The sequence below is a fragment of the Ambystoma mexicanum genome, chromosome 8 (genome assembly GCF_040938575.1).
Source record: "Ambystoma mexicanum isolate Mex_15411 chromosome 8, UKY_AmexF1_1, whole genome shotgun sequence".
Lineage (NCBI taxonomy): Eukaryota > Metazoa > Chordata > Amphibia > Caudata > Ambystomatidae > Ambystoma > Ambystoma mexicanum.
This window is the reverse complement of record NC_090929.1, coordinates 1,701,882,985-1,702,459,700: the sequence shown is the minus strand read 5'-3', so window position 1 is coordinate 1,702,459,700 and position 576,716 is coordinate 1,701,882,985. Positions and strand designations below refer to the sequence as shown.

At 47.7% G+C, this 576,716-nt stretch overlaps 1 protein-coding gene across 2 annotated transcripts; it reads right to left on the bottom strand.

The window, feature by feature from the left end:
* Positions 1–216,554: 216,554 nt before the first annotated feature.
* ACADSB (acyl-CoA dehydrogenase short/branched chain) lies at positions 216,555–576,150 on the bottom strand. Of its 2 annotated transcripts, XM_069612021.1 has the most exons (11): positions 575,994–576,150; positions 508,602–508,764; positions 455,153–455,253; positions 451,427–451,633; positions 441,603–441,773; positions 382,793–382,918; positions 374,706–374,798; positions 338,908–338,997; positions 286,421–286,558; positions 245,047–245,146; positions 216,555–218,649 (listed from the first exon to the last, which is right to left on the bottom strand). In XM_069612021.1, exons 1-11 carry the CDS (start codon positions 576,024–576,026, stop codon positions 218,579–218,581), a joined length of 1,293 nt encoding a protein of 430 aa, XP_069468122.1. In that variant the 5' UTR covers positions 576,027–576,150; the 3' UTR covers positions 216,555–218,578. The 2 variants fall into 2 exon arrangements, with proteins under 2 accessions (XP_069468122.1, XP_069468123.1); XM_069612022.1 differs by lacking the exons at positions 455,153–455,253; positions 575,994–576,150.
* Between the last annotated feature and the right edge of the window lie 566 nt (positions 576,151–576,716).

Genomic DNA, 576,716 nt, shown 5'->3' with positions numbered 1-576,716 from the left:
CAGGAATCTCCTCTCCTACTCTGACTGAATATTTTCGCACACATACGCACAGCCCCCACACTTCAGCGAGATAATTACCAGGCTTGTTCAGCATGTATCTTCTTTGGCTGGTCGCCTTCTGGAGGGGTTCACCCAGCAAGGACAAGCATTTGCTGTCACTCAAACTGGGACTTGTTGACTGGAAATCCCAGCCTCTGTAGCAGTATTGAATCTGCTTTAGGAATCAGGCATCCCCAGCTATCAACCCAGTCCTTCTCCGAGCTGTGTCAAGATGTCGTCTGCCTAGCTTCTTCCCCGAGATTATACAAGAAAACTCTGGTTACCTCCTAGCAAAGGATCCTAACCAATAAAATTCTAACATGTCCTATCCACCCTCTGCACACAATAGAAATCTTTTCCAGTAAGCAACTGTAACAAAACTGATTTCCTGCTATTCAAATCCTTGCTTCCTGCAAATACTGTGGACAAAGCAGCACAGAAAAACAAGAAGAAAAAAAAATCTGCACACAGTCTGAAATGAGTTTCAGCCTGCCTCATTTTGCAGTGGAGAACACATTATATTAGTAAGAAGTTAGAATCATGTTAGTACGGTTAATTATATTAGTTCATTAATCTTCAAATGTGTCTCTTGCAACATAGGCATTTCACATGAAAAGAAAAACAAAACTGTGTGCATTTTGAATATGAAAAATAAAATGCGCTTTTAAATGAGAAAATGGTTTGTTTTTAACCTGTGTAGCCTGTCTTCATTTACATATCCATATGTTGCACTGGCAACACATAGCTTGAAGCAATTGCATCAAACCCATGCAGTGGCGCTGCATAAAAAAAATGCTCAATAGCACATGTCTTGCTGTACCACATTATATCAATGCACCAAATCCATGCAGTGGCGCTGCACTTCAAAAAAACACGCTTTACATTGATCCTGTGCAGTGGTGCTGCGCTCTGTGCTCCCAAAACACGCTAAACAATCCTACAGCCTGGGGGGATGAGAAACCTGCCTTCCTTTGCAGGGCCCTGTGGGGATTAGAACTCGCCTTCCTTTGCAGGGTCTGCAGGGATGTGAACCCACCTTCCTTTGCAGGGTCTGTGGGGATGAGAACCCGCCTTACTTTGCAGGGCCCTGTAGGGATGAGAACCTGCCTTCCTTTGCAGGGCCCCATGGGAATGAGAACCTGCCTTCCTTTGCAGGGCCCAGTGGGGATGAGAACCCGCCTTCCTTTGCAGGGCCCAGTGGGGAATGAGAACGCGGCTTCCTCTGCAGGGCCCTGTGGGGATTAGAGCCTGCCTTCCATTGCAGGGCCCTGTGGGTATGAGAATCCGCCATCCTTTGCAGGGTCTGTGGGGATGAGAACCTGCCTTCCTTTGCAGGGCCCTGTGGGGATGACAACCCGCCTTCCTTTGCAGGGCCCTGTGGGGATGAGAACCTGCCTTCCTTTGCAGGGCCTGTGGGGATGAGAACCCACCTTCCTTTGCAGGGCCTGTGGTGATGGAACCCACCTTCCTTTGCAGGGCCCTGTGGGGATGAGAACCTTCCTTACTTTGCAGAGCCCTGTGGGGAGGAGAACCTGCCTTCCTTTCCAGGTTCTGTGGAGATGAGAACCTGCCTTCCTTTGCAGGGCCTGTGGGATTGAGAACCTGCCTCCCTTTGCAGGGCCTGTGGGGATGAGAACCTGCCTTCCTTTGCAGGGCCTGTGGTGATGAGAACCTGCCTTCCTTTGCAGGGCCTGTGAGGATGAGAACCTGCCTTCCTTTGCAGGGCCTGTGGGGATGAGAACCTGCCTTCCTTTGCGGGGCCCTGTGAGGATGAGAACCTGCCTTCCTTTGCAGGGCCCTGTGGGGATGACAAGCCGCCTTCCTTTGCAGGGCCCTGTGGGAATTACAACCCGTCTTCCTTTGCAGGGCCTGTGGGGATGAGAACCCATCTTCCTTTGCAGGGCCTGTTGTGATGAGAACCCGCCTTCCTTTGCAGGGCCCCGTGGGGATGAGAACCTGCCTTCCTTTGCAGGGCCTGTGGGATTGAGAACCTGCCTCCCTTTGCAGGGCCTGTGGGGATGAGAACCTGCCTTCCTTTGCGGGGCCTGTGGGGATGAGCACCGCCTTCCTTTGCAGGGCCCTGTGGGGATGAGAACCCGCCTTCCTTTGCAGGGACTGTGGGGATGAGCACCTGCCTTACTTTGCGGGGCCCTGTGTGGATGAGAACCTGCCTTCCTTTGCAGGGCCTGTGGGGATGAGAACCTGCCTTCCTTTGCGGGGCCCTGTGGGGATGACAAGCCGCCTTCCTTTGCAGGGCCCTGTGGGAATTACAACCCGTCTTCCTTTGCAGGGCCTGTGGGGATGAGAACCCACCTTCCTTTGCAGGGCCTGTTGTGATGAGAACCCGCCTTCCTTTGCAGGGCCCCGTGGGGATGAGAACCTGCCTTCCTTTGCAGGGCCTGTGGGATTAAGAACTTGCCTCCCTTTGCAGGGCCTGTGGGGATGAGAACCTGCCTTCCTTTGCGGGGCCTGTGGGGATGAGCACCGCCTTCCTTTGCAGGGCCCTGTGTGGATGAGAACCTGCCTTCCTTTGCAGGGCCCTGTGGGGATGACAACCCGACTTCCTTTGCAGGGCCTGTGGGGATGAGAACCCACCTTCCTTTGCAGGGCCTGTGGTGATGAGAACCTGCCTTCCTTTGCAGGGCCTGTGAGGATGAGAACCTGCCTTCCTTTGCAGGGCCTGTGGGGATGAGAACCTGCCTTCCTTTGCGGGGCCCTGTGAGGATGAGAACCTGCCTTCCTTTGCAGGGCCTGTGGGGATGAGAACCTGCCTTCCTTTGCGGGGCCCTGTGTGGATTAGAACCTGCCTTCCTTTGCAGGGCCCTGTGGGAATTACAACCCATCTTCCTTTGCAGGGCCTGTGGGGATGAGAACCCACCTTCCTTTGCAGGGCCTGTTGTGATGAGAACCGGCCTTCCTTTGCAGGGCCCCGTGGGGATGAGAACCTGCCTTCCTTTGCAGGGCCTGTGGGATTGAGAACCTGCCTCCCTTTGCAGGGCCTGTGGGGATGAGAACCTGCCTTCCTTTGCGGGGCCTGTGGGATTGAGAACCTGCCTTCCTTTGCAGGGCCTGTGGGATTGAGAACCTGCCTCCCTTTGCAGGGCCTGTGGGGATGAGAACCTGCCTTCCTTTGCGGGGCCCTGTGGGGAGGAGAACCTGCCTTCCTTTGCAGGGCCCTGTGGGGATGACAAGCCGCCTTCCTTTGCAGGGCCCTGTGAGAATTACAACCCGACTTCCTTTGCAGGGCCTGTGGGGATGAGAACCCACCTTCCTTTGCAGGGCCTGTGGTGATGAGAACCCACCTTCCTTTGCAGGGCCCTGTGGGAATGAGAACCTGCCTTCCTTTGCGGGGCCTGTGGGGATGAGAACCTGCCTTCCTTTGCAGGGCCCTGTGGGGATGACAAGCCGCCTTCCTTTGCAGGGCCTGTGGGATTGAGAACCTGCCTTCCTTTGCGGGGCCTGTGGGGATGAGAACCTGCCTTCCTTTGCGGGGCCTGTGGGGATGAGAACACGCCTTCCTTTGCAAGGCCCTGTGGGGCTTCCTTTGCAGGGCCTGTGGGGATGGGAACTTGCCTTCCTTTGCAGGGCCTGTGCGGATGAGAACCTGCCTTCCTTTCCAGAGTCTGTGACTCATATACGGTCAGACTTCAGCCGGGCATTAGAGACCTACTAACAACTTCTCCTACATTTACATTCCTTTTCCTGTGTTTTCTATACCCAATTACATGGGATATATTTTTTTTTACAAGCAAAATTCACTGTTAAAAAGTGCATATGGATGTTTAACAACGTATGTCATCTGTAAAAATGTTACACTGAATTGCCAATAGAACTATTTGTTTGTTTATTACAACGGTTACTTCGCACTGTTATATATATATCAAAACTTAATATACTTTGCAAAAAAAGAAAAAGCATCAGCTAAAATTAATAAATGCTGACACGTTCTTACTAATTCGAGATATGTGTTTTTCAGTAGCAAACATGTGTTTTCTTCAAATCATGGTTGCCCCAATCACATGGGCACCCATAAGGGTTTAAAAACCAGTGTGCACTTGATGTATTGTGTGCACCCTTTTTTGACTCATAGAGGGCAGGACAAACCCCATTGTTATAGTGTGGGGATGAGAACCTGCCTTCCTTTGCAGGGCCCTGTGGGGATGAGAACCTGCCTTCCTTTGCAGGGCCTGTGGGGGTGAGAGCCCGCCTTCCTTTGCAGGGCCCTGTGGGGATGAGAACCTGGCTTCCTTGCAGGGTCTGTGGGGATGAGAACCTGCCTTCCTTTGCAGGGCCTGTTGTGATGAGAACCCGCCTTCCTTTGCAGGGCCCCGTGGGGATGAGACGCTGCCTTCCTTTGCACGGCCTGTGGGGATGAGAACCTGCCTTCCTTTGCAGGGCCTGTTGTGATGAGAACCCGCCTTCCTTTGCAGGGCCCCGTGGGGATGAGAACCTGCCTTCCTTTGCAGGGCCCTGTGGGGAGGAGAACCTGACTTCCTTTGCAGGGTCTGTGGGGATGAGAACCCGCCTTCCTTTGCAGGGTCTGTGGGGATGAGAACCCGCCTTCCTTTGCAGGGCTTGTGGGGATGAGAACCTGCCTTCCTTTGCAGGGCCTGTGGGGATGAGAACCTGCCTTCCTTTGCAGGGCCCTGTGGGGAGGAGAACCTGACTTCCTTTGCAGGGCCATGTGGGGAGGAGAACCTGCCTTCCTTTGCAGGGTCTGTGGGGATGAGAACCCGCCTTCCTTTGCAGGGCTTGTGGGGATGAGAACCTGCCTTCCTTTGCAGGGCCTGTGGGGATGAGAACCTGCCTTCCTTTGCAGGGCCCCGTGGGGATGAGAACCTGCCTTCCTTTGCAGGGCCCTGTGGGGAGGAGAACCTGACTTCCTTTGCAGGGTCTGTGGGGATGAGAACCCGCCTTCCTTTGCAGGGTCTGTGGGGATGAGAACCCGCCTTCCTTTGCAGGGCTTGTGGGGATGAGAACCTGCCTTCCTTTGCAGGGCCTGTGGGGATGAGAACCTGCCTTCCTTTGCAGGGCCCTGTGGGGAGGAGAACCTGACTTCCTTTGCAGGGCCATGTGGGGAGGAGAACCTGCCTTCCTTTGCAGGGTCTGTGGGGATGAGAACCCGCCTTCCTTTGCAGGGCTTGTGGGGATGAGAACCTGCCTTCCTTTGCAGGGCCTGTGGGGATGAGAACCTGCCTTCCTTTGCAGGGCCCTGTGGGGCTTCCTTTGCAGGGCCTGTGGGGATGGGAACTTGCCTTCCTTTGCAGGGCCTGTGGGGATGAGAACCCGCCTTCCTTTGCAGGGCCCCGTGGGGATGAGAACCTGCCTTCCTTTGCAGGGCCCTGTGGGGATGACAACCTGCCTTCCTTTGCAGGGTCTGTGGGGATGAGAACCTGCCTTCCTTTGCAGGGCCTGTGGGGATGAGAACACGCCTTCCTTTGCAGGGCCCTGTGGGGATGAGAACCTGCCTTCCTTTGCAGGGCCTGTTGTGATGAGAACCCGCCTTCCTTTGCAGGGCCCCGTGGGGATGAGAACCCGCCTTCCTTTGCAGGGCCTGTGGGGATGAGGACCTGCCTTCCTTTGCGGGGCCCTGTGGAGATGAGAACCTGCCTTCCTTTTCAGGGTCTGTGGGGAAGAGAACCTGCCTTCCTTTGCAGGGTTTGTGGGGATGAGAACCTGGCTTCCTTTGCAGGGTCTGTGGGGATGAGAACCTGCCTTCCTTTGCAGGGCCTGTGGGGATGAGAACCTGCCTTCCTTTGCAGGGCCTGTTGTTATGAGAACCCACCTTCCTTTGCAGGGCCTGTGGGGATGAGAGCCTGCCTTCCTTTGCAACGCCCTGTGGGGATGAGAACTCGCCTTTCTTTGCAGGGCCCTGTGGGGGAGGAGAATCCGCCTTCCTTTGCAGGGCCCTCTGGGGAAGAGAACCTGCATTCCTTTGCACGGCCTGTGGGGATGAGAACCTGCCTTCCTTTACAGGGCCTGTTGTGATGAGAACCCGCCTTCCTTTGCAGGGCCCCGTGGGGATGAGAACCCGCCTTCCTTTGCAGGGCCTGTGGGGATGAGAACCTGCCTTCCTTTGCAGGGCCCTGTGGGGATGAGAACCTGCCTTCCTTTGCAGGGCCCCGTGGGGATGAGAACACGCCTTCCTTTGCAGGGCCTGTGGGGATGAGAACCTGCCTTCCTTTGCAGGGCCCTGTGGGGATGAGAACCCGCCTTCCTTTGCAGGGCCTGTGGGGATGAGAGCTCCCCTTTCTTTGCAGGGCCTGGTCTACTTCGAATCCCCTACGTTTTCCAGCCATGAATCTCTGAGAGCCTTTGAGAGGTTCAGAAACCTCAGCGGCTTGACTTTCCCTCAAATTGGTTCCAACATGAAATATTATGGCAGAGAAACATCTTGAAAGTGAAGAGGCATGTAGTAGAAGATCATGGGAAGACAGGCAATAACATTAGTTATTATTCAATTTAAAAGTATACAGAAATGTGCCAGTTCCCGAATCGTCGTACTCTCCTTTTCGGTTGGCTACGCCCCCATGCCTGGTGGGAAATATCACAATCACAGTGTAGAGGAGCAGCCGAATGCCTCTGCAGGAAGTCCCACCCCCCCCCCCACTACCTGTATGTTGGAAACCTGAAACTGCACCATGCTTGCCACCAGTAGTTGTGACTATACCGCAATGAGTGTTCGAGGAAAGGTATCCACTGAGAAAGCCCTACCATATGTATGCATGAAGAGATGACAATGGATGGAATATGAAAACAAGGGAAAGAGAAGCTGGTGATGTCACCAGAAGTGAGAGTGACGCACTAAGAAGATAAGAAGAAGAAGATGTATGGACCTCATAGAAACTGATGACGAAATAAGGAATCAAGTGAACGTTATTATGCAGAAAAGAAGATTACATGCATGTGTGACACGCTGCAGAAAATGCAAGTCGTTCAATGAATGTACAGATGCAGCAATGCAAGTAGATTAAGTAATCTTAGAAACTGGCTATACATAGTGAATAGACTGCTGACGAAGCCGCCATTGTATAGTGTCTGAACATCGGTGCCACACATTTTAGTAAGTTCAAACCCACAGAGAAAGAAGGATCAAGAGCTGTGTGTGTGTTGCAGCAAAGAATTAGCTAGAAATCGCGGACTTGAAGGGGGAGGCTGTTTGACCTGGTATCAAAGCTGAAGCAGCCAGGAACTGGTTATCTATCGATGAAGAACAGAAACCGTGAGATGCTGAATCATCCTGTGTTAAGGTGCAAAGAAAGAACACCATGAGTGCCAAGTTTATTAATTCAAGACAATGAAATGCTGCAAAATGGGCCAAAATACGGTCTCCTGTCACGTGAGCCAAGGTTGGAAATAGGAATTGGGCGTGCAGACCACAACTATGATAAGCGTGTGCCTGTACTCCCTTTTATTCCCAAGAGAAGAGAATCTACTGAAAGGCCAAGTTCAAAGACAGCCTTGATGGCAGAAGACATGGGCGATGAGAGATGTGGGGCTAATTGGGTGGGAATCAAAGTCATGTCCACCTCCCGTCAACAGGGTATGAGCTTACGTGCTGCTAAGGAGCTGAATGTTCCAGACATGGAACGAGTGTGCCATCCAAGTGTGAGGAGGAGCCAAAAGCCTCTACCAGACCCACCCCTAACCTGCCTATATGTTGGGAGCCAGAGATAGGGAGAAGGGTGACACCTGCAATGATGCCAATAACACGAGCGTCCTTTGAAGCAAAATACCCATTGAGGAAGCCATTCTTTATGTATCCACAGAGAGCTGATAGTCTCTTAGGGAAGATGACCGAAGAACGTGAGAAAATGAATGAAAGAGCAGATTGGTGGTGTCACAACACGTAAACGTGACACTGAGAAATGGGAGTAGTGGAGAAATTAAAGAGAACATATGGAACCTGATGACAAAGTAAAAGAATCGAGTAACCTCTTACGTACAACATAAAGATTACACGTGTGAAGAGCACAGAAGAAAATGCAAGCCATTTTACAATTGTACAGAGCCAGTAACACAAGCAGACTATGTGATCGTAGAAGCTAACTTTATGTAGTGTATAGATTGCAGGTGGTGCCGCCAAGGTATATATATAGTATAAGAAATCTGGATGTTCCACATCGTGCTTTGAGCAAACTGGGATCTCATGGACGAAAAAGTCTGAAATTATGTCGCAGTTGATAAACAGTGGCCAATGAGCAAGAAAGAATCAAGGAGGCTTGTCTCGCTCTGTGTCAGGAGGGCCAGGGCAGCCGAGAACTGGTTGTCTATTCAAAGGATACAATTAATACAAAGAATGAGCCCAACTCCTGCCATGGCGCAGTGGTGAGACAAGTGCCAAGTTTGATTTGTTTTAATACCATTTAATATTGAATTGAAGCTCGAAGCGTGGTCTTCAGACACGTGACCAAGATGGAAACAGACTCAAGCAGATGACGTTGAGGCAAGCAGATGCAAGTATACCCATACTCCCTAATATTCTCAGGAGTTGTGGAGCCTACAAGGCCATGTTCAAAGGCTAATTGACTGACAAAGCGTAAGAGTGATGATGGATGTCAGGCTAATTGGGTAAGTACCGCTTGGCCGTGTGCTCTGGACCTTTCTGTCTGCATTTGCTGCTCATTGAGGACTTCACAAGCTGCAACGTTTGTGATTTACAGCGTTTTCCCCAGCGTTTTGAGTGACATTTTACAAAAAAGAAACGCCCACTGTGGGGATTGGTTGTTGGGTTTTTCCTGAGCTGCTTGGGTATATCAGCCAGTTTGCACGCGCACAGCGCACGCGCACACGAGCAAGTACTCGTAAGTACCGCTTAGCCGTGTGCTCTGGACCTTTCTGTCTGCATTTGCTGCTCATTGAGGACCTCACAAGCTGCAACGTTCGTGATTTACAGCGTTTTCCCCAGCATTTTGAGTGACATTTTACAAAAAAGAAACGCCCACTGTGGGGATTGGTTGTTGGGTTTTTCCCAAGCTGCTTGGCTATATCAGCCAGTTTGCACGCACACTGCGCGCACGCAAACGAGCAAGTACTCGTAAGTACCGCTTGGCCGCGCAGCCGCAGTTAAGCTTACTTCCTTTTTCATCTAGAACATTGTAAGCTGACACCCACCATACCTTTCTGTTAAAGAAGACAGGTTGAGAACACGTTTATTTATCCTGATTGCCTGTTGTTAGTTGCCTATTTAAATCGTTTGCCTTGCTCTTTTGGGGAAGTACTTTGCTGTGTTTTATATTGTTACTTTTTGTTTTTTGCACTTACTCAGGCATTGATAAACAAATTACAGCTACACCTGGGTTCAAGCAATTGCAAGTGCCATTACAACCTAAATCAGTATCTTTCGCGCCTTTACCTCAATTGCCTCACCAAACAGACCCTTGTGTGCCTCACACTATAACTGATGAACTTAGGAAAAGAGTGGACGATTATTTAGCCACTAATCTTGCAAAAACGTTTGCTCAAATTGTGGGTCAGTCTCATTGTTCGCCTAATGTTGCACAAGGTGCTTGTAATCTGCCAGACTCTACTTTTCCTAACAAATTTTCTAATCCTAGGGATAAGCAGTTGCAAAAGAATGCTTGGCCACAAGATTGCCCTAATATTCCTACTACTCCAAAATGGCCTACCGGTAAATTTGAAACTCGGCTCCCCTCACGTCATTTACACCCACAACGTGCAAAGTTTCACACGTTGATTTTAAAATGCAGAGAGGGAGAGTACCCCGTGAATGACCTAAATCGGCAAAGTCTGCTGAATATATTTGGTGAATTAGAAGATCTGTCCAACATCTCCTCGTCCAACATAGATCAGATCGAATTTCTAACTGATTCACCACTTTCGATAGTCAGACTCTGGATTCCATCAGGCGTGGTTTGGCACTCAATATGGCGCAATAAAATGCTCCTATTTGACATGGGCTTCTTGCTAGCTGAAGACCCGGAACATGCCACACCAAAATCTAAATTACATACTACATTGCCTAAGATCTATCAAGGATCGCGTCGAGAAACCAGAGAGAATTGGGTGTCTGAGAGCGCACAACAATAACAACTAAAATGCACTATTCAAGCCAAATTAAGTATTGTTTCCTGGAATTCCAGAGGTCACAGCCATTTGTCGAATTCATTTAGAGACATGTGTGATTCTTACCACATCATAGCGTTGCAAGAGACTTGGTTAACCAAATCCCCACTCTGGGACAACTATGAATTGTCCCTAATCCCAGCAATTCCGACAGGTGGTAGACCATCCTCAGGATTATTGGTGGCTGCAAATATTAAAGCTGGCTTCAATATTTTTCCATGGGCTTCTGTAGGACCACACATACAGCTAGTCAAGATCACTCATGGTGCATTCGTTTTAGCTGTGATTAATATTTATAGAAATGTGGTTAGCATGCCCGATGAAACCTTTTTTTCTGGTCTTAGAGACATCCTACAGCTTATCACATTGGACAACTCAATAACATATACCATCCTCCTGGGTGATCTAAATTTAGATTGCTGGAAGCTTGGCTCTCATAACCAAGCAGCGCAAAAGTGGATGGCATTGATGAGTGAGCGAAATTACCATATGGTAAATGGTTCCGTGGAGGGAGACGTTCCAGCGCACTATACATGGCATCACGCCTCACTCACGAGCAAAATTGATTACATCTTTGTGGATGTCAAACTATTCCAAAAGATTGAATTATTATTGATCAAAGATCACTCCAACAGTGATCATAGTCTGCTGTTCCTTTATATCAATCTAGCTATGACATCTAAGACAAGCAATACCTATTATTGTGGACGCATGGACGTCAATAACTCGTGCTCACGCCTCAGATGGAACGCAAACAAACTGAATGAGTTTGACCATTTGATTACTGCCAACCTTAACGCATTTGGTAGAAATGAGTATACAGATTTGCTAGGATCCTTTGTCCAAACAGGCACAATTCCCCATCATAACATCATTAGACATCCGCATGCCTTTGATCCCACTATCAGAAAAAGAAGAGCAGAATACAGGTTGATCAAAAAACAAATTCTTATGTCTACATCGGCACTTAAATGGGTGGAACTAAAATCAGCCAAATGTAAATATAAGAACTGGCTGCGTGCCCGAAAATCAATTCTATTGCAGCAAGATAGCGAAGCCATGGCACTGGCAATGCGCAACAAAAATTCTTCTGGCATGTGGTACTTGTTAAACAATCATACTTGTCATCAGCAGGCAGATGCACAGCTCAATGGAGTCTCGGAGCAAGCTTGGGTCAATCATTTCACAAGTCTTTATGCTGACCAAAAGTTTGCTGAATGTGTCTATGAATCAGTTTCCACCTCATCCTGGCACATGGAAGCCTCGCATGAAACGATCTACAACATCATTCAAAAGATCAGTTCATCGAGGGCAGAAGGTCCAGATGGGTTATCGAATCAAATGTTCAAAACACATCCGCAGATATGGGCTCATATATTGTCAACAATTTTTAAAGATATACTACACACACGTTCCATCCCGTTGTCTTGTAGGTGTTCTATAATAATTCCCATCTTTAAAAAGGGTGATCGATCTGTCCCGGCGAATTATCGCCCTATCGCGTTGCTCGACGCCCCTGGCAAGATCTTTACTTCGCGAATTCAATATCTGGACAAAGACCTGTCATCTTCGTGACACCAACCAAACGGGGTTTGTAGCTGGTATGGGAACGAACATTAATTTGTTGACCCTGAATGCTATCTATAAAAGCTCAATGTCAGGAGACCAAACAACAGGTCTTTTTTGCTTTCATTGACCTCAATGCTGCTTTCGATTCGGTCAGCCGTCTCCTCTTGGTTAATAAACTAAGAAGAGACAACTGCCCGATCGCATTGCAAGATATTATCTATTCATTGCACTACGCAACATCGGTCAGAATTCGAATCACCCTAGATGGACTACTGTCAAGGAAAATCCCTACATTTAGGGGTTTAAAGCAGGGGTGCTCGTTGGCCTCCGCTGTCTTCAACTACTATATACATGATGTTAAAGAACCACTGTCAAAGGTAATTTCGGACTCCCTCAAGTTGAATAACCAACAAATTCAATCTCTTATGTATGCCGACGACGTGGTTCTAATTTCTAGGTCTCAAGTCGTACTACAGCGCTTACTTGACGTGTTTCAGGAGTATGTCAAACTGAACGAACTTTTGATCAATTCTACGAAAACTCAGATTGTACAATACTCCCCTAGACGCGCAGGACCATCGTCGTTTGTCTGGACCATTGGTTCTACCCCTATTGGGATAGTACATGACTATACCTACTTGGGCATGACCTATGATGGGAATCTGAAAGCTCATGGTCAGTTAGAGCGGGTGGAGAATAAGTTAACATCAGCTACTTCCAAGCACGCATTGTTATGCATAAATATGGTAAATTTTCTATTCTACCGGCTTGGCATTTTTGGACAAAATAAATCGTCCCAATATTACTTTATGGTCTTGAATCCTTGTCAACTTAATCCCCATTTAAATGTCCTCAATGGGAAGCTTCATTCTGGCGTTCAGTGCTCCACCTGCCACAATGTACACCAATACCCTGGGTGATATATGACCTGGGGCTGCTTTCCCTTTGGGCGCATCGCAGCTGGCGCCTGTGTTCATTATTCAGGAAATGCTTGCGATCCACTACTGACAATGTATTGTTAAAAATTCTTTCAAACTATGAGCCTCATTACACAGTAGGCGGTAAGGGTTTACCGGTACCGGTATTTTACCGGTACCGGTAAATCCTTACCGCCTTACTACGAGGTCCCTTTGCGGGTTGGGGAATTTAACGCCTGCTTTCTGCAGGTGTTAAAAACCAAACCGCAAAGGGACCAGTGGAGCTAATTACGGTACCGCAATTTGCGGTACCGTAATTAGCGCCTTCCCCATTCCCATAGAGCCCTATGGGGCAAAAATGGGAATGGGGAAGGGCAATGGTGGAAGGGGGAATTACCGCTTCGCCAACCTTGGAATGGGGTGGTAATTCCCCTTTCCACCAAGGCGGTGCCGGCATTTTACCGGCATGAACCATGGCGCTAATAGCACCATGGTTCTCCGCCTACCGTGTAATGAGGCCCTATGTCTTTTCAGCTAAACATGTGTTTGTGAATACTTGGTTGAACAAAGTCTATCATATTCTTGCAAAGGCAGACATAACAATTGACTTATTGTTATCCAACCCCGATAAAGCAAAACTAAAGATTCAGCAGACTGATTGGATTAACACCTGTGAACTCTGCCTAACCTATAGTGATGGTGATATGGCCCGCTTTCCTCCAAAAAAAGTGGGTGTGTTGCCTCCCTATTTAATACAATGTCCATCTCCCAAATATCGTAATGGCATATTACGCCTCCGCCTTAACCTGTGGATAACGGGTGAACTAAAAGTAAGGCGCGGGCTTGCGCCGGTGGATAAAAATTCCTGTCGCTTTTGCAAAATTGACTCAGTCCCCGAGACCCTTGTTCACCTAATCACAGAATGCCCAATGTTAAGACCTAAACGAGAACTCATATTCACCAGACATTGTGAATATTTGGGGAATTTATCCTATTCTGAGTGTTGGGGGGTCCTACTGGGATGTAACAATCTGGCAATTCAACTTGCTGCTATTAATTTTCTTGTTAGCTTGAACCTAGATGACAATAACTGACAATGTGTATATTACTAATGTAAGCAATGCCTCCATAGGTACTAATAGTTTAATTGTTTGTCTGTTTGTTTGTTTGCTGTTGATTGGATGCTGCTTGTACATTTATTTATTTTATTTCATGTGTTTAAATTCTATCTAAATTACGATATTAATGTAACTATGAAAACATGTAATTTTTTTAAGTAACATTTTATGTATCTTGTATATGAAAAGTAATATGAATTTTTCTGTATCATTTTGAAAGGTTGATTAATTTCAGCCAAATCAAATAAAAAAATAAATAAATAAAAAAATTGGGTGGAAAGCTATGGTCAAGACCAGCCCACCAGCACCAGGGTTGCCTGCTAGTGTGCTTCTAGCGTGTGTGGAACATTACAGAGGGGTGCAAGGGTGCCAATCAACTATAGAGGGCTACGTAGCAAAGAGCTCTATAGTTTGAGAACCAATTGATCGTCGTGTATTTTGTGACGATGTAGATGACTTGCACCAGAGGAGGGCTTAGGTGTCATGATCTCTGCTTCCAAAAGGTCAGGGTTTTCCCAACTCCCTTGGAAGCAGATCCATAACCCAGGTTCCGAGTGCCAACCAGTCCCAATTGGGACCTTTTGGACCCAGTCCTGGCGCCAGTGGCACCAGGCTCATAAATATGCCCAGTCCCAGCGCTGGAAGCGCCGGGCTCATAATGCTTGGGTGGACTTACCTGCAGCAGACCATGCTGCTTACTTGCCTGCCAGTTGAGTCTCTGATCCTCTTCTGTTTGGAACTACTTTTCCTGTTGGGTGGGGCTGGAGCCACTCCCTAGGTTCAGAACACTGGAACTCTTCTGGAAAGCAGGAACTCTTTTCTTACCTAGGCGTGGCTGTGGAAGGAGACATCTAAGCACTACAGGAGGCTATTTAATCCACACCCGATGGATGAATCTTGCTTTGCGTTATTCTGCATCCTCAGCAGCAGAACGCTCATCGTGTCTTCTGCATCTGATCCTGGGCCTAAGGAAAAAGGCTTACCATTCTGAATCCAGTCTTCAGCAACACCTATAAAGACAAGAAAGAACAGGTTAGCATTACGGTCTTCAGTGACAGCTCTTCACTTACCTGGTCCATCGGCTGTCACCAACGCCTCGCGCTGCATTCCGGCATCTGAAAGACAAAGGCTTACCTACTCTTCGTGCGCTCGGAGGTCTTCACACTGCATTCCGGCATCTGAAAGACAAAAGCTTACCAACTCTTCGCACGCTCCGGAGGCCTTCGGCGCTGCATCCCGCATCTGAAAGACAAAACAAGGTGCGTTTAAAGACATTGGGGAACTTTAATACTCACGTGCCATTACTCCTTTCCACATCTAACCCAGTGGGTATTCCGGCACCCTGCAGCCGCCCCGAACTTGTACCTGCAAAATAAAAAGACAGTTAGAGCGCATCGTGAAGCAGGCAACAAGCGCTTACTTACGTGCTTCCAGGCGCTTCTATTCATCACACGGGCTTCATCTTCAACTCACTTCAGCCCGCCATCCGCCATCGCCGGAACCCTGCAAAACAAGAGACATCATTACTAAAGACTTTAAAGACATTAGAATTACTCGAAACTTACCGTTCGTGCAGTAAACGACGGACAGCAGTCCTCTGAAGTCAAGAGGCCTGCTCCCCTTATCCAGTGAAGAAACTGGTTACAGCACCCTGCCTCGAGGCAGATGGAGAGCACGGCGTTCACTTACCTAAGGTGAGAGCGTTAACCTTTGGGGTTCTACAGGAGAAGAGAAAGGGAAGAAGAGAGAGACATTCAATAACCCAGTTCATTAATCCCACATTTTCTATCTGCAGACATCTTACCCTTCGAGCCAGACATACAGTGCACAGAGGTCCAGCCCAAAGAGCCAGCCGTGTGTTACACATCACCTTTGAAGATACGGTATACGCCCAGTCAAGACCGGCGCCTCTACGGGAATCAGGTGAGCGTTACAGAACGCAAAGCCTACCACAAAACTCCCGTCCGGGCGCTATGGAAACCTCGAATACCGACCAGCTAGACCAGTTACTTGGGGAACTAAGGGCAGAAGTGCATGCAGCCCGTCAGGAAACGAACGCTCTAAGAAGGGAACTGATTATTTCCAAGGAGCGAACAGATGATCTCGCTAGACAATTGCTACAGTCACAAGCCGGACAGACCCCGTTACCCGCATCTGGGGGAAATCTTCCTTCTACATCCTCTATGAATCCAGTGCAGATCAACCTACCTGGGAATGTACCTCTGGCTCCGCCCGAACGATTTTCTGGTGACCCAAAGAGGTTTGCAGTATTTATCAATCAGTGCCGGTTGCATTTCTTATGCCGGCCAGCAGCCTTTCCAACTGATCAAGCTAAAGTAGCTTTCGTGCTTTCGTACCTTAGTGGCAATGCGGCAGACTGGTCGATCCCTCTAGTAAATCAAGATGATCCGGTCCTCCATGATTTTCAAGCTTTTCAGCTCAGTATGGAAAAACTGTTCGCAAGACATTCACAGGGGCAGGCCTTGGACAATGAGCTTCTTTCGTTGCGACAAGGTAATCAAGACCTTTTGGCTTATATTGCGTCTTTCAACAGACTGATAGTGGAAACTCACTGGCCTGAGGACAAAAGGATTACGCTGTTTTATAGAGGTCTACGCGGAGAGCTCAAAGATGTGTTAGCCCAAGTAGTGAATCCCCCACAAGATTGTTCGGACTATATAGACTTAGTCGTTCAAATAGATCACAGACTGCAGAACAGGAAGGCCGATCGTTCCAAGTTTGATGCTCGAGTATTTTCCAAACCGCCAACTCCTTCCAAAGGAGTAGACTCCGGGGAACCCATGCAAATAGGGGGTCTGAAAGGTCCTCTAACACAAAAGGAGCGGGAAAGGAGAAAACAGTTGCAATTATGCCTCTATTGCGGAAACTCAGGGCACTTTCTTCGAGACTGTCCGGTGAAACCTGCCAAGAAGGCAGTAGGAGCTGCAGTTACCAAAGTTACAAACTCTGAGCAGGGAAACGACCTCGCCCGACAAGAATAGAGGTCCTCTTGCCGAGCGTGAAAACCAGTTCCGTGACCTCGCATTTCGTGATACCTATGGTCCTCATTAGCCCTGATAATCCGGATCGATTACATGCAATTGAAGCTTACGTCGACAGCGGTGCCATCGGCAATTATGTGGATCATGAAATGGTTTTGAGGATGAATCTAACTCTTTGTCCCAAGGCTGTAAAGGACGTCATTACTACGGTGGATGGTACGGAGATAGCCTCCGGGCCGGTAACGCGTACCACTCAAGAAGTGACGCTAGTAAGTCAAGATGGACACCATGAGAAGATCGTGTTCGATGTGATCAAGGCCCCTCAGTTTCAGATTATTCTAGGAATACCTTGGTTAGAGAAACACAATCCTCTGATCGATTGGCGAGCAAGAACGGTCCAGTTTCCAGAATGTGTCTCTACTTGTCACCCTCCACCTGGTGTTGCACTGGCAGCAATTTCTTCAGAGACTCCCCAGTTACCTCCCGAATACCTAGAATACCAAGATGTTTTCCGGAAGGATCAGGCTAACTCTCTACCTCCTCATAGGTCTTATGACTGCCAGATCGACCTGATACCTGGATCTACTCCTCCTTGTAGTAGGATTTATGCCCTCACCGAGCCTGAGAACCTTCACCTTCGACAATACCTGGATCAATACCTGGCAAATGGGTTTATTCGTCCTTCCAAGTCCCCTGCTTCTTCAGCTTTGTTCTTCGTTCCAAAAAAGGAAGGAGACCTTAGAACTTGTATAGATTATCGCTCCCTGAACCAGATCACCGTTAAGAATAGATATCCGTTACCTTTGATCCCTGAACTCCTGGACCAAGTCAGAAAAGCATGCATATATACAAAGCTGGATCTTAGAGGAGCTTACCACTTGGTACGAGTAAAAGAGGGCGATGAATGGAAGACGGCCTTCCGCACCAAGTATGGGCTATTTGAATATCAGGTCATGCCCTTCGGACTTTGTAATGCCCCGGCCGCCTTTCAATATTTTATGAACGATGTCCTCAGAGAGCTCATAGATGTGTGTGTTGTTGTTTACATTGACGACATCCTCGTTTATTCTTCATCGGAATCTGAACATCGGAAACACGTGAAAATGGTCCTCGAAAGATTGCGTCAACACAAACTTTTCGCTAAGTTGGAAAAATGTGTTTTCAACGTGACTGAAGTTGAATTCTTGGGATTCATATTATCACCTGGCGGAGTGCGTATGGATTCAAAGAAGGTCGATGCAGTTCTCAAATGGCCATCACCATCCTCCGTAAAAAGTGTGCAAAGCATGTTAGGCTTCGCTAACTTTTACCGCAGGTTTATCCCCGAATTCTCTCGAATAGTCCAGCCCATCACTGCCTTGTTAAAGAAAAACAAACGTTTTGAATGGTCTACCGAGGCGGAACAAGCTTTCCAGGATTTGAAGACTAAATTTATCTCTGCACCAATCTTAAAACACCCTCGCCCCGAACTCCCCTACATCGTGGAAACTGATGCTTCAAGCCTTGCCATGGGGGCAGTTCTATCACAAAAGGACCCGGTAACCAATCAGTTGCATCCCGTGGCATTTTGGTCCCGCAAATTCTCGCCTCCTGAAATCAATTACACGATTACTGACAAGGAACTTCTGGCTATCAAGTCTGCCTTTAAGGCTTGGCGGCATTATCTACTGGGGGCCCGACACACCGTTACTGTGATTACGGATCACCGAAACCTACAATATTTGAAAACCGCAAAAGCCCAATCCTCTAGACAACTCCGTTGGGCATTATTCTTTGCCGAGTTTGACTTCATAATTACCTATCGACCTGGTACAAAAAACAGTAAAGCTGATGCCCTTTCTCGGATGGGAGTGGAAGAACACTTGATCAACCCTAAACCTGTACCAATCATTCCCGAACAAAGAATTCTGGGTGTAATCGCCACAGAATCCATAGAGGAAGTTAAGGATAAAGCCAGGCAACTTGTAACTCCAGCAGACATACAGAATTGGCATCTGCAGGGAAAGGACTTTGCAGTAAAGGACAACTTATTGTATTTCCAAGAACGATTATACCTACCCAGCACAGATTTACAGAAAAAAGTAATCTCTTGCTATCACGATTCTTTAATGGAAGGACATCCCGGTATGGCCAAGACCTCAGAAAAGATCAAGCGCTACTTCTGGTGGCCGTCTTGGAAAAAAGATATCAGAGACTTTATAATGTCCTGTGGAGTATGCGCCCAAAACAAGAGTCAAAAGGAAAGACCAGCAGGCCTCTTACACCCTATTGACATCCCACCTCGCCCTTGGCATACGCTTTCTATGGACTTCATCACCGATCTACCTCCATGCTCCGGATACAATACGATTCTAGTAATCGTGGACTTATTCTCCAAGATGGCGCATTTCATTCCGCTCAAAGGCTTGCCAACAGCAGCAACTCTGGCCTGAGAATTTCTTGAAAACATCGTCCGACTGCACGGTTTTCCTTCGGTTCTAATTTCGGATCGAGGTAGTCAATTTATTTCTCATTTTTGGCGAAGTTGCTGTCGGTCGGCTCAAATTGATGTGAGACTATCGACCAGTCACCACCCTCAGACCGACGGACAAACCGAGAGGACCAATCAAACTCTGGAACAGTATTTACGCTGCATGCTGCAACAAACTGAAAAAACTTGGAAAGACATCCTTTGGATAGCCGAATATGCCTACAATAACTCTGTCCATTCGGGAACTGGGAAAACCCCGTTTTTTCTTTTGTATGGCAGTCACCCTCGAACCTCGGAGTTGGATCCCCTCCAAGATCTTGAAACACCAGCAGTAGACTACCTGCATTCTACAATCACCCAAGCCTTTAAGGAAGCTGTTTCTCACCTTCAAAGGGCTAAAGAACAATACAAGAAAGGAGCAGATCAACATCGGAAGGAAGCCCCTCAATATCAAGTAGGGGATCAAGTCTGGTTATCCACCAAATATCTACCTCTAAAAGGGCCACGCACATTCAACCCAAGATACCTTGGTCCCTATTCCATCACTACCATAGTAAACCCAGTAGCGGTCAAGTTGGACTTGCCCCCGCACATGAAGATACATCCGGTCTTCCACGTCTCTCTATTAAAACCCGTGCAACCTCAAACCCGACTAACCAAATCTCCAAAACCTATCCTAGTTGATGGAGAACTCGAGTTTGAAGTCAAAAGCATTCTGGACTCCAAGATCTCCAAATCTAAACTATTCTACCTAATTGACTGGAAAGGCTACGGCCCCCAAGAGAGATCCTGGGAACCTGCTGAATATGTCCACGCTCCTCGCCTAATCAAAAGATTTCACCGAACATTTCCTGACAAGCCAAAACCCCCGGAGAAGCCCGGTTTGGGAGGGGCCTTGAGGGGGGGTACTGTCATGATCTCTGCTTCCAAAAGGTCAGGGTTTTCCCAACTCCCTTGGAAGCAGATCCATAACCCAGGTTCCGAGTGCCAACCAGTCCCAATAGGGACCTTTTGGACCCAGTCCTGGCGCCAGTGGCACCAGGCTCATAAATATGCCCAGTCCCAGCGCTGGAAGCGCCGGGCTCATAATGCTTGGGTGGACTTACCTGCAGCAGACCATGCTGCTTACTTGCCTGCCAGTTGAGTCTCTGATCCTCTTCTGTTTGGAACTACTTTTCCTGTTGGGTGGGGCAGGAGCCACTCCCTAGATTCAGAACACTGGAACTCTTCTGGAAAGCAGGAACTCTTTTCTTACCTAGGCGTGGCTGTGGAAGGAGACATCTAAGCACTACAGGAGGCTATTTAAACCACACCCGATGGATGAATCTTGCTTTGCGTTATTCTGCATCCTCAGCAGCAGAACGCTCATCGTGTCTTCTGCATCTGATCCTGGGCCTAAGGAAAAAGGCTTACCATTCTGAATCCAGTCTTCAGCAACACCTATAAAGACAAGAAAGAACAGGTTAGCATTACGGTCTTCAGTGACAGCTCTTCACTTACCTGGTCCATCGGCTGTCACCAACGCCTCGCGCTGCATTCCGGCATCTGAAAGACAAAGGCTTACCTACTCTTCGTGCGCTCCGGAGGTCTTCACACTGCATTCAGGCATCTGAAAGACAAAAGCTTACCAACTCTTTGCACGCTCCGGAGGCCTTCAGCGCTGCATCCCACATCTGAAAGACAAAACAAGGTGCGTTTAAAGACATTGGGGAACTTTAATACTCACGTGCCATTACTCCTTTCCACATCTAACCCAGTGGGTATTCCGGCACCCTGCAGCCGCCCCGAACTTGTACCTGCAAAATAAAAAGACAGAGCGCATCGTGAAGCAGGCAACAAGCGCTTACTTACGTGCTTCCAGGCGCTTCTATTCATCACACGGGCTCCATCTTCAACTCACTTCAGCCCGCCATCCGCCATCGCCGGAACCTTGCAAAACAAGAGACATCATTACTAAAGACTTTAAAGACATTAGAATTACTCGAAACTTACCGTTCGTGCAGTAAACGACGGACAGCAGTCCTCTGAAGTCAAGAGGCCTGCTCCCCTTATCCAGTGAAGAAACTGGTTACAGCACCCTGCCTCGAGGCAGATGGAGAGCACGGCGTTCACTTACCTAAGGTGAGAGCGTTAACCTTTGGGGTTCTACAGGAGAAGAGAAAGGGAAGAAGAGAGAGACATTCAATAACCCAGTTCATTAATCCCACATTTTCTATCTGCAGACATCTTACTCTTCGAGTCAGACATACAGTGCACAGAGTTCCAGCCCAAAGAGCCAGCCGTGTGTTACACATCACCTTTGAAGATACGGTATACGCCCAGTCAAGACCGGCGCCTCTACGGGAATCAGGTGAGCGTTACATTAGGTGCACACCTGACAGTAGAGACCCAATCACAACGTCAACCTCCATAGAAAGTATATATAGATATTCCGTGTTACCATATCACAGCCCTACATAGGTTTTACAAGTTGCCACGTAGTATGATGTCAATGATGATGAATATTTAGTATATAAGTAGGTTTTTTTATTAAATGTGTGAAGATTATGCTGTGTGACATCTGCTGATGTTCGTTGTACTCCGTTTTAGGTAATTGTTAATGAAACGGCGTACACCTTGCCAACTTCTTGAGTCGAACTTATTGGTGTTTGAGTAATTTCTGTATCCCCATCCTTCCCATAAGAGCGCCACCTCGTCTTAAAGAGCCCTTTATCCAGGTTCACAATTGTAGAGGGCCATATAACAAAGGGCCTTATACTCTAAGAGACAATAGTGTTCTGTGTACCTAATAAGTGTGGAGGAGGACTTGCACTAGAGGCAGGCTTAAGTTAGAAAGTATACTTAGATATTCCCCTTGAGCCAACCACAATCACCCGTAGGTTTTTCTTATTTGCCACGTAGTATGACGTCACTTATGACACATTTTTTGTATAAAAGACTGTTTTTATGTGATTAGCACTAAGAGCACGATCGAAAGTCCGCTGATGTCTGTTGTAACTCCCTGTTTTAGACAATTGACAATAAAACAGTCGAATGAGACTGCCAACTTCCTGAGTCGGTCTGATTACTTGGTGTAAGAGTTATTCTGCATCCCATCCTTTGCATGACATGTTCCTGATTAAGGACCTTATGTTCAACAGGATCCCCAGCCGGATTTTACAGAGTAAGATCGGTCCCTGGTCCTGGCTTCTGGTGGTGTGATGGCCTCGTGGCCTAGTAGAGCGCTGCTTTGTATATAATTATCTTCTTAGCGAATGTCTTGCACATGTAGGGGTGGCGGTGCAGCTCCTTGACCACTGGGACCAGTCCAAAATGTACAGATTTTGTAATGTTGAAAGAAGTCAGGCATGGCCGTGAGCAGGCGGGGTCAGGCATGGCCGTGAGCAGACGGGGTCAGGCATGGCCGTGAGCAGGCGGGGTTAGGCATGGCCGTGAGGAGGCGGGGTCAGGCATGGCCGTGAGCAGGCGGGGTCAGGCATGGCCATGAGCAGGCGGGGTCAGGCATGGCCGTGAGCAGGCGGGGTCAGGCATGGCCATGAGCAGGCGGGGTCAGGCATGGCCATGAGCAGGCGGGGTGTCTTGAGGGACCAATATATCAAAGGGGGAGGCGTAAGATCATGAAGCCAAAGGCGCCCAAGAGAAGTGAGCGGTGGTTATTGTTCACAGCGCGCCGCGCTGTAGGTGTTGTACAGTCCACCATGTTTAGGGCGCCCTATATTTGAAGGCAGTGTGTTTGTTGATTGTGTGAGCTGTGCAGGATTCCTGTGTGTGTGCCAGCCACTCCCAAGCAGACTCTCAGGGCTTCCCCGCGCCTCTGCCCATCCATGCAGCGATTAATCCAAAAGGCCGCAGCACCGTCAGGCGCGAAGTAGTCCCTGGTGCGCGTGTGTCGCGCCGCCTGACGCCATCACTCACGCCAAGGCGCTGCAGCTCACGCTGACAGGCCGCCAGGAGAAATACCCCACTTTGCACACTGTACAAATAGCAGTCGGACACACTAACTCAAGAGTGGACACTTCATTCCCAGTCAGCCAGCGCCGCTCCATCATTTTTATTTGTGGCCCCAGCTTTTGGTGCTCTCCAGGAATCAAATAAATACTCTGCTAATGGCCAGCAGCTGCCACTTGCCCGGGAAATATGGCTAAACTCCCCCATAAGTCTTCCCTCCACAGTGGGATTTAGGGCCGGAGAGCAGAGTCCGTCCAGCATAGGCGCGGAGGGCCCGCAGCCTGGGCCCGCAGCCTGGGCCCGGACATTACACCCGGGGCAGCCCACGCCCAGGCTTACCCAGAATCCCCCTATTTCCAGCAGCCACACGTCATCCAAACAGGAGAAGCGGCGACAGAGAAAGGCTTGGAGGGACGGCCTAGCTCCACCTGCTCCAAGCACACTGTATAATTGGTCTCCAGCTTTACACCCCACCACTCCTCACTGCTATGCCCAGGGTGGGTCTCAGCCCATGAATGGAGTGGAGACGCTGCTTCTGCTGGTGGCTGCTCGGCGCAAGGACAGCTGTCAACACACTGGGCCCGAACCCACAGTATTAAACGGGCAGCGCAAAAGCATGCACTGCGGCAGCTCTAACACTTGCACCCCACTAAGGGCCTGATTCATGGAATGTTTGCATGCTGCTGCAAAGTGACTTCACACTGCCAATAAACACCCTGATTCATGGAACAGTGCAAAGTCACTTTGCACCGTGCAAATAATTCCACGAATCAGGCGCTAAATTGCACCCGATTTGGAAACAGCATCTACGTGTGCGCACCATGGAACGCGCATTCAGATGCGCCGGCAATAGCGCCCACACAGCTGTTATTTTTGAATACAGGATATTTTACCGCTCCAAAACTCTTCTATTCCATCTGCTTTTGTGTGGCGGTAATTATCACCACACAGAAGCGTTACCGCAGTCGGTAATTACCACATGCGCTACTAACCAAATGTGACAGTGGAAAATCCCCATGGAGTCCTCCTGGAATCCAAAATGGGGGACGACGTTCGGGTCCGCCTGACTCCGAATCGGCGGACCCGTCGAGTCGCTGCAAGTCAGCCTCTGTGCAATCGCACAATAAGGAAGGCTTTCTGGGCATTTTGAGGGGCATCCCAAATTCACAAGTCGGGCACACTTCAAAAGGCCCATAACATTTCTGCTGCCCCTTCGCCCAATCGAAAAGTCGCAGAAGGAAGGGCGCCCCTTACATGCATTCTTTTTAGGTTCGGCTATGAGGTGTTGCTTGCGGCACCTATATGGGGCAACTATTGCATTCGAGTACATATATCGAGGAATAACATACGAGAGGGAAAACAGTCGGGTTGTAGGTGCTGTTTGGTTATTTTCCCCACCCTTGGACTGCCCATGACCATGCTAATCCCTATGGCCATTCCCACCCAGTTCCTGCCCCTCCCCGCCCAAAATATCTCCTCATGGAAACGATTGAGCTCACTTAATCAAGCCTTACCATCAAACTTTGCACTCAAAGTGCCTGCCAGTGTTTTCTCAAAGCAGTCTTCCGAGAGTTAATGGGCCTCATTACACGGATGGCGCTAAGGGATTACCGGCACCGGTAAGGACACCGGTGCCAGTAATCCCTTAGCGCCATACTACGAGGTCCCTCAGCGGGTCCAGTCCTTAACGTGTGGCCAGACCACACGTTAAGGAAGGGACCCGCTGAGGGACTCCAGGGCACATAACCGTACCGCTAATAGCGGTACCGTTATTTGCTCCTTCCCCATTCCCATTGAGTGCTATGGGGGCTCAAATGGGAATGGGGAAGGGCCTTGGTGAATGGGGAATTACCGCCAGCCAACCTTGGAATGGGGCGGTAATTCCCCTATTCACCAAGGCGGACTCGGTAAAATACCGGCAGCAACCATGGCACTAATAGCACCATGGTTACCGCCGTCCGTGTAATGAGGCTCAATGACTTAACTGGAACAGTAAACCCACTAGTGGTGAAATAAAAATGTCTAAACTAGGTCTGCCTTCAGCCATTCGATTTATCAGCAGTATGCGTGTCCTTCACTAAAGTCCTGTTAAAACGAGCATTGGCAAAGCAAACAATTTTAGCTTGTGTGTAAGTATTAGGCTGTTCCAGGCCCTGCTAGTAGATGCCCAGGTACTCGCACCATTTTGCAGCTGCCACCATCGATAGCCAGTTAATACCACTACAACAGTGCCTGGCAAGTGCCTTTCCTGTGCCAGCACAAAAGCGCAAACTGTTGGCATTGCCAATGCTTGTTTAAGGTGGGACCGCAGAGTTATGAACAGCTGTAAGCCCACTTGCATTTCAAGCCCCCAACCAGGGGCAGGAAAGGTGGTTCCTTTCTATGGACACTTCTCACTGAGAGGTAAGGGCCAGTCTCTGTGGAATGTGCTCGCTGCACCCACAGGGGTACTGGGCGTCTTTGTTAGTAATGTGGGCAATATGTGCGCTGTGGCTAAGCCTGCCTGCCCCCCCCCCAGCACCCAGGAATGAGCAGGACAGCTTGATAAATAAGGCGACCCGCACAAGAATGAAAGCGCATATGATGTGCGTTGTGTACTTCCCTGACTGTGTGTAAACTCCTGGGGTTCTCTTGCAACTCCTGAGCCTCCCGCCCTCCAGTTTCACGCAGTGACCTTTGTTACTCCTGTGCCCCCCCACCCCAACCTCATACTGGGACCTTTGCTGTCCCTTCCCTCTTCTCATGTTGGGACCTCTCTAAGATTGCCCAGTCGCAGAAATGAATGCACATTTTCTTACACTGTGCCTGATGCCCTCACGACTGGAACTGCCCCTCTCAGAACCCTCTAACTGCAGTATGCAAAGAAGGCCATGCATCGGGGGCCAACATAAAGGGGCCCCCAGTAGCGAAGACGGGATGAGACCATGGTCTGCAGCAAGGTTTTACTAGAGGAAAAAGCAGGCGTCGTATGCGTCTAATATTGAAAAGATGAAAACGACAAGATTGGAGCACAGCTGATATCTGAGCTTGAAGTGAAAAGGAGTCAAACATGATACCCGCATTACCAGCCCGGTGAGAGAGAGAGCCATTCCCCTAGAGCAGAGCCAATTCAGCGGCTGGGAGGATGCGTGCCTGGGACAGGGTGAGTGGCATGGGTGAGTATCGTCATAGGCTCCGCCCACTCCTGCAGTTAAGTGTTAAAAACAGGAAGGGTCTTGTGAATTAAGGAAAGGAGTGGCACCGAGACTTGAGCACTTTACCAGAATCATGCGAGTGGATTTGGGAGAAAGAGGCTTGGGGTAGATGAAGGCACGTCGCGAGATTGAAAGGTTGCACAATCTCACGAGATTTCGAGCGGGAGTGAGGGAGAGGTGCGAAGGAAGCATTGCATGAGGCACCAGAGCAAGGAGTAGGCTGAGCTCCCGGCGCTCCTCCTGCCCAGAGGCCTGCCACTGCCCCTGTGCATGAGGGCAGCCCAGGACACCGCCCTACACCAACACACAGACGTCCCTGCCTAGGGACATTTAAGAACCTCCTTCTCCATTAGTTGCAAGTTATTACCTTGACAAATGAAGTTGTCAACCACAGCGGGCGGATTCCTCCTCTATAATGCCACTGCCACATATTTGGCGACGAGGGTCAAGACTAGTACCTGCGCATCATCATGCAAGCAGCAACACCGCCCCGCCGTTTCCTCAGACACCAGGTAGGCCTGCCATTCCATGGCCACAACGGCTTCCCCTGTACATGGCTTACTTACCTGAAAGCACTAGGAGCTGCGGGTACCCAGTGGCAAGGCACAGGGCTATGTTAATAAACACGCTCGGTGTGGAAGGTCAAAGAGGGTTTGCAGGCCTTACACCCGAGGCAGGGGTGGATGAGAACGACGACGTTTACAAAGAGGCCGCCAGAAGAATTACTAAGCGCTTTGCCAGCAAAGAAAATATTGTGTTTGTTTTGTTTTGTTTTATTCGTATTTATATAGCGCACAACAGCCCAAGGACATCATGGCACTTGTTACAGTACAAAGCTTAGTTACTTAGTTATATGGTCATTAGCAATATATATACAGGTTGCAATATAGTTACATAGTCATTAGCAGTATATATATAGGTTATAATATAGTTATATTACATTTGTGTTATATTATAATATACATGGCAGAAGTGGAGGAGGCAGTCCTCCACTTGCTAGTTGAGGAGAGTGGCCTTGAGGTTGTTGCGGAAGACAGAGATGGAAGTTTCAGCTCTAAGGGTGGCAGGGAGTGAGTTCCAGAGTTTCGGTGCAATATAGGAGAAGCCTAGACCTCCCGCTGTGGCTCTCTTTATGCGTGGTATGTGTAGCTGGTTGGTGTACTGACCTCTGGTGGGGCGAGTGGATGTGGTCCTTGATATTGCGTCAGATAGGTATGCTGGAGCCGTTTTGTTGATGCACCTGTGAGTGATGGTGAGGATTTTCAGAGTAATACGGTCTTTGACCTGGAGTCACCGGGCTTCACGTCTGGCGTGGGATATATGGTCTTTTCTAGGGATGCTCATGGCGGCTCTGAGGGCATTGTTTTGTGTGGTTTGCAGTCTGTGAATGTTTTTGGCGGAGGAGCCAGCTAGAAGGGCATTGCAATAATCGAGTTTGGCTCCTATAGTTGCTCTAGCTATGGCCAAGCGGTTGGGGGTGGATAAATAGGGTTTAATGGCATTGATGAGTTTGGTGCTGAACGATGATGCAGAGGCTATGGCGCTAACTTGTTTGTTCATCGATAGATTTGCATCAATGTGAACACCTAGAGTCTTCACAGAGGATGATACGGAGATGGTTGAGTTGTCTATGTTGAAGTTGTTGTATTGGGGGCTTAGTTTCGATAATGTGTTTGTCTGGCCCAGGATGAGAATTTCAGTCTTCTCCCCGTTAAGACAGAGGCCATTGATTGCCCTCCAAGCTTGGATAGTGGCATAGATGTTGTGAAGGGACGTGGCGTCTTGGTGATAGAGTCCAGATAGGGGTAAAAGTACTTGAGTGTCGTCTGCATAGTTTGTATGCGCAACAGCCATGGAGTCAAGTAGGTCGAAGAGGGTTTTTGTGAAGAGGTTATAGAGGGTGGGGGCTGTACAAGATCCTTGGGGGACACCGCAGTTTATAGTGGTAGGATCTGCGTTAGCTGTGTCGGAGTAGACCTTCATGGCTCTTCCTTCAAGGAAGCAAGTGATCCAGGTTGCTGCTTGATTAGAGAAATGGGCTGCATGGGTGAGGTGGGTGGTGAGTGTTTGGTGATCTACCAGATCAAAAGCAGCTGATAGATCGAGGAGGAGGAGCAAGGCAGATTTGCCTTTGTCCATGATCTGTGAGATTTGATTTTTTAGGTCTAATAAGACGGATTCTGTTCCATGCCCGACACAGAAGCCAGATTGTTTTTTGCCTAGTATGGAGTTAGATTCTATGTATGATTGGATGTGGATGTGAGCTGCTTTGTCCAGGTTTTTTAGGAGGAACGGGACTGTCGTTATCGGTCTGTAGTTGTTGGGTTGCGCAGGGTCAAGTGTGGCCTTTTTTAGAAGTGGCCGCACCCAGGCTTCCTTGAGATTGTTTGGGACAGTTCCTGTTTGGAAAGATGCGTTAATGAAGGCAGTAATCAGGGGTGCTAGGTCTTTGGCGCATTCCTTGATGATTTTGGGAGGGCAAATGTCTGCTTTGCAGAGGGATGGTTTGAGGTTTTTTGATGAGATTAAAGACCTGAGGCTCAGTGACGTTTCTGAAGGAGAATTGAGCGTGATTGAGATTACTACACTTGTCTTGTGTAGGGCGGTTGGTTTTTTGGTTTGGGAGGGCTCTGCAGTGGTTTTGGATTTTGTTCTGGAGGAGTTTTATTTTGTTGAGCATGGCGGACTGAATGCTGGCACACCAGGCTTTATCTTTAGTTATCTCGTCAGCTGTAGCAGGAGGAGTGACTAATTCATTAAAGATTGCGAATAGTTCTTTAGCTTGAGAGTTGGCCTTTGAGATCCTTTCATTGAAGGAGTTAGATTTTGCTGCTAAAATTGTTTTTTATATTGGAGGGCTATTTGTTTGAAGAGGCTCTTATTTAGGTCACTCGGACCCGTTTGCCAGTTTTTAAGCAACTGACACTTTTGAGCTCGGAGGGTTTGGAGTTCTTCCGAGAACCAAGAGTTGCAGTGAAATTATTTTTTTTCCTTTTTGCTTTCAAGTGGGGCTATAGAGTTTATGGCATTGGTGAGAGTATCATTGAAGATAGCTGATAGTATATTTGGGTCCTGAGAGAAAGGTGGTGCTAGGCAGGGGCTTTTAAGGTGGGGACGCAAGTTGACTGCGTTGAGTTTTTTAGAACTTCTTATTGTGGTAGGTGGTGCGCGTGTGAGAGTCTTAGGTTTAGGGTTGGTGGGGATGAGGAATTCGATGCATGTGTCGTCCGTCCAAGGTAGGGCAGTGCTTGAGGTAATGTGGGATGCACAGTTGTGATCCATGACCCAGTCAAGGGGAGTGAGTGGGGGTGAGGACTCCTTGGGAGAAACCTAAATCTGCGAGTTCTTTAGCTAGGGTTGCGGCAGATTTATCCTTAGGATCATTGTATCCTAAATTTAAGTCTCCTAATAGAAGGATTTTGCAGGACTTTTTGGTGGTGTTGCTGAGTCGATGGGAGAGGTGCTCTTGGAACTCCGCTGAGAGTCCGGGAGGTCTGTATAGGATGTGGATGTTGATTAGATTATTGGGGGAGAGCGTAAGCTTGGCTGATATGATATCAGCATTACCACCCCATGTATTATGGTCTGCTAATCTGATGGATAGTGAGTCTTTGTGGATAAGGGCGACTCCCCCTCCAATCCTGTCACGTCTATCTTGCCTAAGGATGGCGTAGCCTGTGGGTAGGGCTAGTGCGATGGCTGGGCAGGAGGCATCATTGAGACAGGATTCAATGATGCAAAGTAAGTCCAGATTAAGTGTGGATAGTAGATCATTTATCTCGAGGGCATGTGCATGTAGGGAGCATACGTTCAGTAGTGCACATTTAAGAGGTGGGTGTTGTGTGCCTTTGATGTTTTCGTTTGTACTAGTATGGGGTGAAGTGTGCTTGTTGTGGTGTGTGGTAGTGAGGGGCTTAGTGCAAAGTAGTGTAGAGGCATGTTGGGGTGGTGGGGGAGAGGGGCAGTGCCTATGCTCATCTTAGTATGGGGTAGTGGTGCAGTGTGGGTGCCTAATCTGGTGTTTCTAGTCGTGATGGGTGTGGGTGAGCAGAGTAAATACCTAGGAAGTGATCGATTTCTGAGATTGCGGAGTCTGGTGGCTAGGCTAGGTGGCCGAGACTGTGTGATGTAGTCTGGTGCTGTGGCATGTGAATTTAGTGCCGGGCGCTGGGTGAGGTGTGCTGGGAATATGTGGGGAGGCATAGAGGCCATTATAGTGAGGGCTATAATGATGGCTGTTAGACTGGCTGAGCGGAGTGTGGCAGGGAGTGTGGCAGGGAGTGTGGCAGGGAGTGTGGCAGGGAGAGTGCGGGAGAGTGAAACTATGCTGTGATTGGGAGGTGCACTCTTGGGCATCATGATCGTGGAGAGTGGTTGTGTGTGTGTGTGTGTGTGTGTGTGTGCAGCTGGTGTGTGCCGCTGGTATGTGACAGAAATGACAGGGGGATCGTGCGACTAGTGCTAGGTAGTTCAGAGGCAGGTCACAAGTGGGTCACAATTCAACAAAATACAATGCCTATATTCGATTTTCTAAGTGGGGCAGGCAGAGGCTAAATGGTGGCAGGGCATAATAGGTAGCAGTTGGCTGCACAAGAGGATACAGTACAAGCGGATAAGCAATACTGGTAAATGCGCTAAATAATAAAAAAAAAACAATAGACTAGGTGATAGCAAGCAATCGTCTAAAGTCAGTGAAAAGCAGAGGCACCCACGCGGTGTACCGCATGAAGGGATTAGGTTGAAAGGTTAGGTTCTGGGGAGGTGTGGGCAAGCTGCAGGGTCAGGGCAGGCTTACCAGAAAATGGGCAGAGTCCTTGGCCCAGGCCTCAGGGGCCTCCAGACAGGCTCCAGACAGGAAACGGTCCTTGTGATGAGGATCCTTTGGATGAGGGTGCCAGCGTTTGCCTGCCGGCACCTGATTGGCCTTCTGTAGTTGCAGTTGCACAGGATACGTTTCTAAAGTTGCAAGCAAGAAGCCTGTCAGAACCCGTAGATGACTACATTACCAAGCTGCGTGAACTGGCCGCACTGTGCAACTTTGGCAATAATGCAAAGGGATTGATCTGTGACATGTTGACAGTCCACACCAACAGCAGAAAAGTGCAGGACAAATTTATTTTGGAAAAGGAACTCCACCTGGAAAAGCCATTGAGATTGCAAGGGTAGTGGAAGAAACTGCTGGGCGCCAGAAAAAGTATGCAGGAAGCTCCGGCCCAGCAGAAGTCCAGGCGATCGCCTTTAGGAACAAGAGGGAGAAACAAGCGACTGACGCAAGAGAAGGGAAGTGAGGCTGGAAGGCACCACTAAAGTGTCACAGATGCACCAGCACCAAACACTTAGCCAATGACAGGGAATGTCCGGCGAGAAAGCCCTGTGTGCAAGAAAATCGGACACTTTTCACTGGTATGCAGGTGGCGAAATAAGAAAGTTATGAACATTAATGATGAACACAACGTAGAAGGAGAATACTCTTCTGAAGAAAGGAGACCCACAGTGTTAATGGTTAGCAGCTCACGAGCCAGGAGGAAAAAGCCCCTCTGCGCAATCAGGGTGAACGCCATGGAGACGAGAGTCATGGCCGATTCAGGCTCCGACCTGACCATACTGCCTCTACGCACCTACAAAGAAATGATGGGCACTGAAACAGCATTTGCCACAAACACACCATATTCGGAGGTGCGTCAGTAGACCTACTAGGGTACATCGATGGAACAGTAGAGTTCAAGGGAAGAGAGACCACCATGAGAGTATACTTCACACATGAAAGCCCAGCAGTCCTAGGGTGGGACGACCAAGCCAAGCTCAAGATCAAATTAGATCACAGTATGGAAGATCTAGTTTTAACAGTCAATTCAGGAGGAGTTCCAGTAGTGAAAGAAGACTTCCCCAAACTGTTTTCAGAAGGGCCAGGGAAAATCAGGAACTTTGTAGACAAGATAATGCTCAAAGCAAATGCAGTCCCCGTTAAGCATCAACTACGGCCGGTGCCGGCGACTGCCAGGGACATACTTAGAACCAAGCTCGACAAAATGGTGAAGGAGGGCACCATTGAGGAGGTGGAAGCCTCATAGTGGCTGAGCCCCATCGTCCTTATCAAGAAGCAAAACTCACAAGACTTGAGGGTGTGCATAGACCTCTGCAGCCTTAACTTAGAAGTCATTTCTGATACCTACCCACCTCACCAGCATAAATGAACTCGTTCTCATGATGAAGGAAGCCAGAGTGTTTTCCAAGTCGGATATGAGGGATGCATATCATCAGATTCATCTTCACAAGGAGTCCAAACCACCCATAGAGTTCCTCACCTCATTTGGCACGTATCAGTTCGCAAAGATGCCTTTCGGTTTGTCGTCCGCAGCCTCAGCGTTTCAGCGCATGATGTACTTACTACTGCGCAACATAGAGAACATGTCCAACTTCCAGGTCGATATACTGGTCTATGCCGCACATGAACACACCCATGATGTCACTCTCAAAAAGGTCCTCACTAAACTTAAGGATGCCAGAGTCAAGCTGAGATACGAAAAGTGCGTCCTGAGGCCCGGGAGGTCGATTATCTGGGGTACAAGATTTCCTCCCGGTGTATAAGCCCCTAACAAAAACTACTGCAAGCCATTGTCAAGCCTGCGGAGCCAACCAACAAGGAGGAAGTGAGGTCGTTTCGAGGACTTGCAGAATATTACACCAAGTTCATCCCCAATGTTTCAGAAATCACAACGCCACTGAGAAGTCTACTAAAAAAAAGGCACAGAGTTCACTTGGTTGGAGGCCCAGAAGGAGGCTGTAGAGAACATAAAGGGACAGATAGTGGAAGCACCGTGCCTACAGCCATTCAATCCAGCTTGGAACACAGTCATCACCACGGATGCCAGTGCGTGTGGTTTAGGTGCCGTACTCACCCAGAAGAAAGGAGATACAGAACACGTAGTGGCATTCGCCTCTAAAGCCCTGTCCGCAGCTGAGAAGAAATACGCCACAGTGGAGAAAGAGAATGGGGCATTAAATTCAAACTAGTCACCGACCATAAGCCCCTCATTCATGTGCTCAGTCCAGGGGGACAAAGTCATCAACACCCTGGTTGGCACGCATTGCGGCCAAGCTCCAGGAATACAAATTTGAAATAACCCACATAGCGGGTTGGAGAAATGCCCAAGCGGACTGCATGTTGAGGCTACCGGGAAACAAAGAAATGGCCACCACGTTTCTGCAAGATGAATGTATAGTACCATCCATTCAAGACCTCAGGGGTCCGACATTTCTGGAGTTGAGTGAAGGACACTGAAATGAAGAGGATGGTAAAGACCCCACCATGGTGAGACTTAAAGAGTGGGTCAGGAGCAGATGGTCAGAAGAAAGGGCCATACCGCAAGGCATGAGGCTGTATTGGAAAGTGGCAGAAGAAATCTCAGAGGTGGAAGGATTGCTCATCAAGGGGGACAAAGTAAAACTGACAGTGGGAATGAGAAGAGTCATCCTGTGCAGGGCCCACTCAGGGCATTTAGGAAACACCATGACACAGCGACGGGTAACAGAGGCGTACTGGTGGCCTGCCATGGACCAGGAAATACGCTCCATGATTGAGAGATGCCACGAGTGTCTCAATAATGACAAACATTTGAAGACCAGACAAGCTCCAATGATTCCCACGGAGATCCCAGAAGCGGTGTGGCACAAAGTGGGGTTGGACTTCATAGGACCATTGGAGGCATCGGTATGATATAGTGATGGTAGACTTCCTGTCAAAATGAGTTCACAGGAAGCAGAAGCAGAGTTTGTCCCCAACATTACTACAGCCACCGTCATAGAAGTCCTCACATCCATTTTTCAGAGGGAAGGCCTCCCCAAAGACTTAGTCACAGGCAATGGAGTGCAGCTAATTCCACGGGAAATTGAGTAATTCCTGCACAAGCATAACATAAAGCAGAGGAAAGCTGCGCTGTACCATCCCCAGGCAAATGGTCTAGTGGAGAGGGCAAATAGGTTAATCAAAGGCGCCATCCAGTTGGCTACGGCTTCTGGTATGGATCCCATCAAAACAGTCAAGGAGGCCGTCGCGGCCCACAGATTAACCCCCAACAGCATCACCCAAGTGTCGCCCTTTTGAATGATGAGGGGGAGGAGAGCAACATGCACGCTGGTAACACTGTGGTTGGCCAGAGTAAAAGATGATTGCGATGTAGACATGGCAGAAGTAGTGTGGAGGTTAGAAAACAGAAAAGCCTGCATGAAGAGATGGAGTGATCAGAGAAGAACGACCCAAAGTCGTGAAGTCAAAGAAGGCGACTTGATCAAAATACGCCTATCGTGTAAGGACCAAATAACAAGTTTAAAGTTCAGTCAACCCATAAAAGTCCTCCACTGAGGGATGAATCGCATTTGCACAGAGGATGGCCACATGTGGACCAGGAAGCGTGTGGCAATGTTTGAGAAGTAGCGTACAACTGAAAGAACCCAAGATGAAAGCACACCTGGTAGAAGCCCTGACAGAGATGCTACCAGAGAGCAAGAACTAGAAACATCTGCGAGAGAAATCACAGAGAGACAGAAAGAGAGGCGTCAGAAACAGCCCAAGAAGAGAGTCAAGCACAGGACGCTGGTGGTAGGAAGGACGATCGTTCGAGTAGAGAGCACAGAAGACTAGTAAAGTATGATGACTTTGTAATGGAATAAACTGTGCTTGGTTATCAAAGGGAGGTGTGCAGGGACCTTGCGAGATCACGAGATTGCACAATCTCGCTCGATTTTGAGCGGGAGTGAGGGAGAGCCGCAAAGGGCACGAAGGAAGCATTCCTGAAGGTGCCAGAGCAACAGGGCCGGTAGAGCTCCTGGCGCTCCTCCTGACCAGAGACCTAAGACTGCCCCTGTGCATGAGGGTAGCTCAGGACACTGTTATACAGCAACATATAGACTTCCGTGCCTGTGGACATTTAAGAACCTTGTTCTCTGTTAGTTGCAAGTTATTACCTTGACAAAATAATGTTGCAACCATAGTGGGCTGATTCCTCCTTTATTTTACCACAGTAGAGCACATTTGAGAGGGAAGGGAACATGGGAGATGAGGAAGTGCCTGGGCTGGGTCAGAGTTGTTGTGTCCCTTATCTCCCAGGGAAGAGAGGAGCTGTGTCTTCACTTACTCTGGGCCCACACAGACAATAATATCAATGGAGCACCTACAGCCGTTAACCTTCTGTAGCAGCCCTCTCCAGCTTGTGTGCCTGGGCCCTAGTAGCCCCTCCTCTTCCTCCCTCGCCGCTCTGTCAGGTCCTTCTTCGTCCTTGCTTGAGGTCATTCTTGGTTTAAGACGGACTGACCTTATTCACTCCACAACAAGAGTGTTGAACCATGTGTGCTGTTTCGTGCTATGTGTGTTGGGTGATGTGCTGTCCGAGGGTGTATGTGTCCTTTGAGTGGTATGTGTGTTGTGCCTGATTCCAAGATGGCTGCCGCGAGTTATTGCAGACGGAGAAGTCAAACAGTCAGGCATTTTTAAGTAGACAGCTCTTCAAATATGCAAGAAGAAGCTAAGGAGTGCGCATTGTACATGTGATAGGAGAAGAGTGCAGCAGAATGTATGAAATAAAAAAGCACAACTTATAATTCCAGCATGGCAATAATCACGCTGCCATTTTGTAACCCTCCATCAAGTTTAGGAAGGACTTCAAAACAGACCTTTTCAAGCAAGCCTTCCATTTGAAGTAAGCCTTTGCCATGCATAGGCCCTTTGAGCAGTGCCAAGGGCACACGCTGCACTGTGGCCATCCCCTCCTTGAGATGGCATCATTTCAGCTCCTTGGCAAAGCTCGGGAGCCCAACCCTGGTTCAGCTGAGAATGATACTCTAATGAACCACAGCCCTAGTCCCTTCCCCACCCTCGGCCCTCCTAATCATGAGAAATACAATTCAGCCTGGGACCCCTAAGCCAGGCCACATCTGCCATACTCCAACACCCACCACAGGTCAGACGGTCAAGCAGCCCGGCACTGCCTCACTTTCCATGTTCCAACATACATTACAAATACCAGCGAAGCCCCTCACGCCTGGCAACTGAACAGCCCTCCCAACAGACATCAAGCATCAGAACTCTGCAGAGCTCTCTGCAAATGGCAGGTGGGATGAACAGTGCGCATGCAACACAGAGGAAGCGATCCGTGGACCCCCAGACCCCGGCAGGCTATTCATACCACAGTGTGCCCGTAAGAACCCTCCACAGTGAGAGAAGGCCCGCCTGAAGACCAGGTAACAATGGAACCATGCACGTGGGCAGCAAAAGCTGCCTCTTCACATTAGGGGAATCGTGAGAGCGTGCTTGTAAAAGTACACTGAGATCTATGGACGCCATGTCTGTGAATAGGCAGTAATGTGTTTCAAGAGCTGGGACTTTCCCAGCTCAGAGCCCCGAAGTGCCTCCAGACCCCACCTTCATCCTGTGAGAAACCCACATCAAACGATCCTTACTGTCGCTTGTTGGCTTCCTATCCTTTACATTGAGTTGTTTTTCAGACTTCCTGGCATGGGGACGATGCCCCCTTCTCTGACTTGATACTGCCCTGGCAGTGCACTTGGCATAGTTGAATGTTTTAATGAATACACTTTATTTCATCATAACTCCGTTACCCATGTTCATATTTACATCATTTTAATTCCAGTCACACTTTGTTTTTACAAGCCCTCAAGTCATTTGCGCTGTGTTGAAAATGTATAGTTATGGAAGCGTCACCCTGGATTTAGTACTTGGTAGATACTTCTTAAGCCCCTTCTGTTGCAACTGTCATTGATGTGTTCCTGAACCCCTGAAAAGCTGTGCCGTGCCCTAGTTTGGCACATCTATGTTGATGCAACATCCTGTCCTTTCCAGACCCCCTTCCAGGCAGCCTTTCCTGTCTCCAGTAGTGCCCTGAGCTAGGCCTGTGTTGTGTTCTGCCTCCGCCTATCTGCGCGCGTGGAGACAGAACAGTGAACGCCAGGCCGCACGGCCCTTGTGTCGTAGCTCCTTCGGGAGCGAAAGAAACGTACGCCACACAGGATGCTGGTCTACCCGGAACTGCCCTCCCGTGCTCGGGGGCGGGGCCTTTATTAAGACACCCTGCGTCACCGCGTAGCGGGACGCAGGGCGGATGTAACATTCCTCCTTTATTTCAATTTAAGTTAACATCAAACCAAAACATGTCCTGAACTCGAATTCAACCAATTTAACCCACTGGAAAAAACCCAGGGGGTCCTCCTTTCTCGCAGTCTGCAGGAGGCCGGCTACCATACATAGCCTTTGAGCCGGGCAGGCGGTTTGGTGGCAGTTCTTAAACTATATCGCCCGCCTCTGGGGCTGAGCCCCACTGTCTCACTAGGCGTCTCACCTTCCATGTCCGGCTCACCCACGTCAGGCTCGCTCCACTGCTCCCACGTCCTGTCGCCCACTTCTACCTCATCCTGGAGGTGAATGGGGTCTCCTTTGTTCGACTGGGCTTCTTCTTCTTCTTGATGGCCTTCGCCATCTGTCCACAGGTTGCGTGGCACTGCCTTAAACCATGACGCATTACGTGTCACTTGTTGGCGTCCTCTCTTTACCGTCACCATGGTCCCTTGTTTTCCACTGACAGTCCATGGGCACTCTTCGTATCTGGTGTCCAGTTTTGACCTTGTCGGATTTCGCAGCATGACCACCTGGTCGCCCACCTGGTGGTCGGACGGTCTCGACCTCCTCTTGGCACTCATGTGTGCGTTGGCACTCCTTCTCCTTCTTTCAGTGCGCTCCTTGTCGACCTCGTCCTGAGTCCTGCTGGGGTGATGTGGGATTGAGGACTTTATTACGGTGCCATACATGAGGTCGGCTGGCTGGACACCCGTCGTGCTGTGGGGGGTGACCCTGTAGTTCCGCAGAAAGTGGTACAGGTCAATTTTCCACGGGCTGGCATTTGCCTTCGATACTCTTAGCACTTTGTTGAGGGTCCTCATGAACCGTTCCACATCGCCGTTCGCCTGGGGCCATCTCGGCATAATGTGATGGTACCTGATGTTTAATTCCTGCAGGTATTGTTTGAATTCTTCCTTGAAATGGGGGACCATTGTCACTCTTGATGGTAGTGGGTAGTCCATGTGTTGCAAACATCTTCTCCATGGCAGGGATGACCCCCTCTGCTGCCGTAGATTCCACCACCTCGACCTCGGGGTATCAGGAGTGATCGTCAATGGCCACCAGGTGGTATAGGCCTTCCTGTAGTGTGCAGAAATCGATGCTGATGGCCTCCCATCGGCCACGACCACGTTCTGCTGATAGAATGGGTTCTGGTTCTGGCGGGGCCCCGGTTATCTGGCAGAGTAGGCAGGTGTTTATCAGCCTTTCGACCTTCTCGTCGATCTGTGGGAACCACACTCGGTGCCTGATTCGAGCTTTGGTCCGAGCCATCCCTTGGTGTCCTTCATGGGCCAATGCCACTATTCGGTCCTGGGTGCTCGGTGGGATGACAATGCGATTACCCCTGAGCAGCAGTCCGAGCTCTGTGATGGACAGGTCCTGTCGTATGGTGAACATCCCCGAGAGGAACGCCTTCGCTTCCACTGTCCTGTTGTGCGTGTTCTTCATGAAAGACTTCCAGTCGCCTGAGATGATGGCGTCCTTCACCAGGTTGCAGCATGGGTCCTTGTGGGTCTCCGACTCAATGTCCTCGATACTGACAGCCTTTGGCCTCATGGCCCGAACTACCTGGCATATGTGCTTCCCGGTTTCTTCGGCTACTTGGACTTCTTGTGGGGTCGCCGCTCGAGGGTGCCTTGAGAGGAAGTCTGCCGGGTTTCCACTTCCCGGCTGATAGGCCAGTTCAAAATTGTACTGCTGAAGGTGCAACAGCCATTTGGTTATCCTGGCGGGCGGGTGTGAAGATGTGCCCATGAAAATCGGTAAAAGGGGTTTGTGATCTGTGACTGCCGGGAATCTACGTCCATAGAGGTATAGGTGAAAATGACGACACCCCCATAGTACGGCAATGGCCTCCTTCTCTATGTGGGAGTATCGCTGTTCTGTCATCGTGAGGGCTCTTGATGCGTATGCGATGGGCCCCTTCTCCCCTTCTCTGGTGACCTGCATGAGGATGGCCCCTAAGCTGAGGGGGCTCGCGTCCACAAATAACTCCGTCGGGAGCTCGGTGTCGTAGTACGCCATCTTTGTGTTGACGGTCAGGGACTCCTTAATGTTTTCAAACGCCTCCTGACACTCTTGCCCCCATTCCCACTTTGTGTTCAGTTTGGTCAGCTCACGCAGGGGTTCAGAGAGAGTGGCCAGATTACGGATGAACCTCCCGCAGTATGTGGCCATCCCCAGGAAGCTGTGCACTTCAGTGGGTGTCATTGGCGGGCTTGCGGCTTGGATGTCGGCGACCTTCTGGGGGTCGGGGGAAATGCCCGTGCTGCTGAATATGTAGCCAAAGAACGTTATTTCTGACTTGAAAAATTCGCATTTCTCTTTGTTTATGGTTAATTCAGCATCTTCTAGCCTGCCCAGTAGCGTTTTGAGCCTCTTAAGATGTTCTCCCTGTCATGAGCATGGATCAGGATATCTTCGCTCACATTGAGGACACCAGGTATGTCTCGGATAACCTCCTGAATTGTTTGTTGGAAAACTTCAGCCGCTGATGATATCCCGAAACTCAGACGTTTATATCTTCGTAGACCTAAATGTGTTGAGAAAGTGGTTATATAGCGAGAGTCTCTGTGAAGCTTTAGCTGGTGGTATCCTGCTTTCAGATCAACCTTGGAGAATACTCGCGACCCAGTGAGATCGGCCACGATTTTGTCGAGCGTAGGTGTGATGTGGCGCTGAGAAAGTGGTTATATAGCGAGAGTCTCTGTGAAGCTTTAGCTGGTGGTATCCTGCTTTCAGATCAACCTTGGAGAATACTCGCGACCCAGTGAGATCGGCCACGATTTCGTCGAGTGTAGGTGTGATGTAGGTGTGATGTGGCGCTCCTGCTTGATAGCGGTGTTCGGAAGACGCATGTCTATACAAATCCAGACTTTGCCGGGCTGTTTGGGCTTTCTTGTTACTACCATCAGAGAGACCCATGGTGTAGGCCCAGTCACCCCTTCAATTATTCCGGCTTCTTCCAATGCGTTGAGCTCTTTTTTTACTTGCTCACGCATGTGGAACGGGGTTCTCCTGTGTCTCACTGCCTTCGGCTGGACCGATTCATCTATGTGGAGCCTGATTATCTTCCCTTCCAAACACCCTATCCCCTTTTGCAGGTTGGGGTAATGTTCCAGGATCTTCTCAACTTCTTGCACTTCATCCACTTGACAGACGAACTTGACTAACCCTAGATCTTCAGCCGCGTCCCCACTTAGAAGGCATTCAATCCCGCCTTCACGACGTAGATTTTTGACGGTAGTCTGTTTTCACCGTCGCTCAGGGTGGTGTGGAATCTGCCGACAACCGGTAGGGGCTTCCTGCAGCCATACGCAAACAGTAGAGTGTCCGTGTTCTTCAGATCTGGTTGTGGTTGCAGTGTCTGGAACGGGCCTGTGGGCATAACGTTTACGGAGGCTCCCGTGTCAATGGTCATCCATACTTGCTGGTTTTGAAGGGTGACCAGGCATTTGCTCCTCCGGAGGCCCTTTCTCTGTGTTGCTCGCCCATGCTCCAAGGCCGACACTAGGTAGACCTTCCTCCCTTTTTTCCATTGTTCCTTTCCGGATTCATGTGGTGTCCCTGTGACATCATCTCCTTCTTCCTCGGTCGACGAGTTAGCGGTTTCAACTCGCCTTGCGTTGGCCTGCTTCTTCTTCTTGGTCCCACTCTTTTCTTGATTGTTTTGCGGGGGCTGTACCGGGGTGCCTACTGATCGGCATACTTTTGCATAGTGGTCCTTTCTGCCACATGCCCCACATGTTGTTCCTTGCGCGGGGCAGTTACGCCGTCCATGTCGCGGTCCTCCACACCATCCACACTCCGTGGGACCTGGGACACGAGGCTGCCACCTAGTTTGTGCGTAGTTACCACTAGTTTCATCCCTCGTAAATTGTCTATTGGTGACATGGGACACCATGGCTGTCGTGAGTGCGGGCTGTAGTTGTTGTAGCGTAGCCCCCATGTTGGCAGCCCTGGTATGTGCCAGTTCTCTTTGTCAACCCAATTTGAGTATTTGTGTTAGGGAGATGCCTTTCTCACCAAGCACCATACGTCTCAGTTTCTCCGATTGGATGCCATTGATGATTTGTCTCCGGATTTCTTTCTCGACATTTGTAAACTCACACGATATTGCCAGTTTTCTGAGCCGTGTGTGATAGGCATCCAAGGTTTCTTCTTCTGCCTGAATGGTGGTGCAGAATATGAAGGTTTCATAGTCAGGGTTTAGTTGAGGGAGGAAATGAGCCGTCAGGGCATCTTTTGCTTGTTGGTAGATGTCCCGGCCATCGTCAATGGTTAGCGAGTTAAATATGCGCAGTACCTCGTCCCCCACGTTTAGCAGCAGGTGCGACCTCATCTTCCTGGGAGTGGTTATGTCCTTGCAATCCATCGCCATTTCGAATTTCTGGATCCATAGCTGCCATCGGGGGCCAACTGATGATGGGTCTGTAAATGGATCAAAAGGCTGGATCATTGCCGAGGAGTTCCCCTGCGGGCGAGCCTGTGGGGATGACATGGATAGATTTGCCGCCAGTCTGGAAGGCGTGCCGGGCCTGGGGGTGGATGTACCGGTGCTATGGCTGGGGTTCACTTGCCTCGCCTTGGTGCTGGTCCCTGGGCGATGCCTTTTTTTTTCAGATGGGCAGCAGTGAAAATCAGGCACTCACCACGTGCAGCCGTGTTGGTTTCATGATTGTGGAGCAGCAGTGGGCCTCCTCCATTGTTCCTTGGCACCTCAGACTCATGGGAGGCAGAGAAATGGTTGTGGCGCTTCCTCGTGTTGGTGGCTGCCACCTAGGGTCATGAGTCCAGGTTGAGGATTGCTGAGGATTTGTGTTTCCTCTTATTTGTTATTTTTTTTTTTTTTTTGGGTAGGGGGGTTTTGTGTGCTCCCCCACCGGGTGTCCAAAAATGTGCTTAATAGCTGTGGGTCAGCAACAGCTTTGTCGAGCGCCGAGCGCGTGTGATTCGTTCTGTTCCCCTCGTCGCCATTGTTGTGTTCTGCCTCCACGGCTCTGCGCGCGGCGAGACAGAACAGTGAACGCCAGGCCGCACGGCCCTTGTGTCGCAGCTCCTTTGGGAGCGAAAGAAACATACGCCACACAGGTTGCTGGTCTGCCCGGAACTGCCCTCCTGTGCTGGGGGGCGGGGCCTTTATTAAGACGCCCTGCGTCACCGCGTAGTGGTACGCAGGGCGGATGTAACAGCCTGCACCCAGGGGTGGCTCATCCATAATGGGTGAGAAGGTGTCAGCCCACTGGCCCCCATGCCCTTTTTGGAAGAGCCGAGGAGCAAGCCCAGTGAAACACTGAGCGCTCCCTCATCTGCTTTTTCCAGCTGCAGGAACGCTCCTGGGCTGGCTATGGCTGAACTCTCAAGGGAAACACGGTTCCCTTTGACAGTTCTGTTCAGTTCCCCAGCCACGCATGCTCAATGAGCCATGTAGAGCTAGGGGCATTTTCCTTCCCCTGCCTTGCATGGCTCATTGGAAATGCTGGCTGGGAACTGTGTGTGTGATGGGGCGCTCCTGTGCCTCCCAGCACATACAGACAGAGCAGGCTGGAGCAGGGCATTTCCGCATCCACACTCAGACCCTGCATGCATGTGCAGGAACCAGGAAGCTCTTGATTCCTGTTGTTGCTATGCAGGAGCTGGAGTGCTGGGGAGGAAACTTCAGGACCAGGGCAGAAGGTAAATTTATGTTAATATATTTATTATTTAAATATGTGGATGGATGCATCATGCTTGTGTTGTTATGAGTGAGCGTGGTAGGATGTGTGCTCGTGTGAATGAGCAGTGGGCTCCTGCTGTGTGAATGTGCGTGTGTGTGTTTATATGTTCATTTATTTATTATTTAAATATGTATGGATGCATGTATGCTTGTGTTGTTATGAGCGAGTGTATGATGATGGTGTGAATGGCCAGCAGGTGCATGCTGTGTGAATGTTGTGTGAAGGTGTGTGTGTGTGGGTGTTTGTATGTTCACTTATTATTTAAATATGTGTATGGATGCATGTATGCTTGTGTTGTTATGAGCGAGTGTATGATGATGGGCGCAAGTGTGAATGGGCAACAGGTGCATGCTGTGTGTATGTTGTGTAAATGTGTGTATGTGTTTGTGTGTGTTTGTGCTGGTCTGTAGAGTGGATTTTGACAAGTGAGGGGAGGAGGGTTGTACAAAAAGGTATTTTACATATGCCTTTGTTGCACAATCCCCCTCCCCGCTGGCCAAAATCAGCGCTTCTTCTGAGGCACTATGTGGCTCAGGTGACAGGGGTGGTATTTTCTTACTGGACATCTATGAAAGACAATCAAACAACGAAACACGTTTAAAATGATGTGCATAACGCACAGAGCAATCCATGGCCAAAGAGCGTAATTGTTACAAAAGAAAATAGCTATTCACCTACCGACAAGAGCACTCAGACCAAGCAATGACATCCGCCTGGAACCAAAACCATACACAAGGAAAAAACCTGGGGGATCCTCAATGTCCCACCTGGCAGCAAAAACATGGAACACCCTCCCGAAAGAAATACGCAATATGAAGGATCACCTAAAATTTAGAAAATTACTTAAAACCAGGCTATTAATCAGATGGGAATGACTAGAAAACAAAGACACCTCTCAAAATAGAACACACCTCAACAAGCGCACATGGAAGGAAGAAGCCAGGTGGGGCGGGCCCAGGATATACCCACTCCCAAGCCAAACCCCTACTTTAGGCATCCTCCAGTGGACAGGCACCTTAGCTGCAGACGAGGGAGCATTAACCAATAACTGGCCCCCCAGGAGGCAAGGGAGTGCCTGGATTTTGGATGGAGGGGACCCCGACCTAGGAGCTCATGGAGGCGGTGGAAGGCACACGCCCCTTCGACAACCTAAGAGCGAATCCTATAACCGTACCCTTCTCCACCCAATGGTGGGAGGAGACCTTCACCACCTTCCTTCCCACAGACCACTAGACAGTTACGGAGACATGCCACTACGATGCCCAGAGCCCAGTGAGTAACCCAGCGAGTAACCCACCACAGAATGCCCCAGTACATAGCACAGGTAGAAAGACCTAACACAGATGTTCAAAGCAATGAGGTAAGAAAAAATCCCAACTAACCCAACTGCTAAAACCCCAACTCTCTGCATACATCTCTCAAACGCTTAACAAACACAAGCACATCTTCGCACAGCAATCCGCATGCACTTCACTACACTGCAACAACAAAACAAACCACCCATCGTCCTACACAACAGCACAGGGGAGTCTACAGATTCGTAAATTTCACCTATGCTCAGCGAACGGTGTTAACGGAACTGAAGCTGTCAACAGGACATAATAACTCTCGCTCTACCTTTTCCCGCTATGCCCTGCTAACCCAAAATAGTCTCTTACGTTTCAGATCTGCCATAGCGCCAGGGGACCACTCCGGTGGTAATAGTGCGCGGTATAAATGACCTTTAACATTAACATTAACATAGATGTCTAGTAAACAATACCATGCATGCCCTTTGGGCCCCAGAGTGTGCTGCATATGCACATAATCATGTTGATTGGGTGCGTGTGATAGGCGCTGCAGGATCCAGGGGACTCATGTGGTATTTTTTTACAGGGCATTTATGATAGATGCCTAGTATAAAATGCCATGCCTGGCCCCCCAGTGCCTCGCTTGCAAACAGTTCATTGTGTGTCTGCGAGGCGCTGACCGACGGGGGGGCAGACATAGCATGTTTGACAGGGCATCTGTGATAACGCAAGCATGATAAGTGTTACTATGTGGCTGGGCTGGCATTTTGATGCAACCAGTCTGTTTGGGAGAATTCTCAACAATGTGCTAATTCCCCTTACCTTTTGAGACCCCCAGCAACTTTGCTGGAGTTCTAGGATTTTCATTTTTACCTGGAAAGAGTGTGAGCCTTTTTTCCCACTCTTTCATGTATTTTGATGTTTTACTTTTGTGTTCTTTGGATATGGAGTTTTAAACAACTACATAGGCATCATCTTTTTCTTGTGTGTCACACAGCACCTTCAGTGCAGTGGCACAGGGGTGTCTTTCAGACTTGCCAAGGTTTAAATACCTTCTCTGGGTCTGACTACTGTCTCCCAGAGCATGTAAAGTTAAATTGACTTTGCTAGTCTTTTTAAATTCATAGACCCAGCACACATTATCTTCCTATAGAGTGATGGAGGGGCTGCCTAGAATCCCCTGTGTCTAAACACTCATGTAACAGTCAAATGTTACCCTGTTCAGGAGGAAAGGAATTCACTGACGTGCCCATAGGTCAGTGCTCACCCCCTAGAATTTGTAAGACAAGATAGCTGTACCATGTGAGGACAGGGGGTGCAAGATTCACTTACTCCAACACGGCTCAATAATGAGGACTCAGAAAGTTGGCAAAGGGAAGTCCGTTTAAGGACAAGTACATCAAACAGAGACACAAATGGAAATCAGCAGCATTGCGATCACCTGTCTTGCTCCGACTTCCTCGAACTTCAGTCGAACATTCATTGTTATAGGCAAAACTCGTCATCATTGACGTCTAATTCTATAAAAAACCATCATGCAATATAATTGGTTACGAAAGGTGACTTAAGTATAGGTGTTATATCTGTATATGATAATAGGGCATGCGGATTGGATAACTCTTATCGGGTGGGCGTCTATGGCCCTTCCTCTACTTCAAACGTGATTGACGTCACTACAAGTACGACGTCCTATTGGTTACAGTATCTATAGGACCCTAGATTACATGGTCCATTGTGATTGGGCAGGTTACACCCCTAGACATAAATCCCCATTTTAATTAGCGGCATGCAGAATGGACACCCATGTGTCTGGTGTCCCAAGTTTCACCCTGCCTCCCTTCCATCAATCAGTGTTTTAGGGCGATGTGTCAATTAGTTGGCTAAGGATGGCCTCGAAACTGTAGTCTCTTATCGGGAAAGGTTATGGCATCCTCGGTATCTGGATGACATCAGGCGGTGGTACTTCATCGCGCCTGGCTGGTCACATGTTAGTTGACCATGAATCTGCTTCAGTTTCCAGCTTTTAGGGCATTTAATTCTGTTTCAGCCTCACCACATGTATGGGCCCCCCTTATCTTGACCTTAATGAGGCAGGCTGCTATGCTCTGAAGTTTGAGTCTTGTTAGCTGACGCTCTCCTCCCTTTCTCTGGTTGACCTCGATTTCCTATGCATGAGCCGCTCATTGTTGAGTTTCGATTCCGCTCCTTCTCTTGCCTTTGGCTGGGTTACGAAACTTGGCCTGTCAGGCCTCTGGCAGCCTGGGTACATTTCTGCTTTTACAAAATGGAGTCGCACTTGGATAATGTGCCTTATTGAGGTAGATATATGGTTGGCGCTTGCCGCTCTAATCTTCTACTAAGCATTGCAAGCAGTATCGTTTCTTTTGCCTCTTGCGTTCCAAGCCTATTTACATACGTTTGACAGGTTGGTTGCTCCCATCTTGTCTCGTAGTAAAGTTTCCTCACGTTTTAACATCGTCTCTTCTCTGTGTCCATTACATTTTTGTAGTTACTCGCTCTGGCGTGCTATCTTCGATAGCTGCTTTTGTTCATTCACGAGTCTGTTCAGGCCCTTGAGTCATTTCCACTGGCCTTCCATTAGGGCTCTTTGGGTCTCTTCATGGACCGTCTGTAGGTACTCTCTGTTTCGTATCAGTGGCTGGTACGGCTGTCTGATAGGGTACCGTGCTGCCCAGGGTTGTCTGGTTATGGGCGCTTCAACAGGTATTGATCTTCTGATGTATACTGGGCAGAGTCCCAGTGTAGCTCTTTGTTGGTTCATTTGCTCCTCATACGTCACATACCTTGGCGAGTACGCTCCTGGCACCTTGAAATGAGGGGAGGGGGTGCAGGCCATGTCTGGACCTCCTCTGCACTCCCCCCTCTGGTCGGTTCGTCGACCACTTCTGCAACCTCTTTTGCATTTATTTCTTTTGATTCTTCGAATTATGTTCATCGTCTTCAGGGTTTGTACATGATGGTGTGAATGTGTGAGCCTTTGGAGTCCATATTTTTATCACTCCCTTCAAACTCCCTGCTGTTTTCACATGTTCATCTTTGTTCCATGTCATTAGCTGGCATTGTCCATTTGGGCTGCAGTAGATCCATTTTCCTTCATACCTTCTTTGTTTCTAAGGGTATATGAACCTTGTTCCTTCTGGCGCAAATTTGCTGGCCTTCACAAAGTCTCTTATTTCTTCATCAGGCAGGTCTCTGGGCTTCCACCCTGGCTCGACATCAACCATTATTTTCATCCCTATGGCTTTCTTCGCAGTTTTCTGGCACTGTGTAATGATTATCTTGATAACACAGAATCCTAGCAATACCATTGCTAGTAGAGCTCCCAGAAACTTGAATATATCTGCCATCCATTGTGGGACCCACGAGAACAGGTCTCCAAACCATCTGTCATCGTCTACTTCATCACTTTCATCGCTCATCTGGTTTTCCAGGCTTGTCAACATGCTTATGGCCTCTGTTAGGGTTCTGTTTCCTTCATCGTGTGATGGTACAAATGTGCAACATGATTCTCCGATTTTTGCACAAACACCTCCATCCATTGCAGTGATCATGTCAAGCACATATCTGTTTTGGAGGGTCATCAGTCTGATTGCTCTCAGTTCTTATTTGATCACATTGAATCCTTTTATAGTGGTATTGATGGTCTGCAATAACTTCCATCTGGTTATCTGCAACCATTTAGCATTCACTCCAACTTGGATGTGGGGCAGGAGTAATGTTGTGAATACTGTTGAGGTGAGGCTGATTGATACGGGATTGCTTGGAATTCCTCTTCTGATTTGGGAGAAAAGTAATTTTCCCTCTTCATCCGGGATTCCAGTACCACAGATCTCATTCTTCTTAGATGAGCATCTGCTTTCGGGAAACTGTCCAACTTCAGGTCATTCTTAGGGATCACTAGCGCGGGAACGTGGACGTTCACTAGTGTGCATACGCCTCCCCAGTTTTTCGGCAGCCTTATCTATGCCTTGGATCCACACGCCCAGTAATGGTTCATAATAACTGCAGTTCCTTGTGTCATTCCTGGAGCTTCAAAGATTCGTCCGCAGTTTTGATTCTCTCCCATCTTCCTTGTGCCGTTGTTTCTGAAACATAGTTTCGGGCTCTCCAGTGGCACTATCTGCAGCGGTCCCCCTCTATCTTCGACCCATGTTAGTAACTTTACTAGCTTTGGCCATAGGGGTGTGCACAGTTTTTGAGAGTTTTCTATTGCTTCTTTGCAGGCTCCAAGGACCACCCAGGCTCGGCAAATCACTACCCCTTCTTCCCATCCATTTGGGGAAACCACTGTTCCCCAGATCAGCATTTGGCCTCTGTTCTTCCAGATTTGTGCCTCTTCTGCAGTTTTTCTTTGAATGTTCAGTCTTGGGTTTGTCACCCATCATGGACGTCAGGATTCTCTTATTAGATCATGTGATTCCTGGTGTGCGCCCTGTTTCTTGTTCTAATGTCCTTGACGTAGCCATCTTCATCTGGGCAGTCCTTTTTTCGGTGGCCCATATCAGTGAAGCGTCTCTTCCCATAAATTGTCCTCTGGTGTTGCACATTGCTACTTGTGACATACAGTGTGCTGTAGGGACATCAATTTCTACAGCCACGAAGATCTTGGATTTTCCCATGCTGTATGGTAGGAGAGCACAGACAAAGCATTCTCCTTCTGACTGCCTTTGCCCTACTTCCTTCATGTGCTGGTACCATATGTTGTTTCCGAGATGGGCCATGCTGTCCTGGTAATCATTAAGTTCATTGTTATCTTCGTGCAGGCTTCTCTTGATTCTCAGCGTTCTTCTGTAGTTTGCTATGACTATGGGCCTCAGTACAAAGAAGGCGGTAAGGGTTAACGGTCACCGGTAATGGTACCGGTGACCGTTAACCCTTACCGCCTTACTACGAGGTCCCTTTGCGGGTTGGTACTTTAACGCCTGCTTCTTAGCAGGCGTTAAAAACCAACCCGCAAAGGGACCAGGGTGCTAATTACGGTACCGCAATTAGCGGTACCGTAATTAGCACCTTCCCCATTCCCATTATGCCCTATAGGGCAAAAATGGGAATGGGGAAGGGCAATGGGGGAAGGGGGAATTACCGCCCTGCCAACCTTGGAATAGGGCGGTAATTCCCCTTTCCTCCAAGGCGGTGCCAGTATTTTACCGGCATGGACCAAGGTGCTAATAGCTCCTTGGTCCACCGCCTACCGTGTAATGAGGCCCTATGTCTCTAAATGCATCTGTGCTGCGTGCTGCTTTTCCTCTCTGGGTGTCTCAGTGGAGCAGGCTGCCTCGACTGCATCGCTGTGGTAGGAGAAGGTTTTGTGTTTCCTTTCCTTCCCTTTTGTATTTTGTCATAGACTTCCTCTAACCGCCATTGGCTCCCCAACCTCCCAACGCATGGTCGTGTTGTAGGCCTGAGGCTTGTTCCTTGCGTTGGAGCAGGTGTGCTTGCTGTTATAGTCTCTATAGTCCTGCCTTTCAGCTCCTCATGCAGTTTCTTTGCTCTGACTATGAAGGGGAACAAATAGTCTATCAGCATTTGTGTTTTCTCTGTGAATTCCTTTGTGGCTACTTCTGTTCTTTTGAGGGATCTTGCTATGCCCTCTCTCTCTAGTGGTTCACTTGGGTCCTCTTGGGTAATTCCAGTGTTTTCTGGAACTGATTGTTTGTCAGGCAGTCTCCCCCTCTCTGCTGCCTTCGTTGGAGGTCCTGTAGCCATTGACACTTGCCCTTGTCTGTGTGCATCCTGTGTGTGGGTGCGTGCAGTGATCAGTGCAGTGTTTTCATTCATTCCGTGCTGACCCTGTCTCCAGCTTTTCTCTTCATTTGTGACCTCAAATGTGTCTAAATTACTGCTAATTAAATTTAATTTTAGTTTGTTACTTTTATCATCCGGTTTTCTTGGGACTGGAATGACTATACAGGGTCTGGGTGCTTTCGTAGGCCCCAGACGTTCATTATCTGGTGGGTGCACTGAGATTGGGACACTTCGTGCACCAATAAAGAAAGCATTTCTGATTGTTAATGACAGAAAAAGAATAATAATAACTATACATATACACATTAACGTTCGGAACGACAATTTGCAGCATTTTCTTCCAGGGAAGTGGGGGCGCCCTTCTGCTGGGGGTAAAACCAAATTACTGTCCTGGGCCCCCATTTCGAATGAGTTCATAGTCAGTTATTTATTCCTTCTCTTGCTCTGGTCTCGTAGTTCGAGAGTTCATTACTTTTAAGTGACGAGTGCTTCTCCAACTGTCCCCCCTCATGTGAGTGATGACGGTAGTCTCTGGGTACTCCGTACAGTTCCTGTGCCAGACTATGGAAAAGGGTTAGGCTAGCAACTTTGGTACATCACATTCATTATGCCTATCGATAATAGGTGAGGTCCCAATGCACGCCTCGAATTTGCTTTGGTCCTGAGGACATGCTGGAACTTGCTCAATGCGAAGGAATGAAGAGATGGAACTGCTAAAAATCACACAAAAATAAAATGTTGTAAAAATAAAAATAAAAGTGAACATATGAAAAAATAGCAAAAAAATGAGAAAAATGAAGAAAAAGGAAAATAAGATGGTGAAGTTCTTGGGTCCGCTCCTTTCGTTCGGTCTCTCCGCGACAAGTTGAAGAATAGTGTCTCTCTCCTCAATCTGCTCCACGGCGTAAAGATGACGAAAAAGGATAATAAGAAAAATAGAAGAAAAAATAAAAAATAAACTAGGAACAAGATGTCGTAATCCTCGTTTCTGCTCTTCTCGATCTGTCCTCGGCGGAAGAATGAAGAACTGTGTCTTTGTCTCCTTGATCTGTCCCCGGCGGAAAGTCTCACTGGAATCTCCTTAGGAATTCTCGCTGGAAGTTGGACAGCTCCACTTGGAGCATTATACCATGGAGAAGTGTGCCCATGTGTGGGGCGTTGGCCGGATCTCTAAGGAAGGTGATGACGTCAACATATGTTGGCCTTCCTACCATTTCTGGATAGTCTGAGACTAATCTAAACAGGACGTTCTGTGCCAGCCGGGTGTCCTCGGGTGATAGGGACATTTGCCCTGTTTGACTGTGTCCTGATCAAAAGCTTTTCTATTGATTTGCACAGTCTTTGCCCCTTCCTGTTGCGTGGATTACCACCAAATGATTTAATTTAGTCCACAGCTGGTTTAGTTGAGCTAGGTTTCTTGGATCTCTGATATAAGTGTGTGTATCAGTTGTTCTCCCGACGAGCCCTGGGCACTTCTCGATTATTTGGAAGAACAAATTAAACGTGAGTTCGTCAATGTCTATTGGTGGTGGCAGCATTTGTGTCCTTCTCACTATGCTCAGGTAGCTCAGCGAAGACCTCTGCGATGACGGTCAGCATCCGCCTGATTACTTTTTGTTAGCTGGATCTTGAATAAAGTCTGTGACACTGGCTCCTCTCCCTATGAGTGATGGGTATGATAACACCACGAGTTGAAAATAGGTTAGCACATCCCACTTGAGACTTCTGCTGGCATTTACCATAAGTTCCGTGCACAAAATCTTGATACTGGATGCTTCAGGATACTGTGTCACACTCTCAGAGAATATTTTGTTTGCAGTCTATCAGAGTCTTTATTCTTTGTACTACTTGCGCATGGCGTGCTTTCAAAAGTTTGTTTCATCAATGTTGTTGTGGCTTTGGATGTGCTTCTCTTTACCCTGCAACTGGGATGTACAGAGTGTTCGTTATGTCCTTATCCCCCTTTGCTTGTCCAATTTCATGCCACAACTTGCATCCGGGTTCTTTGTCTTGATTTTCCTGCTCATGCGTCCTTCTTCCTCATCATAGCTCTTGTCTGCACGTGCTGAGGTTCTTCCCTGTTGTCTGTGGTTTCTTCACAGTTGGATGCAGCAGGAGGGCTCTCCCCTATATACGGTTCAATGTAATTTATGAAGATCCATGCCCTTCTACCCTGGAGCTTGATGGCGGACGTGGTGCAGTCCTCTACGATGAAGGGGCCATTGAATCTTGGCTCGTCCCACCTCTTCCTGGTAAAGTTCTTCACAAGCACGCTGCAACCAGGGAAGACGAGGGGCGCATGTAGACCTTGTGCGGGGTCAGCTTCAGCACTTCCTGATGTGTTTTGTGCTGCACTGTCCCCTTTTCGCCGTCGCTGCAGCTGGCCTGAAATGACAGAGGCGCTGGATGTCATACAGTTAAGGTACTCCTGCATCTCTGTTCCCAGAACCTCTCTAGTTGGTTGGGCATCACATCTAGCTCTATCTCAGGGAGTAAGAGGGGTCCTTATCCTTCTGCCTGTAGCTATCTAGTGCGGCGTAAGATGATGGTCGGAGCCGGGTTGGTTCAGTGCAGCCATCCCTTTCTTAGTGTGAGCTTCAACTTGGCTATCCTCTCCTTTAACAGGCCATTGAGCCGCTCACATATCCAATTCCCCTCCGGGTGATACGCCGAAGAGAACTTGTTCTTTATACCAAGCAACAAGCTGATCTGTTCGAACACTGCATTAACAAAGTGAGCCCCGTTATCTGATCTCATTACTTCAACACACCCCCCCATCTATGGAACACCTCCCTCACTAGGAATTTGGCAGCACAGGTAGAGTCTGGGTGTGTACAGGGACCTGCTTCTATCCATCTAGAGAATGGACACACCACCACAATTAAATGCCTGTATCCGTTGCACACTTGAATCATGTCGACGTAGTCAATATGCAAGTGCTGGAATGGCCCATTCGGCCGGGGGATAACTCCTCTCACTACTTTTAATGTGTGCCCAGCGGTGAACTGTTGGCAGATAATGCAGTTCACCGTGAAAAATGCAACATGCTCTGCTAAATTCGGTGTGAACCAGTCTTCTGCGAGCGTTGCAGCAAGATTTTCTTTTGACATATGGATGGGGTAGTGTAGTTGTTCTAATGCTACCTTTAGCAGGGCGACAGGCATCACTGGATTACCAGTGCTGTGTTGCTCCACAACCCGTCAGAGGGGTTTAAAGAACACCCTCGACGCTTCCACAAATTTTTCTTTTTCCTGAGGTGCCTCCCCTTGGAGTTCCATTAGCTGAGTCTGCCCCATGTTACTATAGGCCTCAGGTGTGGCTCGCGCTACCATCCTCCTCTCATGGGTACGTGCCACCTCCACGTCCATGATTATTTCAGTTTTGGAGGCCATGTGCTTGGCTTCCGTGTCCGCTTCATGGTTTCCACCTGACACGAAATCTGTCCCCTTGGTGTGGGCGGCGCATTTCACGACTGCTATGCCCACTGGGAGCTGTAGTGCTTTTATCAACCTGTCCAGTAAGGCTGCATGTTGCACTGGCGTGCCATCCGCTCGGAGGTAGCCCCTCCTCTTCCAGTGCGCTAGACCTGCATGTACTGTGGACGTCACATAGGCGGAGTCCCTGTACACAGTTAATTCCTGATCTGGATGATTCTCAATGGCGAGAATCAGCACCAACAGTTCTGCAGCTTGCATAGAATAGTGAGAGGGTATTCGCGCACTGACGAGTACTTGGAACTCTCCATTCGCTAGGTGTTTTACCACAGCCACGCCTGTATATCTTTGTCCATCTTCTTGATCGATTCTCGAAGAACCGTCAATGAACACGATTTTGCCACCTGCCAGGGCATTTTCCTTTAGCTTGGGGATTTCATCATAGAATTCCTCATAATTCGCACAGTCATGTATAGGTTCTCTTTCTGCGACTGGCTCAGCTATGAATGTAGCAGGGTTCACAGTTTTACATCAAACTATTTTGATCGATGGGTTGGAGATAATCACCTCATAGGCAGATGCTCTCCGTGATGTCAGCGTGCCCTTTGGCTTCTCTAGTATGGCGAACAACGAGTGCTTGACGTACAATGTCATGGAGCACCCCATCACAATAGATGACGCCTTTTCAATGGCGAACGTGGCAGCAGCTAGATTTCGTGGCCCCTCATGACCGGGTCCAGACTCCCGCTGTAATACTAGGGGCTTGTACCCCAGCAAGGTTTGCTGCGCGAGCACTGCCGTCATACAATTACCATCAGAGTGTGAGAACAGGTACAATTCCTCTGCATAATTAGGAATCCCGAGAACTGTGGCCAAACAAATTGCCCCCTTAAGTTCTGCAAACCCCTTCTCCATTGCCTCAGTCCATTCAATTTCTTCTTTTGTTGCCTGGGCTTTCTTCAAAGCCTGAAGCAGTGGCTTGGTATACGAGCTGTAGTCGAAAACCCATGCTCTGACATAATTACACAGGACTAAGAAGCTTTGCATTTGTTTTATCGTGAGTGGTTTAGCCGTGTTCATGGTAGCTTCAGCCCTTTCTGGAGTTACCTTTTTTCCTTCGTGTGACATTAGCTGGCCTATGTACAGCACCTCTCGCTGACAGTATTGTAATTTTTCCTTATCAACTTTGTATCCTTTCTCAGCTGGGATTGCCAGTAGTTGGACAGAGTCGCGTCTGCATTGTTCCTCAGTGGTGCTGCAGATCAGAATGTCATGCACATACTGCAAAACAACACTGTCTATTGCAATATTGTCAATATTGTTAAGGTCCATCTGCAGGACTCTGTTGAAAATGGATGGAGACTCACAGTACCTCTGTGGCAACCTCGTGCTTTTCAGGCGCATTTGTCTGAAAGTAAATGACGTCAGATCTTGAGAGTCATGGTGCAACGGGATTGAGAAAAACGCATTTTTCAGGTCAATCACCGTGAAATATTTTGCCTCATTTGATATGTTGCACAGAATTGTGGATGGATTAGGGACTAGAGGGAATTTGGCTTCAACTATATCGTTTAATGCTCGTAAATCCTGGATTAAATGCCAAGACCCTCCCTTTGATTCCTTGACAGAGTAAATAACCGTGTTGCAAGGTGATTTTGACGTCACTAGGATGCCCTGCTCCATCATGGCGGAAATGGTCTTTGCGATACCGCTCATCTGCCTCTCTGGACATGGGATATTGTCGCGCTCGTGGTAAAATTGCTCATGGCTTCAGTTTAATTTTAATTCACCTGCCCCCTTCAGGAGGCCTACTTCATAGGGCCCTGTAGTCCATACCACAGCAGGCACTTGGGCCATGTTGTCATCAAAGTATTCTGGACGTATCAGCGCCAACATCATTCTCTGTGGCACTTCCCGTTTCATCATTTTGACCCAAAATGTGAGACTTACTTCCACCCTCGTTTCTTCCAGGTCAGGATGTTCTTCGAACAGATCATCATCAGTGACGTCAGTCACTCGATACCCTTCCTCAATGGCGATAATAGCGCACCATTGTCTTCCTTCGTCCTTCTACCAGTACCACTTTCCCTCGCACTGCGGCCTATTGTATCATTAAGGGAAATACTTGTCCCTCCTCTTCGTGCATAGGTATTCTGGGTCTGAATAAAAACTCATCAGGTGTCCTCATAGTTCTATCTGCAAGGCCTGGCAATCCTGGCTCTCATGGCTATACGTCCGGAATATGCTCTGATCATTTCGCACACGTTTGAATAATGCATTCCTGGAGTGGAGCACACTATACCGTTCTCGGTAAACAAGATTGTCATATTCAACTTAGTCATTAAGTCCCGACCCACGATGTTTACTGGGGTCTGACGTGAGTATAATAAGGGTACATTCATTTCGCGCTCTCCCACAGAGACCGGGAGTGCGTCTGTAAAGGGAACTCTTCTGTGAGCTCCTGTGAAACTCTGAGTATCTAGGAAAACTTGCCTTCTCGTCGCGCCCGTGTCAACTAAGAAGGAATATTCTTTACCCCCTATGACGAAATTCACCCTAGGTTCCCTGTTAGGGTCTGGTGTCACTGATAGGATAGAACACATCAGAGTCCCCCGTGAGCTGTCCTATTTCATATATAAGTTCGGCCAACTGTATACTTGTTGATTTCCCCCACCCCAGGGTTGACTCCCCCTCCAGTGGTGCCTGCTGGGATTGTCCCTGCGGTACATTCCCCATGTGCGGGGGATGAACCACTTGCTGTGCACCTTGCTGTAGGCCTGGCGCCTTTTGCTGCACTGTGTGATTTTGTGCAGTGCCCTGCTACGGGACGGCAGGCTGATTCACCATGCCTGCCCCCATCCCTTGGCTATTTTGCCACATGCCTTGGCTCCTGCACATATGGCCACATGTCCTGACATTCCACACAGCCAACACACTGGCGGTGGTCGGGCCATCTGTCCATCTGGCATAGCTGGACCTCCCATCTGCACGTTCTGAAAGCCATTTTGATTATTCTGATAGCCTCCCTGGTTACCTTGAAACCCTCCCTGATTACTCTGCCATCCTCATCCGCCAAAACCCCTTCCCCTCGGGTAAAATCCTGCGTTACCCTGATTGTTCTGCGATGGGTTAGTTGCTTGCTGTGCGCTTGGCTCAGCTGGGCTTGTCAGCATGGCTCCCTCGAGATCATACTTTGAGAGTTTCTTTTGCACCAGCTTTGCCTTCTCACCCTTCCGGGTTGCTTAATTTTTTTGATTCTTTTCTTGCAGCAGTCTACAGTAGTGTGCAATTGTCAACTGTATTTCGGCCCATGGTTTTGCTTCTACTCCTATCAATTTTTTTAGCTGCTTCTGCACCGGTTCCGGCAACCCCTGGCATAATATGTGGTAGAATACAGGGATAGATTTCGTCCTAGACTCCTGCGTTTCGAGCACCCACACGTCTTGAAAATTCTGGATATAGATCAACAGATCCTCTGACTCTTTCATTTTCCGAGTCATTATAGCCCCCATATCAGAAGTGTCTGGATATAGCGTTTGCAGCGCTTTCCACACTGCTGCCCAACAGTTATTAAATGGCGCTCTGTCATGGGAGGTGTTAGTTAGGGTTACCCTAGGATAGGCTGCCCTTTTCCATACATCATCTGCTCTTTCACCAAGTATGGCAATTAGGAGGCCCTTAATGTCCCCTACAGCTAAGGTGACACCCCCTGTCATTTTTTCTAACTCATGTATTCACTTTTCGGCTCTCGATGTCAGCATTGGAAGCTTATTTCTAAGGTTTCCTCGCTCCATGTGTGGCCCTGGAATATGTTGTGGCCTTGCTCCCCCCTTTTCTGGCAACGGTAATTGGAATGCGCAGTCCGTCCTCATAGCTCCTCTGTCTACCGCTGGGGTGGCATTCCCGCCTTGCCGTCTTCCTGGCAATGCCCTTAATCTGTCTGCATAAGTAGGTGCTGCCGCCCCCTCTGACCGTGGGGTGTTCCTTCCTGTCGGCTGGACTGCGCGGCAGACTTCGGTGCCCTACTTGTGGACCCGCTAGCATCTGACCATCGTACCCCTCGGTCCCCTGTGAGCCGTTTTTCGCACTGTCTCCCTTCTTCATGTGCCACATCCTCCGTTTCCCCACCGGAGTCAGATCCTGAATACTCCCAGTTTACGCAACTCCTTGCATCTTCTTCGTTCTGCCCAATCTCCAGCCTGTCTAGGGACAGTCCCCTGTTCCCACTACTTCGGGTGACATCCTCAGTTTCATATAGCTGAGTGCTCTCTAAACGCTCATCTTCCCTTCCCCCATCAGATATCTGCTCTAGCCCCAACTCATCGTATATTTTATCAATCGTTTCCCCGATGCTTCTGGTGTCAAAGTCATCTCCAATATTTGTCCCGCTTGTACCTGGTACTGCATCGCTTGCGGGAAAGAATTCTTCTATGTCTTCCCATTCTACTGTAGGATTGGGTTTAATGACTTCCCGCTCCAAATATTCAAGATCCCGTGCCCTCTGTCTGCGCTTACGTTCTACTTTCTCGTTTATTTCCTTGCGCTTCCATGCTTCTTCTCTAGCCTTATCTACTTCCCTCATTCGTTCATTTCTACGTTCCTTTGCCCTTCTAATCTCCTCATCTTCACGCTTTTTTACTTTCCTTTCATGCACTCTCCTTTCTTCCTCTAACTTTAACATGTTCTGCCTGTATTTTTCATAGGCTGCGTATTGTGTGCGACTGAGCGGTACTCCTTGCTCTTCGCGATATAGTTGTTCTCGCCTTAGCCTATCTTTCTTTCTTGTCCTTTCACCCCTTACTTCCATCTCTTTCTCTCTCTCTCTCCTTTGCATCACATCAGACCTCTCCCTTGGCCTCAAATCATCACTTCCTCTTCCATCCAACTTCAATAATATCTGACCTCCCATCCATTTGTCTTTCGCAAATGATATCTCATCAATTCTACCTTCATTTCCCTTACCTTTATTTCCCTCTTTCTCCTTATCTGGAGGTGCACAACTCCGTGTCCAATCTTTTCCTTCATCTTCGCATCTCTCTTTGTCTCTTGAGACCGCGGAGGCGATATTGTTTTCCTGTTCCTTTCCCTTATTATCGTCACTACTGTACGTAGGCGACTCATATGCGGTGTTGCTATACAACGTGGCTGCCTTAAATTCTCTTAGTGGGTAAAGCCCCTCTGTTTTACTCCCTTCAATGACTGGCTCAGGCGGGGATGGTGGCGCGGTAGGCATCTCACCCCCCTCCGTACATACATTTAGTATCCAGTCTGTGGGTGGTTCTTCCACCTTCGTTTCTTCAAACATCTTCCACAATTCTAGAACAGCAAGACGTTTCTCTAGCTTCTTGCCTGTATATGTGGCGTGTAGGAAGGTCGTCATATGCTGTAAAACAGCCTTAGAAAGGGACCCATTCTGTGGCCAAGGCATGAACATTTTGTGGGCGGTACCCTTAACCCACTCTGTGCTATACTTCTTAAGTTTTGGTGCATGCTTAGGTAGTTGCATGCACAGATGCGCAAGTGGGGTGACCTCCTCCATTTTTGATTCCGCCACCAACAATGTTTATACAGTGTTTTATCCTTCCAATAGTATGAGCAAGCACCAAATATGCAAGCTCCGATCCAAGCTTTTCCCGCGAAAATGTTTATACCAACAATTTACTCAAAACCCATCAATTCAATGACGATTCTCTCTTAGTTACAGAATCGCGTAAAGCCAAAATGCATTTCAAACAATCATTAATACAATTATTTTACATTTGACATACAACAAGACACGTATTACAGACACTTGACAGACTAGACGAACACCAGCTGGTCATACGTATACCTGCCTACTAATCAATACCCCATCATGTGATTTAAACAAACTCCCTTGATGACGCCTTTAAACTTTATCGTAGCCTAAATGTCCCCCCACTGTGGGCTCTGAGTTCATGTTTCTTCTGACCGCTGTATTAAAGCACAGGAATAAGGCAAATCCTTTACGTTTTTATCTCAGGTGTCCCCCTGGTAATCCTTATGTTTTTATCTCAGGTGCCCCCCCGGCACCCTTTGTTTTTCTCTCGGGTGTCCCCCCGGTATCCACTCTTTATCTCTTATGCGCGAGTCATTTCCACCTATATATATATATGTATATATATATACAGTCTTCTCTACCTCTGACTATTTCATTTTTCTCCGCCACCCACCGTTACCTTTCCCTTACTGGCTCTAATGCCTAGGACATTTGCCAAAGTAACGAGTTTGTTGTTTCACTCACCGATCGCATCTTTTCCTCTCTGGAACTTCGGGATTACCGCCCTTCCTCTTCCAGCCTTTTAAGGTTTTTTCGTGCGATTGGCTGCCCGTGGGAATGAGAAGGGTTATGCTTGAAAAGGCGGGTTCCTTCAGACCCACTGCAGATTTTTTTATGGACTTACTCTATCATTGTCCACGGGGAGCTTCTCAGTCTACTCAGCTGGAATGGCTGTGAAAACAAAATCAAAATATCGAGGCTGAGTACCCCAAAAGGAAATATACCGAACACGGGTTACAAAGGAACATACAAAGTACTTTATTTTATACTGAATCCAGTTACAAAGAACAGAGCAAAATCAGATAGCTATCGGCCCTCAGTGCAAAACAACGAACTCCATCGTGGGTCAGTGTGTTCAGTGAGAGACGCTGTACATTAGAATTCATTGGTCTTTTATACTCTTCGTGAGCATGATGTCCAGCCCTATTTCGGGTTAATATTCCGCTAATACATCACCGATCTAGGGTTCATGCCGAGTTTCGCACATCCACATGTAACTGGTTTGCTTTTAATACATATATCAAGAAGCCTATACAGCAACTGTGTATTCTGGGATTTTCCCTGCAGGTCTTCTCAAACATTAATACAATGTAGTTAAACAAGTGTTCTATGTTCAGTATTTGAATACATTGTTCTTAACATATGCTCGCGGATTAGCTTCATTGCATGAGTAATCCTTTATACACAGGTCAACGAAGGACAAGGTCTCAGTTCACGACCTCAACAAGTGGCCTGCAGGCAAATTACATGTTAGCTACATACAGAGTTCAAGACAGCCATGTTGCATTTCGAAATGACATCGTCCACCATTTTAACTCACAGGGTGACTTTACAAAGCGAACCTAAAATGGCGGATTGACCTAAAATGGCGGCTTACATTGATTTTAAGGTCAGGAACTTGCAACACAGATTTCTTCACAAGCGACTTATAAGCAGCTTGGCGTAGGCCAATATACATATATTTATTGCTATAGGAGGCATGATATCATTTCTAATTTGACAAACCCTCCTTTTGGCCTATGCCAAGTGCTAAAACTACTTTGGATCTCCTTGCAAATAACTCCATGTATCATCGTCCATGCACCCTGAATCGCTGTCGGAAATATCAATTGCCATTAAGTCATTCGCAAGAATTTCTTTCAACACATATTCTTTTTATCTGGGGCATACACTTTATGTCCTATCGAACCTATCGCTTGTGCGCAACATCCCCCAAGCATCAAACACATACCAGGCAGACACTGAATACAGCAACAATGAAACAACAGAATTCCCAAAATAATTAATAAAACCGAAAGTAGCTTCCAACCCCAAGATCGCAAGAAGTCCCAGAACCAAGCGCTAAGATCCCAGTTTCCCTCGGGAACATGCACTTCTGAACTAAGGACGTGCAGATTCTGTATTGCCTTGAAGATAGTTGGGGAGGAATCTGGCACAAAAACACAGCAAGCGGACCCCACTAATTTACACATTCCACCACGTTCAGCCAGAATGACATCTAATGCCACCCGGTTTTGAAGTGCTACTAGTCTTATCGCCTTCTGTTCTAATGTCATATTGTAGAGTATGTCCGTGGTCCGGTTGATGGTTCTCTCCAGTACTCTCAATAGTCTTCTGATATCTTCGGAATTCGCTATCTGCCCCCAAAATGGCACAACTGGTTTTGCTATATCTCCCAAGATTTGTACTGTAGTGTCACCATTCTCGTCCCGCCTTGGACGAGCCTTTGAAACTTCTTTTGTACTAGCTATAAACACCCCAGGTAACAGGATCCCTAAATAACAGGTTCCCTGCCAATCCCAGGGCAACCAGGGGAATGCTACATTACCGTAGACGAAGTAGACAGGTTCGCCTACATACAAAGGTCTGTTTTCACCAGTCAAATTTGCAACGTTAGCACAACCTAGAAAATCTCCCATTGACTGAGATCCATTCCCCTGTATGCAAAAAGAAACTGAATCGGGGCTATGATTAACAGTGTAAGAAGGAGGCATGGCATCCTTATTGCCTATCGGAGCCATCTTAAAGGAAATCAAAGATTGGAAAAGAGGGGACAGTCTATCAGAAGGCCTAATAGAAGCAACATTAGGTTTACTCCTGTTTGCGAAAAGCGAGCATCCCAGGGGAGTCAAAACACGCTTCTCAAAACTATTCAAATTGGTGCCATCAAAGTTCCCTGAGATGCTATCATTCCAACGGCCAAAGAACAGTGCTCTAAGAGAAGAATAGCAAGCAGTTGTCAAAGGTAAAGGATGAATATACCAACCTAGCCCCTTATCCCCGTGTTGCGGTAAATGTGAGCAGACCCAAGGGTTAGACTTATTAAAAATGACCTGCGTAGCATTCATGATAAGTAGCAGAGTATTTTTGTGGTACCTTTGTCTATGCTGAGAGTCCTTAGGGGACAGAGTATGCAAATGTACAAAGGGAGTAGGAACAGTAGGTACATTTTCAGTGGACAACAAGGATTCTAAAGGATGAATTTCTTCAAGGTACCACAATCCTAAGACAGTGACTATTAAAAACCCAAATATCATTATAAAAACACAACAATACGTTTTCGGGGCCCAGGCATATTGCCCATTGCCCCAGTTGGTCACCCCCTCATTTACAAGTCCCATACGAGCGGTAGCGGTGGCAGGCATTGTAGTCTTCAAACGGAAACCCCAATGTTCGTTGCTGGTGACTTCCCGGCCGCGCACCTTCTTAGTCCTTCCACAACCCTAGCCAACAGAATCCCCTTTCTCAAATTTGGGCAAAAACAAGCCCTCGATGATCCTTTCCTTCTTCGAATGCACAGCCGAACCGTGCGTAAGTCTATCAGATGCACAGCAAAACCGTGCCGTAAGTCTATTTTCTTGGACGCAGATTGTACCTTGCTTTTCCCGGTACTGATTGATCCGGAAACAATGTGTCGTCACTTCCCGTTGGAAGCAACGTATCAGAGACAAGTGAAGATGCCGAATTTGGAACAGCAGTTTCCGGATGCAAAACTTTTGGAGAGTGTGGAGACAAAATGGCTGTTTCCCCAAGCCTCACGGGCTCACGGGCTCAGAAAGGTTCTCCGACACACTCTCGGCGCTATTTACTGCTTTGGAATCGTTGGTTGCAGCATTAGCGAGGGCTTCTGTTTCTTCTGTAACGTGTGGCACTGGGTGAGGAAGTTTCTTGACATGGGACGCGTGGATCCAGTTCTTTCTTCCAGAGACCCGCACCGCTGTTTGGGTGACCAACAGGACCTGGAACGGCTCACGCCAGCGAGGTGCAAGGCAGGAAGAGCACTCAAATGCCTTGATGAGCACTCCGAAGCCGTATACTGTGGCCCGGGCCCTTGTATCGCACAGGTAAAGCCTCTCGTACCTGGTGATAAATCAATATAGGTTTTTAGTCAACTGGCTGCAATAATTTGAAAGTAATACATTTTCAATGTTTCTTAATGAATTACATTTAGGAAGGTTCCAGATATTGGCAGGTCTCCCCATTACCACCTCAAATGGAGAGAGCCCAGTCTTAGTTTGAGGGGTTGTACGCATGGCTAATAAAACGATCTGTAAGGCGTCCGGCCATTTTAATTTAGTGCCGGCACATGTTTTAGCGAGCTTGTTCTTGATGATACCGTTGTGTCTTTCTACTAGTCCGGCGCTATGAGCGTGTATGGCCGAATGGAACCGTTTGTCGATCTGTAATGCCGCACATATCTGCAGAATTACCACAGTGACAAAATGTGGACCATTGTCCGTCCAGATAACTCTTGGTAGCCTGAACCATGGTAAGTACTCCTTTAACATGGTTTTCGCAGTAGTTGTTAAAATTAATTTCTGATCTCTGTCCTGGAGGGCAGAGGTTCAAAAGGCCAGCCTAGTTTCTTGGAACAGGGTAACCTCTGGATAAGCCAGACCAATCAAGGTAGCTATTGCGGCGGTCAAGACTAGGTCTCAAGAGGGGTGAGGGTGACTGAAAGCCCGCAATGAGCACACAAAGAAAGGACACTTACAAATTACTCCAAGCAGGTGTTATATTAAAAATATAGACACATTTATTACAAGGCCTTTGTAACATTGACCGTAGCGAGAAATCAGAATAAAACTCAAGTAACCAACACATCACAATCAAATACAATATATATACAATTACCAACGAGTCTAACGAGTTAGACGCACAAAATGTGCAGACCACCTAGATGGGGAGGAAAACAGGCAGTGTGAATAATAGTTAGACTCAGTCCGCCTTCGGAGGCAGCTAACTAGAAGGAAGTCCAAGCCCTAAGAAAAGTGGAGCCTTGTGCTCAAACGTACCTTCACACGTGGGTGCCAACGGGCAAAGGGGAGTCTCCTCGAGGGAATCAGGCAGTTCAGTTCAGTGAACAAATGAAGATGAATAGAGCTCCGCGACTCAAGCGCAGCCTCCACTGTGAGTAGAAGCAGAGCGCGAGTACGGAAAGATGTGCTGTTTGACACAGCGGGGAAAAGCTATGGGCTACTGCAGGAGGGCAACCAGTTCCTAGCGATGCTACTCACCGGTCCCCGATGCAGGCAGACCCAGGCTTCTCCGCGTCAGTTTCAGTGCTGGCAGGTTCAGGTACGAGCAGGGGACGTCTCGGCGTCGTGTACCTTCTGCAGCAGCAGAAGTTAGAGTAGAGGATGTCCCAAACGCAGTGAACCCGCACAGTTTGTTACCACAGCAGGGCAACGGAGCGGGCGTGTGTATTTCAGCCCAATGTACACTTCTCACTTCAGACCTGGGAATGCCAAGTGTACGAATCGTGTGAGAGTGGCAAGGACTCGTAATACAGCAGCAACCTGACGGCGGTTGCAGAGCAAGACTCCTGGGTAGGCTGGTCAGTCCACTGGATGGCCCAGAGACACTTCCGAAGGCTTACGTGCAGGAGATGGTGAAGATGCCGAGAATAGTTGTTCCCACTATTCCAAAGGGTCGAAGTGCCAGTACAGGCCTTCTCGTTCGATCAGAGGTAGAAAGGGTTTCACAAAGCGACAGCAGTGCAGAGGAGCAGTCCTTCAGTGGGTCACCAGCGATTCCTCGGTTCAGCCTCGTAGTTGCAGGATACTTGGCTCCTGTATTCCTTTGTTCGTGAGAACTCAGGAGATCGACATGGTAGTGGTGTTTCCAGCCTCCTCTTATCCACGGTTCCCTTCGCGCCAAAACAGAGGGGACCCAATGGGAGATCTGCTCACAAAACACTCACACCATACGTGGACCTATCACGGACCACGGTGGTCCCAGGCATTCACAACACACTAGACTCTCTGGCACCCAGGATGTGTATTGGGACCAGACATCCCAGCCCACATCCTGGAGGCACACACAAGGCCTGTAGAAGCCCGCAAAAGCATCTGTTTTTTGCGGGAAAGTACATGCCAAAATAAGGAAGGCCCCGGGTCGGCTCGACCTGGGGAAGGTGAAGGGGGCAAGACGGTCAGCGGGCAGGACAAAGAACCTTGTGGTCTGGCCATTTTGGACTAAGCACGAGAAACGCGCTTAAACATCCAAAAGGAGCTCAAAACACAAAGAAACGATCGCTGCCACCAGTCCCGTCCGGGATTCACTTGCACCGTTCGTTAACAATCCAAAGAGAGTGTCTAGGGCCTGTAGAAGACTAGAGACCCAAGAGAGCAGTAACTTAGCTTACAGTGCCCTCTTGTGCCATGTTGCGCGAAAGCTACAACATGATAAAAGAACTACGGAAAACAACGTTTCCCGGTACTGACTGTCTTAAGGGAATGTCAATTTCCCTGTAAGAATGGAGCGAAAGCCCAGAGGAGTGCGGCAGAAGGCTGCACTTCTCTGGCAAAGTCTAGATCATGGTGAAAACAACAGCAAAATGTTTAGGGGTTGCCACATAGAAGGAAAATTACCCACAATTAAGAAATCTTTCCTAACAGTAGTCATGGCTGTAGCATCTTTAACAGGGAAAGCCTCAAACCATTTACTAAAAGCACAGATGACCACCAGCACATACTTTTTATTGTTACATCGTTCCATTTCAATAAAGTCAAAGTGGATAACTTCAAAGGGGACAGAGGGTGGCCCGACCGAAACGTCCCCTTGGAGCTGCTGTCCCCTTTCCCACATTGTGTTGTAGGCAAATCATACAATCCTGGACATAGCGCTGGGCAATTTTTGAAATGTTGTCATTTGCCCAAACTTTTTCTAACATCTTTGTCATCTTCTGGGCACATACATGCGGTAGGACCATGGGCCATGATGACCATCATCATTATATACGCATCAGGGAGTAGCCATCTCCCTTCCGCTATGTCCACCCAACACCCGTCTTCATCAAGTTTCCCCAAGCCTTCAGCCCACCTCTTGGATTCTTCTAACGTGGCATCAGCTTGGATATCCCGTACAGACCCAACACCCTCATCCATTGCATAAGCGTTTACAGTCTCCCTTGAAACATACATCTCCGTAAGGGGATCGGTAGCAGTTTGTCTAGCTATCTGATCAGCGAAAGCATTCCCTTTCCCTATGTCATCTGTAATCTTTCGATGTGCTGCTCATTTCATAACTGCTAACTGAGTAGGGAGCGCAAGCGCTGAGAGTAGTTGTACTATTAGGGAGCCATGTTGAATTTTAGTGCCATTTGAAATTAGGAACCCTCTCTGTCATGATCTCTGCTTCCAAAAGGTCAGGGTTTTCCCAACTCCCTTGGAAGCAGATCCATAACCCAGGTTCCGAGTGCCAACCAGTCCCAATTGGGACCTTTTGGACCCAGTCCTGGCACCAGTGGCACCAGGCTCATAAATATGCCCAGTCCCAGCGCTGGAAGCGCCGGGCTCATAATGCTTGGGTGGACTTACCTGCAGCAGACCATGCTGCTTACTTGCCTGCCAGTTGAGCCTCTGATCCTCTTCTGTTTGGAACTACTTTTCCTGTTGGGTGGGGCAGGAGCCACTCCCTAGATTCAGAACACTGGAACTCTTCTGGAAAGCAGGAACTCTTTTCTTACCTAGGCGTGGCTGTGGAAGAAGACACCTAAGCACTACAGGAGGCTATTTAAACCACACCCGATGGATGAATCTTGCTTTGCGTTATTCTGCATCCTCTGCAGCAGAACGCTCATCGTGTCTTCTGCATCTGATCCTGGGCCTAAGGAAAAAGGCTTACCATCCTGAATCCAGTCTTCAGCAACACCTATAAAGACAAGAAAGAACAGGTTAGCATTACGGTCTTCAGTGACAGCTCTTCACTTACCTGGTCCATCGGCTGTCACCAACGCCTCGCGCTGCATTCCGGCATCTGAAAGACAAAGGCTTACCTACTCTTCGTGCGCTCCGGAGGTCTTCACACTGCATTCCGGCATCTGAAAGACAAAAGCTTACCAACTCTTTGCACGCTCCGGAGGCCTTCGGCGCTGCATCCCGCATCTGAAAGACAAAACAAGGTGCGTTTAAAGACATTGGGAAACTTTAATACTCACGTGCCATTACTCCTTTCCACATCTAACCCAGTGGGTATTCCGGCACCCTGCAGCCGCTCCGAACTTGTACCTGCAAAATAAAAAGACAGTTAGAGCGCATCGTGAAGCAGGCAACAAGCGCTTACTTACGTGCTTCCAGGCGCTTCTATTCATCACACGGGCTCCATCTTCAACTCACTTCAGCCCGTCATCCACCATCGCCGGAACCCTGCAAAACAAGAAACATCATTACTAAAGACTTTAAAGACATTAGAATTACTCGAAACTTACCGTTCGTGCAATCGACGGACAGCAGTCCTCTGAAGTCAAGAGGCCTGCTCCCCTTATCCAGTGAAGGAACTGGTTACGGCACCCTGCCCCGAGGCAGATGGAGAGCACGGCGTTCACTTACCTAAGGTGAGAGCGTTAACCTTTGGGGTTCTACAGGAGAAGAGAAAGGGAAGAAGAGAGAGACATTCAATAACCCAGTTCCTTAATCCCATATTTTCTATCTGCAGACACCTTACCCTTCGAGTCAGACATACAGTGCACAGAGGTCCAGCCCAAAGAGCCAGCCGTGTGTTACACATCACCTTTGAAGATACGGTATACGCCCAGTCAAGACCGGCGCCTCTACGGGAATCAGGTGAGCGTTACAGAACGCAAAGCCTACCACAAAACTCCCGTCCAGGCGCTATGGAAACCTCGGATACCGACCAGCTAGCCCAGTTACTTGGGGAACTAAGGGCAGAAGTGCATGCAGCCCGTCAGGAAACGAACACTCTAAGAAGGGATCTGATTATTTCCAAGGAGCGAACAGATGATATCGCTAGACAATTGCTACAGTCACAAGCCGGACAGACCCCGTTACCCGCATCTGGGGGAATTCTTCCTTCTACATCCTCTATGAATCCAGTGCAGATCAACCTACCTGGGAATGTACCTCTGGCTCCGCCCGAACGATTTTCTGGTGACCCAAAGAGGTTTGCAGTATTTATCAATCAGTGCCGGTTGCATTTCTTATGCCGGCCAGCAGCCTTTCCAACTGATCAAGCTAAAGTAGCTTTTGTGCTTTCGTACCTTAGTGGCAATGCGGCAGACTGGTCGATCCCTCTAGTAAATCAAGATGATCCGGTCCTCCATGGTTTTCAAGCTTTTCAGCTCAGTATGGAAAAACTGTTCGCAAGACGTTCACAGGGGCAGGCCTTGGACAATGAGCTTCTTTCGTTGCGACAAGGTAATCAAGACCTTTTGGCTTATATTGCGTCTTTCAACAGACTGATAGTGGAAACTCAATGGCCTGAGGACAAAAGGATTACGCTGTTTTATAGAGGTCTACGTGGAGAGCTCAAAGATGTGTTAGCCCAAGTAGTGAATCCCCCACAAGATTGTTCTGACTATATAGACTTAGTCGTTCAAATAGATCACAGACTGCAGAACAGGAAGGCCGATCGTTCCAAGTTTGATGCTCGAGTATTTTCCAAACCGCCAACTCCTTCCAAAGGAGTAGACTCCGGGGAACCCATGCAAATAGGGGGTCTGAAAGGTCCTCTAACACAAAAGGAGCGGGAAAGGAGAAAACAGTTGCAATTATGCCTCTATTGCGGAAACTCAGGGCACTTTCTTCGAGACTGTCCGGTGAAACCTGCCAAGAAGGCAGTAGGAGCTGCAGTTACCAAAGTTACAAACTATGAGCAGGGAAACAACCTCGCCCGACAAGAATAGAGGTCCTCTTGCCGAGCGTGAAAACCAGTTCCGTGACCTCGCATTTCGTGATACCTATGGTCCTCATTAGCCCTGATAATCCGGATCGATTACATGCAATTGAAGCTTACATCGACAGCGGTGCCATCGGCAATTATGTGGATCATGAAATGGTTTTGAGGATGAATCTAACTCTTTGTCCCAAGGCTGTAAAGGACGTCATTACTATGGTGGATGGTACGGAGATAGCCTCCGGGCCAGTAACGCATACCACTCAAGAGGTGACGCTAGTAAGTCAAGACGGACACCATGAGAAGATCGTGTTCGATGTGATCAAGGCCCCTCAGTTTCAGATTATTCTAGGAATACCTTGGTTAGAGAAACACAATCCTCTGATCGATTGGCGAGCAAGAACGGTCCAGTTTCCAGAATGTGTCTCTACTTGTCACCCTCCACCTGGTATTGCACTGGCAGCAATTTCTTCAGAGACTCCCCAGTTACCTCCCGAATACCTAGAATACCAAGATGTTTTCCGGAAGGATCAGGCTAACTCTCTACCTCCTCATAGGTCTTATGACTGCCAGATAGACCTGATACCTGGATCTACTCCTCCTTGTAGTAGAATTTATGCCCTCACCGAGCCTGAGAACCTTCACCTTCGACAATACCTGGATCAATACCTGGCAAATGGGTTTATTCGTCCTTCCAAGTCCCCTGCTTCTTCAGCTTTGTTCTTCGTTCCAAAAAAGGAAGGAGACCTTAGAACTTGTATAGATTATCGCTCCCTGAACCAGATCACCGTTAAGAATAGATGTCCGTTACCTTTGATCCCTGAACTCCTGGACCAAGTCAGAAAAGCATGCATATATACAAAGCTGGATCTTAGAGGAGCTTACCACTTAGTACGAGTAAAAGAGGGCGATGAATGGAAGACGGCCTTCCGCACCAAGTATGGGCTATTTGAATATCAGGTCATGCCCTTCGGACTTTGCAATGCCCCGGCCGCCTTTCAATATTTTATGAACGATGTCCTCAGAGAGCTCATAAATGTGTGTGTTGTTGTTTACATTGACGACATCATCGTTTATTCTTTATCGGAATCTGAACATCGGAAACACGTGAAAATGGTCCTCGAAAGATTGCGTCAACACAAACTTTTTGCTAAGTTGGAAAAATGTGTTTTCAACGTGACTGAAGTTGAATTCTTGGGATTCATATTATCACCTGGCGGAGTGCGTATGGATTCAAAGAAGGTCAATGCAGTTCTCAAATGGCCATCACCATCCTCCGTAAAAGGTGTGCAAAGCATGTTAGGCTTCGCTAACTTTTACCGCAGGTTTATCCCCGAATTCTCTCGAATAGTCCAGCCCATCACTGCCTTGTTAAAGAAAAACAAACGTTTTGAATGGTCTACCGAGGCGGAACAAGCTTTCCAGGATTTGAAGACTAAATTTATCTCTGCACCAATCTTAAAACACCCTCGCCCTGAACTCCCCTACATCGTGGAAACTGATGCTTCAAGCCTTGCCATGGGGGCAGTTCTATCACAAAAGGACCCGGTAACCAATCAGTTGCATCCCGTGGCATTTTGGTCCCGCAAATTCTCGCCTCCTGAAATCAATTACACGATTACTGACAAGGAACTTCTGGCTATCAAGTCTGCCTTTAAGGCTTGGCGGCATTATCTGCTGGGGGCCCGACACACTGTTACTGTGATTACGGATCACCGAAACCTGCAATATTTGAAAACCGCAAAAGCCCAATCCTCTAGACAACTCCGTTGGGCATTATTCTTTGCCGAGTTTGACTTCATAATTACCTATCGACCTGGTACAAAGAACGGTAAAGCTGATGCCCTTTCTCGGATGGGAGTGGAAGAACACTTGATCAACCCTAAACCTGTACCAATCATTCCCGAACAAAGAATTCTGGGTGTAATCGCCACAGAATCCATAGAGGAAGTTAAGGATAAAGCCAGGCAACTTGTAACTCCAGCAGACATACAGAATTGGCATCTGCAGGGAAAGGACTTTGTAGTAAAGGACAACTTATTGTATTTCCAAGAACGATTATACCTACCCAGCACAGATTTACAGAAAAAAGTAATCTCTTGTTATCACGATTCTTTAATGGAAGGACATCCCGGTATGGCCAAGACCTCAGAAAAGATCAAGCGCTACTTCTGGTGGCCGTCTTGGAAAAAAGATATCAGAGACTTTATAATGTCCTGTGGAGTATGCGCCCAAAACAAGAGTCAAAAGGAAAGACCAGCAGGCCTCTTACGCCCTATTGACATCCCACCTCGCCCTTGGCATACGCTTTCTATGGACTTCATCACCGATCTACCTCCATGCTCCGGATACAATACGATTCTAGTAATCGTGGACTTATTCTCCAAGATGGCGCATTTCATTCCGCTCAAAGGCTTGCCAACAGCAGCAACTCTGGCCCGAGAATTTCTCGAAAACATCGTCCGACTGCACGGTTTTCCTTCGGTTCTAATTTCGGATCAAGGTAGTCAATTTATTTCTCATTTTTGGCGAAGTTGCTGTCGGTCGGCTCAAATTGATGTGAGACTATCGACCAGTCACCACCCTCAGACCGACGGACAAACCGAGAGGACCAATCAAACTCTGGAACAGTATTTACGCTTCATGCTGCAACAAACTGAAAAAACTTGGAAAGACATCCTTTGGATAGCCGAATATGCCTACAATAACTCTGTCCATTCGGGAACTGGGAAAACCCCGTTTTTTCTTTTGTACGGCAGTCACCCTCGAACCTCGGAGTTGGATCCCCTCCAAGATCTTGAAACACCAGCAGTAGACTACCTGCATTCTACAATCACCCAAGCCTTTAAGGAAGCTGTTTCTCACCTTCAAAGGGCTAAAGAACAATACAAGAAAGGAGCAGATCAACATCGGAAGGAAGCCCCTCAATATCAAGTAGGAGATCAAGTCTGGTTATCCACCAAATATCTACCTCTAAAAGGGCCATGCACATTCAACCCAAGATACCTTGGTCCCTATTCCATCACTACCATAGTAAACCCAGTAGCGGTCAAGTTGGACTTGCCCCCGCACATGAAGATACATCCGGTCTTCCACGTCTCTCTATTAAAACCCGTGCAACCTCAAACCCGACTAACTAAATCTCCAAAACCTATCCTAGTTGATGGAGAACTCGAGTTTGAAGTCAAAGCATTCTGGACTCCAAGATCTCCAAATCTAAACTATTTTACCTAATTGACTGGAAAGGCTACGGCCCCCAAGAGAGATCCTGGGAACCTGCTGAATATGTCCACGCTCCTCTCCTAATCAAAAGATTTCACCGAACATTTCCTGACAAGCCAAAACCCCCGGAGAAGCCCGGTTTGGGAGGGGCCTTGAGAGGGGGTACTGTCATGATCTCTGCATCCAAAAGGTCAGGGTTTTCCCAACTCCCTTGGAAGCAGATCCATAACCCAGGTTCCGAGTGCCAACCAGTCCCAATTGGGACCTTTTGGACCCAGTCCTGGCGCCAGTGGCACCAGGCTCATAAATAGGCCCAGTCATAGCGCTGGAAGCGCCGGGCTCATAATGTTTGGGTGGACTTACCTGCAGCAGACCATGCTGCTTACTTGCCTGCCAGTTGAGCCTCTGATCCTCTTCTGTTTGGAACTACTTTTCCTGTTGGGTGGGGCAGGAGCCACTCCCTAGATTCAGAACACTGGAACTCTTCTGGAAAGCAGGAACTCTTTTCTTACCTAGGCGTGGCTGTGGAAGGAGACACCTAAGCACTACAGGAGGCTATTTAAACCACACCCGATGGATGAATCTTGCTTTGCGTTATTCTGCATCCTCTGCAGCAGAACGCTCATCGTGTCTTCTGCATCTGATCCTGGGCCTAAGGAAAAAGGTTTACCATCCTGAATCCAGTCTTCAGCAACACCTTTAAAGACAAGAAAGAACAGGTTAGCATTACGGTCTTCAGTGACAGCTCTTCACTTACCTGGTCCATCGGCTATCACCAACGCCTTGCGCTGTATTCCGGCATCTGAAAGACAAAGGCTTACCTACTCTTCGTGCGCTCCGGAGGTCTTCACACTGCATTCCGGCATCTGAAAGACAAAAGCTTACCAACTCTTCGCACGCTCCGGAGGCCTTCGGCACTGCATCCCGCATCTGAAAGACAAAACAAGGTGCGTTTAAAGACATTGGGGAACTTTAATACTCACGTGCCTTTACTCCTTTCCACATCTAACCCAGTGGGTATTCCGGCACCCTGCAGCCGCTCCGAACTTGTACCTGCAAAATAAAAAGACACTTAGAGCGCATCGTGAAGCAGGCAACAAGCGCTTACTTACGTGCTTCCAGGCGCTTCTATTCATCACACGGGCTCCATCTTCAACTCACTTCAGCCCATCATCCGCCATCGCCGGAACCCTGCAAAACAAGAAACATCATTACTAAAGACTTTAAAGACATTAGAATTACTCGAAACTTACCGTTCGTGCAGTAAACGACGGACAGCAGTCCTCTGAAGTCAAGAGGCTTGCTCCCCTTATCCAGTGAAGAAACTGGTTACGGCACCCTGCCCCGAGGCAGATGGAGAGCACGGCGTTCACTTACCTAAGGTGAGAGCGTTAACCTTTGGGGTTCTACAGGAGAAGAGAAAGGGAAGAAGAGAGAGACATTCAATAACCCAGTTCCTTAATCCCATATTTTCTATCTGCAGACATCTTACCCTTCGAGTCAGACATACAGTGCACAGAGGTCCAGCCCAAAGAGCCAGCCGTGTGTTACACATCACCTTTGAAGATACGGTATACGCCCAGTCAAGACCGGCGCCTCTACGGGAATCAGGTGAGCGTTACACTCTCTCTGACCAAAGTCTCCCAAAGTTGTGAACCACCCAAAAGGCATACTGACTATCAGTATATATATTTACTGCAAGCGCTTCGGAAAGTTCACAAGCTCGGGTCAATGCTATAATCTCTGCGGCCTGCGCAGAGTTATGCGTGATTCTCTTGGTTTCCACGACCGTGCTTAATGTGGTGATTGCATAAGCAGCTGTGGATGTACCATCCGGAAGTTTGAAGCAGGAGCCATCACAGAACAGCTCTCCTTGCGGATTATCCAAAGGAGTGTCTTTCAAATCAATTCTACCCTTTGTTTCTTGTTCGGTAGTATACAAACAATCATGTGACTCTTCATCGCCGCAAGTAGTATCTTGCGGGAAAGGTAGGAGTTCAGCCGGGTTAAGAACACAACACCTCTTAATTTGAATGTGAGGAGCAAACAAGATCAATTCATATCTTGTCAACCTTGCAGAAGTGAGGTGATGCGTTTGGGTTCGGTTCAATAGAACATCTACAGAACAGCTCTCCTTGCGGATTATCCAAAGGAGTGTCTTTCAAATCAATTCTACCCTTTGTTTCTTCTTCGGTAGTATACAAACAATCATGTGACTCTTCATCGCCGCAAGTAGTATCTTGCGGGAAAGGTAGAAGTTCAGCCGGGTTAAGAACACAACACCTCTTAAATTGAATGTGAGGAGCAAACAAGATCAATTCATATCTTGTCAACCGTGCAGAAGTGAGGTGTTGTGTTTGGGTTCGGTTCAATAGAACATCTACAGAGTGAGGCAACATCAGGGTTAGATCATGGCCTAGGACCATTCCCTCACTCTGTTTTACAGATGCAGCAGCAGCAGCGACAGCTCGCAAACATCTTGGCAAAGTGCATGCTACAGGATCAAGGGCGGAAGAAAAGTAACTGCACGGCCTATTCTTCCATCCATGTTCCTGCGTTAATACAGCCAAAGCACATCCATCACATTCATGCACAAACAACACAAAGGCCTTTTCATAGTTTGGTGTGCCCAAAACTGGTGCAGAGCATAATGCAGTCTTAAGCAAGTCAAACGATTGCTGGTGTTCCACGTTCCACGGCAATGGCGAAGAAATGCCCTTCTTTGTCAAAGCCAGCATCGGTTTGATCACTAGAGAAAAAATTGGGATCCACAACCTACAGTAAGAAGCCATACCTATCAAGGCTCTAACTTCCTTCTGTGTATTTGGGACAGACATGCCAGAAATGTGTTTTATTCTTTTAGGTGTCAATCTTCTTCCCTCCTTTGACAGGAGATAGCCTAAATAGGCGACCTCCTGGCAACAATATTGAAACTTTTTAAGCAAGGCTTTGTGACCATGCTTAGCTAGATGGAGAAGCAATAACACAGTGCCCTCCTTACAGGCGCTCTCAGAGTCAGCAGCTAAAAGCAAGTCATCAACGTACTGAAGCAATGTACAAGTAGAGGGCAATTCAAGGGTATCAAGCTGTTCTTTACTGGCCCTAGATAGAACTATAGATGCTAGGACCCTCTGTGTACCCTTGAGGTGCACGAGTAAATGTGAACGAGCGTCCCCCTAAGGTGAACGCAAACAAGTATCTACTATCCTTGTGGTTAGGAATACTAAAGAAAGCATTCTTTAGATCCACAACACTAAAGTAAGTAGCTGTAGCTGGAATCATAGTTAATATCATTGTCACATCAGGCACAATTGGAAATTGTGGAGCGACGACTTTATTAATGGCACGTAAATCAATTATGAAATGGATTGGAATTGCATTATCGCCTTTTTTGTACATGGGCAAAATCGGACTATTGCACAATCACCCCACGATGCACAAAATCGGAAACAATGCATTTCAGAGCTCGGTCGCCCTCAACTGAAATCTTATTCTGGGGAATGCGTGGCAGCTCAATTCCGTGTTTCAAAACTATTTTAAGAGGTTCAATCTGTAAAACACCGACATCATTGTCGTCAACAGCCCATAAGCTCTATGGTACATTAATTAATTCTGGCGGCAAAGGTCTAGTCAAGAATTGCGAGACAGAAAATTGCTGTGGTGAAATCGTCAAGCGCACTCCATCAGAAGAACAATAAATCACTGCATTTAATTCTTTTAACAGATTCAACCCCAGCAAGTTCTCTCCGCAATCCGAAGTCAACAGAAATGGACAGTGGTCCGTAAAGGGACCCAAAGAAATGGGTACCGGCGAAGAAACCGGACAAATAACTGGTGTGCCAGAAAACCCTAAAGAAACATTGGTTTGCCCTGACAGTGGAATGTTTGGAACCCGCGAATGATCAATGGAACACTTCTGTGCTCCAGTGTCTATCAAAAACGGATGTTTCCTATTTCCCACCACCATTTCAACATAGGGACCTTTCTGATTGACGGGAATAGGTGTAGGTTCCAAACCCTGCTTCGGGCAATCCTAAAGAAACAGAATGTCATCAAAAGGAAGCTCTGCAGATAAATGTGCAGCAGAAGGATGAAAACATATGTTCCTCTTATCCACACTCGGAGTCTGATTATCCTGTGAAAAAGGTTGCTGAGGATCATGTGTAAACTGACCTCTACCAGGGCCCCCTACACCCGGGCGAACTCTGGATCGTCTACCCATATTCCCAAACGTGTTGTTCGACCTTTGTCGAAGGACGCGGCATTGTGCACGACAATGACCCTCTTGACGACAATAGGCGCACTGGTAAATGTTCACAGGACCCAAGGGCACATTCCCTTGCGGGACATACTGACCTCTAATCTGAGAACTACCCCCTCTGGGGCCTCTAACAATTTGCTGTAATAGCACTTAAGTCTTCAAATCACCTTTTCGTTTTTCAACTCTATCTTTTTCATTATTGATACGGTTCTCATAGTACTGAGCCATGTGCAGTACTTCTGATTGGGACTTCGCCTGTCAAGCGCTCTCAGAAGACATAATTTGTGACTGGATGTCAGGCAGCAATCCACGCACAAATTTGTCCACAAATAACCTTTTCCCTGACTCTGTGTCTAGGTCTTGTCCGCTGAAATCCGAGAATACCTCTTCGAACCGATTAAAGAACTCAGTAGCACCCTCAGGCTTCCCTTGGACACAAGCTGTAAGTTTGTCCCAAATAATTATTTTCTCTGGAATTATAGTTTTCAATTTTGCAATGATTCTATCAGGCAAAGTTAGTATCACCTGAGGCGGTCTTTCACCAGCTGGCCTTTCTCCATCGAGTCTAGTTATATTCGTCCATGTATCTCCCAACGCTGGCACGTCGTCTATAGTTCTAACTTGTTTCCACAAATCTACAGGCAGGAGTACAGGAAATAACAGATCAATATCTCCTAAGGTGAGCACTGAGGACTGCAAGACGGACTCTATTTCTTAATAGAATCCTGTCGGATTTTTCCTAATACCAGGAATAGATTGCCTAATAGTATTCACTTCCTGTCTTGAGAACGGGACGTGAACAAACTGTGATACATAATGTGTGGGAATGTCCACAGCAACTATACCCCGTGCAGCATCGGCCGCAATCTCAACCTTCGGGACCAATGTCGGAGGAACCTCTCTCATAGGCAACTGAGAAGTAGGTGACTCCGAACGTTTACTAAGCAACAAAGCTAAGTCGAGCGCTAAAGCAGTCGAAGAAGTGTCAAGCGAAAAAGCTCTCTTATAAATACTCAATAACTCTGTGGGACAAGTAATCTTTCTTTTTACACAATCATCCTGTAGGTAGTCTATCATTACCTGTATCACTTTCCTCTGCATTTCTGGCGTATACTGACTATATGTGTCATATACTTCAACTGGAGTTATCGACATATCTGAAATCCATCTAAGCGTGTCCTTCGTACAAATTCGTGCTTCCTCATATATCGATTTACGACAAGGAAGGAACCGTTTCTGCACATACATACTTTCCCCCTCGTCATCCTCATTCTGCAACTTTTCTAACTCCTTCCTATACCAAAATAACCTCTCGGCATGCTCATTTACTTTCTCCACAGTGTCTCTAGAAAACGCTAAAGTATTTAGATCCCTTGACCCTTGCGGGAGATCTGTATTATTTAATTTTCCACACATTACACATAAATGAATCCCTAAACCTTCAATAAAAACATTTTTCTCAGGAAAACTATCCATATTACAAAGTGTGGCAAAAACATTAACTTGATCATCCCTTTCCATACAATGCTTAGCCCATGCAATCAAATCACGTTTCTTCTCTGGTGGTACAGTATTGTAAGTGACAACCTTCGACCCTGCACCTCGATCGACTACAAGCGGCTCAGGACCACTTGGAAGAGAGGGAGCAGGCAAATTCAATGGAGGTACTGTAACTGGTGAGATAAGAAGAGGTGGAGGAGCTGGAGGAAGGGGAACATTAGGAGGAGCAAGAACAATGGGAACAACAGCAGGTAAAGCAAGAATAGCAGGAGGAAGAGGCAAAGCAGCAGGAAGAGGAACATACGGTGGTGGCGCAGAAACACCAGGCCTTCGTTCATTTAACAATTTGTCTATGAATTCATCGGAAGCATGGAGGTTTTTGGAAGGATAGATTTTCTGAATTCCAAGTGAGAAAGCCCTATCCATATTCCTAGTCGATTCAGAATGTTTATCTTGGTCATACAATAATGCCTTTTCGGCATTCGTCTTATGACGGCGCGCATGTTTTTCTCTACTTTTAAGTTGCTGAAACGCTTCTTTTTTCCAATTCTGCAAAACATCAAATGCTACAGGCCTAGCCTTTTTCTTTAATAGAATTGACTCTAAATACTCAATACGACGGATTTCAAAAGTACCATTGATTGGCCACTGAAGTTCGGAGGCATGTCTGGTTTGTCTGTGCCAAATGTCATTAAATACTATACTTCCAATGCCATGCTTCCAGTACATAGTACATGCCGGCGACCCCTCCTGTGGTGCGGGACGGCTAAATTCCAAAGATTGTCTATTACTGCGGAACAACGACCTGAAGCAGGTAGACAATTTCCCAGGCATATCAAAGTATTGGTGTTACCTGGTCAATAATTGTGTCTGCAGATACAATGTGCCAAATTCAAATTATCAGGGTTGAATTAAGAGTCTGGTCACGACTCACCTGAACAAACCTAAGGAGGTCCGATCGGATTTCAAAGAATCTTACCTAACTAATCTTACCTCGGGTATGGTGATTTCGGCAAATCTGCCCGCCTCGACAAGTGGATCCTCGTCAAGATGCCATCTCGGACTACAAGCTAATCGTCCAGGGATCGGGTCGTGCAGCGCTGCTGAGGTGTCGCGTCTCGTTCAGTGGGGCCCCTTTTTGTCACACCGTCCGATCCCAGTCCGATAGCCTGCGTCAACCTTCAACAATCTGGCAACAATCTTGAGGGTCCCTATTTGGGCGCCAACTGTGAAAACAAAATCAAAATATCGAGGCTGAGTACCCCAAAAGGAAATACACCGAACACGGGTTACAAAGGAACATACAAAGTACTTTATTTTATACTGAATCCAGTTATGAAGAACAGAGCAAAATCAGATAGCTATCGGCCCTCAGTGCAAGACAACGAACTCCAGCGTGGTTCAGTGTGTTCAGTGAGAGACGCTGTACATTAGAATGCATTGGTCTTTTATGCTCTTCGTGAGCACGATGTCCAGCCCTACTTCAGGTTAATATTCTGCTAATACATCACTGATCTAGGGTTCATGCCGAGTTTCGCACATCCACATGTAACTGGTCTGCTTTTAATACATATATCAACAAGCCTATACGTCAACTGTGTATTCTGAGATTTTCGATGCAGGTCTTCTCAAACATTAATACAATGTAGTTAAACAAGTGTTCTACGTTCAGTATTTGAATACATTGTTCTTAACATATGCTCGCGGATTAGTTTCATTGCATGAGTAATCCTTTATACACAGGTCAACGAAGGACAAGGTCTCAGTTCACGACCTCAACAAGTGGCCTGCAGGCAAGTTACACATTAGCTACATACAGAGGTCAAGACAGCCATGTTGCATTTCGAAATGACATCGTCCTCCATTTTAACTCACAGAGTGACTTTACAAAGCGAACCTAAAATGGCAGATTGACCTAAAATGGCGGCTTACATTGATTTTAAGGTCAGGACCTTGCCACACAGATTTCTTCGCAAGCGACTTATAAGCAGCTTGGCGTAGGCCAATATACATATATTTATTGCAATAGGAGGCACAATATGATTTCTCATTTGACATGGTGAAAGGACTTGTGATATTGCCGAAGGCCCGGAGTTACTTAGTGCAGTCGGTCTAAGGTGTCTTAGTATTATATAATCAATAATTAATGGCCAAAACCATCCTCACGCTACCAAGTGTTCAGGAGGAGAGGAATTCACTGACAGAGCCATAGGTCAGCGCTCACCCTCTAGAACTTGTAAGACAAGATAGCTGCACCATGTGAGGACAGGGGGTGCAGGATTCACTTACTCCAACACAACTCAATAATGAGGACTCCGTATGTTGGCAAAGGCAAGTCCGTTTAATGACAAGTACATCAAACAGAGAAACAAATGGAAATCAGCAGCATTGGATCACCTGTCTTGCTCCGACTTCCTCGAACTTCAGTCGAGCATTCATTGTTGTAGGCAAAACTCTTCATCACTGATGTCTAATTCTATAAAAAATCATCATGCAATATAATTGGCTAGGAAAGGTGACTTAAATATTGGTGTTATATCTGTATATGATAATTGTGCATGCGGATTGGATAACTCTTATCGAGTGGGTGTCTACGCCCCTCCCTCTACTTCACACGTGATTGACGTCACTACAAGTACAGCGTCCTATTGGTTACAGTATCAATAGGACCCTAGATTACATGGTCCATTGTGATTGGGCAGGTTACACCCCTAGACATAAATCCCCATTTTAATTAGCGGCATGCAGAATGGACACCCATGTGCCTGGTGTCCCAAGTTTCACCCTGCCTCCCTTCCATCAATCAGGGTTTTTGGCGATGTGTCAATTAGTTGGCTAAGGATGGCCTTGAAACTGTAGTCTCTTATCAGGAAAAGTTATGGCATCCTCGGGTCTTGGATGACATCAGGCGTTGGTACTTCTTCGCGCCTGGCTGGTTATGTGTTAGTTCACCATGAATCTGCTTCAGTTTCCAGCTTTTAGTGCATTTAATTCTGTTTCAGCCTCGCCACCTGCATGGGTCCCCCTTATCTTGACCTTCATGAGGCAGGCTGGTATGCTCTGAAGTTTGAGTCTTGTTAGCTGACGCTCTCCTCCCTTTCTCTGGTTGACCTCGATTTCCTAGGCATGAGCCGCTCTTTGTTGAGTTTCGATTCCGCTCCTTCTCTTGCCTTTGGCTGGGTTACGAAACTTGGCCTGTCAGCCTCTGGCAGCCTGGGTACATTTCTGCTTTTACAAAATGGAGTCGCACTTGTATAATGTGCCTTATTGAGGTAGACATATGGTTGTCGCTTGCCGCTCTAATCTTCTACTAAGCTTTGCAAGCAGTATCGTTTCTTTTGCCTCTTGCGTTCCAAACCTATTTACACACGTCTGACAGGTCGGTTGCTCCCGTCTTGTCTCGTAGCAACATTTCCTCACGTTTTAACATTGTCTCTTCTCTGTGTCCATTACATTTATTTTCGTAGTTACTCGCTCTGGCGTGCTATCTTCGATAGCTGGTTTTGTTCATTCATGAGTCTGTTCAGGCCCTTGAGTCATTTCCACTGGCCTTCCATTAGGGCTCTTTGGGTCTCTTCATGGACCGTCTGTAGGTACGCTTCATTGCATATCAGTGGCTGGTACAGCTGTCTGATAGGGTACCGTGCTGGCCAGGGTTGTCTGGTTATGGGAGCTTCAACAGGTATGGATCTTCTGATGTATACTGGGCAGAGTCTCAGTGCAGCTCTTTGTTGGTTCATTTGCTCCTCATACGTCACATACTTTGGCGAGTATGCTTCTGGCACCTCGAAATGAGGGGAAGGGGTGCAGGCCATGTCTGGGACTTCCTCTACAACCCTTTCCTCTTGAAATGGCTGGTGGCAGTGGTTTTAGAACGAACTACCATGATATTTCCCGACCGTGAACAACGGTAGCTAAAAATTGGGTCAGCCATGTTTTTCAATATGGCGCCCAAGACCCCTCTGTAAAAACAGACTCCGGTCATCTCTTTTCACCGTTTCTGTTAGCAAAGGTCCTTCTTGTGTTTAACTCTGCACGCCAAACCAGGTTTGGTTCCTTTGTTCGATGCCCTTTGGCAGGCTTCAGTGCTGAAGCCCTTCTCTGGCGCCTGAGTGTCTGGGGTGGACAGGATGTGAGGGGGTGCCCGAAACTCCTTGTGCTTAGTCTCGTAGGAGACCTGAATGGACTCTGGTGTGATTGGCTAGCTGACTGTCCAGCAAGGACAGCCACCCTGCTGGGTGAGTGACAGCTAGGCTGGAATGAATGGGAGAAAACTGTTTAAAAGCAAGTCTCTGGGACTTGGAAGGCAAAGTCGACCACTGGAACGAAAGAACCGAAAACGAGCTGAAGGAAGACAACTGCTGCAACTCCTGGACCGTTGGTTTGACCGGTGAAGCCCTGCTGCAGGTCCGAATTGCCTGAAACTCCATCGACAGAGAAGCTCCTTCAAGGACGACCGCTTCCATTGAGCTGGTGGGAACAACCAACTCGTAAGCCACCTGGACATCGTCTCCATAGTGGTCGAATTTTCATCAGAGTGCTGTTGAAAACCGGATTGCCAGTGAGAAGGATACCAGTTTGTGGACTTAAAGGCACTCACACCTTAAAACCAACATTTTGCCAAGCTTGTGGCCTCTTCCCTGGGCAGTGCAGGAACCTCCCAACGCCCTCCTTCTTGTACGCACGACTGAAGCTCAGGAACAGCGAGATCTGCAGGACCTGCCAGGAACAACTGTCTCAGCTACAGCTTTTCCTCATACTTAAGGTATTGTGCAAACGCGGTGTGGAAATCCTTTCTGCCGCGGTGAAAGTTTGTGAAACATTCCCAACTTTGGAGTCTTGTTCGCTCCTAAACCGACATATAACTCTTTTTCTAGCAAACTACTTCTAAGAACATTGGCAAAGACTTAACCGTTTACTACCAGAACTGTGCTATCCTATCCAAAACACTGAACCATTGACTTTGGCCCAGGCCTATTGAATTGAATTGCCTCTTGTAGTGACTGAAACTATTTGCCCTGCCTGATTCTTATAACCTTTGTCTTTCTACCCCTTTTGAAAGTTACTGAAGTGCCATTTTGCTCCCACTTCAGGGGAGTCTAACTTGTTCAGAAACGTATTGATTGTGTACTGTAGTGTATTATAGTGTGATATTGAGCTGCTTCTTGCTAGTGTAATGCTTTCTAAACAAATGTGTAAATAAATGTATATTCTTTTACCAAAACAACTTGAATATTGTTTGTTTGAACTACTGTGATTGGAAGTCCTTTGTGCACATCTTGTACTGCTCACATCCCTCTTGAGATATGTCTGGCTGCTCAGCCACTGCTACCACATAACTGTGTAGTACAGGCTTGTACCAAAGGTGAGATTGTGCTTACACCTGTAGTCTTAATTGTGTGTAGTGTTCCCAAAGGGTACTGCATGTAATTCTGACTAACACAGTCCAGCCATCTCTTACTATGGTATACATTATTTATTGGGCATCTCTGCTACAGTAAGCATGAGAAGTGTTAATGTGGAGCTAGAGTGGCATTTTAATGCAGCTGGTCTTGTCATTACTTACTGTTGCGTTACATGTTGTATTAGGCATCTTTGATAAAGCAAACATGATAATTGTTATGACGTGGCTGGACTGGCATTTTGGTGCAGCTAGTCTAGCCATTTCTTACTTTGGCATGACATTTTGTATTTGGTATCTTCAATAAAGCCAGCATGATACGTCTTATTATGTAGTTAGACTGGCATTTTGGTGTGCCAGTTTGGATATATTTTTGCACTGCAGCATGCATTTTAGTAAAGCCGCCGTGAGTATGTTGTGGGGTTATTGCCATAAATTGGCAGAAACAGCCTGGACATATTGGGCGTCATTACACGGTAGGCGGTAGCCATGGCGCTATTAGCGGCATGGCTACCCCCTTACTGCATTCCGGGTCCGTGTTCCCGGAATAGGGACTTACCGGGTCATTCCGACCTTGGAGGACCCGGTAAGTCCCCATTCAGGGAACCATTCCCCATTCCCATTGAGCCCCCATAGGGCTCAATGGGAATGGGGAAGTAGCTAATAACGGTACCGCAATTTGCGGTACCGTTATTAGCTCTGAAGTCCCTTAACCGGTCCCGTCCTTAACACCAGGTCAGACCTGGCGTTAAGGAAGGGACCCGCTAAGGGACCTCGTAGTAGGGCGGTAAGGGATTACCGGCACCGGTGCTACCGTGTAATGAGGCCCATTGTTTTATAGTATCATTACTGGCATTATGTGCAAAGCAGACATGAGTGTGTTCTTATATGGGAATACTGGCATATATTGGTGCAGCCAGTATGGAATTGTATGAGAACATGTATAAAAAGGAATGCCACTGAATACAGCTACCCGCCTACACACATGATAGGCAGTTCTGTGGACCTTATCCCTAGCTCCTCTTTCTTTCCCAGGAGTCTGAGGTGGGCTGAAGCACAGGAGGGGACTCATCTGCCTCAGTTGAGTCCCCACAACACCAATCTAGACCTAGTGGAGGCAGTGGCAGATGGTGAATTGTTTAAGTGGAGGGGTGTACATATTTCTCCCAAATGAGTGTAGCGAGGGAGCCCGGACAAATAATGGGTTAAAATGGCGCATTTTACAGCACATCGTTTTAAAAAATTGGGTAAAAAGGAAAGGAATTTGCAATTGGTTTTGTAGGGTAACTCATGAAAAAAATCCAATAGATGCAAGTCACCAACAGTGCACAGGAGCATTTCTCCAACATATTTTCATGATGCCTTTGCCCACAATATGTGCAAGTATAAAAGCATGTTCACGTCGGCTGTTCTCATACAATAGTAAATCAAGCGTTTCGAGCTAGAAAAGTCCTCTTTTTTAGGGGGCTGTGTGGCTGAGGACAAAATGCAAACGTGTATAAACAGGAATGCCACTGAATACAGCTACCCGCCTACACACATGCTAGGTGTGACTAGTTGCACCAAGTGTTAACAAATCATGTTGGTCTATAGATGTAACTGGAACCTGTTCTGTGGCCGGAATTTCTTTCTCCTTTCTTTTTCCTGTTAAGGAAGTTTCTTCCGTTCATTTAATCAACATCCTTCAAGATGGAGGCTAATTCTTATCCTAAAGCACCGATCTAATTAAAGGATCGAACTTGAGATGAAGTTTTTGGAGCGACCTTCTCTAAACCATTTGGAAGTCGCTTTTATCAATACCATAAATTTGGCGTTGTCGTGGAAGTTATTACCACAATTGATAAGGGAGTCAATTTTAGAAATTCTATGGCTGCAAGAAAGTGGTAGAAGGAATCATCATCACCTTTGAGAGAAAAAAAACACATATCACTTTACCCCTGATGAATGTCCCACATTAACCTGTGTTTCTAGGCCAGAAACTTGTACAAGTTGGGTTACTGAGCAAGGACCAATAAAACCTAGTTAAAAGAGAAATTTCTCCAGTGTGGAGTTCCACACGGAGTCAATTTACAGACCAGCAGAATCAACCCATATTCGGGACTTGTATGTGTTTTGTGAAGTACAGTCTTTTGATGTTTTATATATTATGTGTTTAACTATGAATTTTATGTAATGTGATCATTTTAAGAGAGTTATAATCAATAAATTAATGTATGAACAAGTATATTCGGGAATATACGATTCCTGGCGTATGTCACCTCTGTGGTATATTGTACGGTGTTTACACTCTTTTTTTGTTATATATACTATTAGGTCTATAGATCCAAACAGGAAAAAAAGGATAGAGATAAACATATTTCAATTAATACATAAGAAAACTTGACATGTTAAAAAACAACAATGCATTTCGTTTACACAAAACATAAAAACATATTTTGAGAATCAGCGTTTTTTCTAACCGAGAAGACAACAACTGCAAACATCATTTTTAAACAGTGGAAAAAGCCAGTAAATGACTTGAAGCGCTGTTTGAAGCCTGGTGAAAGCGCAAGTATTCTGTCCGCTTACCTATTAAGAAACCGGAATTCAATGCCGTAGGATTGCAGACTGTCACAGTGCCGAGCGCTGAATGAAACACTGGGAGATGCGGGCCGGGTGAAGCCATGTTTGGATGCCCGAAAACTAGACCGTAAGTGTGCTAACAGAATGGATCGCGTTAGATGCCATCTTGGATAGAAAAATGGCGGATAACAATACTACGAAATGTAGTAGATTTCAGTGAAAGTTACATTGGGCCTCATTACAAGTACTCCGGTCCGGAATTAACACTGCCGGTACCGTTTCCATGTCCGCCCAATCATGACCCGCGGCCCCGGTAATAGCACCACCATCAACCGCCACCGCGGAAATAGGTGTCCCGTTAAGTCCGTCTGCACGGAAACACCTCCGTTACTGTCAACACAAAACACCGTGAGCATCACAACTAGCGCGGACACGGAAATACTGGGAAAAAAATGGCGTAAATACCGTGATCACGGTGGCGGAACCGCCGCCACCGCGAACATGGCGTTATACACTTCCTGCTGAACTGAATCAGGGCACAGGTGCACCAAATCAGCCCAGCTGGACCTAGCAGGCCACTGGGAGCCCACAAAAGGGCCACACCCAGCCCAACACAACATAGAACCATGCAGGCAGCAGGTCTAGTAGCACTGGGACTGGGCCTACTCAACCAACAGGCAGCACTGCACATGGTGGCAGTAATGGCGCAGAGGAAGAGGCGTAGGTGGAGGAGGCGCAGGCGGCAACTAGCCATCCCTGCAGCTATGGCAAACCCCATTGCCCAGCCAGCCCGACCCCGCCGCCAGCCACCAATACCACGCATCAGGGCCTCACCCTGGAACCTCACCCCAGGATAGATCCACACACTATACCGGCTGGACCGTGCAACAATCCTGCACATCACCGCCATGATTGAGGACAACATCAGCAGCCAAATTGACACCCCCACCGCCATCCCCCCCCTCCTGAAGGTTGTCTCAGTACTGCATTTCCTTGGCACTGGCACCTATCAACACACGGTTGGTGAGCTGCATGGCATATCACAACCCTGTTTACAGTACCCTGGTACAGGTACTGGATGCCCTGTTGTGCCATGTGTCGGAACACATAGCCCTACCCCGCACCATCCCCGAGGTCATTGCCACCAAGTTGGCCTTCCATGCCATAGCAGGCATGCCAAGTTGCATAGGCGCAGTTGACTGCACCCACGTTGAACTGACAGTACCACGTGCAATTGAGGCGGTGTTCCGCAATAGGAAACAGTATCACTCTTTGAATGTCCAGAGGGTTTGCGATGCCATGCAACTGATTACACACTGCTGCGCACGTTTCCCCGGATCATCACATGACTCAATGGTACTGCGGAATTCCACGTTGCCACGGTACATGGAACGCTATGCCGGACAAAGCACATGGCTATTGGGTGAGTACAGCTGACGATGCCACAACCCTGTTGAAGTGGTGTGTGTGTGTCCAGGCCAATGAGCATTGTGAGTGTGCCGCTGTGACCGCACATGCATCACCCCCCTTCCATCTACCAAATACACAGCGGATGCCAAACATCATGAAGGAAGACATGACAGGGCACCACAATGTGCCCGTGCACACGCTGGCACAGCCAATCCCATCACTGTCCCATGAAACTTGTGCCACTGCAGACACCCACCCTCAATTGAAATACTGCCTCAAAAGGCACGAGAGGCGTGTAAATGAGACGACGTGTATTTACTACTTCCGTACAGTGGAGTCACTCTGCCATGTGTGGACAGCACTGCACCGTCACATGCACACAAACAAATGTTACCCGCAGGGCACAGTAAACATGCAAGTTAATGTGTAGGCCCATATCCAGTTAGCGACATACATCTTGATGCCCAAAACATACCTCCATACACTGCATGGTACATGTGCATGAATGAATGATGACACAAGAATGAACAGCAGCAGATGAGGACATGATGCCACAAACACTGACATGTCCCCCATCTACATCCCATGTAGGTGATGCTGGATATGCACACACGCCATGGATGATGACACCTGTACGGAGACCAAGGAACAGGCATGAAGAGGCATACAATAGGGCACATATCCGCACACGTGGAATGATTGAGAGAACATTTGAACTGCTGAAGGCCCGATTCCGCTGTCTGAGCAGACCTGGCGGATCACTGCTGTACAGCCCAGTGAAGACGGGTAAAATCACGCTCGTCTGTGCCATGCTGCACAATATATGCCTGCGCAGGAACATCCCAATGCCACCAGACGCAGATGAGGAAGATGGGGATGGGGATGGGGATGGAGATGGGGATGGGGATGGAGATGGGGATGGGATGGCACCGCCTCCCCCTGGGGGTCCACATGATGGCCAGAGAACAGGGGATGCCCTGATTCGCATTTACTTTTGAGTCACAGCACATTCATAGAAATGCACGACAATGAATTAATAGTTGCACTGCAAAATAAATGATCAATGTCCACACATGTATGTCTCGATTGGAAATGGTGATGTATTGATGTAATAACAACAGGGAAGGAGGTGCATTGGTTAGGGAAGCTGTACACCCGGGGCCACCCACCACCCGAACGTGCCCCCCCCTCTCACACCCTTGTAGTCTACATGTGTCCTGCACTGCCCCACACACATGCCATCACCTCCGTGTGCGCTTCTGTGCCTGTGCAACCTTGCCCGAGGGACCCGTTAGCCTACTCGAGCGCCTCCTTGGTCTGGCAGTAGTGGAGCTAGATGGGGTGGTTGTGTTTGATTGCGCAGAATCTGGGATTGAGGGCATCTGTGCCAGATTTGCCTGTTGGCCAACCAACATGGCCTCTACAAGCCTGGGGGTGTGGTCGTTGCCCTCCCGCACGTGGCGTGCAAGGGTTACTATAGTGCTCGCAAAGCGTCCGATGGACCTCGACAGGCGACACACTGAGGCGCTGTAGCTCTCCCTCTGCAGCCTGGATTCCTCTAGCTGCCTCTCCACCAGCTGGGTGAGGGTAGCCTGCTGGTCCTCCGTCCGCTGCATGCGGGCGTTCAGTTCAGCCATGGATGGGGTGGGCGACCTCATGGGACTCCCCAGTGATGTGGGGCTGAACCCCAGCTCATGGAAGGAGCCCAGCTCTTCAAATGTGGTCATCTCCCCCTGTGGGCCCGTTTCCGAGTGCTCTTGCGGGGCACTGTTATCACTGCAGGCCGCCCCCTCTGCAGTGCTGCTGCCTTCGGTGTTGTGTTGGGTGGCCATGATAGGTCCCCATGGCACCTGTCCAGACTCAGGCAGTGAAAGGTACGAAAGAGAGACCTTTACTTAAGAGGTCAGTTTCAACTGGTGTTAAACTGTGTTGGCTCAAATTGAAAATTGGGATTCCCGAAGTGGGAATTACCAAGTTGGTGGAGGCGGTTGCCACTGGTGGGTGCACATTCCATGAATGCCTGGTTGCCGCATTTTGCTCCTTTTGCCCCGTCCTTGAAAAAACTGACCTCGTGGAGGATTTCCCCCTCTGTTGCTGGGTGCATTATTTGCAAATCCCGAATCACTACTGTTGCTTGAGTTTGAAAAAGAAACACATTTTTTGTAGGGTCTTTGCCAATTGGTACCCCGAACAGGGCCTTGGTTAGCATTCATTGTTTGAAAGAAGCCGGGGACCAAATATGGATAAGTGATCTCCTCTTTGTAGTTTTGTATGTCTTTTTTCAGTTTCCATATTTTTTTGTCTAAGGTGAAGGTTTTAAATTTCACCATTTCTTCTTGTAATTTCTCCAGTAGTGTTTTGGTCTCTGGGATAATGGATTCATCTAAAATCTTTTTTTCTAGGATGGGATGGTGAGTTCTTTCTTTTGTATTTTTGCCTCCTCTTCTGCCGTGGAAATCACTAGAATAACACAGTCTCTGGAACATTTGTTGCCCACCCCACTGAAGCCCACCATGAACTTTGGATTGTCTAGAAACACTGGAGGGATGTTCCTGACCTGCAGGCCTGCTGGGATAATTCCCGCCTTGAGGTATTCAACACGGCCAATTAATGGTTGAATAACTCAAGGCGGGAATTATCCCAGAAGGATGTAGAATCGCTATATACCAGCATCCCCCAGTTAGAATGCATCAAGATCATACACACATATCTTGAAAAGAGAACGGATTTGTCAGTTCCATCTGACTTTATATGTGAATGCATAAAGATAGCTTTCGTTAACAACGTTTTCATGGTAGACAATACATTTTCCAACAGCTACATGGAACAAGTATGGGGGCCACGTGCTCACCCGATCTGGCCAACCTATTCATGGATGATTTAGAACAAAAATCAGTCTATCATGCCAACAACCCCATTAAAACAGAAATCATCGTGTGGCATCGCTATATAGATGATGTGTTTCTACTTTGGCATGGGGATGCAACATCTCTGACAAATTTTCTAGAATGGTTAAACCAACAATATCCATGTATAAATTTCACCATGAATCACCATGAATCACAATCATCAGATTCATCTAGCGTTCTTAGATCTAGAAATCTATAAAACAACCTTGGGTACCTTGAACACCACTTTATATAAGAAGCCTACAGACAAAAATATTTTGCTGTCTTTCAAAAGTTTCCACCCGCAATCATTGTGGGAAAATCTCCCTATTGGCCAATTCCTACGAATTAGGAGCAAATTGAGACAGCTTGAGCAAAAATGGATTTACAAATTCAACACAGTCCAAGCTGGCTTAAACATCGGGATAGAATGGAGTCTGTTTCTTCACAAATGATCCATCTTTTTTGTCTGGTTACTGGTGCCACCCACACAAGTTGCCCTTAACCACACATGTGATCAATTTTTTTGTGCCAGCGTGACAATTTCAACATTCACTACACTGTCCAGTCCGCTAAAAATAAATCATGCAGTCCACTCCCGTAGAGGGTTTCACGTGCATGATAATTATTTCCATTTGTATTGGAACTACTTCAGTTCCTTGCGCCGTGGCTACTATTAAGAATCACAACAATCACTCTTCACCCACGGAAATCCATCTGTCAGCAACATTGTGACAAACAACATAATGTATCTTTCACTGAAATCTACTACATTTCGTAGTATTGTTATCCGCCATTTTTCCATCCAAGATGGCATCTAACGTGATCCATTCTGTTACCACACTTACGGTCTAGTTTTCGGGCATCCAAACATGGCTTCACCCGGCCCGCATCTCCCAGTGTTTCATTCAGCGCTCGGCACTGTGACAGTCTGCAATCCTCCGCCATTGAATTCCGGTTTCTTAATAGGTAAGCGGACAGAATACTTGCGCTTTCACCAGGCTTCAAACAGCGCTTCAAGTCATTTACTGGCTTTTTCCACTTTTCTTTAAAGAAACAGCCACACGGCGTACTCCGCATTAGCTGCACCATTCCGGCTAACATCATGTCGATTGACATCAACGAACAGGCACACTCCCGCCTGGGCATAAAGGTAATAATCGTTACCAGCACGTTTGTAAAACTCTGCACGCCAATGTGTAAGCCCTTTTAATCCCCTAACCGTAGAACTATCACCAAAATAAACAGATAGCTTTCGAAGAATCAAAATTCTATGCCCTAAACTGCTGACTTAGGAATTTTGCAGTTTTTCGCACATAATTCAACAAATAAAATATAAAAAATGTTGTTCAACTAACAGCTAAAATCTAATTCTTCATTTTAGTCATCCGAACTGTGAGTTCCCACAGTTACCACTATCGAATTCGGTCTACATGGTCACCAAATCCAATGCCACACACAGCTACAAAGCAATTGCAAGATTAGTGCTAATAGTTGCACGTGCATACCTATAGAGATTTTCACCCAGCTTTTAAGGTGCCACTAACACGCTTTTTTGTGTTTTGGTTTTTAGCATAATCACTGTGCCCCTGACACTTATCCTGTGGCCTCACAATGTATTGTCCTGAAGACGGGTTCAGCACACGTCTCATAGCAGTCTAACGTCAGCTAGAGAGTGTCTCTTTCCAATAACATCCGCTGGTTCCCAGAAACACATTTCTCTGTATCGACAGAGTCAAGGACAAATAATAATAACAATTGAGGATATATGAATTGTCAATATCACACTTGTACTAACCCCACAACACTGTTTTAAAATGATGTTTGCAGTTGTTGTCTTCCCGGTTAGAAAAAACGCTGATTCTCAAAATATGTTTTTATGTTTTGTGTAAACGAAATGCATTGTTGTTTTTTAACATGTCAAGTTTTCTTATGTATTAATTAAAATATGTTTATCTCTATCCTTTTTTCCTGTTTGGATCTATAGACCAGCATGATTTGTTAACACTGGGTGCAACTAGTCACACCTAGCATGTGTGTAGGCAGGGAGCTGTATTCAGTGGCATTCCTGTTTATACACGTTTGCATTTGGTCCTCAGCCACACAGTCCCCTAAAAAAGAGGACTTTTCTAGCTCGAAACGCTTGATTTACTATTGTATGAGAACAGCCGACGTGAACATGCTTTTATACTTGCACATATTGTGGGCAAAGGCATCATGAAAATATGTTGGAGAAATGCTCCTGTACACTCTTGGTGACTTGCATCTATTGGATTTTTTTCATGAGTTACCCTACAAAACCAATTGCAAATTCCTTTCCTTTTTACCCAATTTTTTAAAACGATGTGCTGTAAAATGCGCCATTTTAACCCATTATTTGTCCGGGCTCCCTCGCTACACTCATTTGGGAGAACTATGTACACCCCTCCACTTAAACAATTCACCATCTGCCACTGCCTCCACTAGGTCTAGATTGGTGTTGTGGGGACTCAACTGAGGCAGAGGTGCCCCCTCCTGTGCTCCAGCCTACCTCAGACTCCTGGGAAAGAAAGAGGAGCTAGGGATAAGGTCCACAGAACTGCCGCTTCTGCTGCTGGACACGTGAGGAGCAAGACGCGTGCCTTGGATGCCCTTTGCTGCACCATGCTGGCTGCAGTGTCCGAAGACCAGAGGGGAGAAGAGGTTTTCACGATTGCTGGGGGCCTGGCAAGTGTCTTCCCTTCTGGAAGGATTTGCGTTACACCTGTACTCCCACCTGTCCAACTCCCTCTAAGTGAACCCCTGGGTCAGCCAGTACCCCCCCCCCCTTTTTAGATAATCCCCATGCGCCTCTAAAAGACAATGCAAATAGGTGAAGATATCGCAAATAAGTCCTGGTGCTGAGCATTAACATTCAAGTTGCAAGCGCATAATGAGCAGTTCTTGTGGGGGCGGTTCACTTGTTGGAAATATTGTGTGGAGAAAGCCAGACCCCCAGCATAGCTTATCTAGCGTACATATATATGGGAGCTGTGTTTCCCTTGTGTGAACTACATTAAGCAGCTTATAGTTAACAGTGACGTCTCGAGATAAAATACAGCGTGCTGTTCTAAGATTGGGTGTGAAGTCAATGAGTAGCTTTTCATTTGAACATTTTCGGTTGCCTCTGAATATCCCTTGTGTATTTAAACTGTGTACTTTTATTCCACCTGTGCAATATTCAACCCAATTTAAAGTGCTCCCCATTGGGCTTTGTAAATACTACTTTCATATCGTCTCACCCATGTCAGAGTAAGCTGCAATTTTTCTGCCTGGCTGTATAATATTTGCACTTACTTTGCATGTTATATTTGCACTTACTATGCATGTTAGTCTATCATGCTGTATAATATTTGCGCTTGCATGTTATATTTGCACTTACCTTGCATGTTATTATGTCATGCTGTATAATATGTGCACTTGCGTGTCATATGTGCACTTACCTTGCATGTTATATTAATACTTTTCTTGCATGTTATTCTGCTTTGCTGTATAATATTCAAACTTACCTTGCATGTTATTCTGCTTTGCTGTATAATATTCGCACTTACCTTGCATGCTATATTTATACTTAAATTGCATGTTATTCTGCTTTGCTGTATAATATTTGCTCTTGCGTGTTATATTTACACTTACCTTGCATGTTATTCTGCAATGCTGTATAATATTTGCACTTGCTTTGCATGTTATATTTGCACTTACTGTGCATGTTATTCTGTCATGCTGTATAATATTTGCACTTGCCTGTTATTTTTGCACTTACCTTGCATGTTATTCTGTCATGCTGTATATTTGCTCTTGCGTGTTATATTTGCACTTACCTTGCATGTTATTCTGCATTGCTGTATAATATTTGCACTTACTTTGCATGTTGTATTTGCACTTACCTTGCATGTTATTCTGCATTGCTGTATAATATTTGCACTTGCTTTGCATGTTATATTTGCACTTACTGTGCATGTTATTCTGTTGTGCTGTATAATATTTATTTATTTATTTATTGATATGTATATAACAGTTTAGTTTTACATATTTTGCGTCAAAATATCACATAAAATCACATTGCTAAAATCTATATATCTCTTAGGTGTATCTTTTTGAAATACATATCACAAATTCTATACGCGATTAATAATATAAAATGTCCTGAGACAGTTCTTTTAAAATTACTAAAATCATCACATAAAATGTCATTAATTAGAACATCAGATTTACGTCATGACCTTCCATTAGCATCACCCATATGTTATTCATATTGCACATGAACATGGAATTATCGTATTTCATTAAAAATTGGATACGTATTGTTTGTAGACTTTCACACTCACATATAATATGGTATGCTGATTCGATAACGTTAACACCACAGAATCGGCAGAATTTAAGATTGCGCGGTATTCCCAGTCGCGCCCCAAGGATTTCTAAAACCTCACATGAATTGAATTTAAACAACAAATACCATTGAATGGTGGAGCAATTAGGGTAGGATATCTGATATTTTGGTTTGACCATCCTCATTCTTATAGATTCTATGAAAATTCCACTGTTCGACTTAGTTGCCAGATTTACTATTTTTTGTTCTCTGTCTATTTCACAGATCAGTTTTTTCAATTTATTTTTTTATCTGAGCTACAGAATATAGCAACCAACAGTGAGTCTCATTTTTAATCAGTTTAAGGTAGTTTAGTCTCCATCTATCTATTGTTATGAAATCCATTTTACGATCTAGTCCCGTATATTGCTCCATCATTCGTACCATGAAGGTATCATTTGTAAGTCGCGTGAGTTTCACATACAAAATCGCTGAGGACAGTTGTATTTTGCTTCTTATACTCAGTATATCACATTCGAGTAACATGTATTCGTATGGCAATGTTTTCGGCATTCGCAGTAGTATTCTTAACATCTTGGCTTCAAATTTATCAATGTTATTGCCATATTTACTGCTCCAGATTTCCGCACTATAAGTCAGACATGAAACAATTTTAGCTGAATATAGTTTCATGACTGTTGCAATAGAATAAGTACCCTGGTTACCTATAAATTTGCTCAATGCCATAATTGCAGTCATACATTTCCTTTTAGTTTCTATCCAATGTGTCTTCCATGTAAGCTTGTCGTCTATGACCACTCCTAAGTATTTGTATATGTGTACTACTTCTATCTGTTGTTTATTTAATTTCCAACCTCCTGTATAGCTCTTCTTATTAGCTGGTTGTGTTTCAAACTTCATGATTTTAGTCTTGCTAATATTCACAACAAGATTATTAATATTTGCGTATTTTTCGAGTTCGTTGAGTTTTGCTTGTAGTTCTTTGGGTGTATAGTCGAACAAAATCAGATCGTCAGCATAAACCAGCCATCTTAGCATGAGTTCACCTAACTTGATGTCATTCATGTTAGTGCTAATCACATTTTGGAGGAAATCGGCAAGATATAAATTAAACAGAGTGGCTGCTAACGTGCACCCTTGCTTTACGCCACGTAAAGTCTGAATATTTTCTGAGAGTTGTCCTTCCGCGTCTAGCCGTATTCTGACCGTAGTATCTTTATATAGTTGTTGGATCTTATAAAGAAGGCCTCTTGGTATCTTCCATTGTTCTAATTTGGCCCATAGTTTGCTGCGTGCTATGGTATCGAAGGCAGCAGAGAAATCTATGTATGCAACATACACAGGCAGCTTTCGATTTTTCCAAGAATATTCTACTGCGTTTACTAGGATGGCTATATTGTGAGCTGTGGAGGACCCACATCTGAATCCAGATTGGTATTCAGACAAGATTTTACACCTGGTTATCCACTGGTTTAATTCTTCTAATAAGACTTTACCAAAGATTTTACCAGGAATGTCTAGCATCGCTAGCATCCTGTAATTACTAGGTTCTTTACGATCCCCTTTTCTGTGTATAGTAAGTATAATGCTTTTCTTCCATGAATTGGGGATCATCCCATGTACTCATGTCCATTGATAAACAATGTATAGGACCTTTGCCCATTTTTCAGGTGATTTCTGTAGTAAAGCATTACAGGTGTTATCTGTGCCGGCTGCTCTGGATTTGGGTAATTTTTTAATTATTTTGGTTAGCGATTCGACAGTAAAGTTGCCTTTCCATTCAGTTTTTACAGATTTATAGTCAGTTTCATCTTGTGCTGTCTACCAATTGTATTAGTGACATAAGAGAGCCACTTGTTTTCAGATACACAATTAATCGGGATGCTCCTATCTTTTTTCTCATTAATGATATCCCACATCATTTTACTGTTCTTTAGGTTAGCTGCATCAGCAAGCGAGCGCCACGTCTCTTCTTTTTTTTCTTTGTAATGGAATTTCAGCCATCTTCTGTATTCAGTCTTAAGGTGACATATCTTGTTTGTTGCTTGTTCATCTTTCTCTTCAATACATCTCCGTATGTCTTTTCGTAAGTTTTTCCTTTTTAATTGGATTATTTTATCAAATTTCTTCTTATGGTCTAGGTTCCATCTTTCAGTATTTGTCTTATATATTCGTTTATCACCAATGGCTGCTCTGACCGTTTCTGTTAATTGATCAAACGTATTTAATATGTTTTTGTTGTTATTTTGATGTACTTCACTTGTACCAGCTATTTCAACAAATAGGTCTAACAGGGGTTCAGCTATTTCATTACCCTTCTCGATATTTTTGGGATTCCATTTTATTCTGTTACCTGCTGTATTAAGGCCAATCTGCCCGTTATGTTGATATTTTTCACTCTGTGGTGTTTTACTAGTTAATAAGAGGTACAGTGGGAGATGGTCGCTTTCTTCTCTGCATCCGACTGCCATGTCTTTAACCCATGTCTGTGCCCTTTTGTTTACTATCATATAGTCTATAGTGCTCATACTCAATCCCGTTATTCGTGTCGCATTCATCTCCCAGTCTCCGGGCATGTTGCCATTTAGTACAGTCAGTGCAAATTTGTTTAACAACTTTATCCAATCTTTTGCATTTTTATTGAAGTTCTGGGTAATGGGTTCTGACATCATTTCTTCCATGTCTACCTCAGTTTTATAATTTATTTTTATATTAAGATCACCTACAATGATCAACGGTAGGGTATTACCTACTTCAGTGAGGATTTTGGAGAGTGTAGCAATGTTTTCCTTACTATATTTGGCTTCAGGAGGATTATAAATATTTATAAGGACAAAGGTATCAATTACAAGTTTCTTACACGATACCACTAATGCTAATACCATCTTAGTGGATTCAGGGTGCTTGACGCCTTCCCATGGTTGCTTGATAGAGATTAAAAGCCCACCTTTAGGTCTGCCTCGCATCCCTTGGGTGGCGGGGCTTACATAGTTGTTACGGCCATCTATTTCGCAATCAGAGGTCAGCCATTTCTCTTGAAGGGCTATGATTCTAAACGTTTTAATATTCTCTAGCAATCCTTCGTCGCTATTATAGTGTGAATTTCCCCGGGTGTTCCAGGACATGATGATGTCAGGAGCATCAGGAACTTTTATCAAAGTGAGCTTTGAATGCTGTAGGGAGCCACTGCCAGTATCCATCGACAGTCTCTTGACGAGTGGGTTTCTCTGGTTTGTCGTTTTTATTTATTTCCTTCAGATTTGATTGATCTTTAGTTTTAGATTGTTCCCTCATATTTATGCCTGATCTTTTCTCTGTATTATTTTCATATTTTACTTTCGGTATATATATCTCATTGCATGTATATCCGATAAGTTTGAGTTGGCGTTTGTGGCTAAATATGTAGTCATGGATTATGTCATCCCGACACCATAGGTTGGTTATGATTTTAGTAGCACTTACTACTTGATCTACAACTTTAAAGTCTTCAGAGACTATCATCCTTAAGGGTACTATTGATGCACATATTTTTAGCACATGCTTACGATTTAGGACTAACTTCTTATTTATGTCTATTTTTTCTATTTGCAGTGCCTTAATAGTATCTCTCTCATTAGGGATTTCTGTGTTGATGGTTTGGCCCTCATTTGGATGTTTTGCTTTTACTTGATTGCATGATATTTCATTTTGTGTCTTATTTTCCTCTTCATTGGTTACACCTTCATAGAGTGTTTGCACATCTTCAATGATTTCATCAACATGATTCACTCTTTTTTTATTCTTTTTGGCTTGTGTCTTTTTCAGCTTCTTAGATGGTATCATAAAATCTCTTATGTCAGTGTCTGGCAGCTTAGCTTGCTTTTCGGTTTTTAGACAATTTCCTTTTTTACTAAGTGGTTCATGTATATCCACATCATGTGTGCCGACATAGTTGGCTTCCTTATACATTGATATACTTTTAGAATCTCTACTTTTCACTTGCTGTTTATATTCTGTCTCAATGGGGCCAATTTTTTTTCAATTCGATCAGTCTATTACTGTCAACTATACGCCCATTTTTTGGTGCTTTTTCTTTGTTCGTAGTGTACATGACTGCTTGGCTGACTTTCTTTTTCCTGTTGGACATTTTCTGCTTTTTTTTGGGTTTGCATTTACCATTTGTTTCTATATTCAAATCTTTATTGTTATTTTCTGTTATATTGTATTCAATGTTAGTATTCACTGGATTGCTTCCTATCTTCTGACTTTGGTCATTTTTAAGTTGATGCTTATCTTGCTCTATGTGCATTTTCATGTCTGTGTTCGTGCTACTATCACACAATTTTAGATTATTTCTTTTACTGAGATCATACAGTAATAACGAGTGAATAGCGAGTTTGCTGTCTATTGCTTCACATTTTTCAACCAAGGAGACTAACGCGTTTTCTAAGGCCTGAAATAATTCTTCTGTGTTCATGCTTACAAAGCTAGTGTCTTGTGAGATATCATGTATATGGGTACTAACTTTGTTAGCTGTGATAGGGGTTATCGGATCAATTTTTGCATTGTTGTCAATAGCCAAATGTACTTTCCCTATTACAATCAGACCAGATGTTGGGTCAATTTCAAGCCTTTCACCAGGATTAAGTGGTTCATATTTATCAATGGCTACTACATGTGGTACTGTAATAGCCTCCCCATTGGTATGTTCAGACAACATTTCTTCTTGGCTAGTTGATAGCTTACTAATTCTAGTTTGTTCCTTTTGAGAATCATTACTATAACTATTTCTCAGAGGTGTTAGAATTTGGGGCTTGGTCATGTGGCGGTCATATTCTTCGCTGCCGCTTATACAGGCTGATTCAGGTATGGTGGGCATCAGCATTTGTGAAAATAATTTACTATTTATTCACGGAAATGCCTCTACCAGGTCTTCCATAATTTCAGTCACAGAATTATCAACATCATTTGCAGTCATTCTATATTTGGGAGTGATTAGTGATGAAGAATGCATATTTTCAACCTGATCAAAGAACGAAGTCATTTTGGCTAGCTTACCTTCGGATAGTAAGCCGGGCTGTGTGATGGTCTTTCTTTTACATGCCCGGCTAATTTTTACAGGTTCCTGCTGCTTAGCTGACTTAATTTTATCTCCATAGGTATCATGCACTAACTGGGACGATTTAGATGACCTTAAATCCATGGCTGATAGCACATGGAATAAAGGTGCTAATTAGGATTAGGGCCTCGGAATGCGGGAGATCCAATAACGGGCATCGCACCACACTCCGCGACCAGCGAACAGCAAACAGTCACTTTCTGTTCACTTCCTGGTGCGCGCGCTGGTGCGCTAGTGCTTGAGTATTTAGGAGCACTTCCTGGTGGAATGGGGGCGTGTTTCCAGCGCCGGAGCCAATGGGAGAGCTGAACTGGGCGGGAGACAGAAAGAGAAGAATGCCTAAGTTACAAACACCGCACTAGGGGGCGGGAGTTAACGCTAGCACAGCGGCTGGGGAGGGGGGAGAGAAGAGGGGAGGTAGCAGGGGGGGAGTGCAAAGGGAGTGAGGGTGTGTGCGGGAGAGGCGGGGAGGAGAATTCATTTAGGGGAAGGTCCAAGACACTGTGTGTGTCACGTTGAAGTCCTTCCTCCAGGGCAAAAAATGAACGGAGTCCACACGAGCAGAGTGACTAACAGCAAACAGTCACTTTCTGTTCACTTCCTGGTGCGCGCGCTGGTGCGCTAGTGCTCGAGTATATAGGAGCACTTCCTGGTGGAAAGGGAGCGTGTTTCCAGCGCCGGAGCCAATGGGAGAGCTGAATTCAGGGGATGGTCCAAGACACCGTGTGTGTCACGTTGAAGTCCTTCCTCCAGGGCAAAAAACGAACGGAGTCCACACGAGCAGAGTGACTAACAGCAAACAGTCACTTTCTGTTCACTTCCTGGTGCGCGCGCTGGTGCGCTAGTGCTCGAGTATTTAGGAGCACTTCCTGGTGGAATGGGGGCGTGTTTCCAGCGCCGGAGCCAATGGGAGAGCTGAATTCAGGGGAGGGTCCAAGACACTGTGTGTGTCACGTTGAAGTCCTTCCTCCAGGGCGAAAAACAAACAGAGTCTACACGAGTAGAGTGACTAACAGCAAACAGTCACTTTCTGTTCACTTCCTGGTAATATTTGAACTTGCCTGTTATTTTTGCACTTACCTTGCATGTTATTCTGTCATGCTGTATATTTGCTCTTTCGTGTTATATTTGCACTTACCTTGCATGTTATTCTGCATTGCTGTATAATATTTGCCCTTACTTTGCATGTTATATTTGCACTTACTGTGCATGTTATTCTGTCATGCTGTATAATATTTGCACTTGCCTGTTATTTTTGCACTTACCTTGCATGTTATTCTGCATTGCTGTATAATAGTTGCACTTACCTTGCATGTACATTTGCACTTACCTTGCATGTTCTTCTTCCTGGCTGTAAAATATTTGCACTTACCTTGCATGTTACATTTGCACTTACCTTGCAAGTTATATTTGCATTTACTTTGCAAGTTATTCTGCATTGCTGTATAATATTTGCACTTACTTTGCTTGTTATATTTGCACTTACCTTGAATGGTGTTCTGCATTGCTGTATAATATTTGCACTTACTTTGCATGTTATATTTGCACTTATCTTGCATGTTATTCTGCAATGCTGTATAATATTCCGCTTACCTTGCATGTTATATTTGCACTTACCTTGCATGTTATTCTGCATTGCTGTATAATATTCACACTTACCTTGCATACTATATTTATACTTACAATGCATGTTATTCTGCCTGGCTGTATAGTATTTGCACTTACTTTGCATGTTACATTTGCACTTACCTTGTATGTTATTCTGCTTTGCTGTATACTATCGGAACTTACCTTGCATGTTATTCTGCATTGCTGTATAATATTTGCACTTACTTTGCATGTTATATTTGCACTTACCTTGCATGTTATTCTGTCATGCTGTATAGTATTTGCACTTGCCTGTTATTTTTGCACTTACGTTGCATGTTATTCGGCATTGCTGTATAATAGTTGCACTTACCTTGCATGTTATATTTATACTTATCTTGTATGTGATTCTGCATTGCTGTAAAATATTCGCACTTACCTTGCATGTTATATTTGCACTTACCTTGCATGTTATTCTGCATTGCTGTATAATATTCGCACTTACCTTGCATGTTACATTTGCACTTACCTTGCATGTTATTCTGCATTGCTGTATAATATTCGCACTTACCTTGCATGTTACATTTGCACTTACATTGCATGTTATTCTGTATTGCTTTACAATATTCACACTTACCTTGCATGTTACATTTGCACTTACTTTGCATGTTATATTTGCACTTACCTTGCATGTTATTCTGCATTGCTGTATAATAGTTGCACTTACTTTGCATGTTACATTTGCACTTACATTGCATGTTATTCTGCATTGCTGTACCATATTTGCACTTACCTTGCATGTTACATTTGCACTTACTTTGCACTTACCTTGTATGTTATTCTGCATTGCTGTATAATATTCGCACTTACTTTGCATGTTATATTTGCACTTACCTTGCATGTTATTCTGCTTTGCTGTATAATAGTTGCACTTACTTTGCATGTTATATTTGCACTTACTGTGCATGTTATTCTGTCGTGCTGTATAATATTTGCACTTCACTGTTATATTTGCACTTACCTTGCATGGTATTCTGCATTGCTGTATAATATTCGCACTTACTTTGCATGTTATATTTGCACTTACCTTGCATGTTATTCTGCATTGCTGTACAATATTCGCACTTACTTTGCATGTTATATTTGCACTTACCTTGCATGTTATTCTGCATTGCTGTACAATATTCGCACTTACCTTGCATGTTATATTTGCACTTACTTTGTATGTTATATTTGCACTTACCTTGTATGTTATTCTGCATTGCTGTACAATATTCGCACTTACTTTGCATGTTATATTTGCACTTACCTTGCATGTTATTCTGCATTGCTGTATAATAGTTGCACTTACTTTGCATGTTACATTTGCACTTACATTGCATGTTATTCTGCATTGCTGTGCAATATTCGCACTTACTTTGCATGTTATATTTGCACTTACCGTGTATGTTATTCTGCATTGCTGTATAATATTCACATTTGCTTTGCATGTTATATTTGCACTTACCTTGCATGTTATTCTGCATTGCTGTACAATATTCGCACTTACTTTACATGTTATATTTGCACTTACCTTGCATGTTACATTTGCACTTACTGTGCATGTTACATTTGCACTTACATTGCATGTTATTCTGCATTGCTGTACAATATTCGCACTTACCTTGCATGTTATATTTGCACTTACTTTGCATGTTATATTTGCACTTACCTTGCATGTTATTCTGCATTGCTGTACAATATTCACACTTACTTTACGTTATATTTGCACTTACCTTACATGTTATTCTGCATTGCTGTACAATATTCGCACTTACTTTACATGTTATATTTGCACTTTCCTTGCATGTTATTCTGCATTGCTGTACAATATTCGCACTTACTTTACGTTATATTTGCACTTACCTTACATGTTATTCTGCATTGCTGTACAATATTCGCACTTACTTTACATGTTATATTTGCACTTTCCTTGCATGTTATTCTCCATTGCTGTATAATAGTTGCACTTACTTTGCATGTTATATTTGTACTTACTTTGCATGTTACATTTGCACTTACATTGCATGTTATTCTGCATTGCTGTAAAATATTCGCACTTACCTTGCATGTTACATTTGCACTTACTTTGCATGTTATATTTGCACTTACCTTGTATGTTATTCTGCATTGCTGTATAATATTCGCACTTACTTTGCATGTTATATTTGCACTTACCTTGCATGTTATTCTGCTTTGCTGTATAATAGTTGCACTTACTTTGCATGTTATATTTGCACTTACTGTGCATGTTATTCTGTCATGCTGTATAATATTTGCACTTCACTGTTATTTTTGCACTTACCTTGTATGGTATTCTGCATTGCTGTATAATATTTGCACTTACTTTGCATGTTATATTTGCACTTACATTGCATGTTATTCTGCATTGCTGTACAATATTCGCACTTACTTTGCATGTTATATTTGCACTTACCTTGCATGTTATTCTGCATTGCTGTATAATAGTTGCACTTACTTTGCATGTTACATTTGCACTTACATTGCATGTTATTCAGCATTGCTGTACAATATTCGCACTTACCTTGCATGTTACATTTGCACTTACTTTGCATGTTATATTTGCACTTACCTTGTATGTTATTCTGCATTGCTGTATAATATTCGCACTTACTTTGCATGTTATATTTGCACTTACCTTGCATGTTATTCTGCTTTGCTGTATAATAGTTGCACTTACTTTGCATGTTATATTTGCACTTACTGTGCATGTTATTCTGTCATGCTGTATAATATTTGCACTTCACTGTTATTTTTGCACTTACCTTGTATGGTATTCTGCATTGCTGTATAATATTTGCACTTACTTTGCATGTTATATTTGCACTTACTGTGCATGTTATTCTGTCATGCTGTATAATATTTGCACTTCACTGTTATTTTTTCACTTACCTTGTATGGTATTCTGCATTGCTGTATAATATTTGCACTTACTTTACGTTATATTTGCACTTACCTTACATGTTATTCTGCATTGCTGTACAATATTCGCACTTACTTTACATGTTATATTTGCACTTTCCTTGCATGTTATTCTGCATTGCTGTATAATAGTTGCACTTACTTTGCATGTTATATTTGCACTTACTTTGCATGTTACATTTGCACTTACATTGCATGTTATTCTGCATTGCTGTAAAATATTCGCACTTACCTTGCATGTTACATTTGCACTTACTTTGCATGTTATATTTGCACTTACCTTGTATGTTATTCTGCATTGCTGTATAATATTCGCACTTACTTTGCATGTTATATTTGCACTTACCTTGCATGTTATTCTGCTTTGCTGTATAATAGTTGCACTTACTTTGCATGTTATATTTGCACTTACTGTGCATGTTATTCTGTCATGCTGTATAATATTTGCACTTCACTGTTATTTTTGCACTTACCTTGTATGGTATTCTGCATTGCTGTATAATATTTGCACTTACTTTGCATGTTATATTTGCACTTACATTGCATGTTATTCTGCATTGCTGTATAATAGTTGCACTTACTTTGCATGTTACATTTGCACTTACATTGCATGTTATTCAGCATTGCTGTACAATATTCGCACTTACCTTGCATGTTACATTTGCACTTACTTTGCATGTTATATTTGCACTTACCTTGTATGTTATTCTGCATTGCTGTATAATATTCGCACTTACTTTGCATGTTATATTTGCACTTACCTTGCATGTTATTCTGCTTTGCTGTATAATAGTTGCACTTACTTTGCATGTTATATTTGCACTTACTGTGCATGTTATTCTGTCATGCTGTATAATATTTGCACTTCACTGTTATTTTTTCACTTACCTTGTATGGTATTCTGCATTGCTGTATAATATTCGCACTTACTTTGCATGTTATATTTGCACTTACCTTGCATGGTATTCTGAATTGCTGTATAATATTCGCACTTACTTTGCATGTTATATTTGCCCTTACCTTGAGTGTTATTCTGCATTGCTGTATAATAGTTGCACTTACTTTGCATGTTACATTTGCACTTACATTGCATGTTATTCTGCATTGCTGTACCATATTTGCACTTACCTTGCATGTTACATTTGCACTTACTTTGCACTTACCTTGTATGTTATTCTGCATTGCTGTATAATATTCGCACTTACTTTGCATGTTATATTTGCACTTACCTTGCATGTTATTCTGCTTTGCTGTATAATAGTTGCACTTACTTTGCATGTTATATTTGCACTTACTGTGCATGTTATTCTGTCGTGCTGTATAATATTTGCACTTCACTGTTATATTTGCACTTACCTTGCATGGTATTCTGCATTGCTGTATAATATTCGCACTTACTTTGCATGTTATATTTGCACTTACCTTGCATGTTATTCTGCATTGCTGTACAATATTCGCACTTACTTTGCATGTTATATTTGCACTTACCTTGCATGTTATTCTGCATTGCTGTACAATATTCGCACTTACCTTGCATGTTACATTTGCACTTACTTTGTATGTTATATTTGCACTTACCTTGTATGTTATTCTGCATTGCTGTACAATATTCGCACTACTTTGCATGTTATATTTGCACTTACCTTGCATGTTATTCTGCATTGCTGTATAATAGTTGCACTTACTTTGCATGTTACATTTGCACTTACATTGCATGTTATTCTGCATTGCTGTGCAATATTCGCACTTACTTTGCATGTTATATTTGCACTTACCGTGTATGTTATTCTGCATTACTGTATAATATTCACATTTGCTTTGCATGTTATATTTGCACTTACCTTGCATGTTATTCTGCATTGCTGTACAATATTCGCACTTACTTTACATGTTATATTTGCACTTACCTTGCATGTTACATTTGCACTTACTGTGCATGTTACATTTGCACTTACATTGCATGTTATTCTGCATTGCTGTACAATATTCGCACTTACCTTGCATGTTATATTTGCACTTACTTTGCATGTTATATTTGCACTTACCTTGCATGTTATTCTGCATTGCTGTACAATATTCACACTTACTTTACGTTATATTTGCACTTACCTTACATGTTATTCTGCATTGCTGTACAATATTCGCACTTACTTTACATGTTATATTTGCACTTTCCTTGCATGTTATTCTGCATTGCTGTACAATATTCGCACTTACTTTACGTTATATTTGCACTTACCTTACATGTTATTCTGCATTGCTGTACAATATTCGCACTTACTTTACATGTTATATTTGCACTTTCCTTGCATGTTATTCTCCATTGCTGTATAATAGTTGCACTTACTTTGCATGTTATATTTGTACTTACTTTGCATGTTACATTTGCACTTACATTGCATGTTATTCTGCATTGCTGTAAAATATTCGCACTTACCTTGCATGTTACATTTGCACTTACTTTGCATGTTATATTTGCACTTACCTTGTATGTTATTCTGCATTGCTGTATAATATTCGCACTTACTTTGCATGTTATATTTGCACTTACCTTGCATGTTATTCTGCTTTGCTGTATAATAGTTGCACTTACTTTGCATGTTATATTTGCACTTACTGTGCATGTTATTCTGTCATGCTGTATAATATTTGCACTTCACTGTTATTTTTGCACTTACCTTGTATGGTATTCTGCATTGCTGTATAATATTTGCACTTACTTTGCATGTTATATTTGCACTTACATTGCATGTTATTCTGCATTGCTGTACAATATTCGCACTTACTTTGCATGTTATATTTGCACTTACCTTGCATGTTATTCTGCATTGCTGTATAATAGTTGCACTTACTTTGCATGTTACATTTGCACTTACATTGCATGTTATTCAGCATTGCTGTACAATATTCGCACTTACCTTGCATGTTACATTTGCACTTACTTTGCATGTTATATTTGCACTTACCTTGTATGTTATTCTGCATTGCTGTATAATATTCGCACTTACTTTGCATGTTATATTTGCACTTACCTTGCATGTTATTCTGCTTTGCTGTATAATAGTTGCACTTACTTTGCATGTTATATTTGCACTTACTGTGCATGTTATTCTGTCATGCTGTATAATATTTGCACTTCACTGTTATTTTTGCACTTACCTTGTATGGTATTCTGCATTGCTGTATAATATTTGCACTTACTTTGCATGTTATATTTGCACTTACTGTGCATGTTATTCTGTCATGCTGTATAATATTTGCACTTCACTGTTATTTTTTCACTTACCTTGTATGGTATTCTGCATTGCTGTATAATATTTGCACTTACTTTACGTTATATTTGCACTTACCTTACATGTTATTCTGCATTGCTGTACAATATTCGCACTTACTTTACATGTTATATTTGCACTTTCCTTGCATGTTATTCTGCATTGCTGTATAATAGTTGCACTTACTTTGCATGTTATATTTGCACTTACTTTGCATGTTACATTTGCACTTACATTGCATGTTATTCTGCATTGCTGTAAAATATTCGCACTTACCTTGCATGTTACATTTGCACTTACTTTGCATGTTATATTTGCACTTACCTTGTATGTTATTCTGCATTGCTGTATAATATTCGCACTTACTTTGCATGTTATATTTGCACTTACCTTGCATGTTATTCTGCTTTGCTGTATAATAGTTGCACTTACTTTGCATGTTATATTTGCACTTACTGTGCATGTTATTCTGTCATGCTGTATAATATTTGCACTTCACTGTTATTTTTGCACTTACCTTGTATGGTATTCTGCATTGCTGTATAATATTTGCACTTACTTTGCATGTTATATTTGCACTTACATTGCATGTTATTCTGCATTGCTGTATAATAGTTGCACTTACTTTGCATGTTACATTTGCACTTACATTGCATGTTATTCAGCATTGCTGTACAATATTCGCACTTACCTTGCATGTTACATTTGCACTTACTTTGCATGTTATATTTGCACTTACCTTGTATGTTATTCTGCATTGCTGTATAATATTCGCACTTACTTTGCATGTTATATTTGCACTTACCTTGCATGTTATTCTGCTTTGCTGTATAATAGTTGCACTTACTTTGCATGTTATATTTGCACTTACTGTGCATGTTATTCTGTCATGCTGTATAATATTTGCACTTCACTGTTATTTTTTCACTTACCTTGTATGGTATTCTGCATTGCTGTATAATATTCGCACTTACTTTGCATGTTATATTTGCACTTACCTTGCATGGTATTCTGAATTGCTGTATAATATTCGCACTTACTTTGCATGTTATATTTGCCCTTACCTTGAGTGTTATTCTGCATTGCTGATTAATATGTGCACTTACTTCGCATGTTATTCTGCCATACATGTACCTTGCGTGTATTCTTCCCATTCATCAACTTCTGACCGCAATACCTGGAGTCAGTACTCGCTGCCTTGTGCGCGCATTGCGTCTCCCATTACCACACAGCTTCATTGTGAATGTGTTTACACTTCTTTTGCATTGTGTTACTGGTTGTGCACAGGAGTCCACTTCTTCCCTCCCCCGGGTGACCCCCATTAAACCTGGGGTTTGCACCTGCCTTGGCGAGCTCGTCATTGTGGGCGCACGAGTCTCCTCTGGGATCAGAGGTGCAGCGTGTGCTTGCAACCCGCCCAGATCACCGGCACAGAAAGGCTCCCTCTTCCCTCCTCCCTCTCCCGCAGACCTCTATAGCGCCAAAAAGCCATGCACATGGAACCGGAGGGCGGTAGACAGCCAATAGCGAGACAGGGCTGCCTGGTTACTCGGCGGGCAGGTAATGTGGGGCTCTGGCGGGAAGGGGGGGCCTTTGTGGCGGCGCACGAGGCGGGCCTGCCTTGCTCCCTGACCCCTGGCATCGGTGGGCCCCGGGGCGCCATTGTTCAGCGCCCCCTCGCCGCCGCTGCATGTGTAATTAGAAGCTTCCAGAAACTGTTTCTCGTGTAATAATAGTGTTTTCATCAAAGGTAGCAATTACAGGGAGGCGATGGAGAGGGCGATGAATGGGGACGAAGGAAGGGGGTGGGGGGGGTGGAGGGGGTGCTAGGCACACTCCAGAAGGCCCAGAGGAGAAAGGCAGGGAATTAAAGCTCTCCTTAACCTTTCAGTATGAATGGGGGAGGCACACCCCTCACTAGACGGGCGGGGGGATTCGGTGCTTCTCTGACACTGAGGGGGGGGTACTGGAGGCTTTCCATCCTCGGGCCCCCCTTCTCAGGCGCCCACCCCCGGCCTTGTGCTATTCATACCTATATTAATCGCCTTGCGCCCTCCCCTGCCCCCCCTGCCCGGGAGTCACCAGGCTGAGCGGCCGCTTAATTACCTCTTTATGGAATAATGCGCGCTAAATGGGAAAGGAAATGCTTTTTAAAGAACAGGTGTGGACGGGGGTCATGGATCTGAAAGTGGAACTGCCCCCGCCAGCGTGGGGCCTGCTGGCAGCCCTCCAGCCTGCCCCAAAGCCCCGTCTCATGCACAGAGCAGCAGGGGGCCTCTTTGTGGCTTTGGGTTGTTTGTTGTCAGGGCCTTACCGAGCCTGTACCCCCCCCTGTCCCCCTGACGACCAGTCCGCTCCTGGGATATTGGCAATTACTGGGATCTTAGCAGAGGGCATGAGTGTAATGCCGGATTCACCCCAACCCGGGAATTTAAACACTGTGGGCACGATTCGTGGAATTTTTTGCACGGTTCAAAGTGACTTTGCACTGCCGAGACAAGCCCTCATTCATGGAACTGGGCAAAGTGTATTTCTGCAGTGCAAAGTCAGCGCACAGCCATTTTTGCATTACAAAATCACTTTGCACAGACTTTGCACTGCAAAAATACACTTTGCACAGTTCCATGAATCAGGGTTTGTGTCGGCAGTGCAAAGTCACTTTGAACCGTGCAAAAAATTCCATGAATCGGGCCCTGAATTCCGATCTCACTCCTAAGCATACTGTTCCTTAGTGTTGTCCTAGGTAAGATAGCTCAATGAGTTCAGACCTGCATCCTGTGAGAAGTGTATGCCAGCTTGTCAAATAAATACAAAACACGAATGAAAATGTAAATGCAGCCAGCCTACCCACCAGTACCACAGGTTTCTTCCTACCAGCAACGGCTCCGCATTTTCTCCTAAGCCGGATACAAAAAAAATTACGATTGAGTTGGGGAATAACCCCTCCATTCGCTTCCTCTTTTACTACAGTTGGGCTGAAGCGGAACCAGGGGTTGCTGCAGAGAAGAAACGAGCGGGCCCTTGAAGGGCGAGACACGTGATGAAGGGGGGCACGCGGGAGTGGGGAGGAAGGGCAGGGGCAAGGGAAGGGGAAACCAGATTATGTGAAGAGAAAGTAAAAGGCAAGTGGAACTGACCCGTGGCTCTGTGTGATTTGTGGTAGCACGGTTGACTGCCCCACAACAGCTGGCGACAAAGGTAATCGCAGCCTGTTTTCCCTGCCTGCACATCCGTGGCCGGAGAAGGGGAGCCCTGCAGCACCGCCGCAGTAAGGACCCTGGAGCTCTGGTGAGATACGCTGCCAGTAAGGAAGGGCAGGTGTGCAGTTGCAACGCTGCAGAGGAGGATGCTGCAGAGGAGGACGCAGCATTGATCGACGCAGAAGGGAGCGGCGGCACCGGCAAGCGACGCAGGCTTGATACAGGCCGGAAAAGCTGCAACAGACGAGGGAGGGCGAGGCCGTCTACCGACAAGAAAACGCAGAGCAGCCAGCAAGCACCCCGGCCTGCACAAGGAAAGAAAAAAAAGACCGCAAGGAGGGCGGCAACGAGCGAGAGGCAGGAACTCACAGGAATAAATCCACAACACCAAGAGAAGGCAACATAAGGACAAAATACATATACATAAACGCACCAAACTACACGGGACGCGAGGCATACTGCAAACAAATGAATCAATACGACAATCAAACGGCCCCTAGACAAACAGTGGGACAGCTGGGAAGAAGGGACAGACACCGTAACAACAACCCACAAGCCAGCGACAGGGTCACCAACGCACAAGGGGCCGTAGAAGCAGAGGCAGGAATACCAGCAAATCTTATAGCAGAAGCCACATCAAGAGCAACGTTCCTGAGACGGCCCAATCCCTTTTCACTGAAACCACACCAGGACCAAGGACAAAGATGGGAAGAGTGGATGGAAGAATGCCAAGACTTCTTAAGGGCCATGGGAGATCAAAACTCACTGAATAAAGCAGACGTATATGGGAAAGAAATAAAAAGCATCTTAAAGACAATCCCTATCCAAGAAAAGTCCACATATACTCTGATGATTGCAGCCATCAACAGAAAACTGGTCATACTGCCAAATCGGGACCACGAAAGATACTCCTTTAATCAGTGCTCCCAGCTTCCACATGAGACCATTGGGGAGTTTGTGATAATACTCACAAAAAACATAACCTACTGCGATTTTCGCGAACTTCTGCGATGACGAGGCGATCCGACGCAGAATAATTGAAGGATGGACATCCTCAGTATTCAGGAAACACCTGCTGAAGAAGCCACTTTTCACTGCAAGAAGCCAGAGTTTTATGAGAGAGTAGACATGCAAGCAGCAGCCAATGAAAACCCAGGAAAAGTTGACAGTATCTCGGCAATGCAGAACATGCCGAGCATCAATGCCAGAAACCAAGGGGCACTATTCAAACCGGGATCAAGATACCCACACCAAAGACCCCAAGGAGACAAGCAATGTTACAGATGCAGGTTTGAATACCCCCAGAGAGAACAATGCCCAGCCATTGGATAAATGTGCACAAGGTGTGGCCAGGACAATCATTTCCATGCAATGTCTAGAGAAAAAGCCTCAACTCTCCCACACCACAGGCCAGCAATGCCCCCAGGGATGCTGAGACGACAGGACCCAATCCAGGGATTCAACTACAAGGTGTACCCTAATCAGAATGCCCGAGGGACAAGCCCGGGAAGGAACTCACCTACATTTCAAACTCAAACTGGTATGGTTAGAGCAATGGAAGACCTAGACCTACAACCACCACTGCAATACCCAGAAGAATATAGTCACCCACCAAACCTAGTGGAGAACAATACCTACCAGCTGGAGCACCCTGACACCAGCTACAGACTTCACCCAAATGCAGCATACGCCAAAGACCCATATCAAAACCCACCCACAGATCGAGAAGACGAGGGACAAGACTACAGAAAGTATGGCCATCAGGACCGATATAGCAAAGAGTAAGTGAGACTAATCAGCGAAGAGACAGACAGTGCAGCCCCAAAGGTCACAGTTCAGATAGGAGGGCTGAATCATAAATTCATCGTAGACACGGGTGGAACCGTAAATGTCATGAACAAATCACTATACCAAGCAATAAAAGACCTTTACCCATTAGGCCCGTCCCAAGCTCACAAATTCCAATGGGGTGCAGCACATCCACTCCAGTCGACAGGCCAGTTTCAATGCGATCTACACCACAAAGGGCAAAGAGTATTTACGACCATCCATATCATACAAAGCCCCATGGTAGGTCGGTGCCTATTAAGCTACTGCACAGCAAGAACACTCGCCCTAATAGATATACACTATGACCAATCAGAGGTTGTTCAGGGCCTCCCGATAAGAACTCATGAACTGAACGCGATATCCCCCTATGACATTACCCTAGATACAATCAAAGCTCAGTTTCCAGTACTGTTCGTAGGAGTGGGCATGCTTAAAGACTCTGTAATCTCCCTTCACATTGACCCAAGAGTCGTCCCTGTACCCCAACATCCACGTTGGGTCAGCTTCCACAAGTGACACAAGAGCTGCAACTCCTTTTAAACAATGACATTATCTAAAGATCCAATAGCCAAAACCCCTGGGTGTCACCATTGGTCGTCGTCCCAAAGGAAAACGGCCGGTTGCGCCTCTGTGTCAACATGTGCTTACCAAATGCTGCAATCCAAAGAGAGAGGTACCCTGGTCCAAACATAGAGGAAATTATTTTCAGACTGAACCAAGCAACCCAGTTCTCCAAACTAAACCTCAAACAGGGGTACCACCACTTGGTCATCCACCTGAATCGAGACCCAGCACCATGTTTGCAACGCATGAAGGATTGTTTCAATATTAGCGACTTGACTTCGGAATAACTTCCGCAGTGGAAATACTCCAGGAAACCATTTGCAGACTAATAGCGCCAGTGCCTAACGCACTAAACTACAGTGATGGCATACTGGTGTTCGGCCACATCTCGAGATCAACATGACAAAGCCCTGCTAAGAGTGTTTGAAATCCTGCACCCTAAATTGATCAAATGCAACATCAAGAGGCACAGCTTAAGATTCTTTGGGCACATCTTCTCAGACCAAGTGTCATGATGCCCGCTCCCGGGGAGCCGGTTCAAGCCCTGCGTCCCCGAAAGCGGACATCCAGTCCCCCAAGGAAGGACCCAGCAACCCCATATAGGGGCCCTTTGGACAGTGTCCTGGCGCCTATGGCGCCAGGCTCATAAAAGACATCAGTCCTGGCGCCATAGGCGCCAGGCTCATTATGGGAGTGCTTGGGTGCACTTACCTGATGCAGACCATGCTGCAGGATCCCGGCCTCCTGGAGGCCTGAAAGGAACTACTTTACCTGTGGGACTAATTTACCATCCGGGCGTGGTCGGGGAAGGATACATACCTGATTGGAGGAAGGATACATACCTGGAACTTCTTCCAAGGCTATTTAAACCCCACCCGAACAGCCACACGTGCTTCGCGTAGTTCTGCATCTAGCAGCTGGACGCTCACCGTGTCTGCTCCTGCATCCTGACTTCTGCCACGCCTGCCAGCATCCTGGATCACCTGCAAAGGAAGAGAGAAGAGAACAGAAGAAGGAAAAGTCCTTACCTGCTAAATCCGCATCCCGGAGAGATCTCGCCGACAATCCTGAAAAGGAAGACTTTAATTTAAAAGCTCATCGCGTTGATCGCTGCAGCGCCGCATTCCACTCACCTTTACAGGGCGCCTCCATGTTCAGCAGCGATCATCCGGATTCGCAGTCACGCCCCAGCGCCTAGGGAGAAAAAGACCAGAACAAAAGGTGAGAGAGAGAAGGGAATAAGGAAAGCTAAATCTCCATGTTAAGACTTACCTGTTGATTCATTCCCTCTTCATTTCGGGTCCGTGCCGCATCCTGGCATTTCCGCACCCCGGCCCCTACGAGGAAAAAGAGACATCAGCGTTAATGAGCGAATGAAAAGACATTACCAAAAAACGTTCATTAAAGACTTAGCTGATTTTTACAAGGATTTCACCTCTCATCTCGGGTCGGTGCCTGTTCCCCTGCATTCCGTACCCCGGTCCCTATGGGGAAAAAGACACTAGCATTAGTACATTAATGCATGGACACAAGGGGAACCTCTTATCAAAAAACTTACCTGGAAGCCAAGCGAGTTTGGTTCTCACCAATCCGAAAATCCAGTGAGGTAACTGGATACCAACGCGCCCCTGCATCAGAAGCAGGATGGAGAGCTCGTCCTTCCAGACCCTAAGGTGAGACGCTGCGAGAAATCACAGAAGGGTTTCAAGGAGGGTGAGAGGGGAAAGTGGGAGGCCGATGGCATTACCCCGCAGACAGTTAATCCCCTATTTTCACCTACAGAAGGATACTTCTGCGAGCCAGGCAAGCCAGATTTGGGGGCCTGGTCCAGTCCGTCTTCCGAACCCTGCGCATCACCTTAGAAGAGGTCACAGCAGCGCGAACCAGGCCAGCGCCTCCGTGGGAGTCAGGTGAGCGTAACACCAAGGAATAACAGCAGAATCACAGAAGATAGGAGCAATCGTCGACCAGACTCCCCCAGCAGGAGTAGCTAAACTCCAGTCATTCTTGGGCATGGCAGGCTATTGCGCTCGCTACCTTCCCAATTATTCCACACTCACATCCCCCTCAGGCAGCTTCTCAAGAATGACACCCCATTTGAATGGGACAGGGCATGCCAGGACACCTTTCAAGTCATAAAGACAGATCTTACCATCAACCGCAGAGTGGCCTACTTGAATCCTGACTGGGACACAGAGATAACTGTTGATGTCAGCCATGTGGGACTAGCAACCATCCTCACCCAAACTGAACCAAATGGACAACAAACTCGACACATCGTCGTGTATGCCAGTAGAGCCTTATCACCCACAGAGCAGGCTTACTCCCAAGCCGAGAGAGAAAGCCGGGCAGCAGTGTGGGCCTGCGAGAAGTTCCATCAATTCATCATCAGAACGAGATTCAAGCTCATAACTGACCACCAAGTACACCTCTCCTTATTTGTGAACCCGAAAACCAAAATGCCTCCACGCATCGAAAGATGGGCCATCAGGCTCCAATAATGCAACTACTGCATCACCCACAAACCAGGAGGGGATGCAAACCCAGCAGACTACCTATCTAGACACCGAGAGGGACAAGGAATAAACACACTACAACAGGAGGCGAACACTACATCATGTAGCTATCAGAGAATGCCCTTCCCCCTACGATTACCATCACGTTATTCGCCGACAAGAGCAAAGCTGATCATACCATCCAAGCTGCGGTGCACCATAGCAACACAAACAGGCGGAAGATCTACCGCAAGGAACTGTTTGAGAACGGTGAGGTGGACAGAAAAGAGATAGAAAGTTTGTCCGACATACAAAGACAACTAGCCACTATAGAACAAGGCATCCTACCTAGAGGAAACCGATTGGTAGACCCCAAGTGCCCCAGGAAAACAAAAGTAAATATAGCACACAGAGGTCATCAAGGAATAGCAAATATGTAAAAGATACTATGCAACCAAGTATGGTTCCCATATACTGTCGCAGTAGTTGACGACATACTGACCCACTGTCAAGCGTGTCAAAGAGCTTGGGCAAACACAGCCCTGTGCCCTCTAAAGATAGTAACACTACCTGAAGGACCATGGCAGCGAGTAGCCATGGATTTATATGGGCCCATCGAAGTAGGGGGCCACCTACTCGTGGCAATGGATGAATACTCAAGATTCCCAGTAGTAAAACAGGTGCAGTCCATGGCATTCCATCAAGTGGTAGGAGTAATAGACAAACTATTCAGTGAGGGGGGGCACCAAATATCGTGAAGACAGACACCGGGCCCCCATTCCAAGGACAAGAATTTCAGAAGCTAGCAGCACACCTAGGGTTCCACCATCAAAAAATCACACTGCTTTAGCCGGAAGCCAACCAAATGGTGAAGCGGTTTATGGCCACCATCAAGCAGACCAGACACCCCTACACCTCAAGCAGTGTGCCAAATGCTGCACAGCTACCGGATCACACCACATGAAGCTACCGCGCACTGCCTCCGGGCCACCCCTTGCACTGGGGTCTGTATCTGTACCCATACAGCCCTCCCCTTTTCTTCCAGCACTTTCAGACCTACCCGACCTGCTGCCGTAAACCCAGCACTTGCCACTTGCTGGCTGCACTCCCATTGTTTGTTGCCTTTTTATTTATTATTATTTTTGTTTTTTTCCTCCTCTCTCCGCACTCTCCTTTTGTTCCCCCTTCCATGCACTTCTCCCCCTCTACCCTGCACTTGCCTGTTCTCAATGTCACTGGGCCTAGTAAGATTGTTGTTTTGTTCTCCCCTGTTCTCATCCCTTGCCTTGTCGCGCTCTGAAACACTTGTGTATGAGCGCAATAGAAATAAAATATCAATATCAAAACCGGCAAAATGCCTATGGAGATCATGATAAGATATAAGCCACGAACACGCTTGCTGCAACTAGAGGACTACACAGCAGAGCAAGATGGGGAAAAACGGGAAAGAGACTGTCGAAAGGAAAAGGAAGGCAAAGGAATGGGCAGACCAGTGATGAGGAGCAAAAGAACCACAACTACTGTTTGGGGAACTCGTCCTGGTACGGCAAAGACAGCAAAGAAAGACAGACCCTCGATACGTCCCTGGGCCATTTCTCGAACCGATGTCAAAGGATCAATGGTCACGGGGACAGGAGACGAGCGAGAAATAACCCAGAATGCTTCCTTCTCCCACAGACTGCACCAGACTGAACCCGAAACCCTGGTGCCGTCACAAGGAGAGAAAGAACTGGAAGACAAAGGTGACCAGCCCATGGATAGTTGACAGGAGACCGAGGAGAGACTTGTGAATAACCGGGAAGACCACAACGGGTAGTGAAGAGGCCATCACGACTAATCAAAGAGATGTAAGGCCAAGAATTCCTATGATAATTAAGGGGGAGGTGTTGCAGAGAAGAAACAAATGGGCCCTTTAAGGACGAGACATATGATGAAGGTGATGGCACGCGGGAGTGGGGAGCAAGGCGTGGGGGAAGAGAAAGGGAAACCAGATCATGTGAAGAGAAAGTAAAAGGCAAGTGGAACTGACCAATGGTTCCGTGTGATTTGTGGTAGCACGGCGGATTACCCCACAACAGGGGTGGACTGGCCTATAGGGAACTCTGGAGATTTCCCAGTGGGCCTCTGCACCCTGGGCCTCTTTTGTGGGGTACCTTATTTTATTGTCACATTTTCTCATAGGAAAAGGCTTGGGCTGAAAATGTGTAATACGGGGCCACTTTGAACATTATTTCCAGGGCCTCTTTTGGTTCGCAGTTCTCCCCTGAACTTTAGAGCACAGCCCGTTTGGACACCCCTCCCCAAAATAAAGAGCCCTGCTGCAGGGCGGTCCTGTGGACACACGGTGCATACCGATCAGTGCTGGGAGCACCCAGCAGGTTCTCCAGTTGCCATGTACACAGGGTGGGCAACAGTTGCCAGGGATTCAATGTAGCCATGAACATACGGCTGGACATTAGCCCGGGGCCCCCAAGCTACAAAAACAGATCTGGGATCACCCAGATCAGCAGGGGGCTGCAGGCCAAAGGCAACATGGAATATACTCAAACAAATGAACCCTTAGATAGAGGATGACAGAACATACATTTGTTTTTTATAAATAATCACAAATGATTCAATCTTTCTACTTCAATACAAAAAGGTTTTAATAATATTTCATATCTAAAAAGCACCCAAAGGTGTGCAGCATATTTAAAACAAAATCCATAAATTGCACTTTGTTAGATCCACACAATCATTTAAGCCTACAAACCATTCATTTCACTTTCTCACACTAACATTCATACATATACTTTGTAACCACAATAATTAGATCAGAATCCAATATTTCTTTCAATGTTAATTCCTATCCATGCAATGTTCACATATAGGTAACTGCCCTTCTGTAATTAGGCAGTAAGTCGACACGTGTTTTGTTGGGTGTCTTGACCCACGTTCAAATTATTAGGCTACAACCTTTGTGCTGTGGGCTTAGGAAATCCAAGAGGGCGGAAAAGCCCATATTTGCGCCAGAATCCTGGAGAACCGTGCAGTTTTGCGCACAGCAAAATGGTCCCCTGACCTGCCACCCATCAGCGCTAAGGAATATGGTGCTGTTCAAAATCTGTTGTTATTAATGTCAAAAATGGATGCAATACTGGTGCTCACCACTACCAGAAAGCCGGCGTTTTAAAACCACCAGACACTTGTGTAAAACTGAACAAATGAACCAAACCAGGCCAAAGAAAAACTTACTAAGAGGTGGAAACAATGTAAAACTATATTCTGAAATGGCTTGAAGGAAGTAATTGTCCAATGTATGTATTGAAAATAGCTGGGGATGTCAGCAGCTTAAGTGAATTTGGGTTTAAAGCCACTAAAATCGAAATGTTTAGAATAAATGAGTGACCTACTTTTGAGTGTCACATAGGTTGAAATTGTTTAAATGTCATAGTTTTGAATTTAGAATCAGTGTTCTAGATGCATGTGTAAAAATTGCAAGTTTGGTTTGAATGTAGAAAACTGGGAACCAAAGTGACATTTAGCTGAAGCCTGGCTTAAGAGATTGAATTCTGCCTGACAACTACCCCCGACAGGGGTTGAAACTTGATCAGCAGCTGTGTTCCCAGGCCTGGCTGCATTCTGCTGCCCCTGCCAAAAGGATATGACACCTCTCTGATTGAATTAGGGGAGTGGCACCTGCGGACTGCAGGAAAATAAACAAAGCAATGTCCTTGGCCCAGGCAAATGTTAAATTAGGGGGGTCATAAATGGCTTCCTCTTGGAAGGAAACGGGGAGGGGCACTGCATCTGTGAGCAAGCTGAGCTTGGGGGAAGTGGATAAACCAGAAATTCCACCATGTGCTTTGGAAAACCACACCCCTCGGGGCCAGAGCATAATTTTAAAAAGATGGATAATTCATAGTGCAGACTTGTAAAAATTATATAAATAACATCATCATTGTTGTGATTTTTCTGTGCTCATTTTAAGAGGTGTTAGAACTCTGTACCATGTTCTGAGGCAAAACCCCATGAATTATGGAGATTGCAGACACAGGATTCATGCTAGAAAAATGAAAAGTTACTGGAATATGTGTAGAAAGGCGGTGTACATGTGTGCCATTTTTGGTAAACGTCCGATATTGGTAAACCAACTAAAAACGAAAATAAGTTGTCATTTTTTAATGCAAGCTCTTAGAAACATCAGAGTTGGAACAGAATGTACCATAAGTAATCTGTAATATGTACATGTAATGTCAACCACTTGTGTATCTGGGAAATATGTACTTGGATCAGAAATAGATTTGTGTGCAATTTGACAAGGGGAGGATCCTCTGACCATAAACCTACCTCATCACTCTGACTCACAACTCAGTTCCCCCAATCAAGGGAGAGAGGAGAACTGGGCCAATGATAAGTTGAGAGGGGCAGGCTCAGTTATGCTACGCACACACCCACTTTCTAAAGACATAAAAAGAGCCACTGGAAGCCAGACAGGGACATTCACTTTCTTGCGGGACGCTTTGCCGGGAGACTCCAGACTTCAAATCCATCAATCTCCAGAGACCAGAGATCCAGAGAGACCAGAGATCCAGAGAGACCAGATCGCTGTGCAGTGCTGAGAGCTGACCCAGATCGCTGTGCGCAGAACCAGTACCCAGTGGCGAGAGAACCGCAGCCAATCCTGACCCGATCCGTGATGAAGTCGCATTCCTGTCCAAAATATGGTGTGAGTACTCAGCCAGAACTGTGTAAAACCAATCCCTTAGTTTAAAATAATCTAATTCAAACTATTTTAACCTATTGAGAACTGCATCATAGAAATCGTGTCCCTCCTTTTGATTTAAAGCTGCAAAACTTCATCTGTCATTCTGAAACTTTAAAATTTCATTTCTGAAAATCTACCTCCACAAAATCGTCCGTATCTCTTGAACCGTTTGTGATAGAAGCGTGATTTAACTTTTAATTTAAAGCTGATATTCTAAGCTTTCCAACAAGCTCCTTCGTAATTATGCTCAACGCACGCGACTAAATTGCCGTAATTTGACATTTTGCTTCATTTCAGCTACGTGTAAAAATATTTGTCTTTTGTTTCCTTTGCTGAAATTCGTTTGCAACCTGACAATCATTCATAGAGCATTGCTAAAGTGATGCTGAACTAATTTAAAGTAGCTATCACCCACCATGAATCTCTTGTAGGGAATTAAAATCATCTTTAGCATATTTTTCCCTTCTTTGCATACCACCTTTAAAGTACTTTGCCTGTGTTTAAAATCATCCCTGTTTCTCTAAGCTTGCTAGGGGGGAACTGAATTCGTATTGTACTGTGATTGTATTCCTGAAGACTGTGTGTGTTACTTCCACCTCCTTACATTGCATAGGAGGGGGGGGGGGAAATGCCAAAAGGGGAAAAGTGATTATATTATGTTTTGCTGAAATCATATCAAGTTTATTCCTGTGTTGCTTCTTTTCCCCCTTGCATTTCCTTGTACCATATAAAGCATTCTCAGCTACCTTATCCTCTATACTACTCCCAAGTAATTAACCCAGTGAGCTAGTATAACATCATCCATTGTTGATCACTCACTGTCATATGTCTAAGTGTGATATCAAATATTAATGTATTATAAAAGTGTGATATATATCTATTGTTTAATTTTTCAAATAAACCTTTTTAATTTGCAAAACAAACCTACTTCTTGGCTCAGTGGGGTCAGGGGGATTCTAAGAGAGGGGCGTAATACAAGGGTTCATCATCCAGATTATAACTTGTCATAAAAATATATAAATAAGGGCTTCCCTTGAGCAATCCCAGACAAGGCACTGACTTAGTGGAAATGCTTGATTGGAGTCTTTAACAGTTTCAGGTTGTATTTTAGACTTTACACAGTCCACTATGTACGCCAACCATCTTCAGGACATATAACAGGAACAAAAGTAACGTCCCTTTTCGATCTAGTAGGGTGGATCAAATTGCTTCCAAAAACACAGGCGGAGAATCCCAGGAGACAATCCCACCGACCCGTCTTCTGAACAATATTTGTTACGTGTACAGACCGTGCCTTGATGTACACTAGGCATGTGCCTAGTCATCAATTTGTCCCACACACCTAATTGTTGCGTCTAGCCAAAGTAGCAACTGTTTTCCCAAATGTTTCCCAGTTTCCAGGACACACCGGGCTCCCCGGAGTCGATCACCCTCACAGAAATATATTCTGTTTCGTTGTGTGTCACCGCGTCACTTCTGTATCCATGTTGCCTTTGTAACATGGAGACAGGCATTTACTTTTACGAGGAGGCGTGACGCGTAATTTATGGATTTTGTTTTAAATATGCTGCACACCTTTGGGTGCTTTTTAGATATGAAATATTATTAAAACATTTTTGTATTGAAGTAGAAAGATTGAATCATTTGTGATTATTTATAAAAAACAAATGTATGTTCTGTCATCCTCTATCTAAGGGTTCATTTGTTTGAGTATATTAAATGTGTAGCCCACAGGACCCTAGATATTTTGGGCTATCCCCTCTATTTTTGAAATTTACAAAGGCAACATGGAGACAGAAGTGCCGGGCATGGAGTCTGCATGTGCCGGCAAGAGGCTCCCTTTATTAAGAGTACGACATGACAAAGTCATGACTGAGGAGTTTAAAACCCCTTAGGTGCCAGGCTATTATGGATGTCTATCGAAAAAGGATGAAAATACTCATCCAAGGGGACACCACCACAAGCCCTCGCGTTTAAGAGGTTGAAAGGCGTAGCGCTGTGGGAGTGAATCACAGCTGCCATTGATACCCAGCCAGCTTGGTCCGTCCCTGAATTCACTGGACCCTGAAGGAGTGACGAGAGGCATCATGTTGGCTCTCCAGCGGCTCTCAGTCGCCATCGCCATTGCTTGACGCTCTTCTATTGGTTACTAGCCGGTCTTGTTGCCGCTCGCCAACGGGAGTCCCTCATTGCTGCTACACCGCGCTGTGTGTTTCCATTACCAGTAGGAGCTTCCAATGGTACTTGCTCCACAGCTGAACCCTCAGGTCCCATCTCATGATGCCCCAGGGTGCAGCCAGCACCCTGGCACTAGGGGTGCTGCAGGGATGTCTTTGTCACCCTGTAGCCCAAGAGAAGGCTTCAAACGGATCTTCACGGCCGTGACTTCTTGGTCTCCAGGACACTGATGAACCCTCATGTCTTGCACTGGATTTTTCCATCTTCTTCGGATTTGGACAATATGCTGACACTGCCTCACAGTGACTACATTATTATCAGCAATTCAGCTTGATGTGCAATGTCCGGTTTGGTGCTGCACTTCAGCGATTAATAAGTATTTCTTGTGCTGGACGAGGGCTTGAACCACCCTGAACCAGTGCAGAAAGGTCAGATAACATCTTGGATACAGCTTCTTAAAGAGAAAGAAGATTGCAGCAACTGGCTTCCTTGACTTTATGTTAAAAAGCCTCAATACAGCACCATTTTGAATTGTTTTTCTCTTTGCTTCAAATCGATTAGTGAAAGCACATATTGGTAGAAAAACTCTCATTGAGGGTGTTGTTTCGCGCTGACCAAGATGGCCGCGCTGGTCTAGAGCTCCGTCTCACGCGCCATAAACATTATAAAATTACAGCAACGGGGAAGCCCTTTTACCTCCCCAAGAGCACAACAGGAAGTAGCAGAGATACTCAGGGGCAAAGCCGGCGGCAGATCGTCAACGTGCGGACCCAGGGGTGCCGCTCTGGGCCCTGACCCAGGTCCGGCCTGCGGGATAGCTCACATCGGTGCTGGTTGAGCTCAGTTTGCAACCCTCAACAGTGAGTGGGAGCGTGGACGCCCTGTACTCGTGGGGCTGCCCAATTCCTGCTTCGCTCTCCACTTCAGCGCGTGTGGGGGCATAGCCCCATGGAATGCAATATCCAGAGCTGAGACACCAGTAGCCATCACTGCCCGTCACTGGCTGGGACTGCGGCCCACAGCTGGGGGCTGCTCGCTGCTTGTGGACGCACTGCGGACCGTGCTGCCCATGAAGAATGGGCCGCTGTGCTGTTGGAGGTAAGGCCTTGCATGAGTGTGGGCAGCTGCGGGCACGAGTTGGGGACCTGATCTACGTGCACAGTGGAGTGGCCTACCTGTCGGCAGCTATGGGAGCAATATCTGCCACCACCATTACCTATGCTGGAAATAACTGGGGTCCTCATCCCACTTTCTCAGTCAGAGACACTGGACACTCCCACGCTTACTATCCTGTTCAGCATATCCATCACGATGACTAAAAGGGCTGCAAGGAAGCAGGACAGTATGGATCAGAGCATGGCTGACATGTGAGGTACACCTGCCTCTGTTCCAGGAGAACCTACAGAGCTATGGAAAATGCTGGCCAACATCTATTATAGCAGCTATCTATTCTTATCTGCGTTATGTCTCATTTTTATGATCAGCACCAAAATGCAGTTTAGTCTGCCAAGTGCACGGTACAAATAACCAATACAATACAACATGGCCGAAGGGTTCTCCTCAGTCAATCATAAAATGTATGGCATAACGATGAACATTAATGCACTCAGCTCGGAACTATAAAAAGCGCAAAGTAGGATTACAGAGGCTGAAAGCAGGATAGGGCACACAGTGGGTGGCCGCCCAGAAGACGGAACTTTCCAGCCTTCCCAAAAAAGTCCAAAAGTACCCCGAGAAAATGCGAGGAGCTCGAGTTAAGATCTTGCAGAAACAACATCCGCCTTCTAGGCATACCCGAGTGCCCGATCTGTGCTAGAGTGGAATCCTTCAATTCAGAACCATTGACACGTTTCTTGACAAGGAAAACCTCTAGCCGCACGTCACCATGGAGCGCGTGCATTGAATCCCTGCTGTGCCACACAAGCCAGGTGCAGCCACGAACCGCTCATCGCCAGGATTTTCAATTACAGGGGCAGAGAGAAAGGTGAGCTCCGGTTGGGATCTGACAGGATACATATCTATGCTGACTTTATAAGAGCAGTAAAGCAGGAACGCAAAAACCTTCCTAGAAGTGAAACTTTTGCATGTAAGAGAGATGACCTACACAATGCTGTATCCTGTGAAACTGTGGGTTACCTTTCAGAAAAACGTGTACTTCTTTACTATTCCCAAGGAAGCTGTGGTGTATATTGAGTCTAACTTACCGAGTACCATGACTTGATGAAGCGTAATATTGGGAGTAATCCTCTTAGAAGCTATGTCCATACAGTTTGTAACTTATGTCAATGTGCAAGAGGATTCGTACTAGTTTATTTGATCCTGTTCATGTTGTGTAATGAGCAGCGGCGTACTAGCCGACATATGGTCGAGCACAGAGCTAAGTTGCCATGTTGGAAGTGTTGATAGGGTGGGGTCATATGCTACCACAGGGTGGTAGTGCGGGTGGGGTTGGACAGTTGGGGGTTGTTAAAGGGATAAGCAGCATACAGCATTGATGTTCCTTACAGTAGACGTGAGAAAAATGGTCAGAATGAATGTAGCAATCATGCACCAGCTGGGAGGTGTACATGGCCTGTAACGGCCCACCAGCCCGAGCCTAAGGTGAGGTCTTGTGGCGGTTACCGGCCTGTACACCGCCTGCTGCAGTGTGATTGGTATTCGCACCCCTAGGTTTGCCCGGGGTGCAAATTGTTTTTTTCCTCAGGTGATGTGCTCTGCACTGTGCACTGTTGCGCACACCCAATCTGCTGTGAAAGAAAGCAAAAGAAAGGAAATGAATGCTGCCATTGGAAAAGGGATTTACTCCCTTTTCAATTTGCATGGCGGCCACCGCGGGCAGGAGGAGGGAGGCTCCCTGTTGCCTCCTCCACATAAAAAAAGATGGCGCCACCTGGGGAAGGGCTTCGGGTGGCTGGAAACAGCGGCCGCTACCCTGTGTATTCTCACCCGCTGTTCCAGCCACCTGATTGGGCAATGGCCCTTCCTCAGGTGCGAATATGGTATCAGGTGGCCCAACACTAGACCATAGCTAGGGGAATTCCAAGCTACCGCTGACAGAGAATTGAAATTCTTGGAGAGCCCTGCGGCAGCCCGTCAATATGCGGAGGGGGAGAGACCAGAGAAGGCACTGGCTCATCTAGTAGCACAGGACAGGGGAGGATATGGCATCTCACACATCTCACACATTCAGATGGCAGACGCCAAGACAGTCTATACTGGCAAAGAGACACAGCATGAGGTTTGAAACTCTTTACTCTGGACTATACGCACAGAGTGACTTATGTACCGACGATGATATAAGAGAATTCCATAGCAAATTGCCCCTAACTCAGATATCCGACAAAACCTGTCCCCGTCTTGACGACCCTGTTTCCTTGGATGAGCTGTGTGGTGCAATTGATGACTTGCCAACTGGGAAAGCACTGGGTTCGGATGGGCTCAATGTCGAGATTTATAAACGGTATAAACACGAAATTGGCAAATACCTCTTGCAAATATTGGAGGAGGCACTAGATAAGCGAGAGCTCTCATTACTGCTCTCCTGAACACCTGTGAAGGTCTGCTCTCAAACCTCGACTCCAGCATTCCTCTGTCCTCATCCTCCTTGACGTTTCCTCTGCTTTTGACATGGTCAATCATGCCATCGTGATCAATCGACTCCATCAGAACCTGGACATCATGGATCAGGCCCTGTAGTAGTTGACCTCTTTCCTTGTGGACCAACCATGCATGGTACAACTTGGGTCCTTTCTCTCCACCACCACTCTCTCCACATGTGGTGTTCCCCAGGGCTCTACACTCTCAGCCTGGCTCTTCAATGTCTACTTGGCCCCTTTGACCTACGTGATCTCTACCTTCTCCTCTAACTTTGAGTGTTATGCGGACGACACTCAGCTCTCTTTCAGGCTCCCCTAAAACTAATCTTCGCTCTCGCTCAGTCCTGACTGTCTATACGCGATTCAGGATTGGTGTGCCTCCAATGATCTCTGCGTTAATGCCTGTAAGACTGAGATCTTTCTCATTGGGACCCCTGCTCCCGCTTTCCCTCTCTCACTCTGGCCGTCTGCCTTGGGACCTCTTGCTTCGCCTTCCTGCGAGGCAAAAAACTTGGTGTCATCTTCAAGTTCACTCTTTACTTCTCTCCTCACATCACAGACCTCGCCAAGAAGTCCCGCTACCAGCTGCAGCTCCTCCAAGGTATTCTTCCCTTTCTCACATTTCCCCAGAAGCTCACTGTCTCCAGGGTCTGGTTTTCTCTAGGCTGGACTACTGAAACAGTCTCTTTCTAAATCTGCCTGCTTCTACTCTGCGCTGTTTGCTACTTACCCAGAACAGGACTGCAAGACTTATCCTTGGCATCAAGACCATGGACTGTATCTCTCCAGCCCTGAAATCTCTACACTGGCTCCTGGTGGCTGCAAGGATCAAGTTTAAGACACTTGCATTGTCCACAAGGTTTTCTGGGGCCGGGGCCCGCACTACAACCAACACTCTCTTCCAAAATACCTTCCTTCCCAAGCTCTTCTCTCTGAGGATCAAACGCTTCTCCAGGCAGAGAGTGGGGGTAGACCTCACTCCGCTGCAGGTGCTTCGCTCTGGAACGGCCTCCCTGCCCCTCTCAAACATGAGCCGGAACACCTGAAGTTCCAGAAGCCGCTGAAGACCTTCCTCTTCTTCTCTGCTTTCTCTCTCTCCCTCCCCTGCTGTCCTACCTGTTTGTTGCGCCGACTGGTTGCCGTTACCCTCAGAGTCTCACTGGGTACCAGGCTCCCCCTGATCAGTCTCACCTGCACTGCCTCCGGGCCACTGAGCACATAGGGGCTGTAACAGCAAGCTCTACAGCACACTGCCTCCTTGCACATACCCAGAGCCTGTCTGCCCTGGCCACCAGGGCTGGACTGCCCCACCGGGACCCCGGGACATCCCGCAGTAGGCCTCTGTGATACAAAGACAAAGCGTGCGTGTCCCTTGAATCCGCCTGGGTGGTTTAATTGAATTGGCTGTCTGCCGGCTGCCACCACCGACGGCACGCATTTCTTTTTTCTTCTCAGTAGGGCTGGGCTCCACAAAAAGGTATGTGCATGTGCCACCCTGGCTGCCACCAGCCTGTCTTTCCCCCGTGTAAATTGTAATGTGTTGTGCAAATGATTGAATGCATTAGGCGCAACGTGACTTGAAACACCTGTGGGCGGGTCATATCTTACCATAACGTGCAGGCCTACGGGCCATCCATCTCTCTGCCCAGCCTTTCCAGCGGTGCCAGACACTCCTCTAGGTTCTGCCCAACGCCCTATGGGCCAGTCCGAGACTGTGCACTAGTTCTCCAGAATAAACTGCAGACAGCAGATAATCTACGAATTTAGGGCGTGTAAGGAGTCTGAGACGCACAGGAGATCAGGGGGCTCTCGCTATGAAGCACATTTTCGGCGCCACGCACGCACCCTTCCCTGCTGCGTTGACCGTTGGCCACAGTTCTTCTCATCAGACCACTCAGGCCCTCCAGGTCCTGTTACCTCAGGCGCTCCCAGTGTGAAAACACAGGGCTACATTCCTCCTGACTAGGGATGGAGGGGGCATGTTGAGAGCAGTCTTTCACCTCTCATCCTTCCTTAAACACCTGTATCTCGTGGGACTTCTTAGGTTTTTCCCCACCGGGACAAATGCTCTTCACATGGGAAATGTGTGTAATGTTATCTAGACATATAAAGCACTGAACTGCCCAAATGATATATTCCCACCAGATCCTGCTTTCAATAATCTAGTCTCAATCAGACCTAACTTGCTATGCTGCTCTGTGTACACAAACTCATATTCCAAATGCTGTTGCTTCAGTAATATGGCCTCCGCAGCTTCTTGGCGCTAGATCTGTGCTATAAAAAAACCTACAAGAAATGCTGCTTCACTATGGGAAGCATCCCTTTGTCCGGACACTGCGGGTGCTCCATTAGCATGGCTTACTGATCTCTTACCAAGTCAACCTTTCTGTTAGTTTTGGTTAAGTGCCACCTATGAGCTGAAACTATTGCATTACAGTACAGCCAGGGAGAAATAGCATATGAGACAGGACACAAAGCTTGTACATGTTGGGTTCTTTACCCACTCATTCACTGCCCATGGCAATGCTAATCCCTATGGCCATTTCCACCCGCTTTCTACCTCTCTCCACCCAAAACACGCCGCCCTGGAAAATATTTGAGCTATCTTTTTCAAGCCTTACCATCAAACTTTGTGATTTAAGCGCCTGCCAGTGTTTTCTCAAAACAGTCTTCTAAGAGTTCATGATTTAATTGAAACTGTCAAAGAAATACTTATGAAATAGAAATGTCAACCAGGTCTTCCTTCAGTCACTTGGATTCTATGCACTATGATATATGATATGGCATTTATAACGCGCCTATACACAAGTATTTCAAGGCGCAACGAGGCAAGGGAGGGGGAACAGAGGGAAGACTAGGCCAGGTGACAGTGAGATCGCACAAGTACAGGATAGGGGGAGGGGAAAAGTGTGGGGGGTAGGGGAGGAGGGCAGTGCAGTACATAGGATCAACAGTAAATAAATAGATTAAATAAGAACAATAGGTAAAGGTGCAGCCAGCTTGTGGCAAGTGCAGGGGTAAGTGCAGACATCAAGTGTCAAGAGCTGGTGGGGGCTGTAGGGATACAGAAACAGCCCCCAAGTGCAGGAGTGGCCAGGGAGGCAGTCAGTGCAAATGGCGGCCGAGGGGACCTGGTCCCGAGATCAGAGGATAGCCAGATAACCAGTGCGGTTTCAGTCAGGAGTTCAGCAGGTGCCTGTCCGTCACTGAAGTCATGTTAAAAACAAGCATTGGCAAAGCCAACAGTTTGAGCTTGCGTATCAACATTAGGCATTCACCAGGCTGTGCTATTAGATGCCCAGGTACTCGCACCGCTTTGCAGCTGCCACCATCAATGGACAGCTAATACCACTACAGAAGTGCCTGGCAAATGCCTTTCCCATGCCTTCACAAAATCCAAAACTGATGGCGTTGCCAATGCTTGTTTAACAATGCCTTTTATCTGGGTGCCATTCCCAGCACGGGAATAGGATGAAATGGATTAGCGATGTATGTTGTATGGGCACCTTTCATACTGGATAAATTCGGTTTTCTCATCTACAAAATGTGTAACGTACCATGTCTCTCTATCATTGAAGATCTACTTTGAGAGATCATGAACTTATTTAAAACATGACATTTTAATCCATACATGTTTAAATCATGCTTTACATGCACTCATTTTGACTAATTTTATTCAACATTTTCTTGGGGGATATTCCCAATACCCTCATAGAAGGGTTGGGCTCATACACTTTGCTTGTTCGTTCAGCGAAATATGGGGCCACTTTTGAAACCTTTTCCCGGGCCACTTTTGGTTCCCAGTCCAGCCTTGGTGGCCGCACTTACCCAGAGCAATGCTGCCCTGACTGCACTTCCCCCCTCTCTCTCTCCCCGACACTTTTCCTCCCCCATTCCCCTGCACTTTACGTTGTCGCACTTTCACGATCTGAATGACACAAGGTTCTAGTGAGAGCATGTGTTTTGTCCTGATTCATCCCCCCTTTTCTTGTTGCACGTTGAAACACTTGTGTATAGGCGCGCTATCAATGTCATATCACATATCGCATTATCACTACGGGAAGCCATCATCACGGTCCTACTCAAGCCGGACAAACCTGGCGATCATTGTGGTTCCTACCGGCCCCTTTCGCTAATTATCGTGGACATGAAGATTTTTGCCCAAGTCCTGGCCAACAGGCTGATGCCCTTCATGCAGTACATAATCCCCCCGATCAATTAGGGTTCATTCTGGGCTGATCATCTGCACTCAACATCCGCAGGTTGTTTAACATCCTGGCACAGCTAGATCTAGAGGCACAGGCAGTTGCGGCCACACTGGATGCCCAAAAAGCATTTGGCGCTGTATCCTGGAATTCCTGTATGCGGTCCTTGAGCAATGTGGGCCCAGCTCCCAGTTTATAATGTATGTACGCTTGTTATACTCATCCCCCAGGTCAGAGTACGAAGCAATGGTGAACTGTCAGGACGGATACAAGTTGAGAAAGGGACAAGACAAGGATGCCCGTTGTCACTGCTCCTCTTTGTGATTGCGATAGAACCACTCACGGATCCAAGAAGGCTCAAACATATACGCAAGGGAATCAGGATCAGGGCCCCCCCTCCTGTATTATACCACTCTATGCTAATGCCGTCCTTTTATTTATTATGGACCCGCAAGAAAATCTCTAACCAATAATGTGCGACATCACCGGATTGGAAAAATACTCTGGACTGCACATGAACAAAGCCAACTCTGACTTACTTCCCCTTACAGATGTCAGGATCGCTCCACCAAGCGCTGGGGGATTTACTTGGGCTTCTAACAATATAACGTATTTGGGAGTCAGAATATCTAGGTCCTGGTACACTCTTTACAGGGACAATTATGACACCTACATTGGTGCTCTCACTACTAAACTAGACAGATGGTGACGGCTGCCTATCAGCCTGGCAGGGAAGATCTCCCTCCTTAAGGTCATGATACTCCCTAAACTGCTATCTACGTCCCAACATATACCAATATGGCCCGGGAGACTCTTCTTCAAAGCACTAGACGCGGTGGTGGGGGTCCAGATGAAATGGGCAGATCTTACCAAACCTTAAGATAAGGGTGGGGTTTTGGCTCCAAACGTCAGACTGTACTAGGTCATGGCCTAGGCCTAATATGCGGCCCAGTGGCACGTGAGGAGCTCACTCTACCCCCACCTGAAACTGCAACTCAACGCTGCTGGGGAAGGTGATATTAGGGGGGCCCTGCGGACCCCGACAGCTATGAATGAATGCTTATATGACCCGGTTGGGCGATGATCTTGGCTTGGAAGACACTATTCCAGTGGATACAGGATGAACTACACGGGACTCCCTATTTGGAGGTGCCTAGCCCTCAGCCGCACCCACGACCCTGGGGTTAATAGAAACTGGTATTGCTTTGATGTCGCTAAACTTGGCGCCATGTATCGTGATGCAGTGCTGGTAGGCAAATCTGAGCTTGGGAGGGAATCTTGTCTTGGGCCACTAGTAAAATGTCAATACTACAGACTACAAGCAGCATTTCCGTCTGTGTGGCCAACCTTCCCTAATGAGCCAACCACAAGCCCATTCCTGGTCTTTACCATCTGTGTAAATTGACCCAAGACGTATCTTTAAACTCAAGGTACTGCCTGATCCAACTGAAAGCCTTGAGTAGATGGCGCTACCCTCCAGCCAGGTTCTGCCTCTTTGGTGAGATTGCACGGGGGCTTGCCCAACATTTAGATCCAACGAAGCCAACTACCTGCATATGTTTATGGGAAGTTCTAGCCCTACAAACTTTTTAGAGCGATTTGTGTGTTACGCTTGAGGCGGTTACCAGGGTCCACATTCAGGTAACGCTAAATGTCTGTTGGTTCAGCCAATTCGACAAGGTCCATAAACGTCTGTACAAGTTCATAAGCCTCCGTTTTCTCCTCGCTAAGAGATGTGAGCTAGGCTGATGGGCGCAGAGCAGGGCCCCCGATAAGCAGCAATGGTGATCCAACCTCCCTCTGATATCCTCCATCACTATCTGCACGTAACCTGCACCCCGTTCACCTTCTCGCAAGTAACACCAAAGGAAGTTGAAGACATCATAAAAAGCCGAAAACCTTCCCAAGTCCAGGGGGACATCTGCCCAGCTTCTTTTTTTAAAATTATTTATTTGTTTTTGGTGAAAAAAGAATTAATTACACCTTTACAAATACGTATCCAAAAATATATAGCTAAAAGGATTACAGAGCTACTATTTTACACATTACATTTATCAAGTCATTTAAAATAAGAACATTACTCACACCACAGTTTGTTAACAGAGATAATTCAACTTTCTCTTTTCACATTAGGGTTCAACACAGAGTAAATGGCATACATTTCCTAGTTCAACATTTTCCTTCATAATCATATAGTAGTCATCACAGTAGGTGAAAGTGCAATAGTTGTAGTACTTAAATCCAGTCTAGAACATTCCGAATTGTGACACAGAGATTCTGCTACCTCAAACGTGTCATGCATTAGTCTCTTATGCGTGTCATACACCATCCCAAAGCCAGTACATTCAGTCAGACCTTATGCGAAAAAATGAAAATTTAAAGATGGTAATACTCAAACATTCTAAGTTCTGACACAGAGAGTCTACTGCAGCAAATAGTTCATTCATTAATCCCTTTAAGCCCGTCATACAACATCCTAGAGTAAAGACATTAATTTGGTGTTGTACCAACAAGGTGGAGAGGGATGTAGTAAGGAGTTGGACTACCCAGAGTGCTACCTAAATCAACATCTCATGGCATATTCCGAGGTCCATGATGGAGACAACGACTTGTCCCCTCAGGAGGTTGGCTTTCCCTGACAGTAATATATAGATAATACACATACTAGCACCTAGTGGTTTGCATCTGCTAGCCCTATGTTTCTTTCTTTAAGAGCAGCTTCGATCTTACCCACAAGTCGCACCGTGGCCAGTATGATCGAGTTGCTGCTGCACCACGCAGCGTGTCCAGACAGCACGGCGTGCATGCATGGTTCAAAGCATTTCCTATGTAAGCGTCAAGACATGTCTTTCTATCGCTTTCAAAAAAGGGGCAGTATAAGAATAGATGCTGTAGGGTTTCTGTTTCATTTGTGTTTGTACAAAAGCGGCATGAGAACCCAAGGTCGCATGCACCGTAGCCATGCCATTTGCTAATTCGAAAGCCCGTATGGATTAGATCAAGTCGAAATCTCATGTAGGTTGCCCGAGTTTTATTGTCGGGAAAGCACAGGAGATAATGATTGCGTGGTTTCTGCACGTGTCTAAAATTGGCCTAGTTTGTGAAGGTGGCGTACCTCGCAATGGGATCCGAATTGCTGGCCCAAGCAATCAGGTGAAATTGTTTTTTTACCATCCCTGGTCGATCGATAGTATCTAGCTTGCTTCGGTTAAGAGAAAGAAGGACCTTATTCATGCGCACACAAAAGATGGAAATTTATGCTGGATGATCGACAGTCAGCATCGCATGAAGGTCCTCGTATAAGGAATTATATGGAGGTGACACCATCTTCATGAAGTTATTTAATAAAGGTAACCCGGAAGCCCCAACACAGATATCCACACTTTTCCTTGAATATTATTCAGTGAGGGACCTAAATCCATCAAACACAAGTCCAGTCCATAGAGTAGTGTTGGCTCAACCTTCAACTGATAGACGTTTATCAATGGAAGCAGAGAGAACTTACAATAGTGATCAGCTGCACCACTTTAAGATTTAAGGATATTTGCCACTTTTTAAGTGAGATACTGTTTGAAAGCTAGTAGCCCAAATATGTCATCTCGCTCTTAATGGTTATTTGCTTTGCATCAACATACCATCTAAATCTAGGGTGATTCCTCTTGGCTGTGAAAACTAGAATGTTTGATTTGGCTGAATTAATGGCCAAGTTGTTAAGCAAGCAATACTGATGGAAATTGTTCAGCTTACTTTGCAGCCCAAAAGGCGTTCTGTCGAAGAGGATTGCATCGTCCACAAAGGCTAACCAATTTATACGGAGATTTTCCAGTTTGACGGGGAAGATATAATTCACGTCCCAAACGTTGTTGATATCCGCAAGATATAAGTTGAAAAGTATTGCTGCAAGGTTGCATCCTTGCTTCAAACCAATTGCGGTGGGGATGTTGTCTGACAATAAACCTGCAGCGTTGATGCGAACTCTATATGAGGTCTTTGTGTGCAAGAGTGCAATCAGTGCTACTTTATGCGCTGGAATCCCATATGCCAACATTTTCTTCCATAGACGATTCCGAAGAACGCTATCAAACGCTGATGTAAGGTCTAATGAGGCCATATATATGAGCCCATTGGATGAATTGCGCGAGGACATCAATAGATGTGCAAGGATGGTTGCGTTCAGGGGAGTGCCCATCACCTTACGGAACCCGACCTGTACTTTTGATAGAATTGGAGATGTTATCATAAAGGCTTCCAGGTTGTTTAATACAAGACGCGAAAAGATTTTTGCAGCTACGTCAATTAAGGTGATGGGGCTAACATTGGCAGGATTATCCAAGGGCCCCTTTTTGTGAATCGAGATGATTATGGCCATCAGCCATGAAGGAGGAATTATTCCTGAGCGAAATATCAGTTCAAAACGAGTGAGCAGGTGCTTTGCCCAAAAGTGCGGGTATCATGAATGTCAGGCTGATCTCTTGATTCGTCGGAACCAAAATCGTCGTTATGCAGAACCCATTCCTCCTCACCTGATTCTTCAGTAGGCTCCTCGCGTCTTCGCCCCTTTTTCTTGTGGATTTCTTTTTTGAGAAGAGATATGGTCTTCCGCAGTTAGAAGCCACCCTGTTCCCCCTAGTAAACCAGGGAAGCAAGGGACCCCCTTTCCGCAGGAGCCGTAGGAGAGGAAAAAAGCGTTAGCTAAAAAAAACCTCTCTTATATTTCGATCTTGATGAGGAGCCAGGTAACCTAGACAAGCTGTTTCTCCAGATATTCGAAGGAGAGGAAGTTCCGGGTTGGAGGGATAGTAGAGACCGCAGGTTATAGCGCCAAATGTCTAGTTGGAAGGGAAAAAGGTAAGGAAACAGGTAAGTACGGAGGAAGGAAAGCAAAAATAGAAAAGGAGGACTGAGGTACCGGGGAGGAGAAAAGCAACAAAGGAAGGCAGAAAGGGACGATAACCGGCAAAAACACCGGTCAGGAAGCAGGCAAGGAACTGGAGAGAGAGCGCTAGCGAAACAGAGCGTGAAAGCTTCAGTTGCAAAGCGCCGGGCAAAACAAAGAGGCGTGGTTAAGAGTGAAACCAGGAAGAGGCCGGAAAAAGACTAGAGCATAGCAACAGGAAATGGGGGAAAAATATGGAACGATTAATGGCGGCGGAGTTGCCATTGGTTTCTCAGACTCCAAGGGAATCTCTTTGCAAACGGCATGACAGTATGCCCCCTTCCATGGGGCACCCCCCCTGGCTTGTCGGGGTGAAGTCTGTGAAATAACCGCACCAGACGAGGCGAATGGATGTGGGAAATAGGTTCCCAAGAATCATCCGAATGTGGGTAGCCCTTCCAATGAATAAGATATTCCAGTCTGCCTCCCTTGTATCTGGAGTCCTGGATGGCTGCCACTTCATATTCGTCAGGTGGTAAGTCTATGGGTTTCTGGCCTTTTGGTATTCTTCGTCTGTAGGGGTCTTCCCGATATTCTTTCAAAAGAGAGGAATGAAAGACCGGATGAATACGTTTCATGTAGTTGGGCAACAGAAGCCGATATGCCACTGGGTTTATCCTTTCCGAGATGGCATAAGGACCCAGATAGCGCGGTGTTAGTTTGGAAGAATGCAACCAGCGCGGAAGGTACTTTGTAGATAACCAAACTTGGGTCCCTTTTTTCCAATGGGGAGAAGGAAGACGCAGTGGATTGCTGGAAGAGCTATAGCGGATCTTGCTGGCTCGCAGACTGGTATATGCAGCCTTATGTGCCTCAGAAATACTGGCAAGCAAGGCATCCACGGAAGGTATATCCCCAGGAGGAAAGGGTCTGATTGGCAAGAAACGGGGATGAAAGCCATAGGTACAAAAAAAAGGACTTAGTTTGGTGGCACTATGGGCGGAGTTGTTGTAAGCAAACTCGGCTGTAGGTAAAAGACCCACCCAATCATCTTGCTGAGAATTAGTAAAACAACGAAGATACTGCTCTAACAGAGCGTTTATCCGTTCTGTCTGACCATTTGTTTGCGGATGGAACCCTGAGGACATAGCTCTTTCAATACCAAGTCTCTTACAGAGCTCTTTCCAAAAGCGGGAGGTATACTGGGTGCCTCTATCAGATATAATCTTGTCTGGAATTCCATGTAACCGGAATATATCCTTGGAAAAGATAGAAGCCATTTCGGCTGCTGTTGGTAGTCCTGCCAAGGGAGTAAAATGTTCCATCTTAGAAAAGCAGTCCACGGTTACCATGATGCAGGAGCAACCATCCGAAGGAGGTAAGTCGACTATGAAATCGGTGGAAATTACACTCCATGGACTCTTAGGTGGTTCTTCTAGTTGTAGATATCCAACCGGTTTCTGAGTGCTGTACTTAGATCTGGAGCAGATGGGACAGGTCGATACATACCTATCTACTAACTTTCCCATTCCTGACCACCAGAAATGACGTCTGAGTAGTTCCAGAGTGTTCTTAATTCCTCGATGTCCAGCTACTTGGTCATCGTGACACCATTTTAAAACCTGTAGACGGGAGGTGGAGTCTGGTAGAAAAAGACGTCCTTTGCAAAGATATACGCCATCCTGAAGGATGAGATCCTCTGAAGCCCTTACCAAAGGGGGTTTGTCCAGGTTGGCAGTGGCCATGCGTACCCCTTCTAGAAAGGCATTAACCGTACATATCACCCTTTTCTGGGGCAACATGAGGTTTAGATGTTGATCAGGCAAACATTCGGAAGAGGGTTTTCTGGATAATGCGTCGGCAAGCACATTTTGGGTTCCGGGTAAGTAAGTAAGCACGAAGTCATATTGGGGAAAAAAATGGGCCCATCGGGCTTGTCGTGAATTTATACACTCCATATTTTGTATGACCTTTAGATTTTTATGGTCCGTGCGTAGTTCGAAGGGAAAAACAGCCCCTTGTAAGAGATGTCGCCACTCCTCACATGCCACCTTCATCGCGAGTAGCTCCTTCTCTATCACGGAATAATTCCGTTGGCTAGGGGTTAGAGTCTTTGACACATAGGCTACCGGAAATTCAACGCCATCATGTTCTTGTAGCAATGCTGCTCCCAAAGCTGCGGACGAGGCGTCAGTTTCTATTATAAATGGAAGGTCTTGATCAGGTTGACGTAGAACTGGGGCCGAACAAAAAGCAGTTTTAAGTTGGTGAAAGGCGTCCTCTGCTTCATCGGACCAAAGAAAGGGAGAAGTAGACTTCTTCAACAAACAGGTAATGGGCAATACCTTATTGGAGAAATCAGAAATGAATTTGCGATAAAAATTCGCTAGTCCGAGGAATCTTTGGATTTCCTTTACAGAAGTCGGACTTGGCCACTGTAAGACGGCTTCTACCTTCCGAGGGTCCATCTGAATCCCCTCGGCAGACAAAATAAACCCAAGATACGGAACCTTAGCTACCTGGAAAACACACTTGTCTGGATTAGCCTTTAAATGGGCTTCCTTAAGTCTTTGGACGACTTGATGAAGATGTTGTGCATGTAATTCAGGGGATTTGGAAAACACTAGAATGTCGTCCAAGTAGATGATGGTACAGTTATACAACAAGTCAGAAAAGGTGTGGTCCATAAACCGCTGGAAAACCGATGGGGCGTTGACCAGACCAAATGGCATCACCCTATACTCAAAGTGGCCGAAGGGGGTCCAAAAAGCAGTCTTCCATTCATCGCCGGATCGAATGCGTAGCAAATGGTAGGCTCTTCGAAGGTCGATCTTGGAGAACACAGTGGCACCTTGTACGGCTTCTAATATATCCTTAATCAACGGCATCGGGTACCGATCTCTAATGGTGATTCTGTTCAGACCTCGGTAGTCGATGCAAGGTCTTAGTTCCACCGAATCTTTTTTGGGCACAAAAAACAAAGATGCCCCAGCAGGAGAACGTGAGGGTTGAATGAGACCGTTTTGGAGATTGGAGTCAAGGTATTTCTTGAGGACTTCTTTTTCCCTCAGAGAAAGGGAGAACATTCGCCCAAACGGAACTAGGGCCTCTGGGACCAGGTCAATAGCGCAGTCCTCTGGTCTATGTGGAGGTAATTCTTGGACTTCTTGGTCTTGGAAAACTTCACTATACTTAGCCAGGTCGATGGGAATGGTATGTATTCCCAAGGTATCAGTTGTTGGACAGAATTTAGATATGACTTGGACGGTGGCATAGTTGGTCTCCGGAAGACATTTCTTCAAACAATAATCAGAAGAAAAAGACATCTGATTGGTTCTCCAGTTTATGGTAGGATTGTGTTTGCGTAACCATGATACCCCTAGTATGACCGGAAAATGGGCAGCTCTTATTAGGTCAAACTGGATAGTCTCTGTATGCTGAAGCAACTTCATCGTCATGGGCGGAGTGGTATGAGTAATCAGACCAGAACTTAAGGGCTTGCCATCAACTCCTTCCACCTTCTGGTCTTCATCTTTCTCTAGTCGTTCTATGCCGGATTGGTTAGCCCACATGATGTCCATGAAACATCCTGCTGCTCCGCAGTCCAGTAAAGCTAGGACTTCATAAGATCTTTGATGAAGGGTGAGCTGAACTGCCAGAACCATAAGACGGGTGTCTTCTGTGGATGAGATGGATGTTATCGACATTGAGACGTAGGGACCTGGAAATCCCCCTCGGTAACTTGTCCTCACTAGTTCCGAGGTGGGGCGTTTCCCGACCGTCGTGGAGGTACTTCTGGACAGTCGCGTAACAGGTGTTGGTTAGAACCACAATACAGGCACAAATTATTGTCCTTCCTTCTCCTTCGTTCATCAGACGAAAGGGGCCCCCGGGTAGTACCTATCTGCTTGGGTTCATCCTTGGTTTGATGGGTGGAGGAGGTAGTGGGTAGACAAGGCTCGGAGAGTATAGGCGTGAATCGACCTCTTCGTTTTTCTGTACGCCTTTCGGAAAGGCGGAAATCCAATTGGAGAACGGTAGACCATAATTCCGACAAGGTTGCAGGTCTGGGCATGCGTGCCAATTCATCTTTTAGTTCTTCTCTGAGGCCTCGACGGAAAACGGTATATTGAGCCGCCTCTTGCCACCCGGTTTCGGCGGCAACCCTCTTAAAACGGGAAATGTAGGATAGTAAATCCGAGCTACCCTGACGGATGTCAAGCAACTGCTCACTGGCTATCAGGGCTGTTTCTTGTCTCTCAAAGGCTTCTTTGAATTGTGCCGTAAAACCACTATAGTCTTGTAGCAGTGGGCTAGCACTGGTTACTAATGGGGTGGCCCATGCCAGTGCGTTTCCAGTAAGGTTGGAAATGAGAAACCCTATGCGGGCATTATCGGAGGCATATGTCTGGGGTCTGAAAGTAAAATGTATTATACATGCCTCCATGAACTCTTTGAATTTCTGTGGAGAGCCGTCGTATTTACCCGATGCTAGGGGCATAGGGGGTAATTCTGCACAAGCTCTTTCTTGATTATCAATACGTTGCTTTAGGGCCGTATTCTCTACCTTCACGGTTTGCAATTCCTGTGTGAGGTTATGTACCGCAGCAAGCAACTCCTGTATCTGTTCAGCCGTAGCCATGGTAGGTTCATTTAGGCTTTGCAATCTATCATGAATGTCAGGCTGATCTCTTGATTCGTCGGAACCAAAATCGTCGTTATGCAGAACCCACTCCTCCTCACCTGATTCTTCAGTAGGCTCCTCGCGTCTTCGCCCCTTTTTTCTTGTGGATTTCTTTTTTGAGAAGAGATATGGTCTTCCGCGGTTAGAAGCCACCCTGTTCCCCCTAGTAAACCAGGGAAGCAAGGGACCCCCTTTCCGCAGGAGCCGTAGGAGAGGAAAAAAGCGTTAGCTAAAAAAAACCTCTCTTATATTTCGATCTTGATGAGGAGCCAGGTAACCCAGACAAGCTGTTTCTCCAGATATTCGAAGGAGAGGAAGTTCCGGGTTGGAGGGATAGTAGAGACCGCAGGTTATAGCGCCAAATGTCTAGTTGGAAGGGAAAAAGGTAAGGAAACAGGTAAGTACGGAGGAAGAAAAGCAAAAATAGAAAAGGAGGACTGAGGTACCGGGGAGGAGAAAAGCAACAAAGGAAGGCAGAAAGGGACGATAACCGGCAAAAACACCGGTCAGGAAGCAGGCAAGGAACTGGAGAGAGAGCGCTAGCGAAACGGAGCGTGAAAGCTTCAGTTGCAAAGCGCCGGGCAAAACAAAGAGGCGTGGTTAAGAGTGAAACCAGGAAGAGGCCGGAAAAAGACTAGAGCGTAGCAACAGGAAATGGGGGAAAAATATGGAACGATTAATGGCGGCGGAGTTGCCATTGGTTTCTCAGACTCCAAGGGAATCTCTTTGCAAACGGCATGACAGCGGGTCATCCTTCATGATGCAGGGTGGAAGTCCGTCCGGACCTGCCGCTTTGGAGAATGTTAGTTTGGAGATTGCCAAATTACGTCCTTCAGTGCCCAGGTACATGTGGGTACAATGGCCATAGGGGGGACATCTGTCTCCTGTTCCACATGCCGGGGGGGGGGGCAAAGCATATTTCTCCTTGAAATAGACCTTCCAAGTGTCTCCATTTATAGCAGCAACCAAAGGGTTCGCTGGGGTGCGAAGGGGATTTCTGAGGATCACCCATAGTTCCCTTACATTGCGCCTGCATAATAACTCAGTCATATTCCGGTTATCAAGGCTATGACGCACATAGGGTATTTCTTTCACTTTTTTGTTATATGTGGCCAGTATGGAGTTTTTAGATTCCATATATAAAGCAGGAGTTAAGTGCAGACGTATCGCAGCTCTAAGGTCGTGATTTTTTGTGCATTTCAAAACTGCTATCTCAGAGACAAATTTCAGAGAGACATTGGAGTTCAAGTGCCTAGCGGGCAATTTGGATAAAGTTATGAGATGTTCGCGAATCAAGTTGATAGCGGTGAGCTTTTCCAAATAAGATGCTGGCACCACATTGTCTGCATTGACCAAGATGTCCCTGTTAACCCATTGCACAAGACAGTGGGCAGATGTTGCAGGCTTCAAAAAAGTCAGTCCACAACTTGCCCCTAACGCCAGCTTGCTTTGCATAGGGCGTGGAGTTAGAGGAAGCTGGGCTAATTCCTTCAATGTCCAGACTAGTATTAAGGTCACCCCCAATCCGTATTTCATGCTTGGGGTGGTGCAACATGGCATTGGTCAATGCCACATTCAAGGATTGCAAGATCGTCTCTATGGATACTGCCAGGGGGTTCCAGTAGAGTGATATCAGCAGAATCCTCTGAATAGAGGCTCCTTCAATGGTCACTTCAACCATCACAAAAGAGTCAGTGTGATCCGATAATTTAGCCGTGAATCTTAAGCTATTCTTAATAAGGATAGCAAGGCCGCCACTAGGACGGCCAACAGAAGCACGACAAGCTGGAACACAAAATGATACATAGCCTTCCAAAAAGATATCCGTGATTGACATGGTTTCTTGTACTAACAAGATTTCAGGAACATTTAAGGACCCTAACAATTTGTTCCAGGTGTAGAGATTCTTTGTCCCACAGCAGTTCCATGAAAAGATCGCAATTTTAGATAGTTACAAGGTAGAGGAACCTTCTTTCGTTGTGGCTGCCACTTTAATAAGTGGTTCCAGCCAACTTAAACCATTTAGAGCTTTGGTAAGAGAGGCAAGTTGAGTCAGTATTTCACTACTTGGGGCCGCTACTGCACTCAGGGCAGGGCCTTTAGGGGCCCTGTCTTGCGGAGCCGGCAAGACAAAATCCAGAAAGGACCATGCAGTGTCCATCTCGTTAAAGAGTTAGGAATAAAGGCCCAAAGTCTCAAAGTCATCCTTATAATCTAAAATAAGCTTAGTAATAATGTGAGATTGAAATTTGCACAATACTCTATAATTGTTTTGGTTGGCGAGTTTGACCCACTCAATGTCTTTCGTAGATGGATTCCATAGAGATGGAATCTGATAGAATGCATTCATCAGAAAAGATCTGTTAATCTGTGACGTTCCATTGACATTCGGTTCACTGACCCAGCCAAGGATGTATTTCATCTCCTTGGGCAGTTCCAGGAACACAGGGTTCTGGTCTCTTGCATATGCAGGTTCCAACTCAGATGTTTTCCCCAAGTTGGCCACGGACTTGTTTTCTCCTAGAGACATGTTCAACAGATTAGATTCAGTCTCGCAAATATCCTGCTCCACTATTTTAGTAGTGACCTGGTTGGCCTCCAAACCTACGGCTGCAGTCGCCTGATGACAGCCCCTATTATTCTGAGATAGGGGAACGTCAGCAGTCTGGACATGGTGCAGTCGATCCTCCGATGTTTCAGGAGTGACCACCTTTTTATTTTGTACAATTGGAGGTATGTAGCTGGGATTGCATCTTTTCGGTAATTATTACTGATAATCTCGGTGAGGGAGCTATTGCATCACCTTCAGCCATGACTTTGATTTGCAAAGGTTTCTTACTCTCGTCATTTAATTCCAGTAAGTTTAAGACGGGCTCATCCGCGCTCAAGTTAGACTTCGATTTGGACACTGCAGCATTAGTTTTGGAGGGCCCAATTTTGCCGATCCTACCCGAAGTGTCTTTAAGCTTGGCTTTGGAGAGATTTTGTCTTTTCTGAGCTCTTAAAAATGATTTCTTTGCTTTATGAGATACAAAGTGGGATCCTAATTGGCTAGTACCCTTTGCACCTGTCTCAGTCACTGGTTGGAGGTTCTGAGACTTTAAGGTAGCTTGAGAGTCAATAATGTCTGTCAGGGCAGATGGACTGTCGGGGGTCGATGTTGACTCATCAACAGAAGCCGACAGGCCGTTTGAAACTTGCAGCGTTATGGACCCTTGGGTTTTCGAAAGAGCATTAAACAGAAGCTGCTCAACTTGGAGGAGACGATCATGGTGGAGTTTATTCACTTCCAGAAGGTTGATCGTTTCATCGTTTCACATTTCGACTACATCAGGTTGTAGACCCTGAAGAGCCTGAGAGTATGACCTACCTCTATAACAAGGATCTTTCACCACAGGATCCATTTGGGAACCCTGTGTTCTTGATTCAGACACAGGCGGTTGAGGGGCTGTAGCTGGTTGGTGCAGAGTCAGCATTTTCTCTGAGTACGTGACATAGACAGAGTGTGATTGTTCCTGAGCCAGTATGTACCCTTCTATTTTATTGATTTTTTCCATCATAAGTCCTAACGATCCTTTCATATCTCTAAGAGAACAATGAGTAAGGTCGTGGCCTTTATCTATTTAAGAATTCTCTTAATTACAGGAAAATTCTGCAAGTCTTCATCATCGATGTTAATCGCCGAATCCTCCGGAGTCGAGGAGGGAATGTCCGCTGATTATGATAGATGGTGGTCAGAAGAAGCTGACCTTTGGTCATGATCACTAAGTGAATTTAACAGAGAGGAACATCGACCTTCTTGTTGCGTGGGGAATATGTTAGTTCTGACATCCTGGAGACTAGGGCCAAAACATTTCCTTGCGGGTACGGTGAAGTCTTTATATGAACATTTGTCGGCTAGGTGTAAATGAACTTGCTCCTGAAACGCGTGGTTGCTTGAGGACGGTGTAGAGGGGCCAAGAGACAACCAAACACGTTTTCCCAGCTCGCTCATAACGGCGGGAGCAAGCATTGAGGTGTCCGAAGTGGGCACAAAATCTTCCTGAGCTTCTCTAGGAGTAGGACTTTATTGTTCATCACCTCAACTACCTTCCTGAGCAGCTACAGCTCCCTGAAGAGAGCCCGCTTTACGCACAACCGCGCTTTGTTCACTCACTGCTGTACTTCTTAGGGCCGGACTACATAAGTTAGGGATTGACTATGAAGAATTGCCAAATACAATATCTGTGTCAAACTTAACCCTCTCTGTTGCAGGTTGTGGTTATTTTCTCCCCTTTCCTCAGCCTTAGGCTGAACGCATTTTGTATAAATGTTACATAGTGAATAAGCGTGTGTGGTAACTGTTTTCTTGATACTGTGGTTTAATCGTGTTTTGTTATAAAGGCATACAATAAATGTATTTTTGATATACATCTGTCTAAGAGTAATCTGTGGAGTTTTACTGTGTGTATTCATTGTGGCCCTCGATCACTGTAACCCCTCCTGAGACTTAGTCTTGACTGCCTACCAAGCTACCGTAGATTGGTCTGGTTTGTCCAGAAGCTTCCCATGTTCCACTAAACTTGGGTGGCCTCCTGAACTTCTGCCCACCAGGTCAGAGTTTAGAAATCCATCTTAACAGTGCCCATCAATGGGGGGCACTGTTCAGCAGCCTGTTCAGCAGCCTAGAAAATGGCTGCTCTCCTCTGAGCTCCGTATCACCCACGACTGAAAGCGCCAATCCAACAATCCAACAGATATTGCCAATAGCAGAAGGTGGCTAATGAAAGAACCATAAGTAGTGAAACCTGTTGCCCACGCTTTGTACAAGATATGGTAAAAACTGGGGAACATATGGTAAAAGTTGGTATAAACTCACATTGCCAAAGCCAAGAGAGAACCAGGAAAAAACCCTATCCCTGTCAGTCTTTGGTTACTGGTGTAGTGGACAAACAAAGGCTGCCCATCTGGGAAAATGATTTCCAGAAGGAGAGGGGCATAATTGACAGAAGAGTATTAAAGAGCACCAATGTGAATCTTGTTTTCCCTGAAGAGTTGTTGAAGGTTTTGAAGCTGCAATATGTTCAATACTCTGAAGGAGTTGTGAACCTCTTGTCAGTTGACCTAAACCATAAAAGCACTTGTTGTTGTGAAACAGTGTTCGGGCAGGGGAGAATACCCGGGTGGCAAACCTTTGGAGGAGTAGGTCTGGCATGGGAGTAAACCAGGTGGAAGTTGAAGAAGTGCTACTGGGTGGTTCTGAGAGAGATCATGTATGTTGTTTGTGGTGCTAAAGAACTAAGTAAAGCTGTTACAAAGAAGCTATATATTTCTTTAGAAGTTATCACTTGTGTCAAATCATCATGGCCAACACACTTATTGTTGCTATTTATGAGCTGAGAACTTGTTCAAGGAATAGGAAGAACCATATATTTTCTGTGTTGGAACTTTATGTTGACAAGTTCAAGTTGCACCGAACTTTGTTGGAACTTTGTTGCAAAACAGGATTTCCTTGTTTTCTTTACACGGACTATGAAGCAAAATCCCGCTTAAACCTGGGGAAGGGGAATTTGCCCAGGTTATAAAGAGAGACTATGGTTACATTACAAATTAATTCACTATTGTTTTAGAACTGCCATGTATTGTGTAAGTGTGAGGGACAGGTATCCGTTGTGTTAGGCAAGAATTGATGTAGTAACCCTGGGGGAAGACTACACAACCCTGCACTCTTGGTATTAGGTAACCCACCTATTGGTATAGGTCTGTACTACATAAGTTGGTAGTGTGACTGAGCAGCCAGACCTGAGGGGTAAATGTGAGCTGTAGCAATGAAATCCACCAATACAAGTAGCAAAGTAACACTTACACTCAAGGCTTAGCTAATAAATAATTATTTATTTAACAATAATACTTGTTCAGAATTATCACAAAGCTAGTAGATACTCTTTAGAGATGCTTCTTACACACTTTCTACACCCTGAGATGACTTCACTAACTAGGACAGTAATTGCATTTATATATCACTAGTACACGTTGTAAATTCTGAGGTTTGTAGAAAGGAAAGGTTAAAGGAAGGAAAAAAGTTAAACAGGTTCTCAGAGCATGTGAGCACTTTAAATCTTCCAATGAAGTCTAGATAAAAACCCTTCCCAGCAATATTAGTTTAAAACCAATGCATCACCTATGAGGGACAGTAAGAATCAAAGTCAATGGAATAGAAGAGTCAGCAGGGAGCCAGGACAGCCAGAGTCAATTGGAGCAAAGTCTATGGAGCTGAGGCACTTCTTAGATAGTAAATGTCTTGCACAAAGCTAGAGTGTGTTGATGAAAAATCACTGTAGGGTCACAAGCTGTTACACTTGTGGAGGGTAGAGTTGAAATCAGCTCTTGCAAAGCAGCTACTGCAAGTCTCAACTGAGAAGAGCAAGCTACAGACACTGAGGTAAGTACCCCCAAGTCAGAACAGTACCTTTGGTTAGAAGAAGAGTGGTCCAGCTGGCTTCTGTCTGGTTGCAGCGATGCAGATCCTGTGTTCCTGGGCCTCAGTCGTGGGGATAAGAGGGAGTACATCTGAGGACTACTGCGGCAACAATTCGGAGGTCGGCGGCAGCTGCAGGCTCTTTTTGGATCAGCAGCACTTCACGGTTTCAGCGCTTGTTAAACAGCACCACCACGGATCTTGGACACCAGTTGGGCTTCCTTCCCTCCCTGAGTCGTGCACTCTGGTGAGGGGACTCAAGCTCTGGTCATCCTGCTTCTTGGGGGTCTTGGGGAGACTCCTGGAGCTTCTGGCCAGCTTACAGACATTGCATTAGACTATGGATTTCTTGACCCCTGGCACTCGGTTCCTGCAGCAGCAAAGAAATACAGCCAGTTGCAATGCAGTTTGTCTCGGGGTTAGTTGGTCCCACTAACCAAGGGAAGAAGTCGTCCCTTCCAGAGCTTCTCTTGTCGATCGAAAAAGGAGTTTCAGCACAGCAGCAGTGCTTCACTGGGCAGTTCAACAGTCCAGGAGAATGCAGCAAGCGTCATTCACGGTTTCTGCTTTGGGTTGTTCTTTCCAGTGGTCAACTCTGTGTTCAGTCCCAAAACCCTCACATTTTAAGCAGGTTTCTCCTATTCATGCACAGCCTAGGCTGCCACTCAAACAGCCAGCCAATCAGGACTGGGTGCATTCAGGCATTCCTAAAGACAAAGGATAGGGGAACTTCATGAACCTCCCTCACTTCCTGCCCTTCCAGACACACTGGAGCCAGAGGCTGGTTTCAGTACTGAAGCCCGCGAAAGGCAAAACAAACAAAGGGCTAAGAGTAAAACCCAAGAAAGACCTCACAAACAGAAAATGGCAAAAAAAGAAGACCGGGCCATTTTGACAAAATGGTAGGAAAAGTAAACAACTGCTGCCAGCCATTTAAAGTAGTGAGGGTAACATAAAAAATATTACATGAGTAAGTAGGAAAAGGAGCTTCTAAGTAACCCCCCAGCACTCCACATTAGATGGGGTTGTGCTGGACCTACAAAGAGAAAAGGTAAGTAAAGTCAATTTCACTTTACTATTCTTGGGAACAGTAGTTCTCACAAGAAAATGTATTTAAACCATATGTGAAATCTAAACGATTTCTCTGTGACACTGCACTGAAGGTGCTGTGTGTCACCATACAAAAAGTAGAAGCCTATGGAGTTTGTCAGACTCCAAAAACAAAGGAAACACATCATCCAAATCAGATCAAAACACTGAGAGAGTGAGAAAAAGGGCTCACATTCTCCAGGGTGAAGATTAAAAAGTCCTAAAGTCCAGCAAAAGAGCTGGGAGGCTCTGAGGTTGAAGGGAATTAGCACAGAAATTAGAATTATCCCTAACACTTTGTTAGAGTGTTTCCTTTAGATATTTTAGGCAGGGAAATCCTTGTCAGGGTAGGGAGAGTGAGGCGATTTGTGAGGCGTTTATCCAACCTTATAAATTAATAAAATGGCATTTGTTGAGAAACCTTCCCAAAGTTGTCCGCCTCACATTTCTGACCCCTCACAGTATACCTTCTGATCCAACAGTGGATGGTGTCCAATGGCCTGGCCCTGAAGGATGCCAAGACTGAGTTGATGGTCATAGGCACGGCAGATAAGCTTAAGAAGTTGGGGTTTGATTATCAGTCATTTGTCATTGCGGGTTCTAAGCTTAACAATCCAAAGTTAAGACCTTGGGGGTTGTTTTTGACCAACATCTGGACAAGAAATCTCATGTCAACTCTCTCATTTCCTCCACAGTATACCACATCAAGGTCCTAACCTAAATTCACACCTTCATTTCTGAGCAGAATTGTACACGGTTGCTGGGCCATTATTGGCACTAAAATAGACTACTGTGGCAGCCTTCCTTATGCAGTCTGTAAATGTGACATGAACAGACTCCAGACGCTACAGAACAGTTTGGTTTGGGTGGTAGCGGGTCTCAAGAGGAGAGACCATGTTTCTCAATCCAGAAGAGAAGTACGTTGGCTGTCAGTAGCAAATAGAATTTGCTTTTGGCTTTTAACATTAACTCCTAACGGTTCTATGTCGTTTCATCGTGGAATGTTTTTTCGCAGGGTTTTTTACCGCAATTTATTTTACGAAAAACTCATCGAATTTTAAAAAAATGAATTTTCAACTGCCCCATTTTCTTTAATTTGTATTTATTCCCAAACACCCACACCCCATATATATAATGTACTAGCCCCCCTAAAAAATGTAATGGGTTTTTTCAAAAAATAATTTGCAGTAAAAACCCAGCGAAAAAACATCTCGCGGTGAAAGGACGTCGTACCTTCCTACCTGCCTGTATGGCTGCAGCCCGGCATACCTTTTGGAATGTTTGAACTGGCTCCCCAACCGCAGGACCATGCGCTCTAACAACAGTAATCGCCTAATGATTCCCAGAGCGAGGTTGTTTGTCTTCAGTTACTAATTGTTTTTTTTTCTCTGCTGCTCCAAAACACAGGAACACCTTGTCCCTGATTTAGGAGGCATTACCTTGTTGGATCTTGTTAAATGGTCCTTGGAAACCCATCTTTTTGAATAGGGTTCTTCTTTTGTGGACCTGTTTTTCCTTTGTGCTATTGCCTACGTTTATTATCTTTTCTGCCTCCGATGCCTACGGGGCTGCCCCTGGTGCGATATAAAAAATATAATATATTGTAATATGGACAACAGCCTGTGGTTTCAGCAAAATTGGATTACTTGCCAGATTTCCAAGGGGAAAGAGGTCTGGAGACCATTTGGACCTGTAGATTACCATGAAAAGAGGTATGTAAGTTCGATGGATAGTGATATGATATGTTATGATAGTTTATTTATTTAGCGCCTATACACAATGTGTTTCAAAGCGCTTCAAGGCAAGGGAGGGGACAAGGGAAAATACAATGACATTCTTACAGGCCATGAACAGTAAGGATGTAAAATTAACTACCGTACTCGGCCTGATGACATTTCAGATAGTGCAAGAGCTAAGACATAGATAAGGAAGGGAGGGGGAGAGTTGGAAGGAAATGGAAACAGACAGGCAACTACCGTACTAGGCCTGATGACATTTCTGGCAGAGCTGGAGGAAAACAAAAGGGGAGGGAGAGGGGTGCAGAAAGGGAGGGGAGGAACAAAACAAGCAACTATCGTACTAGGCCAGACATTTCAGATAGTGCTGGGGGGGGGGGTGAACAAGTAAGGGGTGGTGGGAGGAGACAGATGAGGTTGCTATCATACTAGGTCCAGGGACAATTCTGATCGAGTAAGTGCATAGAAGAAAGTAAGGGGAGGAGGGGAGGAGATAGGAAAAGGGAGAAACGGAGAGGAAGAGAGAAACGAAGAGTAAGCAGTCAAAAAGAGAGGAGAAGCAAGAGGGGAGAGCAAGAGGGGAGAGCAAGAGGGGAGAGCAAGAGGGGAGAGCAAGAGGGGAGAGCAAGAGAGGAGAAGCAAGAGGGGAGAGCAAGAGGGGAGAGCAAGAGGGGAGAGCAAGAGAGGAGAAGCAAGAGGGGAGAGCAAGAGGGGAGAGCAAGAGGGGAGAGCAATTGGATCTTTATTAGATATTGACATCTTGATTTTAGATACTTACTATGTTCTAAACAGCTATTCAAATACATGTTTTTTAGGATATCAACACTGGAAAATTGATCAATTCGATTTTGGAAAGCTGAAAACTGGTTGATCCTTTGGTAGATTTTCCATGACCTATTCACCTTTATTGGTTTCTGTCTTTATACCCTAAGGAAAAGATTCATACTTCTAATCGTTTTTATTTTTTATTTTTTCATAGAAACCGAACGGAAGTTAGACATTTCTTTCCCTGAAGAAGGGTGATTTTATAGGCCTGAAAATCCTTGGAATTATAGGATAACTTCCAATATTATCACGGGACAACCAACTGGAATGTACACATCCCAGTGATCGGATGTGCAAGTACATGGGATTGGTGATATCATTTGTGGATATAAAGTCATGTCTGACAGGAAATGGGCCGTGTTCACGAATAGTAGAAAAATAATGTGTCTCCTTGATTTTTTGCGATTGTGAGATTTGCGGATCGTTATTGGCTTCTATATGAAAATATTTCTTGATGTGGATTCGGTTTCTTTCAGGAGAATTAATTAAGAATATTTTTTGAAGCTCACGAATGCGTCATGAAATTTAAGTAATGTTCTTTCGAGCAAGTCAGAAGTGATGTACATATTTATCATTTGAATTTGGGAGTTCCCTGTGCATGTGTCGTATGAACCTGGTGTTGACAGTATATCTTTGAGCTTGTCGATACGAGGCATTGGATAGGCATCAAACTAGGACACTTTGTTTAATCTTCTAAACTTGATACAGAAAAGCCAAGTTTGATTCGATGTTGGTACAAGCACGGGAGAACCTTTCACTTTCAGACCTTTCAATAACACGCAAATCCAGCATCGTCTTCACTTCCTCCCAAACTAACCTTTGCCAGGCCTCTGGTCGCCTGTAGGGTTATAGTTCACTAGGACTCTTCCTAATTTGGTGGAGCAAATGTCAGGGTAGGCTTCAGGAAAATCCGCTGAGCCTTTGTGTCTTGGTGCAGTTGAGCAAAGGGAAATCCTTACCCCATGTACTGTTAATAGTGGAGAAGTCTCTTAGGTGAGGTTTTCATTAAGTGCTAACAGTAGGGGTTCCTGTGTTCCTTCCATGCTTAGAGCTTATTCAAATGCTATTACTGAGATGGCTTCCCTTTATTCCTATTTATTTGATTCTATATGTCAGATCATACACTACCTCAGTGATGAGTTAAGGTCGGTGCCACCTTGTTTTGAGTAAAGTGTGTCACAGCCCGCCCCCACGTGGGTGACCTGTGTAAGTGGACGGTGGAGCTGGACATTGCTGTGGCATCTGGGCAACCAGGGACACATTTCGCACGATGCATCCAGGTGGCCCAGGCGCCAATGGCTGTTATGCATCCCATGATGCTGATGATGTTGGCACATCCTGTGACGTGAAACCAATCTGATCACAGTGCGTGTCGAGGAGGACAACGCAAGCATTCACTACGTCCATGTAGCTCCTCAATGGTGTTCTTACCCAGGAGTGGCGTTGGCTGCGAATTTCCTGTTTCGTTGCCTGGAATTCTAGCTTCTTGTGTTCTTCTGGATCTCTGGCTTGTTCCCTCATGGATTTGTGACCTGGATCTCCTCAAGGCATTGGATCGCTTGGCTTCTGTTGGATCTTTGGTTTTCTGGACTTTGGCTCTGCTTCCTGGATTGGGTATACCGAATTGTGTTTGTGGATACAGATTTTTTAACTTTTTTTTTGGTTCTTCTTTGTTTGATGTCCTGTATTCCTTTAGATTGTGCCCTCGTTTAGTTCAGGTTAGCTCCTTGCGGAACCTAGGTTTTTGTGTTGTTTTCCTGCCCTTTAGATACCTTTAAACACCTGTTAGTTGGACTTGGTACCAGGTGGATTTCTGCTCTATGGAATCAGGTACTTCACTGTTGGCTCTTGCAAGACACGTAGGTCCTTCGTCCCATCCATCGCTAGGACAATGGGAAACTGGGTTAGGGAGGGTCGGCAGTGACAGGTAATTCTACATTTTTTTTTTTATTATAAAATGATATGTTTGATAATACAAACTTTTCATTATAGCATTTCATTAGCATTTTGGTTGAATTCAAAAGGAAAAGAAAACCTTTATGCTTATATTTCAAACTCGTGCAAATTATTGTCCTTGTAAATCACACACCAAAATTGAATTACTGTTAGAATTAAATGTTTGTCATGGCCTTTTAGAAGGTGATCCCATCGCTCTTGAGTGGTCATCTGTTTTTGAGAGACTCTGAAAAAATCTTTGAACAGGTTTCTTTTGTCCATCAGGGCAGGGCATATCATGATTACATGGAAAAGGGTCTCTTTGGTGTTTGCGATCTTGCTGAATCGACAATCAGAAAATGTTGTATTTGGATGTTTTATCATGTTTAGATATTCTCGGGTCAGTAGAATGTTTAATCGAAATCGTAAAAAGAGATCACGAGTAAGTCGATCTGGGAAGCATGCCAGATAAATTGGAAGTTCATGGAGAGCCCTTGTTTCAATTGCACATTTCAGGAAATGTTTGTATTTTGTTTTTTCTGCAATTGTTTTTATCCAATAGTTTCTCTGGATTTTTCGTTTTGCATATTGTGGTCTATGTATTAGCATGTCTTTGGTGATTTCTTCATCTTTCATTCTTTTCCTTATTTCACTGGACCAATGTTGGAGAGCTGTCACATGTAAAGTGTTATTTTTTTCCTTTAGGATTTCTGAGGATGGAATTCGGTCTTGACTGATCATTTTTCTAAAGTGATCCATTTGTTTCCAGGCAATTAATGATTCTAGTGATTGAAGAGCCAATTCAAATCGGATTCTTGGCACCAGAAAAGTTTTCGGTAGAGCCAAAGTCTTTCTCCAAAAGCTGGCTTCGTAAAGATGCCATTTCATTGATTGTTGGGTAATCAATGTTTCACCTGGATAAGTCAAGATTGGGACCACTTTTTGTTTGTATAGTGCTATTGTGGAGTATGTCCCGAATTTACAATAAAAAAAGCGACCTGGGCGGGCTAAAGATGTTGCTTTCCTCTCGATATGATCTTTCCATTCTTGCTCAGTAGGAGATGAATTTATCATGGCACCTAGATATTTGATTGTATTTATAACTTCAATCTCTTTTCCTTCAAAATTTAATTTCAGGGTTGACCAGCTCTTAGTTTTTTGAGTTGATAGCATATTAAGTTTTGTTTTGTTAGTGTTGATGTTCAGCTCATTTTCTTTAATAAAGATTGCCACCTTATCGAGAGTCTTTTGTAGGCCTAACACTGTTTTATCCATGACTATGATGTCATCCGCGTAGATTAGGGTTTGTACTGGTTCATTATTGATCTTAGGAGGGTTTGAGAATGGAGCCTGGATTGCTTTGGCAAAATCAAATGTGTTTAGGTTGTATAAGCAGACAGCGAGGGGGCACCCTTGCTTCAATCCATTCCAAGTAGTAATTGGGTTAGTTACTACACCATCCGTTGTTAGTCTAACTTGGATGGAAGTGTTGCAATATAGTTGCATAATTGGTTTTAGAATGGTTTGCGGGCAGCCCCAAGATGTTAGTTTCTTCCATAGCTTTAGTCTGTTGACAGAATCGAATGCCATTTTTAAATCAATAAAAACAGCGTAGACCTGCTGCTTCTTGAGGGTAGCTTCATATTTGATCATACTCAATAGCAATAGGTAAACGTTTGTTCCTCTTTTCTTTACAAAGCCAGTTTGTCTTTTTTCATTTTTGCCATTTGCCTCTGCCCATTTGTTGAGTTTTTTCAGTAGAAACCCTGCAAACAACTTTCCCAGTGGGTCTAACAAAGCTATGGGTCGGTAGTTTTCCGTTTATTTTCCTGTCACCAGTTTTGTAAATCGGGATCAAGATTGCCAAGGTCCAACTTCGTGGAATTTGTTGAGTTTTTTCAATTAGAATGAGTAGATGAGAGAAAAAGGTGGCCCATTCTTCAGGTGCTGATTTAAGGTTGGCGTAAGAGAGGCGCTCGGGATGGGTTCAAGGAGCTGATGGTTTTTATGAGGGCTTCTTTCCCATTTTAGGTCCCACTAATGTTTTATTTTTGTTTTCCTGCACTACTGGGGTATCTGATGTTTTGCTTCTACTTCTTCGATCATAGTCGATCCTTTGAAATGTTCATTTAGGAGAGACCACAGTTGCCTCGTTTTAAGGCTAGTAAGATAGCCTCTGCATCAGCTTGGTGCATTAAGGATTTGGTCGCTTTTATTGAGTTTGAGTATTTTTGTTTCTCCCTTTTTATCTCAGCTGCAGAAGTGGACGTTTTTTGCTTTTTTAGTAGTCATATTATTTTGTAGAGGGTTTTTTTCTTAAGCTTAATGTCATTGTTGAAGTGATGCTTATGTTTGATGTTGGCATTCATATTAGGTTTCTGAGGTTGCTTGTAATTCTGTAATATCCACTCATAGTTAAGATTTGAATAATCTGGAAGACAAGAAGCATCAAACTTTTTTTTAAATTAATTATTATTATTTGTTTAATGTGTTACAGTTTAGTTAATAAACCTTACACATATATAACAATAATTGGTCAAGAATTAATTCTAAAATCAAACTATTATAACATCAAATAACAACAACGCCATAAAATAGCAATTAATATCTACTTTGGAGAAATAAGGTTAAGCATCAGATTAAAAATTAAAATAGTTCCAGTCTAAACCCTAAAACATGTCCAAAGTATACCGCCTTACCAAACCAGGAGTAGAACGTGCATGATTAAAACAGAGTATCTAAACAAAATAATGAAACAGATCAAAACAGAACATTATGAAATACATGTTGTCAAAGTCTTCAAAGATCCTGGCATGGGCAAGGACAACGTTTGTAATGTAATATGGGCAGACTATTCAAATCTTGATGCCCAATTTCCCCTCTATCCTAAGCCAAATATTATATAGGGCAGTCAAGACTCGTATATTCTCTGAGTTTAGGCAATGATGCCAAAATAATGATTCAGGGATTGCTGACAAATCATGGGTATACTTTCCAGTATGGTGATGAATAACATCAATCATACTTCCACATTGTGTCAAAACAGGTTGTGCTGATTCCAAAATATTGTCAATTTTACACAGTCTACATATCCGTAGTTCCGACAGCGTTCGTTCTCTCCTGCCCGTAACCCAAAGGGTCGGGAGTTGGTCCAATCTTAGTAGAAGAATAAAGCGTCGCAGTCTTTTGGAAGGGCATAGATTAAGATAGTCTTGCGGTTTCATGAATGAATAAAGCCTATATTGCACAAAGTCATAACTTTTCAGTGAACTGAGGTGGGCAAAGTTCTCGAACCAGTCCCACATTTCAATGCGCTTATCAAGAGCTATCTGGACCTGTTTAGAATACCCCCCTTCTCGCCAAGACTATCCTATATCTGCAAGATATTTTAACATTTTTTCAGCTGGTGATTGGAGATTTTTCTTCTTGCATATTTCTTTATTAACTGTAATCAGTAAAGGATTTGTTGTACCACTACGCATTTTCATAAATAACCCCAATCTTTTTTTCATGACAACAGCTTTTAATGATGGTATACCCAATTCCCGATGTATGATGGCCATAGGGATTCCTGGTGCTAAGCCCAGTACCCGCCGCCAAAATTTCCCCTCTATGACCTGGAGCCAGTTGAGATCTAGATCAAAAAGAGCGTCAAGCCCATAGGTCATCATAGGTATAAAGATGTGCAGATAATGTTGGCGTGTACCCCATAGCGTAAAGCCACCTTGTCTGTTTGTGAAGCTAGCAATTAACGCTGTGACCTGTGCTGCACACGTACTCCGGGAATGTTTGCATGTAATGTATTCCCCGCTAGGCTCAAAATCAATACCCAGATAACGATATAATGGAGCATAGGGGATTATGATATTGCCCACCATAAGGTTAACGCGTGATACTCTTTTGTTAGTAAATCTCAAGACCTTAGTTTTATCAAGATTAATGGTAAGGTCATTATATTTCACATAGTCCCACAATGCTGTAGCCGATCATCGCAGACCACTGATCGTATGATCGAAAATGACCAAGTCACCTGCGTATGCCAGGACATTGCAAACCACATCCCCGATTTTAGGAGGGCAATTAGAAGCGGCAGTTATAGCTACAGGTATGTCGTGGATATAGAGATTGTATATCAAAGGGGCAGTCACACATCCCTGTTTCACCCCCCTATTCTGCTGCACTTTATCCGTCAGGTGTCCCTCTTGATCTAATTTCAGCCTGACTGAGGTATTATGGTGCAGCAGTCTAAGGTAATACAGAATACCAGCGGGGCAACCCAGGCTAATAAGTTTAGACCAAAGACGCTCTCCAGGGATCGTATCAAAAGCGGCTTTGAAGTCAATGTATACTGCACATAGCGGCGGTTCACCTTTACTACGTGCCCTAGATCGCAACAAGTTCATGACCATCAGATTATAACTCGTTGAATAGCCCTTCCTAAATCCACATTGGAAATGGGATAGGATATTAGCTCCATCAACCCATGTTTGAAGCTCCACAAGCAATAATGAGGCAAACAGTTTGCCTGTTGTATCTAACATAGAAAGGAGCTGATAATTGTTTGGATCCAACCGGTTACCCTTTTTGAAAACAGATATTAATACTGCTGTTTGCCATGAGCACGGTATTACTCTCTGCGCCATTATCTTCTCAAACAGTATAGCCAATACGCTCGCCCAGAATTCGGGCTGATTTTTGATAACTATATTGGCTAGACCGTTCGGTCCTGGCGCTCTGGAAGTCTTAAGGGTCTTTATCTTATTAATTATGGCTAGGTATGAGATATCGAAGGGCATATTGGGTACTAGGGTTATCAGAGGGCTATACTCTTCTCTCTGTAATATGGTGTTGCGACCTTGTAAAAAGTTTACCCATTCTTCAGCTTTAATAGGATTAACCAATTGGCCCTTTGCTGACTCCCTAGCTTCCCCAAGGGGTGACCAGATGCTACGAGTGTTTTTGGAGCAGATGGTCTGGACTCATTTCTGGTGAGCTAAAGTATTTTCGGCAAATCTTATGTTTTTGATGATAACTCTATATTTCTTTTTGATTTTCCTTGCAGACACACCTAGATCTTCGGAAGGGCCTATCTTTTTCTTGTTAATACGCAGTTCCCTTCTCCAATCCCTCTTGGCATCTCTAATTTTCTTGTTAAACGACCCACAGGTCTAAACATACTCATAGGTGGAATCGAGGCATGTGTACAAGAAAAGTCCTTAATCCAGTTTTCTATTGATTCAATGGACATACAATTGAAATCAGGTCGGTTAGGCCATTTGTCTATCTCCAGTGCCAATGATGCCTGGGTTATGTTTTTGGCCGACCACCTAATATTAGTACCTGCTTTAATCACCTGAACTGTGCCTGTATTGCTCTTATCAGGTACTCTCTGTTGGTTGTTTAATACGCATAGAAGTGCAGAATGGTCACTTCACTTATTTGATGAGACAATCATGTCATCGACAGCGAGAAGCATATTGGGGCACATGAATATGTAATCGAGTGTACTACTATACAACCCATTGGACCAGGTATGTTTCCCAGGATAGTCGCTGCAAGTATAACCATTCAACATTTCCAGGTCCCATTCAACAAACAGAATGCGCCAGCGTGGCCCCTCAATGTCAGTTTTAGTGTGTATCAATAGACGTTTTTCTCTTAGTTTAGGATTTTGCGGGTCTTTCCCACTCTCAGCAGGCATACGACAATTAAAATCGCCCACAACAATTGCCGCTCGGTTTCCAGATAGGACCGACCAAGAGGCTAATAATTCATGAAGGGCATCTTGGATTGGTTCACTTATCAAGGCATAAGAAGGGTTATATATATTTATTAATAAAAATGTCCCCTTGTTATCCTTTGATCCATATTCAACCTCAACTGCCAGCATATTATTGTCTACATTCCATAATATCTGCTTCGACCACAAAAAATTAGCCACTCCCATCAAAAGCCCTCCAAATGGTCTACCTTTTTCACCCCTTTTAGCAAAGGATTGATATATCGTGTAACTGTCATGCCTGCGCCATGGGCACATCCATTTATGCTCCATTTGGACTTTGCTGCTTAATGATTATTGTAAACTAACTACGCATACCATAATGCACTGGGCCGCAAGCATTGTTTCCTGGCCGTTCCTATTGGGTTTCTATGGAACTACACCCCCCAGAAGCCTTAGAGTCTGGTCCTGCTTCCACCAGCCCAGGAACAGAACGGGAGGTGGCCGATTGCCTACAGGTGTGATTCGCCAGGTGAAACCAATTGGCCTGCCTCTGTGCCGGGCTAGTCAGTATAAAGGCGGCTGCCTGCAGTGGCTCGGCCTCTTCATCTGAGAGTCCTTCCTCCACCTTTTGCGTCTGTCTTCGGATCCTTGTATGCTGTTACCCTCACTCCTGCTTGGACCCTGCCTTGCAGCTTGTTACACCCTGCTGCCTACAGCCCTAGCCTGTTGGGCTCCCTGCCTTGTTGCTTGCTCCACCCTGCTGCCTCCAGCCATAGCCTTCCAGGCTCCCTGTCTCTCAGCCCTGCTCCTCTGGGCTCTCCACACTGAAGCTGATCACGCTCAGCTGCCTTCCAGTCTCCGCCCTTGCCCTGCCAGGCTCTTCACATTGCAGCGGATCACGCTCTGCTGCCTTCCAGCCTTCGCCCTTGCCCTGCCGGGCTCTCCACATTGCAGCGGATCACGCTCTGCTGCCTTCCAGCCTTCGCCCTTGCCCTGCCGGGCTCTCCACATTACAGCGGATCACGCTCTGCTGCCTTCCAGTCTCCGCCCTTGCCCTGCCGAGCTCTCCACAGTGCAGCGGATCACGCTCTGCTGCCTTCCAGCCTTCGCCCTTGCCCTGCCGGGCTCTCCACATTACAGCGGATCACGCTCTGCTGCCTTCCAGCCTTCGCCCTTGCCCTGCCGGGCTCTCCACATTGCAGCGGATCACACTCTGCTGCCTTCCAGCCTTCGCCCTTGCCCTGCCGGGCTCTCCACATTACAGCGGATCACGCTCTGCTGCCTTCCAGCCTTCGCCCTTGCCCTGCCGAGCTCTCCACAGTGCAGCGGATCACGCTCTGCTGCCTCCCAGCCTTCGCCCTTGCCCTGCCGAACTCTCCACATTACAGCGGATCACGCTCTGCTGCCTTCCAGCCTTCGCCGTTGCCCTGCCGGGCTCTCCACATTGCAGTGGATCACGCTCTGCTGCCTTCCAGCCTTCGCCCTTGCCCTGCCGGGCTCTCCACATTGCAGCGGATCACGCTCTGCTGCCTTCCAGCCTTCGCCCTTGCCCTGCCGGGCTCTCCACATTACAGCGGATCACGCTCTGCTGCCTTCCAGCCTTCGCCCTTGCCCTGCCGGGCTCTCCACACTGAAGCTGATCACGCTCAGCTGCCTTCCAGTCTCCGCCCTTGCCCTGCCGGGCTCTTCACATTGCAGCGGATCACGCTCTGCTGCCTTCCAGCCTTCGCCCTTGCCCTGCCGGGCTCTCCACATTGCAGCGGATCATGCTCTGCTGCCTTCCAGCCTTCGCCCTTGCCCTGCCGGGCTCTCCACATTACAGCGGATCACGCTCTGCTGCCTTCCAGCCTTCGCCCTTGCCCTGCCGAGCTCTCCACAGTGCAGCGGATCACGCTCTGCTGCCTTCCAGCCTTCGCCCTTGCCCTGCCGAACTCTCCACATTACAGCGGATCACGCTCTGCTGCCTTCCAGCCTTCGCCCTTGTCCTGCCGGGCTCTCCACATTGCAGCGGATCACGCTCTGCTGCCTTCCAGCCTTCGCCCTTGCCCTGCCGGGCTCTCCACATTGCAGCGGATCACGCTCTGCTGCCTTCCAGCCTTCGCCCTTGCCCTGCCGGGCTCTCCACATTACAGCGGATCACGCTCTGCTGCCTTCCAGCCTTCGCCCTTGCCCTGCCGAGCTCTCCACAGTGCAGCGGATCACGCTCTGCTGCCTTCCAGCCTTCGCCCTTGTCCTACCGGGCTCTCCACATTGCAGCGGATCACGCTCTGCTGCCCCTTCCAGTCTCCGCCCTTGCCCTGCCGGGCTCTCCACATTGTAGCGGATCTCGCTCTGCTGCTTTCCAGCCTCAGCCCTTGTCCTCCGGGCTCCCTGCTCTACAGCCTACCTCTCTCCGGCTGTCTTAGCCCTTGTCCTCTGGGCTCCCTGCTCTACAGCCTACCTCTCTCCGGCTGCCCTAAACCCTTTTCCTCTGGCTTTCTATCTTATCGTCCTACTCCTGTGGACTTACTCACTACTTCCCTGCTCCTCGGAGCTCTCTACCTTGTACCTTACTGTCCTCTGCTATCCTTTCCTGTTACTCGACTTTCCCTTCTATACCTTCTGCTAGTTTGCTATATCCTCCTTTCCTGGATTTGTCTGTAGTAACATCTCTTGTACTGTTTGTTGACCCTTTTGTTCAGAGCTTGTCTGTTGGTTCCCATCAGTCAACCTCTGCCCCTTCCTTTGTCTTGTTTCCACATTACAGACACCCATAGCTGCTGTTCCAAGTCATGAGCAAACAGCGTGGCACTCTGTTATAGCAAACTGTGCAGAAGGCTAGAGTATTTCCAAGGTTCGTGGAATACTCTTTCCCTATTCTGCATACACCCCAAGAGGGTATTCACTCTGTACCTTTTCCCTTGCTACTCTTCCCTACTCTTCGTTCTCTTTCCGTTCTGCAGTGTGTGTACTTGTCTGTCCACTTTATTTGAGCACCCAAACTCTTCTGGGTGTCTTGTGCCACTCTTATTAGAGTGCCATCCGTGACAGAATGCAAGAGCCAAAAATTTCTTATTTCATTGGCCGGAAAGGCACACACAGACCTAAGATGCTTTCCTTTCGAGTTAAGAAACCTTTGCATAAACCTATGGTTTCCCTAAAGACAGCAGACAAGAAACCTAGTCTAAAGGACAGACTCGCCTTAGTAAACAAAGATTTACAAACACGATACTATACTCTCTGGCTAGCTGACCCTTCTTCCATGTACAATTATTATGACATTTGCGACTATGATCCGCAGTCCTTATCTGTTGCAGAGCTACAGCAAGATAATGAATTCTTACAGATCTTGTTAGACCAAACAGTGGAAAACTCTCCTGCGTCTTCTGATAAGCCTTCTAACACCGCAACAGCTAAGGACATATCACTCATTGTGAGAGAATCTAAACCAGAATACGCCGTTGCCAGTGTAATATGCGCAAGTTCAGCTTGGCAAGCTCCCCAGAATGCTGGAAACCCTTATTTGACAGGACAAGGCAGTCATTACCCTGAGGTTTGTGCATCTGGTTCTGGGTACAAAAGACCTATACTAACCATCGGTTGTCTTCATACTTCCACAGTATCTGCTAACCACGATAACCCTAAGGTCAGTCTTCCCATTCTTACAACCGAATTTTCTGCCACACCAGCTTCTGAAGTTTTAGATCAAACTAATGATACTTACCTGTTACACAAACAACTCCTACGCCTTAAGAGAAAGAACGAAGACCTCTATGACGACTTTGTTTCTTTGTATTATAAGAATCTTATGAAGGGACACAAGTCACCAGACCTTCTGACAATATGTCCAACACCTGACATCTTATCTTTAGAGATCGACATGATAAGGCCTGGAGTTGCCATACAGAAAAGTATACAGACATTTACCAAGCAGATGGAAGACCTAAATATATCATATGTATCCCTTCTAGAGATTGACACAGCTCTTTCACCTTCCAGCCGCAGAAACTCAGCTTGTTGTACTGATAGAAAAGAATTAACTCCTCCGGCGGGTCATATCACGCACACAGTCATTACACCACAAGACAAGGGTGGTCCACTGATTGAAAATCCCTCTGAGTCAAAGGAGGATTCCGCCCTCACCCTTGCCTATCGTCCAGTACTCACACCTACAACCTCCTCTGCAATGACAATGGCAGCTGAAGAGACTGGCACAGTTCACACCGAGCATGCTGAAGTGGCAAGCGGGGCTTGCCAAAGTGTGGCTGTGCTATCAGACATCACTCTCGAGCAATTAACATCTTCTGTTTCTTCGATACCCCCTGAATCGCCAGTGGTTGTGGTACCCGATCTACCAGTAGTTGCAACACCTGATCTGTCTGTAGCTGCTATAGCACTCGAACTTCCAACTGCTATTCATGATCTGCCTACTGCTGTGGTTCCTAAACTCCCTGCCACATTTGAGACTCCTGAAGTCCCTGCTACAGATCTTGAGGTCGCTATAGCTATTGTGAATCCTGAAACTACTACTCCAGTTGTTCCTGCTGGTATATCTATAGCACTAAGACTGCCAGACTTTACTCTACCAGTCACAGGTGCTTTCCAGCCCGCTGGCTCTCTCATGGCTCCCTCACACCTAGTTGTTACAGCATCGATACCCCCTACAGCCATCCAAGATCTCACCGCTGCTGTATTCTCTGAACTCTCTATGGCAAACCCTAATGTTGTCATTACTACTTCGGATGTTCTGGAAAACCTTCCTAAAGATATCAACTCTACTGTACCTATGGCTCCACTTTCCAGCATCATACTGTTGCCCATCAAGGCAAAATCTATCTTGGAGCCTGCAGCAGTTTTTCGCAGTTCCCCTCTTCATGCACACACAGTTGGGGTCTGTGTTCCAAAGACTTCATCTTTTCTGAATTCTACATCCGAGGTTCAGAACATTGGTACCGGCTCCGTCATTCAAGACTCTCACCTTACAACTCGTTTCTGGTGCCTCATGATGTGTCTTTTTGGAGTAAGACTCTTGTACTGTGGAACAGACACTCTTCCTACAGCTCGGTCTTCAGGGAGCCTGGAGAGGGGCCTGGAGAGGGGCATACTGTCATGCCTGCGCCATGGGCACATCCATTTATGCTCCATTTGGACTTTGCTGCTTAATGATTATTGTAAACTAACTACGCATACCATAATGCACTGGGCCGCAAGCATTGTTTCCTGGCCGTTCCTATTGGGTTTCTATGGAACTACACCCCCCAGAAGCCTTAGAGTCTGGTCCTGCTTCCACCAGCCCAGGAACAGAACGGGAGGTGGCCGATTGCCTACAGGTGTGATTCGCCAGGTGAAACCAATTGGCCTGCCTCTGTGCCGGGCTAGTCAGTATAAAGGCGGCTGCCTGCAGTGGCTCGGCCTCTTGCATCTGAGAGTCCTTCCTCCACCTTTTGCGTCTGTCTTCGGATCCTTGTATGCTGTTACCCTCACTCCTGCTTGGACCCTGCCTTGCAGCTTGTTACACCCTGCTGCCTACAGCCCTAGCCTGTTGGGCTCCCTGCCTTGTTGCTTGCTCCACCCTGCTGCCTCCAGCCATAGCCTTCCAGGCTCCCTGCCTCTCAGCCCTGCTCCTCTGGGCTCTCCACACTGCAGCTGATCACGCTCTGCTGCCTTCCAGTCTCCGCCCTTGCCCTGCCGGGCTCTCCACATTACAGCGGATCACGCTCTGCTGCCTTCCAGCCTTCGCCCTTGCCCTGCCGGGCTCTCCACATTGCAGCGGATCACGCTCTGCTGCCTTCCAGCCTTCGCCCTTGCCCTGCCGGGCTCTCCACATTGCAGCGGATCACGCTCTGCTGCCTTCCAGCCTTCGCCCTTGCCCTGCCGGGCTCTCCACATTACAGCGGATCACGCTCTGCTGCCTTCCAGCCTTCGCCCTTGCCCTGCCGGGCTCTCCACACTGAAGCTGATCACGCTCAGCTGCCTTCCAGTCTCCGCCCTTGCCCTGCCGGGCTCTTCACATTGCAGCGGATCACGCTCTGCTGCCTTCCAGCCTTCGCCCTTGCCCTGCCGGACTCTCCACATTACAGCGGATCACGCTCTGCTGCCTTCCAGCCTTCGCCCTTGCCCTGCCGGGCTCTCCACATTGCAGCGGATCACGCTCTGCTGCCTTCCAGCCTTCGCCCTTGCCCTGCCGGGCTCTCCACATTGCAGCGGATCACGCTCTGCTGCCTTCCAGCCTTCGCCCTTGCCCTGCCGGGCTCTCCACATTACAGCGGATCACGCTCTGCTGCCTTCCAGCCTTCGCCCTTGCCCTGCCGGGCTCTCCACATTGCAGCGGATCACGCTCTGCTGCCTTCCAGCCTTCGCCCTTGCCCTGCCGGGCTCTCCACATTACAGCGGATCACGCTCTGCTGCCTTCCAGCCTTCGCCCTTGCCCTGCCGAGCTCTCCACAGTGCAGCGGATCACGCTCTGCTGCCTTCCAGCCTTCGCCCTTGCCCTGCCGAACTCTCCACATTACAGCGGATCACGCTCTGTTGCCTTCCAGCCTTCGCCCTTGTCCTGCCGGGCTCTCCACATTGCAGCGGATCACGCTCTGCTGCCTCCCAGCCTTCGCCCTTGCCCTGCCGGGCTCTCCACATTGCAGCGGATCACGCTCTGCTGCCTTCCAGCCTTCGCCCTTGCCCTGCCGGGCTCTCCACATTACAGCGGATCACGCTCTGCTGCCTTCCAGCCTTCGCCCTTGCCCTGCCGAGCTCTCCACAGTGCAGCGGATCACGCTCTGCTGCCTTCCAGCCTTCGCCCTTGTCCTACCGGGCTCTCCACATTGTAGCGGATCACGCTCTGCTGCCCCTTCCAGTCTCCGCCCTTGCCCTGCCGGGCTCTCCACATTGTAGCGGATCTCGCTCTGCTGCTTTCCAGCCTCAGCCCTTGTCCTCCGGGCTCCCTGCTCTACAGCCTACCTCTCTCCGTCTGTCTTAGCCCTTGTCCTCTGGGCTCCCTGCTCTACAGCCTACCTCTCTCCGGCTGCCCTAAACCCTTTTCCTCTGGCTTTCTATCTTATCGTCCTACTCCTGTGGACTTACTCACTACTTCCCTGCTCCTCGGAGCTCTCTACCTTGTACCTTACTGTCCTCTGCTATCCTTTCCTGTTACTCGACTTTCCCTTCTATACCTTCTGCTAGTTTGCTATATCCTCCTTTCCTGGATTTGTCTGTAGTAACATCTCTTGTACTGTTTGTTGACCCTTTTGTTCAGAGCTTGTCTGTTGGTTCCCATCAGTCAACCTCTGCCCCTTCCTTTGTCTTGTTTCCACATTACAGACACCCATAGCTGCTGTTCCAAGTCATGAGCAAACAGCGTGGGACTCTGTTATAGCAAACTGTGCAGAAGGCTAGAGTATTTCCAAGGTTTGTGGAATACTCTTTCCCTATTCTGCATACACCCCAAGAGGGTATTCACTCTGTACCTTTTCCCTTGCTACTCTTCCCTACTCTTCGTTCTCTTTCCGTTCTGCAGTGTGTGTACTTGTCTGTCCACTTTATTTCAGCACCCAAACTCTTCTGGGTGTCTTGTGCCACTCTTATTAGAGTGCCATCCGTGACAGTAACCATCAAGTACTAAACTGTCCATTGCCCATGTTTCTTGCAGGCACATTAGACTATGTTTCAAAACAAAGTTGACAGATTCCTCCGGAACCAGCAGATGTGCAAACCCTCTACAGTTCCAGGACAGCAATGTCAGATTTCAATGTTTAGGTAACACCTCAGGGAGAGATTCCGTTAGCCATTTTAGAACCATCTGAACATCTGAGACTTCTATTTTCTTTCCCTTAGGGATCAGGGGGCACTCCACCGGAATGACCGAGCCACCCATTTCCTCGTGTTCAGCACTAGGGTCAACTTCGTCCAAGTCTGCGTCGACCTCAACATCCACAGCCCATAGCTTTTCTCGATATTTCCTAATCATCTGTGCGGTGGATAGAAATTTACAATGTAAGGCTGACACGCAGGAATTGAGACCTTTTAATGGTTCCACAAACTGGAAGTCATCAGATTTTAAGACACATAGTTCCGGGACTGAATGCAGACGGATTAAGAACTCCGATCTTGATAGCCATCTGCGTTTACCATTTTTATACAGATTCTTAATCAAGCAGATCCTATTTGCTATACATTCATCCCCGGCCTTGACTGATCTAGCGGGAGAGTTGCTGATAGCGGCCGAGACTAACTGAGGTTGGGGTGGTGGATCAGGTCCCCTGGTCTGTATTTCCTCCGCCTCTCGGGCCTCATTCTCAAGTCGATCCCATTCCTCTGACTGTTCTTCTAATTCATCAACGGTCGTATTCTTCCTTCCCCTGCACTCAGGTCAGCCCTCACTGGTAGTTCCAGCTCGGCCGGCATATCTTGGTTCTTATCTTGGTCTGCAATAAGCCAACTAGAACGGCAGCCTGCGCCCGAGCTAATCTTTTTCTTAGCACTGGCTGCCCTTTTTTTCGCTTTCTTTGAACGGCTACCAATGTTCGGCATCTCTCCCTCTGTGGTACCTTGTGTCATATTTTTCTTGCTCTTTAACGCTTTCTTAGCCAGTTTGCGTTGCTTACGAGAATAGAAGACCACCTCACTCTGATCCACAATTACCGAGGTTTCTTTATCAGATGTAATATTTATTTCCTCAGCCATAACAATGGCTTCAGATAGATTTATTTCCACCTCCACTTCCTTACTTCCTTCGTCTATTCGGGTAGTGGTCAGTGAATTTGTGTTTGTAAGAATCCTCCCCGTCATTTGGAGCAGAATTTTAAGAGCAAATTGGAGAGAAGCCACTGAGGATTGAATTTCTGCCAGTTCCTTGGCCCCCGGGAACAGGGTGGAGAGATCTCCTTCCTCCAAATCAGGTACATCCTCCATAAAAACCATTACCATGTTTGGAGAAGCTGACAGTCGGCTCATAGGTACCGAATGGCCCATGGCATTGGCTGATGATGACATAGGATTATTACCTTGTGGCAAACAATTTTCTTCAGGCGGCCTGAAGATCTGGGGAGTCATCCCTCGTTGGGCTTTTTCTTGTTGTTTACTTTAGGAATTCCTATCTCTTCACTCCGCAGGATTTCTGCTTCCATTTGTTTCTTTGTTTTGCGTAAGTTGTATTTATTTTGTGTACATTTTTTACTTGGTGCCATTCTCACAGTTGGCAAAAGCGGAATTCTAAAGATCTTCTCTCACACCGGGTCGCAAGATTCTACACACCACGCATTCACGACTGGGTCTCTTACAGTACCCCAGTGTCCAGAGACAAAATACCTGGCGCTAGATGTCCTAGCAAGCGGAACAACCAAAATGAACCCACCAACAGCTAGGATCTCAGCGCCTCTGCTCCGCATCTATTTAGCAAAGGTGCAGCATTCCCAGCACTTACACAGTGCCTGTGGTCTTAGCAGGCAACCAGCTGCTCCCCTGCAGGGCAGCTCGGACACAGTATCAAATCACGCCTAGTTCTGCTGTAACCGGAACAGGCACTTCTCCAGCTGTACCCACACTCTGCCACTTGTATCACAGGTCAGAATGCGGGCTGTCCCCACATCCCACTTTAATCCCCTCAAACACCCCACTGGGCGTACCCACACTCCACACTCCTATGCTCCCACACTAGCTCACCTCCAGTGGGTCTTCAAACTAACCCAGTGAGCTGCATTGCCATGTTAGTCGGAGGGAGGCAAAAAAAAAGGGATGAAGGAGAGGGGCTCAGCTGGTGGTAATAATGCTGGCACAAAATGGTAAAGCTCTGCTCTTACCGCCTATGTCTTTACTTCCTGCCACACTTTGTTGTAACAGTTGCGGCAATGGCGGTAGAGGCGATAATAATGGCCGCCCACGGTTCTCTGCAGCTCCCGCGGCTCCCCTTACAGCAATAGCCGCACTCCGTGAATCCGTAGGTACCGGTGCTGGTGAGCAAGCGGGGCTGATAAACGCTGGCGGGTGTCACGGTTGCTGGTGCTGCTGCCGGCGATGAGCTTGTACCGGGACGTACAGCCTCGTAGAATCGAGGGAAGGACCTCATGCAATCTCAGACGCTGCGTGCGATCGCGTAAGCACATACACTATCGGACTCAAGCCGCACCTCGCATGGAATCGAAAACACAAAGAGGCCACCTCCGAGTCATCCGCACCGAAGCATCAAACTTTAAAAGCAAGTCAGCCATTTGAGATTGTTTTATACAGAGTTTGGTGAGGCCGTTGTTTAATTCAAGATCTGGAAGTAGTAATCGTGGTGCCTGAATGCGTGATATATTCCACGTGATTAGTATTTGATGGTGATCACTGTTTACTTGTGGATGGTTATCAGTTGCTGTTAATGATTTCCGTATACCTTCTGAAATGTAAATATAATCGATGATAAAGGCAGATGTTTCACGTGACCAAGTTGGAAGAGGTAAACCTTGTTCATTTGGTGGTTGTTCTGTCAAGGTTAAATTTCGAATCTCTGTTTCTTTTTGTCAATTTTTTGGCTCTTTGAGACAGTTTGTGGAATTCTAGTCTGATACCTTCAGTGCTATATAGATGTATATTGAGATCTCCAGCGATAATTAATTCTGTTTGATTGTAACTGTCGGCAATTGTATCCAATTTGTCGCATATTGAATTGAGGAATGTATTGTTGTTCATTGCTGTTGGCTTCCAATAGATATTGAAAATTGTTAGGTAGATTTCATCTGAAGATCGATTGGGCTCTTTTGCTAAAGACGTTATACGAATAATAATATATTGTGCCCAGGAGTGGATGTTTTTCTTGGCTATAACTGACCAGTTAGTGTCTAGTTTACTCAAGATAATCATTCCGGATGCTGGTCTACCTTGCTGGGAAGTAATTGCTGGGTTCATGAAGGAAGAGAATCCTTCACAGACTGCTTCATTAGAAAGCCAGGTTTCCTGGAGACATATGATGGTCATGCCTTTTTGGTTTAGGGAACCTTTGTTGAAAAGATGTTTAAAGTCTCTAGTATTCCATGAACATGGCGTGATTCTAGTAGGAGAAGACTCCTTAATGATTGGTTGTTATAAATAGGTCTTAATTCGTGGGCTTTGGAGGTCTCCTTCTGTTGACATGTTTCTTTTGTATTGAGAGTTGTTTTTCTTATCGCAGAGCAGATCTTTCATTCTATTGGTCAGGTGTAGATTCCATTGTGTTTTTGTAATTGTGTTGGTTCTAGGCCGGAGCTCGTTTTTCGATGGAAGTCTTCTAATAGATTGCTTAGAATCCAATTTATTCTGTATTCGATGATCAGCAGTTTTGTTTGTAGTCATTTTTTTGAGAGCCATGGATCTAGTTTCAAGGATTTCTTCTGTTGCAAAGCCCCATTTTGCTAACTGTACATTTGAAGACATAACATGTTGCATTGTTTCTTGTTTGTAAAAGTCGATGTGAACTGTTTCCATTCTGTTCTTATTAGGGAAGTGTAGGACATCAATGTCTCTTGAGATAATTTGAGTCAGGTGTGGAATGGCATTGAACAAACATAGAATGTTTGCTCTACTCATGATTAAAGATTCAGCAGGATTTAGACTGGTAACAGTCAATAACATTCTAAATATGTTGGATGCCATTTGTGGATTAACACATTTTGGTCTAATTGGTGATGCTATGTCTTGGGTCGCAGGCGTTTCTTCAATTCTACACTTATGTAAACAAACCTTTTTTCCTTTGTAGCCTGGAAGAAGCCATGTTTTGCACAACCACCTTTTCGCCAGACTCCACCTACCAGCAGTGAATTTGTTTCTGTTTGTAGGGTGTGGTCCTCCTATTCTTCAGGGAGCCTGCTGCCCTTGGCAGTGGGCAGGAGGACCATAGCCTTATCCCTCATTTTGAACGTTCATAGATTTGCCATCTGATTATATACTTTTTCTTGTCTGGCCTATGCTGCTTGCAAGGGGGAATTCACCAAAGCTCTGACATTCTCTGTGTACTCGCAGGTGTTTTATACCATAAGGTAGTCACTGATTTGCTGATTGTTAGCATCCCCACATTCCTCGTGTATAATGTTGAGAATGTCTCACGGGTTTCACCCATATATCAATTGAAAAGGGGTAATCCTGTTGATGTTTAGGGAGTGTTCCATTCTGGAAAGTAAACCCAAAGAATCAGGTTAACCAAATGTTTTCGTTCATCGTCGACTACTCTTCTTAAGATCCTCTTTTGTGTCTGATTGAACGTTTCAAATATACTGTCAGTTTGGGGGTGATATACTGATGTAAGATTATTACATTCATGAGCTCCTTCATATGCCCCAGCAACTTGGACACAAAGCTGCTGCCCTGGATGGACACCATCTCCTAAGGAAATCCCACTCGACTAAAGAAATGGATCAACACTTTCAGGATCACCTTTGTAGTATTGTTTCTCAATGAAATGCACTGGAGTACCAGCAGACTGTGCAGAATCGTCCATGGTGCACGTGGACTCCTGGTCAATAAAACAGATGGAGCATATTTTGGTGGGTGGGGGGTCTAGCCCCATATGTCTGGCAGCAAGGTTTCAATGTCTTACACAGCCTTCTAAAAAGGTTTTGGAAGCAATAGTTGGTATTGGCTGATCCCATTTCCTTCAGGTTCACATTGACTCTATAAAGATGTCCCTTCTTTCTAACTGTAAATGGAGTGCCGAGTCTCATGGATGGTTCAAGAGTTTTTATTAATATTTCTGGGTCACAGAGCCACCCCTCCCTGTCTCTCTTTCGTCTCCCCTGGGATATCCACCATAATCCAAGTGTCTATAAACCCAGGTTACTACTACCAAACGGTAATACGTACTGTCAAATTACTACCTTTGGCTAAGGATGTCTTCCTGAAAAGTTGGCTCTCTGAACTCCCTAAGGGACTTCTTAGCTGTCCCTACTCCATCCAAATATTAGTTGGGAGGTGCCTTACAGATGCTCTCATCCCCATTTTCTCCTCTCCCTCCTTCCCCCTCTCTCTCTTTCTTCACTCTGCCTCCACTCCCCCCCGGTTTCCCTCTCTTGTCCGTTCCAGTCTCTTTCTCACAATCAAGTCCTCGCCTCCACCCTTTGATGTGGCCACTCCTCCGGGTCTGCTTCACTACACCGCCTCCACACTACTCTTCCCCTCCTTTCACTGCTACTCTTCTCCATGGAACTACTACTCTCCTCCCCTTAACTAGTACTCCGCTCCCTTCAGCTAGTACTGTACTGCACTACTCAACAGCCTCCTTTCACTGAGTAACACCGGCTTTAAAGAAATCTCCCTATGCCTCTTTATGTATCCACTCACCACAAAAACATGCACACTCAAAACTGCAGAACCACTTACACTCCTAAGCCAGTACCTCGCCTTCTCCAACCATCTCCTCCACAAGCACTCCTCCACCTCCACTGTTGACCTCACCTGAAGAAAACACACTTCCTGTCCATGTTTAAATGTGCCTCCCGCTGTGCAGATTTGACAGCTTTCCCTGGCCAATCGGAACTGTCTTCCCTTCGTAGGATGCGTGTGTGCTTCCGGTAGCCTTCAGAAAGGGGCTAAGCACTACCCACTTTTACTGCATGGGCTTGCCTCATAATGGCCATAGGGGCATTGCAGCGTGTGTCTGCCTGTCTCTCTCTCTCTCTCTCGCTCTCTCTCTCTCTCTCTCTCTCTCTCTCTCTCTCTCTCTCTCTCTCTCTCTCTGTCTCTCTCTCTCTTAACAGGAGTTGCACGAGCTTTGACGTGACTGTCACAGTGAGAAGAAATTGGGAGATCGCATTGAGAGAGGAGAGGCAGAGGAGTAGAGGAATTATTGATTGAATGCAAGGGAGCAAGGCCAAGTAATAGGGCAGAGCAATAGGCAAGACGCGAGAAAATCTGCCCGGATACATGATGTTCAGTCGCATTCTGCTTTAGTCTCATGGTAAATTCCTCGGCCTCACTCTCTGTCTCGATAACGTGTGTGGAGTTTCTCCTGCAGCCAAAGGTAACTCTAAATAAACATTGGCATGGGATAGGCATTTTCCAGGCACTGCCATAATGATAATCCCAGGTGATAAGATGACAACAGCTGGAAAATGATGCTTGTACCTGGGCATAATGTGGCAGTGCCAGGAAAATGCCTGTCTACGAGGGCCAAAACGGTTGGCTTGCCAGTGTTTGTTTTAACAGGAATTCAGTGCAAGTAACATATTCAAGGGAACACATTCTGCTAATAAGTGGAGTGGCTGAAAGTACCCTTGGTTAAGATATTTTGATTACACCTACACCACAAGCCAGTTCACAGCTGCAATAAAGCCAATAACTTACAGAAGAATGCCTAGAAATAACAATGGCAGTCCCTTAAAAGCACAGCGGTAACTCAAAGAGATCCCTGGGGTTATTGTGTGCGGGAAGGGGAAGGGGAAGGCAGTGGTTGGGAATGACCGTAGAAACATGTATGGCCATGGGCAGCCAATGGGCGGCTACAAATCAGGCAACACTCACAGGCCATGTGCCTCACATCTCATCACTCTCCTAGTTGTACTGCCCATGCCAGTAGTTTCAGCATATTGGCAGGGTAAACAGTGCCAACTAGTAGCAAAAACTAAAGAAATCACTCAGCCCTCTGCACGTTCGCGCACACATCACTTCAAACACAATGCACCCATCAGAGGTGGAAGGAGAATTTAAGAGATAGTGCTGTGAGGCCATGCGAATGGCAGGTAGGCACTTTACAAATGACACATAACATAAAGCGACCCTTGACAAGGAAGATGGCCTATTTCAGGATAACACCTTAACAAAAAAGCCAAAAGTTATTAATAGAAATTAAAAAATGCCTGACAAACACACCGCAGATCTAAGCGCAAAGATGCACCTGGCGTGTAAAGTCGAAGAGGTTCGGGTTCAAAGACAGGCCTCACTGTCAACGCGTCTGTGCTTTACTGTCAGAGAACACAGAACTTTAAACACTGATACGATGCTTCCATCTAGTGGATGCTTTGCAGAAGACAGTTGTTTTTCGACACAAGTTTTTTTCTTCGTCGACGAATTTCATTTCGCATGTCATTTTATCTGGTGGCATGTGACCCTTGGTGGCGAATGCATATGTAAATCAGAGGCGGATTTAGCAGTCGGATCAGAGACAAAAGCCCACGGCGCCCCCCTGCTCAGCCTCTCTCACCTCCAAGGGAAACAGCCCAGGCTGCACAGGGGTCCCCATTGAGATCTGATCTAAAGCCCATGGGGCCCCACTGCTCAGCCTCTCTCACCTCCAAGAGAAACAACCCGGGCTGCACAAGGCCTCCCATTAAGATATGATCTGAAGCCCGTGTGCCCCCCCCTGCTCAGCCTCTCTCACCTCCAAGAGAAACAGCCCAGGCTGCACAGGCCCGTTCCCCCCCATTGAGATGTGATCTAAAACCCATACCCCCCCTGCTCAGCCTCTCTCACCTCCAAGAGAAACAGCCCAGGCTGCACAAGGCCTCCCATTGAGATGTGATCTTAAGCCCACAGGGCCTCCTGCTAAGCCTTAGCCACAAAACCCCACACTAGCCCCCCCGGGGGCCCTGCATTTGGTTTGCCTGCTTTCCACTTCCACATTGTTTTCTTGCATGTCCCTCCACACATTTTCCCCATTTGCCATGCCACCCACCCTCCCCCTGAAATAACACACTGGGCATGATTGTGAATATGCCGGTCCGGTACAACGGTGCCAGTATATACTCTGAGTTCTGTGAGCGGATACCTTTCTGCCCGCCAACGGCACCTGCTAGCAGACCTTGACGGATGCACCGGCACTGTTGCACACAGTGCCGGTACATCCATCCTCCCCATTCCCATTGAGTCCAATAGGACTCAATGGGAATGGGTAGTAATATTTCTCGGCGCCCGGCAATGGGAAATTACTGGGTCCGCCAGGGCTGTAATGCCCCGGTAAGTCCACATTGCCGGGCGCCAGAAACAAAATGACTGGGTGGCAGCCATGCCATTCTTACTGGCACTGCTACAGCCAGGGGTCATAATGAGGCCCACTGACTCAGATTGTGGGTGGACAGGCCACAGTTGCTTTATTAAGCAGGAGGTAGTTTACAGGTGCTCCGTTACTTGGTAATACAGCCTCAGGATTCTGCTCTGAGATGAAAATTCCTTACACTTCCCCACTTGATGGCGGGCAGCATTCGCTGTGCGCAGCCGACGCCCTTCTACTTTATTAACTAACAAACCTCAAACACTCCCCATTTCGGCAGCGGCTTCACAGTGCAGCCGATTCCACTTGGTGCAGGAACATTCCCAGCTTTTCGCCCTGTCGCCTGCCCCCCCTTTGCTCCCTGTTGGCAAGGTGTAAGTGCTCTAAACTTTTCCTTCACCCAACCCCTTCATACACCAACCCCCAGCTTCCAGATCCCCATCTTATTCCTCACACCCTAGGGTTCTGCAACTCTCTCGTCTCCTCTCCTCTCCCCTCCCTTAGTACCTAACCTCTGCCGATTCAACCCGGTCTCCCGTCCTACTACTCACTCCCCGTTGCTTGTGTAATTTACCATGCCCCCATTTGATTTCCTGGTCTCCTTCAATCCCTGTTGCACTTGCGCCCTTCCCTTAACCCCATTGACTATTCCTCGATCTGTTAGGCAGAATCACCTGCAGTACCCTTTGGGAACACTACAGGCAATTAAGACTACAAGTGTAAGCACAATTTCACCTTTGGTACAAGCCTGTACTACACAGTAAAGTGGTAGCGATGGCTGAGCAGCCAGACTTATCTGAAGAGTAAAGTGAGCAGTAGAACAAGTTACACAAAGGACCAACAAATACAGTGATTCAAACACTCAAGGTTTCTTGGTAAAAGAATATACATTTATTTACTCAGTCAGTTATACAACATTACATCAGCATAAACAGCTCAATATCACACACTACTAACCCACACAAATCCAACCGGTAAGTAAATGAACAAGTTTAGCTCCTATGAAGTGGGAACAAAATGGCACTTCAAATACTTATTAAAGGGATAAAAAGACAAACTTATAAGAATAGACAGCCCAAATACATTCATAGGCAGGGCAAAGGGTTTCAGTTAAATACAACCAGCAATTCTTCTCATAGGCCTGGGCCAAAGTCAATGGTTCAGAGTCTTTGTATAGGATAGCACAGTTCTGGTAGATAATGGTTAAGTCTTTGCCACTGAGTTTAGAAGAATTTGGCTAGGATGAAAAGTTTGATGAATGTTTAGGGAAGGATAAGCATTCGAAGTTGAGGAAAGTTTCACGCATGGCCGAAAATAGTTCCAGACTGCGTTTGCACGGTACCTTGTTAATGAAGAAAGCTGTAGCTGAGGCAGTTGTTCCTGGCAGTTCGAGCAGATCTCACTGTTCCTGAGCTTCAGTCATGGGGACAATGGGGACAAGAAGGAGGATGTCGGGAGGTTCCTGCACTGCCCAGGAATGAGGCCAAAAGCTGTAGCAAGACGTTGGTTTAAGGTGCGAGTGCCTTAAAGATCACAATCTGGTTTCCTTCCCTCTGGCTATCCGGTTTTCAACAGCACTCTGATGAAAATTCGACCATGGGGACAGTGTCTCTGGTGGCTTACGAGTTGGTTGTTCCCACCAAACTCAAGAAGCACTGAAGCCCACCAAAGGCCAACGAACAAAGGGACCAAATCTGGTTTGGCACGCAGAGACAAACACAAGAAGGACTTTTCCTAAAAGAAATGGCCAGATGACCAGAGTCTGTTTTTACAGACAGGTCTGGGGCGCCATATTAAAAAACATGGCTGACCCGATTTTTAGCTACCGTTGTTAGTGGTTGGGAAAAATCACAGTAGTTGATCTAAACCACTGTCACCAGCCATTTAAAGTAGGAAAAGGTAACATTTTACTGTTACATGAGTGTTTAGACTCAGAGGAAGCGAGGCAACCCCTACAGCACTCTATAGGAAGATAGTGTGTGCTGGGTCAGTACATTTAAAAAGACTAGTAAAGCCAATTTAAATTTACATGCTCTGGGAGACGGTAGTCAGTCCCAGAGAAGGTATTTAAACCTTGGGGAGTCTGAAAGACACCCCTGTGCCACTGCACTGAAGGTGCTGTGTGACACACAGAAAAAGATGATGTTTATGGAATTGTTTTTAAACTCCATAACCAAAAGAACACAAAAGTAAAGCACACATCAAAATACATGAAAGAGTGGGAAGAAAAGGCTCACACTCTTTCCAGGTAAAAAGAAAAATCAAATCCTAGAAATCCAGCAAAGTTGCTGGGGGTCTCAAAAGGTAAGGGAAATTAGCACATATTGAGAATTCTCCCTAACACGTTCCCCTGGGGTTTGCTTGCTGGCTTCACCACCCCCCGATGTTGTAACTTTCTCCCCCTTGCTCACGGGCCAGTGTCCTCCACCATTTATTCTTGCATTCCCGGGTCTCTGGATCTCTCCCCTGTCCCTTAGGTTCCTTTCATTCCGTCTACTCGTGTCTCCCTTGGTTTCCCAGATCACCCCCACTCCCCTCCCCCTTTACTCCTCCATGGTAACCGACCACTAGTCCTCTACCAACTTCCCAAGTTTCTGCACCGCTTTTCCTTACCTTTGGCCCCTTACCCCTTTTCCAGACTAACTGAATTCCCCTGGGCTCTGTTAACTTGTGCCTGCCAGCCCCTACTGCCAGTTGCCAAGTCCCCCGCCACGACTGTTCGATGGCTCTTGCGCCGAAGAGTTCCCCCACCGGTCTATTTTTTGGATAGTGGCCTTGGCTTAGATCAATTCACCTTCCCTTGGCAATTCTGGCCATCTCCTCCCTACCCCCGCCTCCCCTTGTCCCTCTTGCGGGACCACCCTCCCCCTTGTTTTTTTACCAGCTACTGTACACTACTTCCTGCCCTACATTTGTATTTGCAACCCAAACTTTCCAGCGCTTCCCTTATGCCCATCCCTACCCCGGAGAGGTGCACACCGTCCATCGCAAAATATCCCGGTGCCTGTAGTGTAATTAACATGTGCTTCATACAACCAATGCACATCCCCGTTAGAAATTTCTTGAATTCTCAATTCAACTTCCGCCTCGACTCCTCCACCCCTCCCTGGCTGCGCGCCCCTCTCCAGTTCTGCCACGAGATAATCTCTGACCATATTAGTTCAGTGGTGCGCAGGATATTCCCCAGTTTCACCATTGTACCACTCATGTGTTGCAACAACCCCTTCCTTCCCCTGTCCAGTAAATCGTTCCCCACCAGGTGTATGACCAGTATGTCCGGTGCCCCGTAATTTACTATTTCGTAACTAACTTCCCTTTCCAACTTCCCCCATAACATGCCTCCCTTCCCCAACCAGTGCAACTCTGTATTTTCAAGCCCCAGATTGCGACTCCACTCTCCTTCACCGGCTCCTCAGGCCGCTCTTGTTATAAAAGAGAGGCTCATCTCCCACAACACTGTTGCCCCCGAGGAGAAAATAAATAAGAACCAATTACTTAAATCATGCAGTCCCAACCTTATTCACTCCCCAAAGGCAGCCCAATGGCCGCCGTACTGTCATTTTCGCTCTTAATTATGAACCAAGAGCCTTCATTCACATACATTTTATTTACTGGTTGTTTTTTATTATTATTAATATGTGTTCGTGTTTTCTTTTGGGGGGGGGATTTGCAGACCCTCACTACTTTGTCATGCCTGGCCTGATGTACAATCTAAACTTGTCCGATTTTCACCTGCCCATGTTTTCTACCTCGTCCTCTCTTAGCCCTTCCTTCTGTGCAGTTGTTGCCGTGCCAATTTTAAAAGAGTGCCAAGTGTATTTCCTGCTGGGTTGTTCTGGCTTGGGCAGCATCATCTGTAGTACTTTCCTGAATTGATATTGAGTCAAGGGCGTACCGCCGATGTCCAACAAGAAATATCCTCCCGGCCTTGGTCTCACTTCCCAATAAGCTCTGGTCAGTGCTACCGGACAGTACCTGTTCACTCCCAATCTGTTTAACACCAGTTCTTTACCTTCTCCTGCCAGGTCAATCTTGGATATCCTTATCCTTACTCTGACCGATTACCCTTCCATCGTTATTTCCTCCCCCAGCAGTGCCCATCGATATGATCATTTTTGGATCTTGGTGCCAACTCACTGATCCTTAGTGCTGCGAAGAATGCCAGCAAGAAACATGCCTTAAATAACGTCACTTCGAGAGTTGAGATGCAAACTCCCTCTAGTTTGTTCATCATTAATTGCAATGTTCTGATTGTAATGGGTAGCCTGTCATCCTTAATCCTAGTCCTCCCTGTATCCAAGCCTCTCACTTCTGTTCTGATCTGGAAGCTCTTCGTTGGATCCTCCAACCCTACGAGTTGCACGTGGAATGAGATTGCTGCCGATGGTTCTTATGCCAACTTTTGGATTTTCCGTTGTCTTTAGCCCATACTATGAAAACATTCACCCTGTTTTCCCACCATCAGATTCGGGTGATACTTCCCCGAACAATTTGATGCAATTTTTGTATCTCCCTCTGGTGCCCCCTGCCAGCGCTTCTTCTGCCATCTTCCTCATTCTTGTTTCCACTTCACCAAGCCCCACAGTCCCTCGTCAAACTTTGTCATTTCCCTCTCTGCCTGAGGCCAAGCTTCTCTGAACCTTACCATCTGCGAATGGGAAAGAGCATCAGCTGCTGTGTTGTGGATGCCTGGCACATGTCTGGCCCTCAGTTCTGTGTTACATTGGAGTCCTACCCGCACCAGGTGTCCTACCAAGCCTAACGCAGTCGAGCACTGTGCTGATTGGTCATTGATTGCATGGACCACACCCATGTAATCGGACCATACCGTAAGCCTTTTACAAGTCAGTTTGTCCGACCAAGAACATAGTGCGACCAGTACGGGAAATAATTTCAGAACACATATATTCTTGCACCAACCCTTTTTTACCCACTTGTTAAGCCAATCAGCCCTACACCATGCTTGGCCCAAGATCGCTCCGAAACCGTATCTACCTGATGTCAGTAAATCATTTTTCTTGGTCGCAGGGAACCCAGGGCGCCTGCCATAATCGCACCCCATTGAAATTCTTCAGAAAATCCCCCCACATCCTTAAGTCATCTTTTAAGCCTGCCTTGAGACGAATCATGTGCCCCCCTTCCGTTATCCCCGCTGTAGCTGCTGCTAGACAGTGCGCAAAGACCCTTCCCACCGGTATTACTTTGGCTGCAAAGTTCAGTCTCCCCAGTAATGTCTGTATCTCCTTCAGGCTCGCTTTTTCCTTACTTACAACGGACATTATGCTCTAGTAGAATGCAGGGACTTTCTCTGGTGGTAATCTAGTCAGCCCTTCCACCACATCTATTTCAATACACAGGTACGCAAGTCGTGTGCAGGGGCCCTCCGTTTTCTCTCCCGCCAGCGGCACCCCTATTTCAGCGCATAATTCGGTGAAGCCCACCAGAAGCCTATTGCATGGATCCGACCCCCCTCTTGCACTAATTCAGACAGTATTCGTTCTAGGCATGAGCTGAACGCCTCAAAGTAGGCGCATGAAATTGCACAACTCATGGGCATGCATCTGTCGATAAAGATGTCCTCCCCATGCTGGAAACCCAATAGGGGAAAGCTTTTGGGATGCACCGGGATGAGTCGGAATGCTGCCTCTATATCTACTTCTCCGACAGGGCCCCCTTCCCAGCCCTTTGTGCTACTTTCACTGCCTTGTCAAATGATGCATAATGGACCGAGCATCCCTCCCCTTTCAGCCAGTCATTCACTGAGTTCACCTTCGGGAAAGATAGGTTATGTATCAGGCAGAACGTCCCCTTCTCTTTCTTGGGCACGACCCCCAGTGGTGAGATGATTACATTTTTTTCACCCTCCCCCTGACCATTTCTTTCCTGATCTTCTCAGTCGCAACTGCTTGGTGTTCATAAGCAGACATTATGGTTTTTTTTTCCCTTCATTTTTGCAGCTGCCCCTGTATGGTATTTTAAAGCCTTTTAGGAAACATTCTGACAGCAAGTCCCTCCCAGTCACCCAGGGGTACTTAGACAGCCACCCTAACAAATTTTCCACTTGGATTGGGGATGGGCCTTTAAAAAACAGGTCGTATTGTAACCTGTAGGTCATCTTGGTCCCTATTTGTTCCCCCCCGCCCACCTAAAGTTGCTACAAGTAGCTTTACCCCGCAGTTTGCAGTCCCGCGAAGGATGACAAATCTGTTAAACTGTTTATTCGTGCAGGCATATGGACACACACATCTCACTTCCTGGTCCCTGCTCTCCCCATATGTGCGACCCATGTCCCTCACTAGTGCTGCCTCTGGTTCCTATTGGCAGGCCGCCCTTAGTTCCTAGAACCCCTGGCATCTGATCCTTTTTATCATTCCCAGCTCCTCTGCCACACATTTTTCTATTGTGTCCTTCATTACCACAATTGGCACAAACGTGCAAGAAACGACATGAAGGCCTGAAAGGGCAGTGGCTGCCAGTGAAATGTCTACACCAATTCGAGGACCCCCAAGTTCCTTGAGCCCCTCTGCCCTCTGATCCTGTCCTGCCCTCTCTGCCCCCTCCCTGGCCCTGGTACACAGTATCCTGCCAGTCCTCCCGGAGCCCAGCTGCCTTTCACCCTAGCCCCTTGCCTCATGTGACCCCTGGTAGTTGAGGAGGGTGGGGGCTGTTTACCTGAACCCTGCCTGTTATGCCCTCCCCCTACCATCATGCTCCCGCCCTTCTCGGCCGTCTTGTTGCCTCCCCCCGGTGGATTCATCTTTGGCTCTATACCCTCTATTCCCACCCTCGGGTCATACCACTCCTCTACCAGCTTGTGTTCCAACTGAAGGCTGGCATCGCTAGCCATTTGCATCCTGAATCTCTGGTCTCGTAGTAACCATCCTGAGCCCCCAAAAATTCTGTACTCTTCTAGGGTGTAACTCCTGTACCCATAGAGAGCTGGCCCTTGTTTCAGGAATTTCTCGACCGTGACGTGCGCTAGTATTTTAAGTACCTCTAGCCAGTTCCCCACGTTCTCTGTAGGTCTGACCCATTTTCGTGCTTTTACTAGCTCGCTCCCTCTGCATGCCTGCAAAGTGTTGCACCCTTTCGTGTTCAAGCAGGGAAAATATGTCAATAAATGACTAACGAAGTTGGTATCAGCCCGGCTCAGCGACAGCCCCACCTGATCCGCCCCCACTAATGGCCTGGTGGTTACTGTTGTCCCGCTACTATGTCCAAAAGTGCTAGTGCCCCCTCCTCATACAGTGCTATTTCTCCCAGATACTTTCTTTGGTACCTCAATGTGACCCCAGACTGCTCCCACCTTCAGGCCCTCAGTTGGTACCATGCAGTCGCCCGCCGGGGGAGAAGCGTTGCTGTCCTGACTAGAGTTTGCGCCTCTGTCTTTATTTCCTGCCTGCAACCAATCCAGTACCAAATCTAGCTTTTTTTTAAGCCCTGGACGCACTCACCCAATAACTCGTTGCTGGGTAAGAACTTAGGCCTCGGATGCAGCACTGGCCCCCCGTGAGTAGCATACAGTTCCTTCCTTCTTGTTCCGATAAGGACCTCACTTGAAGATGGACTGTCGCTCGTGTTTTCTGTCTGCCCAATGATCGCTGTTGCCACAGCAAGTTCCTCCTCCAAGTCTTTCTTAGTTTTCACCCTTTCTGGCCAGTGTTAGTTTTGCACAGCCTTTTCTTAGAGCCCTGTGACTCCATGCTGCCCCCTGATTCCTGCGTTCCTGTACTCAGACTTGATCTATCCCTCTTTGGATCACTGGGCTGCCCATCGCTAGGCATGCCAGGCCGAGGGCCCCCCCACCTGGGCCATCGCAACCCCCCAGCCCTTACTTTTTGCCAGTGCAGAACATTTCTGCCAAAATATTTGGACTGGCTTGTTGAACCTCCATTGATACGTCCTCTATTTGCATGTCCTCAATAATTTCCATATGTGGGCTTCTGTCCTCATGCATTCCGGCTATTTTTGCTCCCCTGCCCTTAATCCCGTCCCGGCTTGGATCTGCTGAAATAAAAATGTGTATATATTAGTTATGCCCTTCTCAAGATGTAGCCCCCCCTCCTCCCTATGCCCGCCTTCTCCTGGATCTCTGCCCCCTTTTGTAAGCAGTATCGTGATGGGCCTAAAAACATGTTTGTCTAGGTGCGTTATGAATGCCTTATCGTATCATGAAATACCATATCATAACATTGCCCGCCCCCTTATGCTGCTATTCCTGCCCCTAACCGGACTGCACACATTAATTGTTCTTACCCTGTACCAATCTTCTCAGTCCAATTAGCAGCCTGTTGATGATCTTTGTGCAACCAAATTCTCCTATTCCTTCCGACCGCAACCGACGTTCTGTCTTCACTGGGAACAGAAAAACTCGCCCTACACTGGACACACGACAGATAACCTTCCTGCCCTACGCTGATCGGGAAACAAGGTTGTTTGTCTCAATTATGGTGCTTCTAAGCACACAATAGGGAATGGGCTACCCTCTACCCCCCCATAACGCCCCTTTAGCACCTATTGGGTTCCCTCGCATAAGCCCACTTCCTGAGGCTGGAGTCTGCTAGTCTGGGGAGGGGTACCCCCAGCTGGTCCCTACTGTAGGAGGGGGATGGGGATACGTGGGACCAGGGAGGCCTGCTGGGCGATGCAGCTATTGCAGCATCCGCTGCATTCATCCCTCTGCTCAGCGCATCCCCTGGCTCTCTCACCCTTAAGCGAAACACCCCGGTCTGCACAGGCAGGGCCTCCCATTGGGATATGATCTAAAGCCCACAGGCCCCACCCTGCTCAGCCTCTCTCACCTCCAAGGGAACCAACCCGGGCAGCGCAGGGCCCGCATTGAGATCTGATCTGAAGCCCATGGGGCCTCCTGCTCAGCCTCTCTCACCTCCAAGGGAACCAACCCGGGCTGCACAGGGAGTGCCTACCATTGAGATCTGATCTAAGGCCCATGGGGCCCCCTGCTCAGCCTCTCTCACCTCCAAGGGAAACAGCCCGGGCTGCACAGGACGCCCATTGAGATCTGATCTAAGACCCATGTGGCCCCCTGCTCAGCCTCTCTCACCTCCAAGGGAAACAGCCCGGGCTGCACAGGACGCCCATTGAGATCTGATCTGAAGCCCATGGGGCCTCATGCTCAGCCTCTCTCACCTCCAAGGGAAACAGCCCGGGCTGCACAGGACGCCCATTGAGATCTGATCTAAGGCCCATGTGGCCTCCTGCTCAGCCTCTCTCACCTCCAAGGGAAACAGCCCGGGCTGCACAGGACGCCCATTGAGATCTGATCTAAGGCCCATGTGGCCTCCTGCTCAGCCTCTCTCACCTCCAAGGGAAACAGCCCCAGCTGCACAGGACGCCCATTGAGATCTGATCTAAGGCCCATGTGGCCTCCTGCTCAGCCTCTCTCACCTCCAAGGGAAACAGCCCCGGCTGCACAGGACGCCCATTGAGATCTGATCTAAGGCCCATGTGGCCTCATGCTCAGCCTCTCTCACCTTCAAGGGAAACAGCCCGGGCTGCACAGGCAGGGCCTCCCATTGGGATATGATCTAAAGCCCACAGGCCCCACCCTGCTCAGCCTCTCTCACCTCCAAGGGAACCAACACGGGCAGCGCAGGGCCCGCATTGAGATCTGATCTGAAGCCCATGGGGCCTCCTGCTCAGCCTCTCTCACCTCCAAGGGAACCAACCCGGGCTGCACAGGGAGTGCCTACCATTGAGATCTGATCTAAGGCCCATGGGGCCCCCTGCTCAGCCTCTCTCACCTCCAAGGGAAACAGCCCGGGCTGCACAGGACGCCCATTGAGATCTGATCTAAGACCCATGTGGCCCCCTGCTCAGCCTCTCTCACCTCCAAGGGAAACAGCCCGGGCTGCACAGGACGCCCATTGAGATCTGATCTGAAGCCCATGGGGCCTCATGCTCAGCCTCTCTCACCTCCAAGGGAAACAGCCCGGGCTGCACAGGACGCCCATTGAGATCTGATCTAAGGCCCATGTGGCCTCCTGCTCAGCCTCTCTCACCTCCAAGGGAAACAGCCCGGGCTGCACAGGACGCCCATTGAGATCTGATCTAAGGCCCATGTGGCCTCCTGCTCAGCCTCTCTCACCTCCAAGGGAAACAGCCCCGGCTGCACAGGACGCCCATTGAGATCTGATCTAAGGCCCATGTGGCCTCCTGCTCAGCCTCTCTCACCTCCAAGGGAAACAGCCCCGGCTGCACAGGACGCCCATTGAGATCTGATCTAAGGCCCATGTGGCCTCATGCTCAGCCTCTCTCACCTTCAAGGGAAACAGCCCGGGCTGCACAGGACGCCCATTGAGATCTGATCTAACGCCCATGTGGCCTCCTGCTCAGCCTCTCTCACCTCCAAGGGAAACAGCCCGGGCTGCACAGGACGCCCATTGAGATCTGATCTAAGGCCCATGGGGCCTCCTGCTCAGCCTCTCTCACCTCCAAGGGAAACAGCCCGGGCTGCACAGGACGCCCATTGAGATCTGATCTGAAGCCCATGGGGCCTCCTGCTCAGCCTCTCTCACCTCCAAGGGAAACAGCCCGGGCTGCACAGGACGGCCATTGAGATCTGATCTGAAGCCCATGGGGCCTCCTGCTCAGCCTCTCTCACCTCCAAGGGAAACAGCCCGGGCTGCACAGGACGGCCATTGAGATCTGATCTGAAGCCCATGGGGCCTCCTGCTCAGCCTCTCTCACCTCCAAGGGAAACAGCCCGGGCTGCACAGGACGGCCATTGAGATCTGATCTAAGGCCCATGTTTCCTCCTGCTCAGCCTCTCTCACCTCCAAGGGAAACAGCCCGGGCTGCACAGGACGCCCATTGAGATCTGATCTAAGGCCCATGTGGCCTCCTGCTCAGCCTCTCTCACCTCCAAGGGAAAGAGCCCAGGCTGCACAGGGCGGGCCCACCATTGAGATCCGATCTAAGGCACATTGGGCCTCCTGCTCAGCCTCTCTCCCCTCCAAGGGAACCAGCCCAGGCTGCACAGGGCCACTGTGGCACTTTTCTGATCTTACAATTTTGTACCTTTTTAATATGCTATGATTGCGGATGGATTATATATTGGGCTGGGGGTTTGCCGAACTAGCTGTAGGGAGTTTGAAACAATGACCCTGTCATGCATTTTAATTCCCAGTGGAGCACGTAAGGTGAATGCATGGCATAAAAGGCTTTTACGCCATGCCTTCACGTTCACATGTTTTAGAGATGTCAGAGATGTGAGGAGAGGAGGGGAAGGTGGAGTCCAAGATGACCCAGAGGTTTTTAGCCTCACAGGTGGGAGCAGGAAGAGGGCTCGGAGAGGCCGGCCAGAGAATGACAGGAAAGGAGGGAGCGGGTGTGCCGATGAGGAGAATCTCAGTCTTACTGGTATTAAGGCAGAGATCATTGGCGGCACACCACACCTGGATAGCAGACAGACAGTCAGAGATGCGAGAAGGAGAATAGGTGGCTGAGGGGAGCCTGAAATTAGCTGAGTGGCATCCGCATAGCACTGAAAGTTGGGGCAGAGAGCCGCAATGCAGTGGGCAAGAAGTGTCAGGTGTTGGTTGAACAGCAAGGGAGAGAGGTTAGACCCCTGGGGAACACCACAGGTAGAGATATAGATAGAGGAGAGGAAGAACCCAAGTTGGACCTGGGAGGGTCGATCGGAGAGGAAAGAAGTCAGCCAAACCAAGGCCTGATCAGTGATACCCAGGTTATCACGGAGATGGCTGAGCAGGATGGCATGGTTGACTGTGTCAAAGGCAGAAGAGAGATCAAGTAAGATGAGGACACAAGGGGTATTGGAATCAAGGATAGAAAGCAGGTCTTCACGGATGTTCAGGAGAGCAGTTTCCATGCTTCTGGCAGCTCTGAAGCCAGACTGATGGTCATGGAGACAGCCAACAGATTCAGTGTGAGGATTAAGCTGGGAGATGGCTAGCTTTTCCAAGAGTTTGCCCAGGAAAGGAGTGATGGAGATTGGGCGATAGTTAACCGGACAGGACGGGTCGGCAGAGGGCTCCTTAAGAAGAGGGTGCACAAAGTAGTGGCAAAGGAGTGGTTGCAGAAGTCAGCCAGAGCAGGAGCCAGGATGATGGCTGAAAGGGGGCAGAGAAATGGTAGGGACGTGGAATGAAGATGATGTGGAGCTGTTTGTATAGGTGAAAAAAGGGCTTGGAAACGCTGCAGAGTCTGCGGTCAATTTCGGTGTCCGCAGACATCATTTCGATTGCACGGGGTCAGGGTGAGTTTTATTATTTGAAGCTGTATGGCCCCAAGAATATGTGCACTGGGCACAACCACCACAGTAGTAATATGTGTATAGTAATTATAGGTAATGTAGTAGGGGTATGGCCAAAATCACCATAATAACAATATGTGTACAGTAATTGTAGATAATGTAGTGGGAATACAAAGTGTTTGTAATATGGAAGAATGATGGAATTGAACTGTATATGGTACTTATGATTGTAGTACAATAACTGTTAATTGTGCTATAGTTTAGTGACTACATTTGGTTGAAGGAATGTTAAGTAGGCATTTGTTAAATTTGCTGGAAACCAAAGTTTTGGAGTAACAGAGAAATTGTTACATTCAAACCAACCACTTCTTTTTTTGACATATGCAGTGTAGGGCCCTGAAGTGGTTGTGGCACCAGTGTGGTATACTATACCTACTGTTGTGAAGGTTTTCTTTCCAAGAGATACTTGGCCGTGTGTGAAGCCTGTCAGCTTGCAGTTCTTTTTGGTACCATCTGCATTGTACCTTAGAAGCATTAGTATGGCATATTGGCTATGTGAGTTTATTTCTATGGTGGAACGATTGTCTGATTTGCAGACAGTGCATAAAATGCCATGATTCACATTCTGCAGAAGCTGCTTAAATGGAATGGATTCAGAATTTGGTATGAATATATATACACATTGTTCATTTCAGATGTGATCTTGTGAAACATGGTTGCAGAGAGTGCATATATGTTTCCACTTGTATGAAATCTGGAAGATTTCATTTATAGGGATGTTTTTGGTTTCCAGTACTTGTAATAAGTACATTAGGAATTCGGGTGGATCTTCCTGTGTGTTTATGGTCAATTTTACCATTCCTGCACAGTAGTCCAATTCTTGCCTTATACCTGAGACACTGTAAGTGTTGTCAGGATTATTTTTGGCATTTCTGTGAAGGACGAGCATTTGCAAACACAACTGGTCTGAGCCGTTTAAGTAAATGTTGTTGTGAACAATTGGTGGTAATTGAAAGAGAAGATTTATTGTAACATTAGCATAACAATTTACTCCAGTTGTGTTTTTGAATTTAAATGGACCAGGGAGTTCTGTTTGTGGAACGTTTGATGATCCTGCAGATGTTTCTGGAGAAGAGAGATTTGTGTGTTTGTTTTCTGATGGATGTGTAGTTAGTTTTGTACAAGACAGTTTGGTGGTTGCATTGCTTGATGCAGAAGGTGTTGGTGTCATGCCTGCTGGACATATCTCTGGACCGGGAACGACCTCTCCATACAAAATGAGTTACACCCATAGAGCCGCTAGACCATTCTATTCGAAATGGAGGTTGTTCGATGCATTGCCCGGAAAACGACGTCTGCATTTTTCACGTCGTTAAATTCACGTGACTTAGTTCCGTCACATGTATCACGCTAGTACGTACATAAGCAGCGTGGAAACGTCGATCGCTGCTTCTGATTAATTCATTTTTGGCGTTTTGTAGCTGAACTCCGGACCTGCGTCCTCGCATTCCCTTCACCAACTTCTTTGGCCTGTTGGAGCGTGTTTTCCTCCACATGCTAATTCCTGGAGCTGTGTATCCTGTTCATGTGTCAAATCTCCACGCGGACGCTGTCTTCAAGCACGGCTGTCCTGAGCTGCGTGTATCCTGTTCGCGTGCCAAATCTCCACGCGGACGCTTTCTCCAAGCGTGGCTGTCCTGGACTGCGTGTATCCTGCTTGCGTGCAAAATCTTCACGCGGACGCTGTCTCCAAGCGCGGCTGTCCTGAGCTGCGTGTATCCTGTTCGCGTGCCAAATCTCCACACGCGGACGCTGTTTTCAAGCGCGGCTGTCCTGGGCTGCGTGTATCCTGTTCGCATGCTAAATCTCCATGCGGAAACGCTGTCTCCAAGCGTGGCTGTCCTGGCTGCATGTACGCTGTCGCGTGCAATCCTGCACGTGGTTTTCTGAACTACTTTGAACCTTTGGTACCTGTGACAGTTAACAGGTGAACTTCTAATTTTGTTCTTCGTGGGAAAGGAAGTATTTCATGAACAATTGGAAGGTGATTGTGCACAGTACTTTGGACGCTATCCTGTGGTGCACCAACCCGGTATCTAGCGTGAGCCTTGTGCTGTTCGGGATAAGTCTCCCTTACTAATCTTCCCCTCCTTTGTCGTTGGTTCAACTCCTGGTTTTCTTCAAGAGACTTTCGTTGAATACTTCAGTTTTTTGCCATAAGGTCAGTGTTTTGCATTTATGCTAATACTGTGCTATCATAGTGAGTTGAGTTTGGGACAGTTTCTTTTGATACTTTATCTATCCTAGGCGTACTTCCAATACAATACCCACACCCTTTCCAGTTATCCATCTCTCTGCCTGTTTTATCAGTCAGAGAGTTGTATCATTTGGAAGGTCTAATTTGACCTACCTACAATCAAGTCGTGTGAAAAAGGATCCGGAAGAGCCCTACCAATTGTATCCTTTTTGGTTACCGTATCCTTTTCAATTGATACATTGGTGATTTATGACAGTTGGTTGTTGTTTTTTTAGTGGTATTGTTGAGAAATCTGCTCTAACTTTTGTTTCTATTATTTGACTTTTAAAAGGTTTCTCTTTTTGATGTACATGGTACATATCTAGATGGGGGGGTATAGTGCCCGTAGCCTGTTGTATTCCAGGATGCAAGGAATGTTAGCATTGACTTTGTTTGTATCAAAGTTAACTAGGAATAGACCATTGAGTGTACGGAGACGTGAAAGTGCTACATAACTCATACGTTCTTTAAAAACTGTGCTGCCAATGTCAATCAATGCTTGATCTGGGGTTAGGCCTAGTGATTTGTGAATAGTGACAGCATATGCAAGAGACAGAGACAATTGCTCTCTGTGTATGTACATGTCTTTGAAAAAAAGGAAACTTTCTATTGTCTGGACAATTTTTTAAACTTCTGCAGTTTTGTCAAAGTGTATATTGACAAACTGAATGTTATTGTCATGTGGATATGTTTGGAACCTAACAACTGTACCAATTGCTCCATTGACTAAGCCTTGTTCTACGTCAAGGTTACATTTTAGAATTACTCTGCAGTTCAGACACAAAGTCAATATTTTCTCCAATCTGGCTGTGTTGGAGATACATTTTTCTAAGCTATTTAGTCGTGCTGCTGCTTGTTGACACATAGGAAATGTAATACCGTGCTCTTTTAGTTTGTCTGTGGAGCTGATACGCAGAATGGATTGCATTTATATTTTCAACATTGTCTCATTGAATTGATGCAAGGGTAGGAATTAAAGACATACATTGTACATTTTGTTGAGTTAATTGTTCCATGACACCAGGAGCCGATGTGTTTCGCCTATATAACTCATGGTTTAGTCTTGTAATTAAGATGGATTTTGCATCTTTAGTAAGCAGACCAGTTCTAATGCTTTTTAAAATGTTAGCATATGTGAGGTCTGCAGACTGGTGCATGTTTTGAGTTAGTTCTCTGTAGCAAAAATGTTGCCAGAGATTTACATTTCCAATGCTGCTGAGAGTATTGCAGCATTGTTTGTGTTCTAATGTTTTCAAAATAGGTTGCCCTTTAATTGGCGTTAACTGTAGGAGGTCTCCGAAAACAATAACATGTTTTCCTCTGAACAGTTCTTCATAGGTGGTTTTTAGAACGTCTTGCATTCTGAGATTAATTAAAACCAACAGGAGGTTGGACACCATGCTTACTTTATCTATCAGAAGCACTTTCATTTGTTTAAGAATTCTGCGAACCTCAGGAGCAGCTTCCGCTGACAATTTGTAGTATTCTCATTTGTTTTGGTGTACAATGGGCTGGAGTAGTAGCTGGTGTAAAGTTACACCACCTTTCTTGTAGGCAGCTAAACTTGTGGGGGCTGTTACTACAGCCGAAAAGGTTGTTGTTTATTACATTTTTTTTCTTTCTTACATTTTCAAAAAGTTTGTATAAACTAAATGAAATAATAAAAAAAAATACGTTTTTGTTGAAATTTGCTGATTATTTTAATTGACAAAGTTTTGCCAGAACCAGCTTCACCACTTACATACAGGAGCAGAGGTTTATAATCTTCACAGCTACAGATTTTAGTTTCATGTTTAAAACCTTGTTCAATTTCTTGAGTGACTTGTAGATAAATGGTGAGTTGTTCATCATTTAGCTGAGATTTCAGAACTGACAAGTCTTCCTTAGATTGTTTATATTGATACATGGTATCAATATAAACAAAATGGTACTCTGAGAGTCCAAGTGTACACCTGAAGTGTTGAAGTGAGATGGCAGGGTTAGGTGTAGAGGTTTTGGATGTGATTGGTCGACAGATGTGAGACTCTTTGAAAGCAGCCAATGAGGGAGTGTTGAGAACATGGAAGGGGAAAGGATAGAAGGGCTGCCCCTTGTAAGCGGGTCCATGGACACTGGGGTAGTCCACAGACAGCACGTTCCACATCCAGGTCCTTTGAGTCCTTTGAGTATGCCTGGCATTGAAAGGGACAGGGAGTAGTCAATCAGGTTTGTTGGATGTGGTGTACAGGAAGAGAGGGTAGTAGGAGTTTTGTTTGCATGAGTTGTGAGAGCAGTGTAATGGCTATGGCTATGTGTTTGAGAAGGCAGACTGTGTGGATTCTGGGGGACTCTTCAATTCAGTCATTGAAGGTATATGCTGAGAATCATGGTATCCTTGGAAATATTGGATTGGCAGAAGTGGATGTTTCCTGGCATGCAGTTTGTGGCTCAAACTGGGCAAGCTTGTTTTCATTCTGTGAGAATATGTCTTATTTTAAATGTCCAGATATTGGGCCTCATTACAGGTCGGGCGGTCCGGAATTAACAGTGGCGGTAAACCCGCCGCCACTGTTAACTCCGTGCCGCCTGATCCCGACTCCTGCAGGCGGGAGGTGATGTTCCCGCCAGGTCTGACCTTGCGGGTTTAACACCGCCCGCCTGCAGGCGGATGTGGAAACACCAGCACCATCACTAGATGGTGCCAGTGTTTCCACTTCCCCATTCCCATTGAGTCCTATGGGGCTCAATGGGAATGGGGATTTACCGAATTCCGCCTCTGGAATTCCCGGGACACCAGGGTCATAATGCCCTGGTATTTCCGGGAGTCACGGAGGCGGAATGTTAATACGAGTCCGGCGGTAACCAGGCAGTTTTACTGCCTCGGTTACCGCCAGACTCGTAATGAGGCCCATTGTGATTGTTCATTGTGGAAGGGACAGTTTGGGGTTTGTGACTCCAGTATCTGCAAGTTGCGCTGAAGGATTTCTTTAAAAGCCTAATGCAACCGTTTCCTGCTGCTCAGATTATTTTTTCAGAAATAAATCAGAGACGCACATGAAGATGTCCAACAAACGTTTTCAGTCATCAAATTGAACAATCAAGGCAGATTGGGCCTCATTACGACCCAGGCGGTAAGTTACCGCCTGGGTCGTACCCTTACCACCATGGTGTAAACTATGTTTACACCATGGTAAATGGCGGATTTACCATCCCATTCCAAGGTGAGTGCGGCGGTAAATCCCCATTTCCCATTTACCCTTCCCCATTCCCATTTTTGCCCCATAGGGCATAATGGGAGTGGGGAAGGCGCTAATTACGCCACCGTAAATTACGGTGGCGTAATTAGCACCATGGTCCCTTAGCGCCATGGATTTTAACGCCTGCAAAAAGCAGGCGTTAAACTCACCATGGCGCAAAGGGACCTCGGAATCAGGCGTTAAGGCTCGGCGCCGTTTACGGCGCCGTTAACCCCTTAACGCCTGACTCGTAATGAGGCCCATTGTCAATAAAGGTGTATCTGCTTTTTTGTATGCTGCAGGAATGTCATCTTTGAGAATGATAATATACATTCTCAGGGTGTGAATTTTTTTTGTCCAGATGGATTTACTTCACAGATGTTGGAAATGCAATTGTCCTTTGCAATCTGAGGAATGCATTGAAGAGGTTCCTGTGAGGAAAAGAAAAACATAAAAGCAAAAAAAAGGGAAATAAAGGTGTTTGTTAACAACCCCCCCAAAGAAAGGTTCTTTTCAGAGCCACCACTAAAGATTAAATAACTTACATTGTGTTTAATTTCCCTCCCCAGCCCCTTCAATTGGATGATCTGCCCGCGGAGACTGTGGTTGTGCGCGAATGGCACATGCCACATCTGGGTCTTTTAAGGTTACCTGGCATGGAAAGGGGACTGCAGAGGCCGCGAATGGTCGCGGTATCCATGGACATCGGGGGATCAGCCAATCATGTTTCCTGGGTGTGGTGTACAGGAAGAGAGGGTAGCAGTAGTTTTGTTAGTAGGAGTTGTGAGAGGATTGAAAATGGCCATGGCAATGTCTTTCAGCAGGCAGAGTGTTTGGATTTTGGGGGACTCTTGGGTCCACTGGGTGAAGGTGTATGCTCAGCATTGTGGAATAGCCAACAATCTTGGATTCCCTGAATTGGAAGTGTTCTGGTATGGAGTGCGTGACATGAAGTGGGTGGACTTGCTCCCATTTTGTGCAAATATGGTTCATTTGAAGCATCCAGACATTATTATCATTCATTGTGGTGGGAACAGTTTGCAATGAATGAGACATTGGGAAAGTTTAAGGAAATGTTCCCTAATTCCAAAATAATTCTTTTACGAATTGCCCAGACCAGAGACCGTTGTGGATGCGCTCCAGTTCATTTGGTCTGCAAATGGAAAAAGCGAGGCCCAGCGTCATTAAAGCTGTGTGTGCTTTTGTTTGCGATGTTGGCATGACATTGTTCCATGATGAGAACATTACATTTGATAGGGCCAACATTTTTTCAGCAAGATGGAGTCCATCTAATTGATGTGGGTAATGCTTTGAAGCAGTTTCTGTGAAAGTGAGAAGACATAGTGAAAATCAGTGAAATGTTTTCTTATTTCAGTTTGTAAAACCAAATATTAAAAAATATATAAAAGCCAAAACCCAAAATAACAGTTCTTTTAAGAGCTATCCTTTTTTAGCACAAAGAAATTGCAATGACTGCAATTGTCCCACGCCCTTGAAAGTTTTAGATGTCAGCGGACTACCGCGCTGTCCATGGACTATGCAGGCTGCACAGGGGCCTGTGTACGAAGGGACAGGTGTAGAGAGGAAGATGTTAGCAGGCCTTATTCAGGTAGGTGGCAGTGTTTCTCATGCTCCTTGACTGCGCCCTCAAAAGCAATCCAAAACTGCTCCCCCCTACAGATCGGTGCTTCACAGTACATGCATAGCAGTGTGACCCTCAAAAGCGAAGGGTCAACGGTGTTCTGTGTGGCCTTTGATGCCACCACTGGGATGCTCTGCCCCAATGAGTATCCTTTGTGGTGACAGGAGCAGATGAAGATGAGGAAGTCACCTGCTCTTGCCTGAGAAAGGTATTGCCTTTCTCAGAGCACTCCGGTGGGCCGATTTGGTGTTGCGCCTCATGGAAGTAGTCACGTAGGAATACAAGCCAGGTTTACCGCGACTGAGTACTCAGTGCATCAAACCTTGCTTGCATGAGCATTTGGGACATTTCCAACGGTCCTGAAAAATTGACGCACCCATGACTCACTCCGAGTACTGGTGACAGGGACTTCCTCCACTTCCTCTTCTTCTTCTTGATCATCCTCTGTATCACAACACCTGTTCCCCTCTCCAGGCCCTCCAGGTTGTTGAGTTGGTGGTGGGGGAGGTTGGGAATCAGAGATGCAAAAAAAATAATTGTCTGATGAAATATTTCATCAAACCTGGGGTCGCCAAATTTTGTAGTGAAAACTACTGAGAATGTTCATTTATTTATTCTATCTTGTTGTATGCTTAAGCCAAAAGAAGGATTTCTTGAAGTATCGCAAAGCGATAAGCAAACATTTTTTATTTACAGTTTATACTTGTGAAGAAGCAGAGGGTCACTAGCGCCAATGCATTTTGGACCTGAGGTCCTTCTTCAGGGCAAATTCTGAAATAACAAACAGCAATATGAATACTTGTGTAGATAAAGATGTAGATCCCATCAACCGAACAATTACACGATCAAGACACATGTAAAGCGTACAAAGGTTTGTTAGGTTTAAGTAAATCAGAAATCAAGAAATATTCACATAATACCTGCAGTCTTCTGTGCTCAATAGATTGTGCATGTAAATATATATATATATATCGCAATTCACAAATCTGGTTTCTTTAGATAGAGAGAAAACAGTCAACTCTAGTTACTTTAGTATGCCATTGTTGAAACTAGTGCTGCACTGTTCTATTCTGTCCATCCTATGCAATAATTATTGTTCTCTCAATGTTTCCATTACCTCTGTGGTGTGAATTCAATTGTATGGTGAAACCAGAATGGTTATTCTCTATCAGCTCGGTGATGGCATTCACTTTTCACAGATGCACGTGTGGATACATTTGCAAAACGTGCCCTGCTGTGCTGCAAAACATATGGTAAAAGAACGGTATATAAGCCACAGCCTTACTACTTTCCATGAGCCACAGTCTTACTATGTTCCATGAGCCACAGTGTTACTACGTTCCATGAGCCACAGTGTTACTACGTTCCATGAGCCACAGTCTTACTACGTTCCATGAGCCACAGTCTTACTACGTTCCATGAGCCACAGTCTTACTACGTTCCATGAGCCACAGTCTTACTATGCCAGAGGTGGCCATAACAGATGGATGGATGTGATTTCACCAAATACACTTCACCTAAAGGTGAAATCTTCACATTTCTGGTTCTTCACATTTTTTTGTGTGATATCATCTTTGATGTCATCAATGGCATTTGTGATGTCATCAATGGTGTCCTGGCTGTTGTTCTTAGCAGTGCACGGTGGTGGCGCGAGTTATGATTGCTTAGCTTACCATAACAGGTGAATTTCTGAGGTTTTTCGGTTTTACTTATAATCATAACGTCTTGTTAAACACATTTTTTCAGTGATATATAGGATACATTACTCACCATAATCATATTTCTGATGCTTGTATCTGCTTAGATTCACATGATGTGCATAGGCCGACATCTAGTGGAAGCTGTGGAGTATTACAGTTGTTTTCAAAACTGGAAAAGGGACGTCGACGGGGCGTGCCAGTAATACTATCCCTAGTGTGACATCCACTGTACCCATGATCCCTCACGCGTAGAGGTCCCTCAGATTATTTTTCCTGACATGAGGTAGCATGAGGTGTAGCACGAGTACAGAGTTTCCAAGCAGATACGATAAGCAAGACCACAAGCATCCATGCGCCTTCTCTCCGAAGGGAGGAAGGGTGGGTCGCATGTGAATCCAAGCAGATACAAGCATCAGAAATACGATTACAGTGAGTAATGTATCCCTTCTGAGGCTTGTGGAATCTGCTTAGATCACATACTGTGCATAGATTAGCAAGCAGTGGAAGAGGGAGGTGGGTTATGAGAAGGTTCATGCGCGAATAAGTGTCTTAGAACCGCTTGACTCACTTGTTTATCTGTCTTGGAATGAGTGTCAATGCAGTAGTGCTGAGTGAAAGTATGAACAGAGCTCCATGTAGCTGCCTTGCTAATACTGTCTGAGGGAACATTTGCAATGAATGCCAAAGTGGCCCCAGCAGCTCTCGTGGAGTGAGCCCTGGGCGTAAAAGGCAGTGTTTTATCTGATAGGGAATAGCACAGTTGGATACATCTGATTATCCACCTAGAGATAGCGTTCTTAGAGATGCAATCCCCTTCTCTGCCTGGTGCTATGGAGACAAACAATTGATCTGTTTTTCTTAGTGGTCTAGTCTTGTCTACGCAGTAGAGGACCGCTCTTCTCAGATCGTGTGTGGAGTTTTACCTCAGCAGAGTTCTTTGCCTCCTGGAAGAAAGTCTGTAGCTCAATTGACTGGTTTACATGAAATTTGGAGATAAATTTAGGTAAAAACCTAGGGTGAGTACATAAAACAAGCTCGTCCTTATGTATAGTAAAGAAAGGATCCTGCACTGACAATGCTTGGATTTCACTAACCCTTCTTATGGAAGTGATGGCTACTAAGAAGGCAGTTTTATAAGTCAGGTGTTCGATACTAGACTTGTGCATAGGCTCAAAAGGGGGTCCCATGAGCTTAGCAAAGGGGGTCCCATGAGCTTAGCAAGTACCACATTGAGGTCCCAACCTGGCGGTGGGTTAGAAATTGGAGGGTGGAGGCTCTTTACCCCTTCCATAAATGCTTTGATGACCGGTACCTTCCACCATGAGACCTTATTATGGGAAGTGGTGTAGGCTGACAAGGCTGCCAGGTGGACGTTTAGGGAGTTAAACACTAACCCAGAATCTAGCAAGTGGAGCACATAGGTTAGAATGTTAGATGCAGTACATTCTATGGGGTTGATCTGCTTAGTCTGGCACCAAATTATGAATCTTCTCCATTTGTCAAAGCAACAGTGCCTAGTGTTTGGTTTTCTTGCTTCTTTCAAGATATCCATGCATCTTTGCGGTAGATTGATATGCCCGAAATCAATGACCTCAGGAGCCATGCTGCCAAGTTCATTGAGTGTCTTCATTGAGTGTGGTTGTGGATGCACTGTTAGTCCCTCGTACTGAGTGAGTAGGTTGTACGGGCACGGGAGTTTGATGGGATCGCACATCACCAGTTTGCGCAGATGTGGATACCATGGTTGTCTTGCCCACACAGGAGCAACTAGCATAAGTGTCATTGATTCTTTGTGTAACTTTTTCACCGCCTTCCTCATGAGAGGAGTTGGGGGGAAAAGCGTAAGCAAATTTCCCTGACCAGTTCATCCATAGGGCGTTCCCCTTGGAGCCTGGCTGGGGGAACCTGGACGCGAACTCTGGCCATTGACGGTTTTCGCTTGTTGCAAATAAGTCTATAGTTGGGAAACCCCATTGAGAGAAGATGTGTTCTACTACTCCTTTGTGTAGACGCCACTTATGTTCCTCTGGTAGGGGATCTCTGCTCAATGTGTCTGCTAGAGTGTTGAGTTCCCCTGGAACATGTTGAGATGGCAGGAACATTTTCCGTTTGAGTGCCCACCTCTAGATTTTTTGTGCAAGTCTGGACAGATTTGGAGAACATGTACACCCCTGCCTGTTGACATAAAACATTGCTGTAGTGCTGTCTATTAGGATCTGCACAGATAGGTTTGTTAAATGGGGTTAGAATGCCTGAAGGGCTTTGAATACTGCCAGAAGTTCCAGCAGATTGATTTGGTTCTGAGCTGCAGAGTGAGACCACAGACCCTGAGCTGTGTGGTGAAGGTAGTGAGCCCCCCACCTTGCCAGTGAGGCGTCTGTCGTGACAACCGCCTGTACCTCTGGATCGTACAAAGGTTTCCCTTTCGTTAGGTTTTCTCTTGTCCACCAGCGAAGATTTTGTACAAGTGTTGGCGAAATGACCACTAGATCGTCCCACTGACCGCTTGCCTGAGACCACGGTTTCGCCAACCACTCCTGTATGGACGCATTCCATGTAAATGCAAGATGCCATTATGCCTATTAAACACATAGCTTTGCGCACCCTTTTCTGGCGCCCGGCCGGATAATGTGGTATTTGCAGTAACACATTCTTTACTCTTTCCTCCGAAGGAGAGACCAATCCTTCCTCTGTGTTTATGATAGCTCCTAGGAACTGTTTTTAAGTGCTTGGCACTAGGCTTGATTTTTTCTCGTTGATGTAGAAGCCCAATTGAAAGATGAGGTTAATTGTTCTTTGGATGTTTTGTCTGCAAATCAGAGGTGATTCCTCTGTTATGAGCCAGTCGTCCAGGTAAGGGTACACTGGGATTGCCTACCTGCGCAGGTGCGCTGCCACTACCGCCAGTACCTTTGTGAATACCCTTGGAGCCGAGGCTATTCCAAAGGGCAGCACTTTGAATTGGTAGTGCTTGTTTGCTATCTTGAAACGCAAGAATCTTCTGTGCGCTGGGAACATTGAAATATGAAAATAGGTATCTTTCCTATCCAATGTTGCCATGTAATCCCCCTTTTTAATTAGCGGGATTACCTCTTGTAGCATAGTCATGCAGAACTTTTGTGGCACCCCTTTGCAGGGCGTAAATCTAATACAGGGCACTTTGTTAGATCTTTCTTTGGCACAAGGAAGTAAGTTGAATAAATACCCCTGTTTACCTGGTCGGCTGCGACCACTTCTATGGCGTCCTTTGATAGAAGTGTAGTTATCTCTTCTAGAAGCATCCGCTAATGCTCCTCTGAGTGGATTTTCTGTCGTGGGGGGTGGTTGTGCGGACGTTGAAGTAGTTCTATACAGTAGCCCCCTGCTACCGTGGACAGCACCCATCTGTCCGAGGTAATACCCTCCCATGCGTGGGTGAAGTTGGAAATGCGTCCTCCTACTGGAGATGCATGGGAGGGTACCTGGAGCGGAACATCACTTGCTCTGAGGTGGGGTCCTCTGGGATAGCCTTGAAAGGCTTGTCCTTGATTACTTCCCCAGGAGGAGCCGTGGCCTTGATTGTAGTCGGATCCTCTCTGAGAATGTTGGCCCCAAAAATGGCAAAAATGACCGTTACACCTCTGACCAGTAGGCTCGTTTGTGAGCTGACCTAAAGATTTTAGAGTGTCATACTCGTCCTTTGCTGTTTTAAGTACATCTTCCACAGCCTTACCGAAGAGCACATTAGGTTCCACTGGCATATTTATTAGAGTGGCTTGTGTTTCTGGCCTAAAGCCTAACTGGCAAACCCATGCGTGCCTCTTTATAACAGTCCCCTCTGCAATGACTCTCCCGGCATTGTCAGCTGCATCGAAATTTGATTTGATGAGACAGATAGATACGGCCCTTCCATCTGTTGCCACGTGAGCTAGTTGTGATTTGAGTGGCTCTGGGGCAGATGAAAGTAAAGCAGAAATGTCTTCCCACTTATGACAATTATAGCTAACCAAGAGGGTTGTATTGTTGGCTATCCTGGTTTGATAGGCCGCAGAGAAAGCAACCTTTCTGCCCATGGCATACATCTTCTTGCTTTCTTTATCAGGTGGAGCCTCGGAAGAAGCAAGGGGTGTGCCTGCCATCTTTCTAGTTGTGGTGACAACTAAGGGGTCTGGTTTTAGCTGGCCTCTAATATATAAAGGGTCTGATGGGGCAGGCCTGAACAATTTCACCACCCGCGGGTTAACAGCCCGTGTGAGATTGGGTGTTTCTAAGGTTGGCTGTACCCTGTGTTGCACTGATTTTAGCAGCGGGATAAACTGGCCCACTGTCCTTTTGTCCCCCAGGATTTGTTCCGAGAAGTCTCTATCCTGCACCTCCTGCGTGTCGATTTGGAAGTGTTCCGCCGCTTTGGCTGACACTTCATTGAGGAGGGGTTGATTATCCACAGGGGAATCGACAACTGGAGTGTCCTGATTAAGAGGGGAGTCTATGGAGAACATGTTAGCCTCTTGGTCCGCCTCTGGATCCTCGTCATCCCCATAATAAGGTTCATCTGTATCCTCTTCAATAGGTTGAGGGTCAGATGCCTCAACAAAGGAGAGATCTTCTTGGTCCAATTCAGGGTCATATAAATCTATAACCGTACGAGATTTCTTAGAAGGGAGTTGAGTAGGTAAGGCAGAGGCTCGAGACCCGGAAGGGGCTGTGGTGGGAGGAGTGGAGTGGAATAATATGGGTTACTCTCGCAGAAATTGTCCATAAAGGTCATTCTTCGCATTACTCTATCAATATCCTGGGCAGATCATTCCTTGGAACTTGGGATCACCATAGATTGAGGGGTAAGACCTAAGTCCTCATTAGTGGGAGGTACTACTTTAGGCCTAGAATCCTTAGGTTTTTCTATGGGCTTGGATAATAAGGGCTTTCACTTCTTTGGTGTCTTTTCCCTAGGAGGGCTCTTGTCCCTATGAGTGGTCTTAGAGGTCTTCTTGTGATGTTTCCCCCACCCTGGGGCCCAGAGGAATGTTTAACAGACTTCTTGGGGTCTGCCGCTTTATCCAACATCAAGCGTCGAATCCCGAAGGTGGGAGCCGAGGCGTCGTCCACGGACGCTTGACCTTCGAAGGAGTTTTTCGAACGACACCCTTGCCATCCTTTGACGGTTGAACCCTGTCGTGTGGCGATCTTGATCAAGATTGCCCAGAGGACCGGGACTCGGTGGACCTTTCTCTGGGTGTCAAATGTTGTCGAGTACTCAACTTGTTTGTCGAATCTAGACTAGGGTTTATGTGCTTGGTGGTGTTTGCTTTTGTAGCGCTGCTGCCACTGGGTTTAGACCTCACAACATGGCCACCGACCTGTCCTACGGGGGCAGGGGTCTGCGCTTGAGTAGCGGAGACTACTCTATCGTCCTCGCCATCCGAAAATACGGTGTCGCTGCCATCGCTAAAGGTACCCTCTACCTCCATGGCCCTCGAGTTTCCTGGCGTGGTGGGCCCAGCGTTTTGTGGAGCGGTCCTTTAACGTCTTTGGCTTGAAGAGCCTGCACGCTCGGCAAGACATTTCGAAGTGGTCTCTTGGAAGGCACAAATTACAAACTAAGTGTTTGTCCAACAACAGGAATTTTCGCTTACACTTGGGGCAAAATTTAAACAGTGTATTTTCCATAATTACAGGTTATGGTTATTGCAGCTGGGCGAACAAAGTGTAGTAAGGGGAGAATATGCATTCTAAAATGGCCTCCCCCCCCTCTCTCCCTCCTGTCTGGGCCGAGGCCCGGGGTGGCCTTCCAAGGCCGAACGGTCCATCGCGGTGGTCTCCAACAGGCAGTTTTGTTTCTTCACCTGCGTGGTGTTTCGAAGGTCGGTGAAAGGATAGAAAGAAATACGATCGTTAATTTTGAAAAGTCAATGGTTTAGCGCCGAAAGGAACTCAGCTATACGCGTCCGTCTAGCATGGCAGAAAAAAACAATCTGAGGGACCTCTACGCGTGAGGGATCATGGGTACAGTGGAAGTCACACTAGGAATAGTATTACTGGCACGCCCTGTTTGACATCCCTTTTCCGAGTTTTGAAAACAACAACTGTAATACTCTGCAGCTTCCACTAGATGTCAGCTCATGCACAGTATGTGATCTAAGCAGATTCCACAAGCCTCAGAAATATATATAGATAACTATATATGGTTCTAGAAAAACTGTTCATATAAGCTCACAGACAGGCTGACTGCACGGCAATGACTTTCGCTCACTGGGCTTTTTCAAGGCTTTAAAAACTAATATGTTGTCTTCCTGAATCAATCAGTGGTGCATGGAATTAGTCATATATTCACTGATAACTATTCTTGATATTCCTGATGCAATGTAGAGAAACAGAGGGAGAAAGAAGGAATAAAAGATTAAAGATACATGCATGTGGCAATGATAGATCTCACTGGATGGAAATGTTTTGTGAATGGGAAGACATTGCTCGCCTTCCAGAAGGTTACTGACCATATATCAATGTTCCGCTCCAAGAATACATTAGGGGTTTATAAGGTAATATCCTCAAGTCTTCATGCATGTAATTCAGGCATTGTACAGAAACTAAGCAATCTGTTTGGTAATATTTCATTCCTTGGGATTGTGCTGCAATGTTGTATGATTTACTAGAGTAAGGTAGGTACATATTTTGTGGTACGTACAATACGTTAGGATGTAAAATCCATGTAAACACATTTTTGCTTGTAATGTCAACGTAAGGTTGGTAGTGTTCCTCCTTGTTCCTATGTAAGAGAACACCTATTGTGGTTGGACTGTTATATTGTGCATCATAGAGTTATGGCACTATGAGATCTATTGGCTATTCTGACCCAATATCAAGCTGGCCTCATAGAAAGTGCGATGACTGGTCATCCCGCCATGCTCAGCATATTTTGGCGTTCCATGTGTAATTCGATGCGCCATTTGGAAACTCATTTTGAATCCTGTGAAGCTTGCACTTTTGCCAGGAGATGGTGTTTCTTAGCAGGGTATGACATTGTTTCATCGACAGACGTGTTTTTGACGGGTGCTTTTATGAAAACACTTTCCTGAAAAAACTCAAAGAAATGTTTTTGGTGGGGGGGCAGGTAAGAGGTTGGAGGGAGAGGGGGAGGGAACAGTTAAAAATAGGTGGGGTAACCCCCCAAAAATAAAAATAAAATTATTTCGATTACTTTTTTCAATTACTTTTTTCAGCACAATGCTTTTCGTAAAAACACCCGTTGTAAAAATGACTGTCGATGATATGGCATAGAACCCTTAGCAGCACACACCTGGTGCCCTGTGTTATCTGGCCCATGGAGGCCTTGATAGTCAGGCCAGCTTTCGAAGCTGCCCGGAGCACCCGTTTCAGGTGGGGTAGATGGTCTCCCCAGATGGGCCGAATACTGCAACATCATCTATATAGCAAATGCTCAGGTCTTCTCGTCCGGACAGGTTCATCATCCTCGGACGGGGAAAGGCACATTTGTAACCCAAAAGACAGAGCCGGAAACTGATAGTACCCTTCTGGGTAGAAAACAAAGACATGTCCTTTACCTTGCCAGTCGAGCCGACCTGCCAGTACCCACCCATTGGGTGCAAGGTGCACATGTATTCGGCAGTGCTAAGCATATGAATGAGCTCATCCGCTCTAGGTATGGGGTGAGTGTCTGGCTTGGTCACAGAGTTCAGCCCTCTCTAGTGCACGCAATAGCAGTCTTCAGTGTTCTTGTTTAGGTACCAGCCCCATAGTGCCAGGCCATGGGCTACGGGATGGCTCAATTACCTCCAGCGTCAACATTGTGAAGATTTACAGGCACCTTGTCAGACATCAAGTGAAATCTGCTTTGCAGCAGCTCACCTTCTCTTGTGTCAAGATCACGTACACGCCAGTCTGTGCGACCTGAAACCAGGAAAATAACTGGCCTCTAACAGGGTGACCAAATAGACGTTCAAGCGACTGAACCCTAATCTGTTCTATGCCACCGCCCTGCAGGTAAACAGTAGGCATGGCGGGTGAACAGCCCACTTTCTCCTCAGATGGCCTTTCAAGCCACTGTATCCATATCAGTTCTTATTAACTTTATTATATTGTAAACCACAGCAGTCGTATTCAACAAGTTCATCAAAAGCTCCAGCAACGTTCACCTGGCACGTGGTGACGTTTGATTAGAATGGATATGACATCACATCCTCGTGCCATCTACTTGTTACTACACACCTATCCTTCCTTTCAGGGTCTTGTTGAATCTCTCCATCACCACAGTGGACTTGTTGACCTTCAAGGAGACTGCATCAAGGAACAGTGTGCCATAGTCTGAAACCACTAACACATACTGGCTTTCTGGGGTGGTCTGGAGTCCAAATAAGACCCACAGTATCCATACTAGCCTTTCGGAAGGATCCCCCACCCCAACCAATGGTAGTGGAACGAAGGCTACCTTGGTTGCCCTCCCTGACATACCAGAAGCTTAGCAAGTCCACAAATACCTTTATTTTTACATTTACCTGGGACCAGTAATAATGTGCTGGCAACCTGTCAGATGTCTTGGTCACTCCCAAGTGGCCGGCTAAAGGAATTTCAGGAGTCACGTCTGTGGCACTGGGGAGCAACCAATCTTCAGTTGCACCCTGCCTGAGAATTCATGGACTCACAGAGAACATTCTCCCAGGACACCTCAAGCAAACCAGGAGCCTGACCCTGAGCTTGCACCCCGGGCTGCTCCCAGAGACCCAACAAGATAGGACAGCCTCCCTTTGCCTGACTCAGACCACCATCTGAGGACACCTCGCTTAGTTCTGGCTGGAGCCTGTGGTCTGACGCCTCAATGTCCTCCATCGAATGTGCAGCCCTGAGATCAGCAACTCCTTTTCTACTATAGTAGATGCTCAGTGAACGCTGGGCCATGTCTTGTACAAGTAGGTGACTCAGTTGATTTAGGATCTAGTCTGTGAGCTACTAGTGTGACCAGTGTCCTTCTCACCAGAAAGAACCACCTCGGGGTCTAGGCCCTTAAACACCACTTCTATAGCCGCCTGCAGAGCTCTCACGCTAGTAACCGTCACTATTATTTCTGGATCAGGAAGGTCATTGCATAACAGACATGCTACGGTAATGGAGTCTTTGACTGCTGTGCAATGCGTGGAGATCTTCCCCCTTCAGTGAAACTCTGCCAATGCCAAAAGGCATTTAATGAGGCCATGAAGCCATCTGGCATGGCAGTGTGGGCCTGTGACATACTGCCCATCTTGCACCATTTGCCACATGGCATTTGTGACAATAACAGCTTTGTCATGCAGTACATGAGTGATGGTCCCAGTTATGAAGACATGCTCCGAAAACATCTGAGTCTTTGCAGGAACGGTGGTCTTCTTTGGAGACCCAGTCCCATTCCCTTTATTTAAAAAAAAATAACATTTTAGTGGAATTTAGTACAGAACAAAGATCACAAAATAATACAAGTGAAAAATCATAAAAGGCTACGTTCGGTAAAGTACAGTGTTACAAGAGTGGTTACCAGACAAGGCATTCTAGGGACATTGGAGGATAGTCATGGACAGGAGTTCCCTTTGCCTGGGTAATGAGTTGGGCTATCAAGTGCCTACAGACAGCCCGGCACGATTGATCGGATAGAGGTTTGGGTAAAAAAGGATTTACAGTGTAAACAGATGTGAATGTGGGTGCATACCTTAGTGGCTGGTCGAGCGGGTGGCTTCCCGGCCCGGACAGGCTCCAGCCTTATCGCTGGGCCTTCCCGGTGGGCTTTGCCTGCTGGCTCTGTGAGGCTGCTAGGGCTGGTGAGGCATCAACCAATCCGGGGCAACAGGAGGCAGGGCTCCGAGTGTGCATCAGGGCCAGGCAGCATAGTGAGGATGGCAGCGGCCATCTTAGTATGGAGAGAAGGCTCCTTGTCCTGTATTGGGATTAATCCAGATATGGGTCCCTCGCATGATAAAAGCAGCAATGAGATGGTGATGGTCTCTGTTAGTGGTGGTCACAGCCCGATTGAGTGGGGGCCTGCACAGACATGCTCCAGCCTTATCTGTGGGCCTTCACGGTGGGCTTCTACATCTCTTGTATCCATCCACACATCCAGAGATGGATTGGTAGAGGATTTCCAGTCCTGCAGGATTCACTTCTTAGGCATCAAGGCTGCTCTGAATAACCAGTCCCACACAAAGAACATTCACCCACCACTGGAAATTCATCCGCTAGGAAGCCTTACACTGACAGCGGCCTCTTCCACAAGAGCTGGCTACGCCCTGCTTGTGTTTGCCCTTACATATCAGATCTCAGTGTATATGTGTCAGATCCCAAACAGAAAACATTCTTTTAGCCTCATTATGAGTTTGGCGGTGTGGCCCAAAAGAGTGCTAATGCAGTAGTAACAAAGTTATCACTGCATTACTGCCGCATTACCGCACCACTGAACTATGGGTTTGGAGGTAAGTGGGAGGAAAAACTTTGTGTTTTTGACGGACTACCAGAGGTTGAAGAAGGGGGCCAAGGGGAACTGGATAACTCTCCTTCTGTGCTTCAGAAACTCCAAGAACACTTTGAGTACACGTTTGAGAGACATACATTTTTTCAAAGGGTCCAAGAGCCACAGTAACCGGTGAGTCACATGCAGCTGCGCTGAGGACATTGAGGCATCCATGTGACTTCAGGCCACTAATGAATTCCTTAATAAGGCAGCACTAGGGAACAGGAAATACTGCTGGCCAAGGATTTGACATTGGGTGGGGCAGCTGAAACCACCAGAAGTAAAGAACAAACAGTGCATTATATGAGGAATTTGTGTGATGAATCTGCAGAGTCGTCACTGATACCCAGCCTAAATTCTCCTCCCATGTGGTCCGGGGAAGGCAGCTGCTACCTGATTGTTACACATAGGGTCCGGTCCGTTCCCCCAAGTTCAAAGCTTTTACCCCATAAAGAACGCTACTTACATCGGGATTCCCCGTTCTGGCAGCGTTGGTGGTTGCTAGGGAAACAAAGACGTCGACGGCTTGTCACGTGACTCATCAGCTGTTTACAACGCGCTCCGGCAAACAAGTGCATAATCACAAGCCACGTCTTCTCTCATTTAAATTCCTCTGTGTACTCAGGTACGGCGCATCTAATTAGCGTATTTTCACCCCTTCGTACTGTTTGCTGTTGATTCCTTCCTGAGATTGATCCCGGACTTCCTTACCGACCATTCTTTGTCTGACCCCTGTCAGGCCTTGGTACTGTCTGCCTATTGCCGGCCCGGAACGCCTTACTGACCTCCTTGTTTTTCCTCTTGGATTGTCTTGGATTTATGGACCGATCACAGTGGTGCATTCCGCTGCACCTCTTCTTGTGAGCTTGTAAGTCCTTCTGCAGCGGTGTGCGGGGCCTCCATTCAGTACCCACTCGGAGCTGTGGCTGCATTCGCCATCTGGTACCGGCGTAAGTCTGGAGCTGTGTTTGGTACCCAATAGCGGCTCCCTGCAAACTCCAGGACCTCCCACGACGCTACAGTAACTTTGCTATTGCTGGTACGCAATTTGCTTACTTTTTTCTACTTGAGTGCACATATTCCGTTACAGCTTCTCGTTCCTCCAGTAAGCTCAAAGTTTGACTTGTGTTCCTCTGCATATTGATAAGCAACCTCCTGTTCCCTTCATATCTGAACTTTGAGCCATTCAGGTTACCTTGGAACTTACCTTGATCCTGTGCAATTACGAATGCTTTGCTGACCATTGCACCACCCCGGACCTAGTTGCGACCCTCGTGCCATCCGTGGAGCTACCCTATACTAACCTTCCTCTTTATTATTTTCTCCTGTCGTTGTTTCATCTTTGGGAGTTTCTACTCTAACCTAGGGGTAAGACATTGTATACTTGTATCCCTTACAGTGGTTATCACTCCTAATAGTTAGCTAACTGCACTGTCCTCTCTCTCTCTCTCTAGGATACCTCCTTAGTCCAGTCGCCATTGCCTTTCAGGTAGTTACTGTACCTATAGAACTATATATGCTACTTGGTATATACTGGTGCTAACTCCTTGTATTTCCCTTTCAGGTTGGTGTGGCGGTGTGGATATCCCCGCTCTTTTGGGTAATCTACCGCCCTGCCTGTCTTGTATGCTCAGCAGGGTGGTCTATTGGCAAAAAGAGTTACCTCAATTAGAGGGAGTCTGGTCTGAGATGCCTTCCTTGAAACTGGGTGGTCTCAGCAGTGACTGAAATCTGAGTCCTGAGCAGCTTCTTCTGAACAACGCCCAAGCATGCCTGTAACAGAATTAGAAGCCTTAGAAGAGTGTCAATGGATCCCTCAGAACCTCTGGCGCAAATCATGCAGATGGTCTCTGATCTCAGGGGTGACATGGTTTCTGCTCAGGAATATCTTCGCATGAGGATTGATATACTGCAGGAAATTGTGTCATCCCCTGGTTTACAGGGAGCAGAGGCAATTGGTGCCTCTGCATCTGGCTCCGGGTTCCCTCAGCCTGGACAGGACCCAACACCTGTTATGATCTCCCCTTAGTTCCCCTTGGCTCCTCCGGAATGCTTCACAGGGGATCCGAAGCAGTATCGCACTTTCGTTAATCAGTGCAAGCTGCCCTTTTTGTGTATACCCGATTCATTTCCCACTTCCACCACCAAGGCCACTTTCGTCCTGTCTCATTTGGGGGGCACAGCGGCCGCCTGGGCCAACCCTCTTTTAGAGACAAACAGCCATGTGTTATATGACTGTGATGCCCTCCTGACGGCCATGAGTAGGGTTTTTGGTACCCGCTATACCACTCAAGCTTCCGATCTCGAACTCCTCAAACTTAGGCAGGGTTCTACCTCTCTCCTCACCTATTTGGCTCGCTTTAATCAGCTTGCTGCGGAAACCGACTGGCCGGAAGAAAAGAAAACGGCCCGTGTTCTATCAGGGCCGTTCTGAGGAGTTAAAAGACACGCTCTCCACAGTTCCTGTGGTCCCTATTGTCTTTGGTGAATTGTTGTTCTGCAGATCGACGCCCGCAGGGCCTAACGAAAAGGGGAGAAGAGACCTACACTTCCTCCTTTGATCTCGGAGTCAGCCCATTCGGCCACCACTGCTCCGGAACCCATGCAGATAGGAACCATAAGAGGTCCTCTGACACCTGCTCAACGGGAGCAACGCAGAAAAAACAATCTCTGCATGTATTGTGGGTAATTGGATCACTTGTTACCCGAGTGTACCATAAAACCCAAGAAAAAGGCAGGAAATGCCAGGTACCTACAATAGACGGAGTCCCTTTGTCGGGAAGGCCTGTTTTGGACTCATTTGTTGCTAGTCTACCTTGTTTGTTCCATTCCAGTCAATTTCTCAATGGCTTCTGGTCCCTCGTTCTCTGTATCAGCCATCCTCGACTCAGGGGCCACTGGCAATTATATTGACCAGGCCTTTGCCTCCGCCTCTCGTATTGCTCTAGTGGCCAAACCACAGCCTTAGACGGTTAATGCCATCGACGATTCTGCCCTAGTCTCTGGGTTAGTAGTCCAACACACTGTGCCACTTCTTATGTGCACTACGGATGGACACTCTGAGTAAATCACCTTTGACGTCATTAAAGCACCAGTTTACAGAGTCATATTAGGGATACCTTGGTTACAGCTGCACAATCCAGCTATTTATTGGGCTCTGGGCATCATTCAGTTTCCCCCTGTGTTTTGCAATGGCCACTGTCTGTCCGACCACAGGGTTACCATGGACACTCCTAGTCAGGTTCAGGCAGCAGTTTCGGCTTCAATTGGGGCCGTATCGACCAAATCTGCAGCACAGATACCGCCAGTGTACTCCTCTTTTTTTGATGTCTTTGATAAAAAGATGGCTGAAATTCTGCCTCTGCACCGCATCTACCACTGCCCTATTGAACTGGTTCCTGGAGCGAGCATACCATCAGGTAGGGTGTATTCACTTACCCTAAAGGAAGACATGGTCCTTAAGGAGTACCTGGATAAAGCTTTGGCCATGGGCTTTATCTGTCCGTCCACTTCCCCCGCTGCTTCAACGCTCTTTTTGTGCTCAAAAAAGAAGGGGATCTCAGGCCCTGTATAGATTACAGGGCCCTCAACGCAGTAACTGTAAAAAAAAACAGTATCCCCTCCGGTTGATTTCAGTCCTGCTCGACCGATTGGGGCAGTCCAAGTTCTTCACCAAACTGGATTTACGTGGAGCCTACAATCTGGTGCATATCAGAAGTGGAGACGAGTCGAAGACAGCTTTCAAGAGACGTTTCGGTCTTTATGAATACCTCGTAATGCCCTTTGGGCTTTGTAACGCACCGGCAACGTTCCAGGCTTTTATGAACAATGTGTTCCATGACATACTCGATCAATACGTAGTGATATACCTGGATGATATCCTGAAATACTCCCCTTCTATGACAGAACATATTCAACACGTCTCTACAGTCTTAGAACGCCTTCAAGATGACCACATTTTTGTTAAAGCAGAAAAATGTGTTTTTCACGTTACAGAAGTTGAGTTCCTTGGTTTTGATCTAACCAACCAAGGAATTCGTAGGAGGCGGTTCTGAATTGGCCAGCACCGACCTCAGTCAAAGCATTACAATCCTTTTTAGGGTTCGCCAATTTTTACCAGTGCTTAGTACATTCATTTTCTTTTCTAGCAGCTCCTCTGACTGCTTTGACAAATGCCAAGGTTCCTTTTGCATGGTCTGAGGAAGCCCAGAAAGCCTTTTGAAGACCTCAAAGCCGCCTTTACTACAGCACCTGTCCTCCAACACCCCAATCTGGATCAGACTTTCTTCGTGGAAGCAGATGCCTCGTGCTTCGCGGTCGGTGCTGTTTTGTCTCAGGCTTGCCCTCAATCAGGGGAGATACATCCTGTTGCCTACTACTCTCGAAAGCTTACTGCCTATGAGAGGAATTACGCGATTACCGAAAGAGAGCTGCTGGCTATCTGGGAGGCTTTTGTAGAATGGCGGCACCATCTTTTGGGGGCCAAACATTGTGTTACTGTATATTCCGACCACAGGAGCCTCCTGGCTTTCAAATCTATGAAATGCCTTACTGCAAGACAAGCCCGCTGGCATTTATTTTTCTCTCAGTTCCATTTCACTATAACCTATCGCCCTGCACGCCTACACGTCCAAGCTGATGCCTTATCTCGGTTACAATCGAGAAATCGTGTTTTACCCGCTGATCCTGCTCCTCTTTTTCAGGGCAATGTGGTTTGCGGTTGTTCGGTTCAGCCCTCATTATGTGCTCTCCTTGAAGAATGGGTTCAGTCAGGTCTCGCTGAAATAAATGATTTGGAGCTTACCATCATTCATGGGTTACCTTACATCCAAGATCGGGTTTTTATTCCACCCGGTCAAGCCCGTGTTCTTGCTCTCCAGTGGGCCCATGTTTCTTTAGTGCAGCACACCCTGGGCAACAGAAAACAATAGAGTCTTTACGTTGGTGGTCGTGGTGGCCCTCCATAGCTCGTGATGTTACCGATTATCTGGCTTCCTGTGCTGTTTGCGCCCAGTGTAAATCGTCTAGGAAGAAGCCGATGGGTTTGTTACAGCCTCTCCCGGTACACTACAAACCCTGGCAAATGGTGGCCATGGACTTTATGGTCGAACTACCTAAGATCAAAGGATATGACACTATCCTTGTTGTTATCGACTATTTCACCAAATACGCCATATTCATACCATGCAAGGGCATCCCTACGGCTCCTGCAATGGCCGATTTGTTTATGATTCAGATATTCAAGCGTTTCGGCCTGCCTTCGGTTCTTATCTCTGACAGGGGGTCGCAGTTTACCTCCCGCTTCTGGAAGGCCCTTACGGCAGCTTTGCTAGTCGATGACAGATATTCGTCATCTTATCATCCGCAGACAGACGGACAGACTGAGCGGACAAACTCCACCATGGAACAATACTTACGTTTTTTATGTCTTCAATACCAGTTGACCTGGTTGGCTGCATTGCCTCAAGCTGAATTTGCATGTAACAATTCTCTGCATACTGCTACTAGGGCCTCTCCATTCTATGATCTGTATGGTTACCATCCATGATCCTTACCTCTGGATCCTACACTGCCAAATGATAACCCAGCAGCCCTTGCCTGTATCAGGGATTTGGATCAGATGCATCTGAACATTCGGTTTCATCTACTGCGTGCCCAGGTGAGGTCGAAAAAGTATGCTGACTCCCATCGCAGTCCAGCTCCTGTTTACCGCACAGGCATGTCTGTCTGGCTGTCCACGCGCCACGTGCGCATACCCGGTAAGAGGACACTACTGCCTCACTTTGTGGGTCCTTACAAAATTGCTTCCGTGATCAATCCTGTGGCTGTTTGTTTGTCTCTGCCAGTTGCTTGGCGAGTTCATCCTGTGTTCCATGTCTCCCTGCTAAAGCCCTGTCCTTCTGGGACCCACCTGCCTGCTCGTCCGGCTCCTGTTCTGGTGGATGGGGAGGAGGAGTTCGAGGTGGCCCGTATTTTGGACGTGAAAGTTTCTAGGGGTTTGTTGCTCTACTTGGTTGATTGGAAGGGTTACGGCTCAGAAGACCGGACCTGAGAGCATCTGGCTCATTCATTCACTTCGTATCTTGCAGCCCTTCCATGCCTCCAGGGGATGGCCACTGTCTTTGTGGGTGGATGCTGTTACACATAGGGTCCGGTCCGATCTCCCAAGTTCAAAGCGTTTATCCCATAAAGAACTCTACTTACATCGGGCTTCCCCGTTCTGGCAGTGTTGGCGGTTGCTGGGGAAACAAAGACGTCGACGGCTCGTCACGTGACTCATCACCTGTTTACTACGCGCTCCGGCAAACCAGCGTGTAATCACAAGCCACGTTTTCTCTCATTTAAATTCCTCTGTGTACTCAGGTACGGCGGTTCTAATTAGCTTATATTCACCCCTTCGTACCGTTTGCTGTTCATTCCTTCCTGAGATTGATCACGGACTTCCTTACCGACCATTGTTTGTCTGACCCCTGTCTGGCCTTGGTACTGTCCGCCTATTGCCTACCCGGAACGCCTTACTGACCTCCTTGTTTTTCCTCTTGGATTGTCCTCTGATTTATGGACCGATCACGGCGGTGCATTCCGCTGCACCTCTTCTTGTGAGCTTGTAAGTCCTTCTGCAGCTGTGTGCGGTGCGTCCATTCTTTCTGCAACACCGTGGGAGGACCAGTACCCACTCGGAGCTACGGCTGCATTTGCCATCTGGTACCAGCGTAAGTCTGCAGCTGTGTTTGGTACCCAATAGCGGCTCCTTGCAAACTCCAGGACCTCCCCGAGGCTACGGTAACTTTGCTATTGCTGGTACGCAGTTTGCTTACTTTTTTGTACTTGAATCCACATATTCCGTTACAGCTTCTCGTTCCTCCAGTAAGCTCAAAGTTTGACTTGTGTTCCTCTGCATATTGATAAGCAACCTCCTGTTCCCTTCATGTCTGAAATTTGAGCCATTCAGGTTACTTTGGAACTTACCTTGATCCCGTGCAATTCCGAACGCTTTGCTGCCCATTGCACCACCCCGGACCTAGTTGTGACCCTCGTGCCGCCCGGGGAGCTACCCTATACTAACCTTCCTCTTTATTATTTTCTCCTGTCGTTGTTTCATCTTTGGGAGTTTCTACTCTAACCTAGGGGCAAGACATTCTATACTTGTATCCCTTACAGTGCTTATCAGTCCTATTAGTTAGCTAACTGCCCTGTCCTCTCTCTCTAGGATCCCTCCTTAGTCCAGTCCCCATTGCCTTTCAGGTAGTTACTGTACCTATAGAACTATATATGCTACTTGGTATATACTGGTGCTAACTCCTTGTATTTCCCTTTCAGGTTGGTGTGGCGGTGTGGATATCCCCGCTCTTTTGGGTAATCTACCGCCCTGCCAGTCTTGTATGCTCAGCAGGGTGGTCTATTGGCAAAAAGAGTTACCTCAATTAGAGGGAGTCCGGTCTGAGTCACCCTCCTTGAAACTGGGTGGTCTCAGCAGTGACTGAAGATCTGAGTCCTGAGCAGCTTCTTCTGAACAATGCCCCGGCCTACCTGCACGGTGGTGAGTAACACGGATCCTGACCCTGGGGGTGGTATTTTGAGGATCGATCACATGGGGGGAGATGGCTGTCAGGGGAGAGTGGTGACTCCAACAGGAGAGAGGCGGTATTCTTTTCTTTCTTGTGAGGAAGATCCCTTAATTCCTGCATTTTTAATGGCCGGATGTCATTATTCAGAAACATCTCATTGTAAAACTCTGAAAGCTACTTTGCTTAAACAAAACCATATTCAGTCTTCATGTGTACATGGTAAACCCAGAACATATGAAACATCTAATGTTTATGGTGATTGTATTTTTAATGCAACTGTTCAACCATGTGATTTAAAATCAATTGAAACTTCCTTGGTCCCAAAAAGCCTCAGGTACTGCGACGAGGAAGCGGAGCAAGGAGTCAATGTGGAGGAAATGTGACATTAAGAGTAATGTGCAGTCTAGTTGTCACAAACCTAATCAGCTGCACGGGACATTAAAATCCCCAGATCACCTGAAGCAAGAGGAACGAAGAAGGAGAGAGAAGGAAGGCTGCTGAGTGCGCAGAGCAGGAAGCGAGACCGGTGGCAGAGGAAATCCCACGAAGAGGTGTAGGGAGAACGAGAGACGTCTACCAGAAGCAGATTGGCAGCATTCGGGACTGGAGAAGAGGCTCTCCGGGAGAGAGAAAGCAAACAGTGCGCAGCAGGGCTGTCAGAGAAGATGCTGTCCTGCAGAGCTGCACAGGTCCTGGAGGCAAAGGACAGGAGATCCCGCGTGGGGACCTAATGAAACTCTGCCCAGAAGGCGAAGCTGGACCCTCGCAAGCACATCACAGCAGCCATATGGTGAACTGAGGAGTCAGCCCAGAAACGTAGGGGGCCCAAGAAAGTGCGAACATGCTAAACATTATTTTGAAAGCATTTTTCAATATCGATCAAATAGAACTGAAAAGAGAAGTTGAACATTATACAATTCTCCTGACATTATATTTCAGTTGGGGGAAGCCTGGAACCAGCATTGCCATAAGCCAAGAGATTGTGAGAGAAACATGGAGGCAAGAGTTGAACAATTCTACTGACCTGAGATGTCAGTTGGGGGAAACGTGGAACAAGCATTTGCAAGAGAGATTGAAAGAAAGGTTGACAGACAGTGCTTGAACAATCCCTCATATATGGGATGTCAGTTGAAGGATTACAATTGTGTGATACCTAAGGAGGGTGTGAATGTTGCATAGAGTCCTGATAAGGCTATCAGGTAGTAAACCTTTTTGGAAAGGTATATTCCTGGCAGGAGAGTAAACCAGGGAATCAAGCATTTCCAGTTGAGAAGTTTCCTGGCAGTAGAGTATACTGGGAAACTCACTTTGAATTGGTGTATTGAAAAGAGACTTGGTCATATTAAATTGTTGTTTCAATTGAACATTTTGTCAACCAGAAACTTTGAAAAGACTTGCCTTTTGCCATACTTCAATCACTTTTGGAGAAAACACATGTTTAACCATCCGGAAAAGGAGTAAAGCCGTTCCTTTGCAATATTCCAATCATTGTTGTGGAAAAGACATTTCGTTTTACCATTCTGAAAGTCTAGGAGAGACTTCCTCTTTGTTGTATTCCAGCCAGTGTTGTGGAAGGAACATTTGTCTTCCCATCCTGAGGAGAGTATTCGGTAAAAGAGACATTTATATTGCCTTTACGAGACTCGTCTTGACACAGAACATTGTGAACCGTTTTTTTGAATTAATCCAGGGTAAGCGAACGAACCCCTGGACACAAGGATTGTTTTGTTGAAGTTATATGTTGAATTTTGTGCACATTTCTGTTGAGTTGAAACATTTACCTTGCACTTTTTGCTTATGTATGTCAGTGTGAGGGTCAGATTAAGTTGGTACACAAGGTCAGCCTGCTTTAGTTTTAGTTTTTATAAGAGACATTCACGCTAGTATAGGGAAAGTTAGGCCTTTATCCAAACCCTTTTCTGGTAATACAATGGCCAATGTTGAGAATATTCACACTTTGTATCCACCTCTCCTTTCTGACCCCTCACACATGATACTGTAGAAGCAGCCCCAAAAAGTCTGTGCCCTCAAACCCTCAAAGTAAGGTGGCGAAGGGAACAAAGATGTCAAGTGTTTCAAGTGTGGAAGTGATACGCACTTATCAAGTAGTGTGCTTTGCCCAGATAAGAATGCTAATATTGTCTCAAGTGTACGAGAAGGGGACATTTCGCTCAAGTGTGCAAAGATAGTGCGAAAAGTATGGTGGAGTCTATCTACCAATGTCCAAAGAAGGTCGTCTCCAATTGAGCCCAGCTACAGACCTCAGAAACACATGTTCAGCATGGGTTCGAGATCAATGTCATCACAGGATAGAAGGGTCCGATAAATGACTTTGTGTTAATAGGCAAAACCGTACTGATGAAGGCTGACAGTGGATCCCCGTGGACGATTGATTCCAGCGATACTTAAATGGGAGCTGCGGGTGGCTCTCTGCAGGTGTTGCTGGGGAATGATACTGAACCCTGTGCTTATGGAGAAGTGCTACTTGGGAAGTTCCCAGCGTCGAATGAGTGCAAAGACAGGAAGTGTTCCACACAAGCGTACGTGGCTCATAAAGGGTTGTCATTGTTGGGCTCGGATGCACAACCGGTATTCATGGTGAAAGTAGAAAATAGGTGGGGGAAAGGATTTCCGGAAGTGTCCACCACCGAATTGGGGACACTGTAGGATTGCATGCACAGAATGAGAGTCAAGGATAAGGTGATCCCTGTGGTCCATAAGGCGAGACCAGTGCCCCACCACATGAAGGAAAAGCTAAGAATCGAGCTGAATTCATTACTCCAGAAGGAGGTTATTGAGAAGGTAGAGAGCTCAGACTGACTGTCTCCTGTTGTTCTAGTGACCAAATGTAATGCGAACTTGAGGCTGTGTTTGGACTTGAGAGACCTCAATAAGAACATTTGGATTGATCACGAGGAGCATGACAGGCTCTTAAGAATTGTTCTGAGCAGACTGAGGGAGGCAGATCTCACTTTCAGCTAAATAAATGTAAGATTGGTGTGGAAATTAAGGGGGTCCTGGGAGTCTCTCTGCCAGACAGTCTTGGTTATGAGAGAACTAACCCAGAGTCTTTAGCTCATTATCTTTCACAGAGGAGAAATATCCAAAACATATCAGTCTTTGTCCTGCCCTCGGGCAGTCCAGCACCGAAATGCTAGGCAATTCTCCTCTGAACAAGAGTACCAACAGCAACCCCAGACACGTGTTTCAGTCTGGCTAAATAATCTGGGTAAGTCTCTTGTAACCAGGACTAATGTCTGGCAGAGGGACTCCCAGGACCCCCCTTGTTAATTTGCATAATGTGGGTCTCACCTTAAGTTACTAGGGGAATCCAGACGAGGACCCCTTGCTCACTATTCTTCGAGAGGCACAGCTCCACCCTACTGATGAGGATAGTCCTTGGGTGCCCGAGGAGCAACAAGTGGTCCAGGTGCCGGATGAAGAAAGCAAAAAAAAAGTGGACCACCCCTCATGATGTTATTTGTTTGTTTGTTTATTTATAACGCGCAGACCATCAGGCCCGGGGGCATCAGGGCGCAATTTGTACATATCATTACCTGGTTGTTGTGTATCATCAAGGACATTCTTGTTTGTCTGCCTCCCTTTTTATCCCCAAACGTTATTTGCCGGTCAACAAGAATGAAAGCTTCCATGACGAAGTGATACATGTGAAGAATTCTGCCCGTCCTCCCTCGAGGCAACACACACTGCGCAGATGCGTCACAAGCACTTGGCACAAGAAGTTCAATAAACAGAAACTTTATTGCTTTCAGCAACCCCTGATTTTTGCAAATAGAAACAAAACTAAAAGAGTGATTAAAGGGCAGTACAATGCAAAGAGAGTCACAAAAGGGTCAGTGGGCTGTTGAAAGAATGTAACACAATTAATGGGTGCCAAAGCCCTTCATTGAACTTCAGCAGGGCAGAAACGTTGCCAATCGCCCCAGTTCTGGGGCTGATCTCTTCACTGTAACATGGACTCCAATACGCTTGGCTACAGAGAAACACTGAAATAAAGACCATTTAACTAATAATCAGAAAAGGTCATGCCTAAAACACAAAGCAAGCGATAATAATTCCATATGAAGAAGTCAAATAGACATAATAGTGTAACAGTCTTGTCAAACACATTATTTGGATTGCACGTGGTAACTTCAAAAGTTCACAAGTCTCAATAATTTTAAATCACCCACAAAAAATAGATTTGCACCAGTAAACTTGCCTTGATCATTGGTCATTAAGGTGGGAGTGAGTATGATGAGGATGTTGCAATCTTCCTTTACCTTTCAGGAGTCTGATTCATGCAGCCTACCAGGACCTCAGAACTTTCCCATACACACTATGGCCTCTGTTCCAGAAAACAGCCTAAACTAAGAAGCAGCTCACCCGGCCGGCCATGGCCGATTAAGAGAATGGAGATAATGATGGACAGCACATAGGCTGTGATGGGCTTCTCACAGGTTCAGACAGAGGCAGTTCTCCAGCTCAGACAGGGGCTATCGAAGGGCTAGGATGGGAGGCTTACAGGTTCCACGAGGGCAGCAAGGGAGCCATTTACAGTCTGAGAAGAGGGCAGCTCATGAGCTCAAAAAAAGGCAGGCCAAATGCTCAAATGCAATGACATGAAAACCTGCAGACGGATAACACACTGGACTTCAGTTTAAAACAGAAACAGCAAAATAATGCTATTTACAGTCTTTTTCACACTTTAGACAAGAGTGTCCCAGAGGTATTGGGGAGTTCCAGGGTAGGTGGAAAAGCTGGCATCCGTACAGGATTGAGTTGAATTGTCCTGATATTTTGTGTAATGTTTTGCAAGGTTTCGTGGCACAACCAGGCAAGGGAGGACTCAAGGGGGGTTGTCGGGAAAGCTCCTAGATTGGGGTACCAAGAATCACAAAACCCTTCCCTTGCAGCCACATTTCTCTGGCTCTTCTCATTTACTGACCCAGGGGATCAGGGACAGAGGTGTACATGGACCGGCAAGAGGGCAGGGAAGCAAGGAGACTACACTCTGCCCCTCTAAGTAGTCCTAGCACACCTGCAGTGAGAACTAAATGATCAGAGAGCCCAACTAACGATGGCATCCCACCTCCCTGTATTTTGGAGCTGCTCATTAAGTCTGCCATGTGGTGGTCGGACGCCACGCCATCCCTCACATGATGCACAGCGCTCCGGAGGAAGATGGCTCTGGCACAGATTCAAGCATCTCCCACCGCCCTATGCCAGCACTCACAGAACCGCTTGCTTCCCCGCACTAGGTCGCTCATCCTGGTGGCCAAGGCTCTTACTGGATCCAGAAATTGAAACACAGGGGTAGAGGCTACACTGCATAAGCGCATTCATATGCCCAACGTTTTTGCCCTCAATGTTCAGGAAACCTGCACCAGAGGGAGACCACAAGCTCAGTGCTGCAAAGTCAACTCACAGAGAGGATCCCAAAGCAAAGAGGGCCTCTTGAGTGCAATCAGAAAAAGCATGATCCACAAAACACCTCGAGTGCAATCGGAAAGAACATGATTCACAAAACATCTTCAAATATTTTCATGAATACTGCACCATTCTTAGGAAGAGGGTGCACTTTTTTTGTTTCAATTTGCTTGTCCAGATACTGCAATGTCCATTTGTCTCTGATTTTGTCCTCCTTTGATGATGTGATATTTGCTGCAGAACCCAGGGGCCATGATGTCATCTGTGAGCGCTGGTAATAGTAGCCATCCAACAGTGGGTGATTGTGCGAAGTTATAGGGTGCATTGTGAAGGCTTGTCAGTATTCATCATGGATAAACTTGGCCACGGTGCTCAGCTGGATATTGGACGTCCCTTCATAGATGGAACCTATGACATCACAGAAAGCAGAGTGAAAGGACTGGATGAAAAGACCTCCCTCTCACACAGAGAACAGTTTCTATCCTACATAACCTCAGACACTCCTGCAATTCCATGCACCCATACACTCATGTTCATGCAATTCGGAGGCAGGATCATATCGCAGAAATACTCAGAGTGCCAAGAAAGAGGAGCAGAGAAGGAAGAGAAAGCCAGCGTGTGAGAAAAGCGGCGCTTTCTGCATCCTTCTCACATGGAGGAGAAAAGTCGTGTTTCAGAGAGATTGTGCTAGTGTCCCAAACAATGGCCCCTAGTACACTGAATATGTGGAGACAGCCTTATTCTGGGGACAGCTTGTCAGTCTAGAAATACGGATACCTCTACTTTGAGACCGCAAACGCATTTTGGTGGCCGTGGGCCAACCGTCTCATGCACGATATGACAGAATATAGGTTTTCGAGTTTGCCAGTGAGCGGCCATTTTGATGTAACAAGAATCGCCATTTTGTTTTCTAACCATTGCTCATTGCTTTCTATGCTTCGCAGTATATTTTCCGCTTACACTGCTCGACTGTGGAACATTGTCTGTATGTGAAAAGGACAAGGCCGCAGGGCAATGAGGATAACAAGAGTTCGCTGAAACACAAACGTAGGCAGCGCCAGGAAGAATGCCCATCTCCCTCCCGAATGTAGCCTTGAAGCAGAGCTGCAGGGCATTTAATCATTTCACAGCTGCCAGCCAGTCTCGTTATATGGTAGAATATGTTAGAATAATACCGCTAAAGGCTTGAATTCTGCTTTTCTTACGCCCCCACCCCCTTTGTTGAGCCCGCTAGAGCATGTCGGCTCCCAGGACGCGAATAACAACTGATAGATAGCAAGGTCTGGAATGCAACTCCCCCCGTATGTAGTTTGCTTCCAAGAACAGAAGCGCCGTGTTTTATTCAATAACTGAAAGATGCCTCTGCACTCACAAATTGCAAATTGTTACTAGAATAGATGTTTGAAGGTGTCATAGTGGTCAGAGATGTCCATCATCACACCAAGTTCAAAGAAACCCAATAAAGGGGGGTGTTAAACATGTCATAGCTGATTGTTTGATATGCATTTTGTATATATCTAACTGATGTACGTAATTCGCTCTCTTGCGTCCCTCGAGATCTAGAGATACACGTTGCGGGGGGCGTGAGACCGAGTTGGCCAACTGAGACTTTTGCTTTGCAATAAAACCCTAGCTTTGGGAATACAACCTTGTGTCTGGCGTCTCTATCGTGTGTGGTGACCCGCCTTGTTTCCATAGATGTCAGGGTCCCCTAGGGGCCCCTTTCAGGCTAGTGGGGTGACTAAGGGGGCTAGGTGCCTCCCCAAGCTAGCGGATGAATTGCCCTGAGGTGGCATGGACAGAATGCCCCCGTCTCCCCGCTTACTCCCGCCACTGGGCAGGGAAGAGATATGATACTGTTGCTTTAACGGTACAATCAGAAAAGTGGCGACCTCACGCGTAGAAGGGCACTACCTCTCCATCACAGATTCAACAAGATAAAACTCCCGGACAGCACCAACAACTGTCCTTACAACTGTGAAACATAAGGAAAGCTCCCATGAAATCTAAGATGGCAGACCAGCTTTTTAAAGCTACTGACCAGACGCCACATGGATCAACCAATCAGAGAGAGGCTACAACTGCAGTGGCGATTTCCTAGAACCCAATCACCTCACAGAATCAATGAGCTTACACACCTGCAAACCTTAACACCCACGATAGCCCAATGGAGGACCCAGGGAATTAGAAATGGGGGGAATTAGAAATGGGACTTCCTCAAAACGGAAGCCGTAGGCATTTGGAGAAGGTCATGGTCTTAGGTTGGAGAGAAGTATCAATTCATTAAGGAAGCTTTAGGAGGAGTTTGGAGTCAGAGACAAGATGGGGAGAAGAACCAGCAAGAGGGGCGGGGGTGGGGGACAGGAACATCAGGAGGTGACTGGAGAGATATCAGGCGGTCGCAGGAGGGCGATACCAAGAGCGGGAAGGAGAGATATAGCAAGAGGTGGCCGGAGGGGGATATCCGGAAGTGGCAGAATAAGAAGGCTGGAGGGAAACATTAGAAGGAGGGCAGTGAGCTATCCTGAGGTGGCTGTAGCAGGTGACTGGAGAGGTGACTGGAGATAAAGCTTAGGTGGTAGCTGGACAGTGCTATCCGGAGGTGGCTGGAGCAGGTGACTGGAGATAAATCTTGGCCGGTAGCTGGACAGTGCTATCCGGAGGTGGCTGTGGCAGGTGACTGGAGATAAATCTTAGGCGGTAGCTGGACCGTGCTATCCGGAGGTGGCTGGAGCAGGTGACTGGAGATAAATCTTAGGCGGTAGCTGGACAGTGCTATCCGGAGGTGGCTGGAGCAGGTGACTGGAGATAAATCTTAGGTGGTAGCTGGACAGCGCTATCATGAGGTGGTTGAGGAGCATATCCAGAGGAGGTAGATAAGAGAGATATAAGGGGATGGATTTATGGTCGGAAGTGGAACAAGCATGTGCTGCGTCATCAATGAGCGGTCAGGACCAGCAAAGGAAAAAGAGGAAGTACCCAGGGTGACGATCAGCTCCCTAGTGAAGAGAGGTGGCGAGGTCCTCTTGAGCTCCTCTGTGGATTCTGGGGCTGGCAAGCCCGACTGGCTCGGCCTACCAATGGAGAAGCTCCAGGTGACTCTACTCTTGGGAGTAGCACAGCTGCAACATCAGGAGGGAGAGAAGGTAATCACACCCCACTAGAAACAGGAGAGCAATCCAAGTAATTTTTTAAGGAGGAGCAAAAGACAGAGACTGAGGCCCTGAATCATGGAATTATTTTCGTGAAAAACAGGGATTTGCGTGCCATTCTGTCCGCAAATCCCTGTTTCACAAGCAAATAATTCCATGAATCAGGGCCTGAGTGTTAAAACAGGACCCTGAATTCTTATGAAATATTTCTAAAGGAAACCGAGGAAGGGTGAAGCTATTGACAAAGACTGAGCATGAGGAGCAATGCAATTTCGTGTGTATTTTCTTTAAAAACCCCAACTGAGCTCTTATCTGGGGCAGGGGCCCTCCCGCTATATTGTGAATCAATGGCCCTCTTTATTTCTTCCAATGAACGTGTGTGCAACAGATCCCCGGATTCTAATATCATTGACCTCACCATTACCTCGGGAGCCATTGTAAAGGAAACTTAAGTATTCGTATCATAATGCTTTAGTCCCTTCATCCCCTACAGTGCCCCTAGTCTAAGACTGAGCAGGAATGTTTCACTAGCTCTATTATTGATTGTGACAGTATGTTGCTTTTTTTGTTTGTTTTTTAAATCGCTGTGAACCTACAGAATGGTCGCCTACTTGAAAACTCTTAGTGGGTATGAGCCTACAGACACCATACTGGCAAAAGGCTGCTGATACGAGTTCATGGAACCATTGATGTGGACATGACCGGGTTGTCTCTTAATGGTGCGCAGGTGACATGCAAGCACTGTTAAAAACTGTTTATTAAAAAATAAATTACAGGTTAAGAGCAAATGAAACTAAAGGGCTGGGCACCAGACCAGGCTTCCAAAGCCCGTTACTTCACGCCACCCATTCATCCAAGTATGGATTGTAATGTGTCACCTGGAGTTGAAAGGCAAAATCGCCCTGCGGCAGACTTCCGCTACCCAGCCTAAAAATACACCTGCCTTGGTTAATCCCAGTAATTATTGATCCTGACAGTAGGTAATACCTTCTGCCCCCCCCCCCCCCACACACAGGATTAGCTAAGGTGAGGGTTGGTCATGAATAAACTGCTGGACTCATAAAAATAGAGCAGGCAGTGTCCCACCACAACCTCATGCAGAACAGCGTGCTGTACCCCCCTGCCCCGCACCCCATGGCCCCCAGCACCGCTTTAACGATGACTTGTGCTAAAAGATGTTTCTTAGCCACTGCCCGCCAGAGCCCATGCTTCGTAGCGGGCAGTGTCAAGGTTTACATGATGTGGAAAGGGGAAGGCTGTAGCAGATGGGAAGGAGCTGGCAGAGTCTTCTGGAATTCAACAAAGAGACTCCCCAATACATAGTCAGCAGCACAAGGAGAACGTCAAGGCCATTGCTAACACACTAAGTATCATTTGCACCTACGAGAAACACCAAACTGACACCTTTATGGAAAGAAAGGTTACCAGGCATTTGTGGAGAGCCCCCCAAAACTATTACGTCAAGGAAAGCACTAAGAATTACCACCAGGGAGTAGTGGAAAACAAATCAGACCTTTAAAATTGGGCAACCTGAGACATCAGTAGTTTTGCACAATACCTTTAACACATGCCTGCGTCTCCCACACTTCCGTCACATCATAGAAAGCAGGCAAAGGGACCTCAGTTTGCTAAGATAAGAAATCTTAGAAGATGCCTAAAAGCTCCTGCCAAATAACTAGGCTTTTCAACCATATAGAAAGTTCTAGACACTCTTATCCCTATCAGACATTCTGCTTTCGTCTTGCAGAAAGATTCCAATCTAGAGTTGGGGCATAAACATGAACACTCACAAACCATCAGGACCATGAAGGTCGAATGCCTTAAGCAACAGCTTCAAGAGTAACTAATCCCTTGGACAGCCTTCCTAGGAATGACCAACTACTGCCAGCAAGTGCGGCAGACCGGTCTCCTGCACGCGTTCATTAACCTCTCCAAAGGATGAACAGACATTCTTTAAAAACTAGGGCAACACCATGACCCCACGGCATTCTCCCCCTTGGCATGAACAAGGTCACATCGACTGGCAATCCACAGTGCAGTGTCTGGCATGTTTCGGTTATTAAAACCAGGTCTGGCAAATAATCTACCTGCAGGAATTGAAGTGTAACCATAGACCCAAAAGAAACAGTGGGAAAAGAGGACCATAGTGGCTTCAGAGTGGAAGGAAAACACACTGTGGGGTCTGAAGCATGCTTAGAAGAGCAGAACGTGCACATACGAGAGCAAGAGAACGTGGGAAACGGAACGAAGGTGGAGCACAACAAGGGCAAGAATAAGTGCCCACCTAGAATATGGTGTGTGTACAAAGACAGGCACAGGGTCACCAGAAGTGACCTAATCTCAGGACTGAAGTGCATTTATAATGCAAAGGAAATCTTTAACCAACCTGTTACATCACCAAAGGACCCTGACTCTAATTTTGAGCACCCTTTTTCATCGCTCTGTGCGTACCTATGGGGACTGGAATGTATGCAATTCTGAGGACCTCCTAACCAGGGTTAGCATGGCATCAGCTAAAATGGCCCTCTTAGGTCTCCCTGGACACTAAAGGCTTCCCATCAGTACCTGCATCTCGCCAGTTAATGATGGATATAGTGCTGATGCTTTGTGACGGAACAGCTCTCCCTAGAGTGATGCCCCGCTCAGCACTCAGGAGCTGCAAGTGATTCTCTTGCTCCGTGCCAGCCACCACTACTCCCTCTAATACCCCAGAGATACATGATAAGGCAGGTCACCTGCACTGGAGTCAGGCAAACAATGATGAGGTCACCTGCTCTGGAGTAAAGCCACCACAGTCCCCTCTAATACTCCAGAGCGACATGATGAGGTCACCTGCTCTGGAGTACAGCCACCACTACTCCCTCTAATACCCCAGTGATCCATGATAAGGCAGATCACCTGCACTGGAGAGAGGCAAACAATGATGAGGTCACCTGCTCTGGAGTAAGGCCTCCATGGCCCCTTCTAATATTCCACAACCCCATGATGAGATAACCTGCTCCCGAGTAAGGCCACCACAGTCCCCTCTAATACTCCAGAGCGACATGACGAGGTCACCTGCTCTGGAGTACAGCCACCACTACTCCCTCTAATACCCCAGTGATCCATGATAAGGCAGGTCACCTGCACAGGAGTCAGGCAAACAATGATGAGGTCACCTGCTCTGGAGTACAGCCACTACTACTCCCTCTAATACCCCAGTGATCCATGATAAGGCAGGTCACCTGCACAGGAGTCAGGCAAACAATGATAAGGTCACCTGCTCTGGAGTACAGCCACTACTACTCCCTCTAATACCCCAGTGATCCATGATAAGGCAGGTCACCTGCACAGGAGTCAGGCAAACAATGATGAGGTCACCTGCTCTGGAGTACAGCCACCACAGTCCCCTCTAATACTCCAGAGCCCAATGATGAGGTCACCTGCTCTGGAGTACAGCCACCACTACTCCCTCTAATACCCCAGTGATCCATGATAAGGCAGGTCACCTGCACAGGAGTCAGGCAAACAATGATGAGGTCACCTGCTCTGGAGTACAGCCACTACTACTCCCTCTAATACCCCAGTGATCCATGATAAGGCAGGTCACCTGCACAGGAGTCAGGCAAACAATGATGAGGTCACCTGCTCTGGAGTACAGCCACTACTACTCCCTCTAATACCCCAGTGATCCATGATAAGGCAGGTCACCTGCACAGGAGTCAGGCAAACAATGATGAGGTCACCTGCTCTGGAGTACAGCCACTACTACTCCCTCTAATACCCCAGTGATCCATGATAAGGCAGGTCACCTGCACTGGAGTCAGGCAAACAATGATGAGGTCACCTGCTCTGGAGTACAGCCACTACTACTCCCTCTAATACCCCAGTGATCCATGATAAGGCAGGTCACCTGCACTGGAGTCAGGCAAACAATGATGAGGTCACCTGCTCTGGGGTAAGGCCACCACAGCCCCCTCTAATACTCCAGAGCGACATGATGACGTCACCTGCTATGGAGTAAGGCCACCACAGCCCCCTCTAATACTCCAGAGCCCCATGATGAGGTCACCTGCTCTGGAGTACAGCCACCACTACTCCCTCTAATACCCCAGTGATCCATGATAAGGTAGGTCACCTGCACTGGAGTCAGACAAACAATGATGAGGTCACCTGCTCTGGAGTAAGGCCACCACGGCCCCCTCTAACACTCCAGAGCCCCATGATGAGGTCAACTGCTCTGGAGTAAGGCCACGACAGCCCCCTCTAACACTCCAGAGCCCCATGATGAGGTCACCTGCTCTGGAATAAGGCCACCACAGCCCCATCTAATACTCCAGAGCCCCATGATGAGGTCCCCTGCTCTGGAGTACAGCCACCACTACACCCGCTAATACCCCAGTGATCCATGATAAGGCAGGTCACCTGCACTGGAGTCAGGCAAACAATGATGAGGTCACCTGCTCTGGAGTAAGGCCACCACAGTCCCATCTAATACTCCAGAGCCCCATGATGAGGTCACCTGCTCTGGAGTACAGCCACCACTACACCCGCTAATACCCCAGGAATCCATGATAAGGCAGGTCACCTGCACTGGAGTCAGGAAAACAATGATGAGGTCACCTGCTCTGGAGTACAGCCACCACTACACCCCCTAATACCCCAGGAATCCATGATAAGGCAGGTCACCTGCACTGGAGTCAGGCAAACAATGATGAGGTCACCTGCTCTGGAGTACAGCCACCACTACACCCGCTAATACCCCAGGAATCCATGATAAGGCAGGTCACCTGCACTGGAGTCAGGCAAACAATTATGAGGTCACCTGCTCTGGAGTACAGCCACCACTACACCCGCTAATACCCCAGGAATCCATGATAAGGCAGGTCACCTGCACTGGAGTCAGGCAAACAATGATGAGGTCACCTGCTCTGGAGTACAGCCACCACTACACCCGCTAATACCCCAGGAATCCATGATAAGGCAGGTCACCTGCACTGGAGTCAGGCAAACAATGATGAGGTCACCTGCTCTGGAGTAAAGCCACCACAGTACCATCTAATACTCCAGAGCCCCATGGTGAGGTCACCTGCTCTGGAGTAAGGCCACCAGAGCCCCTTCTAATACTCCAGAGCCCCATGATGAGGTCACCTGCTCTGGAATAAGGCCACCACAGTCCCATCTAATACTCCAGAGCCCCATGATGAGGTCACCTGCTCTGGAGTACAGCCACCACTACTCCCTCTAATGCCCCAGTGATCCATGATAAGGCAGGTCACCTGCACTGGAGTCAGGCAAACAATGATGAGGTCACCTGCTCCAGAGTAAGGCCACCACAGTACCATCTAATACTCCAGAACCCCATGATGAGGTCACCTGCTCTGGAATAAGGCCACCACAGTCCCATCTAATACTCCGGAGCCCCATGATGAGGTCCCCTGCTCTGGAGTAAGGCCACCACGGCCCCCTCTAATACCCCAGTTATCCATGATAAGGCAAATCACCTGCACTGGAGTCAGGCAAACAATGATGAGGTCACCTGCTCCAGAGTAAGGCCGCCACAGCCCCCTCTAATACTCCAGAGCCCCATGATGAGGTCACCTGCTCTGGAATAAGGCCACCATAGTCCCATCTAATACTCCAGAGCCCCATGATGAGGTTACCTGCTCTGGAGTACAGCCACCATTACTCCCTCTAATACCCCGGTGATCCATGACAAGGCAGGTCACCTGCACTGGAGTCAGGCAAACAATGATGAGGTCACCTGCTCTGGAGTAAAGCCACCACAGTCCCATCTAATACTCCAGAGACCCATTATGCGGTCACCTGCTCTGGAGTAAGGCCACCATGGCCCCCTCTAATACCTCAGTGATCCATGATAAGGCAAATCACCTGCACTGGAGAGAGGCAAACAATGATGAGGTCACCTGCTCTGGAGTAAGGCCTCCATGGCCCCTTCTAATATTCCACAACCCCATGATGAGATAACCTGCTCCAGAGTAAGGCCACCACAGCCCCCTCTAATACTCCAGAGCCCAATGATGAGGTCACTTGCTCTGGAGTACAGCCACCACTCCCTCTAATACCCCAGTGATCCATGATAAGGCAGGTCACCTGCACTGGAGTCAGGCAAACAATGATGAGGTCACCTGCTCTGGAGTTGAGCCACCACTACTCCCTCTAATACCCCAGTGATCCATCATAAGGCAGGTCACCTGAACTGGAGTCAGGCAAACAATGATGAGGTCACCTGCTCTGGAGTAAGGCCACCACAGCCCCCTCTAATACTCCAGAGCCCCATGATGAGGTCACCTGCTCTGGAGTAAGACCACCACAGCCTCCCTCTAATACTCCAGAACCCCATGATGAAGCCTCCTGCTCCGGAGTAAGGCCACCAAGACCTCCTCCAATACTTCTGACATCTATGATGCAGTGACCGGCTCTGGAATAAGGCCGCCACGGCCCCTTCTAATACTCCAGAGCGCTATGATGAGGTCACCAGCTCTGGTGTAAGGCCACCACAGCCCCCGCTAATACTCCAGAACCCCACAATGAGGTCACCTGATCTGGAGTAAGGTCACCACGGCCCCTCTAATACTTCCGAGATCCATTATGAGGTCACCTGCTCCAGAGTAAGGCCACCACGGCCCTCTCTAATACTCCAGAACCCCATGATGAGGTTACCTGCTCTGGAGTAAAGCTACCATGGATTCCTCTAATACACCAGAGCCCCATGATGAGGTCACCTGCACTTGTGTAAGACCACAATGGCCCCCTCTAATACACCGGAGCCCCCATGATAAGGTCACCTGCACTGGAGTAAGACCACCATGGCTCCCCTCTAATACTCCAGAAGCACATGATGAGGTCACCTGCTCTGGTGTAAGGCCACCACAGCCCCCTCTAATACTCCAGAACCCCACAATGAGGTCACATGATCTAGAGTAAGGTCACCACAGCCCCTCTAATACTTCCGAGATCCATTATGAGGTCATCGGCTCTGGAGTAAGGCCACCACGGCCCTCTCTAATACTCCAGAACCCCATGATGAGGTCACCTGCACTGGATTAAAGCCAGGACTGCACCCTCCACCCTTCAGAGCGCCTTCATGACGTTACCTGCTCTGGAGTCTGCCCAACACCAGCCACGCAAATACTCAAAAGCCCCATGATAGGTTACATGCAGCGAGACCACCAACAGTGGTAGAAGGTGCTATACAAGACCACCTACATTACACATTCCCTTCCCTGCTTAGCAGTCAGTACAACACTGCCCCCTCTAATACTGCAGAGCTCCATGATGAGGCCACCTGCTCTAGAGTTAGGTCAACACTGTCCCCTCTAATACTCCTGAGATCCACAATGGGGTCACCTGTTCTGAAGTTAGGCCACTGCTGCCTCTCTAATACTTCAGAGTCCCATAATGTGCTCACCTCCTCTGGAGTCAGGCCAACACCACCCCCTCGGGTACTCCTGAGCGCAATAATGAGGTAATTTGCACTGTGGGAAGGCCAACACTGGCCAGTCTTGTACCCTTGAGCTTCACACTGAGGTCGCCTGTTCGCGAGTCTGTCCAATGCTGACCCCTCAAATGATCTAGAGCTTTCTACTCCACAGTCAGGCTGACACGCCCCAAACTCTGAAATTCCTGTGCTTGGCTAACTGGCCCCTAAATAGTCTGCAGCATTGAAGAAGGAAGGTGGCACCCAGACATGGCAGCGGGGGCTCCCAGGATAGGATTTATCTCTCTGGAAACCATGCTGTGCCAGCTCCAATTACTTTCTTGAGCATGGAATAAACTTGTGTTGGGCTCCCCAATGCCAAGGGCAACGGTGGTGGTCACATTTATTCTGAACACCTGGATTATGGCTACACTTCACTTCATTTACAATGCACTGCATAGCTTTGGACATTAGCATTTTCCTATTTTTGTATTCACAGACTATCCCACAGTGAAGACCATTGTAAACATAGAAAGATCTTTACAGAACACCTTTTCTATAATCTGTTTCTTCTCTTGGCTGTGCCTCTTACGTGGGTACATTTCAATTGTGGCACCACTCGAGTGTGTATGTCTGTTCACAATATCACTCACATTTCTCTGCTATGAGACCTAAACCCCTCACCAACTTTGTGACTGGGTCAGAGACCAAGCAACACAAGGACCAAATGGGCATTCAAGGTGCCATTAACAATGTACACGTGGAAATAAAAAGCTGTGGCCCTTCCACTACAGTCCACGCATTGAAAGCAGCCCTTCAAACCATTCACCACTCTCTAAGGTTAAGCGCAGCTGCACTGAGCAATGCCGGCAACTTCGAGCTGAAGAAGGCGGCGGAAGAGAAAAGAGTGCCATGGGAGGGAGAAGATGGGAAAAGACAAGAGAGAGGGATGGTGGGGAACAAAGGGACTGGGCTAGGGGAAGGAGAAAGAGAGGGGAGCCGGGAAAGAGTAGAAAGGACCGAAAGACAAAAGAGAAAAGAAACAAAAGGAACAAGTAGAGGGAAGATGAGAAAGAGACGTAGAATGGGAACGGGGAGAATCAGCAACAACAAAGAGCAATGAGAGTGAATAGGAGAAAGGAAAAGAGTTTGAATCTTGGAAAGCAGAAGGGAACAAAACAGACTAAAAATGAGAAGAGAAATAAAGAATGGAAAAAAGTGCAGCGAGACAGAGGGAGAAACAGAAGGAAAGGAAACCAAAGAGAAGAAGGTACATCAAGAGGGAGAGAAACAGAAGGAAAGGAAGGAAAAGAAAAAAGAGAAAGAATTGAAATCTGTACAGAGAGAGGGAGAAAGAAGGAGGCAAGAAAAGGTGACAGAAGGGAAATAGAGAATGGACAAAGGTACAGAGAGAGGGAGAGAAGAAGAAGGATGGGAAGAAAGAATAGAAAGTTTACCTTGGCATGCACTGAATTCATCTCACCCGCCTTAGGTAACCATTCAGATTGGAAGGTGATTCCAAGAAGGGAAGTCGGGGAATCAAAGTTGAAAGACTCAGTCGTGAAGCATATATAGCCCTGATGATGGAGTAAAGCCCTGAAATGCATTGGCTCATAACTACATTTAGACCGAGGAGACCGAGGAGACAGTTCTGTCTAAAGAAATAGCCATTTTCGGAGTTCGAGCAGAGTTGAGCAGTCTTTGCAGGAGACACCCAGGCTGCCTCTCTCTCTGTGCTCCATTCTACAGCCACCATTTTGTGGGAGGACCTACAAAAACTTACCCAGCACCGCGTAGCGGTCGCGGAGTTCGAGCAGAGTTTAGCAGTCTTTGCAGGAGACACCCAGGCTGCCTCTCTCTCTGTGCTCCATTCTACAGCCACCATTTTGTGTGAGGACCTACAAAAACTTACCCAGCACCGCGGAGTTCGAGCAGAGTTGAGCAGTCCTTGTCAGGACTGAAAGGCTGTTGTCATGATCTCTGCTTCCAAAAGGTCAGGGTTTTCCCAACTCCCTTGGAAGCAGATCCATAACCCAGGTTCCGAGTGCCAACCAGTCCCAATTGGGACCTTTTGGACCCAGTCCTGGCGCCAGTGGCACCAGGCTCATAAATATGCCCAGTCCCAGCGCTGGAAGCGCCGGGCTCATAATGCTTGGGTGGACTTACCTTCAGCAGACCATGCTGCTTACATGCCTGCCAGTTGAGCCTCTGATCCTCTTCTGTTTGGAACTACTTTTCCTGTTGGGTGGGGCTGGAGCCACTCCCTAGATTCAGAACACTGGAACTCTTCTGGAAGGCAGGAACTCTTTTCTTACCAGGAACTCTTTTCTTACTTAGGCGTGGCTGTGGAAGGAGACACCTAAACACTACAGGAGGCTATTTAAACCACACCCGGTGGATGAATCTTGCTTTGCGTTATTCTGCAACCTCTGCAGCAGAACGCTCATCGTGTCTTCTGCATCTGGTCCTGGGCCTAAGGAAAAAGGCTTACCATCCTGAATCCAGTCTTCAGCAACACCTATAAAGACAAGAAAGAACAGGTTAGCATTCCGGCATCTGAAAGGCAAAGGCTTACCATCCTGAATCCAGTCTTCAGCAACACCTATAAAGACAAGAAAGAACAGGTTAGCATTCCGGCATCTGAAAGGCAAAGGCTTACCTACTCTTCGGCGCTGCATCCCGCATCTGAAAGACAAAACAAGGTGCGTTTAAAGACATTGGGGAACTTTAATACTCACGTGCCATGACTCCTTTCCACATCTAATCCAGTGGGTATTCCGGCACCCTGCAGCCGCTCCGAACTCGTGCCTGCAAAATAAAAAGACAGTTAGAGCGCATAGTGAAGCAGGCAACAAGCGCTTACTTACGTGCTTCCAGGCGCTTCTATTCATCACACGGGCTCCATCTTCAACTCACTTCAGCCCGTCATCCGCCATCGCCGGAACCCTGCAAAACAAGAGACATCATTACTAAAGACTTTAAAGACATTTGAATGACTCGAAACTTACCGTTCGTGCAGTAAACGACGGACAGCAGTCCTCTGAAGTCAAGAGGCCTGCGCTACCTATCCAGTGAAGAAACTGGTTACAGCACCCTGCCCCGAGGCAGATGGAGAGCTCGGCATTCACTTACCTAAGAAATCTTACTCTACACGTCAGGCATACAGTGCACAGAGGTCCAGCCCAAAGAGCCAACCGGGTGCTACACATCACCTTTGAAGATACGGTAGTCGCCCAGTCAAGACCGGCGCCTCTGCGAGAATCAGGTGAGCGTTACAGAACGCAAAGCCTACCGCAAAACTCTCGCCCAGGCGCTATGGAAACCTCGGATACTGACCCCCTAGCCCGGTTACTTGGGGAACTAAGGGCAGAAGTGCATGCAGCTCGTCAGGAAACGAATGCTCTAAGAAGGGAACTAATTATTTCCAAGGAGAGAACAGACAATCTTGCTAGACAAGTGCTACAGTCACAAGCCGGACAGACCCCGTTACCCGCATCAGGGGCAAATCTTCCTTCAACATCCTCTATGAATCCAGTGCAGATCAACCTACCTGGGAATGTACCTCTGGCTCCGCCCGAACGATTTTCTGGTGACCCAAAGAGGTTTGCAGTATTTATCAATCAGTGCCGGTTGCACTTCTTATGCCGGCCAGCAGCCTTTCCAACTGATCAAGCAAAAGTAGCTTTTGTACTTTCGTACCTTAGTGGCAATGCGGCAGACTGGCCGATCCCTCTAGTTAATCAAGATGATCCGGTTCTCCATGATTTTCAAGCCTTTCAGCTTAGTATGGAAAAACTGTTCGCAAGACATTCACAGGGGCAGGCCTTGGACAATGAGCTTCTTTCATTGCGACAGGGTAATCAAGACCTTTTGGCTTATATTGCATCTTTCAATAGGCTAATAGTGGAAACTCAATGGCCTGAGGACAAAAGGATTACGCTGTTTTATAGAGGTCTATGTGGAGAGCTCAAAGACGTTTTAGCCCAAGTAGTGAATCCCCCACAAGACTGTTCGGATTATATAGACTTGGTCGTTCAAATAGATCACAGGCTGCAGAACAGGAAGGCCGATCGTTCCAAGTTTGATGCTCGAGTATTTTCCAAACCGCCAACTCCTTCCAAAGGAGTAGACTCCGGGGAACCCATGCAAATAGGGGGTCTGAAAGGTCCTCTAACACAAAGGGAGCGGGAAAGGAGGAAACAGTTGCAATTATGCCTATATTGCGGAAACTCAGGGCACTTTCTTCGAGACTGTCTGGTGAAACCTGCCAAGAAGGCAGTAGGAGCTGCAGTTACCAAAGTTACAAACTCTGAGCAGGGAAACGACCTCGCCCGACAAGAATAGAGGTCCTCTTGCCGAGCGTGAAAACCAGTTCCGTGACCTCGCATTTCGTGATACCTATGGTCCTCATTAGCCCTGATAATCCGGATCGATTACATGCAATTGAAGCTTACGTCGACAGCGGTGCCATCGGCAATTATGTGGATCATGAAATGGTTTTGAGGATGAATCTAACTCTTTGTCCCAAGGCTGTAAAGGACGTCATTACTACGGTGGATGGTACGGAGATAGCCTCCGGGCCAGTAACGCATACCACTCAAGAGGTGACGCTAGTAAGTCAAGATGGACACCATGAGAAGATCGTGTTCGATGTGATCAAGGCCCCTCAGTTTCAGATTATTCTAGGAATACCTTGGTTAGAGAAACACAATCCTCTGATCGATTGGCGAGCAAGAACGGTCCAGTTTCCAGAATGTGTCTCTACTTGTCACCCTCCACCTGGTGTTGCACTGGCCGCAATTTCTTCAGAGACTCCCCAGTTACCTCCCGAATACCTAGAATACCAAGATGTTTTCCGGAAGGATCAGGCTAACTCTCTACCTCCTCATAGGTCTTATGACTGCCAGATAGACCGGATACCTGGATCTACTCCTCCTTGTAGTAGAATTTATGCCCTCACCGAGCCTGAGAACCTTCACCTTCGACAATACCTGGATCAATACCTGGCGAATGGGTTTATTCGTCCTTCCAAGTCCCCTGCTTCTTCAGCTTTGTTCTTCGTTCCAAAAAAGGAAGGAGACCTTAGAACTTGTATCGATTATCGCTCCCTGAACCAGATCACCGTTAAGAATAGATATCCGTTACCTTTGATCCCTGAACTCCTGGACCAAGTCAGAAAAGCATGCATATATACAAAGCTGGATCTTAGAGGAGCTTACCACTTGGTACGAGTAAAAGAGGGCGATGAATGGAAGACGGCCTTCCGCACCAAGTATGGGCTATTTGAATATCAGGTCATGCCCTTCGGACTTTGCAATGCCCCGGCCGCCTTTCAATATTTTATGAACGATGTCCTCAGAGAGCTCATAGATGTATGTGTTGTTGTTTACATTGACGACATCCTCGTTTATTCTTCATCGGAATCTGAACATCGGAAACACGTGAAAATGGTCCTCGAAAGATTGCGTCAACACAAACTTTTCGCTAAGTTGGAAAAATGTGTTTTCAACGTGACTGAAGTTGAATTCTTGGGATTCATATTATCACCTGGCGGAGTGCATATGGATTCAAAGAAGGTCGATGCAGTTCTCAAATGGCCATCACCATCCTCCGTAAAAGGTGTGCAAAGCATGTTAGGCTTCGCTAACTTTTACCGCAGGTTTATCCCTGAATTCTCTCGAATAGTCCAGCCCATCACTGCCTTGTTAAAGAAAAACAAACGTTTTGAATGGTCTACCGAGGCGGAACAAGCTTTCCAGGATTTGAAGACTAAATTTATCTCTGCACCAATCTTAAAACACCCTCGCCCCGAACTCCCCTACATCGTGGAAACTGATGCTTCAAGCCTTGCCATGGGGGCAGTTCTATCACAAAAGGACCCGGTAACCAATCAGTTGCATCCCGTGGCATTTTGGTCCCGCAAATTCTCGCCTCCTGAAATCAATTACACGATTACTGACAAGGAACTTCTGGCTATCAAGTCTGCCTTTAAGGCTTGGCGGCATTATCTGCTGGGGGCCCGACACACCGTTACTGTGATTACGGATCACCGAAACCTGCAATATTTGAAGACCGCAAAAGCCCAATCCTCTAGACAACTCCGTTGGGCATTATTCTTTGCCGAGTTTGACTTCATAATTACCTATCGACCTGGTACAAAGAACGGTAAAGCCGATGCCCTTTCTCGGATGGGAGTGGAAGAACAGTTGGTCAACCCTAAACCTGTACCAATCATTCCCGAACAAAGAATTCTGGGTGTAATCGCCACAGAATCCATAGAGGAAGTTAAGGATAAAGCCAGGCAACTTGTAACTCCAGCAGACATACAAAATTGGCATCTGCAGGGAAAGGACTTTGCAGTAAAGGACAACTTATTGTATTTCCAAGAACGATTATATCTACCCAGCACAGATTTACAGAAAAACGTAATCTCTTGTTATCACGACTCTTTAATGGAAGGTCATCCCGGTATGGCCAAGACCTCAGAAAAGATCAAGCGCTACTTCTGGTGGCCGTCTTGGAAAAAAGATATCAGAGACTTTATAATGTCCTGTGGAGTATGCGCCCAAAACAAGAGTCAAAAGGAAAGACCAGCAGGCCTCTTACGCCCTATTGACATCCCACCTCGCCCTTGGCATACGCTTTCTATGGACTTCATCACCGATCTACCTCCATGCTCCGGATACAATACGATTCTAGTAATCGTGGACTTATTCTCCAAGATGGCGCATTTCATTCCGCTCAAAGGCTTGCCAACAGCAGCAACTCTGGCCCGAGAATTTCTCGAAAACATCGTCCGACTGCACGGTTTTCCTTCGGTTCTAATTTCGGATCGAGGTAGTCAATTTATTTCTCATTTTTGGCGAAGTTGCTGTCGGTCGGCTCAAATTGATGTGAGACTATCGACCAGTCACCACCCTCAGACCGACGGACAAACCGAGAGGACCAATCAAACTCTGGAACAGTATTTACGCTGCATGCTGCAACAAACTGAAAAAACTTGGAAAGATATCCTTTGGATAGCCGAGTATGCCTACAATAACTCTGTCCATTCGGGAACTGGGAAAACCCCGTTTTTTCTTTTGTACGGCAGTCACCCTCGAACCTCGGAGTTGGATCCCCTCCAAGATCTTGAAACACCAGCAGTAGACTACCTGCATTCTACAATCACCCAAGCCTTTAAGGAAGCTGTTTCTCACCTTCAAAGGGCTAAAGAACAATACAAGAAAGGAGCAGATCAACATCGGAAGGAAGCCCCTCACTATCAAGTAGGGGATCAAGTCTGGTTATCCACCAAATATCTACCTCTAAAAGGGCCACGCACATTCAACCCAAGATACCTTGGTCCCTATTCCATCACTACCATAGTAAACCCAGTAGCGGTCAAGTTGGACTTGCCCCCGCACATGAAGATACATCCGGTCTTCCACGTCTCTCTATTAAAACCCTTGCAACCTCAAACCCGACTAACCAAATCTCCAAAACCTATCCTAGTGGATGGAGAACTCGAGTTTGAAGTCAAAAGCATTCTGGACTCCAAGATCTCCAAATCTAAACTATTCTACCTAATTGACTGGAAAGGCTACGGCCCCCAAGAGAGATCCTGGGAACCTGCTGAATATGTCCACGCTCCTCGCCTAATCAAAAGATTTCACCGAACATTTCCTGACAAGCCAAAACCCCCGGAGAAGCCCGGTTTGGGAGGGGCCTTGAGGGGGGGTACTGTCATGATCTCTGCTTCCAAAAGGTCAGGGTTTTCCCAACTCCCTTGGAAGCAGATCCATAACCCAGGTTCCGAGTGCCAACCAGTCCCAATTGGGACCTTTTGGACCCAGTCCTGGCGCCAGTGGCACCAGGCTCATAAATATGCCCAGTCCCAGCGCTGGAAGCGCCGGGCTCATAATGCTTGGGTGGACTTACCTTCAGCAGACCATGCTGCTTACATGCCTGCCAGTTGAGCCTCTGATCCTCTTCTGTTTGGAACTACTTTTCCTGTTGGGTGGGGCTGGAGCCACTCCCTAGATTCAGAACACTGGAACTCTTCTGGAAGGCAGGAACTCTTTTCTTACCAGGAACTCTTTTCTTACTTAGGCGTGGCTGTGGAAGGAGACACCTAAACACTACAGGAGGCTATTTAAACCACACCCGGTGGATGAATCTTGCTTTGCGTTATTCTGCAACCTCTGCAGCAGAACGCTCATCGTGTCTTCTGCATCTGGTCCTGGGCCTAAGGAAAAAGGCTTACCATCCTGAATCCAGTCTTCAGCAACACCTATAAAGACAAGAAAGAACAGGTTAGCATTCCGGCATCTGAAAGGCAAAGGCTTACCATCCTGAATCCAGTCTTCAACAACACCTATAAAGACAAGAAAGAACAGGTTAGCATTCCGGCATCTGAAAGGCAAAGGCTTACCTACTCTTCGGCGCTGCATCCCGCATCTGAAAGACAAAACAAGGTGCGTTTAAAGACATTGGGGAACTTTAATACTCACGTGCCATGACTCCTTTCCACATCTAATCCAGTGGGTATTCCGGCACCCTGCAGCCGCTCCGAACTCGTGCCTGCAAAATAAAAAGACAGTTAGAGCGCATAGTGAAGCAGGCAACAAGCGCTTACTTACGTGCTTCCAGGCGCTTCTATTCATCACACGGGCTCCATCTTCAACTCACTTCAGCCCGTCATCCGCCATCGCCGGAACCCTGCAAAACAAGAGACATCATTACTAAAGACTTTAAAGACATTTGAATGACTCGAAACTTACCGTTCGTGCAGTAAACGACGGACAGCAGTCCTCTGAAGTCAAGAGGCCTGCGCTACCTATCCAGTGAAGAAACTGGTTACAGCACCCTGCCCCGAGGCAGATGGAGAGCTCGGCATTCACTTACCTAAGAAATCTTACTCTACACGTCAGGCATACAGTGCACAGAGGTCCAGCCCAAAGAGCCAACCGGGTGCTACACATCACCTTTAAAGATACGGTAGTCGCCCAGTCAAGACCGGCGCCTCTGCGAGAATCAGGTGAGCGTTACAGCTGTCAGGCTGCAAAAGAAATGAACCCAGAACCCGCGTACCCCGCGCAATCTTCGCAGGGGAGACCAACAACGGAGGTCGAAGAACCGGAAAAAAGATATCTGAGGAGTACGGGCCCGGCTCCGCCAATACTTCAAACCTCACAATCAACAAACCAACCAGCCACAAAACAAGCACCAAAAGCACGCTTACCAGTTCAAGCAAATCCTTGCCCTAAATCCCCCCCCCTACTCTCAACCACCCCAAGCGGGACTCCCAGCGGACGCTCAAACTGCATCTTTAACCCTGCAGCACCAAAAAAACTTTCAAAGCATTCAGTCGTTGCCTGCGACCGAAGCCGGCGTGACAACGCACCATAATTCGGCCTCTCAGCCGCAAATCACAAAAGAATCAAATGCGGAGCCGAACGAAGACCCGACCTCGCGCCAACTACCCCCCCGCCGAGAGCAGCCCATTGCAGCAGGTCGGAGGACAGGCTGCGAGGGGCTTCGCCCCAGCGGGGGGAGCAACCGCGGATGAGCCCGCTCACAACAATAACACGAGCGCCGCAGGAAACTGAGAAATCTCACCGGCTCCCAGCACCACCTGCGAAGGACGAACGCCGAGGCTTTCGACCAGGTCGCCGGCACCTCCAGCTCCCGCGGAGAGACCGGCTCGCAGCACTGTCGCAGCTATGGTTCACGTGTCGGAGACCACGGAGGAAGCAGCAGGAGCTGAGGGCTGGGAGAATCACAGCACGCCTCCCCGGCCCCTCGCTCCAACACCCCCGCAGTCTGGAAGAGCGCCCCTAGAGGCGATCGACGGAACTCAACCAAACAGTGTTTGGGAAGAGTTCGCTCCAGGCAAAAAAGTCACACCTGAAACAGACTCAGCACCCGGCACAGAAACTAACAAGAAAAAAAAATGTCTGACACAGTCTGCTCAAAAAACACAGAAAACCAAGCAGGCTAATGGCTGCCAGACAAAAAGAAAAACTAACAAAAACCGCAATCAGCAAAAAACGATAAAAGGGAAACAGGACCCCACAAATGAAGCACTACTACAAACCACCTTCTGCAATTCCCTGAAAGACTTTTTCTCCAGACAGGGGAAACGTAAACACGATATTCTCAACAAATTAACCGACAACGAGATACTGGAGGCCCTAACTGACCCAGTGCCGACAACTAAAGCTTGCAAAACGACATCCAAGGCCCTAGACTTAGAGGAAAAAACGTTAGACATTGCCAAACAAGGTGACCAGCCTAGTCAAAACTTCAACAGCATAACACAGGACCCGACAACGCCAATTGGCAAACTCATGGACAAACCACCACCAAAAGCGGCAATAATAGACGAACACCCACAGCACTCTATCGACCCTCTGCCTCAAAAGGAAACCAAGTCACAGCTGGACGAAGATGCACCCTCCCAAGCCAATGGAACCCACTCAGAAGCAGAAACAAACATTGGATCCCAAACCAAGCCGCCGGGATCCCAAACTCCCAAAACAGCAACAAATAAAATCATTGATCAAAGACAAGACCCACCAGCTCCAGCAGTCGGAGCAGACTGGGAAATTTTGCTAACGCCCAGACCCATGAGAACAAGCACCCTAACAAGGGACCAAAGAGGAGGTTACCTGCCACACAATCAGACACGCAAGATCAAGATCTGAACAGCCCCAAACATCACCGGCTAGACCCGGCAGAACAAGCCTCCCTCAAACAACAGAAACCCTGTCAAGGAAACCAGACATGACCATAATGTCAGTGATAACCATAGCTCTAGCTCCTTTCGGCAAACTTTATGAGACCCTGAATGACACGCTAAAAGACAACACAACCCTAATTGCTCTCATGCATACAAAACTAATCTTTCTAGAAGGCTTCATCACGGCCAAGGAACAAGAAATAAAAACTAAAGACCATACTTCGAGAGCTGAAAAGGGAGAACAAAAACAGTACTCGACTGCAGAAACGCAAACAGAGCAACCACTATGCGCCAGGATCTTCAGTTTCCGAAGCAGACTACCAGAAGAGCCCAAAATAAAGAAAATCCTGGGAACCAAAGGAAAAGAAACACGCAAGAAGAATCAGTCACCCAACCAACTCAACACAACAACAGATCTACCGACCCAATTCTCAGAAAAAAATACACTGGCAGAAAATGGCACAATGACCAAAGATTCAACTACCGATCGTGGTAGACCAGAAAAAATACTTCTTCCAAAACAAACTACTTCTACTAACCAGCAACCAAAATCACCCCCCACTCATCAACTGGGACAACAATCTATTCAAAAATTGCCAAGAACAACGGAAGACTTCTTGGCGGATACAAACTTAATGAACCTGTCCATACACTTAACGCCAGATCAAGATGCCGAAGAGGTCTCAACAATCAGCATAGACTCGACCCCACCAAAATCAAAGCAACAAACAAAAAGAAGACGAAAAAGCGCAACACCACATCACAACACCCCCAGAGTGAACTTAAGATATCCGAAAGGACCGAACCTCTCCTCCCAACCAAAGCAACCCTGCCAGTATCCCAAAAAAGTCAAGCCCTATTCTTGGATGAAAGATGCAACGTCAACAACAAAGACACCCCCAACATTGAAAGAAATAAAACCAGGAGGTCAAAGGAAAGAACCCCTCGACGCAGACTAATAAGCCGATCCCGATCAGGAAAAAAGGCCCCTTGGAATAAGCCCAGAAAAGAATGGACCTCCCGCGCATTAAAGAAAAAGAATGATGAAAACCGCCAGACAATAATCCTCAAAATGGAACAAACAGATCACAACTCTGAAGCAGTAACTCTAAATAGAGGAACGATAATGAACATTTTCAGAAACATCAAGTCCCTTAGACACCTGAAACCAGAAGACATCCCTCTAGTAGAACCATACCACAAAGCCCGCAAAGCAAAAGCATACATACACATAAAAAAGAATGCAAGAATCACCCAGCCTAAAGAAACCGACACAGATCTACGGAAATAGGCTATCTCCTGACGGAATACTGGACCGACAACCAAACACCCAACCAGCAGATCCAGTCCAGCCCGGGCAACTTCCAGTCGCACAGCCTCGGAGCTAACAGAAAAGGTGATAACACCACCGGAAACACCCCGCAAAAAACCTGTCATCTAACGCTGAAAACCAGTCGAGAAGGCGAGAAAGAAATACCCCATCAACTGAAACAGAGAGAACCCAGAAAGATAAACAACGACGCTGGCAACGAAACGACAGCAGAAAAGCTTCCAACACCAAGAATCAACCTTAAAGACAAAGAACAGAAAAGGACAACCGGACTCTCCCTTGGACCAATAAAACAGCTATGGTCCTGGTTTCCTAAAGCAACCCCAAACAGGCCTACTAAATAGCAATGACCAACGAGAGCAGAGAAAGATTCACCCTTAGGAAAAACAACAAACCTGCTCTCAACGACAACAACTTTGAAAATGGCATTGTGGAACACCCGAGGATTCAAACACCTGATGAAAACAGGAAAAACTAATCTAGGAGACTTCGACATTCTAGCACTACAAGAAACCTGGCTTACAACCTCGCCAGCTTTAGACGGCTACGAACTGACAACCTCAAAAGCCGTAAGAGGAAAAACGGGCCGTCCATCTGGAGGCCTCCTGATCGCAGTTCGAACAGGAAGCGGTCTGGAAATAGACAAAGAGCTATCTTCCTCACAGAACCATCTATCAATTAAGGTGAAGTGGACCCGACAAAACACGATCACGAACAAAAGCTGGGAAACCCCGATCGTAATAATAACAACGTACTGGAACCCAGACAAAATCTCAGATGACGATTTTCTTCGTATAATTGAAACAGAAATAGACAAGACCCAAATAAACTCTGAAACCACCGAATTAATTATCTGCGGAGACCTGAACGCTAAATGTCCCCATAAAAGCTCTTACCCAACAGCGAGACAAGAGGAGACTCAAGAGGCAAAAAATGGCTATAATTAATGGACTCCAGAAACCTCCACAACACGGCATTGCTGTCAACAACAAAACCCCTAATTCCAACTTGGGAAAGAGCATCTCAAGCGGGAACAATCGACTATATATTCGCTTCAGAAGGTATGTTAGAACTCTTAACCTCATTTGAGGTCCTACGCACAGAGGAAAGCGATCTTAACATCCTTCTAATATCATGGACCACACAACGCCCAGTCAAACACGTAATGTCGGAAGAAGTGGAAGTAACAACCCAAGGCAATCGCCTAAGACTGAACGCTGAAAGGATAAAAGATCTGGCACAAAACTACAAAAAGAAACTTGCCAAAGAGCCTAATCGGTGTAAAACTGAACCAGACTACCAACCCCTGTTAATTCAATACCAGAGAAACCCCACAACGGGTCAGAAAAAAAGACAACCCCCAAAGACATCATAAGTACGATAAACTATTGGTACTCAAGCGCCGTGCACTAAGGAAACTAAAACACCTTGCAGCAAAATCAAGATCGATACTTATGGAAAAAAAACTAAGAGAAGAAACAGCAAAATATAAAGCTTGGTTAAAATCTTACCGCATTCTACTATACCAACAAGACTCAGAAGAAATGCTCAAAAAGGTAATGGGAAGAAACTCCAGAGATTTCTGGTCACTCATAAAAAAGATAGACAGCAACCAGGCCAACAACCTAGCCAACACAGTGAGTGAAGAAAGATGGACGACCCACCTTTCCACCCTATTCCAAAACCCCAACGGACTACAAACCCTAAACACCGCTAACGACAATTCAAATTGGGAAGACCTCTCCGACATTGAAGATGTAGAAGATGCAATCCGCAAACTAAAGCCTAGTCGTGCGCCCGGACCAGATGGAATAACAAATGTAGACTTAAAAAACAACCCAAAAGAATGGGCTGAGTTTATAAGCCTTGTTTTCGAAACGGTAACAACCTCAAAATTGATACCCCGCTCATGGACAAAGGCCACGGTAGTCCCGATCTTCAAAAAGGGCGACAGAACTGATCCCACTAACTACCGCCCAATAGCACTATTAGATACCATCGGGAAAATCTTTGGCTCACTGTTGCTAAAAGGCTTCCAAAGGTGGGCTTCAACCTCACCCCGCTGGGATCCCCTCCAATCAGGCTTTACGAAGAACACTGGCACACAAGTAAACATCATGATACTCAATATCAGAAAGAACAAAACTCGAGCACAGCAACGTAAGGTCTTCATAGCCTTTGTGAACTTAACACAGGCCTTTGACAAAATCGACCGAAGCAGGCTATGGGCCAAACTGGAACAATGGAAATGCCCACCCCAATTACTAGAGCCTATAAAGGCACTGCATCAAGACACATCAATGAGGGTAAAACTAAACCACGCTGGAACTCTATCAAAAGAAATCACAATCAGCAGAGGCGTAAAGCAAGGATGCCCGTTGGCTCCAGCACTTTTTACGGCTTTCATTGGGGATTACAAAGACTCCGGTAAAGATCTCAGAACATTCGCACCAAAACTGGGTGATATCCTAACTCCAAGGCTTCTCTACGCAGATGATATTATACTCCTTGATCAAACCCCTGTTGGGCTGCAATGCCAACTAAACAACTTAGCAAACTATATTTCAGAAAACAACCTCGAAATAAACAAGGAGAAAACAAAAATTCTGATCCTCGAGAAATCAACTGCTAGAAAAAAAACATTCCACTGGTCAATCGAGAACACCAAAATTGAAGTGGTAAAAGAGTTCAAATATCTTGGAGTACTAATTGACAGCTCAGGCAATGAAGTAAGAATGCAACACAATCTTTGGGAAAAGACCAGAAAACTAACAGCTCAGGGTCGAGCAATGGACAGGAAATTTGGCCGCTTCTCTTTGCTCCCAATCATAAAGTTTTTCAAGGGCAAAGTGGTTCCAGAGCTGACATATGGTGGGGAAGCCTTCCTGACAATCCCAAAAACCATCTGGGACAAGTTGGAGGGCTACATTTGGCGAGAAGTAATGCAATTCCCAAAATCAACAGCGATAGCGGCAATCCGAAGAGAACTAGGACTAACTTCATTGAAAGCGACAGTGGATGCAAATGAAATGTTGCTATACAGGAAAATAATCATGCCAGATGCTCCAAGTCAGTACAAACTAATCAATCAAGAAATTCAAAGAGGAAACTGAAAATCGTTATCCGCCTGGGCGAAAAAAAAGGAAAATACTCTGATAGAACTCGGTTTCACCAAAGAAGAACTTTTCCTCACCCCCAACAAAATCAAAAAGAAAATGGATCTACAAGACTGGATACTCACGCAAGAAAAAGCAACAACAAATAAACTTCTCGCCCATTTGCCGCAACACACAAAAAAACTAAACGATCACCCACTAATCGTGAGAAGATTTCCTGACAAAACAACAAGACATCTGTTTTTAAGGGCACGACTAAACCTTTTACCAACAAACGAAATTAGAGCATTGAGAGGTCTGTCCAACGTGAGTACTTGCAGACTGTGCAAAGATCCCACACAAACCGAAACAATACGGCATCTTTTAATATCCTGCACAAAAACAATCGACCTAAGGCAAGCCTTTTTACTCCCGCTATTAAAGCCCTCTGTTTTACGAGAAGAAGAAGTCTGGTGGAACCGACTCATAAGTGGTAACAAAACATCTTGGACGATTGCAGCAGCAAAGATCATAGACTTATCCTTGGCAAAATGCCTCAAAAAGATAACCTCCAAGCATCTGTAAATCAAACGTTTTTACTCCCAGAGTAACTCACTCCACACACAAAAGACGAAGATCTTTCCTGCACAGACCGAGCAGTTTTTTGTAAAATCAAAGAAATTTGATAAACACAAAATAAAAAAAAAATTTTAAAAAAAGAATAGAAAGTGAGACCAAACTCAGAGTCACAAAGAAGGGAGTGAGGAGTAAGAGAAAGGGGAAGAGAAGTTGAAAGGCAGACATTAGGTAAAGATGAAAAGAAAAGGAGAGAAAGTGGAAGATAAGAAAGGAAAAACAAAAAATAAAAGAGGAGGAGAAATGGAAAAAATACCAAATAGAAGCAGGGAGGCTAGAAGAAGGGAAACCGAAAGGAGAGATGGGAAAAAAATGGGGAAATATATAGTGGGGAGGATTTAAAAGGTGTAGAAAAGAAGGGAAAAGACGGTAAAAATGAGAGTGGGAATACTGCGACTAGAGAAAGAAAAAAGAGCTGAATAAAGAGGGCGGTTAGAGGAGTCACTCACCGATCTTGCAGTCCCTGTAGTACTTCTCGATGGGATAGTCCTTAGTGAAGCCCACGCCTCCCATCCACTCAATGCACTTGCTTGTTGTTTGAGTTGCAACCTATGAGAAGACAGAGGGTTAGAACACCATATTCGCCATCGGCAACGTTTTCTTAGGCCCTAATTGATTAAGCAACTCCCATGCAGCCAAGCATCTCTTTTCACTATTCCGTTAAGCATTGCCTCTGAATCTGCTTGAACAATGTTGCTTTATGTGTTTTGCTTTCGCAAAGTTATTAATCTGTGTGTTACATCTCCAGTGGATCGTTTCAAAGCCCTTATATCTCTTCTTAGCATGTTCGTCTCTTTTACCATTACAACATCATAGATGTGCGCCTGCTGCTTCTCCCTAGTTTTTAAGGTGTTGTTAGATATTCTAAATTCATGTAAAAGCTGGACATAGTTCACTCCCTCCTTTCCACCCTCAAGCTTTTCTAAATTTAATTGTAGGGTTCCGACATCCTCTCTCCTTAGTCTCAGCCTGTTTCTTCCATTCAAGACCTCCAGAGGGAAGTTCCAGAGCTCCTTTCATGTGGGGGGGCTCTATTGTTGTATCCGTAGTTTTAGTAGAGAGTGATCACTACACTTTTTCCTGTAGGCTCTTAGAGAGATAACACGCTCGCTGAGATTAGAGCAAACAAACACATAATCCAGTGTAGAAGAGAACACCCCATTTAACCAGGTAGTTGTCGGACAGCCACCCCCTTCGTCCTTGCCCTTAACCATATGCAAGTTTCAGGCTTTCATTAGCTCCAACCACTCCATCGCCCTCTTTTTTGATGCTTGCTTGTCTTCCACTGTATTCTCCAACCTTGCTCCACCTTGAACTAGGCAAGGCACATTAAGATCGCTGCACACACAAACAAAGTCAATTGAAACTTGCTACGATGTTCATTAATAAGGCTGTTCACAGACTGCAAAAGTCTGGTCGACTCAATCCCCTTTGAGTTCCAGTAGATGTTTATCAGGAGTAAACAGGGTGGTTACGCAGAGGCGGCCCTCCAGATCTCACACAAGAAGCTTGGACTTATCTATTTGGACATGTGGTATCAAGTACACAAAAATCCCTTCCATTCTTCACCAGTATAAGTAGGCCTGCTGAGGGTCTACCTTTCTGTCCCACCATGGCAGGATTAATGTAAGAAGAATAACCATCATATATCGGCGCTATAGGCAGCCAAGTTACTTGCAAACAGAGTATGCCCATTTCTCCTGCGTTGATATCCTTATCCTTTGTCAAGTGGGATAACCCTCTGGTATTCCAGAAGCCTATGCTCAATCCGCAAGCTTGTTGTTAGTTCATAAAGGGATTTTCCTTTACTCTTTTGATAACACCTCTCTTCCAGTTTCTCCTCTCCCAGTTTCATGTTTTTCGTGAACTGCATCAAAAGTGAGTGATATTTGTGCACAAGACTGTTGGCAAAGGGCAAATACAGAGAAATGCAATGAACATTTATTTTCAAGGACTATTTCTTTGTCGATTAACATTTCCTTTCAAGAACTGTTGAGTGTGGAGGGGTCGGCAGTGAGATTCTAACACCCCAAGCCTGACAGCATTTACGTTAGTTGTTATTTGTTTAGTGGCAGGACTAGTTGGATAGACTAGGTTTCTGACCAAGGACACATGTTTTGTGTGGACTAGTCGTCCTGACGAGCACTTTAGGGTTTCAGTTTTAGACTGGGAACCTCACGGTAGCAGACGGGCCAGATTAGGTAGGTTTTTATTGTTTACCTTAATATAAATCTACTATTTGAATCATGTCCAGTAGTCCGACCCATCTTTCTGGCTCACCACAGGACATACGAATGTAGGGATTCTTGGACTGGTGACAATCAGGAGGCAGTAGCCGAGACCTTTCTGAGGGGAGATCTCTGAAAACCTTCTTTACATACAGAAGAATTTCAGAAATGTAAATAATCATTAGGAGACACGCAAACCACAGATTCACTCCCCAGATATCCACACTACTAGTATCCTGCTACTCGAAGTGCTGGTAAAACCAAAGAGGTGATGGCTGGAAGGTTTAGAATGAATCTTAACCACTGGCGTTGCTCTGGGCAACCCTCCAGACCACCGTTCTTCGCCTGCCAAGCCATTACAGAAGGGAAAGACCATATGCAAATCAGGCTTGGCCCCACCCCAAAAGGGGCAGTCCAGCCCGAACTGCTAGGCCACATCCCTTCTGCACGAGACCACAAGCATCCCCAAACATGTTTCACCCTTGTTGGGGATCATCAGTGAGGAGTAGCTTGGGTCTCTAGGCCCAGCAGGCACGGGACCCACGTCTGGGCATACCCGTCCTACTCGGGGTGACAAAGCAAAAACAAAGAGGTACCAGGAGACTCGCAGTACTAATAACATAATATGGAAAGCACCTGTGCCATTATACTCTCAGTCCTGTCACCATGAGGCCCACAGTTCCCTAACATAAGCACATGCATCATGATGCTCACTATCATACTCCAAGCACTACACTGGTACCATGGTACTCTCAGTGCCGGTGCCATGATACTCCAGGACCAGTTCCATAATACTTCAGGGCCGATCCATGAACATGATACTCCACTGCTGGTGCCATGCAATACAGTACAGTGCCATAACAATACTCAAAGCACCAGTAACATGAAATTATAAGCACTGATGCATGGTACAGATGGCCAGTGCTGTGGTGCTCACAGCACTGGGAATAAAATACTTAGAGCATGCTTGACATGATGCCCACTGTCATGTGACCATTATACTCCCAGTGCCGGTGCCATGAGGTATGCAGGACATGCATCATGATGCACACAGTACCATAATACTCATAGCACTACAAACATGATAGTTCGAACAGTGTTGTCATTATATACCCAACATCGGTAACATAATACTTAGGCCGCCAGTGCCATGATACTGAAAGTGCTGATACATGTGTTGGGTGCACACACAGCAGAATAAGGAACACCAGGAGGATCCTTGAGACATGTAGAATTTGACACAGGAAGCTGGAATAGCTTTACCAGCCTTGCTTGGCCCTCATAACAACCTGCCTTATGTATCCTCGAGTTGCATAGGTTTTTTGTCAACAGTTCCCAGGACACTCTTCAACCCGGGACCTTGTGGGACCCGCTAGAGCAACACCGCCACCAACTCCACAGTAAGCTTGCACACGTTGCTTTGAGGATTATAGCAACACAACAGAGACATAGGGGCAGTGTCAGTACTAATTGAAGTCTGTTGCATCATTACAGGTATGTCCTCAATACGCACGGGCCTGGCTCTCCATTGACTGTCGCCCTAGGTAGTTCAGGTTGGCTCTCCATTGACTGTCGCCCTAGGTAGTTCAGGCTGGCTCCCCATTGACTGTCGCTCTAGGTAGTTCAGGCTGGCTCTCCAGTGACTGTCTCCCTAGGTAGTTCAGGTTGGCTCTCCATTGACTGTCGCCCTAGGTAGTTCAGGCTGGCTCTCCATTGACTGTCGCCCTAGGTAGTTCAGGCTGGCTCTCCATTGACTGTCTCCCTAGGTAGTTCAGGTTGGCTCTCCATTGACTGTCTCCCTAGGTAGTTCAGGTTGGCCTTAGTTCAGTTCCGGGTCATCTGCATGCAGAGGTAAAAAGAAGAATTTGTGTCCGTCATTTCAAGATTCCTGTGAACCGTTCTAGTAGCATAATACTTAGAGAGCACCAGTGCTATGGCACTCAAGATTACATCACCATGATACTCACAGGACCGGTGCTATGGTAAGTACAGCTCAAGAAGGCCTCAAAATGTGCACTAGCTACTGGAAAGGGATAATGGAATATTGTGAGTAAGAAATAGCGTGCTGTGTGCTTGTGGCAAACTATGGGGGGTTGAGTGGCTTTTTATGCATGGCTAATAGTTTGAAACTTGAAATGTACTGTAAGGAAGGCATGGTATCACAGTAAGACAGACACAAGTGGCCACAGTTCAAGGGTGTTTATTGAACTTTGTCAAGGGGGTGATAAAACGCCTATCTAATCCTAAATCTAACACGGAAGCAAGCTACGACCATCAAAATAATAATAATGCAGTCCCAGTGGAGTGGAGTCAAAATAAAAGGGCCTATACTAAAAAACCTATTGCCAAGCCTTACCGCTAAATTACACATAGTGTGGGGTAACATTCATGAAATAATAAGTCAGGATGTTCAGGCCGTTGGCCCCCCTTCCTCACCTTTTCAGCACAGGACAAGGCGGTTCACTTGAGCATAGCACACTTCTGAGTACACAGTTCTATTACACACATCAGGCCTTCTATGCCCAGGTCTTTTAACTTATCAAAAGTCTCTGATCCAGAGGGCCTGATGTATCAAACAAATGAAGAAGTCCTTGCAGGTATTCAAGTAGGGCGATTCATTTTTCACCCTGGATCCCCCTCTTCTCCAATGCTTATAGAATACATTTTATCGGGTAACTCACGGTGCACCCTGGAACCCCATCAGCCGGGCTCAGATCCCTTTCACATAATTAGTCTCCCTCAGACCAATTACAGTTCTTATTTAGCAATCAAAGACTTTCGAATGTGCACAGGGTTTGGCTTGACCCATTGCAGGATCACTTCGATTTCACAGTTCACAATTTTACACTACCAGTTGGATGCCTAAAAGAGTCCTTCGAATGAGCACCCATGTGGCATTGGACCACTTTGTATATGGCATCTACTTTGGTTTCAAAAGGTCAATCACTCCATGGATATTCAATTATATTTGCGTCGCTCATCACATACGCCTTACATTCTGTTCTTTGCAGATTTCTTCATACAATGTTGCCGCTTGCAACCTTGGTACTAACACAGATCGGTTTGCCATCAGTTTCCCCAAATCACCGGCTGTGCTGACTTTACTGGAGTGGCTTTGTTGTAGGAGCCAAGGACAGTACCACAGCGGCAATCGCTTCTCCCTGCCTCGGTTATCGATGCAGGAGAGCCCTGGGCACCTTTGACACAAAATGCACCTTTCTGCAGCTTAAGTTCCCGGTCTTAAGTTTCTTATTCTCGAAGGCTTGTGAAAGTAGCGGTTTTCTTCCTCTGAAAGGCCAAGGCAAATTCCATCCTTGCAACCTTTTCTGGTCTGCTGCCTTTCTCCTCATGTTAAAGCACCATCTCTGAACTGCTGCTTCCTCGTGTGTTTTGCCTTGCTCAGAGTGTGCTTTCGTGCCCCTCCTTTTATCCGTGTGGGGAAGTGTGATGGAAGTCAGGTGTGTGTAATTATCAATAATTGCCTGACTCTGCCTGACCCTTGCGTTGGGACATCTCAGGTATACGGCTCGGGTGTTAGTCCGTTGTCGCTCACGATGAACTGTCCGTGAGAAACTGTTTGTGTAGGGAAAGGGTGGGGGTTGGGCTTCCAGATATCCTACCTGGTAGGATGGGGAAAAGGTTTTACAGGGAAGGGGATACTGCGTCTCGCCCTTCGGTGTCCCACTTCTACTCCGCGAAGACCCCCCCTATCCAGGTGATCCTCCCGCACTAGTCCAAACCCAGGAACAGGATCCAATAGTGATGGCCGTGTCCTGGCTACCTGCATGACAGATCCGCGGGGACCAGCGGGTGAGACACCTTCAGGTTTCTCACAGTATACCCATGATACAGGTACCATGACACACACAGTGCCGGTGGCATGATACTTGCGGCATAAGGTACAGCACCAGAACCATGACAGCGTCTCAGTACAAAGAATCTGACTGTGCTGGTGGCATAAGAATCACCCACCGGTGCTACGACACAAAGAAGAAGTATTGTGACATTTACAGTTTCAGTATCAAGACAGTTGCTGCACACAAGGAGCCCATGTGGGCATAATGGACATTCTGAGCCTGCCTCGTGGTCACCTAGACAAAGGGAAGACCTAGAAAACAAAATGGCTGGGAGCAGGATTAAAAAAAAACATGTTATGGCTGCCAAAAAGGTACACTGGGCTACCAATGCAGTGAAATAGCTTTCACCATTGGTGAAGCCAAAATTAAAACACAGCTTCCACCAACCTATTCCCTAAAACCAATGTATAGTGTAACAATCTCAGTACGGCAGACAAGAGGCACCCCTGGTACAGCACACCTCATGGGTAACCCAAAACCATATACCTTATGCAAGGTATAAAAGGACATAATGGCAGGGGACCTCAGGAGATGTCCCGTTGGCTATCAAAATGAGATCAATAAACAAAAAAGACAGGGACAAAAGCATAAAGTTGACAAGGCCTCCAAAAATGGCCCGATTCCCTAATGTCACCCTCTGATACTAACTAGGAGTGTCCTCGTCTGTTTAATGATTGCCCTTTTCCCCGTGTGTTTGCTACTGCTGTCACCACACACTCTCTCCTCCCCACAACTGCTACCTTTCCTACCCTTTCTCCTCTCTGTCCTTCTGGCGCACCGAAGCACATTTCTGCAATCTGCCAATTTTCAGAACTTTGAAATCAAATCATCTGGTTTGAGGAATACAATGGGGCCTAAGGGAATTAGCATGATCTAAAGGCCCTTTAGCTAGGAAAGCCAACCCCACAGAAAGAAGGGGCGACAGTGAACAGAAATGGAAACTGAAAAAAGGGTTTATTCCCCGGGCAAACCTGAAACGATTGCCCCAATATTCCTCAATCAAGGCACCTCCATCCAATTCAAGAACACAAACACCTGGACAATCTTCTTCATATGAAGGACCTCTCATCTTACCTTTTTGCCTAAAACCAAAATATACTCCTACTTGGAAGCTTTCTGCAGCATGGAGGCTGATTGGCTCTTTAACCTTTAACCAGATCCGATTTCTGGTTATACATTGTGTGCATTCCTGTTTCCTGGTAAAGCATCCTACATAATACCTACATAATACCTACATAATACCTACATAATACCTACATAATACCTACATAATACCTTAATGACATGCTGTCAAGGGACATCACTTTCAATGATTTTGACAGAAATAAGTTCTTTGCTGGACAGCAATATTAAGTCAAAGGTGGTCCATGTTTTCTATGTCCATTTAAACCAATCGGATTCAGTATATCATTCATCCAAATTCTCAAGGCGAAAAGGACCCTTGCATGTTAAATAGCTAGAAGAAAGAAGTTGAAGCAGCGTGGCTGTTTGCAGTTTTGGCCTATACTATCAAACACTTGAAAAATAAGGCGCTTTCAAAGCAGATACTAGGTCAAATTGGTGGCCATGGCCAAAAAGGTTCCCCGTGTTTAGGACTTCCACAAAGGCTGGGAACAGACGTGCTTAATTCATTCCCGGCCCTGAGTTTGGGGGTTCAGGGAATATGCACTGCTTGTTTCCTCCAGAGGGGCAAACACATGGCACAGCAAGGGAAAGGAAGCGGCTGCAGAGTTGGGAAACAAGCAGGGCCTCTAAGAACCCATGCAGCAAGGATGGAGTCCTGGTCCCACAGAATGCAGTGTCCTCTTCTTCTGCTCGGCCATGCACTTATTCTGAGTTGGGGTGCTTGACATCAGAGCAGTGAGGGCTCCGGATGGGGCAGGACATCCGCCAGACATGCACACCCTCAGAGAGATGATGATCAACGGGAAGGATCAGGCAATTGGGTCCCTCATTGGAGCCCATGGCAGAGGGTAGGGTGCTAGGTAAAAGGGCCTCAAAATGCAACCACCAGAGGAAAATGCCTACAGCTACTGCAGGCACTGCTATTCTCTTCGCTGGGATATCCAGGATAGCAGCATTGAGGAGGGGGAGGCTCAAGGAAAACGTGAGACGCGAGCAGGTCTCGGAACATAAAAAGGGGAGTTTACGTCAGGTCATTTGAAATCCAATCTAATCAGAGGGGAAGTCTTTGCATCACAGCAGGGTGTCCCACAATTGTATCAGCTCTTACCTGAGGTCACCATAGCAGGTGTCATTTTGCAAACGCATGTCAGGGTGATTGAAGTTGTTAAAGATTTTTGTGGAATTTGGCAAACGCATGTTTTATTGGTTGGCGATCCATCTATTCAATTATTAATTTGGAATGTTTATTGGCACGAGAAAGTGCTCGATCTATCCAGTTTCCTCCAAAACTTATCCTCAGTTTTGAATATGTGGGGTGAATAGAACAATGGTGGACAAATAATTGTGGCTGTAGACCTGAATACTGACTGCCTGACACCGGGGGATGGTAAAACTATCATAGGTACATCTAGATCTGACCCTAAAATATGGAACAGGATAAAATGGATGAGGTGTTTGGGTGGAATTGGCCTCCAGCGGCTTAATGGGGAAGTGCAGGGGGGACATACCATATAAGCCAACCTGGTCCAATGCTCTTACAAATTTAACCATTGATTGCATTTTCAAATAACCAATCGGATACAAACATGTAATCTATTCACTTGCTCTCAATCCAGTCTGATTTACCACTTTAGATTGAAGGCTGCTTTCTCCACGATTGACTCCGAACCAGGGTTGACCAATCTAGGGCTGATAAATCTATCTATCTACTAACTACTCGGGCATTTGCCTATTTTGGAACAAAGATTTAGCTAAGAAGGTGAATGATTCCTTGGCAGTGTCACTAGAGCATTTCACCACGGCACAGAAACTATGGGCCTTGTGCCCTGCAAATTTTGAGGAGTTTGTGGGAACTTTAATTGCGACCCAGAGGACGGTGAGGGTTGGGGTGTGGGTCCCAAGAGGAAGGATCACATGTACATGCCTTTGATAAAGAACTTGCTGCTAAAAAAAAAAAGCAACTCAGAAAAGAGCTGAGAGCACTGAGATCTCAGAAGGTTCTGACTTTGGAGGAAGCCAATGTACAGCACAAGCGGTTGCGCCAAACTTACTGAAATTGGGTAAGAGGTACCAGTGCCAAGAGACTGCAAGAAGACGCTAAGGGGCTCTTGCATTCCTTGAGGACTAAGAACTCTAGGGCATTTTGGCAATACATAAATTCAGTCGGGTCTAGCCAGGCCGGAAAACAAATGAATGCGGTTTCCGAGAGCGACTGGTATTTGCATTTTTCCACTATTTATGCCGTTCCCGAGGGAACTATAACGAGTCTCCATCCTATTGACCGGGACACGATGAGTCTAGAAGCATTTGAACCAGACATTGTTTTGGGAGTGATAAACAAAAATAAGCCCATCAAGGGCTTTGGGCCCAAATGGACTTTCAAATTTCCTCATGAAAGCTGACCAAATTCTCTGGGCAAATGTATTAAGTGCTCTAGTCAAAAAGGTGGTGTCTTGTGAAGTGTTTCCCTCTTCTTGGGCCAAGGTACTTACCGTTCCTATATTCCAGAAGAGAGTAAGAACTAACCCACTGATCTACCGACCCTTTGCCTTCTTGGATGTTGACAGCAAGGTATTTATATTTATCTTGCTGTCACACCTAGAGGAGTGGGCCGTGTCCGCCGGGAGATTAACGAAAAGGCAGACCGGCTTTAGGAGAGGTTTGGGTACATCCCTGAATGGCGCAATGATCAACATGATCCAACAACTTGTGTGGGACGGTAAATATAGGTCAGTATATGTAGCATCAACAGATCTAAGTGCCGCATTTGATGCCGTAGACCGGAAACGCTTGTGGATCAAGCTAAAGAGGTGGGTGATACCCAGGGGGGCTATTAAGACTCCTGGTGAGCCTGCACCAGAAGAATGTAATTCAGGTACACTTGAATGCGGTGGGCAGGCTTTACCGCAGTATCGCGACAGGCCGAGGCGTAAGGCAGGATTGCACTTTAGCACCCTGCTTCTTTAAGCTCTACCTGTCAGACGTGGGTGCACACCTAACTCCTGCGGTATTGGTCAGTCCTGTGATTGGCCAGTTGAGATCAGGCTGGCAATTTCCTCCTTTTCGATTGCACCCTAGTTGGGATGCAGCGTCTGCTGACACAATTTGAGTTCTATTTGAGGAATCATTCGCTTCAGATCAATACATCTAAATTGAAATAGTTATGCTGTTCAAAAAGTAAAAGAACAATCTATTCAATGGTCTATGGTATGGACATCTATCTATTAATCTTGAGTGATTACTTGGCACGTCGGGAAGCCTTGGTCTGGCGGAAGGTGCTGGGCATACCTAACGGAATCCCTATGGACGCTATTAGGTACGATTTGGGAATCACATCCCTGCAAACCGGAAAGGTATTCTATTGATAAGAACATTTTGTGTCCAGTTGGAGGCTCGCTATTTTCAGACCTGAAAAGCATCCTTGTTGAGAAACAGAGCTAGTGGCTGGATAGCCTATTTGAATATGTTTGTAAAATTCTAAACACACTAAATTCTTCTCTCGAAGACTGTGTAACAACTCAGAAAGAGCGAACAAATGTTTGTACCAACAGGACTGTATTACTACAGTTGAAAAAATGCATTCATTTTCCTCCCTAGTTCATCTCAGACATGATCACAAAACCTGGGTTGTTTGGCCCCATTTTTAGATTTATATCCAGCAAAATGGGTTTGCAGAGCTTTTTTGCGATTTCGGTGGAACCTTATCCCTACCAAGTTAGTTTTGATACAAAGAGGCTTGCTGGAACTGTCATCAGGGGGTCCCGCTATTGTGGTAGCTCACACATTTTCTAAACAATGAAACACTTATTAGTTGCTTGTCCAGCTGTCCATAAATTAAGGCAGAAATATCTATGAAAGTTTCTGAGAGTGGCCGACACCGAACTTACTGAAAATGTCTGGGCCTTGTGTTTATCTGGTCATACAACTTCGACAGTAATAGCTGTCGTTACTTTTGTAAAAGCCATAAGAATTGAAGACGAGGCTAACGAGCAATTATAAAGCAACACCTGTGTTTGTAGGCTTATTTTCTAAGTCTAACTTTACAGGCTAGCTCTGGACATTGATGAATTGATTTTATCGTTTAATTGATCTTTTCTTTTTAGTATACACAGTTGACGGTTTTATTTTTCTTCTATTTTTGTTATTGTTTGATTCCTTACTTTTATCATCGATAATCAAATATTGTAAAGTATGTTATGAACTATTTATTGTTTTGTTTATTGTGAACTTTGTTAAAGGATAACTTGTTTAACCAATAAACAATAACAAAAAAATTGGTGAAAACAAAAGTTGACATTGTGCTGGGGGAGCATTCGCTCAGTCAGTTGGTAGATCTAGCAGGGTTTGGACAGTAAGACAGAAAGCTGATGGGTAGTTGTGATGCCATAGCATGCACTCTGCATTTCCCACCTGACTTAAAAATGTGGGGCAGGGTTTATAAACACTTGGCCGCTGCCAAAGGCACGGTAATTGCAAAAAAGTATCCAGAGCTGGCAGAGCAGAGAAATTAGTTGAGGGGTAGGAGGTTCTCACATGCAGGCCTAGCAGTTCTACCAAGAGGGCTACCACGTCTGCTGGGGATTATATCCCTAACCCTGGACGTGGCCAAACTAAAAGGCCTAGCAGTTCTACTAAGAGGGCTACCAGGTCTGCCGGAGATTATATCCCTGACCCTGGACGTGGCCAGGCTAAGAGGCCTAGCAGTTCTACTAAGAGGGCTACCAGGTCTGCCGGAGATTATATCCCTGACCCTGGAGGTGGCCAGACTAAGATAAGAGGCCTAGCGGTTCTACTAAGAGGGCTACCAAGTCTTCTGGGAGAGGTGGCCAGACTAAGTGGCCTAGCAGTTCTACTAAAAGGGCTACCAAGTCTGCTGGGGACTATATTCCTGACCCTGGAGGTGGCCAAACTAAGAGGCCTAGCAGTTCTACTAAGAGGGCCACCAGGTCTGCCGGAGATTATATCCCTGACCCTGGACGTGGCCAGGCTAAGAGGCCTAGCAGTTCTACTAAGAGGGCTACCAGGTCTGCCGGAGATTATATCCCTGACCCTGGACGTGGCCAGGCTAAGAGGCCTAGCGGTTCTACTAAGAGGGCTACCAAGTCTTCTGGGAGAGGTAGCCAGACTAAGTGGCCTAGCAGTTCTACTAAAAGGGCTACCAAGTCTGCTGGGGACTATATTCCTGACCCTGGAGGTGGCCAAACTAAGAGGCCTAGCAGTTCTACTAAGAGGGCTACCAGGTCTGCTGGAGATTATATCCCTGACCCTGGCTAGGCTAAGAGGCCTGGCAGTTTTACTAAGAGGGCCACCATGTCTGCTGGGGACTATATGCCTGACCCTGGAAGTGGCCAGACTAAGAGGCCTAGCAGATATACTAAGAGGGCTACCATGTCTGCTGGGTACTATGTGCCTGACCCTGGAGGTGGCCAGACTAAAAGGCCTAGCAGTTCTACTAAGAGGGCTACCAAGTCTGCTGGGGACTATATTCCTGACCTTGGAGCTGGCCAGACTAAGAGGCCTATCAGTTCTACTAAGAGGATACCAAGTCTGCTGGGGACTATATTCCTGACCTTGGAGGTGGCCAGACTAAGAGGCCTATCAGTTCTACTAAGAGGGCTACCAAGTCTGCCGGGGATTATACCCTTGACCCTAGAGGTGACGAGACTAAGAGGCCTAGCAGTTCTACTAAAATGGCTACCAAGTTTTCTGGGGATTATATCCCTGATCCCGGAGGTGGCCAGACTAAGTGGCCTAGCAGTTCTATTAAGAGGGCTACCATGTCTGCTGGGGACTATATCACTGACCCTGGAGGTGGCTAGACTAAGAGGACTAGCAGTTCTACTAAGAGAGCTACCAAGCCAGCCGGGGAAAATATCTCTGAACCTGGACGTGGCCAGACTAATAGGCCTAGCGGTTCTACTAAGAGGGCTACCAGGCCTGCTGGAGATTATATCCCTGGCCCTGGAGGTGGCCAGACTAAAAGGGCTACCATGTCTGCTGGGGACTATATCACTGACCCTGGAGGAGGCCAGACTGAGTGGGCTAGCAGTTCTACTAAGAGGGCTACCATGTCTGCTGGGGACTATATCCCTGATCCTGGAGGTGGTCAGACTAAGAGGCCTAGCAGTTCTACTAAAAGGGCACACATGTCTGCTGGAGATTATATACCTGACCCTGGAACTGTCCAGACTAAGAGGCCTAGCAGTTCCACTGGGGACTATAACCCCGATACTGGAGGGGGTTAAATCAAGAGAGCTTTGACGTCTCCAGTTGATCATGTCCCAGCTGCTGGCAGGGGCCAGAATAAGTAACCCAAGAAGCAAGCAAGTAGCTACATCCCCAGAACTGAGAGAATGATGGGCCCTATATGTGGGAAGTATGGCATTTAATTTATTTCTATAGCGCAAAATGAAAAGCCCAGAGGCATAGAGGCACTTTCAACATGTCAAACGCACAATCAATAAATAAAAGGAGAAAGACACAAGTCATGGAAGTCAAGTCAAGGTGCAAGTGAACTAGGTCCCCAGAAGTGCGAAGCATGGCAGGTGCTATATCCCCAGAAGTTAGAAGCATGGCGGGCGCTAAATCCCCAGAAGTGAGAAGCATGGCGGGCGCTAAATCCGCAGAAGTGAGAAGCATGGCGGGCGCTATATCCCCAGAAGTGAGAAGCATGGCAAGTGCTATATCCCCAGAAGTGAGAAGCATGGCGGGTGCTATATTCCCAAAAAATGAGAAGCATGGCAGGTGCTATATCCCCAGAAGTGAGAAGCATGGCAGGTGCTATATCCCCAGAAGTGAGAAGCATGGCAGATGTCATCAAAACCAGGAGTGAGTAGCATGGCGGGCGCTATATTCCCAGGAGTGAGTAACATGGAGGGCGCTATATTCCCAGGAGTGATAGCATGGGGGGGCTATATCCCCAGGAGTGAGTAGCATGGCGGGCGCGGAGTAGCATGGCAGGTGCTATATCCCCTGGAGTGAGTAGCATGGCAGGTGCTATATCCCCAGAAGTGAGAAGCATGGCGGGTGCTATATTCCCAAAAAATGAGAAGCATGGCAGGTTCTATATCCCCAGAAGTGAGAAGCATCGCAGATGCCATCAAAACCAGGAGTGAGTAGCATGGCGGACGCTATATTCCCAGGAGTGAGTAACATGGAGGGCGCTATATTCCCAGGAGTGAGTAGCATGGGGGGTGCTATATCAACAGGAGTGAGAAGCATGCAGGCGCTATATCCCCATGAGTGAGTAGCATTGCAGGTGCTATATCCCCTGGAGTGAGTAGCATGGCGGGCACTATATCCCCAAGAATGAGTAGCATGGCGAGCGCTATATCCCCAGGAGAGAGTAGCATGGCAGGCGCTATATCTCCAGGAGTGAGAAGCATAGCAGGCGCTATATCCCCAGGAATGAGTAGCATGGCTGGTTCTATATTCCCAGGAGTGAGTAGCATGGCAGGTGCTATATCCCCAGGAGTGAGAAGCATGGCAGGTGCTATATCCCCAGGAGAGAGTAGCATGACAGGTGCTATATTCCTAGGAATGAGTAGCATGGCTGGTTCTATATTCCCAGGAGAGAGTAGCATGGCTGGTTCTATATTCCCAGGAGAGAGTAGCATGGCAGGTGCCATATCCCCAGGAGTGAGTAGCATGGCAGGCGCTATATCCCCAGGAGTGAAAAGCGTGGCGAGCGCTATATCGGCAAAATTGAGTAGCATGGCAGGCACTATATCCTCACAAGTGAGAAGCATGGCAGGCGCTATATCCCCAGGAATGAAAAGCATGGCAGGTGCTATATTCCCATGAGTGGGAAGCAAGGCGGACACTATATGCCCAGGAGTGAAAAGCATGGCAGGTGCCATATCCCCAGGAGTGAGTAGCATGGCAGGTGCAATATCTCCAGGAGTGAGTAGCATGGCAGGCGCTATATCCCCAGGAGTGAAAAGCATGGCGAGCGCTATATCGGCAAGATTGAGTAGCATGGCAGGCACTATATCCTCACAAGTGAGAAGCATGGCAGGCGCTATATCCCCAGGAATGAAAAGAATGGCAGGTGCTATATTCCCATGAGTGGGAAGCAAGGCGGGTACTATATGCCCAGGAGTGAAAAGCATGGCGGGGGCTATATCCCCAGGAGTGAGTAGCATGGCAGGCACTATATCCCCAGAAGTGAGTAGCATGGCAGGTGCTATATCCCCAGGAGTGAGAAGCATGGCAGGCGCTACATCCCCAGGAGTGAGAAGCATGGCAGGCGCTATATCCCCAGGAGTGAGGAGCATGGTGGGCGCTATATCCCCAGAAGTGAGTATCATGGTGGGCAATATATCCCTAGGAGTGAGAAGTATGGCGGGCGCTCTATCCCCAGGAGTGAGTAGCATGGTGGGTGCTATACCCCCAGGAGTGAGAAGTATGGCGGGCACTATATGCACAGGAGTGAAAAGCATGGCGGGGGCAATATCCCCAGGAGTGAGGAGCATGGCAGGCGCTATATCCCCAGGAGTGAGTAGCATGGTGGGTGCTATATTTCCAGGAGTGAGGAGCATGGCTGGTGCTATATCCCCAGGAGTGAGTAGCATGGCAGGCGCTATGTCATCAGGAATGAGTAGCATGGCGGGCGCTATATCCCCAGGAGTGAGTAGCATGGCAGGTGCTATATTCCCAGGAGTGAGTAGCATGGGGGCGCTATATCCTCAGGAGTGAGACGCATGGCGGGGGCAATATCCCCAGGAGTGAGTAGCATGGCGGACGCAATATCCCCAGGAGTGAGTAGCATGGCAGTGCTATATCCCCTGGAGTGAGTAGCATGGCAGGTGCTATATCCCCAGAAGTGAGTAGCATGGCGGGCGCTATATTCCCAGGAGTGAGTAACATGGAGGGCGCTATAATCCCAGGAGTGAGTAGCATGGGGGGTGCTATATCCACAGGAGTGAGAAGCATGCGGGCGCTATATCCCCATGAGTGAGTAGCATTGCAGGTGCTATATCCCCTGGAGTGAGTAGCATGGCGGGCACTATATCCCCAAGAATGAGTAGCATGGGGGGGCGCTATATCCCCAGGAGTGAGAAGCATGGCAGGCACTATATCGCCAGGAGTGAGAAGCATGGTGGGCGCTACATCCCCATGAGTGAGTAGCATGGCGGGCACTATATCCCCAGGAGTGAGTAGCATGGCAGGCGCTATATCCCCAGGAGTGAGTAGCATGGCAGGCGCTATATCCCCAGGAGTGAGTAGCATGGCAGGCGCTATATCCCCAGGAGTGAGAAGCATGGCAGGCGCTATATCCCCAGGAATGAGTAGCATGGCTGGTTCTATATTCCCAGGAGCGAGTAGCATGGCAGGCGCCATATCCCCGGGAGTGAGTAGCATGGCAGGCGCCATATCCCCAGGAGTGAGTAGCATGGCAGGTGCAATATCCTCACAAGTGAGAAGCATGGCAGGCGCTATATCCCCAGGAATGAAAAGCATGGCAGGTGCTATATTCCCATGAGTGAGTAGCAAGGCAGGTGCTTTAGCCCCAGAAGTGAGAAGCATGGCGGGTGCTATATCCCCAGGAGTGAGTAGCATGACCGGCGCTATATCCCCAGGAGTGAGTAGCATGGCGGGCAATAAATGCCCATGAATAAAAAGCATGGTGGGGGCTATATGCCCAGGGGTGAGTAGCATGGCAGGCACTATATATCCAGTATCTCACACCCACACACTGGAATGCCCTACCTCGCACAATTCGAGGTGAGGCCTCCCTCATCGCTTTCCGTAAAGCAATGAAAACCATCCTATTCTCATAAGGTCCCTCGTAACAGCTTTAATTCTAAACGTATGACCCACTGCATAAGTTGTAATACATATTGCATACGTTTGTAATGATGGAACTACTTCTGTATTGATTTCTGTATTGATTTATAAGGTGCCAACGACTGCTACCATGCCTGTACCTCTGTAACTAAGCACTTACAAGTAACAGCGCCTCAATGCCCCCGGGCTGCTTGCGCGCTATACAAGTTTAAATAAATAAATAAAACACCAGGAGTGAGTAGATGGCAGGTGCTATATCCCAAGGAGTGAGTGGCATGGGGGGCGCTATATCCCCAGGAGTGAGTAGCATGGCGGGCGCTATATGCCCAGGAGTGAGTAGCATGGCGGGCGATACATCCCGAGGAGTGAGTAGCATGGCGGGCGCTATATCCCGAGGAGTGAGTAGCATGGCGGCCGCTATATCCCCAGGAGTGAGAAGCATGGCGGGCGCTATATGCCCAGGAGTGAGAAGCATGGCGGGCGCTATATGCCCAGGAGTGAGAAGCATGGCGGGTGCTACATTCCCAGGAGTGAGTAGCATGGCGGGGGCTAGAGGTGACGAGACTAAGAGGCCTAGCAGTTCTAGTAAAATGGCTACCAAGTTTTCTGGGGATTATATCCCTGATCCCGGAGGTGGCCAGACTAAGTGGCCTAGCAGTTCTACTAAGAGGGCTACCATGTCTGCTGGGGACTACATCACTGACCCTGGAGGTGGCTAGACTAAGAGGACTAGCAGTTCTACTAAGAGAGCTACCAAGCCTGCCGGGGAAAATATCTCTGAACCTGGACTTGGCCAGACTAATAGGCCTAGCGGTTCTACTAAGAGGGCTACCAGGCCTGCTGGAGATTATATCCCTGACCCTGGAGGTGGCCAGACTAAAAGGGCTACCATGTCTGCTGGGGACTATATCACTGACCTTGGAGGTGGCCAGACTAAGTGGCCTAGCAGTTCTACTAAGAGGGCTACCATGTCTGCTGGGGACTATATCCCTGATCCTGGAGGTGGTCAGACTAAGAGGCCTAGCAGTTCTACTAAAAGGGCACACATGTCTGCTGGAGATTATATACCTGACCCTGGAACTGTCCAGACTAAGAGGCCTAGCAGTTCCACTGGGGGCTATAACCCCGATACTGGAGGGGGCTAAATCAAGAGAGCTTTGGCGTCTCCAGTTGATCATGTCCCAGCTGCTGGCAGGGGCCAGAATAAGTAACCCAAGAAGCAAGCAAGTAGCTACATCCCCAGAACTGAGAGAATGATGGGCCCTATATGTGGGAAGTATGGCATTTAATTTATTTTTATAGCGCAAAATGAAAAGCCCAGAGGCATAGAGGCACTTACAACATGACAAACGCACAATCAAAAAATAAAAGGAGAAAGACACAGGTCATGGAAGTCAAGTCAAGGTGTAAGTGAACTAGGTCCCCAGAAGTGAGAAGCATGGCGGGCGCTAAATCCCCAGAAGTGAGAAGCATGGCGGGTGCTATATCCCCAGAAGTGAGAAGCATGGCGGGTGCTATATCCCCAGAAGTGAGAAGCATGGCGGGTGCTATATTCCCAAAAAATGAGAAGCATGGCAGGTGCTATATCCCCAGAAGTGAGAAGCATGGCAGATGTCATCAAAACCAGGAGTGAGTAGCATGGCGGGCGCTATATTCCCAAGAGTGAGTAACATGGAGGGCGCTATATTCCCAGGAGTGAGTAGCATGGGGGGGCTATATCCCCAGGAGTGAGTAGCATGGCGGGCGCGGAGTAGCATGGCAGGTGCTATATTCCCAAAAAATGAGAGTCATGGCAGGTTCTATATCCCCAGAAGTGAGAAGCATCGCAGATGTCATCAAAACCAGGAGTGAGTAGCATGGCGGACGCTATATCCCCATGAGTGAGAAGCATGCGGGCGCTATATCCCCATGAGTGAGTAGCATTGAAGGTGCTATATCCCCTGGAGAGAGTAGCATGGCGGGCACTATATCCCCAAGAATGAGTAGCATGGCGAGCGCTATATCCCCAGGAGAGAGTAGCATGGCAGGCGCTATATCCCCAGGAGTGAGAAGCATGGCAGGTGCTATATCCCCAGGAATGAGTAGCATGGCTGGTTCTATATTCCCAGGAGTGAGTAGCATGGCAGGTGCTATATCCCCAGGAGTGAGTAGCATGGCAGGTGCTATATCCCCAGGAGTGAGTAGCATGGCAGGTGCTATATCCCCAGGAGTGAGTAGCATGGCAGGTGCTATATCCCCAGGAGTGAGAAGCATGGGGGGGGCACTATATCCCTAGGAGTGAGAAGAATGGCAGGTGCTATATCCCCAGGAGTGAGTAGCATGGCGAGGGCTATATCCCCAGGAGTGAGTAGCATGGCAGGTGCTATATCCCCAGGAGTGAGTAGCATGGCAGGTGCTATATCCCCAGGAGTGAATAGCATGGCAGGTGCTATATCCCCAGGAGTGAGAAGCATGGCAGGTGCTATATCCCCAGGAGTGAGAAGCATGGCAGGTGCTATATCCCCAGGAATGAGTAGCATGGCTGGTTCTATATTCCCAGGAGTGAGTAGCATGGCAGGTGCTATATCCCCAGGAGTGCGAAGCATGGGGGGGCTATATCCCCAGGAGTGAGTAGCATGGCGGGGGCTATATCCCCAGGAGTGAGTAGCATGGCGGGGGCTATATCCCCAGGAGTGAGTAGCATGGCAGGGTCTATATCCCCAGGAGTGAGTAGCATGGCGGGGACTATATCCCCAGGAATGAAAAGCATGGCAGGTGCTATATTCCCATGAGTGGGAAGCAAGGCAGGCGCTACATCCCCAGGAGTGAGAAGCATGGCAGGTGCCATATCCCCAGGAGTGAGTAGCATGGCAGGTGCAATATCTCCAGGAGTGAGTAGCATGGCAGGCGCTATATCCCCAGGAGTGAAAAGCATGGCGAGCGCTATATCGGCAAGATTGAGTAGCATGGCAGGCACTATATCCTCACAAGTGAGAAGCATGGCAGGCGCTACATCCCCAGGAGTGAGAAGCATGGCAGGCGCTATATCCCCAGGAGTGAGGAGCATGGTGGGCGCTATATTCCCAGAAGTGAGTATCATGGCAGGCAATATATCCCCAGGAGTGCGAAGTATGGCGGGCACTATATGCCCAGGAGTGAAAAGCATGGCGGGGGCAATATTCCCAGGAGTGAGTAGCATGGCGGGTGCTATATCCCCAGGAGTGAGTAGCATGGTGTGTGCTATATTTCCAGGAGTGAGTAGCATGGCTGGTGCTATATCCCCAGAAGTGAGAAGCATGGCGGGCACTATATCCCCAGGAGTGAGTAGCATGGCAGGCGCTATGTCATCAGGAATGAGTAGCATGGCGGGCGCTATATCCCCAGGAGTGAGTAGCATGGCAGGTGCTATATTCCCAGGAGTGAGTAGCATGGGCGGCGCTATATCCCCAGGAGTGAGTAGCATGGCAGGTGCTATATCCCCTGGAGTGAGTAGCATGGCAGGTGCTATATCCCCTGGAGTGAGTAGCATGGCAGGCGCTATATCCCCAGAAGTGAGAAGCATGGCGGGTGCTATATTCCCAAAAAATGAGAAGCATGGCAGGTGCTATATCCCCAGAAGTGAGAATATGGCAGATGTCATCAAAACCAGGAGTGAGTAGCATGGCGGGCGCTATATTCTCAGGAGTGAGTAACATGGAGGGCGCTATATTCCCAGGAGTGAGTGGCATGGGGGGTGCTATATCCACAGGAGTGAGAAGCATGCGGGCGCTATATCCCCATGAGTGAGTAGCATTGCAGGTGCTATATCCCCTGGAATGAGCAGCATGGCGGACACTATATCCCCAAGAATGAGTAGCATGGCGAGCGCTATATCCCCATGAGAGAGTAGCATGGGGGGGCGCTATATCCCCAGGAGTGAGAAGCATGGAAGGCACTATATCGCCAGGAGTGAGTAGCATGGTGGGCGCTACATCCCCATGAGTGAGTAGCATGGCCGGCACTATATCCCCAGGAGTGAGAACATGGCGGGCACTATATACCCAGGAGTGAGTAGCATGGCAGGCGCTATATCGCCAGGAGTGAGTAGCATGGCAGGCGCTATATCCCCAGGAGTGAGAAGCATGGCAGGCGCTATATCCCCAGGAATGAGTAGCATGGCTGGTTCTATATTCCCAGGAGTGAGTAGCATGGCAGGTGCTATATCCCCAGGAGTGAGAAGCATGGCAGGTGCTATATCCCCAGGAGAGGGTAGCATGACAGGTGCTATATTCCTAGGAATGAGTAGCATGGCTGGTTCTATATTCCCAGGAGAAAGTAGCATGGCAGGTGCCATATCCCCAGGAGTGAGTAGCATGGCTGGTGCCATATCCCCAGGAGTGAGTAGCATGGCAGGTGCCATATCCCCAGGAGTGAGTAGCATGGCAGGTGCAATATCCTCACAAGTGAGAAGCATGGCAGGCGCTATATCCCCAGGAATGAAAAGCATGGCAGGTGCTATATTCCCATGAGTGAGTAGCATGGCAGGTGCTTTAGCCCCAGAAGTGAGAAGCATGGCGGGTGCTATATCCCCAAGCATAGCCGGCACTTTATCCCCAGGAGTGAGTAGCATGGCGTGCACTAAATGCCCATGAATAAAAAGCATGGTGGGGGCTATATGCCCAGGGGCGAGTAGCATGGCAGGCACTATATATCCAGTATCTCACACCCACACACTGGAATGCCCTACCTCGCACAATTCGAGGTGAGGCCTCCCTCATCGCTTTCCGTAAAGCAATGAAAACCATCCTATTCTCATAAGGTCCCTCGTAACAGCTTGAATTCTAAGCGTATGACCCACTGCATAAGTTGTAATACATATTGCATACGTTTGTAATGATGGAACTACTTCTGTATTGATTTCTGTATTGATTTATAAGGTGCCAACGACTGCTACCATGCCTGTACCTCTGTAACTAAGCTCTTACAAGTAACAGTGCCTCAATGCCCCCGGGCTGCTTGCGCGCTATACAAGTTTTAATAAATAAATAAATCACCAGGTGTGAGTAGCATGGCAGGTGCTATATCCCCAGGAGTGAGTGGCATGGGGGGCGCTATATCCCCAGGAGTGAGTAGCATGGGGGGCGCTACATCTCCAGGAGTGAGAAGCAAGGCAGGTGCTATGTCACCAATAGTGAGAAGCATGGGGGGCGCTATATGCCCAGGAGTGAGAAGCATGGCGGGCGCTATATGCCCAGGAGTGAGTAGCATGGCGGTCGATATATCCCGAGGAGTGAGTAGCATGGCAGGCGCTATATCCCGAGGAGTGAGAAGCATGGCGGGCGCTATATGCCCAGGAGTGAGAAGCATGGCGGGCGCTATATGCCCAGGAGTGAGAAGCATGGCGGGCGCTATATGCCCAGGAGTGAGTAGCATGGCGGGCGCTATTTTCCCAGGAGTGAGTAGCACGGCAGGTGCTATAGCCTCAGGAGTGGGTAGCATGGTGGGCGGTATATCCCAAAGAGTGAGAGGCATGGCGGGCGCTATATGCCCAGGAGTGAAAAGAATGGTGGGGGCTATATCCCCAGGAGTGAGTAGCATGGTGGGTGCTATATCCCCATGAGTCAGTAGCATGGCGGGCACTATATCCCCAGGAGTGAGTAGCATGGCAGGCGCTATGTCACAGGAGTGAGAAGCATGGCAGGCGCTATATCCCCAGGAGTGAGTAGCATGGTGGGTGCTATATCCCCAGGAGTGAGAAGTATGGCTGGCACTATATGCCCAGGAGTGAAAAGCATGGCTGGGGCAATATCCCGAGGAGTGAGTAGCATGGTGGGTGCTATATTTCCAGGAGTGAGTAGCATGGCTGGTGCTATATCCCTAGAAGTGAGAAGCATGGTGGGCACTATATCCCCAGGAGTGAGTAGCATGGTGGGCGCTATATACCCAAGGGTGAGAAGCATGGCAGGTGCTATATCCCCAGGAGTGAGTAGCATGGCAGGCGCTATGTCATCAGGAATGAGTAGCATGGCGGGCGCTATATCCCCAGGAGTGAGTAGCATGGCAGGTGCTATATTCCCAGGAGTGAGTAGCATGCCAAGCACTACATACCGAGGAGTGAGAAGCATGGCGGGCACTATATCCCCAGGAGTGAGTAGCATGGCGGGCGGTATATCCCCAGGCATGAGTAGCATGGTGGGTGCTATATTTCCAGGAGTGAGTAGCATGGCTGGTGCTATATCCCCAGAAGTGAGAAGCATGGCTGGAACTATATCCCCAGGAGTGAGTAGCATGGCAAGGACTATATACCGAGGAGTGAGAAGCATGGCGGGCACTATATACCCAGGAGTGAGTAGCATGGCGGGTGCTATATCCCCAGGAGTGAGAAGCATGCGGGCACTATATCCCCAGGAGTGAGAATCATGGGGGGCATTATATATCCAGGAGTGAGTAGCATGGCGGGCACGATATCTCCAGGAGTGAAAAGCATGGGGGCGCTACATCCCCAGGAGTGAGAAGCATGGCGGGCACTATATCCCCAGGAGTGAGTATCATGGCGAGTGCTATAGCCCCAGGAGTGAGAAGCATGGCGGGCACTATATACCCAGGAGTGAGAAGCATGGCGGGCGCTCTATTCCCAGTAGTAAGAATCATGGAAGGTGCTATATCCCCAGGAGTGAGTAGCATGGCTGGTGCTATATCTCAGCAGTGAGTAGCATGGCAGTCGCTATATCCCCAGGAGTGAGTAGCATGGCGGGCGCTATATCCCCAGGAGTGAGTACCATGGCATGTGCTATATCCCCAGGAGTGAGTAGCATGGCAGGTGCTATATCCCCAGGAGTGAGTAGCATGGCAGGTGCTATATCCCCAGGAGTGAATAGCATGGCTGGTTCTATATTCCCAGGAGTGAGTAGCATGGCAGGTGCTATATCCGCAGGAGTGAGAAGCATGGGGGGGCACTATATCCCTAGGAGTGGGAAGCATGGCAGGTGCTATATCCCCAGGAGTGAGTAGCATGGCGGGCGCTATATCCCCAGGAGTGAGTAGCATGGCAGGGGCTATATCCCCAGGAGTGAGTAGCATGGCGGGGACTATATCCCCAGGAGTGAGTAGCATGGCAGGTGCTATATCCCCAGGAGTGAGTAGCATGGCAGGTGCTATATCCCCAGGAGTGAGTAGCATGGCAGGGGCTATATCCCCAGGAGTGAGTAGCATGGCAGGTGCTATATCCCCAGGAGTGAGCAGCATGGCTTGTGCAATATCTCCAGGAGTGAGTAGCATGGCGAGCGCTATATCGGCAAGATTGAGTAACATGGCAGGCACTATATCCTCACAAGTGAGAAGCATGGCGGGCACTATATGCCCAGGAGTGAAAAGCATGGCAGGGGCTATATCCCCAGGAGTGAGTAGCATGGCAGGTGATATATACCCAGAAGTGAGAAGCATGGTGGGTGATATATCCCCAGGAGTGAGTAGCATGGCCGGCACTATATCCCCAGGAGTGGGAAGCATGGCGGGTGCTACATTCCCAGGAGTGAGTAGCATGGCGGAGGCTATATCCCGAGGAGTGAGTAGCATTGCAGGCACTATATGCCCAGGAGTGAGAAGCATGGTGGTGCTATATCCCCAGGAGTGAGAAGCATGGCAGGGGCTATATGCCCAGGAGTGAGTAGCATGGCAGGCACTATATATCCCATATCTCGCACCCACACACTGGAATGCCCTACCTCCCACAATTCGAGGTGAGGCCTCCCTCATCGCTATCCGTAAAACAATGAAAACCATCCTATTCTCATAAGGTCCCTCGTAACAGCTTGAATTATAAACGTATGACCTACTGCATAAGTTGTAATACATATTGCATACGTTTGTAATGATGGAACTACTTCTGTATTGATTTCTGTATTGATTTATAAAGGTGCCAACAGCTGCTACCATTCCTGTACCTCTGTAACTAAGCTCTTACAAGTAACAGCGCCTCAATGCCCCCGGGCTGCTTGCGCGCTATACAAGTTTAAATAAATAAATCATCAGGAGTGAGTAGCATGGCAGGTGCTATATCCCCAGGAGTGAGTAGCATGGTGGGTGCTATATCCCCAGGAGTGAGTAGCATGGGGGGGGCTATATCCCCAGGAGTGAGTAGAATGGCGGGCGCTACATCTCCAGGAGTGAGAAGCATGGGGGGCGCTATATGCCCAGGAGTGAGAAGCATGGCGGGCGCTATATGCCCAGGAGTGAGTAGCATGGCGGGCGCTATATCCCGGGGAGTGAGTAGCATGGCGGGCGCTATATCCCCAGGACTGAGAAGCATGGCGGGCGCTATATGCCCAGGAGCGAGTAGCATGGCGGGCGCTATATTCCCACGAGTGAGTAGCATGGCAGGTGCTATAGCCTCAGGAGTGAGTAGCATGGTGGGTGCTATATCCCCAGGAGTGAGTAGCATGGTGGGCGATATATACCAACAAGTGAGAGGCATGGCGGGCGCTATGTCACCAGGAGTGAGTAGCATGGCGGGCACTATAAACCCAGGAGTGAGAAGCATGGCGAGCACTACATTCCCAGGAGTGAGTAGCATGGCAGGCACTATATCCCCAGAAGTGAGTAGCATGGGGGGCACTATATCCCCAGGAGTGAGTAGCATGGCAGGCACTATATCACCAGAAGTGAGTAGCATGGCAGGCACTATATCCCCAGAAGTGAGTAGCATGGCAGGCGCTACATCCCCAGGAGTGAGAAGTATGGCGGGCGCTATATCCCCAGGAGTGAGTAGCATGGTGGGTGCTATACCCCCTGGAGTGAGAAGTATGGCGGGCACTATATGCCCAGGAGTGAGTAGCATGGCAGGTGCTATATCCCCAGGAGTGAGTAGCATGGCTGGTGCTATATCCAAAGGAGTGAGTAGCATGGTGGGCGCTATATACCCAGGGGTGAAAAGCATGACAGGTGCTATATCCCCAGGAGTCAGTAGCATGGCAGGCGCTATGTCACCACGAATGAGTAGCATGGCGGGCGCTATATCCCCAGGAGTGAGTAGCATGGCAGGTGCTATATTCCCAGGAGGGAGTAGCATGGCGAGCACTATATACCGAGGAGTGAGAAGCATGGCGGGCACGATATACCCAGGCGTGAGTAGCATGGTCGGTGCTATATCCCCAGGAGTGTGTAGCATGGCAAGCACTATATCCCCAGGAGTGAGTAACATGGCAGACGCTATATCCCCAGGAGTGAGAAGCATGGCGGGCACTATATGCCCAGGAGTGAAAAGCATGGCGGGGGCTAAATCCCCAGGAGTGAGTAGCATGGCGGGCGGTAAATCCCCAGGCATGAGTAGCATGGTGGGTGCTATATTTCCAGAGTGAGTAGCATGGCTGGTGCTATATCCCCAGAAGTGAGTAGCATGCTGGGCGCTATGTCACCAGGAATGAGTAGCATGGCAGGCACTATATCCCCAGAAGTGAGTAGCATGGCAGGCGCTATATCCTCAGGAGTGAGGAGCATGGTGGGCGCTATATCCCCAGAAGTGAGTTGCATGGCGGGCACTATAGCCCCAGGAGTGAAAAGCATGGCGGGGCAATATCCCCAGGAGTGAGTAGAATGGTGGGTGCTATATTTCCAGGAGTGAGTAGCATGGTGGGTGCTATATTTCCAGGAGTGAGTAGCATGGTGGGTGCTATATTTCCAGGAGTGAGTAGCATGGCAGGTGCTATATCCCCAGGAGTGAGTAGCATGGCAGGCGCTATATCCCCAGGAGTGAGTAGCATGGCAGGTGCTATATCCCCAGGAGTGAGTAGCATGGCAGGCGCTATGTCACCAGGAATGAGTAGCATGGCGGGCGCTATATCCCCATGAGAAGCATGGCAGGTGCTATACCTCCAGGAGTGAGAAGCATGGCGGGCACTATTTCCCCTTGAGTGAATAGCATGGTGGGTGCTATATTTCCAGGAGTGAGTAGCATGACTGGTGCTATATCCCCAGAAGTGAGAAGCATGGCGGGACCTATATCCCCAGGAGTGAGTAGCATGGTGGCCGCTATGTCACCAGGAATGAGTAGCATGGCGGGTGCTATATCCCCAGGAGTGAGTAGCATGGCAGGTGCTATATTCCCAGGAGAGAGTAGCATGGCAGGCGCTATATCCCCAGGAGTGAAAAGCATGGCGAGCGCTATATCAGCAAGATTGAGTAGCATGGCAGGCACTATATCCTCACAAGTGAGAAGCATGGCAGGCGCTATATCCCCAGGAATGAAAAGCATGGCAGGCGCTATATTCCCATGAGTGGGAAGCATGGTGGGCACTATATGCCCAGGAGTGAAAAGATTGGCGGGTGCTATATCCCCAGGAGGGAGTAGCATGGTGGGCGCTATAACCCCATGAGTGAGTAGCATGGCGGGCGCTATATCCCCAGGAGTAAGTAGCATGGTGGGCACTATATCCCCAGGAGCGAGTAGCATGGCGGGCACTATATCCCCAGGAGTGAGAAGCATGGCAGGCACTATATCCCCAGGAGTGAGAAGCATGGCAGGCACTATATCCCCAGGAGTGAATAGCATGGCGGGCACTATATCCCCAGGAGTGAGTAGCATGGCAGGTGCTATCTCACCAGAAGTGAGTAGCATGGCAGGTGCTATATACCTAGGAGTGAGTAGCATGGCAGGCACTATATGCCCAGAAGTGAGAAGCATGGTGGTGCTATATCCCCAAGAGTGAGAAGCACGGCGGGTGCTACATTCCCAGGAGTGAGTAGCATGGCAGGCACTATATATCCCATATCTTGCACCCACACACTGGAATGCCCTACCTCCCACAATTTGAGGTGAGGCCTCCCTCATCGCTTTCCGTAAAGCAATGAAAACCATCCTATTCTCATAAGGTCCCTCGTAACAGCTTGAATTATAAACGTATGACCTACTGCATAAGTTGTAATACATATTGCATAAGTTTGTAATGATGGAACTACTTCTGTATTGATTTCTGTATTGATTTATAAGGTGCCAACGACTGCTACCATTCCTGTACCTCTGTAACTAAGCTCTTACAAGTAACAGCGCCTCAATGCCCCCGGGCTGCTTGCGCTCTATACAAATTTAAATAAATAAATAAATCGCATGGCAGGTGCTATATCCCCAGGAGCGAGTAGCATGGTGGGTGCTATATCCCCAGGAGTGAGTAGCATGGCAGGTGCTATATCCCCAGGAGTGAGTAGCATGGGGGGCGCTATATCCCCAGGAGTGAGCAGCATGGCTTGTGCAATATCTCCAGGAGTGAGTAGCATGGCGAGCGCTATATCGGCAAGATTGAGTAACATGGCAGGCACTATATCCTCACAAGTGAGAAGCATGGCAGGCGCTATATCCCCAGGAACGAAAAGCATGGCAGGTGCTATAGTCCCATGAGTGGGAAGCAAGGCGGGCACTATATGCCCAGGAGTGAAAAGCATGGCAGGTGCTATATACCCAGAAGTGAGAAGCATGGTGGGTGATATATCCCCAGGAGTGAGTAGCATGGCCGGCACTATATCCCCAGGAGTGGGAAGCATGGCGGGTGCTACATTCCCAGGAGTGAGTAGCATGGCGGGGGTTATATCCCGAGGAGTGAGTAGCATGGCGGGCGCTATTTTCCCAGGAGTGGGTAGCACGGCAGGTGCTATAGCCTCAGGAGTGAGTAGCATGGTGGGTGCTATATCCCCAGGAGTGAGTAGCATGGTGGGCGGTATATCCCAAAGAGTGAGAGGCATGGCGGGCGCTATATGCCCAGGAGTGAAAAGAATGGTGGGGGCTATATCCCCAGGAGTGAGTAGCATGGTGGGTGCTATATCCCCAGGAGTAAGTAGCATGGCGGGCACTATATCCCCAGGAGTGAGTAGCATGGCAGGCGCTATGTCACAGGAGTGAGGAGCATGGTGGGCGCTATATCCCCAGAAGTGAGTATCATGGCGGCAATATATCCCCAGGAGTGAGAAGTATGGCGGGCGCTATATCCCCAGGAGTGAGTAGCATGGTGGGTGCTATATCCCCAGGAGTGAGAAGTATGGCGGGCACTATATGCCCAGGAGTGAAAAGCATGGCGGGGGCAATATCCCCAGGAGTGAGTAGCATGGTGGGTGCTATATTTCCAGGAGTGAGTAGCATGGCTGGTGCTATATCCCTAGAAGTGAGAAGCATGGTGGGCACTATATCCCCAGGAGTGAGTAGCATGGTGGGCGCTATATACCCAAGGGTGAGAAGCATGGCAGGTGCTATATCCCCAGGAGTGAGTAGCATGGCAGGCGCTATGTCATCAGGAATGAGTAGCATGGCGGGCGCTATATCCCCAGGAGTGAGTAGCATGGCAGGTGCTATATCCCCAGGAGTGAGAAGCATGGCGGGCACTATATCCCCAGGAGTGAGTAGCATGGCGGGCGGTATATCCCCAGGCATGAGTAGCATGGTGGGTGCTATATTTCCAGGAGTGAGTAGCATGGCTGGTGCTATATCCCCAGAAGTGAGAAGCATGGCTGGAACTATATCCCCAGGAGTGAGTAGCATGGTGGGTGCTATATTCCCAGGAGTGAATAGCATGGCAAGGACTATATACCGAGGAGTGCGAAGCATGGCGGGCACTATATACCCAGGAGTGAGTAGCATGGCGGGTGCTATATCCCCAGGAGTGAGAAGCATGCGGGCACTATATCCCCAGGAGTGAGAATCATGGGGGGCATTATATACCCAGGAGTGAGTAGCATGGCGGGCACGATATCTCCAGGAGTGAAAAGCATGGGGGCGCTACATCCCCAGGAGTGAGAAGCATGGCGGGCACTATATCCCCAGGAGTGAGTATCATGACGAGTGCTATAGCCCCAGGAGTGAGAAGCATGGCGGGCACTATATACCCAGGAGTGAGAAGCATGGCGGGCGCTATATTCCCAGTAGTAAGAATCATGGAAGGTGCTATATCCCCAGGAGTGAGTAGCATGGCTGGTGCTATATCTCAGCAGTGAGTAGCATGTCAGTCGCTATATCCCCAGGAGTGAGTAGCATGGCGGGCGCTATATCCCCAGGAGTGAGTACCATGGCATGTGCTATATCCCCAGGAGTGAGTAGCATGGCAGGTGCTATATCCCCAGGAGTGAGTAGCATGGCAGGTGCTATATCCGCAGGAGTGAGAAGCATGGGGGGGCACTATATCCCTAGGAGTGGGAAGCATGGCAGGTGCTATATCCCCAGGAGTGAGTAGCATGGCGGGCGCTATATCCCCAGGAGTGAGTAGCATGGCAGGGGCTATATCCCCAGGAGTGAGTAGCATGGCGGGGACTATATCCCCAGGAGTGAGTAGCATGGCCGGCACTATATCCCCAGGAGTGGGAAGCATGGCGGGTGCTACATTCCCAGGAGTGAGTAGCATGGCGGGGGCTATATCCCGAGGAGTGAGTAGTATTGCAGGCACTATATGCCCAGGAGTGAGAAGCATGGTGGTGCTATATCCCCAGGAGTGAGAAGCATGGCAGGCACTATATATCCCATATCTCGCACCCACACACTGGAATGCCCTACCTCCCACAATTCGAGGTGAGGCCTCCCTCATCGCTATCCGTAAAACAATGAAAACCATCCTATTCTCATAAGGTCCCTCGTAACAGCGTGAATTATAAACGTATGACCTACTGCATAAGTTGTAATACATATTGCATACGTTTGTAATGATGGAACTACTTCTGTATTGATTTCTGTATTGATTTATAAAGGTGCCAACAGCTGCTACCATTCCTGTACCTCTGTAACTAAGCTCTTACAAGTAACAGCGCCTCAATGCCCCCGGGCTGCTTGCGCGCTATACAAGTTTAAATAAATAAATCATCAGGAGTGAGTAGCATGGCAGGTGCTATATCCCCAGGAGTGAGTAGCATGGTGGGTGCTATATCCCCAGGAGTGTGTAGCATGGGGGGCGCTATATCCCCAGGAGTGAGTAGAATGGCGGGCGCTACATCTCCAGGAGTGAGAAGCATGGGGGGCGCTATATGCCCAGGAGTGAGAAGCATAGCGGGCGCTATATGCCCAGGAGTGAGTAGCATGGCGGGCGCTATATCCCGGGGAGTGAGTAGCATGGCGGGCGCTATATCCCCAGGACTGAGAAGCATGGCGGGCGCTATATGCCCAGGAGCGAGTAGCATGGCGGGCGCTATATTCCCACGAGTGAGTAGCATGGCAGGTGCTATAGCCTCAGGAGTGAGTAGCATGGTGGGTGCTATATCCCCAGGAGTGAGTAGCATGGTGGGCGATATATACCAACAAGTGAGAGGCATGGCGGGCGCTATGTCACCAGGAGTGAGTAGCATGGCGGGCACTATAAACCCAGGAGTGAGAAGCATGGCGAGCACTACATTCCCAGGAGTGAGTAGCATGGCAGGCACTATATCCCCAGAAGTGAGTAGCATGGGGGGCACTATATCCCCAGGAGTGAGTAGCATGGCAGGCACTATATCCCCAGAAGTGAGTAGCATGGCAGGCACTATATCCCCAGAAGTGAGTAGCATGGCAGGCGCTACATCCCCAGGAGTGAGAAGTATGGCGGGCGCTATATCCCCAAGAGTGAGAAGTATGGCGGGCACTATATGCCCAGGAGTGAGTAGCATGGCAGGTGCTATATCCCCAGGAGTGAGTAGCATGGCTGGTGCTATATCCCCAGGAGTGAGTAGCATGGTGGGCGCTATATACCCAGGGGTGAAAAGCATGACAGGTGCTATATCCCCAGGAGTGAGTAGCATGGAAGGCGCTATGTCACCACGAATGAGTAGCATGGCGGGCGCTATATCCCCAGGAGTGAGTAGCATGGCAGGTGCTATATTCGCAGGAGGGAGTAGCATGGCGAGCACTATATACCGAGGAGTGAGAAGCATGGCGGGCACGATATACCCAGGCGTGAGTAGCATGGTCGGCGCTATATCCCCAGGAGTGTGTAGCATGGCAGGCACTATATCCCCAGGAGTGAGTAACATGGCAGACGCTATATCCCCAGGAGTGAGAAGCATGGCGGGCACTATATGCCCAGGAGTGAGTAGCATGGCGGGGGCTAAATCCCCAGGAGTGAGTAGCATGGCGGGCGGTAAATCCCCAGGCATGAGTAGCATGGTGGGTGCTATATTTCCAGAGTGAGTAGCATGCAGGGCGCTATGTCACCAGGAATGAGTAGCATGGCAGGCGCTATATCCTCAGGAGTGAGGAGCATGGTGGGCGCTATATCCCCAGAAGTGAGTTGCATGGCGGGCACTATAGCCCCAGGAGTGAAAAGCATGGCGGGGCAATATCCCCAGGAGTGAGTAGAATGGTGGGTGCTATATTTCCAGGAGTGAGTAGCATGGTGGGTGCTATATTTCCAGGAGTGAGTAGCATGGCGGGCGCTATATCCCCATGAGAAGCATGGCAGGTGCTATACCTCCAGGAGTGAGAAGCATGGCGGGCACTATTTCCCCTTGAGTGAATAGCATGGTGGGTGCTATATTTCCAGGAGTGAGTAGCATGGCTGGTGCTATATCCCCAGAAGTGAGAAGCATGGCGGGACCTATATCCCCAGGAGTGAGTAGCATGGTGGCCGCTATGTCACCAGGAATGAGTAGCATGGTGGGTGCTATATCCCCAGGAGTGAGTAGCATGGCAGGTGCTATATTCCCAGGAGTGAGTAGCATGGCAAGCACTATATCCCCAGGAGTGAGAAGCATGGCTGGTTCTATATTCCCAGGAGAGAGTAGCATGGCAGGCGCTATATCCCCAGGAGTGAAAAGCATGGCGAGCGCTATATCAGCAAGATTGAGTAGCATGGCAGGCACTATATCCTCACAAGTGAGAAGCATGGCAGGCGCTATATCCCCAGGAATGAAAAGCATGGCAGGCGCTATATTCCCATGAGTGGGAAGCATGGTGGGCACTATATGCCCAGGAGTGAAAAGATTGGCGGGTGCTATATCCCCAGGAGTGAGTAGCATGGCAGGTGCTATATCCCCAGGAGTGAGTAGCATGGCGGGCGCTATATCCCCAGGAGTGAGTAGCATGGCAGGCGCTATATCCTCAGGAGTGAGTAGCATGGGGGCGCTATATCCCCAGGAGTGAGTAGAATGGCAGGCGCTATATCCCCAGGAGTGAGAAGCATGGCAGGCGCTATATCCCCAGGAGTGAGTAGCATGGGGGGCGCTATATCCCCAGGAGTGAGTAGCATGGCAGGTGCTATATCCCCAGGAGTGAGTAGCATGGCGGGCGCTATATCCCCAGGAGTGAGTAGCATGGCAGGCGCCATATCCCCAGGAGTGAGTAGCATGGGGGCGCTATATCCCCAGGAGTGAGTAGAATGGCAGGCGCTATATCCCCAGGAGTGAGTAGAATGGCAGGCGCTATATCCCCAGGAGTGAGAAGCATGGCAGGCGCTATATCCCCAGGAGTGAGTAGCATGGCAGGCGCTATATCCCCAGGAGTGAGTAGCATGGCAGGCACTATATCCCCAGGAGTGAGTAGCATGGGGGTGCTATATCCCCAGGAGTGAGTAGAATGGCAGGCGCTATAACCCCAGGAGTGAGAAGCATGGCAGGCGATATATCCCCAGGAGTGAGTAGCATGGGGGGCACTATATCCCCAGGAGTGAGTAGCATGGCAGGTGCTATATCCCCAGGAGTGAGTAGCATGGCGGGCGCTATATCCCCAGGAGTGAGTAGCATGGCAGGCGCTATATCCCCAGGAGTGAGTAGCATGGGGGCGCTATATCCCCAGGAGTGAGTAGAATGGCAGGCGCTATATCCCCAGGAGTGAATAGAATGGCAGGCGCTATATCCCCAGGAGTGAGAAGCATGGCAGGCGCTATATCCCCAGGTGTGAGAAGCATGGCAGGCGCTATATCCCCAGGAGTGAGTAGCATGGCAGACACTATATCCCCAGAAGTGAGTAGCATGGCAGGTGCTATATCCCCAGGAGTGAGTAGCATGGCAGATGCTATATTCCCAGGAGTGAAAAGCATGGCGGGGCTATATCCCCAGGACCGAGTAGCATGGCCGGCGCTATATCCCCAGGAGTGAGAAGCATGGCAGGTGCTATATCCCCAGGAGTGAGAAGCATGGCAGGTGCTATATCCCCAGGAGTGAGAAGCATGGCAGGCACTATATCCCCAGGAGTGAGAAGCATGGCAGGCGCTATATCCCATGGAGTGAGTAGCATGGCAGGCGCTATATCCCCAGGAGTGAGTAGCATGGCGGGCACTTTATCCCCAGGAGTGGGAAGCATGGCGGGGCTATATCCCCAGGAGTGAGAAGCATGGCGGGTACTATATCCCCAGGAGTGAGAAGCATGACTGGCGCTATATTCTCAGTAATGAGAAGCATGGTGAGCACTATAGCCCAGAGAAAATGAATGTTTTTCATGGGGGCTATGTTATACAAGGACAGAGGCTGTGATTTCAGAAAACCAAAGACAGGGAAGAAGTGAGATCTGGAGACATTTGCCCACCACCCACATCCACCCTTGTGTTGGGAGGTAGACATCTGACAGGGCCAAAAGAGGGTTGGAATTCAATTGTTGGAGGAGACATTTTGAGGTGCAAATCAACCCCTTAGACTAGAGAGCTAGGGGAAAGACACTAGGGAACCAGGGCAGCCGGAGAAAGCTTGCAACATCAGCCCTGGATAGCCGAACTCTGGAGGTTTTGGGATGAGAGATTTAGGAGTGCCCGGGAATGTTCGCCCTAAGTCTGCAGCACCAAAGGCCATCAAAGCAAGAAGATTTTCACAAAATAGGTCTAACCCGGTATCATGTTCTAGGTCATTTTATCACAAGATATGACAAGATCACAAGATATGACAGGGCGTTAGGACCAAGGTAAAGAAAAAGGCAAAGGCAAATAAGAAAACTGGGTCACTGAAACGACACAGAGACCGAGTGTTCTGAAGGATACTGTCCTGGGTGCGGCAGTACCTAGTTTATAGTATGGATATTGGACTGAGGAAATTAGGACCTCCTAAACTAGGCCCTTTAATTTTTTTTTACTCCTTCCATCAGTTCACTGAAGATTTATTTCCTTTTTGAGTTTTAGATCAAATGTATTTATGTTCTATTGAATTCTATCCTGAGCAAGGAACTAGCAAGAGTACAGTTCCTTTCCCTCCGATTCCTTATTTTTCTAGACAGGCCATACTATTTTGTTATTATGTCCTCCATCCTTATAGGTGTTACTCGCAATCCCAAACTATAGTTCATGAAACAAAGCAAGGATGCCATGACCACACTGAAAGATATCACTCCTTCCCGCGCACTGCTCCATCACCATTTACAGAATGCTAGACATCTTTCAACGCTACGCCACATTCACTTGCCATCAGTTGACCCACAAGGTTTAGCACACCAAACACATATTCCTAAGGAACAAGTTACTTACCTGTAACTGTTGTTCTCCAGCATGGGTCTGGCATGGATTCACATGCTCATGAATATTCCCTGTCGTCAGGCTGGGAATCCTCGGTAAAGAAAAAACCAATATCGGTTTTGTTTCTGATCTGTCTTTCGTAGTAGTAACCGATCACTGATCACTGCGTCATAATGACCACAGCCAATAACTGCCCTCTACCTAAGCCCCACCTCTGGCAACCATCTTCAGATTTGGTAGCACGTGAAGTGGCAGTATGACCAAGTGAAGAGCCGCAGAGGGGTAGGTGGGAGGGTTTGCATGTGAATCCATGCCAGACCCATGCTGGAGAACAACACTTACAGGTAAGTAACTTGTTCCTTCTCCAGCATGGGGTCTGGCATGGATTCACATGCTCATGAATAAAGAATACATAGCAGTGCACACATGCACAACCACGGGAGGTGGCAAAGGCTCAACATTAAGCATTACTCAAACTCAACATTAAGCAAATCTTACCTCCTTACCAGGCTCACCTTAGGCGAACAGGTTGCGCAGCACTGCTTGGCCGACCCTGGACTCCTCCCTGGAATCCCGATCGACGCAGTAGAATTTCGTGAAGGTGTGCGTCGACCTCCACGTAGCAGCACTGCAGATGTCCAGCAAGGGCACACCAGATAGGAACGCTGTGGTAGCTGCGATCGCTCTGGTGGAATGGGCTCTCGGACGGCCAGGCAGCGGTCGGTTTGCCAACCGATGACAGTACATGATACAGCCGGAGAGCCATCTGGAAATGGAAGCCTTCGAGAGAGCCTTCCCCTGATTGACAGGTCCAAAGTTCACAAAGAGTTGTGACGTCTTCCGAAAACACTTCGTGCGGTCCACGTAGAACTTCAGCGCTCTAGCCACATCCAGCGAGTGCAACGTCCTTTCAGCCGGCGAAGAAGGCGACTGGAAGAAAACAGGCAACACCAAGGGTTCGTTGAGGTGGAAGTCCGACGGCACCTTGGGCATGAAGGAGGGGTGCATCCTGAGCACTACCCTCATGTCGTGAAAAGTCAAGTACGGGACCCTACAGGAAAGGGCCTGGATCTCTCCCACCCGTCGTGCGGAGGTGATGGCCACAAGAAACGCTGTATTCCACGACAAGAACTTCAACGGAGCCAAGTGCAGAGGCTCGAACGGAGGTCCCATGAGCTTGGTCAGCACCACATTGAGCTCCCACGCCGGGGCCGGAGCCTTCACCGGCGGGAACGATCTGAACAGTCCCTTCATGAACTCTTTCACCAGACGATGAGACCACAACGACGTCCGCCCCGTGGTTCTGGTGTATTGGGAGATCGCAGCAAGATGAATCTTGATGGGCGCATGCGCCAGTCCAGCCTTGGCCAGCGTCAGTAGGTACGGCAGTACTTGGGGAGCCGTAATCCGTAGAGGGTCAATCTTCTGTGCGTGGCACCAGACAGAGAACCTCTTCTATTTGTGTCCGTAGCATTTAAGAGTTGAGGACGCCCTGGCCTTTGCAAGAACCTCTCTGCAGTCGGCCGGTATGTCGTATCCTCCAAACTCTAACGCTGCAGGAGCCAGGCCTGCAAGTTCAGCGACTTCGGGTCGTGATTGAGGATGGCGCTCCTTCCCTGGAGAGCAGATCCGCGTCCACTGGCAGCTTGATTGACGGGGACGCTGACAAGTCCAGAAGGTCCGGGAACCATATCTGCCTCGGCCACGCAGGTGCGACGAGGATCATCCTGCACCGGGACCTCTTGAGCTGGTTGATGAGCCGGATCAGCAATGGCAATGGAGGGAACGCATATAGGAACAGGCCCTCCCAGGGGAACGAGAAAGCATCGCCCATGCTCCTCGGCTGGGGAAACCTGCTGGCGAACCTCTGGCACTTGGAGTTCGTCGCCGTCGCGAACAGGTCGATCTGGGGTGTGCCTCACCGTCGGAAGAGGCGGTCCACTAGATCCTGACGTAGTTCCCACTCGTGGCACGAGCACAGCTCCCTGCTGAGTGAGTCGGCGATGGTGTTTTTTATCCCTGCCAGATGAAACGGCACCAGAAACATCCTTTGGGCGACGGCCCAATGCCACAGATCCTACGCCTCCCTGGACAGGGCTGGGGACCTGGTTCCGCCCTGTTTCCTGATGTAGAACATGGTGGTGGTGTTGTCGGTGAAGATCCTCACCACCTTGCCCATGAGGGACGGAAGGAAGGACCTGAGGGCCCAAAACACTTCACGGAGCTCCAGGACGTTGATATGGAGGGGCTTCTCCGTCGGGAGCCAAAGGCCTCTCGCGTGCAGATTCTTGGTGTGCGCTCCCCACCCTTCCAGGGAGGCATCCGTGGTCACTGTCTCCTGGTGGCCGGGGGTCTGGAAGTCCATGCCCACCGTCAGATGTGCGCGGGTGCCCCACCACCGGATCGCTCGTCGGAAACTCTCGTCGAGTGTGATCCTTTCCTCGAAGCTGCCCGTCGTCTGGATCCAGCGCGCGTCCAGGAACTCCTGCAACGGGCGCATCCGGAGCCTGCACAGGGGGATGAGGTAGATGCAAGAAGACATCATTCCGAGGAGGGACTTGATGGACCTCACTCTGGCCGCGTCCGCAACCAGCATCCGCTGCACCTTGCCCAAAATGGCCCTCGTCCTTTCCTCTGACGGGGAGGCCAAAAGCGACATTGTGTCGAGCTTCGCTCCCAGAAACAGTGCGTCTTGCGCGGGCACCAGGTGGGACTTGGCGTAGTTTATGGAGAATCCCAGGTCCGTGAGAAGTTGGACGGTCCTTGTCGTGTGCTCCACAGCAAGCTCCCTCGTCTTGGCTCGGATGAGCCAGTCGTCCAGGTAGGGGTAGACGTGGATCCCCTCTCGGCGCAGCTGGGCCGCCACCGGTGCGAGGCACTTGGTGAACACCCTGGGTGCCGACCTTAGCCCGAAGGGAAGGGCTCTGAACTGATAGTGACGCCCTTGGACCACGAACCTGAGAAACTTTCGGTGTCCCTTTAGGATGGGAATATGGAAGTAAGCATCCTCCAAATCCAACGACGACAGGAAATCGCCCTCCTCCAGCTGACCCAGGACGTGTTGGAGGGTGACCATCCGGAACTTCTGTGCCTTGATGAATTTGTTCAGTCGTCGTAGGTCCAGGATGGGACGCCATCCTCCCGTCTTCTTCTTCACGAGGAAGTATCTTGAGTAAACTCCGGAGCCCCGAAGCCTCTTTGGGACGAGCTCGATGGCGCCCTTCCTGAGCATCGCCTTTACCTCCAAGAGAAGTTGAGGGACGTGAAGTTGTTTCCTGGCCACAGGGGGGACGCGCGGGCACTTTCTTTGAAACTCGAGCGCGTGACCCTGGGCTATGGCGTCCAGCACCCAACGGTCGGTGGAGATGGACTCCCACACGCTGACGAAGCTCGCCAGCCGGCCTCCCACCGGGGTGCTTCGGTGGGGGCCCGACCCCACGGCTGGTTCAGTCCTGCTTCGACGAGGCTTTGTCGCCTTGACCTCCTTGGCGACGACGGCGGGGTCCGCCTGACTTGCCTCGTCCCCTGTAAGCTTCCTGCGACGACGAACGGGCCTCTTGACGGTAGGTGGAAAATCCGCCGCCGGAACCTTTGGAGGCACCCTTGCCTCCGCCGCTCCGAAAGGGCGGCTGCCGTTGCTGGAGAACCCCGAGAGCCCGGGCCGTCTCTGTGTCTGCTTTGACGGCTTGAAGGGAATCGTCCACTGTTTTCCCAAACAGGTTGTTTCCATCGAAGGGCATGTCCAAGACTCTGGTCTGCACGTCTTGACGGAAGTCAGAAGCCTTGAGCCAACCACGCCGTCTAAGGCACACGCCGTTGCCCAACTGGCGAAATCCAGTGTCGGCGATGTCCGTCGCAATCGTAATGGCGTGGTCCGACGCCACCTCACCTTCCTGCAAGATCTCTAGGGCATCCGCCCTCTTGTCGTCCGGAAGAAAGTCCAGCAGGGGGGCCAGTTTGTACCACAGCTCCCTGTCGTAGCGGGCTACGACAGCCAAGGCGTTGGCCGCCTTAATCGTCGTCGCTGCAGACGAGATGGCCATGTGTCCCATCGTATCCAATTTCTTTCCCTCGCCGTCCGGCGGGGAAGTCGAAGTGGAGGCCGCACCCCCCCCTCCCGCTTTCTTCCTGGCCACCGCGGAGACGACGGAGTCTGGGGTCGGCTGTGCCCGGAGGCACAAGGGGGCCGCGTCCGGGGGACAAGGGCTGAACAGGGCGCGATGGCTGAAAAGGAGGTGGAGGGTGAATCCTTCTTCTCTTAGGGGGAGGGCTCCCAGAAGGGCCTGGCTCCGGGTCCCCCGTCGGGAGCGGTTCCTCCGCTGGTGGTAACGGCAGTCTCGTCCTTATCTCCGAGCATAAGGACTGTATAGCCAACAAAATGGCCGCCGAGTTGTCTTGCGGGGCTGGTTGAGGGGAGTCCGACGGGCGGTCAGGGGCCCCGTCGGCACCCTCGACGATATCGTCGTCTCCTGCGTCGGGATCCCTCCCGACGGGCTGGTCTTCTTCCACGCCAACGCCGTGGCTTAAGACCTCGATCAGCTCTTCCTCAGAGGTTGAGGCCGAATCCACGACGACCTCCTGCCCCCCCTTTTTCTTCTCCGCCGGAGGTTTCACGGGGGTCCTGTCGATGGGCATAAAAGAGGACTCCCTCCGCGGTGGCAGGGATACTCTGAGCCCTGAGGTCGCCACCACTGGTGTAGCCTCCACAGGCTGAGCCAGGGCCGCCGCGACTGTCTTGATAGAGGCCTTGGCCGGATGGATTAAGGCTTTCACCACCCTAGGTGCGCTCACCGCCTTCTCCTTGGGGGGGGGGGAACACTGCCTCGCTCTCCCTCCGATGGGGCCTTCGAGCTCGACCGGGGCCTCTCCAGGAGCTTCGCCGGGTGCTCGGCCTTCCTCTTACCCGAACCAGAGCATTGGCTCGTGGTTGATGGTGCCGGGGAGGATGCGCCCTGCCTGGCGCCCGTAGAGCCCGACCGTTCGGCGCTCCCGGTGCCAGCGGACTCGCGGTGCTTGGCCTTGTGTTGGACCCCCGTCGCTGGGGCGTCCTCAAAGGTCTTAGAAGACCACTCGGATTTCTTCCTCTTCTTCTCGCCTGACGGGCTCTTCCCTTCCAGCCAGTTGGCGAGACGTTGATGGCGGTCCTTCATGGTCCGCTCCGACATGTTGCCGCAAAACGCACAGTCCTTCTCCACGTGCGTCTTGTCCTCATGTAGGCAGTAGAGACAAAAGGAGTGTTCGTCCTCCTTAAAGACATTCTGCAGCTGGCATCCAGGGCAGACCCTGAACAGCTTTCCGGGCGTCGAGCTTCCCTTCTCCTGGGCCATGTCCGAGATGGGCCTGAGAAACTTCTGGAGTCCTCCAAAAGCGTAGCTCGACGAAATCTTCACCCTTGAGGGGCGTAGACAAATCCGACACGGGTCCCCGTTGATCGGATGAAGAGTCGGTGGAGCTTGAGGCTCTTTTTGACTGAAAAATCGAAGTTTTTCACTAACTTAAGCACTAACGCTCGAGAGCAATAGAACGAGGATCCCGACACTTGAACGTGCGGTAAAAATCTGAGATGGCTGCCAGAGGCGGGGCTTAGGTAGAGGGCAGTCATTGGCTGTGGTCATTATGACACAGAGATCAGTGATTGGTTACTACTACGAAAGACAGATCAGAAACGAAACTGATACTGGTTTTTTCTTTACCGAGGATTCCCAGCCTGACGACGGGGAATATTCATGAGCATGTGAATCCATGCCAGACTCCATGCTGGAGAATGTACTCTCTCCCGAGAACACCCCACTCCAATGCTTTCAACTGCAACTCTCCAAACCCTGGGACCACCCTTTACGGCTTACACGCTCCAGTGCATCTCCCCCTGAACACTGTGGAACCCTTACCAGCAAACAGGCTTCGAACCTGCACTCATCAACACCACTGTCTTTCCACTCCTGCTTTTCCCACTATCATACTAACACTGCTCCCCTCCCCTTTTTCTAACAGAGCCATGCACAGCGAGGCTGGCAAAAAGGCACTTTACAAGACCACTTAGAATACAATAAAGGTGTTGAGCTGCATTCCCTATGTGTGTTCTCTTGTTCACACAGCCTCGTCATCATAATGTTAGCCATCATGTCCAAGCAACCATGCACAGCACTGTGGTGAGCCCTTCTTCTGGCACATCTTTGAGAAGGGGCTGCATGGAGAACATTACAGAACTTCTATGGGCATTACTGCATTAACAATGGTCCTCTAGTTGAACCTCTTGGGGACCACAAGATTGGGGGTTTACTCCTTGGTATCCACATCCCTGAGTTCACACTCCCTAGTTGGACCAGCCTATGTCATTGTTGGGATCATGCGTGGATTTACTTCCCATGTTCTCTCACTCCCCATTTCATGATATGCTTTTTTTGATATTAGAGCGGTTGAAAGCTTGGTCCCCACTGATACAGCAATGCCATTACACCACTGAACTCTTCAAAACAAACCCTGCGTTCTGGTCATTACCTCTGCGGCAAGGTACTTTGCCATGCACGCCTGCTTAATGAATGGCTGCCCAGCCTCCTGCAGCCGAGCAGCATTGTAGGTCAGAAGTCTGGCTGCTTCCAGCTGGATCGCAATCTGGGCTATCTGGTGTTGCATGGCCTGAAAAACAGTGAGAAAGAGGAACCCATCAGTGTCCCAATCTACATCGCACCATGCAATGGGCTCACTGTACCCAGCTGTGATATCACACCATGCAATAGGCTCACTGTACCCAGCTGTGATATCGCACCATGCAATAGGCTCACTGTACCCAGCTGTGATATCGCACCATGCAATGGGCTCACTGTACTCGGCTACTGTAACCAGCTGTGATATCGCACCATGCAATAGGCTCACTGTACTCAGCTGTGATATCGCACCATGCAATAGGCTCACTGTACCCAGCTGTGATATCGCACCATGCAATAGGCTCACTGTACCCAGCTGTGATATCGCACCATGCAATAGGCTCACTGTACCCAGCTGTGATATCACACCTTTCAAGAGTCACTGTGCTAATCTGTGACTTTCACACCATGCAAGAGTCAGTGTCTGCAGGCTCTCTCTCTCTGCTGGCCTGTCTCTCACTGTGGCCACTATCTATCGGCCACCTGGCCAGGTCGCTCCCTTCCTCTCTGAGTGGGCGGATCTCTCCTCCTCTCCACTCACCTCTACCTCTCAGGTTCTCCTCCTCAGAGACCTTAACATCCACCTGGATGCTTCTAGTCTTTCTGCAGGACTCTTTCACAACCTCCGACTCCCTCTGTCTCCCTCTGTCTCTCTATTCTTCCCTCTGGCCCGACTCACTCTGCCGGGCAAACTCTGGATGTTCTGATCTCCTCACACCTCCCCCACTCCCACCCTCTCACCACTCCTCTCTCCTGGAGTTACCACTTTCTGCTTTCCTCAGATCTCTCTCTCTCTTCCCCTCAGGCCAAGCCGATCACAGCACAGCCACCTACATTCTCAGTCATTCAACCCATGAAGCATGTGTCAGTTGAGGCTTTCGTCAACACTTTCTCTCCTCCTTCTGTACCTTTGGCTGACTCACATCCTGACACAGTCTTCTCTAACCTCCATCTTTCTATCTCTGACACTCTTGATGTACTTGCCCCTGTCAAGGAGGATCAGCTTGAAGCCTAAATCCAAGTGCAACTCTTGGTACGACTCAGACCTCGTCACCCTTAAACGCAAGAGCAGGGTGGCTGAGAAGTGGAAGGCTACTGGCGCATCCTCTGACAAACTGGCCTGCCGCCTGCTCCAAAGGCATTACCGGCTCTCTGTCTGTACCAAGAAGAGAACCCACATCCAAACCTGCATCTCCGCGGCATCTAGAAACTTGGCCAAACTCTTCAAAATCAGCAAGGAGCTGGCCAACCCTGCTGCAGTCTCTACCTCTCCTGTCTCTTCCCAGGCGCTCTGCACAGCCTTGGCCTCTCATTTCATCACTAAAACTCAGGACATCCTGTCCACCCTCCTTTCCTGCTCCCCCGCCTCCTCTTTTTCCATGACTGGCCTGCCTGTGGCCTCTTCTCCTCCTACCTTGTCTTCCTTTCACTTGTTTACACCAGAGGATGTTTCTAGACAAGTCCAATCTATGAACATCTTGTCAAAACAGTTTCTTTCCTGTCCTTCAAGGACCACATCGACAATCTTGCTCTGGCCCTGGCTGATTTCTGCAATCACTCTTTTGCCACTGGAACTTTCCCCTCCCCCCCCCCTGAAGTACTCCCTTGTACACACCCTCCTCAAGAAACCCTCAGTCGATCCTTCCTCTCCGGATAACTATCGCCTGATTTCTTTCACTACTTTCTTGGACAAACTCTTGGAAAAGCTAGCCATCTCCAAGCTTAACCTTCACAATGAATCTGTTGATGTCTCCATGACCATCAGTCGTCTAGAAGCACAGAAACTGCTCTCCTGAACATCCGTGAAGACCTGCTCTCCAACCTTAACGCCAACCTTTCTTCTGTCCTCATGCTCCTTGATCTTTCTTCTGCTTTCGACACGGTCAACCAGGCCATCCTGCTCAAGCGCCTCGGTGATAACCTGGGTTTTACTGATCGGGCCCTGGCCTGGCTGACCTCCTTTCTCACTGAACGACCCTCTCAGGTCCACCTGGGGTACTTCCTCTCTTCTATCTCTCTCTCTCTCTCTACCTGTGGTGTCTCCCAAGGGTCTAACCTTTTTCCCTGGCTGTTCAACCAATACCTGGCTCCTCCCGCCCACCACATAGATGCCCTCTGCTCCAACTTTCAGTGTTATGCGGATGACACTCAGCTCTCTTTCAGGCTCCCCTTGGCCGCCTCTACTCCTTCTCTCATTCCTGACTGTCTGTCTGCAACTCAGGAGTGGTGTGCTGCAAATGATCTCTGCCTCAATGCCAGGAAGACAGAGATCCTCCTCATCGGAAAACACCAGCTCCCCCCTTTCCTCTCTCTCTCGGGCCGCCCACTATGGTCCTCTTACTTCTTCCTGTGAGGCTAAGAACCCCAGGGTCATCTTCGACTCCACCCTCTCCTTCTCTCCTGACATTTCTGACATCTCTAAGAAGTCAAACTATCAGCTGCACCTCCTCAGAGGTATTCCTCACTTACTCACTTTCCCCCAGAAGTTCTTTGTCTCCAGAGCTCTGGTCCTTTCAAGGATGGACTACTGCAACAGCCTCTTTCTAAATCTTCCTGCCTCTACAACTCATCCAGAAAAGGACTGCGAGACTCGTCCTTGGCCTCAAGCCCAGGGATCGTATCTCCCCAGCTTTGAAATCTCTTCATTGGCTCCCAGTGGCAGCAAGGATCAAGTTTAAGACCCTCTGCATTGTCCACACAGCTTTCTGGGGCCTGGGTGCGCACTACCTACAACTCTCTCTTCCTAAGTATATCCCTTCTCAAACTCTCCAGTCATCCACCTCCAACTCTTTGAGGGTCAGCCGCTTTTCCAAGCAGAGAGTTGAGGGCAGATCTCTTTCTTCGACTGGGGCCTTCCTGCCTCTCTTAAGCTTGAGCAGAACCATCTTCAGTTCCGGAAGTAACTCCAGAACTTCCTCTTCACTTCCTCTTTCTCTCTTCCTCTCCCCTGCTGATGACCCATCTGTTCCACACACCCGGTTTACCTGGCTACCCTCTGAACTTGGGACCAGGTACCCGCTGGTCCAGTGGCACCTCGCACTGTCTCTTGCTCCCCCACCACGAGCACATGTGGTCTGTATCCGTAACCCTACATTCCACCCACACTCTGCACTTATTAGCCCCTTGCTGGCTGCACCCCCTGATTACAGGCACTTAGCCACCCGTTGGCTGCACTCTGTTACCTGCACTACCCCCCCCCTCTCCCCTCCCATGTGCACTTCTCCACTCCCCCTACCCCTTTTGCACTTCAACCCTCTCCCCCTCCCTGGGCTTGAGCAATCTGAATGTTACAGAGCCTAGTAAGATCGCTGTTTTGTCCTACATGTGTTTCCTCCGCCTTGTCTTGTCGCGCCTAGAAACACTTGTGTACAGATGCGTTATAAATGCCATATCACATCACACCCATCTGTGACCACAACATGCAAGACTCACTGTACCAACCTGTGACATCACAGCATGCAAGAGATTCAGGATTAGGCTGAAAAACGACTTAAAACTTTACCCCTGAATTATATTAAAGAAATGTGTCACAGTCTCAGAGTTAATTTATTTTCTGTATATATTCTATCAGCTTAAATTGCCCCTTTTTCCTCGATAATGGGATACGTTGTCCGAGATAGACTGCAGATATACTTTCAAGATGCAATCTTTGCTAACAAAAGACTGATCTCAAAAGTGCCACCAATACAAATACTATGGAGCGACCACCTCATTATACCATTTGAGATGGAATTACCATTTAAAACATACAAGTGAACCCAGACAGCGGGTCCTTTAAGACAAGTGGGGATGCAAATCTTACTCAAACATCAATAATCAGACCGACTCAAGAAGTTGACAAAAGGGTAAGCTGTTTTAATAACAAGTCTTTAAAACAGGGAGTACAACAGACATTAACGGACGCCGCAAAGACTTATCTCGACATAATCATAAAAAAACATTGGGCCTCATTACGAGTCCGGCGGTAACCGAGGCGGTAAAACCGCCTGGTTACCGCCGGACTCGTATTACCATTCCGCCTCCGTGATTCCCGGAATTACCGGGGCATTACAACCCCGGTTTTCCGGGAATCACGGAGGCGGAATGGTGTAAATCCCCATTCCCATTGAGTCCTATGGGACTCAATGGAAATGGGGATCATGGAAACACCGGCAGCATCTCGTAATGCTGCCGGTGTTTCCTCGTCCGCCTGCATGCGGGAGGTGTTAAACCCGCCAGGTCAGACCTGGTGGGAACATCACCTCCCGCCTGCAGGGGTCGGACTCAGGCGGTCCGGAAACAACGGTGGCGGCGGGTTTACCGCCACCGTTATTTCCGGACCGCCTGGGTCGTAATGAGGCCCATTGACTTTATACTAAATATTCGTCATGAGTGACGTCAGGATACGTGGCAAAATAAGAAAACCTACTCTAGATTATAGTTGGTCAACGGGGAACATCTACATATACTTTCTATGGGCTACAAGGACGTGATTCGATCTCTAAGGTCAGGTAGTCAACTAAGCCCACCCAAGTGCACGTCATCTTCCGTGTAATGAAAATATACGACATACTATTTCATTACTTCGCCATCAGGTTCTATACGGTCGATATCCTTACTTCATTCATATATCTTCGGTGTGCGTCACCTCAACTTCATGTGATGCCACTAATTCTTTTCTCATTCATTTTCACACTTCTTCTGGAACTTACTTCAGAAGGTCACCATTTCTTCGTGGATACATATAGGGTTTTCTCAAAATGTACCTTGTTTCAAGGGCTTTTAGTGGTATTGGTATTCTTACTGATACTGTACATGTCGCAATTTCCAGTTGCCAACATATAGGCAGAATAGAGGTGGAACTTCCTGTAGAGGTACTTGGCTCCTCCTCTACACAAGCAAGCCCAAAAGCCCCCTCGATCTAGAAAAGAAACTGGAATAGCGTCAAAAGAAGCAACTTAGAAGAACTAGAATCCCCAAAACCGTCAATCGCAGCCTTGAACACAACTGACTTCGATGAAAAGGCAGACCTAATCCAGAAATGGATCGCAGGAACAATTGACAGGATCTCCCCAGAAAAACCCCTCATCCGATCACAAAAGAAAGACGTGGCAAGATGGTTCATGTCCCACCTCAATACCGTGAAAAGAAAAAACGGAAACTTAAACAAGAATGGAGGAAAGACTGCGACCAAGCCAAAAGAATAATCAAAAACAAAACAGAGCATACAAAAAGGAAACTCTTAAAGCCAAAAAGAAAAAAAAGAAATACTACGACGACAGGATCACAAAAGCCACCAACACTCAGAAAGAAAGATTGTACATCGTAAACGAGATGAGAAATCGCCATGGATGCAATAACACGCCAGTACCCTCCCAAAAATGATGCGATGATCTTGCAGATAATTTTAAGAACAAAATCACTAATATACACCGGATCATACAAAGTAGATTAATTAACCAGACCGTGCTGCATGCCAGGATCCCAGAACAGGCTGAAAAGCTTCGCCAAAATGTCAAGAGAAAAACTTCTCAACCTCGTGAGAAAAAGCAACAAGACCCGCTCTCCAATGGACCCCAGCCCACCAGAAATCTATAAATCAATCCTTATACAGGATACACCGTCGGAATTCTACTTAGACTTCTTCAACCAACCGCTCTCAATGGGGAGAGTACTGCGAGCATTCAAATCTGCGTACATCAAACCACTACTCAAGGACATAATGGGCGGTGTGGAAGACCTCTAAAACTACAGACCGATCTGAAACATTCCCCAGACCGATCTCAAACATTCCCTAGCCAGAAAAACTGTTAGAAACCTATGTCTACGAAAAAACACTGGAACACGTAGAAAACCACCAACTATTGGACCAGGCATAAGTTGGCTTCAGACCCATGAGAGGGATAGAGGCGGCACTTCTCTCTATATGGGACAACCTATAGACCAACGCAGACTCCAACACAAACTTGGCACCAATACTACTCGACCTCTCTGCAGCATTTGACAGTCAACCATAACATCCTCATCAAGAGACTAGAAGAAATAAGGCTGACCAACACAACGCTGGTCTGGATTAAATCTTTGTCTGAAAGAACAGGAACAGTATGATATAATGATAATGATAATATGATATAAGGCCCCTATACAAAAGTGTTTCAAAGCGCGACAAGGGAGGGGGAACAGAGGGAAGACAGACAACGATCTTACCCAGCCAGGTGACATTGAGATAGTGCAAGTGCAGGAGAGGGGAGGTAAGGAAAAGAGCAGGGGCAGTGCAATACATAGATTCACCAGTAAATAAATAAAATAAATAAAACAGAAGGTAAAAGTGCAGCCAGTTAGTGGCAAGTGCAGGGGTAAGTGCAGACATCAGGTGTCAAAAGCTGGTGGGGGATGTAGGGATACAGAAACAGCCCCCAAGTACAGGGGTTGCCCAGAAGACAGTGCAGGAGTGCAACTGGCAGGGGAGGGGACCTAGGCCCGAGATCAGAGGGTAGCCAAGTGACCACTGCAGTTTCAGTCAGGAGCTCAGCAGGGGAGAGGAGGAGAGAAAGCAGAAGCAAAGAGGAAGGTCTTAAGGTGCTTCCGGAACCAGAGTTGGTTCTCCTCAAGTTTCAGGGAGGCAGGGAGGCTGTTCCAGAGGGAGGCCCCAGCCGAAGAAAGAGATCTACCACCAACTCGTTGCTTGGAGAAGCGGTTGACACTGAGTGAGTTGGAGGCGGATGAGCAAAGAGCTCGACAAGGAAGATATTTAGGAAGAGAGAGTTGGAGGTAATGAGGCCCCAGGGCCCAGAAGGCCTTGTGGACAATGCAGATGGTTATGAACTCATTCCTCGCAGCCACTGGGAGCTAGTGCAGAGATTTCATTCCTGGAGAGATACGATCCCTGGGCTTGAGGCCAAGGACAAGTCTCGCGGTCTTGATCTTGATGAGTTGCAGAGGGCAGAGAGTAGAAGCAGGTAGATTTAGAAAGAGGCTGTTGCAGTAGTTCAGCCTAGAGAGAACTAGAGCTCTGGAGACAGTGAGCTTCTAGGGGAAGGAGAGGAAAGGAAGAATACCTCTGAGGAGGTGCAGCTGGTAGTGTGACTTCTTAGAGACAGCAGAGATGTGAGGAGAGAAGGAGAGAGTGGAGTCGAAGATGACCCTGAGGTTTTTAGCCTCACAGGTAGGAGAAGGAAGAGGGCCAAAAGTGGCCGGCCAGAGAATGACAGGAAAGGAGGGAGCAGGTGTGCCGATGATGAGAAGTTCAGTCTTACTGGCATTAAGACAGAGATCGTTGGCGGCACACCATTCCTGGATCGCAGACAGACAGTCAGAGATGAGAGAAGGAGAGGAGGGGGCGGAAGGGAGCCTGAAAATGAGCTGAGTGTCTTCCGCATAGCACTGAAAGTTGGATACAGAAAGCGGCAATGCGGTGGGAAAGAAGTGTCAGGTATTGGTTGAACAGCCAGGGAGAGAGGTTAGACCCCTGGGGAACACCACAGGTAGAGATGGAGGAGAGGAAGAGTATAGATAAAAGCATTCAAATCCGCACTGTGGGACACCACCTGTGGAGTACCACAAGAAACCTCTCTATCCCCACTCCTCTTCAACATCCCCATGAATCCAATAATCAACCTCATCAAAAGGCACGGCCTCACCTGCTACAACTACGTAGATGACACCCAAATCACCTACAAAATTGAAGATGTACTACAAGAGGAGAACACACGCTAATAGGCTGTCTCTAAGAACTCTACCAATAGATGAACATTAACAACCTCGAAATCAACCCGGGCAAGATGGAAATCTCGATTACATCCAACAACCAAGGAAGCAACCAGTACATGCCATGGCCCACAGAACTCACAGCACCAACACCATCCAAAGTTGTAAAAAACCTGGGATTCCCACTGGACAACGAGCTAACCCTAGAACCACAAGTAAAAACAATAATCAAGAAATACTTCTTGCACAAAACACTGGCCATCCTCTCCCTCATCATGTCCAGGATAGGCTACGCCAACAGCCTACACCTCGGAATGCTGGATTATCTACTGAAGATACTGCTGCGTATCCAGAATGCAGCGGCCAGACTCCTCCTCAAACTCTACCTAAGGGACCACATCACTCTGGCGTGAAAGATACTACATTGGCCACCAGTCAAACAACGAATCAGCTTCAAAACAATGTGCATAACACTCAGAGCAATCCACGGCCTAGGAGCGGAATTCATACAAAAGAAAATCACCATCTACCAGCCGACCAGAACACTCCGATCCAGCAACGACATCCGTCCTAGAACCTAAACTATACACAAGGAAAAAACTTGGTGGATCATCATTCTTGTGCCTAGCCGTAAAACTTTGGAACTGACTCCCCAGATAAATACGAACCATGAAGGACCATCTAAAATTCAGAGGACGTCTAAAAACCTGGCTCTTCAACTCAGAACGGGACGAAAACAAATGAACACAACGCCCCATGAAATGAACACACAACTGAAAAGAACGGGGGAGTAGGACAGAACAGAGTGAATCGCTGGATAGTAGAATGGCATCTGAACATGAAGGAGGCCCAGGTGTAGCCGTCCACATAGATGGTCAATCTGTAAACAGGGGAGTGAAATGGTCCCAATATAATTGAACCTCAGATAGAGGTCCTTAGATAAAAAGGATGTCCCAAACCCACAACTAATGGACTATGGGGGACAGGGAGCACAGAGGGGAAAAATGGTGCCCCAAATTTGGGCGTCCCAACACTCACTGCTTGGTGTCACTGTGTTCACTGTTGAGTCCTAAATTGGGCATTTCTCCATATAATGATTTACCTGAAATGTAGGCATTTTATATGGAATATTCATTTTAATTGCCTTTTTAACTTACGAACTAGCGCTCTAAACAACTTTTTTAATTGAAGTGTGCATTTGAAATATGTTGTTTTTTAGTGATCCTATTGTCCTGAATATCACTGTAGCTATTAGCAAAGGCATTTAGGAGGTGTGCTTTTAGCATTTTGTTTGTATAAGTAAAGTGCGAGTTGAATCAGCGGAGCTCTGCTCCTCTGCACGTAGTTATTGAAAATGGCCTTATCAAAGGTATAAGCACTTTTGCAGATGGAACATAATAACTCCTTAAAATGAACAGCAGACCTTTCCGTTCTGCAAAAGGTATCTAACACTCTTCCATCCACACAGCAATTTATTTCCAACGCCACAAATGAGAATCCTCTGATAGATGGCACTCTTAGCACGAACAGAGAAGTTCATATTCAAACAGTAGCTTCTCAGAACAAATTACACATTTCAAATATATCTGAGTCTACCACAGAGTACCTTCATAGCACTCTAGAAAGTGCAGCTCAATTGAGTAACTTTAATCAACTCCTAACTTTTACCAAGATCAGTCCACTGACTCCTAAACCACCACCAACTATAACAGAATTACATGGTCTACTTATTAACACACGCTCCCTAGTGAAACACGCCTTTGAGGTGGCAAACCATATTGAACATAATAATTTAGATGTATGTGTGGTTACAGAGACCTGGGCGTCCGATGCAGCCGGCTCCAGCCTCAATCTAGCATTACCAGCAGGTTATATTATGGTGCGCAAAGATAGACAGAAGGGTAAAGGGGGCGGTGTTGCCTTTATCCTAAAAAAGGAGCTTTCCATTTGGGAAATCCTGGGGTTCATCAAGGAAGAAGTTGACTCCCTGTGCATTAAAATTGAAATGAACACTGAGGCTACAATTAACTTTGTGCTGATTTACCGCCCACCATACATGAAGGACAGTTGGGCAGAGGCCTTGTTCGACTTAGTCCTCCCCCCATTAAAACCCCTCACTCGCGTTATAATTCTGTGAGATATAAATTATTGGCTGCGTGAGTCAGAAGACTCTCATGCAAGTAATTTAGATCACTCACTTGCGGATCTAGGATTCTATCAACAAGTGACAGTACCAACCCATGTGCTAGTACACACGCTAGACTGTGTAGCAACATTGAATACCATTTGCCTGGATGTATCCACTACGTCATGCCCATGGTCGGACCATATGTTAATTCATTTTTCATTAATTGTGCCGTTGTCAGAGAAACAAAAAAAAAATCCAAAGGACACATGTTGCCCCGTAACCTAAAACGTCTTACGCTTAAGAATCTGGGACTATTACTAGCTTGTAATATTGGATTCCCCTCTGACACACCTCTTAACTTCATGTCTGCTTGACTGACTAGCAGTATGGCTAGTATATCTAATACTCTGGCTCCACTGAAACCAAAGAAAAAAAAACTTAGACCAAAAAAGTCAAGCATGGTTTACAGAGGCGCTGAGAAAGCATAAATCAGCAATGATAAAGGCTTATTACGTCTGGAAAACTGATCCCACTCTGATATCCCTACAATCGTATAAGACACTAGTGAAGGAATATAAAAGTGCGGTGCTGGCCACTAAGAGTAATTTTCATAACTTACATATTGCGAATGCCACATCGCATGTCAGGGAAATTTGTAAAATATTGAAAGAACAGGAAGCAACCCCTCGGCCAGAAGACCAAATAGAGATCAGAGACTCTGCATGGTGCTAGCGCATACAAAATGGTATGCAAGACAAACTCTTAGGAATTATAAAAGGGATGTTAGAAAGAAAGAATTGGTTACCTGCTAAGATACTTTCCTCACAGCAAGCACACATGAGCACCGAAATCCCAGTAGCTGAATCACAATTTTTGCCAATTACAGATGAAACACTCCAGGATATAATAGAAAAATGAAAACCTTCTAGTTGCAATGGGGACTCATGTTCCTCCCTAATTATAAAAATGTGTCCCCCGCTGCTTATTAAATCTATATGTACTTTTATAAATACATCTCTTAGAGAAGGTAAGGCACCAGACGACTTGAAGCAATCGGTGGTAACACCTATCCGTAAAAAAGCAGGCTTGGATAAGGAAAATCCTTTGAATTGCCGCCCAATTTCTAACACGCCTTTCTTACTAAAAATTCGGCATAAGGTGGCTTATATATAGATCTCAGAACACGTTTATAAATGCCCCATCCTGAATGCACACCAATCCGGTTTTAGGAGGTGTTTTGGAACAGAGACTTTACTTCTTCACCTTAAGTCCAAACTCTTAGATCATGTGGATAAAAGCTCTCTCTCTCTCTTAGTATCTCTTGATCAGTCTGCGGCTTTCGATTCGACTTGATCGACCATCATATATTGAAATCCAGACTATCAGAGATAGCTAATTTCTCACCCCTGGCCGTCTCATGGCCAATGTCATTCCTGGAGAACAGACACAGCAGAGTCTAACTATGCGGACGACACGCAATGTGTCATTCCGCTCACCGGCTGCCATTCACGAGACGAGGCAGCGTTAAACAGAGTGTTCAACCTAATTGAAATTTGGATGCTCCTAATTGAAATTTGGATGCTTAATAACAACTTAGCATTAAATAAAAGCAAAATGGAACTGATGATCATAGGGAGTTCCGCTGCCATCAGCAAGCTCGATATGAAATTTCAATCCTTTAGGTTGGGTTCGGACCATATTAAGCCGGTATCAAAACTTAAAATTCTAGGAGTTACACTAGGTCAATCGTTGTCTATGACGAATCATGTCACTAGTGTAATCTCGGCTTCTGCATACTATATTAAATTACTCCACCATCTCAGGCCGCTCATTTCACAGGCAAATTCAGAAACAATTGCAAGAGTATTAATTGGTGCAAAAATAGACTATTGTGGTAGTTTATTAGTAGGTCTAAAAAAAGGAGACCTCCAAAGATTACAGATAATGCAGAACAGGGTGGTCAGAGTGGTCTTGAGGCTGACCCATAGAGACCATTTAACAGAGGCTAGGTGATCCCTCCACTAGCTTCCAGTAGAAGCACGCATTAAGTACAGAATCCTGACAATTACCTTTAAATGCAGACAAGGCAGTAAGCCACGCTACCTGCAGAACATCATTATAGAAAAAGCATGTGGGCGAGAATTAAGATCATCCGGTCAGAACCTACTCAAAATTCCCAAGAGTAGAACGTCAAAGGCTGAGAAAGGAGCGTTCCATTTTGCTGCCCTAAAACTTTGGAATCGGCTTCCTCTTTCATTGAGACTCCAAAGCTCTCTGGAGACTTTCAAGAAAGACCTGAAAACATATCTATTTGCATAAATTCTATGGACCGCCTCGCTAGTAACCATTATGGAGAACTTACCCTGGTTGATGTTGTGTTATGTTTTGTATCCTGTTTGTCCTAGTTTTAGCACCTTTGTGCCCAAGGGTCCACAGTGCGCTATATAAATGATGTAAAGTAAAGTTATCATTTGCTGCTGTGTCTCAGATCTGGGTGTCACTGCATTTGCTGTTGATCCCCAAATTTAGCTGTTCGTCCCATAAGGAGGACTGGAGAGTAAGAGAGACCGGACTGGAGTGCAGAGAAGAAGAGAGTCATCCAAATGAGAGGGAGAATTAGGTGTACCTCTACCATATAGAGGGTCAAACGGTAAACATGGGAAAGAGATGGGTCCGACCTAATTGGAAAACAGACAGAGAGCCTTAGAGGAATAAATGTGGAGAGAGAGGCATCCCAAACTCGGAACTGATAGACTGCGAGGCACAGGGAGCGCACCCCCCCCCCCCCCCCGGAAGAACATGCAGGAGTGGTGGTTGATGTGCGCCAGAGTGACCTAAGAGGGAAGGGATTTGGGAGGCATTTGGTCTGAACGCTGGGGGTGGAAAGGTACCGCCACTGAATAGCCCATTGATGACCCACTTATCTGCACATAACATAAGAGTGGTAAGTGTAGCACACCAGAACATACAACAGGGGAAGGAACACGGGCCACAGTCAATCAGTGGGGGTAGGATAGGAAACCGCCACTAACCACCCTACTAAAAAACTCACCCTTCTGCATACACCTCTCAGACTCTGAACTAAACACAACCACATCTCTACAGAACAACCGCATGCACTACACCACACCGCAACAACAAAACAAACCACACATAGCGGCTACCAATGGAAAACACACCTATGCTCAGCAAACAGTGTAAACCGAAGTGAAGCTGCCAACAGCACATCACAGCACCCTTGCTCTTTTCTCCCACTTAGTCCTACTAACTTGCACCCCTCATCACCCTCTTTCCTTACAGAGCGTCAAGGGACAACGCAGGTGGTGACGATGCACGGTATCAGAACCTTTAACATGACATACCATTAATAGTCACATGACTCTGGACAAAAACGTCTTAAGCTATGTTAACTGTGCATTCTCAGTATTTCACAGCTTCTCTTGTATTGATAAACCAGTGCTGCAGCAGATTTAATACTCAAGAGTCCGTTCCTCCCAATCTCTAAGAAATCAATCAATGGTTTACTTTTTTCATAATATCCAGCACAGGGATCGAGATTTCCAGGGGCAGGGAACTATTTAGCTCTTGCCTATAGTCTGAAAGTGCCTGGTTAGCTTGACAACAGCAGCTACCAAAAGCTGTGTTTCACTCCCTAGATCAAATAGAGCAGTTGTCTCCAAATTGTTCTGGTCTGGGCCCCCCCTGAGCAAAATGAGGGCAGGCAGAGCCCCCCAAAAATGGCAAATGGCCAGTAAGTCCAAATGACTATGAACTACTGTGCGCCGTCACCGCACCCTGCTCCCAGTATAGTCCCTGGGCTCCCCGTCATGCTCCCATCATTCTCTGGGCTCCCTCAACCCACTCCTCACCCAGTCCCTGAGCTCTCCCCAGCCCACCACAGAGCCTGGGCTCTCCCCACCCAGCTCCCAGCACTTCACCATGGCCAATGGCGGCTTGTGAATTTTTTAAGTGGAGGGGCATAAATATTTCTCCCAGATATGCCACAGCAACCGAGCATAGCGAGGGAGGCCGAGCCAATCAAGGGGCGTTTGGGGGATTCTCCCCGCAGGAATTCTTTTAAAAAAGATGGGTTAAAATGTTGCATTTTGGAGCATACTTTTAAAAAACATTGGGTAAAAAGCCAAACAGTTTACAATTGGCGCCAGGGGGCTCAGGGCGCAGGCATGGTATTTTTTACTGGACATCTCTACTAGATATCCAATAAATAAATACCATCCCTGTCCCCTGGGCTCCACAGCGCTTTGCATACACACATAATCACTTTGATTGTGTGCATGTGTTAGGTGTTGCGAGACCCAGAGACAGGGATATCTTTTTGCTGTACATCTATGATAATGGGCAGTAAAAAAATAGCCAGTAAAAAAAAACCATCCCTGTCTCCTGGGCTCCACAGCGCCTCAGAAAGAGAGCTGATTTTGGCAGGTGGGTAGGGGGATTGTGCAACAATTGTACAACCCTACACCCCGCCCCTCCCACTCGCCAAAATCCGCTCCACGCACTAACACAAACACACACATACATAGGCACATTTACACAGTATTCACACAGCCAGCACGATCATTCACACAAGCACCCAACATCATTCACTCACTCATAACACAAGCATACACGCATCCATACACCTAAATAAATAAAAAATAAATTAACATAAACGTAACCTTCTGCCCCGGTCCTGAAGTTTCCACCCCAGCGCTCCAGTTTCTGCATCATGAACAGGAATCGGGAAGCAAGAGCTTCCTGGTTCCTGCACATGTGTGCAGGGGCCCGAGTATGGGTGCTGAAACACCCTGCTCCAGCCTGCTCTGTCTGTATATGCAAGGAGGTGCAGGAGCTCCCCCTCGAACATGTAAACATGCAGTTCCCCAGCCGGCATTTTCAATGTGCCATGCAAGGCTGGTGAAGCAAAGCACCCCCAGCCTTGCATGGCTCATTGAGCATGTGACAGTGGGGAACTGAACTGTCAAAGGGAAACGTTGTTTCCCTTTGACATTTCAGCCAGCCCAGGAGCAGCTGAGGGAGCGCTCAGAATTTCACTGGGCTGGCTCCTCAGCTCCTCCATAATGGATGAGGGGGCCAGTGAGTTGACACCCCCTTGCCCATTATGAATGAGACGCACCTGCCCAGGGCTCCCCCAGCTTTCCCCCCCATTTAAAAAACAAAAAGAAAAAACAATGTTTTTTGTTTTTATAATTTGTTTACACATTTCAGGCTGGGGTCTCACACCCCCTGGGGAATCCGGCCACGCCCCACTGTTTGAATGCCTTTGAAATAGGGCTATACAAACATACCTACCTGACATTAACTGTGTGTGTTTAGGATGTCTATACTGGAACATTAGGGCTCATTTAGACACCTGTGAAGCACAAAGGGCTGTATATAGAATGCCTCTCCAGCGGAAGTTAGACTTGGGGCACGCTATATATTGCTATGTGCTATCCCTTCGATTTCCAGAAAATGCTCCTGCCTACCATTGATATGATTGGTTATATACAACACGCTTAATACCCAGAGGTTTCTAAGCGCGGACGCGGGGATTGAACCTGTGTAGCTCCATGTTGTCTTGCTTCTAAGGCGAGCACATTGCCCTTGAGCTATCCTCCCAAGACCATTGCTCTAGCTTGAAGCTCGAATCGTAGTAGCACTTATGTACCTACGCAATGACAGAGTTGAATCATTGCCTGCCTCCACCAGGCAAACACTACGCTCTGAGGCCAATAGATATCCATCTACAATTATCTGGACTGACTGTGCTAGACTCGTAACTCAAGCACTAATAGCACTCATGTACCTATGCCATGACTTGGCTTGATCATTGCCCCCTGCAGATATGCACTACGCCGCTATCAGTGATGCCCATCCTTGCTAATCTTACTCATCTGGAAATCTTGGAGCAGAACTACATACCGAGGGCCTGCCAGCACTTATATCTTTGCTAATCCCACCTATCTGGGAATGTATTCAGAAGAACTACCGACTGAGAGCCTTCTAGCAACTATACTGAAACGATATGCATGGTTGGCTGACATCTGGCATGTTTGTGCCTATCTTCCTGTACGCTGATGCCCCATTAATTTACCATTCATTTAGCATTTGCCCTGTGACCCGCTATGATCTGTACTTTCTGCAGTCCGTATTCCTCAGTTCAGGCTGTCTTTAACAGCCGTATTGGAGGAGGATTGCCTCATCTTCCAACCTAAGTGATTGGTTCTCAAGTTATTTCACATTTGTTTGTGATCATGCCTGTCACTAGAGCCCATCCTAACAATATTATATGCAAGCCTTCAGCAACGGTTTCCAATACGTATGTCCAAGCTAAACACAAGGACCCAATCATGCTTCACTGGAGCACAGCCATTTACCTACCACTCCTAGGCTTCATGGGGGTAGACTGCCCGAAGCGTTGGCGCTCAGTGCCAGGAGGAGGCAGCGTCTACAGGACCCGAGAGCTGCTATCAAAAAGGATGATGATGATTTTGGGCGGAATATGATTCCACCTAAATCTTCCACGGACTTGGAAATTACAGATGCCTCTAGTACCATGTCTCCAGAAATTCTAACAAATGGAGCCGATCCGGCTAGTTTGGAATGCCTGTCACCATCCCTTCTTGGCCAAGTAGAGACAGATGACACGCAGTCTAAGGAACTTAGTCCCGAGCAGTGGCATCAATGAAAGGAAATATCTGAGCTCTTAATGTATGTACTAATTTCACTGAGTTTAGTGATTGGGTTGAGTCCTTTGATAGTTATGTGCTACAGGTCCAGCCGGATAAGAGTGATAAGTCCTGTCAAACAGACCTTCCACTGTTGATATCGGTTGGTACAGAGGCTACCGTGGACACATTAGAAGAGGCCTGGGCCGAGGCTGCCACAATCATTGAATATAAATCATGTAAGACAGATATTTCTTCGCTGGAAGATAAATCCTTCAACACAGTGGAGGTTTGCCCCAGCTCTTCAGCCATAACGCCAGCATTGTCGGTGGTATTTGGCAGGCATACCCAAGCATCTTTATGCCCTGCCCGTTTTTTCCCTCCCAAGTGTAAACCTCGCCACAGCAAGAACATACGAGTGGGCAAAGACTGAACGCCTGTGATTCCCGATAAGAATCTAAATGCTTTTGTCGGGGACAGAAGAAACTTTGTGATTACGGATGTTGAAAAGTCAGCAAAGTTTGAATCAAGGGAAGCCTTGAGAAATAAAGTGCTGGCCGGGTTACGTTCAAAAACAGGGCCGGGCATCAAAAGATCTTCAGACTTTAGGATTCTGCATAGGGTAGAAATTGGCAATTGGTTCTCTCAGAGCAATAGGAATTGTGTCCTGGTGGGGTGTGTGTTAGGCAGAATCCAGGGCAGTTCCCTTAGGGAGCACTACCCCAGATTAGGACTACAGGTGAGAGCAATAAATCCCCTTTGGTATCAGTCTGTACCACAAAGATTTAGTTGGTAGCTGTGGCTGAGCAGTCAGACTTATCTCAAGAGGGAGAGGAGCAGTATTCAGGGTTGACACAATAGGTAGTACAGTACTATGGAGCAAGGAAACACTGACCAAAGTTTTGTATTAAAAAGAGAATATATATTTATTTTATACACATCTAAGTCAACACATAGATCACAGTTAATAAAGTAAGTAAGTTTAGTCAAAAGAAAAGCATGTACAACCCCCTATTCAATTGTAGACAAGTTTGCGGTATAGTGAAAACTGAGCAAAACGGCACAGTGAAAACCTACTACAAATGGCACTCTATCAATTCAACGAAAGGGAGGGAAAGTACAAGTTAATCCAAAGTATCTTCAGACACCCCCTAGCAACACTTCCCTGAAGTTCTGTGAACAAGTAATGTACAGTAACACTTTAACCAAAAGACAAGTGAATGAAAACTGAGCAAAATGGCACTCCACAAGTTAAAACAGTAGGAAGGAAGAGGGGTTTAGGAGATTTAGGTGCATCAACACATTTCTCATTGAAAACTAATCTAGTGAGAGCAGATCTAACAAATCAGCCAGAGTCAATAGGCCTGAGCCAGAGTCAGTGGTACAGGACCAAGAGTTTAGGAGCAAAAATGTTCTTGTAGCTGCAGTCAAGTCTTTAGTAGAAAACTTTTGAAGAGGTAGATGCGAGGCAAAAAACAATGTTAAGAGAGAGGGCGGCCAACCTCACAAGTAGTTAAAGGATTTAAAACACCTTTAGGGCTACCACGGAGAAAGGGCGGCCTGGCGGAACAATGTACCTTAAACGCGGAGAAGTGGCTCCTGCGGTGGTGGTTGTTCCTGGTAGTTCCTGCAGGTCGAGGGGTCCAACAGAGGAAGAGAGGCTCTCGTTGTGGAGGAAGGTTCGAGTCACTGCACTACCCAGGGATGAAACCAGCCGCGGTGCTGCCAAACGAAGTTTAAAAGGTACGCTTCTTATAATCGCAGTCCGGTTCGATAGCTGCCTGGCTATCCGGTCTTCAAGTGCGGGGCACTGTCGAGTCGACCAAGGCAGGTCCGAGGATGCGATAGGTGAACTGGTTGACCCCACCAGCTCAAGGGAAGGAGGCTCCTCTGCTGAAGATCTCCTCTGGTCGTGTGGAAGAAAAGTGGTGAGACGATCCGGCAGGGCTTCACCGGGGGTGTAGATGCTGAAGATGTCTCTGGCTTCTCTTCCCTTCGGTTCCGTAGTTCCAGTGGCGACGTCTTGCTCTTCCAGTCCTGAAGACCCTGCTTTTATGCAGAAAGAGACCCATTCATACAGCCTAGCTGTCACTCACACAGTGGAGTGGTCTTCCTGGCGGGAGACCCTCCAGCCTATCAGGTTAGAGTGCGACCTGAGTTGCTGTGGCAACTCTGTCCGGGGGTTCTACTCTCCCTCCCAAACAACAGACCCACCCCAGACTCAGGGGCGCCGAAAGGAGGGCTTCTTGGCAGAAGCCCGCCAAAAGGACGAACAAAGGATCCCCGACCTAGGTTACGAAAATGGAGTAAGAGAAAGAAGTTTTATCAAAGTTCTGGCAAATAAAACCTACCGGAGTAAAGTTAATAATAAAATCAACCAGCGGCATGTTAGAAGCTGTCAGTAAAAGTGGTAGCCTCGAACAATGGGAAAATCTCATAGAGAAATATTTGCGGTCGAATATAAAAAGGTAGTAACCTCTGCCACCAGCCAGAAACTTTGTAGAGGGGGACTTCGAAGGTACCCTCTCGAAAATGAACATAGGGGAAAAACTATTAACCCCTTCCAGTACTTCCATATTAAGATGGGGTCTATTGGAGGGGGCGCTGTTGCGCACGGAACAAAATGGCGGCGTCCGTGTAAGCTCTGGCGATATCCTGGGCCACAAACCCTGCTTATAACATTTATACACTCCGGTTCCGCACGAATTTTAAGGGAAACATGCTTCAGTGAACCAAGACCACCCACACGAAATCTTGGGAAAAAAGGTACAGCGGTTCGCCGGATTGGGACTCCGTAGGTGAGTGGGACTCGTTGTGGCGCACTCGCACAAGATCGAGAGGAGGAGCACGGCGCGGGAGCAGTAAAAGCGGAGGCGGAACCCGATGCACGGAGACCGCTCGGCGCGGAGGGAAGTGTCGTGGGTGCGCCGCTCCTCGTAGAGCGCCCTGCCGACCCCCTGCCGCCCACAACAAAGCGACTTCCCCACACAAGAGGAGAATATCCGAGAACCCGTCCCACAGCAGAAAGGTAGGCCGCACGGCCGTTGCAGCGTGTCACTGCTGGGTTGCGGGTGGGACCGCGGTTCAACTGACGAGTTGGGAAGGCGGGCGGGCGGACGACTGTCGACCTACCGGTGCTGGCCTTAAGAGACTGATGATTGAAACTGGGGTAAGGCCGGTTTGGGACAGCTCCCCCCGCATCTAAAGAGTGACTAAATAAGGGGCGCAAATAATATTGGCTCCCCCCTGCCACAGAGGTGACACGATACTACACAAACCCGCGCCTCGGCGACCCCACGGAGTGAAGCCAATGCAACCCACACTGAACAGGACTTGAACAAATCCCCCGGTCGGCCGATAACACCCCGATCCTGGCAGAGAACTATGCAAGGAATATCGGGACACCGACCAAACCCATGCTACGTGAATATAATAACAAGGTATACAGAGGAGACATACACCGGCATAGCTCCCAGACCAGAGACAATGCCCAAAAGCTTTGGCCCGAAAAGGAACAAGGGTACAAATGAGAAATACACAACCACAATGCCGAAAGGTTCCGAGCCCGAGGAAGAAGAGGCAATGCTAATACAGGTTGAACAGACCCCTGCTGCCTCCATGATGGACCCACAAGCGGTGTTCCAAGCTATGCAACAGGGATTTGCGACGCTAACAGACAAGCTGGACGGAATCACGGCAAGTGTTGCAAGCATCAAAACATAGCTTGACAAAACGACGTCTCGCATGACGGAGGCAGAAACCAGAATATCAGGAGTAGAAGACAAAATGGAAACACTGCAGAACATGGTGTCCACGATGGCCATTGAACTGGGGACAGTTAAATCTAAGTGTGAAGACTTAGAGGCGAGATCAAGGAGGAATAATATCCGTATGATAGGTGTTCCGGAAGAGGCAATTAAAGGAACGATGGAGAAAGCGGTGGAAAATCTCCTGCGAACACTGCTAGGAGAACCAGGATGGTCGCCAGTATTCATGGTGGAAAGGGCGCACAGAACATTGGCCCCAAAACCGAAACCAGGAGCATACCCCAGGCCCATTATAGCTTGTATACTTAATTATAGAGACAGAGACCTGATCCTAAAAACTGCACGAGAAAAACAAGAGCTTAAATGGGAAACCAGCACAATACGCATCTACCCAGACTTCACCCTAGCAGTCCAGCAGGAGAGAAAGCTTTTCACAGGAATCAAAAAGATGCTGCGTGATCGGCAGATACAATATGCAATGCTCTACCCTGCCAGACTCAAGATCCAACATAAAAAAGCGTACTTTTTTACATTTCCTGAGGAAGCCGCGACCTTCACAGAGACGCACATACCGCTGAATAAAGGACAATCCTGAAATGGAAGTAAAATCAATAGGAGAAATTTGAGTCAACTTCGCAGACATTATGATCAAGAAGAAAACAGGACCAGCGAAGAGACAGCTCCAAGTCAGGAGCCGCATACTACGGATGTCGAGAAACAACAAGAAGAAACATAACACAAATGCTGATTCGAAGATGCCAACTAAAGGAGAGCAACAGACCAGAACTGGAGACAAGGCTGATAATAATGGATGGCTTGGGCACAGGAAACGCCGCAGCCCCCTCTGTAGCAGGTGCTAGAGAAGATGTGGGGTGGGAAGATGGGAGGAAATCAAGGCACGGTTGAAGTTCGGGGAACTGTGAGGGAGGAGGGAGGGAAAAGACTAAGGGAGTTTGATTATTGTTTAAAAAAGCAAGGTTGTAAGCACAAAAAGCACACAGGTACCAGGCACAGAAACTCTCAGGCCAAAATACAGACATATAGAGACACACAACATCGCAAATACTACATAGATAATGGATAAGCCTAACACCGAAACTATCAATGCTCTGAGCTGGAATGTCAGGGGGTTGGGATCTAGGATTAAGACAAGGAAGTTCATGGCTTACCTCAATAGACAAAAAGCCAAGATAATTTTCCTCCAGGAGACACATATAGGCCCTCGACAGGGCGACCAATTGATTTCGAATTGGGGCACTCATCAATACTTCACGACCTACTCCACTAGGGCAAGGGGGGTGGCGATACTAATACACAAAACAATTCCGTTCGTATGTACAGGGACTGAACGCGACCCCGAAGGGAGATATGTTATAGTACATGGTATGCTATATGACAAAGAAATAGTTTTTCTGAACATATATGGCCCAAATATTGACCAACCCGAATTCTACACCACAGTGCTTGAAAAATTAGACAGATACCCCACAGCTCGGGTAATATGTGGTGGGGACTTCAACACAATACTGGACGTACAGTTAGATTGTACGTCAACAAAAACCAGAACACTAACCAAGGCAGCACAGACAAACACACAAATGACAGATCTGCAATTAAAAGATGTCTGGAGAACGCTAAACCCTACTGGCAGAGAATACACATACTACTCAACAGTCCACGATATGCATTCCAGGATCGACTTGTGGTTAATAGACACAGATAGCATGGCCTGGGTTACGAAATCTCACATATACCCCAGAACCTACGCCGACCACTCACCGATACAACTAACATTGCAAATCATGAACAAGGCCACTACAAGAACGCCATGGAGGTTTAAACCAGCAGCGCTAAGGGACGTAGTATACAAAAACTCGATGGTGCAATATGTGCAGGGCTATTTTGAGAACAACGAGCACTCAGTCTCAACTCAGGCCACGCTTTGGCAAGCGTTTAAAGTCTGTATAAGGGGCCAATCGATATCCATCGAAGGGGGAATCCTCAAAGACATCAGGGCCAGATTAGAGAGGCTTGAGACGCAATTAGCATCACTACAAGCCCAATATGCCGTGACCCCGACCCCCCAATTGGGTGCTGAAATTAAGACTAAACTGGAGCAGTACCGGGATGCGGCAGACCAAGAGATAAGATACTTTGATAGGCCTATAGCAGCACGTAGATACGGGGAGGGAGAGCGCCCTGGGAAATTACTGGCCAGAACAGTACGTGGAGAAAGGGGACCCACTAGTATACCCTGCATACAAATAGATGATGGTACGGTGTCCACAGACCAGAATGAAGTGAAAGGCACGTTTTATAAATTCTATAAAGAATTATACTCCCCCCAGGGCATGGTCACAGACATCGAGATTGAACAATACCTCTCCAAGATACCAACAACGCTTATATCAGAATCTACAAGAGAATTACTAGAGGCACCCATTACGGAGGCCGAAATACATGAAGCAATTAAAGCTCTTCCCAATGGAAAAGCTCCGGGCGCAGATGGGCTAGGAGCAGAGTTCTATAAGGAGTTTAATCAAGTCCTTACACCCAGACTGCACGCTGTCTGGAAGGAAGCTCTGGAAATAGGAGAACTCCCCGAAACCACCAGAGAAGCAATAATCACGCTTCTACTGAAGCCCGGTAAACCCCCCGCAGAATGTGGATCATATCGCCCATTATCACTAATAAACACTGACGCCAAGATCCTGGCCAAAATACTTGCTACGAGACTCACACCATATATGCCATACATGAAGACCAGGCCGGGTTTATAACGGGTAGATCCACAGCAACTAATATTAGACGATGCCATCATATAATGACCTCCATTCCTGCCACCACTAAAGGGATAGCGGTGTCCCTAGACATGAGAAAAGCCTTCGATACAGTCTCATGGCCCTTTCTATTTGGAGTACTGCAAAACTACGGGTTTGGCCCACAATTTATAAAGTGGATCAGGGTGCTATATACTCAGCCTCACGCGAGAATAAGAGTGAATGGAGCCCTCACGGGCATACTGGAGCTGTTGGGAGGCACCAGACAAGGTTGCCCGCTCTCCCCCTTGCTCTTTGCCCTAGTTATAGAACCACTGGCAGATATCCTCAGGTCTCGTTACAGCTCGTTTGGGATATGGCTTGAAGGCAAACTGCAAATTATAACGCTATATGCAGATGACATTCTTTTATACCTAAAAAACCCAGACAGAATGCTCGGCAAGATCCTGGCAGAAGTAGAAAGATTTGGCAAATACTCAGGACTACACCTCAACCCCCACAAATCACACTCGTTTGGGATATGGCTTGAAGGCAAACTGCAAATTATAACGCTATATGCAGATGACATTCTTTTATACCTAAAAAACCCGGACAGAACGCTCGGCAAGATCCTGGCAGAAGTAGAAAGATTTGGCAAATACTCAGGACTACAGCACAACCCGGAATCCTCATGGAATGAAACGATGGAATGTACTCCCAATATCAATGGCGGGACGATTAGCCTTAATCAAAATGGTGATACTACCAAAACTTTTCTACCTCTTTAGCACGGTTCCGGTGTGGCCCGGCCGCGCTCCGTTCACCAAAATCAATAGCGCCTGCGCAAATTTTGCTTGGGGCGGACACCCCAGACTATGCTGGAGAGTCCTGACAGACACATATCCAAGGGGAGGACTGATGGCACCGGACATGGAACTTTATTACTTGATGGCACAGGCACAACAGGCAGCAAGATGGGCCACATCCTTTCTTAACCCTGCTGATGTTTCCCTGTCGCCACAAGAGAGAGGCGATAGGGGCGCTGCAAAGAATGTCCAGACCCACCCCGAAACAATACAATACAATCAACCCCTCCAAAGTCACATCCACGGCATGGTCCAGAATCACTGACATATATGGTGCCAGTAAAGTATATCATCCAAGTATGCCAATATGGGGAGACCCACACACACCACTCAATGTTGATAGTGAAATAGCAAGGCACTGGAGCGCTAAAGGCATCACACAGTGGGGCCAGTTATTCTTGGACCAACATTTTATATCTTGGGAGGATATTAAGGATACACTGGGAAACACACACACACATAAACAGCAATACCACAAGGTTGCAGCCCTTGCACAACGAATCCACCCAACATTCCCAGAGGAACCAGAAATAAGAACAAGTTACTTTCTTACCTGATAACGTTCTTTCGATGGGATGGTCCGACGACGTATTCCATATCTATGACATGTAATCACCACAGCTGGGCTGCTTCGGAAACTTTTTTTGGCGTCTGTGTCCTGCGTCGATGACGTCGATGCGCCGTCGTCGAGGACCTCCTCCGACGTCCGACGTCATCCGATGTGATAAGTAGGACGCACGACGCCCGTAGCCTCAGTTGTAGTTTTTTCCCCCAGAACGTGTGACGTTAGTCAACTGCCAGTCAGACACAAAGCCTTGCGGAACGTAAGCTGCAATCGCAAAAGAAATTCTGCAGTGGGGAAGGCAGGGCGGGAGCGATATGGAATACGTCGTCGGACCATCCCATCGAAAGAACGTTACCAGGTAAGAAAGTAACTTGTTCTTCGATGGGATTGGGTCCTCCGACGTATTCCATATCTATGACAGACTCCCAAAGCAGTACCAGAGCAAGGAGGAGGGAAAGAATTTAGAATCAAAATTTAGAATAGCCAATCAAATAGCAGAGCAAAGGACCGCCTTGCCAAAGGCCAGATCCTGTGCTCGGATGGAATCAAGGGAATAGTGACGTACAAATGTATGTACTGAAGCCCAGGTGGCTGCATCACAGATGTTGCGAATAGGAACACCCCTCTGCAGGGCAGTAGATGCAGCCATACCCCTGGTCGAATGGGCCCGCAAGCCAGCCGGTGGGACCTTACCCGCCAAGCGGTAGCACTCCGAGATGGCCAAAATAATCCAGCGAGACAAAGTCTGTTTCGTCACAGCTTGCCCTAAACGCTTTCCAGCGTAACCAATAAAGAGTTGATCGTCCACTCTGACCCGGGACATGCGTGAAACATAAAAGCTTAAAGCTCTCCTAGGATCAAGCCTATGGAGCCTCTCCTCTTCCTTACCAGGATGCAGAGGAGGATAGAATGCCGGAAGAACAACCTTCTGGGCCAAATGAAATTCCGTCACTACCTTCGGAAGAAAAGAAGGACGAACTCTAAGGACAACCCTGTCCTTGTGAAATACAGTGAAGGGTGGCTTAACTGAAAGTGCCAGTAACTCACTCACTCTGCGAGCGGAAGTAACCGCAACTAAAAACACAGTTTTCAGAGTTAACAGCCTCAAAGGGCAAGAATGTAAAGGCTCAAACGGAGCACCCATAAGAAACTTAAGAACAAGGTTTAAATCCTAACCGGGCACCAGGAAAGGTGACGGAGGGAACACATTAGTGAGCCCTTTCAGAAACTGTGAAATTAAAGGGATTTTAAAGTAAGAACACTCTTCAGACGAGCGTTTAAAGATGGTCAGCCCCGCCAGGTAACCTTTAACGGTACCCACTTGCAAGCCCCTGTGGGCCAAAGAAAGTAAAAAGGACAGAACCATGGGGATGTCACATGCAAAAGGATCCACATTCTGAACTCGGCACCAGTCGCAGAACTTACGCCAACGGCAACGGTACAGGGACTTTGTTGCTGGCATTCGGGCCGAAAGCAACACCTCCATCACGTCTTCAGGGAGGTCCCAATCCATATACCTCAACCTTTCAGAAGCCAAGCGTGAAGGTTGAGGGATCTGACCTCTGGATGGAGAACCTGACCCCCCTCCCGTGAGAGTAGATCGTCTCGGTAGGGAAGACGACGCGGAGGGCAGATGGACAAGTCGAGAAGGTCCGGGTACCACGTCCTCCGAGCCCACGCCGGAGCAATGAGGATCATCCGGGAACCGAACTTCCGTAACCTCAGCAGCACTTGCGAGATGACGGGGACTGGAGTAAACGCGTACAGCAGCGGGAACGACCACTCCACCACGAACGCGTCTCCCAAGGCTCCTTTCGGAGGAAATTCCCGCGAGCAAAACCTTTCGCACTTCCGGTTGACACTGGAGGCGAAGAGATCCACTTGAGGGGTCCCCCAAAGGGCGAAGATCTCCAGGAGAATCTCCTGAGCCAACTCCCACTCGTGAGAGATCGTGCTCTGCCTGCTCAGAGCGTCCGCCGTCACGTTTTCGTCTCCGGCCAGATGAACTGCCGAGATCGAAACTTCCTGCTGGATGTGAAGAGCCCTCACCTGGGGAGGAAAACACTGCCCCAGGGAAGTGTCGAGCACTGCTCCGATGTACTGGAGCCGCTGTGCTGGCGTCAAATGGGACTTCTTTAAATTGAGGGAGAAGCCCAGCCTGTGAAGGGAGTGGCAGGTGACGGACAGATGATCCAGGACTTGCTCGGGAGAGCTCCCCCTGATCAACCAATCGTCCAGGTAGGGGTAGACGTGAATCCCCCCTTGCCTGAGATGCGCTGCCACCACCACCATGAGCTTGGTGAAAACCCTCGGGGCGGAGGTCAATCCGAACGGCAGGACCCGAAACTGAAAGTGCGAGTCGCCAACCGCGAACCTCAGGTACTTCTTGTGCTTGGGATGGATCGGCACATGGAAGTAGGCATCCTTGAGGTCGAGTGACACCAACAAGTCCTGAAGCTGAAGGGCCTGGAGGACTTGAGAGAGAGAAACCATCTTGAACTTGTCCTTCCTGAGGAGTTTGTTCAAACCGCGCAAGTCCATGATGGGTCTCAATCCCCCGTCTTTCTTCGAAATCAAAAAATAAGGGGAATACCATCCCATGTTCCTCTCCGCTACAGGCACCAGTTCTATGGCGCCTTTCTCCAGCAGGGCTTGAATTTCCTGCGCAAGGAGCGGATCCGGACTCTGCAAAGAGAGGTTCCCCGGTGGATTGTCGCAAGGCCTGTGCCGAAAGGGAAGACAGTAGCCGTGGGTTATGATCTCCAGAACCCACACATCTGAAGTAATGGCTTGCCACTCTACAAGATGCTGCGCCAGCCTTCCCCCAACCGGCGAACCATGGAACATGGCCTCATGACTGAGTGGGAGCGGCCGCAGCGTTACCTGAGGGCAAAGAGGCAACTGCCCGAGCGGCCTTGGCACCACGCGTACCCTGTCGTCCACCTCTGGTACCCCTGCGTTGGCCTCTTTGACTGCCAGCTCCTCTCGCTTTACTGAAGGACGAGTAATAGCGAAAGGAACCACCCCTCCACTGCTGTCCCCTAGGACCAAAAGGCGGAGGTTGGCGAACTGCAGCGCCCAACGACTTCGCTGCAGCTTTCGAGGTCTGCAACCTCTCAAGGCTCTCGTCAGCCTTGCTGCCAAAAAGGTGTTAACCGTCAAAGGGCATGTTGAGGAGCCGAGACTGCACATCAGGAGCAAACCCAGACTTCCGCAACCACGCAAACCTGCGTATCACGGTGCTCGCCGCCATGGACCTACTGACGCATTCAGCTAAGTCCAAATCCGACTGAACGGACTCACACATGGCATCCTTACCATCCTGGACCATAGCAAGGAAACCATCCCGTTCGTCCCCTTCGGGAATATGTTCAGCCGCTAACGCAACACAATTCCACAGAGTGTGTGTGAAACGAGACAAGGCACAAATGGAGTTGGCCGCCTGAAGCGCCATACCACCAGAAGAAAACACTTTCTTCGCCCAGCCATCAAAAAGTTTGTCGTCCCTATCAGGAGGGATGGTAGGGTACGATGCCTGCTTTGCCGGGGCCGTGGCTGCCTGCACCACCAAACTCTCCGGAGTAGGGTGCCTGGTCAAGTAGCAGGGGTCGCTACTGGCTGGACGGTATTTTCGCGACAAGGATCTGCCCACCGCCGGGAGACTCTCCGGAGCAGTCCAAGCCGCCGCCACCCTTCTCTGTAAAGCCATATGGAACGGCAGTACCGGATCAGTTGGGGGACCAACATCAAGGATGTCCGTCAGATCATCCTGCACAAACTCCCCTGGGGGAGCAGACCATCCCAAGTACTCAGAAACCCTAGCCATAAGGCGCCGGTACGAGGAATCGGCATGAGAGCCAGGCTCAGGCCTATAAAACTCCACCTCCGGAGAGGTGTCCAGTCCACTGGCATCATGCAGTGACTGTCTCAAATCGTCAAACTGACTATGGCCCGAGACAATTTCATCTGGAACCTGACTAGGAACCAGGCCATCAGAATCCTCATCCGCCTCTGAAATATAGTCCAGGTGACGAAAAGAAGGCACCCGAGAGTGCTTGCTCTTAACCAGAGCCTTCCTAGGGGGTTCTCCCGTGCCACGGGGTACCTCCGACACGAAAGGCGTCGATGGCGTCGAGCGAATAGGCGCAGAGAGAACCGGCATCGGTGTCGAGAGGATCGGCGTCGACGAAATCGGCGTCGACGTCAGATGCAGCGCCTCCAGCATCGGTGGTGTCGACACAGCCCTCGAGGCCGAAGCCCCGAGCGTGTCCCTCGACGACCTGAGCGTCGACAGCTTCGACGCCTTCCTCGGAGCCGAAGCCTCGAGAAAGCCTGTCAACGCCCTCAACGCCTCAGACGTCGATGTCTTCCTCGAAGACCTCACAGGTGCACACGGTCTCGAACGTGTCGAGGACTGGGACCTGGAACGGGTACGGCGAGAACGAGTCTCCTTGTCCAAACGGGACCTCTCCCGTGACTCGTGCCGACCACTCTTGCGAGCGGTGTCTCTCGACCTCTCACGACCGACCCCACTCGGGGGCGCGGACGGCATAGTACCCTGCGACTCAAGAATCGCCAGCATTTTCTTCCCGAAGGAAGCCCATTCCTCCGGCGTCGCACGGCTGGTGGGGTAATCGACGTGCCGGGCAGAGTCCTCTGAAGAGGACCTGGAAGACGACCGGTGTCGGCGCTTCCGAGAATGCCTCGAAGAGGCTGAGGAGTGGCGAGACCGACTCCTAGAAGGAGACCCATGAGACTTCCGACGATGACGTGGAGAGTCAACCCCCGAATCATCCGTCGAAAGCCCCGCAGACTTCGACTTCCTGGGCTTGGACACCCGACCTACCGACAACTTCTTCTTACGTTCGCGTAAGGCTTTGGACGTGAGCGACTGGCAGTCGATACAGTCATCCGTGTCATGGGCCTCCCCGAGGCACCAGAGGCAGGCGTCGTGCGAGTCCGTCACCGACATCTTGGACCCACACTCCCCGCACTTCTTGAAACCCGGACGCGGGGTCAAAGACGAAGTAGAAGACATCTTCACACGAAGGATTTTCACAAAACGAACAGGTTCGAAGAACCGAGAAGAACAGAACTCTAAAGAGTCGAGGCGTGAACCGAGAATCACGAAGCAACACGTTCGCGGAAAAAACGGAACTGAGGCTACGGGCGTTGTGCGTCCTACTTATCACATCGGATGACGTCGGACGTCGGAGGAGGTCCTCGACGACGGCGCATCAACGTCATCGACGCAGGACGCAGACGCCGAAAAAAGTTTCCGAAGCAGCACAGCTGTGGTGATTACATGTCATAGATATGGAATACGTCGGAGGACCCAATCCCCTCGAAATATGGCATTAGGCTATATATTCACAGGAGGTACCCAGAAGGTCACTGCCTCTACGCTGTACAAAACTATAATACAAACACGCCCTGCGATAAACCACACAGCTAAAGGGAGATGGGAACAGGATTTGGGGCAACTGATAGACGATCAAGAGTGGTCTCGGATTTGCGCACTGACTAAAGGGATATCGTGTAACTCAAGGTTCAAATTGATACACTATAAAATAGTGCACAGGATGCATTACACTCCATTGCGGCTTAAGCAGATATACCCCACATCGAATGGTGCCTGTCCAAGATGTAATGCTGGAAACGCCAAAATATTCCATATGCTGTGAGACTGCACCAAATTGAGACATTATTGGTCATGGGTATGCGGGGCGCTAGACAAGATGGCAGACCAGCCAGTGACATGGACACAACAGATTTATATGTTGGGGGCAGCAGGGAAATTGAATCCGACGTGGCGGAAATTATTGAATCTGAGTTTGCTCATAGCCAAAAGAGTCATATTGATGAGATGGAAGAACGTACAACCCCCTACAATAGAGGACTGGAACAGAGATATGGTGTGGATTAATGGCACTGAGGAACTGTATATTGACTTGGTCACACCACAAAGTAGACCCAGAAACATATGGGCGCAATACAAGCAATGTCTGGCTGACCTCAGTGAATCGGAGAACCTGAACACAGAAGGCTAATAAACTGTATAAGTAATATGTATGTATAATCAAAGTAAGCTGCTAAAGTATGTGCATAACCTGTGTGCAAATATAAATAAAGTTGTTAAAAAAATAAAGATGGGGTCTACTGGTTAAATTCATAAAAATCAACTAGTAAAGTCAATGGGGACTTTACATGCCCTGGGAGACCATAGTCAGTCCCAGGGTATGGAGTCTATGTTTGGGGGTCGCTACGACACCCCTGTGTCACTGCACGGAGGGTGCTGTGTGACACATGCGCATAAAGATGGTTCCTATGGGTGAGAGAAAAGATCCCATAGGCATTAAACACAAAAATAGCCTAGAACACACATAGCAAAGATGCCTAAGAGTGGGAAAAAGAGTCTCACTCTTAGCAGGTAAAAAGAAACAAACCCTTCAAATCCAGCAAACTGCTCGGGGACTCTATAGGTAAGGGAAATTAGCCATAAAATGAGAATTCTCCCTAACAGTGTGGTGGCAATTTTCTTTTAATTTTTTAATTTGTCTATGGTTCAATTACAAGTGTAGAACCTTTACTAATTAATATGCTAAAAACAAAATAAAAAATGACATTCACATTTGTTGTCATCTACAATAGAAATGCATTTTTACTATCCTTAACATTTTAGACATCTATGTCTCATGATTAAGAAGTTCTTTTTCAATAGACTTGCACAGACTGACCAATTCAAAAACAAGAGGTTTGTGCAGACCCTGCATCATCCGTTCCCAAAGAAATTGGAGGCAGTCCTCGAAGTCGATGTTAAAAAATTTCATCAAGCGATTGGAACGAATAGATCTAAAATGAGGCCATTCGAGAATTCGATGTTTCAAGGTTTCAAAGGGCTCATTACATCCAGGAAAGCGACAATTAGTCCGTGGAGCGCCATTACTATTCCAATGCACAGTTCTTTCTCTGGTATGGTACAAATTCATTCTAAACCATATACAGGCTTTCCTGGAATGATTGCATGGAAACAGGGTAACATGATCGAATCTCGGTAAGCGAGGTTTGAGGAACATTCCATACTCTCTGTTTAATTTGTAGAAATGATATCCGTTCAATTGTCAATCGTCAATCTTGTTCAAAGAGTTTTTTTTTTGGCGTAAGCCGGACGCTGATGGACATCTTCAATGGAAATCCTCAATCAATTCAATAAGTATTCCATGGAGGATTGATAGCGAGCAAAGGATGCCAAATTAGTGGAGTCTATCAATTCATGAAGATCTACGTATAAGGAATTTTTTGGCAGGAAATTAATTTTTTCATATCTACACAGTTGGCACCATTTCCAGCGTCCGGATAGTGCCACAAGTCCAAGCTCATGTCCGATTATTGCATTGGGAACTGACATTGGTAATTGTATCGCACTTCTGATCATCGCACCGTGAATGCTATCTAGTATATCACTCATGTCACAAAGACAGATGTCAAGGCAGTAAAGGATAGCACTTTCTATTTTCAACATCAGAAAGTCCAACATTGGCATAAGTGAAAATTTACAAAATTTCCAATAGATCATTTTTAGCTGAGATGTTAGGGGGCGGATCTTGTTTTTAATTAGTTCCGTCCACACCTTTTTGGAGTTCTGGGCTTGAAGATTATATCCTAAATAAATCGCTCTAATAACACACAATATTTTAGTTTTCATGATCTTCCATTGATATCCTTTACTGTTTTGTTTGGTACCAAATTTTAGAATCGCTTTTTTTGCAGGATTCGGAGACAAGTTGTGGGCCACGGCAAATTTTTCAAACAAAGAGTTTCTTTTGCAATCCCGCAGGTGTGGGATCGAAAATAACAATATCGTCTGCAAATGCCATCCATTTAAGGCGTAAAGAGCCAACCTTTACTGCAAATAAATTATTACATTCCCATTGTTTATCTAAATCTGCAAGGTACAGATTAAAGAATGTGGCCGCAAGATTGCAACCTTGCTTAAGCCCAATCAAGGTTTTAATTGGATCAGTAGTTCGTCCATCCACTGAGATCTCAATCCTATATGAAGTGTTAGTATGAAGTTTGATAAACCAAAAGAGTAGAACAGATGGAATTCCCATAGTTCGCATCTTGTTCCACAGAAGGTTTCGGATAACATTATCAAACGCTGACGTCATGTCTATCATAGCTACATAGACAGATTGAGCATTCCTTCCTCTTCTGCCCTCTATAGTGTGAGCCATAATAGCAGAATTCAAGGAAGAACTCATTCCTTTCCTAAAGCCTGTTTGATATCTTGAATACAGGTCATTATCTGCTATGAATTTTTCTAATTCATGTAGGAGAAGAATAGAGAACAACTTCGCGTCAGTGTCAATCAATGAAATAGGTCTGCAATTCTGGGGAAGCGCAGGATTACCCTTTTTGAATACAGGTACGATGTTTGCAGTGGTCCATGAGGATGGAATAGTTCTGGTATTAATAATGGATTAGAATTTGATTTTCAAGAATTCACCCCAAAATTCCGGGTCAGCTTTATAAAGGCACGGGGGGAGGCCATCCGGACCAGCAGATTTAGAAAAATAAAGTTTCGAAATAGCCCATTTAATGTCTGTCAAATACCATTCCAAGCGAGCAATCTTGCTATAGCAAAGCTCAAATTCTGGTACAGCTTCAAAATTGGCTGGCATCTGATATTGTTACGCTCACCTGACTCCCACAGGGGCGTCGGTCGGACCCAGACAGCTGCGGTCTCCAACCACGTGATGCGTAGTGCAGCGATGACTGACTGGATCTGCCCTCCTAATCTTGTCTGCTTAACCCGTAGAAATATTCTCCTGCAAGTGGAGAGATGGATTTAGCCACTTGTGGATTCAAGTGATGGCACCCCCACAGTCCTCCCCAACTAATCACCTCTGAAATGCCCTCACAGCAATCTCACCTTATATTCTTGAAAGATGAGCTCTCCATCCTGCGTGGATTTGCAGGGGCGCGTCGATTCCAGTTACTTCACTGGTTTGAAGGCTCGAGAGAGTTCCGGAGAGTATTGAATCTGAGGTTCCTGGTGAGGACCTGTAAGTATTGAGTTCATAGAGTTCAATATGTCCGATGTTCACTCTTGTTCCCCCCTTCCTTTCTTGTCTTGCAGCTGGCTCGTGAAAAGATGCTCTTGTGGCAGCTGGTGACGCTCAGATAAGAGTCTGTATTACCCGGCGCTGTCCGGTAAATGTTGCACGAGGAAAACGTGTTGTTTTGTCTTTCTTTGCAGATGCGGCACGTGAAAATATGGAGAGTCACAAAAGGATGCCTCCGGTGGTAAATCAGGTAAGTCTATGGTGGTAAGAATTATATTTGTTGGTTCCCTCGGCTCACCTTGTGGTTTTCTTTTGTCTCCTAGGTGCCGAAGTTCGGCAAAGAAATGATGGAGGCAGCGCCGACCCGAAGGATGCTGTGAAGACTGGTGAGTATGGCGTGGCGCTGCAGCTGGAGGTGCAGCGCGTGCAGAAATGATGTTCTTTACAGGTCCGGAGACAAGATGGATCCAGAATCAGGTGTGGAATAGAAATAAGTTTGTTTTCTAACCTTGTCCCTTTCTTTCCTCTTTGTTTTAGGAGCTCTGGATTTGAGGTGGGCGTGGCAGAAGACTGGATGCAGGCTGCAGGCACGGTGAGTGTAACGCTGCTGGATGCAGAATAACGCGAAGCGTGTGTTGCTGGTCGGGTGTGGTTTAAATAGCCTCAAAAGTAGTTCCAGGTAAGAAGTCCCTAGAACCACACCCGAGTAAAAAATAGTCCCTGTAGAAAAATGGTCCCTTTCAGGCTTCATGTTGGATTGGAGTCAGTTGCAGCATGGTCTGCCTGAGGTAAGTAATGACTATGAGCCTGGCGCCTTAGGCGCCAGGACTGATTCCTACTATGAGCCTGATGCCTAAGGCGCCAGGACTGAAACTAGATAGCCCCTAGCCGGGGCTGCTGAGGTTTTACTAAATGTCTAGATGCCTGCTCCCGGGGCTGATGGACTTGGTCCGGATGCCTGGGGGTAGGCATCATGACAGATATTTGGCTGTAATATAAGCTTCCCATTCTTGATTGGATATGCAATTATGCGTTACCAATATCGAGGACTTGTCATCACTTCTAAGTGCGCGCCAAATCACTCTGGTATCATGGGATGCTAATGCTTTTATGAGTTTGCAATTTTCCCTATTGTAGTTTAGAATACGAGCATGCCTAAAATCTTGCTTATACGATTTCAATAGTTGAAGACGCTTCTTTTGATAATGAGGGGATCCCAATGAAGTTATTTTAAGTTGTCTTAAAGCCTTATTTTTCTCCCTTTTTCGAATTTTGCATGTAGCGTCAAATGGATGGAGATGTTCTACTTTCGTATATTTTTTGCTAAAGTGAGTGAGGGCTTTCTTAAACAGTTCCATAAGGGACTGAGTGATTGATGTCAAATTGATGGTATTCGAGTAAATAAGAGCGCGTGCCTCAGGCGAAACATATTCAACAAATTGCAGGCACAGGTTTTGATTCCATCTAATAGATATTGATGGGCGATCACTCTCTAACAGAGTCAGAGCTGGTTCAATGGTTAATATTGAATGGTTTGCATTCCATATTTAACATGCAAGAAATTCGAGCATGATCACTACCCGAGATTTGACAGGTCTGTAAAGATGAAGTAAGCACTGTGAGGTTCCTTGTTGTAAATATAAAATCAATAATTGAAGTCTTCCTTCCACGTGACCAAGTAATTTGTGATTTACCATCTCCATTTAATATCATGTCCATGTCCCAATCACCAAGGAGCTCTCTAAATTTCGAGCCCCTTCCATTTGATAGTGAAGAGGATTTGACAAAACCATGTCCGCTAGGGTCCTTACAATCACATTTGAAATCCCCGCCAAGAATAATTTCTAATGACAGATAATTATTGGCTATATTTGATAAACAGTCATCAAGTTCTTCTAATATCAATAGCTACTGCAGCTGGATCCTAATATAATGATAATATTAAGATGAGTGGAATGGACTTCGAGTGAGTTTTTACTAATACACCCAGTACACTTGGAGATTCCATATCCATCTTGATTTTAGATTAACGGAATTATTAATGGCAATTGCAAGGCCCCCACTCGGGCGACCTTGTTGCGACCTCTTTGCAGGCGCGCAATATGTAGTGAAGCCTGAAATGGTAAGAATATTCATCTGCATTGTTTCCTGTAAAATCAAGAAGGTTGGTTCATCCCCAGGCAGTAGCAGTGAGCGCCATGACATGAGATTAGAAAAACCACATGTATTCCATGACAGAACTTTAAAAAGAGTTTTAACAGGGAGCTATGGCTTTGCATGATGTTTAGTTGACCCCACAATAGCATTAAACAATGGTTCCAGCCATGGCAAAGCAGTTGTCCTTGCTACCTGTGAGAATAATGGTTGCATATCAGGTTCAATATTAGAATTAGATATCTGCATAATCGCATCAGATGGCAATGTCTTGGTAAGCGTAGGATCTACATATGCTAGAAAGTCATCTGCGGCGGATTGTAATTTAAAAGTGAAGAGCCTAAGTCAGTGATTTTTTATCCCTTGACGATTAAACCAGAGGAATTTTAAGATAGTCTGTGAACTAAGATAACAGACAGCCCTATGATTGTTAGTCTGGGCTATTGATACTCTCAGAATATCCTCTGTCTGAATCATTCTCAATTGGGGGATGCGAGTGAAAAGAGCCAAAATAAAGGAACGATTCATACGCTTTCCATCGATGATGGTTGCATCCCCTTCAAAACCAACCAGGTAGCTCCTCTCATTCATTTTATTTGCAGGTATCTGACTGTTCTCACAATTTCTAGGATTTACAACTCGAACTTGTGTGGCATGTATCGACGAATCAGGATAAATAGGCTGTTCAATGCTTGATGGGCTCCCACTATGGGCATATCCCTGGGTTTTCCGGGGCCCCTGGTCGATGTTCTCAGCAATATTCCCTGCCAGACTCAGGTGCGATATACTTTCCATCTCTTCCACTTCCACTGGTATAAAAGTTGATAACTGCCCCAATGTTTCAGCATTGTTTGTACCATCTTGGAGAGCTTTGCCCAGAACATTTAGTGGATCGCGCAGAATCTTAACAGCGTCCAAATTACTTTTTTCAGGCAAGGCTCTGCTTAGGGCAGGGCCATGTATCGAAATGCGATTAGTAGCATGAATCATTTTAGAATCCTCCTTTTCAGTGGAGGTTTTCATTTTGGAAGAGAAGGCAGATTTCTTCACCGCTTCCAAACCTGGCAGGAGTGACTTTTCACTAGCACCAAAAAGTATGACATGTTCAGATTCTTCTTTTGGAGGTGGAGCTTCTACTAGTGAAGTTTTGCCCATACCATTAAACATATTTGATACATTATCATTGCTACACATCGTTGTTGTCAGTGGGAGTCCTAAACTCTGTGATGCCTGAGAGCAAGCAGCACTATAGGATTTTGCCAAGGGCAGATTTGTAATCATAGTAGAAGTTCCAACAGAATGTTCATGTATCATGTACCTTTCTGGTCGTACATCTTCTTCCTAAAACCGGAAAGTAACTGTTTAAATTGGATTTTGAACCTGGATCAATAATCGTAGTTAAATTAATCCCTTTGCTCCCTGCTTCTTTGGTTCTTGTTTCAGCGTTGACCATAGAGGCGTTCCTTGATGTATCACTAGGCTTGGAGTCTAAGCCTATCTCCTTTGTTGTTTCTCTACATGTATTAGAGGGGAACTCAGCCTTTCCAATTCCTAATAGGGGTTTATCTTTCAGGTTTGGCATCGGTGTAAGTGCTTCCTGGCTTTCCCTTGATAACTGCTGAACATTGATGCCTTCGTCTATAGAAACTACCATCACCTCTTCGTGGACTATATTACGTGCAGGATCAGGTAAAGATGGTAGCACATTATTATCTAGCTTATCGTCTAACTTCTTGACCATAGCTTCTTTGCGCCTTTTTAGGAATCTTTTCGTTGGTCTCGAGTGTGCTCATTTTACACGACGTGACATAAAAGGCAAATTCTCTTCCATATAAGTCTTGTCCTGATCCTTCTGCTGTTGCTCATCGATTATTTTCACAAGTGATGAGGGGCTGTCCGGCAAGACCTCCTGTTGAGGCATCGAGGCAAAGTGTGTGGAAATCATCAAATTCACTGCATCCACAGATGCTTTCAGTTCGTTGATTTCCTGAGAACAATTACAGCTTCGACTATCAGGGATTGTAGTTGGATGCAAAAGAGACATATCTCCTTTAGCTATTACATTATTAAACTGATTATGTTTTTGTGACTGCTCCGAAGGCACAGGCATTGCCTGGCTATTAATAGCTCTTATTGTATCGGCAGAAATAATAAACCCTTCAATCTTGTCCATTTGAGAACATAGGTGTTGGAGTGTCATTTTAACATTTTTTTAACTCTAGATGAGTCAAATCATGTCCTTTATCCAGTAGATCAAGTATTTTAATGATCACTGGGAAGGTGCATGGAGATTGAGTATCTTTCTCCATATGTCGCAAATTTACCTCTGATAGATCTAATTGGGTAGGTCTAATAGGTACATGGGTTGGTTCAGGTGAGTAAGATAGGCGAGGTGGTACCATTTCATGGTTGATATCTCGATGTCCGTCTATATCATATTCATTGGTAGGGCTTAAATCGCATATCAGACATGAAGTTGCTGTTTTTTAAATGGAGTACAGACAAGCGGTGTTAGCGTGCTTATAGCTCGAGATATTCGTTCGTCAAGAGTCACCATGATTTCCATAGTGCAGTCATGAAGTTCGTTAGAAGATTGATTAGTCAATAAAGATGGTAAGCAAGTCTCATGCCCCAACTCTGAATGCTGTTTTATTGGACTATCGATCGTCTTATGGCTAGAAAAGAGGGCGGGGAGATGGTGGAAAGAGGGCTCATTTCAGTAGCATCTATCATCACAGTGTGGGGTGCTGAGTTCATCTGATAATTAGATTCCCCCATAGTACTTGAAGTTACTACTTCCAACGTAGTAGGTTCAATATATGATGTTCGACCTTTGCAAACCATCGCGTCGATGCCAGTGGATGTCGGGGGGGGGTGGGTTAGAAATCAAGGCTAACTTAGTACATTTACTACGCAGACCCCCAGCCATATCTCTAATAAGCTACTGTGATTTTCTCTATATGCCACACCCTCTATAGTTTTTTGGCGTCAATGAGAGGGTGTATGAGAGATCAGTGTTTTGATTGAGATATCTCACACAGTTTGCTCAAGGTCTCAAACACGGACTACTTATGCATTCCACAAAACATTACAACTCTGCATCCCCAGCCCCCTGCTCACCGTGCACTGCACAGCAAACAGCCAACAGTACTTCCGTACTTCCACAAGTGCGCACGCAGGGTGCGCAGGGGGCTGAGTATTTAACTCCTCACAGAGGCGGGATGCAGTCGTCACGTGAGCGCGAGCTCGAGTCTCTAAGATAGAAGCAAAGGGCGGACTTTAGTAGGCGTGCTGGTAAGGGAGTGTCGCAGACAAACAACTTACACAACGCACCCGCTGTCCAACATTAAAAGGTGCTGATATTAGCACAACAAAGTTCTAAGCATTCTTAGGCAATTACTTTTCTTAAAGGTCCAGTGCACTTCTCTCCCAAAAACAGTGCACCCTTAAAATCCGTCCTCCGGTTCCAATTTCAATTGAAAATAGCAGAGTCCTTCACCAGCCAACAGTACTTCCGTACTTCCACAGGTGCGTGCGCAGGGGGCTGAGTATTTAACTCCTCACAGAGGCGGGATGCAGTCGTCACGTGAGTGCGAGCTCGAGTCTTTTTCTTAAAAGGTCCAGTGCAGCTTTAAAATCCGTCCTCTGGTTCCAATTTCAATCAAAAATAGCAGAGTCCTTTAACAGCCAACAGTACTTCCGTACTTCCACTTGCCCCACCTTTTGAGCATACTTAAAGACTTTCCCAATTGGTTGTCTAATTTGAGACGTGTGCTTGATGTGATTTAGTCTTTATGAAATGAAAATATCCTGTTTTATTGATTTTTTTTTAACCCCCGACATTGTTATGGTTGAATTGTATCCGTCTGTCGTTTTGTTCTTCGTGTGTGGTCAGCGCGATCATGCCTATGGGCCTTTTTGTCTAGCGCTATATAAATATAAATAAATAAATAGGATTTGGGCCAGATCTGGTTGTCATCTTCCAGCAGACATGAAGGTTTCTCGGATCATTTGATGCTTAATCTGATCTGTCTGGGAACTGATGCCGGAATTCCTTCCACTTGGGAAGCAGCAACACCTGTATTCTGATGCTTTACTGGGCTTGTTCTTTATCTCCTGCTGTTACTCACTACGCTCTCCTATCAGAGAAGCGTTTGAGCACACTAACCTCTCACAAAAAGACTTTGAGGCAGTGTAATTTCACCAATTCGACCATAAACAAGGAAAGGAATCCCTGACCACCCGCTGTAAACAATTTCTGGAAACCTGATCATTTGGATCCATTAGCACTTGTGCTCTAACTTTATTCCCACCTTCAAGGGAATACGCTCTGGAAATCAAACAACAAAACACCACTGAATTTAGCACCTATTACGGGACAGCATTCACATACTGACACTCCCTCGACTGCCGCAATCATGACTGCTAAACACCCCATGCCACACAACGCCCTGGATGTAGTTTCTAGCATATCCAAAGGGCTACCTAGATTTCAACAAATTGGCTGCTTCTAACTTGGGTAGACAACCAGAGGAGGGCGTAATTACCACAGACTGTTTGACTGGCAATTCTTCACCTATGAATCTGTCAGGTTCCACTTTAAATCTGGTGCTTCTTAACACAAGATCGCTGAACAACCATGCCAGTAACGTCCACGACATGATTGTTGACAGAGATCTTGACATTGGGCCTCATTATAAGGGTGGCGGTGAAGGTATGAACGTGCCGGTAAGGCACCAGCACCGTTCATACCGTCCCGCCGCATTACGAGTTCTGCTTGCGGGTTCCTGACAGCCCCCCAGGTTTTACCTGGCGGGCTGTGTGGCACCCGCGAGCATAACTCGTAATGCCGCTGGCACCGTTATCAACGGTGCCGGCGCATCCATGCTCCCCAGCCCCATTCTGCCCTATGGGGATCGGGAGCCCGGCAATTACCGGCCCATTCATCTCGTAATGGGACGGTTATTGCCCAATTCCGGGAGGCGGTGCCGGTAACGAGCATGGCACCGCCATGCTTGTAATGAGGCCCATTCTGTGTCTCACTGAAACTTGGATAAGGGAGGCCAGCGGCCCAGCCATCAACCTAACTGTTCAATCAGGGCACTCCATCCTTTGTAAAAATAGAGAGTTGGGAACAGGGGGCGGAGTAGCCATCAATGCCAGAACCCACTTGGGACTATTCTCCTCTCCAGCCTCCTGCCAGGATAGTGAAATACTGCTTGCCCAGATGACTCCCTCTCCTAATTACTGCTTGAATATTGTCCTGATCTACAGGCCCCTTTCAGCAATGCCAGAGTTTAATGAGGAATTAATACACATTCTGCACTCCCTGCAAGGTCCCACTCGGGCCACTATCTGTCTAGGCGATATGAATCGCTGGAAGGGGGATGAATCGGACAAAGAGGCCATCGAGCTCGAAAGATTCATGAACAATTTTGAATTCGAAGTCATTAACGATGTTTCAACCACAGACAAAAACCACATCCTTGATTGGGTGGCTAGTAGGAATCTTGCAGCACAGGTCGACCTGATACTGCCTTGTGTCTGGTCAGACCATTATTCCATCGACAGGCCCTCCAGAAGACCTTACACAGCCATGTTGGTTACCAGTGGGAATCTTAAAAAGATAGACTCCAAGAATCTAACGGCATGTCTTAACCTCATTATGTCCGATACCCTAGACACTGATTCAGCCAAACATCTTGCTCTTTTATTTCACAGAAGGCTGACTACCCTTCTGGATAAAGATGCACCACTTAAAATCAGATTAGTCAGAGACCACCCCAGCCACCAAAAATGGTTTGACCAAGACCTGACCACATTAAAAAAGGAAAAACGAAAATTAGAATCCATGTGGAGAAAACATCGAACCAAGGACAATAAAGAAGCCTGGAAACGGGTGGATCAAATTTACAAAAATAAAATGATTGATTGCAAAAAACAATTGTACAATCATGAAATATCCGAAGCGGCCAACAGTACTAAGAAACTCTTTGAAACCCTCAAACGTCTTGAGAAACCCAGTGCCTTCCAAATACCATTCCTACCTACCAATCTTGATAGCATCACAGAACAGGCTGCTTTGGAGGAGAAAATCATCAAAGCAAGAGAGAAGAGAGAGGTAAAGATGCAGGCCAGAAACATCCCTCCACAATGTCCCCCGCATATGGATCTCCAGACGCCTAAACACCTTCTGTTTTCCTTCTCTAAAATTAACATCTGCAAAATAGAAGACATCCTTTCTTCCATGAACCCTGCAGCCTGCTCAGAAAATAGTATTGCGCCCAAAATCATCTTGGCCCATGTGGTGCTCTTCGCCCCTTTTCTCACGAGGTTTGTTAATGCCTCCTACTGTGAAGGAAAAGGGCCTAAATCCATAAAAACTGTCATAAAAAGCCCAACTTCGATCCAAAGGACCCCAGTAACCTTAGACCCGTCACTAATTTCAATTTCTTGCTCAGGGTCTTGGACAAGACTGCCTATAAGCAGTTCCAAATATTTATTGAAGCCAATAGTGTCTTACACCACAGACAATCTGGCTCTAGACCCCCCTACAGCACAGAGACTGCCCTGGTGGACCTTCAAGCACACATGCGCCACATGTTAGAAGATGTTTGTGTCCCTTTATTTTCTTGTTTGTAGGTGTTTTCACTACTCTTTCTTTCAGTCTGGCCAGAATGGGTTGTCAGTCTTATGTTTGCATTGCTCAGAATCCATGTATTGGTGCATGTTTGGTTTTTAATACCTTTTCAGTGTCACTCCCCTTGCGTTCATTTATGTGTTTTTGCTCCTCTATTTATTAAGCGATTTCTGTTAGTCTGTGTCACAGTGAATCTTTTTTACTTGGGTCTAGATGTGCTTAGAGTCTGGCATAGCATGAATGTGTCTGTGGAATACGGAGTAAGGATTCACAAGGGAAACGTATAGTCCTTTGATAGTGCTTAGATGAAAGGGTGTTTAGAACACAGGTCAAAGGGTGGACATTTAAATAGCATTGAGAGAAGCGCAAGGTGCCTGTGTGCAGTGAAGGAAGTCAAAAGCCCTGTGTTGTGAACTATGGCAACACGCTAAAGGTCAGAAAGGAAAGACACATTATTAACTTTGGGCTAAGAAACACAAAGTGCAAGATTGAGGGCCTCTAAACAGGGTAAACCCAGATTATAGCTCTGGTATAGCTATGGTATGGTATTGGGCATTTGTATACCACCTTTTAGCATTGGTATGATTCCAAAGTGATGTAGGCTGGACGCCCTCGGGACCGTAGTCCAGGTCAGTGGAGAGAGCAGTCTAGTAAATAGTGCTTGGGTGCACTCGGTATGTCTGCAGCCAGGGCGGATTAAGTGGTGTGTAGCTGCATTCTGGTGCTAGGCGCGGTGGCTGTGTGAATTCAGTGTAATGTGTGCAGCAAGGCCAATTGGGGGTAGCTGCATTCTGGCGGTGGTAGGAGTTTGTGAGTGGGACTATGTGTGCAGCTAGGCCGATTTTCTTGGGATATAGCTGCGTTCTAAAGACTGTTGAGGTGATCATGGAGGTGTGTAGCTATATGAGCCACTAGGCCAAATTAATCAAGGCGTATAGCTGCATTCTATTGCTTGTTGCTGCAGAGGAGAGAGTGAGCATATTGGTGTCTTTTAGTGTCTGTGTGGATTGGAGGGGAGACCCTGTTCATTGAGACCTTCCGGTGCCTGTCGAGGGGATAGTATCTCCCTTTGGGGTTTGGTTCTCTTTTGCTAATGCCATCTCTGTGTCTGGTTGGGTCTGCAATCGCTTGGAGTATTGATATTGATATTTTATTTGTATCGCGCTCATACACGCGATAAGGCAAGGGAGGGGACATGGGAGAACAAAAACAACAATCTTACAGGGGGTGCCTGATAAGTGCAGAAAAGGGGGGGTCTGTAGGGTTACAGATACAGACCCAAGTGCAAGGGTTGCCAAGAGGCAGTGCTGCTGCGTGGCTGGGTGAGCAAGTACCTGGGCCCGAAATCAGAGGGTAACCAGGTGCACGGTGCCGAAGCAGAACAGATCAGCAGGGGAGAGGAGGAGCAAAGCCAGAAGCAAAGAGGAAGGTCTTGAGGTGCTTCCGGAACTGGAGATGGTTCTCCTCAAGTTTGAGAGTGGCAGTGAAGCTATTCTAGAGGGAGGCCCCTGCCGAAGACCGAGATCTAACTCCAGCTCGTTTCTTTGTGAAACGACTGACCCCGAGGAAGTTGGAGGTGGAGGAGCGAAGGGCTCGAGAGGGGAGGTGTTTACGGAGGGATAGTTGAAAGAATTTTGGACCCAGGCCCCAGAAAGCCTTGTGGTCAATGGAAAGAGTAGCCCTGCATCCACTTCAGATCTACCGGTCCTACCACTACATCCTAGAAATTATGGCCGGTGCTCGTGAGCCTGGTCCAGCATCATCGTATATGGTCATCCCTTTGACTTTAGAGTCTGCAATAGCTTGTTAGGTGGCGCCATCTCACTGTGCAGTTGCATCAAGTTCTGTACTAGCAGACGTACGTTTGTGCTGTGTCTGACTAACACAATTACGTACAACGTTGTCCCGTGCTGGTAGTCATAAAGGTTCTTCCTCTGGGTATCCCATGTTTACAGGCGGTCAGGCCGATCGAGTATGGCAGTTAAGAAGCAAGGTTTACCTGACAGCAGCAGAGTAAGGTACGCCGATGTGCGTTGATGACAGGCGAAGACCGGCTTGCCTAAGAAGCGCTGGCGCTGAGGCGCCAGCGGTATCGCAATATGTGAACATGGGGACCTGGAAATTTAAGTCCCAACACGAAGTGTGACAGCTCAGATGCCTGATTCAAACCTAAATCAAACTATCAGAGTGCTTTTCTCTCTGCACCTAGGCTGATAGTATATGCGCTGTCACAATAGTACAAGACACGCACAAGTGAAGTCAGATGGATAATGGCTTTCAGATCGCACAAAGAAAACAAAAGCACGCCTTTCACACAACTTGCTAAATGCTAGTACCTGGAAAGCAGAAGCATTCTTGACTGCAGCTTTTATGTCGGCGAAGACCGGCTTGGCTAAGAAGCGCCTGCGCCGAAGCACCAGAGGTACCTAAATATGTGAACCTGGGCACCTGGGAAATTAAGTCCCAACACGAAGAGTGACAGCTCAGATGCCTGATTCAAGCCTAAATCAAACTATCAAACTATCAGAGTGCTTTTCTGTCTGCAGCTAGGCTGATGGTAAATGCGCTGTCAAAATAGTACAAGACACGCACAACACAAAGATAGCTAGAGAGACACAAACCAATGAACGCATTGTGATGCAAATACATAAAAATGCCAAACTGAATGACAAACACAAGAAAAGTACAAAACCTACTAATTAACTCGCAAAGCAAAAATACAAACATGTGAAGGAAGGAGAAAATGCAGAAACATACGTAACGGGGCAATCGATGAAAACATACGAAGGACAAACACACGAACAGAGGAATAAGGAAAAAAATTCAACAAAAACAAAAATGTAAAAAATTACATTTAAAAAAATGCAAATAGACTACCCACCAGGGGGCGCATAGCCAAACATGCTCTCTGCGTGGGCTCCGCTGCTACGGCCCCACAACGTGGATTGAGTCCCCACTTGTGGACACCCCCGCGAATGAAAATCGAGTGACTTCTGTAGGAAGATCCCCCCTCCCTCTGTGGGAGAAATCCCGAAGAAAATCGGGCTAGGAATCCCCCCGAAAATAGCATCCGGAATTACGGCCTGCCGGAACCGGATAAGTGAAATCGAAACTGTGCAGGCACACGTGTGCTGACGGAGACCGATGGCCCCTCAAGAAGCAACACCTTGGTGTGGTTACTGGCAGTAGAGGAGCCGGAGAAATCTCCAGCGACCAAGCGCACTGAAGAGGAGGGTGCGAGGCACCGGGTCCTCTGCTGTTCGCGACCTGCGCCTTGCACTGAAGGACCACTGCAAGGCTGATCCCGGCCGCCCACAGCGCTGCTGAGGCCCGCGGTACGTAATACAGGGTGTCACGGTGCAGGCGAAGAGGCTGGAGGGTCCCCCCGCCCGAAGAGGATCAGAAGCTGCAGCCCGCGTGAGGCCCCCAGCGCCTCCATGCACTCCCCTACTCCCGCTACAGTCCAAATGATACGGAGCACATCCCTGTGGAACACGCTGCGGTCGGGCGGGCTGAGAACCCAAAGCAGCATCAGGCGGTGAGTCGAACAAACAGACTCCCTTGCTATTGAACCCCAATGACCCTGCTGAACTTAATGTGCAATTACTCCAAACGCTCCCACTTCATTATTCTTTGATGCACAGCACATACGGAAGGGAACTTAAAAAACTCCCCACGGCTGCACTAAGAAGCTATATACACGCAACGCCAGTTATGTGGGCAAAGAACAGAGTGAGGGGCGAGTGAGGGGACAGTGGCCTCATAAATTCGAACGAGTGTCTGGCCCCTCAAAACACACTCCGAGGTGAATCATACTGTATTCAACTACAGCTGCCCCAAGCCAATGACATGAAGAGAGGGGAAACCTATGTGCTCTGATAGCACCATCCCCTGGAGCCCAAGCAGACCTCAGCCAAACCTACCACCAGGTGACTAGTGCACTTAACACCCCCTCACAGCGGGTGAAGTGAAGAGACTGCACTTGGACCCCCACCCAGCGCGACCCGCCGGACAGAACTAAGCGAGGGCCCACCTCAGGGACCAATTCATCATTGCTCCATGTCTTCCCCAGAGTGGACAACAAACCAAAGACACTCAAACTCGGTTATAGAAACAACTAGAGTGGACCCGACAAAGCCCCACCATTGCAACCAGATCCTGGAATTATTTTGAAGACATCCCCTATACGTTTAACCAACGTGACCCCACGGTTCGTCTCCTCTTCGAGTAAGTGGTAAAGGGGAAGATCTAACTCACCATACAAAAAGCTAAAGAAGAAAAGGCTGCGCGGGAAAGCTAGACATTACGGCAACGCGCTAAGGAGGCATTAAAGAACCATCCCTGTCACTGAGCATTTGTATATACAACGGAATACCCACCAAAAGCAACACTGTTGTGCCTCAGAAAGGGACGGAATTAAGTGCATAATCCCTCAGAACTCAGGAAGACACAGTACTACCACACCAAAACCTCCATCAGACGTACAGTCCCGCTCGCCCTTATTGGGACCACCATGCATCATCAACACTACCCCCCAAGGCCACATGAGCGTGAGGCAAAAATTAGCCCCATTTGCTTACACCTCCATACCTGCCGGAACTGGCGACCCCAACATGGCAGCCACAGATACCACAGGGAGCGAATCGGCAGCCACGAAAGGAGACATTGCAGCCCTGCTGGGAGAAATTAAGAATATGGGGGCCAACATAGGAGGTAAAATAGACAAAATCCCACAACGATTAGATAACATGGAAGAAAGGCTTGATGGAGTAGAGAACAACCAAGCATCCATAGATACTCTGGAAGCACAGCTTGATCAGAGGATAACAGAATTGGAACAACGAGAAGAAGACTTCAAGCTCAAGATGGACGACTTGGAAAACCGAGAAAGACGGAACAATCTATGAATTTTTGGGATTCCAGTACGAGAAGGAGAAACTGAAAGCGATTTTAGGAAAACACTTCAAGACATTAAGCTCCTGGTCGCAGACGATGCAATAGATGAACCCAAAACAGAACTGATCCACAGGGACGGAGACCCCCTGGGTGGGCCAAGATCAGTCCTCGCCCGATTCCATTGCTTTCAAGACAAGGCCAGGGTGCTCGAAAAAGCTAGAGGCAGCGAGGCAATCACTTTAGGAGGTGTTCAGATCTCAATATACCAAGACCTATCCTCCATGAAACTGGCTCTCAGGCAGATGTGCGGACCTCTCACAAAACGACTGAAAGAAAAGAACGTCCGATACAGGTGGGGCTACCCCTTCTTCCTCTCCTTTGAATGTGAGGGCACCAAGATAAGATTGAGATCGGAAAAAGAAATCAAGGCATGCATCTCTGAGCTAATCGGGCCCCGGGAAGAAGAAAGCAATCGGGAAGAGCCGAGATGAGAAGATCGAGAATGGCACATTCAGGGCCCCAGGAGAAAGCGTGTGAAAGGCTCGAGAAAGTACCGGAGGGGTAATGTCTCCCCGGAGGGGGTCAACTGAACATTCACAAACTTGGTAAGACGGAACCAATTCCATTGTATAGAATGTGACCTGACTAGGTACCCATGTTAAGAACTACAATATGGTCATGACGCGAACACTAGGGGGAGACACAAGAGGGGCTCAATTGAGATTGAGGTATCACATTAGGTCAAGGGGCATGAAGTAACGGCCCCCACAGGTGGTTCAATGCAGGACCGGTGCTTTCAACCGGGTTCGATCGAACGCCACCAACTGGGAAAGGGAAGGGGGGGAGAACAGACAAAGGGATGGGGTCGAAGCAGCATCTTTAGTGGTTCAAAACACTCTAAATAATGTGAAATTCAATGGGCAAACAAACCACTGGTCAAGGAACACAAGCTATCGCCCCATAAGAACAATCAATGGCATTGACTGCTGATGCAAGGGGAAGGGATTCCCTAAAGGTAGGAACACTTAATGTAAAAGGACTAACTCACCAACCAAGAGGTCACTCGTAGCCAGAGAATTCCATAGGACCAAAATGGATGTTCTCCTACTACAGGAGACAAAATACGCTAAGGGTGAGGAGTGGCGAATCCTCGGGAAACGTGTGGGATGGAGTTCTGGGGATCTGGACCACTTAGGAAAGGAGGCGTGGGAATCCCTATTATAAGTGGTATAGACTTTGTGGTGGACAAGACTTGCTCCGATGTAGAAGGGGGCGTCCTACTGGTAACAGGAAAAATTGGAAAAGTGAATGTCACGATTGCCACAATCTACTCCCCCAATACAGAAAGGCTGGATTTCTTGCTAAAACGATTCCTAAAATAGTGCTAGAGGCCTCAGACCATGTCATTCGAGGAGGTGACTTCAACCAGTGGGCGGACCCAGCCAAAGATTGGAAACCTGGCAATCCCGATACGAGAAGCCTGACTAGGGGTGACCGTACAGAACTGGCAGAGATGATGGATACATATGAAATGAGAGATGTGTGGAGAGATATGCATCCAAACGATCGAGGCTACACTTTCTACTCTAGCCCACACAACACATTTACTCGAATTGACTATATATATCTATCAAAAGATCTCGCCGACACCACAACACATTCAGAGATAGTCCCAATTACATGGTCGGACCACGATATGGTGTTGGCAGATATTCGGTGGGAGAATTTACCAATCACGGGAGGGAAATGGCGGTGTAATGAGAGTCTCTGGAAAGATGCAGTCTTCAAGACAGAAATGGAGACTGAAATTAACGAATACCTCAAAATAAACAATACCGGTGAGGTATCTAAGCAAGTAGTCTGGGAAGCGGGGAAAGCCACTTGGAGAGGTATTTTAATACGGGAATGGTCTTCCAAGAAAAGGGAGCGAAAGACCATTGAACACAGACTGAAAACTGAAATCTGTCAGCTGGAGGGGGATATTAGGAGGGATGCAGGGATTGATCCGATAAAATTAATTAAGCAAAAAGGAAAAGGGAGGAACTGAAAATGTTGGAACGAGATATTAGAGACAGGGAAAGCCCCAGACACCTTCACCCGAGCATTAATCACGATAATTCCCAAAGACGGGAGAGACCCCAAAAAATGTGGATCATACCACCCCATCTCCCTACTCAATCTAGACGCAAAAATGTACACGAGAGTTATGGCCACTAGATCAGAGACACTAATGCCCCAAGTTATACACCCCGATCAGGTTGGATTCATACTGGGGGGCAGGGAGCGGACACAATGCGCAAAACACTCCACCTCATTCACATATCCCAGACCTGCCCTCCTTTCAATCGACGCAGAGAAAGCCTTTGACAGGGTAGAGTGGGGATTCTTGAGAGCAGTCCTACGTAAGGCGGGTATAGGCCCCAGGTTCAGAAAGGGAATACATGCGGTGTACACGTCCCCCAAAGCATCCATATTTGTGAATGGAGAATACTCCAGATGGTTCGAATTAGAACACGGAACCAGACGGGGATGCCCTCTCTCCACAATTCTTTTTGCACTTTCCCTAGAACCCCTGGCACAGACAATGAGGTCCGACCCCATGGTAGAAGGCATTCGGCTGGGAGCAATGGAATACAAGGTGGCCCTTTACGCCGACGATATACTTTTGCATATAACCAACCCCATGGCATCCATTCCCCGAACCCTTCACCTACTAGAAGAATATGGTCAACTCTCTGGGTTTAAGGTGAACAAACCCAAATCTACACCATTTCCTCTACAGGGATTGAAAAACAAAAATGAAACCAGGTTATTCCCACTGGGCCAGAAGATCGAACACTCTAAATTGGAATACTTGGGCATACAGATCACCAGAGACCTGGCTGACCTATATGAGGCCAACCCCCCCCCCCTCCTCCAACGGTTCTGCGCCAAGCTAAGTAGATGGAACAGGCTGACGATCTCCTGGTTAGGGTGACTTAATGCTATTAAAATGGTATGCCTCCCCCGTTCTTGTACCCCTTTCAAATGCTACCCATTGAGATACCAAAAAGTTTTTTTTTCAAAGCCAAAAAAACTATTGTGAAATTCCTTTGGCTGGGGAAGGCGGCGAGAATTTCATATGACACTCTAACACTTCCTAAAGACAAAGGTGGGGTAGGGCTCCCTGATTTAAGAAAATATTATGAAGAGACCCAACTACGCGTTCTAATCCCTCACCTACGTAACCACAAAGACCCCCAATGGATCCACATGGACAATCACTATCACCGGCCACGGTATCGGAGTGGCTCTGGGCCCCCAAGAAAAAGCTACATAACATACTCAAAGACCACCCAATACTGAGCACCATATGGGGAATTTGGAGAAAAGGTAAAGAGATGCATAAGATCTCCACATGGCCATCTCCGCTGAGCCACCTATGGTCCCCCGGAATCAACGAGCACATCCCCAATTTAGAGAGATTCCAAACATGGTACGAGGCTGGCCTAGAGAGAGTGGGGCAGCTACAGAAAAAGGACTCTTTGGTCTCACTCCCAGAATTGACTGAAGCCCTGGGAGTAGGCCCACTGTCTACCTTCCAATATATACAGATAAAAGGCATCTTAACAAAACCAGCATGGAAGAACAAGTTGATGAGAGACCTCACCCCCTTTGAAAAGCTATTAGACTCTAGGACGGAAATGAAGGGGCTAATATCAGCAATGTATTAAGAACTGATAGAAGCAGGGGACGGGACCACAGAGCCGTTGAGAGGTAAATGGGAGAGAGATCTAGGAGAACAGATAAGCCCAGATTTGTGGGGAAGAATGTGTAAAGCGGCATCACAAACATCCATATCAAGTCAATACAAATTACACGCTATCATACTCTTACATAGATGGCAGTACGACCCTCTCAGACTTTCCAAAATGTTTCAAACGGCCAACCCAAGAGACTGGCGGGAATGTGGGGAGATCGCCGACTATTGGCATATGTGGTGGGGTTGCACCCAAACAAAAGTATTTTGGGACGAGGTCCTGGGCTGGATCAAAGACATAGGCGGTATCCATAGGGTGGCTGACCCCCACCTTATATTATTTGGCCTTGAGAAAAATTATGACGAATGGACCAGGATTAAAGGTCTGGTCCCCCAGTTACTGCTAGCTGCCTGTGCCATACTCGTAATAAAATGGAAATCCATAACGGTTCAGAGTAAAAATGAATGGATCAATGTAGCCTCCAACATATGCACAATGGAAATGATAACAACATCGCTACATGGAAGATCCTCACAATGCGAGGCTCTATGGATGGACTTTATAAATAAATACTTTTTAAGCGAGCCAAAGGGCCAGTCTGACTGATGCTCAGAGTTGTAATGTAACCAAGATGATATAAGGGGTTATGAATCGAGGCAATGAAGACCTGCCCAACGGGAAATCCCCTTAACCATAAAACTGTGACCACCTATTGACACACACAGAAAAAGTTCTTAAGATGTTTGCACAACCAACAGGGGGGGGGGGGAGAGGGAGGGCGAAGGGAAAGTCATGTTGAACCGTTGCAGCTCGAGAACGGAAGTATATATATGTTGCATGAAAAGTTGACAGTGCTAAAAAGATCCGAACCCTCTCTGTTACTCTGAGTTCGTAATTTTTATTATGTAATGTGACTTGCAATTAACAAAATTCAATAAAATCAAATTTTAAAAAAATAAAAAATTAATGCAAATTAGTCCAACTCAAACATGTGACTAAAGACATACATTTTGCCTAAAATGTCAGAGAAAGTGACCAGGCCAAAACAACAAAAAGAGACCTTCGCAATCACAAAAGAAAGAACTACACTAGCATTACAAATGAAGAAACACAAAATGAATCCCCACACAAAGTCAAGGACATCCACGCACGCACCACATAAAGGCTAACACATATTACAGTTAAAGCACTAGTATAAATATTTGTTTAGAAAAAGTCCACAAAGATATCAGTTAAAACTTAATTTTAGTACAGAAAAAAATAAATTTGGATAAAATTAGTAAAAAAAGACAAAAAAGTTAATGTAGATAAATACAGATGTAAATGTTCAAAAACAAATATGATAAAACGGTAACGTTAATTGTAACCCAAATTGAAACGAAAGTACAAGACAGTAAGTACCTGGAAATCAAATATCCTTTTCCCAAACTGTACTCTCTGCTTTGTATAAGGGACTGCGTGGTCAAAACAGCCTTGTGCTAACCCCAACATCTGTAAAAGAAAGGAAAGGCATTTCATAAGTGGACACAATACTTACAGTAGAGGTTTTGATGAAAAGCTGTCTGGAAAGAAAGATCTTTGATTGGAGACTTAACTTCAGTAGTCTAAACTCAATAACCCTGACCGCTGCTGGCAAAAACTTAAATCATTTCATACCGTACCCCACCCACCTTTAATCTACCAGTGTGTACCCAGGCCTCAAACCCTTTCAATCAATACCCTCTCTGAGTGTACCCGCTTCACCTCTACTCTCCCAGCGCGTTCTGTGGCAGGTCGGAAGATGAAGTCGGGTTCATGTTGGACATTTTAACGGTTTTATTTTAAATAATAAGAAAAATGACTAACTCGCCCTATAGCTATGGGATTTTTCCATACCTAACAAAACTAACTAAGGGTGCTCGACTGTCGTAGGCGTCCAAAGAAAAATGACCTCAGTCCAAACCCCAGCTTGACCTGACCCTACCAGTCTCTCTTGGAGCTTTATTTCACGGTTTCCAATTGTAACAAGTCGTGACTTTGTCATGTGCTGACGGCAAGTAAGTAGGAGCTATTCATTCCGATTCTCAGTGTCTTTCTCCTGAGTTCCTAAAGTTCCTGCGATATGTATGTAGGAAGGCTATCACAGAGCGTGCAAGAACTATCAATGTCCTTCTTGCTATCCTTTTGGATGTAATCTTGTAGATTCCTTCCTCTTGTTGTTACTGCTCTGTACTCTTTCAACTTTGTTCTTTCTCTGTTGTGGTCTGTTATACCCTTCACGGCGGTGTGGTATCACCGGTTCTGGGGCCTCTCTACTTGGCTCCCCTTTCTCTGTTTAGCGTCCAATGATTATTACTTGCACTTAGCCCAGAGCGTTTTTCAAAGTCTCTTACTAACGGCTTTCATGTTTTCACCACAATTATACTTGCTAACTTTCTTGTGGTTTACTTGGCAACTTTCTCGCTATTTCCCCATGTACACATTTGTGCTTTCTTAATGATCCATAGTCCACATTGGGTATGATCGTGTGGCACCAACAGCCCTGTGGCCTCTCCATTGGGTTCCCTTTATCCTTTCTTTGATATTGGAGACTAATATTTGAACTTAAGCCAGAACAGTTTTCAAAGTTTCTTAGTAATAGCTTCCATGGTTTCACCGGGCCTCTGACATCTGTCTCCAGCATTCTCTCCTTCGTGGTCTGCCGCTGGCTCCGCGGCTCCACACTGTTCTGCCCCTCCAAGACGTTGCTACGTCAGGATAGAGGCATAGAAAGAAGGAGTGCGCAGGATTGAGATAAAGGCATCAGTGGAGTTGGTAGAGGCAGAGAAAGTAGGAGTTGATATGAACGAATTGAACAAATTGGTGGACATGGCAACGGCAGATAAAGTAGTTGATTTGATCGAGGTGAATACATTGGTGGAGATGGTAGAGGCAGAGGATGAAGGAGTTAATATGATCGAAGGTAAATACATCAGGGGAGATGGTAGAGGCAGAGGAAGAAGGAGTTGACATGATCAAAGGTAAATACATCGGGGGAGATGGTAGAGGAAGTGGGAATCAATAAGATAGAGGAAAGTTAATCTGGGGACATGGGAGAAGCAACAAACAAAGTAGTTGATAGGATAGAGGAAAATGCATCTGATATGGTGAGTCAGAGAAAGTAGGAGTTGATGGGACTGAGATAAATGCAACAATGGAGATGGGAGAGGCATAGAAAGTAGAAATCGATGAGACTAAGGACTTTGGAAAAACCTCCCTAACAAAAGAAGAAAACATTTTGGGGGCCTCTCCTCCTATGCATTTACCACTATCCTCTCAACTCCTACTTTCTCTGCCTTTGTCCTCTTCACTGATACATTACCCTCTATCCTATCGATTGCTACTTTCCCTGCCTGTACTATCTCACTAATGTATTTACCTCTATCCTATTTTCTCTGCCTCTACCATCTCCACCAATACATTGTTATCTATCCTATCTCTGCCTCTAACCTCTCCAATGCATTTACCTCTATCCTATATATTTCGACTTCCTCTGCCTCTACCATCTCCACCAATGTATTCTCCCCTATACTATCCACTCCTACTTTCTCTGCCTTTATCCTCTCCACCGATGTTTACACCTATTGGGCCTCATTACACGGTAGGCGGTAACCATGGCGCTATTAGCGCCATGGTTGCCGCCAGTATTTTACTGTGTCCGCCTTGGTGGATGGCGGAATTACCGCCCTACTCCAAGGTGAGCGGGGGCGGTAATTCCCCATTCACCAAGGCACTTCCCTATTCCCATTTTTGCCCCCATAGGGCTCAATGGGAATGGGGAAGGAGCTAATTACGGTACCGCAAATTACGGTACCGTAATTAGCACCAAGGTCCCTTAGCGGGCCTGTTCCTTAACGGTTGGTAAAACCAGCCGTTAAGGTCGGGTCCCGCAAAGGGACCTCGTCGTAAGGCGGTAAGGGTTTACTGGTACCGGTACCCTTACCACCTACCGTGTAATGAGGCCCATTGACTCCTACTTTCTCTGCCTCTCCCATCTCCACGGAAGCATTTATCTCTATCCTATGCACTCCTACTTTCACTGGCTCTACTATCGCCGCTGATGCATGTATCACTAACCTATAGACTCCTACTTTCTCTGCCTCTACCCTCTCTGATGCATTCTCCTCTATCCTATCATCTCCTACTTCCTCTGCCTCTAAAATCACCACTAATGCATGTTTATCTTTCCTATCGATTTCTATCTCGGCCTCTAACCTCTCCAATGCATTTACTTCTATCCTATATATTTATACTTCCTCTGCCTCTACCATCTCCACCAATGTATTCACCCCTGTACTATCCACTCCTACTTTCTCTGCCTTTACCCTCTCCACTGATATTTACACTTATTGACTCCTACATTCTCTGCCTCTACCATCACCACTGATGTGTTCACCTCTATCCTATCGACTCCTACTTCCTCTACCATCACCACCAATGTATTCAGCTTGATCCCATCGACTCCTACTTTCTTTGAGTCTCCCATGTCAAATTAATTTACTTCTATCCTATTAACTGAAACTTTCTCTGCCTCTACCCCCTCCTCCTCTATGCTCACCTCCTTTACCTTTTCCCATCACTGCACCTGTACTTGCTTCTGTCACTTTGTTAGATTAAGTCTGTTGACTAAAGAATACCTGGGTGTTTTGCTCAGAGCCTTTCTGTCACCACAGTTTCTGACTGTTACCGGCTGGGATTGGCCAAGAGAAACACAGACACAGAGAACTTACGTACCCAAGTTTATTTATGTTGCACAACAAAAAATAAAAGTTACTTCAACATCAGTCCCAGCTGGGGTGTTGGTTAACTAACCGGGACACCCCGCTCCTTGGTTGTTTCTGTTTAGCGGGACATCTCGATCAGTCAGTCCTGAATTCTTCAGGCCTGGGTAGACCTCCCTCGGCGGCGGCATCCGCCTTCTCCCGTGTCTATGGTAGGCCATTGAGCACATCCTGCTTCAATCCTTCCTGTCCGGCAAAGCTGACACCAAAAGAAATAAGCAATCTAAAGAAAATCTGCATCGTCTCTTGGTGGTGGTCTTCTGCGTAAGCTTCTGCTCGTCGGCAGGGCACTCCTGCTCCGGTCGTCCCGGGTCTGGTGCCGTCTCCCTGACTACGCCCTTGGTTCCTTTAATACACCCAGGCAAACGCCTCTTCGCTGGCATCCGTCTCCGGTTCCCTCTCGTCGTTCTCCTCCTCCAGCTTCCTTGCCGTCGCACCTCTTGACCCCTTCTCCTCCTGAACACACAAAAACTGTCCTTTTTATTAGGCTCCCCACATCACGGCCATCCCACCACCTGTTCATCCTATCGCCCTTCTCCAGCTGCCAGCCCGCCCCTCATTCCTCATTATCCTCTTCATCTGCTGTCTCATTGCGATGATGCTCTCCGACGCCCCTGGAAGTTTCCTGCAAACATCTTTTCGAGGGGATTGGGTCCGCCGACGTATTCCATATTTATGACAGTAATCACCACAGCTGTGCTGCTTCGGAAAATCTTCGGCGTCTGCGTCCTGAGTCGATGATGTCGATACGCCACCCTCAAGGACCTCCTCCGACAGCTGACGTCACTGGATGTTACAAGTAGGACGCACAACGCCCGTAGCCTCAGTTCCATTTTTTCCATGAACGTGTTCGCTTCGGAGATCTCGGCGCGCCTCGACTCTTTGGAGTTTTTGTTCTTTCTCGGTTCTTCGAACATGTTCGTATTGTGAAAAGTATATCCTTTGTGATGTCTACCTCATCTTCCAACCCGCGTCCGGGCTTTAAGAAGTGCAGGGACTGTGGGTCCAAGATGTCGGTGACGGACTCGCACGATGCCTGCCCCTTGTGCCTCGGGGAGGCCCATGACACGGATGATTGTGTCGACTGCCAGTCGCTTACGTCCAAAGCCTTGCGGGAGCCCAAGAAGAAGCTGTTGGTAGGTAAGGTGTCCAAGCCACGGAAGTCAAGGTCTGCGGGGCTTTCGACAGACGATTCGAGGGGCGACTTTCCGCGTCGTCGTCGGAAGTCCAGTGGGTCTCGTCCCGGAGTCAGTCCCGCCACTCCTCTGCCTCTTCGAGGCACTCCCGGAAGCGCCGTCATCGGTGGCCTTCCCAGTCCTCATCCAAGGACTCCACCCGTCGGTGGGTCGCTTATCCCACCAAGCATGCGACGCCGGAGGAAGGGGCTTCCTTCGGGAAGAAAATGTTAGCGATTCTCGGATCGCAGGGCACTGGTCCGTCCGCGCCTCCGAGTGGGGTCGGTCGTGATCGGTCGAGAGACACCGCTCGCATACCTTCGGGCTCAGGTGGTCGGCACGATTCGCGGGAAGAGGTCCCGCCCGGACAAGGGGAATCGTTCTCATCATGCCCGTTCCAGGTCCTGGTCCTCGACGCACTCGAGACCGTGTACACGTGGTGTCTTCAAGGAAGACGTCGACGCCTGTGGCGCCGAGGTAGTCAACGGACTCCTTTGAGGCCCCGCCTCCGAAGAAGTGGTCGACGCCATCGGTGCTCAGGCTGTCGAGGGACACGCTCAGGGCTCCGGCCTCGAGGCCTTTGTCGACGCCGTTGATGCTGTCGGCGCTGCGTTTGGCGTCGACGCCGATTCACTCGATGCCCTCGATGCTTTTCGAGGCTGTTTCGACGGGGGTACCCCGGGGCTCGGTGGAACCCCCTAGAAAGGCTCTGCCCAAGGTCAAGCATGGCTTTGTTCCACATTCTGTGCCTTCATACCGCCATCTTGAGTTTATTTCAGAGCTGGATGAGGGCTCTGATGATGGCATGGTTCCTGATACGGTGCCAGATGAGATTCTCTCGGGCCATAGCCAAATTGAGGACCTGCGGCAGTCCCTGCATGACCCCAGTGGGCTGGACACCTCTCTGGAGGTGGAGTTTTGTAGGCCTGAGCCTGGCACTCATGCCGACTCCTCGTATCAGCGCCTTATGTCTAGGGTCACCGAGTACTTGGGGTGGTCTGCTCCCCCAGGGGATTTTCCTTTTCTTCAGGATGACCTTACGGATATCCTCGACCAAGATCCACCAACTGACCTGGTACTGCCGTTCCATATGGCTCTACATAGGAGGGTGGTGGCTGCTTGGACTACTCCGGAGAGTCTCCCGGCAGTGGGCAAGTCTTTGCCGTGAAAAACACTGCGCAGCCAGTAGCGACTCCTGCTACTTGACCAAGCACCCCACGCCGGATAGTTTGGTGGTGTAGGCGGCTACGGCCCCGGCAAAGCAGGCGTTGTATCCTACCATTGCTCCTGATAGGGATGACAAGCGTTTTGACGGCTGGGCGGAGAAAGTGTTTTCTTCAGGGGGTATGGCGCTTCAGGCGGCCAACTCTGTATGTGCCTTGTCACGTTTCACGCATACTCTGTGGAACTGTGTGGCTGAACATATTCCCGAACGGGATAGTTTTCTTGCCATGGTTCAGGATGGCAAGGATGCCATGTGTGAGGCCGTTCAGTCGGGTTTGGACATGGCAGATTGTGTCAGCCCGTCCATGGCGGTGAGCACCGTAATACGCAGGTTTGCGTGGTTGCGGAAGTCGGGGTTTGCTCCTGATGTGCAGGCCCGGCTCCTCAACATGCCCTTTGACGGGGAACATCTTTTTGGCAGCAAGGCTGACGAGAGCCTTGAGAGGTTGCAGACCTCCAAAGCTGCAGCAAAGTCGTTAGGGCGCTGCAGTTCGCCAACCTCCGCCTTTTCGTCCTAGGGGACAGCAATGGAGGGGAGGTTCCTTTCGTTATTACACATCCTTTGGTAAAGCGAGAGGAGCTGCCAGTCAAAGGGGCCACCGTAGGGGTGCCAGAGGTGGAAAACAAGGTACTCGAGGTGCCAAGGCCGCTCGGGCGGTTGCCTCTTTGCCTCAGGCAACACCGCAGCCGCTTCAGCTCAGTCATGAGGCCATGTCCCATGGTTCGCCGGTTGGGGAAAGGCTGGCGCAGCATCTTGCAGAGTGGCGCGCCATTACTTCAGATGTGTGGGTTCTGGAGATCATAACCCACGGCTACGGTCTTCCTTTCTGGCGTAATACGCAGGTTTGCGTGGTTGCGGAAGTCGGGGTTTTTTCCTGATGTGCAGGCCCGGCTCCTCAACATGCCCTTTGACGGGGAACATCTTTTTGGCAACAAGGCTGACGAGAGCCTTGAGAGGTTGCAGACCTCCAAAGCTGCAGCAAAGTCGTTAGGGCGCTGCAGTTCGCCAACCTCCGCCTTTTCGTCCTAGGGGACAGCAATGGAGGGGAGGTTCCTTTCGTTATTACACATCCTTTGGTAAAGCGAGAGGAGCTGCCAGTCAAAGGGGCCACCGTAGGAGTGCCAGAGGTGGAAAACAAGGTACTCGAGGTGCCAAGGCTGCTCGGGCTGTTGCCTCTTTGCCTCAGGCAACACCGCAGCCGCTTCAGCTCAGTCATGAGGCCATGTCCCATGGTTCGCCGGTTGGGGGAAGGCTGGCGCAGCATCTTGCAGAGTGGCGCGCCATTACTTCAGATGTGTGGGTTCTGGAGATCATAACCCACGGCTACGGTCTTCCTTTCTGGCAGAGGCCTCAAGACAATCCAATGGGGAATCTCTCTTTGAAGAGTCCGGATTCACTCCTTGCTCAGGAAATTCAATCCCTGATGGAGAAAGGCGCCATAGAACTGGTGCCTGTAGCGGAGAGGAACAAGGGATGGTATTCCCCTTATTTTTTGATTTCCAAGAAAGACGGGGATTGAGACCCATCATGGACTTGCGCAGTTTGAACAAACTCCTCAGGAAGGACAAGTTCAAGATGGTTACTCTCTCTCAAGTCCTCCAGGCCCTTCAACTTCAGGACTGGTTGGTGTCTCTCGACCTCAAGGATGCTTATTTTCCATGTGCCGATACATCGAAAGCACAAGAAGTACCTGAGGTTCGCGGTTGGTGACTCGCACTTTCAGTTTCGGGTCCTGCCATTCGGTTTGACCTCCGCCCGAGGGTCTTCACCAAGCTCATGGTAGTGGTGGCAGTGCACCTCAGGAAAGGGGGGATTCACGTCTACCCCTACCTGTACGATTGGTTGATCAGGGCACGCTCTCCTGAGTCCTGGATCATCTGTCAGTCACCTGCCACTCCCTCCACAAGCTGGGCTTCTCCCTCAATTTAAAGAAGTCCCATTTGACACCAACTCCAGTACATCGGAGCAGTGCTCGACACGTCCCTGGGCAGTGTTTTCCTCCCCAGGTGAGGGCTCATTACATTCAGCAGATGGTGCACAAGTTTCAGCTTGCCCAGAGTCTCCCAGCGTTCGAGTTCTTGAGATTGCTCGGCCTCATGGCATCCTGCATTCCTCTGGTGCCAGAAGCCAGGTTGCGGATGAGATCTTTGCAATGGGCACTCAAGCTCCAGTGGTCTCAGTCCTGGATGTCGGGTCCTGTTCAGGTGCTGCCCTCAGTCGCCCAGGATCTTCTGTGGTGGGCCGTCAAAGACAATCTGATAAAAGGGCCTCCATTTTGGCTACCCTGGACGGAGGTGACGATCGTGACGGACGCATCCCTCACGGGATGGGGAGCTCATGCCAACGAGTTGGTCTCTGTCGGAGTCCAGACTCCATATCAATCTGTTGGAGCTGAGGGCCGTCAGGCTAGCCCTGAAGGCTTTTCTTCCGAATGTCCGAGGGAAGAATGTCCTGATCCTGACAGACAACACAGTGACCATGCACTACCTCAACAAAAAGGGGGGGCAGGGTCACTTCCTCTGTGCAGGGAGGCAATGCAGCTCTGATTCTGGGCAATCCAGCAGGAAGTTTCGATCTCGGCAGTTCATCTGGCCGGAGACGAAAACGAGATGGCGGACGCTCTGAGCAGGCACAGTGCGATCTCTCACGAGTGGGAGTTGGCTCAGGAGATTCTCCTGGAGATCTTCGCCCTTTGGGGGTCCCCTCAAGTGGATCTCTTCGCCTCCAGTGTCAACCGGAAGTGCGAGAGGTTCTGCTCGCGGGAATTTCCTCCAAAAGGAGCCTTAGGAGACGCGTTTGTGGTGGAGTGGTCATTCCCACTGCTGTACGCATTTCCTCCAGTCCCCGTCATCCCGCAAATACTGCAGAGGTTACGGAGGTTCAGTTTCCGGATGATCCTCATTTCTCCGGCGTGGGCCCGGAGGACGTGGTACCTGGACCTACTCGACTTGTCCATCTGCCCTCCACGTTGTCTTCCCTACCGAGACGATCTGCTCTCACGGGAGGGGAGTCAGGTTCACAATCCAGAGGTCAAATCCCTCAACCTTCACGCTTGGTTTCTGAAAGGTTGAGGTATAAGGATTGGGACCTCCCTGAATACGTGATGGAGGTGTTGCTCTCGGCCAGAAGGCCCGCAACAAAGTCCCTGTACCGTTGCCGTAAGTTCTGCGACTGGTGCAGGGTTAAGAATGTGGATCCTTTTGCATGTACCATTCCCATGGTTCTGTCTTTTTTGCTTTCTTTGGCCCACAGGGGCTTGAAAGTGGGTACCGTTAAGGGTTACCTGGCGGCGCTGTCCATATTGAAGTGCTCGTCTGTAGAGTGTTCCTATTTTAAAATTCCTTTAATTTCTCAGTTTCTGAAAGGGCTCACTAATGTGTTCCCTCTGTCACCTTTCCAGGTGCCCAGTTGGGATTGGAACCTTGTTCTCAAATTTCTGATGGGTGCTCCGTTTGAGCCTTTGCATTCATGCCCTTTGAGACGGTTAACTCTTAAAACTGAATTTTTGGTTACGGTCACTTCTGCTCGCAGAGTGAGTGAGTTAAAGGCACTTTCAGTTAAGACACTCTTCACTGTGTTTCATAAGGACAGGGTTGTCCTTAGTGTTCGTCCTTCCTTTCTTCCGAAGGTGGTGGCGGAATTTCGATTAGGCCAGAAGGTTGTTCTTCCGGCGTTTTATCCTCCTGGTAAGGAAGAGGAGAGACTCCATAGGCTTGATCCTAGAAGAGCGTTAAGCTTTTATATTTCACGCATGCCCGGGTCAGAGTGGACGATCAACTCTTCATTGGTTACGCTGGAAAGGGTTTGGGACAAGCTTTGATGAAACAGACTTTGTCTCGCTGGATTATTCTGGCTATTTCTGAGTGTTACCGCTTGGCAGTTAAGGACCCATCGGTCGGCTTGCAGGCCCATTCTAGCAGGGGTTTGGCTGCCTCTACTGCCCTACAGAGGGGTGTTCCTATTCGTAACATCTGTGATGTAGCCACCTGGCCATCGGTCCATACTTTTGTACGTCACTACTCCCTCGATTCCATCCGTGGGCAGGATCTGGCCTTTGACAAGGCGGTCCTTTACTCTGCAATTTGATTGGGCATTCTAAATTTCTGTTTTCTAAATTCTTTTCCCACCTCCTTGCATTGGTACTGCTTTGGGAGTCTGTCATAGATGAGGAATACGTCGGAGGATGAAATCCCCTCGAAGAACAAGTTACTCTCTTACCTGGTAACGTTCTTTCGATGGGATGGTCCGATGACGTATTCCATATAGCTCCCTCCCTGCCTTCCCTGCTACAGAATTTCTTATGCGATTGCAGTTTACGTTTCCGCAAGGCTTTGTGTGGTCAGACTGGCAGAAGACTGGTGCCACACGTTCTGGGAAAAAACTACGACTGAGGCTACAGGCATTGTGCATCCTACTTGTAACATCCAGTGACGTCGGCCGTCGGAGGAGGTCCTCGAGGGCGGCGTATCGATGTCATCGACGCAGGACTCAGACGACAAAGATTTTCCGAAGCAGCACAGCTGTTGTGATTACTGTCATAAATATGGAATACGTCGTCGGACCATCCCATCGAAAGAACGTTACCAGGTAAGAGAGTAACTTGTTCTTCCTTCACACTGGCACAATGTTTTTTCTGCTCCCATCTCATTTCACACTTTTTTTATAGCAGAAGTAGATTGCACTGAATACCCTGTCAGATGCAGAAAATCCAGTGATGTAGCTGAAGAATTATTTTTTCATTCTGTTTACAGGTTCTTATCAGCATGTATTTGATCTAAACTGCCTTTTCTCTGCAATGTGTCATTGGTGCATTGCAAGTGCAATGCAAAGAACTGTGTTGTGGGGCGGAGGTGCAGGGAGGGTGTGTCTATGGGAGGGTTGCAGGAGTGAGTATGTAGGGGCCGGAGAGAGCTGGAGCGCAGACACGAGGCCCAGGATGCAGAGCGGGAGAGGATGAACCGGAGCCGTGCCAGGAGAATAAGGTAAGTAAACAAGGTAGTGGCTGAGGAAGGTGGAAGCTCCTCTTCATGGTTGTGTGGGGCCCGGGCTGCATGGTGAAGAGGGGGCTTTGAGGAACCAGGCAGGAAGGGAAAGGACTGCGCAGGAAAGACCCACTCAGTTATTAAATCTCAAGCCAATACATGGAGCCCTTTCCTCCAGGTTTAATTTGCTTCAGATGCCTCCAAAATGCTTTATCTATCCGTTAGGAGGTATTTCCACAGTCCCTGAGTCATCCTGAGTGTAAGAACAGAGTTTTCACAAAATTGGAGAAAATCTCACTGAATGGTTAATGTAGCAGAGCAGTTATACTTCACTCTTAGGAAGAGTGGGCTGGAACCAAAGTATACGCATGTATTGGTTTCCGATAAAAGACACCAGAAGCCATAACACCACACTGTTACCTTACCTACTGCCTGCAACCATGTAAATTATGCATTATTTCATACGACTCATGCCTGCCATACCTTGTACATTCCCTGTATCTACCTGACAATGTACTAACTCTATGCAATGTCCATTTTCGGAATATGTTATTGTACTTTGACATGTATTCAATCCAAGCACCTGGATGCCCCAGGGCCAGGCGGCGCTGTACAAATAATAAACTAAACTAAACACTGTCAAATAAATACTTTAAAATATATGAACAACACAAGTATATATAAAAAACATGGGGAAGGGCTGGGACACTGAATACTAGGCCTAAATGAAGGGAGTCCTAGAAAGGAGGGGAGTAAAGGGGCAGAGCAATGTAGTAAGCAGGCCCAAATGACCAACAGACACTAAGTACCATTAGAAATACATTGCTGGCTCTGAATCGGTCCCAGTTCACCCCTAGAAATAGAGAGAAAATATGTAAACACAAGTGGTTGCTATAACACCAGCCATCACTATGCACACACATAATGAACTGCTGTGGTTTACTATGCTTAAAGGTATTGTCACCGTTCAAAAAAACCCTGGGCCCTGTGGGGGAACTAGGAAAATATCTCAGTTCTGGTAAAAAGTTTAGTTTGAAGGAGTTTAACAAGTTTCCAAAAGTTCTTCCATAAGACAAAACAAGGTCAAATCCCATTGGTTTGCTGTGGGCATACGTGAAAGACAGGTAAGCTCTCCTTTTACCCCACAGGTACAGAAGAAGTGGAAACCAGCCACTTGAAACACCAAAGGAACCACCAAGAAGAGCGCCAGCCCAGAGTTCAAGAACAAGACTGGCGCAGAAGAAGCTTGAGACCCACTTCGGCTAAATGGGGGGATGGGGCAACCTAAAATAGCAGCTTCTCTCAGACAGAGGAAACCAACTGGGGTTCTTGGTAGTCCCAGAACCCCAGAACCTGGGAAAAAGTATACAGGGTGCTAGAATGCGCAGGTGAGTTTGGTTGTTGGGTTTAGGTCCTGTTAGTGTTGGTTGGGGGCTCTGAGTAGAGGGACATTTTCTAGCTGAGTTGCGTAAGGAAGGTGGGACTTCTGCCCACAAAAAAGATAGACCCTAAGGCATTTAAAGTCTTGGGGTGCTGCAGACCCACATCAATGAAGTTAGAGGGAAGCAATTGGATCCAGAGCCTAGCGAAAGCTTCAAACATGAGGACCACACAGACCTATCCAATCCAAGGCTCTGGTAGAATGGCCAATGGGCGTGATCAAGAGCCATGTGCTTATAGTACAGTGTTGCTATTCGTAGAGTCATTTAACACAGTATTGACCATGCTGGGGGACCCACGGTCTAGACCAGAGGCCTGCAACCTTTGACATTCCAGATGTATTAGACTACAATGCCCATCAATCCTAGCCATAGAAGCTAATGGTGAGGGTTCATTGGAGTAATAGTACACAATATCATCTGGGCAGATGCAAGTTGCAGACCCCTGGTCTAGACGAAAGCTTGTCTGAACTGTTCCATTTTGAGGGAGTTACTGAATTTGAGAGCAACTTCTTGACTTCTGAGGGGTGCTGGGAATTCACTCCAAATGTTTCAGCCGTCGGGAAGACGGGTCCATTGCTTCTTTTGGATTTATCTCTTAGATTGTGTTGCTGCTCTTAGTAGTCTGAGATGTAGTTAGAGATATACCTCTGGCTTGGGCTTCAAGATTCTTTGTGGATCATGCAGAATGAATTGAACATGGACCAATGAAGGGTTTCTTTGCTTGGGTGACCCGTTTCAGAAGGATAGGGCCCAGGATCACATTGATGGCCAGTTCTTCACAAGTTTCATCGAGTCTTGGGAGCACTGGCACAACGGCAATTGCGGATCAAGAAGGCACACGGATGCAGAGAGTCACAAACAGGATTTATTTTCAAGGAACAGCTGAAAGGGATTCAACTCAGTCAAATAGCAGGATGGCCTCTCTTGGGAATTAGAAAAAAGTAAACAATAGGTCCCTTTCCGGAATCCACAGTCTCAGAGTCCAGGGTCCTCTACCCGCAAATCCACAGGATAGAAGAGACACTCACAGCCCAACGTGCTTGTTCAACCATTGTTGTTGTTCTCATGGTCTACTTGTTATTAACTCCAGATGAAATTGTTCTGGCGGTCACACCCTGAGGTTCTCCAGATTTGGGTGACCACGGGTAGGAGCGTGAGGGTCAGCAAGTGCAGGCTTGTCAGTTTCTCCCCAGTCTTTGTTAAGTTAGCTGCGGTCTCAGAGGAAGGCACCTCTATCTCGGACTCTGGACTCTCAGACTATTCCCCAATGCCCCCTCTGGCTGACCTCTTCCGGCCTTAATACACACTTAATCCTTGGAAGTTTCCTCTCTTCTCACCATTTCTTTCTTCCTTACTCTGTAATCCTGCTTCCTCCAAGCCGGTCCGTCAGATGTAGGGTGGACCATTCTTTACCGATACGAGACCTTCTTCTCTGTCCTGAGGTCAGCCACCAACAATTTGTGTTCCCAGCCTCCTAGGTTGCTCTTCTTCCAACCTTCTTACTTTTGCTCTCCCCAACCTCTTGGGTCTATTCACCTTCCAACCTTAGGGGTCCATTGTCTTTCCAACCATGGGTTACGGTCTCCCCAAACTCAGGGGTCTCTTGTCTCCTCAACCTCTGGGAGTATATTTCTCCAGAACATCTGGGTGAGTTTTTCTCCACAACCACTGGGGCTCCAACCTCTTTCTCTCTACTCTTCAGCAACTTTGCTCAGTCACCTCTTCTCCTCTCTGCCAGCCATTTCCATACTAGTGCTGGGAAAGAAATGATCCTATCCCACCCCCCTAGTCATGCCCGAATTAAACAAACTCCATATTAAGATAAGGGGGGAGCTGCCCCTACCATCAGGGTGCCCCTGAAAGCCCTATAGCGCATATAATTAGATGAATAGGACTAGCCATGCCCCAGACCTGTGACTCCATTTTGTATTCCGCCCTGACACCATTTTTTACTAGGCCCAGAATAGCCACTCTAATGGCTGAGGCGCTCGCATCTCGAATTCACACCGATGTGCCCAGTCATCAGCACACCAGGCCAGCTCTGCATGAGCCTTGTTCCCACGCAAGTCTCCCTTTCCCTGTCCTCTCAAGGGAAAAAGACAAGGTCTTATAAGGGAGCCCAGGGAGCACAGAGTTTTGAGGAGATGGTGCAAGTTTGAAAAAAAGCAGAAGATGAGAGGCTAGAAGAGGGAAAGAGGTGTGAAGTGTTAACAAGTAGCCATTTTATTAACGTAAAAGGGTGTGATGAACGCCTCCCTATCCCCAACCTAAAGAGGATTTTCCCTGCCTATCCAGCGAAGACTCAAGGAAAACATGTTGGAATCTGTCCCTCACACTTATACATACATCACACTCATAACGGTATAATATGGACATTTCGGTTTAACAAAATAATAGTTAAGCTCAAACATAAACCTTATAACCCAGTATCCTTGTAATCAGGGTTGGATCCGCTTCCGGGGGTTTAAAGCACTATTTTCCAACTCAAAGTTCAAATAAGAAAGTTGATTTTAGTAGCCAAGTTCTGTTTTGAATCCAACACAAAGTTCTTCTCCAAAAGTCTTTCACTTGTCTATTGGCAAAGATTCCATAAAACAAAAAGAAAAGTCTTTATTGTCAAACTGATAATCAATATCTCAATGTCGCGTCTCCTCCTTGGAAAACAAAGACTTCCACAATTCTTCTGATTCACAACAATGTTTTGTCGGGATGATTTTTCCACAATCTTCTACTTGAGAAAAACACTTTCACAATTCTTCATCAACAACAATATCTTGTCAGGATGGTTTTGTTACATTTCCTCAACACATTAGTGGCCTTGCCACTTTCTTTCCTTGACCACCTTCAACCACAATGCAGTACGTCAATGTCTTCTTCCTGGATCACTAATTTACAAGCACTACTACTTATAATCACTTTCCTGGTAAACCCGCCTGCCAGGATAAAAACTCCAAACGCTACTATACGTACTGTGATGAGGCTTGCTTCACACTTTTAGAACAGTCTATGACTTTCAACAACATTGAGATTCAGAACTTCTTCTGTGAGGACCCAAAATACATTGGTGCTGTTTGTTCCACTGATTTATCTGCCACATGCAATGCAGGTTATGTTCCTCTCCTCCTCGATACCTCTTAGAAGGACGGCTTCTCTCCTGCCACTCTTGATTTCTTAATTTCACATCAAGCAACTGCTGACAATGTCTTTTTATTAGATTGGTCCCTCTTTGGCTTGGGCAATGCTTGTTGGTGTTTTGCTCAACTATTGCCTCTTCCTCACTCTGGTTACAATCTTTCTGAAGTATTGCCCACTCTTTACTTTGCCAATGCAGGTTTCTATTTTGGTTCAATAGTGCCCTCTCTGCTTTGGAAATAATAATTGTAACCTTTCTTTTCTTGACCTCTTTCAAAGTGCTTATAATGCCAATATGACTTTCTTGCATTAGTATTCAAAATAATTATTGGCAGCCAACGGTCGACTACGGAGCGCTCCGGGATTACCTAATAAAGGTCAACTCACCGGTCTCTGCACACGTCTGCCCAATCCACTGCCGCTGCCAGTTCTGCTTCTTCTGATGCATCCTGAATGGCTGACTGCTTCAGTCGTATTCCCGCGGCCCGCACCGATTGGGACAGGAACTTCTCTTGCTCCTTGTGCACTCGGGTGCTCGCCTGCCACCAGGAGAAGGCCCGAAATAAGGAGAGCCTCTCTCTCCAAGGCTAAATCTTGTCAAAACAATGCTTCCCTCTGTGCGACCTCTGCACTTCAGGTTTTCAATATTGAAGACCCTCTCGGGACCGACATCCGCGGCTCTGGCATCACTGTTTCTTCTACAGCAGGTGGCAACTGCTCCACCTTCTTGTTCTAATGGCCTGCACCTGAAGGTGCTTTAAATATTCCAAAGTCCCGCTCTGGTGTGGGTCATTAGAACCACTGACTGCATACTGCAGTTCTGCACCTCTTAGTCCCTCTTCCTAGTCCCAGTACTTAGGGCATTGTGGGACTTGAAGTCCCCAATGATATGGTTGCTTTTTGCATCACTACACGCTGATTAGGGAAGGATTTTCGAGACGGTAGTGTTTTATTCTCAACTTCACAGCTCAAACCTAAGGGAGAATCATAAGCATCAGACACTAAGGTATTAATGCCTGGATTCTTGTATATATTATTCCATGTTGGTCATAATGGTTTTTACTACTAACAAGGTGGGTCGTTTTGGGAGGGGAAGCCTCACTCTGACAGCAAGCCATTAGATATTCTAGCATCAAGGAAATCTCTTCCTCTGAAGAAGAGAAATGCTGCACCTCTCCTAACAGGGTCGTCCCATTCCCTTGGGGCCCCTGGAGGAGACCTTAGGCATGGATACTGTGAGGACTCTGCAGGATTCATCACAGAGGCCAGAGATTTAAGGGGAAGATGCAGAGGATAGGGTCTAAGGAAGATGTGGCAGGGGAAGGGTGATCTGAAGAGGAGATGGAGTGGGTGAAAGGAGGAGGAGGTGGGGCAGAAAGGAGGATCTGAAGAGGAGATGGAGTGGGTGAAAGGGGGAGGAGGTGGGGCAGAAAGGAGGATCTGAAGAGGAGATGATGTGGGTGAAAGGAGGAGGAGGTGGGGCTGAAAGGAGGATGTGAGGAGGAATTAAGGCTGAAAGGTCAAAGGAGGAGGTGGTGGTGAAAGGCTAGATTGACAAGCAGGAGGAGACAGTAATGTCTAAGGAAAAAGTGAGAAAAGAGTGAGACATGCACCCCAAGTCAAGCAGGGATGTGAATGAGGAGGCATGTACGTGTGGTGGAACGTCTAGGAGGTAGTGAGAAGACACAGGGGTTCAGGTAGGGCCCTTAGAAACAAACTTACATTGAAGCAGAGAGTGAGAGATGGGTGGGTGGCTGAAGTGCAAGGACCCTTTGTGAGGGGTCAGTAATGCGAGGTGGACGACGGCTTGTAGATTTCTCAAAATATGACATTTTACTATAGAAAGTATAGTGAGAAAATACCTTGCTTGCCCTACTCTACAGAGGAATTTCCTACCTAGGCTAAAGGCTAAGGGAACATTGTCTAACATGGGTAAACTGGCACTCACACTAAACAACCATTATACAAAGAAAGTTATTAAGCAACACAATATGATAAACAATATGAACACAATATCAGAATGGCTTTCTCCTGTCCTGGGTAAGATCCCTTCCTCTGGCCTTAAAGTCACTTCAAAATGTTCAACAAAAGAAGAGAAAGATGTCAAACCAGTTCTTGAAAATTCAAAGTCAGATCCAAGTACATCAAACAAAAATCCACTTGTAGCAACTCTTTTGTCCTTAGGTGGAAAGATCCCTTTCCAATTTCCAGCAAAGAAATGGCACCAATGGTAATCCTGGTTATGATGACTGTCTCTTCTTCCAGATAATTTGACACAGTTCCAAAGAAAGTGTAAAATTCCTCAAATGTCAATAATACACAATTCTTTAAGACTTCTTCATTTACAGCTTTACATTCGGTATATTTGTCAGGATGTTTTCTCTGAGCTGCTGCTTCTGTTTTCCACAACCACACTGCCACCGTTGATACTAAGAGAACAGCCACCTTTGTCCCACAGTCTGTTACTACTTCAACTACTTCAATGTGACATCTACATATACCACCACAGTCCAAATGCGTCTACTACTGCCTGGGTATTTGTGAATGATTAGGTACCTTTTAACAAGACACTCGACCTCTTCAGGTAGGCAAGGCACTCTTCCATTAATGGCTTTCTAAAAGAGCAGCCTCTTTGCCTCTTCAGTCTGTCTAATTACCACAAGAACAACCTGCTTCTTCCCATCAGACTCTCTCCGTTCTAACTTCAGCTGTCTTTGATATGCTATGATATGATAAGTCATGTATAACGCGCCTGTACACAAGTTTCTCAAGGCACGACAAGACAAGGAAGGGAAGACAGAAGCAGAGAAAAAGAACGATCTTACTAGGCCTTGTGTCATTCAGGTTGTGTAAGTGCGGTGGGCAGGGGGAGAAGTGGCAGAGGGGAGGGGAGGAGGGAGAGTGCAAGAACCCCTTAAGTTCTGCGAGGGAGGTGGCCCATAAGTGCAGAGAGTCAGAGGACTGTAGGGTTGCAGATACAGTGCCTAAGTGGTTGGAAAGTCCGGAGGCAGTGCAAGAGCATCTGGTTATGCAGGAGCCTGGCCCGTGAGTTCAGTGTGTGGCCAGGTAACCAGTATGCGTAGCAAACATGGACATCAGCAAAGGATAGGGAAGAGAGAAAGTGGAAGGGAAAAGGAAGGTCTTGAGTTGCTTCCAGAACCTTAGGTGGTCCTGCTCAAGTTTGAAAGAGGCAGGGAGACTGTTCGAGAGGGATGCCCCAGCCGAGAACAGAATTCTACCCCCCATTCTTGGCATGGAGAAGCGTCTGATGCTCAGAGAGTTGGAGGTGGATGAGCAGAGGGCTCGAGAAGGGAGAGGGCTCGAGAAGGGAGATGCTTAGGGAGAGAAAGTTGGATGTAGTGTGGTCCCTGGCCCCAGAAAGGCTTGTGGACAATGCAGAGGTTCTTGAACTTGATCCTTGCAGCTACAGGAAGTAGTGGAGAGATTTCAGTGCTGGAGAGATACGATCCCTGGGCTTGAGGCCAAGGACAAGTCTTGCAGTCCTGTTCTGGATTAGTTGTAAAGAGTAGAGGCAGGGAGATTCAGAAAGACTGTTGCAGTAGTCCAGCCTGGAGATGACCAGGGCTCTGGAGACAGTAAGGTTCTGGGGGAAAGTGAGAAAACGAAGAATACCTCTGCGGAGATGCTGCTGGTAGTGTGACTTCTTAGGGGACATCAGAGATGTGAGGAGAGAAGGAGAGGGTGAAGTCGAAGATGACACCAAGGTTCTTAACCTCACAGGAAGGAGCAGGTAGAGGGCACAGGGTGGGCGGCCAAAGTGGGAGAGGGAAGGCAGGAGAAGGTGTTCCAATGAGGAGGATCTCAGTCTTACTGGCATTAAGGCAGAGATCATTGGAGGCACATCATTCCTAAATTGCAGACAGTCAGGTATGAGAGAAGGAGTAGAAGAGGCTGAGGGGAGCCTGAAGCAGAGCCGGGCATCATCGCCATAACACTGAAAGTTAGAACAGAAGGTAGAGATGTGGTGGACCAGAAGTGCAAGGTAGTGGTTCAAGAGCCAGGGAGAGAGGTTAGACACCTGGGGAACACCACATGTAGAGAGAGAGATAGAAGAGAGGAAAGACCCAACTTGAACCTGGGAGGGTCGATCTGAGAGAAAGGTGGTCAACTAGGTTAGGGCCTGACCAGAGATGCCCAGGTTGTCACAGAGACGATAGAGTTGGATGGTGTGGTTGACCGTGTCGAAAGCAGAGAATAGATCAAGGAGAATGAGGACAGAAGGAAGGCTAGAGTCTAGATTAGAGAGCAAGTCTTCACAGGTGTTCAGGAGAGCAGTTTCCGTGCTTCTGGCTGCTCTGAAGCCTGATTGGTGGTCATGGAGACAGTTACATGTGATTTACGTGAAATCACAAAATAACTAATACATTACAACTAATACCAAAATATCGGATTCCAAAATAACGAATTCCTTTTTTATTGTTTTGGGGGGGGGGGGTTCCCCTCCAAGCCCCCCTTTTTTTGTTCCTAATACATTTCCCCCACCCCTGAAACCACTATTCCCACTCCCAACCCCATTTTTTGTATTTCCCCCAAATTTGTTATTTTGGAATTAGTTATTTTGCATTTGTTGTAATTGGATTAGTTATTTTGTGATGCCACATAATCGCTGCATACCCATGGAGACAACCAACATATTCAGTATGTAGATTCAGCTGGGAGATGGCCAGCTTTTCCAGGAGTTTGCCCAGGAAAAAAGTGATGGAGATTGGGCGATAGTTTGCCAGAGAGGCAGGATCGGCAGAGGGCTTCTTAAGGAGGGTGTGCACAAGGGAGTGCTTAATGGGGCAGGGGAAGGTTGCAGTGGCAGTAGAGTGATTGCAGAAATCAGCCAAGGCTGGAGCAAGGGTGTTGATGTGGTCCTTAATGGTTCTGGAGGAGCAAGGGAGCACCTGCTTCGGCGAGACTTTCATAGATCGGACATGTCTAGAAACATCATCAGGAGTGAACAGGGGGAAGGAGGAGAAAGGAAGAGGAGATACGGCCGTAGAGGGGCCTGGAGCGGTAGAGAGAGAGAGGAAGAGGAGGTAGAGGAAGAGGAGAGAGTGGACAGGATGTCCTGCGTTTTAGTGGTGAAATGCAATGCCAGAGCCGTGCACATGGCCTGGGAGGGAACAGGGGAGGTGGAGACTGCAGCAGGATTAGCCAGCTCCTTGCATATTTTGAAAAGTTCGGCTGAGTTGTTAGAGGCTGCCGAGACACAGGCTTGGATGTAGGCTCTCTTCTTAGAAAGGACAGAGTCTGTATTGCCTGTATTGTCTTTCGCACCACAGGCTGTTTTCAACTTCAGGGTATTCTTCACAAGCATTTGTTTGACCTTCCCAAGCTTTGCTCCCACCTTTCCGCCAGCTATCAGCCCAAGTAATTACCCAGAAGCCCATGTGCCACTCTCTCTGCTTCAGGTAACAATGGGGTACTTGCTTCTTATGCCACTTGATTGTTAACAACTTTACAGTCGAGTTAGAAGGCTCATTAATTCTTAGCAAGACTGATTTCATTATAAAAAGGGGAGGCCTATTGGCTTGCGTAATGCGTGTTCTTCTCTCCAGTACTTTAGACTCTTTACTTCTTTGTAATAGAATAAATGTCACTTCAGGGTACAGTATAGGGTTCAGTCTCATAAGTGAAAACACAAATGGGTACACGCAACCTAATTAGGCACACACGACTTCTCCTTCAAATAGATTTTAAGGTTTAAAGTTAAGAATAGAATTCTATTCCCGTGTGATGTTAAAGGTTGCAACTCTGACTTCCTTTGGGAAACACAAATGCAAACACACAACCTCTCTTTGAAGTAGTTTTGACTCTCTGTAACTTGTATCTTATAAACGGACAATGTTGGGGATTCAGTAATGGTTTAGGAAGCATTTCGTAATGGTTTAGGAAGCATTCCTTCTTCAATTAGAGACACGCAACCACTCTGTGATAAAGCAACCATCTTGCAAGGCTTGAACAAAGGGTTTCAAGTACTTTAGCTTCTCAAGTGAATAGCAATCTTGAATGTTATACGCAAGTGCTACAATTCCATTGTGAGAAAGACTTCTGATAAAACTAACAGCTTTTACTCGCATTTACTCATACGCAAGTCAGTTAGGAGCTGGCTACAGTTACGGGCTAGTCTTGCGCAGTGTATTTGAATGCCGTGCCTCACTCACCGGCTTCATAGACCCTGGTTTTACAGGTTGCACGGCTTTCCCAACTTCTGTGTCTTCTACTACTTCTGGCTGGCTGGGGACCCACAACTTTCTCCAGCACAGTTGTCCCTGGTCCAGCCACTTGAATTGGGAGTTCCCTTTTCTCCAGAGACCCTCGGCTTGCCTTCTGCTTCTGGCCTTAGTCTCCTGCTCTGCAATCACTGCAAAATGGCCCACATGGGGAAAACGCAGCCTCCTGCACACCTTCTGCTGCGCAGCCTCTGCAATTGAGAATTTGACTCTCAGAGCTTGCAGGTGAAATGTACTGTCTCCACGCCGTGGTCTCCATTCTATTCTGTTACTTTCTCATGATTTGCCAGCCTCATGCTTCTCCTCTACTACTGCAACTGCAGCCAGCCTTGTGGTCCTTGTTCCAGCTCCTTCTACTACTCCGTTCCTGCCGGGGGCCTTTTATGCCTCACAGGATTGACAATAGGCTTCTGGGTTAGGCTATTATCCTTAGTTGCCTGACTACTGCAAAGGATACTAGGCTTAATTTAATTGACTGCCTGCTACATCTGCACACCTCTTAAGCTCCCTTCCTTGCCTCAGTCCCTTTAGGTTTCTGGGATATGTAGCTTTTTCTAACAGAGTTAGGTATGTCAACTTCTACATTATTTATAAGGGTAGATTTAATTCCCTGAAGGTTTTATACAGGCGGGCTATGAGAATTAGCTATCCTAGAGCAAGATGGTTTAGTGAAGACAGCATTTCCATAATGCTTTACTTTGTACCCTTGGTTTTGAGAAAGGGTTTTAGTCTAGGATGCCAAGAAGGATCTTTCTTTCTGTATAGTTTGTTCTAATTTAACAACCTTAGCGGACACAACCTTAGATCTCATATGAGGCTGAGAGACATTAAAATGACAATAAGCCATAACCTCTCTAGGTACAGTGGTAAAAATATTCCTGTCTGAGTAAAAGAATACTGTGCATCATCCCACGGAATCACCTCACCACCCTGGGCCCTGTTTCCACCCAGGCGATCCTCACGCCGTACACCAACCTCAGGATTGGCATCAGGAAGCGTCTGCCTTCCCCTGGCCACCTGGGAGGAGACTTTAGGCAGGGTTTCAGTGAGGGATCCGCAGGATTCTTCACACCCTTATACAGGAGGTTGACTGAGAGCCACAAAGACGTATCTAAAAATCACCTACTCCTGTTTTGCCTCTGGGAGAGCCAATGGGCTGTATGGAATCCCTGGCCTGGTCCATGCCTGGAGCTGCATCCATCATAAGTCATTGAGTGAATCCCAGTGGACGATATGACCCACGAGAATAAGAATTCAAGGACTGAGTGACATCAGGAAGACACCTGGAGAACTTCTTAAGAAACTCTTATGTTGCATTTTGGAGAGATTTGAACCTGGGAACTACCTTCCTCATACTCCAGTCTGAGTTTTGAGTCAACCCAAATGTAAGTAAATTCTGGAATAAATCTTCCTTGACTAACATGATAAATGTTGGATAATGTGTGGAGACCACTCGGCTTCGAGAGAAATGGCATCAGAAGTGGATAGGCAAAGGCAGGTTTGGACACTTACAAGCATTACCAACAGCCAATAGGCGGGATATTTCTATCCACTGGTTAAAAAAAGAAAAAAAAAAAAACTTTCATTTGACATCCCTTCATAATGTCATGTCCCAAATTGTGTACCCTGAGGGTGCATAAATGTAACTTGTTTTTCTGCGCCTTAGGCCCTTTCTCTGCCAATGCTGTTAGCAGGTCCTTAGTATCTTCTTTACACGCCTCATATGACCCTCACCATACTGTATGAGCACAGATTTTCCTGCTCATTTCATGCATGTCATCTAAATCTTTCTTTAAATGTTGTGAGAAGAGGGTTGGGGACTATGTATACTCTTGGGGCAAAAGGGACCACACATAATGGACCCCCCCCCGTGCGAAAACACAAATAAATAATAACTGTCCTCTAGTATGGGAACTGAAAAGAACGCGGGGCATAAATCAACCACCGTAAAATGTGTTGCGTCTGTTGGAATACACAACAATATGGTTGCTGGGTTTGTTACCACGGGAAAGGAAGGTATCACTGCGGTATTAATAGGATGTAGGTTCTGTCCAAGACGAGATAGCCCCTTCCTGGGTTTCTTCAAAGGAAAAATGGGAGTATTACATATACTGTTAATGTTAATGTTAAAGGATATTTGTACTGCGCACTATCACCACCGGAGTGGTCCCCTGGCGGCTCTGAAAAGGGAGAAGGGGTGGGGTTAGTGGGAATAAGCTGGAAAAGTGCTGGTGGGTCCATCGGCTGGGCTTGGGGCGTTTTACAGTCTGTAGTCGCTGTGTGCTGTTGTGCATGTCTATGTGGGATTTGTTTTGTTGTTGCAATGTAGTGAAGTTTGTGCGGATTGCTGTATTTAGGCTTGTGGTTGTGTTTGTTAGAGTTTGAGAGGTGTATGTGGAGGGCTGAAGTTGTTAGTGCATTATTTAGTTGGCATTGCTGTCCTTACAATTGTGTCAAGGTGTGATGCCCGCTATCATTCGCTATTCCATCCAGGTGTGGAATTTGTCATCCCTCACAGTTTCATTCAAGTGTAGCACATGCTAACATTCATAACCCTGTCTAGAAGTGACAGAAGCTAGAATTAAGGATGACATCTAAGTGTGGCACCTGCTACCATTCATATTCTATCTAGATGCGATGAGGGCTAAAGTTAAGGATGACATCTAAGTGTGGCACCTGCTAACATTCATATTTCTATCTAGATGCAATAAGGGCTTAAGTTAAGGATGACATCTAAGTGTGGCACCTGCTAACATTCATATTCAAACTTGATGCAAGGAGGGCTAAAGTTAAGGATGACAGCTAAGTGTGGCACCTGCTAACATTCATATTTCTATCTAGATGCGACGCAGGTTTAAGATAAGGATGACATCTAAGTGTGGCACATGCTAACATTGTTACAGCTGACTAAAGAGATGCAGGCTAATCTTCATCATTCTCCATAGGTGTGGCTAGTATGTTAGTGTGTGATGGAATGCAACCTTTACAGTTCACCCAAGAGTAGATTTGGATTGGTGGTCGCAAATCTCTCCAAGTATGCATGATGTAAGTCTATGGTAGTCTACATTATGGAAGGTAAGGAAGAGTGGCGAGGGCTTTCTGGAGTAGAGTAATGGCTCTACACCCCACCCATGCCACACTTACAGTTTTCTTGGTGTCTGTTGGCTTCCTTTGTGGATACCCAGAGTCACGTCTCGGAGCTGCCAGTGCAGGAGCCGCCCTTTTCCTTAGGGCCCTTAGCCGCAGGGCAGCCTGGCAGAGGACTGGAAGCCGGGGAACACAGGGAGCGAGGGGGTCTGGGGCCGCAAGGGGGCACGAGCCTGGCCACAAGGTGCAAGCGTGGGGCAGAGGGTCCTGCAGCTCACCTGGGGTCGCCGTGCTGGTAATGGCATTTCCCCAGGTGCAGCTGCAGGCCCTCGCTCAGTACAAGGCCCGAGAGGCCAATCACAGGGGGAGGGAGGTCCGGGAGGCGGGCGGAGGGAGGGGAAGAGGAAATCTGTGCAACACAGTGAGTGAGGGGATCTGGGGCCGCAATGGGGCACGAGCCTGGCCACAAGGTGGCAAGCGTGGGGCAGAGGGTCCTGCAGCTCACCTGGGGTCGCTGTGCTGGTAATGGCATTTCCCCAGGTGCAGCTGCAGGCCCTCGCTCAGTACAAGGCCAGAGAGGCCAATCACAGGGAGAGGGAGGTCCGGGGGCGGGCGGAGGGAGGGGAAGAGGAAAGCCGGGGAACACAGGGAGTGAGGAGATCTGGGGCCGCAAGGGGGCACGAGCGTGGCCACAAGGTGGCAAGCGTGGGGCAGAGGGTCCTGCAGCTCACCTGGGGTCGCCGTGCTGGTACTGCTGGTCGGAACGATGATTCCCTGATTCAAAAATGATTAGATCACTGGGGTAATTCCTTCCTCTGCCGCAGGTTTTGAGGGATACCGCTGTGTACGGGGCAACTGTTTCAAAGGATCTGTTTATCTTTACTGGTTTAGCTGTGTGTGAAAAAGTATTAATTCGTAAAGCGGCTCAGTTCACACCCGCATATACCAGACATGGTACCGGCATTCCCTGGAGCTGGCACTGTACATAAGGACCCTCATGGTCAATTGGTATCATCAGTGCGTCCTGAGTCCCTTCCCCCTTCTGATTGTCAATACTCAATTAGAGGTACCCCTTCTCCTTGTGGTGTCTCTGGGATATAAGAATTGGGGTTTGGGAACTGGGTCACCTGGCCCATGGGTGCAGTAGGTCCCTGGACCTGTCCTCCCTGTGGATGCATCTGTGTGTTACCCGGGTCAGTTCCCCCTGGTATCTGTTGCCTTACTTGCGGTCTGAATGGACATTCATTTTTCCAATGGCCCTCCTACTTACAATAATTACAAAACAATGGGTTCAGTACCATAGCTCTAGGAGCCTGCTGGTTATTCCAATTCCACTGCCCACGATTACCCTGTCTTCCCCATGCTTGTTGTTGGTCAAACTGTCCCTGCTGTCTCGGCTGCTGTGGCTGGCCCCTGTATCCTCCTTGCTGGTTCGGAAATGCCTACAGGGCCATTTGACCTCTGCCTCTAGGTCGGCCTGCTCTTTGGGTTTGATTCCACAGAAAGTTTCCTGTTCCCTGCCGCTGTCCCCGCACCTGTCCCTGAAGACTTTGCAACTATAAGGTCATATGTTTAACATCAAACGTCTCCTTTCCCTGATCTTGGCAAGCGACACAATTATTTGCCACTGCCAATGTCTATCCTATGCACATGTTCTTAAACTCCATTTGTACTTTCACTTTTCAATTGGTGTTTACTCTCTCTCTTAATCCTGTGACTTTCCGGTCATCTCTTCTAGCTGTGGCCTCTTCCAGCCACATGGCCAACACTCCCCACTGTCCTGGTGATATTTTCCTTCCTTTTCTAATGCCTGTTTTAGGGCTCCTAGTTTATCTAAGTTAAACATTCCCTAAATCAGGAATTGAGTCTGTCTGTTTTCATTGTATTTAATAATGCCATGAGTCCCAAAAAGAAATCACAAGAAAAACTGTTAAACTGTCTAAAAATATAATGGGTGAGTGACCCCCTAGGGGATTCCTCTGCCTTTTTTGATTTCGCACTTTCCCTATTCAAGCCTGCTTTCACTCCTCACTTGTCCTGTTACCCAGGTGCCCCAGTTACACTCGTTATGCGACTCCACACTTTGCGGTTCAGAGCGGGAAAACATATACATAACCAAAGACCCTCCTACATTTTACACTCCACCCACTCTACCATCATCCTCTGCCTCCATCTCCCACTTTAGCCACACTAATACTGACAAAGTTATCTCTCTATTGATGAACTCTAACCCCTCTTGTGCCCCATCAGAACTTCTTGATCCTCAGCTAGTCAAGCCTGTTGCCCCTTTAGTGGCCTCTCACCTCGCTGAACTCTTTAAGCTGTCCTTAGACTCTGCTTGCCTTCCCTCCATTTTCAAAACGGCCACAGTCATCCCTCCCCTAAAAAAGCAAGGGCTGACCTGAATCTACCGGCTACCTTTTGCCCTGTGTCTCTCCTTCCGCACTACTCTAAAGTGCTTGAAAGGGTTGTGTGCAACCGTCTCACCAATTTCTTACACATCCACAACCTTCAAGACCCCCTGCAAGCAGGTTGCTGCTCCCGTCACTCCAAGGAATCTGCTCTCATGAATGTGTCCAACTTTATCACCTCTGCTAAGCACTCAAACCTATTCTCTATCCTAATTCTCCTTGACCTGTCTGCTGCCTTTGACACTGTTGATCACTCGGATCTCCTTAATACTCTCTTCTTGGGATTCGCAATCAAGCCCTTGCCTGGAGTGAATCCTACTTTGCACCTCGCCAATTCTCTGTTTCCTGGAGCAACAACACCTCTCAACTCACTCCTCTAACTGCTGGTGTTCCACAAGGCTGTGCCTTGGGTCCTCTCCTCTTTACACTCTACACTTCTGCTCTTGGAGCACTAATCTCCTCCTTTGGGTTCTCGTACCAACTCTTCGCAGATAACACCCAAATCATCTTCTCTTTTCTTGAACTCTCCTTTGATCTCTCTATCAACTGTCTCTCTGCCATTACATATTGGATGGCTTTGCACTCTCTGATGTTAAACTCTACCAAAACAGAGGTACTCTTCTTCCCTGCCAAAAGCTCTCTCTCATCCCTTCCTCATCTCTTCCTCTGCCTATCCAGTTCCCACCTGACACACTCCCTACTCTTCTTCAGCTAGAATCCTCAGCGTTATCTATGACCCTTCTCATAACTTCTCTACTTTCATCCTCAAAACTGGCACAGCAGCTCAACCTCCTAAATATTAGGAAAATCAGGCACCTTCTTCCTCCCGACACTGCCAAGCATCTCCTAACCACTCTCGTCTTCTCTAAACTGGACTACTGTTCCAGTATCCTCTTTGGTCTGCCAACTATGCTTTCTGTCCGCTCAACACGATCATTAACTTTGCTACCAGGACTCTCGTTGAACTCCCTCACTTCACACCTACTTCCTCGTACTGCCACAAGGCTGGATGGTTGATGATGCAAAACAGGGCCAGATTAAAATGTCTTCTCCTGGTTCACAATTCTATCCACAGTAAGGCACCACTGTATCTATCTATCCTCTATCCAACTCTATAAGCCTTCTCATAGTCTCTGCTCTGCCTCGACTACACTTGTGGCTTCTCGCCCTCCCTGTGCTTCCTCTCGCATCCGCTCTTTCTCTCTTCTTGTTCCACGTGCAAGGAATTCTCTGAGAAACAGTTCACACAAATTTGTTTAAAACGAAACGAAAAGCCTACCCCCTTGCTTCTGAGTTACCCTCTTACCCTACCTCTCATCTGCCAGCGAATTAACATTCTTCCCTTGCCTTCGACCAAAACTGTCACGTCCTGAACACAGCTGGCCGTACCGCCTACGAGCACTTAAACATTTCCAATGTTGGTTGTTCTAAATTCATGTATGTCCACCTATGTATTGTCCCCAGTGACTGTTGTGGCGAATCGACTTCCAGGTCACCAGTGGAACAGGGATGAATAGCAGTTTCTAAACCATCAATCAGCCCCACACCTCTAGTACACCAGAAGGGATCCGAACAGATTGGAAACACAAGTCCATTATAAAGCTCCTTGTCTAATTTTGGTAACGTGGATGGAACGGCAGGCTTATCTCTGCAAGATCGTAGATCGTTGGCTAGTTGCAACACATCAAAAACACAATTACAAACCAATGGTAAAAGGGACTGTCAGTCAAGGTTGTATACAAATATCGACTATTATTCTTCAAAAAACAGTCTACAGACTACAAAATACCACCCACCCTGTAAAGGAATGCAGAGGACAGACCATTTTCAAGAAGGAAAAGGTATGCACTCTAGATACTGACAGGAGGGTAGTCAGTAAAGTAATTAATCAAAATAGTTTAAGGATACTTGGTTTCAACACAAGGAGCCCTAGACCCCGAAATGGGTAAGCAGATTCAGGCAGAAACAACGCGGTTGTGTTGGAAAACGCTGCGGTTTTTCCTCTCCGAGTTTCTCAGGCTCCTCCGAGCCGGAGGAGCCTGAGAAACTTGAAAAGAAAAACCGCAGCATTTTCCAACACAATAACGTTGTATTTATGTTTGCGGTCGCTTCAAAAGCGACCGCAAACATAAATACAACGTTTTTAAAGGTGCAGTTTTATTTCTAAGTTTTCCGTGCTCCTCCAGCCCGGAAAACTTAGAAAAAAAAACGCAGCTAGTGCTTATTTTTTAAAAAAAATAAATAGCACTTACCGAGATTCAGCTGCAGCTTTCCTGCTCTGGTCTCCGGTCCCCGTCCTCAGTGTACAGCACTAATGAAGGGAAAGCCACCCAGCGGTAGCTTTTGTTTACTACAGCTGGCTGGCTTTTCCTTCATTAGTGCCGCAAAAGCAAAAGTCGGCACAGGAGGACATCCATTTCACAAAATGGATTCGCCCATGTGCTTGCTTTTGCGAATTTCGAGCTTGAATAGCTCAACATTTTACATATGAAGTTTTAAAAAAGAATGCTAGTATTTTTTTTTATGTTGCCTATCTATTTTTTAAATAATATTCTTTTACTAGACCATGCCTTTAAGAGTGAGTTCCTTAAGAGTTGCCTTGTGCATGGGTTCAAATGGCGAGCCCATGAGTTTGGTAAGTACCACATTTAAGTCCCATCCGGGAGCTGGGTTAGCTATCGGAGGGTGTATTCTCTTTACCCTTTCCATGAAGGCCTTGATAACTGGGATCTTCCACCACGACACTTTAAATTGGGAAGTGGTGTAAGCAGAAAGTGCCGCCAGGTAGACTTTAATGGAATTGAACACTAGACCTGAATCCAATAAATGGGTCAGGTACAGAACAATTTGTGTGGGAGAGCAGTCAACCGGGTTGATGCTCTTTCCTCTACACCAGATGACAAATCTTCTCCACTTGCTAGAATAGCAGTGGCGAGTATTAGGTTTTCTGGCTTCCCTGAGGATGTCCATACATCTCTGCGGGAGTTGTAGATGTCCAAATTCTTTGATCTCAGGAGCCAGGCTGCTAAGTTCATGTTCTGAGGGCATGGATGCAGTGTCCTGCCCTTGTCCTGTGACAGCATGTTGTGTGGGCAGGGAAGTTTCACTGGGGGGGATAGAGACATCTCCATCAAGTGAGCGAACCATGGCTGCCGGGCCCACAACGGGGCCACTAGTATCATGGTGACTTGTTCCTGGTGCATCTTGTGCACAACTCTGTTGAGAAGGGGAGTCGGGGGGAAAAGCGTAAACATATTTCCCCGACAATTGAATCGACAGACCGTTCCCCTTGGACTGGTTCTGGGGGTACCTGGAGGCGTAACTTTGGCATTGTGAGTTCTCCAGAGTTGCGAACAGGTCTATTTCGGGGAATTCCTATTGCGTGAAGACGTCTAAGACGATGTGTTCGTGCAATCGCCATTCGTACTCTTCGGGCAGGGGGGAAGACTTTGCTGAGTTCGTCTGCTAGCAGATTGAGTTCCCCTGGTACGTGTTGTGACAGTAGGAACATGTTGTGTCTGAGAGCCCACTTCCATATATTCTGGGACAGCTTGGACAGTCCTGGAGAGTGTGCGCCCCCCTTCTTGTTGATGTAGTACATGGCTGTGGTGCTGTCTGTAAGGACCATCACTGTCTTCCTTTGTAGGTGTTCTTGGAAGACTTTTAGTGCTTTGAACACCGCCAGTAGCTCCAGTAGGTTTATGTGCTTGGATGCTACGCTCGGAGTCCACACTCCGTGAGCAGTCTGATGGGATAGGTGAGCCCCCCCATCCTGTGAGGGATGAGTCCTTGGTTGGAGTGGCCTCCACCGCGGGTGTGGCAAAGGGTTTCCCTATTATCAGGTTTTCCTTTGTCCACCACCGTAGCGAGAGAACCAAGGCCTGCGAGACCACCACCAGATCGTCCCATTGTCCGCTGGCCTGACACCACTGGCTGTTGAGCCACTCTTGGATTGGGCGCATGCGCAGGCGCACGTGAGGTACCAAATAAATACACGACGCCATCATTCCTAGCAAGCGCATCGCTTTGCGCACCATCACCTCTCGACCTGCCACATATTGGGGGATCTGAAACAGCATGTTTTGGACCCTCTCGTTGGAGGGGAAGACGATGCCGTCCTTTGTTCGAATTAGAGCCCCTAGGAATTGTTTGACTTGGCTGGGGTCTAAGCTGGACTTCTTCTCGTTGATGGAGAAGCCCAGTTGAAACAAAAAGGTCTACAGTCTTTTGGGTGTTTGAGAAGCATGTCTCGTAAGAATCCCCTGTTATGAGCCAGTCGTCGAGGTAAGGGTATACTGGGATGGATAACCTGCGCAGATGGGCCGCTGCCACTGCCAGTACTTTCGTGAATACCCTTGGTGCAGATGCTATGCCGAAGGATAGCACTCTGAACTCGTAGTGTTTGCCCTCTATCATGAACCTGAGGTATTTTCTGTGCGCTGGCAACATTAAAATATGAAAGTATGCATCTTTCATGTCCAGTGTTATCATGTAATCTCCCTGTGATAGCAGTGGGATCACTTCCTGTAAGGTCACCATACGAAACTTTTGGGGTTTGACAAACTTGTTCGCTGGGCGCAGATCTAATACAGGGCGCATGGTTAGATCCTTTTTGGGTACAAGGAAGTACACTGAATAAATACCTTCCGTTACCTGAGACAGAGGCACAACCTCTATGGCTCCTTTTTCCAGCAGTTGGTCCACTTCTTGGAGAAGGATGGCGAGGTGTTCTGGTGTCATGCGGCGTCCACTCGGGAACTGTTGAACTCTATACAGTAGCCGTGGGCTACGGTGGAAAGTACCTAGCGGTCTGATGTTATTCCCTCCCATGCTGGAAGAAAGGATGTTATCCGGCCCCCGACCGGCGTTGCATGGTAGGGGACGCAAATCTTCGCGTCACTTGGTGGTGTTGGTGGCTTGGGAGCCTCTGGGGGTGGAACCCCGGCCTAACCCTTTGCCACGGCGTTGACCCCTCTGATTGTACTGGCCACTATTTCCTTGGTAGTTGCTGGCAGAATACTGTTGTTGGTTTTGTTGCTGGCGTTGGCCACGAAAAAAGCGCTTATTACCAAATCCCCGCCTGTTAGGGGGTTTAGAAATTTGGTCTAAGGTCTTTATTGTGTCAAATCCTTTCTTCGCGTTCTCCAGCGCGTCATCCACTGCTTTCCCAAAGAGGTTGGACTCCTCTATGGGCTTATTCATAAGGGACGCTTGTGTTTCTGCCTTAAACCCGGAATTGCAAAGCCAGACGTGACGCTTCAGCAAAATTCCTTGTACCAAAGTGCGACCAGCCGTCTCTGCTGCATCAAGGGTATTCTTGACGATGCTTTGGTTGACCAGAGAGCCCTCGTTAACTGTAGCCAGCAAACGAGTTCTTAGGGGTTCGGGAGCTTCTTCAATGTCCTGTTTAAGCTTTCCCCATTGAGCATCAGCATAGCTTGCCAATAGTGTGTTATTATTGGCAATTCTGGTAGAGAATGCTGCAGAGGTGGTGATTCACTTGGGTAGGGCATAAAGCTTCTTCCCCTCTTTATCTGGGGGTGCCTCGCTGGTAGATAGTGGGACTCCGGCCCTTTTCCTGGTGTTGGTGACGACCAGGGAGTCCGGGATTGAGTGACCCTTAACATATAATGGGTCTGATTGAGAGGGAGAACACAGTTTCTCAATCCTCGGATTGACCCCTCTCACCAGTGCAGGAGTGGAAAGAGAAGGTGTAATACGTCTCTTAACTGAGGCGAGGATGGGGATAATTTGGCTAGTGGGGGGTTTTTCCTTGATAATCCTCTCCACAAAATCGGTGTCTGGGGTGACCTCCCCAGTTTCAATTTCAAAATGTGCTGCTGCCTTCTTCAGCAGTGCATTGAAGGTGGGTTGATCATCAACAGGCGAAGGGTTCCTGACTGGTGTAGTTTCAGTAGACCTGATGACTATACTGCTACTGCCTGTGTCTGTAGAGCTTGCTGGTGACTGCCAGGGATTTGGGTCGCCCTCGCCTGTGTCCTCCTGGAATCCCTCCTTACCTAGGTTAGTGTCCTCGTGAAAACCTTCCTCTTCTTGTTGGTCTTCAACATAGGTGAACTCATCTTCCTCCTGGAAGAAGGTGTCTTCCTCAGTGAGATTGTAAGAGTATATGTCCTCCTGTATGGGGCTATAAAACTTCTGGTATTTAGCCCTTGGACTCTCCAGGGGTGCCTCCCTTGGTCTCTTGGGTGCCCTGTCTTCTGGGATGGACATGAACCTGTCTAGTTTATCCATTCAGGTCTGGAACCTTTCAAAGGTCCACTGAGGTCGGCCAGGACGGTCTGGGAATGAAAAAGGAGTTTCTTCCTCCTGTAGTTGTCTGCTTATGTCCCATAACGTCGAAGAAAGTGAGCTTTTGCTTTCTGAGTAGCCTTCTCGCTGGTTAGGGCCTTCCGTCGGCATCGGGAACTGGCCTGATCTGTTTTCCGGTGCTTTCGGCGTATCTTTGGCCTTGTGCACGGTTTTCGGCATCTCACTCGCCGTACGTCTCTGGCCGTCCTTGGATGCTATGCGAGCAAGGCTTTCGGCGATCATTCTCTCTTCCGAGGGATCGGTCGCCGTCACGCTATGTAACGTCGAGTCCTTGCTCGTCGAGTCCCTGCTTGTCGAGTCTTTGCTGGCAACGTGAGCGCTCTTACGATGCGCGTCGCCGGAGGTTTTGGTGTTAGCGCCCTTATTTTTAGAATGCCCAGTCGCCTGTCGCGGAGGCGGTGGCGGGGAGGGCTGACGACCCTTACGGTCGGCGGAAGACCCCGGTGGGCCCGGCGCCCCCGTTGGCGCTATGGCTCCCTTCGTCTTCGACGAATGCGTGCCGGGGGGTATGTGTTTTGGTGTTTTTCCGTGTGCGTCCTTGTTGCCGGGGTGTTCATCCCCATAAGCTGGGCGTGAGCCGGGCTTGTCGGGGCCGGGGACGGACGACGAGGAGCGCGAACGCTCCTTTGAGAGGTCTACAACCTCTGTTACGGGGGCCGTGTAGTCATTGTCCTCGTCACATTCGGCAGCGGGCGAGGAATCAGGCCTAGACATGGCATAGGCCGCCCACCTTTTGACCCTGCGGTCTTTTAGAGTTTTGGGCTTTAGTAATTTACAGGCCGCACAGCCGTCCTCCTGGTGATCGAGGGGTAAGCAACGGTTGCACCGTTTGTGATTATCCTTCCAGGTATATGGCGTCATCTCCATAGCTGAGGGCAAGAAGTGGGACTACGACCTCGAAAGAGAGGGAGGGGAAAGAGAAAGGCATTCTTAAAGAGAAAGAAAGACCACACAACCCCACTCTCCCTACTGTGTATGGCCGGCGAGGCCAGGCCACGTGTTCGGCAGCGCCGAAGGATCCCCTCCGCTCGTCTTTCCGTCGAAGATCTTGCTTGGCGGAGAAACAGCTCTGCGTCGAAGGAGGGATGTACGTTATTGATATTAATAACAAACGACCAAAGGTCGAAGAAACTATTTGTCAATGCCTCTCGAGGAGCTCCGCATAAAGGCGACCAGTAGCTGGGCGGAAAAAAACAATATGAGGGACCTCGACGCGTGAGGGATTGTGGGTACAACGCACGTCACTATAGGGATAGTGTTACAGACACGCCTTGTCGACGTCCACTTTTCGACTACGAAAAACAAAATGCAATACTCCGCAGTGACCACTGGATGTCGGACCTATGCACAGCATGTGATTCTAAGCAAATTAACAAACATCAGAAATACATATACACATTATTTCATATTCTACAAATGATTTACATTTTGATATATACACAGCTGTGTGTTTTCTCAAACAGGAAAAGGAACCCTGTATTTGCACTTTACTTTGATCAATGGGCCTCATTACAAATCGGCCAGTATGGAAACAACGGTGGCGGCAAACCCGCCGCCACTGTTGTTTCCATGCCGGGCGATCACAACTCCTGCAGGCGGGAGAAGATGTTCCCGCCAGGTCTGACCTGGCGGGTTTAACACCGCCCGCCTGCAGGCGGACGAGGAAACACCGGCAGCATTACGAGATGCTGCCGGTGTTTCCATGATCCCCATTCCCATTGAGTCCCATAGGACTCAATGGGAATGGGGATTAACACCATTCTGCCTCCGTGATTCCCGGAAAACCGGGGTTGTAATGCCCCGGTAATTCCGGGAATCATGGAGGCGGAATGGTAATACGAGTCCGGCGGTAACCAGGCGGTTTTACCGCCGGACTCGTAATGAGGCCCAATGTCTTATAAATAAAGGTGTTTGTGACATCTCACATGTAGTTGGCAGGTTACAACTGAGCATTTAACCCACATAAACAATATTGAGATATATATATCATGTATCGCCATTCAGCCAAAAATATTGAAATATGACTTTTGGACCATATCGCCCAGCCCTAACTACACCCATAGTTGCCCATAAGATCCATTCCAATCTGTAGGTGCTTTTCCAGTCCTGTTTTTTTCTTTGCATTCTGGGACTTAGTCTGTTTTTTAGAATGAGAAAGGCAGGTGTACAAGTCCCAGAATGTAAAGAAAAACACAGAACGCGATAAGCACATACAGATGATCGGAATGGATCATATTGGAAACCATGTCTTCCAGTGGCTGGTTGGGAAACCATTTGTCTTCATCTTTGCCCCTGATCAAGGGCACCAAACACAGTATTAGAGCATCATATATTTCTTTATAAACCTATTAGTGCAAATACGGATTCTCACCTGAGCAGCGATTCCAATCCGCCCTTCGTTCAGCGTGCCAATAGCATATTTGTAGCCATGCCCCAGCTGCCCCAAGATGTCAGTCTCGGGCACCTACAAAATAGCAGACGAAAGGCTGGATTCAGAAGGAGACATCTGGTAGAGGGCAGCTGCACACAGGAAGTATATAGTTAATTTACTTCTAAACATGTTGACATTCACAGGTCTCATTCATACAGAGATCTCGCTTTATCAAAGCCCCAACCAGTGTTGATACAGGATCATGTCCATGAGGGTAAGAGGCAGGGCACCGCTTGTCCCAGGATTGTACCTGTGAGAGCAAGAGGCAGGGCACTGCTGGTCTCAGGATCAGGTCCGAAGGGTACGAGCAGCCCTACAGATAAAGGGTGTATCAGCCACTTTTACTGACCAGTAGCAAAAGTAGTGTCACAGTGTTAGGCAGAATCCTGTGCAGTTCCATTAGGGAGCACTACAGAAGATTAAGACTACAGGTATGAGCACGAAAAATCCCCTTTGGTATCAGTCTGTACCACAAAGATTTAGTCAGTAGCTGTGGCTAAGCAGTCAGACTTATCTCAAGAGGGAGATGAGCAGTATTCAGGGTTTACACAATAGGTATCACAGTACTATGGCACAAGGAAACACTGACCAAAGCTTTGTATTAAAAAGAGAATATATAGATTTATTTTATACACATCTAGTCAACACATAAATCACAATTGATAAAGCAAGTTAAGTTTAGTCAAGGAAAGTATATACAACTCCCTAGGCAATCGCAGACAAGTTTGCGGTATAGTGAAAACTGAGCAAAACGGCACAGTGAAAACCAACTACAAATGGCACTCTAGCAATTTAGCAAAAGGGAGGGAAAGCACAAGTTAACCCGAAATATCTTCAGACACCCCTAGCAACACTTCCCATAAGTTTTGTGAACAAGTAATGCACAGTAATACTTTAGCAGAAAGATAAGTAATTGAAAACTGAGCAAAATGGCACTTCACAAGTTAAACCAGTAGGAAGGAAGAGGTGTTTAGAAGATTCAGGTGTATCAACACATTTCTCATTGAGAATCAATCTAGTGAGAGCAGATCTAACAAATCAGCCAGAGTCAATAGGCCTGAGCCAGAGTCAGTGGTACAGGACCAAGAGCTTAGGAGCAAAAATGCTCTTGTAGCTGCAGTCAAGTCTTTGATTAACAAATATTGAAAAGGTAGATGCAAGGCAAAAGACAATGTTAGACGAAAGGGCGGCCAACCCAACAAGTAGATAAAGGATTTAAAACACCTTTAGGGCTACCACGCAGAAAGGGCGGCTTGGCGTGGCGAAACAATGTACCTTTAAATGAAGAAGTGGCTCCTGCGGTGGCGGTTGTTCCTGGTAATTCCTGCAGTTCGGGGGATCCAGCAGAGGAAGAGAGGTTCTCGTCGTGGAGGAAGGTTCGAGTTACTGCACTACCCAGGGATGAAACCAGCCGTGGTGCTGCCCAACGAAAAAAAGGTACGCTCCTTTAAATCGCGGTCTGGGTCGATAGCTGCCTGGCTATCCGGCCTCCAAGTGCTGGGCACTGGCAATTAGACCAAGGCAGGTCCAAGGAAGCGATTGGTGAACTGGTTGTTCCCACCAGCTCAAGGGAAGAAGGCTCTTGCGAAGAAGATCTCCTCTCGTCGTGTGGAAGAAAAGTGGTGAGACGCTGCAGCAGGGCTTCACCGGTGGTGCAGGTGCTGAAGATGTCCGTGGCTTCTCTCCCCTTCGGTTCCGTAGTTCCAGTGGTGACGTCTTGATCTTCCAGTCCTCAGGACCCTGCTTTTATGCAGAAAGATCCCCATTCATACAGCCTAGCTGTCACTCACACAGTGGAGTGGTCATCTTGGCGGGAGACCCTCCATCCTATCAGGATAGAGTGCGACATGGGTTGCGGAGGCAACCCTGTCCAGGGGCCTACTCCGCCTCCCACACAATGGACCCACCCCAGACTCCGTGGCCCCGAAAGGAGGGCTTCTTGGAAGAAGCCCGCCATAAGGACGAACAAAGGATCCCCGACCTCGGTTAGGAGTTTAGAGTAATAAACGAGAAAGAATTTATATTAAAGTTCTGGTGAATAAAACTTACCGGAGTAAAGTTAATAATAAAATAGACCGGCGGTATGTTAGAGGCTGTCAGAAAAAGTCGTAGCTTCGAACAATGGGAAAATCCCATAGTAAAATCTTTGCGGTTGAATATTTAAGGTAGTAACCACTGCCACCAGCCAGAAACTTTAGAGAGAGGGACTTTACGGTACCCCCTCGAAAATGAACCTAAGGGAAAAACTATTAACCCTTTCCAGTACCTCCATAGTAAGATGGGTTGGACAATTGACTAGCAAAGTCAATGGGGACTTTACATGCCCTGGGAGACAGTAGTCAGTCCCAGGGTATGGAGTCTATGTTTGGGGGTCGTTACGACACCCCTGTGTCACTGCAATGAGGGTCCTGTGTGACACATGTGAATAAATATAGTTTCTATGGGGGAGAGAAAATCCCATAGGCATTAAACACAAAAATAGCCTAGAACACACATAGAAAAAATGCCTAAGAGTGGGAAAAAGAGCCTCACTCTTAGCAGGTAAAAAGAAACAAACCCTTCAAATCCAGCAAAGCTGCTGGGGGACTCTATAGGTAAGGGGAATTAGCCATAGAATGATCATTCTCCCTAACAACCAGGAAGAAACTATGGTACAAAGAAATATTTATAACAGAAACATTTGTTTTACAGTTAAAACATTTCTACTTGCTTATAAAATACTCCCATTTGGAATCGACATGCTGTTTTAGTCCCTAGAAAATCATTTTACTCTAAACTTTAAAAAAATCCAGAGTAAAATACTGCCACTTCAAAATATTATCTGGAGCACTGGGTGCGAGGCAGTGTACTGTTTGTCTCAGGATCATGTCTGTGAGGACAAGAGGCAGGGCACTGCTGGTCTCAGGATCATGTCTGTATGTGTACGAGGCAGGGAACCGCTTGTCTCAGGATCATGTCTGTATGTGTACAAGGCAGGGCACTGCTTGTCTCAGGATCATGTCTGTATGTGTACGAGGCAGGGCACTGCTGGTCTCAGGATCATGTCTGTGAGGGTGAGAGGCAGGGCACTGATTGTCTCAGGATCATGTCTGTGAGGGTGAGAGGCAGGGCACCGCTTGTCTCAGGATCATGTCTGTATGTGTACGAGGCAGAGCACTGCTTGTCTCAGGATCATGTCTGTATGTGTACGAGACAGGGCACTGCTGGTCTCAGGATCATGTCTGTATGTGTACGAGGCAGGGCACTGCTGGTCTCAGGATCATGTCTGTGAGGGTAAGAGGCAGGGCACTGCTTGTCTCAGGATAGTGTCTGTGAGGGTAAGAGGCAGGGCACTGCTTGTCTCAATATCATGTATATATGGGTAAGAGGCAAGGCACTGCTTGTCTCAGGATCATGTCTGTGAGGACAAGAGGCAGGGCACTGCTTGTCTCAGGATCATGTCTGTGAGGGTGAGAGGCGGGGCACCGCTTGTCTCAGGATCATGTATGAATGTGTATAAGGCAGAGCACTGCTCGTCTCAGGATCATGTCTGTGAGGACAAGAGGCAGGGCACTGCTGGTCTCAGGATCATGTCTGAGGACAAGAGGCAGGGCACTGCTTGTCTCAGGATCATGTCTGTGCGGGTAAGAGGCGGGGCACTGCTTGTATCAGGATCATGTCTGTGAGGGTAAGAGGCAGGGCACTGCTGGTCTCAGGATCATGTCTGTGAGGGTAAGAGGCAGGGCACTGCTTTTCTCAGAATCATGTCTGTGCGGGTAAGAGGCAGGGCGCTGATTGTGTCAGGTTCATGTCTGTGAGGGTAAGAGGCAGGGCACTGCTTGCCTCAGAATCTTCCATGAGGGTAAGAGGCAGGGCACTGCTGGTTTCAAGATCATGTCTGTATGGGTACAAAGCAGAGCACCGCTTGTCTCAGGGTCATGTTTGTGAGGGCAAGAGGCAGGGCACTGCTGGTCTCAGGATCATGTCTGTGAGGGTAAGAGGCGGGGCACTGCTTACCTCTATACCATGTCTATATGGGTACAAGGCAGGGCACTGCTTGTCTCAGGATCATGCATGTATGTGTACGAGGCAGAGCACTGCTCGTCTCAGGATCATGTATGTGAGGACAAGAAGCAGGGCACTGCTTGTCTCAGGATCATGTCTGTATGTGTACAAGGCAGAGCACTGCTGCCCTCAGGATCTTCCGTGAGGGTAAGAGGCAGGGCACTGCTTGCCTCAGGATCATGTCTGTGAGGGTAAGAGGCAGGGCACCTCTGGTCTCAGGATCATGTCTGTGAGGGTAAGAGGCAGGGCACTGCTTTTCTCAGAATCATGTCTGTGCGGGTAAGAGGCAGGGCGCTGATTGTGTCAGGTTCATGTCTGTGAGGGTAAGAGGCAGGGCACTGCTTGTCTCAGAATCTTCCATGAGGGTAAGAGGCAGGGCACTGCTGGTTTCAAGATCATGTCTGTATGGGTACAAAGCAGAGCACCGCTTGTCTCAGGGTCATGTTTGTGAGGGCAAGAGGCAGAGCACTGCTCGTCTCAGGATCCTGTATGTGAGGACAAGAAGCAGGGCACTGCTTGTCTCAGGATCATGTCTGTATGTGTACAAGGCAGAGCACTGCTGCCCTCAGGATCTTCCGTGAGGGTAAGAGGCAGGGCACTGCTTGTCTCAGGATCATGTCTGTGAGGGCAAGAGGCAGAGCACTGCTGGTCTCAGGATCATGCCTCTATGGGTACAAGCAGCCCTAAGGATAAAGGGTGTATCAGCCACCTTTACTCCCTAAAAATAGCTGAATACTCCCAAAAAATAAAAATAAGGAGCCCTGGGTATCTCAGACACACAATGCAGGATTCTTCCGCCTGGTTTCCTGGTTTTATGCTTTCAATTCTCAAGGTTTCGTGAAAGTAATGATTCCTGGACTAAAAGGTCAAGGGCACTTTCCTCCTTGTGATCGCCTTCTGTTATGCCGTCTTTCGCCTTGCATTAAATTGCCATCTTGTAACTGCTGTTTCGTTGTGTGCTTTGCCTCGCTCAGAGTGTGCTCTCTTGCTCCATCAGTGTGGGGCAGTGTAATGGAAATCAGGTGTGTGTGATAGTCAGTAATTGCCTGACCCTGCCTGACCGTTGCATTGGAACATATCAGGTACACTGCTCGGGTGTTAGTCCCTTTTCTCTCATAGTGAGCTGTCTGTAAAAAAGTGTTTGTGTTGCGAAAGGGGAAGGGGCGGGGAGTTCTTAAGTTTCCCATCTGGTAGTTTGGGGTAAAGGTGTTACAGGGAAGGAGATACCGCATCTCGCCATCTGGTGCCCCACTCCCCGAAGACCCCTCACCGAGGTGATCCTCCCGCATTGGTCCACCCCCAGGAACGGGATCCAAAAACGATGGCCTTGTCCTGGCCACCCGGATGACAGATCCCCGGGGACTAGCGGGTGAGACACCTTCAGGTTTCTCACAGCCAAGCTATTTTAGGATTGATAATGTGCTTGGAGTTAAGTTTAAGTCAACCCCCTTCCAGCCCACTTATTTCAAGCTTGAACACCATTTTGGATTTTAGAACTGGTCTAGATATGTCTGAGGGCCCTTTTCCGTTTTATAGGAAGTTTTGTTTCCATGGACTGCTTTATCCTATTCCCTTCCCCTTCCCCAACAGATGAATGGCCCCCTGACACCGGCACCGTTGTAATCTGTGCCGGTGCTTCGGTGAAAAACATGCCGGTAGGGGCCTGAACTTGCGGCAGGTCAGGCCTGCCGGTAGTTCAGTGCCCCTACCAGCATTCTTAATAGTTTGGCGGTCCGGAAAGGATGCTGGTACATTGCTACCGGCACCTTTATTTCCGGTCCGCCAAACTGCCAATGAGTGCCTATGTCACTTTTTGTGGATTTCCAGTGCATCGTCCTCGCCTGCAGTCCATGTCTCTTTGGCATTCCTCATGCCTCCGGTGAGCCACCTTGTTGCAGAACTTAAGAGTTGGTTATTCTTCATCCTTGTGTTCTTCCTCGTCTCAGTATGTTCTGTTCTGGCTATATCCCATCTACTACAAAAACACATCGGTTTACTCTCAATGAAATGGCTCAGAGTGGAGGTGGGCTAGGGAATGCTGGGGATTGACAGTGCTCATCAGGCGGTACCCTAGGGGGTACTTGTCCACAGAGGGGGTAATCTCTCACCATGCATGAGGTTCTGCCGCATTAAACCACCCCTATGGGAGACTGAGTAGCAACCGCATCTCCCTAGCCTCATGGGAAAGGGCTCCCCGTAGGGGAGAAGTGATGACACCTTAGACGGCTAAGGCAAAGTAATCCAGAAGGAGTCGAAATCAAGGAACAACAGAACCTGATGCCAATGAGAGGTCTTCAGAGAGCTGGTAAAAGCAGGAAGGCCGAGGAAAGTCCAGACTGAGTAAACCATGTAAAATTCTTCCCAGGGGAAACTGTTTGGATTGTTAGCTTAGGGCTGGACATTTTAAAGTTATGAATTTGTCCCATTGGCCGAACATTCCTAACATTTTGTGTTTGAAGTTTAGGGTAGCCAAGAGTCAAAACGACTTAAGAGCATTCGGTTTGGACATTTCTGTTCACCTCATCGTTTAGACATTGTGCTGTAGAGTGAAGCGTCCAAAGGAGGGGTAAGGACTTGTAAGAATAGGTTTGTAGCTTTAGGATTTTCTAGAAAAGCGTTGGATATCCAAGTCAAGCCCCACTTTACGTTGGTCTATCCCTGACAATTTTTCGATTAATGCTATTAAATTGTTTAAATTGCTGAGAGCCATCTAGGGTAATAAATTATGTTGGCAGGCCCCCAGATGCCATATCTCCTTATACATTGTATTATAAACACTCAACGTACTCCCTTTTTGAGGCGTTTTGCACCCCCGTACATCCTTCTGGGCCCCCTAAGAGGGGCAAGCACACAGTTTGAAGACAGCTGGATTAGATTTATACTTACTGTTTGCAGCTTATCATCTAGTTCCTATAGGCATTTGGTCCAATCCCTTCCTTGAAGAAAGCGTAAATAACGACCTTTCATTAAACAAGAGCCTTAACGAGTCACTTGCTTCATTGTTCGGCCTCACCACTCCTCTCCATCACCTATAGAGCTCTCTGAGTCAATAGGGTAATAACTCTTCAACACGTAATGTTTGCCCACACCAGCCTGAGAGTCTCCACTATTCTGTGCCATATACAACGACGGTTTCCCTCAACCCCCATCAGCCAGCCACGGCAAATACATCCACCAGCCACAAGGGGGAATGTTGGCTGTCCATGTGCTTCTACTGAGGTACCCTGAGCCAACCGGGCTGAGGGTAGAGTAGAACTCACCATAGTAAGGCCCCCTGCCTTCAACAGCTGCAGGATCCATCAGGGGGCTGACCTTAGTCTACCCACAGGGTCCACAGTGAGGCCCATTCGACAGCCCCCAAAGGTCAGGTCGGCTGGTGCTTGGTCAGTGACAAACAAGGTAAATATATTGCTTCTTGCTGAGGGATGCTCTTAGCGACCTATGCATCACCTCTGAGGAACGCCCCGGCTTCCTGGCATTCCAGGGTCTCGTTTGCCCTAAATGAGCAGAAAAGCTTTTAAACTATGTTCCTTGGGACGTCAGTCGTTAGATTTTAACTATTAACTTAATTGAAAAACAATAGAACACCAGTCTTTAGAAGGCTGATACTGGTAATCTCTGCATGGTTACTGCCTACCATCTAGGTGCCAGCACCACAGGGACACACCCCTATCACTTCCTCATATTAAGACAGACCCTCAAAGCTCATGGACTCAGACCTCCCAATCCTGGATACTATTAATGACCCATAGATGTTTAAGAACACACAAAACTCCTAACACTGGTGCAACCCAGAGCATCATGGCACCTCCTATGGCAGGACACTGCGGCAAATTCAGAGGCATTGCAAAGTTCAATACACTCCTCTTTGATATGGGTAAAGACCACAGACAGCATAGAAGATGGGCCGACACCCCAAAGGATTAGACACCCAGCTCCCACTTCTTGATGTTACAGCAGACGCCAGAAGCATGGCCACTTACCTTCACATTTTCAAAGGTGAGGGCGCAGGTGGAGGAGGCGCGCAGTCCCAACTTGTTTTCCTTCTTGCCGACGTGGAAGCCCTCTGTGTCTCTTGGGATAATGAAGCATGTGATGCCTTTGTAACCCTGCAGGGGACCAATGAATGAGTTCAGACAACAGGCTTCAGGCACCCAACCTCAACAGCGCAGAGACGGGGGGCAGGATAGGAGGCACATGGGAAAGGGTGGGTATGCAGGGTGGGCGCTAGGCCAGAATTCACAATGTGTAGGCTTCTTTTTACCAACTGTGAGGGTTGTGAGAAACCTGAGCGCGTCCTGACATCTACTCCCCTTAGAACCCCTTCTCAGGTAGCCAGGGAAAGGCCAACACTTTTGGATCCCGACCATGTGGAGAAGTGAGGGAGGATCACCTGGGTGGAGAGCACTTGAGGATTGGGGAGAGGATGTCTTTGAGGGAGAAGCAGTACTCCCCCTTCCCATTCTATAATGAATACATAATCCCAGAAGCCTTTGCGGGATGTTGATACCCCTTTTCCTCTGGTCAGGTAACATTAAGAAGAATTATAGACACCGGAGGAGAGTGAGAGATAGGAGAATACCCACATGTGAAACATGGTATCCCCCTTCCCCTAATCTTGACCTACCTAGCCCTCCCCCAACCTTTATGGGTTATTGCAAGACCTCTCCCCTTATTTCCCCACATTTAACACTTGAAAGTACTGGGACGAGGAAGAATGGTGGTAGCTCCACTTGTATTGACTATTTTGCCATATCGCGGGGTTTGCAGTTGCTTTCAAATAACATCAAAATGTATGATCCTGGCTATAGTGACCATTACATGATTCACTTGAACCTGCAGTTAGATGTGGCTCTACTAGACAAGGACCATCAGCAAGCCATGCGAGTAGGGGACCGCCCTAGGTTGTCTATTCAATGGGCCACCAAACTCTGTGACAAAGTAAATGAGGTGATCTCTGCACGCCTTACATTCTATTATAGCTCTTATCACCATCGAACGCCCCTAAATTTAGAACTTGATGGTTTATCCAGAATAATAACTGGGGTAATAAACTCGTTACGGTTAAACATTCCGCATTCTCTTGAAGGAGTCCTTACTCCAAATTCCAACTTTATTCTCGAAGCCAAGAGAATTAAGAATGCGGCTCTCCGCGAAATTCGTAAAACTTCCCTCACGTGGAGGGATTTCATGATAGAAAAAAAAGGGTTCTGAACACCTACGGAACAAATGCAGAGATCATAAACATTTTACTCACAATTTGGTAAATCAGAAAATGTTTGGCACTCTTTGCCACAGGGATAGACGTTTCACATGGGCTTTGCTCAGGGCGGGTACTACTGCACTTACCACGGATCAGTCATCTATGATTTCGGCAAAGGTCTGGAAGACTTTCTTTGAAAAAATATTTGCCCTCCCAGCACCGTTCGAAAAAACTGAGTATAAATGGACTACCCTAGCCATTGCGTCCTTTTTGCCATGGGAAATGACTACTATAGAATCTTCGATAATGAAACTAAAATACTCAAAAGCAGCGGGCCCTGATGGGATTCCACCTTGTGTTCTTAAGCGGCATCCAGTTATGTGGGCCCAGATTCTAAAGAAACTTTTTGATAACATTCTATCATGCGCCGACACCCCTCCTTCCTGGCTAAATTCTATCATCGTGCCAATACATAAAAAAGGACTAAGGTCTGAGCCCAGCAATTTTCGACCGATTGCGCCAATTGATACTGCTGCGAAAGTGTTTGCTAGCTTACTCCTGGGGGAATTACAAGCGGTCATTGGGCAGCTTAGGATTCTATCCAGGTATCAAATTGGCTTCTGGGCAAGGATGGGTACTCCCGTTAATGCAACAATTATGGCGCACTTGTTAGCGAAAACCAAAGTACGAGACTCTGGCCCACTTTATATGGCATCCATAGACCTCACCTCCGCCTTTGATTCTGTCATACGTGCACTACTTTGGAAAAAAATGGCGGCAATGAATATACCCGAGTACATCATACAGTTGATATCCAAGCTTCACAAAAACACCACATATTTGGTAAGAGTCAACAATGAAGGCGCAACAACGTATCCGATAAGGATCGATGTTGGTGTAAAGCAAGGATGCAACCTAGCGGCCACGCTATTCAATCTCTACCTATGTGGCATAAATGACATCTGGAACAATCATATTTCTTATCCGGCAAGGCTTGGTCACCTAAAAATCCAATGGCTAGCCTTTGCCGATGACATTGTAATATTTGATCGTACTCCCAAAGGCCTGCAAATTAAATTAAACTTGTTTGCCTCTTATTGTCAGACTCATAACCTAAAATGCAATGTGGAAAAATCTCACCTTGTGGTGTTTAGGAATTTGAAAAGGAAAAACATCACTCGCAACTGTAGAATTGAAAACTTCCCTATAACCATAGTGCCTGCCATCCGCTATCTCGGTTATACAATAACTGATTCCCAGTCCTTGGCAATGTGGAAAGAGGTATTACATAAGAAAGCGGCTCCCCTTTCCACTCAAATGCGGATGGTTTACGTGAAGTTTTGTAAATTCTCACTGTTGCCACTACTGCAATTCTACATATTGAAGGTGGAATCTGTGCTTCTTTTCGCTTTGGATATGTGCCTTGTGAACCTCAATAGCTACCTTGACCAATTACAAGGAAGCATATGGAAGGGGGCATTGCGGCTCGCCAAATCCACTCCAAATGTGATAATAAGGCAAGAATTTGGTCTTACTGCTTTGTCTGCACGACGGAACTGGCGCCTATTGTCCAATTTCGCTAGAATGTTATACCCTCCAGATAATTGTCTGTATGAAGACTTAGGACAACTAATGGTCGCTTCAGAACGTTCTTCAATCACGATCTATTACTCACAAATGATCCACTTATTGGACGAAATTGCGCTGGAACCAGTAGATTTGGAATTTAGACCTAATCATGTGAAATTCCGCATTATTGAGCATGACTGGTCCAAAACGTTAAATCAGATAGCTGAACTAAAAGGATACAAGGAAGCAGCCCTCTTCTGCTCCCCTAGACGTCCGCACAAACCGTATATAATTCAATTTCCCTGTAATAAAGCCAGAGAAACTTATTCTCGTTTCAAAATGAACCAATCCCTAACCTTGGAAAGAATTGGCAGCTGGAGTCCCCATCTTCAAGGAGATAGGGTTTTGGGATGTAGGTTCTGTAATGATGGCTCCATTCTAGAAACGCTGAAACATCTAGTTATATTCTGTCCCCATTTTGAGACAACACGTCAATTAACAATTGCAAAATATGGTGTACTCTCAGAGGGTACCAGGGAAATGGGTTTGGTTAGCCTGTATGTGGGGAACTAGAACGAGTTTTATATTGTCTTTGTGTGGACTCCTAACAATCATAAACCATCAACTTGAGAATATGTATGAAAAGATTCAAGGGATAGAGTAGCAGATGTTGTATACAACATTATATTTGTATCGTTCTGTTTCAGCAAATGTCTCTTGTCTAATTGATATACCTGTTAGGCGACGAGTGCTGCAAATGTTGTTTTCCTTGTTTTCCTCTCAACATGCTATAACATAGAGGGAGGGCTACGTCTATGTTATCTGATGGCTTTTTCAATCTGCAGGATGGTTTAAGCTTAAAAATGAAGCTACCAGCAATAGTGCATTATGTCACCCGTATATTTTTCCATATATATATCAACATATGAAGATGTTAAAACACCGGTTATACGGTGAACAGCTAATGAATGTACCTTTAAGTGTTTATTACATATTTTACATCAAGTGCATATTTTAGTTAAGGAGAAAAGAATAGCAGGAAGAAAAATTGTTTTTCTAAAAATATCAAATGTATACCACGAAGAATTTATTTATTTAAGTTGAAAAGTTGTAAAAGTTTGTTGATCGAACTAATAAACAACGGTTTGAAAAAAAATAAAAATAAATAAAAAGTAATGAACACTAGGCCTTCATTTTACCAATCTGGTAATGAGACGAGGAAGATGCCAGCAAATTATGGCGAGGGTCAGGCATGTCCCCTTAATCATGGTCAGGCAAGTCTAATTAGACATCCACACCAGCAGCCTATAAGGGGATGCAGGTGTATAAAGGGAGACCATTGACGAAAGAGAAAGAGCAACAGGGAGGCCTGTGTAGGAGAGACCGGGGACCCTTTTCTGTGAGGTGTGACCAGGACACTGGCCGGCAATCCCGAGGTGTGGGAGCCTCTGTGACAGAACAATGGAGAGAGAGAGGATGCTGTGTGCGTCCACCCAGAGGCAATAGAATTGCCGGCACATGCAGAAGTCAAACCGGCATGCAAGCATGGCTTGCAGAGGTCGGAACAGCAGCCTGGGAAGCCAGAGAAAGCAGCAAGAGCTGCCGGAGCAAGACGCAGCAGACCATTGAGTGTTGAGGAAAGACACTCGGAGACCGGGGCACTCCTGGTAAGCTGCGTGCAACAAATGAAGCGCTGAATGAATGAAAGCTTCAAAGCAAGATGAGTTACATACTGAATACTGAACTGAATGGAAGTTAAAAATATCACTAAACTATACATATTGAATATCGAACTGAATGGAAGATTTAAACAGAGTTAAACTACGCATATTGAATGATGAACTGAATGGGAGCTTTAAAACAGTGCTACACAACGCAGATTGAATTCCGAATGAACTGAAAACCTAAAAATTAAAACCATATTGAATACTGAGAGGAAATATAAACTTAATAAGCAACGCAAATGGCTAATAAAGGCTAAACAGGAAACTACCCATAAGAAAGCAACCTATTGGGAAGGAAACAGGTGTGAGGGAGTGCAACCAAAGGTGGCGCATGGACAAGACTACCACCATGTGAACTGTGTGAGTAAATGCAGTGGGGCAAGGCCAAAGACTGGCAAGAGGAGTGTATCACCATATGGCAGAAGCAAGAGGCTAATCAGGAGAAGCCAGAGGAGTGCGACTATTCCACAGAAAGCCAAGAGGCCAACAAGGAGAAACACAGGGGTAAATGCAGAGGAACCTGTGTGGGCTCAATAGCCAAGGGGTCCTGGCTGCGTGACCTGTGATGGGCACACGGGAGCAAATGCAGAGGAACCTGTGTGGCTCAATAGCCAAGGGGTCCTGGCTTCGCGACCTATGATGGGTACACAGGGGCAAATGCAGAGGAACCTGTGTGGGCAGAAGAGCCGAGGGGTGGTGGCTGCGCGACCTGTGATGGGTGGACCGTGTGGTCTGACAACTGTGCCTAGAGCCTCGAACTGTGCCTAGGACTGACTGTGAGCCCTACATTGTGAAGATAAAGACATGGTGAAATAAACCAAGAAAGAGCGCTGCAAGTGAACTGGTGAGACAAACCAGAAGGAGGGTCAGGGTTTCTTTTATTATTGACGTTGCCAAACACTTTTTAGCTTTAAGTAAAGGTTTTGGACACAGACAGAACTCTTCTGCTCAGACTTTCCTTAGTTTTGTTCAGGCAGGGAAAAACCACTTTACCATAGGGCAAGTTATGCCTACAACCATCTTGACATATAAGTTCATAAATATCTTTTGTTTGAACTTTAAGTCTGTTGTCTGTGTCTTGCTTCATGATGCCTTCATATGGTCCCCTAAATATTTTGCAGGCTCCTATGGGGTATTGACTAACAGGACGTATTTATTTATATTTATTTATTCATGGCATTTATGTAACCGGCAAACCCACGGGTATCACAGCGTTTGTTGCAGACAGTAAGTGAATCGGTGACAGTAATACAGTCACTGCAGAAACAGAAGTTAGTCATATTTATACTGAGGTTCCCCGGTTACTGTCACCCTTTTTCAGGTGCTCTGTTTTTTAAACATAGGTTTATCAGCCCAAGACCAGACGCTCTAAAGACTGAAACAGCCAAACATATGAGTTTCCCCCTAAGCGGGGACCATCAGCGCGGCACAGGTGGGCATTGATGCCTGTTTACCAAACACCATCAACAATGCTCATTCGCTCTGACCTGAAGTGCTAATACTGTGGGATATGTCACTCGTCAAATAAATGGCCTATTCTACTCTAACATTACAGGAAGAATGATTTTCTTTTGTATTTGTTAAAGCCATCATAAGATTGATGGTGTTTTTTTCTTTGCATAGCCTGCCACTTTGTGGCTAGGAGTGGAATAATTAAACAGGTTATGTGAGCAGATTATCTGTTGTCTACTTCAAACACACCACTAAGTGGTATATCATGAGACAAAGCTACAAAAGGCCTTCCCTAACCCATTAGAAGAACCTCCCTAACCCACCTAAGACACAGAAGAAAAACTATTTTTAAATAGATCAGAGAAGATCCATGGCACAGTTCTGGAAGAGAGCCAGGTAGGAAGGGTTGCTAGAAGGTGAGCAAGAGGGTGGTGTGAAACCAGAGGAATTGATAGGTGCCAGAGTGCTGTGAGCTGGTATGTCTCTAGGTGGTTTATGGCATTTACACTTGGATGCCAGCCTACCCAGAGAAGTGAATCCAAGATTGATTGACCAAGTGCCAGCGCTGGACTACTAGGAGAGCCGGCAGTCTGAAATAAAGGTGTCTATGCGTGGCAGGTGTAGAGGTGTTACTGAGTCGTGCAAAGAAAGCTCTCCATTGCACTGATGCAAAAAGTAAGTTGGGCTCGGGTGCTGCAGTCTTCATGAGGATCCATGTGACAAGCAGGAAGAGGAGAAGCCAAGTAGTTAATGGGGGTTGTAAGGAAGGCATGGAATCAAACAGTGAAGACATACAAAGTGATCACAGGTCAAGGGTATTTATTGAACTTCAAATGGGTTGGTTGAACGCCTATCTAAACCTAAATCTAAGGATGGGAGCAAGCTACGACCATCAAATAATAATAACGCGGTCCTAGTTGAGTCTCTAGCGAAATAAAAGGGCCTATGATAATAAACCTATTGCCAATCCTTACTTCTAAATACAAAATGGTGTGGGACAATAGTTTATTTATTTATTTGAACAAAACCCAGAGCTATCTAGGCGCTTCATCTTAAGAAATTGGTTACAGGCATATCGTTCAGCTTATTCACCATTGATTAGTTTACAGACATAGGCTGCAGTACATAAGTGAGAATTACCGTCTTATCTTATATTCAAATTATGCACAAACATACACTATCATACATTATTTGCCGAGATTATACACTTTACACACATTTACAAGCCCTACTTTGTGACTTACCGAAATTATTTATTTCTGCATGTCGAAACCTATGCTAGATATGGATTTCTGAGCTCCGTGACAATTAGTGGGAATCTTGATTGAGTTTGAAGACCTTTGCGGAATGACCATAAGGATGTGTCAGTCCTCAGTGTTAATGGCAATGTGTTCCAAAGTTTGGCCGCGATCACTGGGAAGCTGGTGCTGCCAGCGTTCTGTCTCCTAAATCTCAGTGTAGAGATTAGGCTGGTGTAGGAGGCCCGGTTAGGGTAGTGTGTATGCAAAATGAAAAAAAGTGTTCAAGAAATAATATGTCAGGATGGTTTAGCAGTTGCCTTCCCTTCCCCACGTTTTCAGCATGAGGCAAGGCGGCACGTTCGAGCTTCGCACACACTCTGGCTTCTCTGCCACGAGGATACAGTTCAAAGCATAGGTATCGGGGCCTTCTGCCAAAACCTCTTTCTCAATAACAGTCTCTTACTGCAGAGGGTCTGTCGTAACAAAGTCTCAAAGTTCCATTCCGATCAGGATTTTCACATGCACACGTTCTTGCTTTCAATGTACATCGTAGGTCTTCCTCCTTCATGCGGAGAACTCCTTTATCACAATGTTCACACTTGGTCTCCCTCGTTCGAGCTTGGGCCATGGATCTCTCTCTTTCAGGCTCGTATCCTACACCCTTGATATCAAAATCGAAGACTTTAGAATGTGCGTGGGGTTTTGCTTAAACCTTTGCAGGACCACTTCAATTAACTTCAAACAATTATTCTCATCAATCTTTCACTTTTGTTTCTCTTGGCGGGATACCTTACAGAGACCTTCAATCAAGCACATTCAAGGTGCCAGACCCTCTGTCAACAGTATTGTATCTTTTCTTCTCAAATCCAAACATTCATCAGCAGTTTAGCTTTACTGGCTTCTTCATCATACGCGTTTAACAATGTTCGTTCCAGTGCTCATTATACAATGTTGCCGCTTGCAACCTTGACTTGAATACAGATCGGTCTCCCAAACTGTTGATCTTTCTGGCACTTCTTTGTTCTTGGAGCCAATGACAATATCACAGCTGCGGCTGCTGCAGCTCCTCTCCACTTGCAGTAGTTAATATATGGTGGGAAGTCTTAAACTGAAAGTGTTCTCCTCAGGTACCGAGGCATGGTAGCCCCTTTCCAGTGTTGACGGAATGGTGACGTTATCAGGGAATTCCTGATCACAGTTAGTTCTGGGGTGCACATGAGCCTTTAGTTGCAGTGTCTCTTCCAAGAACGCCATCAGCTGAACCGAGCTATGTTGTCCTCTTTTTAGAGGCACTGTTTACCAAACACCATCAACAATGCACTCTAATGTCACTGATTTTCTATAATATACCAAAGGTATTCCGCAAGATCCATGCGGAAGTTAACGAAGTGGAGGCGCGTCAACCTTATACTAAGAGTTTTGCTGACAACGAACAGAAATCTGTACGGGGGCTGCAGCATTTAAATAAGGAGGAAGATGCTGTGGATTTGATAGCCTTTGCTATATTACGGTAAATCAGTGACATTAGAGTGCCTGGTTTCGAGTTAAAGTGTTTGAAGAGAGCTATTAAGAAAAGAACGTGGAGAGCACTTAGACAGTACTCCTGCACTTTTTTGAATCTGTGTTGGGAGCACGATGGTGCCCCTAGTATGCAACACGTTTAACATGACTGCGTGAGAAAATAGAGAAACAGTGTCTTGAAGACAGAATCTATGAAGAAATACAAAGGAAATTAATTTGATTGTATTAGTAAACTATGTATAGATTCTAGAAACACATGTTTAGTGTTGGCACATTTGTTTCTCCCAAAGAAGAGGAGAACGTTGTAGTAAGAACGCGCAACTAAGTGTGTCCACATGTTATGCTTGATTGTACAAACATAACGGAGGGTGTTTAGATGCATACTTAATGAAATGATGGAAAGATGTATTGATGTGTGAACCATTAGGGTTCTTTTATATGTACGTTTGTGTTTTATAATCATGTTTTATGAATTTGATAGACATTAAAATATGTGTTATTTTTTGAAAGACAGTGTGTCTCTACCTAAATATTGAATGGGTAGTGTGTATGTGTAGTTGGCAGGTGCTATAGACAAACTTATAGCCTAAAAGGGAGGAAGCCGTTTTTGTTTGTTTTGATATTCTTCCAAGAACTCTACAGTTCCTTGCGACGACTCCTGCATTGCTGCTTGCGAGTAAAACTGATGTAAGGAACTTGGAGTAGACCGCGACCTACAAGCTTGAACTTGTGTCTAAAGAAACAGTTTTGTTTTCGAGCTATGTCCCCTACCATTACAGTTAAACGAGCTTGTTGAGGTGCATTTAACATGCACCTTCTGAGCTCCAAAGCCCTGTAATTCTCACCCAGGAATGTCTGGTATAAGACCTTGTAGTTTTGTCACATACCTTTAAATCTTCCCGTATGCAACAGCTGGACTGCTCCTTCCTTTCCTGTAGGATGAATGTACGTTGGCTCTGTCCATCCTCTGGCGGGAAGTCCATTTGTTCCGACATCTCATGTCAGACTACTAGAAGTGTCTCTTTATATTGCATTAAAGCCATGTTACGCAAACCAAGCGCATTGTGCATAGAGCTTTGGAATATTGTGGTGTTGGAGAGTCAAGTTGTTTTCTAATGGTGGGCTGGCTGGATTGTATGTGGAGATTCATTTCCAAGGACAGCTCTAAGGGGCCAGAAGATCACTTCACAGAGTCGGCGATGGATCATAGCTGAGTTCCTATACACCTGCACTTCCGAGATCACACAGAGTTGTAAACTGAGAGCTAAATTTCAATATTCATCAAAGTGCAAAGGTCCCAAAGAGCTTACCTGTGATTGTCCTCGCACAGTCTGAGGAATTTGTGGAGTTGATTGACCTTTGGTGTTATCATTTTCCCTGTTTCCGGTCGTTGTTTCACAGCGTCTTAATCTTAGCTGTGAATGTGGATGTCCAAGTAGCCCTTGATTTTCATAAGATCTTCCTGCTGAAATTCCTCAGTGCATGTTCACTTGTAAGTGATGCAGATCTGTGTAGGATTGCTGAGAATGCTATATAGGCTTTGCTGGCACAGGCACGGCTTCATAGAATGGTGCAACCCATCCTATGAAGCCATGAAGTCCCAAAAACTCCCGCTCCTCCATATTTCATCCCTGCCATGGGATTCCATCATCTCCAACCTCGACGGAGGCAAACGCTACGCGCTGAAGTCCCACATGGCATGATCGCATAACGTGTACCAGTGAATCCAGGGAGTCCTGATGTCGATGCTCCTCCTGACATTCAAAGGAGCGGTCTAACCATTTTCAAGGCCACAGCAGGCAACACGGTAGCAGTACTTTTCAATGACGAAAGCATCAAATCTCGGGTTTGTGGTATGGCTGAAGCTCAGTTTTACCCCATTTCCGAGCAAGTGACCTCATCACTGCTAGATCCCACATGGGAGAACCACACAGTTTCTAGAAGCAAGACTCCAGATCGAAAAATACAAAGAAATACTTTTTTGAAAACAGTGTCCTCATTTTACAGTCATTTTGATTGAATTGGTTTAAAGGTGCTAAAATTGGACTGCAACGCATATGCACAATCAATTCCCAGTGGTATTGAAAGGCTGCGTGTGAATCACGCAATAGAATTGTGGGGTTCTGCTGTCACCGGTAATTGCATCATTCTGATGGCAGCGGAATAGGTTTATTCAAAAAGACTATCCGGTTTTCTGGGCCATGAGGAACCCCACGCAAACCAAAGAACTGGAGGAGGTGATGGCAGACGCCATGGTTCCCACAATTACAGATCCTTGCAGTGCACCACCTACAACCAGATTCATAGTATGCATGCTGTGCAAGGCATGATAACCCAGGCAGATCCCGAGGTATGGCGTCTTTAATGGTGCACACGCAAGAAGTCCCTGGTCCAACGCTGCCATGTGCAGATATGGGTCCGAAATGGGGGAAAGAGCCAGACCGCTCCCATGCTGAATCTTCAAGTGTATTCTCAGATTTCTGAACTAGGACGTCAGAGGGAAGTGGCTACCATTACTACTTCCAGCTGTATAATTACACTCATCATGACCTGACTGCAAGCAAGGGGCACACAAGTTTCATGTGCTACAAATTGTATCCTTGTGATTGCAATTCGAGCGGCACTTAAAAGGTAGCATTTCAGGGGGTAAACTTTGAGAACCCCTGACGAGAGATCAATCCCCCCAAAGGATACACTTCTAGGGCATTCCCCCTGGCAACAATCATGGTTTCTTCCCCGACCCTCCTTCGATGGTGAACCCAAGTCACCTTGCTGTGCTCTGAAGACTCTAGAATTATAAATATCAGCACGAGTCGAATTCTCAGAGGTTGATTCCTGGAGCAAACACAATGGCAGACAAAGGGATGTAAAGTTGCAGATCCTGGGTTCCAGCCAGTGTCACTCAGGGTCAATGATGGTTGTTTAACATCTTTGTCCCATTCTGGGAGTGCTGCAAGCATGTTACTCTCTATACTCTCTAACAGATGCACAATAAGCATTTAAATCGCTACATGGAGCATGTGCAGTAGATCATGTGAGATGAAGCGAATGAAAGAGGGGGAAAGGTAGTGTGTCAAAGATACAAGAGGTAGAACTGGGTGGGATTTCAAACATCCCAAGTCACAAGTGTGTTGAGAGGGAACCAATAACCAACACTGGAAGTAACAATACAACAGAGGAGGGACTCGAGAGCGTGGACTGAGACCGAGCGTGGGGTGGTCTTAACACGATTCTCGAGACCCCTCATTTCTGTTCGACCAGCATAAACATAGTTTTGTGGAACATGGCAGGGGTAGGGAAACACCTTGCCGCTGATTCATGGTGTAACTTTATACGGCAGCAGGGGGTCATTTATCTGCAAGAAACATTGGCAACAGAGCAAATTGACTTGCAGGGTTATCGATCCTTCTACATACTGACCACAAAGAGTTCGAGAGGGAGGTCAAGCAGGGGTTTGTTGACATGGATGGATACCGGTTTAAACTGGGAAGTAACAGGTTAACCAGATCTGCGGTACTTGGTTGTCAGTATGTATTGTGGCCACCAGTTACTTTTCTACAACATATAAACCAGACCAAACAGTAAAAACACACCAAATGAGTTTGACATCATGCAAGAGCACATTGGAAAAAGGGTACCACGAGATACAAAACCAGCACACATTATCGTGGTTGGTGATTTTAATCTTCAATTTGAAACCATTATAGAGCTAGACGGTCTGTGGTAAAATGATGATATGTTCTGGGATATGCCAGATTTAGTTGCAGAGTACCCGCCCCGTACACATGGACACGCAATAGAACAGCTTGAATATTACACAAGTTAGATTTAGGGGCATGTAATGGAAGATGCATAACTGATCAACCAGCAAAAAACAACTCCTCCTTTGGCAGCACTAGCTCTTCTAGGATTAATAGTATACTATATATTTTTATTTAATCTGTTAATTGCTTTTCTTTTTAAATGTTCATGGTACAGAAACAATAAAAATACAACACAAAAAAATTATATGCGGCCCTCCTTAGAACGAAGCAAAAGTATTACAGATATGCCAACAAGGCCGACAAACTCCTGGTGCGGCAGCTCCGTGAAAACACTCGAAAGGGGACGATCCTAGAGTTAAAGAACGCACACGGAGAAATGGTAACAACGAAGGCAGAAATGGGGGAAGTAATGAAGGACTACTATCAGGCCCTATATAACTCAGCGACCCCATCAAGAGAAGCCCAGGAAGCGTATTTGGATCAGGTAACCCTGCCCAGACTGTCGGAAGAGTCCAGTTCCCTGTTGGAAAAAGATATTGCATCGGCTGAAGTCGCGGAGGCCATTAAGACACTCCCTAACAATAAGGCTCTGGGACCGGACGGCTACATGGGTGCATTCTATAAGAAATTCCAGACGGCCCTAATCCCAAGACTCACCACCCTATATAATACATTCAGGTCTCAATGCGATCTTACACCATCCATGAATGAAGCAAAACTAGTGCTTTTTCCTAAGCCGGGTAAAGATCCTTCGCTGCCGGGCTCCTATCGCCCGATAGCGCCGATCAACCTGGACGCGAAAATCTACACTAAGATCCTGGCAAACATGCTCTCCAAGCACCTCGCAGCACTAGTGGACCCAGACCAAGCGGGCTTCATCCCCACTCGACAGACAGCAGACAATACAAGGCGGGTGTGTCACCTCATTGAGAAAGTCGAGCACTCAAAATCAAAAATACAAGCAACACTTGTCGCTTTGGACGCCGAAAAAGCGTTCGATAGGGTGGAGTGGTCGCAGCTCTTACTCACGATGGAACGCATGGGGATCGGGGAGAGGTTTATGCAAATGGTTAGGGCTAATTACAAGAGACCCTTGATACGAATTTCCCTGAATGGAACCCTCTCATCTAGGGTGGCACTTTCTAGAGGCACAAAGCAGGGCTGCCCTCTGTCGCCTCTTCTCTATGCCCTCTTCCTGGAGCCATTTTTGTCGAAAATACGGACACACCAGCTCATCCGAGGGATTCCAATGGGCGGCAAAGAACATAAGGCCATGGCCTTTGCGGACGATATGTTGATAGCCCTGACTGAACCAGAACAATCCCTTCCAGTGCCAATACAGGAACTCGAGTTCGGGGCCGTCTTGGGGCTCAAAATAAATAAGAGCAAATCAGAAATCTTAAATCTCTCGGCATATCAGGGGATAGTCTCCACTTTATCTCTGCAATTGGGAATGAAGATAGCGCAAGACTACATCCCCTATTTGGGTATCAAACTGACCCCATCAACATCCAAACTTTATTCAGCTAACTTTCCGGCCCTGCTCACCCTTCATCAACTCTCATTAGAAAAATGGAACCCACTCAACACGTCGTGGTGGGGGAGGATCCCCGCGGCCAAGATGACCATATTACCAAAAGTCCTCTACTACTTCCAAGCACTCCCGCTGACACCACCAAACTCCTTTTTCAGAGCCTTGAACAGAATGGTGTCCACCTACGTTCGGCAGCGGAAGAAACCCAGAGTAGCCATGAAAATGATGATAGCCCACACATGGGACGGAGGGATGGCACTACCGCACTTTCGAAGATATCATGAAGCTTCACAACTGAGGGTTATGAAGGAATGGGTGGCAAGCGCCCCTCAACAAATCTGGGCTAGGCAAGATATCGCAACTGCGGGAGCCCCACTTTCCCACCTCCTGTGGAGCAAAAAGAACCTCAGGCACCCAAACACCAACATCAGTGTAGTCATGCGGGAGGCCTAGAGCTCAGCAGTCAGGAGAGGAAACCATCACCAAGTTCCCGGCACCATTCACCCCGCTGTTTGGAAATCCGGACTTTCCCCCAGGTCAGAGTCCCAATGCATTTGCCACCTGGGAACAGGCGGGCTTCTCCAAGATCAAGGACATGTTTGAAGGCCAAGAAATAAGGTAATTCGAGGAGTGTACACGCGAATTTGGCATCCCCTCGAAAGAAGCATTTCGGCACACAGAGCTGGTGCACTGGTTATCTACTCCACTGTACATGGAAGCAGGGAGGAGGCCGTTGACAAAATCCGAGACGTTTCTGACAACAGATTCAGGAACCTCCAAGCTGATCTCGAACCTGTACTCCCTCCTGAACGAACAAGGGGAGGGTGTCTCCTGGGCCTACATGAAAAGGTGGGAGCTCGCACTAGGGAGAACGATTCTGAGATCACAGTGGCAGGACGTTTGGCGAGAGTTGCTGAGACTCACACGATCAATCCAGCTGCGGGAAATGTGGCAAAAAGTTCTCCTGCAGTGGCATCTCACCCCAGCAAAACTGCAGACAATCTACCCGAACTCCGACGGGTTATGTTGGAGAGGCTGTCAACGGAGGGGAGATTGGATACATATCTGGTGGCAGTATGGGCGTAATTTTAGGGGGGGACAGGGGTGTTTGTCCCCCCCCCCAACTGTCATGGCACACCATTTTGTCCCCATTCATTTGGCTGGGGCACCTTTTCTTCAGATGTCATGTCCCCCCCAACATTTTCAGGAAAGTTCTAGCACTTTCAACCTTTTGGATGGACATTAAAGCACAAACAGGGAGAATGGTCCAGGGAACAGAGGAACTGGGGGAGAGTGTGTGGCTGGCGGGGTTGTGGGACCAGGCGCGAAGGTCACATACCAGGCGAAAACGGAAAGGACTGATGGCCCTCATTATCGCGGCTTGGTTGACAATAGCCCAATGCTGGAAGAAGAGGGAAACCCCCCCACGCAGCTCCAATGGCTTCAGAAGGTATGGAACTTTATACCACTGGAATGGATGACAAAGAAATTACAGGGCTCCCCAGAGGAATTCCAGGAGATGTGGGGAGACGTTCTGCAGTATCTTGAAAGTGACTATATGTTCCAATGGTGCCCACATAAGATTAGAATCTTAAAAATTCTCTGAATCATCATTTCCAAGACATTATAAATGCCACTGTCCCAATCGCCTCCATAGGGGAACAGGGTGGGAAAGGGAGGGGGGAGGTAAGGGTGGAGTTATGAGTTGTTTTGTGTTGTTTTTGAAAAACAATAAAAATTATTAGGAGATATAGAAATTGAAGAGTATCGCACCTAGGAGGCACCCTTTCTATACGCCCCTTTCTGTACGTATGGGCTTAGTTAGATGACCCACGCTGTCTAAGCAAATCTGTATCTGAGACTCTGAGTACAGCTCTTTTATGGCTTGAATCAGACTAAACGGGCATCCTCTCGTTTTTAGCTTTGACCATAGTGTTTCACGGTCGAGACCATCGAAAGCGTTGGCCAGATCTATAAATGCTAAATAGACTTTTTGTCCCGTTTTGATAGCATCTATTTTCAGCAAGTTCAATATGAGAAGTTTTAGACTGCATCCCACTCCGTTGATGAAGCCGGTCGGTCGAGCATCGTAGATCTTATTCGTTCTTATCCATCTCAATAATTGGGTTAGGAGTAGACTTGCGAAGACTTTCCCCACCAGATCCAGGAGGGCTATTGGCTGATAATTTGGTGAATTGGGGCAGATGCCCTTTTTAAAGATGGGCACAATAATGCCTAATTTCCAAGTGGATGGAATACGGCCTTCCTTGATTATATTTTGGAAAGGGGGATCACAAAAGTCTGTCCATTCATCAATGTTATTTTTGAGATCGGCATTCGAAAACCCGTCAGGCCCAGCTGCTCGTGAGGTGCTGCACTTTTGTATGCACATCCGGATGTCTTCTCGCTCGATGCATAACTCCCACGGATGGCTTACTTGCAGGATAGGGCAGGATGTTTCTTTTATTTTCTTTAACAGGTGATTATAGTGACTTACCCAATCATTTTCATTCACCATGTTCGTTAGAGCAGCGTTTTGAGGATTCTCCAGTTCATTGATTATCGACCAAAAGCTTCTTGGGTTTCCTTGATCCAAGGCGTCTAACATTATTTCAGCATCTCTTTGTTCAAGCATTGATCTGTGTGCTTTAATCCAGTTATTGTAACTGTTCTTCACTTTTCTTATCTCACACTTTTGGACAAGATTAGCTGCACCACAAATTCTTCTTAGTTCCTTTCTCAATTCCCTTTTCTTTGGGCAACTTGCGGGTCATAGTTATGACTCTGGTAAATTGGTTTATTACAAGCACTTTTTTAAATTATGTAATGTTCAAACAGGTGTTGGTATTCTATAGGATCCGCAATCATTTGCTCCCCCTTTGGTCTGATATGTTCGGTTAAGGTGGTAATATCACAATTTCTTAAACGTAGCCGGTTGTGGCCAGGCTCGAACGAAATTTGCTGCTGCCACTGCTCACGTGATTGCGACTTTCTTTGTTTCCAATCGATTGTAACCATGTTATGATCACTTTGCTGAGACTTCGTTACTTTGAGGGTCATAAATTCTCGCGCCATTGCTTCTGAAATGAAAAAATAATCTAATATTGAATTTTGGGAGCCTCTTTCTCAGGTCACCTTTGGCGGGATATCTCCCATTGTGGCTCCATTCAACATCAGCAAATTTCTGCTCGCCATTTTTTCGAGCCAACTTTCTCTTTTTCGATTCTCCTTATGATTTAGCCGTTTTTAATCACATCCACTTCCAACAGCTTCATGTTGAAATCCCCACACAGAACAATTTGAGCGTCTGCATTTCCTGTTAAAATATTATCGATAGTATCTGGAAGTTCTTCTTCAAATTTTTGATGGGCAGCTGAGGTTGTGTTCCAGTAGACATTAATCACATGCAGAATCTTTTTTAATTTTCTGGTGGATTCAGTTGCTTCTAACCTTGCATACTGTAGGTGGGGCGAAATAATCTGTGCTGTTTTAATCTGAAATCCGCATTTACGTTTCACTAAAATTAATTGTCCAGACATTGATCGACCTTTACTTTGAACGATTGCTCGATTTATGGCCACTTCGAATCCGTCAACACATGGAGTTCTTTTCAACCATGTTTCCTGGAGACATATTATATCAGCCGTCACTAGAACTTTTGGGGGAGATGTAAGAATCCTTTCGTGTTCCAGGTGGCCAACACTATCTTACTTGAATGTTCATGGCATTAACTTTCCGATGTATCATTTAATGCTTTGGCAATCCACGACCAACAATTTCTTTCACCTTCCAATTGGTCTGTTTTTTCGACCTCAGACGGCCCTGGATTTTTACACTTTGAGTTCTCCACTGTGATTTTGATTTTCTTCCTTCTTAATTCCTCTTGTGAGACTGACACTTGGGGCACCAAATCCTCCGTCATCTCGTCTTTCCCCTTCTGCTGTTCATTTAATACTTTCTTTGGGGTTGTATTAGACTTCAATGGCAACTTTCCACTTTTGCTTGAACTGCTTGCTTCTGTGGATTCTATAGGTTCATTGTTTGCTAAAGCATTGTCGACCTCGTAAACTTGGAAACCGGCATCCAACAGCTGTCTCTCACACATCATCACAGCATGAGCAAGTTTCCGGTCGCCAATATGTAGCAAGGCAAACCTGCGATTCAAGTCGTCCATGATTTCGACACAATCAATTCTTGTACTTTTTATGGATCTTAGTACAGGGATGAAGTGAAAGAGCTGTAATATTGCGTGTCTATTTAGCGGCGAATCACCTTTTTTGTGCTCAATTCGTTCAATCAGAATTCTGTATGGATGTGACAGGCGTGAGAGCTCCTTAGCTCGGGGAGGCTGGTTGACACCCTGCAGCTCGGACCCACTCTTCTTTTTATCCAGGGTTTCCCTCCCTCTCTCCTGGTCGCTCGACCATTCTTTGCGAGTGCCATTATTTTTGCAATTGTTTATAGCCGCTTCCTTTATCAGCTGCAGATCATCTTTGTCCACTGGATGAGTGATTTTATTAATTTGCATACTGTGCAAGTGTTTCTCTTCCATTGTATGGAAGGGTTTTTTCTTTCCCTCCTTCACAATTTCACTTGTTTTTGTTTTGCAGCTTTTTTCGGGCGTCTGGGGCCAAGATATCACTCGTTTCTTGGTATGGATAACATCATTTCAGCCTGCAGAGTTTGTTGGATGCATCGTGCTCGGCCTGTTTTCATGTTCATCAAGCTCGCAACTGATGTTTCATACGTTTTTCTGCTCCGGCGCCACAATCCTTACTTCCTCTTCACATTCTTCTTCAGATATATTGTATGTCGACATATTCAACAGCACCTGATTATCGTCTTCTTCGTCTTGACTCACCAATGCGGCTTTATCCCCATTCCTTTTTCCTCCCTCTTCATTCCTGCTAGTCGACAGATCTTTTCTTCTAATTTCTGCTATATCCATTCCAGCATCACCGTTTGAAGTCTCTGAATTATTGAAAGTGACATCCAAGGCTTTTATGGTTCTGAAGAAATTAGCCGAGTTTCGTGAATTTCTGTTTTTTTGCGCTGGAATATTTTTTTTCTTTCTTACATTTACCGTGTTTCACTTCTCCTCCTTAGTCTTTGTTCGTATTTTGTGATTTAGATGACGTTTGCCGTTTTTCAAATATGTCAAACCATTCTACTTCTTTCGGGTCTGCCGTGGTTACTGTGGACTTGATCTTTGGTTGTTCCATTAAATCACCCATTACTGCCAGCCTGGGGGGACCAACCACCTCGGGCCTTTGCTTCTCCACTTGTTCGTGGTAGGTGGGCTCTTCACAAGCTCTCCGCCATGGGACTCTCCTCTGGTGCAAGGCTTTTTAGCATCTCCTTCCCTTCACCTGAGTTCCGTTGAGATATCATCGTCATCGGAGTGTCCCCGCATTCGGGTGGAATGATCATTGATTGGTGACCCTGCGCACGTTCAGACACCTCACGGTCTACCACTATGCCAGGGGTTGACTGACTCTCAGTCTGTGTTTGCTTTGGTTCAGCACGGCCCTTCTGTCTCATTCTTTTTGAAGAATAGGGCTTGTCTAGTGACTTCTGCTAAGAGTCTTTTGTCCTCAGAGTTGTTTTTCAGGGAATCCTTCAGTACAGTTAGTGAGATATCATTACCTCGCCTTGTCATCGTAATTTGAGACATCATATTGACCAGATCTGCTTCCAATTTTACTAATTTTGAATTAAGCAGAGCTACTAATGTCGTCTGATCCTGATAGTTCTCATTCAAATTTTCAAACAATTTTGTTAGCGGTGCCACGGCTATTGTGCTTGCTGACATCAATATTGGGCGTAATTCGCTGATTACTTTCTCAACTATCACTAGTGTTGATTGATGGTTACTTTGTCCTTTTGATAGTTGGAGCTTAGATTCTTGGTGGTTCCGATTTCTTTTATTTGGAGAACTATCTTCATCGTCTGAGGATGAAGAGGAGGACGTTTCATTCGCTTCTCTTTGATTCTGTGTTAATGCAGATACACTTGATGCCTCTCTTAGGATTCTACTGGTGGGTTTCCCCGCCTGACCCTTGAAACGTTTTTGCGAACAGCGGGCATCGCTTTCTGAACTTACCTCATGTCTAACCCTTTTTTGGGATGTCATGATTTCATCATTTCTTGCGTCAAATGAGGGAGTATTCAACTCTAGGCTGACTAAGTCTCTCATGTCCTTGTCCTGATGATGCGCGTTTGTTGACAGAGGCGTTGGTGTTCCGCATGGTGTTATTTTATTAGATCTCATAGTAGTAGCCAATTTAGAATTCATGACTGGTAAATCTTTAAGGACCTGTTCTGCAATTACTAATGAATTGCGTCGGGAGGGAGGATGGATGTAATTCGAGACTTCATTTTGGAACCTATAATTCCCAAAGGGCTCCCATACTTCATCCAGTCAATCTTCCTCGGATAGCTGGATTGGTACTTCCGAGTACCAAGACTGAAACTGGGCATCTGCCGGAGTCAATCCACTCATGGGTCTCGGTGTTCGAGCTATTTCATTCGCAGACGCTTTTTTTTAAGGGTCTGGCTTATTTATCTTGGCAAGTATCCTCCACGCTATTAGTTTTAGGGGGGATTGCACCTGCAATCACTCCACTCTTTGAAGATTGTATTTGAGGCAGTGTATGTTTATTTCTACTCCTTATGGCTACATTATATGGTTTGGAGTCATCCAGGGACTTTCTGTTGTCCGATGTCCAATAATCGCTTTTGTTCGTATCTGTCCTTAGGTCTCTGCAATTATGTTTGGCACTTAACGCTCTGGGCTCAACATCATTACATTCACTTTGTTCCAACAGAACTGCTACTTTTGGACGAGGTTCATGGGAATCGACACCGTCCATTATCCCTGTTGGATAAAGACACTCACTGTTACTCGCCAGCGGTAACACCTTCGCCCAATCAAGATCACATAAGGCGGGAGCGAAGTCCAGCCTGGGAGCACAGGACGGCCCACTAACCAGTACAAGTCCTGCAGCTAAGGGGCGGCGTGAGGAGTCCCCAGTGATTTGCTCAGAATCGTGAGTGGCTTCCTCAGGGACCATGACCGCCCCTACACCTTCGCCTTCTCCTCCACCCTCCCCTCTCAACCCATTGTCACTTACTTGGTGCATTCTATTTGTGAGCTCTGCATCGACAGTTAAGACATCTTGGCTTTAGGTTTATTTTCGTGGCAGGCCTTTCATCACTCTGCGGCTCGCAGTCCACACCGGGTTTGGGGGAGGGAGTTCTTTGCTTTAGCACACGTTTGGCCTGGGCGCGGGTCGCGGGATTCCAGTTCTCTGACTCATTTTAACTTATTCAGTAACTTTGCGGTCACAGCACCGCACCCCCACGGCCCCCAGGGAACACAGGCAACACACTCCTGCCACACTCCACCACGCTTCGCGTAGTGCAGAGTGTTTTGTGGTAATGACTCCTTTTTGATGAAAGTGGATAAAATACTGCAACTTGGTCACCACTAGTCCAGCACTCCACACAGGAAACGCACTCCTGCCACACTCCGCTACGCTCAGCATAGTGCAGGGTGTTTTGTGGTAATGACTCCTTTTTGATGAAAGTGGATAAAATACTGCAACTTGGTCACCACTAGTCCAGCACTCCACACAGGCAACACACTCCTGCCACACTCCACCTCTCTGCAATTCTGTTCTATTCAGCACCAAAAGGTCTGTACCGTGGCACAGCTCCATAGCACATGTATCAGTTCAGCACCCTCCAGGCCAAATCTTGGGCAGCACTTAGCCCCCACTGCCAAACTTGGCCATTCTACCAGGGTCCATATATGTCCTATGTAGTATATTAAGTTGTATTAAGCAGAAACCGCACATTGCGTGAAACATATATAACAAAAAACAAAGCCTGTTCCCACTGTACCTCAGTAATCTGTATCCCAACTTCCCTTTCCCATTTGCCCCTCAATATATCATACACATTTTTAAGCATCATATATTCTCGTGGTCGTCTTGATGCCATCTTCCAACTGATATAATAAGGACAATAGCGCATCCTGAGCCGGTTCCTCAGGTAGCCTTCGGCCACCCTGCGGACCCTCATATAACGTAAAGATTGCCCTCCAGGTAAGCCATCCACTTTCACAAGGTCACCCAATTCCATGAACTGACCCTTCTCAAACATGTCCCCTGTCACGCTATCCTCTCATTCTGTCCCTATTTCACAAGCATCTAGGACAGGCAATACTCACACTGTATCTAGGACAGGTAACACTCACAATGCATCTAAGACAGGCAACACTCACAATGCCTCGCGCAGACCTTGCTGCATCTCAAAGAAGCCCAGGATTCGATGAAGGCTGCCGCGGACCGGAAGCGTTCTGTCGCCCCTTCGTTTGCTGTGGGGGATAGAGTTTGGCTTTCCTCTCGCCATCTACATCTACCGGGTTGCTGCAAGTTGTTGCCCCGCTTCGTTGGTCCTTTTGTGGTCTCCCGGGTGATCAACCCTGTGGCCTATCGCCTTCGAGTCCCGGTTTCGTGGCGGCTTCACCCTGTCTTTCATGTCTTTCTTCTCAAACCTTGCCCTGGTCCTACCCGTCTTCGTTCCGCTGGGGCCCTGGTTTCCCCTTCTTCCCCTGATGTGTTTGAGGTGTCTGCTATTCTGGGTTCTCGTTTCTTCAGGGGGAGTTTGTAGTACCTGGTGGATTGGAAGGGTTATGGCCCAGAGGAACGCTTGTGGATTCCCGCGGGTGATGTTCATGCCCTTCGTTTGGTTTCCCGTTTCCATAGGGACAATCCATTGTGCCCACGGGGTCGTGGGCCTTTGGGGGGGGGCTCTGTTACGCTATCCTCTCATTCCGTCCCTATTTCACAAGCATCTAGGACAGGCAATACTCACAATGCCTCAGTTACCCCAGCCAGGTTCCCATTTCCTGTCACTCACAGTGGACGGGTGTCACGTGAGCGGGTTTACCCCAAGGGCCACATACACAGACTCGGGGGTTCCCCGTTCCTTCACTGGCGTCTGCCATGGGGTCTGCAGGAGGGAGCTTGCAGACGCCGGCTGCAGGACGCTGCGCGCAGAAAGTCATTTCCGCGATCATTGAGATCTAAACAACGCTCACGTGTAGCACTTGGGGATCACGTGACGCGTTCATCCGTCTCACTCACGGATCATGTGATGCGGAAGCACCCACTACTTAAGCGCTGAACTTCCGCACTTCCGCGCTTCACCGGTGTTCTTTGCAGGACTCTGTACGGCGTTCGGATACTTTGTGCTTCACGGCTCTTGACTCTTGGACTGTTATTCGGATTTGCTTTGCGCACGTCCTTTGGCTCTGTTTGCTGGATCAATTGAACTCGGAACGCCTTTTGGACTGTCTTGGATTACCCTGAATGGACTTGGCATTTTCCTCTTCACTGCATTACGTTACCAAGTACTTTGGATTTTGGTCCTTTCGTTTCATCAGTTACAGGAGGGCAGGTTGGGTCTATACCCAGTCTACAGTTCTTCTCCCTATTGTCATCGGGGAAACCAGCTCACGTGCCCCTCCACGGAATTATCACCCATCATAGGATTCTGGGCTCCATCACCCATCAGCTTAGGTAAGCACTGCTCTTTATCCTGCTTGTTTGCTTGTACTGTACTCATTTGATTGCTAATAAAGGTTTTCCTTTACAGCTGCCTTGGGTTTCGACATTCCGTGGTTCCGGGCTTCAAGAACTACCCACCTGTGGCCTCAATGATCGCATAGGGAGTAATCTTGTATTCTCTCTCTGTGGTACTTGGGGACGGAGGTATCATACTCTTCACGACAATCAAGCAACCTGACATCCCCCCACATATATACCCCATGTCGTTCCCATATCCTGGCTTTTCCAAGATCCCTATGATCAAAACAGGCATAGGCCACCATTGGAGTACTTCTAGCGTATGGGCATAATATGCTCACCATTTACAAAGCCCTGGCCCATATCTGCCTGCCTAGCTGTACCAGCTGACACTGGGTACTCATGCAAGCCTCCAGAGCCCATAAGCATTCCTCGAGCCTGCTCGGCAGGACAACATTCTGCAGCAATGCAGTTTCCGCAGTTACCCCGTCTGCCAACCACATCACCACATAGCTCAGCTGTGCTGCCAAGTAATACCATATGAATTACGGGGGTTGGACCCCCCTCCTTGCTATATGGCAAGTATAGTGTACTCGACGGGGGGTGGGGGGGCGCTAGTGAGTCCGACCAAGATGGCCGTAGGCCCGTGAAACTCTCCAGCACATCATCTATCTGGCATAAAATCCTGCAGTCTCTGCGGAGGCTCTCCTGTTCCCTCAGCGGCATCGGTGACCGCATCGTGTCAGGCTCCCGTGGAGATATTATTTGTGTGAAGAATAACCGGCAAAGCATTACACGGACTGTGCGTCCACTCCGGGGAGGAGTGGGGGAGGTGCGGGACTGCAGAAGTGCAGCGGGGCGGCTCTCCGAGGTCCCTGCTTCGGAGGAATCTGCTGTGGTTGGCAGGGGAGGCGAAGTGCCCTCCCCCACTCGGTCGTCGGCGGCTCAACGAGCGAAGCCAGCCGGAGCGTCCATCGGTGGAGGAAACACGCAGAGGAGGAGAGTATTGGCTCGGTCGGGGCCAACTGAGCAGCTCATCGGTGGATCGGGGCGCCGCGTGAGCCGTAGTCCCGGGAGCAGCTGCAGGGCAGCAGCCGCGCACCGGAGTAAGCAGAGGCTTTGTGTGGCCGTGGTGGCCACGAAGAGGTGAGGGGAACATCGGCGGCCCTGTGTACCTCTAGGGGCGGGGGGATACATACCCGGTGCTGCCGGGGGTCCCGGGTCGGGTGAAGTGGCGCTGCCCGTCTGGCTCCGGGGCGCCCGCCCCCCCCTGATATTTAAATCCTGGCTCTGCCTGGCCGACAAGCAGATAGTGTGGCGGGAGGCCAGCCCGCGGCGTTGAAACGGCCCGCACTTTGCTGAGACCTTGGTGGACTGTAGGACTACGTGCCCCAATCGACCTGCAAACAGTAGGTCTGGTGGTCAGACCCGTGCAGTGCGGCAAGGGCACTGTGAAGAGACCTGGAGCAGACTTGTGGGTTCCACCGGCATCCGGGGGGGCGCACGCTGGAGGCAGCCGGCGCCTGTCCTGGGGGCAGTGGTTGGCGCCCACTGAACTATTGAGTGGTGCTGTCGGGCACCTTGAGTTGTGTCTCCGCGATCGGCTGACCGGGGGCCCCCTGGGAACACGCGGGGTGGGGAGGATCGTGGCCCACTTGCAGAACTCTCACTGGTCTGGTGGTTGCTCGGGGCCATCCCTCCTCCCATGCCTTTTCAGCTCTGAACAGCTCGGCTAATGGTATGCTTGGGAAAGTAGAGGACCTGCGGTGACATACGGGACTGTGCACAGCGGTAGTTGTGGAGTTGCGCTGCTGGGGGACAGAGCCCCGGTTGGACAGTGTGGAGCTGGGCTGTAATCTGCTGTGAGTGATCTGTGGTCATTCCTCATTGAGAGAGACAGGTCCCTGGGATTCTTGGAGATTGCTTGAGATTGCTTCCTTGCCCGGAACAAGACTCCTGCTGGACCCTGGGCCCCTGGATCAGGAGACAGGAGTGCGGGTGGCTCCGGCCGTCGCTCCCTGAATAATATTATTGGGTCCTGGCTTTCATACCGATCATGTCCAAGTCAGGGAAAGGGGGTAAGCAGCAGTCCAAATAAAATTTTGAGATGTCTGCGCAAGCCAAGAGTGGATGTTCAGCAGGCGAGATGGTATAGACGCCGGACACGGGGCCCGAGCCAGATCCGGTGGCTGCTTTTCAGGACATTAAAACTGTGCTATTGCAGCTACAATCTGGGATACAATCTTTGGATGGCAAGCTAGATACCCTGACGTGCAAGGTGGATCACATGCAGGTCCGGTTGGACAAACATGGGGAGAGGCTGGACGAGTCAGAAGGGCGACTGTCGGGAGTGAAAGGTGTAGCAACGGCGGTCTCCGGGTCAATGGCAGAGGTCACGAAAGCGCTGAAAGAGCTCCGGGAGAAGCAAGATGACCTCGAATCGAGATCTCGCCAGAATAATATAGGAATTGTCGGTTTATCCGAGTCGTCAGGCTGTAGGGAAATGGAGGCATGGGTGGGTGAAATCCTGCGGGAAACCTTGGGTTCAGACGGCTTTTCCCCGCTCTGTGTGGTGGAGAGGGCGCACAGGATTCCCAGTGGCCGGAGACCGATCCCCGGGAGCCCCGCCTCGTCTGCTGATTGCCCGACTGCTGAATTATAGAGATAGGGATGTGGCACTGAGGAAAGCCAGAGAGAAGGGTACTTTGTCTTACAAGGGGGATGTGATCAAACTATTCCCGGACTTTTCTGATAAAGTGCAAGCTGCCAGGAAGTCTTTTTTGGAAGTCAAGAAACGACTGAGGGATAAAGGTCTGCAATATGCAATGTTGTTCCCGGCCAAGCTGCGGGTGGTGCATGATGGGAAGTCATTGTTTTTTCAGACCCCGGAGGAAGCCTCCTCTTTTCTTGATATGTTGCCGAGGTCTCCAAGATCTGGGATGGGTGAGGCCTGACCTTCTTTACCACCGAGGTCACTGGTTGCCGTTGTATTATTGGGCAGTTTATGATGGATTGGTATGCAGAGACAGTTATCTTGGGTGGTGTGAAGGAGAGTCGGGCTCGTAGTTGCCCCCTGAGCGCAAGCTGTTTCTGTACATGTTGACGGACATTGGGGTGCTGGAAGGTTTGGGGGTTCCAGCGTGGGCGGGGCTTTTGTTGTGGGGTGGGGAGGGGTGGGATAGGGGGAGGAGCGGTCACTGACGAGTTGGGGAGTTGTCAGTAGGATGGGGAGGTGGGAGGGGGGATGGGGAGGACCGACGGTGCGCATTGAGGTCCGGGGGACCAGCAGGGTTTATTGGAGCAGGGGGGAGTGTGTGGTTCCTTATTTACAGATGGCGACAGTACATTTCATGACCTGAAATGTTAGGGGTCTTAACAGTCTGCCCAAATGCCGGAAAGTTCTGCAATATTTGGAACGGCATAGGATTGGGGTGGCCTTCCTTCAGGAGACCCATTTCACACCAGGATCTGAATCTAGATTTGGTAAGAGCTGGGAGTGCCATAGATATTTTTCTTCTTATTCCTCTTATTCTAGGGGTTTAGGTATCCTGATACATAGATCGGTGGGGTTCAGGTTTGTCAAGATGGTGAGAGACTTGGAGGGTAGGGTCCTGATTGTGCAGGGGGTTATCCAGGGGAGGTTATATACTTTGATATGCTATTATGGTCCTAACAAAGACACCACGGAGCCCCTAGACTGGATAGAGTGGCAATTGGGGACGCTTCCTGAGGGAGAAATTATTTGGGCCGGGGACTTCAATTCTGTTTTGGATGCATCCCTGGATAAAGTGGGGAGTGCTGCGTGCCCAGTCACTAGGACTTCTATTAGAATTCGTGGCATGTGTCCTGTATGGGATATTGATGACATTTGGAGGGTGAGGAATCCTGGAGTGAGCCAATTCACGCATTACTCAGCACCGCACGGCTCGGTTAGATTATTTCCTGGTGTCCAGGGTGACCATGGGTCGGTCCGCTGGGGTGGGTATTCTGGCCCGCACTCTGTCGGACCATGCTCCAGTTCTGCTGTCGATCCGTTTGGAAGGCCGGGAAAAGGCGTGGCCCCCCTGGAGGTTTAAGAGCGAGGTGCTTACGGATAGGGTCTTTAAGGAGGAACTGGCGGAGGCCATAGATGCATACTTTGAGGTTAATAAGGGGTCGGTGTCATCTGCTGGCATTTTATGGGAAGGATTCAAGTGTGTGATAAGGGGTGAATGTATGGCTAAAGAATTGGGGATCCTGAAAAAGCTGCAGAGTGATCTGGCTGACACGGACAAAGACATTCGGGTGTTGAGGGAGGGGGCCCCGTTCCGAATTGGACTCAGCAGGGTGCCATTAGGTGGAAGCTGCAGGAGTATCAGACACTGGCGCAGAGGGAGATCAAGTATATGTGGGACAAGGCTGCCCCTCAGCGATATGGTGAAGGACAGGCCCCAGGGCGGTCACTAGCTCGGATTACTCGGCTGGGTGGGCGAGATAATAGGGTAACGGTGATTACGGACGGGAAGGGAGTTGATCATTATGATGATGAGGGCATTGCTCATGAGTTCGGGGAATTTTATGGCCACCTGTACTCATCACAGTTGGCGGCGACGCGGGTGGACTTGGAGGCATTTCTCGATGAGGTGGGATTATATTGGTGCTCAGAGGAACAGAGGGAAGGGCTGAATGGGCCGGTGACATTGGAAGAGGTGGTGTGCGCTATCAAGTTTCTACCAGGCGGGAAATCTCCGGGCCCAGACGGCTTTACAGCCGAATTCTATAAGTGCTACACTGAGAGCCTGGCCCCGCGCTTGTTGTCCATGTTCCAGGAGGCGATATCTATGGGGCGCTTACCAGATACACTTAGAGAAGCCGTAGTGGTCATACTTTTGAAGCCCGGGAAGCCTGAGGGGGGACTGTTCATCATATCGCCCAATTTCAATCTTGATAATAAGATCTTGGCGAAGGTTATAGCGAGACGACTTGCGCCACTGATGCCCACCTTGGTTAGGGCAGACCAGGCGGGAATTATTCCGGGTCGGTCACTTCTTTTGGATTGCGGAGGATGTTTGGCCTGATGTCGGCGCTGCCGGCAGAAGACCTGGTGGTGGTGGTTCTGTTGGATGCCACCAAGGCATTTGATTCCGTTGAATGGCCGTTCCTATTCACGGTCTTACAGAGGGTGGGACTGGGTAGGTTTTTTTATATCCCTGGTGTCACTTCTATACACTGACCCGGTAGCTAGGGTAAAGTTGAATGGGCGAAATACCAGGGTACTAACGCTTGAGCAGGGGACGTGCCAGGGCTGCCCACTGTCCCCTTTGCTCTTCGACCTGGCGATAGAGCCTTGGGCGCAGTGGGTCCGCGAATTTCATCTACGGCGAGGGGTTCAGCTGCATACGCATAAGGTGGTTATATCGTTATACGCGGACGATATGGTCCTGTTCATTCGCCATCCTGAAATTGACCTAGACCCGATTATGTCTGATTTACAACGCTTTGGCGAGCTTTCGGGGTTACGCATAAACGCCAGCAAGTCAGTTATTTTCCCATTGACGGGCGGGGTGTCTCCCTTTCGAGATAATTGGGGATTCCAGTGGGATCTATAGAGTACTCGATATTTGGGGGTCACGGTGGCGAGGGAAAGAGGGTGGTACACGCTAGGAACTATGTGGAGGCGCTAGATTCGGCTAAACGGGCGATGGCGAGCTGGACCTCACTCCCGCTTAATCTGTACAGCAGAAAAACGACAATTTTTCTGCGATATTTTTGTATGGAGATATTTTTGTGACAACATTATTACATGGAACCAGGATTTCAGTGATCAAAATGACTATTCTCCCCAAATTTTTATATGTGTTTCTGAACGTGCCTATAAAGGTATCCCAAAAATATTTTCGGGATCTCCGGTCATCAGTGCTGCATTTCGTTTGGGCGGGTAAGAAAGCTTGGATCTCCTGGGAGAAGCTTACGGCGGCAGTTTGCGAGGGTGGGCTGGCATTGCCCGATTTTGAGTTGTACTATAAGGTGTCGCAGGCCAGCTACCTTCGGTACTGGTACGGAATGGCAGCGGAACAGACATGTGGAGATTGAGAGATCGTTCGCGTCCCCTGCATTGTTGAGGTCAGTCATTCTGACAGCCCCAAGCCACTCCCGGACTCCCCGGAATTTGGTGGGGCTGACGTGTTGGGCTTGGGCGTTACTAGAGAGGGCAACCAGTGGTGGTCTTCTCTATTCACCGAAACTCCCACCGCTGTTTATTCCCGGGATTCCCCTGACTAGTGAGGTGTGTTATGTGGCTTTGATGAAGCGGCTGGGTGTCGCCACAAGGGGAGAGTTGTTCCCCGAGGGGAAGTTTGTCTCCGTTGATCAACTGAGGGAAAGGGGGGCTCTGACGGCATTGGACGTATTTCTGTACTATAGATTGAGGGTGACGCTACAGAGGCTGTTCCCTTCCTTTCCTGAACCGCCTGAGGTTGCTGCGATGCTTGATAAGGTGATTGTGGGGGGATATAGGGAGGCGCATACTCTCTGAATTGTATGGCTTAACCTTGAGAGGCAGGTCTAGTGCTGGGTTATCCTCGAAAGGGTTGTGGGAGAGGTCCCTAGGGCAGGAAATACAAGTCGATGTCTGGGAGTACTGTTGCATGATGGTCAGGAAGGGGGCTGTTAATACGAATTATAAGTTGATTCACTTCAAATTTTTACATCAAGATTACTATTCCCCAGCTCAGCTAAAGGGCTATTTTCCTCAGAGATCGGGGGCATGCCTCCGAAGTGGCCAGAGATGGCGGGTTTTCTACATGTGGCTTGGGAGTGCATGGAATTGGAGCACTTCTGGCAACAGGTGTTTGAGGTAATTGGGGATATCGTAGGACAGATCCTGTAGTGGCCCTGTTGGGATATACGAAACAGCTGCCTAAAGGGACTAGGAATTTGGTGGGTCTCCTCTTGATTTTGGCAAAACGCTGGGTGGCAATGGGGTGGGGGCAGAGGCAAAGCCCGACGGTTGAGCAATGGTCGCGAGACATACTGTACTGTAATGATATGGGAACATGTTGGGGTGTGCTGCGGGGAGGGCATCAGAGTGACAGCCGGATGTGGGATGCGTATACAATGTACCTTCTCAGTCAGTCGGGAAGGGAGGACTCTGCATCTCCTGCTGCGCAAGGATCCCCCATGTAACTTGGCCCTAGGGCAAGATCTCTGCCTGCTCTCTGGAGTCAGAAATGTGGATTAGACAGTTTGAGCGCTACACCTCCATTGGCGTGGAGGACAAATTGGAAGGGCTATATGCAGAACAACGGTTTTGTGATCTACCCGGCCCTCTAGACTTTTTTGGGGCTACCTTCATATGCGCACCGGGGGGAGTGAGGGATAGGGGTTGGTGGGTTTCGAAGATGCCTTGTTGAGTTGTTATTTGAAATGCCAATAAAGAAATGTTTAAAAAAAAAAAAAGTATAGTGTACTCAAAGCAATCCTACAGAGACTGCCACCCCACAGAAAATCTCTAGGTATCCCCTCCAGATGTCGAAAGAAGCTTGGTTCCATATAATAGCATAGATTTGAAGAAGCATACATTGGAAGAATGATCATCTTTGTTATGGACTCTCTGCCCATGAATGAGAGCGGAAGACGTATCCAGAACTTCATAGTACGCTGCATCCCATCTAAAGCTCTTACAGTGCTATATTTGGGTGTGTCCCTCGGGTCATACGCTATCTTTTGCCTCATAGTCAAATTTCGATAGCCTGCCCCAGGCCCTCTCACACTTCATGCGCATTTCAGCAAGGGCACGGTTGATAGTATACTAATCCTCGCCAGAGACTGGCGACATTTAGTGAAGTTCAAGGTCATTGAACACCATGAAATCGACCATCGCTCTGCTTAGTATTTATTAACTTTGATGGGCAGAAATGTGATTGTTGGCTGTAGGCAGGAGCATGGCTATACACTTAGCAGGACAATCATGCCACGTAATAAAGTAGGCCCACCTCGAAATAAACGACAGCATACTAGAAACGTATCAATCAATTATAGGGCATTCTGATGAATCCCGCTGAATCCTCACAGAATTCCTGCTTAAAGTCTCCTCCGAGCTGGCTAGGGAAGGGCAGACGCTTCCTGATCCTATTACAAATAGCTAATTACAAACACCAATGCCAAAGTAAAGCAAGGGCAATGCTGGAGCAAGCTAATAATAATCAGAATTGCCAAAAGCCAGCTAATTATAATGGTAGGTGGGGGGTGTGGCTTGGCAGCCATGGAATAGGCTGCTTTACCCGAGCGCTCCTGGATCCGACAAATGATCCGGATGGGCGCATGCCTTCTGACCACGTAATTCAACAAGAAATGCGGAATAAAAGAAACATGAATGGGAGCTGAATCGGATGCGTCTGTCCGCGAGAAGACAATGTCGGGAACGGAGGCTATGAGACTTTGTAGCCTCCGACACCCGATGTGAAGCTAGCAACAAGATGGCGGCGAGTATCAAACAAAGGAGCTTCCGGGGGCTTGCACCGTGCCCACCATAAGAAGCGCTGCGGCAAGGGATGAGCGATCGCCTCTGAGTGTGGAAAACAATTGGCATACCCTATAATTGGGCCACGTGCCGGAGCACCCGGATTGCAGGGACGTGAGGGAGGACCTGCAGGCGATTGTGCACGCGGAGCGGATTTCCACACAAGCGCGAGCACCAGCTGCGCTACGAAATACAGGGTCCCCCGGGACACAGATGCAGGGTGCCCGGGAGCCAGGCTTACAAAGCAGACATGGGTGCCGTAGCAGGGAGGCTGATTCGGAGGAGCAGCCGCGCATACTAAATACAGCACACATGCGGAGAACAAAGGACGTGCGGCTATCGGATGCACCGTATAGGCGGCACGGACGAACACTGGAGAGCTGCCTTATAGTCGACACCAAGGAACAATAATAAACAAACATTACTGGCCAATAATACCATATGTCTGTGGATGGAATTTACAGAAGGTAGCCCTACAACAAGATGCCATCAACACGAGTGCAGCATCTCCCCAGTGGCGCAGAGGCACCGTATTGACATGTAAGAAAGTCCTGGTAGAAGCCCAGCAGATATTGGGGTCACAACCCCAATACACTACAAAGTCACCACCAACGCAGGAGAACACCGACAGAGCTGGGCACCTAAACAGTGACTGGTAAATGAAGGCAAAGACTGAGCACTGCAAGGCGAAAAGCCCACATGAGACACGGCTAAGCTGCGGCAACTGACAGGGCAGAGCAAAGAGGTGCACCCCGCACAAAGCCAGAAAATAAAACGGGGGCTACCACAGAAGGGAGATTCGGAGGCGGCCAGGGCCCCACATAGAAAAGAAGTGCGCATGAGATCAAACAATACTGGGGTTACTGCAGAGGTGAAGGGAAGAAAGGAAATCTTTGCACAGGGCGCAAGGAGACCCTGCAGACTGCGCATGCGCGCGCAACGCATGCAGAGCTAAACACATCGTCTCCCGGTGGCCGGTACATTTATCCTAAACTACAATCCCTTTCTGCTATTCAAAATCACCCCATCTGTTCACGAGCAGAAGCGGACACACTTGAGCAGCCGTCGCTGCATTCTGGGGAAGAATCGGACCAGGGGACTTCAGTACCAGCCCGAAGACTGCTTGCGGGCGATCCGCGGCCATTGTGGCACAGGCAGAGGCGACCCCCCTCCACCTCCGAGACACTCCGAACACTGAAGATCCTGGGCGAGGAGACGCGCCAGAGGCACGCTGACAGGATGGCAGGCGAGACCCCGTGGCGCTCCACTGGCACCGACAGACTGTCAACTGTGGTCCCCCCCGCCCGATCCTCGGGACATCGCAGGGTGCTGGGCCCGGAACAGCCGTAGCCGTCTACACACTGCATCCCTCTCGCCCCTGGCAGTGTAACGGACACGCAAAGCCCCCCCTCCTTCCTGAAGCAGCGGAGGACCACGAGGGAAACGTTACACCGTGCCCTACGCACAGACCTGAGAGCCACCCTGAGCCATCCACGCTGCCAGCCTCCCCCCGGTGATCTGCCCCCCTCCCAGCCCGTCAGCGAGACTGCACCGCCCGGGGTCGAGTCGCAGCACGACAAGAAGGCCCGAGTGCTGCGCTCCCCTGCTGGTGGACAACACTTCGGCAACGGACCCAACAACAGCAAGGTAGAAGTGCGTGTGGGGTGGGGGGCTTTCCCAGTCTTCCCCCCTACCCCTCACGGCTTCTCATATTCCTGGACCGGCGACAGGGCCCACGAAGCCCGTGAATGGAACTGCATGTGGCGGGGATAAGCACTGGCTGGTGCTGCGCCGGTGAACAGTACAGTGACACGGTCCCGGACTTGTGGGGAAGATCATATACCCCCCCCTCTCCACAAGGCCTACGCATAATTGGGCTGTGGTGTGGGTGCGGCGACGGGAGACAACCCTCAGAACAGCTCCTATGGGGCACCATTACCGCAGGGGCAAACTCTCCCCTACACACACTGCACCATCCCCACGTGCCTGGCAGCCCTGGAAGAGGGGCCTACATCCAAGGGGAACACGCTCTACTGTGTTCGGCGCCGCCCTTGCGTGGACACACCGTGGGCACCCCGTGTTGCTGTGACATAGCAATCTGACCCACGCAAGGTCCCTCTCGGCCTCAACATCACCCTCCCTGTCCGACAACATGAAATACCCGGACCTGCTGCCATACAGGGCGTGCCAACCGCGACATGGGAAAAGAAAAGTCCAAAAGGCAAACTCTTCAAAGTAAAATGGACCTCTACACAACGGGGGCCCCTCCCCGCCCAGGGACTCAGACTCCAGAATAGGATGGTGCCAGCAAAGAGCCCGACGACCCTCCAATCTCTCTGACAGACCTCATGAAATCGATTGGGGACTCGAGAACATCACTGGAACTCAAAATGGGAGGCCTATCCACAGAGGTGTCCCTCATTCGCCAGGATTTACGCAACCTGTCGGCTAGGGTCGGTGAAGCAGAACAGAGGGTGTCAGCCACAGAAGACACCGTCCACCGGCTGGAACAACAACTCGCTGCAATCACCCAAAAAGTCACCCAGCTGGAATATCGCGCTGAGGACAGCGAGGGGAGGGTGCAACGTAATAATCTCAGGATCCTTGGGATACTGGAGAAGGAGGAAGGCCCCAGCGCTGAACTTTTTCTGGAAGACTGGCTGGCTCACGTCTTCGCTCCCAAAAAATTATCCAAATTCTTCTCCATAGAAAGAGCAGACAGGGTGCCCACCTGTCGACCTACCCCTGGAGCCCCGCCTAGAACAATCATTGCACGCCTGTTGAATTATCGAGACCGCAATGCGATCCTGCAAATGGCAAGGGCCTCCGGCCCGATCACATACAACGTCTACAGGGTCGGGTTCTACCCTGATTACACCAAGGAAGTTCAAAAGGCCCGCCAGTCGTTCGACTCAGTCAAGAAGAAACTCCAGTCGCTATCTGTCAAATACGCCCCGTTATTCTGGCACTGCTAAAAGTCCACTACGAGGGCACCACCCATCTGTTCTACAACCCCAAAGACGCATGGGATTGGCTTGAAACAGGAGTCCTCACTGACTCTAGAGCAAGACGCGCACCACCTGACCCACTAGTGCAAAAACACCGGCCTGGGCGGCCCTCACCCCCTCTATCCCTGACAAGTGCGGATGGTGACACCACACAGCATCTGACCGACAGCCCCACAGAGAATGGATGAGACCTCCGCAATACGGAGGCTACCCTTCAGTGCAGCAACATGGGAACTCTAACATAGCGGCCACCGCTCATCATGCAGTGTAGGCACTACCCCAGTCTGGGTTATCCCGAAGAGGTTCTTTAGTTAGCAGTTTAATGTTTGGGCGACAGGTGCTCCCAGTTGGGGGGAGTTTTAGGGGTGCACGTAACCTGAACCACAGGATGAGAAGGCATGACACCGACACATACTGGCATGGAAATCAAACACTATTTACAGGCGGGGCTAATGATACCCGAGCTATCCAGTTATCAGTCACACAATCACATGGCAACCTCTGGACGTCTCCCTCTGGTGAATACCCTCGCACACCGTGGAAATACACGAGACCACCATTGATCCTCCCAGATGCCCCACTACACGACCCACGCAGATAAAGTAAGCACCAACATGCTATCCTTATTGTCCTGGCTCCAGCGTGAAAGGGAGATTGGTGCTTCAGTATCTCAACCAATATTCACCAGACATAGTGCTCCTCAATGAAACACATCTGATTGGCACGAACAGCAACTTCTTCAAACGCTCCAATTACCTGCACACCTACCAAGCTGGACTCACAAAAGGCGCCAGGGGTACAATGATATTCGTCCATAAACGAGTTCCCCTACATGTCAGAAAAGTAATAACCGATCATCGGGGCCGCTATGTGATACTGCTCGCTGACATCTGGGGTGAGAAATTGGGCCTCGCCGCAATCTACGCCCCCCCTACGCTCACGAAAGAACTGCTGGCTGAACTGCGGAACTTGCTCCTGGAAGAGGAGGCCAGCCTATGGGTAATTGGAGGAGACTTCAATGAAGTGATGGATGTCACAGTCGATAGGTTTTATAGGAGACCTGGAACCCGACCTGCCCCGACATCGCTTGCCGCGTTTGCCGAAGCGCTGGGGCTAATAGACACATGGTGCTTACTTCATAGCGACGAGGCCGGCTTTTCCTTTTTCTCCAGCGTACATAAATCACTCAAGAATTGATTACACCTTCATCCCCCGTAGCACAACCCATAGACTTCTATCAGCTGAATTCCTTGCAAGAGGAATTTCGGACCACTCTCCGCTCCTTATAACCATGAAGAATGCCTGTCAACGCCTGGATAGCAACTGCCGTCTCAACAGATACCACTTGCGGCTTCCTGAAATCGCGGAAGAACTTGAGAAAAAGACTGCGGAATACTTCGAAATAAACGAAGGCTCAGTGGAATGCCCGATCTCGATTTGGGAGGCATGCAAATCGGTCCTCCGAGGGGAGGCTTTCTCGGCGATATCCGCCCACCGGAAACAACATGCCCAAAAGGTCAGGAAGTCAGAGGCGCAAGTACTAGGATGCGAACGGCAAATCCTAGCACATAACACTCAAGAAGCAAAGGAAGCCCTGATCACAGCACAGGAAGCCCTCAGCAACATAGCCCTGGACAACGCACGAATTGCACATCAGCTGGTCCAGAGTCAAATCTATGAACGAGGTGATAAAGCTAACAAAACCCTGGCCTGGTTGGAGAAACGTGAACTAAGCAGAGGACAGGTGCGAGCCATCAGATTTCCGGAAGGAGCATTGCTGATGGAAGACTCTGACATAGTTGAAACATTTGCTGCCTACTATAAGAAACTCTACACTCCACCCACCGGACGCCCCACACTCGAGCCCTCTTGCTATCTTGACCGGATTGAGATCCCAAAACTCTCACAACAGCAAACAGACCTCCTGAACACTGAAATCACGAAGAATGAAATACAAGAAGCGCTTGCACAGCTCCAACCTGGGAAAACTCCGGGCCTCAATGGCTTCCCGACAGAGACCTGGAAATGTCTTGGCGGCACACTATCGACTCATATGCACCGCATGTTCCTACGTAGTAAAGAACAAGGTGCACTCCCCCCAGACCTCAGGAGGGCGTGCATAGTCGTCATACATAAAACCGGAAAACCCCCGGAGGAATGCGCCTCCTACCGTCCCATTTCACTGATCAACAGAGAAGCCAAGGTCCTCGCCAGAGCACTTGCCTACAGACTACTAAAGGTGATTGAGACACTCGTCCACCCAGATCAATGTGGATTTATGCCCAATAAATCCACACGCATGAACTTATGAAGAATTCAACTTGCTCTGAGCAGAGCCGCTGAAATACCAGCGCCACTGGCCCTCCTGGCGGTGGACTTTGAAAAGGCATTTGACTCTGTGGAGTGGGACGCCTTATGGGCAATCATGGTCAGAATGAACTTGGGGCAAACATTCATATCATGGGTCAAACTCCTCTACGCACTCCCGGAGGCCACTGTGAGGGTTAATGGCAGGTCCTGGGTGCCCCCTATCCCCACTTCTCTTGCTCCTCGCCATCAAACCACTAGCAATAGAACTCGGATCAAACAAAAACTGGTCCGGATTCGCCTGGCCAGGGGCAGGGGAGGACCGACTTTCGCTCTACGCGGATGACCTCCTTATATACCTCAGCAACCAGAGTACCTCATGCCCGACCGTCTTCCTTACCCTTAAGGAATACCAAAACTTTGCAGGCCTAAAGGTGAATGAGGCCAAAACCATTTACTTCCCGATCCAAGGAGGCGAATCTGCGATTCCAGAGACTTGCCCCTACCATGTCTATATCAGGGAATTTAAATATCTGGGCATACGGCTTGACCCGACACTAGAGGGGTTCCTCCAACTCAACCTTCAACCCGTATTAGAACGGTTTAATAGAGATGTCTCCCACTGGCAATCACTCACCCTATCGCTAATGGGCAGGGCAGCACTGTTCAAGATGATGACCCTCCCCAGACGCCTATATGTTCTCCAAAATACCCTGCTTACTATCCCCAGGAAACTTTCACACTCATTGATAGGAACCTCCGCACACTGCTATGGGGAGGGAAACAACCCAGAATTGCCCTTAATACGCTCCAAAGATCGGTATGGGAGGGAGGTATCGGTCTACCCTGTATACGCACGTATTATCTAGCGGCACAGGTAGGGATGGTAAATGATTGGTTACACGCAGACCCCACACTGCCACACATCCGTATTGAAATGGAGACCATGTCCCCAATACCCCCACTACAGGTCTTGTATGCCACCAACAACCAACTCCCGACGCTACCAAAAATAATACACCATATCCGTCGCGCCTGGCGAGACGCACACAAACTGGTTGGCTGGAAAGGAAAGCCTACACTATCCCAACCCATATGACATAACGCATACCTCCCGGGAAATAATGAAAATGGGCTCTTTTGAACAATGGTTGGCAAAGGGGATAAACACACTAGCACACGTGATCCAAGGGGGTCGTCTCCTAAACTTTGAGGCCATGCAAGAGCAAATCGGCTTGGCACCTATGGACCAGTTTTCACATGCGCAACTGGCCCACGCCATTCGCACCCAGTTCCCAGACATAACAACTATACCCCACTGCTCTCCCATTGAGACCAATGTCCTTCCGCAACGAATCCCCTCCAGGGTCAGCTCTACCCTCCATCAGGCCCTCAACTCCTTCGGGGCCACACAACTCGATAGGCTCAAAGAAAGGTGGGAGAGAGATTTGGGTGACCTGGAACCAGAAGACTGGAGAGACGCATTATGTCCCCCAGAGAAACCGGGATAGAAGCTAAGCTTAGACTAATACAACTTAGAATCCTTCATCGCTCTTACTACTCTCTCACCGCTATGGACAGGTGGGGGGGAACCAAGGGTGGGACATGCATCAGATGCAAGAGTGAACCGGCCACCTTATACCATACGATCTGGGACTGTCAAGTGCTACAAGTCTTCTGGGGGGACTGCATCAACACGATCTCTACGGTCCTGGCGACAACAATCCCTAGAGATCCCAAAATGACACTTCTAGGCATCTGGGGAGAAGTGGACCCGACAAAGTACGAAAAACATTTTTTGGGGGCGGGCAAAAGGCTCATCGCTGCCAACTGGGGCTCTGCAGACCCACTACACCCGAACCGCTGGAGCAATGAACTAAACAGATGTGCAGCTTCGGAGCCCCGAATCTATAAAGCGCGGGGCTGCCCCCGTAAATTTGAAAAGATATGGGGCAAAGGGCTTGATGCTCAATGAAAACCACCCCTCCCCATTCCCCCCTTACCTCCTCTTTCCCTCCACCCCATCCCTCCCTTCCACCCCCCCTTTTTTCGCTCTTCCCGTCCACCCTTCCCTCAACTCGAAGATGTAAGACGCACCCAGTACTGCCAGCATTTATTTGTCTCACAGCCATCTCATGGCCCTTTGGCCAAGCATTGCCATTGCCGCTGTCGATACTGCCTTGTCCTTCTGATGAATGCCTATGTTTATTTTTTATGTTATTGTTGTGCTGTTTAAATTCAATAAACAGAGTTATTAAAAAAAAAGGAGACCCTGCAAAGATCCAGTCCAGAGCAGCTAGTACCCAGCCCACCAGCCATTGAAGCAGTGCATAAGCCCCAAGGCGGGGCCTGGACCCGATAACAGCAAGGATCGGGAAAGGAGTGTCAAGGGAGCAAAAGACCCGCTCACTGTTGGGAAAGCGGATCCTGGTGTGAAGACAGGGCGGAAAAATGTCTGTAAGGGGAGGCAAAACTAAGGGCAAGCAGCCCACAATGGACATCTTTGCTAAGTCGCAGCAGGCCCCCACTTCCCCAACACAAGGTATGGCCACTGCATCCGCAGACGCGGCCTCGCCGAGAGAAGACCACTTGATCTCAACAGCCATCACTGAATTGAAAACCTTGTGGGGAATAGCGATGGCAGATCTGAGAACTGCGCTAGAAACTAAGATAGACGCAGTGGGGATCGAGGTCAATCTACTGAGACAAGATGTGAGAGCGCTTGCAGAGAGAACGAGTGGCCTAGAGAGCGCAGTGAAAACCAACACGGAAAACACCACATACGGAAACAGCAGGTGGCCAACTTGGAGAACCGAGCGGAGGAGGTCGAGGGAAGAGCGAGACGCAACAACATACGCGTGGTAGGCCTGCCGGAGGGGGAAGAAGGCCAAGACCCCACAGACTATGTGGAGAACATGATTATACAGGAAATAGGAGCTAGCAAGCTCTCCCAAGAGTTCGCAATTGAACGTGCACACAGGGCCCTGATGAGGAAACCGCAGCCCGGAGCCCCCGCTAGAGCAATCATAGCGAAGATCCTGAACTACAGGGACAGAGAGAAGATCTTGGAATTCTTCTGGAAAGGGGGGACGATAAAAATAGCATCAGCGACCATCACCGCGTACCCTGATTACACCATGCTGGTACAGAGACAGCGTTACAGCTATGTGGCGATCAAGAGGAGACTGTGCACAGCTGGATTTAAATATATGCTCTTGTATCCCGCAAAGCTCAAGATTTTACATAAAGGCAAAGCGCACTTTGACACCCCGGAGGAAGTGGCGACATGGTTGGACGCACACGGCTGTCCGGAACGAGATGAGGAGCAAGGCCGAGAGGAACACGATAAGTGATCAAACAGCCATGCATGATAAGAAGGGGGGGGGGTGGGGGCAGAGACAGTAGAACAGATAACAATGGCGCAGCCAGTAAGGATAATAATGGGAAACTGTAACATGTGACATTTGAACACGTTGGACTGGAATATAGAACGTGAAAAACAAAGTGGGTGGCGTTAGGCGCGCTTAGCTTGATGACCAAAAAGGAGCAACGGGATGGAGACACCCTACCCCTGGGAGTTAGAATAGTAGGATCGCTCTAGGGCAATATCTCCCTGCTGAGCTGCGAGTACGGCAATAGCTGGAATAGGGCTAGATGCGGGGGTGCCTGAGATCCAGGGATGGAGCTGGGCAACAGTTGGGGAAGGGGTTGAGGAGTAAGTTGGGGCGGGGGCAAAGGGGGGAAAGGGAGAGGCTGGGAAGAGTTGGGGAGTGTGTTGGGGCTGGGAAAAGAGGAGGGCGGGAGGGAGGGTGGAGAAGTGGAAGTGTTTATAGTTAGGGGAAGTTTATATTGGGGAACGAACGAGCTTACACGTAAAAAGGGAAACATCTAGACATGGACTGTACTTACGGAGGGAGGAGTGGGATCCTAATACATTATGGGGGACCTTAAAGTAATTACTTGGAATGTTAGAGGGCTTAATAGCTATTTAAAAAGGAATAAGGTTATGATGCATCTGCGTAGACAGAAGATAGATATAGCCTTGATACAAGAGACTCACCTCACGCAAGAAAAGATGGAGGTGATACGGAAGAAGTGGAGAGGGACCGTTGTAGGCGCAACATATTCCGCCTATGCTAGAGGGATGATTACCTGGGTGGCACCGCATGTCCCATTCCAGCTATTGCAATCTACAGTTGAGGCAGATGGGAGGATCGTTATAATAAGAGGGCTGGTGGAAAATAAGGAAATAAACATCATAAACACATATGCCCGAACCAGGATACGGTGGCATACTTTAGGACTCTGTATAACAAACTCAGTATGTGTTTATGGGGGGCGGTGATTTGGTGAGGAGACTAACTGCGCGTTAAACCCGAAAATAGATAGGTCAGATAACAAAATAGATAGACCCACTCCAGCCGCTAGGACGTTGCAGTCACTGTTAACGGACTTAGGGTTCGAGAATGCATGGAGGTTGCGCCATCTACAGGATAGACAATACTCGCATTATTCAGCTCCACAAAATTCACATACCAGGCTGGATTATTTTTTTGTCCCACAGGAGCTAATGACGGAAATAACACAGATAGAATATAAAGATGGGTCCTGTCAGACCACTCGCCATTGGTACTGGAATGGCAATACCGACCCCCGAGAGCAAGGATACCGACATGGCGCCTCAGAGCAGAGGCGTTGAAAGATACTACTTTTAGGCAGGATTTGAGAGAGGAAATAATAAGCTATTTTGAGATCAACACTGGCAGTGTTGAGACAGCGGGTATGCTCTGGGAAGCCTTTAAGTGGTAGCGAGAGGAATAGCCATAGCTAAATCCAAAGGACTACAAGGAGGGATCTTAGCAGACTTACAAGATGCAGAAGTAGAGTTAGAAACAGGGTTAAAAAGGGGAGGTAGAGGAGGCCACCACGGGGCGCAGGCAACATGGCAGCCTGATCTGCTAGCTCCTGACAAGCCTCGGGAAAACTGTGGAGTTTAAAGCGAAAATAGAACATTCTCGTCCCCTTTTTGGAAGAAACGGCTACGGGAACCCCCCAGGACCCTGGCAACGCCTCCCTGAGCCTCCGGGGTGCTGTACCTTAGGAGATATTCGATTTGGAGCGTTCGTGCTCCCCCTCCCCCTTCAGCCCGGCATCGCGGCCGGCCTGGCGGTGCGGTGCTGCGTACCTCCCCAGGGTGGGCTGGCCCGGAGTGGCGATCGGCGGACCGGCCCCACGCCTTGTTGCCTTGCCGGCGGCTCCCGAGGAAGACCCGAGAGTGTAAGCAGTGTGAGGCGACCTGATCTTACGGAGAAGCATATCCCGCCATCCAGCCTCGGAGGACCTCGCACACGGAGGAGATGGTGTGGGGTGAGGCGGCTGCTGGCTGATCCAAGCACGGACCACCGAGTACAACACAAAGCTTGCCACACACCCTCGGACCCCTGCCGGAGACCCCAGCAATCGGCCCGGGCCGTCGCGGGAGCACGCCCGGGCCCCTCCTCCCCCTCCTCGGGCCACAGATCGAGACACTCACAGGCTCCCAAGAGGAGCCCATCCAGGCTGCCACAGGACACCAGAAGCTTGCAGTAACAGCAGCATAGGCCTGGGCCGACATGGGTGCGCCCCTGGGCCCTCTTGGCCCGCCACAGCCCCCCCACAGAGCACACCACGACGGAGACTGTGACACCGTATAACTCAACATTAAGGGCCACATTGGCCCAAGGCTGCTCCCCAGTGGGACCAGGCCGACGGATAAGTGCAGAAGGAAAAAGAAGAAAAGACCACCAGCGCAGCACTTGGAAGGCGCGTGGTTACGCTACCCTGGGCCCCCAACTGGACTAGCACCGGGGACTGGAAAGCACCCGCCAGGCGCAGGAGTCTACTGGGAAACGACAGGGGGAGAAACACAGCGACAACCCCGAAAGCGAGGCTCCGAACCACAAAAGAGCCCCCCACAAGCAAGGCGAGTCAAGAAATCTCGCCCAATGCGCAACACCACGCAATTGCGGCGCACAGATGTGGGAAACACACTGCCACCCCCGGAAGGCACCACTGGTGACACTGGAGAACAGTAGAGATCTGAAGAGGATAGCACCATATGAGCTGGAAAGAAACTCTACCGAAATACCACTTTACCCCAGGGACCCCGAAGATGGAGACGGGCTCATCACCCACCCCAGCCCCAGACATGAATACCATGCAGCACAACATCCAGACGATTCTAGATGAGATTAGGGGCATGAGACGGACATGTGCGCCAAATTGGCAAACCTCACCGCCAAAGTCTCCACACTCGAGGACCGAGTGGAGGGAGTAGAGAACAATCAGGCATCTACAGACCTGCTAGAGTCACAGATGGAGGCACGATTCAGAGAAATGCAGAGACGGGAGGACGAGCTCCGCCTCAAGGTGGATGACATGGAAAACCGCGAGCGAAGAAGCAACCTGCAGATCTTTGGCTTGGTGGAGGGCGAGGCCCAGACTTGTCTGGAGAACAAGGTGCAGGAGATCATCAGAATAGTCTTGGGGACTGACTCTGGAGAAACCGTCCTAATCGACAGGGTCCATAGAGCGGGTGGAGGGGGTAGAGGCCCGCGTTCGGTTCTGGCTAGATTCCACTGCTACAGAGACGAAGCAAGGATACTGGAGAGAGCGAGGACCCTAAGAGACATAAAATACGAGAACTCAAACGTGGCAGGCAATGTACCAGGACCTATCCGCGCTCATGCTACAACTCCGGAAAAGATGTGGGGCAATCACCAGATGGCTACAGGAAAAGGGAGTCAGATACCGATGGGGACATCCCTTCTACTTGGCTTTCGAATGGCAAGGTGAGAAGTATCAGCTTGTGACAGAAGTTGACATTCAAAGAACTATAGATGAGCTGGTAGGAGACCCTCCAGGCCCATCGGGATCGCAGGCGGGGTCAGACGGAGACCATGGCCGGGGCCCGCGGGGCCCGGATCTGAGCCAAGGAAAGCATAAAGTAAAAGGCATCCGGAAATTTCAGAAAAGTAAACACCCCCCGAGAGCCCGGGATGAACCCACTTGATTATGGAGGGAGGGTGGGAAAACGAGAAAGAGCAAATTGAAGTTGTTGTTCAGAATGTGGTTCCTCATGTGGCCCATGGAGACCCCCCCAGTGCGGAGGTGAATGATACGCCACCCCAGGATGTTTCCACAGTGGGCGAAGTTTTTGTTTAATTGATATAGGGGAAAAGTTTGGGATCCACCCTATAGAGGGTTGGAGGGGTACGGAATTATCCGGAGGTGGCTCATGACCGATATCTAACCTGGGGTGGACCCTCTCTGCCTAGTATCGAAAGTTAAGGTACAATGAGCCCCATGGTTTCCTGGGATGCGGTTTGGGTCATTGGGGGTGGGGGGGCGGGGGGAGAAGGGAAATAAAAGGGAGGTCCCATAGAGAGACCTAACACTCAACTAAACTTGGGACTGGTTCCATATTGAATAAGTGGCAGATATGTCCCACACCAAGATATCTCCCGAGGCCAGGGTGGCGGCCCTGGTGGTTCGTTACTAAACCCAATGTTTGCTGGGCAATGGAAACGAACGCCTTATACAAGGGATAAGGGATATGGGGAACAAGGGGGGTATAGGGGGGAGGGACAGGGGAAACGGTTATACCATATCATGGAATGGGAGCTCAAGCACATGGTCAACACTAAGAGTACATGTTCAGACTCTACAGGGCATGGGCAGTGATGATCATGGTTGAGGGACGGATTGGTACGCTCAACATCAAGGGCCTTAACTCACAGAATAAACGATCACTCACAAGTAATATGTTCCGCAAGTGAAAATTGCTAGTCCTCTTCCTACAAGAAACACACTATAGGAGGGGGGCAGAATCAACGATAAAGGGGAAAGAAATAGCCAGTAACTTCTGGGCATCACACAAATCATCAAAGAAAGAAGGAGTGGGGATCCTCCTTGGCAAATCACTCCATCTTACAGATGTTGAGACGAAAAGGAGCTTCGGGGGCAGATTTCTGGGGATTAAGGGACTATCCCAGGGTACACGGATTACTCTGGCCACCCTGTATGTGCCAAACGTCGGCCAAATTTAATTTATTTATTCGCAAAGTCCTCAAGGTCATGGACGATTGGGCCGAGGGAGCCACGATCCTGGAGGGAGATTTTAACCTCATTCAAGACCCCCATCTAGACTGGTGGTCGGCCAGGGGAACGGGACCGAGGGCCCCCACCAAAGATAACTTAGCCATGCGGGACCTACTACGGGAACATTACTGGGTAGATGTGTGGCAAAAATGTTGGCAAACCCCAGGGGGGGGGACACACGTTTTTCTCCCCCCCCCATCAGACATATACCAGGATTGACCTACTACTGATATCGGAAGAGGGGAGGTTAGTGGCCCCACGGTCAAACCAATAACCTGCTCAGACCACAAGCTCCTAGTCATGGAATGGCGACTACAAGATATTGCGAAATCATACAGGTGGCGCTGCAACGATACCCTCATAAGGGATCAGGTGTTTAGGGAATTCTTACGGAAAGAAATTGAAGCCTTCTTTGTAACAAACGATAGGGGGGGGGTCCCCATGGCCACGGTTTGGGAGGCAGCAAAGGCTACCTTTAGAGGTCTCCTCATCGCCGAGGGCTCAAGCAAGAAAAGGGAGAGAGCCCTAATAGAATCCAAACTCCGAGAGGACCTAAGGGTCCTGAGAGCACAGCTCACAAAAGATACCGTAGACCATGAAAACCTCCTTAGTGAAATGAGACAGGCCCTACACACAATTCTAATTGGGTAGGTGGTCAAGAGAATGAGATACACTAAGCAACGATACTATGAGAAAGGAGACAAAGTTGGAACGCTTTTAGCGCATAGGCTTAGAGGGAACAGAGCACATAGGTGGATAGAGAAGGTCAGGGACGGAGCGGGTAGAGCCCAAACGATAGCCAAACATATATAGCCACATCCTTTGCAGGCTTCTACGAAACGCTCTACACCAGACAAGAGGGTGAAACGCTAGAAGACGTCCATAGCTACCTTAAAGACCACCCCGTCCCCAGGCTTACGGACCTAGAGAGGGAGACTTTGGAAAGGGAAATAACAGAGGAAGAGGTTGAAGAGTCCATCAAAAAACTGAAAGTAGGTAAGACCCCTGGGGAAGATGGCTACACAGCCGACTTCTACAAACAATATCAACCTGTACTGACACCGCCACTGGCCAAACTCTTTAATCAGATTAAAACATCGACAACCATTCCGCCAACATTCCTACATGCCTTGATTACGGTAATGCCCAAACCTGGCAGGGACCCAATGGAATGTGACTCGTATAGGCCATCTCGCTTCTGAATACAGATGCAAAGATCTTTACCAGGATCCTAGCGACACGCCTAGAAAGATGCCTCCCTAGACTGATACACCCAGATCAAGTTGGCTTTGTGATGAACAGGCAGGGAGCCGACAGCATGCGCAAAACTCTGCACATACTGAGCTCAAATAAAGTTAGAACTGAGGGTGCCCTTCTCCTGTCGCTGGACGCGGAGAAGGCGTTTGATATGGTGAGCTGGGCCTTCACGGAGGGTGTCTCGTCATCCCTGGGGATGGGACCCAAGTGGCGGGGCTGGTTGTCGGCTCTCTACTCAAGCCCCAAAGCAAAAGTGGTAGTTAATGGGTGTGAATCAGAGGCCCTTCCATTGGGAAGAGGCACAAGACAAGGGTGTCCATTATCCCCCCTCATATACGCCCTGGTGATGGAGTCCTGGGCGATAGCGATTAGGGGCAACAACAAGATTCAGGGAATCAAGATGGGGGAAACCAACCACAAAATAACCTTATTTGCAGACGATGTATTACTATACCTTTCTAACCCATCTCAATCAGTCCCAGAAGTGCTGCTTATTCTAGAACAATACGGGACCCTGGCAGGCTACAAGGTAAACTTAGATAAATCAATCGCATTCCCAGTGGGCCAACTCAACGAGGTAGAAGAGCAATATATCGAATCCCTCCCATTCTCCAAACCACCCGAGGGATTTTTTCACCTGGTGATACAGATACCATTGGACCTAGCCGACCTTTTTAGAGTTAACTATCCCCCCCTCTGGTCGGCAATCAAGCGTGACCTCGAGCATTGGTCAAAATCCGGCCTCTCATGGATGGCACGCCTCAACTCCATTAAGATGGTGATTCTCCCTAAATGTTTGTACCTCTTCCAGATGCTCCCGACCCAAATACCGAAGTCATTCCTCCTAGAGATCAAGCGGACCCTACTCCGCTACCTCTGGGCGGGAAAATCTCACAGAATCGCATACGACACTCTGATACGGCCCAAGGATGAAGGTGGAGTCAATTTCCCAGACCTAGATACTTATTACAAGGCATCACAGCTCCGAATCCTGGTAGATCATTTGACGATGGGCCAGAAAAAGCAATGGGTGTGCCTGGATAACTTGCCCTTCTCCCCGGTCACGCTGGATGAATGGTTGTGGGTCCCTAAGGCGAGTATCCCCAAGGGGAGTCTGAGACACCCGGTCTTGGGGGTATTGTGGTCCATATGGAAGGAAGGGGGTCACCTTAGGTGGCTCACAACGTGGCCATCACCTTTCAGCTGCATCTGGGCTCCCCCACTTTGGGAGGGGATCAACAAGCCATTGGCTTTCCAACAGTGGTACGAGGCAGGCCTTTGTAGAGCCGGGCAACTCTGGAGGGAGGGGGTATTCATATCACTGGGGGACTTGAAAGATGCCTTGGGACTTCCCAACCTCTCTCCCTTTCACTATTTGCAACTCATTGGGGCCCTGACCGAAAGTAGATGGGGTGACACGCTTAGGCGAGATCTCACGGACTTCGAGAAGTTCCTCATCACGCACAAAGGAACCGGGGGGGGTGATATCACCACTCTATGGTTTCCTACTACTCTCCAACCCACGGGACCCCCTGCCTGCCCAGCTTCAGTGGGGGAGGGATCTGGGCACGCCCATTGCCGAAAAGAGATGGCTCAAGATGTGTAGACAGGCCAACCACTCCACAGCTGCGCCCCAATACCGCCACCAGGCCCTTAAACTGATCCATAGATGGCACTACCTCCCACAGAGGATAGCTAGAATGAAAAAAGGATACGACCCGCACTGCTGGAAATGTCACACCGAAAAGGGAGACTATATACATATGTGGTGGAAGTGTCAGGTGGCACAAACCTATTGGAACGAGGTTCTGTGCTGGATAAAGGAGGTAGATGGGATGGAGAGGACCTTATCCCCTTGGCTGATGTTGTTTGGCATTGAAGTGGAAGGGGGTCCAAAAGTTAAACATGACCATATGCTACATGTGATGTTGGTTGCTGCCAGAAGTTGTTGGGCTCAAAGATGGAAATCACTCCAACCCCTGGGGGAGAGGGAATGGGTCTCAAAAACACGGGCAATATATGACATGGAATTTCTAACCCACCTGCTTGACGAATCCAAGTCAAACATTGAGGCCGTATGGCTTCCCTTTTTCGATAAATATGGGAAAACAGCATAAGATACCTAATACAACCCTGTCTAGCCCCCAGGTCGGAACGGTACGGTCTACTCACCCCACCTAGACCGTGAAGATGTGGCCTAGAATTAGAACGGCTCCCCAGATGTGTGCACCCTGGCGTGCTGAGCGACCTACACATGTCCCAAAATTGCCCTATGCCCACGTTACACCCTTGTTAGACAGCAAAGTTGATCCTACTGTTATTATTGCTCTCTAGACCATGGTATGGGAGAGGGAGGGGGTAGGGGGGAGAGAACGGCTGGAAAAGGGGAATAAGTTGTACTACAAATTTTTCTCTCTTTTTTCATCTGTAATGTTCACCTTGTTGATTCTATGATTGCATTACTTATGTTATACCCATGAAAACCTTAATAAAAACTGAATTTTCAACAAAAAAAGGGAGGTAATACCAGGGAAGATAATGAAGCAATACTCCGGCTGCTACAAAAATGTGCTGGGCACTGGGAGAGACTGGGCAATCTCAATTATAAAAAAGTATATAGAGAGATAGCATGCAGGAGGGGACAAACCGGGGAGGGCCCTGGCATGGTATATAAGAGTGAGACCCCCAGACCCACAATCAGAACGATAACGAGGGATGATGGGCGCATAGAGGACACCCAAGAAGGTGTTAATCGGGAATTTGTAGATTACCGACTTTTGTACTGTGATGAGGAGGGAAGTGATTGCAAGGAAATAAGAGAAACACTGGAAGATATTGGGTGGCCACAAATTAGCGCAGATGAGCGAGAGAAGCTGGATGCGCCGATCACTCTAGAGGAACTGGAGGAGGTAGTGGTGCAGCTACCAACCAGCAAGACTCCGGGAGCCGACGGACTCCCTAGCAAATTTTATAAAATGTACAAGAACGTGGTGCTCCTCCCGCTTTTAGAGATCCTAAATGAGGCATATGAAGTGGGAAGACTACCAGAGTCCCTAAGAGAGGCGATTATTATACCACTCCCTAAACCCAATAAGCCTGGCAATGACTGCGGCTCACACAGACCCCTATCAATGCTGAATCAGGACAGTAAAATACTTACAGCGGTCTTGGCAAACAGAATGAGGAGGATCATTGATAAATTAATACACCCTGATCAGACCGGCTATGTCCCTAATATGAATATATCTAACAATCTCAGACGACTCCACCGAGTCATTGAACACCTGAATGGGGATGCGGACGAAATGGCAATTGTATCGCTGGATGCAATAAAGGCCTTTGACTCAGTCAAATGGCCCTGGCTGATTGCGGCCCTGACCAATTATGGAACAGGTCCTGGGTATCTCAAATGGGTTAAACTATTAGATAGCGCGCCGCTGGCCAGGGTTAAAACGGGAGCAGTAATATCAGAGGTGGCAACTCAATAGAGGTACTAGACAGGGATGCCCGTGATCCCCTGTGCTGTATATCTTAGCCCTAGAGCCCCAGGCGATATATACCTGAGGCAGCAGTATGACATAATAGGCATCACCATAAAAGGGGAACTGCACTTAATCTCCCTGTACGCAGATGATATGTTCTTGTATCTACGCTACCCAGTAGAAAACCTCCAGTATTTTCTGCAAGTGATGGGGCGATTTGCAAGGCTGTCTGGCATAGCTGTCAATCCTAAAAAATCTTTTATATTTCCACTGGGCAGATATAAAGGGATCCCGTTAGATCAATTAACTGTTTTACAGATACAATGGGAGGTCAATACGTTTCGATATCTTGGGATAGACATATACCATACAGTGGAGGCAGAGCACCAAAATAACACTGAGAAGGCGATCAAGAGTATTGAAAATAGTATGAGGTTCTGGGTGAAGCTCCCCTTGGCGATGATGGGACGAGGGGCATACTGAAAATGGTGGTCCTCCAAGACTATTGCATTATTTTGGGAACATCCAATGCCTGATATCAAGGCGATTCTTTGCTAGGTAGGATACATAGCATATGCAGGGAATTCCTCTGGCATGGCACAAGGAACAGAGTGGCCCTTTGGAAGCTACAAAACCCACATGAGAAAGGGGGTATAAAATTACCAAACTATGAAATCTACTACATAGCAAGACAGATGCAATATGTAGCAAAATGGCTCTCTGAAGAAGCAACCTCAGAGTCCAGGCTGTTTCGACTGCACTGTGCCCCATTCTTTTTAAAAGAAATTATGTGGTTGTCCAGATCGGAGATGGAAGGGTGCCCAAAGATGATGATACTAGGGTGGGAGATATGGCGTAGGGCCTGTCAGGTAATGGAGAACCCGTCCCTGTGTTCCCCGCAAGTGCCACTAGTCGCACTGTCCGGAAAAGAAGAGCAACTAAGGATGATGATCAGGAAGCACTGGGAACCAGCTGGGATAGCTACAATGGGAGATATATGGCAGGAGGGGAAGATAAAAAGACCTTGAGATGTTGGAGGAGGAAACAGGGCTACACACGGGACAATATATCATATACCATAGGGTGGTGCGGCGAATCAAAGAGACATGGTCCGAAGTAGTACTAGAAGACCAACCGGATGCCACCATAGAAACAATATATGACATAGCAGAAGGAGGACACAAGATATCTAGGATATATGAGCTGATGTCTAAAGCAGGGAAGGAAGTGGTACAACTGAGACAGGACTGGGAGGAGGAAGTGGGTGCCCCAATGAGTGATGTGATGTGGGAGCGAGCCCAAGGGTTTCACAAAAAAGTGTCAAGGAATGCAAGACTACAACAGATACAGTTATATATAACCCACAGGGCGTATATGACACCCCAGAGGATAGCCAAATTCCAAAACCCAGGACGACAATCATGCCCCAAATGCGACGAAGAAAACTCCGGAATGGTGCACATGTTCTGGACATGTCCAGTAATCGAAAGATTTTGGGGAGAAGTAGCATATAGACTGCAAGATAAAGGGATCAAGATAGTGGTGGATATAGTGTGGGCTTGTTTGTTAGGGGGGGGGGGTTTCCTCGAACACGTAAACTCAATCATGTAAGTAAACTAAAATATCTGGCGTATGTACTTGCAAAGCGAAGAATCGCTATGGGGTGGAAAGCATGCCATAAACCAAGAATAGAAGTATGGTGTAAAGACCTACAAAAATGGCCCGAAGCTGAGACTACAGTATGGCAGGAAGCCAATAGTTCTGGGGGGAGGAGGTGGCCGAAACCTTGATAGCCTGGAAACATCTAATAGCCACGTTATTTGGGCCCCTGCAAGACCGGTCAAGTGATCGGGACCCAACAGAGACCCTTGATGAGGAAACCCTACTGTAAGACGAAGAAATAGAACATGAAGAAGATTAGGCTTGTAAGGGGGGGGTGGGAACGGGAGAAGCAGTGGACATAGAAGGAGTGATGTAAATTTGGAACGTTACGCTATGCACTGCAGGTTTGGTTTGTGTTGTTATGGCAAGGTAAAGCAGGGGCAATACAGAAGCAAGATAATAATAATAATAATCAGTATTGCCAAAGGCCAGCTAACTATAAGCACCAATGCCAAAAAGCAAGGAAAATAAAGAAGCAAACTAATCATAATCAGCATTGCTAATAGCCAGCTAACTATAAGCACCAATGCCAAAAAGCAAGGAAAATAAAGAAGCAAACTAATCATCATCAGCATTGCTAATAGCCAGCTAACTATAAGCACCAATGCCAAAAAGCAAGGAAAATAAAGAAGCAAGCTAATCATCATCAGCATTGCTAATAGCCAGCTAACTATAAGCACCAATGCCAAAAAGCAAGGAAAATAAAGAAGCAAACTAATCATCATCAGCATTGCTAATAGCCAGCTAACTATAAGCACCAATGCCAAAAAGCAAGGAAAATAAAGAAGCAAACTAATCATCATCAGCATTGCTAATAGCCAGCTAACTATAAGCACCAATGCCAAAAAGCAAGGAAAATAAAGAAGCAAACTAATCATAATCAGCATTGCTAATAGCCAGCTAATTACAAATATCAAGAACAAAGTAGAGAATGGCCAATACGTTAAGAGAAGTATTTTACTGTGGAACAAGCCAAGGACGCTGACGAAAAGAGTCTGGCCTTTCACATAAAATATCTTTTACTGCAGGGCTCTAACCCTTTTGCTGGGCTGCAAAACGCCAATACCAGGGGACCTTGAGCCCCCTCAGCAGAGTGCTGGACTGAGAGAGTGAAGAGAATCCGACCAGCGATATTCGTTCTTCATCAGGTGCCTGTAAAAGGGTGTTAAAACTGCAGAGCCGCTAGAAGCCTTTAAGAATCCTTTGTTGAAAGCCTTTCCTGTCGATTGCTGCTACCAGTTCCCATCCAGTGTCCGTTCTTCAGTCACCAGACCAAGAATCACCCAGGGACCGGAGCATGTGCTGCTGTGTCGGGAAGACGACCGACTCCAAACTCTTCTTCTTTGCTGAGGTACTGTGTTGGCTTAGGTAATACTTGCCTTTCGTCTGGTGAGCATCCTGTGGGGCTGAGTGGGTGAATTTTGTGGTTGCGAGTTTGCCCATACAATTCGCCCAGGCCTAAAACTGGAACGCATATAGGGAGCCTTCTGTGAAGTCCCTGAACACTTTCAACTAACTCTAAAGTGAATATTTACTTGTCTGAAGAGCTGTCCTCTGGAACTCTGACTGTCCTGCAACTGAACCCTATCCTGACCTGCCTACGGCTGGCTCCTAGACCACTAGGGTCCCTCTTCTGCCTCTGAGAAGGCTAATGCTATAGAATAGGCAAGGACTACAAAAGATGTGGCTTCTGTCTTGAAAATATACCAAGTGTTGAAAATACTTACTTATAAATTAGTGTTGTAACTGTATCTCTGAAATAGAATAAGTTACAAAGTGTTACACAAGTTCTTACTTACCTTTTAAGTTGCTGATTGTTCCTTTACTTTGAATAGTGTTCCACTCTTCCTAAAAGTAATTGTGCTGCTACTGTTATGTTATTCTTTACAGAATATTTATTAAAGCTAACTAATACGGTTTACCAACCTTGAATAACTTGAAGTGTACTATTGGGTTTTGCTTTCCCTGATCTGCTTCAGTGCATTTCTGAAACATTCTTGTAGTTAATACTTACCTATGAATTGCTGACTGCCCTTCTTAATAGTATACTAGGTTACTTACTTACCTTGAAATACATTGTGTGTTTCTAAAAGTGTATAACTGGGTTATGCTTTCCCTGAACGGCTTTAGTGCACCTCTAAAATAGTATCACTGTGTTCATACTTATCCTGAGTAGTGTAAATTACTCCCTTTGAACTGTGTTCTTAAAAGTAACAGTGGTGTTGTAACTGTATCCATTCTTGATAGAAGAAAGTTACATGGGTTGCAAGATATCCAGTCTTGGTCTAATCAAGTGATCCATAACTGAATATCACTGTGTATGTTCTGACCAGTAGGCTCGGCTGCCGTTGATTTACTCAAGGTATTCTAGAAGTAACTCACCTGGTCTTATTCCCCAAGAATAGCAGAGTGCTAGCCTGAATGTATAATTGTATGTTTGGCTGACCCTGAACTGCTGATTGCTATCCTTAGGAAGGTTATACTTTGGGTTGTATTCCAGAAGTACCGAGTTGGTTTTTATAATTGCGTTTATATGATATGTGATAGTACTTACCTTTCCAAAGATTTATTATGCACTACTTTTATTTATAATAAAACATTTGCACAATACATAGTGTTTCAGTGTTTCTTTGGACCATATGCATGCTATAATTTCTTTCTAACAAGCTACAGCCCTCTCTCCCTCCTAAAATAAGCCTGGCTGTTCCGTCCATGCTACCAACATTCTCAGGTGGTACAGCCTTACACTAAGACTGGAGTTTTTGTACTGACTCAGATATGGTTTAAGGAAGCCCTCAGTTTGACTTTAGAAAAACCTTCCTAACTGTGTGCTGTACTGGATTCGTTTATGGGGGTCGCCTGATCTTGAAAAATACAAAGAAACCCTCCAACATGTAATGACTCTGGGAGGAGGGTGAGCAATGCCATGGTTACCATGGTTACAGCTGTGAGAAACCTGAAGGTGTCTCACATGCTAGTCTCCAGGGATCTGTCATCCATGTGGCCACGACACGGGCATCGCTTTTGGATCCAATTTCTGGGGTGGACAAGTGGGGGAGGATCGCCTGGATGAGGGATCTTCGGGGAGTGGAAGTGGGGCACTGGATGGTGAGACGCAGTATCCCCTTCCCTCTTACACATTTTCCCCTTCCTACCAGGTATGATACCTAGAAACTCAACCCCTCCACCCTTTTCCCGACAAACATTTTCTCATGGACAGTTCACCGTGAGCGACAACGGACTAACACCAGAGCTGTATACCTGACCTGTCCCAATACCATGGTCAGGCAAGTTCAGGCAATTACTGATCATTACACACACCTGACTTCCATCACACTTCCCCACACGGATGAAAGGCAGAGCAAGAAAGCACACTGAGCGAGGAAAAGCATACGGGGAAACAGCAGTTACAAGATGGAAGTTTAGTACAAGGAGAAACACTGCGAGACCAGAGAGGGTTGCAAGGAGGGAAGTGCCCTCAACCTCTTAAAACTGTTACCTTCACAAACCTTTGAAATTAAGAAGCCTAAGACCGGGAACTAAAGCTCAACAAACCTACACTGTGCACCAAAGGTATCCGGGACGCTCCCACCGCGATAGCCAAGGCAGCGAGGAGCAATTGCCACCATGGTACTGTCCTATAGTCTCTGACAACGAAGTAGCACCAGTAAAGACAACACAGCCGGTGAGTCGGAGAGACTGATACCAAACCAGTTTGTGTTTGAACCAAGGTTGAAGATTGCAAGCGGCAACATTGTATGAAGAAAGAGGACAGTGTGTGAAATGCATGTGATAAGCGACGCAAATATAATTGGGAACCGAAATAATGAATGAACTTTTGAAGACCAAGTGTGATACTGTATACAGAGTGGTCTGGGGCCACGTGGGGGCTCATTCGAAGGACTGTTAGATATCCAACTGAATGGCAACTGTATTGTAAAACGGAAATTTGTATCAAAGTGGTACTGCAACGGGTCACGCTAAATCCCGTGCACATTTGAAAGTCTTTGATTAACCAAGGAGAACTAATATTGGTCCAAGCCTGGCTTAGGGAGACTAATTGGAAAAGGGAACGGATCTGAGCCCAGCTGAGGGGGATCCAAGGTGAAACGTAAGTCACCCGAGAAAACAAATATTCTCTGAACTTTGTAATAACAAGGATCTGAGCCCTGAAGAGGGGGATCCACAGTAACGATCGTTAACAGGGATCTGAGCCCAGCTGAGGGGGATCCAGGGTGGAGAACCTGAGTGGAAAACTTTAAAGAAGAAAATAACTGGTTATCTTATTTTGTTTGTACATCAGGTCCTCTGAATCAAGAGGCAGATGAGAAAAGAAACTTGGGCACAGAAGGCACTGTTGCTGGAAATCGAACTGTATCCTTGTGCCGTAGAAGCCAGAGTGTTTGCTTTGCTCGAGTGAACCGGCTAGTCCCGTGCTGAAAACGTGGAGAAGGGAGGCCAACGGTCCGAACATCCTGACCTATCATTTTTTGTGAACATTTCTTCCTTTTTCATGGACATTACCCTACACTATTTGTAAATTAGCGGCAAGGCTTGGCAATAGTTTTTTTTGGTATAGACCCCATTTATTTTGACAAGACTCCCCTAGGACTGCATTGTTATTATTTGATAGCTGTAGCTTACTCCCATCTGTAGATTTAGGTTGAGATAGGTGTTCATCACACCCGTGTGAAAGTTCAATAAACACCCTTGAACTATGGTCACTTGTGTCCGTCTTACTGTTGAGACCACGCCTTCCTTACACAGCACATTAAATCAACATTAGCACTGCTCGATTTGGGTCGCGACTCGCAAAATCCTCTAAACATGGATGCGGAAACCAAGGGCAAAGATGCAGCCCTCTTTAGGTCCAAAACCAAGATGGAGGCTTCATGCTTGAACCTGGTATGCAAGACAGATTTTGGATACGAGGAGTACCTGGACTTCGTCTCACCTACATACGCTCGCTCACTATATTCAAGTTTAGAATGCATGCCTTGAATGTGTCTACACTCACAAGGTCATAGAGCCAAACGCATAGCAGCGCATGTCCCACACGGGCTGGAAGAGAGGAGACAGTAGCACACCGATTGGAGAGCTCTGTACCTTAGCCTCAAGAATGCCACGGCAATGTGTACATTAATGCGTGATTATAATGGGCTTCACTTTACAGCTAAATACATCCGCAGAACTTGGTCAAAGAGAGAAAAATGCAGGAAAAGAAATGAGTGACAATATGATGCAAGGTATAACTGAATAAACCGTTTTAAGGCTCCCAATAAACTCTGACCACTGATTTTCTTATGATTGATCGATCAAGATGAAGTTGCACTGTTTATTTGCGACCCTTGAAATTGTAACTTTTTAACAATCACATTTTACCTATATTTCATGTTATTAGCGTTTTGGTGTGTGTACCATGTTTGAACAGTATTGACATGAGAAACCTGCAAGGAAGGGAGGGGCCACATGGCAAAGGTGAGGAATATGAATGGTCCCACGTGGGAGGCCTTCACAGGCAGAGGGGGTGCAGAGGAGTGGCAGGAGGGTATGATATGATGTTTATAACGCACCTGTAAACAAGTGTTTATAGGCGCCACAAGAAAGGGGGGAAAACAGAGAGGACAAGACAAACAATCCTACTAGGCCTTGTGTCATTCGGATCGTGCAAGTACGACAACGAGAAGTGCAAGGGAAAGGAAAGGGAGAAGTGCGAACAGGGCAGCATGGCTCTGAGTAAGTGCAGGAGGCGGGGGGGCTGTAGAAGTTACAATAACAGCCCCTCAGTGGGCAGAAGGCCATGAGGTCATGCAAGGAAGACTGGACGTGGAGGAGCCTGGTTTCCAGTGAGACTCTGAGGGATCCAAGCAACCAGTCAGTGCAGCAGACAGGTAAGTTAGCAAGGGAGTGAAAGAGAGAAGGCAGAGGAGAAAAGGAGGGTCTTGAGCTGCTTCGGAACTTCAGGTGGTCCGGCTCAATTATGAGAGGAGCAGGTAGGCCGTACCGGAGGGAGGCCCCTGCGGAGGAGAGAGAGATCTACCCCCCACTCTCTGCCTGGAGAAGCGTCCAACCCTCAGAGAGTTGGAAGTAGCTGGGCGAAAGGTTCTAGAAGGGAGGTATTTCGGAAGAGATTTGGATGTAGTGCGGGCTCTGGCCTCTGAAATCTTTGCGGACGATGCAGAGGGTCTTGAACTTGAGCCTTGCAGCCACTGGGAGCCAATAAAGAGATTTCAGGGCTGGAGAAATACAGTCACTGGGCTGGAGGCCAGGGATAAGTCTTGCAGTCCTGTTCTGGATTAGTTGCAGAGGCTGGAGAGTAGAGGAAGGCAAGTTGAGAAAGAGGCTGTTACAGTAGTGCAGCCTGGAGAGAACCAGGGCTCTGGAGACAGTGAGCTTCTGGGGGAAGGTGAGGAAAGGTAAAATACCTCTGAGGAAATACAGCCGGAAGTGGGCCTTTTTGGCAAGGTCCATGATGTGAATAGAGAAGGAGAGGGTGGAGTCGAAGATGACGCCAAGGTTTTTTGCCTCACAGGATGTAATGAGACATGCCCTCATGGCTAGATGGTAGTGGATGATTGGTAAGGACTCACCTTCAGATGCAGGTGTGAGAAGAGCCTGAGTAAGCTGTTTTCTCATATATCGGGATAGGAAAGAGGAAGCGAGGGCTGGAATAGCACAGAGTCTAATATCCCTATGCATTGGAAAAGTGGCAGACTGGAAACAGATTTGACCAGGTGTGTCAGAATCACCATCCATAACAATCATTCAATTAAGGCACCAGTGGGTGAAGACTAGCGCATAGCGTGAAGGCTGGCCAGGCAGCAGCACATAACTTACCAAAGAGGAGTTGGCATTTGCCATCACCAGAAAGACGCCCGCCTGCTCGGCGCTGCTGATCCACATCTTGGAGCCATTGATGACATAGTAGTCCTTGTGCTTCTCTGCACTTGTTCGGAGGGAGAAGGCGTCGCTGCCGGATTCAGGCTCCGAGAGGCAGAAACTGCCCACCTGTCCAGAAGAAACAGCAGATATTGATGACTGAGTGAGAGGGTAAGGGCTGGGGCAGAAACAGTATGAGTTGCTGTGGATAGATGGTGAAATGCAGGGTCTGACTGGGCCATAAAATGGTCTCGGGCACCAATTAAAAAGTGTCCCACAGTTGCAAATGGGAATTCATTGCTTTTGTGACACTGTTTGAATAGTAACCAAGGGGGAGGTTTTTGATAAAATGTGACGCAAATTGTGCATTTCAAAGAATATTTACTCAGCAACACTGGCCCACACTGGCAAAGAAAGTGGCCCACACTGGCAAAGAAAGTAGCCCACACTGGCAAAGAAACTGGCCCACACTGGCAAAGAAAGTGGCCCACACTGGCAAAGAAAGTGGCCCACACTGGCAAAGAAAGTGGCCCACACTGGCAAAGAAAGTGGCCCATGTTGACAAAAAGAACTGGGCCATAGCAGCATTTTGCATTTTTGGTTCGGCCATGGGCCTACTGCCCTATAGGCCAGTCCGAGCCTGGTGAAACGTGTCTGCAGAGCAGTGTGCCCCATAATGGAGTCAGGAGGGAGGTGCGTGTGAGCCACAGAGCTTGGCCAGCAGGGGTATTGAGGTCAGGACTGATGGGCGTTAGCAGTGTTCATACATAAACCCATGACTTGTTCTTCCTGCCTGAAGGACCACAGACTGCAGTGGTGGGACAAGAGTGTGGTGTGGGGAAAGAGTGTGGTATGGGGAGAGAGTGTGGTATGGGGAGAGAGTGTGGTATGTGAAGAGAGTGTGGTGTGGGGAGAGAGTGTGGTGTGGGGAGAGAGTGTGGTGTGGGGAGAGAGTGTGGTGTGGGGAGAGAGTGTGGTGTGGGGAGAGAGTGTGGTGTGGGGAGAGAGTGTGGTGTGGGGAGAGAGTGTGGTGTGGGGAGAGAGTGTGGTGTGGGGAGAGTATGTGTGGATGGGGAGAGAGTGTGTGGATGGGGAGAGAGTGTGTGGATGGGGAGAGAGTGTGTGGATGGGGAGAGAGTGTGTGTGTGTGTGTGTGTGGTAGAGAGAGAGTGTGGTGTGGGGAGAGAGTGTGTGGATGGGGAGAGAGTGTGTGGATGGGGAGAGAGTGTGTGGATGGGGAGAGAGTGTGTGTATGGGGAGAGAGTGTGTGGATGGGGAGAGAGTGTGTGTGTGTGGTAGAGAGAGAGTGTGGTGTGGGGAGAGAGTGGTGTGGGGAGAGAGTGTGTGGTGGGGAGTGTGTGGATGGGGAGAGAATGTGTGGATGGGGAGAGAATGTGTGGATGGGGAGAGAGTGTGTGTGTGTGTGTGGTAGAGAGAGAGAGTGTGGTGTGGGGAGAGAGTGGTGTGTGGTCGAGAAAGGGTGGTGTGGCGAGGGGAGAGCCTGGTGGGGGAGAGAGAGTTTGTGTGTGGTAGAGAGAGTGTGGTGTGAGGAGAGAGTGTGGTGTGGGGAGAGAGTGTGGTGTGGGGAGAGAGTGTGGTGTGGGGAGAGAGTGTGGTGTGGGGAGAGAGTGTGTGGTGGGGAGAGTATGTGTGGATGGGGAGAGAATGTGTGCATGGGGAGAGAATGTGTGGATGGGGAGAGAGTGTGTGTGTGTGGTAGAGAGACAGTGTGGTGTGGGGAGAGAGTGTGGTGTGGGGAGAGTGTGTGGTGGGGAGCGTTTGTGGATGGGGAGAGAATGTGTGGATGGGGAGAGAATGTGTGGTGTGGGGAGAGGGTGTGGTGTGGGGAGAGAGTGTGGGATGGGGAGAGAGTGTGGGATGGGGAGAGAGTGTGGGATGGGGAGAGAATGTGTGGATGGGGAGAGAATGTGTGGTGTGAGGAGAGAGTGTGGTGTGAGGAGAGAGTGTGGTGTGAGGAGAGAGTGGTGTGAGGAGAGAGTGTGGTGTGGGGAGAGAGTGTGGTGTGGGGAGAGAGTGTGGTGTGGGGAGAGAGTGCGGTGTGGGGAGAGAGTGCGGTGTGGGGAGAGAGTGTGGTGTGGGGAGAGAGTGTGGTGTGGGGAGAGAGTGTGTGGATGGGGAGAGAATGTGTGGATGGGGAGAGAGTGTGTGTGTGTGTGTGTGTGTGTGTGGTAGAGAGAGAGTGTGGTGTGGGGAGAGAGTGGTGTGTGGTGGAGAAAGGGTGGTGTGGTGAGGGGAGAGCCTGGTGGGGGAGAGAGTGTGGTGGGTAGAGTGTGTGGATGGGGAGAGAATGTGTGGATGTGGAGAGAGAGTGTGTGTGTGGTAGAGAGAGAGTGTGGTGTGGGGAGAAAGGCTGGTGTGGCGAGGGGAGATCCTGGTGGGGGAGAGATTGTGGTGGGTAGTGTGTGGATGGGGAGAGAATGTGTGGATGGGGAGAGAGAGTGTGTGTGTGTGTGTGGTAGAGAGAGAGTGTGGTGTGGGGAGAAAGGGTGGTATGGGGAGAAAGTGTGGTGTGAGGAGTGTGGTGTGGGGAGAGAGTCTGGTGTGGGGAGAGAGTGTGTGGTAGGGAGAGAGTGTGTGGTAGGGAGAGTGTGTGGATGGGGAGAGAATGTGTGGATGGGGAGAGAGAGTGTGTGTGTGTGGTAGAGAGAGAGTGTGGTGTGGGGAGAAAGGGTGGTGTGGCGAGGGGAGATCCTGGTGTGGGAGAGAGTGTGGTGGGTAGTGTGTGGATGGGGAGAGAATGTGTGGATGGGGAGAGAGAGTGTGTGTGTGTGTGGTAGAGAGAGAGTGTGGTGTGGGGAGAAAGGGTGGCGTGGCGAGGGGAGATCCTGGTGGGGGGGAGAGAGTGTGTGTGTGTGTGTGTGTGTGTGTGTGTGTGTGGTAGAGAGAGAGTGTGGTGTGGGGAGAAAGGGTGGCGTGGCGAGGGGAGATCCTGGTGGGGGAGAGAGAGTGTGTGTGTGTGTGTGGTAGAGAGAGAGTGTGGTGTGGGGAGAAAGGGTGGTGTGGCGAGGGGAGATCCTGGTGGGGGAGAGAGAGTGTGTGTGTGTGTGTGTGTGTGTGTGGTAGAGAGAGAGTGTGGTGTGGGGAGAAAGGGTGGCGTGGCGAGGGGAGATCCTGGTGAGGGAGAGAGTGTGTGTGTGTGTGTGTGGTAGAGAGAGAGTGTGGTGTGGGGAGAAAGGGTGGTGTGGCCAGGGGAGAGCCTGGTGGGGGAGAGAGTGTGGTGGGTAGAGTGTGTGGATGGGGAGAGAATGTGTGGATGGGGAGAGAGAGTGTGTGGCGTGGCGAGTGGAGATCCTGGTGGGGGAGAGAGAGTGTGTGTGTGTGTGTGGTAGAGAGAGAGTGTGGTGTGGGGAGAAAGGGTGGTGTGGCGAGGGGAGATCCTAGTGGGGGAGAGAGTGTGTGTGTGTGTGTGTGGTAGAGAGAGAGTGTGGTGTGGGGAGAAAGGGTGGTGTGGCGAGGGGAGATCCTAGTGGGGGAGAGAGAGTGTGTGTGTGTGTGTGTGTGTGTGTGTGTGGTAGAGAGAGAGTGTGGTGTGGGGAGAAAGGGTGGCGTGGCGAGGGGAGATCCTGGTGGGGGAGAGAGAGTGTGCGTGTGTGTATGTTTGTGGTAGAGAGAGAGTGTGGTGTGGGGAGAAAGGGTGGCGTAGCAAGGGGAGATCCTGGTGGGGGAGAGAGAGTGTGTGTGTGTGGTAGAGAGAGAGTGTGGTGTGGGGAGAAAGGGTGGCGTGGCGAGGGGAGATCCTGGTGGGGGAGAGAGAGTGTGTGTGTGTGTGTGTGTGTGTGTGTGTGTGTGTGTGTGTGTGTGTGTGTGTGTGTGGTAGAGAGAGGGTGTGGTGTGGGGAGAAAGGGTGGCGTGGCGAGGGGAGATCCTGGTGGGGGAGAGAGAGTGTGTGTGTGTGTGTGTGTGTGTGTGTGTGTGGTAGAGAGAGAGTGTGGTGTGGGGAGAAAGGGTGGTGTGGCGAGGGGAGATCCTGGTGGGGGAGAGGGAGTGTGTGTGTGTGTGTGTGTGTGTGTGTGTGTGTGTGTGTGTGTGTGTGTGTGTGTGTGTGGTAGAGAGAGGGTGTGGGGAGAAAGGGTGGCGTGGCGAGGGGAGATCCTGGTGGGGGAGAGAGAGTGTGTGTGTGTGTGTGTGTGTGTGTGTGTGTGTGTGTGTGTGTGTGTGGTAGAGAGAGGGTGTGGTGTGGGGAGAAAGGGTGGCGTGGCGAGGGGAGATCCTGGTGGGGGAGAGAGTGTGTGTGTGTGTGTGTGTGTGTGGTAGAGAGAGAGTGTGGTGTGGGGAGAAAGGGTGGTGTGGCGAGGGGAGATCCTGGTGGGGGAGAGAGAGTGTGTGTGTGTGTGTGTGTGGTAGAGAGAGAGTGTGGTGTGGGGAGATCCTGGTGGGGGAGAGAGTGTGTGTGTGTGTGTGTGTGTGGTAGAGAGAGAGTGTGGTGTGGGGAGAAAGGGTGGTGTGGCGAGGGGAGATCCTGATGGGGGAGAGGGAGTGTGTGTGTGTGGTAGAGAGAGAGTGTGGTGTGGGGAGAAAGGGTGGTGTGGCGAGGGGAGATCCTGGTGGGGGAGAGGGAGTGTGTGTTTGTGTGTGTGGTAGAGAGAGAGTGTGGTGTGGGGAGAAAGGGTGGCGTGGCGAGGGGAGATCCTGGTGGGGGAGAGAGAGTGTGTGTGTGTGTGTGGTAGAGAGAGAGTGCGGTGTGGGGAGAAAGGGTGGCGAGGGGAGATCCTGGTGGGGGAGAGAGTGTGTGCATCTTTAAAGCTTCCGCGTATTATGAATGGAACAGAAGAACTAAGACGGGAACACGACTGTGACTAGGAAGAGAATTTATGGCCACAGCCCTCGAGCAGGATGTCAGACGCCGGTACCTCGACTAGTTTAACTCAGACCATATTCTATTTCCATCCAACAAAGGGCATTTCATGGTAATCTCGTGGAAGGCAACACGTGCTGGTTGTGTTTTGAAACTGACGGGTCTTATAAACACACGTTTGTGGAATGTACATATGTTAGGACTTTTTAGAACCCGGTTTGGGAAGTAATCTTAGAAAGTTAAAATGAGACTTTCATTTAAAACGTTTAATATTAGGGAGTATAATGTTAGTTGGTACGTATGGAAAGGAAACGTGCTCTCTTTTTGACCTATTGATTTTAATTAATGTTGAAATAATCGCTTCTAACTGGTTGCATTACCTTTCAAATGTGGTGGAATTGAGTTTGTAAAATTCAAAGATTCGATTTTTTTTGCATCTTCTCAGCTACTATTGAAAAAGAATGAAAAGAAATGGAACACTACTCCACTCTTCCTGTCTGACGAAATGCTTCATCACTCCTGTTATTTTTACTCTTTTTCCTGTGGATGTATGCGTTTCCCGCGCGCGCGTGTGTGTGTGTGTGTGTTAGTGTTTGTGTTAGTGTTGTGTTTTGTCCTAATTGGAATAAGTCTTTAAAATATCCCTGCTTTAGCCAGGTAGAGTGTTATTTCCTAATGAATTGTATATGCATTGTTATGCTGTAGAACAATTCACTGTATTGCAATATATTCATTTGTATGAACATTGACATGAATCGATTCTGCTGATGTATATTCAGAAGGATTTGTGTAACTAGATTTCTTATGGCTTACTGTCAAGATAGACATGACCTAAACGTATATTGTTCAGTGTGGTGCATTTCCTATGGATTAGCGTGTGGAGTCATTGCATCTTTGGATCAGCCTACCTCCCCTTTTGTCTTTCTTTTTTGACTGCATATGTTTGCCCCACTCTGTTTCCAGAGGATCAGGAGAAAGAACCTGAATCAGGATCCACTTGCTACCTCCTGATGAGGACCAGGGTTTACTAACAGAGACAGCAACGAGGATCCTCACTTTCTCAATTGATTTCCATGTACTTCCGGCGGGGGTTTGATGAATAGGTTGTGGTCCCCAAATACAGATAGAGACAGACACGCACACACTAGTTTCTACCTACCAGTATTTAATCCCAACAAAACCAGGATTCACAACCAATGAGGCCAGGCAGCAGCTTTCATAGCTGTCGCTGTTTACTCGCCCATTGGTGTTCTTAGCAAGCTCAAGGTCACGAGGCCCCACCGCCGTGCCAAGTTCGGTCTGCACCTTGGTTTGTATTTGTGCCTACAGCAGATAGTGCGTCTATCAGAAACTCTGTAGATTAGCTCAAGAGCAGGCTTCGGAGCAGTTCCATGAAGTGTGATAAGTGGACAGACAAGGCACACAGTGGCGGTGGGGGAAGGCTGAGCACACAGACCGACATTAGAGTGATGATACGGCAGGAGGTGGGGCGGGAGGAGCCAGGTATCACAAGTATCCTGTAGTCAGGAACTTGGGGCATCCAGACCACAGTTGCATGTCAAGCAGATCATCATGTCTGTTCACATGTGATAGTTTGTTTTACATGATCCAATAGTGTACATTGCAAAGCAATGTGCAAGGGGGAGAGGCCAGAGAATCCCCCGCTGGCCGCGCTCATGAGACTATAGCGATTTCCTAAGGAACCTAAGATACGGGCTGTTCAGTGAGGCAAGCACAATGTTCTTGGACTTGAGCAGCTGCTGCTGCTTAGAGCCGGCTTGGTTAGAGTGCACTGACCTACGTGTGATAGACTCCAATTGCTCCAGTGCAGAGCATCTGGAAGCAGCACAGGGCACTGCACACTGTGCTCATGGATGTGTTTTACGGCTCTGCGATTCGACACAACATCTAGAATGCCCCGGAAGTCTTGGACAGTGCCCTCCTCAATGAGAGCAAGTTAAGAATGGGAAAACCAGTGCACCTAGCCAAAGGAACCAAGCACTGACAACTGCAATGCACAGCATTAGCACAGTGAGTGGAGCTGGGGGCAAAGGAATCTACCCCACACTGGCGCTTGCAACTGTGCCCGATGGCTACGCTGGAGTCAGAATTGTATAGGTTGAGATCACTCCGCCAGTCCTTTCCTTTCAGAACGCAGATAAAGGAACGTTAAGAGACTATTCTCAACTTCTTTTTTCAGGAATTAGATTCAATTTCCCAGATCTAGAATTTATCTCAATTTGAGTTTGCCCGTTATAGAAAAAGTGGGAGCAAGACCACTTCTGTTTCCCCCTTAACTGCACAAATTCTATAGACCCTGTTAGGGAGAATTCTCTGTTTAGACTGAATTTCCTAACCTAGTGAGTCCCCCAGCAGCTTTGCTGGATTTCTGGAGTTTGTTTTTTTCCATCCTGCCAAGAGTGAGACTCTTTTCTCCCACTCTTGGACATGAATGTGGTTAATTCCTTTGAATGTCAATGTGTTCTATGGGCTATGGGGTCTTTTACTCCATAGGGTGTCATATGTTTTGCCATGTTGTTACACCGCACCCTCCGTGCCGTAACACCGGGGCGTCCTAGAGGACCCCCACCATAGGCTCCATACCCTGGAACTGACTACCGTCTCCCAGGGCATGTAAAGTCACCATTGGCTTTACTAGACCTAAATTTACTAACAGAACTAGTACAAACCATCCTATTGTGGACGTACTAGTAGGGGTAATTCGATTACCCCTTATTCGAGGGGGCACTGTCCCGTCCCCCCTCATCGAGTTTTGGCTGGTGGCAGTGGAAACTACTTGTTATATTCGACTCCGAATATAACCCTATGGGATTCTTCCCATTGTTGGAGGTCAATACTTTTTCTCGTTAATCTCTAACATACCACCGGTTTATTTATCTTAAATAAATCTATCGGTTGGTATTTTCTGCCAGAACTCGGTTTTTAAAATGGCGTCTGTGTTCGTCTCTGTAACTCCTAAACCAAAGGTTGAGCCCTTTGTTCCACTTTTGGCGGGCTTCTGCACAGAAGCCCTCCAAAGTGGTGCCATTCTGTCTAGGTACCACAGGTGGTGTGGGAGGGGGTTTAGGCACCCTGGACTGAGTTGCCTTGCCAACTCAAGTCGCACTCTGGTGTGATTAGCCCGAGTGGTGAGCCTCCCCGCTCACCACTTAGCGTGTTTTGATTGACAGCTAAGCTGAATGAATGGGGATTTTCTGCATAAAAGCAGGGCTTTTGGGACTGGATCTTCAGAAGTCGCCACAGGACCTAAGAATCCAACGAGGGTAAAGCTGAGCCAACCTGCAACAACGACACTTCCGGTGGAGCCCTGCTGAACCATCTCACCACTTCCCGACGACAGAGGAGATCTCCCCGCCGGAGAGTCTTCTTCCCCTGACTGGTGGGCACAACCATTCCCCTTTGCTTTTTCTTCGCTTCCAGGGCGTAGTGGTCGAATTGCCCGTGCTGAGCACCCCGGCAACCGGATAGCCACTAGCCCATACCGCAACCAAAAGGTGGTGCCTTGTGACAGAGCACTCCGCGGCTGGTCTCTTCCCTGGTGGTGCAACGATCTTCAAACTTTCCTTCGACGACAAGATCATCTCTTCTCTTGGCAAAGCCCCGACTTGCATCCACCACCAGGAACAACTGCCCCCGCCGGAGCTGTCTCTCCACATCCAAGGTACCGTGTCCGCCTGGCTTCCCTTTTTACGGGTAGTGTGAGGTGTCTTAATCCTCGCCTCTCCATTGGGTCGCCTCCAAGCTTTCTTAACTTTCTGTTCTGAACTGGTCGAATCTTTCGATAACAATTTGTGACAAAGACTCGAAGTGCATTTCCACTGTGATACTTTTTGGGACATATCGCCTTGCCTCTCTCCGAGTGGGCCCGGCCTCTGAACTTTGCGATCTACAGTAGACCCTGCCTTACTTGCCTTGCATTTGTTCGTAAAAGTGTTGGTACCGAGTTGATTTCATACCTTGCCTTTTTCTCTCCCATCCTAACGAATACTAGAGTGCCATCTAGGTTAAAGCATTCACCTCTGTCTGCAAATAAGTGGTGCCGTTGAACCTAGACTTGTCGAACTATTGTCAGGGGGATTGATTTACTTATAGTAATTGAAGTTGTTTGCCGTATTAGTGCCAGAGTGTTTTTCATAGATGTGTTGTTATAAATAAATACCTATATATCTTTACACCCAAGCTCTGTTCCGTGTTTGCTTATTCTACTGTGTAAATTGCCCTATTTTGTATACTCCACATACTGCCTAACTTTTCTTGAGAGAAATCTGACTGCTCAGCCACAGCTACCAGGTGAATCTGTGTGGTACAGACAGCTACCAAGTGGGTTTACCGCCAACACCTGTAAGCCTAAATCTTTTGCAGTGGTCCCAGAGGGAACTGCACAGGTTTTCCGCTTAACAGACCCCAACACTGAACGTCAACTGAGCTTCCTGCAGCAGGGGGGTGATGCGACAGAGAACCCAGTGGGTGTGATGTGATGCAGGTCATGATGAGCACAGGACAGGGTCTGAAATGTATGGCCAAGAGACATGCTCAGTCGAAGGACTGCATGTATCCAGCTGAGTGTCAGATGCATGCAGATGGGAGCCAGAGGCACAGAGGAGGGATCAGGATGAGCGCAGTGGAGTCAGATACGCAGAGAAGAGAGATGAGAGGGCCAGAGAGACAGATATACAAGAAGAGCACAGCAAAGTGTGACAAACATGCACAGAGGAAAGTGAGGCGAGCTCCTCAAGAGAGTTGGATACCCACAGAAGAGAGAGGAGTGCCGCAGGGGGGATAGAGGACTACAGAAGAGAGTCAGGAAAACAGAGCAGAGTCACGCAAGAACAGTAGAGCAACTGGCCCACAGAGAAAATATTGCTATAAAGAAATCAATACAAGCAGCAAAGAGTCTGCAGCAGGGAAAGCCAGCAGGTTAGCAGAAGGGAGATGCGCCACTCACCAGGTCTTTGGCCAGCCGCGGCAGGTAGCTCGTCTTCTGCTTCTCAGACGCATACCTCCTGAACATGGTGTTGATGACCGTGTTTTGCAGGTCACAGAACACAGACACAGATGGATCCACTTTTGCAAGTTCTTCGATGACCAGAATAGCAGAGAAGAAGGATGCCCCAGTGCCACCCAACTCTTCGCTGATCTCAATGCCCATCAACTGAAAGAAAAATACAGAGGGGAGGAAAATGCAGAGAGAAAGTTAAAACGGGGGCATACGAAGCCATGTGGAGCAGAAATGCACTCAGCTGTGTTTCAGGATGATGCACACAACTGCCTGCAAGGGAGGTATACAGTAAGCAGGGCACAATGCGCAATGTGTGATGAAGGCACAATGCGCAATGTGTGATGAAGGCACAATGCGCAATGTGTGATGAAGGCACAATGAGCAATGTGTACGGCAGACACCGCTGTGTGCAAGGGGTCTCAGTGTAGTTTGTGGGTAGTGTAAGAAACTCATGGCGGAAACAGTAAAGACAGACACGTGATCACAGTTCAAGGGTGTTTATTAAACTGTATATGCTGGTTGGAAAAACACTTCATCTAAACCTAAATCTAAGATGCGAGCAAGATACAACCAGCAAATAATAATAAGGTAGTCCTAGTGGTGTCTTGTCAAAATAAAAAGGGCCTACACTAAGAAAACATATTGCCAATCCTTACGCTAAATACAGACAAAGGGTGTGGGATGAAGCTCACAAGAAAGAAAGAAGTGTTCACAAATGATAATTAAGGATGTGGTAGCGGGGGGTCTCCCTTCCCTGCGTTTTGAGCACTGGACAAGGTGGGACTCCTGAGCACAGCACACGCTCGAGTTTTCCCAACATGAGACAACAGTTCTGCTCTCAGCTATCAGGACCATCGGTGGTTAAGTCTCTTTTCTACAAAACGTTTCTTGCCTCCAATGACCTGATGTGTTTCAAACAATAAACAAAAGTTCCTTTCTGCTTGAACGTTGGGTGATGCCTTTTCACCCATGGATCTCCCTCTTCCGGGCTCAGATCCACAAAAGTTCCCAGCAATATCAGGACCTTCGGTAGTTCAGTTTATTGCTTCCGAGGTGCTTGATGGGTTCAAACGAATAAAAAAAAGTTCCTTGCTGATTGTCCTTGGGGTGATAATTCTTCCCCCCTGGGTCCCCCTCTTCCAGGCTCAGAGCCTTCTCGAATATCAGCCTCCCTCCGTCGGGTTAACCCCAGCTTGTATTCCTAAGATTCCTCTGTTGCATTCACGTGTTGGTGGGGTGATGGCTTTTCACTGCTGGATCCCCCTCTTCCGGGCTCAGACCCCTCTCGACTGTTTGCCTTCCCTCCGTCGGGTTCACTACAGCCTTTTCAAAACAATCTCATCTGTAACATTCACAAATCTTAATGTCTTTTAATACAGTTCACCGTAGACATCCCTCTGCCGGGTTCACTCTTGTGAACACACGGTTTATCAGGACTTTTCGCTTTGCCCCCTCTTTTTCGACATCCCTCCGTCGGGTTCCCTCTTGCCTACTTAGTCAATCACACAGTTTCTTGAACGGTTCTTACGATGCAGGATTAACTTCCCTTAGATTCACAATCATCTGCCAGTCAAAGACTTTCAACCGTACAGAGGATTTTACTAGACTTCTGTATGACCACATTGACCCCTTTCTCGTGTTTCCCAAGGTCTTCTGGTAACGGTAGTTTCTATAATAGGGTAGTCAACAAGAGTTTCCCCGAGTGAGCACCTATGTGGTGCCCGACTCTTCTGTAGCAGGTTTTACCCTCTCGTATTAACAGTTCTTTCTACTTTCTTCAATTAGCCGTTTGCTACTTTTTTTTTCTTATTGCCTCTCCCCACGACCCACCGGCTGTGATGTGCCGCTTGGTTTTGCTGGTCTCTGGAGTCAAGGTTGGTACCACGGTGGTTATCAGTGGAGGAAGGCCCCATGTACCGTTGACATTTGCTGCAACACACGCAAGCTATTATTCGCGGTCTTACAATTCCTTCCGTGGAGGTTTCACGGGCCTTGGTCGGAAAGGGTAAGGTTGCTTCTCCCCTTGTGACCCTCTCGATTTGCGCTATCTTTCTTCTCCTCTTGAACTGTCGTGCTGAGTTATTCTCTCATCGTGCAGTCTGCCTTGCTCGTATTGTGCTCTCGTGCTCCACCTTTAATCCCTGTGGGGAAGGGTAAGGGCTGTCAGGTGTGTGTGACTCTGGTCAATTGCCTGACCCTTGTGGTGGGATATGTCAGGAAACTGGCTCTGGTGTTTGTCTGTCATCTTTCGTGGTGTGCGAAAGTGTTTGTGTCGGAATGGGGGGGTAGAGTGTTTGAGTATCCTACGGGGTGGGATGAGGAAAAGGTGTTATAAGAAGGGGGATACGGTGTCCAGTCAAATGGTCGAAAATAAAAGATCGAATGACCATTTGATCGACAGTCAAATGGTCGGAAAAAAAAGGTCGAATTTTTTATTTATTTATTTATATATATATTTTTAGTTTTGGTTGGTTAAAAAATATTTGTAATAGACCGTCTATCAAATGGCATTCGATCATTTGGTTTTAGACCAAATGACTGGTAACAGGGGGATACCATGTCTCACCCGTCAGTGTCCCACTTCCACTCCCCGAGGACCCCCCCCCATCCAGGTGATCATCCCACACTGATCCACCCCCAGGAACTGGATCCAATAGCACTGGCCATGTCCTGGCCACCTGGATGACAGATCCCCGGGCACTAGTAAGTGAGACACCTTCAGGTTTCTCAAAGTAGGAACACACATTTAATTGTGCATAGGGAGACAATCTGAGGAGTGTACAAATGAGCTGCTTGTAGTGAACACCAACCACTGTTAAGGGCAAGTACTGAAATGAGGCGGATGAAGATGAGGATCTGTGTGTCCGGAAGTCAGGCAGACAAGGAGATATTTGTAAGGGATGAGCGTGTGAGTTAGAGAGAAGCATTGAACAGAGAGAGAGTAACCAAGATGTCTGTGAGATACACTGAGCCGCGTGCACGCGAGGCACAGAGCAATAAGTAAGGGGATGTACTCGTATAAGGAGCACTCTTGGAATCCCATAACTCACCCCAGGATCGGCCTGAGCTCACCACCTCTAGTAACGTTTCTGCGACCCTCAGAGGCATTCATAGACCCTGCAGTGAACCCAAGTGTGTGCTATGTTGACACGATTAATGTCCCGGGTCTGCACTGCACAGGCAGCTATGCCTGCTCAGCTTCCTGCGAATCTTGGCTGGCTTTCCCTTGGGCCTTCCATCACTAGATTAAGCAGTGCAGCGTGTGACCCACTTGCCTAACTCGGTACCTCTGATCATTACCCCGCTGTGCGGACGCACTTGCTCCAGCTCCCACTTCTGGTCATTATTTTCCTTATTGACTGCGGCAGTTCTGCATTCTATTACAGTTTTTAGTTTATATTCTGCATGTGCCTAGAAAGTAAGACTCTTGGGTTTTGGCTCACTTTGGATTATTAGGTGAAGATGTGTTTTACTTTAGCTCAAAGACCTTTTGAAATCTTAGTGTGTGGTAAACATTGTCAGGTTGTAACACTAAGATTGCCCAACATCGAGGTTTGTGTTTCCTGTTCATTAAACATCTGCATGTGTAATTGCAAAAGCGCCCAGCTGCTTGCTATTCTTAGTCTAGTAAACCTTGGACTCTTCCAGCACACACTATTCACCTCTACTCACCCCTTGCTCAAACAAGCCCTGGATCACAGATGGATCCATTTTCGAGTTTGCGTCCATTGATGACACGAGCGGCGCGATCCGTTCTTGAGCAAACTTTTTTACTGTGGGAAAAGAGTAAAAGAGTCAAGTAAGTGATCGAAAGATAAAGGGTGATCATGACAGCGTCACAGCACTCATGACTGGACCTGCCGGCCAGTCTGACCATCTCTAGGGGTACCCAGCACACATGCTGGTCTGAACAGTTGCGGGCTGGCTCACGGGCACACAGGCCAGCCCGAGGACTTGCTGGGAGCACCCAGGTGACATTCAGGGACAGGGAACACCCTGTCCACCCAAGATCACACAGGCGCTTCAGTGGCCTGGAGGCACACAGGCCATCACGGTCACATAGCCGGTGTTGCCCAGCAGGGGCTCTGCTGCTGCAGAGGAACATGCGGACAGCGTTGCCCAGCAGGGGCACCATCTTGGCAGGGGCGTTGCTAGGGGGGGGGCTAAGGGGGCTATAGCCCCTGATCTTTTGGTTGTAGCCCTGGATAGAATCTCAGGAGCTAAAGCCAAAAGACTTGCTAGCCCCCAGTCCCAACAGTTCCGACATCAATTTAGCCCCGGGTCTTTTCCAGACCTAGCAACTCCCCTGCATCTTGGTGCAGGGCCTTGCAGGGTAGGCCCTCTGCCTGCTACGCAGCACCAGCATCGTGCTGCAGAGAACGACACAGCAGGCAGGAGTCAGTTGGTCAAGACTGGCGAGCCGGAAATGGCTCGTCCCTTGTATTTAGTTAGTCACATGGTCACAAACACGTGACATTAGCACAAGCCCTGGGAGGGACTCATTCTCACAAAGGGGTGGCACTCACCTGCAAAACATTCAGGGCACAGCATGAAACTGGCTGCATGTGGCGAGGACTACAGATCACAGCATAGAAAGAATAAAACAAGAACCTGATGGGCTGGCACCCGATAGGGGACACCTTGAACCCAGGCTTCGGGTCTCTGCATGAAGATTCAATGCACGCAGCACAGACAGGGGCAGCTTCTCGAACGTGTGCTACGCTGGGCATCTGTGTAAAGATGTCACAGACGCTAAAACATGGCATGGGGCGACAATGCGCTTTCGGGGCAGCATGATGGCAGAGTAGCACTGTTTAAATTGGGCACAAATACTTTTCTGCAGGCTACGAAACTGACAAGGCAATTCGAGGGGCATTGTTAAACCAGCCTAGTAATTTTCTGGAGCAATTGGTAGGACTCTTGTTCTGCCAATTGCTTATTCTGATTGTAGTGGTTAATATAACTGCACTGTGCCTCATTGCTGCTTTGTTACCCTAATGCAATTCTAGTTGCCACTCTTAACTGCACTGTGCCCATCTGCCTGGCTCTGCTGATCCGCTTGCCTCTAGATCTGTTGACCTGTAGCCCAATGTGTCCTCGTGCAACATATTCTTATAGCCGCTAAACACAATGTTGTGCTTAAAATGCAAACTCATGTCACATCTAATCTAATGTTATTCAGAATTTAGATGTTAGGCTGAACGCAGGCGTTAATCCCAATCCATGCGCTACTCTGAATCTATGCGCCACTTCTGAACCCACGCGCTACTCCGATCCAAGTTGTTAATTAGTACGCTGGTGCCATTCTAAACCTAATGCTGTGCTAATCTACAAACGCCTGCTATTTTGATTCTAATTGCTAGATTTTGACCCTAGACAGGACACACATTGCTTCTTACCCACCTCACACAATGTTTCTCCCGGGCCTTTACTCTATACTACTGAGAATCATTCTCCACATCAATTCCACATGCCTGCCCAGCTCACCCCTTAACTTGACCAGCCTAGGCACCACATCACCCACCCCACAGAGCCTAGCACCACAATCATGCTTACCCTACTCTCTCCCCCAGGCCTCACAGACAGGCTGACCAGATTGCGATCCAGACTTCCCAAAATACATGAGCCTAGAGCCAGGGACTCCACACAATCCAAACTCACAAACCGAACATCCATTAGCACCTGCGCTAACCTTACGCCTAAAAAACCTGACCTCAAACCAGTCAACTCTATTACAACTAACAACAGAGCGCTCACCACAGCAACCACCCCCACCCCTGCCAAAACTAATACCCTACCTATAAAGGCTGCCCTCATCAACGCACGCTCCATGATTGCCCATGTCACGGACATTGCCGATCTCATCCTAGATGAAGATCTAGACTTCTTAGCCATAACAGAGTCCTGGCTTCATGCAGCCGCAGGTCCAGCCCTCTCGCTAGCCATCCCCACTGATTACACCATCATCCGAGCGGACAGAACCGAAGCTAAAGGCGGAGGCTTGGCCATCATTGCCAAGACCCACCTTAACATTAGACTCAACTCCGCTACACACTTCCCTTCATGCGAATCACTTACAGTCAGGTTACCCACTGCCAACTCCCAAACTATATCCATTTACTTACTATACAGACCGCCTGGACCCCCTGGGATCGTTCGAGGAAGACCTCAATGCCATCCTTACCGACAAGCTAAAAAACTCCTCACAATGCCTCCTCTTAGGAGACTTCAACTCAGGCTTCAAAGACCCCAAAGACAACCAAGCCACTCTGATCAATAACACCTTGTCTGAACTAGGCTTCACACAAAAAGTAACCAGCCCTACCCATAACAAAGGCAGAATCCTTGATTGGATAGCAGACTACAACTGTGCCGTATCGATCACAAACAACACTCCCCAATCCTGGACTGACCACCATCTCCTCTCCTTCTCACTTGAGGCCTCAAGCCCCACAACCATCATGGCACTAGCCGCAGCCTTCCCCACGAGAAGCAAAAGAAATATTACAGTGGAAAAACTGATCCCGCTCATTCTTCCGACGATTAGCCAACTCCAAGACGCTAATCCCTATGACCTCGTAGAAGGCTACAACACCACCATGCGCATAGCTTTAGACGCCATTGCACCACTGAAACTCAGAAAATCCAAACCAAAAAAGCACCTCAACCAATGGTTCTCCAGCCATCTGAAAACCCTTAGATTGGAAAAGCGCAAACTAAAACAAGTCTGGAGACAATCTCCGACAGCCCATAACAAACTACTGGTTAACAAAATAACGGCCAACTATAAAAAAAAAATCATAGCGGCCAAACAAGAATCCTATAACCAGAGAATCTCACAATCCAAGTCCAGCACCAGAGAAGTATTTACTATCCTGAAAGAATTGGAAACCCCGGTAACAATCCCAGATACTTGCATTAAAAACAAACTATGGTGCACCAGTGTCCAAAATGCACTAATTAACAAAGTCACTGGCCTTCAAACAAACATTCAAAACAAGACTCCCTCACCAAACTCACCAACCCCATCAACACCTATTCGAGCCCTCTACCCTCTCACCACACACCCATCACTGCTCGCTTCAACTTTTCCAAAGTCTCTACTCTCGAATTAGAAAAAATCATTCTTGGCCTTAAACCCTCTAATTGCAAAGGTGACCTCTGCCCCCCACAAATCATTAAAGATGCGGCAAGAGACCTCTCGCCATTCATCACCAGACTCATCAATGCCTCTTTCTCCTCAGGAACAGTTCCCATTAACCTTAAAGAATCCTGGGTCCTCCCTCTCCTCAAAAAACCTTCCCTCGACCCGTCCATCCCGACCAACTACAGACCGATCACCACCGTCCCATTCCTGCTCAAGATTCTAGACAAGACAGCATACCAACAAATCCAAAAATATCTTGAAACAAACCACCTTCTAGGAATAAGACAATCCGGCTTCAGACCCCAACATGGAACTGAAACTGCCCTGATAGATCTGAAAGCCCAAATAGACGTCCTTAGAGATAACGGGAAAACTGCATTACTACTCTCGTTAGACCTCTCAGCGGCATTTGACCTAGTCGACCATAAAATCCTATGTAATCATTTAAACTCAGCTGCCCACTTTTCACAAGAAGCCATCAGTTGGATTGAGTCATTCCTCAACAACAGATCCATGCGTGTCTTCTCCTCCTCTGCCGCCGCCGAGCCCATCCCCATCACGTGTGGAGTCCCAAAAGGCTCGTGCGTCTCCCCCACTCTGTACAACGTGTTCACGAAGCCCCTGTTTGATGATCTAGATGGCCTGGGTATCACCTACACTAACTACGCCGATGATACACAGATCCTCATCCCGTTGACGGGAGATTACAACCAGGATTTGGCCTTGGTGAACAAGGTGTATCTCATCATCCAGGCATGGATGGCTTCGCAAAGTCTATGCCTGAATGATGACAAAACTTAACTCATCATCCTTGGCTCCACCTCCAACCTAACCAAACTCGACCACAATTACGCCAACTTCATCATAGACGGGAACCCAATCAAGGTTTCAAAAGAAGTAAAAACTCTAGGAATATACCTCGACTCCTCCCTAACCTTCCATAAACAGGTTAGCTCGATGGCATCCTCCACGGCCTACACATGTAAGCTTATAAGAGCAGCCAAACCCTTCCTCTCCACCCAGAGTTGTATTACACTAGCCAGTGCTTTGGTATTATCCAAACTGGACTATTGTAACTCCCTTTATATAGGAGCCACCAAGCAAATCACCAACAAAATTCAGACGCTACAAAACAACGCTCTTAGAGCAGCGCTCAACATTCCCAGGAGGGTGTCATGATGCCCGCTCCTGGGGAGCCGGTTCAAGCCCGGCGTCCCCGAAAGCGGACATCCAGTCCCCAAGGAAGGACCCAGCAACCCCATATAGGGGCCCTTTGGACAGTGTCCTGGCGCCTGTGGCGCCAGGCTCATAAAAGACATCAGTCCTGGCGTCATAGGCGCCAGGCTCATTATGGGAATGCTTGGGTGCACTTACCTGATGCAGACCATGCTGCAGGATCCCGGTCTCCTTGAGGCCTGAAAGGAACTACTTTACCTGTGGGACTAATTTACCATCCGGGCGTGGTCGGGGAAGGATACATACCTGATTGGAGGAAGGATACACACCTGGAACTTCTTCCAAGGCTATTTAAACCCCACCCGAACAGCCACACGTGCTTCGAGTTGTTCTGCATCTAGCAGCTGGACGCTCACTGTGTCTGCTCCTGCATCCTGACTTCTGCCACGCCTGCCAGCATCCTGAATCACCTGCAAAGGAAGAGAAGAAGAGAACAGAAGAAGGAAAAGTCCTTACCTGCTAAATCCGCATCCCGGAGACAATCAGACAATCGCCGACAATCCTGAAAAGGAAGACTTATTTAAAAGCTCATTGCGTTGATCGCTGCAGCGCCGCATTCCACTCACCTTTACTGGGCACCTCCATGTTCAGCAGCGATCATCCGGATTCGCAGTCACGCCCCAGCGCCTAGGGAGAAAAAGACCAGAACAAAAGGTGAGAGAGAGAAGGGAATAAGGAAAGCTAAATCTCCATGTTAAGACTTACCTGTTGATTCATTCCCTCTTCATTTCGGGTCCGCGCCGCATCCTGGCATTTCCGGACCCTGGCCCCTAAGGGGAAAAAGAGACATCAGCGTTAATGAGCGAATGAAAAGACATTACCAAAAAACGCTCATTACAGACTTACCTGATTTCTACAAGGATTTCACCTCTCATCTCGGGTCGGTGCCTGTTCCCCGGCATTCCGTACCCCGGCCCCTATGGGGAAAAAGACACTAGCATTAGTACATTAATGCATGGACACAAGGGGAACCTCTTATCAAAAAACTTACCTGGAAGCCAAGCAAGTTTGGTTCTCACCAATCCGAAAATCCAGTGAAGTAACTGGATACCAACGCGCCCCTGCATCAGAAGCAGGATGGAGAGTTCGTCCTTCCAGACCCTAAGGTGAGACGCTACGAGAAATCACAGAAGGGTTTCAAGGAGGGTGAGAGAGGAAAGTGGGAGGCCGATTGCATTACCCCGCAGACAGTTAATCCCCTATTTTCGCCTACAGTAGGATACTTCTGCGAGCCAGACAAGCCAGATTTGGGGGCCCGGTCCAGTCCGTCTTCCGAACCCTGCGCATCACCTTAGAAGAGGTCACATCAGCGCGAACCAGGCCAGCGCCTCCGTGGGAGTCAGGTGAGTGTAACAGAGGGAACACATTTCCAATATCAGGAAATCCCATAACTGGCTCAGCACAACAGACAAAATCATGCTTAAAGTAGCATCACTCACCCACAAATGCCTGAATAACGCTGCCCCACGCTATCTGGCAGACAGATTATGCAAACACACCCCCATCAGATGCACCAGATCCTCCAATGCTAATCTGCTCACTGTCCCCAGGTTTAAACGCACCAAAATGGGTGGCAACAGCTTCCAGGTGAAAGCACCTCAACACTGGAACTCCTTACCACCATCACTCAGAACTCCCCAATCTTACTCACTTTTTAGGCGCAACTACATCCATTGGTTAAAGAACATGAACCATTAATACCTCTAACAGCACTCGATTGCTCTCCGCATTGCATGCCTTAAGTAAATCTGTAAATCTGTAATTTTAAACTTGTACATTTTTGTAATTCTTTAATTATATGTATTGCATTATCTCCTGCCAAACTGCACACATGTTCCTCATTGCCACACCGTAATTATGTAATGTAAAGTATAAGCATCCTGTAACCAAGCTTTGAATCACCTTGCTGCTCATGCGCCCGCATACCCTCGGGTCTGGTGCGCAATACAAATGAATAAACAAACAAACAATATGAAAGCAGCATATCACATTTCTTGTGACAATTTAATGGCATGTAAATGGGCTCAACTGAGGTCATGTGAAATTTACATGGCACTGTTCAAATCGATAGATCTGATTAATCACGACTCCTGGCACTAAATTAGGAGCATCTCTTGCTGACAATAGGCATATCATGACATAAAAGGCTTGTTCAGAGTGGAATGCGTCACTACAGGAAACAGACCTTGCCGGCTAAACGCGAGTGAAGAGGGAGACACAGTGTTGCCGACTCGACAACCATGCAAACAGCAGAGGAGAGGTAAGAGGTAAGAGAGGCAGCAGCAAGGCTATATATGCTGTGCACAGATGGCCAGTTGGCCTTCCTATCAGCTAGACACCCTGTGATAAGGAGTTTTACTAAAGTCCATCTGTGGTAGGACTTCAGAAGACTCACTCCTAGGAGTACAGGGCTCCAACTCTTAGGTTTGGCCTAAACTAACCAAAAAGTGTGGTAGCTATGGCCGAGCAGCCAGGCTGAGGCTAGGAGGGAGAAGGGCTGTGAGTACAAAGACCATCAAGTGAGTACAAAGACAATTGAGTACACTTCTAGTCAAGGAAACACTTACATACTGTAGTTAGATAAAAATATGTTAAAATCAATATGCAATTTAGGTAAGTAGAAATAATTCACACAGATAGTTCTATACAGCAGATATATGCTGTTGCAATACTCATTGAATAGTTAACCTTTAGACGATTAACAGGTGAGTTGTAAGAGTAGCGTCAAGTTAGAAAATGATTTCATAAACCAACATTTACTGGAAAGAGCAAGACTGGTAGGTAAATAACGTTGTGTAGGCCTTAACTTTAGAAGTTCCGCTCTATCTGGGGAATGGGTGTCTCAAGCGTCAAAAGAGGACACTGAGGGACCAGTGACCTGTGGGTGGCAGAACAAAGGAAGACAGACGTTTCCAAAGTTATAAGTTCATAGAAGATGCTTTTTCGTAACAGGGAGGTAATGGAATTGGATTCAGGGTGGCTAGGTAGGCCACCTGAAGGCTTGCAACCCTTAGGACAGATGTCCGGAGACCTGGAAGAATGTGACTCAAGAAACTCAGGGGGAGCGAACAGCAACCAAACTGTCCAGGTAAATACCCAGTAGTGAGACAGTACCTTCTTCGGTGCAGAACAGCAATGGCACTGGCAGGTCCTCAAGGTAAGATGACAGCAGCTCTGGTTTGGGTCTCTGACCTTGGCTGCTGGAGAAAGAACTTTTGGCGGGGGCAGATGGTCAGACTCGGTCACAGTGAGGCCCAAAAGACTATCTTCGCAGCACCAGGTTGTGGAGGCTCGACACAGGCTTCATAGCAGCGACATTTGTCCGGCAGACTTTCTTCCTTCACTCCTGAGTCCACGACTCAACTGAGGGGACATCTATGGTGGGGAACGAGTCTCTGTAGGGCCAGGCAGATGTCCACAAGTTTGCAGCCAGGACTACGCTTGACGAGGCGATGCACCGCAGCAGTGCCTGAGGTTCCAGGGTATTCGGATATTGCAGACCCAGAAAGTCACAGCTCGTCGTGGGATGGCTCAAACTGTAGCTGGTCTCAAGACCGATTATGCCCACAGTCCAAGGGGGAAAGTAGACCGGTCTGGATCGTCCCTTTCACGCAAAAGAGGGGGCTGAAGCTGCAGCGGCCACTCAGTCGGCTTGGCAGTCGCTGGAGGTGGCTGCAGGCATCCTCCTTTCTTCTTCTTCGGAATGGGTCTTCCGGTGGTCGACTCTGGCTTCAGCACCAAGACCCTCCCCTTATGTACAGGAACCCAGCCAATCAGCATGCATGCTACATTCAAACGTTGGGCCGTGGCTGTCCCCAGGCTCACAGTTATGTTATGAACATTTATAGAGCACAATCATCACAAGCTGGGGCATCATGGGGCTATGGGGCACAGACTGATTGAACAGCCGAAAAAAGAGGAGGTAGAGAGTTAAGCGATAAACAGAGTTTTAACCGTGCGCCGGAAGGACAAGTGATGGAGTGGAGAGAGAGGCAGACAGACAGACGGACCGTTCCAAAGCAGAGATGCGGTTACTGAAAAAGAGCACCCCCCCATGCGAGAGCACTTGAAATGTGGGACAGCATTACAGCAGGTCGCGGAAGAGCAGAGAGGGCGGAAAGGGTCGTACTACCTCAATTTGGACTGGAGGTACTCTGTGCCGATCTTGTAGAAGGCCCGATGGACCAGACAGAGTGGCTAAACTTTACCCGTTTGAACACTGGGAGAAAATGTAGCGAGCTAAGAATGGCGGAGACAGAGGAGAGGCGAGGTGTCCCCATGGCCACAAGGGCCGCTGAGTTTTGCATGCTTTGTAGGCGTTGCAGGGGATATGCAGAAGATGGAAGGAATTACAATAGTCGATGGAACCGGAGACAAGAGACGAGACAACCAGAGGGCAAAAATGCGGCGGGAGGTAAGGGAGGATTCTGCGCATGAGGCAGAGTTAGAACTGCACGGCTTTGCACACTGCACTAACCTGATCATCCATCAGTTTGACGCCGAAGTCTGGAAAGGTAAGAGTAGGTGCTAAGTGTGGAGCATCCGTCTACTCGATAAGTATATCCCTGAGTGGGAGTATGCTCCTTAGTCCCAGGCTATCTCGATCACAACCCCACACCACAAGAAATCCCCCTGAAGAAGACCCACCACGTGCACAAAGGAAACATGTTGAATTGTTTTTATATACACACAGATGAGGCAGATTGAACAAAGGATTGTCTCCAATACAAAAGGCGCCTGGTATGAAGCTTCTACATTACTGAAAAGGCATTGTTAATATATTGTTTGATGTTAGGCGAGAGACATGGTGAGCAAAGGACAGGGTGAGGGGCATACTTGCTTTTGACTTCGATGGTCCATTGTCAATAAATTGCACCAATTGTTTATGCAAGAAACGTTTCAAGGTCATTTTACATGAACATGAAGTCTGACTAAGGTCGTGGTGAATGTATTTGTTGTACTGTTGAAATTGGTACAAATCCTTTGAGGCAATGTGTACATTGGCATGACAATGTGGAAGATCACGGGCAGAAGCAGTGAGGGGATTTTTGATGGCGGGACCAGAAATGATGAATGCAAGTCTATAACGGCAGCAGATGTAAGCTGGCCCCAGGGGGGGCAAAGGCACAGGCATCCAGGAGCCCCTCTAAACGAAAGCCAGATCCTCACTGGACTGGTCGCAGCACTGCGTAAGAAACACTGAAGGGTAAAGGCTGGAAGGTGTTGAACGAATTCTAATCATTGGACATTCTCTGGGGCACTCTCCAGACCACTGTGTGATCCTTACAAAGGAGAAAGACCATCTGTGAATCAGACCTGGTCTCATCCCATAAGGGGCCATCCAGCCCAAACTCCTAGATCACAGCCCTTCTGCACAAGACCACAAGCAAAACAAGACATGGTTCGGCCTCACTGGGCATCATCAGGGGGGCGCAGTTTGGTGTCTCTAGGCCAAGCAAGTTTGGGACCGACACCTGGGCATACCCATCCCAGTAAGGGTGATGTTGCAAAAGGCTACAACCTCCTTCATTAGGGTCTCATCCCTATTGGTGGGAGGTGGGCACATCTTAATTCTGGACAGAATACTGCCCCTAAATACATAAGTGCGTCTATTGTGCTCCGAGGCGATTTCCCGCAGATGATCAACAAGCCATGGTCTCCTAGCAAGGCACAGATTCTTCATTTTCCATCTTCCACCCTCAAATAGTGAGGACTCAGAAGAAGCCGGTTGTCCAGCAGGCGCTAGCCACCCCACCTTGCTCATGGATCATGCCTGCCAATGTAGTAATTAATTATTTAATTGATCTTTTGTAACACACTTAATACCAGAGACCAGTCTCTAAGCGCAGGACCGGGATTCGAGCCTGTGTTGCTCTGCGTGGTCTTGCTTCCAAGGCAAACATATTGCCCATAGCTAACCTCCGGACCATAGTACTAGTGAAGTACTAGCCCGACCTAGTGCTTTGACGTCTCGGGTCCGAATGCTAGCAGCCAGAATTGATAGTGATGACTTCCTATTGAAAAGCGAAGATACTCGTCCTCTGGAGGTCTCACTGGGATGTGATAGGAAGCATTCGCCAAGGGCAGGGGTGCTAGCAAGCCGCCCTGGTTTTCATCTTGAAAAGAATATCCAACACAAAGTTGTTCACTGCTTTAAAGTTCTGTGTCACTCTGTAACCTCCCAAGGCCTTGGCTTCCAGAAACACATTTGACTAGCAACCCATGGTGTCTTCTAGTGCTGCCCTTCATTTCATGGCCAGGGAGTTCTGGTTAGTCCTGTATGCTACTGACCTTTTCCAAGCTGGATAGGACAATCAGATTATCCATCTGGAAGAGAGTTGGCGTAGCCAGGAGCGCTGTTGCCTTGGTGGATACTGGTATCTGTGTTAAGGTTGACAGAGGACTGGCCTGCCCCGGAACACCGGGCACTAAGTGCAGGGACACATTCTTCTGGGAGCTATCCGTGGTTCAGTTTGGGACATGCACATGTCTGCGTCCTTGCTGTAGTACCCCTGGTAGGTGCTTTGGAGCCGACACAGCAGATCTTATGCCACATCTGCTACAAATTCTGCACCTTGGTGCATCTCCTCTAAAAGGGTGGCACAGTCTGCCCGCTCTTTCAAAAGTGTGCATCGTCATCAACCCCCCTCCCCCACCCCTCCAGGCTTCACGGACCCCTCTAAACCTGGGGGGCGGCCTATCGCCGGACCTAACTCAGGAGGTGGTGTGAGGAAGTGGAGAGGGACCCCCCATCACTAGATTCCCTGCATGCATGGAGTTGTGTATGTCTCGTGATGCGTCCTTCCCCATTCCAGTGCAGAGCAGACTGTCGCTGCAAGCTCTCTTTCTCTAACCTTTCATATAATTCTCCAGTCGTGGCGCAGAGATGCCTGGTGCCACAACGCAAGATCCAGAGACATGTATCAGCGATGCACTTTACTATTCCTACCACTATTAGGACTAGTGACCCCAGGATGCAGCATCTTTCAAAGACCAACAACAAGAACTACGAGTACCACAACGCACCTAGGTCCAAAGGCCAAACCACAGCCCAGAACAAAAGGAGAGAAATTAGTTCCTTGGTGAAGGAGAGAAATTAGTTCCTTGGTGAAAATTAACGTTCTCCGCCCATTCAGGAGCTGCATGGGAGACCCAAAACATTCACCATATTTGCTACAGGGGGGGGGGACAGTGGAGCGGTGGGGCTGGAGCCCGCAGGGAGTTGCACAGCAATAGGGGGTGACCAGGAACAACATCCCAGAATGTTTGTTCACAGTTACTTAGGAGTAGAACAGGGGCCAAACACCAGCAGAGGCTGCGTGGCTGGTTGAAAGCAAACAGAAACCAACAAAGGGCGGGCTAGAAGCCCTTATGAAGACTCCCAGGAGAAGTACCAGCCCACAAGGTTAGGAGATGGGAGGAGTTGGGGGAAGACAATGCAGAGACTGGCCCAAGTTGATAGCTGACCAGCGTGCCCACTGGGAGCCTGGGGAACGTTCTAGATAGGAAGGGGAGGACTCTACATTCCCAGGACAGCCAGTCTTTAGTCAGAGGTGTTCAGGTGAGGTCAGAGGAGGTACAGGAGGACCAAGTGTCCAGAGAAGTGTGTGCAGCAAGTGGAGGAGAGTACTGGAGTGTTTGTAGATGGAGAAGGTTGGGTGATGGGGTTAAGAGAAGAATCCCAATTTTATTGTAGGTCCATACTTGCCAACCCTACTGATTCCAGCGGTAGGCTACTGCTTTCTAAGCAGTCCCAACGCCTACCGATTTAGGTGTCAAAACCGACTGATTCATGGCTCCAGGCTGGGCTGGCTGAGGCCCAACCAGCCCAGCGTGAGCAACAGCAGCCTCCTCCATGTGTTTTGGAAGGTGGGCGTGTTATGGCCTATCCATTTGATTGATGTTGACATGCTGCCTGGCCATGACCTACAGGCAAACAGATCCCACCAGCATGGATGGAAAGGCATTTTTTGAAAACTATCTAAACATTATATGCAGAGTTTCTGAAATATTGCATGCAGTAGTTATGAAAATCTGTATAGTTGTACTGCTGTGCCCACCTAAAGGTAATAAGCATATGCAGTAGTCTGGCTGAAAAATCCACACAACTAATAACGAATTTGTAAGTAACACAAGCACAGCTCACAGGCGACACTGAAAGCCATGCAGATCCATTCTGCACCGAAAAAACAAGACAATCCAAGTTTGCATAATCTGAGGGCACTGATTGAGGGATATAAAAGCAGAATGCCCAGTGCCATTTTGTCATTAAATAGAATAACTAACGTCCCCCCATCAAGCACATTTTAATAATGTAACGTTTTCATATAGTGCTTTAGGCTGTTTTCCTCCTGCGTCTAAGCACTGTAAACAATGTTGGCCCGATTTACAAAGCGTTTGTTGGTGGCATTTTCCCATTGAAAAACTATTTTATGAATCAGGCCTATGTCTATTTTTTACACAGTTTAATGGTAATCAGTTCAATGGTATGATAGGTTATTTATAAGCGCGTACCCGGGGACCAAACCTGTGTTGCTCCGTGTCTTCTTGCTTCCAAGGTGAGCATGTGGCCCCTGAGCTATCCTCCCGAAACGTTGAATGTATAAAAGACTGAGCCATGCTGGTATTCAAGCTAAATGTAGAGTGCAGGGGACAGGGGTTCCCCATCTACGGGGTCTAGTGTTTATGGTATTGAAGTCCTGCAAGATGAATACTGATGTCTGCGGTGAGCACTTGACTCACAGGGCTATCTTACCATTTTGTCAGGAGCCCTCTTGGAGCTTTGGGACTGTATAAAGCACTTGATCTGCTGCCTTCTTTTCTACATGGTACAAAACTCCTTAGTTACTTATATACCATTATTATACAATTGGTATACATTATGCCATATATGAAGACGCACTCTCAGCCCTGGGCCCCGTGAGGTCCAGGCAAGTGCCAAGAGTGTCAGCCTGACGCCACACACAGCCTGCGTGTCTCAGAGCTGCCTGTCTGAGTTCATTGTGGACACTGGTTGTTCATAGCTCCTGGCCAGTGCTCTGCATCACTGCAGAAATTCTGCAGAACTTCCCAGTGGCTGTCTACACACAGCTGCACACGTCTCCAATCTCTGAGGCAGGTACATGTGTTACTTTTTAATATTTGACAATTGACGTGTCAAGGGCAGCCTGGATAAACTGCAAAGCTCCAGTCAATGCCTGGCTGTAATCACGTAGTGGGCTGGCCCAGGATTAAATGGGCAAAGGGCCTGTTCATTACATTAAACTTTCCATCAAATTTTGAGCACAGATAGAGGGAATCGTACACCATGTATTTGGCGGTTGCCAGGGAGGAAAGCACCGTGCATGCACAATCCTGCTTGCACTCTTCGTTCTTCTCAGTGCACTTCTATTCCATGCCCCATGCCTCCCAAAGGCATTGATTGTGGGTAGCTGCATGTTGACATAGACACAGTCACTAGAAATCAGTATTACGACATCAGGGCCTTTCCACCTTTTCATTTGAAAGGGGCCATGAGCTTCAGGGAGGCCCCCCCAGTAATTGCCCCATGTTGCCAGTCTTATAACACAGTGATATATTTCTCTCTATATAACTTTCATTCTGGGGCTTTAAATACGCTCTTTGCAGCATTTGCCTTACAAGCTGCATTTGTGGGAGCCCTTGCGCCATGACTTCCCTTGGGCTCTACAGGAGTGTTAATACCTCGTTGCCTTTTCACACAAGTTCCTCCACAGCAGACGTCTACTGACATAGAAGGATGTGTAGCTTTTCAGTGGGTATTTTGTATTTCAGCTCCCTGCCGGCTCACCATCTCATGATAATCAGTGGCTATTAACCCCCAGCTGTATTTCTTTGTCTCCCTAATGTATACACCTCACAGGTGCCTTTGACGGTTTTCTGCTGTAAGCAAGGGGGGGCACCCAACCATTATGTTGAAGTGGGTGCCCACACATTTTAAGCCGGGCAATGGAAGTGCATCTCTGTGGCAACTTGTTGTTTTTTCTCTGAAATTGATATTCTGCCCAGTTAATAGTCTTGTGTTAACTCCCTACAAGAATAAATCCTTTGTGCATTTGACCAGTTAATATCTTGTATGCCATTGGTTGTATGCGAGCGAGAGTTTGTCAGAATACCTAGGGTTGGGGGATAAAGTCAACGTATTTCTGACCATGAGACCAGAGAAATCTGAATAACCCTTGAAGAGGCTGTGAGGTTCATTGGCTCTTAAGGGGCGCACAGACCTGTCTTCCCACAAAGACCTGCACTCAATTCACTTCTGCTTCTTATGTGAGAGTACTTAGCACATAGAATTATAAAATATCTTCACCTCCCTGTCCCTCTTGCTCGTCACAGCACTTATTGAAGGTGGTTCATCTGACTTTCAAGAGAACTCAGAGATTCCAACAGATTTGCAGTCACAGAATGTTGGCATGTATGTAGGTCTCCGTGAGTGAGACTGACAAAGGGTAAGAGGAAGAGCACGATCAGGACGATCTTAAGAGGAGGAGCGTAGGGAGAGGAAGAGTGATCATAAGGAAGGTAGGCAGTCAGCACAGGAAGTGTGAGGGGGCGAGTAAGAGGAGGAGTGAGAAAAGACAGATGGAGAGGGAGAAGAAGTAAGGCCCAGAGGCAGGCTAGAGAGGAGTGGAGGGAAGAGTGAGAAGGCCTGAAAGGCCATCAACAGAGAGGGAGAAGTCTATGGCAGTGCAAGCCTAGATAGTAAGGGAATCCTGTACATAGTGAACCTAACTGGGTAAGAGAAGTGGGAGCCCACTTCAAGGTAGAGAACAAAGCATACAGGGACCACCACTAGACTAAGCCCCAGTTGCCCTTATGTTGATGTTGCATGGTAATTGAACTAAAACACACTGGTATGGTCATGTGAGATATTGGAAACTCTGTTGCAAGTGCCATAGATGGTTCACCCTTTAAACTCGACATGAGCCGGAACACAGCCAGAAGTAGCTCTTCTTCACAGATGAGTCCCTATAATGTGGTCAAGCATCAAGGTATTGCGATCCTCCCTGGGTCTTTCCAGTCCTTATGCAGCTTTTCACATATATAAGGAACAAGGGGAAAGGCCCCCTCTCAGTTGCCTCACGGTTGGATCTGTAGAGGGGCCAGGAAGCTCCTCTTCGTTGAAACCTTTTCTTGGCGAAACATGGGTGAGCACCTTTGCCCTCTCCTCACATTCCAAATATTTTCCAGTGGGCCTCTGTATACCCTGCTTCCTCCACAGATTAATGAAGGGAGGGGCGTGGGGGGATGAAGGAGGGGAACCGGAGGCAGAAGTCAGAGCTTCTTTGCCATTTCCCCTCCTCTCCTTGGCTTTGCCCTTCTGTAATGCTGAGGCCCGCACCGTCCAGGAGGAAGCTTTGGTGGTGGCACCACCCTCTACCCTCGGGGGAGGGAGCGTGATGGTGGCAGGGTATGGGGGGTCAGCAGCTTGGAGGGTCAAGATTAGGACTCTGAGAGGGAGATGGCAGTGTGGGGGGCAGACACCTAGTTTTGCGTGGGAAGATCGGAGGTGTTCCTGCATGGCTCTCTTATGTGACCAGCCGCCGTTCACCAGGGATGAACGGACGACTATGAGACCACCTGCCCCCCTCTCATTACTGCCTATTGTCTTGTATGTTATTAATGCCTTTTGTTTTATTTTCAGATCCTTGTAGCAGAGTTACGAGGCTCATCCATTGGAGAAGTGCTAGCTGAGACCACAAGGGTCCAGAACAACGAAGAGTCAGATCAAAGCACCCTGGGGTGCCACTCTTTCAGGGGGGTTATAGGGGCATGCATTGTAGGATGATTATGGTAGGGGGCGACAAGAAAATGAAGGACAGCTGACCGGTGCAGGCCAACCTGGAACCAAGAATAAATAATGTTTATACCACCACGAGGGACAAGGGCAAAGGGGCAAAGGGGCAAAGGGCGGGGGACTGTAAGCAGGGAGATAAATTGTAATGAAGGGAGGGTTAGGGTTGGCAGCTTACTGGGCGAGATGAGTGTTGGAGCAGCTGATACCAAGGCGTGTGCCCAGGTGGCCAGGTGAAGGACTTCCTCAGAGGCACAGCCAGGACACCAGTCCAGCATAGAATCCGGGCACTGGGAGGTCAGTTCACAGAGCACCTGCGAGTTAACTCCTGCATAATTATTTCTTCCCACACACCACATGACTGTGTTTCTGTCCTGGTGGGGGTAACTGCTGGTTTGGATGGGGAGGCGGTAAGGTGGAGGGTGGAGGCCTGGGAGAGGTTGCTTGAGGCTGGTGTGCACTGCTACTATTAAGTCTCTCTAATGAGTTCCTTGGGCCAGATCAGGCCTCGATGTTCAGAACCTGTCATTTATCCTAACAGGAGGGGACTGCCAGTCACACAAACCCGGCCCATGCTCCTGTACACTCACATGCATTACTGTGCATGGGACCATCTTCAACATCGCCTCATCCTCCTGTCCTTTTCCACTCGCGGCATCCATGGTTCCCCAGAAGGTGAGAACCCCAACCTCGCTCGGCAGGCCCTAAACCATGCCACAAGCCCAGCCCTGCTCAACCCCTGGAGGGGCTTCTAATCCAGACAGTGAGTCCAGACGAGCAACAGTGCAGCCAAAGGGTAAACCTGCACCTCAGGACTAAGAGAGTGGAGCGAAGAAACTCTGTGTGGGACATTGCATGCTGGTATACTGAGTCCTAATGCCTAGGGGGAACTGTGAAAAGTAATCCTGAGTGGATTGTTGCATGCTGGGATACTGAGTCCAAATGCCTGTAGCGAAGTGTGAAAAGTAATCCTGGGTGAAAGTTGCATGCTGGGATACTGAGTCCAAATGCCTGTAGCGAAGTGTGAAAACTAATCCTGGGTGGAGTGTTGCATGCTGGGATACTGAGTCCTAATGCCCATAGGGAACCGTGAAAACAAACCCTGGATAGGCCGCTGCATGCCGAGATGCTGAGTATTTTTATTTTGTTTATTTATATACAAGGAGAAGCAATGCTCTTTTGATCACGAAAGAACGTACAATAAAAAAGAAATCAGATTTGATGGGAAGCAGTGAGCCTCTTACTATGGAGTGAGTTCAAGTGACATTCTGACCAGGTTGTGGAGGGGAGTAAATGGAACAGTCACAGGGGCCAATACATAAGTGATATGCATAGATTAAAGACAACCAACATTAGACATGTTTAAGTGCAGGTGGGCGGTACAGCCAGCTGTGCTCGGGATGTGACCATGATGGGTGAAGTGCTAGACTGGAGGCAGAGCAAGTGAGGGACAGAGGCAGGTGAGAGGCGAGCGAGGGGAAAACCTTGGCTAGAAGGCAGCTCAGAGGTCGGTTAAGAGGTTAATTTGGAGGTGAGGAGGTAGGCTTTTATTATGGTTTTGAACAAAATCATTCTTAATGTCCAGAAGGAACTGTGAAAACTAATCCTGGGTGGAGTGCTGCATGCCGAGACACTGAAAAGGTTCTCCGCCTGGTTGGCGCGGGCCCTGGAAAAATTAATCCCGGGTAGACGCTTATGCTTGAATACCGTGGCCTAATTCTTCCAGGGCCCGCGCCAACCAGGCGGTAGGTTTTTGGTGGGCACTGCCCTTACTGGTGGCAACCCACGAGCAAAGTCCCCATTTGCTTGGGTTGGGGGTAGTAGGGCTGGTATGGGGGTCCTCAGTCAGGCTAGGGGGGGTGGCTAAGGTCAGGGGACAAATGGGGTGGGGGGTTACCAGTTCATACGTGGAAAGTTGGAGGAACAGTCCTGTTTCCAAGCTGGTATTTAGGTGCACCAGCTGCAGTCGGCTCCATGCCCGAGCTGGTGGTTGTCGCCGAGGAGAGAGGAGACTCTTTGATGTGGCCAGCCACCTCAGAGTTCTGGCAGAGTTGCATGGTGCAAACACTTAAAAAGTGCTGGCTGAGACCACTAGGGTCCAGCACAGATGACGGCACCCGGGGTACCAGACGGTCGCTGAGGCTACGGTGCATGCAATAGGGGGAAGGACTATGTGGGGAGAGGGAAAGGTGCGATTAAACAAATGGAAAGACTACTGACTGACCACAGTGCAAAGCTGGAATCCAAAAGCAGAACATGTTCATGAAAAAGGTGTGAGGGCTAGAGGGAAAGGAAGGGGTGGATAAGCGGAGGGTTTCGAGTTAGAGATTTCAACAAGAGAAGGGGTTGGTCGGAAGCTTACTATAAAGGAAATGTACTCCCCCGAACAGAGTGCTCGAGTGGCCGACTCTATGGCTTTTGCCCAGGTGCCCGGGAGAGGAGGCTAAGGACTTCCTCACAGGCAGGACGCCCGTTCAGCGTAGAAGCCGGACACGGACTGCTGTCCACAGAGAACCTGTAGAGCTAGCTCCTGCCCAATAAGGACGCTGCAGGCGTTTCCTTCCCACACTATATGTGGCGTTGGTTCGGGATGAGTTGGCGATGAGGCAAGGGGGGTCTTAGATGGTGTCAACATGATGAATTGTAGAAAAGCCGTCTGCCGACTCCTCCTGACTGGCTAACTACTGCGCTATCTCCACTACCCCCTTCCTGGGCAAACTCCTGGAGAGGTTGGCCATCTCCCAACGAATCCATCGCACTGAATCTGTTGGCTGTCGCCATGACTACCAGTCTGGCTTTAGAACATCCAAACCTTGATTCCAACTCTCCTTCTGCTCTCATCCTCCATGATTTGTCCTCTGCCTTTGACACAGTCAGTCATGGCACCCTCATATGGTGGCACCATGATGCCCTTGGTATAACGGACCTGGCACTGGATTGGTTAACCTCCTTACTATCTAACCGACCTTCCCAGGTTCAACTGGGCCCTTTCCTCTCCTCCATCTCACTCCATACCTGCGGCGTCCCTCAGGGCTCTATCCTCTCGCGGTGGCTCGTCAACATCTACCTGGCCCCTCTGGCCCACTTGATTTCCTCCTTCTTTCCTCATTTCCAGTGGTATGCTGTCGTGAAGCTTCCCTACATCCTCTTCTTCCTCTCTCAGTCCTGACTGACTGACTGACTGACTGCTGTTCAGGCATGGTGCATGGCTAATGATCTCAGTCGTAATGCCAGTAAGACCGAGATCCTTCTCATGGGACCTCTGATCCCTGCTTCCACCTCCAACTCTCTGAGGGTCAGTTCCTTTTCCAAGAAAAGAGTTGCGGGCAGATCTCTTTCTTGGGCTGCGACCTCCCTCTGGAACAGCCTCCCTGCCTCTCTGAAATTTGAACAGAACCGTCTCCGTTCCAGAAGTAACTCAAGACCTTTCTCTTTGCTTCTGCCTTCTCTCTTCCTCTCCCGGGCTGATCACCTTCCTGATCCATGCACTGGTCACCTGGTTACCCTCTGAATTCGGGCCCAGGTCCCTGCCTGTCTAGCCGCAATCCTGCACTGCCTCTTGGCTCCCCTGCACTTGTGTTCTGTATCTGTAACCCTACAGTCGCCTCTCTTGCACTTATTTGCCACCCGTTGGCTGCACTTGCGAGTACCCGCACTTGCCACCCGCTGGCTGCACACTTGTTTTTCTCCTTTGTCCAGCACTTCTCCATCCTCTCCCTACCCTCAGCACTTTCCCTCTCCCCTTTCCCTGCTCTTGCGTGATCTGAATTACACGAGGTCTAGCAAGTTCGTTGTTTTGTCCTCCCTTTTGTTTCCCCCTCCTTGTCTTGTCACGCCTAGAAAGACTTGCGTACAGGTGCATTATAAATGCCATATCATATGATAACTAATGAAGAATAGCACTGCAAGACTTATTCTTGACCTCAAGCCCAGGGACCTCATCTCTCCAGCCCTTAAATCTCTTCACTGGCTTCCTGTGGCTGCAAGGATCAAGTTCAAGACCTTCTGCATCATCCACAAGGCTTTCTGGGGCCTGGGACCCCACTAAATTGAACTCTCTCACCCTAAATACCTCCCTGCCAGAGCCCTTCGGTCCGCTAGCTCCAACTCTCTGCAGACCAGGTGTTTTTCCCAAGCAGAGAGTGGGGGGTAGAACTCTCTTCAGCAGGTGCCTCCCTCTGAAATGGCCTCCCTGTCCCTCTCAGACTTGAGCCAGACCACCTTAACTTCCAGAAGCTTCTCAAGACCCTGCTCTTCTCTACCTCATTCCCTCTCGCTCTCCCCTGCTATTCCCCCACCTGCCGTTCTGACTGGTGGCCTGGTCTCTCATGAGCCACACAGAGCACCAGGCCCCCCAGACCAGTACTTACCCCCTCGCCCTCCTTTGGCATTGCCCCCACTACCACGGAGACTGGTGGCCTGACCTCTCATGATCCTTACAGAGTACCAGGCCCAACTTGACCAGTCCAAACCAGCACCCCCCAAACAAGCACTACCCTTCTGGGCCCCCTTCCCAGACTAGTCTGGTGGGTTTGGCATCCCTACCACATCTGGTCGACCCCCTCCCTGTTCTCGCACTTAGATGGTGGTCCGCCCCCGGCATCCCCTGGCACTTGCCCCCGTGGTGGGCTGGGCATCTAACCTGTGTCAGGTACACCCTCCCCCTCCTGGCACTTAGCCGGTTGTCCACACCCGGCATCCCCTGCCAGTTGCCCCCCTTTGATCCCTCCCTCCAGTACTTGCCTAGCCCCTTGGCCCCTTCCTTTATCCCCTCCACCCCTGCCTCAATGCCGCCTCCCCTGACCTTTTACTTACCCGCTGCCCCCCACCACTCAACTCCCACCCACCCGCACTTCCTGTTACTGCACTTGCATGATTCAAATGTCACAAGGCCTAGTAGGACCATTTTGTTTTTCATCCCTCTTGCCCTCCCCCTTTTTCTCTTGTGGCACCTGGAAACACCTTTTTGCTGTATAGTGCGCCTTCTAAACAAAATTACTTTAAGGCAGGCTGGTGTGGGTTTTCTGTCGCTATGAGAGCAAACTGTAAAAAGTCCATACTGCTTGTTGTGTCCTAACTAAGAAAAACAAGTTACTTACCCATGGTAACGTTCTTTCGACTGAATGTTCCTCCCACTTATTCCTCATCTTTTGACACATCCATATTCATCTTTAACGGCTTCGGAAAACAAAATTCAGCAGGGGGCACTGCGTTTGTTTGTTTGTTTATTGCATTTATAAGGCGCACCAGACCCAGGAGTAGCAGGGCGCAGATGTTCCTCGAGGGCCTCCGTCCCTATGTCGACATCACCACTGGTACATATAGCAGTGCAGCGACCGTTAGCTTCAAATCCGTTTTGATGCGTTCTTTCAATACTTAATGGTGTTACCTTGCGCAAGTCAGTATTCTGCCTTGAAAGAACATAAAGTTTAACAACACGGAAATTCTACTGCGGGGTAGGTTGGGAGTGGCGATGAGGAATACGTGGGTGGAACATTACCAGGGGAAAGTAACTTGTTCTTCGAATGGATTGTGACCGCCCACGTATTCCTTACCTTTTGATAGACTCCCAAAGCACTATTTGTTTTGGAGGAAGGAGTAAGAATTTAGGAGTTCCTTATGGGTTTGCATGAACAGAAAGTAACACAGTCTTCCCAAATCCTCCTTCCTGTCCGGAGGAAGAGTCCAGACAATAATGCTTTGTAAAAGTATGAATGGAGGACCATGTGGCAGCTGCACAAATACCTTGAATAGGGACTCCTCTCTGTAAAGCAGAGGGTGCAGCCGTGCCCCTGGTCGAATGAGCTCTCAGACCCTCAGGGGGATCTTTTCCAGCTAGTCTATAACACTCAGCAAAGCCCAAGACAATCCACTTTGATAAGGTTTATTTTGTCACTGCCATCCCCAAATTATGGCCTGTATAACCAAGAAACAGTTGATCATCATGTAGCAATTTCGACATAATAGAAATATAGGGTCAAGCCTGTGCAATCTCTCGTCCTGCTTTCCAAGATGAGGAGGTGGATAAAAAGAAGGTAGTACCATTTTCAGTGTTAAATGAAAACTAGACACAATTTTGGGCATAAAAGTAGGTTTAAATTTAAGGACCAGTCCTTGAAGAAAATTGTATAAGGAGGCTTGCAAGACAAGGCTTGAAGTTTACACACCCTACGGGCTGATGTGTAAGAGCAACATAAAGAATGGTTTTGAAGGTTAACAACCTTAAGGACAAGAAATCATTAGTTTGAAGGGAGTACACATTAGATATTTTAGAAGCAGATTAAGGTCCCAAACTGGAACCTGAAAAGGGATCAGCGGTAACTGTGATAAACCAAAGGTTGTCTCACCTACTAGTCCCCGGGGATCTCTCTCCCTCAGGCAGCCAGGGCACAGCCATCACCTTTAGATCCAGACCCTTGGAGTGGACCGGTGTGGGAGATCACCTGGGTGAGGGGTCTTCAGGGAGTGGGGGTGAGGCGACTGATGGTAAGTCACAGTATACCCACTTTCCTGTACCCATGACCCATCCTATCTCATAGGCTTCTCTGATGTCCCAACCGCCGCCCCCCCCATTTCTACACAAACACTGGGTCGAGGAAGAGGGCAACTCAAAGTAAAGAGACCAACCCTTGCATATCGCATTGGACATGTCTCGCTAATCGGGTCAGGCAAAGTCAGACACTTCACTTAAAGTGCATACATCTGATATCAATTAGCTCTGCCCACACAGATAAACGGTGGAACATAGAGACACACTCTGAGCAAGGTGGAACACGAGCAGAAGCGGAAATTCTGGGGCGAAGGCAAATCTACTGGAGCAGAGCAACGGGCTGAGGGACAAGAGCAAAGGGTAAAGAACCCCAGGAGTTCTCTGCAGGAGGTTGTTGCCTCCAAAAGGGAGCGAAAGACACGTGGAGAAGGCCAAATCCAAAAGAAGAAGGCTGCATTGTATTTCAAGGATGCCAGCGACCCTCCCTGGTGAACGGCAGAGGTGGGGAGGCGAGACAAGCTTGTGGAATTAACCTTGACTCGTGGATTTAAAAACTGTAAAGACAAGAAAGAAACACACAGCCTGTGAGTTGGCAAGCAACATGAAAGACTGGTGTGTGTTAAGGAAAGATTGAAGTTGCAACATTACATCGTACAATTGAAAGCTGCACACGTGTGGATGAAACACGAAGAAAGAGAGACCTGTGAATGAACTTTGAAGTAACGCAGGCTGTAAAACCAGCGATACTGAGTAATGGAGTGGTGTGGCGTAAGGAAGTAGCCCACTCGAAAGTCTCTGTGAAAGGTGAAATGTTTGTAGCGATAAAGTGAATGAACTGTAAAAGCAAAGTGATCAAAATTAACCCAGAGAAAAGGGGAGAGTGAAAAGGTGAACGTTGAACTTTGATGCTTAAGACAGTGAACTACCCAGACCAAGAAGCAGTGGTGCAAATAGCACAAAGGTGTAAGCAGGAGGGAAAGTCAAAGTGGCACTGCGAGGTCTGTAGTAAAAACCATGCATATTCGAAAGTCTTCGACATCAGGAAATGGTCTGAGCCCGACTGAGGAAGACTGGAATTATAATAAATTGGGAGAAGGGAACCCCTGCAGGATGTGAATTAAGTTTGGGGAAGGGAACCCCTGCAAGTGTTTGTTTTGCTTTGAAAGGTACAAGCCAGACTGAGGGAGACCAATGTGAACCTTTGCTTTGAATGGTCCGAGCCTGACTGAGGGAGACCAACGTGAACTTTCTGTTGAATTGTGTTTTGGGGACTGGAAAGAGAGACTTTAATGTGAAAAGCCAGGCGAGCTTCGATCCACGTTTTGAACTGCCTTTGTGTTAAGAACCTTAGCCAGAGTGTGTCATCCTGCCTATAGGGACTGCCCCACTCTGTGTTGTCTAAAGTGGGGAGGAGAGCTGACTCAGCCACATTTATTCTTTATGTTTGAACACTGATTTTCCTTTGCATACATATTCTCCTTTTCACACTTTTACAAGAGATAGGGCAGGCATTAGGTTTTGTGAGTATAGGCCATTTTGATTTGACTGACTCAACTAGGACTGTTTTATTTATTATTTGATGGTTGAGACTACTCCCATCCTACTTATAGAAACATTTATAAAGGTTTTACAAATTGTAACTTTTGTGTCAGTGTCATACTTGTGCTACCATGCCTCCCTTACAGAACGCATTTGTCAGTCCCTTCAAAAATGTTATCACTAGGGCCATTTTGAAGCAAGAAACCTCTGAGGAAGAGCGCTTAAAAATTAAAAGAGCTGCCAGATATCCTTTAATTGTGCCAACCTGGAGTCCCTGATTAGCCAGATGTAACAAGAACGATAACACAGGTGTACTGCACATAAAAGGGTCCAAATTCTTGTCCCTGCACCGGCTGCAGAACTTGTTCAAACGGCAGCAGTACAAGAATGTTGTTGCTGGCCAAAAGCAACATTTCCATTACATCATCCACGAGGTCCCAATCCTTTTATCTCACCGTTTCAGAAACCATGCGTGAAGGTGGAGTGTCTTGACCTCTGAATGAAGAATCCAACCTTCCTCCCGCATGAGAAGATCCTCTCTTTGCGGAAGACCTATTGGAGGGCAGATAAACATGTCCTGAAGTTCCAGTTACCACATCCTCCTGGCCCAATCCGGAGCAATTAGGATAATATATTTACCCAACTTTCTCAACTTCCTGATCACGTGTGGAATGACGGGACTGGAGGAAACACATACACCAGTGGAAACTCCCAGTTCACTACAAACGCGCCCCTAGAACTCCTCTTGGGGGAAATTCCCTGGAGCAGAACAGCTTGCACTTCCGTTTGACATTGGTAGCGAACATATCCACTTGAGGGTGTTAGGCAGAAACCTGTGCAGTTACCTTAGGGACCACTGCAAAAGATTTAGGACTACAGGTGGTTGGCAGTAAACCCAATTGGTAGCAGTCTGTACCACTCAGATTTACCTGGTAGCTGTGGCTGAGCAGTCAGACCTCTCTCAAGATGAGTTAGGTAGTATATAGAGTATACACAATAGGTACAGAGATACAGTAGCACAAGCAAACACTGACCAGAGCTTTGGTGTAAAAGTATATAATTATTTATTTAAAGACACACTAGCACAAAAAGAGGTAAGTAAATTCAACACACAGTCACTATTATATATATACAACCCTGATTACTTATTAGACAAGTCTTAGTGAGAAACACCACTTATTTTCAGACATAGGCGAGCGCTTAACCTAAGATGGCACTAAAGTTATAAAAAAAGGGTGGGAAAAAGGCAGAGTTATGAAAGCACACAATTTCAATACTTTTTAAAGAACCACAGTGAGGCAGGTTAGGCAAAGTCTAATGGAGAGCAAGGAAGTTCAAATGCCAGGCCAACTCTTAGAGAGAGCAAGCGAAATGGGTCCAGGATCACACAGTGGGGTTATGCCCAAAGAGTCTTTGTAGATAGTTCACAAAAGACTGAGATCACGTCAGGAAATGTTAGTTAACAGGCCCCAGGCTAACCCAGGTTAGAAAGTCGAGGATTTACTGTCACCCCGAACGATCTGTCGCAAGGGAAGCCAGGCGGGACACAGTACCTGAAATAGGAAGGACGCTCCAGCTGGGGCAGTTGTTCTTGGTAGCGGGTGCAAGTCGGTGTTTCGTCCAGAGGAAGAGGAGGTCTCGACGTGGAGGAATGATGAAGGTCGTTGCTCTGCCAGGGAAGTTTGCCGGTTACAAGGTACTACCCTTTCGTTCGCGGTAGTGGTAAACCGTGGTATTCCGGTTGCCGGGGTGCTTGGCACAGGCCAGGCGGCCACGAGATGGTCCAGGAAGGCGAAAAGACGGGCAAACTGGTTATCCCCACCAGTCAAAGGAAGAAGACTCTCCGGACTGGAGATCTCCTCTGTCGTCGGGAAAAGTGGCAAGACGGTTCAGCAGGGCTCCACCGGTGGTGTCGTCGTTGCAGGTCGGCTCAGCTTCTCCCTCCTCGGAATCTTTAGTTCCTGTGGTGACTTCTGAAGTTCCAGTCCCCAAAGCCCTGCTTTTATGCAGAAAACCCCCATTCATCAGTCCTAGCTGTCACTCAAACATGCTAAGTGGTGAGCCGGCTGGCTCACCACTGGGCCAATCACACCAGAGTGCGACTTGAGTTGCTAAGGCAACTGAGTCCAGGGTGCCTAAACCCCCTCCGACACCCCCTGTGGTACCCAGACAGAGTGGCACCACTTTTGGGGGCTTCTGTGGAGAAGCCCGCCAAAAAGTGGAACAAAGGGCTCGACTTGGGTTGGAGTCACAGAAGCGAACACGAACGCCATTTTGGAACTGAGTTTCGGCAAAAAATACCAACCAGTGAATTTATATTAATTCAATAAACCGGCGGTATGTTCGAGGCTATATTAAAAAGTGGTAGCCTCGAACAATGGGAAAATCCCATAGGAATATATTTGCAGTCGAATATAAAAGTAGTATCCACTGCCACCAGCCAAAACTCGGTCGGGGGGAACTGGACAGTGCCCCCTCGAACAATAGACCCCGGAGCAATTGAATTGCCCCGACCAGTACGTCCATAATATGATGGTTTGTACTGGTTCTGTTCACAATTTAAGACTAGTAAAGCCAATGGTGACTTTACATGCCCTGGGAGACAGTAGTCAGTCCCAGGGTATGGAGTCTATGTTTGGGGGTCACTACGACACCCCTGGGTTACTGCACGGAGGGTGCTGTGTAACCCACATACCAAAAACACATGAAGCCCTATGGGGTAAAGGACCCCATAGCCCATAAAACACATACAAACTCAAAGGAACACCTGAAATCATGTCTAAGAGTGGGAGAAAAAGAGTCTCACTCTTAGTAGGAGAAAAAAATAAACCCCAAAAATCCAGCAAAGCTGCTGGGGGACTCACTAGGTTTGGAAAATTAGCCTTAACAGAGAATTCTCCCTAACAGAGGGGTTATCCAAAGGGTGAAGATCTCTTGAAGGGATTCCTGAGCTAGTTCGCACTTGTGGGAGACCGTGCTTTGCCTGCTCACAGCGTCCGCCGCAGTCTTCTCGTCCCCGGCTAGGTGAACTGCCGATAGGGAGAGTCCCTCTCGAATTACCCAGAACAAGAGCTGCATTGCTTCTCTGCACAGTTGTAGTGACCCTACACCCCCTCTCTTGTTGAGGGAGTACATAGCCACTGTGTTGTCCGTTATTATCAGGATATTCTTTCTCCGTACAGAGGGCAGAAAGGCCTACAGCGCAAGTCTGATTGCCCTCAGCTCTAAAAGATTGATATGTAGTTTGGACTTCGATGGAGACCAATGACCCCATCCAGTCCTGAAGCTGGTGGGCCTGAAGGATCTGAGAAACGGCCACCATCTTGAACTTGTCCTTCCTGAGGAACATGTTCAAGTCTCTTAAATCCAAGATAGGCCTCAATCCTCCGTCCTTCTTTGGGATGAGAAAGTAAGGCGAGTACCAACCCTTGTTCCTCTCCGCTACAGGTACCTGTTCTATTGCACCTTTCTCCAGCCGGGTGAACAATTCCTGAACAAGGAGCGGATCTGGAATTTTGAAAGAGTTGCTCCCCGTGGATGATCCAGAGGCCTTTTTAGAAAGGGAAGGCAATAACCTTGGGCTACTGTTTCCAATTTCCATGCATCAGAAGAACCCTGCCATTCTTGCAGATGCTGGGAGAGCCTGCCTCCGACCGGGGTTTTGTGGACTAAGGCCTCCAAGAGGTTTTGAGGCGGCAGATGCAGCAGCTGAGGGTAAATCAGCAGTTGCCTAGGCGGTCTTAGCACCTTTCCCCCGTCCACCACAGGGGAGTCTTCTTTGACCTCTCCAACTCACCAGTCCTCTCGCTCTTCCAGCTGAGGAATAGAAACGAAAAGGACCTGCCCCTCGAAACTGTTCCACTGGCGCAAGTTTGTGGTTGTCTCATTGCAGCACCAAGGGATTTGGATGCCGCTTTGGCGGTCAGCAGTTTCTCAGTCAGCCTTGCTTCCAAATAGGTGTGTGCCGTCAAAGGGCATGTTAATAAGCCTTGATGGCACATCAGAAGCAAACTCAGACTTTCTTAACCACGCAAATCTGCGTATCACAGTGCTAGCCACCATTGGTCTGCTGATACTGTCCAGAGTCTAGACCAGTTTGAAGGGAATCGCACATGACCTCCTTCCAATCTTTAAAAATGTATCTCGTTCTTCCCCTTCGGGAATATGATCATCCGCCATCGCTATGCAGTCCCATAGGGTAAATGTGAACTTAGCAAGTGCGCATGTGGTGTTCGCCGACTTAATGGCCGTACTCCCAGCCGAGAAGACTTGTCTTGCCAAGGAATCATAACGTTTGTAATCCCTGTCTGGGGGAATCGTTGGGCAGGCAGTCTGTTTTGAAGTTGATGTGTCGGTCTATACCACCAGTCTTTCTGGCGTTGGATGTTTCGATAGATAATAAGGATCACTACTGGAGGTCCCGTTTTTACTTGATCATTTTTTATTCAACGTCGGAATTAGCTCTGGCGTATCCCAGTTTGCACTGACCCGCCTTTGCGATGCTACATGGAAGGGAAGAATAGGATCCTCCTGGGGTCCCTTGTCTAAAATGTCTGTTAAGTCATCCTGCTGATAAGGTAGTGCAGGCCTGCCCCACCCCAAAAATTCAATGACTTTAGCCATTAATTGTCTATATAACCCACCTGCATGATCTGAGGGATCTGGTCTGCCAAATTCAATCTCTGGGGTAGTGATTATCCCACTTTGCTGTCTGTAATGTCTCATACCGATCCTTCATCCTTGACTTGTCTGATATTAGAGGTTCTGGAATACCTAGTGTCCCATTTTCCAAACCGAAAGGCCGAGCTTCATCCTCGGATGGCTCATGCTCCTCATATATTGCATAAAGTGACTTGAAAAAGTCCTGTCTTGGTAGTGGAGTGAAGGATTCCTTTGTTTTTGCGATCTCCTTTGACACTTTTGGCATTTTTGTTAATGATGGCATCAATGTTTTCGGCGCCCTTCGATGTGAAGGCCTTCGACGACAATGGCATTGTCGAAGGTGCCGAAGATTATGGCTTCAACGGAGCAGGTTCTCAGCTCAAAAGGACATTCGAAGGTTCGAGGAGTTTTCTCATGGATACCCTGGCTTGAGAGCGCACAGGTTTGTCCTTTGCCTTTTCCTCATCAGGTTTTTCCTCGACAGAAGTATGGTTTCTACTCTTCTGCTTCGAGGGGGTCGGGCCGCATTCTCGAAGACTTGGAGAATTTTTTGTCGGAATCTCGCCATTCAGCCAGGGAGGAACTCGATGAAGAGGACGGAGACCTGTGACGACTTTTCTTCATTTGTCGCTAAAACGAATATGAGTGGCAAGATCCATTCCTGGACTGAGATCTTTTGGCTTTCTTCCAACGAAGAGAGTCGCCCCTCAACTCGTCAGAGGATCGCTTTTTTCGACTGAGTCGTCAAAGGGTATTTATGTGTCCTACCTGCAGCTAACTTCCCTTTACGTTCTTCCAGGGCTTTCACTGTCAACAAAAGGCAGGATCCGCACTCAGATGTCTTATGAATGGATCCCAAACCCCGCAGACACACCCGATGGGGGTCCGTAAGGGACATCTTCGCCCCGTAGTCGTGGCATTTTTTAAATCCCGACTTTGGAATTGATGATGCTGACGAAGATGCCATTGCTTACTAGATAGATTTCTCGAAAGAACCGAAGTGCGCAAATCTTCTGAAACAATACATTTTGCGGAAAAACAGAAGTGAAAGGAACGGTCGCTGCGCGCTCTGTTTGTACCAGTGGTGATGTCGACATCGGGACGGAGGCCGTCGAAGAACGTTGAGTCATCCGGCATTGACGCGCAGCGCCCCCTGCAGAATTCTTTTTCCCTAAGCAGCTGAAGCTGAATATGGATATATCAAAAGATGATGACTACATGAGAGGGCACAATACATTCGAAATATTAGTCTAAAAGTTAGAACCGTGTGGTGGGATACCGAAACCCCATGAATTTTCCAGAGAAATGACGTAAATACTTAAGTGAACTCAGTGGAAGTTTTGACCTTAAATCTACCAGTAGCAGCCTAACTGGCCAGCGAGAACAACAATATAGCTCTTGGCCAAATGTGGTGTCCCATTAGCAGTCTTCTTTGGTTTATCACAATTATCAATGTATATAAATGCACTATGCAGACGGTGAAAAGCACGGCCTGGAAGAAAACAGGTCTACGTGGAGCTGCCCTGGCAAGCAATGCTGTCATCATAAACGGAAGAGGGCGTGGGACATCAAGAGATGTGTCAAATCACTGCGGTGCCAGCCAGACAGCATAGTGCCTGGAGCATTCAATAAGGCATCAAACAGCAGTGCCGGGCTGGAGATCAAAGCGCTCGCCAGGGAGACTCCTGGAGAGTCACAGATTTGTGGACTAGGGTGCAGAAGCCAGGCGGGATAGAGGCTGAGGAGCAAATCAACAGTACAATGGAGGACCGTGTAAGGGCGCTATACCTGACATTGGAGTTGGTAATATTTCTGGGACTGTCCTTGACCATCCTGTCAGTCTGAAGCATCTGAAGGTGGATGCCCGAATCCCAGCCACCATGAGGTGGGGCGGGGGAGATAATTCATAAGAGAGATTGTAGCTTCCTGGGGCATAACCAGTCCTACCCCTCAACAATGAGTATGGACCTTGCCCTAGAGTGGTTCTATGCAGACAGCACCACCTCGCCCATGCAGGTCATTTTCAGCAAGACAGTAATGGGGCATCATTGCTGGAGGCTAGCAGCGCTATCAAAGAACTAGGTTAACCAAAGCTCTCAACTTTTTCTTAGACATCTGTGAGAAAGCCATCCAGTCCTGGGTTTTGTAGTTTTCTAAAATTGCAAATGGGAAAAAAAACGCCAAGACTATTCAACTCTGAATAGGACGAAAACGAGTGAACAACATCTCCTCACCATGAAATGAGCACACGACGGAGAAAGACTGGAGGGTATGCCATACCGGAGCGGAGCATGGGGAGGAGGAGAGCAGTCCTAATGAGAGGGAGACCTAGGTGTACCCTTCCCTTTAGGGGGTCAAACGGGAAGCGGGGGACAGAGATGGGGCAGGAATGGTTGGACCAATGATGGAGAGCCGGAGTTAAGGAGAGGAAAGAGAGGCGCCCAGATCGGAGTAGATTGACCACAAGACACAGGGAACACATCGCAACCACAAGGAAACCTGTGGCGGTGGTAATTGTGGCACACTGAAAATATACTGGAAGATACAGCCCTTTGAAGACCCAATATTTTGCACACATCATAGGGTGGGCAAGTGTAATGCACCGGAAGACACGACAGGGGAAGGGATACATGCAACAGTCAGAAGGTGTAGGATAAGGCACTGCCACTAACCATCCTTAATAAAAAACCCATCATTCTGCATACACCTCCCAAACTCCTTTCTAAACACAACCATACCTCTACAGCACAACAAACAGCACGCACTTCACCACACCACAACAACGAAACAAGCCACACATAGTCCCGCACAACAGCACATGATGGCTACCAACTGAAAACGCACTTATGCTCAGCGAATGGTGCCAACCGAACTGAAGCTGTGTAAGAAGCCTGAAGGCACTCTGAAACTACTCCCCAGGGATCTTCGGTTCAGGTCGCCAAGGAAGGGCCATTGCTTTTGAATCCAGACCGTGGGGTGGACTAGCGAGGGATGATCACCTGGACGGAGGGTCCCTGGGGTTTGGGGAGAGAATGCCAGAGGGCGAGCCACGGAATCCCCCCTTTCTTGATGTTAACTTATCCAAACCTCACTCAGTCTTGGTAGGATATTGTTGTTCATATCCTAATGTGCCCCCAAGTTACCCAACGTACTGTGAAGAAGAAGATGCCCCATAGAACAGTACTGACCTTTCTATAGGAAACACCACTATTGTACTGGGACGAAGAGGAGGGGTTTTGAAGACTACAGGGCTGAAGGTCAGGCATGTCCTGTTAATTGGATTGACAAATGCAATACAGGAATTGGATTTTTGCAGAAACATTGTGTCAGAGTGGTCACAGTTAAGAGATACGTGTTCAAAAGTATCTGACTAACTAAGGACACTGTAAAAGTATCACGAAATAAGAATACTATGAGAAAGAGAATAGAACCCGAGGGGAGAGCAAAATGCCGACCGGGCAAAACAAAGCTGTAAATGAAAGTCAAGGAAGTACATGATAGAAAGGAGAACCAAATAAGGATCAAGAAAGGCAAACCCTGAATCTAAGAACTGGTGAAACCCTGGAATTTGCCAAAGTGGCAGAAAGCTGGTTATGGGCAACTGGTTGTGTGACCTGTAACGGGTGGGCCATGAGGCCTGTTAACTGCGCCTAGACCAAGACGCCCCAACAAGGAGAAGTGTGAAAGCAAATTTGAAAGACGCTAAAGCTGAACATTGTTGTTTTGAGAATCAGTATTTGAAGCTTGGGGACGCGAACCCCTGAGCTCCTTTGGAACATTGTTGTTTTGTGAAACAGTGCATAAGCTTGGGGGAAGGGAAACCTAAGCACCTTTTTGAACTTTTTGGCTTGAACTGCATCCCGAACTTGCGCAGGGGGCTAGAGACTGCTCCGGAGTTTATGTTGAACACTTTGTAAGTTAGAACATACCTACACTACATTTCTGTATTAGATGTGAGGGCAAGCATAGGTTTTTACACAGACAGACTTTTGAGTTAAACTTCTGGACTTAGACTTTTCCTTAGGGCATGATTCATGGAACGTTTTCCTATGGGATTGCGCCATTATAAAACACTTCCATGAATCAGGCCCTTCGTTTCTTTAGGTAGGGCTACTCCCACCATCGCTGTAGGGCAAGTTAGGCGTTACATCATCCTGACATTTTAATAAAGGTTTTGAAAACTGTTATAACTGTTGTCTGTGTGATCTCTTGATACCATGCCTGTCTCACAAGCTGCCAACAGCACATCACAACTCTCTTGCTTCTTTCCCCTCCCCCCCCGAGTCCCGCTAACTTACCCCCACACACTCTTGCTTTACAGAGCTGCCAGAGCGCAAGGAACCAATCAATTGGCGACAGTGCCCAGTATAAGAACCTTTAACAGAACAAGTTAAAAGAGAAAAAACTGGACTGGGTGGCATTCTCACGCATGGCCACAGGAAGCTTGAGAGCTCTGGTTACACTGCAAAATCAGAAAGCGAGGGACTCTATTGCACATCAGAAATAGTTTGTGTTTGAATGAACGGTCTTTGTGCTTTAAATGTGAATGTAATGGTTAATTTGGCATGCAGGGACGGTATAGCCACCCCTGGCACATAGGGCACAACAACTAGACAAGCACTCAGATCTATGGGAAGAGGTAGCCCAGTCAATGATGTAAGACAAGATAGGAGTTTTATAGCAGAACGTAATAAAGTGTTCATTGTTGGGGAGAATTCTCAGAAATATGCTAATTTCCTCCACTTGATTCATTTACCTGGAGAGAGTGAGACCCCTTTTTCCCCACTCTCTTGTGTATTTTAATGTGATTTATGAGCTTTGTGTTTCTTTTGGTTGTGGAGCCTGACAAACCCCATAGGCATCATCTTGTACATTGTGCTACACAGCACCCTCAGTGCAGTATCACAGGGAAGTCTTTCAGATTTCCCAAAGATTTAAATACCTTCTCTTGGATAAACTACTGTTTCCAAGAGCATTAAAGTGAAATTGACTTTACTTACAATTGTAACTTTCTAGACCCAGCACACACTATCTTACAATAGGGTGCCGGAGGGGTTACCTAGTACCCCTTTGTCTAGCTTCTCATGTAACATTTCTATGTTACCCTTTTCCTCATTGAATGGCTGGTGGCAGTTGTTTTGTTTTAACTACCGTGGTGTGCATTTACCGCGGGCTGCGTTCACACCTGCAGTAAAGTACCCAAGGGTGCCATTTTTGTCAAAATGGCCCTTGTCTACTTTTTTCACCATTTCTTTGTGGAAAGGTCCTTCTTGAGATTTACTCTGCGTGCCAAAACAGATTTGGTCTCAATGTTTGCTTTGCCTTTGGCCGGATTCACGGGTGAAGCCTGCCTCTGGCTCCAGGGTGTCTGGGGTAGGCAGGAAGTGAGGGAGGTGCCCGAAACTCCCTGTGCTTAGTCTCCTAGGAGACCCAAATGCACTCAGTAGTGATTGGCCAGCTGACTGTCCGGCAAGGACAGCCACCCTGCTGAGTGACTGACAGCTAGGGTGGAATGACTGGGAGAGAACTGAATAAAAGGTGAGGCTTTTGGCTTGGAAGGCAGAGTCGACCACTGGACGAAGGAATCCAAAGAAGAACTTGAAGAGGACGCCTGCTGCTACTCCTGGACTGTTGGTTTGCCTGGTGAAGCCCTGCTGCTGTGCTGAAACTCCAAATTCGTATCGACAGAGACGCCCCTGCAAGGACGACTTCTCCCCTTGAGTTGGTGGGACCAATCAACTCCAAAGTAAGCCACCTGGACATCCTTCTCGGAGTTGGTTGAATTTCCACAGAGTTGCTGCTGGATATCGTATAGCCAGGGAGAGGAACACCAGATTGTGTGTGTTGCTTTTTAGCTGGCCTAGAGGAAGCAGGACTGACTGAGCCTGAGCCCCCTCAACAGAGTGCGAGACCCCAGAAGCAAGGAAAGCCCATCTCGACAGCCAGAAACCGCAGTGTTGCTATTTGCGGTATACACAAAGAGCTGAAACACTGAACAGCCACTAATTTGAAGATTGCTGGTTGCGAGCAGTAACCGTCCCATTGCAGTACAGGAGTCCCCAGAAGTCCTCCCTCTTGCCCCCCATGACTGAAACCCAGGAACGGTGAGATCTGCAGAGCTGCACAGGAACAGAAGTCATCTGCTGCACTTTTTCTTCAATTCAAAGGTACTGTACAAAGTCTGAGAGAACTTACCTCTTGCGGTAGAGTTGCTTGCATCTTCTATCACTCACAAGTCGAACGGCTTGTGGCCCTACATTTGATTCTTCTTTTCTTCAAAGACTTCTAAAACATTGTGCAAAGACTTTTCTACTTACCTATCATAAGTGCTTCACCCTACATAAGACTTTTGTCCATTGACTTTGGCCTTGCCTGTTATACTGAATGACTCTGCTGTGGGGATCCAAAAGTATTTGCCTGCTTAAGAATATTTGTGGTCTTTTGTTGTTCTAATAATCTTTTCCTTTTACCAACTTATAACAGTACTCTAGATATTAATGTCCGCAGCACCCTAGCTATTTAAGTCACCTGAGGGTGTAGGTTGTGGCTGTGGGCCATCCCACAAGGGTCTTTACTGATTTATAAACTAAGAGTGTACAGTATTGAAGTGCATTTGTGTGTTACTATTATATTGCTCCCTTCTGAAGAAGGCTTATTCTAAGTGACTGATAAATGAATCATTGTTTATTCAAGAAACCTTGTGTGTAAGAGCTTATTTGAATACCTGTAACTGTGAATCTCTGTGTAACTCCTCTACAGCTCAAATTGACCCCTCTTGAGGTAAGCCTGGCTGCTCAACACGCTACCAAAACTGTGTAGTACAAGCTTATACCAAAGGTTGGGTTTGCTATACCTGTAGTCGGGGTTGTTTGTAGTTTTCCCAGAGGGTACTGCATACAAACTTTGCCCAACACACAAGAGTATATCGATCTAGATGTGTAATTTCATTATAATCATGAAATAACAATCGTATTTCAAATGATGGATCAATAGCCATATTTTTCCATTATCTGGACACATAACAAAAGACCGAACCTCTACGGTTTCGGGAGTCCAGTCCCTTCTCAGGGAGCCATTTCTGGAGATCCTTGTACATGATGAATTTACACATCTACATTGATATACTCTTGAGTAGGGCCCGAGGTATCTTCCCACAGATGCCAATGCTTACCCTGAAAAAAGGACAGTGCAGTCTTTGCAGATTTCAAGACTGTAATTCGAGGATGAAGACTGCTTTCGGATGCTTGAGTGCCGAAGGTTTGACCGCATGCCTAATCAAAACAGAGTGCATCCTCAATATTGAGAATATCATGCAAGTGGGATATCGGCCAAACGGGAAGATGACTCAAACATTCCCACTAAGAGTGGGCGGGAGGAATGGTCTCCATTTTCCCTAATAATTAACAACTTTAACTGGATTGATTGATTGATTTATAGAGCGCTTTACACCAAGGCGCTGTACATTGGAACAACAACATACAAGATAACAAGAACCAGTAACAGTGGGAGCAAAAATTTACATCATGAGTCATTCAACAAAACAGTGGAAAGGGCAATTAACGGAAGGGGTGGGGAAAGGGGAGTGGGACTAGAAGTGGGGGGGTGGTGGCGGATTGGAGGGAAAATGGAAGGGAGAGAGAGCAGGAGAAGGGGAAAAGGAATCAGGGAAGGGGGGAAGAGGAGAGAGCAGAGGGGGAGTTTTCAAGGAGGAGAATGGAGGAGGAGGGATTTAAGGGAAGTGCAAAATGAGGAGAAGGTTGTGGTAGAGCAGATTGTGAGAGGGAGAGAGTTCCAGTGCAGGGGAGCAAGGAGTTGGAAGGAGCGGAAACGGGAGGAAGCGCAGGGGGATGGGGGTACAGTGAGAAGGAAATGGACAGCAGAATGAAGGGAGCAGGAGGGGGAGTAGAAGGAGAGAAGGGAGGAGAGATAAGGAGGAGCAAGACCATGGAGGGATTTGAAGACAAGGCACAGAAAGTTGAATTTTAGCTGTGAGTGGAAAGGTAGCCAGCCAAGGTAAGATAGCGAAGAGGAGATGGAGTCACAGGTGGTAAGGAGACAAAGGGTACGAACAGCTGAGTGGTAAACGGACTTAAGAGGGGCAAGCTGAGATGCGGGAAGACCAAAGAGTAAAGAAGAGCAGTAGAAGAGGCAGGAAAAGACGAGAGAGGAGATTAAGAGTTTGGAGGCGTGGAAAGTAAGGGAGGGACGGATTTTGCAAATATTATAGAGGTGGTATCGGCAGGTGCGAGAGGTGAGTGAAATGTGTTGCGAGAAGTTGAGAGAGGAGTCAAAGAGAACGCCTAAATTACGAGCTTGGGGAGAGAAAGGGAGATTGGAGGGAGGAAAGTGAATGAAAGGGGGAGGAGAGGGAGGGAGAAGAGAATTAGAGGGGAAGAAAAGGACTTCAGTTTTATCAGTGTTGAGAGAGAGAAAGCGGGAGGACATCCAGTTCTTGATAGCAGTGAGGCAGGAGGAGAGCTTAAGGTGAAGGTCAGTCGTGAAGGAGGAGAAGGAGAGAAAGAGTCCGCATAGAAATGGTGGGAGATGTCAAACGAGGAGATGACAGGCGCAATGAGGGATGTGTAGAGAGAGAAGAGGAAAGGACCAAGTACAGAGCCTTGGGGAACACCGTAAATAAGAGGGAATGAAGGAGAGGTCTGACCTCCCCATGAAACTGTGAAGGAACGGGAGGAGAGGTAAGAGGATAACCAGTTTAGGACATGGTCTTTCAACCCGAAGGAGGAAAGAGTGTGGATGAGGAGTGGATGATCGACAGTGTCAAAAGCTGCGGAGAGATTAAGGAGAATAAGGATAGAGGATTGCTTGGTATGTCGAGTAGAGAGGAGGGAGTTAAGAATACTTTGTGAGATACAGGCAAATGTCCTCAGGGTGGATTAGAGCCCAGTTCCACCATTGTTATTTACGGATAACACAGTTACTTTGGAAGATTGGAGACTTGGGGCTTGTGTGGAATTGGGCAAGACCAAGAAGCTGGTTATCTATGTGTTAACATCCTTGGTGATAGCATGAGGTAGCCGGACAGAGTTAAATTATGACCACCTGATAGTGTGGTTTGCTGCAGCAGGATCTTAGCACTCACAGGTGTTAAAAAGTGTCCTCTCTTCTACACAATTAGTTGCAGCATGTTTAATCTACCGCTTTGCTGTGTAGTTATTTGATGCACAGTTGGAGGTATACTGTGCAAAACACTGCCAGTGGGCCTATATGGTGCTGTGCTTTGGTATCGAGTTATTCGTGGCCAACAATACTATCTCTGGTCAAAGTTGTAAGGGGATCCTGCCAAAGGGGGCCGTGAGCTTCGAATTGGAACTTAAATATGTCGAGGCCATGGTTGCCCTCCACTCCTTAAGACAACTAGGACGACTTTACAAGAGCGCTAGTACAGAAGGCGGGCACCAGAGCTATTGGTTCGTCGAGTTAGGCTCCCCTGCATTGGCCACTTTCTAAAAGGTGTCAGGAAGGAAGATACAGTGATCTTTAGCTGGACCTTTTGTGCCTACCGCGATCAGAGGAGGCCTATGGCATCCCAGAGACTATATACTAGAATAGAGAAACTGGGGAACAAAAGTATCCCCAGAGATGGGGCTTCGAAGCTCCTTGAGTTATCCCAACCAAGCACCTTTACCAAAGTAAATCCCTTCGATAAAAAATAGAATTGGATTTTGGAATAGAATGCTGAGAAAAGCCTGATAATTATAGTATGGAGGAAAAAAGGAAATGATCAGCTGCAGCAATAAACATCGTAGATAAAGAATCAAGGGAATTGCCCTTTAAACATCTTTTTGTTAAGAGGCAGAACATTAATAAATGTTAATCGAGGTGATCTCCATTTGTTAACCTTTCTTTTTACGTATGCATGTATTGTGAGTAATCGCGAGTACGACTCGGACACAGAGGTATACTGTTGATTGCTATAAACCTTTATTAAAAGAAATGGGTTGGAGAAAAGCGGATCTTTCCCTAACTCTAAGTGGGGTTTCCCTGCTTCACCAAAACTAAACTACCGTCTTGGTCAAGATGTTCAAAGTAAAAGTCTTCCGTCCTGTGTCCCAAATCCTTCAATGAACCTCACATGCTAAACGTATCAAAGTGCAAAAGGGCTTAATGTTCTCTAGCTACCACTTGCAGCTGTAGTTCACAAGTTAAACTAAGTTTCAAAAGGGTGTCAACGAAATAAACAACCAAAAGTTCCAGCATCATTAGAAGGGGGTTTCCTTCCCGTAGGTTTCTTAGTTCTTCCACAGTTCTCAGTCTTTCCATCACTTCAAATATGTGGTAAGGATTTCGTATGACGAGATTGTCCTTTCTTCTCTATACAATCTTTTCCTTCTAAGGGACTTGTTTCTCTTCCCCAGTCTTTCACACATTTAGAAGGTCTCTTTACTTTCTCCTCTTGCTTGCTTTCAGCACATTGGTTTACAAGTTTAACCCAAAAACGGCAAGAAAGTATTTCTTTCCTCTTTGTTTTTCAACTACTTTTAAATAATTTCAAATGGTTTCCCTTCTGGTAGAAAGGGTTCCTCTCTATCCAAGTTCATAGCAAAATAAAAAGAGACCAAGAATTTGTTCCTTCCCTGCTTGGTCTTTTTAATCCTTCACAAGACTTGCGTTCTTTCCTTGTTTGTATTCAACACAGTTTAGGGGTGAGTCTCCTAACTCAAATACAAAAGGGTCTGGTGTACTTTCTGCCAAGACTTGTTTAAGACTTGACTACTGCATTTCATTTTTGGTGCCGGCCCAAGACATGCATTCAAATTGCCTGGTATACTCTCCAGCCAGAACTTTATCAGACTTCTTTATTTCCTTTATTTTTGTGCAGGTCCCAGACTCGCATGCAAGTTGCCTGGTATACTCTCCTGCCAGGACTTTTGCCAATGTTGTAACACTCTCATTTGTTCATATTCTTTTCCATTCAAGTATTGGGCATTGGCCCACCTTTCATTCACAACTTCACGTGTTTGCCAGGTTCCCCCACCTCCCCTTCTCTGCTTCTCCCAGGCTTTTCAATTACTTTCAATTGGTGTACAATATGTCCCTAAAGCACTGTGGTGCCCCCATCTCCCAGTGTGGGCTCACTGGTCTCTCCAGGCAGCTTCGGCGTTCTCTGCGGTCTGCGTGTTGGCCAGTGGTAAGCTTAATCTTCTGGCCAGCATCGCGAAGGAGCCCCGGTCCTCACACTGCAGCGGCTCTCCCTCATTTTGGTCATTCAGAGCCAAAGTCAAGGAACTGCTTAGCTCCCAACAATAATCAGGCTAAGGCACTTAACTATACCCAACATTCCATTATCTTACTTATCTATGTGTTACCTAACCTATTATATACCTCCTCACGCAAATGTATGTCATGCCTGCGGCAAACCAAACTGTAACCTGGCTTGTCATAATCCACCATGCTTCTCCCTGGACCACTCTGTAACCAGATCCTATGAACCACACTGTAATGTATCGTATTCACATGCCTGTATGTGCAACATTCTGTTACCACTGTTGAACTTAAAGAATTAGCGCCCAGTTACCCGAGGGTTCAGTAGCGCTTTACAAATAAATAAACTAAACTAAACTAAACTAGAGCTTCTCTTGCTCCTTACTTCCATGCAGCGGACCTCCGGTCTTGGAGCCTCCTCTTCCGACACTACCACGATCTTGCCTATTCTCCGTTTTTTGCACCACATCCCTCCGGTTGCCCAACCGCCCTTGGGTATAGGGCATCTCTATCTTCCCGGCTTGTTGGGTGTTTTTAAGTTCTTGGCATTGGTCAGCTATCTGCAAACGACTAGCCTGCACTGTGTGGTTCTCGGCAGGTGTGATCTTCATTACTCTGGCCCTCTTCCTCGTCCCAGTAGGCCCATAGGAACAATTATGTGTTTGTCTATGGTTTTTAACTGGAAGTTTTATTTGTATTTATTTATTTATTGGTTATTTGTAATGCGCCTATACGCAAGTGTTTCGAGGTGCAAACAAGGCTAGGGGGTGGGGTAACAGGGGAGACAAGGAAGCGATCTTACTAGGCCTTGTGACATTCAGATTGTGCAAGTGCAATAACGAGATGTGCAGGGGGAGGGGAGGAGTGTGAAATGCTGGAAGGGCAGAGGCATCCGTGAGAAAGAGAGTACAAGGGAAGGCTAGGAGGAAAGTGTTGGGGAAGTGAGGGAGGGGAAGAGGGTACTAACTAACTTACTTACCAGTCATCTGACGCATGCTGCGCACTTCTCTAAGGACGCAGCGTCCTGGGTAACCTCTTTCTTAGAGGGCAGAGCCATGAAAGTGTTCTCTAACACAGCACATGCAGCACCCTCCATCATCCACTGCGGTGTCCCACAAGGTTCATGTACTGCCCCCACGCTCTATAATCTTTTTACCAAGCCTCTCTTTGACAAACTGGACACACTTGGGATCACATACACAAATTATGCTGACGACACACAGGTTCTCCTTCCGCTGACGGGGCATTATCATCAAGACGCCACTACCCTACAGCAAATCTACTCCACCATACAAGCATGGATGGCCACTAACGGCCTCTGCTTGAACGGGGACAAGACCGAAATTCTCATTCTAGGCCAGAAATCCACTCTCTCTAACGTCAACCCGCTGTACCTCAACTTCAACATAGATAGCTGTGTCATCCCAGTATTATCTTCAGTCAAAACACTGGGGGTTCACATAGACGCTACCCTATCTATGGACAAACAAGTCAGCGCCATAGTCTCGGCCTCTGCACAGAGTACTAAACTCATCAGTGCAATAAAACCATTCCTAACCAAGGAAAACTGCCTCTCCATCGCGAGAGCAACCATAGGAGACAAACTAGATTACTGTAATGTGCTCCTAGCCGGCACCTCAAAAAAAAAACCTATCTAGGCTCCAAACTACTCAAAACAACGCTCTTAGAGCAGCCCTCAGCATACCGAAAAGTGACCACATCACACAAACTAGGAAGACAGCTCACTGGCTACCAGTCAAGGACCGTATCTTCTTCAAGATTCTCACAACTACTCATAAATGCATCAACCTCTCAGAACCCTCATACCTATCTGACACATTATGTAGATCGCAATCCACCAGACTACAATACACCAATCAACTAACGATACCTTGCATCAATAGGACAAAGGCAGGAGGTATAGGCTTCCCCTTCCTCGCACCGAAGCTCTGGAACTCCCTCCCCACTGACCTCAGAGCTGAAACATCACTATTCTCCTTCTGCAAAAAACTCAAAACTGCCCTCTTGAACTAACCTTTTTCTCCTAGTTACCTGCTCCTCAATGTATGTATGTTAAAAAAAAAGAACATCGTCCAATGTAACACCTACGGACCTGAACTGTCTGTAACTAAGTATAAGCAACACTGTAACAAGCGCCACGATGCCTTCGGTCTGCTGTGCGCTCAACAAATGCGAATAAATAAATAAAATAAATAAATAAGTGCAATGAATGGGGGCTGGAATGGCGCAGGCCACTCAGACAAGTGCAGGCAGGGGGACATAAAGGCAAGTGCAAGTTGAGGAGGGGGTGGGTCTGGGGAGACCAAGTGCAGGGGTAGACTGGATAGGGTAGACTGGATAGGGAGGGGGGTCCGATGCCCTGTGTGACTCTTAAGGAATCAGGCCACCAGTCTAGGCAGAGGAGGAGAATTAGCAGGGGAGGAGAGGGAAGGAAGAGAAGAAAAGGAAGGTCTTGATGAGCTTCCGGAACTTGAGCTCTGGCTCAAGTCTGAGAGGGACCGGGGGTCCGTTCCATAGCAAGGCGCCTGCGGAGGAGAGGGATCTACCTCCATCTGACCTTCAGAGAGTTAGAGCTCGATGACCAAAGGACTCTAGCAGGGAGGTATTTCGGGAGAAAAGGTTGGATGTAATGGGGACCCAGGCCCCACAGAGGCTTGTGGATGATGCAGAGGGTCTTGAATTTGATCCTTGCAGCCACCACCAGCCAGTGGCGTGTCTTGAGGGCTGGAGAGATGCGGTCCCTGGGCTTGAGGGCAAGCATAAGCCTTGCGGCCCTATTCTGGATTAGTTGCATAGAGCGAAGGGAGGAAAAAGGCAGATTGCAGTAGTCCAGCCTAGAAAGAACCAGAGCTCTGGAGACGTTGAGGAAAGTGAGAATGCCTCTGAGAAGGTGCAGCTGAAAATGTGTCTTCTTGGCAAGGTCCGAGATGTGAGGGGAGGAGGTAAAGAAGTCAAAGATGAGACCCACATTTTTAGCTGCACAGGAGGGTGAGGGCAGGTGGTCCATAGAGGGTGGCCAGAGTGTGGGAGGAAAGGCGGAGTAGGGGTCACAATGAGAAGGATCTCTGTTTTACTGGCGTTAAGGCAGAGATCACCGGTGGAGCACCAAGTCTGAAAAGCAGAGAGGCAATCCGGAATGAGTGAGGAAGTGGAGGAGGCCGAGGAGGGTAATTTGAAGGAGAGCTGTGTGTCATCTGCATAACACTGGAAGTTAGGAAAGAAGGTGGAGATCAGATAGGCTAGAGGGGCCAAGTAGATAATAAAGAGCCAGGGAGAGAGGATAGAACCCTGGGGAACACCACAGGTGGAGAGTGAGATGGAGGAGAGGAAAAAGCCAAGGTGGACCTGGGAGGGTCGGACAGAGATGAAGGAAGTCAGCCAGTCCAGGGCCAAGACCATGATGCCAAGGGTGTCACGAGTTGTTTTAACAGGGTGGCATGATTGAGAGTGTTCTAAGCCAAGGAAAGGTCAAGAAGGATAGGAACGGAAGGAAAGCTGGAATCAAGATTAGTGAGCAAGTCTTCACAGGTGTTCAGGAGGGCAGTTTCCGTGACTCTGGCAGCTCTGAAACCAGACTGGTGGTCGTGGAGGCAACCAACCGATTCAGTGTGGTGGGTAAGCTGAGAGATGGCCAGCTTCTCCAAGAGTTTGCCCAAGAAGGGGGTAGTAGAGATAGGTTGGTAGTTAGATGGGCTGGAGGGGTCGGCAAAAGGCTTTTTAAGGAAGGGTGAACAAGGGAGTGCTTGAGGAGTGAGGGGAAAGATCCAGTGGCAAAGGAGTGATTGCAGAAATTAGCCAAGGCTGGAGCAAGGGAAACAATGTTATCCTTAACAGTTCTGGAAGAGCAGGGGAGCACCAGTTTGGATGAGACTTTCATAGAGCGGACCTGTCTAGAAACCTCATCAGGTGTTATGGGAGAAAAAGTGGAGAGTGGGACGGGGGGGGGGGCAAGGGATGCCCGAGAGAAAGTGAGGGAGAGGGGAGTGGAGTAGATGAGAAAGAGGAGAGGATGCCCTGAGTTTTGGACATGAAGTGAGAGGCCATGGAAGTTCAGAGTGCCAGGGAGTGAAGTGGAAAAGTGGTGTAAGGAAGGCATGGTTATCAGAAGTACGAGAGACACGAGGAGTAGAATACAAGGGCGTTTATTGAACAGTATATGGGTGAGAAAAACGCCTAATCTAAACCTAAATCTAAGATGGGAGCAAGCTACGACCATCAAAGTAAAGGAAACACTGTCCTTGCAGTGACATCTCAAAACTAAATGACCTATACTAATAAACCTATAGCCAAATCCTTACTCTATATAACAAAACGGTGTGGGACAGTGATATGTATAACAAAAGAGTGTAGTGCAAACTGAAATGACCAAAAGGGTTTCAGTAGCTCAGCACTGCTGAACAAATGCACTCCCTTCCCCACGTTACATCACGGGACAAGGCGGAACAGTGGCATGGCTGTGAGCCCCCCTTGAGTCTATAGATATCAGGAAGCCGTTTCTTCAGAAAAGGCAGGATCCCTCGAATCAATGTCTTTGGCTTGGCGTCACAAAACCATGTGAATTCCCCTCTTCCCCGGCTTTCTCGTGATACCCCTTTGTTGTGTTCACCTTCGTCTTTACACCACTGTTCAGTCACTTTATCAAAATGCAGGATTCACTTTCCCTTTCTTTCACTTGGCATCCCTCCGTCGGGTTCACTGTAGGTGCCGAATCACAGTTCAGTTAAATTTACCAGTTCTACTAGTTTTATAACACTTAGGAGCTATTAATGTCCTTTTGAATAAATATTTGGTTCACTTTCACAGATTCACTCAGGTCCCCCTCCTCCAGGCTCAGACCTTCCTCTGTAGACAGTTCTGGCTTCCCTCGATTGGGCGTGAGCCTTCAAACCGCTGGCATCACACTTGTTACTTTGCAATCTTACACGCTTTCACTTCAAAAGTACTTTCCAGTTCAATACAGAGACTTCTGATAGGCCATCGCGTCTCGCTGGGTCACACTGTTACATTGTAGAAAGTGTGTTTTCTTTCAACAATCAGACTTCTCTTTCTAACGGCTGCTGTCCTACTTGCAGCCCACAGTACTGGATACAGTTCAAAGGTTTATACCAGCCTCCTCTCCCGAGGCCATCTGGTACCTGCAGCTCTTAGTTAGCATCACAGCGCTAATAATTCCTTAGGTTAGCTTTATGCACTTTGTTTTACCTTTTGTCAAAGACTTTTGACTGTACGATGGGGGCCTTGTACCCTTGACTTTACCCTCGTATGACCACTTTGACTATTCGCCTCCTCTCTCGGTTACACTCTCAAGTGCATCAGATTTCTTTGGTGGCTTCTCTCACACGCACAATCTTGGCAATATTAATTCTTGCTACAATGGGTTTTCGCTCGCGGTTTCCCGACAACCCAACAAACACTTCAAACGCTATTGTCCTTTTCATTTATCAACACAAGCCGGTCTCCCATTTCACTCACCGGCAGCGCCTGATACAGTTTATCAAGACCTTTGTATAGTCAAGGCTTTTGGTCCAACGTGGCTCGCCTCCTTTCAAGTCCTGACACCGCACATGAAGGAGGTACTGCCGTGACCTTCTGCAGTAGCAGGGAGTTGCCCTTTTAGGATTCTGCAGCAACCTTCACCCCGCAGCTGGTAGGACCGTGGCCTTGCATTCGCCTCCTGGCCCCATCTGCTCTGCTTCCACGGTTGCGTCACCTTCCCGGGATTTCCTGCTCTTCCGTTCTGCTGGTCTTGCTCGCTTCGGTTGCCCTTCTCGCCTTGCTCTCTGGGTGCTCTCATGCTCCGCCTTTTATCCCAGTGGGAAAGGTAACAGGATTCAGGTATGAGTCGTCAGGATCAAGTGCCTGACACTGCCTGACCCTGATGTTGGGACATGTCAAACGGACTGGCTGTGTGCGAGTTTGTCTTTCCTTGAAGCGCTTTGTCCATGCAGCAGAGTGTGTGTAGGAAAGGGGGGAGGTAAAGTTCTTAGATGGAACATGGAAGGTTTATAGGGAAATGGGAAAGGGGATACCGCGTCTCTCCTCCAGGTGCCCCACTCCCACTCCCCAGGGGCCCCTCATCTAGGTGATCCTCCCATACTGGTCCACCCACAGGAACTGAATCCAAAAGCGATGGCCCTGACATAGCCACCTGGATGACAGTTCCCATGGGACTGAGCAGTGAGACACCCTTTGGTTTCTCACAGTGGAGAATGCAATAGGGTTGGTGAGTTCCTTGCAGATTTGGAAAAGTTCAGCCGAGTTGTTAGAAGCTGCAGAGATGCAGGCTTGGATATAGTCGCTCTTCTTGGACCGGATAGTGAGTCTATATTGCCTTTGGAGCAGGCAGCATGCCAGTTTGTCAGAGGATGTGCTAGAAGCCTGCCACTTCCGGTCAGCCATTCTGCACTTGCGTTTCAGACCGGCCAGGTCGGAGTCATACCAGGAGTTGCACTTAGAAGCCGGTTTCATGCAGATCCTCATGGGAGGGGGAAGGATGTCCAGAGTATTAGAAATGGAGAGATGAAGGTTAGTGAGGGAAGTGTCAGGGTGAGGAGAGACAGTGGAAGGAGTAGGAGGGGGAGTTAAGTGCCTTACAAATGCTCAATAAAATAAAATTTAAATAAAGGTGGCAGTAAAAGCGGCAACTGACACTCGCTTCATCGATAGAATGAAGAAGAAGGAGGCTGGCAGTGCAGGTGGAGCCTTAGCCGGGGGCACGAGGATGTTGAGGTGAGAAGAGAGGAGAGCATAATCAGACCAGGAAAGAGGAGTGGTGAGAGGATTGGAGATGAGGAAGTGGGAGTAGATGAGAACATCCAAGCTGTGGCTGGCGGAGTGCGTAGGACCAGAGGTAAGAATCGAGAGAGAGTCACAGAGGTTGCGGAAGTGCCCAGAGGCTGCATTAGGGGAGTCGAGGTGAATATTAAAGTCTCTAAGGGGGAGGAGTTTGGAAGGGGAGGTCAGGAGAGAGGAGGAGAGGTCAGCCCATTCAGAGAGGAAGAGGGAGAGGGAGACCTGGCCAGGGGGCCTATAGATGGTGGCCAGAGTTAGGGAGAGGCCGAGGGAGACATCAAGTCTGCAGACAAGACATTCAGAAGTAGAGTAGGCCTGAGTAGGCATGATGGTAGCAGGGACCCACTCAGGGAAGATCAGGGACAATCTGCCCCGGGATCGGTTAGGCCTAGCTTTAGAGTGGATCTTGTAGCCCTCAGGGAGGAGAGTGTCAAAATGCGTGACAGAACTGGCAGTGAAGCATGTCTCAGTGAGAGCGAGGACATCAAGGTCAAGGTCCTCAAGGAGGTGGCAGATGTCAGAGGAGTGTTTGACGGCAGAGCGAGGGTCGAGGCTAGCTAGATGGAGAAAGTTGCCGCTTTTGAAGGACTTCCGAGGAGGGGTTCAGGGGCGAGGTACACCAGTCAGTGGTGGTGGAGGAGCCAGAGGGAAGACAGAAGGAGGAGTGGCTTGCGAGGGAGGAAGTTGATGAGAGACGGGAGACACCTATCAAGAAGGCGGAGGCTCACTGAGAGCCCTGCGACATGACAGTGCCATTTAAGTAGACAATAATGACCAGAGAGAACAGGAAGGATGTACCAGCGGGTGCCACCAATAATGGCAGAGGAAGAGAAAGGGGAGAGCCCAGAGACCAAATGGAGAGTTCAAAGGGCAGGCGAAGCAACGACAAAGAGGATGTCAGTAACAGTTTGTCTGGAGGAGGCATTGACATAAGTGTCAGCTGTGGATAGGCCTGGGTTGGAGACTAGGAGATCCTTCTTACACTTTTTCCTTCCATACTTAGAAAGGTGGATAGGAAAGGTGATAGAATAGGAGTTAGAAAAGATAGGGGAGATAGAGTGCACCATTGGGGGGAGGAGGGAGGAGGGCAGGGAGGTAGAGAAGGGGAACTGCAGAGCACGACCCAAATGCACACAAAAACAATAATCAAAGAGTGAGGGGGGTGCCTAGGCAACAACATACAGTAGAAAACAATTGAAAGATTGGTGCATTCAAGTTACAGAAAGCGCGGACAAAAGCATGCAAATTAACAGGGCAGCAGAGGTTAAAGGCAGAATCAGTTTCATAGAGGCAGGGGAAAAAGGGCAACGTTGAGTCCTGTATTATTGGGAGAATGCAGAAAGATCCAAAGTTATGCAGCAGCAAGTCACAGTGAGGCTGGAGGGCAACGCATCGTGGGTAAGACAATAGCCCCAGGGCAGCGGCTAGTGGAAAGGTTCAGTATCAGGCAGTCATAAGAAATCCATAAGGTATCCAGGAGCAGGATCAGTCAAGGTGCCAAAGTTGAGGAAGTAGGCAAGCGCCAGAAGCAATAGATTGGAGGTATAGTCTGGAGGCTGGGCGCCGCATGGAAGGCAGAGGATCAAGTGAAAGCGGTGTAGAGAAGCAGACGTGTACATCATTAATAGAACCCGCCCCCTCACCTCTGACACATTGGATGAAGAACAAGAAGACACTGTGCATGACTCCAGGTATCATTCCAATACCGTATTGAGTGCATTAGAGATATAATTAGCTTAGACAACAAGGTAAGTAACCAGATGTGTAGTAAATGTATATATGCAGAAATGCAAAGTAGATGAGCCACATAGATGCTTGCTGCAGTAGAAAACATATACATGGGTCAAGCAGCCATGTTGAAAAGATGGACACCGGCTGTGAATAATAGTAAGCAAATAACTCTTAAGGAGAGTGTCTAGGGCTGCAGAGCTAACAGATGCTCAAAATAGATTTGCATACCAACAAAGAATAGCTGTTGGCCAGAGATCAAGGATGTCACAGCGAGAAGCTACGGAAGTGTAAAAAGGGAGTCAATGAGGATAAGCAATGTACACAGGACATATTTCTCTTAGATTGAGTAAATGAGCGAACATTTGTGAAAGCCAAGTATTGGATAGTTAAAGATGAAGAATGCATATGTACGACAGAGCAACCAAGTCTTCAGAGGCCGTAGAGATTAATGACACCTGACGTAATTGAATGAAATAGCACTAAATAGAAGGCGAGAAGGACTAAATCATGGTCTCTTCACACGTGGTACAAGACTAGAAGACAAGGCCTATTCATAAGAGCTAAGTGAAGATAACGATGTACCTTAACACCCCTTAAAGTTCCATAGAAGAGAACACCACAGCAAGGTCAAGTACAAAGAATAGACCTTGGCTGAAGGCATGGCTGGCTGGTGGTAAACTAATTGGGCAGGTGGGCAGTAGTCTGACGTTCTCTGCACCTGGGTTTCATTTTGCTTACGTGCTGCTAACGAGCCGAATGTCCAAGGTTGGGAGAGAACCTATCGTAAGGACCTATGCAACAATGAGCATACAATGTTGCAGAGGCCAATATGCTGCAATTATGCTGCTATAATCTGTATTGTGCATAGTTAGAGGGTAGTTCAAGGTACGCCTGCCAGATGAGGGTTAGCCAATCGTGTTACTAACACTTAAAGAACCTAAAGGTAGATATGTTCCCCTAACCAATCCCTCCGTCCGGTAGGTTTTATTAGTTACCACATAGGATGACGTCATAGCTGACGTACATCGAGGTATAAAGCCTTTTGTGGAACTGAAATGCTTTGAGAGTGTGTGGACTGTGATTTGTTGTTCGCCAGGTTTCCCTACTTTATTGAGCTGATAATAAAGTCGTATTTTACCATATTCTAGTCTGTCCGGTTGTTTGGGTCCAAGATGATTTATTATGGAAATCCCATCCTGCGCATAAGAATTCTCAAAGGTGTTACTGCAAAGCGGGACAAGGACCCGGGCCAGCAGCTGCAGCGCGACAAGGAAGAGGGGCCACATATGGGGGGGGGCGTGCTGTTCAGCGGAGACCGGCAGCAACCAGTTACAGATTACAATATGCCGTACACAGCAGGGAAGGCAATGACTGGTGACTATCATCCCTCACAAGGTGGCGTGAGGGGGTCTGACAAATCTTCTTTAATGAGCCATCTTCACCACACTGAGGTTGGTCTCCCCTCATGTGGTCCTCCGGCAGAGAGCCAACCCCAGCCAACCCCAGGGTCGGAGTCGGGAAGTTTCTGCCATTCTCTGGCCACATAAGGGAAGGTTTTCCCCGGGAAAGTAGTGACGACACTCCCAAATTCGTCACAGTATATAGATTGGGAATTAATGCTGGATTTGAATTGAAATTGTTCATGTTGAGTTTGCGTATTTGATTATACATTTCGATATTACTTTTGATGGAATTGCTTTGCCTTGAACTTCATTAAAATGTTATATATTTTTATCATTTTCTGTAGATCTGGTTCAGAATTTGTGTGAGAGGACTCCTTTTGTTTTTGGTTGTCTAATGAATAATTGGAGACTTTAGATGATGAGTATTCGATACTGCTGATCAACTAATGAATAAGATGTAATTATTGCCTCTCGGGTGTAACAAGACACAGGTCACCCGTTGAAGGGGATTCCTAGGAACGTTCTGGTCCTTTCTTATTTAGTAGAGGTCTGTCAGACCCTTCTGTATTCAAGGTAATTATTTCTCCTGCATGTCATTTGGGAGATGGTCTCAATTTTCATGCGTGAAGCAAATGTTTAAATTCACAAAATGTGATTGTTCACTCTGGGTCATTTAATCATAAACAAAGTGCATTACAGATAATACTAATTCAAAGAATCCGTCTCACCTTACTGGCTATATAGCCCAACTAATTATTATGGTTGCGAGGAGCAAGTCCAGGGTCTGCAACCTTTGGGTGTCCAGGTGTATTGGTCTACATGTCTCATCAGCCTTAGCAAGCATTGTCAATTGGGAGGGGGTCATGGGAGTTGTAGATCAAAACAACCAGTGAGGAGCAGGTTGCAGATCCCTAGAGTAAGCTGGGAATAAACCAACTCCATTCAAACAGTTTAGTCTTGAAGAAGGTGTGTCCTTAAAATAGCGTGAATACACTAAAACGTGCACATTGACCGTGACTGAAGAAATCCTATTCAGCCCAGAAGAAGTAGAGGGAGGGGTTAAGGCTTCTATGCGCTTCATGCAAACATGTACTACAACTTGTCTCAGAGATGTTTCAGTCAGAGCTAAACTGACAAAGTAAAAAGCATACCTCATTGGCCTTTGGTAACATGGGCCGAGGACAGGCTGTAACCTCTCGCGGGATAGGTCCGCAGCACGAAGGGTCCAAACAATAATACAATAGTTATTCAAATAAAAGGCACGCCCAACCGAGTCCATTCAAAACCAGCATTCTTTACGGAACACAGAAAATACTAAAACCACCCACCTCCAAAAGGGTAAAGACAGGATAAAATGGCTTAATATCAAAACTAGCAACTGGCAAACATACTGCAGAGGGTATGAAAAATAGGCAAATAGTTGAAGAAAGGAAAAAGCACAAAAATGGTGTTCAAGAAGGTGTCTGGGGCCAAGGGAAGAAAATGGGACCCAACCAATCTCTGGGGCAAAGTTAAGGCTTGGTGGTCAGGCTACCAAGTGTGGTTGTAAACTGCACCTAGATCACTAGTTGCCTAGCCTAGTAAATGGGTGGTTCAACACCGTCAACTGGTCTTCTCCTCTGTTGTCCAGGTTAGAAATCTGGTTCGACGTTATCAAGTAGGCTTCACAAAACGTGGTTACTGTGTCTTCGGGTGGGTGTCTTGAAGGGATTGATGGCGCTTGTGCACTGAGGCTGTATCTCAGAGAGGAAGGAGGCTCAATGGTCTTGCTCAGAAACTTGGTGCAGTGAAGCTGGGACTGGGTCTGGATGCTGGAGGGCTTCTAGGTGGCCTGACAAGGTCCATTAGAGCAGCGAGGTCTCCGAAGCGGTTGTCTCAACTAGCTTGATAGGTCAGTTTGATGGTGCAAAGCGGGCTCAATTGCTCAGACAGTGGTACGTTACATGAAGATAGACTGGTTCGATGGTGGCTTGCTTGCTCTATATTGGCACAAACTCTCTGTGCACTGAATAAGCCAATTCACAAGATGGAAGCCAAGCCACAACATCAGCACCCACAACATACACACTCCCTAAACTAATAGGTAGGAGGGTTTGCTCCATTATTTGTCTGTGTGGTGCGGCTGGTACGGTTTGCCTTGGAAGTTACAATCTGTGTCTGCGTTACTCATTCTGCAGCCAGTCTCTTACCCCCAGACCTTGCAGGCACGCACTCCTAACGTTAAATGCAATTTCTCTATAAGACAGATTGATTGCAGAAGCCACCGAGGCAGGATTGGAAGTTGGTCCCGCTGAAGAAGCAGCTGCCCCCGTCATCTTCTCATCCCACATTTTCCTCTTATTTGTCTTGGGATTGGCTTGTGGCATCGTTTGGGTTCAGGCTGGTCGTTTTTCTGTGCACAGCATCTGCACTCTCGGACTAAAATGTTATTTAATAACTACAACAATGATCAAAGCATTGAGGTTTGAAGTTATTCATTTTCCATAATATGCCTCATCTACTCTAAAAGCACAACATGTTGCAAGCTAAACCCTTTCTCAAGTGCAGGAAAACAAAAAGCCATCATGGAAAATGCCTGACCCAAGCGCATGCACAAGGGCATCAAACACATACCTGCACTATAACATGCCCTCCTACGTGTAGGAAGTGACCAGTAAAGAGAGATGCTTTGCAAGTATATTTTAGCACACTCTTTACAGATTGTGATAATATCCAGATACACATGTGGGCTAAGTGCACATTTGTGTCTTGTTTCCATGAACACTAATGCAGGGGCATATGTTATGTTTCGTTTTTAATATGGTGTAAGCATAGTAAATTAATTCAAGAATAAAATATTACATGCATCAGTGTGTAAAATAAACAATGAGACTTTGCATTGATTCGTGAAGAAGACACAACCTTGGAATTGTTATACATGTCCAGTTGACCACGTACATAGGAACTAGGGCGACTTGTTTCATTTCCTTACAGAACAATGTATTGTCAGCTCCCATACAACCATCGTGTTAGCAAACTTTGAGACACATGTCTACAGATACACGGGCGGCTTCACACATACTCACCCATGTCCTTCATCATGGTTTCCTCCTCTGTGAGTGATTGCAAGGGAGCAACTGCTGTGCCGCTGCGGGAGGCGCATGATGCGGCTTCCGAGATGGGGCACTTACTGGCGCGGGTTGCAGCTGTGGGTGGAGTCAGCAAGCGAGGAAAATGTCTCCGAAGAGTCTGAAAATAAGACAAATGAGTAACAAAAGCGTGAGCTAATACATTATGGTCAGGTTTTATCAAAAACTATCCATGGCCACGAATTACATAACACATTACATCACAGGTGGCATCACTAATGACATCGCTGATGGCGTCACTAATTACATTATGCATGACAACACTGATGTCACTGGTTGGATTCATTACATTTTGAAAAATTACAACTTTGTTTTGTTACATAAAATATGTACATATTTCAGACTTGCACCGCACATTGTATTCTGCCCTTGTTTCTTTAAATGTGGCGTGCAGTGCACAACTGCAAGTGCTTACAGAGATTATTACAATGAAGAGTAGTAGAAGCATTATGTACTTTAAAGTACATAAGTAATCTGTTATATTGGAATACAAATTCATAATTTTCAAAAGAAATTACTAAAAATATTAGTAATACAATTGCCATGTATATTATTAAATATTTATTTTCTAATCTTCATTTCTTTTCTATAAATGTAATTATGTAGTAAAAGAAACAGATTTTTTTGTATATTAACACAACTTTAAATTAATTCTTAGATTATATTCTACTAGCGGTACCACCCGGCGTTGCATGGGTCTGTAGCCGACATGTGCGTGGGGGTCTGCATTAGCCTTGTGAATTTTTTACTGTGTCATAACTTTCTATTTTTGAAAAATCGCAAAATTGAAAATCTCCTGAAATTGCCTATACTGATAGCACTGGGCCAGACCCGGCTCCACCCTTGTGCAGGGCGAATGGGTGGGGTTGGTGAAATTTCACTAGCACCACTGCAATACACCCCGGACTGGTATGTCGACCTTGTGCAGGGACCGCTGTATTTCACGTCTGTGTCTTGTTGCCATAGTAACGTGCTTCCCTTATGTTAGGTGCCATTCAGTACACCAACTGTTGTGGGGCTGGAGCCAACCACGAGCATACAAACACTTTCACAAATACATATATAGAATACAGACACCACAGGTAGAAAATAGGAAGGAATAGGCAAAGTGGATGGATTCAGAGAACAGGCATACATGTCCTTGTGCCAGGCCCTATGACACCCACGTGGTGCAATCAGAAAACACATCCTTAGGCAACATGTGAAATGTGAACTGTGAAACATGTTAATCACAGATCTTGACATAGGTAGCCACTGAAAAGCCCTTCTGACTTTTGGACTTTGATTGAATATTGTGTTACAAATGGCCACAGATCACTATGGCACCTGTGATGAATACTACAGATCCCTCACTGAAACCTACGTAAAGTCTCCTCACAGGTGTCCAGCGAAAGGCAGCCGCTACCCGATCCTGACCTCGAGGGAGGTGTTCTGAGAGAGGGTCACCTGGGAGGAGAAAAGGCTCAGGGCAATGAGAGGGCTGCGTTGGTGAGACGCACTATTCATATCCCTCTAGGGAAGACATCTCCTCAATGCCAAGGTATATAATTGCTTGTTGTCAAAACACTCTTTTAGCTTCCCAAGTTGAACATCTAAAGAAGGGTGAAAGGATTCATGAATCCTTTCATTGATAGCCTGCTGTGGTGGGATAGCCACTACACCTTAGGGGGCTGTAGTCGGAAGCGACAGTAGGCAGACCGTGCGGCTTGACTCGGCTTCCTGCTTCCGCTAGGTTCCTTCCTCTAATCTCCCACTCCTCTTTCGGCGGCGGCTGTGCTGCGTGCGCTGCAGGGCCGGCGGCAGTTTTGGCGGCGGTTTGCTTTCCTGCGGAGCTGCACCGTCGCCCCACACCCAGTCTTCCCACCTTCACATCTCGGGCATTGTGGGCAGCTCTGTTGGTCGGCTGCAGCAGATCCTTGCACTGTCGGAGAGGATGTGGAAGAGTGCGGACCAGGAACAAGAGGTTGCAGGGCACCTCTTGATGCGGTAAGAGTCATGCCTACTCTGATGTTTTGATGCCAGCTGGGCGATAGTTCTTCCCTCAATGAGGGTCGATTATTGTCCTTTTGCTGATTACCTCCAAACTGGCATTTTAGCCTAACACGAGTGTCAGGATGACCGACCCCAAGAACATGGGGGCTAACTTTATATCCAAACAAGCCCTGAGGGTCTCAGCAGACACCATGGCCTTATCCCCAACTATTAATAGGGATCGGGTGTTGGAGGTCGCAGCTCTCAGTGAGCGCAGGAGATTGCGAGTGCTTAGCAGAGCAAACACCCTGCTAAAAAAATGGTTTATGTACTCCAAGCCAATATGGAAAAAACTGGCTCTTAAGTCCATCTGACGCCACCATTGTCCACTGATGCTCCACTCATAGCAACAGTGAAGAAACCTGTAATTACACAATTCTCCACTCTTCAAGAGAGAGCTATGTCTAGCCCGCTTCAATCGGAACCCATAGGCCCTTCCACTGGTCCTTCCCAATGGTCTGAGCATATGGCTAACATTGCCAAAGAACTTCTTGCATGTAAAGACCCATTCGACCTCGGCATACTGGCAGAGGCTCTGAATAACTGGGCCTCAAGCCCACGGCTACCTATGGTGAATACAGCCTCCCAGACACACTGGCCCACCTACACAGGAGTTCTGCCACAGTCTTCTATTTTTAAAGGCCTCTTGCCAAGCCATTATTCTAAAGGAAACAGTAGACCAAGGGACCCAAACTGATTGGGGCAGTATGGACACACCCAAACTTATTGGATCAATTGTTGACTTCAAGGAAAAGGCCCTTATTCCCATTATAGTTGGTCCATTGGTGCGGCGAATTGAGTCGAACACTGCACACAAAGAGGAAAGTCAGCCATTAAACCTGAACTCTAAATTGAAGAGAACTCTTTCTCGGAATCTACAACAGAATAAGTTACAAATGCCAAAAATAAAGGACGCGAATTTATATGATGTTGTAATGGATCAAAGAAACTTTATTATAACCAATGTCCAGAAGATTGAATGTAAAAAATCCAAAGAAGCTTTGCGTAACAAGGTTTTAGCCTGGTTACGTCAGAACAGGACCAGGGGTGGTTAGACGCTTGGACTTAATCATCACCCGCAGGATAGATCAGAGCGATTGGTGCTCACAATCCAATAGTGACTGTATCTTGGTTGGCTGTGGGGATAGCACCCTACCTACCTTTCTTAAACGTTGTAAATATCTGCCCAAAGGTGCCACGAAATGTAATTTGATTTTCTAAATTCTATAGTCCTTCCCTTTTATTGTTATTCTGCCGTCTAATGTATGTTTCACAGTAGTCCTTGTAAAGAATCTGCTTTTTGCTGCCATAGTGTTTGGCCTTTCCCCAGATGGAACCCGTTGACCTTGTTCTTTCCTGGTACGCTGATTTCTCCTGTATTTTCATGCTCTTGTTCTGTGTTTCTTGTTAATGGTTGTGTTGTTTGGATCTTATGCTAGTATGTCTACCTGTATGTATCATGTAATATTGCTCTGTTTTTTGTTGCGCCTATAAGCCTTCGGGTACCTTGTGCGCGGTATAAATAATAAATCAAATCAATCCGCAGATGGGGGACACATTAAAACCCTTCTAAAACAATGGAGACTTATAAAACTAGAGGTTCCCCTAACTCCCAAAAGGTACAATGAAAAGGAGTCTGTGAACCATAACAGCTTGAACGCTAAAAACCTTTACTCCTCTTATAAAATCAAAAATGGTTAGTCCTTTTGATAATCCTGTAGAGAACATTATTGGGATCAGGAATGAGCTTCAGAACAAACATCAAGTTAGAAAAATTGATTTTTACATTATGGACTACAAGTCCCATAATTCCCGAAGTACTAGGACGATAAAGAGGGCCGAGTAGGAACCAAACTGCAAAGTGCAGCTTGTTAACGAGAATGAGTCACACCTGAGGGAGACTGGGAGGCTTAAGAGGCCCCCTGAGGTGGAGGCCATTAGGATGCAGGAGCAGAGCAGTAGTCGTATGTGGAGGAGTTGGGAACGCTCCACGTTGGAGCAGAAGCGGAGACTGGGGGAGAGAGAAGATGCCAGGGCCACGGTCACGTGGCGAGCAGTAACCGGTCCTCAGAGGGTCTTCGCCTTCAGAAGCCTTGTTTGCAGAGGTCGCACAGTAGGAAGTGGTAAAGAAGGAAGCCTGCCCCTGGAGACTAGTTTTGCAGAGGCTGCACAGCAGGAAGCGAAAGTGTGGATAGCTTTCCTTCCCAAAAAGCTATCTCCGGTGGCAGGCGAACACTGTAGAGCCTTTGAAGCAAAGGAAGCTCTGTGTGCAGGTGGCGCGGTAGACAGCAGACAGAGTAGCAGGTTGCCAGATCGCGAGGAGAAGCTGAAGCGGATACATGCGAGCAGCAAGAGAAACCGACGCGCACACCTTACCCGGTGAGTCCAACAAATGATTGTGACACCGGAGTACTCCGTGACCGCTCAAATTTATTTATTTATTTATATTTGTATAGCGCACAACAGCTCATAGGCATCGGGGCGCTTTTACAGAGAGTGAGCAAGCTTAGTTACATGGCGATAGGCATTTTTACATTTACAATGTTTACATTACATTTACATTTACACATTACAGGGTTCAATTTTCCTAATGAAAGGCAGTAAGAGAAAGAGGTGGAAGGGGTGTGCGTGGTGGGTGAGTGTTAGTTGAAGAGAGAGGTTTTAGAGGTTTTTCCGGAAGGCAAGGAGGCAGGTTTCCGCTCTGAGGATGGTAGGTAGCGAGTCCCAAAGTTTAGGAGCTATGTATGGAAAACCAATCCTGCTTGCTTTGACCCCACGGATGTGGGGGTGTGGAGTTGGTTGGTGTATTGAGTTCTTGTAGGACGTGAGGAGGTGGTTCTGATAGGCAAGTGGGTGCTGTAAGGTTGAGGCATTTGTGCGTGATGGAGAGGATTTTAAAAGGTAATGCGGTCTTTGACCGGGAGCCTGTGCGCTGCCTGTCAGGCTTGGGAGATATGGTCCCTTCTAGGGATGCTCAGTGCTGCTCTAAGGCATTGTTTTGTGTTGTTTAAAGTCTGTTTTGGTTTTTTGTGGAAGTGCCAGCTATGAGAGCATTGCAATAGTCTAGCTTCGCACCTATGGCTGCTCTGGCTACTGCGAGGCAATTAGGTTTGATGAGGTAGAGTTTTATGTAATTTATGAGTTTAGTGCTGTATGCAGATGCTGAGGCGATAGCACTAACTTGTCTGTTCATTGATAATGTAGAGTCAATGTAGACGCCCAACGTCTTTACAGAAGAGGAGACTGGGATGATAGAGTTGTCGATGTTAAAGTTGGAATAGTAGCAGTCTAGTTTCCCTATGGTGTCTTATCCCCGTTGAGGCATAGGCCGTTAGCCGCCATATAGGCTTGGATTGTAGTGTAGATTTTGTGTAAGGCCAAAGCATCTTGGTTGTAAGAACCAGATAACGGTATGAGTACTTGGGTAACGTCCGCATAATTAGTATATGCTATACCTAGAGCATCAAGTAAGTCGAAGAGTGCTTTGTGAATAAGTTGAACAATGTAGGGGCTGTACATGAGCCCTGAGGAACTCCACAGTGTATGGTAGTAGGGTCAGCATTCGCTATGTTAGAGAATACCTTCATAGCTCTGCCCTCCAGGAAGGAGATCATCCTAGAGGCTGCTTGTTTGGAAAACTGGGCTGCTTGCGTGAGATGTGTAGTAAGGGTCTTGTGATCTACAAAATCGAAAGCTGCGATAGATCTAGGAGGAGGAGGAGGGCAGGTTTGCCCTTATCCATGATCTGGGGGATTTGTTTTTTTTAGATCTAGTAAAGCAGTTTCCGTTCCATGTCGTTTGCGGAACCCCGATTGTCTTTTACCTAGTATGGAGTTAGTTTCTAGGTAGAGTTGGATTTGACTATGGGCTGCCTTGACCAAGATTTTGAGAAGGAAAGGGACAGTAGGTATGGGCCGATAGTTCTTGGGCTGTGATGGGTCTAGTGTGTTTTCTTTTTTTTAGAAGGGGGCGTACCCATGCTTCTTTGAGGCCATCGGAACAATACCTGTTCTAAAGGATGCGTTAATGAATGCTGTTAGAAGGGGGCAAGGGCCTCAGCAAAGTCCTTAATGATTTTGGGAGGGCATATGTCGCCTTTACATAGGGACGGTTTGAGAAGTTTGATGAGGTCAATGACCTCTGATTCTGTGGTGTCCCTGAAAGAGAATTGAGGGGGGGGGAGTCACTGAGCATGGCTGGTGTTTGAGGGTGCATATGCTGCATTGGAAGGGCTTTGTAGTGCTCTTGTATTATTTTTTTTTGGAGGAGGTTATTTTATTAAGCATTGCAGACTGAATGCTTGCGCACCAGGCTTTGTCTTTGATGATCTCATCTGTGCAAGTAGGAGATGAGAGGAGTTCATTAAAAATGGTAAATAATTCCTTGGCTTGAGAATTGGCATTGGAGATGCTATCATTGAATGAGTTGGCTTTAGCTGTAATGATGGCTTCTTTGTATTGGAGAGCTAGGTGCTTGAAGCTGTCTGTGGTTGAGTCACTGGGGTTGGCCTGCCAATTTTTTAAGGGCGTGACGAAGATCTTGGAGCTCGTCCTAGAACCAGGAGTTACTGTAAAAGGACTTTTTTTCTTTCTTACATTCGAGTGGAGCTATCGAGTTAACCGCATTAGTGAGGGTGTCTTTGAAAATGTCTGCTAGGATGTTGGGATCCTGCGAGAACGGGGGTGATAAGCATAGGATGTCAAGGTATGGTCTGAGTTTTTTTTTAGCTTCTTGCTTTAGCTGGAGGGGCATGTGTAAGGGTTTTGGGGCTAGGGGCCGTAGGGATAGTGAATTGAATGCAATTGTGGTCAGTCCAAGGGTAGGCAATGTTCGAAGTGATGGTGGAGGCACAGTTGTGGTCCACCACCCAGTCTAGGGTGCGGCCTTTGGAGTGAGTAGGGCTCATAACTTTTTGAATGAATCCTAGGTCCAATAGTTCTTTGGCTAATGCTGTGGCAGGTTTGTCCTTGGGGTCATCGAAGCCTAGGTTTAGGTCTCCTAGAAGTATCATTTTTGAGGATGCTTTGATATTGTCGCTAAGTAGGTGGGTGAGGTGTCCTTGAAAATCTGTGGAGAGGCCTGGGGGCTGATAATTGATATGAATGTTGATAGAGTTGTTGGGTGACAGGGATAGTTTAGCGGATAGGATGTCCGCATTGCAGTCCAAGATGCTCGCGTTGGACCTAATGGATAGAGAATCTTTGTAGATAAGGGCTACTCCAGCTCCTATTCTGGAAAGTCTTTCCTGTCTCAGGATGGTGTAACCTGGAGGCAGCGCAAATGTGGCGGTGGGGCCGGAGGCGTCATGTAACCAGGTTTCGGTGATGCCTAGTATGTCCAAGTTTTGGCTGGATAGGTGTTCATTTATTTCCATGGCATGCGCGGGAAGAGAGCGCACGTTGAGCAACGCACATTTGAGGTGTGGGTAGGGTGTATTTTCTTTGGATTGTGGAGTGGGTGGTTTGGCTTTCTGTGGGATAGTATGCGGCTTAGTGAGTGAGGGTGCTGGTTTGGTGTTGAAAGGCATCGCTTTGGGAGCATGGACACGACTAAGATGGGTAAGGGGTCTCAGAGAGGTGCGGGTGCTTAGTCTGAGATTCCTAAGTGAGGTGAGCATAGGAGAGCAGACTATGCGCTCAGGTAGAGTGCGAGTTCTAAGTCTATGAAGTCTGGCCACTAGATTGGAGGGGTGAAACAGTGAGAGGTCAATGTCCAATGGTACAGGGAGGGGTCATTTAACCTCTGTAATGTGTGCCTCGGAGTGCTCTGGCGTAAAGCGAGAGCGATATGTTAAGGTATGAGGAGGGTTGGTAGGCATCATGGTTGAATGGGTGAATGCGTGCGCCATGAAAATGGCACAGTAGAGAGCAATGATAATTGCTAAAGTGGATGGGCATATGTTGTGTAAGGAACAAGTTACTTACCTGTAACTGTTGTTCTCCAGCATGGGTCTGGCATGGATTCACATGCTCATGAATATTCCCCGTCGTCAGGCTGGGAATCCTCGGTAAAGAAAAAACCAGTATCAGTTTCGTTTCTGATCTGTCTTTCGTAGTAATAACCAATCACTGGTCTCTGCGTCATACTGACCACAGCCAATGACTGCCCTCTACCTAAGCACCGCCTCTGGCAGCCATCTTCAGATTTGGAAGCACGTGAAGTGGCAGTATGACCAAGTGAAGAGCCGCAGAGGGGTAGGCGGGAGGGTTCGCATGTGAATCCATGCCAGACCCATGCTGGAGAACAACAGTTACAGGTAAGTAACTTGTTCCTTCTCCAGCATGGGGTCTGGCATGGATTCACATGCTCATGAATAAAGAATACATAGCAGTACACACATGCACAACCACGGGAGGTGGCAAAGGCTCAACATTAAGCATCACATCAACTCAACATTAAGCATCTTACCTCCTCACCAGGCTCACCTCAGGCGAACAGGTTGCGCAGCACTGCTTGGCCGACCCTGGACTCCTCCCTGGAATCCCGGTCGACGCAGTAGAATTTCGTGAAGGTGTGCGTCGACCTCCACGTAGCAGCCCTGCATATGTCCAGCAGGGGCACACCAGATAGGAACGCCGTGGTAGCTGCGATCGCTCTGGTGGAATGGGCTCTCGGACGGCCAGGCAGCGGTCGGTTTGCCAACCGGTGACAGCACATGATACAGCCGGAGAGCCATCTGGAGATGGAAGCCTTCGAGAGAGCCTTCCCCTGATTGACAGGTCCAAAGTTCACAAAGAGTTGTGACGTCTTCCGAAAACCCTTCGTGCGGTCCACGTAGAACTTCAGCGCTCTAGCTACATCCAGCGAGTGCAAAGTCCTCTCAGCCGGCGACGAAGGCGACGGGAAGAACACAGGTAACACCAAGGGTTCGTTGAGATGGAAGTCCGACGGTACCTTGGGCATGAAGGAGGGGTGCGTCCTGAGCACTACCCTCGTGTCGTGGAAAGTCAAGTACGGGGCCTTGCAGGAAAGGGCCTGGATCTCTCCCACTCGTCGTGCGGAGGTGATGGCCACCAGAAAAGCTGTTTTCCACGATAGAAACTTCAACGGGGCCGAGTGCAGAGGCTCGAACGGAGGTCCCATGAGCTTGGTCAGCACCACGTTGAGCTCCCACGCCGGGGCCGGAGCCTTCACCGGCGGGAACGATCTGAACAGTCCCTTCATGAACTCTTTCACCAGACGATGAGACCACAAGGACGTCCGGCCCGTGGTTCTGGTGTATCGGGAGATCGCAGCAAGATGAATCTTGATGGACGCATGTGCCAGACCAGCTTTGGCCAGCGTCAGCAGGTACGGCAGTACTTGGGGAGCCGTAATCCGTAGAGGGTTAATCTTCTGTGCGTGGCACCAGACAGAGAACCTCTTCCATTTGTGTCCGTAGCATTTAAGAGTCGAGGACGCCCTGGCCTTTGCAAGAACCGCTCTGCAATCGGCCGGTATGTCGTATCCTCCAAACTCTAGCGCTGCAGGAGCCAGGCCTGCAAGTTCAGCGACTTCGGGTCGTGGTGGAGGATGGCGCCTCCTTCCCTGGAGAGTAGATCCGCGTCCGCCGGCAGCTTGATCGGCGGGGACGCTGACAAGTCCAGAAGGTCCGGGAACCATATCTGCCTCGGCCACGCAGGTGCGACGAGGATCATCCTGCACCGTGACCTCTTGAGCTGGTTGATGAGCCGGATTAGCAGAGGCAAGGGAGGGAACGCGTAGAGGAACAGGCCCTCCCAGGGGAACGAGAAAGCATCGCCCATGCTCCTCGTCTGGGGAAACCTGCTGGCGAACCTCCGGCACTTGGTGTTCGTCGCCGTCGCGAACAGGTCGATCTGGGGTGTGCCCCACCGTCGGAAGAGGCGATCCGCCAGATCCTGCCGTAGTTCCCACTCGTGGCACGAGCGCAGCTCCCTGCTGAGTGAGTCGGCGATGGTGTTTTTTATCCCTGCCAGATGAAACGGCACCAGAAAAATCCCTTGGGCGACGGCCCAATGCCACAGGTCCTGTGCCTCCTTGGACAGCGCTGGGGACCTGGTTCCGCCCTGTTTCCTGATGTAAAACATGGTGGTGGTGTTGTCGGTGAAGATCCTCACCACCTTGCCCTTGAGGGACGGAAGGAAGGACCTGAGGGCCCAAAACACTGCACGGAGCTCCAGGACGTTGATATGTAGGGACTTCTCCGTCGGGAGCCAGAGTCCCCTTGCGTGCAGATTTTCGGTGTGCGCTCCCCACCCTTCCAGGGAGGCATCCGTGGTCACAGTCTCCTGGTGGGCTGGGGTCTGGAAGTCCATGCCCGCCGTCAGATGCGCGCGGGTGCCCCACCACCGTATCGCTCGTCGGAAACTCTCGTCGAGCTTGATCCTTTCCTCAAAGTTGCCCGTCGTCTGGATCCAGCGCGCATCCAGGAATTCTTGCAACGGGCGCATCCGGAGCCTGCACATGGGAATGAGGTAGATGCAGGAAGACATCATCCCGAGGAGGGACTTGATGGACCTCACTTTGGCCGCGTCGGCCACCAACATCCGTTGCACCTTGCCCAAGATGGTCCTGGTCCTCTCCTCCGACGGGGAGGCCAGAAGGGACACTGTGTCGAGCCTCGCTCCCAGAAACAGTGCGACTTGCGCGGGCACCAGGTGGGATTTGGCGTAGTTCACGGAGAATCCCAGGTCCGTGAGGAGTTGGACGGTCCTTGCCGTGTGGACCACGGCGAGCTCCCTCGTCTTGGCGCGGATGAGCCAGTCGTCCAGGTAGGGGTAGACGTGGATCCCCTCGCGGCGCAGCTGCGCCGCCACCGGTGCAAGGCACTTGGTGAATACCCTGGGTGCCGACCGTAGTCCGAAGGGAAGGGCTTTGAACTGGTAATGACGCCCTTGGACCACGAATCTGAGGAATTTGCGGTGCCCCTTGTTGAGGGACGTGAAGTTCTTTCCTGGCCACGGGGGGGACGCGCGGGCACCTTCTTTGAAACTCGAGCGCGTGGCCCCGGGAAAGGGCGTCCAGCACCCAACGGTCGGTGGAGATGGACTCCCACACGCTGACGAAGCCCGCCAGCCGGCCTCCCACCGGGGTGCTTCGGTGGGGGCCCGACCCCACGGCCGGTTCAATCCTGCTTGGACGCGGCCTTGCCGCCTTGACCTCCTTGGCGACGACGGCGGGGTCCGCTAGACTTGCCTCGTCCTCTGTAGGCCTCTTGCGACGACGAGCGGGCCGCTTGACGGTAGGAAGCGAAACCGCCGCCGGAACCTTTGGAGGCGCCCTCGCCTCCGCCGCTCCGAAAGGGCGTCCGTCGTTGCAGGACTCCAAGGGCCCGGGCCGTCTCAGTATCCGCCTTGATGGCCTGGAGGGAATCGTCCACTGTCTTCCCAAACAGGTTGTTCCCGTCGAAGGGCATGTCCAGGACTCTGGTCTGGACGTCCTGCCGGAAGTCCGTAGCTTTGAGCCATCCACGACGTCGAAGGCAAACACCGTTGCCCAGCTGGCGGAACCCAGTGTCGGCGATGTCCGTCGCCACGGTGATGGCGTGGTCCGAGGCCACCTCACCTTCCTGCAGGATCTCAAGGGCCTCCGCCCTCTTGTCGTCCGGCAGAAAATCCAGCAGGGGAGCCATCTTGTACCAGAGCTCCCTGTCGTAGCGGGCCACGATAGCCAAGGCGTTGGCCGCTTTAATCGTCGTCGCTGCCGACGAGATGACTCTACGCCCCATAGTATCCAATTTCTTTCCCTCGCCGTCCGGCGGGGAAGTCGATGTGGAGGCCGCACCCCCCCCGCTTTCTTCCTGGCTGCCGCGGAGACGACGGAGTCCGGGGTAGGCTGCGCCCGGAGGCATAGGGGGGCCGTGTCCGGGACCCGGTACTTTTTCTCGTACCGGTCTCTTCTAGCTGGCGTCGTGGAAGGGTTCTTGAGGAGGGAAAGGCCCTCATCCCAAATGTCGTCCAACAGAGGCACTGCGAGGACCGTCTTCCTCTTGGCCTCGCGCCGCTGATAAAGGAAGCCTTCCTTTTTCTTCTCCTCAGGGCAGAGTTGGAAAAGCTCGGAAGCCCTGGAGATCATGGAGTGGAAAGATCCGATCTCGTCGGGCGGAGAGGCCCTGGTGGGAGGCGACGACGGAAAATCCTCGTCGTATGCCTCGTCGTCCGTACCCGTCGCTGCCGTGTCAGTCCCCGTATCATCCCCTCGGGTGGACGGGGAGGAGGGCTGGAAGGGGCGCGACGGTTGAAAAGGAGGTGGTGGATGGATCCTTCTTTTCTTGGTAGGGGGAACACCAGAAGGTCCCGGTTCTGGATCCCCCGACGGGAGAGGTTCCTCCGTCGGTAACGGTAGCCTCGTCCTTATCTCGGAGCATAAGGACTGTATGGCCAACAAAATGGCCGCCGAGTTGTCTTGCGGCGCTGGCAGAGGGGAATCCGACGGGCGAGCAGGGGCCCCGTCGGTATCCTCGACGATGTCGTCGTCGTCACCTGCGTCGGGGTCCATTCCGACGGGCTGGCCTTCTTCCACGCCTAGGCCGTGGCTTAAGACCTCGATCAGCTCCTCTTCTGAGGTTGAGGCCGACTCTAAGACGACGCCCTGCCCCCCCTTCTTCTTCCCCACGGAGGGTTTCACGGGGGTCCTATCGATGGGCACAAAGGAAGACTCCCTCCGAGGAGGCAGGGAGATTCTGGGCCCTGAGGTCGCCACCACTGGTGCAGCCACCACAGGCTGAGCCAGGGCCGCCGCGACCGTTTCGATAGAGGGCTTGGTCGGATGGATCAAGGCCTTCACCACCTTAGGTGCGCTCACCGCCTTATCCTTGAGGGAGGGGGCACTGCCACGCTCCTCCTCTGCCTTAGAGCTCGACCGGGGCCTCTCCAGGAGCTTCGCCGGGTGCTCGGCCTTCCTCTTACCCAACCCAGAGCGTTGGCTCGTGGTTGATGGTGCCGGGGAGGGTGCGCCCTGCCTGGCGCCCGTAGAGCCCGACCGTTCGGCGCTCCCGGTGCCAGCGGACTCGCGGTGCTTGGCCTTATGTTGGGCCCCCGTCGCCGGGGCGCCCTCAAAGGTCTTAGAAGACCGCTCGGATTTCTTCTCGCCAGACGGGCTCTTACCCTCCAGCCAGTTGGCGAGACGTTGATGGCGGTCCTTCATGGTCCGTTCCGACATGTTGCCGCAAAACGCACAGTCCTTCTCCACGTGCGTCTTGTCCTCATGAAGGCAGTAAAGGCAGAAAGAGTGTTCGTCCTCCTTGAAGACGTTCTGCAGCTGGCATCCAGGGCAGACCCTGAACAGCTTTCCGGGCGTCGAGCTTCCCTTCTCCTGGGCCATCTCCGAGACAGGGCCTGAGAAGCTTCTGGAGTCCTCCGAAGTGTAGCTCGACGAAATCTTCACCCTTGAGGGGCACAGATGAATCCGACACGGGTCCCCGTTGATCGGATGTAGGATCGGTGGAGCTTGAGGCTCTTTTGACCGAAAGAATCGAAGTTTTTTGTAAAAAGCGCGAAAAAATAGCACTAACGCTCGAGAGCAATAGCACGAGGATCCCAACACATGAACGTGCGGTAAAAATCTGAAGATGGCTGCCAGAGGCGGTGCTTAGGTAGAGGGCAGTCATTGGCTGTGGTCAGTATGACGCAGAGACCAGTGATTGGTTATTACTACGAAAGACAGATCAGAAACGAAACTGATACTGGTTTTTTCTTTACCGAGGATTCCCAGCCTGACGACGGGGAATATTCATGAGCATGTGAATCCATGCCAGACCCCATGCTGGAGAAGGTGGGTGAGAGCTTGGGCAGCATGGTGGTGTGGTCCGCCTACAGGTAGCAATATCTAGTGCGATGAGTGTGACAGGAAAGCAAGTGTGTATAATAGTATTCAGTGCCACGAATGGTGGACATTATCACGCAATTTGTACTATCTAATCTGTGTAGGCACAGAGTGCACATGAAAAGAGCGAAGTAATTGCTAACCAGAACAAACAAAATAAATTGATGACATACATGTTGCGTTTTAGGCATTAGGCATGGATCTTAGCAAGTGCAGCGTTGGTTAGGAAATCACTTTTTGCAGCATACAGATAAAATAGAACGGTGCTTAATACATTTCTGGTTAGTTTCGTGCGAGGTGAGGAAGCCATTGTAAACAAGCACTGGCGGTGTGGCGAGAATGTAACCTTAAGGCTTGGTAATTGCAAATTAGCATGGGAGCACATAGCTTTAAGCAAAGCGAGGCTTGAATATTACACGTTAGTGTGGCAACAGTTCGACACGCTGATGAGACAATGTACTAATGGCGCCGGCTGGGAGGCCAGTAATGATATGATGTCACATTAAATGAACAGCCATAGATCAGGGACAGGGAAGAGTACTGGATGAAACAGCCGTCTTGGAGCTCCGAAGGATGAGGTAGTGACGGATGGGCTGCAGTAACTTTAATGATACAAATCAATTGCGTATGTGTAAATGTAAACGAGAAGGTGAACAGAAAACGGAGAAAACCTTATTCTAGAAGACCTACTGACTATGACTTTATGCAAGTGGGGTTATTTAAAACCCAGCAATCCAATGGGGCAATACTTCTAGAACGTAAGGCAAATTACCATTACACAAGCACAAGGAAAATAACAGCAAGGCCATTTAAAACCAACAAACATTGCCAAAGTCGAAAATGGGCTAATGAGGGTTTTGAAACTGGCAAAGCTAATTGCCCATATGTGAAGAAGTATATAACAAAAGCTGGGATAAACCCACATTGTCAAAGTCAAGGACCAAGGAAAACACAGATTAAAACCATATTATTGTCAGTGTTAAAAGTGGCAAGAAGGCTGCAATTCTGAAGATGTTTATTCGGGAGGAGAGAAGCTTGAGTTACAGATATGTTGAAAATTGCAAAAGTGCACTAAAGAGCACCACTGTGCATCTTGCCTTCCCTGAAGAATTCGTTAAAACCTGATGTTGCAAAGTAAAGTTGCCGACAGCTGATCTCAAACACAGGGTCACTTCTTGTTTGTAAATTATACTGTCCGGGCAGGGGAGGCCACCCGAACAGAGAACTTTTGATGTAGTGGGCCTGGCATGGGAGTAAACCAGGTGCGATTGACGTTGTAGGCCTGGATGGAAATAAACCAAGTGAAAGTTGATGAAGTGCTATAAAGCAGTGTTAACAAATTATCCGAACAAACTTTAATTGCTCAGACTTGTATAAAACGGCTGCAGAAGTGTTCGATATTCTTCGATATTCTCAGACTTATATTCTGTCCAGAAGTATCCTGACAAAGTCAATTTATGTTAATAATGATGAACTAAGCAAATATTCTTGGTTTATGCGAAGAAGATTGCTTTGAGTCTTACTTTTGCAAGTGGAAGAGAAAAGACCCTTTTTATTGAACTATTCTGAAGTGTTGGAACTTTGTGTTGTCAAGTTGGAGTTACAAAGAACTGTGTTGGAACTTGTGTTACAAAACAGAATTTCCTTATTTCCTTTGGAACTGTGGAGCAGAATCCTGCTTGAACCTGGGGAAGGGAAATTCACTTAGATTATAAGGAGAGACAGTACCATATGTTAAACTTAAGGGTTATGTTTTGTTACCTTTGAACTGCCATGATTTACCTTATTAGGATACTGTATGTGTAAGTGTGAGGGACAGATATCCTTTGTTAGAGTATTTCCTTTAGTTTATTTTAGGCAGGAACATTCTCAGCAGGGTGGGGATAGTGAGGCGTTTATCCAACCTTTTGAGTTAATAAAATGGCATCTTTTGAAAAAGCTTCACCAAGTTGCCTGCCTCACCTTTCTGACCCCTCACACACCGTGGGCATCATTCCACAAACCCACACAAGTGGCATCACTGGGTGATAAGTGAAGCACTTGTGCAAGTCAAGAAAGAAGAAAGGCCCAGAACTGGAAATCCTGTGTTTCATGGATAGATGTGATCCGACTGCCACAAAACCATGTATTGCAAGAACAGATGTGTAACTCTACCCCCTGGTTCCAGCTCAATAAACCTGAAAAATGGCTGCAGTCTGGTTTTTACTGAGAAAGGCAGCAATCATTGGAATTTTAGATGCAGGGAGTGTACCTTCATTATACACGTGCAGTGTGAATATCAAAATCCTTTAGTAAAGGGCGAAAACATAGTCCAGCTCCCTCTTCACCAGCTGCAGGAGCAGCTCCACGCAGCCACAAGCTCTGGCTGTCCTAGGTAAGCCTGGAGGCTACACCATCTGTATTTAGGCACCCCGATCTCTTCACTCGAAAATCGCCTAATTTCATTTCCTAATTTAAGGCAGCCTGCCCCTGCAGCCTTACTGATCATTTTAGCCCTCTGTGCTTACTGGAACCCCAAAAGGAAGTCCAGCACAGCTTGAAATCTTGCAAAGACACAAGGTTTTTGCCATTTAAAGATGACCGCCTCCGCTTTTTCTCACTCACCCTGCTTTGTGCCCAAGCCCTAGAAGCCTGTTGCATTGCGATTGGTCGCCTGTTCCCTTTTGACCAATCGGGGTGCACCGGCAGGCGAAAGCCGGCCCGCGAGCTTGGCCGTGCTCGAGTGCCCAAGTCCCTGTGGATCAGTCACTCTCACCATTCGGACTCCCGACACCAGAACTGCTCCAACATTTCTACTCAACTAACGGACGTAGCGGATGAACTTTCGTAACACTATCAACATGTAAGCATGCCTCTCAGCGCCTGTCTCACGCTCGATAACGCAATGTTTCATAGTCATTGACTATGCTTACTGTATGTGTTAGTGCCCTGTTTTCTTCACCGACACTAATTGGGTCGGCGGTAGTTTGTTCCGCTCTGACCGCGCTTTACTCAGCCGGGAACCCTGTAAGTCAGTCCATTGGCCCTCTCTGCTGCTTGCCTATACGGATTCTCATACGGCCTGCACCTGTAATGCTTGCGCTAACTGGTCACCTTAGAACCGGTCCACAACTAGGCTGTGTCCATTACGTGGCGCTTCTAAGTTTTCCCCCTCCATAAGTTCCCCCCCATCTGTATTAAGCTAGCCCCCGCATAGCTGCGCAAGACTACCCTCTACCTCATGTGGGAGCCATGCCGTGATATCCCCTCACCTAGCAAATGCTCAGGGCAGCCTGCAAGCCTACGGTGAACAATGCCCACTGTGCCTGCAATGTAGTCATTGCCTATGCTTGCTATTCTATGCCCACTGTGCCTGGTGTAATCTAACCATTGCCCATGCTGTAACCTATAGCTAGTGCTTGATTCAGAAACGCAGCACTTGAAGGTCTCTTAATCTCCAAATGACAATAGTCACCCTAAAACTGTACAATTCTACAACATTGCATTTGCTTATCAAATCACACTTGATTGTGTTGGGCCCTAGGGTCGCTTACAGACCACATTTGATTTGTGTTGTGCCTTTGGTCGCTTACAGACCACATTTGATTTGTGTTGTGCCTTTGGTCGCTTACAGACCACATTTGATTTGTGTTGTGCCTTATGGTCGCTAACAGACCACATTTGATTTGTGTTGTGCCTTATGGTCGCTAACAGACCACATTTGATTGCGTTATGCCTTTGGTCGCTAACAGTCCACATTTGATTGCGTTATGCCTTTGGTCGCTAACAGTCCACATTTGATTGCGTTATGCCTTTGGTCGCTAACAGTCCACATTTGATTGTGTTATGCCTCATGGTCGCTAGCTAGTTGCTATCTTAAATTTGCCTGTTAGTCGCGCCATTTACAAGCCTTTTTGCAAGTGTGCCTCAATTTCAAATCCAGCGCTACCTAAATAGCCTGTCTGCCCCAGGGCTTACAAGCACCAGCGCAGCTAACAACATCCACCATCCCTCTAGTGCCTTCATCATCTCGCCCGAATCTATATCTAAACTATGCCAGCCTGGCTAGTATTCATCATGTTCCCTTTCTGCATTATGCCCGATTGCACACCATGCAGCAGAAACAGTTATATCCCATTCAGTAAGGGACTCGCTAAGCTTGGCTGTCCTAGACACCACCCCGTTCCTTGCCCCACACCCTTCCTGCCATCCCTACCTCCTTTCCCCCACAGTGCACCTACAGACCACAGTACTAAAATCAGCGTTACCTTAGGTAACCCTTCACCGAACCTCGCCACAGATGACCATTCTGACAATATACAGAAATCACACAATATGCTAGAACATCGCCCTACTGCCTACCCTAACCTCATGACCCGTAACGACAGACTATGCTGTAGACTCCCCACTCTATTCAGCAAAATGACCAACAATCCTACAACTAAAGTCACCAATAAAAACAATATTGCTAACTCTGTACCACTCAAAGGAGCCCTACTTAATGTTAGATCCCTTGTGGCCCACCCTAAGGAAATTGCCGACATCATCTGTTCAGCAGACCTGGACTTCTTCGCCACTACAGAAACCTGGCTCCATGCAGCAGCAGGTCCCTCTCTAACCCTTGCGGTTCCAGACAACTACTCCATCCTCAGGGCCGACAGACCTAATGCCCGTGGAGGAGGTGTAGCACTTATATTCAAATCCTCGCTTGACATTAGATCTGTGACCTCCCTCCCTCTGAATTCCTGTGAACACCTATCCATTAAAATTCAAACCACCCCTAAGAACACTATCACCCTGGAACTAATATACAGACCCCCTGGTCCCATAGGCTTCTTCGAGGAAGATATAACTTCCCTCATAGCTGAAAAATCTAAACCTCTATCACAGAATATTATTCTAGGTGACTTTCACCTGGGATACAATGATCCTCACGACACTCCAGCATCCTCCCTTGCTACTGCACTTTGCGAACACAACTACATTCAACTTAACACCTTACCTACACATCAGAAAGGCAGAACCTTAGACTGGCTCGCTGCCCACAACTGTAACATTACCTGCAAAGACCCCCAACCACTTATATGGACCGACCACCTCCTACTTTCATTTGACATTAGCACGAATAACCCACACCACATACAGTGCCCACCTGCACCAGCATGTCTGACGAGAAATAAGCGGAACATCACCGCTGAAGCCCTCATCCCATTGGTCCTACGCACCCTAAACATGATCCCTAACACATCGGACCTTAACTCACTAGTAGACACCTACAATAACGCCATGACCAAAGCTATCGACCTTGTTGCCCCTCTAAAACTACGTAAAGGGAAACCTAAAGCACATCTTAACTCCTGGTACACACCAGAACTTAAAACGCTAAGAAATAAAAAGTCCAAAATGGAAACCCATCAGAGGAACACAAAACCAATCTCACAAATGCATCTTCCCTTTATAAAAAAGAAATAATTCGCACTAAAAAGGAAGCCTACAATACAAGAATAAGTAATGCTAGTTCCAGTACCAAAGAATTATTCACCCTCCTGAAGGAGTTAGAAAACCCCAATCCACCTACGGACATGTCCATGAAGGACCAACCCTGGTGCACTAGCATCCAAGATGCCCTTGCAAACAAAATCACTGGCCTACAAACTAAAATTGGAAATAAAAGATTACAACTCTCTAATAGTAGCCCCACCCCTAGCCCCCCTATCCCTAGCCCACCTACCACCCCTAACACTAACGATTGCTTCACCTTCAAAAAAAGTAACCCTACCAGAAGTGCAAAAAATCATAACCTCCCTCAAACCGTCAAATTGCAAAGGGGACAGCTGTCCCGCACTGATTATAAAAGATGCAGCAAGAGACCTCGTCCCTTTCATTTCCAAGCTCATAAACGTGTCATTCTCCACCAATTCGGTACCCAACAATTTGAAACAGTCTTGGGTCCTCCCGCTACTAAAGAAACAGACCTTGGACCCAGCCATCCCCACAAATTACAGGCCTATCACAACCGTTCCCTTCCTGTTAAAAATCCTTGACAGAGTTGCTTACTTGCAAATTCAGCATTACCTAGAGTCTAACCAATTACTTGGATTGCGTCAGTCTGGCTTCCGGCCTCAGCATGGAACAGAAACGGCCCTTGTTGATCTTAAAAGCCAGATTGACGAAATTAAAGATAAGGGCAAAGCTGCCATCCTACTCCTCCTAGACCTTTCAGCAGCCTTCGACTTGGTCGACCATAAAATACTCTGCAACCACCTCTCCTCGGCCGCCCACTTTTCCCCCTCTGCTGTCACGTGGATACAGTCCTTCCTGGCCAATAGAACCATGAGAGTCTTCTCTCCGGTGGCAGCAGCAGACCCCATCCCCATCACTTGCGGTGTCCCACAAGGCTCATGTGTTTCACCCACCCTATACAATATCTTTACAAAGCCCCTCTTTGATAAACTGGATCGTCTGGGTGTCACCTACACAAATTACGCGGATGACACCCAGATACTCTTCACCATCTCGGGCAACTACAATACCGATGTAGCCAGGATCAATTAAATCTTCTCTGTCATTCAGGCATGGATGGCCACACATGGCCTCTACCTGAACGACGAGAAGACTGAACTGCTCATTGTTGGTTCTCCGAACAACCTACAAAAACTTAGCCCCAACTATTCCAACATCACAATTGATGGCAATACCATCCCTGTCGCCAAAAACATGAAAACACTTGGCTTCTACCTTGATGCCAATATTAACCTCACTAAGCAAGTCAAGTCAACTCAACAGCTTCAGCCACTGCCTATACAGGAAAACTAATTAGAGCTTCTAGACCATTTCTTTCCTCTAACAACCGCCTCACACTAGCTAGAGCTCTTATACAATCTAAACTAGATTACTGTAATAGCCTCTACTTAGGGGCTAACCAAGCGATAATTAGTAAACTCCAAGTCCTTCAAAATAATGCGCTACGGGCAGCGCTAAACATTCCCAGGCGTGAGCACATCTCTGCCACCAGAACTACATGCAAATGGCTCACTATCCAACACAAAATCGATCTAAAAACCCTCTGCCTCACTTACTTACAAAGCTCTCAATCATCTAGCTCCCCCCCTACCTGACTAACAAATTCACCATGAAATCTTCCATCAGAACCACAAGATCTTCCAATACCTTATGCCTCACAGTACCCAGATTTACCTCTAAAAGAGCCGGAGGCTCGAGCTTCACTGCCCTCGCCTCCCAACTCTGGAATGCCCTGCCACTGAATATTAAGTCTTCCAAATCCTTCCAGTCATTCAGGAAACTTGCCATCGGGTGGCTTTTGACAAACGTCAACCTTGAAGTTAGACTCAGCTATAAACTGTACTTATTGCACATGTCTCATTTATGTCATTATTGGTTGCTATCACCTCCACTGTCTGTATAATCTGTATATAACTGTTGTTCAAGTTGTTCAAGTATCACTGCTTATTCCCATGTACTGTGCCTTGCAACTTGTACTAAGCGCCCTTTTACTCCCGGGTCCGGAGCGCTATAGAAATAAAAAAAAAAAAAACAATATATACCTAACAGAAAGGCGCTTTTCCGTTTTTTTACAGCAAAGCGATGGAAAGGAACATGGAAAAGAATTACAGGAATTGGCAAAGGAGAAAACAAAGGTTTATCAGTATAGATCAGGGTCTGCCACCTTGGCTCTCCAGATGTTTTGGACTACATCCCCCATCTGCACTAGCCAGCATATTAATGGCAAGTGATAAAAGGAGTTGTAGTCCAAAAACTGGAGGGCTACAGGTTGCAGGCCCCTGGTATAGATAATCAAATAAAACCGATCTTGAACATTGCAGTTAGAAAATGTGGCATTTAAGAGTGCTTTCCAGGAGGTCAAGGGCAAAGTGCACAAAAAAAGAAATCAAATCCAGTTTTGCTGATCAAAGTCAAAGGCCATGAAGTTCTTGGCTAGCATCACATGAAGCGGATAGGCTGAAGGCACAAGTTGGCATCCACTCTGCCAATGCAATACTAGGACCAACTTGTACTAGGAGGACAGAAGGGCAGGGAGAGAATGTCAATGATGTCCCTTGTGTTGTGCAGGCAGAGAGTGGACTTTCCTGCCAATCATAACCCAACAGGAAAAGGACAGTCTCACAATCCCCAGCAGGACTTGAATGAATGACACGGCAGGGCGCGACTAGCATAGGCTACCACTGTCAGCTAGGAGTGTGATGCGGACACTCAGATCTCATCTGATTAGGAGGGTCTGTGCTTTCATAATAAAACATTAAAAGGTGCTAGACTGGATTCCAAGATGGCCGCTGGTGCAGGGAGACGTGTGCGAGTCTCGCTCCTGCCGGGCCTGTCAGCAGTACCACTTAAAGCAACGAACCTGAGGGTACTCGCTCCATCAGCGTGCACCCATCCATGCCCAGAGACACCGGACGTGCATGGGAAGCGAATTCCCCGAAGTCCGATCACCAGCGACGCGGTGGGAGTAAAACGCCCTCCCCCACTGCGGCTACGACTCATCCCACGCGGCCCAGAGATCAGGGTAGCTGCGCTTCGCGGGCCGCAGAAGCAGGGCGGAGCGGATCATCTGGCACCCTGGTGGAACAGCGGCAGCGGACTGATTGGGCCATCCCGGGTAGGAGAGGCGCCGTGACCGAGCAGTGGCATCACCACCTCCCCCCCTCCCCCACGAGGATCAATAGAGCCCACTCCGGGGAGGGTGTGTGCGGAGGCCGCGGGAGGAGCGAGCTGGGGACCCCAGCGCCGCAGAGCCCAGAAGGCGAAGAAGACGTCGGCGGCCCACAAGGACAGTGCTGGCAGCCCCAAACTCCCACAGACAACGCGGAAGGGAGGAGGCAGAGAGCCAACGCAGGACTCGAACACACGCCGCAGCCCCGATGCGGGGGACACCAGCGGCAGTCGCCGGCCCGGCGGACTAACAGGTAGAGAGGCTCCCCCACTCCTCCCCCCACCCCCACGGCCCCAGCAAGACGGCAAAAGGACCCAGGGAGCCATAAACTGGGGGGGAGGGGAGAACACCCACAAGCCCCGCACAGCAGCAAAAGGAACGGAGGGGAGGGATAAGACAAGTGGAACCCCTTCCTCTATAACCAGCAGAGAGACACTTATACCAGGGGCCACGCACAAGGGGAAAGAAATAAGCTAGTGATTGGGACCATTGCCTTCTCAGCAAAACCCAACTTGGCGGATAGCCAACCGGATATACTTCAAAATCTCAAAAGGAGATCACCAGAGGCACCACTTAAGAGAGCGCTGCGCAGCCACCCCATATGAGAGTGGAAGACAAAACAGCAGCATAGCAACATTGAAGGGGCTATGTCCAAAGCGAAAGGGAAAGGGGGGGACCCAACAGAACCCACAGTCTTTCAAACAAGACTCCAGTATATTACAGATGTGGGCATCAGACACCCTAGTGACAACCAGAGGTAGATCGTAGGAAGACTCAATAATACCTACAACAGACCCCAGTCACACCACCTCTGGCAACCAACCCCCATCAAAAGACGATATGCACGCCTGGTTTGTAGAACTACAAGACAAGCTTATGTCAACAGTACAGGACCAATTCGCTGCAATTAAAAACGACATGAAGCATGCAATCGAAGACGTTAAACATGATATTGCCAACCTGGAAGAAAGGACAGACACCCTGGAAAAAATAGTGCAAAATGTAGAAGACGAGGCTCTACAGAATAGCGAAACACAAGAGCACCTGGTGCGTCTAACCCACAACCTGGAAATACAGTGCGAAGACCTAGAAAATAGGCCCCGCAGATCAAACATTTGCATAAAAAATATGCCAGAATCAGTCTTGAACAAGGACCTAAAGAAAGCGGTGCAGGAAGTCTTCAGGGACATAATTGAAGCACAAGAACCGGTGGGCATTGGGATAGACCGTGTCCATAGAGTGGACCCCAAGCACACAGGGGCACCAGGGGAAAGACCCAGAGAGGCGCTGGCAGCTTTATCTTCATACCCGCAAAAAGAACTCATCCTACGGAGAGCGAAGCAGCTGGAACACATCAAGATGAACGGTGTGGATATTCAGCTCTATCAAGACCTGTCAGCCGTAACACTCCTAAAGAGAAGAGAAATGGCCCCACTCATAAGGGAACTGGTCGCAAGAGAAATAAAATACAAATGGACATTCTCATTCGGCCTGCTATTTGACTGGGAAGGAAAGCAAAGGAGGGTGACCACCTGGGAAGAGGGGCTACACATCATGGACATCCAGGCAGAGGAGACATCGACCGGGGACGAAAAGACAAAGGGGGAACAGCAAAAGAGGCCAAGGGGATGGGAAAGGTTCTGCCAGAAAAGGAAACGGAATGGGAGGGGAAACTATAAGTCAACTACAACAGAATAGAGGCTTCAATACTGCAAAATTTGAAAGGGCTCTGTCTCTATCCAAGGTACGTGGAACGGTACCCAATGAAGGGAATCGAAATCATCAGATTCTATAGGCCCGGTGCGGATCAGGAACGACTCGCATCAAGGCCTGAGGAAGACGCTGGGTTTAGGACTCCCCGCAAAGTTAGCCTCAAGCCTAGAGAGGGCAGGGAGTGATAGGCGGAATGCCAGAGCTACCATAGGTACCTGGGCCCTCCTCGGGAGCAAAGTTGCAATTAGGTTAATGGTTGGGGGACAGTTGGGGAGTTTGGGTGGGTGACTATCCGGAAGAGAGAGGGGACCACATCGCCCAGGCAAAATGGGTAACCCATAAGGGCCGGCTGAAATGGGGAAGATAAGAACCCTGACTCTGAATGTAAGGGGCCTGAACTCCCCTGTGAAAAGGAAAAAAGTGGAGAATATGCTATGGAAGGAAAAGGCTGTCGTGCGCCTGCTTCAGGAAACACACATTAGAGCCCTGGATAGGGGGAAAATACGCCTTAGAGGCTACAATGTACTAGCACAATCAAACGCAATAGAGAAACGTGCAGTGGTGATGATAGCAATAAAGGGGGGGAAGGGAAACAATATGGATCAACAGGCAGACAGCCAAGGAAGGAAGATATGCATTTGCCAATATCAAATGACATAATGCCTTGCTAACTTTGGCATCCATATATGCACCAAACACGGGCCAAGATGGCTTCCTGCGAGATACAATGGGGAGGCTAGAGGGGTATGGGAAAGGTGAGCTAATAATTGGGGGAGACTTTAATATGGCTTGGCACCCTCAGACAGGAGCGCGGGAGGACTCCACCACCAAGGTGCCCCATCCGAACGCCTCAAAAGAAGGATAGAAGGTATGGCACTTTGTAATGCATGGAGGGAGCATAAAGGTCAAAACAAGTGATACACTTATTACTCGGACGTACACAATACAATGTCCAGAATAGATTATTTTTGGGTTTCGGTGGGGATTCTGGGTAAAGTTCACAGAATGGAGCTCGGCCCCATATCTCTGTCAGACCATGCACCGCTCTGGCTGGAGCTATGGACCCCAGGGAAAGAGGGAGGCCTATGGCAATGGAAGCTCCCGCAGGATCTATTATCAGACCCAGTGATGGGAGAGTCCATAAGAGACGAAATTGCAGAATTCTTTGATAACAACGACAAAGGAGACGTCCCCTTGGGCACAGTATGGGAGGCGTTCAAGGCAGTAATCAGGGGCCATATGATCGCTCTGAAAGCAACAAGGGACAAACAAAGGCAACAATGGGAACGTGAACTGGAAAATAAACTATCGGAAATCCGAGATGAACTAGTGACAAGCCCCACCAGAAACCTAAAGAGGGCATTGAAACACACACAGGGGCAACTAGAACTCCTTCGTAACAAAAAGGCAGAGAGATCCCTCCTCTGCCTCAAACAAATATACTACATCAAAGCCAACAAGGCAGATCGATATCTAGCAAGACAACTCGCGCGAAGCAAAGGTCTATGACCATTCGGAACATTAAAAACGCACAAGGAGACACGCTAACCCGCACCAAAGATATTGGAGAGTCATTTAGGGCATTCTATCAGAAATTATACGCAACAGAGCATCCAGATGAGGCAGACCAAGATAGATTCCTGGAGTCAATCCCCATCCCAAAAATACCAGAAGAAGCCAAAACGGCACTAGATGCCCAGATAACGGAAAGTGAAGTAAAGAAGGCTATAAAAGATCTCCCGCTCAACAAAGCACCAGGCCCGGACGGCTTCACAGCTTCATTCTATAAAAAATATGAGGACATCCTAACCCCCATCCTTACTAGACTGCTAAACTCCTTCAAAGACAGTGGGAATGTAACCCCATCCATGAACGAGGCTAAGGTATTGGTATTTCACAAACAAGGGAAAGACCCATCCCTCCCAGGCTCATACAGACCCATTGCATTGATAAATCTAGACTCAAAGATCTATACGAGAATCCTGGCAGCTAGGCTCTCCCCGCTACTTCACTCCCTAATAAACCCGGATCAATCAGGATTCATTCCGGAGAGGCAGACCCGTGACAATCTGAGGAGGCTAATAAAACCTGATAGAAAAAAAAAACATTTCCCTCCCCCCAGCAGTGTTACTATCACTGGATGCCGAAAAGGCTTTTGACCGGGTAGAATGGTCCATACTCTTTAAAACCCTGGAGAACATGGGATTTGGGAATCAATATATAAACATGGTCAAAGCCAACTACACCTCCCCATCGATCAGAATAGCGGTAAATGGGGACGTCACAGAGAGGGTAAAGATCACTAGGGGAACGAAATACACGCTCTCCCCACTCCTTTATGCAATATTCCTGGAACCGCTATTAATTAAAATAAGGGAAACTAACCAAATTAAGGGGATAGAGATGGCGGGCAGACAACATAAGGCGATTGCCTATGCCGACGATATGCTGTTAGCACTCAAGGACCCAACACACACTTTGCGCTGTGCCATACAGTTGCTTGAGTCATTTGGGGACATCTCGGGTCTAAATATAAATAAGAAAAAAAAAAAATAAATAAAATCGGAAATCCTACATTTAGCCGGGAGTAGAGCATTGCTGGACAGGGAATCAGGGCTATCTGGCCTAAAAATAGCAGAGGAAGGTATTAAATATTTGGGTATTACACTCACGCACAAGGTAGACGCCTTATACAAAAGGAATTACCCACCACTATTATCCAGAGTAAAAAGAGACCTAGAACGGTGGTGCCCGCTAAATATATCCTGGTGGGGAAGAATCCAATCGGTATAAATGAACACTCTTCCTAAACTGCTGTATTACTTTCAGGCCCTCCCGATAGCAATCCCGAACTCATTCTTCAAAACACTGGCAAACACAGTCTCTACGGTCATATGGAACGGGAAACCCCCATGAGTTGCCAGAACAGTCCTCACATCTCACGTCAGAGAGGGGGGACTAGCACTCCCACACTTTAGAAATGACTACCACGCGGCGCAATTATGGATCCTGAAAGAATGGCTAGGGGACAACCAGCGAACGATCTGGGTGACCCAGGACAGGGCGGTCGCAAGAACACCCCTAGAAGATCTCTTATGGAAATTTAAGCATCATAGACATCATAGACGGGGTGGGTTGGAGAGGCTGGGACGGGGACGTTTGGGGGGGAAATGTTGGTTACATGTAACCGGCTTAATCTGTGAAAACAATAAAATAAGATTAAAATAAAAAAAAAAAAAATAGGCATAAATGATCCTCCAGTGGTGAGGCAAAGGGGTGCCCTCCTATCACAAGTGTGCACAGCTAAATGGGGAAGAGGCAGGCACCCCATATTACCTGAGCAGCTACTGGTGCCCCAGCACCTGTAAAGCGCCTGCACATCACACATTACCTGATGGAGCACCTTCGTAAGAGGGTAAGAAAGAGGATGGACCCTCAATACTGTCTGAACATAACCCTCCTCCTGCTAGACCACAAAGGAGGAGGGGAGTACTTGGGGTGCAGTGGGGCCCTAACCCTCCAAGGAACAGGCCTGTGGGATGCTAACCATGAGTATAATTACAATACTCCACCCCACCTCTGGGAAGCTTCTGGGCATATGAGCCCTGGCCCGTTGCCTAAATATAATATTTACTGTTCTGTCAAACTTCCAGCCAGCCAGTAGACCTGGCACCAAAGCCTCGCAGGGCTTTCACCTGGACAATCCCAAAGCAGCCCCCATGATCCATCAGAGGCTGAAAGCCATACAATCTAGCACGGGTCTGGCACTCCTCCATGATCCATCGGAGGCTGGAAGCCATAGAATCTAGCACAGGTCTGGCACTCCTCCATGATCAATCGGAGGCTGGAAACCATAGAATCTAGCACAGGTCTGGCACTCCTCCATGATCCATCGGAGGCTGGAAACCATAGAATCTAGCACGGGTCTGGCACTCCTCCATGATCCATCGGAGGCTGGAAACCATAGAATCTAGCACGGGTCTGGCACTCCTCCATGATCCATCGGAGGCTGGAAGCCATAGAATCTAGCACGGGTCTGGCACTCCTCCATGATCCATCGGAGGCTGGAAGCCATAGAATCTAGCACGGGTCTGGCACTCCTCCATGATCCATCGGAGGCATGAAGCCATAGAATCTAGCACAGGTCTGGCACTCCTCCATGATCCATCGGAGGCTGGAAGCCAAAGAATCTAGCACAGGTCTGGCACTCCTCCATGATCCATCGGAGGCTGGAAGCCAAAGAATCTAGCACAGGTCTGGCACTCCTCCATGATCCATCAGAGGCTGGAAGCCATAGAATCTAGCACAGGTCTGGCACTCCTCCATGATCCATCAGAGGCTGGAAGCCATAGAATCTAGCACATGTCTGGCAAACCTCCATGATCCATCAGAGGCTGGAAACCATAGAATCTAGCACAGGTCTGGCACTCCTCCATGATCCATCGGAGGCTGGAAGCCATAGAATCTAGCACAGGTCTGGCACTCCTCCATGATCCATCGGAGGCTGGAAGCCAAAGAATCTAGCACAGGTCTGGCACTCCTCCATGATCCATCGGAGGCTGGAAGCCAATGAATCTAGCACAGGTCTGGCACTCCTTCATGATCCATCGGAGGCTGGAAGCCATATAATCTAGCATAGGTCTGGCACTCCTCCATGATCCATCGGACTCTGGAAGCCATAGAATCTAGCACAGGTCTGGCACTCCTCCATGATCCATCGGAGGCTGGAAACCATAGAATCTAGCACAGGTATGGCACTCCTTCATAATCCATCGGAGGCTGGAAGCCATATAATCTAGCATAGGTCTGGCACTTCTCCATGATCCATCAGAGGCTGGAAGCCAAAGAATCTAGCACATGTCTGGCACTCCTCCATGATCCATCGGAGTCTGGAAGCCATAGAATCTAGCACAGGTCTGGCACTCCTCCATGATCCATCGGAGGCTGGAAACCATAGAATCTAGCACAGGTATGGCACTCCTCCATGATCCATCGTAGGGGGAGGCTGGAAGCCATAGAATTTAGCACAGGTCTTGCACTCCTCCATGATCCATCGGAGGCCCGGAAGCCAAAGAATCTAGCACAGGTCTGGCACTCCTCCTTGATCCATCGGAGGCCCGGAAGCCAAAGAATCTAGCACAGGTCTGGCACTTCTGCATGATCCATCGGAGGCTGGAAGCCAAAGAGTCTAGCACAGGTCTGGCACTCCTGCATGATCCATCGGAGGCTGGAAGCCAAAGAATCTAGCACAGGTCTGGCACTCCACCATGATCCATCGGAGGCTGGAAGCCAAAAAATCTAGCACAGGTCTGGCACTCCTCCATGATCCACCAGCAGCTGGAAGGCAAAGATTCTAGCACAGGTATGGAACTTCTCCATGATCCATCAGAGGCTGGAAGGCAAAGAATCTAGCACAGGTCTGGCACTGTGTGTCGCGGGCACCCTCCCACAAGTCCTGAGGCCTATTTGTTTTCTTGCTTACCAGAACCCACAGATATTGTTGTGTTGTGTTAGCCAGTGATGGCGTGATGTGGCTGCAGTGGCAAAGCTCCCGAAAAAGTCGAGCAGCAACATTCCCAAGTTGCTGACGGTGACTGGTTAGATATTTTGGAAGGCCAAGGTAAATGGAATTTAAGTAGTCCTAGAGGACAGCACCAAGGCTATTGTAAACCGGGTCATATTTATAAAATGGAGGCATAGAGAAATTCTCCTAGACCAGCATAGGGCAAAACAAGCACTTTTTGACAGTGGCCCTAATTTGGCGCTCAATGATAGAGCGGAGACCATATTCTCAGGCTCCACTTGCCTTCCTGCTTCAAGGACCTAGTTGTCATTGGGTCGGTCATGCCATCCAAAGTTAACATGTTGGGTATAACACCATTATTCTTTTATTCATTGATGGTGATCCTCGCATGTACTTAATTCTTTAAATCCGTGGATATTCGGTGCGGGTGTCAATCACATGGCCACTTACATCACAAACTTCAGTATTAATCGAATCTATTGAATAATCTAGCATCATTTTCTTGTTGATCTTTCAAATCACACATCTTAATTTATGTTAGAAATTACATAAATGGGTTCTTTCGGGTCCCCAAAGTCACATTTACTTTCAGAGGTTAATGTACAAATGAAGCAGAAATAGAACATAAATAATATTAGCCAGGCCTGTGGCGTTACAGTTTTTTCTTGCTAAGAAGCACTCCCCACCATCACAATGGCCTCTTGGTTTTATCACCACTAGTGTGGACCATTTTATGTCAGTTGCTGGTGTTTGGTGGCCCAGCCTTCTAGTTCCTGGTGGTCTTGGGAACGTGGTGTCAATGGCAGGCAGGGCACTCTGCCGCTGGGGTGCCCTGTGTGGCGTGGCTTGGCGGTCATCTGGTGGGCAATCTTCATCTCTTCTTGCTGGGTCTGAAAGCCGGTGCCGTGGTGGCCGGAAGGGGTGTTGGATGTGGGTGTGTGCCTTGGCCTTAGACATCTTCAGAAAAACCGAGGGCGCTGGTGATTCTCTCCCTTTTTTCCTGCTTTGGTTTGGTGTTACCGGGACTGCGCTAGCTCTGCTACAATCTGGTCAGCATTGTATTTTTGAGGTATGGTGTGAGATGGAGAGTTACTGCAACCTTGCAGGCTGACACAGAGGGAAGCATAAGAGTAGGAGTGTGCCCCTCTACCCCACCACATCTGTTTACCCCCCACCCCGAGGCCAGGACTGGCTCTAGATTGCTTGTGGTAAGACTTCCCCACCCCCCTCCTGACAAGACACACAAGAAAAACCAAAAAGTGCTCCATTTACTGTGTCTCTGTCGTCTGCTGAAACACTAGGCTGCACAACAGTTGTTTCTTGCTGTTTGTAAAGAGGGGATTGTGGTTTTTCCTTTCTTGACACCATCACTGGCAGGTGGAGATGCTTGGAGTGTGCCGGCATGCAATGATTGTGGTTGGGCCGCCTGAAAAGGGAGTGGCGGCTCTTGCGCTTCCCAGATCCATAGCTGGTACTGGCAGCTGGGTGGCTAATGCTGCTGCAACCTTTGAACTGCTGCCCTTCCTCCGTTAGGCACCCACCACTCTGCTGGGTTAACCACATCTACTAATAAACGGTGCACTAACAGGTGTACACTTTTTCAGATATCTGCACCGGAAGAGTTGGGGCAATAATTACAAACATCCTTACAAAATAAGTATTTCGGGAGCTCATACTACTCTGCACTGAATTTGGCGCATACTGCAATTAACCTCACCCCCGACTGTTGTACACATTGTTCCTGTGCGCCCTTCACCCACACAACCCTCTGTGTTCCTTTGCTCCCATTAACCTTCTCTTTTTAGTTTTGGCTATTGGGTTGTGCATGTTGGTACACATGTTATAGCCAGTAGTACCATTGGGATAACACAACAAGTGTACTTGTGGAGCGTGTTTTCCCCTCCAGAGCAGTTTCAAAGGGGTATTGAGGCACCATTGACAGATAACATATCATCCTGGTTGGTACTGCCTGGAAAATGCCTACACAATAGACCAACAGGTTTTGCCAATGCTCGTTTTGTCGGCTTTCCTCACCAATGTCGTTGTCCTCTGTTCTGGACAACTAGGACCTCCATCTCCAATCTCTGTACCCTCTCTTCCTGGTTCCCTAGCACTGTGTGCCCCGGTGTCCTTTCCGTTCTTCTGCACCCACACGCTGTCCATGTGGTCAGTGATGAAGCACCATGTCACTAACCAATCCTGGTACAAGATAGCATGGTGTGGGTGGCAAGTGTAGCCTGTTCGGGTAGAGATGATGGCAGTCAAGCAAGCAACTGAGACAAGCCCCGGTTTGGGGGAAGAAGGAAGAAACCCCATAGTGGGGAAAGGAGCCCCAGAGAGGGGAGAAAGAGATCAATTTGAGAGAGAGCGACAGAAAGACCTTGCTGGAGCCCCCATCACAACACTCTAGCAATACACAAACTGCAAACTTAGGACCGTTCACACAGACAAGGGTCTATGGTAAAAAGACACAAGGGTGGGGGTCAGAAGCCAGAAGCCACTCCTTTATTCGGGCAATGGCCCAAAGCTTGTCTCAGTTTTTCTATGTTGTCTTTTGAGAAGTAGGAAAGAAACTGGTTTCAAAAAGGATTTGGGACATAGAATTGCATTTCTGTTTTGCTGTTTAGCCATATGTACATCCTGACAAGCACCTAATTTGACTTTCTTTTGTAATGAGTAGGGATTAGTAGCACAGGTGTAGGAAATACTTGTTTCTTTGAAGAGAGAATAAAACTTGTGAAAATCATGCCCCCTTATTCTGAACGACCACATTACTAAATCCATACAAGTGAGCTGCGTTCAATAAAGCTTAGATTGTGGATAGAGCAGGTGTTTGCTGATGTGAGTTTAAGCCCAAATCATCTGGTGAGAAACACGCTGCAAACCCCTGGCTTAGAGTATCCATGGGCAGGGCATTGTAACCCAGGAACTATAGACAGAGAAGCACAGGGAGACAGCACTCCAGCCAGACAGGAAATCCCAGATGCATTATAATGTGCCCCTTTCCTGCACCGTTGGTTTAGGTTGATCAGAGAGAGGAACTACTTTTTCCTTTTTTAGAACAACCCATGAGACCTTTAGCAGTTTGTCTCATTACCCATCCTGACAATAATTAAGTGTTTTTGGGACCATAACCCATATCACTTGTTATGTTGATTGCACTTGGGAAAATCACTGTTCGAGCTAAACAGGCTATGGTCTCATTTAAGTGCCCTCCGCTCACTTGGAGTAGATGTGGTTTAGTATTTGAAGAACAACTATTAGGAGGGCATGTGGTATGTTTGAAAACCGTATAACAATGTATAACTTTGAATAAAGGCTGTGTCCACCCTGTACAGCCAAAAATACAATACTTTAGGTGTAGACGTGAAGTATGCCAAAGTGTTTAAAAGAGCAAGCAATAATTCAATGTAGGACTTGAAAAGGGGTATTATGAGAAGTCTTTTAATTATTATTTTTTTCACCTGAGTTTTTATTGGTTTTCAACTTAACAGAACATTTCAAAAACATTCCCACCTACCGCCCTCCCACTCCCCCGGGTTCGGCACAGGGCCGGCTTCTCACCCATGTCGCTCCATCAGCGTGACCAGTTCCACCCTTCTCCCATTGTGCTTGCACACCCCCATACTCCAGCGTTGGAACCGGGGGCCCCAAGATTAGGTTCAGTAGTCTCATTCTCTTCGGGAACCAAGCCGTTCTTGCCCCCTGTTGGAGATATCCCATCACCCTTCACCAGTCCTCAAGGAATCCCTGATGGTCCTCTTGTATCGAGTAGGACACCCATTCTAGGGCAGCGAAATTCCACATCTTACCCACCCACTCGTGTTTCTAGGGGGACCTTTCAATGTCCACTTCTGCACAGGGTAAGTGCTGCCACCATCATCATGATTACGTAAACCTTCCGTTCAGCTTTGGTGGGTAAGTCTTCTATGTGCGCCCCCATCCCCAGCAAGACCAGCCCTTTCTTCCCCTGACTATCACCCCTGTGGTCGCCTCAAGCGCCTCATAGATTGTCGCCCAAAATGTCTCGATACTCGGGCACTCCCACCAAATGTAGCCCCAGGTCCCCTCGCTGCCCCAATCCCTCCAACACAACTTTGAGGCAGATTCATAGCTCTTTTGCAGCCTCGCTGGGGTAGTCTTGACCCTTGTTGGGCACATATATACTGTGGCGATAGTATAACCTTGCCCCTGGGCCTTGAGATTAAGTGCTACGTAGCTTACCCTAGATTCCGCTCCATCCCTTCTATTGTTAGGTGAAGGTTATTGCGGAGGGCGATCAATAACCCTCCTCTTTTGGTCCTGTCATTCCCCTGGTATAGTTGCTGGAATCCCCTGATGTGCACCCTTCCCCTGTCCCCAAGTTGGACATTGGTCTCTTGGAGAGTTATTATATCTGGTTTTTCCCATTCCATATATATGTCCAGTTTTTCTCTTTTTATTGGGGAGTTTATGGAGATGACCTTAAGTACTTTACCCTTCTCCATCATCCCTCAGGTGGACTGTGTCGTGCTTTGTATGCAGCTGCCCCGGTCCGAAACCACCCCTTCGCCACTCCCTTGCTCCCCCCATTCCTCCCCACCAGGGGTGCTCAACCGGCCTCTAGCCCCCCTCGAACCTCTCCCTCGAGAGTTGAGCCCCTTTCTGTCCCTGGCACTCGCACCTGCAGGTATCTCCATACCCTTTCCAAGGTATTCCCCTCCACCTTGCCCTCCCCCAGGACCTCTTGCATTCTACCAGTGTAGGCCCTCCCAAGCTTCCTCATTATTTGTTGCCCTGTGTATCTCATTATAGCTTCGCACGATTTGAGGTATTCCCCCCTTTGCTACTCTTACTGGTATCATTCGCCCTCCTTTGTTCCTTCAGGTCTTCGGGCCTGTTAGATGTGGCTGGAAGCCCCCTTTCTTGGCCCTGGCTGTGGAACATTCCCAGCTCCTGCGCCTGCCTTGCCTCTTGCTTGCTTGACTCTCAGGGCAGGTTTCCTCTACCTCAATGCCTAGTAATCTTGCTCCTTCCTCTTAGGAGCCTATTCTCCTCTGCTTGCCCTGCCAGTCGAAGACCACTCCAAACGGGAGAGTTTGTTTGTTTTAGGTTTGTTTTATTACTTGTATTGCTCGCCAGACCCAGGGGTATCAGGGCTCATTGCATACGACAACTTAAAGCTTGGTTACATAACAGTTTACGCACATACGGATACAATAAATATACATAACAGAGCAGAACGCAAAGATACATGCTATTACAGGATGGGCACAGTACATACCCCAACAGGCAGTGGAACACTAAGGACAGGTATGTATGTACAAATATACAGGTTTGTTGGGCGGGGGTGGACAAGCAAAGTTGGTCATAGTCAGATAGAAATCTGTTGCTTATTTGTCCACGTCTTTGATACACCTTATAAGGTTCTGTCAAAATTTAAGGTATGGTTGATCTGTACGCAGATTAGGGGGTAGGGAGTTCCAGAGTTGGGCTGCTTTGACCTGGAAGCTGCATCCTCCGACTCTGGAAGTTTAAATCTAGGTAATGAGATGCCGTTGGATTTGGAGGATCTGGTGGATCTTGTCGGATTTATTCTAATGAATCTCTGGGATAGATAGCAAGGTGCAGCATTATTTAGACATTTATATACAAGTGAAGCCACTTTTAGCTGGGTTTTCTCGTGGGTCGAGAGCCAGTTATTAGCTTTTCTGATTTCAGAAATGTGGACTCTCCTGCATATACCTAGTCCATCTGTACTTTATGTCCTTGTCTCTCGGGACACCTAGGATTGGAGCCATCCACCTCCTCTTAATCAGCGTTACCTGGGCAAGGTTCTGGAACAGGAGAATGGGTGCCACAATGTATGAGATCTGGTCGACTCTCCTCGATGCCTGTAGAATCGTCTCTTTCGTTAAGTAGTTGTGGACCGCGACGAGCACATCCCTCGATCTAGCTCTGGGTTCCGTTCTTGGCAGCACCACTCTGTGCACCCTATCGATGCAGGCCTCTTCTTGGCCCCCCGGTCCAATAGATCTGTGAAGATGGTAGAGACCACTCCTCTCAAGTCCTTATCTGGAACCTCTTCAGGCAGGGCCCGCTCCCCTCAAATCCTTATCCGGAACATCTTCGGGCAGGACCTTGATGTGTATATTTGATCTTCTGGACCTGTTTTCCTGGTCCTCTGCCTGAAGTTCGAGGTTGTGAGTCGCTGTGGCAAGTTGATCGAGAAGGGTGTCTGCCTTCCCAGTGTCGTCAGCAATATCCTGGATCACCCTTTCATTAGTGTCCACTCCTTCTTCAATCTTACTCACGTCTCTCTTGATGTCTTGTAGGGCCTCTGCTAGATCCACCCTCGTCCTTTCTATCTGCTTTTGCACTGTGTCCGTTATTTTCTCCCCGAAGTTTGTAAAGAACTGTTTGAGGAGCGTTGTAGTAACCGCCTCATCAACGGCCTCCTGCAGTTGGAGGTCGCTCTTTTCGGCCTGGTCCTCATTGGTCCCCCCTGCTGGAGACCCGCTGTCTAGTGCCCTACAACTACGCCCGGAGTCCTGGGGCTTCTACGACCCCTTTGTTGTTAGAGTGGGATCCTTCCCCCTTGCTCTAGACATTTTGGACCAGGCCCCAGAGTGCTTGCTTGATAGTGGACCTGAGCCCATGCTCTAGACCCCTCCTTCTGTCGGCTAGGGCCACCACTACTGTTGCGGGGGCCGGATCCTTCACAGATCTCCTGCCGCTAAGCCTTGGCGGCTCCTAGGGCCCTGGTCTTTCACTCACACACGGCCCTGCTGCCTGCTCTGGCTTCATTGTTTCCTGCCTTTTACCCACCTGTCCCTCTAGCCGCTTGCTATGTTGCTTTGTGGCTTCTTCTGTTGTGTTTGGCCTTCAGCACAATAGGCCTGCTGCTGCCCCCGGGTCGATGGGCAGGGCTTTCCCTGGGCCCTCTAGCTTGGACCCGGTGTAAAAGGGGGCCACTCATTGGTGCTTGTGGGGAGGTATGTGAGCCCAGAGATTTTGCTGGCCTTATGGGTCCCTGAGTCAAGCCACCCGCACAGCTAGTCCCTTGACGACTAAGCCCATGAGCCTTTCGGTCCAATGTTCGGGAGCTCCCGCTCTCTCCCTTCCCTTGCTCCACTCCTGTGCCCCACAGGCGTTGCCTGCTCACCTGACTTGCTTGAAGGCTGCTGCTGCAGCAGACCTGCTGGCTATGTATACTCGGCCTCTCCGTGAGACCGGTCCTTCCTGTGGGGACTTGTACTCATGTGAGATTTTGCTGGCCTTATGGGTCCCCGAGTCAAGCCACCAGCACAGCTAGTCCCTTGACGACTAAGCCCATGGGCCTTTCGGTCCAATGTTCGGGAGCTCCCGCTCTCTCCCTTCCCTTGCTCCACTCCTGCGCCCCACAGGCGTTGCCTGCTCACCTGACTTGCTTGAAGGCTGCTGCTGCAGCAGACCTGCTGACTATGTATACTCGGCCTCTCTGTGAGACCGGTCCTTCCTGTGGGGACTTGTACTCCTGTGAGCTCCATCTTCCGAGTCTGGGGCCGGATCTCTCCCGGCGGTGCCTGTCTCTCGGTGGGTCCTCCTCGTTCCTTTTGGATTTTCAGCAGCTCGGGGGACGCCAGCCCGCTCTCTCCCCTCTGGCTTTACTCCTGTTGCGCACCTTCTTCTCCCAGGGGTTCACGCTGCCTCGCCGGACCTCCTTGTTAGGGGCCGGTGTAACGTCACTTTTTCCTATCTGTCAGAAAATCCTATCGTGCTGATTGAGCATGCGTGTGCATGCTCAGTCAGTACTTAACAGATAGGATTTTTTGACACCAGGAATGGGGTGTGCCCGTCTTTCTAGGGTCCCTGGGGTGATGTTTTTGTAACTTGACGAGAGCCAGGCTCACTAAAGTAACAGAACAAGGTGAAGCCGCGTTACGAGCGACTCGGAAACAGATGCAAAAAGCATGAACCCAGCGGACGAGATGCAGTGGAAACTGTATTTATAAGCTTCCAGGATTCTAATAAGCACTAACTGTGCAAAACATATGAAAGAATCCATCCCAAATATATATGTACGTGTATGTGAACTGTATATGTTATATGTTAATGTGATAATAATGCACTTAGTTCACATACACGCACATATTCGTGATAAGTCCGGCTGTCTGCGTATGCGTCGTGCATTAGTTTCCTTGTCAACACTACACTCTACACAGAGCAATCGTAAATGATGCCAGCGAACCCCCCATCTCCCAGAGTTGAAAATTGAGTCATGTTTATTGACTCTTATTATTAAGGTAAACAGCACAATTCAGTAGAAAGCTCTGATTGCCACACTGCTCGAATGCAGGCACCAACATGGGAAACAGCACTTTGTCCGAGAGGAAAAGAAAACATGTAATATGCACTGCTGCAAAACCTATTTCAATATTCAGTATTACACAAATAGCAAAAAAAGTGTGCTAACTGAATTGGCCCACGTTTTGTTTCAGTGCTGACTCTATACATGGTTTGCAGTGTGCCCTGGTAATTCCCTAGCTCTATTTTTGGTGCTATGGGTTGCTGCCAGCTGGGTAAATCTCAGGCCATTCTGGGCCCGGGCTAAAGTTTGGGTCCTGTTGCGGGGTGCTGGATGTAGCTTGGACACAATGCTGTTCATTGCAGGTTATAGCGTGGGTGTTATGGTATGGGTGACTGGGTAACTCTTGGGCCCAGGGGGGGGGGAAGAGGGTGGATGTAGCTTGGACACAATGTTGTTCGTTGCAGGTTATAGCTTGGGTGTTAAGGTATGGGTTTGTTACGGTATGGGTTTCTGGGTAGATTGTGGGCCCTGTTGCGGGGTGCTGGATGTAGCTTGGGCACGGGGCTATTCGTTGCAGGTTATAGCTTGGGTGTTATGGTATGAGTTTGTTATGGTATGGGTTTCTGGGTAAATCGTGGGTTCTGTTGCAGGGTGCTGGGTGTAGCTTGGACACAATGCTGTTTGTTGCAGGTTATAGCTTGGGTGTTATGGTATGGGTTTGGTATGGTGTGGGTTTCTGGGTAAATCGTGAGCCCTGTTGCAGGATGCCAGATGTAGCTTGTGCACAATGCAATTCGTTACAGGTTATATCTTGGGTTTTATGGTATGGGTTGCTGGGTATATCTTAGGCCCTGTTTCGCAGTGTTGGATGTAGCTAGGGCACGATGCTATTCATTGCAGGCTATAGTTTGGTCTTATGATATAGATTTCTGGGTAACTCGTGGGCTCTGTCGCAGGGTGCTGAAAGTTTGCGCACAATGCTATTCGTTGTTTATCTTGATCCTTGCTGTGGGGAGTTGGGTTAATTGTGGACTCTGCTATGGGGGCGCTTGGTGTTTCTTGGGTCTTGCCTACTTACGTGGGATGCTAGTTCCATCTTGCGCTCTATGCTATGGGTTACTTGTTAAACACTGGGCCCTATTCTGCAGTTGCTGAGCATACCTTCAGTACTGATGTGGGATGCTAGTTCCGTCATGCGCTCTATGCTATGGGTTACTTGGTAAACATTGGGCCCTATGCTGGGGTTGCTCAGCATACCTGGAGTACTGGGCCCTATGCTGTGGTTGCTAAGCATACCTTGAGTACTGATGTGGGATGCTAGTTCCGTCTTGCGCTCTATGCTACGGGTTACTTGGTAAACATTGGTCCCTATGCTGGGGTTGCTCAGCATACCTGGAGTACTGGGCCCTATGCTGTGGTTGCTAAGCATACCTTGAGTACTGATGTGGGATGCTAGTTTCGTCTTGCGCTCTATGCTACGGGTTACTTGGTAAACATTGGGCCCTATGCTGGGGTTGCTTAGCATACCTGGAGTACTGGGTTCTATGCTGCCATTGCTGAACATACCAGAGACCATCGCCTTAATGCCTACGACCTCTACCACCGTACTTAGAAAATGTTATTCCACACTGTGCACACAGTGCCTACTGTATGGAAAGTAAGGGTATCTTCGTACAAACAGCATTACGGGGAGGCAGCAGGCATAAGGTGGGCCCATATTATTTGGATGGCTATGCTGTAATTGACGGGTTACCCAGCGCCTTTAAGTTTAATGGCTGCTTCTATCACGTTTGCTCCCAATGCAACCCATAAAATGATTTAAATCCACTAACAATAACAGCTCACGGGCACCTGTATTGTAGAACTATGATAAAGTGCATCATTGGAAGGCCTGGGGAGGACAGTACGCACATTGTGGGAACATGAGGCGGTGTCCATGCTAGAATCTGATGTAACGCTTTCTGAGCACATCGAGCAACACCCTTTTCCGCGGACTCTGGTGCCGCCAAACGCCTTGTATGGGGGCAGCACTAATACAGTGGCATTTTTATGACTTCAGAAAGCTGTATCCATTGTAAACAAAACCAAGAGGTACCCGGCAGGCCAACCTCAAATAATCTACAAGGATTTTAAAGACATTGAGCAGTAGTTTGGTCTGGTGAAATTCCGGTTGTTTTCACAGAGCCAGCTTTACTACCTGGTTCTACCGATGCAAGCGGATGGAAAGAACAAATTACTTATCCATGGTAATGTTCTTTCTGGTGGATGTTCATCTCACAGATTCCTCATCTTTGATGTATTGGTATCCTCCTATGCAGTCTCTGAAAATATTTTGACCGCAGGGGGAGCTGTGCGGCTTCAGCATCCCATGACAGTTACCATTCCAACGTCTGGACGGGACGATGATGGTATAATAGCACACATTGCACAAGCTGTCTCAGTTCCTAGTTTTTCCCTCTTTCTGCTCAGCCGTCTTGAAGAATTAAATAACCCGCATGGGCGTTGAAAGAGAGAAGTGATAACAAATTCACCAAAGGTAGGAGGGGTAGACTCGGAGGGTGATGAGGGACCTGTGGGAGGAACATCCTTCACTGGTACACCTCTTTGGAGAGACGAAGTGGTTGCCACTCCCATGGTGGAGTGGGATTTTCAGGGACATATTTTACAGCAATGGAGTAGCACTCCGAAATGCATAGAATAATCCAACATGATAGAGTTTTCTGGTCACAGTTTGGTCATCCTGTAGATTGTCAAATGTGCCTAGTGCCTAGCCGTTGACATGTACCCCCACTTTCCAGATGCTGAGGACTTTTCGGCAGACCTAGAGACTCGCGTGGTGGAAGGCGAATCTTTCCTACTTCCTACTTCAGCTGTTCACAATCCTACAGCTCCGCGCTTCGTTCCCAGGAGGGGGCGGAGCCTCGTTGGTCACGTGAGGAGTCACGTGACAGGAAACAAGAACAAAACACACTCGCTCTCACCCTCGCGGCGTAAGCCCTGGTGGCAGAAGGGCTGGTGCTATACTGTTAGGCTGTTCGGCGACTTCGGCATAAGGCAAGAAAAGCCTACAGTCAGCAAAGAGGCCAGCAGACGAGTCAGGTAAGAAGGAAAGGATATGGTGGAGGTGGGACCACAAACACGCTCTAAGCAAAAGCTTGGCACACGGCTTATTGAAAATCCTGCAACTATGAGTGAGAAAACATGTACCAAACCACATGGTTTGGAGGGTTATAATTGGTCGAGTTTCGATCAGCAAACGACAAACAAGGTTTGTTTGGTACAGGAGGTGCCTAGGACATCAACAAGTGCAAACTCAAAAAAATCCAATAATGAATTTTTTTCTGTGTCTCCGCTTGCGCAAATAATCACCAAATATTTGGCTAGTCGCTCCACTAAAAACAGCCAAAGAGAGGTCATGGTGGGAAATGGACACCTCACACAAGCGCAAACATTTACTGGCGCTAATTACAATCTTGAGGCAAATTGTAACATCAATACCAGCGGAATAAACATGACCAATATAGATACCATAATGCTCGAGTGCGAAAATACTGATGATCAAAATCAACGCAGAGAAAAAACCGACTTGAATGGTGAAAATGACGTTGAAAAAGAAATCCAAGACGGAGCAGTACTTGTCCACCCCATTGAAATCAATACATTAATGTTTGATTCGCCATTCGACGTGACCGATCACGAACTGCTACAATTAGCGGTCCCAGAGCGGTCAGGCGAAGAGAGTCTTATGCGCTTTGTTTATCCTCCCTCAGACCACAAGAAAAATGATATAGAAGATAGAAAAGCGCAAACAACTAAAAGCTCAGAGAAACTGGGACCTTGTGAGCTCAATATCTCAGTTGGATCGGATAAAGGAAAGGAAAAAAAAGACATGGCCAAAAAATCAAGGGTCATGGAAGAGAATATGGAAATCAATTTACAACCAGGGCTACAAACATTACACAAACAAACTTATGCTCAACATAATAATGAAAGTTGGCAGAAAAACACGCCAAAACAGACCGCTAGTTTTGACTTTGCAGGTCGAGAAGCACGCCTAGCAGAACGTTTAAAAGCAGATGTTGAAGCCATGAGGCATAAACTTACTGAAAGCTTCACAGACAAATATAAAAACAAAGACAGACGTGATATAACGGGACCTATTGAAACGAGCGAAAAGAACAAAAATAACATAACTATCGATCTGTCTCCTAAAAACCATACTCAAATAGAACAAAGTGCGTCGTTCACCGGAAGGCAAACGCCAAAAAAAAATCAGATGCTGGAAAATTCCTCACTTAGCTCAAGCAGCAAGTTATATGAACAGCAGAGGAAAAAAAGCCGCCAAAATAACTCCTCACACTTGATGTCATGTTGTTCAACGCCTAGTATAACACAAGCTGATAACATGAATCCAGGGACATCAGCTCCAAACACCGTAAGACATAAAATCGGAACTGAAAGGGAGCCCGAAGAGAAAGAGGCTTCAAATCAAGATCTGGAAAATGAGGCTGCGACAAAAACCAATATATCAACGGCAGCTGCCATTCAAATACATAATAATGTCCTCGCTGCCACCTCGTTGGCTCTAATTCCCTTCATTAAATTATATGAATCACTTCATGACGAACTTCAAAATAACAACGCAGTATTAAGTCATTTAAATGACAAGTTCAATAGATTGGAAACCGCTAATAGGGAGCTATTTCATCAAATAGGCAATGAAGCCTCCAGAAACTGGTCACGACACACTGAATTAAGTACACAGATTAAAAATGATTGCATGGGAAAAAGCCGCCTAATGAAATTTCTGAAGGAAAACACGAGGCAAGAATCAAGTACACAAGATAGAGAGATGGAAAATGCGGCCGGCATGACAGACCTTGAAGTAAGAACGCCTAGTCAGACGTGTGGAGATAGGAGTCCTAACAGGCTTACAATACAAAATAACAAAGAAGTAACAAATATCGAGCAAAAAGACCTACCGCAGGAAAAAACTGCACTAAATCAAATAAATAAATATCCAGCAAATAAAGAAAAACATTCAACTATGGAGAACTGCAGTACATTGCTTAAAGAAGTACAAACAAAGTCTACAGACATTCTGCCTGCAAAAGATCTGCAAAGTGATCCAGCAGATGACGCTCAAGCTGGGCCATCTACGTACCTGCAAAATGCAATAATCAAAAAGACAACTTATGGCATATTTGGAGGAGCAGCAAAAACCATTACACACGACGCAAAGGCGGATCAATCAAATGTGGAAATCCTAAAATCGCATAGAAAAAAAACGGAAAAAAAAAAAAACCTAGATGTAACAAAAAAGAAAAAAAATTCCTCTGGCTCAAGAAAGTTTATTCGAAATTTACCCACACCAATAAAACAAAGTTTTTTTGCAAGAGAAAAATCGGCATTAATCGATAAACAAGAAAAGGAAAAACCCTTGATAAAAATAACGGGGATAACAGACAATCCTATCCCATCAAATATGAAAAAAAGAATGAGAATAGACTCTGATAATGCTTCTGTGCAATCGATAGAATCCTCAGTAGACCTATGTGATTTGTCAACTTATACTGACAATTTTGTTGAGGAGCAAACAGATGATTCCGATGTGGACGAAACTAGCGAGTCAGCTTTGAAAGAATCTCGCAAAGGATTTCAAAAAGGTCACTTTGAAAAACAAAGAGCAACAACAACAAACATAAAAGCGGTTAGAGAAAAACTGATCGTAATGAATAATGAAAATAAACAACATGAGAAAGAGAGCGGTAAAAAGGATAGCACGGAGACAAAAAATCAAGCCTCGCTAAATCCAAAATTAACACGTGCACAATCACAGATTAAACTGCGTTCAGAAGAAAGTCAACAACAAACTGAACAGAAAGAAAAACTAGGAAAAATAAGGATTGAAAACATTTTTCAGGAAGAAAACGATGTAAACCTAAACAGAGGGAATGTTATGAGACTATTACATTCAGTCCCTATCCTAAGAACAATCACAACATATGACATAAGAATCGTCGAATACCTCTCAGAAGAACGAGGAGATCTAGTACTGCTACATATCAACTCGAATGCCGTAAGGAAAACACTCATGGGAGCCAAAGATGAATTATTGTTCATGGGATTTGAAATCACAGAGGAGGAAGAATCCAGTTCCCAACCCCCTAGAAGCTCAAATACCAGAAAATCAGAAATGGAGGCTAAGGAACAGCGTCGTGATACCATAAGAAACCAGATGAAAATCTGTCAGGTGAAAAATGTGAAAAAAAATGAGGCGGATCATAAGTTAAGAAAACAATAGGTAGAGGAAAATGGCCGAGAGGAGGTTGTAACTTTAATCTCATGGAACACACGAGGTTTTCAGCACCTCTTTGAAGATTTTCCAGTCGACTTGACGGACAATTTTCTAATTTGTTTACAAGAAACATGGTTGTGTAGTTCGCCGGTAAAGGACGGTTACCTCACTCTGCTAAATCCAGCTGAAAAAAATGCTCGAGGACGTCCGCAGTCTGGACTAATAACCATGGTCAAACATGGATTAGGATGGGAAATATGTGAAACTAACAATCCAAATAGTTTCGTACAAGCTACATTAATGCGGAGATCAACCAGCCAAGAAACGGAGGTTAAATACATACTTTTAATCAACCTTTACTGGAATCCAACAAAGATCTCAATCGAACAGTTCATCCAAACAGTAACATTAATAATTGACAAAAATCAAAAGAAATATCAAGATTTATCAATAATCATATGTGGAGACATGAACCTATCATGGTTCAATACAGAAAGGAAACTCATAACATCAAATATAAAAGAAAAACGAACCTCTGGCGAAAGAAGAGTGCGCTGGGATCATGAAATGGAAGCGAGAGATTGCGATCTAGTAAATGGACATATACCAGGAGATATCCCTCCATTGTTCACTTGGAGAAACTTTGGATACAAAAAAATACTAGATTACATTTGGACATCCAGAAATGTTTGGATAAAGATCTTAAATTTAAGTATTATCGAAACAGAGCGGAGTGACCATAACATTCTAAAAATGTCTTGGCCAATACATCGTAAAAAGGAAGCAGTCACATATAATCAACCGGTGGAAATAAATCAAGGACGCAACCGGCTTCGCATAAATGAACAGCAGATAAAGAACCTCACTAAGGAATTTCGAGTAAGACCAAACAAAGACAAAGATTCAATCAACTACACGTCGTTGTTGCCTTACCAACAAAAGAGCAGCCAAAGTTTCTTAAACAACAAACAAACACACAAGCATGAATGGAGCAATTTGGTTAAAAGCCAAAAAAAAAAACTCAACAAGGACATACGAAAATTGAAGCGTCACTGGGGTACACATACCTATCAACAAATAAAACAAAGGCGTCAGACATATCGTAATTGGCAGAAATCATTTGCCATAATAAGAGACCAAGAACGAGGACAACAAATGATATCTCTGTTTCAATCTAATAACACGCGCGAGATCTGGCGAATTCTAAACAATAATAATGCGCACCAAACTGATATGCTTGCAAACGGAGTGTCTGAGAGAGCGTGGCACCAACACTTTACAGGCGTATTTAACCAAACAAAACAAGTCTTAGCACGTGATGTGAGTTGTGAACCAACCAACTGGAATGTAGTTGAATCTACAGAAGCTATTCAAATCGCAATCTGCAATTTAAAAAACTCAAGAGCAGCAGGTCCTGACGGTGTATCCAATGTACAATTAAAAGCTCAGAAAACTGAATGGGCAAGCTTTATTGCGATTCTGTTTGAAAGAATTGCGAAACAGAAACAACTACCGGAATCTTGGACAGAAGCTATTGTGATACCAGTGTTCAAGAAGGGAGATCGTGCTGATCCAGCAAATTATCGACCCATCGCCCTTCTTGACACAATGGGGAAAATAATGGCAACATTCCTACAACAAAAGATCACTTTATGGGCCACTAAGAAAGGTATAATGGACCACCGTCAAACTGGGTTCACAAAAGGAGTGGGGACAGATATTAATCTGACCATAATAAATCTGCTAAAACTAGAAACCATGGCAAAAAAAACTAATTTATACATAGCATTTGTAGATATGCAACAGGCTTTCGACACAGTTAATCGAGATCTTCTGTGGAACAAACTTGTAAATTGGGGATGTCCAACCAACATTTTGCACCCAATAATGGCTTTTCACACGAAAACCTCGATTCGAGTAAGATTAAACGGCAAAGGAGATCTAACCGAAGCCATAAATACCACCAGAGGGGTGAAACAAGGATGTCCGTTGGCTGCAGTCCTATTTAAATTGTTTATTGCCGACATTCCAAATGCACTGAACAAGATCCATCGTTTCTCACCGAAAATAAATGGCCAACAAATCTGGTGTATAACCTATGCAGATGACCTAGTCCTTCTGGATCAAACACAAATAGGGCTCCAACATCTACTTCAGGGTCTAAATCACTATATGAAGGAAAATGAACTAAAAATCAACGTAAACAAGACCAAAATAATGAAATTTGGACCAGCCAAAGGAAAGAAAAACCGAGATTTTACATGGAGGATTGACGACGACAAAATAGAAGTTGTTAAAGAAATTCGATACTTAGGAGTCTTAATTAATACGTCAATTTGTGAAAACAATTGGGTTACACACCTGATACAACGCATGAAAACATTCTCTCTGCAAGGGGCAAAAATTAACAGCTTGTATGGAAAGTTCAGTCTGCTTCCAGTACGACAATTTTATATTCAAAAAGTAATTCCTGGAATTACATATGGGTCGGAAACCATATGGAACTTGGATTATGAAATTTGGACAAAACTGGAGGGCATTTTTTGGCGGAAAGTGTTATGCTTACCTAATTACATCTCAACTATCGCAATAAGACATGAACTTGCCCTAGAAGAACTGCATGGCTGCGTTATATGGAAATCTCTCGCAATGTTAAGGAAAATGCGGATCACAAACCCTGAACCTGCATATAAAATACTAATGACAACTGGCAATTCAAAGACCAGCAATTTACTTGAGAAATGGGTACACAAGCTCGAGAAAATTTTGAATGTAACTGACATCACACTCAAAACACTTCTCGATCAGCCACAAATAGCAAAGAAAAAACTACAACAATGGCTGTGGATAAAAAATATAGAAAAACTAAAAGATCTCCCATCCACCTTGGACAAAAGTCAGTTAACAAACAAATTAAATAACGTGCCCAAATATTTGCAGAGATTTCCCTCGAGACACCATCGGAACGGCTTCTTGAAATTAAGATTAAATGCTATAAAAACAAATCAAATGCTCGTGGCACGTCACATGGTAAAAACAAAAGATGAAGCATGCAGATTTTGTAAAATACACACTGAAACACCTAAACATCTTATAACAGTATGCCCAGAGCTTAAGCTTAGGAGAAAACTCCATCTTGGGAAATTTGCGCCAAAAAATGATAACATGGACGATTGGTGGCAAAGAATATTAGGTGGAAGTTCGATACATCTAACTTGCTCGACAATAAACTTTCTAGATGATTGTTTGGCAAATGAAACTTAAGCCGGGTGATGAAGAGTGAAATGTAACAGTTGATGTTCTTAAAAGATTTTAAACAAATGTAAAGGGAAATGTTGTGATAAAAGTTTGATTTAAAACTAAAAAATTACAATAAAAAAAAAAAAAAAAAAAAAACTTTCCTTGTACACAGTCAAAAATTGCTCTCGGTAGGATTTACCTGCCTCAGCTTTGCCCTTCCTCCATCCATGTACCCTAGCACATGCCAGCCTAAAGCTCACCACACCCAACCCCACCCCACTTCACTTCATCCACCCAGCCTGTCCCAACAACCTCACCTCACCCTAAACCCTCACCCAGAAATTCCAGACCGCCCCCAATCACCCCACTAATACACCTAATTCCACCCAACCACTGCCTCTCCTCAACCAAACCAACCCCCCACTACCTCACATCACCCCATCTACAGCACACACCCAACCATGTCACCTGCTCATCCAACCTCATCACATTAGCTCGCCTCATCCAACTGTCAGGATTCCAGGGTACAATTACACATGTTCAAAGAGACACTTTGTTGAAAAGCCTTCATTTTATAGATTACACCATCACAGAAATATGGTTGAATGATGTATGGATGTTGATTCTGAAATTTACATCAAATTATTAAAATAGCTTTCCTTAATGTTAATCTAATCAGGAAGTATCTAATTTCCCAAGCCAAGATGGTGGGTCTATTACACAACAATGATTGGATGAGAAGTGCTGTGAGGTAATGTGGCACTGTCACCAAGATTCTAAACTGCCTTTCATTCCAGTTCCCTTAGTGTGAATAGCTCTAGAAAAAAGTTTACTATAGTGATTTCAAGGAACTCATTCAAGAAGAAAATATTACTGAGAAGACAAGGAGTTTTCCGGAAGAACTGATTCAGTGCTAAAGAACAATTTCCTGACAGATGAAGCAAGCCAAGTCAAATACAGGAAAATGTTAACTAAATATCAAATGTATCTTATCAATAATCAGAATCAAGAAGCTGTTTAAAATAGTTTGAATCTGACTTCTAACTATGAACTGTTATGTGCTCTTTGCTCGTGTCATTTACCGGCTGATAAATAATCACTCAGTTTAGTATTTGCGGCTGCATTTACTTGTTTGTTTACGGTAATTTCCGGTGAAAACATTTTGTGAAGTAGAAATAATTCATTGGTTGAGTTTATTAGTATTTACAATATTTACTTACAAAAGTATTTTGAAATTTTGCGTGCGCGTGAAATTCGTTATAGTTACTTTTGAGGAAAGGACCTATTAGCGTGAATTGTACGTCCTTTCAAATCTTTACTTCAGACTTCCTGGTTGTGACGTTTGCGGTTGCCTTGTGTGAAGTTACGGGGAAGTAATTAAACCGACGGAGAACTTAATCGGTGAAATCAGTTAGTAGTAAGTTATAAGGGTGAATTGTAACATTTCATTTAACAGGCGCAGTTAGATTTATGCGCGTTCGTATTAGGCAAAGCGGATCATCTCAGTGTGCGCAGTGTTCGCGGATCACCTCAAGTTGCGCGGAACGTTTTTCTGGTGTGCGCGGCTCATCTCCGGAGTGCGCGGGTTTGCGCGGATCATCTTCAAAGTGCGCGGGGCACGCGGAACATCTCAAGGTGCGCGGAATGTTTTCTTGTGTGCGCGGCTCGTCTTCAGTGTGCGCGGTTCGTTTTCAAGCCACAGTAATGTAGAAAAGACTCTTCAATTAAAGACTCTTATTTCTTCATTGGAGAAAAGAAATAAAACACGCTTTTCCAGAAAGTCAGCAACAGCGTGCATCTCTATAACATGATTCTAGAATTTAATGAACTTTCAAAGAGGAAATATGATTTAATTCTTATAGTGAATTACAACATAAAATTCATTCAAGCATTCTAGAATAGTTTTCTTTCCAAAAGATTCTTTCACAATTAATAAAAAGTTTCATACCAAAAGTTGAGTAATTGAAGAAACTTAAAGATTCAGAAAAGAAGACATTTATTTATTCAAGCCTATCAGCTATCAAGCATAGGCTGCAGGTATTTATAAATATATACATATATTTATAATTATATTTAGTATCAAGAAACACTATATATAAAGAAAATTAATGGTATGCTATATGTGTTTAGATTTTCAGACATAATACTGAAGAATCGTCCAATCAATACGTCAGTATTCCAGTCTAGATGGAAGACCAGTAGTCAAGAGGTCAACATTGAATACCTGTGAAGATCTGCATTTGTTTTGTTATCCATTCCCCTTTCCCCTTGGGTTTGCCAGTTTAGTAATTATATATTATTCAAGATTGTTGAGTTGGCACACCTGGGGGGTCTGGTGGGCCAGCATCACTTCTGCAGGAAGATTCAAGATTGGAGTCCTGATACCAACATAATATCACCCCACCACCTCACTGACGCCAGGACCCCTCCCACCTAGGCTAACAATAGCAGATACGCTTGAGGACCCTAGCTTACCCTAGCATAATACCCACCAACCCTAGCACATCCAGGCACAACAACCCATTTTTCATAACTAGCCCTAGAACACCATAGCTCACCCCAACAGCCCACTCACACACGTTAGGTCACCTCAAGGTAACACACCACCCACCCAAACCAGCGTGCCCCAGCAACCCACCCAGAGCTCACCCCAGGAGTCCACCCACCCCAGCTCACCCAAGCATTTCAATAGCTCACCCACACTTGCTACCCCAGGATCACACCTAACCCTCTACCCACTCTTCCTCACCTAGAATCCCCCCTGCTGGTTGCAGCATCATACCAACATACACACCCTAGGAACCCACCCAAGCTCACTCCCATACCCTAGCCCACCCCATACCCTATGACTCTCTGATCACTCCCAGCCCGGCTACATCACTGCAACACATGCGGCTCACCCCAGCACCCCAACCACCCTTGCGCAACTTAGCAAACCCTAGCTCACCCCAGCAAACCTACCTCACCCCAGCACAACCTACCACCCCCAGGAACCCTAGCTCAGCCAAGCATTCACCCCAATGCAAATGTAATAAAAACAAGCACAATTCATTCAACATAGCTCATCCCAGCAGCCCACCTATCCAACCACCGCCAAAGCACCCCAGAAAACATGAGTTCACCCCAGCGCCCCATTCTGCCCAGTCACACAATCTCTCTGACACCTCACCCGACCTTCCATACCCCACCAAACATCAAAACAAACCACTTTGCCTCATCCTACACAAGCTTACCCAACAACGTCACCCCGCCCTAGCTCCCCAGCATAACGCCGACCCACCCTAGCTCTCCGCAGCATGCCACCCATCTACCCTAACTTATCCCCACACAATACAATCCTCCCTAGCTCCCTCCAGTACATAAACCTCCCGGCCTAGCTTGCCCTGGCACAATACTTATTGTAGCTCACGCAGGGCACCATAAACTGCCTCAGCAAACCCATCCACACACCAATCCCAGCTTGCATCAGTACACTGCCGACCTTTCCTCTCTCCAGCTCACCACCCACCCACCCACCTTAGCTCACAACATAGCTCACCACAAAAAAACATTCCACTCACCCTAACTCTTACTAGCATACAATCTACCCGCCCCAGCTCACCTGTGCAGTACAATCGCCCTCCTCTAACTCTTAGCAACACCCCCTGCACCCTAGATCACTCCGGCACGAGATCACTATAGCACCCCATCTGTCAACTCAAGCTCACCAAAGCATCCCATCATCCAAGCATCCTATCCACCATAAGCTCCCCCAACACTGCGCACATTTTAACTCATCTCAGCCCCTAGCCACTCACTCTAGCTCACCACAACACAGCACCCACCCACCTAGCTCATCAGGTACAACATCCACCGACCGTAGCTCACACCATCAAAATGCCCCAGCCTTGCATGACACAGACTAGCATGCCGATCCTAATTCACCCAAGCAAACCATCCATCCTAGTTCACCCTAGCCCCACACCCACCAGAGCTATTCCCACCAACCCCACCCGCCTACCCTAATTCACCTCATCATCCCACTGGACCTAAGCTCATACCAGCACCCAGCCCACTTAACCTAGCCACCCAGCATCTGAACAAGCTTACATAGCTTATCACAGCACATCACCCACCCACCCTAGGACACTAGAGAAAATAACATCACCGTCACTGTGGCTCATCCAAGCACCCCACCGTAATTCACCCCAGCACAGCACCCACCCAGCCTAGCTCATGCCAGCAGCCCACCCGCCCACATAAACTCACCCGAACTGTATAGCCAAGCACCAAATTATATCCCAGTACAGGCTCCTCTCAAGACATCACACACCACCCTAGATTGCATCTTCTTGATGCCCGCCCACTGCATCAACTGAGCAAACCCTAGCTCACACAAGCATCCCATAGCTCACAGGCAACATATAGCTCACACAAGCATCCACTAGCTCGCACAAGCATCCCATAGCTCACACAAGCATCCCCTAGCTCACACAAGCATCCCATAGCTCACAAGCAACATATAGCTCACACAAGCATCCACTAGCTCACACAAGCATCCCATAGCTCACACAAGCATCCCATAGCTCACACAAGCATCCACTAGCTCGCACATGCATCACATAGCTCACACAAGCATCCCCTAGCTCACACAAGCATCCCATAGCTCACACAAGCATCCCATAGCTCACACAAGCATCCCATAGCTCACACAAGCATCCCATAGCTCACAAGCAACATATAGCTCACACAAGCATCCACTAGCTCGCACAAGCATCCCCTAGCTCACACATGCATCTCATAGCTCACACAAGCATCCCCTAGCTCACACAAGCATCCCCTAGCTCACACAAGCATCCCCTAGCTCACACAAGCATCCCATAGCTCGCACAAGCATCCCATAGCTTGACCGAGCACAACACACACCCAACTGAGCTGAAAGCAGCACACTTTAAGGGCCTCATTACAAGTTCAGTGGCATGGCAAATAGTGGTAATTCTATTACTGCCACCTTTTTGGGCAGTAGCAGAATTACTGCCATTTTTCACAAACCACTGAACACAAACACAAAAGTATGCCAGTCAGGTAACACAATTGTGTCCACTCCAAAAACAACTTTTTTTTTTGCAGATACCCTGATTACTGGACAATTATCTACACACTTGTTCTGTGACCAAATCGTACCGTTTCCCCTCATGGTGTATGAAATGGTAGGACAATCCTATAATTTTAGCCAACCGCGTGTTGCACCCTGGAACTTGGAGTTCCATATTAAATTTGACACATACTGAATACTACGAGCTCCAAAATGCAGAAGCCTGTAGCGCTATGTAAAGTGTGCAGTGGACCTCTGCTGCACCAGTCTGTATGCAGACCTGTCCACATTGGCCTCTTGGTGGCCTCCACACCTAACACCTAGTGGTGAGCCCCCCAACAGCCATGGAGATTCACCGGCTTGGGGGGAAGGGATGCAGGCAAATGGGAGAGTGTGATAAAAGGGAGGGCATGCTGGGGTGGAGAGGATGGCAGAAGGACATTGGCTAAATACTGGGGCAAGGTGTGAGGGGCTGTCCAGAGGCAAGGCTGGATAGTGGGAGGCAGGGAAATGCTTATATGCACAGGTTTGGGGAGTAGTAGCCCTCTGTTTGCTGAATTGGACGGTGAAAGGTGTAGAATCCCCGAGTAGAGCTGCTGCTGCCTTTCCAGGTAAGTTTGTTCTTAAATAACTTACATTTGCTTTTGTTTCCCATTTTGCTCACTTATGGCAAAACTTACTCAAAAGACACTTCCATGGTTGGAATTGTGCTGTAGAAAGACCAGGGCATATGGCCTCTGTGATGTTTGTGTGTAGTGAAGCATTGGGGGCAGGGGCGCCGAAATAGCAAAGTCTCCTCCGCTCGCCCCCTCAATAAGCGGCGCTCAGATGCGCTATGTATATGCATTTTTGAAAGCAAAATAAAGCACAGCTCCTACTCCCCCTGTGAAAGCAGTCCGGTGGTGCCGTTCTGCGTCGCATGCGATAGAAGATATATTGGAAATATTAAAGTTAAAGGAAGTGTTCCAAAAAAGTTTGTTCTGCTCTCTAACTTTTGCATTAAATGCACCCACTGGATAGCCCCCGTCCCGCTCATAACAAAAACCTGCGTGGGGGCTGTAAATCCGGCTACCTGCAGAGCGTCTGGCTCTTCGGCGAAGGCCTCACAGGGCTGCCAGGTGCTGCCCCTGACCTCAGTGGCATCGGGCCCACCTCGTTGCTGACCCTGTGCGTACTCGACTTATTCTTTTATGTATCATTTTAAGTAGACATGCAAGGTTTACCATGAACATAAATTCAAAAAAGGGCCATGACTACCTTCATTAAACACTGCTTCTATTTTCCCTGTTTTTAAAGTACAATATCTGCACTGCGACTGTCTCATTCTGAAGAGCAGAGCGAAGAAGGCCGGTGCGTACCGGGGACAAGGGAGGGAGTAGGGAGTGAGGAGGCTGGAATAGTGGGCTTAATAATACGATAGAGGCGCTACAGAGTAGGGGGCACAGGAGGGGAGAAGAGGGAATGGGTGAGGCATGTACGTACCTTGGCTGGCAGGAGTAAGTGGAAGGGTGAATGAAGGGAAGAGATGGAAAGTAGGGTACGTGCCGAGGGTATAGGTGGATAGACGAACAGAGGTGGCTTATATGTTCCTTTCGTTAGTGACAGTCTTGGCAGTGGAGGCGCTGTACAACGAGGGGCCAAGTGGATGCATTTCAAGAAGGATGGTACCAGCAGGAGGTAGTGAGAGGAAGAGGAGAGCTTAGGTTGTATGTCTGGTTGTAAGTTGTGATTGTTAGCGAGAGGGTTGGATGGAGAAATGGTTTGAAGAGGATGAGCTTCCTTGAAATGGGGGCTGTCTTAGAGGCGCTTGTGCTGCCAGCACCAAGTTGGTGGGTAATGGGGAGAATCAGTTCAGAAGTAATCAAGGGAATTGTTGGAGGGCTATGAAGGTGTGTAGATAGCTATGGTGTGACTGGGAAGGACTAGGTGGTCAGGGTATGTGTGACCAGGGGGATTGTAGCGTCTCGTATCGGAGGGGGTTCATGTAGTGAAGGATGAGAGGATAGGACTTTTGGGGGAAATTAAATGGCATTTGTGCAGCTGGTGATCGCGAAGTGGCTAAGCTTGACGAGGAGAGATGTGGGGAGGGCGGGTGTATAGAATTGTGATATGTTCGACAGGTGGCAATTCTATCAGTGAGGGTAACTAGCGCTCATTTGCTGGAAACATCGGGTGACTTGGCCGAGTTCGGCTTTTTTGTGAGACCAGCGGTGGTGTTTGCATGCAGACGGATTGTGAGCTTGTTACAACGAGGCAGTCTGGGGTGTAAGGTGTTCATGTTTGCGAACAGTTTAGAGAAAATAGTGGGTATGCTGTGTGGGTGTGAAAGAATCTACAGTGAATTGTTTTGGTGGTGGATAGACGGATCCGTATCGTTGGAGGTGTTGCTGTGTACGGAAGGAGATGGATAGTTTGTGTTTTTAGAGTGAGATGTTAGGACGCTTGCAGAGGAGATTGCTAGGTGAGTTATTTCTTTGATAGATTGAAGGTCTCTGTGTGAGAGGGGGTTATGTGCTTGATGTAACGCCAGTGAGTACAACGGTGTCGGGGTCTTTAGGAGGCGAATGCGTTGCCTCTGTATATTGTCGTTTGTGCCTCGAATAATAGTCGTTAGGGTCTGGGTTTATCGGTGTCGAGAAGGAAGGGTTTCAAAGTGAATTTTTGGTGTCATTGAAAATATGCCAGCAAGACGGTTGTATAGTGTGTGAATTTGAGAGGTCATCGAGGATGGGATGGACGTGTGTGTGTAGATGGAGCAGAGGGGCTGGATGTTCTTAAGAGTGAATGCTGGTTAATGATGGCCTGCAGTGTGTTTTTGCAGCGTTCCAATGGCTGTTGTCTCACTCCCTGCCTCCTCTCCGCTGCTTGCACGCAGACTGCGCCCGATACATAATTGATGCGTGATGCCCCTGGTGGCTAAAGTTGTGCCTGTGCAGACCTTGCGCCCCAGAGACATGCAGGCCTGAGCGGAAGTAAACTTGAGGTCCCTGTGCATGCGTGCAGAAAGCTGCACAGACCACATGCTTTGCCTTGCGCTGATCTCGGCGGAAGAGGGCAGAGCATGGCATCAGCGAGGCAGTGCCCTCACAGAAACATGGCTTCAGCAGGAGCACAGCTGCCGAGCCACCAACAAATCAATGACGCCGCGGTCGGCTCTCCTTCCCTGTACCCCTCTCTCTATGTCCTTCCCTGAATTCTCTTCTCAGCCATATTAGTGTACCCCATTACTGCAACCTCTTGTATGGCTGCATGCGAGCTATGAAAAAGTAAGTGCACACCTGCATGCAGATATGTACCCTACGTGTGCGGAGGTTGTGGCATCTCAATTTTCTGCATACTCAACCCACTTACAAAACCATTTCTAGCCCAGCAATCCCCACGCACTTTACCACATCGCATCAACAACACATAGAGCGAACCTACAGCACACGAGGCCTCGCCCGATCCGATACTTGCACTAAAGCCCAGCACTCGGTGTATACCGAGCTGAAGCTGCCAACAGCACACCACTTCTCCCACTCTTCTACTCCCCTCCTCCCCGACTAACCCTACCCGCCCTCATCCTGTTTACAGATCCGCCAGAGTGCCTGGGGACCAATTCCGTTGGCGACGGTGCGCTATATAAGTACCTTTAACATAACATAACATAACATTTCCAATGATATGGACATTTCAATATGTAAAGTACTGTTGTGACATGTTGCCAGAAAAGGGGCAGACACAGCTGAACCTGTTGGCAAATCTCTCAGTTGAATATTGTTTGAGCTTATCGCCGTCAGCAGTCATGTCCTTGTATTGTGTCTTCGCAATACTAATGACCAAAATAGTGAAGCAGTGGTGGGGCATATAGAGGTTGCGCAAGCTGCCATCCTTAAAAATGCACTTTGAGACAGTACGGTGACCCAAAAAGTTTCAATCCACTTGGGTTTGTCATCAAACTGAAAAAGAGGAATTGTTTCCATAACCTCTTACTCCACTTAGCCACTTTCCCGGTACACGGGCAAATGCCTGCTCTCGGTAGGATTTTCTGACAGGTAGGAAAAAATGGTTCCATGTGTTAATATCCACACAAAAATATTGCGATACAAAAATATTGCCGTATTTTTGCGGCGATATTGAGCCATGGACCCTGCGGGGGACACCCCAGCATTATTTTTAAATGTATGGGGGACACCCCCGCAACCCCTGCTCCCACAAATGATCCCCCCCCAAAAATATCACCTACGGCAAGACAAAACCATATATACGGCGATATTTTTGGTGGGGATAATATGTAGGGATACCGAAAAAATGACAGGTCAGATTTTCCTACACTGTCACTTTTTCCTACCCCTGGGTGGGTTGCCCAATGCCTGCTGTCGGTAGGATTTTCTGACGGGTAGGAAAAAATGACAGGTCAGGCTGTCAGATTTTCCTACCCGTCACTTTTTCCTACCCCTGGGTGGGTTGCCCAATGCCTGCTGTCGGTAGGATTTTCTGACGGGTAGGAAAAAATGACTGGTCAGGCTGTCAGATTTTCCTACCCGTCACTTTTTCCTACCCCTGCGTGGGTTGCCCAATGCCTGCTGTCGGTAGGATTTTCTGACAGGTAGGAAAAAATGACGGGTCTGGCTGTCAGATTTTCCTACCCGTCACTTTTTCCTACCCCTGGGTGGGTTGCCCAATGCCTGCTGTTGGTAGGATTTTCTGACGGGTAGGAAAAAAATGACGGGTCAGGCTGTCAGATTTTCCTACCCGTCACTTTTTCCTACCCCTGGGTGGGTTGCCCAATGCCTGCTGTCGGTAGGATTTTCTGACGGGTAGGAAAAAATGACTGGTCAGGCTGTCAGATTTTCCTACCCGTCACTTTTTCCTACCCCTGCGTGGGTTGCCCAATGCCTGCTGTCGGTAGGATTTTCTGACAGGTAGGAAAAAATGACGGGTCTGGCTGTCAGATTTTCCTACCCGTCACTTTTTCCTACCCCTGGGTGGGTTGCCCAATGCCTGCTGTTGGTAGGATTTTCTGACAGGTAGGAAAAAAATGACGGGTCAGGCTGTCAGATTTTCCTACCCGTCACTTTTTCCTACCCCTGGGTGGGTTGCCCAATGCCTGCTGTTGGTAGGATTTTCTGACAGGTAGGAAAAAATGACAGGTCAGGCTGTCAGATATTCCTACACCGTCACTTTTTCCTATCGGTAGGATTTTCTGACGGGTAGCAAAAAATGACATTACAATTCCTGTCAGATTTTCCTACCGATAGGATTTTCTGACAGATAGCAAAAAGTCACGTTACACCGGCGTGCGTCCCCCTCTTGATTCGCCTGCAGATCCCCGGGCTCCTCGACCCTCATCGCTTCAGCCGGCCCCTGTTTCAAAGGTCTAATTTCTAAGGTCCCCGTCAGCTTCTCTGTCTGCTTCACAGGCTGCAACATGAGATTCTGCAACAGCCAAACCCTCATTGTCACTGAGGCTGCTTCCCTGGACTATTGGACTGCCATGACTCTCTTACCATATTCTGTTTGGGTTGGTTCCCTCCTTGACCTGTACTTCCTTCTCAGAGGGTACTCAACTCTTCCTGTCATGTTCTCATGTGAGGCTTATCTATACTCACCTCTACCATCTGACTACCACTCTACATTCCTTAACTACTGGTCTCCCATTTAACTTTTAAGTCAAACTTGGGTGTATTCTTGCATTTACTTGAAAGTTCAAACTTGGGTGTATTTTTGCATTTACTTGAAAGTTCAACTTCAGTGTATTTCTGCATTTAACTTTTGGCCATTGATTGTAACCTGCTAGCCCAGTGACTGTTCAATACTGTTTTACTTGCTTACTCCTCCCTCTGCCTCGTCTCATTTTCACTCATGGCGCTTTCTGTTTCTCCCATCTATTCCAACTGCTTCTCTATCAACTACCCTTCCCTTCTCACTAAGTCTGGAAAAAAGATATTTAAAAAGGATATCTTGGCCTCCAACCCTGGACTCCCAATCGCTGATACCTATACCAGCGCCTCTTCCAGACAGACCCTCACCGACATCCTCTTTGTTGTTCCTTCGCCGGATCTATGGACCCCCCCATATGATCTCTGTGCTTTGTCCTGTATCCTCCTCTCCCATTAATGGTGGCACTCGCTGGGATGTCCTCATGGCTTCTTTCGACTCCTCCAGAGTCATCCTTAATGTCGACCTAAATGGCACTGTCATGGTCCAAGGTCCTCAGGCCAATCTCCTCTTCTTCGATAGGCATTTCTCTTACTTCCTCTCATCTCCAGCTGTCCCCTCCTCTCACTTTCTGGCTACCTTACCCACTTTTTCCAACCTCCTCTGCCACTCTGCAGGCTAGCTCCACAACTCTGCAGGGCGTACCTCTTATTTGTACCCCTCCACGGAAGGTCTTTAAGGCCGGCAACCTTCTTCATCTTGCCACTCTCAACTCTCGCTCTGCTGTCAAACACTCTCTGACATCTGCCACCTCCTTGAAGAACTGGACCTTGATGTCCTCGGTCTTACGGAGACATGGTTCATGGCCAGCTCTGTCACAAGCTTTGACACTCTACTCCCCGAGTGCTACAAGATCCTCTCCGCACCCAGATCCACTCGACCTGGAGGGGGCATAGCCCTGATCTTTCCTGAGTGGATTCCTGCCACTATCATTCCCATTCAGATTGACTCCTCTTTTGAATGCCTTGTCTGCAGGCTCTCAATCTCTCCTAGCCACTCTCTTACTGTTGCTACTCTCTACCGGCCCCCGGGCAAATCACCTCTTTTCTCTCTGAGTGGGCCGACCTCTCCGCCTCCCTCCTGGCATCAACCACTCAACTCCTCCTCCTTGGTGACCTCCACATTCACCTCGATTCTCACTGTCCCTCATTGCTGCTCTTTCACAACCTCTGCAATATCCTCTCCCTGTCTATCCTCCCCTCTGGCCCGACGTACTCTGCAGGACACACACTTGATGTATTGATCTCCCCTGGCCTCCCCCTCTCTATTCCTCTGACCACTCCTCTCTCCTGGAGTGACCACTGCCTCCTCTCCTCCCATCTCTCACCCCCAAGCCAACCACACCCCAACACTGCCACTTAACTTCTCGGACATCCGACCTATGAAGCGTGTGTCAGCTGAGGCTTTCGCTGCCACCTTCTCTCCCCCTCCTCCTCGTCTGGCTGACTAACACCCCGACACAACCCTGTCCCTTCTCTACTCTTCCATCACTGAGACTCTTGATGCTCTTGCCCCTGTCATGAGGATCCGCTTGAAGTCCAAAGCCAAGTGCAATTCCTGGTATGACTCCGACCTAGCTACACTTAAACTTAAGTGTAGGGCGGGTGAGAGGAAATGGAGGTCTTCTTGCTCCTCCTCTGACAAACTGGCCTGTCGCCTGCTCCAAAGGCAATACCGACTCTCTGTCTGCACTAAGAGAGCACACATTCAAGCCTGTGTCTCTGCGGCATCCAACAACTCGGCCGAACTCTTTAAAATATGCAAGGAGCTTGCCAACCCTGAAGCAGTCTCCTCCCCTCCTCTTGCCTCCCAGGCTCTCTGCAATGCCCTTGCCTCGCACTTTATCTCTAAAACCAAGGACATCCTGTCCACCCTCGCCTCCCCTCCCCCTCCTATTCCCTCTCAGTCTGTGCTTGGAGACCCCCCTTTAAGCACCACCCCCCCACCATCCTTCTCTTCCTTTCCTATTTTCTCCCCTGACGAGGTCGCTAGAAAAGTCCGATCTATGAAAGCCTCGTCAAAACAGGTTCATCCCCGTTCCTCCAAAACCATCAAGGACCACATTGACACCCTCGCTCCTGCCCTTGCTGATTTTTGCGACCACTCGTTTGCCTCAGGATCCTTCCCCTCCCCTCTGAAGCACTCCCTTGTGCATCCTCTTCAAGAAACCCACAGCTGATCCTTCCTGTCCGGCAAACTATTGCCCAATTTCCATTTCGCCCTTTCTGGGCAAACTCCTGGAAAAGCTAGCCATCTCCCAGCTTAACCTTCATTCAGATTCTGTTGGTTGTCTCCAGGACCACCAGTCTGGCTTCAGAGCGGCCAGAAGCACGGAAACTGCTCTCCTCAATATCCATGAAGATCTGCTCTCCAACCTTGATTCTAACATTCCCTCTGTCCTCATCCTTCTTGCTCTCTCTTCTGCCTTCGACACGGTCAACCACACCATCCTGCTCAACCGTCTCCGTGATAATCTGGGTATCACTGATCAGGCTCTGGCCTGGCTGACCTCTTTCCTCTCTGATCGACCCTCCCAGGTCCAACTGGGGTCTTTCCTATCATCCATCTTCCTCTCCACCTGTGGGGTTCCCCAGGGGTCTAACCTCTCACCCTGGCTTTTCAACCAATACCTGGCAACTCTCGCTCACTGCATTGCCATTTTCTGCTCAAATTTCCAGTGCTACGCTGACGACACTCAACTCATTTTCAGGCTGCCCTCTGCCACCTCCTCTCCCTCTCTCATCTCTGACTGCCTAACTGCCATTCAAGATTGGTGTGCCGCCAATGATCTTTGTCTGAATGCCAGAAAGACAGAGATCCTCCTCATCGGCACACCATCTCCATCCTTTTCCCTCACTCTCTGGCCGGCCTCCCTTGGCCCTCCTCCTACCCCCACCTGCGAGGCTAAGAACCTCGGGGTCATCTTTGACTCCACCCTTTCCTTCTCGGCCCATATCTCTGAGGTCTCTAAAAAGTCAAACTTCCGACTGCACCTCCTCAGAGGTACTCTGCCTTTCCTCTCCTTCCCCCAGAAGCTCATGGTATCCCAAGCTCTGGTTCTCTCTAGCTTGGACTATTTTAACAGCCTCTTTCTAAATCTACCTGCCTCTACTCTCCGCCCTCTACAACTTATCCAGAACAGGACTCTGAGACTTGTCTTTGGCCTCAAGCCCTGGGATCGTATCTCTCCAGCTTTGAAATCTCTCCATTGGCTCCCAGTGGATGCAAGGATTAAATTCAAAACCCTCTGAATTGTCCACAAGGCTTTCTGGGGCCTGGGTCCAAAATACCTTCAGCTATCCCTCCGCAAATACCTCCACTCTCGAGCTCTTCGCTCCTCTACCTCTAACTCAGGGTCAGTCGTTTTTCAAAGTAACGAGCTGGGGGTAGATCTCTATCTTCGGCTGGGGCCTCCCTATAGAACAGCCTCCCTGCCACTCTAAAACTTGAGGAGAACCATCTCCGGTTCAGTAAGCACCTCAAAACCTTCCTCTTTGCTTCTGCCTTCGCTCCCCTTCTCCCCTGCTGATCTGCTCTCTTGGCACTGTGCACCTGGCCTCCCTCTGTCCGCAGGGCCCAGGTACCTGCTCACCCTTCCACCTTCCTGCCCTGCCTCCTGGCCACCCCTTGCACTGGGGACTGTATCTGTACCCATACAGACCCCCCCCCCATTTTTCTTCTTTTTCTGCACTTATTCAGACTTACCCAGTCTGCTGCCTTAAACACAGCACTTGCCACTTGCTGGCTGCACTACCACAGTTTGCCTCAATTTTCTATTTATTTTATTTATCTGCGCTCCTCTGCTCTGCACTTTCCACTCTCGCCCTTCCATGCACTTTTTCCTTTTTCCCTTTCCCATGCACTTGCGCATTCTCAATGGCACTGGGCCTAGTAAGATCGTTTTTATGTTGTGCTGTGTTCTCCCCTGTTCCCCTCCCTTGCCTAGTCGCGCTCTGAAACACTTGTGTACGAGCGCGATACAAATAAAATATCTTATATCATATCGGCTTGGGGCGCCTCTTGCTGCTTGGGGGTGGTCCGGGCACACCCACTCTGCGACTCCCCTAGCCTGCTTTGCAATGCAGGCTAGGTCTGTCGACCCTCCGCTTCTCGTCAACAGGGTGTCACTTCCCGCTATTTGTGCTGGGGAGGGCAGAACTCCTCTTTTGCAGCCTTTTGCCAGTCCCGGGCTCGGAGGACCAGCCATCACACAGCTCCTAGCACGGTGGCCATCTAGGAAAAACCCACGCAGTCTTTTAATTTAATATGGGTTCACTGTGAATACATTCAATTGATAAACATCGAAGGTTTTCTTCGTTGGGTTTTATTTCAAGGCCATAAAATAGTCAAAGTGATAGCTTTACAGTTCCTAAAGTCTCTGCAGGACAAAAAACTTGCAAGCTACTGGCAAGCCATTTACAAGTCACTCCCCCCACTCCCACTCAATTCAATACATACACACAGCACACCAGTTCTTCCTCGCCAAGAGTCACATATCACTAGCCAACAGCTGATGGCGAATGCAAATTCTGCACCCTGCCTTGCAATTCCCTTCAGTGTTAAACATAAGCAATGCCTCCTTTCAAGAGATTCTCAACTTGACGCAATAGCAAGATTTGCGACTGCTGACCGAAGTATGATCCAACCGCGCTCTAGCCCTAACCGGATACATGTAGCCGCAATCACTGATACAATACAAAGGGTGGCCTTAATGGGCAAATCGCCCAGCATGCTCCCTGTGAACACACACTCAGATACCAGACAGAGCCTCTGATGTAAATTCACACATAGTGGTGGCTGCGTTCCAATGAGCCAGGCTCTTTCCTGTAGTGGGTTCTCCGTTTCTTTGAAGCGATGCCCAGCACTACAATTCAGCATGCGACCAATTCTGCTGAAACGGCACAATGCAACACTTCAGAACCTCATATTCCGGTATTCTTCAGATCATTTAACCAGCATAGAGCAATTCTTGTCATTGAAGTGGAAAAGAGATTCTAGCAAAGACTTTGAAGGCTTTCGCATAGTATCGGTGGACTGGTGGAGTAGCCCACAGAATCTCTAATTGCAGGACGCCAATCAAGCAGGTGCATCCTTGGAGTTCTCCGAAGGTCATAGGTGGCTTGCATATTCCAGGTGCAATCCCATGGTCTCCTCAGATATCTCAGATGAGATCCCTTTCCCGTGCTCTCTGGGAAGGTAACAGGGGAATCTCTAGTCACCTATACACCAGGTGCACGTGGCGGCTACTCAACAAATCAATGTATTGTTCTGGCACATTCTTAACAAATACAGTTCATTATGAGAAGCATGTACAATACAGTGTCCAAAAAAAGTGATTTGATCGATGTTAGGCAGAATCCTGTGCAGTTCCCTTAGGGACCACTGCAAAAAGTTTAAGACTACAGGTGTTGGCAGTAAACCCAATTGGTAGCAGTCTGTAACACCCAGATTTACCCGGTAGCTGTGGCTGAGCAGCCAGACCTCTCTCAAGAAGAGTTAGGCAGTATATAGAGTATACACAATAGGGCTAAAAATACAGTAGCACAAGCAAACACTGACCAGAGCTTTGGTATAAAAGTAAACAATTATTTATTTAAAAACACACTTGTAAAAATACACTGGCACTAATATGTCAAGCAAGTTCAAACACAGTCACTAGAAATATATACACCTCCCTGATTAAATTATTCGACAAGTCCAAGTTAAGACACCACTTATTTGCAAAACAGAGGTGAGCGTGTAACCTTAGATGGCACTCCAATAATTCAGTTGAAAAAGGGAGAGAAAAGGCAGAAATAGGAAAACACACAATACCAACACTTTTAAAAACCACAGCAAGTCAAGACAGGCAGGGTCTACTGTAGAGCAAAAAGTTCATAGGCCAGGCCCACTCTTGGAGAGAGCAAGACGGAATGTGCCCAAGATCACACAGTTGAAGTACACTTTAAAAGTCTTTGCAGATAGTTCAAAAAGGAAAAAGTCATTTCCGCGATCATTGAGATAATTGAGATCTAAACAACGCTCACGTGTCGCGCTTGCAGATCACGTGACGCGTTCATCCGTCTCACTTGCGGATCATGTGATGTGGAAGCACCCACTACTTAAGCGCTGAACTTCCGCACTTCTGCGCTTCACAGCTGTTCTTTGGAGGACTCTGTACAGCGTTCGGATACTTTGTGTTTCACGGCTCTTGACTCTTGGACTGTTATTTAGGATTTGATTTGCTCACGTCCTTTGGCTCTGTTTGCTGGATCAATTGAACTCGGAACGCCTTTTGGACTGTCTTGGATTACCCTGAATGGACTTTGTATTTTCCTCTTCACTGCATTACGTTACCAAGTACTTTGGATTTGGTCCTTTAGTTTCATCAGTTACAGGAGGGCAGGTTGGGTCTATACCCTGTCTACAGTTCTTCTCCTTATTGTCATCGGGGAAACCAGCTCACATGCCCCTCCACGGAATTATCACCCATCATAGGATTCTGGGCTCCATCACCCATCAGCTTAGGTAAGCACTGCTCTTTATCCTGCTTGGTTGCTTGTACTGTACTCATTTGATTGCTAATAAAGGTTTTCCAAACTACCCACCTGTGGCCTCAATGATCGCATAGGGAGTAATCTTGTATTCTCTCTCTGTGGTACTTGGGGACAGAGGTATCATACTCTTCACGACAATCAAGCTACCCGACACAAGAGTGCGACTTGAGTTGCCGAGGCAACTCAGTCCAGGGTGCCTATTCCCCCCTCCCACACATCCTGTAGACCCAGACAGAGTGGCACCACTTTGGAGGCTTCTGTGCAGAAGCCTGCCAAAAGTGGAACAAAGGGCTCGACTTGGGTTGGAGTTACAGGGGTGAACACAAATGCCATTTTAAAACCAAGTCCTGGCAAAAAGACCCAACCGGGGAATAAATATTAAATAAATAACCCAGCGGTATCTTTAACATTGCACCAAAAAAGTGGTGCGTTTAAAATGAATGGCAAAATCCCATAGGAAATATACCGGTGGAATATTTTGCGTGGTAACCACTGCCACCAGCCAGAAACTCGACAAGGGGGGACTGGACATTGCCCCCTTGAAAAACAGACCCAGGGGTAATCGAATTACCCCTACCAGTACTTCCACAATTTGATGGTTTGTACTGGTTCTGTTCACAATTTAAGACTAGCAAAGTCAATGGTGACTTTACATGCCCTGGGAGACAGTAGTCAGTCCCAGGGTATGGAGTCTATGTTTGGGGGTCACTATGACACCCCTGTGTTACTGCACTGAGGGTGCTGTGTAACAACACACTTACCAAAAACACATGAAGCCCTATGGACCCCATAGCCCATAAAACACATTACAAAGTCAAAGGACATTCTCAAATCATGTCTAAGAGTGGGAGAAAAAGAGTCTCACTCTTAGCAGGAGAAAAAAATAAACCCCAAAAATCCAGCAAAGCTGCTGGGGGACTCACTAGGTTTGAAAAATTAGCCTTCACAGAGAATTCTCCCTAACAATCGAGAACGTGTTGAGGTCTGCAGAGAGGTCACTGGAATCACCCCAATGAATTATGCTTCTCTAGTGATGTCTAGGCAGGTTGGAGAAAATCCCCACATATAGCTTCATACCAGGTGGCATCCGTTTCCAAGGTGCATCAAGGGAAAGTCCTTCAATACATCAGAGAAAACCTCTCCTATAGGTGCATCCTGGAAGAGCGATCCCAAACATGAGAGTTGCCAGCAGGAATCCCCCCATTTCACAGGCAGTCAAGGGGGATCCCCCCGTTTTAGATGCCTCCTGGGTGTTACAACTCACACAGATCAGCAGTGAGCCCCTGTTTCAGATGTATGATGGGAATAACTCACCATGCAGCTGAACTTTGATCTCCCCTATGCTAGCTCCTTCCCGATCTCCCCTATCCTAGGTCCTTCCCGATCTCCCCTATCCTATGTCCTTCCCGATCTCCCCTATCCTAGGTCCTTCCAGCTCTCCACTATCCTAGGTCCTTCCTGATCTCCCCTATCCTAGGTCCTTCCTGATCTCCCCTATCCTAGGTCCTTCCAGCTCTCCCCTATCCTAGGTCCTTCCTGATCTCCCCTATCCTACGTCCTTCCTGATCTCTATCCTACATACTTCCTGCAAGCTTCTTTGTGACAGGGAGAGGTGATCCAGGTTTGTGCTGCAATAAACCCTCTCAATGGTCATCCGTGACAGCCCCTGGTTCCAGGTGCAGCCAGACAGGCTGACCAATGAGGTGAACCTGTTAGGTGCCTTTAGCTTCTGGGGCCATGTGACAGGCAGGCAATACAACCAAAGGCGCATCCCTGGACTGTCCCTGCGCCAGGAGGTGACACCCCCATGTATTTCAAGTGCACCGTGTGACAGGCGAGGGGACACCTGTTACATGTTTACTGAGAGATTTGTTGAGATATATGAGGGGGCCCCTCTAACTAGTGTACCAGGAGTATTTTTCAGTCATGTGGGGAGCACACCTGTTCCATGTGCATAGTGAGCTATTTCCTCTGACAGGTGAAAGGACCCCTGTTCTGGGTGTACAGTGGGGCGTTTGCTGAGACAGGAGAGCGGGTTGGGGGAAGAGTTCTTGCACTTACAGCATGGGAGATCTCCTGTGACAGCCAGGGGGAGGAACCCTTGTTGCAGGTGAGAGGTTTACTGTGGCAGGTGAAATGACCCCTCTTCCAGGTGTACAGTGGGGCATTTGCTGAGATATGTGAGGGGTTTGGTCGACCTCAGGTGTGCATACTTGCAAAAATGACCCATTCCGATCTGTAGGTGCTGATCCAATCCTGTTTTTTTCGTTTGCATTCTGGGATTTGTAGTTCCGTTTTTCTCATTATAACGAAATCGGACTAAGAGTTCCAGAATGCAAAGGAAAAAACAGGACTGGCTGAACATCTACAGAATGGAACGGGTCATGCATGGGACTGCCCTGTGCATGTACAGCGGGATCCTGGCTCGGCACGGTGCATTCTGGGACTGGTAGTTGCGGCGCCCCGCCTGAGCGGCTATGAGTACTCACCCGAGCGGCTCCCCTGCACAGAGCCGCCGCCATGTTCTCAGCTGCGGATTCTGGGGCTCGCGGGACAGGTATGCGGTTGCCCTCCCAGTTCCAACTCTCGCTCTGAAAGCCCAGGGTAAAGGAAGGAGGCCGAACCACAACTCCCGGCGTGCCTCGCTCGGCGACACGGGATAGGGTGACTCGGCTCCTGGGTGTAGACACAGACAGAGGACTGCCTCATGGAAGGTCTACTATTCAGCTAGAGCGCCAACACTGCAGCAGGAGCTGGGTCAGCCTGGACGCCATGCTGGTGGAAGAAACCCCCCACTTTCCCCTGCAGCCTGCTGGTTCTCATCGTTTTATCAGCAGGGGGATCTGGCACAATCACTGTTTCTTTCCACAGGCCAGTAGTGACTTTGGAAGCATTGTGTCCCCTGTTTAGTTGTTTAAAATGCTACTGTATTCTACTGCCTTAGGTTGTGTTAGTTCTCCTAATTGTATGCACATATATACAAATAAAATTTGAGTAGTGTCTCTTTCATTTTATGACCTGTCCCTCCACTGGACAGAACAGTTAAAGTGCATTGGAACGTTGTGACAAGTGATTATTTTGTAGGATTTTTGAAGAGATGTACCCCTCCACTGCTGCGCATGTGCTCCATACTACAGTGTTGCTCAAAACAACATTAATGTATGGGTTTAATGTGTCAAAATGCTACAAGCTTGAAGGGAAGGATTGGTGTC

What these genes read in the sequence shown, in the direction of transcription:
- ACADSB (XM_069612021.1), bottom strand. Translation starts at nt 576,026, where the DNA reads ATGGCGGCGGCTCTGTGCAGGGGAGCCGCTCGG. An exon ending in AGGGCTTGTTTGAGCAAGGG is followed by an intron (nt 451,634 to 455,152) that starts GTGAGTAGAGGT and finishes TTTTTCTTTCAG; the next exon opens with TTGATGGGCATTGAGATCAG. An exon ending in GGATTGGAATCGCTGCTCAG is followed by an intron (nt 338,998 to 374,705) that starts GTGAGAATCCGT and finishes TTTCTTTTACAG; the next exon opens with ATGTTGGGGTTAGCACAAGG.